Source organism: Vulpes vulpes, chromosome 3 (assembly GCF_048418805.1).
Source record: "Vulpes vulpes isolate BD-2025 chromosome 3, VulVul3, whole genome shotgun sequence".
NCBI lineage: Eukaryota > Metazoa > Chordata > Mammalia > Carnivora > Canidae > Vulpes > Vulpes vulpes.
Genome location: NC_132782.1, coordinates 136,757,231 through 137,303,714, shown reverse-complemented (window position 1 = coordinate 137,303,714; position 546,484 = coordinate 136,757,231). Strand labels below are relative to the sequence as shown.

Below are 546,484 nucleotides of genomic sequence, written 5' to 3'. Positions count from 1 at the left end.
TTCATAAGAATTCAAAGGCAAAGGGTCTCCATCACCTCCTCACTGTATGGTGGGTATAGCAGAGCCATTTATCATTTTAATCGCTAGGTTATTGGGCTTGTCACCGCGGTAGAAGAGAGAAACTAATGAAAACAGTCCATAACCGAGGCTGCCCATATCTAAATCCATGGGCAAGATTAAGTATGGTTGGATAAATGTGTTATAAAAGGTCGCTTGTTTATAACTTTGTGTTTTCCCAATCTTGTTCCTAAGGCAGAGGCGAACTACTTTAAAAAAAAAATCAACTCTTGGGATCAGAGAAAAAAAAGTCTTGGAGTCTATAGGAGTCGGTTTGTTTTCACTGAATGAGCTTGAAGCAATGACTTGTGTTAATCCTAATAAGCCAGTGATTAGGTAAACATGCTGTTAAATGCAAAGGAATGCAAGGAATTTCAAGTACTTTTCCAATAGCGTGAGGACCGAGCCACCCCATCCCCCTTTCCTTTTTATAATATAAGTTATACTGATGGAGGAGGCAGCGGTTAGATAGAGTTGGCTATCCAGAAGGTCAAAGGCTAGATGCAGAGCATTCCTAAAAGAAAAGGATCTCAATCTTAGGTCTAGGAGAGGTGGAGAAGGCTGCGCCAATGTTTGTGAAAATGTTGGTAGCCTGTTTTAGCAGAATCTACCTCTTTAGAGAGCGCTGACAATAAACCTTTTATAGAGGAGTTTTCCTTTCATCGACCCCTTGGCTCCTGTTCAAATCCATAGTGAAATATTTCAGTCTGCACTTGGTTAAGAGAGTACTTGAATTTTTAGGCATCGAGAAAGTGCTTTAAAAGAGGAGGAGGGGGACAGCTCGTGGTGATTTTTCAAAACCCTTGAATGTCGATGCTTTAATGGGGACCTGGCACAGCACAGCCTGAGCACCTCTTTTAAAGCCTTACTGAAATGCATAAAGGTTAACAAATGTGATGCTAAAAATCTATGGGCAAAGGCTCTTCTGATTTTGACAATGTCCTGCCTGAACCACTACAACTTGTGCCTACTGAGCTTTTTCTTGTCTGAGGCATTCCGAGTTTAAGGTACCTGGGCACTTGACGACCACCTGGTGCACTCCTAGATGCAGTTAGACTTGTCAGTGCAATATTAACATGCGAAACAATTAAACTGAGGCTTTTGTGGTGTGGTCCCGGTGAACACACATCTAAATTCACAGGAAAGATTTTCACGTTCCCAGGCAGCAACCCCGACCGAGGTCCTTTCCCCCACGACACGGAAGCCCAGCAAATTGCTTCTTACACCGAGATTAGGGAGTAGTACTTTATAGATCCTTTAAGTAGGTAGGGAGGTAATACATATACAAATAAGCTCAAATGTGAAACAAAACCAGACCTGGGAAAATACTGGATCTTTGGGTCATTAATCTTATTATAGTAAATACAATAAGAGTGATTGATGCATGAATGCCGACTCTATTTAAGCAAGAGTGCTCAATTAATAAAGACAAATAGATGCAAATGTCCATTTTATTTGGCTATAGAAAGTGGAGAAATGCCAAGTAGTTGAGAATAAAATTATACAAATTAGAACATATAACTTTTATCTAAGTCTGGCATGAAGCTCTGCCTACTTCAAGCACTGAGAAAACAAAATCCAGCACCATGCACCTGTACCTATGAAACAGAAGTTACATATAAGCACTCATCCTAATATAGGTGTACCTCTCCAGACAAAGATTTGTGTTGTTCTCACTTTCCAATCCCAAAGGCCCTGGTGCTCTTGAGAAGTTTTTTGTTTTTGTTTTTGTTTTGGGTGACCTCAGAATCTTAGGAACTTAGTGAATTCTAAGAAATATTCTATGGGACTTGTAGCAGCGCGGTAAGCGGTCCCACTGTGATGATTTTCACTTAAACGCTTCTGTTCACTCCACAAAGAGATGCAACTGAGTCAAAATTAGTAAAGTACATTTTAGAGTTATTTTTCCAGTAGAGACACTAGATTTGCTTTGCTCACAGTTTTCTCCTGCGGTCTGGATACTATTTGTAAGTCAGTTGAACAACGACAAGGGTCCAGTATGACCACAGCACAGAACAGTCCAGTAGAGCAGTACAGAAGGAACAGAGCTGTGTTCTGGGCAGGGTGGCAGGTGATGCAGGGGAAAGAATCTCAGACTGGAATTGGGAGACATCTTTTAGCACCAGCTCTGCTATTAATTGAGTGACTCTGGGCAAGTTTCTGGATGGTTCTCTCCGTTTTAGAATGGCCCAATAGCTTCCAGCTATTTTTGTCACCATAAATATTCTTTTTCATATGTTCTCTTTGGTGCATTGACTTTCAAACCCGAAAAACTTTGTCTCTCAAGCAACTCAATACATGAGGTAAAAACCACTCAGGTCTTTCTTGAGCAAATGCACTCACTCCTAGGAAGCCTCTGAAAATGTAATGTTGATAGGCCTTCCTCTCTAAAATACTCTTAGTTATAGGATGTGGCAACCCCTGGATCTCAGTCTATAGGTCCATGCTTTCATCTCTCTGTATAGCCCCGATATCTGGGCCTCATTAAATCCTGCCCTAAAATAACTCATTCTTCAAAACAAAGCACATTGTGAAGCATGACAATGATGTATGTGTCCTACGGATAGAACAGACTGATTTGTGACTTACTTTATTGGTGGTGGGCAACACTCATCCACATAATCTTATAAAGTGCAATTCAATTAAACGAGTACTCAGATGCATTTGTTAGCGCTTTACAATTCTCATATATTCGGCTCATGTATTCTGAATCCACCCTTTTTACATGTCCAGTGCAAACATCCATATCTAAGCCATCATCATCTTTTGCCTGAATTACAGAATGGCCTCACTTATGACATACTGTCCTCTCTAAAGGTGGCTGCAATAATATCTTCCGCTCTAAATAAGATCTTTGTCCCTTCTGCAATGTGACCCTGTTGCATAGATGGGGTTTATTTTTCTACCCTCTTGGATCTGGGTGGGCTCTCCTACTCCATTAACCAATGAATACCCAGGACGCAATGTATTGTGGTGCCAGTTCCAACTGTGGCAATGGCTAGAAGCTCCCACTTCATTTCTCTGAGAAATGAGCTTCCATATAAGAAGTATAACTACCCTGAGACCAGCAGGCCATGAGAAGCCCATGCCACACTGATAGGCCCTAGAGAATAAGATGCCATGTGAAAGAAGAGAAAGACCAGGGAGTAAGTACCTTCATGGGAACTACGTGTGCACGAGGAAACCATCTTGGAAGTAGACTGTCCAAACTGATATCTTGTGAATCAGAGATGGGTCACCTGAGTCTTTTCCAGATTTCTTGACCCATAAAATAGTAAGCAAATTAGTGTGGTTACTTTAAGGCCCTGAGCTGTGGGTGGTGTTTGTTACACAGCAACATGTAACACAAACATCATTGGTTTCCTGCAAAGATCCATTTTCCTTATAGGAACCAGAGTGATAATTTAAAAATCAGAACATGTCACTAATTTAAAAATCAGAACATGTCAATCCTTGGTGTAAAGTTTTCATGGCTTCTCATTACTCTTGGAATAACGTTCAACTCCTTACGTAGCCCACAAGTCCTGAACCCTGCCTACTTCTTCCCACTCACCCTCACCATAATCCCACTTGCCTTTTCCTCCCTGAAGTAAGCCATGTTAAGTTCTTCCGCAGGGCCTTTGCACCATCTCTTCCTCTGCCTCAAATGCTCCTCTTGCCTCAATGCCCCTTAATCTATGCAGCTTCTTGTCATACAGCTCCTGGAATGAATGTTACCTTCTCAGACTTTCCTCTTGCCACCTTGTCTGAAGTAGTTCATTATATCAAGCAATTTTATTTTCATCACCACCTGATATTTTCTTGTTTATGTATAATGCCTCCCACTTCTAGAATAGCCTCTATGTATGAGAGAAGACAGTTTTGTCTGTCTTTTTCACCACTATCAAAGCCCCACTCCATACTGTGCCTGGCATAAAGTAAGTGCTCATTAATTTAGATTAATGTTGTCTTAAACTGAGGCTGAATTAGGAGGCACCCCTTCCCCAGCACAATGTGTACCTCTTACTTCACCTTGGGCTTTCCCCTAGCCATTCACCTGTCCTTCCGTTCATATATCCAGTCAACAGACACTTCTCTGACACCACTATATTCTGGCCAGTGCTGTGTAGTAGTTGATGAAGAAGTATGGTTCCTTCACTTTGTGATAGAGGAGGCATGCATGTAAGCAAAAATGAGTTAAGGTTAGGTTCAGCTGCAAGCAACAGAAAACGAAGTAAAAATGGCTTGAGTAACACAGAGGTCAATTTCCCTGGGAAAATCCAGGTAGGCAGGACAGGATTTGCTCCAAGGTTTCAGAGACCAAAGATCCTGCTATCTTGTTCACCATGTGTGGACTCCACTCCTTAAATCATCTCACCTAACTGCAAGAAAGGCTGGGAAATGTAGTTCATATGCCAGGCTGTCAGGTACCCAGCTAAAAATCAGAGAGCCCGTTACTATAGAGGAGAGAACTAGTAGTCTATACCACAGAGCCCAAAATATATTGTAATAAGTATAATAAGGCACAGAGGATGGTAGAGGAGGAAACTACCAACTCCATGAAGCTGGGATAAGAGAGGGCTTTTTGGAGGAGTTGCCACCTCAGTAGTATTTTCAAAGATAAGCATATTGGAAACTATTCAAAGGCCTTGGTGCTTGAGTGGGAAATTTCTGAAATAACCCATGATACTTTTTTCATCTCAGCCATTAAGAGATGCCAAAGATGCCTGCACTACCTGGGTTTGGAGTCTTATAGACCATTAGTATTTGAAGCCACTTGTATTTTTGCTTTGAGTTCAGAGGTGTCATGAAGAAGGTACCCATATTAGGGCTTTCTAGAGAAACAGAACCAATAGGATATATGTTTATGTGTACACACACACACACACACACACACTAAGAGAAAGAGAAATGGAGATTTATTTTAAGGAATTGGCTCATGGGATTATGGTGACTGGCAAACCTAAAATCCTTAGGGGAAACCAACAGGTTGGAAATTCAGGCAAAAGTTAAGTCCACAGGTCAGGCCAGGCAGGCCAGAAACAAGGCACAGTTTCTATTGTGCAGTCTTGAGGACAGATTCCTTTTTCTTTGGGAAACCTCAGTTTTTTCTCTTAAGGCCTTCAACTCCTTAGATAAGGCCCACCCACATAATGGAAGGCAATCTGCTTTACTCAAAGTCAATCACATCTTTAAAATATCATCACAGCAACATCTAGACTCGGGTTTGACCAAACAAATGGACATTGTAGCCTACCCAAGACAACACATAAAATTAGCCATCATAGAACCTGTGTAGCAGAACCTTTTGGGGACGGGAAGCTCATGTCCGCTCTCTAAAATGGAATGAATTGGAACAGAGTCAGAAAAAGCAAAAGCTTTGCTAGTTATACCCAAGATGCCCTCTAGGCCTGTCATTGTGTTTGTGCATGTGGGGAATGGTGCCAGTGCTTCTTTTGCATCGACCAGATTCATGGCCATCTAAAAAATATGTTCCTGGCACACTGACCCCAAACTCCTTATGGAACTGGCGGGATCTACTTTAGTTGAGATGGCTGCAGGGTAGGGGAGTGGAGAGGGATCCTCATAAGAGCTCTATAGAAAGGCTTTCTCTATACAGGCATGGGTGCAGCAGGACAGACTTCATCATTTGCACACACCCCAAGACAGACAAAGAGTACTCCTTCCTCTGGCCCTTCATGCAGACCCTCACAATAGCGCTGACACCACCTTAGGGTGCCCGGCTGTTTAACTATTCCCACGAGATTTTAAACTCCTTGAAGAATTCCGCCAGTGAGTGACAACTAAGAATAAATTGAAAGGGGTATGAGAACTATCTTCCAGCATCTCCAGATCTTCATGGAGAAGAGGAAGCAAATTTGCTCTACATCACTCCAGAGTTTCCAAGTTGGTGGCTTGGGCAGGACGGGGCTAATAGACATGTTCTGTTCACCCGGCACAGGGTTTATAAAAACTGAGATCTGTTGCCAAGACTTGAAAGCTGAGAAGTTTTGTTTTTGTTTTTTGAGCAGCCCAAATTTCTGGCTCCTTTTGAAAATTTCATTAGATCTAGCAGCCGATCTGCATGGTGGGAGGTGAGTTATAGCTTCCTCAGAGTGTGTGCACTGCCATTCACCAGCACAGACCCAAGGAGGAGAGACGTGTGTGTATGTGTGTGGTTGGGGGAGTTGACAGGCAGGAAGAGATGATCTTTAAAAAAAAAATTCAGGTTCTTTCCTAAAATGGCACAACCTGGAGCACTACTTTTACTATGAGAGTGCTTAGAAAAATAATTTTTGGCATGGAAACACTGTGTTATAAGCTCAGGAAAGAATAGAGACCACTTCATTCGTTTCAAATGGCCATGGGGCTGTAAACATGCCCTCACTTCCCAGCTTCCTTGAACAAGAACAGTCTGTGTATTTTGGAGTAGAAGTATACATATTCCATTTATAATATCCTATCACATTCACCAGCCGATGCTGGATAAGTTGATCAAAGATATACACTGCATCCTGAACCTCCAAGAGCCTTCCGAGGGGAATCACAATAGTCGGGAGTTTGCTCTAGAATCTTTTTTTTTTTAATGACTCAAAGTCCTTTCTTCAAGTACTGTCACATAAATAATACTCATTTTTCAGAAACATTCAATAAACTCCAGAGAGACTGAGAACTTGTGTAAGTAGTTATAGTTAGTTAGCCAGTAGCAGAGTAGAAGGTAGACCTCCAGAGGATTTATTCTCTGAGCTTATCCCTGATAGAGGCATCTGACACAAGAAAGCACTTGGGTTACAGGGAGGGTTGGCTGGTTCTTGGTGGTAACGTGGCTCCTGGGAAGACTTCTGCCAATGGATTTTCTATAGGCGAGTCAGCATCGTTGGCATCCCATAGCAAGGATGACGTCCTTCTCCAACAAACAGAGAGTGATTCAACCTGGTAAAGATTTGGATCTTCTGTTAAGAGAGATTTGCTAGTTAAAAAAAAAAAAAAAGTTGCTCATTCATGGAGGGAGTTTAAATTTGGGCTCATGAGCAAAAATTTCAGAGAGATCCTTCCTATATTCCAAATTAGTTTCTTCTTGGAAAGGAGCCTACCACTTTAATTGACTTCTTGCTTTCAGAAGGATATTTAGCTGCTTACATTGTTCTCTTTAACGTCTGGGGGTTTTTCTTAACAAAAGGACGGCAACTTATACAAGAACATTATAAGAAATACAGAATGTCAGAAATGAAGGTCCCTAGTAAACATTCCCGTTTATACGCATGGGCCTGCGAGCACACATTTATGTACACAGATACTTTTAGGTGCATGGTGTGGATTATTCACAGATTTGGGGGAGTACCTGACTTGCATTTATTAAAAAAAGATTAGGCCATACATAGAGCTTTACATTTACTATATCTTGAAAGTCAGTTAATGTTTTTAGACGTAGTTCTCCCCCAGTCGCTATAATGGTTTGATAGACTTTCATTGTATGATTGATGTGCCATAATTCATTTAAATGCTTGGTGTGACAGACACTACTAGATGCTCATCCAACGGCCATTCCCCCAGAATGCTACGAGAGCCCCAATTTTGTTCAGATGTTCTCCCTCCCATTGGATCAGGAAAGGAAATCCTGTCTCTACTCTAACACCAGGGTTTGCATCAGGTCTGGCTTCAGCCAGCTTGAGACTCATTCCCTTATCAGTGAGAGGTTCTAATCAGTGATTCTCAAGGAGAAATCTTATGGGGGTAGGGAAAGCTTCTGAGAAAAGTGTCCTTGATAATACAGAGACTGGAAGAGGAAATGCCTTTCCTCCTTCCTGGACGTCACTCCTCTTGCGCCCAGGAGGGAGGCATCATAGACATACTGAAGATGGCAAAGCAGAAAGCTAAAAAGCCCTTGAGTCTCTGAAGAAATCGTTTAGCTGCTGAATCTCCCAACCCTTGCTTCACCTGACAGCCAGACCTCTTGTTTGATGTTATGATAAATCCATTGTTTGAGGTATTTTTGTTAAGCCAAATGTCACTTTATAGCTAACATGATCCTGACGGAGGACTTTACACGTGGCCCTTTGGATGTCTATGGGCTTTATAAATAGCATAGCAATAACCATTTCCAAAGGAGAGGAAAGGATTTTTAGATGTGAGTAAATAAACCAACAATCAAATATTTGGCAGAAATAAAACTTTCAGTTACTTACATAATAACATTACTAAGTATATAGCAGCTGATAGGCCATGGGCTAGCCAGACATGGGTGACAAACAAGGAAATAAAGAGACATGGTCCCTGCCCTTAAGGATGTCACATCTACCAGAGATAGCAATATATACAAATAATTCTGGTGCTCTGTTACCATGCCAGAAAACTCAGGAATATGAGAATATAGAGGGGAGTCAGGGACAGCTTCACAGAGGACAAAGTATCTGAACAGAGTTTTTGAAGGATGAATAGGAGTTTGCTATTTGGAATTACATCCCAAACTGAAAAACACGAAAGTATGCAAAGCCTAGGAATACTATCAAAATCAGCAAATTTAGAGCCTCAGGTAAGACCCGTGTCATAAAAACCATTTTGCATTTTCACTTTTGCACTTATGGCTAATAAGAGGAAAAGCAGCCCTCAGCGGGGACCTACAGGAGACATGCCCTGGTGATGGGACCAGGCCTGTTCCTTCCATGGGAGTTGCCTTTGGAAATTCCCCACTTCCACGGTCATCAGAGCTGCTGCCCTGCGGAGGGTGAATTAGCATTGACATCACCAGATGGGAGCTGGATATGGTGGAGTGCAGCCACTGCACCATACCAGCAGGAGATAGAAGCAGCCTGCTTCTCCCATGTGCCAGCCTCAATATGACAGGATCACCTCAGGCTGACAGGACCCAGCTGAGGCCTGACCCACTGGTGGGTCACCCAAGGCAACCCCAGTGATGACTTGGATCCAGTGGCAAAGGCAAAAAGCCCAGAGAGAAGTGGCCTGGAAAACTTGGTTACTGCCACCTGATGCTCTTGTGTTTGTGCCACAGGTCAGATTCTTCAGGAGGCCAGCCCCTTAATGGCTTCCGGTTCCTCCTAGGGTAACGCTCATACTTAACCACTAGCTGTGCACAGCAATCTTGTCCAGGAGTTCCAAGCCGGTGGTAATGTGACATGTAAACAAAAGGCCACAGGGACAGCTCCATGCTGGCTCCATAACCTCATCTATTCCTCCAGACACGAAGAACTATCACCAATGCACCTACAAAGTGAATGCCAAGGACAGGCATTAACTAAACAGCCAGAGTGTCTTTACGTTCTGTATGGGCAAGTCTTAAGAAGCAACTCACAGTCTTTTCGTGCTACATCAATGCTAACTGAGTTAGAGGATTCGGATGATTTCATTATGTCAATGCATTTGGTCTACACCATGCTGGGTATTTGCACATGCTCCTAAGGACGCGTTGAACCCCATAGTAACCCCCAGGGTCATCTGGCTAGAAGCTGTATGTTCTCTTTATGCTCCCAGACGTTAGAGACCAGATCTCTGAGCATGCTGTGGGAACAGAGCCATTGAAATAAATGGAACATGGCAATTGTTCAGCACTGGCAACAAGAGCCACTGCTTTTTTGGGTGAGGAATGAGGAAGCCAAAAAAAGAAAGAGAAGAAATCCCCTGTAACGTTAGACAGACTGTAAGAAATTGTTCTGAATTTGGGCCAAAAAGTCAAGATTAGCAGTCACATTGAACTTTTATGCATTTTTGGCCTCAGTAACAGAAATTCATTCATTGACATATATCTGCACATACATGTCTATCTGCCTATCGCACCCTCACCCAGAGATGTTGCTTTTAATCACTGTAGTTATAGGCCAGGCACCGTGCTGGGCTGCAGGGGGTACAGTTCACTAAGGACTTGCCATCTTGGAGTCACAGAATTGAAACCAAAGTCCTCATTCCTCAAGAACTGCTACTTGCAACTGTTCCTGCTCCTTTGCTCCTCCGGTTTTCACATGGCAGGGAATCAGGGCTAGGCTGCTACATATTCCTCACCCCCAGGATGGAAGAAGGACAAGGCCACTCTAGCCCAGTTTCCCTGGACAACTATAGAAAGGGGACATGATTTTAAAGTTATGGATATACATTCTCCACAAAGGGAAATCCATGCAGTATATTCACGCAGGGGCCCAATTTTATCCTTCAAATATCAAATCCCACTTGGAGTCCTGTGTCATCAAACCATTACTTAGCACTTTCATATACCCTATATCATCTAAGACATTGATGATTGTTGAGCTACACCATCGGTTTACATACCACTAAGAAAAACCCAGCCAATTATGGCCAACTATGTCACACCACCTGCAGTAAAATGCATCTTGACTTCAGAGATGTTAAAGAGTAAAAATACATACTTTCTAGAAACAATAATATCCAAGAGCTCGCCACTCTAACTAGACTGAGTTCTCAGAGGACAGGAACACATCTTATAGTCTTTGTCCTACTTTGCTGTGTCTAGCACGGCGTCACGCGCATAGAAAGTACATCATAAATGCTCTTGGGTGAATGAATGAATGAATGGGTAGCTATACAAATTCTATGTCCCCCTTACAGGAAAGTATGCTGAGCATTCAATCAGCCCACTTAAGTGGAGGTGAGAAAGCCCACATTGGGTCTGCTTCTTCCCATGGCACCTCACATTAGAAACGGCCCAGACTCAATGAGCAGACATGGAGGGAGCTCCTCTAGCACTCACAGCGGCTCAAGGCCTGCTCACCTCACGTCCTGGTCAAGGGGATGCTGGCCAGACACACTGTGACGCCAGGCTCCTTGGGGACCTATTTATGTTTCTCCTGAAAACCGGTGTGTAATATCAAACTTCTGAAAATAAAATCACAGTTTAAGTGGACTGTGGAAGCTGGCTATTTAGAGGAACCTGCTGGCAGGTTCTCTTGTAAAATCAATAAGCACCCAGATTTATCTATTTTATGACTTTGTATTTTTGTGTATCGCGTTCCCGTAGAGCAAGGCACACCCTTATATTGAGTTTCCCCACAGTAGAGTCTTTGTGCTGGGACAGTGGCTTGGAGCGTTTTTGCTATGACCAGCCTCTCTCCCTTGAGGGCTCCTGGTCTGCTCAGGCAGTCCCAGTTAGACCAATCCCCTCCCCCAGGTGCCAGGGCTTCCCTGCCGTGGATGGAGCAAATGGAAACCACATTTTCCTTTGTTTCGTTTACTTTAGAGTGGAGTTATTTCTGACCAGAAAGTTGCATTCCAACTTCAGAGAGATGGGCCACAGCGATAATGCAGGCATGTACCCTACACAGAGCGGAGCACACGTGAGCATGCCACACGCGTGCGGAGGCAGAGAGAGGGGCTTCATACCTTCGACCCACGCATACTGAGCATCTGACACATTCCAGGTTCTGTGCCACTTCTCTGGGGGAATAAAGAGATGAACAAGACTCAGCCTCTGGCCTCACAGTCTAGTTACAATAAGCTGTGCGGAGTAATAGTATGAGGCCACCTTGGCCTGAGAGAGCTGGAGAAGATTTTACGTGAAGTCAGGTCTCAGTAGAAAGGGCAAGGGAGAAAGGACAAGCCAGGTAGTGAGAAGTGTGTACAAAGGCACAGGTGTGCAAAAGCAGGGAGACCCCTGCTGGAAATTGCCGGTCAGAGGGCAGATCTCTTCCTTTCTTCGCCACCCACAGCCGGTGACCGGAAGGTGAAACACATTCCTGGACTGGGCCCATAGTCGCAAGCCTCCAGGGAATCCTAAACTTGACCTCCGAGATCTCCTGTTTCCCACAGACCTAAGAACCTGTAGTCCTCTCTCCGGCCCTGGGGCTGTTGGTGCCACGGGACCCACTGACAGGAAATAGGGCCCACATCCGTGAAAAGACCTCCTTCCCTACAGTTTTGCACACTCAGGGGTAAGAGAAGCAGGAGAGAGTCAGTTAGGTTCTTTGAGGATGGCACAAGGCTGTAATACCCGAGCAGAAATGCCAGATGCTTCCTTACACTTTGTTCTCTTCCCTCGTTCATCCTACACTGTCGCAGGCTTGCGAAATCCTCAGGCTTCTATTTGCCTGACCTGCTCCTCTGAGTCTGCCCCCAGGGTGTGATAAATAATCCCCGGAAAACACAAGTTCTCATGATCCCTTCAGAGTGGTGAGAGACACCAGACACAGCGGCTATGGGTTTCTGAGGCTTGAATTCTCACGCTCCTAATCTCTGGGCTCAGTCTCCTGTCATCATTGGTGGACAATCCTCCTGCTCACTGTTAGTGGGCAGGTGTCATCTGTTTTACTTCTTAATACTATTCGGTCAGAATAAAAATGATAAAACTCCAGAAGTCAACTGGGGGAGCCTACACTTGGGAGAGACTTGAATGTCCCTGGCCCCACCTACCCCCAGAAGCCTCTCCTCACCTCCTTGGCAAGAAGTGACCGGGCCTGTCTCACTGACAGAGATGGTGTCCGCTCTATAGTTCATGCTCCAGAGATGTTGGCTGTGCTTCTGAATATTGGCTTGAAATCCATCTCCCCATAACTTTTAGTAACTGCTAATGATTCTCCTCCTGGCCATCCTCAGAATGAATTTAATCGTCTTCCACATGTCATATTTAAGTCCCCTGAATTATGTGCTTTATCCCTACCTGCACTCCCTGCCTTTCTTTTCTTCTTTTTCTTCTGGTTTTTTTCCCCCCTAGATAAACATTTGCAGTGGGTGCAATTATTCCTCGCATAGTCTAGTCTCCAGGCCTTCGTTCCCTGGTTGCTTGCTTCCAGATACACTCGAGTTTGTCAAGGTCCCTCTAAAAACAGAATATTGGTGAGCTCACAGAGCCCTCCTAATCTTCCCTGAGTGCCAATGAACTCTTAAGGAATCTAAGTGCGGGATCCCTGGGTGGCGCAGCACTTTAGCACCTGCCTTTGGCCCAGGGCGCAATCCTGGAGACCCGGGATCAAATCCTACATTGGGCTCCCAGTGCATGGAGCCTGCTTCTCCCTCTGCCTGTGTCTCTGCCTCTCTCTCTCTCTCTGTGACTATCATAAATAAATAAATAAATAAATAAATAAATAAATAAATAAATCCTTTAGAAAGAAAAAAAAAAAAGGAATCTAAGTACGCTTTTATTTACAAATCCACCTTCCCTCCTAAACCATGAGCACTTACTCTCTTGTCTTCCCAGCTCCCAACACGATTGCAGACTTAACTTTCAGAATCCAAGAGACAATATGGAGACCCAGGAGAACTGGGTCTTAACTTCCTTAGTATCCCCAGACACCAGCACAAAGCCTGGTAACCAGCAGCCACTTAATAAATGTATGGCCAACCAACCAATTCATTTGCTTAATGAAAGCATGTTAAGCTTACATTTAATTCCTCAGCAGTATGTCAATACGTATTAATAGAATAATTATTAACTGAAATCTCATGGTTTATTTCATATCATGACTTCTATAAGGATAATGTGCCACTTCTATTTGTATTATTGACTTCCCATAATGTAAATTTAGGATTTGACATTTGTGTAACAAACCCTTCCAAAATTTGGTGGCTTAAAACAACAAGGATTTATTATTTGTGATAATTTTGTTTGTTGACTAGGTCCAGCTGGGTGGTTATTCATGCAGTGACTCACTGAGCCAGGAGCTTGGGCTGGGGCTGAATTGTCCAAGATGGCCTTTCATCCTCCAGGTCTCTCTTCTATGGCTTCTTATCATTCAGTAGTTTATTTATGATTTTATTTATTTATTCATGAGAGACAGAGAGAGAGAGAGAGAGAGAGAGGCAGAGACATGGGCAGAGGGAGAAGCGGGTCCACACAGGGAGCCCAATGTGGGACTTGATCTCCAAACCGCGGGATTACGCCCGGAGCCAAAGGCAGATGCTCAACCGCTGAGCCACCCAGGCATCCTCATCATTCAGTAGTTTAGCCTGAGCATCTTTATAGCCAAACAGCTGGCGCCTAACAGGAGATGTTCCAAAAAGACAGTCCCAGTGTGCAAGCACCTGGTAAACCTGTTGAGTGCTTCACACATTACCAAGGTCTCACTGGCCAAAACAAGTCACACAGCCAAACCCAGAATCAATGTGGGAGGGAACTGCACAAGGTACCTGTACCAGGACATGTGATTCACTGGGTGCCACCAGTTTTACACTCGACTCTATTTATCTTTATCAAATTTCATTGTTATCTTTTTGAGAGGGAGTAATTTTTTTATGACTTTACAGAATCCAACTTTTGCTGGATATAGCAAAAGCCTGAGGAGGAGGAGGAGGAGGATACATCACTTATTGTCTACTGTGTGCCAAGTTACTCTTTACATATTTACAATTCATGAAAAATATCCCAAGGACAGAATTATTACTTTCATTTTAGAGATAAGGAAAGTGAGATTCAGAGAATTTAAGTTCCTCAAGGTCTTATACTGAAGGTAAAGGTCTTACACTGAAATCACTGAAGGTAAGATTTCAACCTAGGTTTCTCATTCCAAAGCATGTATTTTTTTTTTTTTATATCACCGTACCATGCTGTCTCTCAAAGTCTGCACTTTTGACTCAATAAAATATATAAATCCCTGAAAAAATATTTCTCAAATTCTAATAAAGAACCCAAGAAATGGGGATCCCTGGGTGACCCAGCGGTTTGGTGCCTGCCTTTGGCCCAGGGCGCGATCCTGGAGTCCCGGGATCAAGTCCTACGTTGGGCTCCCGGCATGGAGCCTGCTTCTCCTTCCTCCTTTGTCTCTGCCTCTCTCTCTCTCTCTCTCTATGTCTATCATAAATAAATAAATAAATCTTAAAAAAAAAACCCAAGAAATAAAAAAATGCAAAATAACTTTTCTTTCTCTAGAGTTCCCTAAATGTTTAAATCTCATTTTGTCCCAGGGTATTTTGGTGGTGTTTTGTTTTTACACAGCTAATTCTCCTGAGAAGTGAAGAGCCCTAAAGGCCTGATCATATAGCAGGCCTAGGGAGCTTAAGCATCTAAATGAAGGTTGTGACAAGACTTTATATACCTAGTTATAAGGTAGGATTCCTATATAAAAAAGCTGGATTTGAACTTGAAGTCAATCTTAACTCCATCTATACTGTCTCAATTGCCAGCCTAATTGGCCTCCAAGTAGAGAACTATGCTTTTTTTCTTTATCTACTTTGGTAAATTATTAAAGGGCTCTTCTGCCCAAGGGGAGATCATTAACTACCTGGGAGGTTGCAGAAGGCATCAGGTGCAGCAAGGTGCACCAGGGCAGCTCTGGTTAGGATGGTGGAACTCTGCTTCCTCTGGTCAGGGAGTTTCCACTGGTCAACCAGGATGAGAGAGTGACCACCACTGGGCAGGGGAGATGGGAATGGGCCAGTGGGTATGAATGGAGGCAAGAATGGGATGAGATGGGGGCACCTGGGTGGCTCAGTCAGTTAAGTGTCCGACTCTTGTTTTCAGCTCAGGTCATGGTCTCAGGGTCCCAGGACAGGTCCCTGCATTGGGCTCCACACTCAGTGAGGAGTCTGCTTGAAATTCTCTCTCCCTCTGCCCCTCCCCACCTTGTTCTCTCAAATAAATAAATCTTTTAAAAAAATGGGGGATCCCTGGGTGGCGCATCGGTTTGGCGCCTGCCTTTGGCCCAGGGCGTGATCCTGGAGACCCGGGATCAAATCTCACATCGGGCTCCCGGTGCATGGAGCCTGCTTCTCCCTCTGCCTGTGTCTCTGCCTCTCTCTCTTTCTCTCTCTGTGACTATCATAAATAAATAAAAATTTAAAAAAAAATAAAAAAAAGAAATAGAATAACTTCTCTATTTAAAAAATAAAAAATAAAAAAAATTAAAAAATGGGATGGAGGAAGAGGGCCTCTGTTGCATAGCCTGCAAATGGATTTTAAATTGATTAGGTAATAAAAATCCCATTCGCCTGATTGAACATGTGCCATTTGTACCTGCATTTACCCACACTCTGCAGAACTACCAGGTGACAGCCTTGTTACATGTAAAAGTAGAGGCTGGGGCAAGTGCCAGATCGATCACTGGAGAAACATTTATGTAGATGACACAGAAGGGAAGGAGAAGTAGCTGGGAGTCATAAAACCTTGGCTTACTTCTTTAGCAGCCCAATGTCCTCATGTCACAGATGAGGTGACGTGGTAGGTTAAGTGACATGGCCCAAACCATTGACCTTGTTAGAGTCAGAGATGGGACTAGAACTCCTATCTCTCAAGTCTAGGGCAGGGCTTTTCCCTTGGAATTGGTGCTGTTGCCAATCTCAATAGGTTTAATGAGTGTTTCGGGAGGAAAGTTGAAAGCACTTTTCCCAAGGAGTTGGGGGACTAACCCATCTAAATCATGGCCTTTAGTTTCATGCTTTCATTCCATTCTTCAATGATTGCTCCTTTTGGAAAGTGGGGCACCCATTAAGAGAATTCTCATGACTGTGACTCTGCTCTCAACTTTTCCACCCACAGAGTGGGCCCTAAGTACAATTTTTTACTCCTTCTCAGCCCAAAATCTTGGTAGGCCTCCCAAGGTACCATGTGGTTCATCTTGAGTCATTCTCCACGATTCATCTGTGTGGTGTCACAACTGAGCCTCATACAGTTTTGGGTTACTCTGTCCTGGAAATATGTACACACACACACACACACACACACATACACACAAAATCACCCTTTTTTGATTTAGTGGATGATACACTTCCCTTTGTGAATGAGTTGTACACCATGCCAACTAGCGCGTTAAACTTGGTAGGGAAAGGGATGGATGGGAGTATAAGTCAAAGAGAAAACTTCGTCCATGATTACTGAAACTTACTTGATAGATAGGTGCCTATTTCTCACTGAGAACAGTACCGGGGATTAAAGGTCCCTGTACTTCAGGAGGTCACTATCTGTGGGAGAGGCAAATCAAAACAAATCATTTTCATGCACGAGGAATGTGAGTTGTGGGAGGTTACATTCATGGCCAAGGCCAGAGATGGGACTAGGACCCACATCTCCTGCCTCCCAGGATGGGACCTTTCGCCCAACCTTGGAGCTGTTACCAAGCTCAATAGTAGGTGTAACTATGTATAGGGCAGACACGTTGAAAGCCACTTTCTCAGGGCCGGGGTTTGGGGCTGAGAGAGGCATGCACAAAGCCCTGGGGAGCCAGACTGCAGAGCCTCTGCTTCTGCCTGAAGCAGCCAGAGGAGGCAACACATCAGGTGAGCCTTGGAGGACGAAGAATTGACAAGCGCTTGGAGAAAGGCATTCCAGGCAGAGGGAACAGCCTGGGCAAAAGCAAGGAGGTACTCTGGACAGTCTTGGGCTGCCTGGGCTAATGATCTTCAACCCCACATAGCGCGCACAGGAACCAGGTGCAGAGTGCCTGCCCTCACGTTCTTCCTTGTGGGGGGCCTCCCAAGGATGTCCAGAGAGCTCTGCCTCAGGTTCTTATTGTCTGAGGTCACTGAGCCTCCTGAAAGTATTTCAGGAATGTGGAGGCCTCACTCACTCTCTTCCTTGAGTTCACAGTCTGAAGTTCATAAAATCGCTTTCTCCTTTAGTCATTCTTATTCAAACATCGGCCCACATGCTTCACAGATGGAGCTGGCAGGAGGAATCCGGGGACACATTTTTGCTCAGGATGTGAAAGGAGATCAAGGGGAGATTATTCATCAGGGGCTAGGCCCCTTTGGCTGGGGCCATCTACACACAAGAGGATGGCCAGCTGGCTCAGGGAGCAGAGAGCCCCGGCAGAAAGGAAGCTGTGCAAGCTTTTGTCTGTGTGCCTTGGTTTTCTCATCTGTAAACAGGGACAATAATCACACCTGCTCCAGAAAGCCGTAATGAAGGTTAAATGAGTTAATCCGTGTAAAGTACTCAGAACATTGCCTGACACGTAATAAGCACTTGAGAAATACTAGTTCTTTATTGATATTATTGCTCATACTTGGCAAAGAGTGAGTTTTCTAAATACAAAGCGATGGGGGACAGAGTAAGTCCCGGAATAGGACTTTGGGAGTTAAACCTGGAAGGAAACCCTCCCCTGCAGCCTACAGAGCTGTCTGGATGAGGACGACTTAGGCCATGGCATACACACAGTGGGAAGGGCAGTGCCAAAGCTTGGAAGAGAAGAAACTCAAGTGTCACATCTGGCCAGAGGCCAAAGACAAAGTTTCAACTGCAGTACTTCTTCCAGGATGGAGATGGGTATCAAGATGCGCAGAGAATAAACACAGGGGACAGGGAAGAGACACTGGGAGCATGGGCTGGGCATACAAATAGCACCATGCAGAGTTCCAAACTGGTTATTCACTTTATTTCTCCTGCTGCCGTGTAGGCAATGAAATTATCAGCAAGGCTGGCCAAGCACAGATCAGATGCTCTGTGTTCCTCCTTACTGATGCCAGGGCACTTCAGAGGACTGAAAATGCCAGGAGACTTCCAAATCAAAACTGCCACCCACACTGCCTCGGAGCTGGTTTTGAGATCTCTCCCAGAACACACTGTCAGTTGTCTTGACTCAAAGAGTTGAGTCCAAGTAGTCTTGCCATTGTTGGAATTGTTTGGACAAGACGAATCTCTCTCCACCTTTCAGAACACTCCTCAGGGAAACTCTCACTCCTGCCCAACTTAGACAAGGCCCCGGGCACCCGAGTCAGCCACAGAGAAGGAAAGCACTCAGCCCCGTGGGCCTTGGGAATGTCTGGCCGACAGTGCTCGATTTCTCCCTTCTACTTCAGCCCCTCAGTCCCCATGGCCTCTCCTCTTCTACTCAGTTGTCTGCCTCCATGTGCTGCTGTCACTGCAGTGACCACAAGGTAAGAATCCTACATGAATTAGAAAGCCTTTAATTTTTTTTTTTTTTTTTAACAAAAAGCAAAAATACTCCCAATGGAAGAGAGGATTCAAGGGTTTCACTGAAAGGCACTGAAAAACAGAAAAAGATGGCTGAATAGATAGGAAGAGATGGCCACGTCTGCCCTATTTTCAGACCAATGAGCAGATATAAATTACATTACTCTCATTTCATGAAAAGAAACTGGAGAGTTGAGATGAGGTGATTCTTGAAAGAAGAAAAGGTTATTAGATTCCTTACTATTAATCATTAAAATTTCTTAATTTTTTATTAATTAGCTTTAAAAAAGATAATAAAATACATGCTTATGGCAAATAATTCAGCGTAGAAGGAAATGAGATGAAAAGTAAAATTCCTTTTCTCCTCTTCACACCCTCCTCCCCACACCTTCCTGCATCCTATTGCCCAGCAGAAACCACTCTTAACGATTTCTTCTCCATTTTTCTATAACTTACTATGTACATTCCAATCTCTTCTGACACTACTCTCCTCCTTATTTACCCATAAGAGGCCTTCAAACTTGAGATCGCATAATATTCTACTTCCTTTGTCAGGAAAGCTCTTTTAGTCTTTGTGAGGCTGGGTCCTTCAGTATTCTGCTAACACTAATTCAGAACTGTCACCTACCCAGAGGGATTTTCTGTGACTTCTCTATTTGAACAGGAATCCTATCATGAACACCATTCTCTACCCCAACAGTCCATGCTCACCACTGTCTACCCAACCTCTAGCACAATGTCTTGCATACAGAAGGTACTTAATAAATATATGATGGATGCACGCATGAGCACCTTATGTACGCGAATGCATGCACACATACAGACGGTAAAACAATTTCTGGCAAAAATGAAAATAAAAATAACTAACATTTCTTAAGCACTTAAGTTACAAGGACTATTCTAAGCTTTTTACGTATATTCTTTCATTTGGTTCTTACAACCACCCCATAAGACAGGTACTAATACTGTCTTAGAATAGGAAACTAAGAGATGGAGCCACAGGGAAGCTAAGTAATTTCTTAAGGTCACCCAGCTTGCAAATGACAGAGTCAGCACATATAAATTTACCTTCGTTTTAAAACAACTATTTAGCTTTAATCAATATATTTTTAATTTTTAATATACACAACATGAGATTTACCATTTTAACCATTTTTAAGCGTACGGTTTGGAGGCATTAAGTATATTCATATTCTTGGGCAACCACCACCACTTTCCAACTCCAGAACTTTTTTTATCTTCCCAAACCGAAACTCTGCACCCATTAAACAAAAACTCCCTATCCCTCCTCCTTTCAGCCTCTGGCACCCACCATTCTATTTTCTGTCTCTAGGAATTTGACTACTCTTAAGTTCCTCATGTAAATGAAATTATACAGTATTCATCCTTCTGTGTCCTTCTATGGCTTGACTCGGCATAATGTCTTCTTTATTTTATTTTTTTATAATGTCTTCTTTAATTAATGTTTTAATGAATAACTTTATTAATAATTTTAATGCTCCATTCACATGCATGATACAAAATTGAAAAGGCACAAAAAGACATGGAGGAAAAAGCAAGTTCTCCTACCTCTGCCTCCAGGCACCATGGGGCAACCACTCTTCCCAGCATCCTTCCTACACAAATTACATACCTACACAAATATTTTTTACACAATTAATAGCATATTCTACATATTGCTCTGTTATGTGTATTTCCCACTCGACTATATACCTTAGAGATCCACATCTCTAAGACCTAAGGCAGGTACATAGACCTGCCTCTCAGTTAATTATTTTTATTGAAATACCAGGTATCTAAAGCAAAGTGGATACACTACATTTACAGCTGGATAAATAGTCATAAACTGAACACACCTGTATAACCATCACCCTGATCAAGAAATGGAACATCCCCTATCCCCGGGGAATCCCTCTCTGGCAACTTCCCAGACGCTACCCATCCCCTCACCCAGAGTAACTACTCTTCTGACTTCGACCACACTGGATGAGGTTTGTCTGTTTATGTGGGTTTTAGGAAAAGTGTCATACTGCACATACTCTTGAGTCTGGTCCTTTCATTCGCCATTATGCTGGTGAGAGGCATCCATGTCACGGAATTTCAGTGGACACCTAACAATCTCCTTGCCACTGCTGCTGCCCCTGCTGCCCCTGAGACCATGCCTGCCCCCGGAGGCTGGAGGTCTTGAGCGTGGTGTGCACAGTCTCCCCACCTTGCCCTGGTGACCCCTGCATTCCTCTCAGTGCCTTTGTGAATGCCTGAGAGAGCCCACAGCTAGCCACAATTCACCTCCAGCTGAAGAAGTGAAGAAAATCAGCAGCCCTGTGCTGAGGTCTCTGTAGGAAGTGGCACTGTATGGAGGAGAGGGGGGCAGAGGCACGCAGCCCCACCCTCCGATCAGCATTTCTGCAGCCACAGCCTACAGCTTGGTAAGACATGCTTTTTTTGAGGCCTCCTTCATTCAGCCAAGAACTCAAATCTGGAATTCCCTGAACATGAGGAATCATGACAAAGCACTGGTTTGCATTCCCTTTGCAAATGTTACTTTTAAAGTGGGGTCAAAACTACTTCCAAGTAAAGAGCTAAGCAGCTTTAACTAATAGCAGCAAAGGGCCTAAGAAAAGAGATGTAGTTAATGTATTCCATCTGTTTGTTTGCTCTCGTATGCCCTGGGACTCTGGACGAAATACCAGTTTGGGAAAGGAACTGCCACACAGAGGGCAGTTGTACCAACAAGGCAAAGTCGGACACACTGTCCAGCTCGGGTTGCCCACTTATGAATTTGAAGTCCCTAACTGTCAAATCAATCCCCAACCTCAACCCCATTCCTACTCTGGCAAGGGCATGAGGATCTATTTCCAGATATGAGCTGTAAAGCAGCAGAACCGATCGGCACCTTCGTGTGGGGCCAATCATCACTGCCCTGAGTGGCTCAGGACACGCAGGACTACATTCTTGTGGTTCGCCTTTCCAGAAAGGCCTTTCCCAAGCACCACATGTTGCCTGCACTGGGTCCAGCAGAAGAGCGGGAGGCAGAGGATGTGCCCTATGGCAGACTCTGCTTTACCAGAATAATAGCATGCTTCTAGCTTTGGCCCATTGCAATCCTTCTCCCCACAAAGGCCCTCTCCTGGAAGGCTTCACTGCATGGGGCCCCCAGAAGAGCTCTTCTCTATAATGTGACAACCTGTAACAAATAAGCATAGTGGCTCCAGGGCATTCTGATCTCATTTGGGTAATTTAGCAGCAAAAATTTACTGAAAACTCAAGATAATCCAGAAATCATCCCCTGGCTTTCGCTTAGGATGTGGAAGGAGAGAAAAGAAAAAAAAAAAGGATAAACAAGGAACAGAAGAGAAAAGAGCTTACAGGAGAAATTGAAAACAAACCTTATCCCAAGTCCAGAAAGAATATTCCATTTAAATGTTTTATAAAGATTTTCTCTGATGAGTTACAAGAGTACTGGATAAGGCATGTTACTTTATAGTGACTTCTCAGTCTGGTACTTACTGAAAGGTCTTATATACCCAATGAAGGCAAAAGGAAAAGGTGCAGGGGAAGACCACATACCCCTAAGGCTAGTTAAGGACAGAGGAGGGGCTGCCAAGGCCAGAGCCAACTTTTAGTCTATATAACCAGGGCCTGCTGTTTCTCTGGCCCAGGAGCCTGTGGTGGCCACTCCTGGATAACTACCTACCACCCTGTTTGGTTGTAATCCACATTCCTTCCTGGAAACTTCTCTTAAAGAAGAGGATAGAGATGAGAAATGCCCACAGGGAAAGTTTTCATACAGACCCACAAGCTCAACTGGCTGGAATCTGAAGAGGGCAAAAAATGGAATGTTCACCCCGAATGATTGAATAGAAGATAAGCAAATATCAGGTGACAGAGCAAACACACAGGAAATATGATCTATCTACCCAGGAAGGACTATGGTTTTTGAAGTCACCTTTAAATGGCAGGAGGTTCTTACTGACTCTGGGGTTTTGAATCCAAGCCTGAGCAAAAGCTGCACTCTTGATTCTAGGAAGAACAGTATAGAGCACAAGGGCCAAGGATTTTTGGAGCTGGTCGTCTGGAATCAGCCTCCTGGGATTAGAAGTTCCAAGAGTCAACAGTAGCTGGCAGCAGAGAGCCTCTCCAGGCTTGGGGACCGCAGGATCTTTGACTGTTAGTGCCAGAAAGTACCTTAGAGATAGCCTAAGACCAAGGACTTTCCTTTTCAGGTGAGGAAACGCAGGTCTAGAAAGGGTAAAAGGCTCATCCAAAGTCACACAGTTGGTGTGTGACAAACAGTTGGGAGCGAAGCCAGTGAGCTGACTTCCATTCCCCTGCTTTAGCCAATGTGTGACCCAAGACCACAATAGTTGTGGGGCAGAAAGAAGGGGAAAATTATGAGTTTTGAGAATCATTAGTAATCCTATCATGAGACACACAGTTAATGTCATTAGCCAGCTAAACACGCTAATGTCTTTAATGAGAGTGGCAATATTTATTGCACTAATGAAGTGGCTGGTACTGGTAGCCTTTTGTGGCAGACATTTTTTTCAAGTTACAATTGTAACAATATACATATATAAAAAAAGATCTACACATTTCCTGTCTAAACACACACCTTGATCATTCTATTATGTAGACTGAATGAGTGAACATCTGTCCCTTAATTTTGTCAGAAAAAAAACTTCTATTGGGTTATAGCCAGAATGACGACAAAGTTATATGGCAGGTAGTTTAAAAACAAAATTGGAAAAAAAATAAAAAAAAAATTGGTTACTTCCCCCTCCCCCTCCCCTTTTCTACTATTTATTAGTTTTTAAAAAGTGACTTCAGTCCTAATGAAGGTATTGAGAAAGCAGATGCAAAGACAAAAGTTGATTCAATCAGTGCTATGCATGTCCTGGCAGCATGAGGAATAGTTTGCTCAACTGTGGAGTCCCCGGCTTGGGGCAAGGCCCCATGCCCATGAAAAGCATGCCTATGAAAAGCATGGGTGGGTCAGTATATTTTAGATGCTTCTTTTTGAAGGCCCTTCAAGGAGCTAAGAGAAACTAGAACACTCAGGTTCAGGGAGGATACAGACTTTTTACTCATTGTTTCCTAATGTAGGTTAGGACATCAACAGTCTAGAATGCTGAAAGAGACCTGTTGTATTCTATTCAAGATAGATGAATGGCATACTGTCATAGCCATTTAGGTCTAGAAGGGCTTCAGAAATCACCTAATCCAGTATCTTCATTTTCCAGATCAGAAAACAGAGGCCCAGTTAGATCCAGTGACTTGATAAAGGTTAGTACAAGCTTTCTGGGTGTGCTGCCAACCTCTAATGTGTGTATTGGGGAAAGGGGTTGGGGTAGGGTGGGGCAGCCAGCCTTTCAACAGGTCTGTGAACCTCTGAAAACGCAAGCTATACAAATAGTGTCTACAGGGTACTTTCCTGGAAGATTTCGATCTACATGAATTTAACTTGAAGATTTAAATAAAGATTTTAAAACATTACAATTATAATAATTATCCAGCCTTCCAAAAGTGTTCATTCAGAGTAGGTAGTAGGTGTGAACACTTTGGAGATGGGTCTTCTGTTTTCTTGGAGGTACTGAGGCCTATGCTGACCACTGCTAGTGAGATGGAGTGGGGAGATCAGAGCCAAACGCTGAGGGAAGCACTGTTCCACCTGACAGTATCACCAACTTGCTGACACTCAGCATCTTTACTGCTTGGGGTGGGGAGGGGAGGGTGACTTTGACAGCTGAAGTATACACTTCAGTAATTGTCCAGTCTGACAATGACTGTATATAAGTATGGCCAGCAGTGAGCACCCCTGGCTCCCCAAAAGTGCTCCAAACATCAAAGCCCAAAAGATCATTTGATGAATGAGCCTATTTCCTTGGAGCACAAATGAGGTGCTGTCACCACTCTAGAATGATGGCTACCATTTGATGAGTACTTTCTATGTGTGGTACTCATGACCTGTTACCTTGTTTTTTCTCAACAAGAGCAATGCACAGTAAGGGTCATTGCTCTGTTTCAGAGATAGGGGCAGCTACGACCCAGTGACTTGGCCAAAGACACCTGGCTAGTTAGTGGCAGATGGGAATAAACTCCACTGTCTGACTCTAACTCCCTTGCCTCCTGGGTTAGGACCCAAGCAGGTGGACCTGCACTCATGCACCAGTATTCTAGATTTTAAGTTATTGTCAAGAGCCCCCCTTAATTCCAGTATTTGTTTGGAGGCCTGTTTTCTGGAACTTCACGTTTGTTTGCCATGCATGCATATGACTTCCTTCAATTTCTCTGCAAATTTCCACCAAATAAAACCATATGCAGTTCCATAGCAACACTGCAACACAAACACGGTGTAATCTCTGTCCACTGCAGTACACAGCTTGCAAGGTCTAAAAGAAAGAAAAGAAGAGAAAAGATAAGAGGAGAAAAGGAAAAAAGTAGAAAAGGAAAAGAAAACCCTCAAACCCCCAAAACCTAAAAATAAAAAAAACGACATCTGTATACAGTTGAACAGAATCCCATGGTAACAAACACAAACATACACTTGGTTCTTTTAAACCTTCTCTTCTGGGATGCCCGGGTGGCTCAGCGGTTGGGCGGTTGCCTTTGGCTGAGGTCATGATCCCTGGGATTCAGGATCGAGTCCCGCATCGGGCTAACCCTCTCCCTCTCCCCGTGGCTCTGTCTCTCATGAATGAATAAATGAATCTTTGCAAAAAAAAAAAATCTTTTCTTCTTTTTTTCCCCCTTTGTTATAGTTTTAGAACAGAAGCTGGGTTGCCACATGTGTGAGCATGCAGGGTTCCAATCGGGTGACAGAGAGGAGCAGCGGGCATGGGCCTCCCACGCTTTACAAATGAAGGCTTCCACCCTCCCAGGGGACAGCCACTGGCCCAAGGTGACGCGGCTGGAAAGGAAGAGTGAAGGGACTTTTACTCTACTTCACGTGGCCCCTGGCTGCTAGGGAGCTGGGGAAGCTATGTGTGCCACCTGCTCTGTGTGACTCCCTTCCAGCTGCGCCTCCACGGGCCCTGGGTTTGGAGGCTCCGGCTGCACTGATGTGGGTAAAGGTGGCTTTTCTGTCTGCGGCCCCTGCTTTCCCCTCTGCTTCTCTCTCCTCCCCGGAGCCTACGCTTCTTAGGGCTTCCTATGTCCTGACCAATGCAGACGTCTCAGAAACCAAGACATCTAAACAACTAGTCAGTTGGGGTTATGCAGTGATTTGCTCCTGTTTCTACAGGAAGGTGCAGTGCTCACTAGCTGAAGGGGTTAGGAATTCATCAGGTAAATGCCATTCTCCGGGTTGCACGTTTGTGGATCGGAGAAACTTGTTATGATCAGGTGCTAAAACCTGAAGAATATGTTCCTTGGCGGCTTCCTCACTGGACTTGTGCTGAGGGACCCAGTGACCTACTGAGGTGGTGGGCTGAGGGACAGCCAAGTGGTGAACACAGGAAAGCCTGCCGCTTCTGGAATACTTAGTAGGTGCAGGTGCTCTGAGAGGGCTCTTTATGATAGTTCATCCTCCCACACTCAGAACCAGTGTTATCATTCTGCTTTAACCCATGAGAGATCCAAAGCTTTCAGAGGTGGTCAGTCCTGTCCAAGATCCTGCAGTGGCAGAGCGGGTTCTGCTCAGGGCTGAGAATTCCAGAGCCTGTCCAGGAGCAACTTCCCCATAGAAGGGGGTGGGGACACTCAGCAGAGACATGCAAATAAGAGTGCACCAGGAGAGATCATATTATTTCCTCAGGCGAACTTGAACCCGTTTTCGGATGTGGGGGATGGGTGGGTGGGGGAGGCGGAGGAGTGGGAACATCCCTGCTTCTTGTCCAAATCCAAAGAGGGGATCCAAGGTTTCGGTCAGGAAGGCTCTTTTTTTAATCAATTGTTTTTTGTTTTCAGAACTAATGTGGAAATGACCCAGTGAGGAAGGAAAATGAGCATGGCCTGCCCTGGTCACACAATTAAAACATATATGCTGGCCAAAGGTACATCACTCCCCCACCCCTCCCTTCAGAGAGAGAAAGGCCCTTTCTGAACTGGAAGCCTATTAAAGCATTCCACTGGGGAATTCTCTGACCCTTCTGAAGGGACACTGTGAGAACCTTGTTCCTTAGAATGCAGTCACACAAAGGGTTTTGTGCAAATACCGAGCCATTATTCTATAAATGCAAAGAAGCATTAGGGATGGTATGTGAACAAAAGCTGGACAGAGGATGCACGCCCAGATGCTGTCTTGGCCAGGTTGCAATTTGAATGATCTAATGTTTTCTGGCTCCTTCCTGCTTTGCTTTTCCAATTTGGTTTGAATATTTGCATTACTGTATTATTTTCCCTGTACAATTGCTGTTGTCTGTACACAATTAGGTCATTTTCATAGTTGGGTGAGGAGACACTTCAGACGTGAGATGAGCTACAGCTGGTAGCTGGTTCTCTCCTGGGATGTGAATTTAGATCCCCATCTTGTTGATCCTAGAGACTCTACCTGCACCCAGGATCTGAAAGTTTTAATGTAGGTCATTCAACCAAGTGGAAAGAACCACAGCATCGCTTTGTAATGGTGGGTAAGCACATCTTGTTTCTATAACTTTCGGGTTGATTTGCTGATCTAATCATGCTGGTCCCTGGGCCAAATCTAACCCTGTACTGTAATGCTTCAGACACACACAAATAGGGCTGCTTCCTGGCCGCCTGTGGCTTCTTTGGTCTGTGGAAGGTCTGCTGAAGTAGACCCTGAGCAAGGGAGAAGGGAAGGGAAGCACTAGGGTGAAGAGGAAGGGCAAGCTGCCTCCAGAAATGCATGTAGATGTTCAAGTCAGTACAGAGGTGGAACTTTGACCTAGCACTTTGAAGAGAGAGAGGAAGGGGATCCCAAAGGAATGGAGGCTTATTTTGCTGATGAAAGCTGTTTTGGGCCATGTTCACAAAGTGCTCTGCAATCCCTCACCGGTGTAAAATCTCACTGATACACATTCCACCACCCCACAACTTTCTCAGCTCTTTGGAATTTGTGGCCCTTTGGGCAAGGCCAGTGTTACATTTTATGTTTGTACTACCTTTAAGATAGGTTGGACTAAACAAATGAAAAGGACAGGCTGTGATTAAAGTCACTGGGGAAGCTCCCTGACTTTTTTTTTTTTTTAAGATTTTATTTATTTATTCATGAGAGACACAGGGAGAGAGGTAGAGACACAGGATGAGGGAGAAGTGGGCTCCATGCAGGGAGCCTGATGTGGGACTCGATCCCAGGTCTCCAGGATCATGCCCTGGGCCAAAGGGAGACCCCAAACTGCTGAGCCACCCAGGGATCCCCCAGCCCCCTGACTCTTAACAGTGCTTCGTAATCAGACACGACCACACTTAGCTCATTGAGTGCAGCATTCTCTGGCAGGACCAACTCTCTGGCTCAACCTTCTCATTGTTCCTGCTTGTTTCGTCCCTCCATTCCTTAGATCTGAATCTAAAACACTGACCTTGTTTCTTCTCTCTTCTTTCGTTTTTATCCAAATCATTCATTCATCATTTGTTTACTAGATATTTGATCACCTTCTGTGTCAGATATGTTCTAGATGCTGGAGTTACAACCAGTGAATAAGGAGTTTGTCCTCTCACAGAGCTCAGTCTAAAGAGGAGCACAGACCATAAAGTGTGATAGGCATTACATACATGAAGGGAAGCCCACTTAAACTTTTAGCAGTGGCTGATTCATGAGGCAGCTAAGACTCACAGAGGTGTCTCTCACAGATGGCTGATGACAGGACTGGAACTAGAGACCATTCAGGAATCAAAGCCTAGCCTCCTGCCACCACCTCCTTCTTGAGGCCCCCAGTCAGTCTTATTTGGTCTTTCTCATCCAGTTGCACAGAGGTCATACTTACTCTTCTCCCACGACTAAGCTATTCTCACCTCAGTAAAACTCACATTCGTCACTAAAGCCAGATATCTGCCCTACCTCCAAGAACTGATGTGCTGATAAACTGAGCTGCTAGATGTAAAAGTGCTTTGAGAACTGTGCTGCAATACAATTCTAAGTACTAAAGCTTCTATCAAAGTAACATTTAGTTCAACCAACAGATGAGTCAAGGGAGTAACCACTACTCAATACCAGGTTCTGTGGGAGTGAAGCTATCTTCAAGTATATAGTATGGCCCCATCCTTAATGGAATTTCTGAGAAGCTGATGGTACAAAGTTAAAGAGAAAACACAGTAAGCATTTATGGAGTACTTATCATGTGGTTTTCCTTACAGTATCTCAAATAATCCTCACAGTCGTTTAGGATATAGGCATTATTTTCTTCCTGGATGGAATGCCCTCCCCCAGTTCCTGTCTGGTCAAGCACAATAAAGCATAGTGGCTAAAAGCCTTAGATCAGGACTCAAACTGCTTGAATTCATATCTAGGCACTGCCAGTTACTTTCTGTATGACTGGGAACGTAACTCAAATTCTCTATGCTTCAGTTGTAGAATTTAGATACTAAGAATAGTATGTATTTTATACTTTCTTATGAAAGTGACCATATATGTTAAGTACTTGTGACAGTACTTGGTCTAGAGTAAGCATGAGATAAAAGTTAGGTATTATTATTATCCAGCTCCAACACCTTTTTATCTGCAAAGCCTTCCCAGATCCCCCATTAGAATTGGTCTCTTTTACCTCTATCTCCTCACATCACTGTGCGTGTGCCTCTCAGCATATTTTTATGTGTACCTGGTTATTAGTGTCTGATACAGAAAAAACAATAAAAATGTTGATGGTCAGATAAATGGATGTTTCTGTCTCCCAGAACTACACATGTTCATAGAAGGGAGAGTATTGTGTTTCTAGCTATGACAGAATATCTGTATATCCTAGATAAAATATAACAAATATGCTTTTAAATGCAGAGTTAACCTCTCATACAAATTAGGGAAATCCTCATCACACCCATGTGTGTATGCATACAGACTGGGATTCAAAGTGGTAAGCTGCCACTGGAGCTCTGCTGCTTTGGAAAGTCTGTCTATCCCAGTGACTTTGAGGCTTGGTTTTAGGGGCATTATGGGAGACAGAAGACCAGGCTTAGTGCCCTCAAAAGATGGAGAGTTGGATTAGAGAATTCTGCATAAAAGTGAGACTCCTAATAGGATACATACTAAATGAGACTAGGCTAGAAAAAAGCCTGCCTATCTGCAATGAAGAAAAATGAGAAATTTTGTCTGTCTTGGCCCATACTCATAAGATGTTAAAACACAATCTTGCCCTCACACAAGTGTAGGATTTGAATTTATACTATCTACATGGTCTGGATAACTTTAGCTATAATATTAGTTTAAATTGGCCCCAGCGGGACTCCTGGGTGGCTCAGTGGTTGAGTGTCTGGTCTTTGGCTCAGGGCATGATCCTGTGGTTCTGAGATCCAGTCCCACATCGGGCTCCCTGCAAGGAGTCTGCTTCTCCCTCTACCTATGTCTCTGCCTCCCTCTCTGTCTCTCATGAATAAATAAGTAAAATCTTTAAAAAAAAATTGGCCCCAGGTTGGTAGCATACCAGGGCACCTGGCAGAAGCAGATCTTCTGTGGAGGGACAGTTCCACAACCTTCATAGGACTTAAACAGATAAAGTCCCACTGAACAGAAGATCACAACTAAAATGACAGTCACACTAGGAAACACACAAGCTGCCATGAGTGAAAGTCAGTAGAAACCACAATGAGGAGAATTAGACATTATATAACAGTTATCATATACCAAATATAAATTGTTTAAAATGTTTAAAGCAATAGAAAGGGGAAACAAAAACATGAAAAAACGAATAAACAGAATCTAAAAAGACCAGGTAGAATTGAGAAAGAAAACCCCAAATACTACCTCTGAAAATAAAAAAAAAGTATAATTATTAAAATTAGAAACAGTAAACAAGTATAAGTAGAATAGATACAGATAAAGAGAGAATTAGTGAACTGGAAGATAAATCTAAGGACATTACTCAAGATACAGCCAAAAAAAGGACAAGGCAAAGAAATGGGAAACAAGATGTTAAGGAGGTCAGGAAGAAAAAAAAATTGAGATGTGAGAAAGGCAGTATATAGAGAACATGGCTAAAATATTTCCAGAATTAAGGGAAAGAAGGTGGCTTGTTTAATCCTTGAATCTAAGGCATCTGGCAAAGTGCCTGGTACATAGTAAATTCCCATTTAGTGTTCGTTACATTGAACTGACACATATGCTGTAACATTTGCTTGTCCATTACACCTTTTTATTTAAAAAATTCACAAGTGATACAGTTGTGAACAAAATAGACAAAATCCTTATCTTTATTGACCTTGTGTTCTGCATAAAGAAGACAAATAAACAAGTGAACACACTAATACTCAAGATACTTTTTTATTATAAGAACTGTTATGAAGGAAGTAAAAGGGTTGTTTAGTAGATATATTTGGACTAGGATTTCATCAAAGAAGTGAGACCTCAATGATAAGAAGTCAAGTGAAAGAATACATCCTAAGCAAAGTATATAGCAAGTGCAAGGGCACTGAATGAGAAATACTGTGGCATTTTCAAGGAAGAGAAAGAAGTCAATGTGTTTGGAGTTCTATGGGTGACACGGAGAGTGATATTAGAAGTGATCTGAGAGGTGAGCAGAAGCAATGGAATTTTTTTCCCATTCCCAGCAGGAAATCATTTTAAGGTTTTAAGTGTAGGAGCAGTGTGCTCTGTCACCTTGGCTACTGTGTGATATAGGAATGAATTGTAGAAGGGGCAAGAATGGAAGCAAGGAGCTTAGTGATTTCAGGTGTCCAGGCATTAGCTGACAAAAACTTATACCAGGATGATGGCTGTGTGTATGGAGAAGTGTTTGGATTTAGCTGTTTTTTGATGTAAAAGGTGATGGAAAGAAATGTGGAATCAAACATGATCCCTATTTTTGGACTGAGCAACTAGGTGAAGAGTGGTGCCATTTTCCAAGATGGAGACGAGAAGAAGAGTAATGCTTGGTTGGGCGTGAGGTGGTAACATGAAACAGGAATTCTGTTTTGGGCATGTTGAACTTGAGATGCTTATCACACATCTAAGTAGACAGCTGTGTATAAGAACATGGAGGAGCTCAGGAAAATGAGCCCCAAGTGAAGGAATGGTCATATTTTGAGATGTATGTTTCCTTTAAGATCCCCCAGTAACACAGACTGACCACTTCCAGTTCCAGACCCTGTGGGAATAGTCAATGTAGCTTCAGAGTTTGGGAGAATCTGCCTGCCCAGTGCCCAACTCAGAAGTAGAGCCTGGAGTCTTCCAGCCCCATCGAAACCCATTGCTTTTGGTAATAGCTGCAGTTTTAAGCCAGTGCATTCTGAAAGATGCCAAAAGACTGAGTACAGAAACGGCATGGTGACAAACCCAAGCAGCTCTTGTGTGAGGAAGGGTGGAGAAGTCATCATATAATCTGACTCCCACCCACTCCCACCCACCAGCTCAGAGCATTGTATCTAAGAGATCCAAGGGAGTAGAGTTAAGAATATGACGCATCAGGAGGTACAAAGAAAGAGGAGATCCCAGCATGAGGTAATGACTGTAAAATGCCATAGCCCATTACATAAGCGAAAGTGAAACCTCTAAGGAACAAACAAAGGGTATCATATTGATGTAAAAATACAAGAAGCTCACTCTGTGGTTGCTGACACACATCATTGTGGAAACAAAACCATGTCCAAAGTGACTATGGTTAAACTTGGAACCACATGACAGGAGCTTTAGGAAGTTCCAAAATAATCAAGAATAATTTGAACAAAGTAGCATTCTTCCTCAGGCTTATGGTTTTGAGAGAAGGGACAAGCATTCCTCTGGAGAGGAGAGACAACAATTCAAAAGGGTCAAAGTGACTCAAAGTTCATTTGAAAGAAGGAAGTTACTGCAGCTTTGGAAAAGGACTATCAATCAATTACTGATATTAGTCAGGATCCAGCAGGACCCAGCTCTCAAGCCCAGGAGACTACCATAGAATACTCCCTTCTCAGATCCGTCCCCATGTATGTTTGTGTGTGTGTGTGTGTGTGTGTGTGTGTGTGTGTGTGTATGTATATCCATCCTCACTAAGAAATCTGTCCTTTTTCATTGCTCAGGAAAACCATGACTATCACTTTAATTCTGTCCCCGATCATGTCTACTTTGCACTGGCCACTAGGAAACTCAGAACCAATTCTGTATCCTACCCTTAACTTATTAAGTACATAAAACTTTGGGTAAGTATGTAGTCTGTGTGCAAATTTCACTGTTGGCCTAATCTTGTTTTTATGCCCTTATTTTTTCTTTCATTCACCATTTTCAGATTTTTAAAAAAACTGCATTTGACCTACAATGTGTTTTGGAATAAAATAGAACACAAATAAATAAACTTTCTGCCCAAACAAGGCAGCATGAAAAGCAGGCACCTGGTGGTATTATGCCATCCCAATGAGCCAAAGGGGTTCTAATTACTGTCTGTTAGACACTCACGTCAGAATCATTAAGTTCATTAGATAGACAGGAATCTTGCTTCAGCTATAAACAAGATGACAAATTAAATGTTCATGAACAAAAGAAGGAGGTATTCAAGGTAAGAAGGGCAGAGCCAATAAAAACAGTCAAATGCGCAATTCTAATTCCTGTAGGGGGTGATTTCCACCCAGCCCAGGGTAAGGCTTCCAGGAGGAGCTCCTCTGGCCTGCCTGGGTGGTTCTCTTACAGAAACTTGGCTGTGCCCTGGGTATAGCTGGTCCCTCAGCTTCTACCACTAGGATCAACCACACTCTTGTCTAGACAAGTGGGTCAAAACCTCTGGAAAGGTTACTTTGCCTGGTTTCTCATTATTTCTTTACATTTTTAGTAGTTTTTATCCATTTTTTCTTTTTGTAAATTGCTGGTTATTCAACTTTTTAAAATTATAAAAGCAATACAAACACAATAAAAATTCAAATAATATGAGAAATATAAAATTAAAAAATCGAACTTCCCCTTTTTTACTTCCCATTCCATTGCTTTCCCCATTCATCAAGAGCAACCAGCAATAACTGTTCAGTATGGATACTTCTGGATCTTTTCAATGCACATTCAGACATATTTACATATACATACATGTACTTATAAAGTCTATGTATAGCTTTGTTTTTTTAAAATAATTTTTTAATTCACATTTCTCTAACTTCTTTTTTGCACTCATTAAAATATTGTGGATTCTACTTCTATTACATACATATCAACCACATTCTTTATAATGGCTCTTGAATGAATCATGAAATCAGAGTAAAAATATGTCTGAATAATATTTCAGCCTATTAAGGAACATTTAAGTTGTTTCTAATATTTTGGTAGTACAAATTAATGTCACAAGAAACTTGTAACAGGGTACAACTTATACTTGTATCCTTTTGTTGTTTTTCTTTCTAAGGAGAACTGTTGGATCAAGGGTATGTATGTGTTAAAATTTTGATAGGCACTGCCAAATTGCCTTCCAGGAAGATTGACCAATTTGCACTTCTACTAACTATGAAAGAGTGCCCCTTTGTTCACATTCTCATCAACAATGGATAGTGCCAGTTTTTAAAATTTTGGCAGAACTGACAAGAGCATAGTACTTATTTTATCTTTGGCCGATAGTAAGGGTGATCATCATTTTTAGTCCTTCCTTTTACTATGGCTACAATGAAAGACATAACTGAAGGTGTGGTTTTGATTCATTTCCTTTTGATACAGATGACCAATCAAAACAGTAGTATTTTGAGCTACTGATCCCTATGGAGATGCATATGTTACACATTTCCATATTAGGAAAGTCAGTCATAATTAAGCTCCTATGGTCAAATTGTACCTGACGTTTATTCTTGGATTCATTTAATGGCTTTGATCCAAAGTATTAAAAGATGTCAGAACTGTATTCTGATAATGTTTCTTTGTACTATCATTATCACACTAACAGTTATATGTAACAAACAACTCTAAGTTATGGAAAAAGAAACTTATTAGTCAACTGTTGGGAGTGCTTGTTTCTGCAGCACATGTAGTCAACTGTTGGGAGCCCACTATTAAGCTAATTAACAGATAACCGGGCCCCAGGAACACCACGGTGATCTCAGAGCAGGCATGGTATGGCTGGAAGGTCACTTCCATACAGCAAATGTTGAAAGTTTCTTGATCTTTGTGCTCAGAGTCCTTTTTTTCCCTTTTCTTTTCCTTCCTTCCTTCCTTTCTTTTTCTTTCTCTTTCTTTCTTTCTTTCTTTCTTTCTTTCTTTCTTTCTTTCTTTCTTTCTTTCTCTTTCTTTCTTTCTTTCTTTCTTTCTTTCTTTCTTTCTTTCTTTCTTTCTTTCAGATAGCACAGAGGAGGGGGCAGAGGGAGAGAGAGAATCTCAAGCAGGGCTCCACACTCAAAGAGCCTAATGAGGGGTTCAATCTTATGATCCTGAGATCATGACCTGAGGAGAAATCAAGACTCAGATGTTTAACTGACTGAACCACCCAGGTACCCCCAAGGGCCTAATTCTAGAGAGATAGAATCTTAGTGGTTTAACTTAGGCCTTTAGGGAGGGCAGGCTCTTAATTACAGTCCTAACAGACTGAATCCATTGGGAAAGAGATCCTGCAAAAGGAAACTGAAGTATGGTTAGAAAGTGAAATGGATGGTAGTTAGTTAAAATCCAATCAAACAAAACTATCCCCTACACTGAAATTTACAATTGCCATTTCTTCTCTTCAACTTGTAAACCTGCCCAGTCCCCACAGTATCTACACATAATCTGACAGCATGTTCCTTACATCCAGAAAGGGGTAGAAAAATGGAGACCATCCTATTTTTAACATTTTGTGCAATACTTGTTCAAGAACTTTCCACTTTTTGTGCCCTGGGATTAAAGTATGTACATCTTCGAATAAGAATAATAATCCTGAGAGTTTATTTTTTTAAATAATTTTTTAAACTTTATTTATTCATGAGACACACACACACACAGAGGCAGAGACACAGGCAGAGGGAGAAGCAGGTGCCATGCAGGAAGCCCAATGTGGGACTGGATCCCGGGTCTCCAGGATCATGCCCTGGGATGATGATGGTGCTAAACTGCTGAGCCACCCGGGCTGCCCATCCTGAGAGGTTTTAATATTGATCTTCACTCATTTTCCCTTCTCCTTGGTTATCCTTCAGGGCATAGAAATTCTGTTTATTCATTTATTCATCCATGCAACCACTATATATGGAAAGCAACCTTCTACTAGACATTGTTCTAGGTGCTGAGGGAACAGCAATGAAATGGAAAGACACAGTCTCTGTCCTGGTAACAGATGAGGCTGGAAAAGAGTAAGCAAGTTTGGAATTTGGAATTTGGACTTCATTTGAAAAGTAATAGAAAGTTACTCAAAGGTTTTAGGCAGGCAAGAAACATGATCAGATTATACTTTGGATATACCTAAAGTATATACCTAAATGGTATGTAGACAGAGTGGACTCCAAGGATAAAGAACAGAAGCCAAGAGACCAGAAGGCCAATGAGGTAGCTGGAAAAAAAAGATGGTAGCTTGGGCTAATCTGGTAGCCAAAGAGATACAGAGATATGCACAGAATGAAGAGATATTTAGGAGGTAAAATGAACAGGATTAGGTTATTAAAGTGTTATAGGAAAGAGACAAAGATAACTCTGGTATTTCTGGTATGAGAAACTGGATGACTGGTGATGACAATGGGAAGCCTGGGAGAAGCTGGATAGAGGCAGGAGGAGAAAAGGATAAATTAGCTGTGGGTCACACTGAATACATGTGTGATTCTCATGTCAGGTTACATGTCTGGTCTCAAGTTCAGTAGAGAGATTCAGAATGTGGAATTATCAGCGGACATGAAGCCAAGGAGTTAGAGGACACTGCCCAAGAAGAAGGTATATATTGACCAGAGAAAGGCACCAACATTGAACTCATAGTTTAAGAAACCTTGGAGTATTCTGCTCAAGAATTGTAACTTCTGGATCCTGTGGAGCCCCACATCAATTCTCTTCTGTTGTAGTTTATTCTATAGACTGTAACAGCCAGCTCCTTCATTTGAGGAGATTAATAATTTAGGCAACATTCCTGGTGGATCCACCATTTGCTTCAGCTTGTAGAAAGATTCCCATCTAGTTTTGTTCAGTTCCAACTAGTTCGGAAAAATAAGTGTTCCTCATCATGCCCATATTATCACACAAATTGTACGGGTAAGTCCTGTGCCTTTGGTTCAAGGGCTAACAGATTTCCAGGGCCATTGGACTTAGGGCTAACCAGGCTATGGATTGGTGGTGGTGGGACAGTGGGGTCCACCCTTAAGGAGAGCCCAGCCCTGACTGAGCCCCTGCCTTCTACCCTGTTCCTTGGTCCTCATGGCAGATTTGAGGATCACATTCCTTCCTCACAGTGTAGTCCCAGTTGCCCTTCTCCTGCCTCTCTCTCTCACTTCAGTGTTAGGTTATCCAGCACTGGATATGTGGAAAAATTGTGCATTTGCTGGATCCTTTGCATCTTTGTTTCTGTTTCTGTTTGAGGTACCAGAAAGAGAGAAGAGAAAAGAAATACACAGGAAGCATATTAGTAGGGCTGAGCTAGGATTGAGCTACACTTTCAGATGATAGGGTCACCTACTGACAGATGATTCAGGGATCAATCTTGAGTTCTTAATATTGCCAGGAGAGACCCAGAAGTTGGGAATATGGGCAAAACATCAGACACCTAAGCTGCTGAAAACCACACAGAGTTTTGGTAAATACATGCACAATTAAAAAAAAAAACAACGTATTTGCAAAAATATAGGTGTCTCCAGTTTAGCTCTGTTAATCCAAGGAATTGTTTGAGCCTTGCGGCCTAGTCCACGATCCCAGCTCTGACCGCGGCTGCCCATGAAGGCCTCAGTGAATTCATCTTGGAGCCTCCAGACTTCCTTGGCTGGTAACTTGTTCCTCTTGGGACAGTTTCGCCTGAGTTGAGCGGCCTGGCCCCCAGCTGTGTGCCGGCCCTCTCTCCGGTAAAAGGAAACGCTTTCAGTTTAGTCCATTAACACAAACATTCAAAAGCAAACATTAAAAAGCCACAGATCATGTTCACATAAATAAAACAGGATTGAGGAAAGCTTCACCCCAAGAAACCAAAGGGGTGTTTAAAAAATGGCCCTGGCCTTCCAAGTAGGCAGGCGGGCAGCAAAGCCACAGCAATTCCAAAGACTTGTGTGCCTGGTAGAGCTGGGTGGCGGAGGCCACAGACCTTTGAAGAGGAAATGCCATCCCCGGGACAGGCAGGCAGCCAGCCCCTGAGTCCTGAAAGTACCAGAGAGAAGCAGAAAGCAGAGAAGGGGATTGGGGGGCGGGGGTGCACAGTGAGGAAGTAAAAAAAAGGGGAGGAACAGGGCAAATAAATGGGGAGATTCTTCCCAACTAGGGTCCACACACCCAGACCAAAGAGTCATTAGACAGAGCGATTCACTGTGCCCCTGAGACGAAGCCAGGGCATGGACAGTCCTGGGCGGCGGGCACAACCCAGGGTGACTAAGGCTTTGAGGAGGGGAGTGCGTCGTCGCCGAGGGGTGGAGAGGGGTGGTGGTGTCTGGGCTGAGAGATGCCTTTGCTTTGAACGCTTCAGAGGAAATTAACTTTACAAGGTGCCTCCCTGTCTCCCAGAGTTATTAAAAGAAAGGAGGGAGCAAAGAAGAAATGGAAAAAACGGCAATACCTCAGGAAGGGCTATGTGATCCTAACAGAAGGAAATGAGAGGAAGATTAAGTGACGAATGTGCAACCTCCCCTCAGGGAGGAAGAGCTCTGAATGTGACCTTGTGCAAATGGAAAAGAAACACAACAACCAATGTGGCAAAGGGCAAGATGTGCCCGTGCGCACGCTCCCCAGCTTTGAATATCTAGAGGTAAATGACAAATACTATAAAACCTCCAAGTAAAACAGTCTGTTAGTACTCCTGTCTCAAGAAGGCAGCACTGAATGCTAAAGGAATGGCAGCGAGTGGGGGAGTTGGTATAAAATCATGGGGTCACCAGAATGTACAAATCTGGGAGCTTTTACAAGTCTTAACAGTGGGGCCAATAGATGAATAGCTAGGGACTGACTGCTCTTTTGTCGATAAAGGGGGGAAAAAAAACCCCAGTACATCTAAAAACTTAAAAAAAACCCTAAAAAATACAAACCAAGGAAGCCAACTGAAGCCATCTATTTCACAGGGTAGGAAGCCAGGTGTTTTCCTGCGTGTTAAAAAACTGGGATTTAAATTTTTAAAACCCTCCTGCCTGACAATAATCCTCAGATCAGATGAGGCTACCCTCGTCCAACTCTGGTAAGTCCTGCCAGTGTTTGAAAGCGCAATCCTTAGAAGCCTGTGCTTGCCCAGACACATGCATCCAGTAACTTCTTAGATTCAAAACTGTGTTCAGGTAGGATGGCAAATCTCAAGTTGAAAAAAAAATACACTGGAAGAGAAACAACCTTTCTATTGCTTCTGTTCTGTCTCTGCACTCCAAAGTCCTTTAGTCTCTCAAAGCCATTTAGGAAGGCAAGTCTAGAAGGACTCTGATGCCTCTAGAGGTGACACTCAGAGTGAGTGGCCTCCTTATGGACAAAACACCTCTGTGCCTTCCAGATAGCACTGTGTTTAGCCCACTGGTGAAGGAAACTGCTCTAGCTGGTTTCTGCTGGTTCCTTCATCAAAGCTGCTCCCTGAACCTCTCAAAGCTCCATTTCTTCCAACATGGAAGCCCTAAAAGGGTTAGGAATTTTCTTCACCAAATTAAGAGTACCCTGATTGACATACTTCATGGGCTAATTTTTATTCTCAATTTTTCTTATTACTTTATGTGCTTATCAATAGATTTAAAAACGATCATAGCCACAGTATACTGAAAGTTTACCATGTGCCAGATGCTACATGGTCGCATCGTGTATACTTCTTATAAGCCTGAAATGGATACCATATGGTTTCCTTGGTTAATTGAGGCTCAAAGAGGTTATATAGCTTGTGAGAGGTTATATAACTAGTAAACCATAGAGTCATGGTTTGAACTCAGTTCTAGTTAACTCTCAAACTAGTTCCTTTAATCAGTATACTAGATTAGTTTCCAGAGGCCAAAGACAGTTTTATTTCTGTAGCAGGGAGAAACTATTAAGAAATTCCATGCTGAGATCTTTAAGTAGTATAACTCAATGTTCTGTCTCTGGTATTGACCAGCAGGGGCATTAGGTAGGCATGGTGAGGACACTGTATTAAATACCTTTTTGTCGCTCATTAGTCTATGTTAATCTATGTTATACCCATTAATGTTTTTAGTCTACATCAAACTCTTGGATACTAGGTTCTATAAATTTATCATTTTATTCATTCACTACATTTTTATGTATCCCCAAAGTACTTTTGTTAAGGTTCTAGTATTCCCAGATTTAATGAATCACTGATAGACTCAAGATTCAAAACAAACAAAAAACACAACTCAGACTAGAATGAAAAGGAGTGAGAATAAATCACAAATTCTGAACTTAGGTTCCGTTAGTCAGCCTGTTGACTATGGAATGATGGTTAAAAGAAAAGATGGACACCGTCTCTCAGTGGTCAGCCATGGGATGTGGCTACCTGAATGAGGTTCAGGATAAAGGGTGGGATAACTCTGGTTTAGTTTTGCTGCATATATAGTAAAGCATGTTCTAGACAAGTGGGTTTAATAACAACAAAGACATTTGAGTGTTAAATAAAAAAAGAACGATGAGAAAATGACAGAATGATTCAAAACCACATTCCATGAAATGTTGTGTGTGTGCGTGTGCATATGTGCACCTATGCATGTATGCATTCATGTGCATATGTGTTGAGGGAGAAGTGGAGGGGGGCAGAGTAACTGACTTGAACATTTCAAGTTGGGGAGTGGATTCAGAAGGAAGAACTGGAAAGAAATTTCAAGGGGCTGATTTTGGTTCAGTGTAAAGGGAGAGTTTTCTAACTCTCAGAACTGCCAAAATGGAATATGCGCCTCAACTGGTGATAAGCTTCCCATCTGTGGGAATATTCAAATAGAGGCTGAACGACCTCTATTTGAAGAGATATGAGAGATGCTGTGGAGGGAATTCTGACATTGAAGGTGTCTGAGGGTGTGGAAGTGACTCCATGATCTCCAGAATCCCTCCCCAGTTTTAAGATTCCATACTTGATATCTCTCACCCTTCATTCACCATCTGGGCAATCCCTAAGAAAGCTATTAATCTCTCAAAGCTTCAATTTCCCCTTCAGTAAATGCGTTACATAAAACCTGCGAAATCACAGGTTTGATGTGAAAGTGGTAATTATATTTTACTAGGATTCATCATAATAATTATATTTATGAAAATAAAAAATATTCACGAGTCACCTAAAAATCACCTTGCTTACCTCCTGAGACACCTTGGGAGGCCCTGGACTAGCTGATCTCTATGATCCTTTTGGGTGTCAGATCCCAAGGTTCTGTGGTTCTGTAGACTTGAATCACAGATGTTGGAGGTGACCAAAGAGGAGAGCTGTTCAGAAAAGATGACAAGACCACTAACAAGCGGTGCTTATTTGAACTTCTTCACATTCTATATGTCACTTGGGAAATTTTGTTACTGTTGTAGATGTGAATGGGAGGAAAGTATGCCAGAAAGACTGCAGAATGACAGGAAAATGTTACTAGGATCACCTTTCAACTCCACTTCTAGCTCGACTCTCAGGCTGGCTCTCCTTGCAGCACCATAAATGGGTACCCATCCCCATAAAAGTTAATCCAATGAGGAGGAGAGACTGAGTTCTAACATACCAAGTAAAAATCCAGAGGCTCACCCTGGTATGGATTTACATGCCCATTCCTGAACCAATTACTTTGGCTGAGAGGGTGGAATGGGTAGAGGGTTATCAATCCCAGCCAAATGAGACAGCTAAGAATGTAAAGGAAATGTGGGATATTAGATAGAAGGACTAAGCACTGTTGGATACTCCAAATTCTGGCCACCTAACATTATCCCACAGCTTCCAAACATACAGGCCACATTCCCTTCCCAAAGGGAGATAATATAAAAATTTATCCAGTCACTAACGCTAGATCCAAGTCCAATATTTATGTCAATGTGCAAATCATGTTAAGTAACTCTTCATGGTTCAGTGATCTGTGGGTAAATAGTAAGTTTAACCACACCCTATGTATAATAGGAGAGACAAAACAGAACTGCAATAAAAACTCCAAATTGCAGAGGGGAGAATGTAAAACATTCAGTGGTCATCAATCCTCACACATATTACAATCTTTTTGGACAGAAATGGCAAAGATTCCTATCTTGCAGTGAAGTCAAGCTCTGGGGTTGCCTCAATTCCACTCTCCAAGAGGATCTCCCCTTATTCATTATTATTGCCAGAGAACTTCCTCAGGGGACTATACAGCTTTAGCAGCCACTGCTGGTTGGTGTAACATTAGAGTGTACACGTGATGGGAGATGGGGTTCTGAGGACTGATTTAGGGGTTGGGCAATCATTTTTGTCATTGGGGATTTCTCTGTGAAATAAATCCCTCATGACTTTAGTTGGCTTCCATCCATGTGTTTCTGGTTGTGATGGTTAATTTTATGTGTCAACTTGACTGGGCCACATAGTGCTCAGATATTTGGACAAGCATGATTCTAGAGGTTTCTGTGAAGGTATTTTGGATAAGATTAACATTTAAATTAGAAGACTGAGTAAAACAGATTGCTCTCCCAGTGAGGGTAGGTCACAGCCAATAAGCTGAAGGCCTGAAAAGAACAAAAAGGCTAACCCTCCTCTGAGTAAGAATTTCTCTTCTTGACCACCTTTGAACTGGTACATTCCTTCAGACTTGAACTGAAACACCAGCTCTTCTGGGTTTCTAGCTTGCTACCTCATCTTGCAGATATGGAATTGCCAGACTCTATAATCACATGAACCAGTTCTGTATTATCAATCTCTCTCTCTCTCTCTCTCTCTCTCTCTCTCTCTCTCTAATCTCTCTCTCTTTGGTTGTTTGGAGAACCCTGATTAATACACTGGTCAATTCCATGGGTTGGTAATAAAAGTAGATATCTAGTTGATTAATAGCTTTTCATTTAGAGCACAGGTTGGGATGGCTGTAGTTAATGGCTTTTGCTTCCATATTGGCCTCTGGAGGCAATACAAAGCAATGACCTGGAGAGGAGAGGAACAGCTACTGTCCGCTTGCCAGGAGGCTGCACACCAGCTGCATCTTTTCTAAAGGCATGGATGTCCCTCTGGACAGGTTGGAAGGGTTTAACAAGAGGATTCTAGAAGAGGCTTGGGAGATCACACTTATTCCAGGTCTTTATTGTACTGTTCCTTTCTCCCTTATTTTGTTCAAACTAACCTAAATGTAGGAAGGAACCTGGCTTTTCCATCAATCAAGGATCCAGACCACTGCACACAGTCTACTAAGATGATCCATCACCAGCAGAAAGCATTTCTTATAGCAAGGCCCTATTTCATGCTTTGTTTTTAGAGGCATTAGCTTCAAAGTAAATTCTTCTTTCTTATAAGATTTACAAAGGCTCCAACTTATAATCAATACATCCTACAGCCTGAACTTCTTGTCCAAGTCCCTTAAAGTTGCATCTCAGGGAAACATATGAACTAAAGGTCCCAATACATATTAACAATGGAAAAACCAACTATTACAGTACCACAAAGCATGAATTGCCAGTGGTCATCTATAGTAAGGACTGTTCCTTACCCTCCAATACCCATTTAATTTTCCTCCTCAGAAAAAAGATCAACAACTTTTAAGTTAATCACATTGCCACCCAGTGTAAAGATTTTCTTAGATTTCCTCGTAGGTAGCTGTGGCCATATGGCCAAGTTCCCTAAGTGGAATGTCACAGAAGTGCTGTGTGCAACTGCCATAAAATGTCCTTAAAGGGAAAGTTAAGATTATTTTTCTTGTATGGACCAATGTAGTCCCTACTACCACTCTAGTCTAGGACAGAGGCTCTCCTCACTATCTTGATTCAGCCAATTCCATAATCAAGGGCCTATAACTTGCCACACTTCATTTCCTGGTTTCGAATTCTGATATAGTTGACAGAAAATCCAATTTACAAATACTTGAATAAGGAAAAAGAAAAGGAATGTATTGGCTAGTGCAACTCAACACTCCACAGGGATAGATGGCTTGGCTTCAGACTGGCTCTCCTTACAGTAGCAGAACACGCTAACCCACTTTTTAGCCTTACATTTTTACAGCAGGGGAGAGTCCATGCCCTGCCTGTTTTGTAGTTCCCTCAGATTGCACCAGCTTAGGCCACCTGCACAGTTGGAATCAAACATGTGGTCAGAGGAGTGGAATACTCTGATCTGTTTAGACTGATGAAAACCCACCCATGAGCTAGGGTTGGGCTTAATCCCATCCAAACCAGATGGCTGAGAACAAAAGGGGAGCTAGTAGTTTCCCAGAGGAACTCAAGGTATGGTTACCAGGGGGATGCATGTCAGGGAGCAAACAACTGATTTTTACTATACCTTTTAATATAATCCATACTTGTACCATCACTTGGCCTAAGCTTTCTAGATTCATTACTATTCTTTGGAGAAAGACAAAAGGGGGCTGTAGGAGATTACAGATGATAATGAAATACTTCTGCATGGGCTAAATTATAAATTTCAAATCAAATGCTTTTTGATGTGTGAAATAAGCTGAGAAATAACTTGCTTGCCCTCTCACTCCTATGGGGCACCCAGGTTTGGTAGGAAAGAGAATCTGATTGCTTAGAAAGAAAACCAAACCAAACCTTACAAGTGCTCCTCTTGTCACTTAGGAAAGTGAGAAAAAAACATCTGGATCATGTTTTCCCTTTGACTGTCCACATACAGGTCAGCCACGAACAGTGGCTTCCTTCTTATAGAGTCCTATCAATTCATTACCTGGGGGACTGGATGCCCGCTCTCACTTGGCTTTCCTCGCTACCTCAAGTTTTCCATTTCCAATGCTTAGAAGTTTTGTTTGTGAGGGTCCAAATGTGGCAGAAACTATTTACAGGCTTCTAAGCTGCACTAGCTGCAGAGGCCAAAGATGTTGGCTGAACAACTAACCAACCTTTCCAGGGAGAGATCTGAAGCAGAGAATGTGAAAAAACACCTTCCAATCTGTCAGGAACATGGAAAAAGTTGCTGTCTCTTCTGTGTTGGCGGGGGCCCTGAAGCACAGCATCACAGCATCTGGTTAACCAGCCACTGAAACTTCAAAACACAGAGATTGGACTCTACTGTTTTTCTTTAGGAACACAGAGCAGCAGTCAAGAGTAGGACCACAGGGCTCTAGGAAAAATAAGAAGTTATTGGGCTTTCGGGACTGTCTTTGCACCACAGATTTATACCATATGGACTTAAACTAGAATCAACTGTTTAAGGAGCCAAAAGAAATCATGATACCAAGAGGTGGTGTGTGACAGTCTCTTCTCACAGTAAAAATAACTTTGAGTGCTTAGCAGAAACCTGGAAGAAGGGAAGTCTTTCTGAAGTTAAAAGCCAAACCACCATTCGATAGTCCCTGCATTACCTACCCCAGGGAGATAGAAAATTTCCTTTTAAAAATCAAGTGGCTTAATGTACTTCTCTCCTTGGTTATACAGTTCAGAGCATGAGAAGTGGCTTTAGTTCTATGGAATTAAGAATTAAAACTTACATTTCCCTGATAACATGGCCTTTCATTGGTCTGCTCTGCTCTTTTCATGGATTTCCTCCAACCATTCCATTTCCACTTCTGAAACCATTCTGGATTCCCAACAGGTCCTGAATTGATACTTCCTCTCATGTGGCTGTCCTAACTCTCCCAAGCCTGACCCCAAGCCTGTCCTGTCCAGAGGCAATGCTCAATAGCTCTCAGCTAGAGTCACCAGCATGCCCAGCACATGTTCCTTCTGCAACTTGACATAAAGTCAACGTGACAATCAATAATAGTTGTCTTTGCGCCCTTATGTCCTTTCCCCTTTGGCCCCCTCCCCGGGGAGTCGGGAGAGCCACGCTCCCTGGGGTCTGCTGCAACTGCTTTGAGCAGTGCTCAAATCGGCAGGACACAATTCATAATAGCCAGTAAAACGGACTTGATGCTAATACCCTGGAATCCAATGAAAGAAACTGGCATTAGCATTAACAGATGGTTTCAAACAAACTCTTCAAACCAGCGGAAAAGGTCAGTACCCTGGATGAGATACCCGAGGGGAACTAAACGTACTAGGAGAAACTCAGCCTGCTGTCTATCATCGAAGAGAAAAACCTCTAGGCAAAGCAGTTTTAGAAACTATAAAGAAACTGTCCTTTTCCAAAAAATGTTAAGGTAGCCTGATGACCCAGACCAAGCCCACTCAGAAGGTTGTGTAACCTAAAGGTTAAGAATGTGACCTCTGAAGCCCAACTGGCCTTGTTTGCATCCTGGCTCACCTATTTACTCTCCATGTGACTGACCTGTAGAACTCAGTTTCTCTGTCCATATCCTACAAAATAGGGATGATGGTACTGTGCTTAAGGGACTGTAGGGCCCATATTTTATCATCTCTGAGATCTTTAGCTGTAAAATAGCTTTCGGCCAGGCCACAGTCATGATGCAGTTATCACTGTTTGCACATACGTGGACTTGGTGGTTGTTTCTGCTGGCACAAATGGACAACTGCAGCCTTTCAATATTTGGTCCACAAATCACTGTCTTGATTAATGCGAAGCTTTAGGAATGCCTTACCCAGTTAATTTCACTTTGTTTTTCTTTTTATATGAGCACAGAGTGATATAAAAACTTGTCTCAGTACCATATTACATCAATTCTGCACTCTTATTTCATATTTTACCAACCCAAATAGGATGTGTCACACAATTAAGCTATGTTTTTGTTCTTGGTGGTATACAAAATGGTGTGTCTTATAAATTGAGGGAGTGTTAGATCTGTTGAAATAAAATGACTAAAAGAGCTCTGTATGAGTATAAACAGTCTAAATTGAGTGTTTAAAAAGCATTATGTCATTAACTGGCAGCAATTTTTTCTTAGTTATAAGATAAAATATCTTATTATTAATGACATTTTAGGTTCAAAAAAATACAGCAGTACCTACTTCACAGGATTGAGAGGATACAACAGCTGATAGTTATATTTATAATGGTGCCTTGCTCATGCTAAGTTCTACGTTTTTAGTTATTAATATTATCCTATTAGAGATTTTGCTATAGGTTGAAAGAGATCTATAAAAACTCAAACTTTTTATAAATTTTTTTTTTTACCTAGAGAGCTTTCCTATTCCTCCCACTTCATCTCAACCCTTTATTGAGGGCTTACTTCATGCCAGTAATTGTGCTTATCTTCTCATGCAAGTATCAACTATAGGTTTGGCCTTCAAGACTAGAAGGAAAATATTCAAGCTTCATCATTTATCATTTAGCTATCTGACCTAAGAGTAAGCTTTAACCTCAGTGCTTGGATTTTTCATCTGTAAAATAGATTTATAGTAAATCCTGTCAGTAATGCTGTCAACATGGCCATTTCTATTCTTCATCTAACCCCTGTTCATAAGTGGCAGGTGGGCTCAAATTCTTAACTCTTGGTAAAGGTGAGGAATAAGGAGAGGGGAAGTGAAGGTGGGAAAGGAAGCAGCAGGCTATCTCTGAGAGTGAGGAAACAGGGTGGATTAATTTCAGATAAGGATGAGGAAACAGGCATTGACTGGCATCCAGATTGCTGGACTCACTCTGTTATCCTAGATGTACAAGTCAGATATAGGACTCACAATTGTCCTATCAACATTTTAACCTGAGTGGACATCTGCTACCATGTGATGCCAAATTACAGAATGGACTCAGGATTCTACTGTTAGACACCAGGAATCCTGGACAGTTAGTTGTACCAACTCAGTCTGCCATACCTTTCAGCCTGTAATAATGCAAACCCATTTCATGTTACTAGATGTTTTGTATCCCACTTACTGTAGGGCTTTCCTATCACATCTACTTCACTGGACTGTTGTGAAGAAATCTTAAATGTTGATCCAAGTATATAAAGGGCTAGGGATAGATAATGCTTGGTATTTTGTAAGCTATTAATACACATTAGTATTTTTTAAAACTCTATAATGGCAACTCAAAGCAGTAATAATAGCATCAAGTAGGAATTAAAATCTCTATGTAAAGCCAATGAGGGGCTTATAGGTTAGTTTTGAATTTTACTCATGTTATTTCAAATCAGAAAACTCTTGCTACTCCAACTCAAAGAGGGTACAATGGACATCAGTTTTGTATTCTCAGCAACCATCTTGCCTCTTCTGCTCCCTACCCTCTTCCTTTTCCTGATAATTTCCTTTTCCTCTGGGGTTCTCCTTTCAGGACAGAATGTGATGAAATGTGGGCAAAATCAAAGTTCTTTCCCAAATTTTGCATAACTTGTTGCCATGCTTTGGTTATGATGATGTAAGTTGATACTGTCAATGGCTGCCATCTACCATTCTCACCTCACTGCCTCTCTTCCCCAAAGAGAAAATCGGCCTGAAAGAGAAAAGCAATCTAGCAAAACACAAACCAACCCAGAGAAACACAAGTAGATGGAAAGATGGCTTCCTAGGGTGTTTAGACCAAGTCATGCCTGGACTTCCTTGTATATGAGCCAGTAAGTTGCCATTCATGCTTATGCTAATCTGAGTTTCTGTTACTTGCAACTGAAGAACAATTGGTTAATAATCAAAAGTATACGACATCTACTTGAAAATAAATTTTAACACAGTAGTATATGATTAAATAAAAGTAGGCTAGGTATCTTTACTTAAAACTTAATGACTAATATGAAATCAGTGCACATAATTAACCAAATTAAACCAAATGTATAAAGAAAACTGTTGGTATTAGAGTTATGAGTTTAACATTTTATTATACACCCTGAAACCTGAATTGCACTACTTGCTACAGGGAAACAAATTGGCTCAACTACATTTTGGAATCTTAAATATCTATTATACTAACTCTCCTTAACTCCTATTTATAGTATGAACAGGTGCAAGCTTTGTTTACTGTAATTTACGGCTACTAATCCCATATACAATAATTAGCAATTATGAAAGGCCTACCTTGCCTTTGAAATCATTGTTTAAAAAATAAAGAAGGCCAGGTGAAGCTCTTCCTCCTTTTAAAATGTGATTCGTGAACAAAATGCAGGATGTTGAACCTAACATGGGTCAGGGAATTTGTCTATTCATCCAAATTTGTCAAGAATCCAAATGGAGAGGGCCTCAAAAAAAAAAAAAAAAAAGAAAAGAAAAGAAAAGAAATTGAGTCTTAATACTATGAACTTCTAGGGCTCTCAATGAATTATTCCAACTTCACTCCCTCCAAGTAGTTATCCTGGTTATTCACTCAAACATGTTTATTGTAAATCCTGTGGGGTATATAAATCAAATGAGCTGATAGTTATATTTAAGGGAACTATGCTAAATTCTTTCCCAAGGAACAGTCTGTAATTGGAAAATCTCACAGAATTCTAGACTACAGGGATGGCAAAGCTGCATTGCAGTGTGCAGACTTTTCCCCGTTTCATTTTTCACCTGGGCAGGGGGGTGAGGATAGGGGATGGGGTGGACAGGATAAATCCTTTAGTTGTCCAGTTTTCAATTTAAATTCTAGAAGACATGGCAGCCTAGGTGGCTCAGTAGTTTAGCACCGTCTTCAGCCCAGGGCCTGATCCTGGAGACCCGGGATTGAGTCCCACGTTGGGCTCCCTGCATGGAGCCTGCTTCTTCCTCTGCCTGTGTCTCTGCCTCTTCTCTCTCTGTGTCTCTCATAAATAAATAAATAAAATCTTTTAATTAAATAAATAAAATTCTAGAAGACATGCAACTGAATATTTTTCTTGGAAATGGCACTATGTCATAACAGATTTCACTATCAGGAAATTGCTCTCCATTCTGATATTCAGATCATATGCTCCTGTTGTATACTTTCTCACTTTTCCCAATAAAACTTCTGTGACACATTTGATCCAATTCATCCTATTTCTTGCCTGTTTTGAGAAAACAAATTTCACATCTAGATTAAATATAAATCCTTTGAAAATCCCCAGAAATACTCTGAAAAAGATAATTCTACACAAACCTTTCACTGTATGAGGAAGATTCCTGAAGTTGTTTTAGGAAGTATTCCTATTTCTCAAATTGCAAGGCCTTATTTTCTATAAATCACAGTTCCACTATTACTTTTACATGAAGGGTCCTTGTGGCATTATTGTCTTTGGATTCACTTCTCCAGTTTTGATCCCCAGGTTACAGATATTTGTGTTCTACAAGTTTCTCCTATTAGTTCGCATTTCTATTTTTCTCAAGCCTCTTTAATTAATGCCTCTGGCTTCCTTTGGTCTAAAACTTATTCCAATTATAAACTAAAAGCGAATTCACCAATGTCCCATTTTATCATTGTTTTCTTAACCATTACGTACACAGATGCAACACAGATGTAATAATCTTTTACTTTTTTATAGCCATACTGCAATTTCATAACTGTATAAATTCCAATAAAACTAGGAAACTTTAATTTTAATATGTGAGATCATAATGTATACAGAGCTGCCATAAGGTATAAATTAAGCCATGTATATACATAAATGCACATATACATTCCAGTAACACTTTGAAGAGTTCCAAGTGTTTCTTTCTTTAGTTATTGCTAGATGTTTCAAAACAGCATAAAACTGCTCATCACAACACCCCTGTGTGGTAATGAGGAGAGTGGAATGGGAACAGGATGAAAGGCACAGAATTCATAAGACACAGTTCACTGTGCAAACAAGGAGAGCCAAACTGGTGAGCACCGATGGTTCAAGCAATGAGAAGCCATTGATTTTGTGAACTGAATATTAGTAGTAGTTGATAGTATTTACTTATCCTTTACATGTGACACTGTACTGGATGCTACCCAAGTAAAAAAGACCCACTCTGTCATCTTAAGAGGATAAATTACAAATAAACCCTAAAGACAAGAATGGGCAATTGATCTATCAGTCCTCCTGTGGCTACAGGTGTGTCACACGGCCTTTATGTTTAGTGAGGTTCCACCAATGAAGTGCCAACTTTGTGGATGACACAGGTGATCCTTGGGTTTGGTCTTGCATCAAAGTAACAAAGTTTTCAGCCTACAGAATTAAGCATATTAAAACCCTGGGCCTAACTAAAATAAGCACTATCCTGGTCAGGTGGAGAAACGGGTTATTACTAGGAATAAGGGCCTTACAAGTCAATTCAAGAGGCTAGAAAATTCATCTTTTAAAAGAATTTTTTTTAGATTGTTTAATTACTTAAACAATAATTTTTAAATTATTTAGATTGTTTAATTACTCTCAGAGAAACAAAAAATTTCAACCACCCACTGACAATATCCCAGTCATCCAACAGCTAGTCAATGCACAGTCCTCTGCAATTGTCTGGGAATTTTCACCTTCTTCCTCCAGAAGAAGTGCTCAATTTTCATTGCCAATGTTCTTGGTAGATTCACTTTTCACTGAAAAAAATAAGTAAACATACAGTCAAGTGTTTATACTGTTTCTGTTTAGCTTGTTCTGTTTTTCCTTCTTCTCTCTTCCCTTCTGATGCATACCAACAGCACTGCTCATAGGACAGGCAAACCATGTCATGTTCCAGGCAGCAGGGATATACAGTTCTGGCCACAATAAAGAAACGATGTCTGAGAGTGGCAATTATATTTTGTGAGGCAACATCCTTCCTGACTCTGTGGAAGACTTGGGAATGGTCACTTCACAGTGTGGTTATGATCCCATATTCGTACTACTGAAGAGATCACTATTATCACATAGGCTGGCCAAGTGTGGTTGGAATAAGTTTTTCCATAAATTTTTTTTTTAACTTAAAATTGAGGGTCAGTATATGCTGAGTGAATGTGGGCTGAGAAGACTAGCTAATCGCCATCTCCTTCCTTTCATAGGAAAGATAACTTAGAGCAGAAATGGAGCTCCTTTAAAGGAGCTGTCCTAACTGGAGCAAGCAAGACTATGATTCACTTACTAAACTGACAGTTCCTTAAGGATAGAGACTAGATCTTTCCTCTTTGTATTTGACTTCCCAGTGTAGCCTGTTTGCTGAATCAGTATGAATACAAGTCACTTTTTGTTTTTTATTCAGCAAAATGGGACCCAGAGTAACAGCTCTGTTTCATTGCATAATGAAGCTAAAAAGAAGTAATACATTAAAACACTATGAAAATTAAGGTTAAAATACAGATTGTTTTGCTTCAGGATTATAGCAATTTATTTCCTTAGTGTAGATAAGGGAACTAAAGCTCAGTGGCAGTGAATGCTCAAGGACCCACAGCTTAGTAAGAGCTGATGCTAGAATCATATACCTAGATCTTGCCTCATATTCAACTGCCAAGTTTCTTGGTCAATGGTACCTAGATTTAAGATTGTCCCAGTAACCAAAATGTTTACTGAATCCTTTTTCATGAGTGAAGTATTGAAACAGGGTCAATCCAAGATAGAGTCCTGATCTTTGTGGAATTTTATATAAACTATCAGAGTCCCTCAAGCATCTCTATGATAATATAAGTCAGTTGTTTCTCCTCTGGCTTTCTTTGCAATTTATACAAATTTTATTATAGCACCTATTGCACACTAAAGTTTACATGTGTGTTCTTCTGCTTGAGATCCATCCCCATCTCCCCATCCCAGTATGTGACACACACAATGAAAGAGAGGAAGAAAAAGGGGGATAAGGAGGAATGAGGGGACGAGAGAGGGAGGGAGAATGGATGAAAGGATACGCATGAGTAGCTCCTATGCTATGTATTTTCACTAATTCAAGTCATTAGTTTTGGGCTGGATTCCTTTTCAAAAAGCAGAGATATTACCCCCCCCCCCCCAAAAAAAGAGCAGAGATATTCTCGACTGAGTTATAACAGTGGAAAAATACATTTCTCTGATATTTTTAAATTAACAGAACTTTGTACTACTGAGTTTGGGGGAAATGCTTCCCTTTCTATGCTTCCTGAAGTTGCCTGTTTTCTTCTTTTAATGGCACTCCATTCTTTTTTTCTTAGACTGAAATGCAGCATGCTCTCAAGTCATTTAAATCCACTAGCTAACTTTGGTAAATAGGGACCCGTGAAGCAAGTAACACCATTCTGAGCACCTCCCACTGAACTAATACAAGATGGGTGATTAGCACTCCACATTTTCATTCCATTGGGCTACCTTAACTGCTCAACCTTTTATAGTCAACATTTTATAATCCTTAAAAAGCAAAAAGCAAACAAACAAAACTTGCCTATTGCCCATCAATATTGGCAAACCTTTGAAAAAAAGTTATGGCAATCTACAACCATAACAAACATATTAACAATGATCAAGTGTGAAAACTACTGAATGCCAGCCCAGAAACACATTTTACCCAAACTAGAAGAGAGACACCTTGTGCTATGAACTCAAGATCAAAATCCAACATTTTTGCCTCCGGAGAGAGAAGGAATTTCAAGGCTTTCCAAAGAAAATGCCCTGTTCTTATATAACTCTCCTCCTGCATTAAGGGACCACCCTGCAGAATATCCCAAACTGTGAGAATGTACAAAGAAACTGATACCTTGAAGTGCTCACACAAAGAAATGCATGTACAAAAGACCTGGCATTATTTTTAAAGTGTATTTATGATGTGACAACACTTGTATGGTTCTTAAAATCCTGTCAGACCTTCTTTAAGTATTTTGCCACAGTAGCTCTAAATGATCCTCTATCCTGAAAGCACTAGTCACTTGTCTTCCTGTAAATAAGTCAAATATCATATACCCACCAAAAAATAGCAAATTTTACTTAATCAGGTTCCAAGCACACTACAAAAGTAGCCTTTTCATTTTGCTTCGTTACAGGAAGCCTTCCTTCAGTGTGCATTCCTAAACAAGGTGAAAGAGGAGCTGTGTGCTCTGTTTATTTACACAGACGTGTTTGCCCTGGCTAGTAACCCACATTACTAAACAACTTTCCCTGAAACCAACATTTAGAGAGCTATGTGAATTTTATTAAGGAAAAAGTAAGGTTTTACAAAGCTTTAAAAAAAAAAATAGAAACTGGTCATTTACAACACACTTGTAATTTGAGAAAATAAAATCAGATATTCTCAAATTGTGAAAAATATATAAAAGTCAAGAATTAACCTAAAGATTTAGAGGCCCATAACTGATTATTAGAAACTTCATGTTTGCTAGCTAAAATTCTAGTTTCAAATTTTAACGCTGACAAAATTTCGGTCACTTTGAAAAAAAAAAATTCTCCTATTCACTTTTAACCAAGAATAAACACCTATTATATACATGTAAGAGAACACCTTAAAACAAAGGTTACTGATTATTTCAGCTTATATTGCTGGTGTAACAATAAAATCCAAACCAAATGTTTCAAATAATATTATTTAAGAAATAATTTCCATCCATCCAAGGATTCACTGGTTGTCTGGAGACTGTTACAATGAAAGTTGGCCTGTAACTATTATTCTTAGCTAGAAATGCTAATGGTTCTGAGTTGAGCCACCTCTCTCCCTTTTAAAAAGTAATTTCTGAATTTTACTCACATCCTCTAGAATTTACATTCAGAAACACAAGAAGCTTATTTTAATCAGTAGTTGCAAATATGGGTAAGTCATTTTATATACTGAACTTTTACATATACCATTTCCAGTTTTAATACTTCCAACTCCACTACTCACCAAAGTGTGGTAAGTATATACTTTTAAAGAATCACTAAAATGGGAGGAATATAGCCAAAGAAACAAATATCAAGGAAAATAAAACCAGTGTGTTAAGAAAAAGGAGACAAAGGTCAAGTTAATGACATTTTAAACATGATGTTCTTTCAAACATTATTCCTTTCTATATGGTGAGACTCTAAAAATGTTTATAATCCCTCATTTTAGGAATCTCTAAGTAAAGAGTTTTAACTAGGTAGTAAATTTATCTGATATTGGACAGACTGTTACTTAAAGGCTATTAGCTTTAAAAAGACACACACATATGGAACTCAAAGCAAAAAAAAGTTCTTTTATAGCCATTCAAACTTATTTTTTTTAAATTGATATTACAAACTATGTGTTCTCAAACATGAGAGAATTAGCAGCTCATTCATTTAATTCTTTACATTAACTATAGCTACCTATAGAGAAAATTCAGTTAAGGGTATACATATAGTGGGAAAACAGATATATACAGAAATAAAGACAGTCATGTAATTGCTCAGGTTCACTAGAGTCATTCTAAGCATTATAGGAACAACCTGACATTTACCTTGGTGAAGAACTTCCATATTATGACTGGCTTCTTTTAATACCACATGTAATGTTGGATACTCAATGATCACTTTGTTCCTCAAATTGTCACGGAGACTTTTGCAAGGATCCAGTTCATAATACCTTACAAAAAAAAAAAAAAAAGCAAAACAAAAATAAAAAACACCTTTACGATTCAGTTACTCATAAATAAAATATATCAGAGTCCTGTACATTAAAATTTTTTAAATGTTAATGACATTAATTCAATAGTTATTTCCTTACAATAAAGTAAGTTTAATACCTCTAAGAAAACCAGGTAAAAGTGCTATTATTATACAGGTTCTAAAACTAAATCAAGAGCAGATAAATAAATTTGACTTTAGAAAAGTTTTAGAAGAAATCATTTTCATATCAAGAAATAAAGACTTTTATATAGTATCTATGATTTATTTTTAAAATATTTTATTTATTTATTTGAGAGAGAGAGACAGAGCCAGAGCCAGAGCCACAGAGGGAATATAAGCAGAGGGGAGGAGCAGAGGCAAAAGCCAACCCTCCACTAAGGAGCGAGTCAGATATAGGGTTTGATCCCAGGACTCTGAGATCATGACCTGAGCTGAAGGCAGACACTTAACTGAGCCACCCAGGTGCCCCAATATCTACCGTTTGTTTGTTTGTTTGTTTATTTATTTATAGATTTTATTTATTTATTCATGAGAGACAGAGAGAGAGAGGCAGAGACACAGGCAGAGGGAGAAGCAGGCTCCATGCAGGGAGCCTGATTGGGACTCAATTCCGGGGCTCCAGGGTCACGCCCTGGGCCAAAGGCAGGTGCTAAACTGCTGAGCCACCCAGGGATCCCTATCTACTGTTTAATGTGTCATGAATTCTTCTTGGATCAGGCAATGACTAGCAATGACTAGTTCAAAATTCAAATTTCCCAAATATATTTAGTTTGAGCCTTAAAAGAAAAACAAAAAACTATCCTATGAGAATTTCCAGTAATATACAGTGTTAAAATAACTGGCTACAAATATCTTTGTAAAAAGTTAATTCTAATTATAGTTTCTAGAAATTTACTTTGCCATACAATTAAATTTGGCCTTCCTTTATTTTAAAATTAAAAAATAAAAAACAAAAAACAGGCTTGAATTTCTGGAAATTTAAGGAATATGGAGTTTATCAGTCATGGTATCATGACATAGCTGTCAAATGTGTCATAGGTAATTAGATGCTAATGTTCCTTAAGGTAGGAAACTCTCAAGTCATTACTTAAAAATAAGATTTTTTTTTAGTTGATTAAAGATGTATTCCCCTAACATTCCTTCCCCTTTCTCTGGGTAGCAGAGAAAAGGACAGAATTTCAGCTAGCTCACTAGGAGTTGCATATGGGAATGTGTTGGCATGTGAATATCATGTCACGTTAAAGAGGAAAAAGTTGAGAACATGTCCACCAGTGTAGTCATAATTCCCCAACTTTTTTCTTCCATCTTCACCAATTACAGATTATATTCACGTGCAAAATGCACATCCTAGGATACCCAGCCTGTAACGCCATCCTTTTCCCTCCCACTCAAGAAAGCTCACTGGAATACAAGTAATCAAGAATGAGGTTATCACCGGAAAACATTTGAATCTGCTGTAATTTTGTCTAAGAGTAAATCATTTACAAACTTTGGTATTTCCTTATTAGTAATAGGTTATTTGCACCATAACTCACAGCTGACTGGGACATTCAGGGCACTTAGGAAGAACTCCTGGTATAGTGATTTCTCTGCAAGTTTGTCCCATAGAATACTTTTCAAATACGGGAAAACAAGTGCTTAACGAAATGCAAAGACAAGCTCCCTATAGAAACTGATTTCTTTTTCAGAATTAGGTGACAAGTAAGAGAACAAATGTACTTGACTTATGTTTGCCTGACCACATGCTCCGCCTCTGGAATTCAATTCTTCATTTTAGAATTACAGAAAATTTTTTATGTTGAAAAAAACTTGAAATGCCAAATACTCAGTTTTCCTAAACCAGCCACCCTAGTGCCCATAGGCCACGGAATGCATACATTCTTTTCCCTCTGTAATGTAACACAGATGTGCTTACAATACTTTAAAAGTGGTTCCAGCATTCAAGGATTAAATGCTTCACATCTTTTAAACATTATTTCCCTTTGAAATAAGCAGTGTTTTTTTTTTTTTTAGTTAGCAGTAATTATACATAAGAGAAAAATGAGATTGAATTAGATATCAAAGTATAAGATTGACTTTTAAAGTAAAATATAAAACGGATATAACCAAATTTTTCTTAGTAGAAAATAAGGCTTGAATTTTCAAATAGGAAATTTTCAAGTAGTATCTTATAAACACTTGCAGTAACTTATGTGTATTTTAAACTGAATCATAAGAATTCTATTGAAAGACATTACACAAATAAGGGAATGTTTTCTACTCATTTGTTTTGATAATTTTCAGTGTAGATTTAATGTTTTAAGTAATTTGTTCTTTTCTTAATATTAAATCTTCATTAGGTTTTTCTAGATTTCCAAAGCTGAATTAAAAAAAAAATTATTCAAAAGCCACATGGTAACTATAAGCCTACTATTCTTGCTGATACAGTATAAAATACGTTCCCAGAAGAGAAACATCTCTGGATAATTGAAAATTACCAATGTAATAAATTGTAAGTTACTTCAATCTTAAAACTACAATGATTTTATTTGTTTAATTAAAAAAAAATTTTGGTCCCTGTTTTATGTGTATAGCAGGACCTTTTCTTTCTACTTTTTACAAAGCACTTAGGATGCAAAAATTTATAAGAACTTAAAATGGTTTATTTAAAAAGTATTTTATTCAAACACAGTGAAAATCTGGTACGTTGTATGGTTTTCATTAGAACCACTGATTTTTACTTAGTATTTACCCTAAAATGTTGCAAACTTCTAATCACAGCAATATTGCTATTCAGTGTCAGGAAGCTTCTAGGCTTCAGCTTTCCAGTTAAAAGAGATTGGACTTTACTAGATAACCTTTTAGGTGAAATCCTGAATTTCTTTGATTTTTCTACTACTAGTGGTTCTACCATTAAAATTTGCCCATATTTTTAAAAAGAAAATTGTGTGAACTGTTTATAAAGAAAAGCTATCACATGCATACGGGGTAACATTTTGTAATTTGTAGTTAATTGAAGCAGCAACTTTTACTGGCTGCTTGGATTTGGGATCTAATGCTTTGAGTTAAATTCCTGGCACCATCATTTACTGGTCTATGATTCTGGACAAGTTATGTTACTTCTTTGATCCCTAGTTTCCACGCTTGGAAATGGAGAGAATGACAGTATCACTTCAGAGAGTTATTGGGGGGTAGGGGCCGATTAAATGATAAAACACAGAAACTGTTCGCTCATTTACTTAAGCCATGAACAAAGTTTTACATTTGTGTTTACCTAAAATAAAACACATTCTGATAGAAACTTTAGTTCAGGACAGTCATTGAACTTCTTCAGAGTAACAGAGAATGGCACTTACTATGTAAGCACAGAAACACGTATTTGCCTTTTTATACATTTTACATTTTAAATATAGAATTACAACTTTCAAAGTATTATTTTAGATCACATTTACTTCTAGAAGGCTAAAAGTACTTTGAATGTTTCTATTTCTATTATCCTTAGGCAAGTTGTAGAGTCCAGCTTGGCACAGCCTAAAACATTTAGGCCTTAGCTCTTTTGCAAGCCATTAAGTTACTGAATCTAAGGGGCAGCTTTATCTCTTTGAAATTTTCTCAAACTCTGGAGTTCCCATTAGTAGAATGGTTCTGCTACCATAAGACAAACAAATTAGGTTTGGAAGAATTAAGACACCAACATTTGTCTTTTTTTTTTTTAACCCTCAGGGACCCTCTCAGACATTTCCTCTTGTTATTTCACTTGCTCACCCTCACAGGCTTGCTAGCTGACCCTGCTCCAGGCAGCTTTACAGGGGCATTATAAGGGCAGCATGGCTCAGTAGGCTAAACAGGTGTTACAGTGATTGACATTATATAAATAAAAGTTGTCTTCATAGTCAAGGGTATGCTTTTAATTTTGGCTCTGTTACTAACTTTCAAAGAAACTGGCCAAGTTCTCAAACTTTTTCCTCTATTTTATTTGCAAATTAGGATTTTAAGAAATTTCTCCTAACTCAAAAGAAGACAGAATTTTAAAAAGTCACAAACCACTTTATTTCCCATCTGATCAATGACACCCGAGATCGTCTCCCTTTCCCCTCCTCAAGTTGCCAAGGATTAAATGCTTGGCATTTAACAGTATGAGTATTCTCTAAATTTAATAATTCTCTAAATTTAATAATTTGATATGGGGCACCAGTCATGAGTTGGGTAGTACAGACATATGCCTCCTCATTCAGAAAGCTCAGCAGTTTGTAACTGTAATGGTAAATGATTCTAGTCTATCCATGGTATGAAACCTATGGGATGTGGTAAAATAAAGTGACCAATTACATATCTTAAAAATTTAAGGAGGGTCTTACAAGGCTCTTATTTGTTCTACTCTCCATTTGTTCATTTGATCTCAAGGTCCTTAAGATCTATGACTCTTCTAAAATCTTAAAAAAAAAAAAAAAAGGACACCAGGGTGGCTCAGTGGTTGAGGGTCTACCTTTGGCTCAGGATGTGATCCCAGAGTTCTGGGATCTAGTCCCACATCGGGCCTGCTTCTCCCTCTTCCTATGTCTCTGCCTCTCTCTGTTTCTCATGAATAAATAAATAAAATCTTAAAAAAAAAAAAAAAAGATCTGTGACTCCTCAAGGGTACTCTATTTTCTTCATCAGTATAATGATGGAAAAGTTATCTAGTCAACAACTAGCTTGTAAAGATTAAATAAGTAAATTTAACAGATGAAAATGTTCCCGAAGTGGAACTTGTCTAACTAGTATCAGTAATAAGATTTTATTTTTTTATTTTATTTTATTTTTTTAAAAATGTATTTATGATAGGCACACAGTGAGAGAGAGAGGCAGAGACATAGGCAGAAGGAGAAGCAGGCTCCATGCACCGGGAGCCCGACGTGGGATTCAATCCCGGGTCTCCAGGATCGCGCCCTGGGCCAAAGGCAGGCGCTAAACCGCTGCGCCACCCAGGGATCCCCAGTAATAAGATTTTATACTCCAAATATTTTTTATACTAAAGCACCTCTAGAAGGGAATTGACATACTGGGCAGGAATTATGTTCATGATCTATGACAAGACTAGGAAGTAGAAAAAGCATGATCTTGCAGACAGACCTAAGTCCAAATCCTGGCTTTGTAACTGTGAATTGGTTTCTTTTTGGTAGGTCAATTTCTCAGAGCTTAAGCTTCCTATCTTGTAGAGATATAGTACATACTTTATTACAATTAATGCATGTGGAAATGTAAACACTTATTCATCAACTGATTTCTCAAATATTTACTTAGTGTTTACCTTATACAGATGGTCTGCCAGGTAACAGAAGTTCAAAGACAGTTTATTGAGAGTACTAGTCAAAAAATAATTATATTTCATTGGTACAAGTGTCATGATAGAAATCTAAAGCTATGGGGATGTCTGGGTGGCTCAGTGGTTGGGCATCTCCCTTTGGCTCAGGGCGTGATCCTGGAGTCCCAGGATCAAGTCCCACATCGGGCTCCCAGCACAGAGCCTGCTTCTCCCTCTGCCTATGTCTGCCTCTCTGTGTGTCTCTCATGAATAAGTAAATAAATAAAATCTTTAAAAAAATTTTTTTTCTCTTGTTTCTTACATACCTGCAGATATTCTTTCAGGTTGCCCAGTGCCTTCAATATTTAGGCACTTCATTTGCTAATCCTGGCTACCACTCTTTCTTAACTGGTTCTTAAAATCCCTCCTCCTTCAAGTATTTTCTTCTAATTGACATAGGGAATTTTAATTAGTCTTATTACTCTTGTTAAGGAAACATTTTTCTTCTGGTACTAAATTGAATGTAAGCGTATGATTAGTACAGACTCTTAAGTATCACTTTGCAAAATATGATCAGTTTCTTCAGGTAAACTTTTGCTTAAACGTTAAATAAATAGGGGGCAGCCCGGGTGGCTCAGTGGTTTAGTGCCACCTTCAGCCCAGGGCCTGATCCTGGAGACCTGGGACAGAGTCCCATGTCAGGCTCCCTGCATGGAGCCTGCTTCTCCCTCTGCCTGTGTCTCTGCCTCTCTCTATCTCATGAATAAATATCTAAAAAAAAAAAAAAAAAAAGTTAAATAGTTCATGAATTAATTACACCACAGAATTACATTACTTTCAAAATGGCAAGAACTTACTCTAGTCTTTCTTTTTTTTTTTTTAAACATTTTTTTTTAAAATCTTTATTTATTTATGATAGTCACAGAGAGAGAGAGAGAGGCAGAGACACAGGCAGAGGGAGAAGCAGGCTCCATGCACCGGGAGCCCGATGTGGGATTCGATCCCGGGTCTCCAGGATCGCGCCCTGGGCCAAAGGCAGGCGCCAAACCGCTGCGCCACCCAGGGATCCCTACTCTAGTCTTTCTTATGTTTTTCAGCTGAGGGCCATGAAGCCCTGAGAAATTAAGTATCTTAGGGTCACACAAGAAGATGCAGGGTTGGGCTATAAAGCAGATCTTGAATTCCTTCACTCTACTGTTCGCTTGTTCACTTATTCCTCACCCAATTCATATTTACTGAAGGTCTGCCTTGTACCAGACACTGTTCGAGGCACTGGGAAAATAGTTGTGAACTAGAGGTGAAGGATGAAGCTTTTCAAGAAGAAAGTATAGGTACAACATAGATACAGTCAGCAGGAAGCTAGGTGTCCACAGGACTCAGTGCAAAGTAAATATGGGAATATGCACAGAATTCATAGTTTGGGTAGTTATAAAAAAATTAAAAGAGAAAGGTCTGCTTGGAGGGGAAGTTGAAGCTCTTTGGCTAAAATACAATATCTGAAATCACCTAGAAATGTCAACTAATCATGTCATTATTCCCAGTGAAGAGTATATAAAGTTGGTTACAAATTATCATATAACTAGAATGTATAAATTTAGTACATTAACACTGAGAATTAAATGTTTCCCAAGCTTTCAGAGAAAATTCTCGTTTTATATTTCACATAATTCCTGTAACCAGTAGTCAATATAGTATATATTTGAAATGAAATCATTTACTATGGAAACTGTAGACTTACAATCTAGTAACAATCTGACCATCATATCACTGTAGATTTACTCTTCTGTGCCTCTCAAATTAAAATTCTCAAATTCACAGCTACTGAAACTTTAATAGTTGTCCTTGTATCTGTCCTGTAAACACTAACCCAGCTGTGCCAACTAGCTGAGCTTAAGCTTCCTTATAGCTAAATTTACAGTTCTTATCATAAAGCTGCTTCAAGCAGTATGCCACGCATAAAACCCACTGGACATGTCTTCTCTGACAAAAATATTTAGTACCTCACTCTGCGTATTCCCTTTATATGTATGGACATTCTTCATATTGACTCTAACATTTTCTAGTCTTCAAATGATCTCTTGCTTCCCTTGTTTTAGGGTCTAGATCCAAAATGTGGCCAAAGGTTAATACCATTTTGAGCACGTACTCAACTTGATCACGGCTCTCACTCTGAAAAATAATCAACAATCCTGAAAGGTGTAACAAAGAACTGGGGCTGGGTTTTACATAATCTAAGAACATGCATTATGTTCATTTATGGCATGTGCTATATTGCAGAAAACATCCTAATGCATTGGGAGACAGGCAGGCATAGGTTTGGATCTAGGTACCACCATTTGGTGTTTACAATGCTGCAGCCAGGGCTCTCTATGCAATTATAACAACATGTAAAACAAATAATGCACGTATAATGTAACGTAATCATAATGTATTTAAAAATGCTTACCAAAGCACCAAAAAACAGTGGAGGCATGTGATAAGACCTTGTTATTAATACTTATTGTGTTTCATAAAGATACCTACTTGCCTCTAGATTTAACACTGATTTTTAACACACCCTTGCAGCAAACATTTTTTTGTGTTTGGGAAAACTTATTCAGGATCTTTACACTTTTTTTGTTATATATGTTAAAATAGTTTTGGAAAACAACGATACTTTTGTGAGATATAACATATTTTAAAGATTTTATTTATTTACTTATTTGAGGGACAGGGAGTACGCACAATATGTCCACTGAGGGAAGAGGAAAGAATCTCAAGCAAACTACACTGCGTGCAGAGCCCAATGTGGGGCAGGATCTCATGATACTGAGATTATGACCTGAGCTGACACCAAAGTATGATGCTTAATGGACTGAGCCACCCAGGGGCTGCTTTTGTGCATTTCTGTGTATTTTTAAAATAGATACATAAACTTGTATTTCCACTTTTCTGTATTTTTAAAATAGATATATAAACTTGTATTTCTACCCCAAGTCTCCAAAGAATTTTACCCTGATTAATATATTTATGTTTGAAAATCTTTTACTGATCACCCATTTATACTTTTCTGTAACAAAATTGTGTAAGCTAAAAATTTATTATTATTACCTAGGATTTTAATGCTTTAAATGTTAAAAATAGTTCTGTATTGATTAATTTTAGCAATTACTAATATAAAATTGATCAAAACACAAACATACTATTTTTGAAGTAAAATTTTTGCTGGAAATACACCTCATGATGAGCAATCATGGATAATGGCATCTACTACATTTGAGTTTGCTTACTATTTTTTTTTAAAGATTTATTTATTTATTATAGAGAGAGAAAGAGAGAGAGAGAGAGAGAGAGAGAGAGAGGCAGAGACACAGAAGGAAGGAGAAGCAGGCTCCATGCCGGGAGCCCGATGTGAGACTCGATCCTGGGACTCCAGGATCGCGCCCTGGGCTAAAGGCAGGTGCTAAACCACTGAGCCACCCAGGGATCCCCAGTTTGCTTACTATTAATTCTTAGATTAAGTAATTTCCCCCATTTGTCTCTGCAGTACTCATTAATAGAATCAAATTCCAAAAGGAAAATGAAGAAGTTTAAGTAATCCCATCTAAAGAGCATACTGCTGTATTTACTAACCCTTTCTTCAGCACAGTTAACTTTCAAGGGATCTAACTAAAAGGCAACAAGGGAGTCTGCAATTTTCATAAGACATGACATCTGAAAGTAGTTAATGTTGTTTTTAGACATTCTGGAATTCCTTTAATGTTCTCTGATAACATATTTAATTCTCTACCATTATTCTCAAAATAACTTCCAAGACCTTGCTTTCTAATGGCAGGACATTTTTAAAAATCCTAACTTTTAACTGCATACTATAAATTTCTTACTTAGAAAATCTTCAAAGTATATTTTTCAATTATTTTCTGTAAGCCTAAAATAAGATCATTTAATTTTCCAGTTCCATTCAATTAGGCAAAGGGTACGGACTAATAATTTTAAAGGTGTAAAAATTTGATTTCAAAAAACCCATCTTAGTATCAAATTACACATATTTCTTTATACATCTTCAACAGTTCAACTGAATTATTATATAGAAAACATGTCAGACACTGAATGGGAACCAAAAATGTCCTCAAGGAGTTTATCACCCTGGCCAGTGTTTCTCAAAATATGATCACAGGGATAACTTAGGAAGCAGAGACTGTAAAAAGATGCAGGTTTCTCAGCCCTATGTGAAACTGACTAAACCAGAGCCTCCTAAGGTAGGCTAGAAATCTGTATTTCCAATAACTGTCCTAAAAGATTGTGATGGACATTGAAATATGAGATGCACTTTGTGACAAAAGAAGTACAGGTTAAATGTTCAGTTGGGGAGATACTTATTATTGTTAGAAGAAATAACTGGCCAGTGGGGATATGGGTTAGGTGAAAAGAAAGGAGGGATGTGGCAGGGCTATGAGAAGAGGCAAGCAAGAAACCAGGCCCTTAGATTCAACTAAGGCTGAGAGGAGGTATCTTCTAGGCAGAGTTGAGAGTCAGCAAAGTCAGAATCTGAGCAAGTTATGTGAGCTGGAGGCCAGCTCTGCTCTACAGTAGAAAAGGTCTTTGCTTATTGGAGGATGTGTGTTACTGAAGAACAAAAGGTCAGGTGGGTCTCACTTAAGGCCTTTACACAGGCAAAACCAATTCTCTAAAACAGCATAGGAAAAAGTATCTTTACCTCTTTAATTTCACTGTAAATGATTTTTGAAATATTTCATGTTACAGATCCAAAGAAAGTAAAGTAACCTTAGTTTTTATTTAAAAAACATCTTCTCAGCATGGAAATAAAATCATCCAAGAGAAAGAGCTCATACTTTTGCTGGTTGCTTTTCAAAAAAAGAAAAAAAAAAAAGTGTTCCAAAAATTATTGACTACAACCAACACAGTAGGAAACAGCTAAAAAAAAAAATCTGTGCAAGTACAATAGGGTAGTGTCCCCACGAAGAGTAATAATCTTCTAATCTTCTGTGATGCTCGTTAAGTCAAAGCCTAAATAATACTTTATTTTGACTTGGGTTTAAAATCTAAACTCTTAACTTTATATGCCAATCTTTGGAAGCAGAGTGGAGAGAAGGCAATTGGTGTGTGTTTCCATCAAAAAATGACAAGTCTGGAGAATCTATGCAAAAAACCCATGCCTTCCACTGGGCACCTTTCATGCCTTATATATAAAACACATAACTCTTGTAGCATTTACTATATATCTACCTTCTCTCCTAGATTGTGAACTCCTTGAGGGCTAGTTTTTTTTTAATTTTCAAAAATTTTTAAAGATTTTATTTATTTATTCATGAGAGAGGCGGGGGGCAGAGACACAGGCAGAGGGAGAAGCAGGCTCCATGCAGGGAGCTCAACATGGGACTCGATCCTGGGACCCCAGGATCACGCCCTCTGCCAAAGGCATGCACCAAACTGCTGAGTCACCCAGGTGTCCTGAGGGCTAGTTTTTTAGATGCCAGAGTAATCTTAGGGCTTAGCACTGTGCTGGCACATGGAAGGGACTCAGTGATACTTTAGGTCAAGTTCATTTATCAAAAAGCTGGTCTTTTGAGCAGGTACTGCTTTTTCTGAAGGAACTTTAAATTATACTGGGCAGTTATAATCTCTATTTCTCTCTCTCTCTCTCTCTCTCACATCTTACATATTGAGAATTGAAGCCCTCAACTGATTAAATGATATAGTCACAAATAACCAGTAAAAAAAATTCTTTAGGGGTGCCTGGGTGGCTCAATTGGTTAAGCATCCGACTCTTGATCTCTGTTCAGGTCTTCATCTCAGGGTCATGAGTTCAAGCCCCACCTTGGGCTCTATGCTGGGTGGACAGCCTACTTAAAAAGAATCCTTTAGAGTAAAGTGGCAAACTATGGTCAGCAGGCCAAATCCAACCCATTGTTTTGTAAATAAAGTCTTACTGGAACAGAAGTCACAAACATTCATTTATGTATTATCTATGCTAGCATACATTATTATGTATATCTATACTTATGTACTGTAATAGAGGTGACAATTGTGACTGTATGGCCCACCATGCCAAAAACATTTACTCTGGCCATTTTAGAAAAAGTTGTCCCAGTCCTGCTCTGGGGCACTAAAGTGGTATCAACAGCTAGCAAATAGCAAGCACATATACATTTAAGTGAATTAGTATACTACATATTAAAAAATTAACACTGAATTACTACTGTGGGAAAGTCATTGACTTAGTACTGCAGGAAATAAAAAGATGCCTAATGTAGTCACTGTCTTCAAACGGGAGTTTATCATTGAATAGAACAAATCTTACTGGGAGAAAAATAAGATGATTGCAGGAAACTATGAGAAATACAACATATTTTTAAGGCTCAAAGGATAAGCAAATCATATCCAGTTGGTGGGAAGGGATAGGTCCCACTGCAAACACTGATAAACAATAGTCTACTCAGAAAAATGGAGAGGAGAGACTCATTATGGAGGCAACTACAGTAAGTCAGGGTGGTAAGGAGAAGTGAAAGATGGCTCTAAGGTCTTATGTCTCACTACAGGAATGACCAGCCAGTAACAAGGAGTAAATATCAACATTTGTTGATTGCTTATTAGATACCAGGAACATAATCAACCTATTTAATCTCTATTTAAAACAACACATACACACACCAGGAAGAAACAGATATGGTGTGACGAGGTCTAAATTGTTTAAGATTTGGGATCCCTGGGTGGCGCAGCGGTTTGGCGCCTGCCTTTGGCCCAGGGCGCGATCCTGGAGACCGGGATCGAATCCCACGTCGGGCTCCCGGTGCATGGAGCCTGCTTCTCCCTCTGCCTGTGTCTCTGCCTCTCTCTCTCTCTCTGTGTGACTATCATAAATAAATAAAAATTTAAAAAAATTAAAAAATAAATAAATAAATCGTTTAAGATTTAATGGGATGTGTAAGTCAAGATAGCTACAAACCAGGATGTGAAATTTGGGAGAAAGGTTGAAAATATATCTACACCTGGGAGTCATCATACAGAAATAATAGTTGATAACACCTTAAGTACACAAACTCCTTAAATCTTATATTCTCCCAATATCTGATTTATGTTAAAAGAAATACAAACTAACCCCCATGTGGTTAAATGGAGCATGTTGGGAGTATAGCTAATATTGAACTTGGGGTACTTCCTGCAAGTTTAAGAAATATGAAATAACTGAAACAAGTTGTTATTTTTAAAAATGCATAATATAGTCCACTGCTGGCTATCACAACTCTTTTTTTTTTTTTAATAATTTAAAAGATTTTATTATTTGAGAAAGAAAGTGAGCAAATGCGTGCATGCAGGAGAGAGGGAGAAGCCCCACCCTTTTGAGCAGGGAGCCCAGCTCAGGGCTCCATCCCAGGACCCTGAGATCATAACCTGAGCAGAAGGCAGACACTTAACCAACTGAGCCACCAAGGTGCCCCTATTGCACCTTTTAATAGACAAATAATATGTATTTACTGAGAATGATCTGCTATGTGCCAGGCATTGTGCTAATAAGCAGCTAACATCTCAAAGAAATCTTCATAACAATGCATGCACTATTACTTCTGTTCTGATCCCCAATTTCAGGTGGGAAAATGGGCTTAATAACTTTTCAAGGTTTGAATCAAATTTATAACATTATTTTGACTTTATAAAAAAACCTATGTTGATGTAGGTTTCTGGATAAAAACAAAGAGGTTATTTTGGAACATCTCATAATTTGGGCTAGGTTTGAGAAGCAGGATAACATTATTATTTCTTACTGGAATATAATACAATCTCACTCTGAAGGGACCCTATTAACAAAGGAGTATTATAAAAAGGCTGTTCTTTTTGACAATAATGTTTGAGAAAATGATGCACCTCTATTTAAAACTCAATGTGCCCTTAGACTCTCCAGGCCCTACCTGCATCTCTCCAAAAACAGATCCATGCCAGAAACCTCAGTCAGTCACTTTGGTTTCTTATTTGTTTTCTCCCACTATAGAACTGTACTCAACTCATTCTTGTATAAACCCCAGTTATTATTTATATACCTTGAAGATAAGATGTGCTTAATTAATGGTTTTTGAGTAAATTTGGAAAGAATTATCCTATAATATCTTAAGCCACATCTTTATCAAAACTATAGAACCTTATAGGGGTGCCTGGGTGATACACTCGGTTTAACATCTGACTCTTGATTTCGACTCAGGTCTTGATCTTGGGGTTGTGGGATCAAGCCTCATGCTGGGCTCTGCGCTTACAGTGAAGTGGGCTTGGGACTCTCTCTCCCTCTGCTCTACCCTATTTCTCTCAAATAAATAAATCTTAAAAAAAAAAAAAAAACCCAAAACCAAAAATGACCTTATATAAATATCAAAACAACAAAGTTGTTAAACTTAACAATATATACCTTAACTTCTTTATGGGAAATCAATGGTTCCTTTAATAAGTAAAATATAGAATATAGATTTGGGAAATTACAATTGAATGAACAGTACCAAACTTGGGATTACTCTAAATTCTTTAGTCAGTAACAACTTGAGAAAGCAGCAAATACAATGACCGCCTCTTATAGTACCTGGCATTACCAACATGGATTTTGTTTCAAAACTACTCAGTTACTTTCTAAGAATAGAGTTGGTGAAGAAATGGAATGGCAAGAGATAAAGAGTGCTCCACTAAAACAAGCACCTTTCATGACTTCTCCTCCATTGAGAATGTAAGCTCCACAGGGGCAGGAATGGTTCTCCTCACTCTAATGTCCAGAATGATACTTGGACCACAGTGAGAATCACCATTTGCAAGTGAATGAATACATGAATTTACTTAAGAAGTCATATAAGCTTTTATAAGAAAACACAAATTCAAACACCGTGTATTCTGAAAACTCCAAACAGATCAGCAGCAAATTCCTTAGGGTTAGACATGGATTCTATAACCCCCTAAATAAAATAAAAGTCATGTATGGCAAAGCTAAAAATTGGGAAACATTTAAGATTGCTCTAGCTGACCAGGTATATGATGAGACAACGGTCATAAACCCTCTAAGAATGGAAAACACAGCCAGGGGAAACTGGCAACATCAAGAATTTGGTAAAAAGACTTTACTCTGGAGTCACTGGAATGCTGTAAACCGTAGAATACATTTAAAATCAACAGCCACAAGGAAACTACATGTTTCTGCCTTATAAGCACTTTTTGGAAATAATAAAATCCTCTTATTTTAGCATGCTTATCTTATATTAGAAGCTTAATGTTTTAAAACCTATAATAATCTTTAATGTACTTTCTTTTAATGATACAAATGTAATTATACAATCAAATGTAAGCGTTCATCTTATCCTATCTATGAATGAATTATCTGAAAAACTGATTGAAAATCTTTAATTAAAAACATCAAATGAAAATCTATTTCTAAATGTATTCACATAGTATCTAATTTCATTATTCATGATTAGAAAATACTTGAAAACTGTGAAGCTGTACAGAAATTAGGATAACTGTATCATGAAGCTCACTTAATAAATCAGAAATATAGGATGTATACCCTATCCCAACTTAGGATAAAAACTCCTGCATTGGAGTTTCTGAGGATCTAGGCTATAAACTTCCCCTTCTTGTTCTTTAATGTTTTCATAGATCACTGAGTTCAAATAAACAACTCAAATGGGGAAATGCAGATGGCAACTTTTTTATGTAAATAAGATAAAGTCAAAATACTTTTCATGCTATTCAGAATGGCTCAGGTTTAGTATCAAAACAGCCTATTCTAGGGGATCCCTGGGTGGCCCAGTGGTTTAGCACCTGCCTTTGGCCCAGGGCACGATCCTGGAGTCCTGGATCGAGTCCCGTGTCAGGCTCCTGGCATGGAGCCTGCTTCTCCCTCCTCCTGTGTCTCTGCCTCTCTCTCTATGTCTATCATAAATAATAAATAAATAAATATTAAAAAAAAAAACCAGCCTAGTCTAGGTATTCCCTGAAGTTAACAACACTCACCTTTCACTTTATTAATCTATCATTCCATTCCCTACGGGGATTAAGGTTAACCCAATGCCCAATTTTGGTTCTCAAGAAAGTATAAAATAAGAGAAAATAAAGGACCTTAAAGGAAAATGAAGCACAGAGAAGGTGAGTACCTAGAATTAGGTCATTTGACCTTCAATTCAGTGCACTTTTTTTTACTTCTCTTGGGGTTCAGGTTACCCTTTTTGTTAAAATACACCTTTCTGATATGACTGGTATCTTCCTGTGTTCTGGTCTCTAATGTATCCTGATTTCTTTCTATGCAACTCCATGAAATGATTTTCCCAACTGCTCCTCTCTGGATCATGCCATGCTGTAGGCATTTCTGCCAGCCACTCTCCTGGAAAACCCTGGTCTGCCAGGACATGCTGAGATCTCCATCTCAAAATCTCCATCTTCTCTGCCTCTTCAGGCATTTATAGTACACATTTCCAAGTTAAAAATGAATGCTATTTGAGCCCAGTATGTCCTGTATTATAAACTTTAAAATACTCAGTATCCTATCTTTTAACACATACAATTTTGGTTTCCTTGAATTTTGGAAGACAAGTATACTATGCCGAAGAGTCAAGTTTGACTGGCTTGGTGAGCTTGCACATTTCTTCACTAGCCACTCCTCGGTTTGCCTTAAAATGGAAATATTCCAAACCCTCTCTTTCTGGTAATGAAGGAAATAAAAATGGGAACAACAAAGAAACAAAACAAAAACCATAATAAACTAAAACAAAATTAAAAAAGAAAAAGAAATCCAAACCTTTTGTTCTTTGCAGTTGTACCAAAATGATATAGGTAGTTTCCCTTATCTTTGGTAAAGAAAATTAGTTATTTGCCTAACAGTTTAGGTAAATAAGGCGACCATGTCCAGTACGATGCCCAAACTCACCAAAATAAATATTTTTATTAAGTCTAGAAAAGCAATATGGTATTTCAAATACATACTTATTAAGAAAACAACTGCATTTATACAGCCATTAAAATAGTCAATGGCTGCTATTTGGAATAATTCAAGGTCTGATAAGTACAACAAAGGAAATGATGAAGCAATGACTGAAGCAATTTAGTTTGATGGGTGGCACTTTTTACTGTCTCCCTTCTACGATTTTTCTGGAGCCATTTACATGTTATCCCCATACTGGCAGTGCAGTCTATGACAAGGAGTTGATAAATGTGGTGCACGAGTGTTAGAATGCTGGACACGTCAGCACGCTGTTAGGAGAAGACTTGGGAGAGTATATCTTAGTCCCATGGCCTAGAGAAGAGGAGATGAGATAACTATACAAAAAGCACTTTTATTTTTCATAAAAACCCTCAAAAGTGTTCTATTAACAGGCTTATACAACTGAAGCCACAGGAGTGCATCATGTAAATCTAAATAACATTTACAAGAATTAACTAAATATAGTAAATGTTAAGAAAGGAACTGATTTTTTTTTTAAGGAACTGAATCTGAACGAGGTAACATAATAAAAAAAGAAAAATTACTTAATGATTGACAGGAGGTAAATTCCAAGGGAATGATGCAAATTGTTTTGTTTAAAGATGAATTGTATGAAATCTACTTTAAGATTTTGCTAAGTAAAACTGAAATGCACTTTTTACGTCAGTATTTCTCACTAATTACATAAATGCCTGATTATCAATTTCAGAAATACTGATTTTGGTTAACATGGATGTTATAACTCTGAATAAATATCTTTGCAAAACCCACAAAACTTTCTATCCATTTCTCATTTAAGGCCCCAAATCTTCTGGGGGAAGGAGGAGAGTTAAAGCATGAACTGCATGTAAATATACTGAATTAAGAAGTCTAGGGAAAAAACTACGTTATAGAAAACTTGAATTTTTCATGAACCATGATCAATGACATGAAATTGAGGGTATTTGCGACACGCTGGTAAAAGAAGGTGGTCAAGATTTGGTGTTTAAATCTGTTCTTAGCTTTAAGTCTTGTAATCTTATGTGTAGACATTTTGTAAGAATCCATTTATTTGTATTCATAGTAGTAATAATAGCATGAACTTACGAAGTGCTGAATAAACTATCATAATCTCTCATGAGGATTTTTTTTTAAAGATTTTTATTTATTTGGGAGACAGAGAAAGAGAACGCATGTCTGCGTAGAAGGGGGGGTGGAGCGGCAAGCAGAGGGAGAGGGGAAAGCAGGCTCCCTGGAGCCTGAACCGGGGCTCAAGCCAAGGATCCAAGCCGAGATCATAAGGTAAGCGTAAGGCAGATGTTTACCTGACTGAGCCACCTAGGCACCCCTCATGACAATCTTATAATTACTATTATCACCCCTATTCTAAAGGTGAGGGAACTAAGGTAAGTGAGGTTACATAATTTACTCAAGTTAACATAACTGGAATCAGGCAAGCTGGGCTGAAATCCCAGCTCTGCTTTCAAAGCTTGGATCCTAAAACCTCTAAGCTATGTTAACAAATCGAATCATAGGTGAGACTGACCAGATCTAGTCTGAATTGACTTTGGTAGTTTTGTTAACAATGGAGAGCATCAAAGGTCATCAAAGATCAGTATTTTGTAATTCAGTATACTGACACATAACTGGCACAAAAGTAGACTTTGCAGAACTCTCAGAGATGGTTTGGTGTAGTCTGTATCACCACTCTATTAAGGAACAGAGCACAGTAAAGAACTGTCTCAAATAATATGGTTTGTTATAACCTGGCTCTTTCTACTTTTCTCTGCAAAGAATGCAATATATGCTTTCTACTTTTCTCTGCAAAGAATGCAATATATGCAATGCTCAGTTGGTCACATGAATTTTTGTATTTCCAAAGGCAAAAACTTGAACATTAGAACTCTGTTGTACAGAATATTTTTTTTTAAAGATTTATTTACTTACTCATGACAGACACAGAAAGAGAGAGGCAGAGACATAGGCAGAAGGAGAAGCAGGCTCCATGCCGGGAGCCCGTTGTGGGACTCGATCCCAGGACTCTAGGATCATGCCCTAAACTGAAGGCATACACGCTTAACTGCTGAACCACCCAGGCATCTCCAGAATATTTCTTGAAGTAAGTTCAAATGGGATTTAGGAATCTTTTACTTGTTCATAATGCTATTTTAAGATACTTTAACTGAAATAATTTTTCAACTGAATTTATCCTATAAGTGTGATTATTTTAAAATTTTAATTTGGAAGTCATATTAGTATAATAACTGGCTACTTAAGCTAATCAGGCTACTTAATTATATTACAGAATTAGAAAATATTTAAAGAAATGGGGAGGGAAGCAATTTTACCTTACTAAATTTTGCTGCATATATTCAACCTTCATTAAAATTTGGACCCCAGTCTGAGAGCGAATGTAGGCTTTCAACCTGAAATAAAAATGTCATATTGAAGGAAACAAAACTGATTTTTAATATATTTCAAGATAGTATCCATGGAAGACTAAACATTTATGAGTAGCTAATAATACTTAAAATCCAACTATCCAAGCACAGAAAAGGGGTTAAAGATATTTTCTAAGGAAGGATTTGAATTTTTAAAAATTACCGCTCTTCTCTCCGTATAATATCTTAGATTAAAAATGTCTATTTAAGTAAATTAAATTAAATTTGCCATTTTATTTATCTTTAAAAAGTGTATTCAATTTAGTGACACTTTGTCTTCTTGCCAAACATATGACCAATGATAACAACTGAATTATCAGTAATAAGAAGGAAAGAAATTCAACCACTATATGTGTACCAAAGACACTGCTTGATATGGGACACGGATCTGGTTCAGTCTGGGCTCAATCTTTATTACAAGTAGAAGATGAGATTTAACTAGAATTGAATCAGACATTTTAGAATCCACCCAGTCTAACATTGAAACATTAGGTTACACTGGAACCAAACCAGGCATTCATATTCCAAGTAGGTACCATCTGGCGAAAACAAAGTCAAGTGTGTTCCTGCTCAGGAAAACTAATTCACATTCTAATAATAGTTTCTCTTTTTAAATGCTGCCTACTGTGTGCTAGGCCCTGTACTAGGAACTTTATATATGCTTTTTTTTTTTTTTTTTAAAGCTTCAAACCACCTTATCTAGTGGATATTAACATTCTCATTTTACCGATAAAAAATTAAGGTCCAGAAGTTAAGTAACTTACTCCTGATCACATAGCTAAAAAGGGACAGAGTGAGCTATTCTAGCCCAGATATTCATAACTGAATCTTTCTACTATGCTACATTAACCATTTTTGTCGATACTATATTTCTGGACAGGAGGCAGAGTGTATCTTAATTAGTTTTATGAAGACTTGGCTGAAACAGAATTTCCTGTCTTTAACAGTTACTTGGAAACTCTTAATTTTTAGGGTTTTTTTTATTCCATTTTAAAGAAGTTTGATTTAAGAGTTAACAGTGCAGAGTCTGACTACTGACTGCCTGGATTTAAATCCTAGCTTCCCTGCTTATTTGCTATATGAAGTCATTTAACCACTTTAAGGCTTAGTTTTCCCCATATACAAAATGGGTATGACAGCAGTAATCTATCTTAAGGGGTTACTGTGAGGAATTAATTAATACATATTTATCATCTGCTTTAATGAATGTCTAGAAAACAGTAAGTACTAAGTGTTACGTACTGTTTTTATTACTATCCAAAAGCATCATCCATGACTGACAAAACCTTGAGTAAACACCAAGGAAATGGCACAGAAAGTAAACTGCATTGACATAATCACAGTCTAATAAAGTCCTAACTTAACATAATGAATATGCACATAACCAGTACATCAACATTTTTAATAATTTCAGAAAATTATAAGATTTTTGAGACATACCTTTGACGAATTACAGGATCAGACTTTTCAGGATCAATATAAGGCCTTAGGATTTCATTAATAGTTTTATCATCCGGTACTCTTTCCAACAACAAAAAAAACAAAACAATAACACATTATTATTTATTTTCTACTAAAGGTGTTAACTTGGAATTACTAAATCTTGTGGCTTTTTGTTTAAATGACTGAACACAGACCTTTTATTTTACTCTTGGCAAAACATAACATCCTTTAAAGCAAAAATTACTTAGGAAAAAAGCTCAAAAAGACTTCTTGGACACACTTAAAAAGTCCTAAAAGCAATATTTTGAGAAGCTCCCTATAAATCAATTATAAAAATATGAAGCCTCTTTTAACACACACCTGTGCTCACAGATGAGAAGAAAGAATGCAGGATGAAATATATTTTAAAGCTGCAGAAATACAAAATCTGAAAAAAGATTGAAAATGATGCTAATTTCAGCGCATGTTCAGTTTATTCATTCTAAATCATAAGACCGGGTAAAAAATTGATTCTACTTTCCCTGGAAACAAAGTATTTCAGGCTTTTCAACTTTCTGGTAAATATGCAAACTGTTTTGAACTACAGATCTGTAAAAGCAAAATTAAGACACTGCTCTGAATAACTTTCTTCAATCATTTATACATATTCATATCTGCTATTGTGCTATATATGTTCCCCCATCTATAAAATTTAAGTCCTTTCCCCTGATTTTAGTCTGGTATACAACTTCAAATAATAAAGTTCTTCACTTCACTAAAATCCCCATGACAATTATAAAGAGAGGAAGCTTATGCAAAATGTGAATATACAGTTAATCTATTACTTAAAAAGCAACTGTAAAATTTTCCCAAGCCAAGGAACCAAATAGTACATAACCATTAAGATTTTTAAAGAATACTTAAAAATGTGCAAATATGAAAAAAGGATAAAAAGCTGTTTATATAAATTAATTTCAATTTTGAGTATACACATATACAGGCCCAAGATAATCTTTGCATAGAATTTTGGGTCATTTTTCATTTCCTCTATTAACACTCAACCCTAACAAAAAGAAAGTTTTTAACCCTCTCAAGTCTCTCTGCATCTTTCTCCTCATGTCTGCTCTGCCTGGAGAAATAAACACCATCATGACTTCTGTGCTAATCATTTCCCTTAGAGTTTTACCACCTCTGCAAGTATTCCTAAAAAGTACACCATCTTATATTTACAAACAGAATCACACTATAGGCATTCTTCCTTGTTTTTCTCATTCAACATTTGAGATCATGTTGATGTATGTAGCTGTAGTTCATTCAATAATGTTGAGCACTTAATTGTATTAAGATAACAACTTAGTTATCCGTTCTACTGACATACATTTACCGATACCACATTTAAGTTAATAGTTATTTTAAATACAAAAACACAGTAAGAACAAAGAAGCTCTTAATAGTGGTTATACTATACCTTTTTTCTATGTACAAAGCTTGACTCTGAGGAAACTGGAGCTTCACATGCCAACAAAACTGTTGTTTCCTAAATTAGAAGATAATCTTATGAGGACCAAGTTAGATAATAAAAGTCTGAGCACAAATTGAACCTCCTGAATTTTCATTGTCAGATAACTATTCAAAAAGTATTCTCAGAATTTAATGTATCTTTTCTACTATTTTCTTTTTCCTAGGATTTTAGAGGCTGTTGTTTTCTAAACAATATACTTGTAAGGATTTTTAAGAGGAAAACAAAATTAAGTGCAGCAGTTCTAAATTACAAGGACTTTATATTCCTGAATTAGAAGGCAATGTCTCACAGTTCAGGGGTTTTTGAGATCAATGTGCTACTACTCGAAGTTTACAAATAAATTTGCTTATGACTAAAAACAATGAGCTGATGTCTTTGCCTGACTAGTCTGGAAATTAGGTGAATGAAGTGTTGTCTGGTTGTGACCAGCTGGCTGCAGATACATTCTGAGCCATGAGTACGTGCATTCAGTAGCAAAACAGTAGACAACAAGTTGGTTGCTAAGCAGAATGCACTCTAAGCTAGAGTCCCTTTGCTTTCAGGTCTAAACTTTGGTTTGATACAGGGTGAACAGTAATAATTCACTAAACGGCTAATTTTAGCATAATGACCATATGTTCTATTTAGCATACCTGAATTTGGTGATACTATATACCATTCCTTTAAAAAATTGTATGCTCGAAATATTGAATCCAACATAGAAATTTAAATGTTTTCACCATATGATGGTTTTACATGTTTTCCTTACTTAGAAGAAATTTCTAACAATCCACTGGCAAGTTAATGGCCAAAAGCACATCCAAGCAGATGACCAGCATCACTATAAATCTACTCCTTAGTAGTATGGCTCCAAAATCTCAACTAATTTTCTTTAAATACAATCTAGTACAGTAGCTCTCACCAAACATTCACAAGATTTAGTCAAATGTTTGTCAAAATAACCATAAAAGCAAGTAGAAATCCTTCTGTTAGGGTAAGTTATCATAGATCTGCTTATAGAAGTTTTCTTTCATAACAAGACAGTTTTTGGCTTTAGCTAGAAAAAAATATGCTTGATTATGCTTATGTTGAAAGTACCACTTACCATATAAGAAACAATCATGTTTAGTATTTGTTTTTTTCGATAGAACAAAGCCACAAGCACACTTTACTAATTTAAAGACCAGATGTTTAAAATCTCAGAGAAAAAAAACCTTTAAAAAAAAATCTGAAAGCAAATATAACAGTTCCTGGTTTTAAATAAATAATTCTTCCAAAACAAAAACTCTGCAATGTACATTATCTGTGAAATAGGCAGAGCATCACATCATCAAGTTTAGAGATTCCACGTTTTGTTTTTCTAAGCATTTTATTTATTTATTCATTTGAGACACAGAGAGAGAGAGAGAGAGCGCGCACACACACAAGAGCGTGCATGTGTGGTGTGGAGGAGCTGAAGAGGAAGGAAGGAAGAGGGAGGAGGCAAAGTCTCAAGCACACTCCGTGCTGAGTGGAGTGTGGAGCCCAACACAGGGCAGCTTGATCTTACAACCCTAAGGATCATGACCTGAGCAGAAACCAAGAGTAGGACCTTCAAACAACTGAGTCACCAGGCACCCAATTCCACATTTCTTAGTAAGAAATAAACTGATTTTTAAATCTTAATGTATAATATGGTTTTTAACTATATTTGTATTTTCTGTGTTAAATTACAGGGGAGAAAAAAGGTAATGAACTCATCATCCTATGGAATTATAAATCATATTCAATTATTCCAATCATTGCTTAAGTAATTTCAAGAACCATTTTTCTTTCTTAACATTCAGTAGACCCTAAATATCTTCAAAAAGTACTAAACATCCCAAAAACAAAGGAAGAAAAGCCCTTGGAAATAATTTTATTTGCTACAGTTAACTAGCTGTGGTTGTAGGGAAGTCATACACTACTGTTTTATTATATAAAACATAAGCGCTAAACTATGATTATTATAAAAACCTTTCTACATTTGGTCTCAGTTCAAACATGAACAAATTTGAAAAGTACATTTACTTAAAAAAATGTGATCTTGCAATACTTCAAAACCAAGAAAAAGAGTATAAACAACACTCAAGATTTAAGAAACTTGCACTCTGCAATATTTATTTGAAATACGTTTTTCTTCTAAGAAATAGAAGGCTATTGATATGGTTGATAATCCTTTCTATTGTTCTTTTATTGAATTCCCTTCTCATCTATCATCAGAGGTAGCTAATTTCCTGATGTTGGGTATGTATGTATTCTTGCCATCCATGGTTTTATGTTTTTTATTTTATGGATATATATACACAGCTATAAACAATATAGTATTTTGTGTAATATTAACACTTACTTCAAAGTTATCATACTCTAAATATCCTATGCCTTGCTTTTCATTTACATTATGCTTTAGATTTATCATACAGATTAGTTCATTAATTTAAACCATCATACAGAATTTCACTTTGTGAAAAATGCCAAAATCTATTTATCCATTCTCTACTGATAGACATTATGACTGTTTCCAATTTTTTATCATTTGTTCTTCCATATTAAATTACAGTAAAGAAAAAATAAAAGACTATCTCTATGAATGGGTCTATCATTTAACTCTGCCTGTACTTTTTAACTCTAATGGTAGCGTAAAAAGCATCTGCAAACAGTAATTCAGAATAGAAGACTTAAGTGAAAGAATGGACATAGAGAAGTTGAAGGGCACTGTATATAGAATTCCCAAAATGGCTGAGTTAATTTATCTCTGAAGTTGTTGCCAATTCTTTAGAGTTGGCAACTGATGCAGTTGCCATAGGCAATCAAATCTAAGTCTCAAATAATTAAGATTTTTAAAATTAAACTTTTAAATTTAATTCCAGCGTAGTTAACATGCAGTGTTCTATCGGTGCACGTCATGATAAGCACTATCATCTATTTCACCTCCCTCCATTTCCCTCCCGGTAACTATCAGTTTGTTCTTCAAAGAATTAAGTTTGTTTCCCACTTTTCATAATTATATATCGTGATACATGCCCAATTACACACACACACACACACACACACACACACACACACACACACACCTTTTTGTATTTTGGACTATTTTAACTTTATTTATTTTAAAGATTTTATTTATTCATGAGAGACACAGGCAGAGGGAGAAGCAGGCTACATGCAGAGAGCCCGATGTGGAACTCGATTCCGGGACTCCAGGATCACACCCTGGGCTGAAGGCAGGCTCTAAACTGCTGAGCCACCCAAGGATCCCCTTGGACTATTTTATAATGACAGATTCTAAGGAGTAGAATTATTGGGCTAGGACAAATTTTCTTAAACTATGCAGTGCTGACATTCTGGATCACATACTTCTTTGTTATGGCAGGCAGGACAGGAGGGAGGCAAGGGAGACATTTTCTCGTGTAGGATGTTTAGCAGCATCCCTCGAGATGCCACTAGCAACACCCACTCCTCCAGCTGGGACAATTATTGCAAATGTCTTCTGGGAGGCAAAATCACCACTGAATGAGAACTGGGACAGAGGTTAAAACATTTACTATTACTCCTACTATATTAAGACTATTGTTCCCTAAATTAAACAAAATGCCTTCAACTATAATAATGTCACTGTGTCCTTGCCATAATTACCAATGTTCTCACAAATGGAAATACTGTACCCAGATATTCTAGGTAACTTAGGCATCTCAAGGCAGTATGGTTAGAGTTTGATAATACCAGCTCACTTATAACCAAACAAAAGTAAGTAGAAATATTTTCACCTATCAGATTTACAAAAATGATGTTAAAATTAGAAATACTAGGCAATTGTGGTGAAATGGACACTTTCCATTGCTGAGAGGAATATAAATCGGTGTAAGCATCTGGCAGTTCAATTTCATAACAGCTATAAATAAATATTAATAATGCAAGAAATATATATATTTTTGCCTCAACAGTTTTATTCCCAGGAATTTATTTCAAGGAAACAATTGGACAAGTAATGACATGTGCTCATGTCCACTGTGTCATTCTTTATAACAGAAAAAAATAAAAAATAATCTAAATGGATATCATCAGAGAACTGATTAAATACATTAGAGCAGATCCAGATAGTGAATGAAAAGTTGAGGCAGAACTATATGCGTTGGGGAAGAAAAATGTACGTGCTAAATGAAGGCATTTATGTTGAAAATATATCCACGTGTGTGTTTACAAGTATGAAGGATGTGCCCCAAACTCTTAACTATAGTTATTTCTTGCCATTATGAAAGGACTTCTTACTTTATATATCTCTATTAAATCTCTGACATAATTTCTCTTTTATATAAACAGCAAAGTCAAAATTTTTTTTTTAAGATTTTATTTATTTATTCATGAGAGACATAGAGACACAGGCAGAGGGAGAAGCAGGTTCCCTGTGGGGAAGCCTGATGTGGGACTTGAACCCAGGACCCCGGGATCATACCTGAGCCTAAGGCAGATGCTCAACCACTGAGCCACCCAGGTGTCCCAAAAATGTTTTCATTGGAAAACACAGGATGGTAGTCCTAGAAAGGACAGGATTAATTTTAACATTCTTTTTAAACCTAAAAATATTTATTATTGGAAGTGTTCTTTTAAGAGCTTTCCTTTTTTATCTGAGAATTATTACCCAACCAGAACTAGGGTTACTTATCTAATCATTTTTACAGCTTCAAAGCTATCTTCCTCAAGAAATATGCCACAGCTAAGAGTTACATATGATGGCTGAATTCTAAGAACTAAGATTTCTAATATAAAATTTAAATGAGCTTGAATATTTTTATTCCTAAAAAAAATCACCAACTTTTATTTCACTCTCTCACTGACTAACCAATACTTATTCAAGGAACACTCCTAAGGGCCCAGTAGCCATTAAGGATGTGAACAAAGGGGATGAGCCCAAAGCAGGCTTCTGTTTAGGCTGTAAGTCAACCACCAATCCTGGGCACTGTGTTTCCTTTCCATATGGCTATGAGAGGAGGAGTATAGTTTCCACATGAAAGAACCTTGTTCTTCATGTACACTGTACAAAGGAAGAATACTCATTGTATTGTAAGGACCAGAGGTAAGACAGGGCAAAAGTTAAGTGGACTGTGCTTAAATCTTACTCTCAACAATTTCTAACTTGATGTGATTTGTATCTGTGATTCAGATTTCTCACAGTAAAATGGGGGATAACATTTTATATTTTATACATTTGTTTTTTCCATAGGGAAAAAGTATTTATACCATAGGGTTTAAAGTATTTATACCATAGGGTTAAATGAGTAAATGTATCTCAAGGGCTCAGAATATATAAAAAATGTTAATTACTGTTATTGCCATTATAATAATTCTACATTCAATTCAATACTTTGAATTATGAAGCTTAAAAACAGAAATATGAAGCTTAAAAACAGAAATATTCACAGTCTTTAAGAATATTTTGCCATGAGTTCCTAACCAAAGTGTGCTTACACTGAATTTAGTGTTTAGTGTCTAGAAATGAAACTGGACATCTGGATTCATACTAGATTGTAAAAAATACCTGAATGTTCTGTTAAACATTATGGATTTTATTCTGTGGTTAATGCACCAACAGCAAAGGTTTTTTAAAAAAAGAATGAAATGAAGGGCTTAGTGGCAGACTCAAATCACCCTACTATTTATTTAACTCTCCTAGTAAATATTCAAGACATTAACTTTTCAGCTTTTGTTTATAGTTATTAAGGGAAATATCTCTCACTACTTTTGAGAAGCACAATGACATATCATGTCAGTTCAAATGTGCCTAAAATTGTTACTTCTAGTTTTTAAATACAGGTGATTCCACGGGAGTAAGCTAAAGCTAGAATTTTCACGTCTACTCTTTAGAATACTACACCACTAATTAAATTAGTAAAGTCTACAGGCTATCAAACCTGCCAGCAGGTCCTTTTACCAGAGAGCACTAGCAAGCAGCAATAGTAGTAATAGTTTATTAAGTGCTTTTAATATGTCAAACACTGTTCTAAATGTTTACATGTATTAATTCATTTAATTCTTCTAGCCCTAAGATGAATGATATTATTTCATTTTACAGATGAGAACCCTAAGAGGAAAGTCCATTTCAAGGTCATTATTCAGCTGGAAAGTGACAGAAGTGAAATTTTAATCCAGGCAGTACAATAATTCCAGAGTCTATGCTCTAATCGTCTATACTATTATGAACTTACTAGAACTGCAACTTCAATAACAAACCGTGTATTTTTATGTACTATTAATTTAAATGTTCCTCAGTCATATTTTATATATTTGCCTTCATATTTTGAAATCATTTATAAGAGTTATAGTTTAATTGCCTCCTTTATAATCTCTTAATACCACCAACTTTCTTCCTAATCCATAACCATACTTTGATGAATGGAACCCATTCCCTATCTCTAGGGACATGCACTTATGCGTTGGCTTAAGAAAATCACTATCCTAGATTTTCCTCGACCCAATGGCTCAGGACGGGGCAGATGACCTAAGAGGTCCAATCGTGGTGAATTTCAGGTTTTCTATTCAGTGATGCTCAGAGAGAAGCACTCTTGGGTATTTACTGCAACTCAAACTATTACCGGGGGCATCCTATGACCATGAGGATTCAGCTGACACCACTGAAGATATAATGGAGAATCAGCAATAAACTAGATCACTGATGTAATTGAGTCATTTTATCTATTAACTCTGAAGTCCATCCTACCTCAGGACATTCAGTTATGACAGCCAATAATATGACCTTTTACAGCTCAAACTGGTTTGAATTGGGTATTCTATTTCAAGCAACATCAAGCATCCTGATATAAGAAGTTAAAGTTTTCTTCTTTCTAGATTTCATCTTTTATTATGAAGCAGTAGAAAAGGAAGATAGCCTATAAATTGTTAACTCTTATGAAATTTGGAAGCAGTATATAACACCTGAAGGAATTTCAGGAAAAAACCATTTTCTTCCACCATCAGTTATAAAACCTTATTTTAATTTAAAGCAGAAAGAAAATCTACCAAATTTTGAAATCCTTCAAGGAAAAAACAAATGTATAAAATATCTACATAATCCTTCACTCACAGGCATTTTATCTTTGAAAATACATTTCAAGAGCAAATTTTAAAGTCCCAAGAATAAATATAACCATTCCTCATAAAAAATAATCCATCTATTTTATTACGATTGGTACCATAATAAGTGTTTTTGGAAGAGTGAATACAAAGGATCTGTGTAGTTACTTAGCATGGATTAAAATTACTGGAATTGGGGAGAATGAAAACCATAATTTTATGTGTCTCACATCATTATGAAAATACTTTGAAAAGTTCCAGTTATATATTACATTTTACTCTTTCAAAAATTAGTTTCACCACTACACAATAATAATAGGAAACAGGTTAAGTATGTGGTACTGGCTTTAGTAGACAGTATATTAAGAAAATGGATATAGCAGGTGAAGACTGAAATAAAAAAGTACATTTTGCTTCAAATAACTGATAAATACTTGAGCACTTAATAAAGCAGTTCTCATCTGGGAATTGTACCAACCTGGGCGGTGGGGACATTTAGAAATGGCTGGGCAGTTTCTGACTGTTCCAAGACTGGGAAGCACTTTAGGCATTTTAGTGGGCAGAGACCAAAAATGCTAACCTTCCTGTAATGTATGGGAAAGTCCCACACAACAAAAAAACTGTCCTGTTCAAAATGCCAATAGAGCCCCTAGTAAGAAACACACCAGAATGCAGAAAGGAGATATATACACTCTCCTTTCTGCATATATATATATATATATATACGCATATATATATATGTGTATATATATATATACACACACACACGTAATATAAATACACACACATATATGCATACCAAAAATGAATGCCAGCACTAAATGCAGCATGTGTTTCATATTAACTGTGGAGAAAATATATAAGAACTGTGGTAAAAAGAAATAATGGAGAAGATGAGCTATCCTGTGTATTTTCACAGATGGCTAGAAAATAATGGATGAGGAAAACATTCTAGGCTTAAGTATGGTGACCAGCCCGTGTATACTCGGTTGAATACATGAGGAAATCAGGTGGGGACAGACTATGAAAACCCATATTTAGTGTGGATCCCTCATACTAACAGGAACATTTTCTGCTCAAAGCATGACTGTCTAAACTCTGGTATGGCATATAAGGTCCTGCAAAGCCCAGGCCCAGTGGGGCTCTCTCCAACCTCATCTCTTACCACTTACCAACTCCCAACCTAACTTCTAGACACATCAAATTACATACACTGTCTTAAATTTACTACTTTATCCTTTTGCAACTGATACCCTCATCACAAGACCATCCTTAAACCTAGAAACTCCTTGATTTTGAGCAAGTGACCATCACAGCAAAAACACATTTTGTAAAGACATATCAGACAGCAGTGTATCAAGTGACTGAAGTAAGGAGACCTGAGATAGGGAGGGCATGTAAAAGTTCCTCAGTAGTCCAGGGTGACACAAGGTGGCCTACACGGGAGAATATGTCTGATATATGCTGCAGAGAAAGAAGTGGAAAGAGATACATGCCAGAGGCACATCATGAAGTAGTAGACCTGGGGACGAGGGAAGGCTTTCCCTAACTGAACCAGGGTGGGGACCCCAAGATGACCAAGGGTATTTTCTAGTTCCATGAATGCTGGCTAATTGTTTTTACGGAGAAGTACAACCTCTGTGATGCCATATGTCACAGAAACGTCTCACTACTACCTACATGGCTCCTGTAAGGAAATGGCTATTTGGAGAACCAGTAAGTTTCTAGTCTTTCCCACTGTTTTTTCTAAGGTCCTGCTGTTGTTCTGAAAATCTTCAACCAAACTAGATCACTGCAAAATCGACTTGTCCCCCCCCCATGACCACAGCTGTTAAACCTGTCATTTCATTTTCCTTTGCTCTTTTCTAAAGTCAGTCTGCAGTAAAGTACAAACCTATACTACTTACAGATAATCACGCAAACAAAAAACCGTGCTTTATGAAGTGTACCGCCATTCTTCATAAGGAAAGAAAAAAGGTGCTACTGACATTAATAAAGAGGTAGATGGGTCTATTATTATGATATAATTAGAATGCTGTGATTTTATCCAAAGGAAAAAAAGTAATTTTGCGGATCTGTAAAAGGTTACTTCTTTACAAGAGAGACATCTAGTGGCTAGCTTCTAAAAAAGGACTGGAGCTCAATTACTAATTCACACTGTTGTTAAAATAATGGACACACTTCTACCATCTTCATACTCTAAGAGAGACCCAGAGATAGACAGAAAAGAACCCTGAGCCAAAAGGAAGCTAAAACCTCAGTTCTAAGCTGACAGAGAGGAATGATAAAAAGGACTGAGTTGCTTAGAAGTTATGTGGAGACAAACTGCGGGAGAAAGAAAGGCCAAAAGTTGGGTTCCTTTCTGGGGATTGGGTGGTTAGTCCACACTAGAGTCCAAGACTGGAGTTAAGCTAAAAATACTATTGGGGAAGGGATCCTTAGTCCAATTTTTTTTTTTTTTCCAGTTGACAAGTCAAAGTGCATTCCTGACCTCACTGTTGAATCCTCAGACCCAAATGCCAGGAAAATAAAACGAGGGGAGTTATGTGACCAAATGAGACTTGTTACTTATCCAGGCACAACCAAAACATCTCCGGGATGAAGATTGATACCTATGGCATCCTGTAGTAAAACACTAAAACAATACTGAAAAAGAGTGGCAATTGTGGATAAAAATGTAGAATTATATATATTTTTTTCAAAGATTCTATTTACAACTCAAAATGTTTAATGGTCCTGCCCACATCTATCAATGCCTTTTAAAATTATTTTAACAAAGTCATTTATTTATTCTTAAAATAAGCATTACATGCAAATGATCTAAAATTGAAAAAGGTATAAAACAGGACATAATTCCCATCCCTGTCCCCTTCCACTCAATTGCCTTCCTTTAGGATAACCACTGTCAGCAGTTTATATAACTTTATTCATTTAGTATTTCTGACAATCATTCCATATTAATACATTAGATCTGCTCCATTCTTTTTCCATTGTAAAAGCATTCCATATTTTAAGTAGTTCTAAATGAATCTAAATTTAGATTCATGCTACTCTTTTGCTATTACAGACAACATTGCACTCAATATCCTTGTACATATTCCATTTTCCATTCATATAGTTTTATCTATCAAATTTCGAGAAGTGGAATTGTTAGGTGAACAAGTCATTATCACATCTTCCTTACCTGCTTCTTTTCCACTACTGACCTTACCTTTGTACTGGGCCAGTGCTGATTTTAAACAATTAGGATATTTTAGAAAAGATAATCTGAAAACCTTCTCAATAGCATACATTAAGAAATCCTGGGGAAAAAAAAAAATCCTTGAGAGGGGTGCCTGGGTGGCTCAATGGTTGAGCACCTGCCTTTGGCTCAGATCATGATACCAGGGTCTTGCCTCTCCCTTGCCTACTATGCCTCTCTCTGTGTGTCTCTCATGAACAAAAAAATAAAATCTTAAAAATTTCTTAAAAAAGAAATCCTGGAGAAATAAACTAAACAGATTGAGCTCATCAGCAATAAGAGATATCTTCAGGAACCAAAAGAGAGCAGGAACTGAAGATCCTGGGAGAATGCTGAATGAAGCTACATCTGCTCTGGAATCCTTTGCAAACCTTGGTACCAAGAGGCTGGGGTGACAAGATCTTGGGCCCACATAGGCTGTAGACATCAAACTGGGGATCACAACATAAAACCAGTGAAAAGTGTAAGCCAGAAAAATCCTGCCCACTAGCAAAGGAAAACAATTAGAAAACTTGTGGACCTCAACTCAGGCTCTTGGGATAAACATAGAGAGGAGAAAGGGAAAAATCTCAAGTGAGAATGCAAAGCTGCTGTTTCCTCAAATTGTTTTGGGGTTCAAATTATTCCTACTACACAGTTCGAAAAACTTAAGACTAAGAAATTAAAGAGGATCATGAATTGGTGCCATGGAGTATCTTGGCATAAGCAAATGCACGCAACCTTCTATGTCAACTTGCATTCACAGATACATTTTAGGGAAAAAACAAAACAAGGAAACCAGCCACCATAATCAAAAGTCTGCAGAAACAGGAGACAGCAATAACAGACTTCCAAGAACTTCTGATACTGGAATTATTTACACAGATAAAAAATGTTCAAATTATTAAACAAAGAGGAACTTAAATATGAGAAAAGAATACAGTTCTATCTAAAAGAGCAGATAGATTTGGGAAAGACAGAGAACTTCTAGAAATGAAAAACAAAACTGAAACAAAGAAATACTCAGTGTATGAGCTAAAGAGAAGATTAATTAGATACAGCTGAGGAGATAGTGACTTGGATGATGTAACTGAATAAATTACCTCAAATGTAGCAAAGACAAACAAAATATTAAAATAATGCCTTAGAACTTCTAGAACTACCATATTCTGAAAGCACAAATCCTAAGGAAGATAAATTTGAAAAATCAAAGGCCCTTATACTGCAACACAGAACTTCAAAGACAAAAGTGAATACCTGAAAAGCAAATGAATGGAAAAAAAAAAAAAAAAGACTATATAAAAGAGTGTTCTCAAAAGGTACAAATGTCCTATATAATAAATAAGTCACAGGGACATAAGGTACAGCATGGTAACTAGTTAAAAATATTGTATTACTTATCTGAAAGTGGTTAAGACAGTAGACCTCAAAAGTTCTCAATACAGAAAAAAATTTCCCCTTCTTTCTTAACTATGTGAGGTGATGTATGTTAACTAGACCTGTGATAATCATTTCACAATGTATATAAATATTGAATCATTATGTTGTACACTTGAAACTAATGTTATGTTTGTTAATTATACCTCAATTAAAAAATAATTTAAGGGGATCCTTGGGTGGCTTAGCGGTTTAGTGCCTGCCTTTGGCCCAGGGCATGATCCTGGAGACCCGGGATCGAGTCCCACGTCGGGCTCCCTGCATGGAGCCTGCTTCTCCCTCTGCCTGTGTCTCTGCCTCTCTCTCTCTCTCTGTGTCTTTCATGAATAAATAAATAAAATCTTTTAAAATAAATAATAATTTAAAAAAGTGTTCCCAAAAGTGGTAAAAAAATAAGACAAGGGAATAAATAACTGAATGGAATACTGAAATAAAATGTCATGATATTTCATATTCAGCTAAACTATCATTCAAAAGCAAGGTGAAGCTTACATGATTCCATATATGGAATTTTAAATAAGGCAAAACTCATCACCAAGGGAAAAATATACAACAGGATGTCACTGGGGAAGAGAGGAGCAAATAAGGAAAGACCTTTCTGGGGTGATGGTAATATTCTATATATTCATAGGGACTATGTTATACAGATGTAGGCATACCTTGGAGATAATCATAGGTGCAGTTCCAGACCACTATAATGAAAGTAAATATTGCAACAAAGCCAGTGAAATTAATTTTTTAGTTTCCCAGTGCATAAAAAGTTATTTTTACACTATACTGTAGTCTGTTAAGTGTGCAATAGTATCACGTCTAAAAAAAATGTACAGGGCAGCCCGGGTGGCTCAGCGGTGTAGCGCCGCCTTCAGCCCAGGGCCTGATCCTGGAGACCCGGGATGGAGTCCCACATCAGGCTCCCTGTATGGAGCCTGCTTCTCCCTCTGCCTGTGTCTCTGCCTCTCTCTCTGTGTGTCTCTCATGAATAAATAGATAAAATCTTAAAAAAAAAAAGATCTTTAAAAAATATGTACATACCTTAATTTAAAAATATTGCAAAAAAAAAAAAATGCTAACCATCATCTGAGCTTTTAGTGAGTCATAATGTTTTTGCTAGGGGAAGGTCCTGCCTCAGTACTGAGGGCTGCTGACGACAGGGTGGCAATTTTTAAAAATAAGATAACAATCAAGTTTGCTCCACCAACTGATTCTTTCACACATGATTTCTCTGTAGCATGTGATACTGTTTAATAGCACTTAACCCATAAAATTTCCTTCAAAATTGAGGTCAGTCATCTCAAACCCTACCACTGCTTTATCAACTAAGTTTAGATAACATACTAAATCTTTTGTTGTCATTTCAACAGTCTTCCAGCATCTACACCAGGAGTAGATTCCATCTCAGGAAACCACTATTTTTGTTCATCCATAAGAAGCAGCTCCTCATCCGGTAAAGTTTTACTGAGATTGCAGCCCATTATCAATTACCAATTGTTCAGGCTCCACTGCTACTTCTGGTTCTCTTGCTGCTTCCAGCACATCTGTAGTTACTTCCCTCACAAATGTCTTAAACCCCTCAACGTACTCTATGAGGGCTGGAGTTACTTCTTCTAAAACATTCCTGTGAATGTTGATATTCTGACTTTCCCCATGAATCACAAATGTTCTTCATGGCATCCAGAATGGTGAATCCCTTTCCAGGTTTTCAATGGACTCTGCCCAAGTCCATCAGAGGAATCAATATTTTTGGTAGCTACAGACTTATGAAATGTATTAAATAGTAAGACTTGAAGGTCAAAATGACTCCCTGACCCCATGGGCTGCAGAATGGATGTTGTGGTAAAAGGCATGAAAACAACATTCATCTACTGTCTAGCTCCATCAGCTCTTTTGTCCACTTGAACACTTAGAAGGTCACTGTAGGGGTTATTAATTGGCCTAATTGCAATATTGTATTACAGGGAACAGGAGACCTGAAGAGAAGGAGAAAGATAGGGAATGGCCAGTTGGTGGAACAGTCAGAATCCACACTTTTATCAATTAAATTCACTATTTTATATGAGTGCCTTTCGTGGCACCCCAAAACAATTGTAGTAATAACATCAAAGATCAATCATAGATTACTGTAAGAAATATAATAATGAAAAAGTTTGAAATATTGCAACAATTACCAAAAGGTGACACAGAGACATGAAGCAAGCAAAAATGGCACCAAAAGATTTGCTTGATGTAAGGCTGCCACAAACCTCCAAATTGTGAAAAAAAGAGTATCTGCAAAGCACAATAAAATGAAGTGTGACAGAAAAAGGTATGCCTACATATGTATTTGTCAACAAGTGTACTTTTACGATTTGTGCATTTCATTGCATGAAAATTTTATACCAATAGGAAAAGCGAGCTTCCTATCTTTCAGACAACTGTTTAAACTCGGTTTCTCCTTTCACTGAACATACTGATGTTATTTCATGATAATTCTACAGCTTAATTGTTTTTGTTTAATGGCTACCTAGAATTCCACCTTGCGAAGATACTATCAATTTAACTTGGTCCCATACTAATGAACACTTGAGGTTGTTGCCACTTTTTACACTACTAAAAAACAATGCTGGAATATACTGTATCTCTGTAAACTATATGAATACATTCATAGGCTAAATTACTTGAGTATGCATATATAACATTTTGAGAAATATTACCAAATTGCCTTCTAAAATGACCACTAATGTCCATTTTCTTTAATTTTCTTTTTTTTTTAATTATTTATTCATGAGAGACAGAGAGAGAGAGAGAGAGAGAGAGAGAGAGAGAGAGGCAGAGACACTGGCGAAGACGGAGAAGCAGGCTCCATGCAGGGAGCCCAATGTGGGACTTGATCCTGGGTCTCCAGGATCATGACCTGGGCTGAAGGCAGATGCTCAACCGCTGAGCCACCGAGGCGTCCCACTAATGTCTATTTTCAACAACAGTGGAAGAGCAAATTGGCCTGGCTAACCCATACCTTCATCATATTAGATATTATCAATATATACTTATAGGCCATGTATTATATATGTATATAACTTTTGATGACATATATACATGTATCTTTCCATGACCGTCTATTTTTACCCTTTGCTTCTTTTCCTAATTAGGTGCTAGCCTTTTTTCTTATTAATGCATAAACATTTTTTGTCATACATGCTAAAGTTTCTTTTTTTTTTTTTTTTTGGTCTGGTTAGTCTTTTGAGTTGACTAGGGTCTTTTCTTTACCATACAATTTTTAAAATTTTATGTAAGTTATTGTTTTCCTTTATGGCTTTGGATGGGTATTTCTTCCTCTCTTCAAATTATGACGCTGGTATTTTTTATTTCAAGTTTAGGATTTTGATCCACTTGAAGTTCTAGTGAAAAACTCAGCTTTTGGGGCACCTAGGTGGCTCCGTGGTTGAGCATCTGCCTTTGACTCAGGTCATGATCCCCAGGTCCTGGGATGGAGTCCTGAGCAGGCTCCATGCAGGGAGCCTGCTTCTCTCTCTGCCTAGGTCTCTGCCTCTCTTTCTGTGTCTCTCATGAATAAGTAAAATCTTTTTTTAAAAAAGCACCCCCCCGCCCCAAAACCTCAGCTTTTCCCTGACAAATGGCAAGCTGACTCAACCCAACTTATTAATTATCCATATTAATTTGAAATGCTATCTTCATCACATGCTAGAGTACCAGTCTTACACCTGCTTTTTATAAGTTAAGCTACCTGTTGATTTCTATGTCTACACCAAAAAATTTCACTAAAATTTCATAAATTTTAATGAGTCTAGCTTCATTAGTCCTCTTTTTCAGGTTTTTCCTGATGCTTCTTCTATGTTTATTCTTCAAAATGAACTTAAATCATTTTATCATAAACTCTTTCCTTCTTCTCAAAAAAAAATTTCTCAAATCAAAAGAAAACTAGTATTTTGATTAGGATCACATCAGATCATTCACTTAAGAAATGTTATTTCCATAATACTGAATCTCCTTAGAACAGGTACTTTTTTCCATTTGTTCCAATCTTTTAAGTTATTTGGCAGAGTGTAGGTTTTCTTTATACAGATCTTTCATATTTCTTCCAGTTTTTAAATTAGCCCTGGGTGAAAGTGAACATAAGTTATACATCCCACAAAGAGATAAGGTAAAGGAATTACCTCTGAAAGAGTCACTATTTTAAGGAAGTCATCTGGGATCTGCTCCAAAGTAAACAGGTAAACTTTCTATTGGACACATTTCCTTATCAGGCTCCTCTATTTTTTGAGAGAGAATGTTAATCTTTCTTTGGCTCAACTTGTTTTTAGTATAAGCATCCCTTAACTTTTCTTTGTTCATTAAAGTTACCCATTAGGACATTCCTACAAATTTACAGTCCTCTAAAATTCATCACTATTATACATTAAAAAAAAATTTTTTTTAAAGATTTTATTTACTTATTCATGAGAGACACAGTGAGAGAGAGAGAGAGAGGCAGAGACACAAGCAAAGGGAGAAGCAGGCTCCACACAGGGAGCCCGATGTGGGACCCAATCCCGGGTCTCTAGGATCATGCTCTGGGCTGAAGGCGGCGCTAAACCACTGCGCCACCCAGGCTGCCCCATTTAAAATTTTTTTATTTTTTATAAAGAAAGAACATGAGTGGGGGGGGGGGCGGGGGGAGAAGAGAGAGAATCTTATGTAGGCTCCAGCCCAGCATGGAGCCCAACACACAGCTCAATCTCATGACCTTGAGATAGTGACCTGAGCCAAAATCAGGAGTCACACACTTAACTGAGCAAGCCACCAGGTGTCTCACTATTAAATGCATTTTTGACCCCACAAAAAATTGTGGTATACCCAACTTTGACTATAAAATGAAAATTACACTTCCTATTCTTAGAAAAATTTACACATCACACAGTTTTACATATGAGATTTACTGGATTCACACCCATACCAGTCAAAACCTCCTGCCATGAAGGATGCCTGGATTTACAATGGACCTATGTTTCTAAAGTAGCTATTGCACCTACTGTATAACCTACTGATAGTTCTACAGAGGTAACTCAGGCACAGCATTAGTCACACTTCACATGAGAGTATTTATATATATAGATGCTTTTAAGCTTTGTATTTTGAAATAATTTCAGATTTCACAGAAAAGTTACAAAAACAGCATAAAGAATTCTTCACTATTAAAACATTACCATTGGAACATTTAATTTTAAACAAGTTCAATTTGGGTTTTTGACTATATTTTAGCTCAAGCTGCTTAAAAAAGCAGATGACCAATTTAATACCAAGGCAGTTATAACAATCATCTTAGTACAAAGGACCGAAATCTCATGTGAAGTTAGAAAATCCCCAAATACCTGAAATTGAAAGTTTTTTCATTAAACCTTTGCCAGCAAAACCTGCCTGAGCCCGTTCACAATCATTATTTACCCATTATAATGTACACATTTGCAGGTTTCACTGCAGACATAGTATTGTTTGATTATATAATGCTGCTCCAGACCTCCTAAAGGTGAATACAGTAAATTTAGCATATCTCCAAGGATTTCAAATAAGAGAAGCAGACCTTGAATTGTCATTGTATATTATTTACTAAAGGCCAGGTACTACTATAGGTATAATTTCATTCAATCCTCTCAAATAGTAAATTTGATCTTGCCAAAGGTCACCTAGTATGTACTAAATGACAGAGGTAATATTCAAATTCAAATTTATCCAACTCACAGCAGTAATCATTTTTGAAAGTAGGAAAAAAGTACTGAAAATGAGCCTTTTAGAAACAGAATAGTGGGGCATGGGAAGTGAAAATAATCGTTTGAAAAGATTTAGTATCCCTCTCTTCCCTCTTTTCAGCAATCATCTTAAATAACAACACATCATCTAATTACACTAAATCATAAAATAACACTTAAAATCATTAAAACCTAGTCATTTTCATATGAATGGTTAAGAAAACATGAGTATCCTGAAGAAGGTACTTCTAAATTTTTTTCCCCCAAGTACAGAACCTTATATATTTATCTTGCTACTTATATATACCATCTTTTAGCAATCAAAATTTTTTGCAATCCTGATTTTACTATAAAATTCAAGAAGTATGTTTTCTGCATCAATCTAAATCAATGATTCTCAAATAGGGGTGATTTTGCCTCTCCCTTCTGCCCCTACTCCAGGGAACATCTGATAATGTCTGGAGACATTTCTTGTTCCCATAAGAGAAATGGGTGGGTAGGGGTGTGTGTGTGTGTGTGTGTGTGTGTGTGTGTGTGTGTGTGTCTGTGTGTGTGTCTGTGTCTGCGTGTGTTACTAACATCTAGTGGGCAGAGGCAAGGGATGCTACTAAACATCCTAAAATGCAAATAACCCCCCCACAACAAAGAATTGTCTTGCTCAAAATGTCAAAAGGGCCAAGATGAGAAATCATGAACTAAATCACTGATGAAAATGCTGAACAAGAATGAACAAAATATTGGGACATACTAAAGACATTTCCAAGCTGATTATCAATTAACTAACCAGCAATATTCTCAATATTCAGTATGGCTTTCATCTAACTGAGAACTCACCTTAGTGCTTTATTAATCTAACATCTAAATACAGACATTTTAAATTCAGTTAGTAGCAAAACCATTTTCATTTAAAAGTAATAATGGGCAATTTAACAACAAACAAATGGAAAAATTTAGTTACATAGAACTTTGAATTATTTTTTTCACTGAACTGACCCCTGAAATGCTTCTATGAATGAAAGATCTTACAGATTAGATTAAGTCAAACTTCACACTTTTAACTTTTAAGGTGTCACTCTGAAACATGTAGTCAAATATTACATACCTCAGTAGAAATTAAATAAAAAGCAAATTTTAAAAACTGTCATTTCAACCTTTCAAGTTACCATCTTTTTTTTTATAGCATCATTTTTTTGTGTGTGTGTTATATAGCATCATTTTTTTAAAGAAAAAACTCACTATTAGTGAGATGTTTAAACAGGTATTCTCATATACTACAAATGGAAATGAAAACTGGTTTAGTCCCAGTTTATTATTACATCTCACACTTTGCAGATGAGGAAACTGAGGCAAAAACAAGTTAGGTGGTTTAGCTTAGTATCACATAGCTAGGAAGAGGCTGATCATAAATCTGAACACAGGCATCCTGGCTCCAGTTTGTGCTCTTAAACTACTCCACCTTACTATCTCTATGTTGTAGAGAATTTTTTACAACTATTTAAAATGCATCAAAAATGACTGTAAGACCAAATTAAAGGAAACAGGCTGGTGAAAAGATTCCCTATGTATGGAATAGAATAAGATGAGCTATAAACAGGCATATCTTACAAGAAAAAATTCAAGAGCTCATTCTTTCCAATAACGAGATACACAAAAGTTTAATTATATTCAATTAAAGTGCAAGTATAACTATAATAGGCACTCTCGTACTTTTCCGATGAAGATATAATGTGGAACTTTTTTGTGGAGGACAATTTGGAGTTTTTCTCAAAATTTTAAATGCATGTAGTCTCTGATCCAGTAATTCTACATTCTAGAGACTGTATAGAAAGTCATGTAAGCACACAAAAAATTTTATTTAATGTGATGTTTATTATGACATTATTTCTAATAATTAAAAACTAGAAATAAGCTAAATGTTCATGAATATGGGAATAATTAAATAAAGTATAGCAGGCATAGCTAGAATATACTACGTCGAAATAAGGCAGATTTGCATTAACAAGTAAAAAGTTCGGATGCAAAAAGTATTCTTTTATTCATAAAAAATTAGAAACATATAACTTGAAAAAAGTCATGTAACTTTGTATATACTCTTAGGTATTTAATATTATGTTTTATTTTACTAATGGAAAAAAGAAGAAAACATCATTAGAAGCAAACATGAAGGGCAGCCCAGGGTGGCGCAGCAGTTTGGCGCCTGCCTTTGGCCCAGGGCGCGATCCTGGAGACCCGGGATCGAATCCCATGTCAGGCTCCCTGCATGGAGCCTGCTTCTCCCTCTGCCTATGTCTCTGCCTCTCTCTCTCTCTCTGTGACTATCATAAATAAAAAATTAAAAAAAAAATAAATAAATAAAAAAAAAAAAGCAAACATGCAGTGTTATCAGTGGTCATCTCTATATAATGGAATTACAGGTGCTATTTTTTCCTTTAAACTTTTTTTATCATGAGGATATATTATTTTCACAGTTGCTATATACACTGATTTCTTCCTAACTCCAGTTAGTGGTTAGGTAAACTATTATATTAAAGGTCACAATTCTATACAATACTATTATTAGCTCCATTTTATGGATGTGAAAATAGCTAAGAAATGGACTCTAAAGCCTATTATGAACTATGCTGCTAATCTCCTCATGTGAAAACACTAAAAAATTATTTAAAAACCCAACTCCAAATAACTCTAAATTCATAAGCAAAAGGCATAATGCAAAGAGTCCAATTTGCTACTTCAGAGATCTCAGTGTTCCAAAATAACCAAGTATAAATTTGGGTTCTAAACCCAAGAAATATACTGTTTATTTTTGGAAAAAAAAAACTTCCCATATACATTCATCTATCTAGAGACCCCCAAAATTTTACATTTGAGGGTGTATACTTTCTAACACTAAGAACTAAGCTCTGATGACAATGTGAATGGTTTCCTTCATAACACAGGAATATATTTTATATTTGAGAATACATAAACCGTTATCTTAAATGTCAAATAAATTATGTCTTTTCAAATCTGTCAGTTTCAAAATGCACAATGGAATCATCTCATATATGATAAATGAAAAATTTTACTTTATTTCTGGAAGCTACCCAGGAAAAAGGAAAACCACTTTTACAAATATTTGTCATGAAACATAAAACAAATGGATAACACCACCTTCTAATATAACATTTTCTGAAAAGGTGGAAAGTTTATTAGAATAATAATAATTCTGATGGTTCTGCCTTTTCAGTTTATGAAATGATAAAAGTATCTTAGTTAATCTACTACAACCCTTACGTCCTATAGATGAGGCCCAGAGAAAGTCATCTGCTCAAGGCCTTGCAGTTACTAAGAGGTTGAAGGATAACTCAGGATTTTTTTACTCTAAATCAACAATCCTGACATTTGAAAAGTATCTAATCATTTAGTAGGCTACTTACAGTATTTTGGGATCCTGTTCTCTTCAGTACTAATGGAACCTTTCAGACCTAGCACTCACAGAAAGGAGCAGACTAATCTCTATTATCTGTACTCACAGATTTACTACAGAGTAAATGTTTTCCAAGCTTCCCTCTTTCTCAACACTGGTTTTCAAGTGAAATATTATTAGAACCCCAAAGAAATTATTATAAAAGCCAAACTGCTCCAGTCAAAGCTGTAAGCTTTGAAATACTTCCATGGTTTCTTAGGTCTCAGATATACAAATATATACACTTACCAAATAAGCTGAAAATTTTATTAGTCACATGACATAAAATTGGTGTAAGTTTCTAAATACTTATTTTCAATTTGTGCAATTATCCTGGCATAGACCAATAACAAAAAGTTCACACACTACACTGTGGGTAACAATGCTTTATAGCAAACCAAACCTTAAAAGATGTTCTTGATCAAATCAGAATACCCAATATACTAAGAATGAAGTTAGAAACTTACTTCTTATCAAAAAATGTTGAATTTTCTTTCCTCTTGGTGAATCCATTAGGTAGAAGTTTTAAGTTAATACCTTGTTTTCTGGCACGATTTTTCATAAAGTACATCTAACAACCAAAAATAAGACAAATTAATTTTAAAATGGCTTACATTTCAGAAGTGAGTAAAACAATATTTGGAAATATAATAGTTAAGATTTATTGAGTACCTACATTTCACAACTGTACTAAACAGCAATATTTCACTTAATCCTCACAATATTATCAGATAGATACTATTACTACACCCAATATAGGAATGAAAGTTAATGAGATGCCAACATTATGCAGCTATTTCTGAGACACAGCCTGTATTCAAACTCAGGTATGTCTAATTCTATAGTCTGTCTTTTTAACCATATGCTCTAAGCCAAAGGAGGATTTAATGGGATTTTTAAAAATATAGGACACTTGGCAATTCATAGGGGATACCTGTACAGTTCCTTTCCTTTTACTAAAGAGTTTATGTCATACTTAGCTGTATAAATGCCTGCTTTAATTATAAGACAGGTAGTTCACTCAGGGGAGGAACCACGGCATTACTTAGTACAAGGCCCAAATTAGAGTAGCCATTGTTGCAGACTATACAAAATGGGCTATGTGAATAATCTGATCTGTTTCTCCACTGACCATCTATCTGGGTTGGTTGAGATAAACTAGTCAACTCCAGACAGTAGTGAAGCAAGTAATATCATCAAGACTTCTTTGATCACTGAAATAGCAAAGTATAAATGCAAGGTTTTGGTTAAGCGAATGAGAGTCTAGAATTTGCAATGCAAAGAGTCAGATAATTATATCATAAGCCAAAGGAAAGGATGAGTACGTTATCACTTGTTAAGAAGGGAAATAATTTAAGAAATTACAACCAATTTTATAACTTATGGGATTTTGGTTTTAGTAATAGCAATGATTATAAGGACCAACCCTCCCACTGAACACATCTAACAATGCCAGGTAGTAGGGGAAAAACATATATGTAATAAAATATATGTAAACATCACCTTAAAAGCATTGAAGAGCTGGGAAGAAAAAAAAAAAAAAACCAGGAAAATAGAGGCCAATCTTTAATGAGAAGTGAAAATTTGGAAAGGTAAGCAAAGCAATGAAGCCACTTTTGCAAATTCTGGCAAATATAGGCTTTCCCTTTCAGCAGCCATCTCAGCAACAAGGTCAGACTTAAGACCCTATAATCTTCTAGAAACCCCTCCTCAAATGAATATCAGTCACAGAATATGCCTAATAATAATAAGATAAGGGTGAATCAGAGATAAACCCTGCCCCCAGAGCATGTGAGGAAATTTATATTGGAATGACTGTAACAGAGGGGAAAAAGGAAAAAAAATTCATTAGAAGCTGTGGCCATGGGCAGCCCAGGTGGCTCAGCGGTTTAAATGTGCCCACCTTCAGTCCAGGGCGTGATCCCCAAAACCCAGGATCAAGCCCCATGTTGGGCTCCCTGCATGGCGCTTGCTTCTCCCTCTGCCTCTGCCTCTCTCTCTCTCTCTGTGTGTCTCTATGAATAAATTAAAAAAAAAAAAAAAAAAAGAAGCTGTGGCCATGGGCCAGTTCTTGCTGAGATTTAATATGATTTGCCTTGCTTGTACAGTCAAGGGAATCTTAAACTTTCAAGTTGGTTTAAGATAGGTCCAGATTGCAATATTCCCTGGCAGAGTAAAAGAAGGCCTGCATCCCACTCTTCAAAAAGTTCTCACAAATAATTTAAGAAAAAAAGTAGTACTCAATAAAAAATAAAAAAGCATAAATAATACAAGAAAACAAATGCCAGTGAACAGGAACCAAAAGAGAAAAAAGAGGTAGCTGAGAATTCTCCATATATTCAGACACTAAAATGATCACACACAGGACAACTCTGCAAAATTTGAAAACCTAACAGCTTGGAAATATTTACAGTGAAGAGAAAGTATAAAAACTGACTCAGTAAATTTTTCAAAGAACTAAATAAAACCAGGACATTTCCAGAACACATTACAGAGACAAAAAAGATTAAAAAAAAAATCAGAGACGTTAAAGGATAGGTAAGATATGGGGAGAAGACTTAACTCAGAGTTAATGGTAGTTTTAGAAGAGAGAAGAAACAAGGCAGGGGAATCTTTTAATAGAAATGGGCTGAAAATTTCCAAGAACTGATGGAAGATATGCCAGAGTCAACAAATCTAACAATTTTCAAGTTACGATGAATAAAAAGAAATTTGCATCTTCGTAGTATAGCACAAATGCAGAACTCCAAAGATTTAAAAAGTTGCAAAAATAGTAAAAAAAATTTAGCCAGATTAAAAATGATTTCAAAGGCAACTGTTGCAGATGACTGCAACAACAATGGAAACTGTAAGATGCTGAAACTCAAATTCTAAACCCAGAATTCCATTGAGATAAATCATTTCAGAGTGAAGAATGACAAATAAATAGAAAAACAAAACAAAACAAAACAAAGAGACGGTGGCAACCAGCAAATCTTTTCTAAAGGAAATTGTAAAGGATGTGCTTGAAGCAGGAGAAAAGTAATCTCTCAATTGTAAGAGTTAAGATGGTAACGAGGGATCCCTGGGTGGTGCAGCGGTTTGGCGCCTGCCTTTGGCCCAGGGCACGATCCTGGAGACCAGGGATCGAATCCCACGTCGGGCTCCCGGTGCATGGAGCCTGCTTCTCCCTCTGCCTGTGTCTCTGCCTCTCTCTCTATCTCTCTGTGACTATCATAAATAAATAAAAATTAAAAAAAAAAAGATTAAAAAAAAAATAAGATGGTAACGGAATTAAGAGCAAAGAAAGTAGAGCCTAGGTGTCCATCGAAAGATGAATGGATAAAGAAGATGTGGTTTATGTATACAATGGAATATTACTCAGCCATTAGAAATGACAAATACCCATCATTTGCTTCAACGTGGATGGAACTGCAGGGTATTATGCTGAGTGAAGTAAGTCAATCGGAGAAGGACAAACATTATATGTTCTCATTCATTTGGGGAATATAAATAATAGTGAAAGGGAATAGAAGGGAAGGGAGAAGAAATGTGTGGGAAATATCAGAAAGGGAGACAGAACATAAAGACTTCTAACTCTGGGAAACGAACTAGGGGTGGTGGAAGGGGGGGGCGGTGAATGGGTGACGGGCACTGAGGGGGGCACATGATGGGATGAGTACTGGGTGTTATTCTGTATGTTGGCAAATTGAACACCAATAAAAAACAAATTTATTAAAAAAAAAGAAAGAAAGTAGAAATATAAACTCAAAGGGCACCTGGGTGGCTCAGTTGGTTGTGTGTGACTTTGGCTCATGATCTTGGGGTCTTGGGATCTAGCCTGGTGTTGGGCTCCACACTCAAAAGGGAGTCTGCTTCTGCCTCTCCCTCTTTCCCTGCTCTTCGCCCTGCTTGTGCACACACACTCTCTCTCAAATAAATAAAATCTTGAAAAAAAAAAAAAAGATAAACTCAAAGAGTGACTGAAAAAAAACAGTAATTACTATATGGAGATTTTTTTAAAAAGCCAATTTAAAGAACTGAAAACAATACATCAGTATAGGGTTAAATGGAATTTAAGGTAACTGCTGGTAAACTGTTATCTCCCTGCCACTTACCTTGATAAATAAATTCTTTTGGAATGTAGCCCCACCCATTTTTGTTTATATATTGTTTATGACTGCTTTCTTGATACAACAGCAGAGTTGAATAGTTGTGACAGAAACCATATGGCCTGGAAAAAATACTGACTATTTGACCCTTTACAGAAAAAGTTTGCCAACTCCTGTTCTAAGGTTGTTTGCATTGTCTAGGCACAGAGTTCAGGTGGTACTTAACTTTAGATAATGGTAAATTAAGCATGCATGTTGTATTATCTAGCTTAGCCAATGTAAGGATAGAAAAAGGGTGTATAACTTCTAAATGATAAAGAGAAAAATTCAAATGATTAAAAAAAAAAAAAAAAAAAAACAGCCCAAAGGCAAGAAGAAAAAAATTGGGCCAAAGAGCAAAAATGATGTGACAATTTAAAGTCAAACGTACAGGTAATTTTATAAAATATAAATGAACTTAATGATTTAGTTAAAAGTTACAGATTGTAAGATGGAAGAAAAACTGAAAGCCAGCTATCTACAACATAAGGATACAGAAAGGCCTTAAATAAGTAAAAAACAGACCATGCAAATAATTGATACAGCTTTATTATTATTAGTCAAAGTACACAAAAAGCCAGAGACAAGGAGGGTCAGCTCATAATGCCAAAGGTTAAATACACCAACGAGAAGTATTTCCTGAGGTGTGCATTTAATAATTTAGCCTTAAAACATATAAAGCAAAACAAACTCCCACAAGGGAAACAAACAGGTCTGTTTGATTTTATCTACTGGGGAATGTTAACATACTTCTCTTTGAAACTTATAGAAGAAATACACGCAAACAGTAACATTATAAACAATTTAAACAACATAGTTAATAAACCTGACCTAAAAAGGGTATACAGAGTACTATATTCAGCAACTGCAGAATATTCTTATTTTCAAGCAGAGACCATTACAAAACTTGACCATATATACTGGGCCACAAATACAAGTACTTGATGTATTTTAGAGGAATGAACTTAAGAGTATGTTCTCTGACCGCACTGCAATTAAACTAAACTAAAAAAGAAAGATACAACAAAAGTCAAGGGGATAGGATACAATAACAAACTAGAAAAAACACATAACAGCAACTAATCTAGGGGAAAAAAAGCACAAATAACCAATATCACAAATATCACAAATGAAATCACTACAACTCCCAGAAAGATCTAAAGGAGAGGTTTATGAAGAACTTTATGCCAATAAATTAAAAAATTTAGGTCCAATGGACAAATTCTTAGAAAAATGTAATCTAGAAATAGTAACTCAAGAAGACACAGAAAACCTGCAGAATCCCACAAAAAGTAAAGACTATACCTTAGTAGCCCAAATTTTAAGCCCATACTGGTTTCTTAACAACTTGGGAGTTAGGTAAAACTTTTACCAAGGAGGAAGTAATTCTAACATTAGTGAATGCATCCAAGAATAAAATGGGAACATTCCCAAATAATTTTATGAAACTAGAGTCATAATGATATGGAAAACTGAGAAAAAAAAAAAGAATAAAAAAAAAAGGAAAACTGAGAATACTAAAAATGAAAATTAAAGGTTAATCTCACTCATAAAGAGAAATACAAAATGAATGCATGGATAAGGTGGACACACACATATAATTCAAATGAATTCCACAGAGTAGAAAAAGCATGATATGATAATAACACACATGCAAGTTAAGCTTAAATTAGAAAACCAATTAAAAAGATTTTTCATACTAGAAAATTATAGATTAAAAGAACAAAAATGAAATAATCAAATACAGAAAAAGTATTTAATAAAATATAACCACCATTCATGATAAAATCTGAGAGCAAATTAGGACTAGAATTTTCATAATCTAGGTATCAAATTATATCTTAAAGAAATTTAAGAGCAAACATCATGGTGCAGTCTTGGAAGTTTTTCTTCCATGACCAGAGTTATAAGACAAAGATGTACAGATGAGTTAATGTAGCAGGCCTGAGACTGTTATCTTTGGGTGGTTTTGTTTGCAAAGTTGTCTCTTGGCAAGTGCCTGGAAATTTGAATAAGTGGTAAATGGTTTCCTAAACTGACTTTTCCTAAAACAATTAAGTGTGGTCCACTGTGCCTGAATTGTTTGTATAAACCATATGGTTTTATTTGCTTTCCTTCTGGGAGTCTGGAATTTGGCACTTGCTGGACAGAGGGTGCTTCTGTGATCAGTCCCCCCAAAAAACCCTGGGTAGTGAATTTTTAACGAGCTTGTCTAGCAGACAATACTACACATGTGTTATCGCAGGAGGAATTAACTGCATACTGTGTAACTCCAAATGGAGAGGATTTGTGGAAGCTTGCAACTGGATTCCTACAGGCTATGCTCCTTTTCTTTTTGCTAATTTTGCTCTGTATTCTTTCACTGTAAAAAATTTCAGCCATGAGTACAACTGGATGTTGAGTCATGTGACTCCATCTAGCAAATGAGAGCTAGGGGAGGACTTGAGACTTACAACATAAATATCTACTATCATCATTGGTACTAACCCTGGATGGTAAGTCCTAACTATTCCAATAAGAAAAAAAGAATAAGGATAGAAAGATAAAAACAAATTGTGACAAATTGTTAATAGAGGAAATCTCAAGGAATCTGTAGATAAAGCACAGGTGTAGATTTTAATTCTGTAAAATGCAGATTAGAATACCATAAAATAAATAACAAAAATCTCATTACTAAATAACAGCAAAAACATTAAAAAAAAGAAATGCTATTTAAAAAAAGCATGAAAAAATAAAGTGCCTGGGAATAAATCTAACAAAAAATGTATATGATCTCTACTGAGAAAATTATAGAGATACCAAAGATAGTAAATAAATGCAGAGATTTCAAGATTTAAAGCTGTAAAGAGGTCCAATCACCTAATTTACTCTATAAAATAAATGCAACCCCAATTAAAATTCCCAGGTGGGGAAATGGGATTGTAGAATCAACAGGCCGATTCCTCATATTTGTATAGAATTACAAAGAGCCATATCCACACTAGAGTATAGCCATACTCCAGAAAATGAACAAAGTCAAAGGAATTAGTCTAGGAGACAGTGAGTTGCAGTAAAAAAACTACAATAGAGAGTGTTTAGTATTGGTGTGGATAGACAAGTAGACCAACAGAATAGAATAGAAACTGACCCAAGAATATATGGATGCCTGATATATTACAAAGGCAGTCCTGTAGGGCAGTAAAGAAAGGATGAACTTTGGAGCTAAGAAAGTGCATTATCCATTAATTAAAATTAAATGGGATCTCTGCTTCATTTGATATACAAAAATTAATCTCAGGTAGTTTACAGATATAAATGTGAGATGCAACACTATAAAGCTTTTAGAAAATAATTATGAGAATAGCTTCATAACTTCAAAGTCGGAAAGAATTTCTTTATAAACATATAAACTACTAATTATAATGGAAACATATGATAAATTTAACTATATTAAAATTAAGAACATCTATTCATTAAAGACACTACAGAGAGTGAAAAGCAAGCCACAGAATGGTAGAAGCTATTTATAACACAATCAACTACCAACAGGCATTTAAGAAATATAAGAATTCCTACAAACCAGTAAGAAAAAGGAAGTTGACCAGTAAAAAGATGAGCAGGAGACAAACTTTTCTACAAAATGAAATCCAAATGGCCAATAAAATATATGAAAGATGTTCAATCTTATTAGAAATCCGAGAACTGCAAATTAAAAACCCCAAAATAACTACAAAGCCATAAAACTGACAAAAATTTTTATTTTTTAAGATTTTATTTATTTATTCATGAGAGAGAGAGAGAGAGAAAGGCAGAGACACAGGCAGAGGGAGAAGCAGGCTCCATGCAGGGAGCCTGATGAGGGACTCGATCCCGGGTCTCCAGGATCAAGTCCTGGGCTGAAGGCAGCGCTAAACTGCAGAATCATCCGGGGATCCCCCAAACTGATAAAAATTTTAAAACTGACCAAATCAAGTTTGGAGAAGATGTGACAATAGGTACACACAATATTGGGAATCTAAACTAGTGTAACTACTTCAGAAAATATTTTGGTTACATCTAGTAAAGTTGAAGATGTGCATATCCCACAACAGAGTAATTCCATTGCTAGGTATAAATCCTAGAAAAAACATGTGTGGACAAAAACCACAATTCATAAACAAAAGTACTCACTGCCATACTTTAAGGTTTTGTTGTTGCTGTTATTACAGAAAACTCCAGTCCATGGACCAAAGAATGGATAAATAAATGATACAGGTCTTAAACTAGAAACCATTCAGAAGAATGATCAGGGAATGGCACAAGGCAGAAATTTTTGAGAAGATGATAATGTTCTCTTTCCAGACCTAAGTGGTAGTTACATGGATTGGTTCACTTTATGATTATTCATTAAACAGTGTTCTTTATATTTTATGCTTTTTTAATATGCATGAAATACTTCATGATAAAAACAAAAAAATTAAAAATTTATCTTTTAAGCAGAATTGTAATTATGCTTAATTATCCTTAATTAAGCTTCAGAAAAACATGCATGGTAATCTTTCTTTCAGATATGTGAAATGTCAAGTTGGTACCAGTAGTAACAATAAAATAAGGTGTTAAAATTAAGTGCTAAAATTCTGCAACTCCAATGCTAAAATGGTCTTTGAAAAAGGCACATAATTTCATGACATGATTTAAAACACTCTTAAAGAATTTCTAGAATAGCAGTTGCAAAATATTTCCAATATGTAAGTTTTAATTTTGCATACTGTTTATGGAATGCAAAAGGGATGAAAGAGTATGAAAATTAAGTGTATTAAATAAGTAGGAAATATCAGAAAGGGAGACAGAACATAAAGACTCCTAACTCTGGGAAACGAACTAGGGGTGGTGGAAGGGGAGGTGGGTGGGGGTTGGGGGTGACTGGGTGGTGGGCACTGAGGGGGGCACTTGACGGGATGAGCACTGGGTATTATTCTGTATGTTGACAAATTGAACGCCAATAAAAAATAAATTTATTAAAAAAATAATAAATAAATAAGTAAGTAAGTAAGTAAGTAAATAAAACAGCCGGGACGCCCAGGTGGCTCAGCGGTTTAGTGCCTGCCTTCGGCCCAGGGCGTGATCCTGGAGTCCTGGGATCAAATCCCACATTGGGCTCCCTGCATGGAGCCTGCTTCTCCCTCTGCCTGTGTCTCTGCCTCTCTCTCTCTCTCTCTGTGTGTGTGTGTGTGTCTCTGTCTCTCATGAATAAATAAATTAAAAATCTAAATAAATAAATAAATAAAATAGCAAGTCCTGTTAGTTCTTCCTTCAAAATTAGAATCTAAACACTTCTAATAATTTAACAGCATTATCCAAGCCACCATCATTTTTCACTTGAACCACAGCAAAAGTTTTTTAACTATCCTCCCTTTCAATCTTCTACTCTTGCCCACTAAAGCTCATTTTTCAGACAGCAGCAAGAGTGATCTTTCAAAAAGCAAATGTGCTCAAAACCCTCTCATGGCTTCCATTTTCACTCAGAATACGTTAGGAGTCCTCACCAGTTTCTCTAACCTCATGTTGAATATTCTTCTCTTTATGCAATTATACTTCAGTCACCACGTCCCCATTTTAATCCTCAAACACACCAACCTTACTCCTAACACAGTCTTTACTTCTGTTTTTGTCACTACCTAGAACAGTCTTCCTCCAAAGGTTCACATGGCTGCCTCTTTCTCATTCAGATCATTGCTTAAATGTCATCTCTCAGAGAAACTTCTCCTGACTACTGTATTGAAGATACTCATAACCTCCTCCCAAAAAACACCATTTTCATTTTCTTTAATCTCCTGTGCTTGCTTTATTTTCCACATGCACTAAACTCTATCTGAAATTATCTTTGTTCCTCTACTCATCTCCTGTCTTTCCCCACACAATACAAGCTCCATGAGAAGAACTTTGTTTTGGTCACTGATGTACCCCTAGTAACTGGAATAGCTCTGGATCATGGTAGCTGCTCACCACGTATTCGGTGAAAAAAAAAAATGAATGTAACTGATAAAAAAGAATTTTAACTGGAAGTGATGGAAAAAATAAATACTTACGTGTTTATTGCTTATTGGTCTTTTTAAGAAAGCATCTCTAGAAATGTGGTCTGCTGTTCTTGCCACATCTTCCAAAAACCGATAATCTAAAAATTTCAAAATAGAAAAATAAATGACATATTCCAGTGGCCAGGAAGATCAATCCGCTATGCCTAAAATGACTTACCACTTAGGAGATTCATCTCAGTAAACTGTTGTATGGAAACATATGCAGTCTTATCTCGAACTCCATTACATGTCAGTTCTGCTTTGTGTTTCTTCACACAGGGCAAACTGAAGAGACAAAGAGGAGGTACTTTTATACTGAGGTACAATGGGAACAGACATGGGTAGTAAGGTAGGAAATTACATATATACCTGCAGGAATATCGCATACAACGTGGACATTTGTACTTGGCTTCTTCTGTACCACAAGTTTCACACCTACAAAAGCCCACAGGAAACTTAATAAATTATCAAATATTAATTCTACTCATTTATCTATAATCTTTAACGCTGAGTCCATTACTCATCACCAACAATTTAAAGACATGTAGTCAGTGAATAAGGTATATGCAAGTAACTCTGATAAAATACTTGATAGTTGTCAAAGATCCTTAGAAAACTCTCCTCTAGGAAACTGTCTCCAAACGACATTTACAATATTACAAGATTGTTAGTACTACATAACCCAAGAAAACATGTAATAAGTTTTAAATCTCGCTTTTGACTTCTTTTGCTATTGCGATCACAGAATGAGACTGCTCACTACTATTTTAACTTGTGATTCCTGGCAGTCTGTTAATGATTGTGTTTGTACGTGTGCGCACGTGCGCACATAACCAGAGGTCCAATCCGTGAATTCAAATACCTTAAAGGCACACACACCACAATAAAGTAGGAGACCAGGTTAAATACGTTTTATCAGCGGCATCTCTTCTTATCTCCACACCCAACCTGAAATGAGCATTAAAATAATCTGGATATTCTCTTACCCATCATCTGTCTCCAATTGCTCTTCTAGGAGCTTAGGACTGACAACCAAACTACAGCCATTTCTTTTTGGCCCAGTCTGTTCTAGACAGGAAGAGTCCCAAGAATGTGACCACTCTTCTATTTCCTATGCTGTCACATGATCACAAAGTAAAGGAGATTAACTATAAAGCAATAAACATTCACAGTATCCATAGAGGAAGTAGACAGCTGGGTGAGTTCAAGTGCATATCTAATTTTAACGATCCACGGTATCCCTGTTAGTTTAGTAGACTTTTCTTTATGCCTATCCTCTTTTAAAGAATATTGAGTCAAGAGCATATTAAGTCAAACCAGAATCTGGTCCAAGAGTTTTCTAGTCCCCAGAATTTTCTGACTTGGCCGTTGTGCACTGGCCACTTACAGCCTGACGTATTTTCCCTGAATGTGTTGTTCTCTGACAAAACCCTGCCCTCCCCCCCCCACCACCAACACGCTGGCTCCAGAGACCCAAGATGGCACTTATTTTTCAGTATTTGACACCCGGCTGCTAGATTTCCTTCATCCCAGACAACAGAGGACTCCACGCCTCTATTTTCCCAATGAATCTCTTCCTGTCCTACCTGGACATGGCCAGTTTCCGTTTGAAACCCGCGGGGGGATTTATCCGAGGCTCCTCTTTCACCTTCGCATCATCCATCACTTCTTCCTTTGGGAGATACTTCTCTTCCTTTACACTCACTTCATCCATCATTTCCTCCTTTTTTATGTTCTGAGTAACAAACGCTTCCTCTTTTATCTCCAAATTCTCTTTCTTCTCTTCCTTCACATCGAGCCAGTCCAACACCTCTTCCTTCACCTTCACTTTCTCTTCTTTTACCTCTGCTTCACTCCCCTTCTCTTCTTTCACCTCAAAACTCCTATCCATCTCCTGCTTCACCTCCGATACGCCTGGTTTCTCCTCTTTCACCTCAGGCGCGTCCTCCGCCTCCTGCTTTACCCACCGGCCTTCTTCCATTTCCGACCAATCCAGAACTTCTTGCTTCACAACCGTTAGGTCCACTCGCATCGCCTCGGCCTTCTGTCCACTCCTTTCCCCGTCCTCCGCCTTCTCCACTCCTGCCAGTCCGTTCCCCGCTCCCACGCTGCCAACTTCCGTCACTGCGGTGCCGCCGACTCTCTCCCCTTCGGACGCCAGCCTCAGCCGCGCCCCCTCAGCTCCACTCTGCAGACCTCCTGCCAAAGTCCCCTCATCTTCAACAGCAATATCCATCAGCCCACGACCCCCCGGTCTCCGCTGCCACTCTGTCCTTCAGTGTGGCTTGTCCACGCCAAAAGGAACGAATTCCGGGCCGGAACACCCACAGTCACCCACGTGCGGCGCCGAAAATCGCCAAGCTGCGAACGCCGGCCCGCCGCTCTCGTTCCAAGTAGTCGTAGAGCAACGCTGCCGCGCCTCGCCACTTTACGACTCGGAGAGCCCTTTACGGCCCTGCAGCAGTCGGGCCCAGAGGCTCCCAGAGAACCGGCGTGAGGCCACGCCCACTGAGAGAGTCACTTCCGGGGCGGGGCTTCGCTCTACCCATCCCCGGGGAGGCGGTGTCCGCCCGCTTTCCCCGCCCCCAAACCGTGCGCGGCCACGCTCCTCGGTAGAGAGGGAGGGAAGGGGCGGGGCAGCAGGGCTCTGGCCGCGTGGGCCCGGGAGGACCTCGCCAGGTCTTTAGGCACCGTTACTCTTTTTTCTCTCTCTCTTTTTTATTTATTTATTTATTTATTTATTTATTTATTTTAAATTTATGATAGTCAGAGAGAGAGGCAGAGACACAGGCAGAGGGAGAAGCAGGCTCCATGCAGGGAGCCCGACGTGGGACTCGATCTCGTGACCCCGGGGTCACGCCCTGGGCTGCAGGCGGCGCTAAACCGCTGAGCCACCAGCGGTGCCCCTGGGCCCCGTCACTCTTGTATGACAATGGAAGAAACACTTGAAAGAAAGAAAACAAACAAACAAACAAAAACACTTGATGCCACGCATCTAGGCCTCATTCTTCGCCTGTACACTAGAGAGGATGGAATTCCAAAACTTGGCGTTCCTGTGAATGAAGAGTCAATGGAATCGTGCAGGCAAATAAGCCAGTAGTTATTGAAATAAACTCCATTATAAGGTGGCTATTGTTACAGGGAGTCCTGAAAGGTTTCAGACAGGAAAAAAGGGAATTAACTTTTATTCTTTCAGCGCCATCAGTAACAGCCAGTCTCCCATTTCCAGAATCCTGCTGGATTCTTCTTTAAGAGAACATATTTAGGGATTTAAAGACTGAGCCAAAAGTTCAATCCCCAGGAATAGGCCTAAAAAATATGCCCCAAAATGCAAAAAACAAACCCGACACATTTATCTGTTTCAGTTACTTTTCTAGGTTATTATTATCACATACTGGGCGTTAGGCACTTTCACCTGATCTTCACATCATGTCTGTGATGTATTTTTCTCACGTGTAAAGAGACTTCATAGGAGATGTATTTTTCTTGCTGCTTAAAGGAGACTTCAGAGAAATGGCTTCTCAGCTGTAGGCTGCTTTGTATTACCTCCTCAATGCTGGGCATTTTAAGTATATTATAATTCATTTGCAAGTTGGTCAAGGAATGGGGATTTTTAATAGGTGAGCAGAGCGAGAGAGGGAGATAATTTCGAGACCTAGTTGGGGCACCAGGGATTAAGTAGTGCTGCAAGGAGCACTGAAGTCAATTGGAGAATTTAGTAAAATCTTCTTATAGGTTGCAAGGAAGAAGCTTCCAGAGGAATCATATGGATAGTCTTCTCTTTTGGAGTTACTTGGAGGTTCTTGTTGTCCATGGAGTCAAAGAAAGCCTAATTGGATTTTTCAGGCCAGGTCACATATTTACACTGGGGAAAGGGTTAAATGATAGAAAGAATCCGTGTGGTTTTTGCTAAAGACAAGATTTGTGAAATGGGAGCACCAAGAGGGAGTGTTGATCCTAAGAGTAAAACCATGTGAATTTCCATTTATGTAGAGGAAAAGTTCTGGGACTACAGATCAGACACCAGAAGGAAAGACTGTAAGATTTTAGAACTTTTGTCATTTCCCTAAATTTGTTCTTGTAATCTGTGTGTTTTTTAACAGTCACTGGAGGGAAAATCGTTGAACCAGTAAAGCTCCTTGATAGCATCACAGCTAATCATTTACCTAAGTTCAACACTCAACACTGTGGGATGGTAGTTTTCATGAAGATATTGGAGGTTGTGGTGGTATTGTTGAATGGTAGTTTTGAAGGAAAAGTGAGGCTTGAGTGGTCCTAAAGGAGGGAACTTGGGGTTGTTGGAGTATAGAGCACGACATTGTGTACAAGGATGGAGATAGGACAAGGACAAGGAAAGGGAGGCGGAGGTTATATGGAGTTATATGTCGCTGAATTCCTATACAGTTCCTCAACCTCTTCCCCCACCCACCCACCCTTTTGCACCTAGTGGAGTAGGGGGACAAGCCCAGCTCCTTCACTATAGGATTGTGCCTATCACTTCTGTCACCTGCCTCTGCACCAGACATCTCTTTGCAGCTTTCCTAACCACTTTGTGAAATGGCCCTTTGCCAAAATCATATATGAGATCATTTTAACATCCAGAAACATAGGAATGCTTTCTAGGAAAGCATCTTAGCTATACTGAAATCCCATGATAAAGTGTACATTAGGGTTGGTTAAACCATCTCTGTGGCTCAGCAGGCATTTTGTGTAGTCAACTGTCTGCTTGACGATAGAATGATTAGAAGGGCCTTTCCTGACCCTCCAATAGACAGGTAAGAAAACAAAGACCCAGAGAAATAAAATGATTTGCTTAAGATTAAATGGCTATTGGGGCAGCCCAGATGGCTCAGCCGTGTAGCACCACCTTCAGCTCAGGACTTAATCCTGGAAACCTGGAATCGAGTCCCACGTTGGGCTCCCTGCATGGAGCCTGCTTCTCCCTCTCCCTGTGTCTCTGCCTCTCTCTCTGTGTCTCTCATGAATAAATAAATAAAATATATTTTTTTTAAAGATTAAATGGCTATTTAGTGGCAGCACTGAAACAGAAAATTAATGTTCTGGTCAAAGCCCTTTGTTCACATTTGAGCTAGTTTAAGATAAAAGCCAGGAAGTAGAATTTCAGCTGTGTCCACATAAGAGCCAGGAGCCAGGAACCAGAAAGCCTGGAAGGCTAAGGTTTTGTTTTGTTTTTTTTCTTTTTAAAGATTTTATTTATTTATTCACAAGATACAGAGAGAGAGGCAGAAACACAGGCAGAGGGAGAAGCAGGCTCCCTGGAGCCTGATATGGGACTTGATCCCAGGACCCTGGGGCCAGGCCCTGAGCCAAAGGCAGATACTCAACCACTAAGCCACCCAGGCACCCCTAGAAGTCTGAGTTTTATTGTGTATGCCTAGGTGTTGTGATGTGTTGCAGTATGGGCTATTCAGAAACAGATGCTAATAGGAGTTGTTAGGGATCAATATCCATGAAGAGAAAGAAGCAGCAGCAGGATTAGCCAGAGAAAGCATTTAAGTTGCAATGCAGGTCTGACAAGGCTTGGCCAGCCTGACAGGTAGCTCAGAGAAAGTATTTGTCTTTAGAGTGTCCCACTTCAGGCGAACTGCCTCATTCTTTATATCTGGCCCCACGTGGTCATCTGATACCGGCTGCCCCAGAAAGGCCATGGTCTTGGGCAAGAGGCTTCTCTGCAGTTGGAGCTGACTGCTGGGCTGCACTCTTTGTGACTAGGTAGCAAGTCTTTCTCTGAAGAAGATCCAGGTGGCACATCTCCGTGGCTACTGTGGTGTGAATGTGTGCCTCTGGAGCCGCATGGCCTCTTGTCACTGAATTAGCTTCATTCTACTTTCTTTGCAGGCAAGGTGTCTGTCTTCTTCATGTACCTTATTAAAAAATACTGCCATTCCACAACTCTGAGGTTTATATATCCTTAGTGCTTATATGATCATGGAGACTCACTGTTGTCTAATTCCAAATATCTGGGGAAAAGAATCTGATTGGATCAGCCAAGCCAAGGGAGGTAGGGAAAGGCACTGGGTTTAAGTCTCCTGTGTCAGAAGCTCGGTGACCAATCTGAGTCTCAGTGAATCTATCACTAAGATGGACATAGTTATATGTATTTCATAGAGCTATTTTGAGAATTAAATGAGAAAATGTATGTGGAAGAGCTTTGTAAATAGTAAAGCATTCTACAGATATAATTATTATTTTCCCCATCCTACCAGTAATTTTGAAAGTCCTGCTGATGATAGCTTGTTTAATTGTTTTCTCTTTCAGATCATGGAGGACAAAGTTGAGATAACCACATTTCCCAGTTCTTGGCACATTCTTCTCATGTGCAACAACCCTCTCCTTAATATTTTTGCTATTTGTACATCTCCACTCTCATACATTCGATAGGGCTCCTCATATATACATATGTCTTTGTGAAATGTGTAGGATTATTTTACCGTGTGCATCTTTTTGACAGCTTCATTGAGGTGTCAGTCACATAAAATAAAATACACCTATTATAAACATACAATTCAGTAATTTTAACTTAAAAATTTTATAGAGTTCTGCAGGCATCAGCAAAATCCAGTTTTAGAACATTTCCATCTACCTCCCTCCAACACCCTTGTTCCCATTTGCAATTAATCCCTGTTCCCATCCCCAGTTCCAGGCAATAATTGATCTACTTTCCATTCCTTTTTTTTTTTTTTTTTTTTTTTACTTTCCATTCCTATAGATTTGCCCTTTCTGGAAATTTCTTATGAAATAATACATTATGTGGTCTTTTGAGTCTGGCTTCTTTTATTTAGCATTAAGTTACAGAGTTTCATCCATGTTGTAGCATGTCTCAGTCATTTATTCCTTTTTATTGCTGAATAATATTCTGTTGTATAGATATATCACGATTTGCTCATTCGTCAGTTGATAGGGATTTGGATTGTTTGCAGGTTTTGTGTTATGAAAATTCTGCTTCCACATTCCCATACAAGTTTTTGTGTATATATATCTATATATATTCCCATTTCTCTTGAGTAGTGTTACCTAGGAGTTGAATTTCTTACCACCACGTGGTAAGTTTCTATTGAATTTTTAGAAATGGCCAAATGGTTTTCCAAAGTAGTTATACCATTTTACATTCCCACTGACAATGTGTGAGGATTCCAGTTTCCCTACATCCTTGCCAGCATTGGTATTTATGGTCAGTATTTTTGATTATGGGTATATAGTGGTATCTCACTATGAATTTAATTTGCATTTCTTTAATGACTAATGATGTTGAGCATTTTTTAATGTTTACTGGCCAGTTCTCTATCTGGATTAGTGAAAAATCTATTCAAATATTTTGCCTATTTTTTTAAAAGATTTTATTTATTTATCCATGAGAGACAGAGAGAGAAAGAGAGAGAGAGAGAGGCAGAGACACAGGCAGAGGGAGAAGCAGGCTCTATGCAGGAAGCCTGACATGGGACTCGATCCTGGATCTCCAGGATCACACCCTGGGCTGAAAGGCGGCACTAAACCGCTGAGCCACCCAGTCTGCCCCATTTTGCCTATTTTTAATTATTTTTTTTATTATTATTATCTAATTGTAGTAGTTCTTCATGTATTATGGATAAAATCTTTTTTAGATAGCTGTCAAGATGTTCCTTAATAATCTGAACCTCCTGCTATTCATGCCAATGTGTAAAACTTTCCCAAATTATCTGGGATTGATCTGTGTTACTGATCGCACACAGTAGAAATATATTGTGTTGCTCCTGAGGTTAGGTTTTAAAAATGGCTGTGGAGCCTGCTTCTTCCTCTGCCTGTGTCTCTGCCTCTCTCTCCCTCTCTCTGTGTATCTCATGAATAAATAAATAAAATCTAAAAAAAATAATAATAATAAATAAAAAATAAAAATGGTTGTGGTTTCTGCTTCAGGCAATTGCTCTCTTTCTCTCTCGGATCGCTTACTCTGAGGGAAGCACACTGCCATGCTCTGAGTTGCCCTACCAGGAGGGCTCATGTAGCAGGGAGTCGAACTCTAAGGCTGAACTGTGTCCCTCCAGAATTCATATGTTGAAACTCTAAAAGTACCTCAAAATATGGCTGTGTTTAGAGAAAGGGCCTTTAAAAGATGATTAAGTTAAAATGAGGCCATTCAGGTGAACCCTAATTCAGTCTGATTGATGTACTTGTAGAAGGGGAAATTTGGACACAGAAAAAGATCAGAGATGTGTGCACACAAAGACCATGTGAATACACATCAAGAAGGAGGTCATCTACAAGCCAAGGAGAGAGGTCTCAGAAGAAACCAAACCTGCCAACACTCGATTTTGTACTTCTTTCTTTTCTTTCTTCTTTCTTTTCTTTCTTTCTTTCTTTTTTTTCTTTCTTCTTTCTTTCTTTCTTTCTTTCTTTCTTTCTTTCTCTTTCTTTTTTTCTTTCTTTTTTCTTTTCTTCTTTCTTTCTTCTTTCTTTCTTTCTTTCTTTCTTTCTTTCTTTCTTTCTTTCTTTCTTCTTTTCTTTTCTCTTTCTTCTTTCTTTTTTAATTTTATTTATTTATTCATGAGAGACACAGAGACATAGGCAGAGGGAGTAGCAGACTCCACGCAGGGAGCCCGATGTGGGACTTGATCCTGGGACTCAATCCTGGGACTCAGGGATCACGCCCTGAGTCAAAGGCAGACGCTCAACCACTGAGCCACCCAGGTGCCCCCGATTTTGGACTTCTAACCTGCAGAACTGTTAGAAAATAAGTTTCTGTTATTTAAGTGACACATTTGTCCTATTTTCTTAGAGCAGCCCTAGCAAACTAATGCACTGGGCGACAACCAGCAAGGAACTGCGGCCTGTCAACAGCTGTATGAGTGAGCTTGGAAGCAGATTCTGTAGTCCTAGTCAAATCTTGACATGGCTGTAGCTCTGGCCAATAGTTGTGCTCAGATTCCCCACATTCAAAAATCATGTGACAGAATAAATATTTGTTGTATTAAACTGCCAAGTTTTGGGGCAGTTGCTACACGGTAATAGATAATAATCCTTATATGGTTTTCAAATATATTCTCCCAGTATGTGGTTTGTTTTTAATTTTTCTAATTGTGTCTTTTAAAGATTGAACATTTTATGTTTCAATGAAGTCCAGTTTATGAATTTTTTAAGTGAATTCTGCTTTTTGTGTCACACTAATAAATTTTTTGCTATCCCAGCATCTCAATGATTTTCTTCTATATTTTTTAGAAGTCTTAGGGTTTTAGCTCTTACAGTTAGATCTATGATCCATTTTGAGGTGTTTTTTTTTATAATGCAAATAAATGATTTATTTTTTGCATATGGATCTCTTCTTGTCCAAGCACCATTTGTTGAAAAGATCATCCTTCCCCCTTGAATTGCCTGATATTTTGTAAAAAATGAAGTGACCACAAATATAAGGATTTATTTCTGGACTTTCTGTTCTGTTTCATTGATTTATATGTCTGTCTTTACACCAATACCACACTTTGTTGACAACTGTAATTTTTAATAAGTTTTCAAACTGGGTAATTAAGTCCTCCTCCACTGGTCCTTTTTCAAAACTGTGTTGGTTATCACAGCATAACAGATGGAGATGTTGAATCACTATGTTGTACACCTGAACTATAGCATTGTGTGTCAACTATACTTAAAAAAAAATTGTGTTGGTGGATAGGGTTGAATATGTAGATCAGTTGGAGAGAATTAGCATCTTAACAATAGTGGATTTTACAAGCCACAAAAATGGAATAAATAATCATTTATTTAGATTGTCTTTAATTTCACTTAACAATGTGTTTAGTTTTCAGCATACAGGTTTTTTGCACTTCTTTTGCTTAATGTATTCCTAAGGATTTTATTCTTTTTTTAAAAAAAAATACACTCTACACCAGTGTGGGGCTTGATTGAACTAATGACCCCAAGATCAAGAGTCCCATGCCCCACTGCCTGAGCCAGCTGGGCACCTCAGTATTTTATTCTTTCTGATGTGATTTTGAAAGGAATTATTTATTTTCATTTTTGGATTTTCCATCACCGGCCTATAAAAATGCAATTGATTTTTTATACTGATGTTATATCTTGCAACCTTACTAAATTCTTTTTTTATTATATATGTTATATATATATACACACACACACACACATATATATAGATGGATTCAATTAACTAGTATTTTGTTTAGGAGATTTTATGTATGTTTATAAAGGATACTTGTCGATAGCTCTCTTTTCTTGTAATGTGATCAGGTTTTGTTGTCAGTGTTCTTCATGCTTTTTAGGAGAGTTTCCTAACTAATTTCTACATTGTTCATTTGTTATTGATAGTATTCAATCTTAGTCAACCCATCCCTTAAGTTCATTTCAATCATTCTGTTTTTCATAACCAATTTCTCCAGGTTATTTTTGCTTCATATTGTTAATATCCTCCCTCATCTCTTTGGAGATATTTCTTTTACTCATTGAAAATTTCTCGCTTTTTAAAAAATCCATTAATTTTGCTCCACAAGTACAAATTGTCCAGTTTTCTAAGAAATTTCTTTTATGGAATTACACTCTTCAGATGCTATAATATTTTCCTCTATGATCTCATATTCACTTGGGAGTATTAGCAACTTCAGCTGTAATTCATATTTGAAAGGGAGGATCAAAAGCCTGAGACTTGGATTGTGATTCTTCTGATTTTTTTTTTTTTTTTGAGGTGGCCAGGAAGGAAGACAGTGGATGAGCCTTAAAATAGAAAGCTTCTGATATTATAGAGCTTCACTAGAACCATTCTGGCCTTTCATGAGGAGAACATGCCCCTCAGGTTATCTCCCATATGCCTGCATCTGCCAACCCTTTCAAGAACTACTATGTTCCGTGGTATCACCCAGACCCTAAGATAGAAGGAAAAGAGAAATGTTGCAAGCCAACCTGTGTGTATAGTTATCAGCTACCTTGATGTCACTCCACCTCCATGGGCAGGTGTTGGGCTGGCTCTGCTGTTGGCCCTTGAGTTGGGGTGGGCCGTGATCCAACTCAGGGTAAGGTGAGTAGACAAGCGCACAACCAGAGTTACTATCCCTCCATTCTACCCCTTACTTCCATCAGTGTCCATCTATGACTCTAATCCTTCCTTTCCCCACCACAATGGGCCCCAACTCCCTTTTCTCTTCTACAGGCTTCTCAGAATTTCTAAAGAGGCTCCAAAATCCATTAACACCTCCTCATTTATATGACATCTTCAGGATTAGACTTGGGGATTCCAGGAAGTAAGTGTTATTAATTTGCTATCTTTGTCAGGAACTGGATTCTCCAGATTGAACTTTAAAAAATAGGGATGATAATAACTTTCTGAAATGATTTTAGAGGTGTCCTAAACATCTTTCTACTGGGCTTCCCATGGTATTGCTCAAGTTTTTCCAGGATGCAAGATGTTTCATTATATTCAGAGGTTTCATTATATTTACAACTTGGAGGCCATGCAGCAATTTCCATATACTTGTCCATGGATTGTTGTATCAGCATCACCTGGTGTGCTTAATGAGATTTCTGGATCTTTCCATAAAGGTACTTAATCAAAATAGAAAGACTATTGGAAAATATTTTAACAACTGTCTCTGTGTGGATGTATAAGCAGGTTCATGAATCACTGGGTGAAGGCATTACAATTACACAGTCCAAGATGATAGTCACTAGCCACAGTGGCTACTGAGCACTTGGAATGTGGTTGTCCAAATTGAGATGTGCTATAAATATAAAATGTAGACTGGATTTCAAAGATTCAGTACATAAAAAGGAATGTAAATTATCTCATTAATAACATTTTTATATTGATCAAATGTTAAAATGACAATATTTTAGATCATTAGGTTATGTATAATACATTTTAAAAATTAATTTCACCTGTCTTTTTTGTTTTTTCTTTTCTTTTTTTTTTTTTCTAAATTTTTATTTATTTATGATAGTCACACAGAGAGAGAGAGAGAGAGAGGGAGGCAGAGACACAGGCAGAGGGAGAAGCAGGCTCCATGCACCGGGAGCCCGATGTGGGATTCGATCCCGGGTCTCCAGGATCACGCCCTGGGCCAAAGGCAGGCGCCAAACCACTGCGCCACCCAGGGATCCCCATATTTTTTTTTTAAATGTGTCTACTAGAAAATCTTAAATTACACGTGAGGCTTATATATTTCTATTGGGCAGTGCTACACTGGAAGAGGTTATTAGAACTCAAACTCCCATTAGATGTGATTTAGATAGTAGAAGTATTCAAGAATTAGCTAAGCATGGTAGTTCATTTGTTAATTCAGTCAATAAATATCTGTCTCTTCATTCTTCAAATTGTAGCCTGAGCATCTTTACATATCACAAGTCTGATAATGTCTGCCAACTCCTTAAAACTCTTCAATGTCTAATTGTTGCACTTAAGCTAAAGAACTAATCTTTATTGTGGCCTTGAAAAGATCCCTCATAATTGGACCCATATCTTCTCTTCAGCCTCATCTCTAATTACTCATCCTTCAGATGGAAGTAGTCCCTGCTTTCGTAGTGAAACATTCCTTAGACACTCTTCCTCCTCTCTGCTCCAGCCTAGATCAGAGTTCATGTGAATGTGTGTGTTTCTTCCAGTTGTCATGATATATTCATGAATATTAGCATGATATTAGCATCAGTTTCCCTCCTAGATAGTAAGCTTATTGAGCATGGGGACCTTGCCTTTTTCGCTCAGATTGAATTACCAGCGCAGAGCACAGTCTTTCATTCACAATATGCAGTAAAACATGAAGACATGAAGGACTTGAGCACCTATTTGCATCATGCATGGTGTCATTCTGTGTGATTATGATAAGCATAAAATCTATACTTTGCCTTCAGGGAGGTCACAGTTTAGTGAAGGGAGACAGGCATGTGAAGAGCAATAACAACCCATTGAAGACAGGATGTATAGAAGACAAAATGTGACCCAAAGAGGAAGCAGCATGCATTCCTTTGTGGGGAAAGTTAGGAAAGTTTTCCCAAGGAGCTAACTTGAAGAAAGAATACGAGTTGGCCAGGAGGACAAGGCAGGAGAACTTTCCAGGCAAAGGAATAAGCACATTTTGTATGTTCAGAGAACATTAGGTAAGTTAGGTATGACTTTAGTAAGAAAAGAAGGTGAGCAGGTTGACAGGTAATCAGAGGCTGGGTCACTAAGGCCTTACAGGCCTTGCAGAAAAGCTTGCATTTCTTTATTCTATAGGTGAGCAGGAGCCAGTTTCATTTCCTCAGCTTGGGTTCTGAGGTTGGGACAAAGAGAAGAAACCATAGACTGGTTCTGGGTATGAAGATTCTTTAGCAGGGGAGCATGACATACTGTGATTTGGATGGGCCTATTATTACAACACAAGTAATTTGTTTTCAAAGAATTGGCTGGTTCTTCTATTACTGGCAAAAGCATTATTTGGATCAAACAAATAAATCATGATTCAAGAGGTTCAATCATAATTGATGAGCCTTTAGAAGGATCCAACAATTGTGTCATTACTATCAGAGGAATCCAGGATCTAATACAGAAGGCATAATTATTTGCAGCAGGGAAGTACATGAAATAGATTTCTAAAAAGGTTTTAGAAAAAAATTTTCTGAAAAATATTCTAAAAAATGTATTATTATCTTTTAACACCTGAACTCTGAAGGTAGCAATAATATTGGTTATAAAATCTAACTAAATAAAGTCTGATTTAGTTTTTCACTTCCAACTATTAAGCCAAAAACTTGTTGGTATCTAGTGAGTAAATTTTTTCATAGTTTTTTATTCTTTCATTGTAGGAAGACTTGGAAAAAATATATAGTATTTTTCTATGGTATACTGAATAATGTAGGAAATATTTGGGAACAGTTAAAATTATTTTAACTGAATGTTTTATATAATGCCTGGGCATTTGTTTTGGTCATTAAATGGCTTACCCTCTTTTACAAATTGAAATCTCAAGTGAGAAAAATTGTATATAATATCAATGAATTCAAATAAAGTTTTTATAATTTAAAAATAATAATCTAAAAATAATATTCTAAAAATAATAAAATTATTATTATTATTATAAATAATCTTATTATTATAAAGGCAGATCTTTATCCCTTCATGAAGAATGTCTTTTTCTTTTTCTTCTTAAATATTTTATTTTATGTATTCATGAGAGACACAGAGAGAGGGGCAGAGACACAGGCAGAGGGAGAAGCAGGCTCCATGCAGGGAGCCCCACGTGGGACTCAGTCCCAGGACCCCGGGCTCATAACCTGAGTCAAAGGCAGACACTCAACCACTGAGCCACCGAGGTGCCTGAAGAATGTCTTTTTCATGAAACTGGATTCCTAGTGTTTGCTTCAAGAAATGAGAAATTTTCTTGAATTTCAACTATAAATTTGTTCTAAACTAGATACCTTGTAAAATCAAATTATTTTTAACGGATTGTTACTGAGATTACTCTGCACTTGTGTGCAGTGCTAAAATTTCACTGCTAGGAACAGCCAAGATGATAGCTCAGATTTCCCACCAGTTGCTCTTCTCTACGGAGGTGCCATTTTTCTAAATTAGCTTTGAATTATACCAGGACTCTGAATCCAAAGTGCACAGATTGCATAATTGCCTACTTAGTTGAGGTGGTAATGACTTAATCATGCCTTCAGAGCCAATTACTATGTAGGTCATGGTGGAACAGTTATGCTTGAATAGGGCAGAGCTCATTACATTCAAGGCGTAGCTTACACTTATTTCTGAAACTATAAAAGCTACTAGTCTAGTATGGGAGGACCAAACTTAACATTTTATTCAGGAAGTGAAGTCTGTCAAAATGCCTGCTGTGGAACACCAGGTTTCTACTGCTCAGGTAATTTCTGTGCCACTAGCAACATTCTCTCTTTTTGTCCATTGTAGTCATCAAACAAGAACTTCTTGTTTCCTACAGAAGGAACTACATTTGTGTTTCTTTCCAGGTAAAAAGCAGGGATAGATCTTTTATGAAGCCCAAGGCTCATACAATTTAGGGTCCTCTTTATGGAAAATAGCTAAAAATTACTGTACTTTTGCAAACTCTACAAACATAAATGCCCTGGTGAAGACATTTTTAAGGCCACTTCAAAGCCCTAAAGCTTAAATGTATTAGCTTCATGGTAACTGCCTCTATAAAACATATTTTAGGTGAACTTGAAAGAAGCAAGGGAAGATGACATATTACACACGGGGAACAACAGTATGAATGATGACTTCTCATCACAAACAGGCCAGAGACATCAGATTGACATATCCAAACTGCCGGGGGGAAATAAAGTCCGACAAAGAATTCTATCTTTAGGTAGACAAAAAATTCTTAAAAGAAAAAAAAAATTCGAAATGCCTGGGTGGTTCAGCAGTTGAGCGTCTGCCTTTAGCTCAGGGCGTGACCCCGGAGTCCTGGAATCGAGTCCCACATTGGGCTCCCTGCATGGAGCCTGCTTCTCCCTCTGACCTGTGTCTCTGCCTCTCTCTTTGTGTCTCTCATGAATAAATAAATAAAATCTTTTAAAAAAATTCAAATGAGAAAAGCCAAAACTGACAGAATTTCCAACAGAAAATGATGGAAACTATAGGACAGTAGGGCATCTTTAGAAAGAAAATGACTGATAATCTGGAATTCTATACTCAGTGAAAATACTACAGACAAAATAGTTTTTAGACAAAAAAAATGAGAGAATTTGTTAAAGAATTACTTAAGGGAGTTCTCCAGCAGGAGGAAAATGATCTTAGATGAAAGTATTATAATAAAGAAAGGAAAGGAAGGACAGGAAAGTATAAATAGGTGGATAAAACCCAAGAAATATTGTCAGTTTAAGATATTAGAAAATAACGACATCTCATAGAATTCTAAGTATGTGCGGAATTAAAATACCTGACAACAACATTCCAAAATGTCAAAGAGAGAGAGAAGTGGAATTAAAGTTTTGTAATATCCTTGAGTTGTCTGGAAAGTATAAAAGTACTAATTTATGTGGCCTCTACAGAGTCGAGGGTACTTATTATTGCCTTTAAAGTAGCCGTTAAAAGAAAATAAAAGTAATGCTTAATAAGCTAAAAGAGGGAGAATGGAATAATTTTACCAATCCAAAGGAAAATAAATAAACATAGATGAGACAAATACAAAATAATAGTAAAAAATGCAAATATAATAGTAATTACCTTAACTAAACAGACAGAATACTCTAAGAGTCTAAAATTGTCACAGTATATAAAAAATAAACAAATTTATAAGCATGTGCTGAGTATAACAAATATGCCTAAACAGAAGGATGCAGAAAGGTTAAAAATAAAAAGATGAACAGAGATGTACCAGGTTGACAATAACAAGTTACAACACAAAATTGGTATGGTCCAAGGATTTACACCACCAAAACTGACTAACATGACAAGTAGGGATTGTTTCTCTTTTCACCCTGGAGGGCTAGTTATTAAACACTTACCAGGGCACCTCCGGATAAAGCTATGGTAAATTTGAAGGCAACCAATTACAAGTATAAGGCAAAAATGTGAGACATAAAAGGAGAAACAGGCATATTCATAATCACACTTGGAGATTTTTAACCCATCTACCTTATATAACTAGAAGAAGCAGACAAAACAAAATTTTTTTATATTACAAAAAAGATTGGTGATATTTACTTATAATGACCACTGTAATTCCTATATTAATATACAAAAATGGGGAGAAAAGGGAGGCATATTATGTAACTACTGTTACAGTTGTACTTTATTTCTAGAAAGCCTTTATATTTAATCTATATTATAAAAATGTAAAATCTATTGTTATAAAACAAATTATGGAAATGGCATGGCTATAAAATAAATGAATAATTTTATGATTCACCACCACCTCCTTGGTGATAGCTAGCATGCAGCTTATCTATTAAATCTTCAGTGATGTTGTTGCTCCAACAAGAGCAGAGCTAGTGCCTACAAAGTGATTAATGGCTTTGTGCCAGGAAGTTTTATACTTTCCCATGGTAATTTACTGAATCCACTCAACTGCCAAGTGAGATAGTTAATTTTATGTGTCAATTTTATCAGCTATAGGTGCCATGTTAAAAATTATTTCTGGGTGTTTCTGTGAGAGTGTTTCTGGATAAGATTAGCCTTTGAACCAGTGGATTCAATAAAGTAAATTGTCTCTCTCTCACAATATGAATGGGCATTAGCCAATCCACCGAGAGCCTGAATGGAACAAAAGGCAGACTAAGGAAGAATGTGCCCCTTTTTGCTTTGTCTGCCTGCTTGAGTTGGGACCTCTCATCTCCAATGGCCCCCAGACTGGATTTTAAACCATTGGCTTGCCTGGTTTTCAGACCTTTAGACTTAACAGAATTATATCACTGGCCTTCTCAGTGTCCAGTTTACAAGGTGGCAGATTGTGGAAATTCTCAGCTTCCATAATTGTGTAATCCAATTCATCCTAATAAGTTTCCATATAAAAAACATAAAATATTTTCATATATTATGCATACATAACAATATTATATGTATATTATAGATAAAATCTATATTTCTACTTATATATATCTATATCTCCTATTGGTTTTGTTTCTGTAAGAGCCCTAACTCATATATATTTTTACTTTTATTATCCTCATTTTGCAGTGAAGAAACTGAGGCAATGAAGAATAAATGATATGCCCAAAGTCACACAGCTAATCCCGAGTACTCTTAACCATTACACATAATATATTGCCTATGATGAGTGGATAAAGAAGATGTGGTCTATGTATACAATAAAAAATTTTAAAAATTAATTAATTAAAAGAAATATATATAAAATAGAAATACCTTTGTTTTTTGTTTTTGAAGTATTAAATTTAAAGCACATTTTATTTTTTTATTGGAGTTCAGTTTGCCAACCTATAGCATAACACCCAGTGCTCATCCCACCAAGTGTCCCCCTCAGTGCCCAACACCCAGTCACCCCAACCCCCCGCCCACCTCCCCTTCCACTACCCCTTGTTCATTTCCTAGAGTTAGGTGTCTCTCATGTTTTGTCACCCTCACTGATATTTTCACTCATTTTCTCTCCTTTCCCTTTATTCACTTTCACTATTTTTTATATTCCCCAAATGAATGAGACCATATAATGTTTGTCCTTTTCCGATTGACTTATTTCACTCAGCATAACACCCTCCAGGTCCATCCATGTCGAGGCAAATGGTGGGTATTTGTCGTTTCTAATGGCTGAGTAATATTCCATTGTATACATAGACCACATCTTTTTTATCCAGTCATTTTTTTTTTATGGACACTGAGGCTCCTTATGCTATCCAGGGAAACCACTTATGTCTCTGAAATAAATTTTTTTGGGGGGGAACAAAAGGTATAGCACATAGACAGAAACTCTAGTTTCTTTCATTTAGAATCAACCTCTGCCCCTTTTAAGAAACAATTCTATGGTCCTCAAGTGGGAAAGCAGACATTTTTGCTATCGCTCCATTAAAAAAAATTGTAATAAAAGGTACAACATAACATTGGCCATTTAAATCACCTTAAGTGCTAATTCAATTGCATGGAGTACATTCACATGTTGTGCAACCCTTATTAACATCCATCTTCAGAACTTTATCATCATCCCAAATAGAAACTTCTACTCATTAAAAAATAATTCCCAAACCCTACCTCGCCTCTGTTGTATTTCCTGTCTTTGAATTTGTCTATTCTTGGTATTTCAGGTATGTGGTACTTCATAATTTGCCCTTTTTTTCTGGCTTATTTCACACAGCATGTTTTCAAGGTAATCAGTGTTGCAGCATATATCAGAATTTCATTACTTTTTAAGACCATCATATGTACATACCACATTTTGATCATCAGTTCATCTATGGATGCACATTTGGGTTGTTTCCATCATTTGGCTATTCTGAATGGTACCTCTATGAACACTTGTGTACAAATATCTATTTGAGTCCTTTCTTTCAATTATTTTGCATATATATGCAACTTAGAATTCCTGGGTTATATGGTAATTCTGTTTAACTTTTGAGAAATTGCCAAACTATTTTCCACTATGGCTACACCATTTTACATTCCCACAATGAATGTAGAAAGGTTCCACTTCTTCAGCATCCTTACCAATGCTTGTTATTTTCCTCTTTTTTTTTTTTTTTTTTTTTGATTTTGGATAATAGTCATCGTGGTGAGTGTGAAGTGATACCTACCTATGACTTTGATTTGCATTTTCCTAATAACTAGAGATGTTGAGCATCTTTTCATTTGTTGGCCATTTGTATATCTTCTTTGGAGAAGTGTCTGTTAGATCCTTTGTCCATTTTTTAATTGGATTGCTTTTTCATGTTGAGTTGTAGGAGTTTTTTTTTTTTTTTTTAAAGATTTTATTTACTTATTCATGAGAGACACACATAGAGAGAGAGGCAGAGACCCCAGCAGAGGGAGAAGCAGGCTCCATGCAAGGAGCCTGACGCAGGACTTGATCCTGGGTCTCTAGGATCAGGCCCTGGGCTGAAGGCGGCGCTAAACCGCTGAGCCACCCAGCCTGCCTGTTGTAGGAGTTTTTAAAAATACATTCTGGGATATTAATTCCTTATCAGACATATGATTTGCAAATATTTTCTCCCAATCTGTGTGATGTCTTTTCACTCTCTTGATAGTGTCCTTTGATGTACAGAAGTTCTTAATTTTGATGTAGTACAATTTATCTTTTTCTTTTTTTGAACATGGTTTTAGTGTCATCTCCAAGAAACCACTGCTAAATCCAATGTCATGAAGACATTTCCCTATGTTTTCTTCTAAGAGTTTTATAGTTTTGGCTGTTCCATTTAACTTGAGTTAAGTTTTGTATATGATACCAGATAAGTGTCCAACTTCATTCTTTTGCATGTGGATATCCAGTTTTCCCAGCACTATTTGGTGAAAAAAAACCTTTCCTTTTCCCATTGAATGATCTTGATACCTTTGTTGAAAATCAGTTGACTATATATGATATATGAGAAGGTTTATTCTGTGCCATGACTTCATTTTGTACAAGTGGGAAATAGACCCTATAATCCTTTTATAGTTATGTAATGTATACTTTGTAATAATGCAAATGTACAGAATACAGAACTACCCAGAGGACTATCATAGGTAATAAAAGGATATGATAACAAAAGAAGAAAAACAAATACCACTAAAAAAGATTTAAAGCATAGTTTTATTACAGATAGGTAAGTGTGGTTTGCTGTGGCTAAAGATATGTTTATAATGAATGTACAAGCTTTTCTATATACCAAAAGGTATAATATTTTTCTTTTAATACTGAACTAACATTTCTCTGACAAGGAAAGTCTGAATGGGCTGAGCCTATTTTAAATGGCTAAAGACTTTTTTTCCCGCATGTTGCTTTTAATACTGGTAAATTGAATTCTTTTAGGTGTCAACACAGTAAGTTTAAGGATAGTGAAATCAATGAATACTACAAAACATGTAATTCTTATGAAGCAGAAATAATGGTTTTTATAATTTAAAACAGCAGCAATTTCAAAAGATTTGCTGAATTAAAACTTTACAAAATATATATATACATAGTATCATTCCAGATGATCATGGATTTTTAAAAATAGAATATCACAATCCCAAACTCTAACCCAAACCTACTACTAGATGTAGCTGGCCTGTAATATTTTTTACAACAATTTAAAAAATAAAAACAAAAGAAACCTCCCAATTCTCTTGTGCATAAGCACAGGTTACAGTGTGCTGGCTTTGATTCCATATCCACAAAGAGAATTTTAAAACAGAACAAGGACTTCACATAAATAATGTTTTACTTGTTATTAAGTATGTAACCAAACAAATGAAAATAAGTACTAACAACCAAAACATATCTTGATGTAACCAGTACATACACTCTTAAAGAATGACAAAGACGAAAAAAAAAAAAAAAAGAAATAAAATAGTCTATGAAAGCCACAAGCACCTTGTTTTAGAAAGAGCACCGAGCAACACAAAAAGGCAACACGTAAGAGGTAGTGTACCACCGGCTAAGATGTATATGCCCATTGGGGACCTGAATACAGCTTAGTATTTGGGAAAATAAGACATATTAGACTGTGGCTTGTAATTTTTAGACAGAAGCATTGCACATTTGGAAGCATTAGCCAGTATTGCTCCATAGTGCTCTGCATCTCCAGCTGTCTAATGGGTACTTTGCTCTCAGTCAAAAAATACAGGCTACCCTGAAGAATTCCATGTTTATAAATTTTCAGTTCTAGGGAATTCTCTAAGAAAGCTCAGATCAATATAATTTTTAAAAGAATTAAATACTTTATCAATTATAGTCCTTTAAAAATGCCTTTTCTCCTTCCTAGGAGGAAATCTTTTCTTCCTGAGATACTTTAAGATTTAGCCAATGCTTTATTCCATGCATTTCACAATGATAGTATCTTTCTGTCTATATTTTTCCCTCTGCAGCAATTACCTGGCCAACAGCACGAATTCTGATCTAATTCAGGAACTTCATAGAAAGCATACAGCACTGCTTTCAATGTAGTATTTCCTTTCAGTTTTGAGATGAGGAAGTTTTTGTACTTCAATTACTGGAAGCTGATTAGGGTCCTGGGTGTGAAAAAGGAATTTTGCCTTATGCCAGCTGCCATCTTGAATCTGTAAAACAAGAACAAGATGCTTTGATATGTAACTGTGTCATTAGGAGTCATTCCCAGCAGACAATGCCCTTCACTGTCAGACAACATAGATTTAGTTTAAGGATTAGAGATAATGAATAGAAGGTCCCTAAAGCAAAGTAAATGCTGGCAGAGAGTAAGTGTTCATTTGTAACAATCATTGTGACTAGTTGAAAACACGGGTTCATTCTTTTCTCTACATGCAGTGTGTGTTCTGATTTTTCAGTCTCAGAGGCTAAGACTAGGCTTCTGCTTCTGTTGTCTGTGGATCATTGGACCAGATGCAAATTAAAAGGCTGTACTATTCCTAATATGAGTTACCCCATCTGTTCTGTGTTCCTTTATTTGGGGCTAATTCTTCAGGATGGGCATTCTTCTTGGATGAAAGGCAATGAACTATTGCAACCTCTCTGTACATGAGGCAGGAAATAACCAGAATTGCTTCAGTCAGAAGTAAATTATAATTATATTGAATCACCTTTTAGGTTTCTTTTTTCCAGTCTGTGGTTACTGTTTCTATAGTTTCTTTCCTCTCTTCTTTCTAGGACTTTCTGTTTTTCTTATTATTGTATGCTCTTTTGTTTCTGACAAATTCTACTATGGAACAAAAAATATCACAAAATACCTTATGCTTAAGATTCAACAAGACGAAATCGAGAAACACAGTTGACTAGTTTTGTGAAGCTTTTTATTAAGGATTTTATTCACTTACAGAATTATCATAATATAAGTTTTAAAATTTGAAGGATCTTAACAGTTAGAGTTTACTTAAGCTATCAATTCCATTTACTAGTCATCAGCTTGGTGTGATAACTAGAACTAGAGCTCTGTGTATAAGACACCATTAGATTAACTCGTTAAATCTTTCAAGTAATATTTATTGAACACTAAGTTCAATTGGCACAGTTGAATAAGATCTAACCCTCTAATTTCTTACAGTATTTGGGAAATATGAAGGATGAATAAATTAGTTCTGACTTCTGAATAGTAGCAGCTTACAAATTTAGTTGGAGAGGAGAAGCACAAACAGACATAACAACACAAGATAACATATGGTAAGTGCAGCATAAATAACGTAGACAGTGAGTGTTAAATTCCTCATTTCCAACTGAAGTACTCCGGGGAAGTTTTATGAGTTCAGAATTCAGAATTTAAGATGGGCCTTCAAGTATGCCTAAAATTTCCACTTGGTTAGAGAGGTAGAGAAGGCATTTCAGAGGAAGGTAATGACACGAGTAAAAACAAACATACAAATAGAAAACAGTTGGCAAAGTAGAAAATGGTTACAAAAATAAGCTTAGCATGGGGTGAAGTGCACAGATTTTGAAAGAAATCCAGGAACCGCCATTTTCTTTTTATATAAAATGTGAAATATACAAACTTACTTCACGCAGTTGTGAGGATTAAATGAGATTTTAATTAAAATACCTAACAGTATAGTGTGGCATGTGCTGTGGAGTTATACACACCTGGGATTTATTTCTTGATCTCCACTAATTAGCTGCATGACCTTGAGCAAATTATTTAACTTCTCTGTGCCTTCACTTTCCTACCTATAAAATGAAACTTCTTTACAAAGCTGTTATAATTAAATAAAACAATGTATGTAGTACAGGGTAACTGCTCTATAGTAATGCTCCAATGACTAATAGTAGGAATTATTGTTGATATTATTATTATTATTATTAATAGATCAGTTTGGCCATACTTTAGAGTTGACAGCCAATGAAAGCCCAACCTAGAAAGGTAGGTTGGAGCCCAACTGTTCTAGATGCTAAACAAAGAGCTGATAAGTTTAGATTGTATCTCAGAGATACTAGTGAGTCACTGAAAGCTGGAAAAAAATGTAAAAGTTAAATGAGTTTGTTGATAATACTGATCTCTTTGCTTATAGAGAATGAGCCATATATTTCTAACTGTTTGCCTTTCATTTTTCAAATACTCAAGCACTATTTGTCTGGAAATAAAATGCTGTGAAAAAAGTCCCCTGGAAATGGGAAGAGATCTTAAATCATGGGCTTCATGGTACACAAGAACAGGAAATCAAGCTTCTTAAAGTCATTAATAATATGAATGTAAAGTGGATGCTCTTCTCTCTAACAGGGTTGGGAAACCCTTCTGTAAAGGGCTAGATTATAAATGTTTTAGATTTTGTGAGCCATATATTCTATCACATTTATTCAACTCTGCCATCATAGTGTGATAACAGCTATAGATAATAAATTAACAATGAGTGTGGCTATGTTCCAATAATGTTTATTTATGAAAACAAGTGGTGGGCTAGATTTGGTCTGTGGACTGTAGTTTGTGGCACCTACTTCATACCACAATATTTTAAAATTATAGATTTTTCTTTACATTCGTTATTTAATTTAATAAGAAAAATGGGCTATGATTTCAATATTGATCGGCAGGGCAGGTCAATCTGCAATTATGCCCATGTTTGGTATCACGTATAGGGACTGGCAAAATGCCCATGTTTAGTATCAGGTATAGGACTTGCCTCTATAATCTGTCTTCATTATGTAATGAGATGTAAAATTACAGTGGTGAAAATATATGAAATAAATCTATTTATTTATATGCTCTTTCTATCCATGCAGGTGTAATATAAATATTTCATATGAACAATTAAAATTAAACTTATGTGTTAATGCCTGTTTTGCATATAAAAATCCATGGATGCCCAATGGGTGTGACAAAAGTTGACAAGATATTATATAAGCAAATGATTGATTCTGAAAAATGTAAGTTTATTACAAATTGGGCACATTAAAACCTGCTACCTTTCTGGATCTTCAGCAATTAAAGTCTTCTTCCCATTATTTTAATTTTATGGTCATCAATTTTATGTTAGTTATATTGAAGAATTCTAAAAGTGCCACCTTACCTTGCAGTCATCTGAAAGAACCTTAGGTTCAAGTAGAGTGTTTTCTTCAAAAATCTGGCCATTCCATCCTTTGAAGCCAACAGGCAATCCTGAGCCACTTGATTGAGCACTTGTCCACACTGGCGTGTTTAGACAGTGAATGGTGATGATATGGGTGGCTTCTGAGCTCAGTAAATGAAGGAAGTTCATCTGGACTTTTCCAACTCCAAACTCCAACTAATGTCATAGAAATAATATATAGATTATATAAGATGTGGCAGTTGAGAAACTTATAACTTGGGGAAATCTGAGGAAAGTCCTTGAATGCAGCCTTGAGAAAGCCACTTTCCTTGGCTTTAAAGTGCCAGTAAGTGGTATGCTGTTAAATGCTTAACCACTGGCTCTTGTAGGGGTGGGGAGGGGGTAATTCCTGATTTTTTATAGCATTTTCCAATTTCCATGGTGTAACACTCCCACCACAGCTTATTTCAGGCTATCATGGTAGTATCACTGAAAACAGGTTGGAAAGGGATATTAACAATAGGTAACAATAACAACGTTAACCATGAATCTCTATGAGCTGGCTTCAGCACACCATTAGGCTACTAGATATGACAAAAAGAATGAAGGAATTTACATAATGTTATCTAAAATGCATTATAATTAGTTGTTGATTAATGCTTTAAATTTTTTTCCCACAAAAATCTGAAATTGTCTATACTTTTTCTTTGAAGATCTTTTTTTGAGTTTCCAAGGTTACAGGTTGCAATAATAACTTGTTGAGTAACTTTAACTAGGAGAGACTTTAAAGACAAGGATAGAATCTTAAATTCTTTGTGTTGCCAGCCCCTAATGCAGTTCCACTCATAGAGTGGTCTTCAATAAATGTTTATTGAAATGAATGAATGCATGAACAAGTAGTAATAATAAAGTCAATAATATAGGGCAAAATTGGAGCAAAGAGGTCTGATTGCAGATTTCTCAGGCTTGGACAAGGAAGTAGATTTTTCTATAACTTTTGATGTTATTATTATTATTTTAGCATTATTCAAGCAGGGGTATTGTCATAAGGAAAATGAACAAAAATGGTTTCTACAAGGAATTCATATTAACTTCCAAACATAAAATTAGAAAAATATCAGTTATAAGGTATCAAAGAAAGAAAAAAATATAAAATGACAACAACCAACAAAGTAAAAGGAAAAGAGAGGAAAGGCAAAGGAAGGTCAACAAGAATGAAAACATGGAAGAATCATCAAAGAACACTGGAGTTTAAGTAGTTCAGGTTCCTTTATTTTACAGCTGAGAATCCCAAACATGTAAACTACTTGAACTTTCTTTCTGAGCCTTAGTTTCTCTGCTGGTAAAGTGGAGTAGGATAGCTGCGTGGCAGGATTGTTATAAGAAGTTAAGGTGCCACATGTCACTTCTACCACAGTGCCTGAGCAGAGTAGGCTCCCTGATGGCTCAGAGTATGATTTGCCAGGTTGGTAGAGGGAGAGAGACTAGAACCGAGATCCCTGATGCCAAGCCTACTATTCTTCTCACTACCTGCCTAGTCTTTCTGAGATAGAGTTTATGGAGGGGAGAGACGGGAGGCTTGATTCAGTCGAGGAAGGAATTGAAGTTCAGCAGTGTCACAGCTCCTATCTCCTTTGCACATGCCTCCCAGCCCCCATCTGTCTTCTATGATAATCCAGATAAAAATCCTGGGCCAAATCCAGGGGAATAAGAATGATCATGCAGATATTTTGGAAGTAGGACTATCATGCTGATCTTCATCAGAGGAACATGGATTCCCTAGGAATGAAAGAATCTTTCTTTCCTCTGCTTGAGAGTAATACTGGTGAATGTCTACTGAGATGAACTGGTAAGACACCCTTAATGAAGAGGGATAATTTAGGAAAGGGCATTATAACAAAAAGCAGCTAGAGAGACTAATAAACTGCAAATCTGAGTTGCTGCCTCTTAACGATGGACCAAACACACCATGGACAGCTGCATCAATTCTTTGTCAATGAGAAATAAGTTCTTGGTAATAATACCAAACTGGTTTAACCAGAAAAAGAAAGAAGTGCAGTTTTTATTTCTTCAATATATATTACAGATAGAACTAAGATACAGGTTTTATGAATGCTTGTCAGGGTCAATACCAGGGTCATACCAAACTAATTTTCATTCATTTTATTATACTTGAAATGTATGTTTAAGGGAGGTTCTTTGTGCCAAATCATCAAAAAGAGCAAGCTTTGTGGCAAAATTCCTCTTTTAATGATGTCATTTTCAGAAAACCTTTAGGTAACTGATTACTAATTGCAAACATTGAAGCTGTTTGGGGATTTTCTAATGTATATGCATAAAGACATACATTCCACTTTTTTTTTTTTTTTAAAGATTGAGAGAGAGATCTGCATGAGCAGGGGAGGCACAGAGGAAGAGGGAGAGAGAATCACAAGCCGACTTCCTGCGGAGGCAGAGTCCCATGTGGGCCTTGATCTCACAACCTGGAGATCATAACTTGAGTCCAAACCAAAAGTCAGATGCTCAACTGACTAAGTCACCAAGGTGCACAACCCACCCCCTACAACATTTTTAAAAGAAATGAAAAAGCCTAATCAGTAGAGAAAGCCATGATAATGCCAATCATAAAACACATAATCAAAATGTCAAGATTCACTAGAATTATTTTTTAAAAACATTATAAATGATCAAGCTTTAAACATATATTTATATTTTTATAGTTTTACCTATAAAAAAACCTTAGATGATTATATATGGTAGAGAATGATAGCTTGTTTCCATTCATAAAAATCATAATTATGTGAAGTGATAGAATTTTAAAAATCATGTTCACTGATACTGGGCAAGTACCAGCATACAGTCTACCATTAATACATACCTTTGCTACGGAAACAGGAGATAAACATGTCTGACCACCAGCACTGAAATTACAGAAAACCTCAATGGCATCTGAAGGGCATCCAAGATTTGGATCAATCCAGTATTTTCCTATTAATTTATTGTAAAACATAAAAATATTTAAATTCTATAGTGAAACATATTGGAACCATCATTATAAATGATCAAGCTTTAATATATTTTTATAGTCTTACCTGTAAAAAAAACTTAGATGATTATAAAGATACTTACATTTAGTCAGTGAATGAAAGTGGTAAGCACCATGCAAAATTGATACCAAAAATACTGTATTTTTCACATACTTGTCAATTTAAGGGCATTTTATAATTTCAACAAAAAAATGATACAATGGCTGAATTTACAGCTTCTTTCCACAGATGAGCTCATCAGCTTAAAGCAAACTGTCTAAAATTAACATAGTTAATTTAGTTCACAAAGTTGCAATTGCTGTGGTGTACCTGCACACAGTCTGTTCTATGTCATTACAGTTTAAAAATGAATATATATGTATATTAAACAGAAAAAAGTTCAACCTCTCTGAGGTAAAATATTACCTTTATGATAATTAGAATAAAAATAATAAGACACCCTTTGCTTTCAGAAAGAAAATGTACAATTAAATGGTTACCATTTTTGCTCTTTCTTCATCAGATTTGTGAGAAAAAATGAAGTCCCTACAGCCAGTGTAAGCCTGTCAACTATTGCTTTCACTGAATGTCCAGGAGAATCAAATGGAGTCTTAAATTCAGCCTACAGGAAATACTCAGGCTGAAAAGGTATTGATCTAATATCTAAATTCCAGAATAACAGGATCAGAATAGTGAAGTAGTACCTAATTCTAAAAGAAAGAATTTTTGAATGAGATAGACCTGCTTTTTTTGCATTAAAAAGGCAAGATAACCATACAGTATTTCTCAAATGTCATTTCTACAGTAGGTAAAAATACTTGTCTGTTCCATCCTTACCCTATTGCAAAGATTCCTCTACCTCATCCTGGGCTTCCATTATTTTAGCCTTCTAAAATATCCTCAACTCTTCTTTCCTCAACTATTCCACTAATCCTTCAAAATGAATACTTGCTGAACTGGTGGCTCCAGGAGTAGGGACTGTCTTCTATTGCAGTGTTTTCACATTTTAGTGGTATTTGAACGATCTGTTAAAACACCGATAGCTGGGTCCCATCCCCAGAGTTTCTGATTCATTAAGTCAGGGCCTGATAATCTGCATTTCAGCAGAATCTAATTCTGGTCTAGGGACATTTGAAGAACCACTGATCTATTGCGATATGAAAGAAAGGGGTGAAAGAAATCCTATCCTTTTTTTTTCCTTCCCTCAGAATTTTGGGCATTTTGTAATGTTTATAGAAATTAGTGCTGGATTTTTTTTTTTAACTAGGATCTAATATAGGCTTCCAGTTCTTATCTAATGGGGTAAACACATTATCTTCAGTACCATCTCTTCTCTTCCAAGAAACAGTTTCCTTTTACTATGTGAGCTAATAAATTTCTTATAAAATGTTTTCCATCAAGCAAACTGTCATTGTTATATAGAGTAGAATGCTTTGAAGTCAGGCATTATGTTGTACAACAGTGAACTGGCAGGTACTTTGTGATTTTTTTCAGGCTATGTTGAGCTATTAATAAGGTGCTATACCATCATATATCTTTGGTAGGTCTAAATGTTCAACCCCAAACTGGCTCTCCCATGAGGACACCACCTCCCTTGCAGCCCCTTCACAGCCCCTATTAGCACCTAGTACCCCTATTGCCTGAGGTAGGGAAGGTGTCTTTCTTGCTCTTCATTGCCACCTCCATTCTTCTTATTTTTTCCCTAAAACAACTCCATGGTAAAATTACTGTCATTACATTGTATCATCCATTATCCCTTCCTGTTGCAATCATGCTTTTTCTTTGAAGATTTTAGCATTGGATGGCTATCGCTTTCAGAAAATCTATGACCTAATTCTTGGTGATTTTAAATTCACATGGAGAGCACTTCCAATACTCTGGCCTCTCAGTTCCTTGAACTCTTCTGCCTATGTTCTCATACCCTTCCCTGCTTCCCCTACTACCCCAGTCATTTCCCAGGCCATATCCTACCTAGCCTTTGCTGTTACCTACAACTAGAATTCTTTTTTTTATTTTAATATTTTATTTATTTAATCATCACACACACACATACACACACACAGAGGCAGAGACACAGGCAGAGGGAGAAGTGGGACTTGATCCCAGGTCTCCAGGATCACACCCTGGGCCGAAGGCAGCACTAAACCACCGGGCCACCGGGGGCTGCCCTACAACTAGAATTCTGCTATAATTTCACCTCTTCTTTTTTTAAACTCATTCACTCTGGCGTCCTGACTCCAATAATCCCTCCATTCCCCAGGACCTGATATCCATTGATACTACTGTTTTTCCCCTATCTCCTAATCATGTGTTCATTTCCCTTCCTACCCATGTAAAACCCATAGTCCTTTACTATAATTACTCCCTTGAAGACTTCCTCAACATCCCTGCCCCTGCCTCTCACTTCAATGTACTTGTCCTATAAAGTCTCAACCTTATAGCAGTCCAGTTTTGTGCCTAATCTGTGCCTGAACTTGCACAGCTAAACGTGTCTGAAGAAAAAGACAACCATGCTCACTAGACTCACTTTATATTCAAATGTTTGTAAGGCTGCCAGACAACATTGTGTTTCCCTAGTGAGTTCCCTCTGTCATTCTCCTAGTTAACTATTTGAAACCATTTCTTCTTCCCTCAACCTTATTATATGTATCCCTTCACACTTTATTCTTTTTAAAAAAATATCTTATTTATTTATTTGATACAGAGAGAGAAAAGCAGACTCCCCATTTAGCAAAAAGCCTGATGTGGGGCTCGATCTCAGGAGCCTGAGATCATGATCTGAGCAGAAGGCAGATGCTTAACAGACTGAGCTACCCAGGTGACCCTCCTTCATCTTTATTCTTGACTGATAACTTTTCAATTTCATTGAGACAACTGAAGCAATCTGAAATAAACTTATATAACCTCCCACTTCTACATCTATTTACCTATCTGCACCTGCACACATATTTTCTGCCTTCCTTCTTATTATAGTGGATAAACTGTGTTTCCTTATATAACCCATATAAGGCTTACCTTATCTGTTATACCTTCAGTTTTTAGTTCTTCCCCTCTTATTTTTTCTTTTGAGTCTAATTCTGTTTGCCGTTTTTGCCAATTCTCATTCTTAGTGCTTTGTTTACCAGTATGCCTCATTATCACTGATTGTGTGCTGGACACTATAGTTGAGAAATGATTTGTGGAAATAATTTGAGCCCTAAGATTATGGCATATTTTATAGAGGACTTTTGTTTCTGTCAGATATGGGGTGGGTTACAAGCAGTCTGGAACAATCTCAGTCCAAGTTCAAAATGTAAGATTCTGAGGGGTCTTCATGATGTGAAGCTAGGCTACAATCTGTATGAATGTCTCTTTTCTTCCAGTGTATGTTTACTCTTAGAGTGGAGCCCTTTGAAAGCATTCTAAATCCCCACGTTTGGTGGGTCACAGATTCCAACTTTTGATCCCAGGTCCCATGAAGCCACCAAAACCAGGATGTAGTTTGTGAACACACCCAGGGTAAAAGCAGTTCTAAGTGTGTTCATCTGTCTGCCATCTTCTTTGAAATATTGACTTGAAATGTCCTCAGTATTTTGTTAGCTATTTGATGCTTTTAACACTGTGTAGGGAATAGAGTTTTCAGCAAAAAAAAAAAAAAAAAAAAAGATAACTACTAGTATTGATTGTACAGCTGACCACAGACTCAATAGAAATGAAAATGAAATGTGTATTGTAGCAGACAGGGTTCCCCTATTTTTCATTAGATAATTATAAATCTTCTACTTGCTTTAAAACTTTTCCTTGATGCTTCTACTCTAAATTGATTTTTGCACCTCTGGTTAGTGGATTTTGGGCTATCAGTGTAGGGATGAAAAAAATTCCAAGAATACCAAATCATTTGCCTACTCATTGGCTCTGCAATGATGCACTTAATTTCCATATTGTTTAAAAACCATAATTTAAGGACAAGTGGTGGTAGGCACTCTACCATATTTTTTTCATGTTGCCACCTTTGGTGGACCTGATAGATTAGTTAACTCCTGTTAACCCAAAGATCAGTCCTTCCTATTCTCATTTTTAACATGCATGTGATAAGTTCCAAGCACAAAGTGTAAGCAAGTGATATCGTTAGGGTGAAGTAGGAAAAGCTGGGAATCAGTAAGGCTGTATAGAGGACATTTGTCATGTGCACCCCCAGAAAAGGATACTCTGATTTCAGAATCATGTCTCCCTCTAAGAGCATTTGGTTTTTGATAACATTCAAATGCCTTCTACACTGGTTCTATCAAAATGATTAAGATTTGAAGTGAATACATTCTAAATCTCAAACACACTGAAATGATGAAATTAGATATCAGAGTTTGAGAAAAACCAAGAACTTACCATCTGATACTTTGTGTTCACAGTTAAGCAAATCTTTGCAGATTCGTGCTGGGTTATCTCGTGTGCCAAGAGGATTCTTGATGCTGCGCAGTAAATTGCTAAGGTAGTTCAGGGTCTTGAATATCTCTGCACTGTAGTCAATTAAAGTCACTTCGGTATTCTGGTAGCTCTGTCAAGTCATCACAGGAATCGTATTAGCAGAAAAGCATGGAGTCGCCATCACAGTAGGTAACCGTCATGATCAACATGGACCAAGACAGAAGAAAAATGTATTCTTGTTGTGTGCAATGAGTTGGAGCGGGGTGTAAAGAACAGTTTATATTTAAATATAGGCCTATGTGCTTTATTAATCTTGATTCTAAGTAAGAGATTAAATTCACTCTAAAGGCCTGGTTTTCAAGCCAACATAAAACTTAACAATTATTGTGCCAATTGTAGTATAACGTTTTAAAGAAATTATATATTGAATAGAGTTTAAATAAGAAAAATAATTAACAATGATAGATCCCATTTTAAGAAACGGCTAATTTCATTTAACTATTTTCTTCTACAGTATCTAATTCCTTCTTAAAAAATTCCTTAAATGTCTTACATTTCAGTTTTAAGTGTTTTTGCTTAAAAAACATCCCATGCATATATTTCTGTTTATTAAAAATGCTTACTTTGTCCTTAAAAATAGTTTCATTATGTTCAATATGTTTTAAATCCAATCTTTGAGATAAAGGCACATTTTGGACTCTGAAAAAAATGTTCTGTTTAATTTGTATATTGAGAGTGCCAATGTAAATAAAGCCAGATATATTACCTCCATCTGTAGGGCAGTATGTGATTCAATCAGGGCTTGAATAGCAGCATTGATATCCATTTGTTTCTGTGTAAACCAAAACTATTTGAGATTAGCAGTAACATCAACACTGAGTGCTCGAAAGTGGAGGCTGTAAATTCTGAAAGCTGTGTTATTAAAGTATCCTAGACTTGTTATCAGAAAGGGGTTTGTAACTTTTATGGTTAGACAGATCTTACCAATTTTGCCTGGATATCTGAAAGGACAATATGCTGCCTTCATCCAAATCTCAAAAGTCTCCTAATTAGAACAGGACCAAAGTCTAGAGCCTTCAAATGAAAAACTATTTGTCACTGCTACATAAAAACACACACAAAAGTTACTCAGATGGAAGAAGAATGAAATATGACCCCCTCAGTTAATAAATTGTAAAGTGAAGAATAAATAACTGTAGTAATTTATAACAGTTACATTCTTGGAAGGAAAATATAATAAAATACTACTGTCCTGAGGTAGTCACCACATTCGTTTAATCTGATACTTTTGCGGTCTTAAAAACAATTTCTGAAGTTGGAAAATGCACCATTAGTCCCAAAAGAAATAATACAGCATGAATCCAATCTCCTCCTGTATTTAATAAAAGATATTTTTAGAGAAAGGCTCAGGATAACCATTAGTAAAAGTCTTTTTTGTATTTTATTTTTTAAAAAGCTTGGAAACTAAGAAGCATGAGTTGGGAGAAAGTTCTGTGAAATGGCATCTGTATAAACAAATCAAGCAATCTAACTTCTTTCAGAATGATTGTGCTGCTAAGATATCTTTTTACTTGGAGGGCCATACAATGAAAACTGTTTTCAACAGATCTCTCATAACTCATGGCTAGTAATTTGAAAAACTATTTAAAATGATGGGACAATCAATAAAATGCACTCTTCCTTGCCTCAACATGTGTTTTTCATATTGGAAAATAATTGAATCATTCTGTACATACATACTGCCAAACACTGTGATACGTATTGAGGACAAACGGTAAGCTAAAAAGAAAACCACCCTTGTGAAACTGAAGTTTAAGGGAGAGAAAGGTACCGATCAAATCTTACATCTACATAATTGCAAGTTGTGATCTGTACTATGAGAGAAAAAATGTGCTTTGACCCATAAAAGAGATTGGGAGGTTTTAGTGAAATCTGGAGGATAAGAGCTTTGGAAGAATAGATCAAGGAAGGTTTCCCTGAGATAGTGACATCTGATCTGAGATCTGAAGAATAAGAATTGTGAGGAGAGGGGCTAGGAGAGCTTTCCAGGCAGAGTAATAGCCTTGCACGAGCTATCACATAGAGAAATGTGGCCTAGTCACAAAGCAGAAAGGGTGAGTGTAAAAGTTTCTATGCAGATTAAATAATTCTGACCATCATGCCTGTGCGGATGAACAGATTTTGGGCATGAGTCACATAAAAATATTGGCACTAAACATAGGCAAGTGAATTAAGTACTAAATAGTAGCTACTTTTATATTTTCCAGTTGGTTTGTGATTATGGCTTTGAGCTTAGAAAACCTAGCATAAGCAGTTCTCAAACTCTTCAGTTCAGGACCTTTTTGCACTTTTAAATATTATTAAGGGCCTTAAAGAACTTATTTATGTGAGTTATGTCTTTTGGTATTTACCACAGTAGAAATTAAAACACAAATTTTAAAACTATTTGTGTTATTTGCTTTAAAATAACCCATCTATGTTAATACAAATATTTTAATGAAAAAGGATTGCGTTTTCCAAAACAAAAAAAATGGGTGAAAAGAATGGCACTGTTCTACACGTTTGTACATATCTTTAATGTCTGGATTGATAGAAGATAGCTTGACTGTCATATTTCCTTCAGTATTCAATTTGTTTTGTTATTTTAGTGGAAATACATGAAGAAAATCTGACCTTATAGAGCTATACAGATATTTTATTTATTTAACTTAGTTTTTTTTTTTTTTTATTTGAGATGAGAGCATGTCCCTCAATTAGGGGAAAGGGCTGAGGAGGAGAGAGAGGGATAAGCAGACACCACCCTGAGCATGGAGCCTCAGATGGGCAGACTTCACCACTCCGAGAGGAAATAGGATTATTTTAGCAGCCTTTTCATATAAGTATGGATATTCTTCTTTGATATTATACCAAAACTTGACAAATGATAGGTTTTTTAAAAAAGATTTTACTTATTTATTCATGAGAGACACATAGAGGGAGGCAGAGACACAGGCAGAGTGAAAATCAGGCTCCATTCAGGGAGCCTGATTCGGGCCTCGATCCCAACACCCCAGGATCACGACCTGAGCCGAAGGCAGACGTTCAACCACTGAGCCACCCAGGTTCCCAACAAATGATAGTTTCTTAATGGTTAGTTGAAATGTGAAATCTGAAATCGTCTATGAACTCTTTTGTGCTTTTTATTTTAAAATCTTTTGGTCTATCTTAAACTGTGAAAGAATCTTTTATGTATCCATGATTTGTTAAATTATGCATTGCTTATTTAGAAAACACTGGTTCATGGAATTATGTAAATCTTCCAAATACTGACACATTTCATTATTATCACATATTTACATTTGTTAACATCATCACCAATCTCATCTGAAGAGTATAAGTACTGGGAAGCTATTAAACACACAGTGGTAAACAAAAGTTTTCCCCAATTTATCTTAAAAAAAAAAAGTTTTCCCCAATTTTTATTTTTGCTTGGAAGCTTGAGACTTATCATTGGCATCAACTTCTGTCAGTAGTTTTCTTGAAATGACAGGCTCACTTCAATCATGTTTAAGGAAATATCTGCCAAGTACTCACATTTGTATAACACTGTTAGTCTGTCAAGTAAATATGGTGTTCTATGAAAAGAGCAACTAGTTCCCTTTGTAACTGAAGCAAATGCTATACTTCAGTGTGCAGCAGAAGTGTTCTGTATGTTCTTCTATTTCAGCACACAGATTATTAAAGTGCTGTATACTCAAGATTGGAGATTTAGGAGACAGTGAAAACAGTGGAGTAATAACCTCCCAGAATTTTCTCTCCTATAAATGCAATGAGAAAACTGGAAAAAATGTCAAGAGTGAAGTTTTTCAGGATTATGGAAATTAACAAAATGCTTGCAGCAATCCGGGGAGATTCAGGAAAAATAGCTGGATCTCAGTAAGGGCAGTGAGCTTCATAGAACTTTAATTTGCCCTATTCCCATGTTTTTCTTTCTTTCTATGTCTTTCTTTCTTCCCATGTCTGTCTGTCTGTCTGTCTCTTTTTCTCTCTCTATCTTTCTTTTGTCCCCATGTCTTCTTTTTCAGTTCTGCAGTAGCTAAAAAACAACAGCCTATAATTACAGTAAAAACAAGAAGCCTAAAAGCCACAGGCGGGAGCAGTATAGGGTTGGAGTTGCTTCAAAGAGTCATTTCCAGTAAATTATCATTATCTGACTTGTCTGGTGGTTCCCTGGAGGACACTACTTGCAAAGTTGTCTTTCTTTTACTTGACTCACAGCTCATCCAGTGCAAAACACCTGTACCCTGGAGCATTTTTCAAAAACATTTAGAGGGAATTGTTTAACTTTGTGGCTGTCTGGAGCACTAAAAAGCAGTTGGGGCAAACAATAAGCTAACAAAAAGCATACAAGAAAAAGGTAGGGAATGAGATATCCACAATGACTTATTTTGACATATTTCTGGAAATCTAGAAGTCCATGTACACAGGTAGAGTTGTGCACATGCTTAGAAAATATCCGAGAAGGCTCTAAGTTTTCTCCTCTAGCTTTCAGTCTCTGCAAAGTCAGGAAGTTAAAGGTAAGTTATAGTTTTCAGTTGTTGCCTGGTTGAGCAATGAGGGGTGTTCCAATATACACAGAGACATTTGGTAAAAACCGGGAGACTTGGGGATCCCTGGGTGGCTCAGCGGTTTAGTGCCTGCCTTTGGCTCAGAGCGCGATCCTGGAGTCCAGGGATCGAGTCCTGCGTCGGGCTCCCAGTATGGAGCCTGTTTCTCCCTCTCTTGTGTCTCTGCCCCCTCTCTCTATGTCTATCATGAATAAATAAATAAAATCTTAAAAAAACAAACAAACTGGGAGACTTACTGGTTCTGCCATTTAAGGAAATCTCTCTCCAATTGTTAGCTGGCCACTAAGCTGTGTAGAAACTTCAGTGGACACATGTCAAAGAATACAGATTTTATAATATTCAGAAAAGTCACCAAACAATAACAAATAGCAACAAAAATAAACTCAAGGGTTTAAATAAACTCAAGGGAGCAAATTTATTTCTAGAAATGCCACATTATATTATTTACAATGCACAGTTTTCAACAAAAAATTACATGACATGCAAAGAAATATTAAGGTATGGCCCATAAGCAAGCAAAAATGCAATCAATCGATAGAAACTGCTCCTGAGGGAGCCCAGATGTTGTACTTATTAGACAAAGATATTTATTAGCTATTTTAGATATGTTCAGAAAACTAAAGGAAATCATGTCTATAGAACTAAAGGAAAAAGATACATTACAAATAAAGAATATCAATGACAAAAAAATGAAATTATGGAAAAGAACCAAATAGAAATTCTGCAGATGGAAGGTACAAAAAATGAAATAAAAATTTACTAGAGAGGCTCAACAATAGATTTCAGTAGACAGAAGAATCAATGAACTTGAAGACAGGTTTATTCAGATTTTCCAGTCAGAAGAGTAAACAGATAAAAGAATGAATAAGATGAACAGAGGCTCTGAAACCTATGAAACATAAAGAAAAGTGCTAACATATGCATAATGGGAGTCTTAGGAGGGGAGAAGAGAGAAAGAGGGGCAGAAAGAATATTTCAAGAAATAATGGCCATAGGACAGTGATGAAAGAAATTAAATAAGAAGACACAAATAAATGAAAAAATAGTCCATGCTTGGATTAAAATAATTAATATTGTTAAAATTTCCATACTAAAATTTCCATACTAAACCAATCTACAGAGTCATGCAATCTCTTATCAAAATTCCAATGGCACTTTTTGCAGAAATAGAACAAACAATTCTAAAATTTTTATAGAATCACAAAAGACTTTGAATAGCCAAAGCAATCTTGAGGAAGAACAAAGCTGCAAGTATCATGTTCCTAAATTTCAAACTCTATTTAATATCAAAATAATATGGTACTGGCATTAAAGTTGACATATACAGACCAATGGAACAGAACAGAAAACCCAGAAATAAATCCATGCATATGTTGTGTCACAACAAAGGAGCCAAAAATATATAATGTGGAAGGGTAGTCTCTTCAATAAACAGTATTAGGAAAACAGGTTAGCCACATGCAATAGGATGAAACTGGACCATTGCCTTAACCATATACAAACATTAACTGAAAATGGAAAAGACTTGAAAAAACACAGGTGGTAAACTCCTTGATATCAGTTTTGGTGAACATTGCTTTTTTGGATTTGACAACAAAAGCAAAGGTATCAAAAGCGAACATAAACACTTGAGACCACATTAAACTAAGAAGCTTCTGCACAGCAAAAGAAACAATCAGCAAAATGAAAAGGCAACCTACTGAATGGAAGAAAATATTTGCAAATCATATAATCTAATAAAGGGTTAGTATCCAAAATATATACAGAATTCAGACAACTCAATAGCAAATAACCCAAAACAATCCAATTAAAAATTTGGAAGAAGATCTGAATTGATATTGATATGTCCTAGGAAGACATAAAAATGGCCAACACATTTATGAAAAGGTGCTCAACATCACTAATCATCAGGAAGTGCAAATCAAAACCACAATGAGTGATTACTTCACACTTGTTAGAATGGCTATTATCAAAAGACAAGAAATAACACGTGTTGGAGACAATGTGGAGAAAAGGAAGCTCTTGTACAGTTACTGAAAATGTAAACTGGTACAGCCACTGTGAAAAACAATATGGAGATTCCTCAGAAAATTAATAGAATTACCATATGATCCAGCTAGTCCAATTCTGGGTATTTATCTGAGGAATACAAAAATGCTATTTTGAAAACATATATGCTTTCCTATGTTCACTGGAGCATTATTTTCAACAGAAAAGAAATGGAAAGAACCAAAACCACCTGGAAGTAATAAAATGTTTTTATGTCAATTATATCTTAATTTAAAAAAAAGGAATAGCTGAACATTTGATGAGAAACATTAACTTACAAATCTAAGAAGCTCAGTGAACTCCCCAGAAACATCATAAATTGTTGAAAGCTAAAGACAAAGGGAGAATCTTGAGAGCAGAAAGAGAGAAGACTCATTAGACCCCCAGAGGTCCTCAATGAGATTAACAGCTAAATTTTCATTAAAAATCATAAAGGCGGGACGCCTGGGTAGCTCAGTGGTTGGGCGTCTGCCTTAGTGATTCTGAAGTCCTGGGATGGAGTCCCACATTGGGCTCCCTGAGTGGAGCCTGCTTCTCCCTCTGCCTACGTCTCTGACTCTCTGTGTCTCTCACGAATAAATAAATAAAATCTTTAAAAAAATCATAAGGGCATGAAGGTGTGGGATGACATATTCAGAGTGCTGAAAGAAAAAGAACCTCAACCCAGAATTCTATATCCATTAAAACTACCCTAAAAATGAAGAAAAAATGAAGACATTCCTAGATAAACAAAAACTAGGAGAATTTATCACTAGCAAACCTTCCCTAGAAAGATAATAAAGGGAGTACTTCAAACTGAAATTAAAGGATACTAGGCAGAAACTTGAAACCAAATGAAGAAATAAAGAGCACTGCTAAACTATATGGGTAAATATAAAAGAAAATATAGATTCCAAATAGCCAAAATAATCCTGAAAAAGAACAGAGTTAAAGGCCTCACACTTCAATTTCAAAATTTACTACAAAGCTACAGTAATCAAAACAATGTGGTACTATCATAAAGACAGACATAGACCAATATAGAATAGAGTCCAGAAGTAGACCCTCATACATATGGTCAAATGATTTTTGATCAAGGTATCAAGACCATTCAATTGGGAAAGAAGAGTCTTTAACAAATAGTGCTGGGAAAACTTGATATCCACATACAAAAGAATGAAAGCTAGACCCTTACCTTATATCATATACAAAAATAAACTCAAAATAAATCAAAGACTTAAATATAAGGTCTAAACCTATAAACCTCTTAGGAAACATAGGGGGAAAACTTCATTACATTGGATTTGGCAATGATTTCTTGGATATGACAGTAAAAGCAAGGCAAGACAATATAAACAAATTGGACTATATCAGAATTAAAAACTGGGTAAAGGACACTATCAACAGAGTGAAAAGGCAACCCATGGAATGGGAGAAAATGCTTGTATCATATATTGGATAAGGGATTAATATATAAATTAATTATATAAATATATAATTAAATATATAATTATATATAATTAATATATAAATATAATATATAAAGAACTCCTACAACCTAACAACAGTAAGCAAGGCACCCAATTCAAAAATGGGCAAAGGACTTGAATAGACATTTTCCCAAAGAAAATATATAATTTAATAAGCACGTGAAAAGATATTCAACCTCACTAATCATTAGGGAAATGTAAATCAAAACTACAAGTAGATATCACTTCACACCCATTAGGATGGGTGTTACAAAACAAACAATCCGGAAGATAAAAAGTGTTGGCAAGGATGTGGAGAAATCGGAACCTTGCGCAGTGCTTGTGGGAATGTGAAAGGGTGCAGCTTCTATAAAATAGTATAGCAGTACCTCAAAAAATTAGTATACGTGCTGCTGAAGCGAGCATGACAATACCTCAAAAAATTAAATGTAGAGTTACTATATGATCCAGTAATGTCCCTTCTGGGTGTATAATTCAAAGTGAATTGAAAGGAAAGACTCAATTTGTACACCTATGTTTATAGCAATATTATTCACAATAACTAAGAGATGGAAAAAACTCATATGTCCACCTGGATAAACCAGACACTGTGTGGTTTATCACACACACACACACACACACACACACACACACTGGAATATTATTCAGCCTCAAAAAGGAAAGAAATTCCAACACAGGCTGAAGTGCAGATGAATCTTGAAGATATTATGCTAAGTAAAGTAAGCCAGTCATAAAAGGACAAATACTGTATGACTGTCATTTACATGACATTCTTGGAGTAGCAAAATTAATAGAGACAGAAAGTAGAATCGTAGTTGTTAGGTGCTGGGGAAGGGAGGAGTGAGGAATTATTATTTAATGGGTACAGAGTTTCAGTTTTGAAAGAGTGAAAAAGTTCTAGAGATGGGTGGTGGAGATGGTTGCACAACATGTGAAGGTACTTAAAGTCACTGAACTATATACTTAAAATGGTTAAAATAATAAATTTATGTTATGTATATCGTACCCAAATTAACAACAATAATAAATAAATATGCTCATTATCCCTTACACTGAACCATCCCACTGCTGGGAATTAGTCCTATAAATATTCTGCAAAATGTAAGAATATGAACTGGACATTTGTAGTGTTTGTATTAGCAAAAGATGGGAAGCAAATACCCATCAACAGAAGACTTAGATGAATATTCTTAAGTAAAACGACCATACTTTATTTCCTGTGAATGTGTGGCAGTGAAGAATACAATGACTTTTAGTGCGTTAATAGTGTAGAATATGTGACTTAATGCATAGTAAGGCACTAGCAATTTTAAATGTCAACTCAATAAAAAAGGCTTTTTTACCCCCTCCTAACAGGCACTGGAAAGAAAAGAAATGTCATAATACTTGGTCACCCATAAATGTTCTTGGCAATACACATATCTGCATAATTCCCAGGGTAATCCTAAAGCCTAACTCATGCCTGGCACATATTAAAAGGATTTGCTGGGGAAGTTATTCAGCAACATCTAAGTGCCCACATCTGAGTGTAAAACTCCCATTAGGTACAGGGATGGAATCCAAAAGCAGTAGCTCCCTCAATGTGTTTTTGTTAGAGAGAACACGTTCTCACATGAAAATCACTTAAAGTTCACAAAAACATGCACATAAAATAGAAATATAGAGAATAAGAAGTAATCAGATTGTTGGCACTATGAGGGGAACTAGGATTCATTATACCTTGGGGGAATGAAATCTTCACAATTCTTTTCCCAATTATTTTTAGTGATTACTGTTTCCACCCCCACTCCAACACACATACTCATCTTGTTCTTCCTTTTACCCCACCAATCATTTTTGGTTAACTTTGGCATTCTATTGTAGATTTGTTAGTTTCTAAATATTTTACCATGTGCAGTGATGGCTGGCCATCACTGTGATAATATCACTGTGATAATATCCAAAAGCACCATCAATATATATACCTTATCCAGAAACACTTCTGTTTAGTTATTCTTAGGAACTTGGGCAAGTTACTTTACTTCTAGGTCTTAAAAAGAGGAAATTAAACTAGAGTTGAGGTTTTCAAACTTATTTTGGCCCATAGTAAGAAATATATTTTTACTTCATGATAAGGTTCATACAAAAATACAGTCATTTAATTGAATAGTTTTACAATATTCTTACTAGGCCTGATATACTGATTTTTTTCTTTTTTATTGAAGTAAAATTCACATAACATAAAATCCACCATTTTAATCATTTTTAAAGTGCACGATTCAGTTGCTTTTAGTAATTCACTATGTCATGTAGCCATCAGCACTATTTAATTTTGGAGCACTTCCATCACCTCTAAAAGAAACCTTGTACCCAGTAAGCAGTTACTCCCCACATTTTTTTCTATTTCATTTCATTTCAAAAGAATTATGAATAAGACTCACTAAACTGGTCTTAAGAAACCACTAATGAGTCACAAGTCAGTCCCAAATAATTGCTAAATAAACTACAAAGAGATTGTCTATCTCTAATTCTATGATACTCTTCAATTCTAGACATTATTTCCCTCCAAGTGAAATATTCTATCTTGGAGGATTCTCACTGAAATTTTCCAAGAGATGAACTTGCTTTTTGTTCACTCAACAGACACCTATTAAGGGCTTGAATGGAAAAGAAATTAAATAATGGTTTCCACCTTCAGAGAGTTCACAATCTCATAATAAAAACAGACTGGCATGAAAATGATTATCAATAACAAGGGGAGGTGATCAGTTCTACCTTACAGTGTGATGAGAAGAAATTAAGAAGAGTTTCAAAGAAGATATGATCGTATGTTGACCTTAGAAAGAATTATGTAGGTGTTTTCTCATTGACACTTAGATTTCTGCTCTAGAAGTCATCTTCTCAGGGTTAAACTGCCACTTTGCTACAATGGACTGTGCAAATCCTGGAAAGATAATACTAAAAAAACCAGGTTTCATATTGGCCAAGAAGAAGGAAGACAAAAAGGAAAGAAAGAAGAGATAAAGAAACTAACATTTATTAAGTATCTACAATGCGACAAGCACATATATTTTCTTATTTAATCCTAATAATTCCTCAAAGTATATATTCTTATCCACATTTTGTTCAGAACAAAAAACTCTCGTATTACTTCATTTTGGCTGTATAGGAACACATGCAAACGTTTTCTAAGTGAGAAGGGCTATGGTGCCACAAAATCTGGTATTTCAATGTGAAAATTTTCACTAATCACCTCTAGTCTGCGAGTGATTTTTTAGGACTTATTCTTTCTTAGGAAGGCAGTTATGTCAAAGTCATTGTAAAATGAGAAGAAAACTGATGAAGGTATTTGTAACCCGTGCTTTGTGGAGATCCAGGTGTGGGGGTGGGTGAGGGTGGAGGGGGAGGAAGAATGGAAGTAGAGAATAATTGAAGATTAAACAAAGGCATTCCCATTGATGTTCATGCCAGGGAAGGTTTCAACCTCCTAGTTTGATAGCCAGAAAGGGGAGGGGGGTAATTTTTTTAAATCATAGAGCACGAATCTCCTGTTTCCAAGGGGATAATCTTCCTGTGGCATCTTGCTTGAAAGTTACTCTTTGCCCTGGTGAAAAGCTGAAAGGAATGAAGAGTTTCTAGCCTGCTGAGAATAGACCACAGTGATCCACCAACTAGAACTGTCAGAGATCCAAATGACACTAGAGCAGCATGTGGAAATAAGTAAGGCTAGAAGGCATAGGACTAGACATTGTTTGGAATAATGTGGCCAACAGGAGATCTTTTTTAGGCAGGAAATCTAAACAAGGACCATTGTATTTGACCAGGCTGCTGTAGGGGTGGGGCATGGGTGAAGAAGGTTGGGGATGGAAGGAGACCTCTTACAGGAAGCAGGAAGACAAACAGATTATTAAGTATGAGAGGGAATGCAAAGCATGTGGGAAATCAAACTTGGAACTTGAGAAGCCAGGGGATAACAGTTGATAATGAGGCAACGGAAGCATTATTTCAAAGATAAGGGTAGCAAGCTCTGGGCTGTTACAGATAACAAGCAAATAGTAAGTCTGAGGGCTTCCACTGCCACTGGCAACTGAAAGGGATTCACGTTACACCTAAAAGGTGGATTACTGGTTGGTAGAAAAGGAAAACATACATTTATTTATTTATTTATTTATTTATTTATTTATTTATTTATTTATTCTTATTCATTTATTAATGAGAGAGAGAGAGAGAGAGAGAGGCAGAGACACAGGAGGCAGAGGGAGAAGCAGGCTCCATGCAGGGAGCCCAATGTGGGACTCAATCCCGGGTCCCCAGGATCAGGCCCTGGGCTGAAGGCAGTGCTAAACCGCTGAGCCACCCATTTATTTATTTTAAGGATTTTATTTATTTATTCATGAGAGACACACAGAGAGAGACAGAGACATAGGCAGAGGGAGAAGCAGGATCCCTGCAGGGAGCCCGATAAGGGACTTGATCCCAGGACCCCGGGATCACTACCTGAGCAGACCACTGAGTCACCCAAGTGTCCCTGAAAAGAAACATTTAAAAAAGGAGAGCCAGGAGTTGAAGCGGGAAGAAATGGAGGGAGTTAGTATTTATGAGCACTTACTGTGTCAGGCATTGTGCCGTGTGCTTTACTTATTTAAAACTCAAGGGGCACCTGGATGGCTCAGTCAGTTAAGCCTCCAACACTTGATTTTTGGCTCAGGTCACGATCTCAAGGTCATGGGATTGAGCCCCCTATTGGGCTCCCTACTCAGTGGGAAGTCTGCTTGAGATTTTCTATCTCCCTCTGCCCCTCCCCCACCTTTCTCAAATAAATAAATAAATCTTAAAAAAAAAAAAAAAAAAACCTCAAATCCACCCAAGAAAGTATGAGATCATCCCCATTTTAGAGACGAGAAGTTTAGGCTTAGATTTTGTTATTATAGCTGGGAAGACTCTATATCGGATTAGCAAAAAGGATAGAGGTAGGGAGGAGAAACACTTTTAATAGGGAGCTAGAATAAGCTTTTTATTTTTATTTTTTTTAATTAATTTTTATTGGTGTTCAATTTACCAACATACAGAAAAACACCCAGTGCTCATCCCGTCAAGTGTCCACCTCAGTGCCCGTCACCCATTCCCCTCCAACACCCGCCCTCCTCCCCCCTTCCACCACCCCTAGTTCGTTTCCCCGAGTTAGGAGTCTTTATGTTCTGTCTCCCTTCCTGATATTTCCCAACATTTCTTCTCCCTTCCTTTATATTCCCTTTCACTATTATTTATATTCCCCAAATGAATGAGAACATACACTGTTTGTCCTCCGATTGACTTATTTCACTCAGCATAATACCCTCCAGTTCCATCCACGTTGAAGCAAATGGTGGGTATTTGTCGTTTCTAATTGCTGAGTAATATTCCATTGTATACATAAACCACATCTTCTTTATCCATTCATCTTTCGATGGACACCGAGGCTCCTTCCACAGTTTGGCTATTGTTAGAATAAGCTTTAAAAAGTGTTAATGTAATATACTAAGATAAAGTAAACAAAACCAGGAAAACTTACCCTTGGGCCTGGTGCTCCAGGTGGACCCTATAATATAACAAATTTTAAAAAGAATTTTTCAGTAGAGATATCAAACCAGGCAAGCATATAAACATCAACACTAAGCAGATATAAATGTAAATAAACTCACTGGAGGCCCTGGTTGACCTCTTGGCCCTTGAGGCCCCTAGAAGAAATGGAGACAAAGCACAATATGTATATCTTATGCTTTTGGTTTGATAGAAACAAGACAACTAAGATTCAGCCTTTTGTGTGCAGCAGGTCATAAGAGTCAAAACTGTTTTAGTATTTTGAAGTTATTTGCTCTTTCCACATTCAACTATCACACACATTCGTGAACAAGCTGGGTATTTACTTTCATGTTCTATTGATATTAATAGAAACTGAATGTTTTCATTTTAATAAACAATTATAAACATAATATTTAACATTTAAAAATGTTATTACTGCCTAAGTATGTTTTTCCTGTTATTTCTATTTACCATCCACTTTATCAGCAAAGATGAAAACTTTAGTGTTCTTAGACACCTCCTTCTCCTTCAACATCTACCTATAATTTAGCTATCTACTACTCCTGAACTGACCTCCAAATCTCTCCAAAATACTATTTTTCAGTCTTTCATAGCAACTGCCTTAGTTTAGTGTTAATCGTATACTATAGATTGAATGTTTGTGTCCCCCCAAAACTCACATATGAAAGCCCTAATCTCCAATGTGATGGCATTTGGAGGTGAGGTAATCTGATCATGTGGGCCCTTATGAATGTGGTGACCTTCTAAGAAGAGGCAAAAGAGATACCATCTCTCTTTCTACCATATGAGGATACAGCATATCCTGTAATGCTGTCTGCAAACAAGGAAGAGGACCCTCACCTGACATTGAACCTGCCATTACCTTAATCTGGATAATGTTTGTTGTTTAAGCCATCCAGTCTATGGCAATTTGTTATAAGAACCCTAGCAGAGACATCACATTTTGCCTGGACTCCTAATCTGACATCCTGACTTTATTCTCTTTACTATGCTAACTACATTCTACTTATAAATGGAAATCTAATCAGGTTATAATTTAGTTTTACACTATTCAATGGCTATTTTTCATCTAGAGCATAAGTTATGAACTTCATAACAGTGATAGCTACCATTTATTGAGAACTTATTACATGCCACATTGTGTGCTCACTTTGTGAGAACTGTATACCATGTTGTGTGCTTTCTTTCCATTTTAGAGTTAAGAAAATGGCAACCAGCAAATACAGGTTAGAGCTAGGATTAAAATCTAAGTCAGCTGAATATAAAAGTATACGTTCTTAATCAATGTACACCCTGCCTCGTCTTCAAGATCTGGGCCTCACCTGTATTTACTCTCCCTGACACATCCTACGTTTCATCTATAACTAATTACTTGTAGGTGTCTGAATTTTTAAAAAGTTCTTTCACACATGTGTTCTCTTACATGTGCTATTTCCTTGACCAGGAATGCTCCTCCTTACCTTCTCTCTCTGTTTAACTCTAGTTCCTCATCCAGTACAGCCTTTAAAACATTATACTCACCTTGCTTACCCCTCCCCGGCCACCTCCCTCCTGCTCCACTAATTGCCTCTGCATTCCCTAGTACATAACACAGTGGAAAATCCCTAGGAACCCTTAAGAGTGTCTTAGTCACCTTTCCATTTTCTGGAACAAGAATAGTGTCTACTCTGTAGCAGGTGTTTTAAAATTGTTATTGAATGAATGAATAATGTCAGAATTAATTAGTATTAATTTAGAAATTAGAATAGTTAAAAATACATTAGTAAAATGTGAAAAGTTACGTTGACATTTCTCAAAATGAAACAATAGTAATCATTGTTAAGAATGTCTGCTCTAGAGGCACCTGAGTGGCTCAGTCAGTTAAGCATCTGACTTCTGATCAGGTCATGATTTCAGGGTTCTGGGATTGAGCCCCATGTTGGTCTCCCTGCTCAGGAGGGAGTCTGCTTCTCTCTTTCCCTCTGCCCTTCCCCCTGCTGTGCACACACACTCTCTCTCTCAAATAAATAAATACAATCTTAAAAAAAATAGAATGTCTACTCAAAATTTCACTTACTTGATGGTCAACCGAATGGTAAGATGACATTGAGTCAAATTCAGATTATGGTTAAAAGATGATAGAACACAATTTATCTTCAGTTGAGATTTGAATAATATTGATTTTTAAAATTATTTTTATTTATTTGAGAGAGAGTGAGAATGAGAGAGATCAGAAAGGGAGAGGGAGAAGCAGAGTCCCTGCTGAGCAGGGAGCCTGATGTGGAGCTCGGTCCCAGGACCCTGAGATCATGACCTGAGCCGAAGGCAGATGCTTAACTGACTGAGCCACCCAGGCGCCATTAGGCTTGACTTATATTAAGTACTGCCAGAGCTGTTGATTCTAAATATCCTGGGGGAATTAGAGAAAGCAACAGCAACTTAAAAAAGGATAGTGTACTCCAGTACCATGCCTGCTGGACATTTCTTAGTTTGCATGGCTTGTGATTACAATTTAAAGTAAAGAATGTACAAAATTTCTACCTCAAAAAATGCAAGATAAATTATGGAAATGTCATGTTGGAGATAGCTTTTATTATTTTATTATTTTAATTTTTTAAAAGATTTTACTTATTCATGAGAGAGACAGAGAGAGAGAGGCAGAGACATAGGCAGAGGGAGAAGCAGACTCCTCGCAGGGAGCCTGATGTGGGACTTGATCCCTGAACCGAGGATCATGCCCTGAGCCAAGGCAGACACTCAACCACCGAGCCACCCAGGTGTCCCTGGAGATAGCTTTTAAATATGGAGAGGCTCAGAATGAATTTGGCTATGTAAGTTCCTCCAATCTGGAACAACATTGTAAAAATAAACAGTTGACATTCACCCCACTTAGCATATTTCTGACATTTGCAAAGTCTCACTGGTGGTTCAGGACAAAACGTTTATCTTTGACTTTGAAAGAGGGATTTATCATAGAAAGAAGAAACTTTCTATTGCTCATTTTATTGATTTCTTTTTAGCTTGTTACTTAAAACAAGTCAGGTCATCACAAATATGATCAAATGACATACTTGCAACCAAACAAGACAGGGCAAGACAGCCCTAAGAAAACAACTACGTAGAATGCGGCAATTAGCCAAGTAAAACAAAATATTATTCAACAACATAACACTTATTAGTTCTTTTCTATTCCTTTAGCTCACTAATAAGAAAAGTGATTCTCTCTCTCTAGATACTATAAACTAAAGCAGTTTATAATAAAAGAAGTCTATAATAAAATTATGATTGTCTATGTTAGTTTCCTAAAGGGAATAATGTAAATGGTAAATACTGTGAATGGTTATGGTGATTATTTGGCCATAGTCAAAGCACTACCATTGGAATTAGACTGTCTTTCCATTTAGTTCCAGAATTTACATTTGATCCTCCAAAGGTAACATTTTTTTCTTACTCTGAAAAAATACTCATAAGTTCATGTTCTTGAACCTGAGTATGTTAGACTTTGCCTTTATGTAAATGCAATCTTGACTTAGTTTCATAATCTTTACTTTATGCTGGCTTAGATATAGAGAGCTTCCTTATTCTCATTTGTAAATTGAGAAGCTTGCATTGTAGGATGTTTAGCAGCATCATTAGTCTCTACTCACTAGGCGCAACTAGCAACTCTCCCTTTTCCCTAGTTGTGACAACCAAATATATCTCCACATATTGCCAAATGTCTTCTGTGGGGTGTGTGTGTGTGTGTTAGGGAGGGGGGATGATTCCTGGTTGAGAGTCACTGATCTAGAGGGTTTAATTGGGAATTTAGTAATATTAAATAAGGTTTATTAGAAGTAATGTGATTAGGATAGATTCAGTGAATAATAAGGCACAGAGAATAACTACAAATTGGGAATGTACTCGTGGAATCTGCCAAATAAATGGCTGAGCTATTCTTAATTTAGGTGAGAGTGATCTATCATCTATCTATCTATCTATCTATCTATCTATCTATCTATCTATCATCATCTTCTTACCCAAGTGGCTCCTGAAGCTTATTTTCTGAGAACTACTATAATAAATAAAAAAGTACAGTGGTGTGGGAATTGGGAGACCTGGGCTCTGTTATTTTTTTAAAAAAATTTTTATTTATGATAGTCACAGAGAGAGAGAGAGAGAGAGGCAGAGACACAGGCAGAGGGAGAAGCAGGCTCCATGCACCGGGAGCCCGATGTGGGACTCGATCCCGGGTCTCCAGGATCGCGCCCTGGGCCAAAGGTCCTGGGCCAAAGGCAGGTGCCAAACCGCTGTGCCACCCAGGGATCCCTCTGGTTTTATCTCTGTATCCAATTAACTGTATGTTCTTGAATTGTTGCCACATATTTGGATCTCAGATATCTCAATTGTAACAAGGTTTGGTGAAGATAAATCTCTAAAATTCACTTTAAATTGTGATTTTCAAAGATTTTATCAATTTTCTTCTTCATATTTTGTATTTGAAGAAAGAAAGTGACCACATGTCTACAAATTGGAGATTTTAAATTTGAAGTGTGCATGAATGTAAGGAAGTATGTACTTGAATTAAAAGTTTACTAATTTTTTATTTTAAAGAATTATGCTATATGAATTTTAAAAAGAATCATATACATATGCTTTAAATTCTTAATTTGTTAATATTTAGGACATATTTCCCTATAACTTAGCTTTTCCTTTTAATGCATCTTCCTCACTTTCAAATTGGAGGCAAATAAGACAATTCTAATAAAAAACTGAAACATGTGAACTTAGAGGTAATATGTGAAAAAATGTCAATTGTATTCTTCAACACTTGATTTTCATTAAATAATATGCTATAAAAATGAGGCAGCTAATCTAAAAATTCAAATGCTGAGATGAGTCTCTATTTTTTCTACTTCTGTGGCTTTAAGCAATATATTTCAAGTTATGACATTTTATCAAAATCCTTTTCAGGGATGCCTGGGTGGCTCAGTGGTTTAGTACCTGCTTTCGACCCAGGGCGTGATCCTGGAGTCCCAGGATCGAGTCCCACATCGGGCTCCCTGCATGGAGCCTGCTTCTCCCTCTGCCTGTGTCTCTGCCTCTCTCTCTGTGTGTCTCTCATGAATAAATAAATAAAATATTTAAAAAATATTTAAATATTTTCAGATGATTGACACTAGGAAATTATTTTTGTTATGAGTTAATTTTTCTTTTTTCTTTTTCTTTTCTTTCTTTTTTTTTTTTTTTACTAATTCTATTATTTCTGGTAATAATTTCTGCATTATTTACTTCATAAATTAATCATGCTCTAAAATTGGTGTCTCATGGACTTTTTAACTTTTTGAGATTGGTCTGCCATTAACATGATAGTTTTGAAGCAGGTGAAGAGAGTTCTACATTCTATGCTAGGAAGTCTTCTTAGGGTGTCTTAGAACTCTGGCTTAGTTTAGGGTATATATGAGTCCAGGGACTTATTTCTAAAATAGTCCATAGGCAGGCAGATATGGAGCAAATAGGGAATAAAAGGGAAAAAGGCATTCTTTCATATATGGCAATACAGAAACAACTTTCTCAGCAGTGGAGAGGACCTATTTAGGACCAGCACTAGAGTTTATAATGTTATATTGTAGAAGATATAAAGCCTCCTAGCCAAGAAACCCAAATTTCTTTTAAAGGGGATACTTTTCATATATTGTATAATGAGCTGTAACCTTTTTTTTAAGGCACTGAATCATAATTTGGTCTTGGTGTAAAATGGCATAGCTTTATAAATTGGTAAGAATGGCATAGCTTTATAAATTATTATGCCAGCTTCATGGAAGATTTAAAAATAAGATTTATAAAGCTCACTTGATAGATTCTTGTATTTCTGAGGTTTGTATGAAGAGTGAAATATCAGATTTGTCTCAATACAACAGATCTTGGCTAATAAAAGTTCATTTCAAAAGTGCCCCGGGGGGCTCAGCAGTTTAGGCCCGCCTTCAGCCCAGGGCCTGATCCTGGAGACCCGGGATTGAGTCCCACGTCGGGCTCCCTGCATGGAGCCTGCTTCTCCCTCTGCCTGTGTTTCTGCCTCTCTCTCTCTCTCTCTGTGTCTCTCATGAATAAATAAATAAAATCTTAAAAAAAAAAAAACCCACAAAAGTGCCCCATGTACTGGTATTATTTGAGGCTGAGCCCTTTGAGAGTATTATATTTGGAAACATAATAGTTAACTAGAAGTCTCTAGGTAGTCAATTATTTAAACCAGTCCCTTAAAGAAAACAAACATACAGAATATACTGAGGAAGTCCTAATGAGAGTATCAGAAATGTTACTAAACTTTTCCATAGGATGAAAGCAGAGCATGATTTAATTGTACAGTTTATGAAAATTGCAGATGATTTCTAGGAATTAAAAGATCATTTTTAAAAAGTTCCTTAAATCACAGTGGAATCAAAGGGAAAGCAGTGATAAAAAGAATTTAGTACCAGTTTTTCAACAATAAAAACCAGAACAAACCAGTAAGTTTGAATGTGCCAGTTAATCCTTTTTTCAAAAGTGAGTTTTATTGCATATATTAAATACCACTTTGCCCCCTCCCCACCTTGGAGATTGGGAGTTTGCACGTCATTTATGAAAAGAACTATAGTAATCCACAGAGCAAAAGACTAATAAGTATGTTAACTCAGAAAATGCTGCTTTACCAGCCAGAATTGAAAATAGCTGTTAGCTTTTAATTTTAGGGAGCAGTATTCATTTATTTATTAACTCATTTCTCAAATATTACCTACTATGTAGGTAATATGTGGTAGGTTCTTTTCTGGATACTGATAACCAGTGTATCAAAGTTCCCTGCTCTCATGGAGTTTATATTCTAGCAGAGGAGACAGAAAAATAATTTAAAATACTGCTGACTACTATGAAGAAAACAAAACAGGATATTGTGAAAGAGAATAACCAGGAATAATATGACTACATGATCATGCAAGGCTTCTCAAAGATGATAGTTGAGCAGAGACCTGAAAAATGAGATTAAAAACCAGCCTTGTGAGGAGTAGATGAAAGAATTTTCTAGGTAAAAGGGAGGCATGTTCCAAAGAAAAGAAAGAAAGTCAGCATGGTGGCAAGGGGAAAGGTGTACATCATGAGTCTAGAGGGGCAAACTGGGGCTAGTTCTTATAGGGCCTAGTAGATTGAAGTAGAGAGTTTAGATTTCATTCTCTGCAAGAAGGAGTCATAGGAAGGTTTTAAAGAGGTGAGTGATATAATGTGGTTTATGCTTTAATGGCATCAGTCGATTGCTATGTAGAGAATGGATTGTAGTGGGGAAAAGTGGAAAGAAGACAAAGAAGTCAGAAGTCCAGGGGAGACATCATGACGATGTGGACAACAGTGTCAGTGATGAAGAATGAGAGAAGTGCATGGATTCAAAATAGAAATCGGACTTGACTTGACTAGCCTCTACTTTAAAGAACTTTTCTTTATGTTCTGTGCTTTTCTTTGTTCTTTTATGGGGGAATCTACTTATTTTTCTTTTATGTAGAATCATAAACTCTTAGAGCTGGAAGGGACTTTAAAGGTATGAATTCTAGTTCCCTGTTCAGTGCAGGACTATGAGTCCCGTAACTCAGAAAGATAGTCATTAGGCTTCTATTGACAGGCATTATTTTGTAAAACTATATTGTTTTAAAGTAGTTCCTTATTGGGGCCTCCGGGTGGCACAGTCGGTTGAGTGACTGTGGCTTCGGTTCAGGCTGTGATATCAGGGTCCTGAGATCAAGCCCTGTGTGGAGCCCCTATGTAAATAAGCAGTTCCTTATTATATTACACAGCTCATTATCATGTTGAGTGAATCAGCCTCAGCATTCCATCCATTTACTTAACAGTATCTATTCTGTGCTAATTATGTGCTGAGTCCTGTGACAGGTTGGGAATTAGGGAGTATCAAATATACTTCATGCTCTCATGGAGCTCACTGTCTCTCGGGGAGCTAAGCACAGAAATTCAATAAATAAATTTAAAATTTATCCTCGAGAGTCACTCATACAGATTCTTTCTCTTCCTTTCAAATGTTTAAAGACAACTATCATGTCCCAACACCTCAAATGTTTTCTAATTCATTCACCAGTAATTTACTAAATATTTATTGAACAGCAACTATAAGACAGGCACTATCTTAGGTGTTGCGGACACAGCTTTAAAACAACAACAGATGAGGGTGTCTGGGTGGCTCCCAGGGTCCTGGGATCGAGTCCCACATCCAGCTCCCTGCTCTGTGGGGAGCCTATTTCTCCCTCTCTCTCTGTCTGCGGCTCCGCCTGCTTGTGCACGCTGTCAAATAAGTAAATAAAATCTTTAATATGTATATATTAAATAATACTATATATATAATATATATAATAACACTATATATAAAATACTATATATTAAATATTGTATATATATACACAAATGTATATATATATACAAATGTGTATATATATATATATATATATATATATATATATATATATATAAAAACCCAACAACAACAACAACAGCTAAAATGTCTGTGTTCCAGAGCCCATAATCTAGTGAGGAGAGAGATAATAAGCAAAAATCCCAAATAGATATGTAGTATTTTAGGTTATAAGGAAACAGGTTAAGAAAGGATAGGGACTCGCAGGCAGATGGAAGCACTGCTGTTTTCTATAGGCTAGGCAGGAAAAGCCTCTCTGATAAGAGGACATCGAAGTAGAGAGCAAGGAACACTTCCCAGGCATCGTACTAGGTCCTGATTACTAGTTATTCTGTCCACAGGTGGCAGTTGGGTTGAGGATAAACTATGTCAGCAAGTAAGTCTACCTTGAGCAAATGATCTTTAAATTACAACTTCCTGAATAGTGCTAAGTGCATGGGCAGGAAAAAACAGTTGCAAAACCCAGGAAGTGAAGAGACAGCAATGAGAACAAGGAAAGGGATGATCAGAGGACAGAAGTCTGGCAGGGCTGAAACATCCCAGCTATTTCAACTGGTTTTTCCAGGACACGGATCCCAGATACACCACTGATCTGAGAAAGCCTTCTCTGAATCTGCTTTACTTTTGTCCATGTAGGGATGGCCTGACTGGTGCCACCACCTGCTTTATTCTGGATGCCATATGTCTATCAGCACAAACTAAAATTTCAGGCATAATCTGCTGTATTTGCAATCCATCAGGGCCACTGAATTTTCTTTCATAGGAAATGCCTGTGATGTGGTCATAGGAACTTGAGGTTTCCTAATGCTGACAAAAGCTTATGTTCCAGCCACGGTAGTCAGAGAGAATAGGTCAGGAAGGCAGATGGAGACAGACAAGTCTGGAAAATGGGCTAATTCCAAACCTCTCTACTTCTCCTTTCCACTCTTCCTGGGGGATATGACTTCACTATGTGCAGTCATCCTTGCTTCCTGCTAGAGTAGGTTGGCTGAGAAAATATGAAGGTCACACTTCCGCAGATTAAAAACATCTATTTTGGGGCGCCTGGCTGGCTCAGTCGGTAGAGCATGTGTCGCTTGATCTCAGGATTGTGAGTTCAAGCCTCGTGCTGGGTGTAGAGAGTACTTAAAAATACATTCTTAAAAAAAATAAAATAAAAAGAAAAACATCTATTTTGATGCCCTCTGGGGATTCTTAGGCTATCTGAAGCCACTTAATTTTCCTTCTTCAGCTAATTAATATAACTGCAACCTACTCGTTCTGAGCCCCAAGCACACCCTACAGTGAAAAGTGAAAATGTCAGCTGTCAATGTAACTTCATTATCTGTTAGGCAAGACTTTTCTGCAACCTTTAAGTTTATTTTTATTTGCCTTCTATACTTGGTTTCCCTCCCCTTTATTTTATTCCATGCTGGCCCTCTGTTTAAGCTGCTGCTTTAGTAAGTTCAGCAGGGTCTCTTGGGAAAGTGGCCTCTTTACAAAATATCTTCTTTAACCTGGAAGAACTGGAATCCCAGAGAAGTAGGAAATAGTGTCAGTATAAGCCATTTAGGGGCCGAATGTGCTTTGTACCTTCTGTCCATCCTCTCACAATTGTTTGCAATTGGTTGCAATTTATAGCAAATGATTTGCTTCTGCTTTGCACCTGGTGGGCACTGGCTGGACACAGTGGGTCAACCACCTTTGCCAGAGACCTGGCAATGCTCTCACTCCAGCACCGGCGTAGATGGCTCACAAAGCAAATGCCTGATGCCCGACAAGGCAAATATGCCCTTTCACACAGTGTGTGGGGAGAATTTGATTGGCAGGTTCTTAAACACTGTTAGGGGTTATCAGGTTTCACTACAATGTTATGCACAGATTAGTTCTACTTCCTGAAAACTATAATTTTATTTTTATAAAGTATTTTTATAAGAACCAGAGACATATAGTGAAAAAAAACAAACAAGGTCCTTGCTTTTATGGAACTTATATTGCCTAGTGACTAGTGATAATATAGCCACAAATTTAAACTTACAGTTTCACCTCGAAAGCCTTTTTCACCTCTGGGTCCCTACAAGAAAACGAGAAATGTTTGTTTAGTGCTACTGATGGTTATTTACCAAATGTAGTTGAGGCTACACACAGAAACATGATAACTTCTGTTTTTGTTTTTTTCTATCTGGCAAGACTTCTTTAGCAAATTTATATAAATTCTAGGTTCCTTTCCCTAAGGTGAGCAACACAAAACACAAACAAGAATGATTGATTGATTGATCATGTTCTGCACAAAGTGAGACAGGGATAACAAGCACTCAGGTAAGTCAAAGCAGCTGACCTGACAATCAACTACAGAGCAATTTAGAAGGGATGTCATCAGATTAAATTCTAATATTTGTTTCCCTCAGCCTTTGAAAACCTTGTTTCCACGGTGATGTCCTCCTTTTCTTTCACTGTCTCTTTCTAATCCTCCTTCTGAGCTTCATCCCACAAACTCTGATACATTGCATACCAGAACATTCAGTTCCAAATATTTTCTGACTTTCCTTGAGATTTCTTCTTTGATCCATGGATTATTTAGAAGTACATGCTTTAATTTTCACATATTTGGAGATTTTTTTTCAATTAAAAAATTTAAATTTATTTTATTTAAGTTCAGTGTGTCAACATAGAGTATAACACCCAGTTCTCATCTCATTGTGTGCCCTCCTTAATGCCGGTCACCCAGTCACCCCATCCCCCACCCACCTCCCCTTGCAACCCTTTGTTTGTTTCCCAGAGTTAGCAGTCTCTCATGATTTTCTTATTATCTTTCCTGTTCACTGATTTTTACTTTAATTCCATTATGGCCAGAGGACATACTTCATATGACTTCAGTTCTTTTAAGTTCAGTAAAAAATTTTTTTGGTTCAAAATATGGTCTATTTTGGTGATTTTCCATGTACACTTGAAGAGAAAGTAGAGTCTGTTAATTAGATGGACATACTGTCTTAACATTTTCTGTTTTCATTCTTGTAGAAATTATATATGTATTTATTTATTTATTTATTTAAATGAGATAATACCATTCATCTTTTCAAAAACCTGAATTTACACTTTCACAATATGTTATGAATGTTTTTTATATTAATCCCCATTCCTCTAGATAATTATAATCCTTATTTATTGTTTAATAAACTACAATACTTTTGTAGAATTTCCTATTAGATAATTTCTAATTTTGTCATGATAACAGTGATAAATATCTTTATACTTTATAAAGTTGTCCTCCAGAAAGTTTCTGTGAAATTGCATGCACGCCTGAAATATATGGGAGTGTAGATCTTCTGATACATACCATGTACTACCATTCTTTGTTAATCTTACAGGCTAAAAGTACGATTTCATTATTTCACCATTTATATTACTTCTTTTGTGTTTCCTGTCTTGTTCTGAACTCATTTTAAACCAGGTTATTAACTTTGAAAAACCAATTTTTAAGATATCTTTATAGAACTTGTTTTTATACCCTCTTCCACCTCCAGCCCAGTGTTAACAAGTTGGTAGATACCATTTAATAACTTTTTTTTCTAATCAAATATTGACAAATATATTTATATATGATGAGGTGACTGGTCATATTTTATAATACTGATACCATATTGTATACTCTTCTACACATTGGATTTTTCACACTTAACAATACTTCATAAGCAACTACAAGGCAGGTGAACTAGATATAACTAATTGTTTTTAATACTTGCATAATATTCTTTTTTTTACTTGCATAATATTCTATGAAATGGTTAGGCCAAAGTTTATGCAACCATTCCTCTACAGAGGAACCTTCATTTGATTTCAAGTTTTGCTAATATTGCCACTACTGTGAAAAAAATCTTTGTAAAATTGCCTTAGTGTACTGAGTGCTTAATTTCTATGGCACAAATTCCTCCAAGTGGAACTGACTGGTTAAAGGGTATATGCACTTATATTTTAACAAATATCTTTCCATGAAGCCTGTAATTCACATTTCTACTAGTGATTAAACAAGAGTACTGTTTTCCCTAATCCCCTTCTGAGAGATTATATGTAGCATCTTATTATTACTTTAATTTGTATTTCTGTGACTATAAGTTAGGAGAGCATCTTTCCAAATAATTATTGACCTTTTTGGATTTGTTCTTCAATTTCCTATTGCGTTTTCTATCTTTTTCATACCAACTTGTAAGAGCTCTTTATACATGAACTCATTATATGTTTTTGCAATTACTTTTTCCCAGCTTATACTAATTTTGTTTATGGAATCTTTTTGAGACAAAATTCAAAAATTTTCGAGCAAACACATATTCTGTTCTTTTATATAGTTTTCAGATTTCCCTTCTTATATGAAAGGTCTTTTCCAACCCTTAAGCTATACTTTAACTTTCTAGATTTTTTTTTATACTTTAAAGTCTTAAAAAAAAGATTATAAGAAGATGGGTGAAATAGGGTTCCAATTTCTTACAGCAGTAGTGGGACTAAAAATAATTCCATCTCCCTTCCCTGTCACTGGCATAGGAATGGGCATGTGGCTGATCAACGGACATGAGGAAAAATGCAATGGAAGACTTCTACAAAAAGAAGTCTTTATTTTTTTCCCATGATAGGGCTATAGATCAGTTTTCACTTTGGGTGTTATGTCTGGTTGTAATTGCTGAGAAATTGTAGTCATCTTGCTATAAGTTTAATTAGAAGCTAACATTCAGGAAGGCAGAGTAGAGACATGGAAACATCCTGGTCTTGGATAACATGATTGAGTCACTAAATTAACCAAATCTGAAGCCCTTCCTATTTCTGGGCTTCCTATAATGTGATATAAATTTCCTTATTATTAAAGCCGTTCGATTCATGGCCCCTATTAACTTATAGCCCAAATCATCCCGATGTACCATTTTTGTTATATTTTTAATATCACTTTTGTTATAATTAAATTCCTATATTCTGAGATCTAATTCTGGACTCTAGCCTGTTTACATTCATCTATTTGTTTATTCCTTTGCATTACCATATAGTTTCATTTACAATGACTTTAAAGTAATGTTTCCTTATTTGGAAAAGCAAGTCTTTCATCCTCCACCACTATTTTTTTTTCCACAAAGTTTTGGCCATTCTCAAGAGCTTATTCTTTCACAATGAACTTTTCTTAAAAGTTTCTTCTTAGAATGGAAAAAAATGGAATATAGAAAAAATTTGATGTGCACGTTGGATATTATAAAGACCTTTAAGAACTATCTTTAAACAAGATATTTTAATTGAGGCATTTTTTTTATTAAAGTTTCCTTGACCAATTAAAATTTCACAGTTTTGACAGAGAACAATCATTCAGTAATCACAACAGTATGTGTTTCTTAGCTGGCTGAAAAACCACCCATCAAAATCTGAGAATTCTCCCATTTACAATCTCCCATTTAGACTACATAGCGCTAAGTGGTAAATGCTGAGAATCTAGAGAAATGTCTAGTTACACTTTCCATTCTGTAAAATAAAAAATTCAGCAGTTTTGGTAGGAAATTCTTCCCTAATTTATCAAATAAAATAGAATGAGTTAATACCCCAAGCATTTCATTTTATATATTAAGACTCTGTGTCTCTCTACAATAACATTTCCAAATGATTCAAAATATTGATTCTCTGCAGGGAATACATCTTTCCTCTCCAAATTTGTCCCTACCTACTGGGTTCTTCCTCCTGTATGTTTACACTACTGTTAGTATTGTAAAACTCTCCCCTAACCTCTTTGCCAACACATTGTCTTATTTTCCTGTTTTATTTCATAGTCAAATTTCAAATTTCTAAAGGCACTGGCATCTACTAACTTTCTCCGTTTCCTCTCCAGACACAGCTTGAATAGGGTAGAAAGAGCACTGATCTTGAAGGAAGAAACATCACCTCTGTAATTCACTAGCTGTTCTACCTTGAATAACTAGGTGAATCTCTGTAAACTTAATCTGTTTTTCCATGTCTTAAATAGAAATAATAATACCTACTGCAAAAGTTTGCTGCAGGAATTCAAGAAAAGGTATTGAATATTTATATCTACTTCCTTCCTCACTAAAGTTTGTACTATATCTTCCACTATAATTTATTTTCTTTTTTTTTTTTATAATTTATTTTCTTAAAGATCACTGTTAACTACTCCTTTCTTGAAACTCATCTATCTGAACCTTGTGCTTTTCTGTCTTACCTGGTGTTGCCACCCACTATCTCCTTCCTTTTAGTGAGTGGCACAAGGCCTCAAATCTTGCCTGTCTGCCTTTCTTCTGCTATGCTTTCTCCTTCAAAAAATTCTTTTTATTGCTTTAGTGATCACCTCTATACTAATGCTCAGCCCCTTCTCTCCTGCTTTAGTTCTAATTTCCTTTCTCAACTCCAGTTTAAAATGTCTACCTCACTACATATACCTTCTTTACACATATAATCTCTAAGTTCTCAGAAATCACCTTGCAGGTGAAAATGTACAACTATTTTTGCCCTTGGCTTCTTAAATACCCAGGGTGATCCTTTTTTGGGTTACTCTAGAAATAGGATTAAAGAAGAAAAAACAAGAATATGAAAAAGAAAAGGAAGACCTATATTGTAACAAACTTACAGTTCTACCTGTTGGGCCTATTATACCTTCTTTGCCAAAGGGGCCAGTGTTTCCCTGTTGGGGTAAAAGAATATCAGTCAGTCTCATTGTGGGTGTAGTGCAGAAAAATTCTAGAAAATTTCTTGTACAATGGTAAAATAGTCCACGCTAGCATAATTCCAGTCTTTAGTATAAAAATCTTATAGCATCAGAAGAAATCATAGTACTTGTGATTTGCAGTATGTGACACAATTCTGTTTATTATCATAGATTCTTGTCAGGAGAATTACATCTGTATAGTTTCTAACAAACTGATAAATCAACATTATAATTTTTATGTGGTGATAACTTCAATGATGCCATTTTACATGTGGGTAATTACATAACAAATGTACTTACTTAACATAAAGAAGACTCCATAGAATGATGAACAAAATTTTGAGTAACTATTTTTATAGACACTGAAGGAGATGTCTGAGTGACGTGCAGCATGGAATTGAAAGAAGGTATTGGAAAGAAACACAGAGCATTATATGTGACACACCTCAGTTTCTCCATCTGTTAAATAAGAATGCCTATGTCATAGGGCCATTTTGAGAATTAAAAGTGAAAAATGATTTCGAAACTATAGGCTGTTATTGTTTATAAAGATAACCTTGAATAAGCTCAATCCTGGTGAACTCTTCTTAAACTATGTATGGAAACCATCTTTTTTTTTTTTTAATTGAAGTATAACTTATATACAATATCCTATTAGTTTCAGGTGTACATCACAGCTGGAATCACTTTTAAATACAAAGACTGACTTTAAGTTATGATTTGTAAATATGGTATCCAAATCTCAAAGATCCATAATCAAATCAAGAGAGTTGATTTTTTAACCTAATCAAATTTAAGCTCTAGGCTGGTTTATTACTGAAAAAAAAAGTTAATAAAATTTCATCAATGAACTTAACCATGATCTGACTCTAAAATAATGATTTGTTAAAAAAATGGAGGTATACATGAACTCTAGAGAACAGTAGACCAAACAGCAAAAAATTGTCTATGTTTATTTAAATGTGTCCAAAAGATGAGGTGTTGTGACTTTATTTATCATTTATTTTTATCTTTTTAGAGAGGGAGAGAGAGGTGGTGAGGGAAGGGCAGAGGAAGAGGGAGAGAGAGAGCATTTCAAGCAGGCATGGAGTCCAATGGGGTGGCTTGATCTCACAACCCTGTGATCACGACCTGAGATGAAATCAAGAGTCCAACGACTCTTAATGGACTAAGTCACTCAGGCACCCCTGAGGTGTTATGATTTTAATGGTTGGTACCAGTTAACTACATAAATACATCTTTGAAATGAAGGATAATTAATCCAGATTTCCTACTTCAATTAATTTATTTAATCATCTAGTATTTATTATTGAGCAAGAATTAGTTCCTAGGCCACTTACTATCCATTCTATATTCTAATTATGCAGTTAGCAGACAACCTTATAATACATTATTTGGTCAATCAGCTGTGGATTCAAATTTTGGCTCTTCTACTTACTAGCCAGATATGGCCTTGAGCAAATTACCTTTAAGGACTTAGTTTTCCCACCTGAAAAATGGAGGTAATAGCATCTCTCAGAGGATTTTTATCAGGATTAAGTGATATAAGGGACACAAAGTGAACACTGATAGATAATAGTTTTTTGCTAAATACTAACTTATAATGACTTTTCACTTGTCTCTATCATGACTTAATAAGAGATAACTGCAACTGTAAATTAGTATTTGTGAGGAGTTACCAGAACTTTACTATTGGTGAACTGATAATATTTCTGGAGCTGCAAAGCAGTACAGGCTCAGATCCTGGCTTACAGAGACCCAGCATTTGGTGAGATTCTGCTTAGGACAGATACTAGGCAGGCAGCCAACTTCTCTTTGACAATATCAAGAAAGGATTAATTAATTGAGAATTTAATAAAACTAGAATGAAGGAATTTAATTAGTAGGGAACTTAATATATGTAAGAACTTAAAAGCAATATTTATTATAGAGAAGACTGTCTACATATAACCCACCTGTGGATAATCAAGAATTGGCCCTTATATAAAAGCACCAAATTTCCATGGTTCTTTAAAAATCATAAAAGAAACTAATAAATTTGCACCTGAAGAAATGTTGAGGCAGGGCTTTAAACAAACATTCCCTATGACAACACCAATCTTTGTATTACCGAAAATAATTTATTGTAAGAGTTGGGGAAGGGGCGTAGGATTTCAAAAATTTGACTTTTCATTTTAATATGTTGTGTAAGACAGTGGTTTTCAGCTGTAAAGTTCTTCAAGATTCCTTTCTCCTGCTTCTGGACCACTCTCCTTCTCTATGCTCTCTCCATCCTTGTCCCAGTAGCTGCTATTAGTCAAGGGGGTGCTACTGCTACAGTCAAATTATTGTTGGACATTTTATAGCTTTTTTTGTTTTCAGTTTTATAGATCATTTCATCAGTTAGGAGACTGTGGTCGAGAAAAACAAAAACAAAACAAAAAGCAAAAACAAACAAAACCCAGTAATTGCTGATGGCTTATCTATCCCTCTTTATATTTGCGACAGTTTACAATTCCAGGCACTAAACAGCTAATTGGAGTTCTTCAGACACTAATCTTTGCAATTATTTAAGCAGTCCCTTATCACTCTCCAGGGATAGCTACCCCTGAGCTGGGAGAACACAGCTATTGGGAAATATTTTTCAAAGCATGGTGTGAGGAGCTCTGGTTATTGGCAAGCCTCCTGCAAGTAGTGCATGGGGGTGGTCTCTGGTCTCTGGTTGTATTAGTGCTTATAACATGAAACTGCATAATGTTTTTGTTCCTAGTGTGAGTTAATAAATACATTATCCAGTATCAACATGAATTCTGATATATATTTTCTAAAGTAAGAACTGGAAAAATGGGTGGTTTATGGGGTCTTTTGCTCAAATTAATATATGAACTGAAAAAGGCTGAGAGCCTTTGCATGTGATCTAATGAGTTTCTATCTTAAAAGTCATTTTATTAAGTTATTAATTGGGAGTATATTAATCTTAGAGTCCTTAATGTTAATTCCTACAATCTGCAAAGAATCATGATTTCTGGGCAAGTAGAATGACTTTATACTTACTCTCTGTCCAATAGGACCTTTAGGACCCGATATTCCAACAATGCCAGCATCTCCCTCAGGACCCTAAAAATATGATAAAAATAAAAGTAAAAATCTTTAACTCTATATGAATATTTTACAAGTGAAATAATCTTGTAACAATCTATTAAGAGTCGTCTCTTAAAAAATTGAATGTTAATGTAAATGGACAGTTAATGATGTACATGCTGGAGAACTATGGAGGAATTGTTCTGAAGTATGGAATCTAAAATATACCACAATCAATTCAAGGAGGGAGAGGAGGACAGATAGATACATGATAAAGCAAGTAGAGTAAAAAGCTACAGAAGAATCTAGGTAATGGGTATATGGGTCCTCACTCATTCTCTCAAGTTTGCTGTTTGTTCGAGAATTTTCAAAATAAAATGTTTGGGACAATGAAATGTGAGGGGACAAAAGCAAGTTATTAAATAAAATTGGTAGGAAAATATATAGCTATGTAGCATTTAAAATTAACATATCCAAAATATACTCAAATTTATAACTATACCAATGGAAGTTTTGCAGATTAAGAAATACAGAAGCTCAAGTCAGAAACTAAATATTGGTATTTTGACATCTTTCTCATGAAAAGCAAAAATCATGTCAACATACTCTGGGGCCTGGGAATCCTTGGAAACCTGTCAAACCTTGAATGCCATGTTCTCCCTGCAACGTGAATAGATTATGATCATCATTATTGTGCAATGTTGTTCTGGCCTGTAGACTAATGATACTTAGTGAATTTCTGAGTTGACACATACAGGCTGCCCTTTCAGACCAGGCTCTCCACATGGTCCTTGATCACCTTGTGCTCCTCGGTGACCTCTTTTACCTTGAATTCCAGGTTCACCAGGTAGCCCTTGTTCACCCTATGGACAAAAAAAGAAAGGTGATCTAGCCTTTAGAATCTACAAATATTTTGGCTTTTAAATGAAACCTTAAAACAGGTCCAACCTCAGGCATAGTACGAGGTGCTGGGGAAATCAAATTCTGTATCGTCATTATCTCTACCAATATTTCCCATGCAAGGAATATTTGATTATAATGAGCAAGAAGCGTAGCAGCAGGGAATGAAAATTCCAGGGATTGTGGTCATAACTGTGGAAAGAAAAGAGAAGGGGGAACTTAAAAACTAGAAAGAAGATAGCAAGGCTAAAAAGAGAATGGTGAGAGGTGGTGTGTGTGAGGGAAGGTGTTTATATATGATTTGTATTTTATTTGAATTGGTATTATTTTGCTCTGTTTTCCTTACCATACAGAGATGATTCAGCTGATATCAGAAACAGAGCAGAGTCTCCTGAAGTGTGAACCTTCGTTTTTGACATGGTTATCTTTCCAATCCTATCATTAAGAAATCTCCATTACCTGTTTTCCAAGGTTCCCTTTGATATGCATTCCCTTTAGCTCCTAAATTCCACTTTAAAGAGATACTTAAGCACCACTGTTTTATTTGTAAAAGTTAAGTCTTTTGTAAATTTATTTTTTTTTTGAAATGAAAGTTGTAATATTTTCATACCATTTCTAAAAGCAGGGATCTGGAGAAATTTAGAGATAGATTAATGAAAAATGATGCTTGATAGATTCTGATCAAAGATTCCTTAAAATTAGCAAATCATTCTTCACTGTCTGGAGACAAAACTTTGGGAGTTGACAACTATGGATCCTTTTTATTGTAAGTTCATACATTAGAGATAGGAATCTTATTTGATTTCCTAGTTTTAGCATTTGCTCAGCTACTTTGAAATTTAGTGGAAAGGGATGGGTCATTTCCAGTTTACCCATATGGGTCAGAATACCTGAACATTCTTTAGAAATGCAATTATGAAAATCAAATTAAGAGGTGATAATGATGATGGTGCCAACATCTTAATCGTAGGCTTTTATGAAATTGCTCCAGACACTTGACTAATCCCTTGGTTGTCTGGGTCAATTCTGCATTGAGATAGCACTAAAACAGGTTTAAAAAGCCTCTTGAATGTACAATACTCCATTCAATGAATGTGAATGCAAGATTTAATTATGGTCACTCTGATTCTAAGAAATAAGCTCCACTCTTATCAGATTTATTCATTGGTTGGTGAGATTCAGATACAGAGGAATAGGAAGTTTATCTAAGAAAGTTTGTATCAGGAAGTATAAAAGATTTCTCTTTTTAGGAGGAGAAGGTGGATGACAGAGAGGGAAGAGGAAACAGAAAGACTCAGGTAGCATTTTTTAAAGCATTGCCAATACTGAGTTAATGAGTCATTAACATGCACTGTGGTTATCACGGGAGATGAGTATGTCCAGGCCACACACTTTCCTTTTCCTCCTAATATATTTTTATTATCGGTCAAATTTATTAAAAGCGATTAATTTTACCAACTTGTGATCTAGCCAATGAACTCAGGGACAATATGTATGTCTATAGTGCTGCTCATCCATCAGAAGAAAATGTTAAAGTACCTTTGGGCCTGGAACCCCTGGGCTTCCCGGAAGGCCTGATGACCCCTTGGCTCCTCGAGGACCTGGAGACCCAGTCAGTCCTGTTCTTCCTGGGCTGCCTCTGGTGCCCTAAATAACATAGATAAGGGGAAAAAATGGGATATTTCCTAAAAATCCATCCAGAGGCTAAATATACGTAGGAGGGATTGGTGTTCTGAAAGCTGCTGTTGACAGGTTTGAGAGTTATCCTGGGCTTCTTTCCCAAATAAGTGAAATATTTAAGTAATGTTTTGACTCACCTAAAGTCTCCAATTATAATGTAATGGTCTGAGGTATTCAGACCATTACATTATAATCAAAATTTAATCAAAATTACATTTTCATCAAAATGAAAATACTGAGGCAGTACAGTCCATCAGGACCTTTTGACTTAAATAGCCTACGTGTAAATTATGTGTGTTGTAGTCTAACTTTCTGTATTGTATTCTGGTTGCACGACAACTCTAATAACTGATTAATGTTTCCTTAAAAAATATTCTGTGGATATTAACTAGACTTACTGTGGTGATCATTTCTCAACATACATATATTGAATCATTATGTTGTATACCTGAAACTAATATAATATTCTATGTCCCTTATATTTCAATTTAAAAAAAGATTAAGAAATTAAAAAAAAGTTTTTGAGTGGTTCATTCGTTAGCCCAGCACAGAATATCACTTATTGATATGACTTATTAATAGAACTTAAGCTATGTGAATAGTTTATAGGTTGACTCTTGGTGAGAATATTTTCAAAGAAGTTAAAACACTAAATCAGTATAGCCTCAAGTAGAATCTGCTAAAATGTGATAAAATTGATAGCAATGCATTGGGAAAAGATTTATTGGACAAGTTTACAAAACTTGTGAAAATATAAGGTATTTAAATCTACAGATATTCATTGTATTATTCACCATCGGGTACACTGAGGAAAATATTCAAATCTAGCATGTATTAATGAATCAGTAGTGTCAATAGTGAACTCTGTCAATTCTTGCAACCTGGTCCAGTGTGTGGTTTTGTGTGTGTGTGTGTGTGTGTGTGTGTGAAAATAGAAACCGAATATCCTAATTTTTAAAAAAGATTTTATTTATTTATTCATGAGAGACACAGAGAGAGGCAGAGACACAGGCAGAGGCAGGGAGCCTGATACGGGACTCGATCCCTGATCCCAGGATCAGGGCCTGAGCCAAAGGCAGATGCTCAACCACTGAGCCACCCAGGTGTCCCTGAATATCCTAATTTTATCATACAGCAATTTGATGGCTTAGTAGGGATAAAGTTTTATCAAGATATTTTGAGAATGAGATTGAAATGTTTTTGAATGGGAAAAACTACCTTAAACCTCTATTATTGAATAATGAATAGCTTTAAAATATAGATTTTACTGCAGACTCCATAATGTTTATCAATGAATTGAACCTAAAATTATAAGGCAAATCCATGCCTGTATGTGAAGCATATACTATGGTAAAATCTTCTTTTTCTTTTTTTAAGGGTGGGGGGCAGGAGCAGAGGCAGTGGGAGAATGAGAATCTTAAGCAGGCTCCATACCCAGCACAAAGCACAATGCAAAGCTCAGTCTCACAACCCTGAGATCATAACCTGAGCCAAAATCAAGAGCTGGGTGCTTAACTGACTGAGCTACTCAGACAACCCAAGTAATTTTTTCCTTTTTTTTAAGTAATTTTTTTTACAGTAATCTCTATGTCCAACATGGGGCTTGAACTCACAACCCCAAGATCAAGAGTCACATTCTATACTGACTCAGCCAGCGAGGCACCCCATATGGTAAAGTAATTTTGATGACAACTAATGTTTGAATCACAAGTAATGTCAAGAAACTTTATACATTTCCTATGGTGTCAAAAATTAAAACAATAAAACTCTCAAACCTGGGCAATATGTCACTCTTCATTTCTCACACAAATTTGCAGTGGGTAGATTTTTTTTTCTTTTCTTTTTTTTAGTGGGTAGATTTTCTGAGCTCAATTTCTTTTAGTAGCATTTTTTAGTACTAGAGGCAATAAATTTCTATACCTCAAGATCCATTTAACCATGCCACTGAGGAGTTCTCACCTAACAGTTCAATTGGAAATGCTAATATAAAATGTTATGACATGCTAGAAGGCAAATATCAAGAGAAGAATCTAACAGAATTTTATAAATTCTTTCCATGCAATGAATATGCACAATTAAAATCATATGTTCAGGAATTTGGCAGTACCTATCTGTGTGAAAAGAATTTTCAAAGATAAAATATGGAAAACATGCAAAATCTCATTATAGGTCAGCATTTACAAATAAAAAGAAAATTTTGATGATAGGGAACTATAATAAGCTAATTGTGATCTCTCATCCCACAAATCATTCCCTTTTTTCTTGTTAGTAGACTTGTATTACAAAGAAAATTGCACTAAATTATTATATTTTGAATTTCATGAAGAACAATTTTGTGAAAATCTGTTTTCTCTATTGTTACATAAGTTCTTAGATAATACCCTTAATTTTGCCTCTTGCCCTGAAAAGCCTAAAGTAGTTGCTAATATTTACAGAAAACATTTGCTGACCCCTATTTTAGGAGATGACTATACTTTCTGAGTTGATTCCTGGGGCACTAAATTGGGTTGTGCAATCATTCTAGACATTCAGCAAATATCTGATGATGATATGTGAAAGGAAGGTACCGTGGGAAACCCTATGAGGAATATAAATATGAATAAAATATGGTTTTTGTTTTCAAGAAGCTTAAAATGAAGTGAAAAAAATGTAATATATAAATAGTTAAAGACAAATATTTTTTAAATTGTCAAATGAGGATAGAGATACAAAGCAAATACTAGAGAGGTATATAGGGGAAATTACCTCTGGTGCTAATCATGAAAGGAATTACTGAGAAAGTAGTATGGAATTGGATTATAAGATAAAGATACTGCTGGGGCCCCTTCATTTAAGCATCAGACTCTTGATTTCAGCTCAGGTTGATCTCAGAGTTGTGAGACAGAGCTCCACATTGAGCCCTGCACTGGGCTCTAGTGAGCATGGAGCCTGCTTGGGATTCTCTTTTCCTCTCTGCCTCTCCCCTCATCACATATGCTAGCTCGCTCTCTCTCAAAAAAAAAAAAAAAAAAGGATAAAGATAAAGATAAAGATATTGCCCTTAAAGTTACAAATGTAATAGGAGAGATGACTTGCTCAAAAATAGTCTAGAGTCATCTCTGTAGAAGGCCTGGTTGGGAGAATAAGATTTAAAGATAAAGTCGATTTTGAATAGAATACTGAAGTATTTTTCCTTTTCTCCCAAGTTATTTCCTCCAAATTATATCATCACATATCTTTACATTCTCTTACTTATGGGAAGTAATTCGACATAGTTAGAGAATTAACTTTTCCAGGTAGATTTTCTTCATGATCACCAAACTCACTAAAATTATGAGTGAAAATGTGTTTCATATTACTAGGTGCCATGTACTATGCTGGCACTTACAGGGAGATACCTACAGGATATAAATTCATATTCCTTAATTTGACCTCTAAACTTTTTTTTGGTCACAATCTACATTGAGTATTTTTTCTCTTATCGTTTCTCTATATTAGTAGCTCTTAAAATATGTAAGGAGCAATTATTAAGACAAAATCCTCATTGGGAGAAGGTAAAGGGGAGGGGAGAAAGAGAGGAGACTAGGGGAGAGAGTGAGAAAAGAGAGGGGGAGTGGGGAAGAGAAAGAGAAAGAGAAAGAAAAAGAGAAAGAGAAAGAGGGAGGAAGCAGGACAGGGAAAAGAGAAAAGAGAGAGATCCACATTGTGGACTTAAGATTCAGGTGGCATGGTTCTCCCATGTTGCTTGCATCTTAATCCAAGTGTATTAATCTCTATTTCCTTCCCACATGAACTTGAGAACCCTGGGTTCATGTAATTGGTTCTATTTCTTTCCCCTAACCACACAAACCCTGGATTCATGAAATGGTGTCATTTTAGAACTCATCAATGCAAATGAAAGCACATCTAGTCATAGTCATCTGAGACTTTGGGATGTAAAATCTCAAAAATGTTCAATGAAGGCAGTTGTTATACCAATGGCCAGGTCTCAACAGGAATATGACTATACAGAAAAGGCAAGTCTCAAAAACAAAATTCTGATGAACAGTGCCCTCCCCACTAAAAACAGGTGAAAAACCTAAAGAAACCAAGGGCTTGCAGAGAAAGAAGGGTATGTAATAGCAAGGAAAATAAAAAAAAACCCACCAAAACATACAGACTTAGGTTAACCCACCAAAACATACAGACTTAGGTTAATATACAGACTTAGCTCCAGAGTTAAACCAGGTGAAAAGTTAAGTTAAAGAATGTAGATCAGTATAAGGAATTTTTTTTTTTTTTAGAACGGATTGTCTTGCAAGGCTATGAATATCCTATCCTTGGATATATTTTAGAGGTAATAGATGCCACAGGGAGAAGGTAACACATGACAGGTTACCCTAGACAATTTAGGATACCTCAACATTCCAGAATTCTAATATAGTAGCACTTCACTTGTAATTTTAGGCAAACTTTAAGACCTTTTCTCACCAACAGGAAAAAAATGTATCTTTTGGATGATGCATGGACAACAGACATTCGGATACTGCTGAACGCTCCTGAAGTCAATAGGTATTTTTGACTGAGAATAAAAAGGACCCTAAGACTACTCTTTAGGGTTTACTGAAAACTAGAAACTTTACTTGCAGCATTATCACACATTTAGCACCAGACAGTGAATATGTTCCAAGTCATTTACTGTTCATGTTGGTTTCTTAGAGAGAAATTTGAGGATGGTAGCAGAGTGTTCTGGACAAAGTTCCAAACAATGTTTCATACAAGTAGAGAACAAATATTTCTTATTATGAACACAAAGACGGATGAGTAATTTTGCTTTCAAGAGAAACAGATGCTAATGCCTAGGCATTCTTTCCAGTATCTTCTAAATGATTTGTTTCAAACCAATCATTAAAGATTAAGTCATTCTGAGCAAATTTTGAAAAGTAAATAAAGTCATAATTTGTTCAGAGATGCTGAAACCAATAAACAGTTTACCCGAGTCTTTAAAAAGAAAAGGTTAATAGTATGATAAAAAAAAAAAACAACTCGTGATGTCTCATGGCTAGAGACTTCCATTATGCTCAGATAGGAATCGGATTTGCCTGCTGAGTTTTTTTTTTTAAACTGGCATATAATTGACATATAATATTGTGTAAGTTTAAAGGGCACATTGTGTTGTTCTGGTACACTTATGTTTATGTATTATAATGTGGTTATTACAGTAGTGTTAACTAATACCTTTTTCATATCACATATTTATAATTTCTCTTTTGTGCTGAGAACAGTTAAGATTTAGTCTTCTGGCAACTTTGAAATTTACAGTATGGTATTGTTGACTATAATCACTGTGTTGTGCATTAGATTTCTAGAACTTACTTATCTCCTAGTTGTAAGTTTGTATCCTTAAATTGGTTTTCAACTCTGTAGGAAGTGTCAATTTTAGCTGGACTGAAACTGATGACTGCTTAAGCCTTGATAATCTAAGGAAACAAGTACTTGGTTCAGTAATCAACAACATCAGCCACAGCAAGAATTACTTTTTATTGAGTGTCTTCTGTGTATCAGAAACTGTAATGGTAAAAAAAGAGAAAAGAAAAGAAAAGATAAGAAACAAAACTGTAGTGGTAGATGGTTGCATTGTTTTATTTAATTTTATTTCCTTCAGTTAAGGAAAGAAGAGGGACTTCTTATCTTTCACTTTGACTTCCCTGTGAGGAAAGGAAAGAAGAATATGTAAACATACACATACTTAGGTATAAATCTGCCTTTATTCTGGAACCCAATGGAAAGACATGAGAAGAAAAATGGAGTTATATGGATATATTTAGAAGATAGAGAGAGAAAGATATTGGAACAATGATGACTGGTTTGTATAAAATAGTGAAACATAACAATGAGAATGTCACTTTGTTATTCCCTAGGCCCTTTAATTTACTTGTCTTAATTTCATTAGGATTGAAACAAGTATATTAAGAAACAAGAAACAAAATAAAATTTCTTAAATACAGGCAACAACAAAAATCCACATTTAAAAAAAGATTTTATTTATTTATTCATGAGAGACACACAGAGAGAGGCAGAGACATAGGCAGATGGAGAGGCAGGCTCCATGCAGGGAGTCTGATGTGGGACTTGATCCCTGATCCTGGGATCATGCCCTGAGCCAAAGGCAGATGTCTGCTCAACCACTGGCTGAACCACCCAGATGTCCCCAGAAATCCACATTTCAAAGTAGATGTACAAAGGAAAACCACCTTAAAACCGTGTTGAATGAAAAGACAAATATTTATATTAATTTTATTGATTTCTCACCAGAATGATAAATTTAAAATGACACTAAACTTCAAATTAGTTGACATTTTTCTTTAAAGTAGCACCTTGAAAATTACTAAAGTTTTTTCCTTTCCCTATTGCCAAGCATCTTCTGTGCTCATAGCATTATGTTTATATATTTACTTACTGTATGAGAAAATAGCAGTTAAAATTAATTTACTTTCTATAGTACAAAAAAAAATAAGTATGATGCCCTGAAATTTTTTGCATTAGGCAACATAAGTACTGCATTTTTTGTTAAGCCAGCAAACCAATGGCTTATAAAAGTAATGCTTTGCTTCCTTTGTTCCAAGCAACTAAAAACACTTCTGTTTAAGTAAGAATTTCTCATTTTATTTGGTTTACTAAATATATCCCTCCTAGGAAAAAATTGGCTGTTTAAAAAATGTGGGATAATAATTATTAGGTGATTATATGCAAGGCTATATTATATAAAAATAATGTAGCATTCATAACATTTTCCTTCAGTGCCAGTCATAAGTAATGTGGCCAAATGCTGGAAACAAGATTTATGAATGAGCTGTATACTAAAGTCAGGAGGTAGCTTTAGTGTTGAATCTCTAAACATATTAAAGCTTCTGGAACTTGGAACAGGGTTGAGACAAGTCATAGGGTAGTGGAGACAAGTCAGGTCTGCTTGACTTAGGTCTGTTCCCAAGAATCTACAAAACTAACTCTTGTTCGGCCTTAATGAATACAGGCATTTCAGCATTGTATTACCTCACAGAAATTATTTCTATATTTCCATTAGGGCAATTGGTGGTTTATCAGTCTTGCAAAATGGACAGTACAAATGTCACATTGGGCAAAATTAATGTATCTTGTGAAATCTCCTTTACTCAGGTCTTAACTGATAATCCCAGCACTAATGGGGATCGAAAGAGGGCCTTTCATTTATACTTTGGCTCTTAGACATGTCTAGGCTCACATTACTATGAAGAAATAAATGCCCATCTTTTGTTTCAAAAATAACAAATCTATACCCATACTATCTAATTTGATCTTCTGATAATCCTGTGAACATGTCAGTTCTTTCCTGACTGCAGGTTTTTCCATTTTGGTTCCTTCACAGAACATGTTCTTCCCTCATTTTTTATATACCTGGCTCAGTCTTACCTTCCCAAAGGAGATAAAGTATTTATATACCCAAATATGACCTCCTTGGTGAGGCCCTCCACTGTCTACTTCCTCTGTAATCTATTTCCCACATGCTCTCTCTCAACACTCTATTTCTTTCGTAACACAATTTGGTATTACCTGATTTATTTATTGACTACCACCCAATTACTGGGCTTAACCACATTACATTATGAATTTTAGTCAAAAATGGTCAAATGTCAGAAATTTCTTGCTGTTCCATGTATGTTTCATGAAGGCAGTTCTTTATCTATCTTGTTCATTGGTATATTATCTAACTCCTGGCTCATAATAAGCACTAAACACATATTTGTTGAATGAATGAATGTTAGCTTAAGCATGAGTATCTATTATTATGGGAAGATGATAATAACGATGTAGTCTACTAAATGCTTCATGTACAATGTCTCATTTGATTTTCAGAAAAAAACATTTGAATTAGGTATTATTACCTTCCTGTTATAGATAATACTTAAGACATCATGTAGCTGACACATCTTAATTTTATTCAGGGCTCCAAAGTTATAGTTATTATGCAGAGACCATTCACTCTTCAAATATTATTGAGCTTCTTCTATGGACCTGACACAGCTAAGTGCTAGGGATGCAAAGATGAATAAATTACAATCCCAATTCTATATGAGTTTGCAGTCGTTCATCACAGAAAGTCATGACATTATGTAATCAGCAACCATATGACCCGTGCTCTTATGGAAGCAGTGTATAGAGTGTACACAAGTTTAGAACAGGGAGTCCAAGGAAGAGTGGGGAGTCCAAGGAAGAGTGTCTGAAAGAGGTCACAGTTTGGTTAAATCCTGAAAGAGCAAGAAATTGTTCATCCTAAAGTAACAGAGTAAGGTGGAGGAGCTTTTCAAGCAGAGGGCATAAATTATATGTACAAAGACATGAAAGTAAGGAAAATATACAGAATTCAGGGGGAACATCTTAGTAATTGAGCTTATCTGAGTAGGGGTGTAGCATGGCGGTTAAGAACACAGGCTGTGAATCTAGATTGATTTTGAATTCTGGCTCTATTAGTCATTGTCTATGTGACCCCGGGCAAGTTACTCAGTCTCTCTGAATCTCACCCTCTTTTCTGTAACCTAGAGACAATAGCTATACCTACCTTGTGGTTTGTTTGTTTGTTTGGTGAGAATTCAATAACTTTATACATATTCAGCACCATGTACCAGCAATAGTACCTGGAACACTGTAAATGTTTAATAATTGTTAGCTGTCATTATGACTGAAATATATAGCAAATGTGAAGAGAAAGGTAGAATGTAAGACTGGAAATTTAAACAGAGGCCAGACCATGAAGATCAACATTCCACAAAGACTATGAACTTTTTGGACTGGGAATCACTGAAGATTCAACTAGGAAATTTACGTCCTTTAGCAAATCTTTCATTTTGTTGCTAATAAGCAGCCAAACAGACTGTGTTTTGTCTGTTCTGGAAGGGTTCCTAATGAGTGGTAAATGAGCCAAAAAAAGCACCAAGGGGAAGAGGGAGAAAGTAGCAATCAGGAAAAGCCATAACTGGAAATCACCCTCTTAATAATCAAGAGTTGACAGGATCTGCTGAATGTAGATCTGGCAAATGCAAGTACATTTCTTTCTCTAAAATACTGTGAAGAAAGAAATGCATCTTCTCAGAAACAGAGGTTTCTTTAGTGTGACTAGTTCACAGGCTAGAGGACACAGCAGATGGGTGGCAGGGCTGCTGGTGGTCCTGACAGAGGCTTCCATGGTGGTCCTGCTACTCTGTGCTTGGATTATGAGTGGGCTGATGAAGTGTGTTTTTCCTTCTTATACTGGACACAATCCACAGTGGAAAACTCTAGACTTTCGATGTTCTTTTAGGACAAGCATCTCATTTTCTACCACACTTAAGCCTGTGTTCACCTGACAAAGCGCAAAGTCAAGATTGAAAGGCCTTGATTTGTCTTAAGTCAAGATGTTAGTTTTGTTTCTTTCCCTCTTTTCCAATAACCAATTTTATTAGTTGCAGCAATAAAAAATAAAAAGACTGGTAAGCCTCCATTTTGATGACAAATAGATTTATGATCTTTGCAGGGAAAAGTTGTTTTCCTTTTTCATAAATGATTGAGGCACTACAGAAGTCCAACGCAATGAAAACAGCATGGTAGACTCATTTACTACAGATGTGCTAAGTTGACTAGTCTCAAAACACTCATTTATACAGAAGGAAACTCACACAGGCAACTGTGAGCCTCCCCAATCCTGTTCTTCAGTTATAGTCACGTGACCTTGAAAAAACATTGAAACTGTGGCGTGAATATGCCAAAAATTCTTTAACTCCTTGGCCACATCAAAAAAAAGAACATTGTTTAGGAAAATCAGACAGTTGCATAATGCTAGAAATCCCAGAATAAATATTTTTCTCAGTGGAAAAATCCAGCAGTCTTTAAAGGTAAGCCAAGAAACACCACGGTGCCATGATTTTAAAAAATAAAAAAATAAAAATAAAAAAAAAGACCAATGGAAAGATGTCCTTATCCATTGTTGAAAATATTCCAGGGAATATGCTAGTATTTAGAGATTGTGTTACTTTCTCTTAACTAGTTTTTCTAATGCAATAGTAAGTTTCAGAAATAATTACTTGAAATCATTTTATCTAATGACCAGTTTAGTCATTGTTATCTAATATCATTGACCAGACTAGTTCCTTATAAAAAGCATTATCATTCTAAGTTCATATCATATATTCTACAGATAACAGAAACATTTGTAGAAAATATTTCTGTATTCATAAATACCAATAGCGTGTGTAAACTTTAGGGTTAAAAGGGGGATTCCTCAAGGGAAAGTTATTTTGCTTTTTTATTTTGATGGATACAAAACACTTCAATATTTATTACATCCTGATATTCAGTGTGTATGTGAAATTTTTCTGACTTATTCTCTGAAAATGCTAAAAGTAGGAGATGATGAATTATGATCTGATACCTAATTGCTTACTAATGGCAATAGCAGATATCATTCAACTTCATGACCCTGGGTGATATACTGCAGCAATATTCAACATTATTGTAATTCATTTGAATTCCTTTTCATCACAAAATTCCATGAGATTTTTATACTAGCCATATATAAAGGAATATGTGGCTCAGAATCTATTTTTTAAAAATGCTCAGTTTGAAGTAGAATAGCTTCATTTTTTAAAAAAAAGATGTTATTTATTTATTCATGAGAGACACAGAGAGAGAGAGAGGCAGAGACACAGGCAGAGGGAGAAGCAGGCTCCATGCAAGGAGTCTGATATGGGATTTGATCCCAGGACTCCAGGATAACACCCTGAGAGAAAGGCAGATGCTTTAACTGCTGAGTCACCCAGGTGTCCCAGTAGAAAAGCTTCAGAAGTGGAACTAGAATGTGCGTGTTTTATTGTTTGATTAGTTCAGACTCAGATTCTTTCTTTTTGATTATGTCTTCAGCCTCTCCATCTCTACTGTCCATCTAGCATAAAAATGGGCTCAAGGTTCTGTCACTTGCAAATAACTCCTACTTTAATTTTAGTTTCATCTCTAGTTATTGTCCTACTTTCTCTTTCAGAGCCAAATTTCTCCATTGAATTGTCTACATATCTGATTGCCTCACTGTCTACTCTCCTCAAGCACTGCAATCTTCTTTCTGCCCCCACTAATCAAATCAAATGGCTATCTGCTGAAGTTACTGATCACCTCTATATACTAAAATATAATGGTTATAATTTCATCTTTTTAGATTTCGGTGCTAATCAGGGTCCTTATTTGCAAATACCAGAAACAAATTCTGGGTAATTTAAACAGAAAATTTCCCTGAAAGGCATTGAATAGCTCATAAAAGTCACAGAGAAATCCAGAAAGACAGGTTTGGAAAATGCTTAGAATTGTAGGAAGGTTAGGAACTACTGCGGCTCCTGGCCATTGACTGCAGTCATCCCTGGAAACAGAGTACTACTGATGCTATTGCCACTAGAATAGAATCTCCATTATCTCTGCTTCTGCATATCACAAACTCCCCAGCCAAAGGCCTTGGTGGACATAACAGATTGGTTCAGCCTAAGTCATGGGCTTATGTCCTTGTTTCAAGGAGGAATTAGAAGGTGAGAGTCCAGAATTTGACTTCTGTAGAAAATGGCCTTGATTTTGGCTCAGGTGGTGATTTCAGGTTGTGAGACTGAGTAGGCATTGAGCTCCGTGCTCAGCAGGGAGCCTGCTTGAATATTCTCTCCCTTTGCCTCTGCCCCTCAGCCCATTTTCACTCTCTCTCTCTAAAATAAATAGATAAATCTTTAAAAAGAAAAAGAAAAAAAAAGTGCTTCCCTGCCAAGACTCAGAGAGTAAATGCAAGCATTTATAAACATAAAAATGAGGTTAAGATGCTGGGTAGCCAAATAAAAAACAAAAACAAAATGCATGTCCAACACAGTCTCTCAGGATTATTATAGTTGGTGACTTCCTCCTCGAATTATTTTTTCTTAAGTTTCCATGACATTATATTCTTTTTCTCCTATCTCTTATGATCACTACTTCTCAGTCTCCTCTTCCTTCTTTACCTGACTTCTGAATGATGGCATTCATTCCTCACAGCTTGATACTGGACTTTCTTTCCATTGTTTACTTAATATTTGTGTTTTTCTTCATTTGTTCCCTAACTCTATTCACTGCTGCTCCTCTATCTGGCTATTTGTCCTGGGAATTTGACCTGCATGGACTGCATCACCTGGGTTCTCTTGTCTTCTCTTGACTTTCAGTTGGGGTTGGTCAATGGGATACACATCACTAGGATATTAGAGGAGAGAGGAATACTTCATTTATTTCTCCCATTCCTTCCTGGCTTTGGCATTCTGTCAGTGGCTAGGTTACTTTCAACTTTAGCTCCTGTGAGGTGTCCCTTTTCCAACAGCTCCAGCTCTCAACTGGACTCTCAACTTGACATTATTTCTTTCCTTTAACCTTTCAGGTCTAAGGGCAATAACCACTTCCTACTGTTGATAGTCTCTGGATTCCCCCAACATTCCATTTTGGCTGCCTGAACCCTGTCTATTTCAATAAAGATTGTCTTCAAAATTCAAAAGTAGAGTTTTTCATCTACTTTCTAACATGACTGATTAAGTACACTTTAATATGCTGATGACTCTCACATTTATATCTGACCTCCTCTCTGAGCTCTAGGCCAGAATATTTAATTGCCTACTTAACATCTTCACATGAATATTATAACTTGATCCATAAAATTTGGGTTTCCTTCAGTGTTTGCTTTTTTAGTGATGGGCACTATGATGCACCAAGTTAGAAACTTGCACAAGTTAAAAACTTGGAAGTTATCCTTGACATCCTTCTCCCTCCTGTCCCTCCCATAATCAAGTATCAAGTCCCATAAAAGCTACCTCCTAAATACTACTATACCCACCCACTTCTTTCCATTTGCACGTCACCAGTCTAGTCCAAACCATGAACATATGTAACCTGGAATACTGCAATAAATAGTCTTCTTATTAGTCTCTTGTATCTACTCTTGCTCCTTTCAATCCATTTTCTATAATGAAGCCAGAGGAAGTCCTTTAAAAACGTAAAATTGGATAGTGTCCCTCAATAGGTCCTACTATCTTCAATAATGCTCAACATCCTTAATATGTCTTTCAACATGCACCATGTTGGTTGAGCCACCATGTGGTTCCTGTATACCACAACAGTATCAAACTGTATTAGTTTACAGCTTGCTTTTTGTTTACATTAGTCACCTTTTGATGAATATTTGGGATGCTTCCATTTTGGGACTATACAAAGATAAGTGCTATGAATACGCATGGGCAAGTTTTGTGTGGACATATGTTTTCACTTCTCTTTGCTAAGAGTAGAAAGGTTAGGTCCTATGATAGGTGTTATTTTTAATGTTTTATGATACGGCCAATTCCAAAATTGACATCCTAATAGTATTAAGTGTTCTGATCCATGAACATAGTACATATCCCACTTATTTAGGTGTACTTTAATTTTTGTCAGAAATGCTTTATAGTTCTCAGCATACAGGTTTTCACTTTTGGTTAAATTATCTCATTTTGGCACTATCATAAGTATTGTTTTTTAAATGTCACTTTCTGAATGTTCATTGTTAGCATATAGAAATTCAATTCAAATTTGTGTATTGATCTAACATCCTGCAACTTTGCTAATTTTACTTATTTTTTTGTAGATTCTTAAAGATTTTCTATATAGATGATCATGTTATTTATGAATAAAGATAGTTTTATTTCTTCCATTTCTTTCTGGGTTGGTTTTATTTATTTTCATTACCCTGTGAGGGTAATAAGAAGCTTATTGCATTAATTAGAACCTCTAGTACAGTGTTGAGTGCGTCATTTAAATGTAAGAGAGCAATACAGATATCTGGAGGCACATGAGGCCTCAGAAGGCTTGTCTCACAAATGCCTACTTTGGAAATACTCTTTGGAGGAAATATTGAAATAATAATAGAAGCAAATTCTAGAGATTCTATAAAGGATATTGAAAGTAATAATGATCAGATAGCTTAATTAAGTTTACTACTCAAAAAAGATGCAATGGTAATAAAAAAGAAAGTAATGTATAAAAACTAAAAGTTGGGGGTGGCACAGTGGGTTAAGCGTCTGACTCTTGGTTTCTGCTCAGGTTGTGATCTCAAGATGTGAGATTGAGACTTATGACAGGCTCTGTGCTCAGTGCAGACTCTGCCTGGATTTTCTTTCATTCCATCTACCCCTCCCCACCATAATTTTTCTTTCCCTTTCTCTAAAATAAATAAATAACTAAAAAAAAACTTTATAAATTTAAAAAACTCCAGTAATAACTAACTAGAGAATAAAATAAAAAATAATACACAAGGCCTTTATTAAGGGGCAATACTGCATATTGATAAGAACAAAGAATATTGAGTTTGGCTGCTTTTATATCTCTGAGTCAATGAAAGTGACAATCTCTCAGTGCTTCAGAATGTATGTGAGTATGTATTTTTTTTTAAAATTGAAGCATAGTTGGCCTCAGTTTCTCCATGTACAAAATAAGGATCATAATTATGTATATCTTATAAGATTATAAAGATTAAATGAGTTAATATAGTTAAACACTTACTTTGGTACCTTGTACATACTTAGCATTATATAAATCTTTGCCATCTATATGGAGCTATTCTATTATAGCACAATAAAGATGATAAGAAAAAAAATTTCATCTCTTATATTGGATAACTACAATGATAAGATACGAATTTTCTTCTAATATATCTATAAATGCAAGGTAAAACCAATGACAATTCAAGCTTTCATTATGTTTTTAGAGAAACTTAGCAAATCTAATCTCAAATGTATGTAGTAGAAGTATAAAGAAGGGGGACTTTCCCTATTAAATATGAAGACACATCACAAAGTCATAGAATAAGAACTGTGTGATAATACAAACAGACCAAGGGACACCCAATTTTTTTCTGTAAAAGGGCCAGATAGTAAATATTTTAGATTTTGTGAGGCCATTGGTCTTTGTTGCACCCACTCAACTGTGCTTTGTGATGCAAAAGCAGCTATTTTTAAACAAATGACTGTGGCTATGTGCCCATACAACTAATTTATGGATACTGAAATTAAAGTTTCATGTCATTTTCACATGTGACAAAATCTTCGCTTTCTTTTTATTTTTTTCTACCATTAAAAATGTAAAAACCATTCTTAGTTCATGGGCCATACAAATATAGATCCATTTGGTTCATCAGGTGTAGTCTGCTGATACCCAGAATGGATGACTGATACAGACCATGTATAAACGAGAACTTAAATAGAGTTGGTTGGATGTTTTCTATTTGTGTTTTGAGATCCAGTCTCTGTCCTTCTCCACCCCACACCATGCTCCAGTGGGTTCCCTCACCATCTAGCTGTTGGTCAGTGACATACCAAGGGGAGGAAGATGGGAGAGAGCCTACTCTTGGTATAGGCAGAAAGGGAGTGTATTGTCATTAGTGAATTTTTAAAGGAATAATAAAACTTTTTGTTATCATCATCATATACTGGCAAGTCTACACAATGTCAGTGATAAAACAGTCCTTCCCATTAGTGCTACTATTATCACCCTTATTTAGTTGAGTTTGGCTAATGGGACATCCTGGCAGGGGGCTGGGGTCAGGAGGACACTGAAATCTCCAGCAGATTCAGGATGCTATGTAAGCTACCTTGCTATTTGCCCCTTGTGACTGAGCAATGATAATAGCCAATAATAACAGAGGGATCTGTGGCTGGTAGAGATGCTCTATGGGTCCTCTGATAACCTCTCCATAGCAAATCACAGCTTATATCTATAAGATTTTGAAGATAAGCCATGCCTTCCTTTGTGACATGTAATTTTCCATCTGGAAGGTGGTTCTGGGCTTGCTGTGGTTGAAACTGAATAACCAACCCTGAGACATCAAATGACTATGTTGCCCTGAACTGCCTATTATGAACTAGGTGATAGGTGATCCACTGAGTCATAGAATTGGATGTGCAGCAGCAGTATTCTCCTAAATGGAGATGACATATATTGAGACTGGGCCCTACCAGGTCCAGAAAGTGCAAACAAAATATGCAAGCAGCATGGGACGACTGAGTGGCTTACCGGTTGAGTGTCTGTCTTTGGCTCAGGGTGTGATCCTGGATTCCCGGGTTCGAGTCCCACATCGGGCTCCCTGCATGGAGCCTGCTTCTCCTCTGTCTCTCTGCCTCTCTCTCTCTCTCTCTCTCTCTCTGTGTGTGTCTGTCTCTCATGAATAAATAAATAAAATCTTAAAAAAAAATCCAAGCAGCCAATTAAGATTTCCATGATACCTGCTCAACTGTTCCTTAAGCCTAGAGAACTCCCTTGACCAGTTAATGGAGGAGGGAAAAGCTCAGACCTGATTTATAGATAGATCTGCGTTGAATGTCAACATCAGCTAGAAGTGAATGGCTGCTGCATTAAAGTCTGAAAAAGATCATTAAAGGGAAATCTTCCCAGTGGGCATAACCTGGGGCAAACCACGTACGGGGCAATCCATACATCCATGTCCAGCTATGTGCAACCAAACAGCCCTGGTTGATACTCCAGAGTCCTAACTGCAGTTTGGAATAGCTCCGAGTGTGCAAATAGTCTTGGCATCTAGTCTTTAGTCCCCTTCATGCTTGACCGTTTCATGTAGAACCAGAGACTCAATTTTATGCATAAGCCTTCACCCACACAGCCAATAAAAACAGTGTGGTAGATTCTAGGAATAGGGCTTAGAGTGGCATCAAATGAAATCAGTATCTTATTTATGTTGATTATTTTCTGTATTGTCTTTCTCTTTGCCATTAAATTACTGTCCTTTAAATATGATGTAACTATTGAAGAAGGGTCTAGAGTTGCTAGAAAATATCTATTATCTGGCTAGAAACTAGCAGCACATAATAGTCACTTGCCACATTGCTGTTTTTATGCATAAAAACAATTCATGTTTTGGTAATCTAAATCAATTTTCTTATTCCATGGAATTTTCATCCTTCATAGGGGGAACTCCACGTGTCACATATTGCCAGAAAAAAAGTAGTTTGTTACATAAACCATTAAATAAACTGATATAAAAAGTAATTGATAACTTTGACCGGTCACTAATGTCTGATGATTACCCAATACACTGAATTATCTGAAATTCTTATTAAACACATATGTACAGGACCCTGGTTTCTACTATCCATATCTGGAATGAATAGGGATTAGCAGTATTAGCCAGACAAGAAACGATTCCCTCTTCCTGGAAATTAAGTAAATCTGTTGGCTATTAGTAGTATTTACAATTGACTTTTTAAACCTTATGAACTACTAGGTACATCTACCTCCATACCACCTCCATGATCAAGCTTGTGTTCAGCAGCAAGAAATGTGATGTTTTGAAACGTGTTTTCCTTGTTTCAACTCTCAAAAGCTTATCCAAAGTAATAAGGTAAAATTCACTACAATATTTCCCAGTAAAACTTAATCCACAAAAATACAGACTCTCAGACCAATTCAATATGTTTTATTGTTATATTTTTAAAAATCCGCAACCCCATTTTAAGACTAGTACATGGTGAGTCTGGAGAGCAAAGTGAGAATGAGGGTCCAGTGCATAAACACTCTTAAACACTAAGATCTCAAATGAAAGAGAGTCTTCTTTCAAGCATACTGATGTTTATGGCAGACAGAAGTCTATAAAATATCTGCTTTAATTGAAAACATGAGACTGCTGTCAAAGTTTTCTAGATTTTAACCCGATGCGCTGATATTCTGACATATTGCCTCCAAAATAAATAAAAACCATGTTTAGACTCCTTAAAAATATTCATCTTTTCAGATAGAATCTGGCTGTATTACTTCTGAAATAACTAAACTATCTCATACTTTAATTAATTAATTTTTTTTCAAAGAGATATCTTATCATAGTAAAAGACAAACATTAGTTTGGGTTTGGGCTTAGGTACAGCACCAAGCTCCATTTAAATAAACATCTAGGATTGATTTAATATTTAAGAAAAGAAAAACAGGACCACAGGTAACCACATCCAAATAGCAGAAATGTAAAAGGGTAAATATTACAGGGTTCTTGAAAGTACGTGGTTTATTATTCCAATATTTCAAGTGAAGACACAACGTGAGATGAAAAATATCTGGATTATGAGGACTTTAGGGAAGGAAAAAGGAAAGGTGGCTAAATGAAGACAAAAATGGTTTTTAAAGTTCTGATCCAAATAAATAAGATAAGCACTTGCATAAAAACCAGAGAGAAGGGATCCCTGGGTGGCGCAGCGGTTTGGCGCCTGCCTTTGGCCCAGGGCGCGATCCTGGAGACCCGGGATCGAATCCCACGTCAGGCTCCCGGTGCATGGAGCCTGCTTCTCCCTCTGCCTATGTCTCTGCCTCTCTCTCTCTCTCTCTCTCTCTCTCGCTGTGTGACTATCATAAATAAATAAAAATTAAAAAAAAAAAAAAAAAACCAGAGAGAAGCTATATCATTGCATCACTACTAGATGAATACACAGAAGATATTCACACAATTTTAAGAAAATACTGAGGCTGTAAAAGTAAAGGGAAAATGAATTTTGGCCGGATTTCCATTGAGTGATTGCCAAGCCTTAAATGTTCCAAAGGTGGCTTAGGATGTTTGATGAACTTAAGACACAGCCAGGTGGTGTTGTCCCTAAAAATTTGCTTCTTATTTATAAGCTTTTATTTGTGCACAAATGACATGTATTATTTATAATATGGGTTTTTTGATACAAAATATCCCAGAGAATGTACTCATTGACATTCCCTGAAGATCATAAACACAATTCCAAAACAACTATTAAAACAGTGGTTGGCTAATCTGAGTCAATATCAAAACTAAGAAAGCCAAAATATGTGTGGTCTAGTAAACAGATGATTATAAATAAGACAGGAAAAGTAAAGAGAGATTCATTCTACTCACAGGAAGTCCCTGGTTTCCTGGTAGCCCAGCTTTTCCAGAGTTTCCTGAAAGGCCAACAGCTCCATGGTATCCTTGAATGCCTTTTGGCCCGGGTAGGCCAGGAGGACCCTGGTAATCAAAAATTACATAGATTATAGAGAGACGCTGTACAAATGTTTAAATGACAAATACCTTTATATTTGGGAAAGGGATGTTTACATTTTTAATACTATGTCCCAGGAGAAATTTTCCTGTTTCCTTTTTGGATTCAGGTAACTGTCTTTAAAAGTTCCCTAAACAGAAGTGCTGAGCTAACTAAAATGTAAACTTTTCAGCGACAGTATAATTCTCTGCTATCTTTCACTGTGCTGGCCTCTGCTCTATCCAGTTCGGGAGAAAAGTCAGCTATATGTACCTGTCAGCTTAGGATACAGCTATCCTTCACCATCTTGCAAAACCTCATGTCCTACTATTTTCTCAAGAAACAAATTATGGTTCTCTTTGTTGCCTCATTGAACTAGATAATTATATGAGTGCTTAAAGGTCTGAACATTTTGTTTCTACTCTTGAGCAAGTGGATTTTATCTGTATGAATCTCTGATCTGAATGTGCTTATAATAATTTATGTTCATGTTCTCTTCTTTTTTTGAACCAACCCAGGCTACCCAAAGTAGGCATCTAGCCCTTGGCTACAGAAGACCAGCAGGAAGTAAGGCTCTGCTAATAAGCCAGTCAACACATATTTGCTTGGCTAGAGAAACTGATGGGGAAGGTAAAATTAATCTTTGTTCTGTGATGAAATGATTTAAAACATTTTCTTCTAAGACATTCTGTTCTATTTGCCAGGAAACCGAGAGGCTGTGTCCTTCAATTACAATCCAGCTCCTGCTTTTTATTCATGCTTGAGGATCTCTAACCCTTGTCACCAATCATTCAGTCATATGCCATGTGCTCTGTTTTCAGTGGTTCATAATCAGAGAGTAGCATGAGTCCACAGAGAGAGCTCCATAACACCGGAAACCAGCAGCCTTCAATTGCAGAGACTTATATTTAAACAGCGCAAGCTTGGTTTTGAACTAATGGTCATATTTTGTTCCCTCTGTGTTCCAGCTTGAGCTTAAGTTTTTTTTTTTTTTGAAGACAAGCTGATTTATCCAACACTTGTCATAATTGGCTCCAAACTCTCTGCTTGCTGAAGCTGCCAATTCTATTTAGAAAAACAAGAAAGATGAAAAGGGCCTGTTACTTACAGGAATCCCAGGTTTTCCAGAAGGACCAGGAGCTCCTTTTTTCCCCTTAGGACCCTAAAAATGTGAAGCACAATTGTCACTAAATGGTAATAACGTTAACTAAGCTGAAGGCATAGAAAATATAGAAAAGAACCCTGAAAAAAAAAAAAAAAAAGAACCCTGAGACCAGGATAATGAACCAGTCCTGCCACTTGCTGGCTGTACATCACTGAGATTGCCATTTAACTTTCCAGGGAGCTATTTTCTTTATCTGAAAATGAGAGAATTTGACCAGATAATTCATGAATTTCCATCTAGCTCCAAATTAAATCTTAGCTCTAAAAGGGAACTAAATATTATATAATAAATGTCCACGTTTTCAGACTGGACCTTTGTCTTCCTATTGAAAGTGGCTAAGTGCTTTACTAATTTCATAAACATTTATTGGCTATTTTGTATCAAGTGCTCTATTATGTGCTGGCAATGCAAAGTCAAAGTTACTGATCTGAAGTCACAGTGCGGTAAGGGACATGAACCGATAGCCTAAAATGTGCTTATCTGGAAGCATGGAGAAGAACATACTTGTGAATAAAAGAAAAGATATTTATTTCCCACGGAACTCTTTGTTTTTCCATGTGTGAGAGGTTTTAAATCATAATTGATTCAGCAGTAACTGGTCTGCCAGGATAGTTAGGAACTTTGCCCTTGTGAATCATGCCATTATCCTGATGATATCCTAAAATTATTTTAAAAAGAAAAATGTGGAAAAGAGTGACCTAGTTCACAAATCAGAAAAAGCATATTGTCATTACCAGACACATTTCTCAGAAGTCATCGAAAGTCTCACAAACAGAATAATTCCACCAAAATGGGATGTTGTTATTAAAATTTGAAGATAAATTATGCCAAAGATTCAAGTTGACAACAATAACAAAATAAATAATTTTATAACATATTATACCCACTGAAAATGATCTTAACATTTTAAGAAGAAATAATATATTCAGTCATTAGAAAAAAGGACATTTTCTGTAAGAGATTAGAAATCCAACTTTGTTAGAATTTGATAATGGGGATAATATGGAATAAGAGTTTTACCTCCAGCTTGGAAAACTATTTTACTTGCCTTAAAAAATCACTAATGTAAAGTCCTTCTAAAAGTAAGGAAACCAGGAAATGAAACAGTAGATGATATGACTTTAGTTGAAGAAGATGCAATTCCTGGAATAATATCTCTAAAAATAAATATACCTTTAGAACAAAATAAAGAAGTAAAATAAATAAGATTTTAATATTAAAAATTGATTTCACTTATCTCTAATAGCATTAATTAAATAGTATATGAACTGTGATAATATCAAATATGTAACCAGAATGTTTTTTTTTCCTTTACAGTATTTGTTTTTATGTAAAGTGCTAATCTGTTCTAGATTTTAGATTTTCAAAATAGGTGTTTCCTTAGCTTATGAATTTCAAATAGTCTTCTGAAACTCATGGTGGGGTAATAATTGGAGAAGGATATAATATTTTGAGAAGAATATATTTTTAAATACAAAAGCCTGATTTTTAAATATTTAAAGTCAAAACAAGATGACAACAATTGGACAAGATCCACCTGGCCACTAATGGTCTCCACAGTGAATAATTCATGGTCAATGATTATTCTTGTAGAATTATGACTGTGTTTATATCTGATTGTCAAAAACCAAGGTCACAAAGGATTCAAGTCATATAATTTGCCCTAAAGAACAGATTTAGAATTATAATAGTATAAGAGAAAATTTTTCCTATTTGAGGAGATATAAAGATCTTTAAGTTGGAGAAAGGTAAGAAGAGAAGTAGAAGAGAAGCAAGATTGTTCGACACTAACAGGAATCTCTGAGAAGGGCCCTTTACACCTCACTCTGCCCTCAAGTCCTGGGGTGGGTAGAAGCAATAATGCCCTCAGATAAGTGAGGGGATTTGGGAGACTGAAGTCTTCATTTAGAAGTCCACATAAACTGCACTGAGTGTCAGCAGTAGAGTAGAAATTTCTACATGAGATGTCTAGGTCTGTGGGCTTGAGAAAGTCTGAGTCTCCCAAGCACAGGGCATGGTATAGGGATTAGCAGAATGTATTTCCACATGGCCAAGAACAGAAGCATATAGCCCTTAAGGGCCCATATAAGGAGACTTTGTGCCTTTTCTGTACTCAGAAAAATGGCTGTACATTCCAGCATGAATTAAAGAACTTCTGCAAGGAAGGCCAAGGTAGATGTCAACATAGTGGGATGATGGCAGCTGGGAATCTAAATGGATGATGTGCATTTCGGTGTATACTAGTGTAAATAGATGACTAAAGACCAAACTCACATCCCATTCCTCTTCCTACCACTGCCACCCAGAATATATCTGCAAAACTGACAAGAAAGTGAATAGGGAAAACTCTAAATCAAATGTAGGATATTTGTGTGGATGGAATTAAAGGCACTCAGTTGATTAGATTTCCACCAATTAGATTTCTATCACGAAGCAGAATGGGCACATGTGCACTCAGGACAGATGTTAAGTTCCATTATAAAGCATATAAAAAACAAAGTCATATTTTTAGTATACCTGAGTTTATGTCTTCTGGTTCAGACATACTACACATGTAAATAAGGGTTTTACTCCAAATGTTCATATAATGAAATAAAAACAGAGATTCACAAATCATCACAGATTGATTACATTTTGGGATGCCTATTATGTTGGGGATTGTTTCAGAAAAGTTAAATGTTGTGTCATGAAATCTACATGCATGGGTTTATTATCATGAAAATTAGAAAGTTATTCAGACTTGGATGGGCGTCAGGAAGCAGCTCCCAATAGAATAACACAAAACGGAAAGTATGACTATAAAAATTACTTTCAAAGTATATTTTGCTACTTGTAATAGGACAATTGTGGCAAAATCTGTCTACTGAAGACAAAAAGTGCTTAGCAAATAATAAAAATATAGTCTCTGCTGTTTTGAGATGTTCAATTCAGGAAAGATTTCCTTATTACAATTATTGTCATCATACTAAAAGGAAGTAGGTCAGTTAGGAAAAAAACAGTCTTACAATGGAGATTTTAGATGTATTAAGATCATCAAAGTGTAGAACATTGATTCTTTAAAAAATTTTACGTTAAAAAAAATCTCAAAATGGAATTGTTGGCTTAAAACTAAATTAAGAGCCAAACATTACTAAACATTAGTCCTATGTAGAGGTATTCTATTCAATATTCTATTTCAAAGGTATTCTATTCCAAATTACAGATTTGGGCCAAAGACAAAGAAAAAAAATTGTCATATAAGGTGTTGGTTCATGATTTGGTTGCTATCATAAGAATGAAAAGAAGTTACTCCTTAACCAATACCAGAATTCAAGTATAGTAAAGTTAGAACTATTCTAATGCTACTTTCAAACTTAATTTATTCATATTATTTTATTTAAATATTAAGTACCCCATAAATCAACAAACAGACTTTTCTGTTTTCATAATTGGAAAGGCAAATGAATTTTACATGTAGTCTTTAGAGTGAGCATAAAATTGTGCTTTCTCTTTTGTCTGGCTATCTTTGAAAAAGAATGCTCCCTTTGAAATTAGATCAATTTAAAACAGCTTTCCAGTCATCGGGATGATACCAGTTCACAGGCTCCTAGGGAAGGTAGTCTAATTCATTTTTTAAAACTTTATTTAATTATTTAATTAATTAATTATTTACTTACTTATTTATTTTTAATTCTTTTGATAATGGACATTTAACAATGTGTCATTATAGTCCAAACTCTTGTTTGTTTTTATTTAAATAAAGCTGAAAGACAGTCATCTCAACACTTAGCTAGTTCTAACTTTGTTAGGATAGCTTTACAATATAAACAGATTTAGAGTTAGGCAATAATTACTCTTTCCTCCTTTTTTTAACCAAGAAATTTCAATTCACTAAAATCTGGAATTTTGTTTTGGAAGAAAAATAAGATTTTTGGCTTGAGTCTTAGTCTTTGAAAGCCATTATAGGACAGTTCACTACTTTTGAATTACAAAAATCTTTTTGAAAATGTAGTGGTTGTGCAATTGGCTTTGACTTGCTCTTTTTCTGTATAGATTCCCACTGTCTCATATATGAGAGCCCAATGATTAAGTTAGTTGGTTAAGTAAGATTAATCATATTTTACTTATTTATAAAAGATTTCAAAGTAATAGAGGCTTTTGTATAATATTAGGAGTCAGGAAATTTCTAGTGTTGGTTCTGTTGTAAACTAATTCTGGATCTTAGGTAACTCAATCTCTCTGACACTTAAATTTCTTCATCTGAAAAATGAGAGGATAGTCCAGATGATTTTACAGGGCCATTTGCAAACCTAAAAAACAAATTTAAAGCTTTGCAAAAACAAGATGACAACAATTGGACAAGATCCACCTGGCCACTAAAGGTATCCCTAGTGAATAATTCATGGTCAATGATTATTCTTGTAGCAATTATGACTGTTTAAAATTCTAAGAGGGTTTTTAATGTAACCGTGAACTTTTTGCCAGTATTGCCCAAGGCAGGATAGAATGAATTCCCTTCGATTATACAGTATTTAAGCCATAGCTTCTCAGTATCTTTTGACTCTAATACCTAGGGATAGTTGACCACATCAGCTGGAAACATAGTTGTCTAGTAAGAATATTTGAATTTCATTGGCATAATTTTAATAGATACTAATAAATATTAAAAAAATTTCTTCTTCCTGACATATGCCAAAAAAGAAAAAGAAAATACTGAGAATATGAAAGTACTAATTCTAAGAGCTTAGAAATTTTAGGATCAAGCCTTGGGAGCGCATGTGCATCCTTAGGCACTTAATCCAAATATAAGGAAGTCACATGAAAGCAGTAGTAGTGTTCTAGGTTCATAGCTTTTTCCACGATTTTTTCTAATTTGGGTACTAAAAGTTGTAAATAAGTGGGGCAATTACCTTCTCTCTCTTCATTTATTCTTGTTAAGGCTTGCCTTCAATGGTATATTTTAATTTTTTTAATGTACTAGTTCTTATTTATTAAGGAACTGACAAGGAGTTAGTAGGTAGATGTCAAGACTATTCAAAATGGCTTTAGGTGAGTGAGCACCTATGTAATATCAGATTCGACCCAATTTTACTATTTATTCCTACATGTGGTAAACACAAAGTATGGGTGAAGACTGCTTAACGACTTTGGAGAAATATGGTCTTAATTTGATTATTTTTTATCAATTTTCACCTAATTTATTATTAAAATACAGTACATTTTCTTAAGAATTTAATTTAAAATTGATAGTATATGAAATCAGAATGCTATGAAAAGTAGGGTAGCAATGAACTGACAGTACAGATTACACAGCAAATTATAAGGCAACTACCTCCAATAAGGCAGAGTTAACATTGAGCAATGCACAGGAAAAGAGATGTCTAAATTCAATAAGCTGATGTGTTTTTAGTTTATTTGATAACAGATAATTGGCTTGTCTTACAGACAAAAAGATTTTAAACCAAGCATGAATCTTTGTCACGTAGTCAAACTATTTCTACCCCTACTCTTACTACAACTATATAGGTTTGACCAAGAGGTTTTCACTTTTCAATGCTGGTTTTAAGCTTATTGATATTTTTGCTTAAAACCGCAAAGAGAGACCATTCATTCTGGATAGCTTTGGGCAATTTTCACAAAGCCAGAGAAGCCTGATGATAAGGGGAAATTTGGATGGCAGTCAAAACACATGAAATAATCAATAATCTGGTTTTTGCACACTTAGTGACAAACACTCTGATTAGAGGCCTACAGTGATCCTTGCTCTGGAAGGGTGAATGATCATTTAAATCACAATGAACAGGGGATCCCTGGGTGGCGCAGCAGTTTAGTGCCTGCCTTTGGCCCAGGGTGCGATCCTGGAGACCCGGGATCGAGTCCTACGTTGGGCTCCCAGTGCATGGAGCCTGCTTCTCCCTCTGCCTATGTCTCTGCCTCTCTCTCTCTCTCTCTCTCTCTCTGTGACTATCATAAATAAATACAAAAAAAAAAAAAAAATTAAATCACAATGAACAGTAGCTCCTATGCCCCTGCTTTCTAAAACCAACATTAAGTTTCAAATTGTCTCAAATAATTTCAACTTACTTCAGATCCTCTCTCTCCTTTTAGTCCTTGCTCACCTTGGTCACCTGGCTCACCCTTTAATAGGAAACCAGACAGAAATCATGTATGAAGCAGAGACCAAATAAGATACATCAACATTAATTTTTTTCAATGCCAGAATTATAAAGAATATTTTCAAAACATACTGGGGGCCCTTGTTGTCCAGTAGCACCTCTTGGTCCTGGCAAACCCACATGACCCTAGGAAGAGAAAAGATTAATTATTTAGTAAATAGAGACATGTAACTTAGAAAATAAGGTGATATTGGTTAAAATAGCAGTAAAATGTTATAAAACACAATTTATATAACAGAAATTATGATTCTTTCTTGGAAATGCTGTGGAATATAATAGCCACTGGATATTATGATAACTGAGAAGAGTATAAAGTTTGTTTCATTTTGCACATAGATTAATGTAGTGGGGTAAATCATGGCCCACCAAAAGATTTCTATTTCCTAATTCCCAGAACCTGTGAATATGACCTCGTTTGGAAAAAAAAAAGGTCTTTGCAGATATCATTAAGTTAATGATCTTAAAAAGAGATGATCCTGAATTGTCTACAACAAGTACCCATATAAGAGAAAGCTAGACACAAGCAACCAAGGAGAGGGCCAGAGGCAGACACTGGAGTGATGTAGCCACAGCAGTTAGAAAAGGAAAGCAAGGATTCTCCCCTAGAGCCTGTGGAAGGGAGCACAGTCTGCTAACATCTCCATATCAGATTCCGGGTATCTAAAACTGCGAGAGAATAAATTTCTGTTGTTTTAAACCACTTGGTTTACAGTGATTTTGGTCAGGAAACTAGTATAGTAAATAACCAAAGAAAAAGGGCTTGAGAACAAATTTCTTTTTTCAACCTATTTCCACTGTGGAAGTGAATTATGTATGGTCTCCATTTTTACAAACTAAGTTTATACCATTTGGATAGATTTATTGAGTTGAAAACTGGGAGTTTTTACTGTATATAATGCCAAGACACATCAAATGACTTTAATATTCAGCAATCTGTCATCAGGCTAGTCCTCCTCAGAAGGAATGCTGACCTACCACATTTCCCTTTTCAAGTGTGTAAATAGAAACTAGCAACAACCCAAGGGCATGTCAGAGTATGCATGAAGAATTCTGCATGCAATCTCTTTTATCCCCTTTCCTAGTGTCCTCTTTGCTTCAGATTTCTTTCTTCCTGCTCTCTGTATATTACAAAAAGAATGCCATAGGCCCATTTCCTTTTTTCTGGACTAGAAGAAGAATTGCCTACATAGGCTAATGATATTTATCTCACAGAAAGATCAGTTGAAGCCTTCTTTGTTTGCATTCTTTGAGGCAAATATTTATGGTTTTAAGATCCAGCTAATTGATTTTAAAAAAAGAATCCTGTTTAAGAGAGTGAACAGCGGCAAAAGAGAAAGTCTAGTTTGGAAAGCTTTCTATAGAATATGGTCACAACTAAAGAGAATACCAGTTACCACACATGTCCTTACCAGAAAAACATGAGCAGAGTCAGCAATAACAGAATCAGGTCAATGAAGATAAAGTTTGGTACAAGTAAATACGATGATTATAAGTCATTTATTAAGCAGAACTCAGGAGAGAAATGATTGGTGAAGAGCTGGAGTTAGAGAGTGCAGTGAGACTGAGCATTTGAGCAAACTCAAAACCATGAATGGCCAATTGTGACTTAGTTACCATATTGGTCTGTAGTTTAGAGACCTTTTTATTTTTTTAAAGATTTTATTTATTTATTCATGAGAGAGAGAGAGAGAGAGAGAGACAGAGACAGAGACACAGACACAGACAGAGGGAGAACAGACTCCATGCAGGGAGCCCAATGTGGGACTCCATCCCAGGACTCTAGAATCATGCCCTGGGCTGAAGGGGGTGCTAAACTGCTGAGCCCCCCGGGCTGCCATAGAGACCTTTTTAGAATGATCACAGAATAGCCAACTATTTCTCTTAGGCCTTTTTCTGCAGTGTTGAAAATTAAATATGCTGTAATAAATATTATTATAAAGTAATGTAGGCAAGGTTATGGGAAGTGATTGACTTTGCCTAGTGATATTTTTTTTTTTAATTAATTTTTATTGGTGTTCAATTTACCAACATACAGAAAAACACCCAGTGCTCATCCCGTCAAGTGTCCACCTCAGTGCCCGTCACCCATTCCCCTCCAACACCCGCCCTGCTCCCCCCTTCCACCACCCCTAGTTCGTTTCCCCGAGTTAGGAGTCTTTATGTTCTGTCTCCCTTCCTGATATTTCCCAACATTTCTTCTCCCTTCCTTTATATTCCCTTTCACTATTATTTATATTCCCCAAATGAATGAGAACATACACTGCTTGTCCTTCTCCGATTGACTTATTTCACTCAGCATAATACCCTCCAGTTCCATCCACGTTGAAGCAAATGGTGGGTATTTGTCGTTTCTAATCGCTGAGTAATATTCCATTGTATACATAAACCACATCTTCTTTATCCATTCATCTTTCGATGGACACCGAGGCTCCTTCCACAGTTTGGCTATTGTGGCCATTGCTGATAGAAACATCGGGGTGCAGGTGTCCCGACGTTTCGTTGCATCTGAAACTTTGGGGTAAATCCCCAACAGTGCAATTGCTGGGTCGTAGGGCAGGTCTATTTTTAACTCTTTGAGGAACCTCCACACAGTTTTCCAGAGTGGCTGCACCAGTTCACATTCCCACCAACAGTGTAAGAGGGTTCCCTTTTCTCCGCATCCTCTCCAACATTTGTTGTTTCCTGCCTTGTTAATTTTCCCCATTCTCACTGGTGTGAGGTGGTATCTCATTGTGGTTTTGATTTGTATTTCCCTGATGGCAAGTGATGCAGAGCATTTTCTCATGTGCATGTTGGCCATGTCCATGTCTTCCTCTGTGAGATTTCTCTTCATGTCTTTTGCCCATTTCATGATTGGATTGTTTGTTTCTTTGGTGTTGAGTTTAATAAGTTCTTTATAGATTTTGGAAACTAGCCCTTTATCTGATATGTCGTTTGCAAATATCTTCTCCCATTCTGTAGGTTGTCTTTTAGTTTTTTTGACTGTATCCTTTGCTGTGCAAAAGCTTCTTATCTTGATGAAGTCCCAATAGTTCATTTTTGCTTTTGTTTCTTTTGCCTTTGTGGATGTATCTTGCAAGAAGTTACTGTGGCCGAGTTCAAAAAGGGTGTTGCCTGTGTTCTCCTCTAGGATTTTGATGGACTCTTGTCTCACATTTAGATCTCTCATCCATTTTGAGTTTATCTTTGTGTATGGTGAAAGAGAGTGGTCCAGTTTCATTCTTCTGCATGTGGATGTCCAATTTTCCCAACACCATTTATTGAAGAGACTGTCTTTCTTCCAATGGATAGTCTTTCCTCCTTTATCGAATATTAGATGACCATACATTTCAGGGTCCACTTCTGGGTTCTCTATTCTGTTCCATTGATCTATGTGTCTATTTTTGTGCCAGTACCACACTGTCTTGATGACCACAGCTTTGTAGTACAACCTGAAATCTGGCATTGTGATGCCCCCAGCTATGGTTTTCTTTTTTAAAATTCCCCTGGCTATTCGGGGTCTTTTCTGATTCCACACAAATCTTAAAATAATTTGTTCTAACTCTCTGAAGAAAGTCCATGGTATTTTGATAGGGATTGCATTAAACGTGTAAATTGCCCTGGGTAACATTGACATTTTTACAATATTAATTCTGCCAATCCATGAGCATGGAATATTTTTCCATCTCTTTGTGTCTTCCTCAATTTCTTTCAGAAGTGTTCTATAGTTTTTAGGGTATAGATCCTTCACCTCCTTGGTAAGGTTTATTCCTAGGTATCTTATGCTTTTGGGTGCAATTGTAAATGGGATTGACTCCTTAATTTCTCTTTCTTCAGTCTCATTGTTAGTGTATAGAAATGCCATTGATTTCTGGGCATTGATTTTGTATCCTGCCACGCTACCAAATTGCTGTATGAGTTCTAGCAATCTTGGGGTGGAGGCTTTTGGGTTTTCTATGTAGAGTATCATGTCATCGGCGAAGAGGGAGAGTTTGACTTCTTCTTTGCCAATTTGAATGCCTTTAATGTCTTTTTGTTGTCTGATTGCTGAGGCGAGGACTTCCAGAACTATGTTGAACAGCAGTGGTGAGAGTGGACATCCCTGTCTTGTTCCTGATCTTAGGGGAAAGGCTCCCAGTGCTTCCCCATTGAGAATGATATTTGCTGTGGGCTTTTCGTAAATTTGCCTAGTGATATTAGTGGTGGGATGCGCTAAATGGCCAATAGGAGCTAGATGGCCAAGGATTTTATAAGGGAAGTGATGATATGCTGAATTTTGAAGGATGAGTGTTCCAGGTAGCAAAGTAAAAAGACCTTCTGATAAAGGAGATAGCATGGAGGAATAAGTGGAGATTAGTTTGACAGAACATGTTACATGGGGAATGGGTTTGAGAGGCCTACAAATGGGGATAGGGAGTCTAGTTAGGAAGTTATTAAAGTAATTCAGACAAAAATGATGAAACTGAACTAAAGTAGGGCAAAGTGGCTAGGTTCCAGAGCTATCTGAGGTAAAAAGAAGTGGTAAAATGAATTTAAGAGATGAGAGGAAAGCCCAAGGAGAGGAGGAAAAGGATGAGAGAGAAAAAGAGACAGAAACAGAGGGAGAGCAATAGACAGAGAGGGAAACAGACTGAGACAGAGAAAGAAAGAGAGGGATGATTCATTTATTGGCTTGAACATCTTAATGTCTGATGGTAGCATTCACTGAATTGAGGATGTAGAAAGAAGAGGATCAAATTTGAGGAGGATGATGAAACTGTGGTATAGGACATACTGAGGTAGAGATGCCTGTGATGATATCCCATAGCAATCTGGATATGCATGTCTGATGCTAAGGAATGATGGCTAACTGAGGATTTAAATGTTATTTTGTTGTGCACAAAGATGCTATGGACTTTGCCAAACCAAATCAAAATGGAGTTTGAGCTAGAACATAATTTATCCAATGTATTTCTAGGACTTCATCTCACATAAGTTGAGTCTGACTTAATCTTAGGTATGTGTATGTTTCTGCCCATGGTTTTAAAAAGCAGGTGTTGACAGTATAATATGCTTATTCTCATTAAGTCCTCTGGCTTTCTCATGCCTCAAATGAATTTAGCTTGACCTATGGGATGTATAGCTTTCTGGATGACAGCTATAATTTACTATATCTTTTTTTATACTGATTAAACGTTCTTTTTTTTTTTTTTTTAATTTTTTTTATATTTTTTTTAATTTTTTTTTTTTTATTTATGATAGTCACAGAGAGAGAGAGAGAGAGGCAGAGACACAGGCAGAGGGAGAAGCAGGCTCCATGCACCCACCGGGAGCCCGATGTGGGATTCGATCCTGGGTCTCCAGGATCACGCCCTGGGCCAAAGGCAGGCGCCAAACCGCTGCGCCACCCAGGGATCCCTGATTAAACGTTCTTATTCTGTATATCTTCTACATGTGTTTTACACAGAAGTGGGGACTGTACCTTGAGGGGGTGTCCAGTATTAAATTCATGATACCTAGTTCTGCTCCTGGTCCACGGCAGACATCCAAATATATGATGAGTGACCAGAGATTTTATTATGCATAAGACATAAGATCTGTCATATATAAAGATGCTTAATGAGTGTTTACTGATGACAATGAGCAAGACACATGACTTCTGTAATTCTCAGTTTCTTTAAAAGGAAAAAAGAACAAAGCATGGTGAAAAAGATTTTTAAAAATTTCTAGTAGTTGATAAATGAATGGAAGTAAAAATTTGCACTAGCCATTCCATTTTTTTTAAAATTATTTATTTATTTATTTGAGAGAGAGAGGGGGAAAGAAAGAGTGTACACCTGCACACGAGTGGGGAGAGGGGCAGAGGAAGAGAATCCTTAAGCAGACTCCCTGTTGAGTACAGAGCCCAATGTAGGGCTTGATCTCAAGACCCTAAGATCATGATCTGAGCTGAAACCAAGAGTGGGACACTAAACTGACTGAGCCACCCAGGAGCCCCTTATTCCATTTTTTAATCCAATAGGATAATCATGAGTTCATGACTCTAATAAGAGAATTTGTAAATATAAAAATATTTTTAAAAAGTTGGTGATTATTCAGCCACAAAAGGCACAAAGTACTAATAATTCTACAACATGATGAACTTTGAAAACATTGTGTTAAATGAAATGAGCCAGACACAAAAAGCTATATATTTTATGATTCCATTTATATGAAATGTCCAGAATAATCAATAGAGACATAAAACCAAGTAATGATTGCCAAAGGCTAAGAGAAATATAGAGTGAGTGCTTAATGGGTAGGTGCTTCCTCTTTGGGGTGATGAAAATGTTCTGGAACTATGTAGTGTGTGATGGCTGCAAAATATTGAGAATGTCCTAAAATTCTCTTAATTGTATACTTTAAAATGGTTAAAATGAGCATGCCAGGTGGCTCAGTCAGTCAAGTGTTTGCCTTTGACTCAGGTCATGATCTTAGGGTCATGAGATGGAGCTCCAGGTTAGGTTCCCTGCTCAGTAGAGAGTCTGTTTCTCCCTCTCTCTGCCCCTCCCCCCTGCTCATGCACACACATGCCCCCTTGGCTCAAATAAATAAAATCTTAAAAAAATAAAATGGTTAACATGGTAAATTTTTTTTTTTAACATGGTAAATTTTATGTGTATTTTAACCTAATAAAAAGAAGGCTTGGTGATAATGCTAACCACCAGTTTCCTAGAGTGAAAGGATATGTACATTTTAAAACTATCGAAAAGCAAACATTTAAAAATTTCATCTGAGGCTATAACAGAATAATCTAACTCTAAAGCAAGCATCATTTCCCAGTATGAATCAAACTTGTGTTTGGGAAAACTTGGAAGGGGACAAGTGAGGATATTTCATGGCTTTCAGATATCTAAGCAATAAAATTATTGTGGCTGTCTGGCTTAAGATGGCTTGTTTAGAATAAAACCAGCAGCAAATGATAAAAATGACCTCTAAAATCTAAGAACATAGGATAGAATAAGACAGAAGGGAAGATGTGGGTCAAACTAATTCATGAAATATCCACAACTGAAAACTTCACCAGTATTTGTGGAATGAGGAAGGAGAAATAGATCCCACAGTGGGCCTATGAAGAAATTCTCTGATGAAGGATTTCTGAGTAAGGCGTGTCTATAAAGAATAAGGCAGGCAGAGTTTTTCTTCTCCTAGCCAGATGAAGAGATTCTTTTCTTCTTTCAAAAGAATAGTTACCTGTTTGTTTGGCAGTAAATTTGCTGGTTTAGCTACCAAATGTTTTGTAGATGTAGAGACCAAAAGAAGATATTGCAAGAATCCAATTTTCCTGAGAATGTGTGAAGGTATGCACAGCAAAAACTAAGAAGTTTAAGATGCTTCTCAAATTATTCTGGAAGCAGTGGGTTGGCTTCTCAATCCAAAGGAAACCTAATTTTGAATAAATACAGTGGATTCCCTGGATTTAGAAACACATATAGACACAAATGTTATATAAATTTGAAACGGAATATATATATGATGTTTTAAAATGTTTCTCTAAAAATAGAAGAAATGCAAGATGACCACCACAACTATTACAATCGTTTAGAGCTACCTTCAACATTTGTTTCAAGGAGAATTTTAGGGAGTAAAAGCTGATTTTTCAGATTTCAGACTTGAAAAAATCAATTTATTAATGATAATTATCTACCTACCAGCTTATTTATTCAATCTAGCTATTTAAATCTTCATTTCAGATATGATTACTGAAATTTCATGGGAGGAATATATTGGATCAAATAACCAATCAATTCATTATTAAATATGAATTATGTTTATATGTATATTGTATACTATTATGTACAAAGCTCAGAACAAACATTGTAGAAGAAAGAGAGAAATCATATTCAAATTGGAGAGCTGAGATACTTCTGCACATTACAAATAATTAGCAAAAATATCCACAACAGAAGATGGTAAAATATTTCTGTTGAATGACTTTGTAAATAATAAATATAGGACTACAGAATAGGGAAGGATTCCTGTTAGGGTGAGTTGGGAAAAAGGAATTTGAACTAGATTATAAAGGATAGATAGGATTTATGTAAATAAAGATTAAATAATACTGTGAGTAGACACAGAATATTGTGAGCAAAGGAACATAGTAGAAGCTATAGGAAGTGAGTTAGCAGATGACCATTTTGTTTAGCCACAGACACTGTAAACAGGAAGAGGACATGAGGCAAGAATACAGAATATCCGAAACACAAATGTGCTAATAAAAAATAATACAGTGAATTCTACACATGGTCTAATATAATTTTAGCTGATTTTTAGCTCATAAAATCCTTCTAATAATGGAAAAGAATTGACAGAAGGCTTGAGAATATAATGACATTCATCCACCCATTTGACAACTCTTTAATGAATTCCTACTATACACCAGGAACATTATGTTCTAGAAATTGGGGGTATAATGATAAAAAAAAAAAGCCAAAGAGTCTTGTTTTCATGGATCTTACTTTTTGGTAGAGAAAAATAGACAATAAACAAAGAAAAATGTACCAAAAAAGTGGTAAGATAATACAGGTAGCATTAAAATATGATATAAAATAATGGATAGAAAGGGCACTGAGAGAAGGTCTTTCAGGAAGTAACATTTCAGCTGACATCTGAATGATGAAAAAAAAGCAGCAATGAGAGGAGATGAAGATGATTCTAGAAAGTTGGAACAGAAAGTACAAAGAGCTATGCTTGTTCTAATACCACAAGATATTACTAATAACTCAGTGATGCTTATTTTTATTTGAAACCGAACAAAATCACAAAGAATACTAATTCAATTTAGAAGCAAAATATTAAATTTGCTCTAATTACCTTATAGCCCTCTTCTCCAGGTTCTCCTCTCTCTCCTTGTTCTCCGATAAGACCCTACAGAGACCAGATGCAAAAATAATGTTTCACAGCTGGATCTAAGTATTTGTAAATACAGATAATATAGTTAGTGTGGAATATTTTTTCCAAAAATATGAAACCAAATGTATAATAATTTGCTTAGTTCCACTAAATAATTTCCAAAGATTGAATTTCAGTAATACCAAGAGCATCATAAGCATGGAGTTATTTAAACAGAATCTTAATAATGATTCTGCTAGGAAAAATATTGAAGAAATGAAGTCCACTTTAAACAATATGAATTTTCAGATGAATAAAGTATATTAGGGATGTTGGCAAAATAACCTGCATTTCTACTTAATGTGAAAATGATAGAAAAAGATTTAATCTGGATCATTCAGCCACATAATTAATTCCATTAATTAAAAGATTATATTTAGTACATTATTTATTTATGTATTTTTTGAAGTATAGTTGACATATGATATTATATTAGTTTCAGGCATGCAATGTAGAGATTTGACATTTATACACATTATGAAATGATCGCTAGAATAAGTCTGGTCACCATCTGTCACCATATATAGTTATAATATTATTGACTATATTCACTATGCTGTACTTTACATCCCCATGACTTGTTTATTTTATCTCTGAAAGTTTGTACCACTTAATCCCCTTCACCTATTTTACCCACCTCCCCACCTCATCCTCCTTGGACAGTTTGTTCTGTGAATTTATGAATCTGTTTCTGTTTTTTATTTCTTCTAGACTCCACATATAAGTAAAATCATTCAGTATTATCTTTCTCTAACTTATTTCACTTAGCATAATGCCCTCTAGGTGCACCTATGTTGTCACAAAGAGATTTCATTCCTTTTTATGGCTGAGTAATATCACATTGTGTGTGTGTGTGTGTGTGTGTGTGTGTGTGTATAACCATCATTTTACCCATTCATCTCAGTGAACACTTAGATTGTTTCCATATCTTGGCTATTGTAAATAATGCTACAATGAACATATAGGTGTATGTATCTTTTTAAATTATATTTTTTAATTTTCTTCAGATATACACCAATAAGTCGAAGAGCTGGATCATACAATATTTTTTAATTTTTAATTTTTTGAAGAATCTCCATACTGTTTTAGATAGTGGCTACACCAATTTACATTCCTACAACAGTTTATGAGGGTTACTTTTTTCCCCCACATCCTTGCCAACATCTGTTATTTCTTCTTTGTTGTTGTTTTAGATACCAGCCATTCTGACAAGTGTGAGATGAAATCTCATTGTGGTTTTGATTTGCATTTACTTGATTAGTGATGTTGAACATCTTTTCATGTGTCTTCTATATGTCTTCTTTGGAAAAATATCTATTCTAGTCCTCTATCTATTTTTATTTATATTTAAAATTTTTTTAAAGATTTATTTATTCATGAGAGGCACATAGGCAGAGACACAGATAGAGAGAGAATCAGGCTCCCCGGGTGGAGCCTGATGTGGGACTCGATCCCCAGACCCGGGATCATGCCCTGAGCTGAAGGCAGACACTCAACTGCTGAGTCACCCAGGCATTCCCCTTTACTCATTTTTTAAAAAATCATATTGTTTTATTTGAGTTTTTTATATATTTTGGATATTAATCCCTTATTGGATATATCATTTGCAAATATCTTCTCTCATTTAGAGGGTTGCCTTTTTGGCTTTTTTGATGGTTTCCTTTACTGTGAAAAAGCTTTTTAGTTTGATGTAATCCCAATTGCTCATTTTCGCTTTTGATGCCTTTGCCTGAGGAGACATATCCAAAAAATATTGCTAAGACTGATATGCAAGAACTTACACCTCTTTTCTTTTGGAAGTTTTAGGATTTCAGGTCTTAACGTTTAGGCCTTTAATTCATTTTGTGTGTTTTTTTGCATGTATTGGAAAAAAGAGGTCCAATTTCATTCTTTTGCATGTAGCTGTCCAGTTTTCCTCAACATTATTTATTGAAAAAACTATCCTTTCCCCATTGTATATTCTTGTTTCATTTGTCAAGACTAATTGATCATAGAAGTATATATTTATTTCTGGGCTCTCTATTCTGTTCATTGATCTATATATCTATTTTTGTGCCAGTACCATAATGTTTTGATAACCACACCTTTGTAGTAAGTACTGTTTGGATCAAGCAGCATGATATCTGCAGCTTTGTTCTTCTTTCTCAAGGTTGTTTTGGCTATTCAGAGTCTTCTCATTCCATACAAATTTTAGGATAATTTGTTCTAGTTTTGTGAAAAATCCTATTGAAATTTTGCTAGGAATTGTATTGAATCTATAGGCTGCTTTGGATAGTATGAACATCTTAATATTGATTCTTCTAACTCATGAACATGGTATATCTTTCCATTTATTTTTGTCATTTTAATTTCTTTCATCAATGTCTTATAGTTTTGAGAATATAGGTCTTTCACCTCCTTGGTTAAAGTTATTTCTAGAGATTTTATTATTTTTGGGTCAATTGTAAATGGGATTGTTTTCTTAATTTCTCTCTTTTTTTTTAAAAAAAGATTTTATTTATCTATTCATGAGAGACACGCAGAGAGAGAGGAAGAGACATAGGCAGAGAGAGAAGCAGGCTCCATGCAGGGAGCCAATGTGGGATTCAATCCTGGGACTCCAGGATCATGTCCTGGGCCGAAGGCAGGTGCTCAACCACTGAGCCACCCAGGTGTCCCTTAATTTCTCTTTCTGATAATTTGCTATTATTGCATAGAAATGCAACAGATTACTGCATATTAATTTTGTAACCTGAAATTTTACTCAGTTAATTTAGTAATTGTAATAGTTTTTTGATGAAATCTTTATTTTCCATTTATAGTATAGTGTCATTTGCAAATATTGACAATTTTACTTCTGTATTACCAATGGGGATGCCTTTTCTTTCTTTTTTTCTCTGCTTGCTATGGTTAGTATTTCTAGTACTGTGAATACAAATGGTGAGAGTAAGCATCGTACTATTGTTCCTTATCTTACAGGAAAGCTTTCAGCTTTTCACCATTCAGGATGATGTTTGTTGTGTGCTTCTCAAATATAGCCTGTCTTATGTTAAGATATTTATTGAGAGTTTTCATCATAAGTGGATGTTGAATTTTGTCAAATGCTTTTTCTGCATCTATTGAAAGAATCATGATTTTTATCCTTTATTTTGTTAATGTGTGTATCAAATTGATTGATTTGAAATACTGAACCATCCTTGTATTTCTGAAGTAAATCTTACTTGATTGTGGTATATGATCCTTTTAATGTATTGCCGAATTCTGTTTGCTCATATTTTGTTGAGGAGTTTTGCATCTATATTCTTGAATCTATGGTCTATGTTTACCTATGATATTGGCTTGTAATTTTTTTTGTACTGTCTTTATCTGGTTTTGGTATCAGGATAATGCTAACCTCATAGAATGAATTTGAAAGCATTCCTTCCTCTAATTTTTCTGGAATAGTTTGACAAGTATAGGTATTAATGATTCTTTAAATATTTGATAGAGGGCAGCCCGGGTGGCTCAGCGGTTTAGTGCCGCCTTCAGCCCAGGGCGTGTCCTGAAGACCCGGGATTGAGTCCTGCATCGGGCTCCCGGTTGGAGTTTACTTCTCCCTCTGCCTGTGTCTCTGCCTCTCTCACTCTCTCTCTGTGTCTCTCATGAATAAATAAATAAAATATTAAAAAAATAAATAATTTGATAGAATTTATCTGTGAAGCCATCTGATCTCAGACATTGGTTTATTGGGAGATTTTTATTGCTGATTTATTTTCATTACCAGTAATCAACATGTTCAAATTTCTATTCCTTCTTGATTTAGTCTTGGAAGATTATACATGTTTAGGAATTGATACATTTCTTCTAGGTTGCCCAATTTGTTGGCATATAACTTTGTAGTAGATGGAGGATGCTGTTTTTATTTTCATTTGGCTTCAGGTATTTTTTTTTTTTAATTTTCTCTTTAATTTCTTCATTTACTCCTTGTTTGGTTAGTAGCATGTTGTTTAGCTTCCATGTGCCTGTGTGCTTTTCCAGTTTTTTTCTTGATATTTATCTCTAGTTGTATACCATTGTAATCAGAAAAGATGCTTGATATGATTTCAGCCTTCTAAACTTTATTAAGACTTGCTTTCTGGCCAACATGTGATCTAACCTAGAGAATGTTCTGTGTGCACTTAAGAAGAATGAGCATTCTGCTTTTTTTTTTTTTTTTTAAGACTTTATTTTACAGAGCGAGTGAGCACAAGTAGGCAGAATGAGAGGGAGAAACAGGCTCCCCATTGAGCAGAAAGCCCGACATGGGGCTCAATCCCAGGATGCTGGGATCATAACCTCAGCCAAAGGCTGACAACCAACTGACTGAGCCACCCAGGTGCCCCTATTCTGCTGTTTTTGAATGGAATGTTCTGTATATATCTATTAGGTCCCTCTGGTCCAACGTGTTATTTAAGGCAACTATTTCCTTATTGATTTTCTGTCTAAATGATCCATCCATATATATAAGTAGAGTATTAAAGTGCCCTACTATTATTGCATTACTGTAGATTTCTCCCTTTATGTCTATTACTATTTGCTTTATAAATTTAGGTGCTACAAGGTTTGGTGCATAGGTATTTACAATTATTATATTCTCTAGTTGAATTGATCCTTTTATCATTATGTAATGCCCTTTCTTATGTCTTCTTACAGTCTTTGTTTTAAAGTCTATTTTATCTAATATGAGTATGCTATCCAGGTTTTTTTTCATTTCCATTTGAATGGAATATTTCTTTTCCATTCTTTCACTTTCAATCCATGTGTGTTTTTAGGTATGAAGTGAGTGTCTTATAGGCAGCACATCGATGGGTTTTCTTATCCATTCAGTCTTTTGATTGGAGCATTTGTCCACCTACATTTAAAGTAATCATTGGTAGGTATATACTTATTGCCATTTTGTTAATTGTTTTCTGGTTATGTTTGCAGTTCTTTTCTGTTCTTCTCTTGCTCTCTTCCCTTGTGATTTGATGATTTTCTTTAGTGGTACATTTGGATTTCTTTCTCTTTATTTTTTGTGAATCTATCATAGGCTTATGGTTTGTGGTTTCCATGAGTTTCATATCAATGCCCTATGTACAGAGTAGTCTATTTTAAGTTGATAGTCATTTAAGTTCAAACACATTCTAAAAGTCCAACAATTTTATTCTCCTCTCCCCACGTTTTGTATTTGTTGTCATAATTTACATACTTTTATTTTGTGTATCCCTTAGTTAATTATTGTGGTTATAGTTGCTTTTACTATTTTTTAAGAGAGGGGAAGGGCAGAGGGAGAAAGAAGAGAAATAATCTTAAGCAAGCTCCACATCCAACATGAAGCCCAGTATAGGGCTTGAACTTGCAATCCTGAGATCACGACTTGAGCCAAAATCAAAAGTCAGACGCTTAACTGACTGAACCACCCAGGTGCACTGTTTTTACTACTGTTGTCTTTTAAGTTTCCCACCAGCTTTATAAATGGTGGATATGCTCTCTTTACTATATGTTTGCTTATACCAGTGAGACTTTTTCTTTAATAATTTTTAAATCTTTAGTTACGGTGTTTTCTTTTCCACTTAAAGAAGTCCCTTTAGCCTTTCTCAGAAGTCCAGTTTAGAGGTGATGAAATCCATTAGTTTTCATTTGTCTAGGAAACTCCTTATCTCTTAATTCTCTATGATAATCTTGCCAGGGAGTGTATTCTTGGCCATAGATTTTTTTCTTTCAGCACTTTGAGTATATCAGGCCACTCCTCTTTGGCCCGCAAAGTTTCTGCTGAAATATCAGCTGATGACCTTATGGGTGTCACTGAGTATGTATGTAACCAGTTGCTTTGCTCTTGCTGTTTTAAGATTCTCTCTTTATATTTAATTTTTGACATCTTTATTTTCTGTTGGTGTGGATCTCTTTGGTTTCATCTTTTTTGGAGCTCTCTTTGCATCTTGCAGCTGGATGTTGGTTTCCTTCCCCAGGTTAGGGATGTTTTCATCTATTATTTCTTCCTTTTGTCTTGTTACACTCTATTTATTAAAGTTTATTTTATAAGACTTATATTGTATGCTTAATATTTTCCCAAAGGCCTCAAACTATCTTCTTTTCTTAAACCTTTTTTTCTTTTTGGTATTCAGTTTGGATGACTTCTACTACCTTGTTTTTCCAGATTACTGATCTGCCTGTATCCTTTAATCTGCCATTATTCCATCTAGTGTATTTTTTCATTGCAGTTATTGTATTCTTCAATTCTTATTGGATCTTTTTTCTATCTCTTTGTTGAAGTTCTCACTGTTCATCTATTCTCTCGAGTTTGGTGAGCATCTTTATGATCACTACTTTGAACCCTTTATTGGGCAAATTGCTTATCTCTGTAATTTGGTTCTTTTTCTGTTTTATCTTGTTTTTTTTGGAACATATTCCTCTGTCTCTTTGTTAGGCCTCTTACTGTGTTTGTTTCTATATATTAAGTAGATCAGCTATGTCTCATGGTCTTGATGGAGTGATCTCATATGTAAGGTGTTGTTTGGGCCTAAGAAGCACATTCCCCTCCAGTCACTAGAACAAGGTACTTGGGGGGTGCCTGGTGTAGGCTGTCTGTGCCCTCCTGTTGTGGCTTGGCCACAACTGTTGCTTCCATGCTGGTGAGCAGTGCTGCCCCTGACCCAGATGGCTGCAATGATTGGCCACGTTGCTGGGGGCACATTGGTGGGTAGTGCAGTGCCTGGTATAGCTGGTTGTGAGGTCAAACCACAGCTATTGCAGGCATACTGAATGGGTGGGCCTTGCCCCTTGTCCCTGTCAGGAGCCACATTGGAGGGATGCTGGTCCAGGCTAAAGCCACTTGTTTGGTATGTTGGGACAGGAGCTATTTTGGAGAATGCCAGTCCTGGCCAAGGATATCTGCTGGTGTGGCAGGCTGGGAGCTACTTTGGAAGACACTGTTTAATGTTCTTTTTAAAAGTATTTAATAGCTGGGGCATCTAGGTGACTCAGTTGTTTCAGTGTCTGACTCTTGATATTGGCTCAGGTCACAACTACAGGGTCATAAGACTCAGCCCCGTGTGGGGTTCTGCACTCAACCCTTCACTGCACTTGAGATTTTCTCTCCCTTTGCTGCTGCCCTTCTCCTACTCTCTTTCTCTCTCTCAATAAATGAAGTTTTTTTTTTTTTAAAGCATCTAATAGCTAATCCTACTTTACCATTATCAAAAATTCCACTGTTTATTCCTTAATCTATGGATTTTTAATTTTTAAAAAAGATTTATTTATTTTGAGACTGAGAGAGAAAGAGCATGCATGAGTAGGCAGGGGAGGGGGAAGAAGGGGGCAGAGGGAGAGGGAGAGAAGTAAACTCTCCACTGAGGCAGGAGCCTGACAGTGGGGCTTGATCTCATGACCTTGAGATAATGGCTCGAGCCAAAATCAAGAGTTGGGACACTTAACCAACTGAGCACCCAGGCATTCCTGAACTTTTGTTCAGGAATATAAATTAACCTAATAAAATTGTATTTATTTATTTTAATCCTTCATGTAGTACCTAACTAATAAATTTATACTTTTAACTTTTTCAGGACACACCTAATATAAAATCTTTGGTGTGATAAACTGTTAAAAATTTTCATATATTTTTATGATATATGAGAAAGCAATTTTTGCATATGAGACCTACTGTCTGAAAAGAAACTCAAATTGAAATGTTTGGCAAAACCATAAAATTGATAATGGATCACTAATTGATAAATTTTAACTTATTCCTATGTGAATGAAGATATTTCACATAATTTAAGACAATAATCTCTGACTCTGCTTTAATGATTTAGAATATTCTTGGTTTAAGTTTCATACCTGTCTTATGTCTACCAGATAAAATGATGCTTTTTATATTAGATTTTTAAGATATTTATTACATTTCAGTGACATTCTTTAATCTTGGCAAAGTTTTTGCATTATTTCCATATTTTCTCCCCCAGAGTATATTTGATAAAAATCTTATATATCTTATATATTCTTATAGATAAGTATTCCTCTGTATGAGATGGCTTAATTTAATCAGAATAATTCCAAAATCTTTCCTATTTCTAAAACAAAAGATAACTTTCAATCATTTCCAAAGAGACAGATCAAAATATCAGAAAAGACTACAAAATGTGAACATAAAGACTCCTGACTCTGGGAAACGAACTAGGGGTGGTGGAAGTGGAGGAGGGCGGGGGGTGGGGGGGAATGGGTGACGGGCACTGAGGGGGACACTTGACAGGATGAGCACTGGGTGTTATTCTGTATGTTGGTAAATTGAACACCAATAAAAATTAATTTATTAAAAAAAAAGACTACAAAATGTGATTCTTCTGCTTTAGGATTTTTTTTTTGATAAAAAAAATTATATGGAAAATGGAAAATTTAACCAATTACATTTATTTTTATGAACTGAACACTTTTGTTCTACCTATTTAATTTACAAATGTCCTTTGAGATTGTTTTAGTCAATCATGAACATAAAGGTGGTTATTCGGATAATCAAAACTACAATAGCTACTTTTCAAAATGGTGTTCATAGCTCTTAAAATGCTGAATTAGGAGAACAGGTCAGTGATCTTTAAAGAGTATTGGTTATGATAGCTGGCTAAATAAGTCTTAAAATCATTTGATAACTGTATGTAGATTACTATTAAAAAGTATACAGATTACTATAAAAAAGTATACAGATCAGATTTTTTTAACTCTTAGAAATAAATCTGAATTTGATAATTAAAGAAACATCTGCCTTAAACTGTCTAAGGTATATAGTTTTTGATAATATCTGCAAAAAGTTGTTATAATACATTTAATGCTGAAAATTAGATTTGGAAATTCATTGTATTAAACTATGTATCATGCTAAGGATCTTAACCTGGATATAAATAAATTTCACATTTAGTTTATATAACTATAAATAGTACATGCCTATAAAATCATGTTATGAAACTAACAAAACTCCTTGAAAAGATGTGATTGGTACTGTAAATTTATTATACATATTTTATCTTGAAACATCAAAATAATTTTAGAAAAAGACCTACTGGTTCACCTCGAGGCCCAGGTGATCCTAGTACTGTGCTATCTTCTCCTGGATAACCCTATAATGAAGATAATAATTTAAAACAAAATCAAATTAATAAAATTACCTTTGAAATACACAGGCTATTATTGTCTAATATGTTATGAAATATACAATATTTAGCTTATCTAAATGGAATGCTTTTACCTACAAAACTTAGCATAGGATATTTTTTACAATTGTGATTCCTATAGGTTCTAAGAAGTGTCAATCTGCTTAAATTACATAGAAAGCAGTTTAGGAATTTGCTCAAAATTTCAGTTTTCAAATGATATTGCAAATCTACAGGAGTACTGTTATAGTTATTCTTAACCTATAAAATATTTTACTATAAATATATTAGTCATTTAATCTATAGTCTCATAATTGCTTTCAGTAGGTAATTAATTTTACTTTCACAAAGCTTTACAGATTGCCAAGTGCTTTAGCATATATTATTTCATGAATATCTTGAAACAACCTATGCAATCAAAGACATCTTGATGACTTATTTACATTTTTGTCTCTTGTTATTTATCTTCCAGAATTTACAATACTTCCCAAGTTGAAAAGTATTTCTTTTATTCTTTGAAAATGTTTCCATGCATACTTTCAGAAAGAACATAAGTATTTAATATTTAACTTTAGGATTGAAAAGTCAGTATACATACATACCTTTTCTCCTTTAGGTCCTGGCAACCCAGGAAGTCCTGGTTGACCCTGATGACCCTAACAAAAGGACAAGTAAGTAGACATTCTACATATCATTTGTCCATATTCCACCTAATACCACCAAGGCCATACTATTAGATATTGCACTATTCTGAAGGAAAAATAAGATTTATTCTCTAGGGGGTTGAGGTCTAAATATATTAGAAGGGTTTATCAGTGAGATTTTATTTTGATTTGCATAATTGGTATGACATCTTTATAAAATCATTTTGTGTAAATACATATTTAAAATTTCCAATTAGAAATGATTACCCTATATCCTGGAATTCCTGGTTCTCCATCAGGTCCAATCAATCCTAAATGTCCCTAAAATACAAAGTAAATATTAGAGAGAAAACAGACAACTGTTTAAATCATTACTCTTATTATTTGTTTATTGATTTATTTATTTAGTACTCTTATTATTTAAAATTTAGACTGTTTTTTAGGTATAATGTTTTACCTAGTCTGAAATGGGAGAACAAAAATGTCTAACTTTTGTCTTATTTTTCTTCTGAACCACAAAATCCACCCCAAAAAATGTTTCTGTAGTCTATGCCTGGTATGAATATTCTTAATTTAAGAAAAATATTTTCAGGGATCCCTGGGTGGCGCAGCGGTTTGGCGCCTGCCTTTGGCCCAGGGCGCGATCCTGGAGACCCGGGATCGAATCCCACGTCGGGCTCCCAGTGCATGGAGCCTGCTTCTCCCTCTGCCTGTGTCTCTGCCTCTCTCTCTCTCTCTCTCTGTGCGACTATCATAAATAAATAAAAATTAAAAAAAAAAAAAAGAAAAAGAAAAATATTTTCAGTTGCTAGAATCCTATATTTTTCTAGTAAACTCTTGGCAATGTAGATTGCATCTGTCAAAGTTTATGGTAGACGTGCATCACTAAATATTAGGATACAGCCTGATAGTTTTTGATATTGTCACTATGGGATCAAGAAGAACATACTTATTGATAATTCAGATGCTTTTTTTTTTAAAGATTTTATTTATTTATTTGACAGCAAGAGTGAGTGAAAGAGAGGGAAAGAGAGAGAACATGGGCAGAAGGAAGGGGCAGAGAAAAAGGAGAAGCAGATTCCCCATTGAGCAGGGAACCTGATACAGGACTGGATCCCAGGATCCTGAGATTATCACCTGAGCCAAAGGCAGATGCATCCAGGTACCTGATAGCTTCAGATGCTCTGATGAACAGTTTCAGCTCTAGTCAAAGTTGTTAAAAATAGAGATGATCGACAATTTATGTGCAATAATCACCCTATTGCTTTTCTTATCAATATTTTGCAGATGAGGATAAATTAAGGGCTAATTAGTAAATGCCCCTAAAGTACTGAAAATGTGACTCAGACAACTGAAAAGAGCAAAACTAAAAATCCTAAAAATGTCTTCTCTTTCATACTATCAGAAAGTTTCCACATCAACTCTCCTATTTGAGTTTGAAACTAAATAGGAAATAAGAAAATTAAGGCACAGACTAGGTATATGCCTAACCAAATATCAGACTAACCAGAAGTTCTAAATATGATAATTTACCCAAAGAACCCATGAGAACACCTATCATTAAAGTGGATATAAAGTAAAAATATAAAACTAAATGTCTTAAACAGCATCAAAGAAAAGATCTAATGGAAAAAAGGACTGCATTATAAATCATAAAATCCATAAGAAACTAACAATAAACCTAAAAAGATATAGGTAAGAACAGAATGAAGGAAATAACAAAACTTTATTAAAGGATGTATAAGATATAAGCAAATAGAAAGACATATAGTGCTTCTATACAGAAAGAGTCAATATTAAAGGAACCTGAAGAGCTGATTTCAAAGTTCACATGGAAGAGAGAATTATAGTAAGAGCTGAACTTTTTAGAGAAGTGAATTATGGAGTACTTGCTCTTACAGGTCTCAAAAAATACTATAATAGTATAATAATTTAAATAGTATGGTATTGGACCTATGGATAGACTAACAGATTGATAGAAGAAAACAGAGAGAATGAAAAGAGGCCAATAAATATTTGAGAGTTTCATTTATGGTAAGGGTGGAATTTCAGAAAAGTGGGAAACAGATTGACTATTTATTAAATGATTTTGAAACCACTGAATATCAATTTAGAAAAGAGAAAATCAGTTCTTTATAATTTATTTCATATCAAAAAATAAACTTCATAGTTAGGGGTGAAAATAAACCTATAAAAGTATTAGAAGAAGGATATGGAAGAGTATTTTTGTATGCTTTAGGTAGGAAAGGCATTTCTAATGAAGAAATAAACCTAGAACTGTAATGTAAAAACCTGACAAATTTGACTACATAATTAACCTTCTGTCCAGCAAAAGATATCACAAATAATATTAAAAGATAAATGATAGCAAGGGAAATCTATTTGTAATATATATTTTTTAAAGATTTTATTTATTTATTCATAGAGACACAGAGAGACAGAGAGAGAGAGAGACAGAGACAGAGACAGAGACACAGGTAGAGGGAGAAGCAGGCTCCATGCAGGGATCCTGACGTGGGACTCCATCCCAGGTCTCCAGGATCATGCCCTGGGCTGCAGGCAGCGCTAAACTGCTGCGCCACCGGGGCTGTCCTATTTGTAATATATTTTATAACATCTTTAACAAAATATATTACCTAAAATATGTAAGGTGTTATTGCAAGTCAATAAGAAAAAGACAACAACCTAATATAACTCATGTAAAGTGCACATGAAAAGGCAATTCCAGGGATGCCTGGATGGCTCAGCAGTTGAGTGTCTGCCTTCAGCTCAGGGCATGATCCTGGGGTCCTGGGATCGAGTCCTGCATTAGGCTCCCTGCATAGAGCCTGCTTCTCCCTCTGCCTATCTCTCTGCCTCTCTCTCTCTCTCTGCGTGTCTCTCATGAATAAATAAATAAAATCGTAAAGAGAAAGGAAGAAATAAATAAATAAATGGTAATTTCCAGAAAAATATTCAAATTACTTAATTGTAACCAGGGAAATGTAAATAGAAAGAAAATGAGATGCACTTTTTCATTTATCAGATTGCCAAATATCAAAAGGGTTAATATGAAAAAAAAAAAAAAGGGTTAATATGAAGTATTGGTGGTGAGAGTGTGAATTTAATGAAACCTTTTGGAAAAGTTAGATATGTATCAATGTTTAAAAAGTATTCTTTTTAGACAAAATCCAAAGTAGGAGCCTACTTTGATGGCAAGACTCTCAATTAGTTCTCATGTTTATTAAAAATTAATCAGGGATCCCTGGGTGGCGCAGCGGTTTGGCGCCTGCCTTTGGCCCAGGGCGCGATCCTGGAGACCCGGGATCGAATCCCACATCAGGCTCCCGGTGCATGGAGCCTGCTTCTCCCTCCGCCTGTGTCTCTGCCTCTCTCTCTCTCTGTGACTATCATAAATAAAAAAAAAAAAAATTAAAAATTAATCACATTGCATAAAGTTTTTAAACATATAAACCAAAAGCAGAAACATAATGATTTAAATAAAAGAAAGTAAGAAAGACCTGAAGTAGTAAGATGAATATGTGACATGAGGCTGAGACAAACTTTTCTTAGCAGACGGATTATGCAATGCTCTCAAGAAGGCCTTGATGAAAAGCCTAGCATCTGTGACTTTTAAAGAAGAGGAGGAATATACATGCATACAAGCTTACGAAACAGTGAAAACACTAAACACTATATCTCAAATATTCTGCATCTCTCATGCTGGGACTTTCTGAACAGCTCCAAATATTTTAGCGATAAAATTTTGCTATTATAGGTTCAGAAGTATTATGCTGCCCTTGTTTCCAACATCATATAAAGTTCATGCAAAAGATTAAATATTCGATGTTACAGATATTGATCACAGCTGGTTAGGTAAAAACAAAAAAAACTCTAGATAAGCATGTGGAGTCCAAGCTTGTAACGAAAACTCATTTTTAAATAAACCTAATTTTCAAAGCAATTTGCCAATCCCAAAAGTGTAGTTTTATATAGATATTAAATTCTAAGTGCAAGGCATATAAACTTTCTTAGTTAGGTGAGGAGTTATAATCTGATTTTTTAAGAAACTTCATTTCATATTTTATTTCCATTTTGAGTTTTTTTTTCCCCTTTCCCTTTTCCATGTCCAGAAACCACTAAGCCATTTAAGTACTGTGGAATGCTTACAATTCTCCACAGCCCATGGAGGTAGATTATTTTCAATGGAACTATTGCTTTCTCTGTAAAATTAATCAAGGGATGAAACTTTAAGGACATGGATACATTTCTTTTCCATCCACAGTGAACTCAGGTCTGGAAACAAATCAAATACTAACCACAGCACCTCTAGTTCCTCTGGCACCCTTAGGACCACTTTCCCCAATTTGTCCAGGAGCACCTCTGTTTCCAATTTCTCCTGTGGGCCCTATTTGTCCTTTGTCACCCTGTGGATGTCATTAGTAAGAGAGAAAAGTGAGAAAAAAACAAATTTTCACTTAGATGAATTAACTATATCATATACCTGAATGACCCCAGAGGATATTCTGTGAGCAAAAGTCTATAAATAGTAACTTTGTTTTAACTTAACAGTAGTGGAGACCATCACTGACAATAATAACATACCATGATGTTATCTAGGTTATCCTAAAGATACAACTAAAAATAATTTATATCCTAAAGATATAACTAAAAATAATTTACGGAAAGAACATTAAAAAAATAGTTTTGGCAAAGCAAGTAGGTAGATCTGGTGTTCATGTTGAGTTACAAATAACCAAGTTTTTTATTTTGAAATTTGTTATGTATGTATGTTTGCATGCATGCATGTATTTCTTGTTATCACGAGAAAATATAGGTCCTATGAGAGGCCTGTTTCTATAGAGAACATCAATGCCACAAAGATCTATTTAATGCAAAAAGTTTCTACTGTATGGTTCTGTATATTCAAATTAATCCCTTATTGGTTTGGAGTCTTTAAAAATCCATAACATTTTTAAGATCGATAATATTTTAATATCATTTTACATCCTTCTAAAAACTAGTTACCTTCTGTTTCCCATCAAGCTGACTATCATTCTCTGCCACCAAAATACAGCTGCTTTCATTCAACTTTAAGTGTTATAATTCATTTTCTGAAAGTGGGAACCAATCTGTTCTGTTATTGATAATCAAGTAGATACAAAGGAAGACTAGACTGTGATCACAGTCAGGAAGTTTTTGGTATTCAAAATAACTCCCAGGGGTGCAGGATTTTGTAAGGACTCATACTGTCCCATTTCTGTGGGACAGTATAATAACAGTATAATAACAAAATAAAATATTATTTTAGATATAACATTATGTATGATAAAGAGACTTTAATAGTGGGGTTATTTTCATGGGCAAGGACAGCTACTAAATATGTAAGTGATGAATCACTGAATTTTACTCCTGAAACAAATATTACATTATATGTTAACTAACTAGAATTTAAATAAAAACTTGAAACTAAAAAAAAAAATGGCCACTAAAGTTTGCTTCATTTTTCTTTACCTTTTATTCTCACTTATACTGTCTCTACATTATGACAAAGATGGAGTGGGTATATATTAGTAGAAGCAGTAAAATTGGATTTCTGGAACCAGATATGGTATGATTTGAAGCTAAATCTAGTAATATATTCAGAACTATTGTAGGAGAATTAAGAAAATCATTTCTATGTCTCACCAATACTTGAACAAATTATTGACTGCCATACAAAGATGAATTTTTCATTTTAACAGTCTAGAATTTTATAAATATGCCATTTTTAGTAAAATATAAAGGAAACAAATCAACCACATTCTTGATTTGTGTTTCTTAGTCAATATATGAGAAAGATAAAATCAGTCATTAACCTTTTCAATTTAGATAAACATAGTAATAATAAACCCAAAACAATTCTAATCATATTCTTTTCCCCTAAACATTTTACTAAAGTTGTTAAATAAATAGCACAAATGGTATAGTATTTTCCTTTTCTCTCTTTTCCTGCCTATATTCTACTAAAGAATTTTTGGCAAACAGGAGAAGGAAAAGCAAAGATCTTTATAGAAACTACAAAGTAGGAAATTTCCCTTTAAATAATTTAAGGTGATGGGTACTCTGAAGTAGAGTTAAACATTAATTTATACAAACATGCTTTTTAAAACCAAATTCATAGTTCTTTATTATTTTATGTCTAGTGCAAATGAAAACAACACATCATCCTATGAAGCTTGGGGCATATCAGAAGAAAGATGTACCATAAAAAGATGGGAAAAAAAAGTAAAACAAAACAAAACAAAACAAAGCAACAACCATAAAAGATGTAAAAAAAAATTACCTTTTTCCCTGGACGACCTCTTTGTCCTGGACTTCCCACAATTCCTTCAGGTCCCTGGATATACAATTTAAAAAAGAAAATAAACTGTTAAGGAAGGACTAGATAGAGTGTTTCAATACTTATATCACATAATCACTGAATTGAACATTATGTAAAAATGAGGATTACTTTCCAATAATATTGTTTGTATATTTATTTATTTATTTATTATTTTAAAAAAGATTTTATTTATTTATTCATGAGAAACACAAGAAAGAGGCAGAGACATAGGCAGACGGAGAAGCAGGATCCCTGTGGGGAGCCTGATGCAGGACTCGATCCCAGGACCCCAAGATTACAACCTGAGCCAAAGGCAGATGCTCAACCACTGAGCCATCCAGGTGCCCCTATTTATTTATTTCTAAAGATTTTATTTATTTGTTTTAGATAGAGAGCATGAGCACACACACGAGTGGGGGAGGGGAAGAAGGAGAGAGAATCTCAAGTGGACTCTGTGCTAAGAGCCCAGCTCCAGGAGTGCTTCATCTCACGACTCTGAGATCATGACCTGAGCCAAAACATAGAGTCCCACACTCAACCAACTGAGCCACCCAGGCACCGCTGTATAATTGTTTAAGTCATGATGATTTAGAGTTCTAGCTGTTAGTAGTGAGTAGTTTACATATATAATCTGGCCAAGATAGGTAAAATTAAACTGTTCTTTACTATAGAAAAAAAAATTATTTGGTTTCAGTGTAACCATTTTAATTACTGAGAATGTAATTAAAGTAAACCCAGTGCATCCATTTTAGCAGTTCTATAAGCTACTGTGGATTCAATATCTTGTTGAATGTATAGGATTATAAAACATATCTAAAACATGGTCAAGAATCTCAAAATCTTATTGAGTAGATTAAGGAGACTTTCTTTGTTCTGTGGGAAAAAAGAGAGAGAAATACACAGAGAAAAACAGAGGTAGTCATAGTAAACTGTTTAAAACAATATTTTCATTTCAAATTTGTATTTTGTTTAGACAAAGTAGACCGAAATTTCTAATATACACTTTTTAAAGTAAAAATTGGCTAAAATATTTTAGATGCCATGTGAATTTTCAGGTCAACAATAATTAGGCCTAAATGATATGCACGGTAAGCCAGGATGCAAGTTCTAAAATGGGTAATAATTAATCATAGCACTCCTTGCATTAGTTGGACATGAAAATGGAAATCTCAAATTTGTGTCCCAAACCTTGGCAAACTGTAAAAATGATGTAGACAAGAAATAAATTGTGGCTTACCACTGTGCTATGTAGGCTCTTGATAAATATTTGTTGAACGAATAAACAGATACCTAAGGAAGTGACTCATGCCCTATGCTCCTGAGCAAACACTCTTCTAGCCTCAGAAAGGCAGTGAATTTAGAAGCCAAAATGGTTAAGTTCTATTGCTGTAGTTCTAGCTGCATCCAGAGGTTGAAATGATAGTTGCACTAACCTGAGATTTCCTTGTGGTTAATGCAGAGTTTTAAAAAAGAGGCAGATTAACCTTCATTAGTGGTTAACGGTGTGAACTTTTAAAAGTCACATTGCTCATTTCATATTCTGGCTCTGTCACCTTACAACAATACGACCATAGGTAGATTATTCAACTTCTAAAGGCCTCAGCTTTCCATTATATGAAAGAAGTAAAATAATACCCTTTCAAAGGGTTACTAAGATTAAACGAGATAATACATGTAAAGCTTTAGAAGAACTGGATTTTTACCGAAGCACTTAGCTCAGTGTTAGTTCTACTATATATATATATATCAAAGGATGTTAGAAGGTACAATAAACACCCATGTACCCACCACCGACTTGAAGAAAAAGAAGCAATATACATATGCATATAATTGAAGTCCCTTTACACATACTTTTCCAAAAGGTCACCCTCTCTCCTCACTCTGGTGCAAACACTGCCCCTAATTTGTTTATCATTCCCATGCATTTCTTTATAATTTCACTGTTTGCAATATATGGTTATTTTGCATTCAAACTTTAAATAAGCACACTTTATGTATTCTTTCAAAACTTTAACACATTTGGTTTTGAAATTAATGTCTTTAATCTGTTCACTTTTTGTTTTTAATTCTACAGGATTTCATCTTCTTATATCACAACTTATTTAACCACTTTCCTACTTATGAATTTTCGTTGTGGGTTTTTTCTCTCATATAAATAATGCTGCAATAAATACCTTGTGCATCTCTCTATGTGCCATGTCAAAAGTGTTTTTTTTTTTTAAAGTACAGCCTCTGAAGTTAGATTGCTGAATTACATGGCATATGCATCCTCAAGTATACAAGATACTGTCCAATTGTTCTCCAAAGTAGTTTTGTCAATCTATATTTCCACTGCAATGTCTAAGACCAATTACTCCAAATCTTCTGTAATACTTAGTACTATCAGACTTCAATCTATCTCATTGTGGAAATGACACATTGTTTGTTTTCAATTTGGGTATTTCTGATTACTAAGGAAGAATGATTATCTACTCATAGGGTTATTTGACATCTTTATGTGAATCTCTGGCTCTTACCTTCTGTCCAGTATTCTCCTGAGCTGTCCTTATCTGAGTTATACATAGAAGTTTTTATACATATTCCTGATGTGTATATTTTGTTCATTCTATGTAATACAGATCTCTTCTCTCAGGCAACAGCTTATTTTCTCACTTTAACATAACTTTTGATTAATACAAGTTTGCAATTTTAACATAGTCATATTCATCTATATTTTCTTATTTCTTTCAGTGTTTAGGAGATTCTTCTCCTCTCCCTCCAGGAGTTCATGACATGCTCTCATAAAAGTTTTCCTATTTAAAAATTTGATATTCACAGTTAGGTTTTCACGTGGAATTTCATTCTTTTGTCTATGTGTACACTGGTGGAAGGAGTGGTTTTATTTTGCTTTCAATTTGGATAACCAACTGTAACAAAACCATTTATTGAATATTTCATCTTTTCCTTACTGATCTGCAATCTATAATCAATTTATCAAACGTCAAGTTTCAAAATATCCTGAGATCTGAGTCGAGGGTATCTTCTATTTCCACTGGTCTCTCAGTCTCTCTGTGAGTGAGCGTGACTGACTAAATTACTCTGGATTCAATAATAAGTTATGATATTGGGTAGGGCAAGTTCTCCCTTCCACATACCACTGTATTCCCACCCCCCCACAACCTGTTCTTGAAAACAGTCTTGATATTGACTCTTTGTTCTTCCACATTCTTTTTAAAATAACTTTTCATCAATCAGGTCCTATAAAAAATTCTTCTCGGGATTTTGACTAACATTGTACTGAATTTATAGACTAATTTAGGGGAGAGTTGATACTTTTTTGATATTGAATCCTCCTATTCATGAATATAAAATATTTCTCCATTTATTTAGGTCTTTACTAATAAACATATTTTTTTCAAAAAAAATTTTGCCAACCTATTGTTAGATTTATTCCTACCTACTTAATTTTGTTGCTGAGTGTGTTTAAATAGTACTTTTTAAAGTGTTTTTCCTTTTTTTTTATTGAAGTTCGATTTGCCAACATATAGTATAACACCTAGTGCTCATCTCATCAAGTACCCTCCTCAGTTTTCTAACTGCTTGTTGCTTGTGAAGATGAATGCAATTTTCTTTGTATATTCTTATATTTAGCATCTTGCTAAAATTTCATTATTTCTAATAATTTATCTGTAGATTATTTCACTTATTTTACTGTAGTGGCTAGGTCTTTGAGTAAATGTTGAATAGAAATAGTGAATAGTGGTGATCTTTGCCCATTTCTTTGAAGCTTCACCATTAAGTATGATAGTCAATATGGATATTTTTTACAAATGCTTTTATTTCATTGAGATTATATTATTTCTTTCTTTAATTCATAAACATGTGACTTAAACTTTTAATTCTATTTTTTTGTATATTTTTATATTGGAGTTCAATTTGCCAGCATACAGTATATCACCCAGTGCTCATCCCATCAAGTGCCCCCCTCAGTGCCCATCACCCAGTCCCCCATCCCCCTGCCCACCTCCCCTTCCACTACCCCTTGTTCGTTTCCCAGAGTTATGAGGCTCTCATGTTCCGTCACCCTCTCTGATATTTCCCATTCATTTTCTCTCCTTTCCCCTTGAATCCCTTTCACTATTTTTTACATTCCCTGAATGAATAAAACCATATTATGTTTGTTCTTCTCCGATTGACTTACTTCACTCAGCATAATACTCTCCAGTTCCATCCACCTTGAAGCAAATGGTGGGTATTTGTCGTTTCTAATGGCTGAATAATATGCCATTGTATACATAGACCACATCTTCTTTATCCATTCATCTGTCGATGGGCACTGAGGCTCCTTCCACAGTTTGGCTATTTTAGACATTGCTGCTATAAACATTGGGGTGCAGGAGTTCCAGCGTTTCACTGCATCCCTATCTTTAGGGTAAATCCCCAGCAGTGCAATTGCTGGGTCGTAGGGCAGATCTATTTTTAACTCTATGAGGAACCCCCACACAGTTTTCCAGAGTGGCTGTACCAGCTCACATTCCCACCAACGGTGCAAGAGGGTTCCCCTTTCTCCACATCCTCTCCAACATTTGTTGTTTTCCTGTCTTGTTAATTTTCACCAGTCTCACTGGTGTGAGGTGGTATCTTATTGCGGTTTTGATTTGTATTTCCCTGATGGCAAGTGATGCAGAGCATTTTCTCATGTGCTTGTTGGCCATGTCTATGTCTTCCTCTGTGAGATTTCTGTTCATGTCTTTTGCCCATTTCATGATTGGATTGTTTGTTTCTTTGCTGTTGAGTTTAATAAGTTCTTTATAGATCTGGAAACTAGCCCTTTATCTGATACGTCATTTGCAAATATCTTCTCCCATTCTGTAGGTTGTCTTTTAGTTTTGTTGACTGTTTCTTTGGCTGTGCAGAAGCATTTTATCTTGATTAAGTCTCAATAGTTCATTTTTGCTTTTGTTTTCCTTGCCTTCATAGATGTATCTTGCAGAAGTTGCTGTGGCCAAGTTCAAAAAGGGTGTTGCCTGTGTTCTCCTAGAAGATTTTGATGGATTTTTGTCTCACATGTAGATCTTTCATCCATTTTGAGTTTATCTTTGTGTATGGTATAAGAGAATGGTCCAGTTTCATTCTTCTGCACGTGGCTGTCCAATTTCCCCAGCATCATTTATTGAAGAGACTGTCCTTTTTCCAGTGGATAGTCTTTCCTGCTTTGTCGAATATTAGTCGACCAGAAAGTTGAGGGCCCATTTCTGGGTTCTCTATTCTGTTCCATTGATCTACGTGTCTTTGTGCCAGTACCACATTGTATTGAGGATCACAGCTTTGTAGTACAACATGAAATCCGGCATTGTGATGCCCCTGGCTCTGGTTTTCTTTTTCCCCCTATATTACCCTGGCTATTCGGGGTCTTTTCTGATTCCATGCAAATCTTAAGATGATTTGTTCCAACCCTCTGAAGAAAGTCCATGGTATTTTGATAGGGATTATATTGAAGGTGTAAATTGCCGTGGGTAGCATAAACATTTTCACAATGTTAATTCTTCCATTCCATGAGCATGGAATATTTTTCCATCTCTATGTCTTCCTCAATTTCTTTCAGAAGTGTTCTGTAGTTTTTAGGATATAGATCCTTAACCTCTTTGTTAGGCTTATTCCTAGGTATCTTATGCTTTTGGGTGCAATTGTAAATGGGTTTGATTCCTTAATTTCTCATTCTTCAGTCTCATTGTTAGTGTATAGAAATGCCACTGGTTTCTGGGCATTGATTTTGTATCCTGCCACACTGCTGAATTACTGTGTGAGTTCTAACAATCTTGGGGTGGAGTCTTTTGGATTTTCTATGTACAGTATCATGTCATCTGCGAAGAGGGAGAGTTTGACTTTTTCTTGGCCAATTTGAATGCCTTTTATTTCTTTTTGTTGTCTGATTGGTGAGGCTAGGAGTTCTAGTACTATGTTGAATAGCAGTGGTGAGAGTGGACATTCCCTGTCATGTTTCTGATCTTAGGGGAAAGGCTCCCAGTGTTTCCCCATTGAGAATGATATTTGCCATGGGCTTTTTGTAGATGGCTTTTAAGATGCTGAGGAATGTTCCCTCTATCCCTACACTCTGAAGAGTTTTGATCAGGAATAGATGCTGTATTTTGTCAAATGCTTTCTCTGCATCTTATTGAGAGGATCATATGGTTCTTGTTTTTTCTCTTGTTGATATGATATATCATACTGATTACTTTATGAATGTTGGACCAGTCTTGCATCCCAGGGATAAATCCCACTTGGTCATGGTGAATAATCTACTTAATGTACTATTGGATCCTATTGGCTAGTATCTTGTTGAGAATTTTTGCATCTATGTTCATCAGGGGGATTGGTCTATAATTCTCCTTTTTGGTGGGGTCTTTTTCTGGTTTTGGAATTAAGGTGATGCTGGCCTCATAAAATGAGTTTGGAAGTATTCTGTACCTTTCTATCTTTCGGAACAGCTTTATTAGAATAGGTATTATTTCTTCTTTAAACATTTGATAGAATTCCCCTGGGAAGCCATCTGGCCCTGGACTTTTGTGTCTTGGGAAATTTTTGATGACTGCTTCAATTTCCTCCCTGGTTATTGGCCTGTTCAGTTTTCTATTTCTCCATGTTCCAGTTTTGGTGGTTTGTGGTTTTCCAGAAATGCGCCCATTTCTTCTAGATTGCCTAATTTATTGGCGTATAGCTGCTCATAATATATTTTTAAAATTGTTTGTATTTCCTTGGTATTGGTTGTGATCTCTCCTTTTTCATTCATGATTTTATTGAGTCTTTTTTCTTTTTAATAAGGCTGGCTAATGGTTTATCTATCTTATTAATTCTTTCAAATAACCAAATCCTGGTTTTGTTGATCTGTTCTACAGTTCTTCTGGCCTCTATTTCATTGAGTTCTGCTCGAATCTTTATTTTTTTCAAAAAAACATTTTTTTTTTCATTTAAAAAGTATTTAGAACACATAAAACAAGGCAACATTTATTCTTTCTTCTCATCTTCTGGTGTGGGGTCTGTCGGTGGCTCCTCCACTGTTGCACTGTTGCTCTCTGAGACAGTGTTACTATCACTGGTCCCTTCCTCGGCCATACCGTCCACCCCCTCCTGCCCACTCTCCTTGTCCTCAGGAGTAGACGTGCCTTCTTCACTGTTTTGTTAGCTTTCCGTTGGTTCTTCAAGGTGTGTCTCCTCTGTCTCCATAGGGATGCTTTCGTCGTCCTTCTTCTCCTGGGCCTTACTAGCAGCTGGCTCTTGCTCAGGAACCGTGCTGCTCTGACTATGTTCAGCTTGCTCTGCTGCTTCTTTCTCCCTCTCCTCTTGACTTTTACGAGCCTGTTGTTCTGCCTGTGCAATTTCAGCGGCAATCTTTTCCATATCCACTTCTAGTTTCAAACTGCACAACCTTTTAAGTTCATTATTAAATGAATCTGTGCTTTCTAGGAACTTTCTCTTGTTTTCCAGGTGTTGCTCCTCTATCTGAAGAAGTTCAGCTTCTAGTTTTCACTGATGAACTATTAAGGACTGGACCTGTCATTTGAGGACCTGCATTCTAGCTGTTGTGACAACTGACCGAACGTCTGGCACCACACTCTAAGGATTTCACTGATGAGGCAGTGGTTTCTCTGGAAACGGGCGGTGGCTGTCTGCTTCACTGAAAAGCCATCATCATAATCATCTGGATCCTTAGCAGGCTGAATGCTCATGTAAGGTTCTCCATTCTCCATGCGAGACTGTCTCTGTCAACTTTCTTCCTCTAAAGCAGCTTCTGCACTTTTCACATTTATGTAAGCAAGGTATGTGGGGGAATTATGATAGGCATTTGTAGGTTCATTGTACTCTATCTTTTCTGCTTTGTATTCGTTTAAATATTCTTGTTTTTCTTCATCAGTGAGATCTCACCACATGCCACCAATAATCTTGCCAATCTCCCACAACTTTAGGTCAGGGTTGGAAGCTTTTACTTGGTCCCAGAGCTTTCTGCTGTACTTCATGTAGGGCATCAGCAGCTTATCTGGTGGCTTTGGGGGCTTTGGAATTGTAATACCAGAGGATGCTGTGACCCGGCTGTTGGTGCCCGGTTCCCTCCCAGCCTGTAGTTGTTGTAGGCGAGATGACTATATGGATTGTATCCCACAAACCCTGGTGTGCTGGGCATTTGTGTTGCAGAAGCTGGGGTGGGAGGTGGGGCATAAGATGGTCTTTTTGACATTTTGGAAGATTAAGTTCTCAGTTCCTTAAGAATGAGAGTTCTCAGTTCCTGCGAACGCCCCGCCCCTCGCTGCTCAAATCTTTAACTCTCTTCTACTTGGTGTAGGTTTGACTTGCTGTTCTTTCTCCAGTTCCTTTACGTATGAGGTTAGCTTGTGTATTTGAGTTTTTTCCAATTTTTGAAGGGATGCTTGTATTGCGATGTATTTCCCTCTCAGGACTGCTTTTGCTGTATCCCAAAGATTTTGAACGATTGTATTTTCATTCTCATTAGTTTCCATGAATCTTTTAAATTCTTCTCTAATTTTCTGGTTGACCCATTCATCTTTTAGCAGGATGCTCTTTAACCTCCACATGTTTGAGTTTCTTCCAAATTTCTTCTTGTGATTGAGTTCAAATTTCAAAGCATTATAGTCTGAAAATATGCAGGGGACAATTTCAATCTTTTGGTATCAGTTGAGACCTGATTTGTGACCCAGTATGCAGTCTATTCTGGAGAAAGTTCCTTGTGCACTTGAGAAGAATGTGTATTCAGTTGCGTTTGGATGCAAAGTTCTCTATATATCTGTGAAATCCATCTGGTCCAGGGTATCATTTAAAGCTCTTGTTTCTTTAGTGATGTTGTGCTTAGAATATCTGTCATTTGCAGAAAGTGCCATGTTGATGTCTCCTACTATTAGTGTATTATTATCTAAGTATGTCTTTACTTTGGTTATTAATTGATTTGAGATACATGGAGCTCCCACATTAGGAGCAAAAATATTCATGATTTATAGGTCCTTTTGTTGGATAGACCCTTTAAGTATGATATAGTGAAACTCTTCATCTCTTACTACAGTCTTTGGCATAAACTTTATCTGATATGAGGATTGCTACCCCAGCTTTCTTTTGAGAACCATTTGAATGGTAAATGGTTCTGCATATAGGTGTCCTTAAGTCTAAAATTAGTCTCTTGTAGACAGCAAATAGATGGGTCTTGCTTTTTAATCCAGTCTGAAACACTGTGTCTTTTGGTGGGATCATTTAGCCCATTCATGTTCAGAGTTACTATTGAAAGATATGAATTTAGTGTCATCATAATACCTATTCAGTCCCTCTTTTTGTGGATTGTTTCTTTGGGCTTCCTCTTTCTTTTACAGGGTCCCCCTTACTATTTCTTGCAGAGCTGGTTTGGTGGTCACATAGCCTTTCAGTTTCTGCCTATCGTGGAAGCTCTTTCTCTCCTTCTATTCTGAATGAGAGCCTTGCTGGATAAAGTACTCTTGGCTGCATGTTTTTCTGATTTAGAACCCTGAATATATCCTGCCAGCCCTTTCTGGCTTGCCAGGTCTCTGTGGAGAGGTCTGCTGTTAATCTAATATTTCTTTCCATATAAGTTAGGGATCTCTGGTCTCTTGCTGCTTTAAGGATTTTCTTTTTATCTTTGGAATTTGCAAGTTTCACTATTAAATGTCGAGGTGTTGAACAGTTTTAATTGATTTGTAGATAGAGAGGGGGACCTCCCTATCTCCTGGATCTGAATGCCTGTTTCCCTCCCCAAATTAGGGAAGTTCTCAGCTATGATTTGTTCAAATATGCTTTCTGGCTCTCTGTCCCTCTCGGCGCTCTCTGGAACCCCAATTATACGTAGATTTTTCCTTCGAAGCTAGCGTTTCTTTCCCTTAACCTTTCCTCATGGTCTTTTAATTGTTTTTCTCTTTTTTCCTCAGTTTCCTTCCTTGCCATCAACTTGTCTTCTATGTCACTCTTTCTTCTACCTCATTAGCCCTCATCGTTAGGACCTCCAGTTTGGATTGCATCTCATTTAATTGATTTTTAATTTCGGCCTGATTAGATCTAGCTTCTGCAGTCATGAAGTCTCTTGATTCCTTTATGTTTCTCCAGAGCCACCAGTAGCTTTATAATTGTGCTTCTGAATTGGCTTTCTGGCATCGAATTGTAATCCAAGTTCCGTAACTCTGTGGTAGAGAGTACTGTTTCTGATTCTTTCTTTTGTAGTGAGTTCTTCTTCCTAGTCATTTTGCTCAATGCAGAGTGGCTGTATGAGTGGGCTGAGTCAAGAACATCAACCACGACCTAAGTAAATTTCACCCTAGAAGATTCTGCTGAAGTCAGAGACCAGAAATTGAAATCAAAGATCAGAATGATATAGAACAAAAGGACTGCTAAAGTGAAAAACAAATTTTAAAGGATAGTAGTAAAAAATAAAAGGCCAAGAATCCAAAGAAGAGGAAAAAAAAAAAAAAGAAGAAAAAAATGAGAAGAAAAAAAACGGGGTGGACTGGGAGGTGGTGGTGGTGACGAAGTTGTAGTGGAGGGAGAAGGTGGTCTACTTGAGGGGTTCTAGAGAGTGATCCTCTTGTTTCTGAGTATATTAAGTTCTGTGTGTTAGAAGATGCTCAGTCCCAAATTTATATAAACCAGAAATACTTGTAGAAGGCCGCAACATTGACCACCAAAACATAAATGAGATAAAAGGTGGGGGGGGGGGCAGAAAGGGTATGAGGGATTTCACAGAATGAACCAGCATGGTATACCACTTGGTTCTGGGTGCATTCTGGTCATGTTTTAGAAGGTATTAATTTCAGCCATTGTAGAATAAAATGAGGCAGAGAAAACAAAAAACACAAAACAAAAAAACATATCTTGTATATCTCCCAAAATTGAGTATGTTGAAGGGAATCTAGAAGTGGAAAATATACCTAGGACGTGTAATTGTAGAAATATGAGAGTCAAAAAGGAAGAATCTTAAAAATGAAGAGGTGGTAAAGCATTGTAGTTAAGGTGGGAAAGGAGAAAAAAAATTGGAAATTTACAGTCTGATATAAAAACAAGTTGTACTGGAAAAAGGAAAAAATAGGAGGGGTCCCTTCTGGTTCTATATGCTGTAGATCCCTCCACTTCCCCTGGAGCTTTCCAGCGCTGCTCGGGCAAGAACCTGCTCTTCCCCTGTCCCTCCAGCTGGTCTCTGGGGGAAGGGCTGCTGTGCTGACTCAGGTGTGTGCACCTGGGGGAGCTGCCCCACCCACCAGTGCTGGACTCCGTGGGAGCTGTTGACCCCGAGAGGCCCCCCCCTCCTCTGGGGACCCTCCCCTCCCAGGCACAGGGTGACACCAGGAGGAACACCACCACTGGCGGTGGCCAGATCCCCGGCCCTGGAGTCGGCTCCCGCAGTAACCACCACAGCTCCCAGTCCGCACTGGCCTCGGTGCTCCCGGGGTGGGGGGCGCTGATCCACATAGCCTGGGGGCCCTGGGGCAGGAGCTCCCCACTGTCCTGTGCCCTCCCTGCCTCTCCCTGTCCCAGGAGGATGCAGGATCCTGGACTGTGTTCCCCGGGACCCTGGGTTCCTGCTACCGGGAGCCCCCCCTGACCCACTGGCTTCTCCCCGAGGCGCCCCCCTCCCGGACGCAGGCTCCAGCCCTTTACTGAGCTCGGCCCGGGGTGTGTGGGGCGCTCTCCCCCGGGGCCCTCCTCTGTTAGTGACCCCGGGAGACTGGAGGTGTCCCTGCCCCCCCTGCGGTCTTGCCGGGTTTCCCTGCTGAGCGCCTTTCCCTTGGAGAAGAATCCGGTGCAGATTGTTAAAGTTCCCGCTTCTTGGGGCGGGGGGCCCTCCTGTTCCCAGGCTCTCAACGCCCCCTTAGCCTGGCTCCTCGCGGGGCCCCTCCCCCACTGGACTCTTTATTTTTCCTCCACCTTCCTACCTTGTTAGAAGCGAAAACCCTTCTCTCTGTAGTTCCAGCTGTTCTCTCTTTAAATCTCAGGTCGAGCTCGTAGGTGTTCAGGATGGTTTGAAAGTTATCCAGGGAGGTGGTGGGGCCCGGTGAGGTGAGGACCCTGCTCCTCCGCTGTCTTCCCCAAGTTCCTAGTTACTACTTTTTGTGCTCTCTCTATTAAACCTGTGTGCACTCCCAAGACAAGAAGATACTCTCCTATGCTTTCTTCTACTTCTAGCTTTTTATATTTAGCTTGCCTTATGATCCATATTTTATTTTTCTTAAGATTTTATTTATTCATGAGAGACACACAGAGAGAGGCAGAGACATACCTAGAGGGATAAGCAGGCTCTAAACTTATAATTCTTAACAGCGTTAGGCCTTTGTTGCAATACTTGTATGAGAGGGAATCCATAACCCTTTTATTATGCCAGCACTCCACAACTGCATTGAACTCAAATATTCAGGTGTCAGCTGACACTACTGTGTGGCAATGCTACCTACCTAACTAAAAATGCAGTTTAGGCATCATTGTGTTTATATATTAATAAAAATTTGTCGATAATATAAAAATAGAAGTGCTGATGTTGGTGATAAACTTCAGTCTCACAAACGTGTATAATTATGAAATTTATTATTGCTCTGCAAGATGGCTTGTACATTCTTCAAACCTCCAGCCTTCAAACTACAGCCTTGCCTGGTAATGCCCTGCACCAGTAGCAATCAAACAATAGACATCTCTTCTCAATGCTCAATCTACTGACACATCTCCGTATGTACACACATTTTGCTTCCCTTCTCTTACGAAGGAAGAAATTTCCCTGTTTTCTTGTCTGAGGTCAGTTGTTCATTTGTATCTAAAACCCATGTTCTCTTCAAGGCTTTCTCTTACACTTGCACTATTAATTTTTTTCTCTTAACTAAATCACTTCCAACAGCAATTAAATATGCTAGATAGCACTGACTTAAGAAAAATACTTCCTTGACGTCATGTCCCTCCTACCTTTTCTCTCCACTCATTCAATTTCTCACATACTTTCTAGTTCCATTTTTGCTTCCCCATGATAGCAAAATTTTCTGGAAGATTTGTTTATTCTCCTTGTTGCTATTTCCTTACTTCTCATTCCCTCTTCATTTGGGCTTTTGTTCTTACCACAACTCTGAAATTGATTCCCTTTGGGTCAACAACTGGCCTTATATAGTCAAATCCAATGGCTCGTTTTATCTGAAATTGTTTTCCATTCTTGAAACTTTTTAAAACTTTTATTTACATAACAGCATACTTCTCAAATCTTCTTCTTATGACATCTCATTTCCTTATAGTCTAATGATTCCTAAGTTATGTCACCTGTCTTGACAGTACCATTGATCTTCTGATTATCCCACCAGCTGACATCTTTTTGAATTCCCAAAAGGCATCTCAAACTTTATGTGTCTCAGTAGGCATCTCAAATCTTGAATTCCCTCCTTAAACCCCTACACCTTGTCTCTCTTTGTCTTCCCCATCTCTACTGTAATGAGGCAGTATTTTGAAAATTATTAAAATTGCTTTTCTATTTTGCCTTTTTGAATACATGGACTTTACCCTATTCAGCTTGAGGGGTTCATATGCCCAAGGGCTGAATGTATTAAGAGAAGTTTTTTTTATTTTCTTTTTCCAACTTTAAAATTTACAAGTTGAGCCTGGAGCACCCAGCACATGGGTTGTCCTATTATAGAAATGGCACACTTTCCATCTATAGCAAGAGAACTCTAAGGCTTTTACTAGATGATAGAAGGATGAGATCATGACATAGGGGAAATATAGAGAAAGCCAGATTTTTTCTTTTGATCCCAGGAGTATGCAGGAAGGCAAAGAGGGAGGGAGAGACACAGGTGTTCAAATTTTCCTTTTTCTGAGTTTTGGCATAATGAAACCCTTGTTCCCTACTACCTCTTCAGGATGCAGGAAGGGTATCTTCTTTTTAGATATCACCTGCTTTATGGCCATATCAATTTGGATGCTCAGGAAAGTAAAAATGAAGAACATTTGTTAAATTTTCCTGAGCTACTCCTTGATTCCTATATGAAGTAGATCTAGAGAGGAACTTAGAAACACCTGGGGAGCTTGTTGAGTGGGAGTGTACTCTAGAAAGACGTGCCTCTGCTATAAGGACTGAAGTGCAGATTTCCTGGGCTAGAACTAAATGAAAATGAAAATCCAGAAGACCTGAGAGGGATCTGAAGATTAGTGGAAGCTGAGAGGGAACACAACCCCCCACCACCCAAAGTAATGAAAATTACTAGCTACATAAGTCATCATTGTAGGCCATCAGGGTAGGCAGCAAGCAAATTGACAATCAGGGGCATGGTAATGTCATTATGAATAACACCTGCATCTAGACCCAAAGTTTCTTCATCCTTGCCATCACCAAATACTCACACTCTCTAATGGAAGGAGTAAAAGAGGGAGGTTGAGAATTGATAAATTTGAGAAACAACATCGTAAGAGTCTGAGCATCACCTAAACAGAGTACTAATTTATAGGAATAGATTATTCAAGCTTTCAGCTGGGTTGGATTCAAAATTTCCTTCTCCTAGGGTACCTGGGTGGCTCAATTGGTTAAGTGTCTGCCTTTGGCTCAGGTCATGATCCTACAGGGTCCTGGGATTGAGCCCCATGTCAGGCTCCCTGCTTAGCAGGAGGGTCTGCTTCAACCTCTTCATTTGCCCCTCCCCCTGCTCATGCTTTCTCTCTCTTGCTCACTTTCTCTCAAATAAATAAAATCTTAAAAAAAAATCTTTTCTCCCCAACCCCCCAACTCCTCACTAATCAGTAAGTTAGAGCTTGTGAGGAAAACCAGATAAACCAAAAATAATGATATCACATATTTGTACATACGTATCAATTTGTAGCCCTGTAACACACTTAATGGTATGATCTAAAAACCAGGATTTTTTCTTTATATTTTTTCTCTTTCTCTCAACATCCAAACAATGAGAAATCCAGTCAGCTCTATCTTCAAAGTATCTTGAATTGGATCACTATTCACTATCTCTCTTGCCCCCTTACATTCCAAACCACGTTACTACTTTCCATCTACACTATTGCCGTAGTCTTCTAAATCCACTTTTACCCTCATAGTCTGTTTCTTCAAAATACCCTACATTATCACTAACAATGTTAATCAAACATCTCTCCCTGGTTAAAACCTTCCAAATGGCTGCCCACTAAAATCAGAATCATCTCCAAACCTCTTATCATGGTCTGTAATCCTCTACATGACCTGGCTCCTTCTCTTTCTCTGACATCATGTTTTCCAGTTACTCACTACATTCTAGCTACTTGGCTGTATTTCCCTGTTTTTTCTTTTTCTTTTCTTTTCTTTCTTTCTTTCTTTCTTTGTATCTCCCGGTTTCTAATAGTGCATCTAATAAATGCCCTTTTTATCTTAGGGTATTTGCATTAGATGTTCCCTCTGCCTAGAAAGCTTTTTCTTAGATATTTACATGACAGCTTCTTCTTATCCTTAGACATCTGGCTCAGTGTAACCCTAGGTAGTCCTTTCGTGACTGGCCCAGTTTAAAGTAGCCTATTGCCTAGTCACTTACCATGTTTTATTTTCTTCACAGCTCTTATCACTTTCAGAAATTATTCTTGTTTACATTGCCTTCCCACACTAGTGTAAGTTCCAAGACAGCACAGAACCTGTTTATTGCTATAACACTAGTACCCAGAACTTTGCCTCACATATAACTAATGCTTAATAAATATTTAACAAACAAATGAATGATAGAACATATGCCCAAAGTAGAAAGTATTTAGCCTTAATCAGACAGTAACCTAGTCTACTTGGTATATTCATTTGTAAAGAAATAACAACTTTAAACACATGTGCTAAAGTTGGAAGTAAAACCAAAGCTTATGAGTAAAAGGTGAAGAGTAGTGAGACATTTTATACCACCTTTTAGTTTCTAAGAAATGTAGCCTATGGATCTACTTGGAGCATTTTGCATAGAAAACTTTTGTACACACTTGAAGAACACATTATGTGTGCAAAAGGGGGTTGCCTGTATTCTATATTGTATTTTCTTCTGACATTATAATCAAGAAGGTTTCCTCTGTTTTTTTGGTCCACATCTTTTTTTCTCTTCAAAGACAAGTTCTTTTCCCTTTATGCAGGAGTGGGGGGTGGTGAGGATTGGAATAAACTTCCACTGATATTAGGCTGGTTTATTTTGGAGCTTGTTCTGAAATGCATAAGAAATGTCTTGCTCCAAAATGTTGGCTATTAAAAGTTAACATACCCATTGCAACCCGTTTATGTATTTAGAAGCCTGCAGAGCAGACTGGAAAAATAGCAACAATTTCTAAATGTGCATGTTTTCATAGATTTCTTCAACAATTACAAAAATAAGAATGCTGGGCAGCCTGGGTGACTCAGCGGTTTAGGGCCACCTTCAGCCCAGGGCCTGATCCTGAGTCCCATGTCAGGCTCCCTGCATGGAGCCGGCTTCTCTCTCTGCCTCTCTCTCTCTCTCTCTCTCAGTCTGTGTCTCTTATGAATAAATAAATAAAATCTTAAAAAAAATAAGAGTGCTTTTATTTAAATGTCATGTCGACGGAGAAAAGTTGGCTTGATGCTGAGCCTAGTCATAAAATAGAAGGAGTTGGGATTTTAGTCTATTACTTAAAATATGTGAGAATAGCTTAAAGTAACTTCTTCAAAGTAACACATCTAGTTTTTTTTAACTTTGAGATATAATTCACATGCCATATTATGAACCCATTTAAAGTGTACATTGTAATGATTTTTAGCATATTCACAGAATTGTGCAACCATCACCACAATCAATTTTAGAAAGTTTTCACTGCCCTAAAAGAAACCGTGTACCCATAAGCACCCCATTTCCTCCCAACCACTGCACCTCCACCTCCACTCCCCACCCCTAGACTAAACTACTTTCTATCTTTATGGATCTGCCTTATTTGGGACATGTCAAATAACATGTGGTCTCTTTTGACTGGCTGCTTTCATGAAGTGGAATGTTTTCAAGGTTCATCAGTGTAGCATATATATCATTTCTTTGCATTGACAAGTAATAGTCCATTGCATGGTTCTATTACATTTATTAATATACATTTCATTTACTAATTCATCAGTTTAGGATCATTTGGGTTATTTCCACTTTTTGGATATCATAGATAATGCTGCTATAAACATTTATGTAAGTTTTTGTCTGAACCCTGTTTTCAATTCTTCTGGGTATATACTTAGGAATAGAGTTGGTGGATCATGTAGTAACTCCATGTTTAACATTTTGAGAAACTGCCAAATTGATTTACAAAGTGCCTGTACCATTTTACATCCCATCAATGATGTATATTTAGATCATCAACATTTGGTATTTTCTGTTTTTTAATTTTTAAAAAAATTTTTTATTATATCCTAGTCAAGTGAAGTGGTATATCATTGTGGTTTTATTTGCATTTTCCTAATAGCTAATGATGTTGATCATCTTTTCAATTGCTTATTGCCTAACTATATATCTTCTTTTGAGAAACATCTGTTTAAATGTTTTGCTAATTTTTTAATTGGGTTACCTTTTTACTACTGAGTTTTAAGAGTTCTTTATATATTCTGGATACAAGTCCTTTATCATATAGGATTTGCAAATATTCTCTCCCTTTCCATGGGTGTCTTTTCACTGTCTTAATAGTGTTTTTTGAAGTACAAAACTTCTAATTTTAATGAAGTTCAATTTTTTTCTTTTGTCACTTGTACTTTTGGTGTTATCTAAGAAAACTGCATAAATCAAGGTATGAAGATTTACTCCTATGTTTTCTTTCAAGAGATTTATAGTTTTAGCTCTGAAATTTCAGTGAATGACCCATTTTGAGTTAATTTTTATTTGTACTGTCAAGAGGGGTCCAACTTTATTTTTTTGCATGCAGGTATCCACTTGTTCTAGCATCATTTGTTGACAAGACCATTCTTTCCCTCTTTGATCTTGGTACATAATATACTGTTGCAATTCAAATTTATTTTGTTCTATTTTTGTCCCCTAGGATTTATTGTATCCATTGAGATAGCCAATTACACTAGATATATTAAACAAAGTTTGCAAGTTATACAGTGGTTTCTGTCACAGACTATGTTCCTCTTCTGCTTGAAACCTTTCAATGCCTTTTTACTACACTTTGAATAAAACCCAAACTTCTTGTCATGATTTAAATAATCCCTCATGATCTGCTTCCTATTTATTTCTTCAAGCTCATCTCAAACAACTTTTCAATATTCATCCCGCAATGGTCTAGTCTCATGGTCAGTGTTCATATTACAAAATCTGAGGTCAGGAATCTTGCTAATCTTGTTCCTCTTGGTATCCCCATTGCTTAGCAGGGTTATTGGTTCATAGAAGGTACTCAAAAACTTTGCTGAATTAATAAATGGACAAATATATTTTATAGAGTCACAATCTGTAAGGCTAATAAAAATTTAGGAACATCTACGCTAAGTTTTTTTGTTTTTTGTTTTTGTTTTTGTTTTTGTTTTTAGCATTTCTTCCAAAGAAAGCTATACAAAGGCCAATATGTTAGATATATATACAAAGATTTTTTTTTTTCCTGACTCACCTAGTAATAGAAGGAACACTCTTGCCCATTTAGCATCCCTCCCTGACATAGCCATCCTGGGAGGTTCCGTACAGCTCCAACCCCTTTATGTGTAATGTGTAAACTGAGAAACCAAAGAATGACTCACCCAACAATGTACAGCTCTTTAGTAGTAGAGCAGGGATAGTGGAAGAGCAATTCTTGCATAATGGTCAGTGCAGAGTTCTTTCTATTTCTGTGTTGGCTTATGACACAACAGTTCAGAACAAACAAGCCTAAGACCAGAGTCATAAAAATCATTCAGAAGATAAAAATTTAAATAAGTCCTTTACTCCTTAATGCCACTGACCTCAAATTTTCAGTTACTATTTTTCAGGGCTTCTAAGGAAATTATCTCAGGAATAAGAGTCATGTATACCTTTATCATTCTTTACTAACTATTGATAAGTCCTCTCATCTTTCTTTGTTTTTTAAGATTCTATTGAGAAAGTTTCTTTATTTTGTTTCATCTTTTCTTAAGATATTCCCCTATTCCCAATCATCATACCACTCTATATAGATGGGGCAAAAATCACACTTCAGTAAATCCAACCAAGTTTTGTCCTAACAGAATAAAAGAAGACATTTTTTTATACATTCAACTTTTAACTCCCATAGCTTCACATCTGTTTAGATGTTGGATACAACCGTGATATTTTTTCATTTTTTTAGAAACGAATGACAGACCATAAGTCAAGCAGATGCTTCTTTTCAGAGGTTTCCAAATTCTTTTCCAATACAGAGTTATAGATTCAGGTGAACTGAACACCTTAGCACAGAATTAAAGCATAAAATACACATTTTAAAATTCTGTTTCAAAGAAGTCTGCATCTTAGATTTGGGAATTTGTTATTAATGCTTCCCTTGCCTTATTTTTCAACTTAATTTTCATTTTCTAATATTGTAGAAAATAAGAGAAGCATTTTTTCCCTTGAAAAGAAGTTTTATTTCTTTTTCTCACTCTCTTTCTTGTTTATTTTTAAAGAATAGGTAGCATCTTTGTGACATTGCCTACAGAAAAATTTTTTTAAAGTGAAAAATAAATCCAACATCAGGCTGTCTGATTAAGCAATAGTTCCTTGGATCATAAAATTCTTTTGAAAAAATGTGCCATGGTATTTTTATTGAGTTTATGAGCTGAAGGCATTTAAAATTCCAAGGAGAACAACAAAAAAGAATAAAAAAGAAACACACATGTGTTGTTACTAAAAAAGGCACCAAAGATGTGTATGAGGCAAGATTTTTCCTGGGAAAAATTATGAAGCAGATGAAATCTGTGTTTATCATTTTTCCATGTCTTGTTTTGAGCCCCCTTTTTCATTTCTGTTCTGCCCATCACCAGCTGTCATGATGTATCATCCCAATCTGGGATTCCTGTCTCTTATCCTACGGCATGGCTAGGCCTTTCTATTTCCTAGTTCTGTTCTCCCCACCAACTTATAGAGTTCTGCTGGGGAAATAGGTTAAATGATTGAAAAAATCCATGGTAAAGTATTAACAATTGTTAACAGTTAATGACTTTCTCATATAAAAATGAATTTGGGGATGCCTGGGAGGCTCAGGGGTTGAGTGTCTGTCTTTGACTCAGGGTGTGATCCTGGGGTCCTGGGAATGAGTCCTGCATTGGGCTCCCATTAGGGAGTCTGCTTCTCCCTCTGCCTATGTCTCTGCCTCTCCCTCATGAATAAATAAATAAAATCTTTTAAAAAATGAATTTGATAAGAATTTTCTGAAAAATGATCACACTTTTTCAGCATTTGTTACTTGGCTTCTCTATAAGTCCAGCCCTGATGAATCTCCTTAAAAAGATGAAAAATATCAAGAACCTCAGAAAAGGCAAAATATAAGCCCAAGGCTTATATTTGGAGTATACTCATGGAGTAGCATGGCTTAGAGACATAGAAGTCATAAAGGAACTAGATAGAGCCAGCTCTGCCATCTGCTATATTCTCAGCTTTCTCTGAGCCTGGTTGTTGTTTTGTTTTGTTCTGTTTTCAGTTATAAAGTGGGGAAAATAAAGCACCACTAGATTATTGGAAGGATTCTAGAGAAAATATAAGTGAAATTCTATAGTTCAGCCTGGACCAATAACTTGAAGATAATTTTTGGGGGTGATTCTCTAATGCTTTGTACTTGCTGCAGTAGAACTTATCATAGTTTTCCAGGAGTGAGAGGGTAAGACAGAGGAGAAATGGTCACTTTACCACTTATGTAAAACCAAAGGGAAAAAGACTCCATTTGCCAATTGCTGAAAACCAGGCAATATTTATGGTTCATCTTCAAATTTCAAATGTCATGTTGATATACACTGGTATGGTTATTTATTATTTTGGAGAAGAAGTGAGATAGCATTATTTTAATTATTGCTAACAGAATCAAAATTATTGGTAAATGATATGAATGGCAAGATAGCCAATTTATGCTTCATTTATGGTATTTGTTGTATTCTTCCAGAGAGTTTCTTCTCAGTTCTTGGAAATGTAATTGAGATTACTGGGAGGAGGAACTACTTTAAAAGGCTGAGCAAGACTCTCAGGGTACGGCAAAAAGATAAATCACTTTTGGGTAGGGTCATAAGTGATGACTCCCAAGATATGACAGTATCTTCAAATGCAGGAATACTTAGAGAAGTAAAAAGAGAATAGTTTTGGGGGAGATCTTATATTTAAAGATATGAGACAAGGAATATAGAACAGTAAAATAAAAAAGAGAGGCCATATCTGGAAGAATATAACAGATATCATAAATTAAGCATTTAAGCAAGAGAGAAGATATTCTCATTATTTATTTATTGATATCTCTCACCTATAGTGAGAGAATCTGTCCAACATGACATTTAGAATTTCTCTTGAAGTAATACTACAATTTGAGATCAGATATTGATAACTTAAATTATGCCTGCAAAAGATTTCTTATGTCATTCTAGAGTTAGGATATTACTCTATAGGAATTATGTCAGCTCTATGAATAAAAATGAGAAATATTCAAAGTAAGTTTGAGATAACACAAAGTGTTCCTCTTCAAATGCTTTATGACAGAAGTTCCATAGCTGAGGTGACATCATCAGGATAGTGACATGAAATTCCTGAATTCAGCCATCCTCAGAAGACCAAGTAGCAAGTGTCCACATAAAAGACCACCATTGTGAAAACCCCAGAATCTCAGGGTGAGGCTGAAGCACTCCCCTAGATCACAGAGAGATACAGAAGGACCACAGTAGAAAGGTAAGAATTAAGATTTCATTTTGATTGTATTGTCCTTTCCCCAGACCAGCCACCACAATCAGGGGGCCCCCTTGGCTTACAGTTTCTCCAGTGAGGAAAAGAAAACCCATAGTGGACATTCAGTTCTCCCAGTGTTATGAAATGCTTCCAGGATAGCCCAATAAGGTCTCACCTCATGGGAATCCCTGGGGAAGCTTGGGGGCTTGACCACTGAGCATCAGATAGAGACAGCAATAGAAGCAAGGATCATAACAACCTGTGCCCAATCTTGTTCATTGCATTCCTGCTTGCAATAGCAGTTGAGCAGAGATCTATAGTGATTCTGCACATCTACAGAGCTGAGTTGTTGGCTCTGTCTGGTCAGGGAACTTGGTTGAAGGGCTTTGCATGATTGGGGTCCCCAGCCAAAGGAGCATACCTGCTGTGGAACCCCTTAGATGGCCCTGGGTAGGCAGGGAAACAAATCTCCAACCCTGCCCAATAGCTAACCATAGACTGCCATCACAGACATTCAGGATTGCCTGGCCATAGAATCTAGGCAGTTGTGGAGTCCAAACTATACCTCTAATGAGGCAGTCAGCCAAGCCAGCAGCCCTGCCAAAATGTTGGTAATGACCAGATAATCTGAACAGTGGTCCTGGGCAGCCTTGGAACCCAGCTTAAAGTACTGCCTAACTGTGAAGCCCAGCCAACAGCTATACCCAGAAGCAAAATCTAGCTCATGGCCCTGTTCAATTCCTAAACACAGTCTACAACCTTGTAGAGGCAAAAAGCCCAGCAAGTGGCCCTGTCCAATTACCAAAGCATAGCCCTCATCCCTGTCCAATAAAAGAGCTCAGACAATAACTCCACCCAACCATGGAGTATATAATCTCCAGTACCAACCAACAGTGAGATCAGCTGGAGACCCCACTTGACCAGAGAGCCTGGCAAGTGACCTTACCCAGCACAGAGGCACAGCTAGTAGGTTAAGTAGTCATGAAGCACAGCCTGTGACTCTGTACAAACTTGAGGCGCAGCCTGTGGGTCTGTCCAACTGTGAAGCCATGCTTATGGTCTCATGAAGTTGGAGTTCAGCCAACAGCACTATTCAGTTAAGGTGCACCACAGGAGGCCTTGCCCAACTGCAGAGTCCAATCAGAGGTACTGCCTTGTCAGGGAATACAGTCTAAGGTCTCACCTTACCAGTATCCCTGACCAACCAGGGTGCCTATTCACTGGTCTCACTTGAAAATGAGGCCCAGCCAACAGGATCACCCAGCTGCAAAAAACAGCCAGTGGCAGTCCTCCCCCAACCTCATAACATAGGTAAGGGCCTTGCCCAACTGGGGACCTTAATAGTAAGCTGCGCCTGCCCCCAGATTCTACCTGTTAACCAGTCTAGTATCCTAAGCTAAGCAGGCTGGAGAAGGGCTTTCCTTGCCAAAATAAACCTCAAATGTCTGGAAAAGGGACTGCTTACTCAGATAATGTGCAGATACTAGTGCAAGGATACAAGGACCATAAAGAATCAAATCAAGATGACAATGCCAAAGGAAACTTATAAAACTTTGATAATTGATACCAAAGTAATGGAATTCTATGGACTTTATGACAATCATCTTAAAGAAGTTCAGTGAACTACAGGAACATACAAATAGACAAAATTAAAAAAACAACACGTGAATAAAATGAGAAGTATGACAAATAGAAACCATAAAAATAATGGAAACAAAAATCCTAGAAATGAACAATACAATGAACTTAAGAATTCAATAGAGAGCTTCAGTAGTAGACTCAGCCAACCAGCAGAATCAGTGAATTCAAGACAAGTCATTTGAAATTACCCAGAAGAGTAAAAAGAAAAAAAAAAAAAGAACAAAATAAAAGAAAGAAAGTCCATGGTACTTATGAGCATCAAGTGAAATAATATGTGTATTGTGATAATGCCATAAGGAGAAGAAAGAGTCTATGTGAAGAGATAATGGCTGAAAATGTCCCAAACTTGGGGAGAAAAATGCACATCCAGATTCTTTAGGCCCAAAGGATCCCAAATAAGTTGAATCCAAAAAGAATTACTTTGAGACACGTAACTAAACTGCAAAAAGTCAAAGACAAAGGAAGAATTTTGGAAGCAGCAAGAGAAAAACAATTTGTCCCACAAAAGAGAGCCTCCATAAGACTATAAATACATTTCTCAGCAGAAACTGCAGGCCAGGAGAAAGTGGAATAATTTCTTCAAAACATTCAAAGAAAAAAGAGTTAACCAAGAATACTATACCCAGCAAAGATGTCTTTCAGAAATGAAGTGATAAAGACTTTCCCTTCCAAAAAAAAGCTGAAGAGTTCACCACTAAACCTGTCTTACAAGAATTGCTAAAGGGCATTTTTCAGGCTCAAATAAAATAATAGAATTAATGTCAAAAAACATGACTTATAAAACTCACCAACAGATGTAAATATATATTTAAAGCCAGATTCTTTAATATTGCAAAGACTGTGCATAAATCGCTTACAACTCGAGTTAAAAAATTAAAAAACAAATGCACTAAAAATAGCAATAACTAGGGGATCCCTGGGTAGCTCAGTGGTTTGGCACCTGCCTTTGGCCCAGGGCGTGATCCTGGAGTCCCGGGATCGAGTCTCACGTTGGGCTCCAGGCATGGAGCCTGCTTATCCCTCTGCCTGTGTCTCTGCCTCTCTCTCTCTCTCTCTCTCTCATTATGTCGATCATAAAAAAATAACAATAACTAAGATTATTTGTTACTGTATACATACTACAAAAAGATGTAAATTGTAACATGAAATGTGAGGTGGTGAGAAGAAGTAAAAATATAAAGTTTCTCTATGGCATTGAACTTGTTATCTGCTTAAAATAAGATGTTATAACATATTTTATGTGAGCCACAAAAAATGTGGTAGATACACAGAAGTTTAACAAAGGGTTAAGTCATAGTGCTACAAAAAGTCATAAGATCACAAAGACAACAAGAGAGAAAACAAGAAGACATCATATACAAAAGGGCCAGCAAATAATTAGTTAAATGTCAATAGGAAGACCTTATCAATCATTACTTTAATTGTAAATGTATTAAATTCCCTAATCAAAAGATACAGAATGGCTGCATGGATAAAAGACAAGACCTACCTATTTACTGCATACAAGAGACTCACTTAAACTTTAAGGATACACAAAGATCAAAAGTGAAGAAACAGAAAAAGATATTTCAAGCAAAAGAAATAAGAATAACCAAAAGAAAGCAGGGATAGTTACACTAATATTAGACAAATTGGCTTTAAGCAATATAGTCATGAGACAAAAATGGTCATTATATGATGATAGTAATCAATAATATGCAAATATAAATATTAATCCATATGTAATAATTGTAAATATTTATACATCAAACATTGAGGCTCTTAAATATTAAAGCAAATACTAACAGAAATAAAGGAAGAAATAAATACAATACAATAATAGCTAGGGACTTTAATACTTTACTCTTTAAAATGGTTATATCATCCAGGCAGAGAATCAATAAGGGAAAAATGGATCTGAACAACACTATAGACAAATGTACCTAACAGACATATATACAGTATTCCATCCAAGAGCAGCAGAATATACATTCTTTTTTTAATTTTACATGAGACATTTTCAAGAATATTTCATATGTAAGGCCATTATATAAGTCTCAACAAACATTGGAAAAGAGAACTTGTATATCACGTATGTTTCTAACCACAGTGGTATCAAACTAGAAATCAGTAACAGGAGGAGGGATGGAAAATTTACAAATGTGTAGAAATTTAAAAACACAGTCCTCAACAACCAATGGATTAAAGAGGAAATCAAAAGTGAAATTAAAAAACTTCAATTTAGCAGTTGTAAATATTTATGCCCCCAATTTGGGAGCACCTAAATATATAAATCAGTTAAAAACAAACATGAAGAAACTCATTGATAATAATATAATAATAGTAGGGGACCTTAATATCTTACTTATAGCAATGCACAGAGAATCTAAACAGAAAATCAATAAGGAAGCAATGCCTTTGAATGATGCACTGGACCAGATAGACTTAACAGATATATTCAGAACATTTCATCCTAAAGCAGTAGAATACACATTCTTTTTGAGTACACATGGGACATTCTCCAGATTACATACTGGGTCACAAATCAGGCCTCAATCAGTACAAAAAGACTGAGATCATACCATGCATATTTTCAGACCACAATGCTACAAAACTTGAAGTCAAACACTAGAAAAAACTTGTAAAGACTATAAATACATGGAAGTTAAAGTTAACGAGGAAATTAAAGAAGAAATTTTTTAAAAATACATGGAAGTAAATGAAAATGAAAACACAACAATTTTGGATGCAGCAAAGCAGTCGTAAGAGGGAAGTATATAGCAATACAGGCCTACCTCAAGAAGTAAGAAGTATCTCAAACACTTAACCTAACCAACTTTACACATAAAGGAGCTAGAAAAGGAATAGCAAATAAAGCTTATACCCAGCAGATAGGAAATAATAAAGATGAGAGCAGAAATAAATGATATAGAAACAAACAAAAAACCCCAGTAGAACAGATCAATGAAACTAGAAGCTGGTTCTTTGAAAGGATTAATAAAACTTATAAACTCTTAGCCAGACTTATCAAAAAGAAAAGATAAATGACCCAAATAAAATCATGAATGAAAAGGGAGAGATTACAACCAACACAGAAATACAAACAATTATGAGAGAATATTATGAAAAATCATATGCCAACAAATTGGGCAATCTGGAAGAGATGTACCAATTCCTAGAAATATACAAATTACCAAAACTGAAACAGGAAGAAACAGAAAATTTGAACAGACCCATAACCAGCAAAGAAATTGAATCAGTAATCAAAAATCTTCCAATAAATAAAAGTCTAGGGCCAGATGGCTTCCCAGGGGAATTCTACCAACCATTTAAAGAATTAATATGTATTATTCTGAAACTGTTCCGAAAAATAGAAATAGAAGGAAAAATTTCAAACTTATTCTATGAGGCCAGCATTGCCTTGATTCCAAAACCAGACAAAGACCTCACTATACAGGAGAATTACAGGCCAAAATTCCTGATGAACATGGATGCAAAAATTCTCAACAGGGTACTAACAAATCAAATCCAACAGCACATTAAAAGGATTATTCATCACAATCAAGTGGGATTTATTCCTGGGTTGCAAGGGTGGTTCAATATTCACAAATCAATCGCTTTTATACACAACATTGATTTAATAAAAAAGGATAAGAACCATATGATCCTCTCAATAGATGCGAAAAAAAAAACATTTGACAATATACAGCATCTATTCTTGATAAAAACCCTCAACAAGGGGAAACATACCTCAATATCATAGAGGCCATATATGAAAGAACCACAGCTAGTATCACCCTTAATGAAGAAAAAGAGAGCTTTTCCTCTAAGGTCAGGAACAAGACAGGGACAGGGATGTCCTACTCTCACCATTGTTGTTTAAGATAGTACTGAAAGTCCTAGCCTCAACAATCAGACAACAAAAAGAAATAAAAGCCATCCATATTGGTAAGGAAGATATCAAATTTTCACTATTCACAGATGACATGATACTCTATGTAGAAAACCTGAAGACTTCACAAAAAATTGCTATATCTGATACATGGAATTCAGCAAAGTCACATGTTACAAAATCAATGTACAGAAACCTGTTGCATTTCTATACATCAATAATGAAGCAACAGAAAGAGAAATCAAGGAATCAAACTGATATACAACTGCATCAAAAACTGTAAGATACCTAGGGATAAATCTAACCAAAGAGGTAAAAGATGGGCAGCCCCGGTGGCGCAGTGGTTTAGCACTGCCTGCAACCCAGGGTGTGATCCTGGAGACCCAGGATCAAGTCCCACATCAGGTTCCTTGCATGGAGCCTGTTTCTCCCTCTGCCTGTGTCTCTGTCTCTGTGTGTGTGTGTGTCTCATGAATAAATAAATTTTTTTTAAAAAGAGGTAAAATATCTGTACTATTATATATATATATGTATATATATAATAAGGTTATATGGCTGAGTAATATATATATATATATAAAACCTCTTGTGTGTGTGTGTGTATATATATATATATATATATATATATATTATACACATTTCTCAGCCATAAAAAAGAATGAAATGTTGCCATTTGCAATGATGTGGGTGGAGCTAGAGAGTATTATACTAAGTAATATAAGTCAGTCATAGAAAGACAAATACCATATGATTTTACCCATATGTATGAAACAAAACAGATGAACATAGGGGAAGGAGGGGGATAAGAGAGGGAGGCAAGCCATAAGAAACTCTTAACTACAGAGAACAAGTTGAGAATTGATGGAGGGGGAGTGGGCAGGGGAGGGGCTACATTAGTGATGGAGATTAAGGAGGGTACTTGCGACAAGCACTGAGTGTTGTATGTAAAGTGATGAATCACTAAATTCTACTCCTGAAACCAATATTACAGTGTATGTTGACTAAAATTCAAATAATAACTTGAAACAAAATAAAAAAAACCAAAAAATCTTCAGACAAAAAAATATGGAAACACAACATAGTAAAATTTATGGAATGCAGCAAAAGCAGTTCTAAAAGGGGAGTGTACAGTGATAAATGCCTACTTTAAAAAAGTAGCAAGATCTCAAATAAATAACTTAACTTTATAGAAGGAGAAAAAGAAGAGCAAACTAAAGCCAAAATTACCAGAAGAATAGAAATAATAAAAATTAGAGTAAAAGTAAATGAAATAGAAAACAGAAAAAATAGAGATTAAAAAAATAGTTGTTTTCTTTGAAATGGTAAAACTGACAAACACTAAAACCTAAAGGCCCATTACAGTTAGAAATGAAAGAAAAAAGCATTATAAATGATAATACAGAAAAACAAGGGATCATAAAAGACTAATAAGATACAATTATTTGTCAATTTTGGACAATTTAGAATATATCTATTTCTAGAACCATACTACTTACCAGGACTGAATCATGCAGAAAATCTAAATAGGCCAATAATGAATAAGAAGATTGAATAAGTAATGAAAAATCTCTCAACAAAGAAAAACCTTAGCAAAATATCTCAACAAAGAAACCCTAGCATTTGCTGATGAATTCCACTACACATTTAAAGAAGAATTAATGGTACTATTTCTCAAACTCATCCAAAATTTTGAAGAGTGGAAATACACACAAGCTCAAGTCAGTATTACTCTGATAAAAAAAAATCCAGATAAAGATATTATAAGAAAACTATAGGCTAATATAATACCCCTGATGAATATAAATGCAAAAATTCTCAACAAAATACTAGCAAACTAAATTCAACAGCACATTGAAAGGATCATACAACATGTTCCAATGAGATTTATTTCTTGGATGCAAGGATGGTTCAAATTGATGGCAAATTAATCGATGTGATATACCCTATTCACAGAATTAAAGGTAAAACCATTTGATCATCTCAATAGATCTAGAACGAGTATTTGACTAACATCAATAAACTTTCATTATAAAAACTCTCAACACAACAGGTTTAGAGGGAACATACCTCAACATAATAAAGGCCATATATGATAGACCCACAGCTAATATCATATTTAACAGTACAAAGTTGAAAAATTTTCCTACGATCAGGAACAAGAGACCAAGGTGCTCACTCTCACTGCTTCTATTCAATATAGTACTGGAAATCCTATCCGGAGCAATTAGGTAAGAAAAAGAAATAAAAGGCACCCAAATTAGAAAGGAGGAAGGAAAATTAAAACGGTCTCTGAAGATGACATTATCTTCATATATAGAAAACCTTAAAGACTTCACAAAAAAACTGTTAAAATTAAATGATTTCAGTAAAATGTCAGGATACAAAATCACCCACAAAACACAGTCATGTTTCTTTACACTAACAATGAATTATCAGAAAAAGAAATAAAACATTCCCATTTACAACAGTATCAAAAACAAAATCTTTAGGAACAAATATAATCAAGGAGAAATATCAATACACTGAAAACTATAAGATATTGATGAAAAAAATTGAAGACACATAAATGGGGAGATAACTCATATCTATGAACTCATATTCATAGGTAGGAATAATTAATATTGTTAAAATGTTCATATTTTCTCAAACCACCAACAGATTCAATGTAATTCCTATCAAGATTCCAATGATAAGCATTAGGAAAAAAAAAAAATCTTTTTTTTTTTTTTTTTTAGGAAAAAAAAAATCTTAAAATTCACATGAAACCAGAAAATATCCCAAATAACCAAAACAATCTTAAGAAAAAATAAAGCTAGAGGCATCACACTTCTTAATTCCAAAGTACATTAATACAGAGCTATACTAATCAAAACAGTATGGTACTAGCATTAAAACAGACCTATATAAAACAAACAAACAAAAAACCAGACCTGTAGACTATATATAGTATATATATATATATACAATGGAATATTGTTCAGCCACAAAAAGGAAATTCTGACATTTACAACAATATGGATGGACACGGAAGTCATTATGTTATGTGAAATAAATCAGAGGGGGGAAAAATACTGTATGACCTCACATATATTTGTTATCCAAAACAACTGAAATCATAGGAACAGAGAGTAGATTGATGGTTGTTGCCAGTAGTGGAGAGATGGGGGAAATAGCAAATGGGTACAAATACCCGGTTACAAAATAAGTTACTCATAAATATATAATGTACAATGTGGGGACTATATTTAACAATATTGCATTGTGTTCTGAAAGTTGCAAAGGGGATCTTAAAAATTTTCACCATCACACAAAAAGGTAACTGTAAAGTGATGGATGTGTTAACTAACCCTATTTGGTAATCATATATATACACACACACACATATATACATATATACATATATGTATATATATCAAACCACACATTGTACACATTAAATTTACACAATGTTACTTGTCAATTATATCTCAAAGTGGGAAGGGAAGAAAACTTCAAGGACTTGTATGACACATGGAAAAAGTATCTTTCTTCCTTGGATGTAAGGTAGACTGATCATTAGTCCCTGGTTTGGCCCTTTCTCAAGCCACAGTTCCATACTTTCAATTACCCAATGGACATCTAAGAGAATGAGAATGTATGTGTGTGTGTGTGTGTGTGTGTGTGTGTGTGTGTGTGTAGGGGACTAAGTTCAATTAGTACTCAAAAATGAACCCAGCAGTACTCACCGGAGGGCCCATTAGACCTGGTCTACCCAAGGGCCCTGTAGCCCCTGGTAGTCCTGTCTCTCCTTTTTCTCCATCCTCTCCAGAGAGACCTCTTCCTCCTGGGTTCCCCTGTAACCCAGTAAAAACTTTTAAGAAAGGGAAGGCAGTAAAATAATTATACCACAAAAGAAGCAGATATTTGTTTGGGACATAAAAGTAATTATGTAATGATAGAATATTTTAAAGATTTCACAAACAAGTGTCTACTTGTACATAATTGAGAAAAGTATAATTTACCTTTAATCCATCTTTTCCTTGGAGACCTTCTTCTCCAGGAGCTCCTGGTTCACCCTATTTTGTAGCAAAAACAATGAGATTTATTATTTTGTTAAATCATTTACCTTAATTTTTGTTCCTGGTACCTTTAAAAAGTAGCAGGTTTATGTACATTTATTCCTACTTCTACCTTATTTGTAAGGAATATTTGGCAGTATAAGAAGCTTGATATAATTTGCTTGGACTAGCTCTGAAGATGATTTAAAGAATCAGTACTGTAAATTCAAATATAAGATGGGTCCAGAATTTTAACTTTTAGATAATTGAGAGTAGTATGTATTCACTTGGTACCTCTGTAAATTTATATAGTTAGACCTGTGTTTCCCGAGTTCAAGGACTGTAAATACTCTTAAGTGTAGTAGCTTGTTATACTGAATTAAATGGATTAATATTAATAATAATAATTCAGTTAAATCAGTGTACCAGATTTTTAGGGTATTTTCTCCCTTATAGAGAGAAGCAACAATTAAGGCCTTGATACATCAAGAAGCTGTCTTCTAGATATAGAACTTAACAGAAAAGTATAGCCATACTCTATGAAGATATTAAAGTAGTATTGGCTCTCTTGTTACCCAAAATATTTAAAAGTGAGTTAATTAGTGTGTCTTCAGAGTTGCTTCCATACACTTCCATTACCCCAACCTCACACTGCCCAACCCCTGCAAATAAAGGAAAAAAAGAAAAAGAAAGTGGATGTAAAATATATCTCCCTACTTTGCTTTTTTAGTATGCAAATGTCTCTTCAAATTATCTTGGGCACTGTTATCTTGGGAAAAAAGCTTACCACAGCTCAAATTACAGGCTGTCTATATTAGAACAACTACTGTAAGCTACCTAATTATACTTATTTACAATTATTTCCTTGAATCTTGTTAACTTTTGTGACTAGGTTTTTGTTGTTGTTTTTATAAACATAAATGAGGCTGTAATCATTTGTTTGCCTTGTTAGGTCAGGAAATATACTGAGAGTTGATTACTGTTATTTGTGAATTTCTTCTTAATGCTCACATTAGTGACAATCTCAGTTACTCTGCATATGTGTAAAGCATTCTGCAGAATGCACTTCATACTGAGAAAAAGATGTATGAGGTTAGGACTCCAAATACTACTAAATTACTATATGAACAGGGTCTGGCATGTAGCTTTTAAACTTAGAAATAAAGATAAACGTTTTCTATTATGCACCGGAAAGGTTTATTATGCATTTTTTGAAACTTTATGTATGCTAAATGTTGAGTCTCTGAACCCCTCAGGCCAGTGCATTCAAACGGTTCCCAGCAGTACACTTACCCGTAACCCTGGTTCTCCAGCAACTCCAACATTGCCTGCAGGTCCAACATTTCCCTGAAGAAACAGGGAAAGATTAAAACTTTTTTCTACTAAAACAGCATATATAATTATGAAATGCATATCATGAGCATAGGGCTTTCAAAACACTTTCTATTTTTTCCCCCAGATTAATTTATTGATAATATTTTGGCCCATTAGCCTTATCATTTGTATTTCCTCACACACAGTCAGTATATATATATCTATATATTGATATAGATATATAGATATATAGATAGTATTTTTTTCTGACTCATTTGTAGACACTTCTCATTTTTATCTGCTGTCATTCATTTGCTTTCAAGATGATGGGTATTTGCTAAAATACGGCAAATGGGGTTCAATGGTAAAAGTTTAGAGACCAAAAAAAAAAAAAAAAGTTTAGAGACCCCTTTTACTATTTAGGAAGGTTACCTTTGCACCGGGTTCACCTGGCAGGCCAGATTCTCCCTCAATACCTGAAGGTCCCTAGAAGAAAATGATTTGACACATCATCTGTATACTTCCTTCACCAATTGCAAAGGCAATAGCAACCTCCTAAGAAGATGGTAGTAATTCTTAGCTCAAAGGTAAGACATATGTTCAGAAAAAACTTTTGCTGTCACTTTATAAACTTCATGGCATAAGACCAGATAATTCTGGGACTTTTTAACAGTTCAAATGCCAAAACAACATTATCTGAAGTCAGGACTTTCAAGACCAATTTCTTCTAATCTTTCCTGTTATCCTTTAATCCTTGGTCAAAAACAAACCACCTCCCATTTTCTCTTCTAATTTTCTGCCTTCATACTCTTACTATTCTCTGTGTTTTTTCACTTTTCACTTTTCCCAATCATTTCTGTTGAGCCCTCTGGAGCACACTTCCTTTAAAAATTTCAGTTTTATTTATTCATTTTATAATAAATATCACACAAAGATGTTATGAATTTATTCACATTATAGAAGATGCATATGACATGTTTTCCACTTTGCTTTCATGGAAAGGGGTCCAGTTGGGAAGAATTTGGTTCCTTTCATCTTGAAAACATACAACTTCTTTTGACCCCTGGCTGTCTCTAGGCCTGGAGCTCCTACAATTGCTGTTGTGTTGTGTTTTTCTGTTTGTTTGAGAGATATTTATCTTGTTTTTGAGCACACAAAAGGTATCCCTTCCCTCTTACCTTCCTCATTCCCCCTTCCTTTTCTCTTCTCTTTCACTTTCATTGTGTGTGTGAGTGTATGTATGTGTGTATATGTATAACTGTAAAAACGTACACATGGGGCAGCCCAGGTGGCTCAGTGGTTTAGCGCCTCCTTCAGCCCAGGGCCTGATCCTGGAGACCTGAGATCGAGTCCCACGTCCAGCTCCCTGCATGGAGCCTGCTTCTCCCTCTGCCTGTGTCTCTGCCTCTGTGTGTGTGTGTGTGTGTGTGTGTGTGTGTCTCTCATGAATAAATAAATAAAATCTTTAAAAAAAATAAAAAAGTACACATGTATTCTGTAGTTCCCATGTTTTGGGAGTAGATGGGTATTTTAAAGCAATAATTCACAACATTATCTTGACCAAAAGCTTCTTGTTTCCTTTTTATCTTTCAGGGGTTCCTCAGAAGTTCTGATCCATGGGTGATATTCTTCCTTTTAACTATTAGAGCTTAAAGTATCTTTTATGTCAGTATTTCAGAGAAGGGGAAGTTCAGTTTTCCTTTTTTTTTTGAAGTTTAGTTTTCCATTTTGACTCAGCTTCTGCAATCCATACTCACTTTGCTTTTTTTCTAAAATAAAAGCTATACATGCACAAAGTACAGATGGAGTTATGATGAAAAACCCTAATCCCAATCCTCAGAGGTAACTACTTTATAAAAAACAATTTTTGTTTTTAGCTTTCTTAGTGGTTACTACTACAACTCAAAAATTATACCGCTACTTCCTGATGTATCATCTTGCTAAAAGTTTAGTTTCCATCATTTCACAATTTTACCATCATTTCACAATTTTTTAATAGTTACATAATTTAAATTTTTCTGTGGGTTACTTTTGTGACTTCCTTACTGTTATAGGAGGCAGCATAGTATAGCACTTAAGAGGAAAAACTATGCTCTGCCTTAGAAATGACAGAATTTAATATCTTACTCTAAGATTAATATTCTATCTTGAGAGAGAATTCCAACTCTTAGAACTTCCATATTAAAATTGCTTTCAATGTCACAGATCTCCTCTGGTTCTTAATTTCTCCCAAACTGTCAGCTCCTCCTGGCTCTTTTTATTCCTTTCTTAAACTAACTCTAGTAGTTGATCTTCTGAACTCTGGTCTTTCTTTTCTTACACCACTCTTGGATTAGCCCTTTAAATCCTCTTCTCCATTTCTATTTCCAGTTGAATACTGCTGGAAAAAATTGCACACTTGTGCAAAGGGTCATCATTATATGTTGAGAGGCATAGTGGTTAAAAGGATGGGTTATGGAGAAAGACTGCCTGAACTGAAATGTTGGCTGTACCACTACTACTAGTTATTGCTCTTGAGTAAGTTACTTAACCATTTCATGCATTTGTTTCCTCATCTGTAGAATGAAAATAATAACTGCATCTATCTCACAGAGTGTTATGAGAATCCATTAATACAGTAAAGCACATAAATACTCTTAGGCACATAGAAAGTGCTTCATAATTGTGGGCTCTTATCATTACCATCAGTATGATGCCAATTCATGATATGCTACTAAATGCTTGATTTTAGTAAGGTTTATCTGCTCTTTCACTTGCCTATAGTCATTTTCTTCTCCTATTGTCCTCAACCACTATTCTAAACCAGCAAATTTTCCTCAATAGACCTACCCAACCCCTACTCCTTATTCCAACAGAATTTTTGTCCCCTACTCTGTTAAAAAAAAAACTCTTCTAGTTATTACATATGAGTTTCTCAGCTTTCTTTAGGCTCAAAGGATGTGGCATAGTATAGGTTATCAGCATCAGCTTTTGAGTCAGATGTGGATTCAAAGCCAAGCTCTACTACTTAAAAAAATTTTTTAAAAAGATTTCATTTATTTATTCATGGAGACAGAGAGAGAGAGGCAGAGACAGAGGCAGAGGGAGAAGCAGGTTCCATGCAGGGGGCCCAATGTGGGATTCGATCCTGGGACTCTAGGATCATGCCCTGGGTGGAAGGCTGAGCCACCCAGGCATCCTAGATCAACTACTTCTTAATCATTTACCTCGGCCAGATTAACAGAGGATGATCCCCATCTCCCTAATATTCCTCTCTGGTCTCAGGAAAGGTATTGCCTTCGTCCTGTTGCACAGCCTAGGAATCTGGTAATAATTTTTGACTTTCTTTCCCCTTTACTTTCCATATTCTCCAAATATTAAGGTTCTGCAGAATTTTTATAACAAACATTTCTCAAATCCATCCATTTCTTTCCCTTTCTATCCCTACGACTTTAGTTCAAATGTCCATCATTTCTTGCCTGGTTGAATGTAACGGTCCTTTAGTAGGTATTCATGGCTTCACTCCTGTCCTCTCAAATATATCCTCTATGCAGCTGCTAGAATTATCTTCCAAAAATATAAATCTGACTTTATCACTGCCCTGCTTATCATAGCTTAGAATGACTTAATACAGAAGATAAAAAATTAAGCTTCTTAACAGAGTACATGCTTTTTATGATCTAACAATTTTTTGATATTTTCATCTATTATCACACTTTGCTTTGATTTTAAACATCAAAGAATCCATATTGCATCATGTTTGTATTCTTGCTCACACTAATCCTTTTTCTGGAAATTTCTTATCATTATTTACTCTTTTCATATGGCTAACTCCTACTTATTCCTTAAAACTCATTTTCCCACCACCCCACATTCCCCACAGTCTTCTATTTCCCTATATCCAGATGGGGTTAATGGTGTCCATTGCTATGTTCCTATGTTGACCTGTGAATACATCCATTACTGGGTCTAATACATTGCAATGTAATAATCTTTTATATGATTATCTTCTGGAATAGGTTATAAATAGACTCCTAAAGGAGTCAGGGACCATATATCAGCCATCCTTGTATTACTAGTAGATAATCATGGAATCAAAAAGAAGTCAACTAACATGGATCACATAGAGAAGGAAAAGAGATTTATTGGTGTGTGGCTGAACAGGTCTACACAAGTCAAACAATGTAGATCATTATTTATCAGGTTAAAAAGTTGGCATTTTATTAAAGGTCATGAGAGCAACTGAAAAATTCCAAGGAGAAGAATGATATGACAAAGAGAAACTGGCAACAATTAGCTAAGGAATGATGGGAGTTGCTGGAGACATGCAATGAGAGCAGAAGACTAGAGCACTGGCAATTGGGATGAAAAGAAAAGGTCAAAACTGAGACATTGTAGGGGCTTATTCGGAGGGAAATGATGGCTGACTGGAGGAATAAAAGTATAGGAAGAAAGTAAGAGAAAATATAGTAGGAAGTGTCTAGGATGATTCAGTTTTTGGTTGTTGGGCATAAGGAGTATCTTTCAGTGAGATGGGAATAAAAGGAGGAAGAACAGTGGGAAAGTGATGGGTTTGGTTTAGATACATTGAATTTAAGATGTTTATGGGTTATTTAGATGTATGCATAAAAGACAACAGGGACTCAGTAACTTCAGCTGATGAGACAGGCATGAGTTAGAGCCATCAAGATGAGAGCTATGAGAATAATATTGGTAATTAAAGTCATTGTGATATTATGATTGGTACGCTGAGAAAGGACTAATCAGAAGGTAAAGAGCAGAATCAAAAGAGAGAGTTTCACAAAGGCCAACTGTGGGACTTGATCCCAGGACCCTGAGATCATGACCTGAACCAAAATCAAGAGTCAGATATTAACCAACTGAGCCACCCAGACACTCCAAGGATCACTTCTTAATATTCTTCTATAAAGGAGATATAACATCTTAGAGTGAAGGCCTGTCAAGTTAACTCTGAGTGAAGGGTAAGTGTTATTCACTTTATGTTCTTTTATTAAATGGGCTGTTAAGAGAACTTTATGTGTACAGGCAATAAACTCCTTGACATCAGCTATAGCAACTATGCAAATACGTCTCCTGAGACGAGTGAAACAAAAGCAAAAATAAACTATTGGAACTTCGTCAAAATAAAAAGCTTCTGTACAGCAAAGGAGACAGTCAACAAAGCTAAAAGGGAACCTAAGGAGTGGGAGAGGATATTTGTAAATTACATATCTGATAAAGGGTTAGTATCTAAAATGTATGAAGAATTTATCAAACTCAATACCCCAAAAACAAACAATCCAGTTAAAAAATGGGCAGAAGACATGAATAGACACTTTTCCAAGGATGACATACGGATGACCCACAGATACATGAAAAAGATGCTCAACATCATTTATCATCAAGGAAATGCAAATCAAAAGTACAATGACATATCACTATACATCAGTCAGAATGGCAAAAATTAATAACACAAGAAACAACAGATGTTGGTGAGGATGTAGAGAAAGAGGAACCCTATTATACTGTTGGTGGGAATGCAAACTGGTACAGTCACTCTCAAAATGACTCCACACTGATTCCTCAAAAAGTTAAAAATAGAACTGCCCTACCATCCAGCAATTGCACTGCTAGGTATATACACAAAGAATAAAAAAATACTAACTCAAAGGGATATATATACTCCAATGTTTATAGTAGCATTTTCAACAATAGCCAAATCATGGAACAAGCCCAAATGTCCACTGACTGATAATTAAATAAAGAAGATGTGGTATGTATGTATGTATGTGTATACACACACACACACACACACACACAAACACATATATGTGGGCATATTACTCATGCATCAAAACGGATGAAATCTTGCAATTTGCAACAAGGTGGAGGGAGCTACAGTGTATTACACTAAGTGAAATAAGTCAGAGAAAGACAAATACAATATGATTTCACACATACATGGGAAATCAAAGGTTCACAGGAGGAAAAAAGAAGAAAACCAAGAAATGGAGTCTTAACTATAGAGAACAAACTGATGGTTATCAGAAGGAAGGTGGGCTAGGGAATGGGTTAAATAGATGAGGGAGATACAGGAGTGCATTTGTAATGAGTACTGGGTGTTGTATGCAAGTGTTGGATCATTAAATTGTACACTTGAAACTAATACTATATATCAACTAACTAGAATTTAAGTAAAACTTTTTAAAAAGAGAACTTTATTAGATTCATAAAACAGTCATCCCTACCATCATCCCTACTATTAATGGAATTTTCTGAATATGAAACACAACACTACAGAATTATTCTTTAAAGATATACCTAATGTATCAACTTTACCTTGAGGAGTCTCACAAAAAGTACTGGGATGATGAAAAAACAAAAAAGAGCCACAAAAAACATTACCTCAGCACCCATTTCTCCAGGAGGTCCAGCATCACCTTGCAATCCTCGTGGTCCCTACATTAAAATAAAATTTAAGATCTGAGAATCAAAGTTTACTCTGTATTTTGAATAACTTATGTATCTAAATACAGAATTTATAATATATCATATGTAATATAACACATAATACATTTATCAACTTTTTGTATAAACAAAATTGTAACTATAGTTAATGCATCTGTTTTTGTGTGTGTGTGTGTGTGTGTGTGTGAATAGTATCAAAAAAACCCCATTACGCTTAAAATTCCCCTTTAAGAAGAAGTTCAGTGGAACAATCCACAAAAACAAGGACTGAATAGATATGATGACACTAAACTCATATCTGTCAATAGTAACTCTGAACGTGAACGGGCTTAATGACCCCATCAAAAGGCGCAGGGTTTCAGACTGGATAAAAAAGCAGGACCCATCTATTTGCTGTCTACAAGAGACTCATTTTAGACAGAAGGACACCTACAACCTGAAAATAAAAGGTTGGAGAACCATTTACCATTCAAATGGTCCTCAAAAGAAAGCAGGGGTAGCCATCCTTATATCAGATAAATTAAAATTTACCCCGAAGACTATAGTGAGAGATGAAGAGGGACACTATCTCATACTCAAAGGATCTATCCAACAAGAGGACTTAACAATCCTCAATATATATGCCCTGAATGTGGGAGCTGCCAAATATTTAAACCAATTAATAACCAAACTGAAGAAATACTTTGATAATAATACACTTATACTTGGTGACTTCAATCTAGCTCTTTCTATACTAGATAGGTCTTCTAAGCACAACATCTCCAAAGAAATGAGAGCTTTAAATGATACACTGGACCAGATGGATTTCACAGATATCTACAGAACTTTACATCCAAACTCAACTGAATACACTTTCTTCACAAGTGCACATGGAACTTTCTCCAGAATACACCACATACTGGGTCACAAATCGAGTCTGAACCGATACCAAAAAATCGGGATAGTCCCCTGTATATTCTCAGACCATAATGCCTTGAAATTAGAACTTAATCACAACAAGAAGTTTGGAAGGACCACAAACACGTGGAGGTTAAGGACCATCCTGCTAAAAGATGAAAAGGTCAACCAGGAAATTAAGGAAGAATTAAAAAGATTCATGGAAACTAATGAGAATGAAGATACAACCATTCAAAATCTTTGGGATGCAGCAAAAGCAGTCCTGAGGGGGAAATCCATCGCAATACAAGCATCCATTCAAAAACTGGAAAGAACTCAAATTCAAAAGCTCACCTTACACATAAAGGAACTAGAGAAAAAGCAACAAATGGACCCCACCCCCAGCAGAAGAAGACAGTTAATTAAAATTCGAGCAGAACTAAATGAAATCGAGACCAAAAGAACTGTGGAACAGATCAACAGAACCAGGAGTTGGTTCTTTGAAAGAATTAATAAGATAGATAAACCATTAGCCAACCTTATTAAAAAGAAGAGAGAGAAGACTCAAATTAATAAAATCATGAATGAGAAAGGAGAGATCACTACCAACACCAAGGAAATACAAACGATTTTAAAAACATATTATGAACAGCTGTACGCCAATAAATTAGGAAATCTAGAAGAAATGGACGCATTCCTGGAAAGCCACAAACTACCAAAACTGGAGCAGGAAGAAATAGAAAACCTGAACAGGCCAATAACCAGGGAGGAAATTGAAGCAGTCATCAAAAACCTCCCAAGACACAAGAGTCCAGGGCCAGATGGCTTCCCAGGGGAATTCTATCAAACATTTAAAGAAGAAATCATACCTATTCTACTAAAGCTGTTTGGAAAGATAGAAAGAGATGGAGTACTTCCAAATTCGTTCTATGAGGCCAGCATCACCTTAATTCCGAAACCAAAGATCCCACCAAAAAGGAGAATTACAGACCAATATCCCTGATGAACATGGATGCAAAAATTCTCAACAAGATACTAGCCAATAGGATCCAACAACACATTAAGAAAATTATTCACCATGACCAAATAGGATTTATCCCCGGGACACAAGGCTGGTTCAACACTCGTAACCATCAATGTGATTCATCATATCAGCAAGAGAAAAACCAAGAACCATATGATACTCTCATTAGATGCAGAGAAAGCATTTGACAAAATACAGCATCCATTCCTGATCAAAACCCTTCAGAGTGTTGGGATAGAGGGAACTTTCCTTGACATCTTAAAAGCCATTTACGAAAAGCCCACAGCAAATATCATTCTCAATGGGGAAGCACTGGGAGCCTTTCCCCTAAGATCAGGAACAAGACAGGGATGTCCACTCTCACCACTGCTATTCAACATAGTTCTGGAAGTCCTCGCCTCAGCAATCAGACAACAAAAAGACATTAAAGGCATTCAAATTGGCAAAGAAGAAGTCAAACTCTCCCTGTTTGCCGATGACATGATACTCTACATAGAAAACCCAAAAGCCTCCACCCCAAGATTGCTAGAACTCATACAGCAATTTGGTAGCATGGCAGGATACAAAATCAATGCCCAGAAATCAATGGCATTTCTATACACTAACAATGAGACTGAAGAAAGAGAAATTAAGGAGTCAATCCCATTTACAATTGCACCCAAAAGCATAAGATACCTAGGAATAAACCTAACCAAAGAGGTAAAAGATCTATACCCTAAAAACTACAGAACACTTCTGAAAGAAATTGAGGAAGACACAAAGAGATGGAAAAATATTCCATGCTCATGGATTGGCAGAATTAATATTGTAAAAATGTCAATGTTACCCAGGGCAATTTACACGTTTAATGCAATCCCTATCAAAATACCATGGACTTTCTTCAGAGAGTTAGAACAAATTATTTTAAGATTTGTGTGGAATCAGAAAAGACCCCGAATAGCCAGGGGAATTTTAAAAAAGAAAACCATAGCTGGGGGCATCACAATGCCAGATTTCAGGTTGTACTACAAAGCTGTGGTCATCAAGACAGTGTGGTACTGGCACAAAAACAGACACATAGATCAATGGAACAGAATAGAGAACCCAGAAGTGGACCCTGAAATGTATGGTCATCTAATATTCGATAAAGGAGGAAAGACTATCCATTGGAAGAAAGACAGTCTCTTCAATAAATGGTGTTGGGAAAATTGGACATCCATATGCAGAAGAATGAAACTGGACCACTCTCTTGCACCATACACAAAGATAAACTCAAAATGGATGAGAGATCTAAATGTGAGACAAGAGTCCATCAAAATCATAGAGGAGAACACAGGCAACACCCTTTTTGAACTCGGCCACAGTAACTTCTTGCAAGATACATCCACAAAGGCAAAAGAAACAAAAGCAAAAATGAACTATTGGGACTTCATCAAGATAAGAAGCTTTTGCACAGCAAAGGATACAGTCAACAAAACTAAAAGACAACCTACAGAATGGGAGAAGATATTTGCAAATGACATATCAGATAAAGGGCTAGTTTCCAAAATCTATAAAGAACTTATTAAACTCAACAGCAAAGAAACAATCCAATCATGAAATGGGCAAAAGACATGAAGAGAAATCTCACAGAGGAAGACATGGACATGGCCAACATGCACATGAGAAAATGCTCTGCATCACTTGCCATCAGGGAAATACAAATCAAAACCACAATCAGATACCACCTCACACCAGTGAGAATGGGGAAAATTAACAAGGCAGGAAACAACAAATGTTGGAGAGGATGCGGAGAAAAGGGAACCCTCTTACACTGTTGGTGGGAATGTGAACTGGTGCAGCCACTCTGGAAAACTGTGTGGAGGTTCCTCAAAGAGTTAAAAATAGACCTGCCCTACGACCCAGCAATTGCACTGTTGGGGATTTACCCCAAAGATTCAGATGCAATGAAACGTCGGGACACTTGCACCCTGATGTTTCTAGCAGCAATGGCCACAATAGCCAAACTGTGGAAGGAGCCTCGGTGTCCATCGAAAGATGAATGGATAAAGAAGATGTGGTTTATGTATACAGTAGAATATTACTCAGCAATTAGAAACGACAAATACCCACCATTTGCTTCAACGTGGATGGAACTGGAGGGTATTATGCTGAGTGAAATAAGTCAATCGGAGAAGGACAAACAGTGTATGTTCTCATTCATTTGGGGAATATAAATAATAGTGAAAGGGAATATAAAGGAAGGGAAAAGAAATGTTGGGAAATGTCAGGAAGGGAGGCAGAACATAAAGACTCCTAACTCTGGGAAACAAACTAGGGGTGGTGGAAGGGGAGGAGGGTGGGGGGTGGAGGGGAATGGGTGACGGGCACTGAGGCGGACACTTGACGGGATGAGCACTGGGTGTTTTTCTGTATGTTGGTAAATTGAACACCAATAAAAATTAATTAAAAAAAAAAACAAAAAACCCCCATTAAGTATAACATCCATAATTCTACCATTCGGGGTAACACTATTGTGGGAGCATACTTAATAAAAAACTTTAGGTCTATAGACACTTTACTCTTATAAATACTTCATAACAAGTTATCCAACAGCTACGTAATATTCCATTCATTTCATATTCTGCAGTACCATAATTTAGTTATTTTCTTCATTTCCAGATCTTTATATTGTTTCTATATCTCCTTTGCAGTACAATTTTACTTTATTGGATTTGTAATATGCATGTTCAACTATCAGTGAATGTGAAGGTCTGTAACATTAGGTGAGATTGTCAAACAGCTAAGATAAACATTTGAATGGTAGGATTGCAAGGTTGGTATGCAAGTGTCACAGATATCTTTTCTACTCAATAGTATAGCTACTAAAGGTATTCAGAGGCCACTGGTGCTTTTCAGTTACGGCTTATTAAACATTATGTATGATATTTAAACATTTATGAATTCTCAGAATGTGTTTCTAGACTATTATAAACACAATGAGAGAAACATGGCTGTGCAGAAGTCTGTCTGTATTTTGCATTTTCTCCCTTACAACAGAGTCTAAAATGTACCATTATTTGGTCACAAAGTTGAATAAATGTCCTGAAAGGTGGCAATAACATTCCACAAGCAATATATAAGAGTAAAATCTATTTCCTTGAATCCACGCCAACAAAGAATATTATTTTTTTAAATTCTTCTGTGATTGATGGACAATTTCAAATATATTTGACTATTAGCAAGGCTGAATATTGTTTTTGTTATGGTTTATCAGCTGTGATATTCTATGTGTTGCTTGATCATGTTGCTTTGCCAATGTATTTTGGGAGTCATTTAAAAATTTTATGTGAGTTTTTTATGTGTTGTGGACATAAACTTAGCATCCTATTTTACCATTAACATCTGCCTCGTATGTAGTTTGTCATTTAATTTTTAAAATACATTGTTAAAAATAACCTTTTGCCCCCTAAATATGATCACTATAGATTACCTAGAAACACATAAAGTAAAAATAACCCAAAATAACCACTTAAAATTTGCTGTATTTCCTTAAATCTTTGTGCATGCAAAAAATTGGGATGGGAGAAATTTAAAATTTGTATATATTTTAATGTTAAAGACTTTTTTACATCACACTTAAGTTAAAACATCTGTTTCCATGTAATAATTCTGTATTATTTCTTTTAAAATCTACTAGCCCTAATCTTCCTTTTACAGTAGGTTAAAAATATTAAGCTATTTTACTTGCTCATAAATTATTCTTACAATAATTAAATCTCACATCTGATTAATATGGGTACTGGGATTTTTGAATGGGATTATGTTAACTCCAATAAATACATTAATTTTAAAAATACTTAGTCTTCTAGTTAGACAATAATTTGACTTTCTACTTAAATCTGTTTCTAGGTCTCAATGAATTTTTGATGTTTTCTTCATATGTGTCCCATCAAATTCTCATTAAGTTTATTCTTAATTATTATGTTTTGTTTCTATTTAGAGTGGGATTTTTTTCTATTATATTTTATTACTGTATACAGAAAAAATGATTTTTAAAAATGTCTATTTTATGTTTTGCCATTACATTACCCTATCTCAGAAATTGAAAAACACAGAATTAAATCTTTGGAGTTTTTATAAATTTTGGAGGATTTATTTAAATTTTCTTTAAATGCTTTTCTTTCCTTATATGATCATTCTGTGTCATTTACTATGTTAGCTAAAACTTTCTGAGTGTTAGATAATGTGACAGTGGCATCTCATATTATGGTTCTTATGCTTCTATTGTTTTGGTGTTTCCTTGTAGGTTGGGTGTAGATATAAGATAAGCTACTTTGCCCTATTACAGAACCATGTTTGACCTTACTAGAATATTTTGTTTCAATTAATAGACTATTTCTTAGAGAAGTTTTAGGTTTACAGAAGAATTGAACAGAATGTACAGAGTTCTCATATACCATCCCTGCCCAATTTTCTCTATTATTAACATCTTACATTAGGGTGGTACAATTGTTATAAGTGATTAACCATCATTGTACACTATTACTGTTTAAAGCCCATAGTTTTACATTAGGGTTCACTCTGTGTTGTACAGTTTTGAGAAATGCATAGTATCATGTATCCATCATTACAGTATTATATAAAATAGTTTCACTGCTCCCATATTTTCCCATTTCCACCTATTCATTCCAGATCCTCTTCCCCCAACACCTGGCAACCACTGTTTTTTACTGTCTCTATAGTTTTGCCTTTTCCAAAATGTTACATAGTTGGAACTATTTGGTATTTAGACATTACTGACTGGCTTTTTTCACTTATCAGGATGCACTTAAAGGTTCCTCTGTCTTTTTGTCAAAGGCTTAACTGCTCTTTTTTTTATTGATATGTAATATTTCATTGTATGGATGTACCAGTTTATCCATTTACCTTTTGAGGACATATCAGTTGCTTCTACTTTGGGCAACTATGAATAAAGCTGCTATAAGCATTCATGCGTGGGTTCTTGTGTAAGCATTAAGTTTCCACTCATTTTGGTAAATACCAAGGAGCATGATTGCTGAATCATAATGGTAAGAATATGTTTAGCTTTGTAAAAAACTCCCAAATTGTGTTCCAAAGTTACCATACCATTCTGTATTACCACCAACAGTGGTATTATTGGTATTATTGGTATTATTATTCCACAATTTTGCTAACATTTGGTATTGTCAGTGTTTTAGATTTTAGCCATTCATACAGGTGTGCAATGGTATGTTATTGTTTTAATTTGCAATTCTCTAATGACATATGATGATAAGCATATTTTCTTATGCTCCTTTGCCATCTGTATGTCTTTGGTATATTGTCTATTCAGATCTTTGTCCACTTTTTTAATGGACTGTTTTCTTACTGTTAACTGTTAAGAGCTTTTTCTACAAGTCCCTTATCAGATACATGCTTTGCAAATGTTTTCTCCCAATTGTCACATTGTCTTTCATTCTCTTAACATGTCTCTCACAGAGCAGAAGTTTTAAATTGAATGAAATCCAACTTACCAATTTTTCCATTCATGAATCATGCTTTTGATGTTATACATAAAAAGTCATTGCCAAATCCAATGTCTGTGAGATTTTCTCACGTTAAAGAAGTTTTTCAGTTGTACATTGTAAATTTAGATCTATAATTCATTTTTAGTTTTTTTTTTGTCTAAATCCTTGTTTTTTTGTTTTTACTTTTGTTTTTATACGGATACCTAGTTGTTCCACCACTATTTGTTGAAAAGACTATCCACTAAGTTGCCTTTGCAACTTTGTCAAATATCACTTCATTATATTTTTGGACTTCTATTTCTGGGCTCACCATTCTGTTCAAATTATCTATTTGTCTATTCTTACTATACTGTCTTAAATACTGTAGCATTATATTAAGTTAACTTTTAAGTTAGGTAGTGCCAGTCCTCTGACTTTGTTCTTTACTATTATTTTGGCTTTTCTGGGTTTTTTTTTCGGCTTTCCATATGAATTTTAGAATTTATCAATATCTACAGAGTAACTTGCTAGTATTCTGACTGGAATTGCATTAAATCTATAGATTAAGTTGTGACATCCTATCAATATTTAGTCTTCCTATCTATGAACATGAAATACCTATTTATTTAGATCTTTTATTTCTTTAATCAGTTTTGTAGTTTTCCTCATATATTCTGTATATATTTTGTTAGATTTATACCTACTCCTTTTTTTTTATTATTTTTGATGCTAGTGTAAATGGTGTTGTGTTTTAAATTTCAAATTCCAATTGCTTGTTGCTGGTATACGGAAAGCAAGTGACTTTTGTATGTTAATCTTTTTTTTTTTAATTTTTATTTATTTATGATAGTCACACAGCAAGAGAGAGAGAGAGAGAGAGAGAGAGAGAGACATAGGCAGAGGGAGAAGCAGGCTCCATGCACCAGGAGCCCGATGTGGGATTCGACCCCGGGTCTCGAGGATCGCGCCCTGGGCCAAAGGCAGGCGCCAAACCGCTGCGCCACCCAGGGATCCCTGTATGTTAATCTTGTATCCTGATATCCTGCAACCTTGTTATAATTGCTTATTAGTTCCAGGAGAGGTTTGGTATTTTGTTCTTGTTCTTGCTTTTGTCAATTGTTTGGGGTTTTCCACATAGTTGGGTTCTTATCTACTATTTTTTGTTTTTATTTTCTACTTGTTACTTTTGTTCTTTCTTTCCTTTTTTTTTGTCTTCCACTCTTTTAGCCCACTGTATTTTAACAGTGAATTTTAGTTGATTCCATTTTCTCTCTTGTTTTATCATAGCAGTTATACTTGTTTTAGATTTTTTAGTGGTTTCTTTAGAGTTTGCAATGTATATTCACAATTGATCCAAGTCTATTTTCAAATAACACTATACCACTACACTCAACCATAAGGTATGAGACTAAATACACTGTTGTGATTATTATTTTGTATAAATTACCTATTCTAATAATTAAGAATTATTAGGAAAGAAAAGATTTGGTTTTCCTTTTATATATTCCTTCTAAAGTTCTTCCTTTCTTCTATCCTAGATTCTCATCTGTATTACTTTTCTTCCCTCTAAAGAATTTCATTTAACATTTCTTATAAGGCTAGTCTACTAGTGACAAATTCTGTCAGTTTTTGCTTGTCTGAGAGAGTCTATTTCTAATTCACTTTTTAAAAAAGTTTATTTATTTGAGAGAGAGAAAGAGAGAACTCAAGCACATGACGGGGGCGGGGGGGGACTGGGGAGCAGAGGAAGACGGAGACTCCCCACTGAGTAGGGAGCCTAATGTGGGACTCAGTCCCAGGACCCTGGGGATCATGACCTGAGCCAAAGGCAGCCACTTAGCCAACTAAGCCACTCAGATGCCTTCTATCTTACTTTTAAATTCCTAGTCTGAAAATTTCAAAATCTCTGCTATATCTGAGTCTGTTCCTGATTCTTGTTTTGTGTCTTCAGACTGTTTTTCCCCCTTTATCATGCCCTGTAATTTTTTTGTTGAAAAACATGATGCTTAAGGTGAAAAGACCTGAGGTAAATAGGCCTTTAGTGTAAGGTTTTAAGTTATCTTGCTGAGAATTAGGCTGTGTTTACTGTTGTGGCATTATGGTGTCAGAAGCTAAGTTTCCTCCTAGTGTCATTGTTTTTGTCTTGTCTGTTGTCTTTAGGCTTTCCCAGAGATGCCTTAAATAGGGTTCGGGTTTGCAGTTGTTTTAGCTATAGTCCTCCGCTATTATATACGACCCCTATTAACGTGATGGTAAATTATAAGGGAGGAGAAGCACTCTATAGTTTTATAATTACATCTCAGTCTTTTAGTGAGCCTTGAGTTGAGGTATTTCCTTTCCCCTATGTTGAAGATTAGAAGCAGCTAGGGTTGGGAATTGCTCTTCTCCCAAGTTCAGTAGGCTTCAGCAAAACCCAAATCAGTCTGGCTCTGATATAATTATTTCCCTTGTGGGCAAGCTTTGTTAAGGAGAACAGAGAACTCGGAGTGTATTTCAAAAATGGTTTCTTTTCCCATCCCACTGTTACATGAAGAAACAGGTATGTCTCTGAACTTTATAGTAAGAACCTAGCAGGTCTCTTGGTGGTAAAATTCAGGAACATAAGGGGTCCCCTCTTAGTTTTTAAACAATTTTGATGGCCTAAATTGTGTCTTAAGCAATTTGTCAACTTTAAATTGACAAATATAATTATAGTTTAAAGTGCTCCTACCATCCAGTTATGGACTTCTGCTTCTGGTAAGCTGTGGTTCTCTGTATCTTCCTGTCTGTCTCTCCAGTTTTCAGGCAACAGTTGGTCCTTTGACCTCAACGGTTTAAAAAGTTGTTGATTTTCAGTTTGCTCAGCTTTTTCCTTGTTGTAAGAAGAGGGATGACAGCTTCCAAGATCCTTACAGTTCAGACCAGAAACCATTTTACTATAATTTTTAACAAATCAAAAATAGTTGCTGAATGTTATTGAGTACTTGTTTTTTAGCATTTTCTTATTATACCTGTAATATGCTATATTATAGCCTTCTTAATATTAAGTGATTTTTGCCATTTTTGTAATTCTTCTTTCATTTCATTTGTCTTTCATTTCATTCACTTAATTCTTTTTATATGTAGTTGAATTTTACTTCATTTTTCTCGTATGTGGCTGAAATTTATCTTTAGCTTTTTCTGTTGGTGCTATTTTTATCTTATTTTAGTACTGTCAAAATTCTACCAAGACACTAATCCTTGATCTTTTGTTTCTAGAACGGTTGCCATTTTTTATATCTTCATAAGTAAGTTAACATCAGGTTTTATCATATACTTTAAATTAATCTGCGAATTCTGTCTATTATCTTTTAACATAAGTGGAAGTGACTTCTGGTACTCAAATAAGGAAGTATACCTAAAAAATAATAGTTTTTAAGTTGGAGTACATATTCTAAAGCAAAAGTATCAAGAATTGATTTTTTTTAGAAACTATAGCATTCCTCTCACCTTCCTTTTTAAAGGTAGTTTTTCAATGTGTAAAGGTATAAAAAATATTTATTTGGGTCAGCCAGAAACTTAGGAATCACTTTATATATGGACAGTCTATCTCTTGTTGATTTCTTATCTCCTGTTGAATCTTTTATAGCTATCCACGTCTATCAAAAGGGTTCTACTATCTCTTTTTGTATTATTGCAACAAAAGGATTTCTTGTCCATTTTTAGTCCTTTCTAATTTGTTTGAATGATCTTTACAAAACAATAATATGATCATAAACTAGTCTTTATCTGTTCAATGATATCCCTTTGTTCTTATGATAAAAATACAAACCTTGGGAGTAGGGCTCACAAAGCTCTATGCTTTGTCCCCTGCTTCCTTGTCCATCCTCATCTTATACTTCTTGACTATGCCATTGCCATGCTAGCTTTCTTTCTTTTTTTTAAGATTTTATTTATTTATTCATGAGAAACACAGAGAGAGGCAGAGACATAGGCAGAGGGAGGAGAAGCAGGCTTCCATGCAGGAGCCTGAAGCGGGACTTGATCCCGGAATTCCAGAGGCAAAGGCAGACACTCAACTGCTGAGCTACCCAGGCGTCCCTTTCTTTTTTATTTTTTCCGTGTTAGCTTTCTGTTAGATCTTCAAATAAGTATGTAGAGATTCCTCTCAACTCGTGACTTCTCTCTAAAATAACCTCTCTCATCTTTGCCTATATAACTGCTATTCATCCTTGAGATCCTAAGATCAAATGTTTCTCCTCTGGAAGCCTTTCTTGTTTCTCTGTTACATATTTTTTTTTTAAAATTGAATTCCTATAATTCACAGCATTTATCTCAGTTTGTAAATATCCACTTATCTCTGTGATAATTTAATTGGGATATTTCTATCATTAGAATGAAACTTCAATACTTACTTACAGGTACTTAATAAGAGACAACTTTAATAGGTGCTGACTATAGAAAAGTTGTAGCCCTCTCTATTTTATGATTCTCAAAATATAATATGTTTCAACATCTCTTCTGTGTCCTTCATTTTGCCAATTTACTTCTTTTCTATGATTTAACCAGGCAGCTCAAACATATAAAACAAAGCCGTCATATCCACTATAAACTGATTTATATTTTATTTACCAGCCCCATGGATCCGGTGACCTGAATGTCAATTTTTAGGTGCTTTTAAACTATTTAGTTGTTTATGTCTACAGTAACAAGTCTTTTCTTATATAAAGCCTAAGATATTATCTCTGCAATTGCAATAGCTCTTTTGACATACTTTACTTAAATGTGTTCCTTATTAAGATTAAGTTAGCTTTCATTGCATTTCCCTTCATCTAATATTACTGACTAAACGATTATGCTTTTGGGCAAATGACCCTTTGTCTACTGAGTTTAACAAACATACACTAAGTAGATCTAATATGCAAGGCATTATACCAGGCAAGATTACAAAGGTGAGAGAAACAGTCTCTAATTTCAAAGAGCTACAAACTTTTTCAAAGAGATATTTAAATAAATAATGCTAAAGATATTTGACCAAAAATTGCATTATTTTTGGTCAAATAAATATTAGGATTGTGATGGCAAGAGATACAAAACAGGGAGAGAATCAAGAGGAGTTTGGTTTGAAAAAATCAACACTGTATCCAAAATTCTTCATTTGGAAAGAATTATATATACATTCAAATATTTACTTATTGCTTAGAGAACTTATATCATAGGTTAAATATGTAAAGGAGGAAATGAATACAATTTAGTAAGAATAGCTCTTTGACTGTTAAATTTTCCACTTGCTACTAGCTAAATGAATTATGCAAAGGCCACCTGTAAGCCTCTGGGTCAACTAATAGATAAAATCAACCCAGTAGAGTTTGAAAGACTATATTGTATTATAAATCTTACAAACATGTTACAGCATATTACATCTGATACCATTAACTAGAAAAATGACTTCATAGGCAATAAAGAATAAGTGAAAGAGTAACCGTGACAAAATCTTTCCTTTTCACAATTATTTTCCATGGAAATTTCATAATTGAATTACATTTTTGAAATCGTGATGTAAGTTTTTGAATTATTGATGAACTGTATTTCTGTCATGTTTGTACATTTAGGCCCATTGGATGTATAGTTTGGCTTCTTTGTATGGTATTTTATTACAGAATTGGTCTCAAAAATCTGATTTTGTGTGTGTGTGGCAGGATAATATAATCATTTTAAGAACAGCAAGCCATTCACAAAGAAAATTTCTGCAAGTCAATAAAACAGAGCCATCCTTGTTGAAAATAGAAATATGTGAAGTTTTACCAGTTCCAGAAAAACAGGACCAAATCTGACTATATGAGGCCAGAAAGGCACTAAAAACCACATTTTCTATATATATTTTCTATATAATTAGGCCCATGATAAATGCTGCTTTCAAAAATGTACCAGCCATAGCACAAGAGGGCAATAACAGAAAAGTAAATTAGAAAAGTACAAAGATAAACTTACTGGTTCTCCTTCAAGTCCCCTCTCTCCTGTACTCCCAGGGGGTCCTTGTAAACCCTGAATAAACAAAGGCAAAATTTAAGAAAAAGTGATGCTTGAAGATGTTTTACTTCCTTACCTCAGCCTTCCTTTACAATCTTCCCACCCATTTTTCTGTCTACCTCTATTCCCTCTTTTCTTTTTATTGTAAAATATACATAACATAAAATTTACCATCTTAACAGTGTTTAAATGTGCAGTTTTGTGGCATTAAGTACCTTTGCATTGTTGGGCACTACTATCATCACTATCTATTTTTAGAATCGTTTATCTTCCCAGACTCAAATTCTATACCCGTTAAATAGCACCCTTTTCCCCCTCCCTGTTTTCCCTGGCAACAATCATTCTGCATTCTGCCTCTAATTTGAGTACGCTAGGTGCCTTATATAAGTAGTTATACTACATTTGTTCTTTTGTGTTCGGCTCCTTTCACATGGCATGTCTTCAAGTTTCACCAGTATTGGTGAGGAGTAAGATATCAGTGGCATGGGAGGATGCCAGATTCCTCTCAGCCCAAAAATACAACAAGGTAATTATCAAATTATCCAAATACCCCAGAAATTGACTTGAAGACTGATAGAAAAAACTCCATAACTAAAGGGACAGTAGAAGCCATATTGAAGAAGGCAGGAAGGGCAGAGACATGGTTTAGGGGAGAAGTGAATCTTGACTGCTGTGGAAGGAAGGAAACTTTGGTTGTGGAAAAAGGCAAGAGAGAAAAGCACACAGGGGAATGCACAAGAATATATCCCCAAAGCTATTGGCTTGAAAAATGAGAAGGGCTGAATTTTGTGAGTTCTTATAACCAGTGGAGCTTAAAGCCTAGTTTTAAAAGCCAGCAGGCTGGGCTGGGATAGAGCCCAAAGGGCACTGTGCTGCTCTTGGACAGAAGGTGGGCAAACAACCTGGAAGCATATAGAATGGAAACATCAACCTAAAGAGTGCTTGGGGCACAAAGTGGGGGGCCACTATATACTCTTTTTAGAGAAAATCCCTGAGAAGCAGTGTTCAAAGAGACACTTGTCTGGGAACAAAGGAGCTAGCTGGCATTATTTGCCTCCTGCACCCTTCAGCATAAACAGTCATCTGTGGGAAGGAGTGAGCAGCACTGACACTGGCTGCCTAACTTGTTTACACTAAGCCCTACCATCCTGAACTCTGATGGAACTGCCTTTCTCAGTCACACTTGCCTTGGTCCCAGCATAGCAGGCTCCCCAAGAAGACCAGCAAAAATCCCTGTCCATACCGGGTCTCCCAATCAGAGAGTTCTGCAGAACCTCAGTTCTGGTGGAGGTGGTGACAGGTCTCATTTCACAAACATACCAGAGCATACCTAGTTAAAACTCACCACATTCAGGCCAAGAGCCAAATACTGCCCACATTACTCAGAGGAGCCTCTGCAAATAAATGGCCTAATAGATAGATCAGCCAGGACACAATAGCAGAGCACATGCAGCACACATGTGCCAGGAGAAACTCCCTGAAGTGCCAGGCCCTGGGCACTATATGACTTCTTTTTCATAAGGCCATTAATTCCAGGAACAGAAGATACAACTGGCTTTTCTAACACAGAGAAGTAGGCAGAGACTTACACAAAATGAGAATACAGAGGAATTTATCCCAAATGAAAGAACAAATTAAAGTCATGGCTAGAGACCAAAGCAAAACATATATAAGTAACATGCCTGATGGAGAATTTAAAGCAATGACCATAAGGATATTCACTGAACTTGAGAAAAGAAGAGAAAATATCAGTGTGATCCTTATCACAGAGATAAGAGAGTTTAAAAAAAAAAGAATCAATCAGAGATGAAGAGTGCAATAAGTGAGATTAGAAACATGCTTGATGCAATGAATATCAGTTTGGAAGAAGCAAAGGAATAAACTAATGACTTAGAAGACAAAATAATGGAAAGCAATAAAGCTGAAAAAAGACAGAAGGAAGAATTATGCAAAACAAATATATATAGCAAGCATTATGGAACTCAGTGACTCCATCAAATGTAATAACACTTGTATTATAGGAGTCCCAGAAGAAGAAAAGAGAGAAAATGGGGCAGAAAATTTATTTGGAGAAATAATAGCTGAAAACTTCCCTAATCCAGGGAAGGAAACAGACATCCAGATATAGGAGGCACAGAGAACCTTGTCAAAATCAACAAAAGCAGGCTCAGACCAAGACATATTGTCACTAAATTTGCAAAATTTACTAATAAAAAAAATCTTAAAAGCAGCAAGACAAAGAAGTCTTTCATTTACAAGGGAAAATCCATAAGGCTAGCAGGAGATTTATCAACAGAAATTTGGCAAGCCAGAGAAAGTGGCATGATATATTCAAAGGGCTGAATGGGAAAAATCTGAAACCAAGAATACTCTATCCAGCAAGGCTATCATTCAGCATAGAAGGATATAGATAGAGAGTATCCTACACAAACCAAAATGGAAGGAATCCATGACAACTAACCCAGCCCTGCAAGAAGTATTTAAGGGGAATCTTTGAGTGGAAAGGAAAGACCAAAAGTTACAGTATAAAGGCAGGAAACACAAAATCAGTTTTATCAAAAATAAAAAAATCATTCAAAGAACTCACAAAAAAGATATATAATATAATAACATATACCTAAAGTGTGTAGAGAAGAGTAGAAAAGAATGGGTTCAAACTTAAATTACCATTAATTTAATATAGACTGCTATGTGCAGAAGGGGTTATTTACAAACCTAATGGTAATCATATATCAAAAACCACTAAGGCACATGCAAAGAATAAAAAGAAAGAAATCCAAGTATATCATTATCAATATATCTGCAAACAATGTAAGACAGAAAGGCAAGAAAGGATCAGAGACATCTCCAGAAACAACCCCAAGACAAATAATAAAATGGCAATAAATAAATATTTATCAATAATTACTTTGACTATAAATGGACTAAACATTTATGTGCATAGAGTTTTAGAATGGATAAAAAAACAAGACCCATCTATATGCTGCCTACAGAGATTCATTTTAGACCTGAAGCTACCTGATTGAAAGTGAGGAAATGAAGAAATATTGATCGTGCAAATGGATGTCAAAAGAAAGCCAGAGTAATAATGCTTATATTGGACAAACTGACTTTAAAACAAAGACTGTGGGGAATCCCTGGTTGGCTCAGTGGTTTAGCGCCTGCCTTCCGCGCCAGGGCATGATCCTGGAGTCCTGGGATCGAGTCCCACATCAGGTTCCCTGCATGGAGCCTGCTTCTCCCTCTGCCTGTGTCTCTGCTTCTCTCTCTCTCTCTGTCTCTCATGAATAAATAAATAAAATCTTTAAAAAAATAAAAAATAAAACAAAGACTGTAATGAGAGACAAGGAAGGATTTTATAGAATCATAAGGGGGCCAGTCCAAGAAGAAGACATAGCAATTGTAAATATTTATGTACCTAATATGGGAGAATTCAAATACTTAAAAATATTTATACACCTAACATGGGAGCACCCAAATATTTAAAACAATTAATAACAAAGAAAAAAAGGAACTAATAAATAATAATACAATAATAATAATTTTAACACCCCACTTACATCAATGGACAGATGATCTAAACAGAAAATCAATAAGGAAACAATGGCTTTGAATGACATACTGGACTAGATGGATTTATTTTATTTTATTTTATTTTATTTTATTTTATTTTATTTTATTTTTAAAGATTTTATTTATTTATTTATTTATTTATTTATTTATTTATTTATTCATGAAAGGCACAGAGAGAGAGAGAGAGAGAGGCGGAGACACAGGCAGAGGGAGAAGCAGGCTCCATGCAGGGAGCCCAACGTGGGACTCTATCCCAGGATGCCAGGATCACGCCCTGGGCCAAAGGCAGGCGCTAAACCACTGTGCCACCCAGGGATCCCCCTGGATTAGATGGATTTAGCAGACATATTAAGATCATTCCATCCTAAAACAGCAGAATACATATTCTTTTCAAGTGCACATGGAACATTTTCCAGAATAGATCATACAGTAGGTCACAAAGTAGGTCTCAAAAAGTATAAGAAGACTGAAGTCATACGATGCATCTTTTCCCACCATAACACTATGAGACTAGAAGTCAACTACAAGAAAAAGTCTGGAAAGATCAAACTAGATGGACATTAAAAATCATGCTACCAAACAATAAATGGGTCAACTAGGAAATAAAAGAAGAAATGAAAAAGTACGTGGAAACAAATAAAAATGAAAATAGAATGGTCCAAATCCTTTGAAATGCAGTAAAAGGGTCCTAAAAGAGAAGTAAATAGCAATACAGATCTACCTTAAGAAGCAAGAAACATCTCAAATAAATAACCTAACTTTACATCTAAAGGAACTAGAAAAAGAACTACAAACAAAGCCTAAAGCCAACAGAAGGGAAGAAATAAGAAAATCAGAGTAGAAAAATAAATGATCTAGAAATGAAAAAGACAATAGAACAGATCAATAAAACCAGGGGCGAGTTCTTGGAAAAAAGAAAAACAATAAAACTGATAAACCTTGAGCAAAACTTATCAAGAAGAAAAGAGAAAGGGCCCTTCAAAAAATAGTATCACAAATGAGAAAGAAAAAATAATAACCAATACCACAGAAATACAAATAACTATAAGAGAATATTATGAAAACTATATGTCAACGAACTGGACAACCTTAAAAAAATGGATAAATCCCTAGAAACATATAAACTATCAAAGTTGAAACAAAAGGAAATAGAACACTTGAACAGACCAATAGTCAGCAAAGAAATTGAATCAGTAATAAAAAAAATCCCCCCCCACAAAAAAAATCCCCAAAAAACTAAAGTCCAGGACTAAGATGGCTTCACAGATGAATTCTACCAAACATTTAAAGAAGAGTTAATACTTATTCTTCTCAAATTACTCCAAAAAAATAGTTAAGGAATGAAAACTTCCAAATTTATTCTCTGAAGCCAGGATTTCCTTGATAATAAAACCAGAAAAAGACTACCAAGAAGAACCATTGGCCAATATCTCTGATGAACATGCTTGCAAAAATCCTCAACATAATACTAGCAGATCAAATCCAACAGTATATTAAAAAAAAATCCTTCACCACCATCAGCTGGGATTTATTCCTGGGCTGAAAGGGTGGTTGAATATTCACAAATAAATCAATGTTATACATCACATTAATAAAAGAAAGGAAAAGAACCAAATGATCAAGACAATAGATGCAGGAAAAGCATTTGACAGTACAACATCCACTCATGATAAAAACTCTCAACAAAGTAGGTTTAAAGGGAACATATCTCAACATAATAAAGGCCATTTATGAAAAATCCATAGCTAATATCCTCACTGGGGAGAAATTGAGAGCTTTTCCTCTATGGTCAGGAACAAGACAGGGATGTCTACTCTTGTCACTTCTATTCAACAGAGTACTGGAAATCCTAACCATAGCAGTCAGACACCATAAAGAAATAAAAGGCATCCAAACTGGGAAGAAAGAAGTAAAATTTTCACTATTTGCAGATGACATAATACCATATATAGAAAATGCAAAAGATTTCACCCAAAACTGATAGAACTGACAAATCAGTTCAGTAAAGTCACAGAACACAAAAATCAATGTATGGAAATCTGTTGCATTTCTATACACCAATAATGAGGCAGCAGAAAGAGAAATTAAGGAATCAATCCTATTTACAATTGTACCAAAAACATAAGATACCTAGGAATAAACTTAACCAAAGAGGTGAAGGACTTATACTCTGAAAACTATAAAACACTGATGAAAGAAATTGAAGATGACACAAAGAAATGGATAGAGATTCCATGCTCATGGATTAGAAGAACAAATATTATTAAAATGTCAACACTACACAAAAGCAATCTACAGATTTAATGAAATCCCTATCAAAATACCAGTAGCACATTTTACAGAGCTAGAACAAACAATCCTAAAATTTGTATGGAACCACAAAGACCCCAAACAGTCAAAGCAATCTTGAAAAGGAAAAGCAAAGCTGGAGGCATCACAATTCTGGACCCTCAACTTATATTACATAGTTGTAGTGATCAAAACAGTATGGTACTGGCACAAAAATAAACATATAGATCAATAGAACAGAACAGAAAACCCAGAAACAAACCCATAATTATATGGTCAATTGATCTTCTACGATGCAGGAAAGAATATCCAATGGGAAAATGATAGTCTCTTTAACAACAAATGGTATTGAGAAAAACTAGATAGCAATAGAAAGAATGAAACAGGATTACTTTCTTGCACCATACACAAAAATAAATTCAAAATGGATTAAAGGGGATGCCTGGGTAGCTCAGTGGTTGAGCATCTGCCTTTGGCTCAGGTTGTGATCCTGGGGACCTGGGATTGAGTCCCACATCAGGCTTCCTGCGGGGAGCCTGCTTCTCCCTCTGCCTATGTCTCTGCCTCTCTGTGTCTCTCATGAATAAATAAAATCTTTAAACAACAACAACAAAATGGATTAAAGACTGAAATGTGAGACTTGAAACCATAAAAATCTTAGAAGAGAACATAGGCAGTAACTTATCTGACATGGACTGTAGCTACATCTTTCTAAACATATGTCTTCTAAGGCAAGGGAAACAAAAGCAAAAGTAAACTGTTGGGACTTCTTCCAAATAAAAAGCTTCTACACAGCAAAGGAAACAATCAAAATTAAATGGCAACCTTTGGAATGGGAGAAGATATTTGCAAATGACATATCTGATAAAAGGTTAGTATCCAAAATGTATAAAGAACTTACAAAACTCAACACCCAAAAACCAAATAATCCAGTTAAAAAATAGGCAGAAGGCATGAATAGACACTTTTCCAAAGAAGACATACAGATGGCTAATAGACACATGAAGAGAAATGCTCAACCTTACCTACTATGAGGGAAAAGCAAATCAAAACTATAATGAGGTATCATCTCACTCCTGCCAGTATGGCTAAAATTGACAGCATAGGAAACAATAGGTGTTGGTGAGGATATAGAGAAAGGGGAAGACTCTTACACTGGTGGTGGGAAGGCAAACTGGTACAGTTACTCTGAAAAATAGTATGGAGGTTCCACAAAGTTAAAAATACAAGCATTCATTGATCCAGCAATCACACTACTAAGTATTTACCTAGAGAATACAAAAATGCCGATTCAAAGGGATACATGCACCCCAAAGTTTATAGCAGCATTATCTATAATAGCCAAGATATGGAATCAGCCCAAGTATCCATTGACTGATGAATGGATAAAGATGTGATACACACACACACACACACACACACACACACACACACACACACACTGGAGTATTACTCAGCAATAAAAAAGAATGAAATCATGCCATTTGCAATGACATGGATGGAGCTAGAGAGTATTGTGCTAAGTGAAAGAAGTCAGAGAAAGACAAATACCATATGATTTCACTCACATGTGGAATCTAGTAAACAAAACAAAGAAGCATAGGAAAAAAAAAAGAAGAAAGGTAAACCAAGAGACAGACTGTTAACTATAGAGAACAAACTGATGGTTACCAGAAGGGAGATGTATGTGGGGTGCATGGATTACCTAGGTGATGAGGATTAAGGAGTACATTTGTGATGGGCACCTGGTAATGTATGGAGGTGCTGAATCACTAAATTGTATGCCTGAAACTAATATTATACTGTTATGTTAATTAATCAGAATTTAAATAAAAACTTAAAAAAACTTTCTTTAAAGTTCAATAGTATTCCATTGTAGGTTTATATCATATTTTGTATATCCATTCATCCATCAGTGGACACTTGGGTTTTCTACCTTTTGGGTATTGTGAATACTATGCCTATAAACACCACAAAAGTGTTAAAGTTTCTAAGTTCCTGCTTTCAATTCTTTGAGGTATATATCTAAAGTGGAATTGATGGGTTACATATTAATGCTATGTTGAACTGTTTAAGGAAAACCAAACTGTTTTCCATAGAAATCTCACCTTACTATTGTACCAAAACATAAGATACCTAGGAATAACAACCTTACCATTTTACATTTCCATCAGCAATGCACAAGGGTTCTAGTTTTTCTACTTCTTTGCTAACACTAGTTACTTTGTGTGTGTATGTGTGTTTTGTTTCAGTTTTTCTTTAATAATATCTGTTCTAAGGGGGTGAGAAGTGGTTATCTCACTGTGTTTCAGATTCACATTTCTCTAATATCTAGTAATATTGAGCATCTTCTCAAGTGCTTATTGGCCATTTGTATATCTTCTTTGGAGAAATGTCCATTCAAGTCCTTTTGCTCATTTTTTAATCAAGTTGTCTTTTTTGTTGTTGTTGAGTTGTAGAAATTCCTTATACCTATCTGTATTCTTATACTTAATCCCCACTTATATTCAGAGACAATTATCCAGAATTATTTTAAATTTTTATACCTTTAATATTGCTATAAAAATGGTTTCTTTCTCCAAAAATAACAACCTTGTGATGTGTTAGTAAGTATAACTTATGTCCTTAAAAACTGGTAAGGCATAGGAGTCTCAGAAGCTAGATGGCCAGAAATGACTAAATTGAACTCTAACATCCTTTATTTTCCCTTATTTTTACATCATGCCATCTATGGTACCATTAAATTGAGTCTCAGAAGTGGGTGTATATTCTAAAATGGTATATAAAACTAAATCAAATTTCAGATCCTCTTTGATTATTCCATTTAACAATATATTGAGGATGTATTGTGTGCCAGACACTGATGACTATGAATGATATGGAAATTATGCCCTTCCCTATTTGTAATTTGCTTGATCTACATTATTGACCCTGAGAAGTTGGCAGTTATACAGTGGATCACAATCACCATTTTATATTAAAACTAAATGCAAAGGAAAATATGATATTAAATTGGAAGTAAAGTTATTTAAAATTCCTAGCAACATAAAACAATTTCTAAGTTATAGTCATTAATGCTATATTTAGGTGTGTGTAGTTCTCTGGTTAAAGAAAGATATGTGAAATCACAGACTCACAGCTGACTAAGGCCTTGTTTCAGTCATGAAAACTTTATGTTATCCATTCACTCCAGGCTCCAAAGTTAAAGAGACAGGATCAATATAAGGGTTCCTTTTGTGCCTCATATACCAACTGAAATATACTGAAAAAGTTTAGAAACTTAAATAATGTCTGCCTGATTTGCTTTGTAACATGTGTTCATATACCATGTCAAGCTTGATATATATATTTCAACAAGGTTAATGGTTCATAAAAGCTGTTTGGCAAAGTTATGAAATGATCTAAGTGGATCTACTTATTTTTATTAGAGACAAACAAAGCACAAGCTAATACAAAATAAAAATCCCCATTAAGGCTTTTCAGATAGTACTGAAAATATACTCTTTGTGGTAGAACTTCTTGCTCCATGACTTCAACCCAGCAATTATGATAATGATGACTCAAAGAATAATGAGTATTTGTTACTATGTATTGAAAGCATATGCCAAGCACATAATGAACATCATTTGATATAACTATAAAATCTCATTTTGTATTTCCCTGATGGCAAGTGATGCAGAGCATTTTCTCATGTGCATGTTGGCCATGTCTATGTCTTCCTCTGTGAGATTTCTCTTCATGTCTTTTGCCCATTTCATGATTGGATTGTTTGTTTCTTTGGTGTTGAGCCACAATGAGATACCACCTCACACCAGTGAGAATGGGGAAAATTAACAAGGGAGGAAACCACAAATGTTGCAGAGGATGCGGAGAAAAGGGAACCCTCTTACACTGTTGGTGGGAATGTGAACTGGTGCAGCCACTCTGGAAAACTGTGTGGAGGTTCCTCAAAGAGTTAAAAATAGAGCTGCCCTACGACCCAGCAATTGCACTGCTGGGGATTTACCCCAAAGATACAGATGCAATGAAAAGTCAGGACACCTGCACCCCGATGTTTATAGCAGTAATGGCCACAATAGCCAAACTGTGGAAGGAGCCTTGGTGTCCATCGAAAGATGAATGGATAAAAGAAGATGTGGTTTATGTACACAATGGAATATTACTCAGCCATTAGAAATGACAAATACCCACCATTTGCTTCAATGTGGATGGAACTGGAGGGTATTATGCTGAGTGAAGTAAGTCAATCGAAGGACAAACATTATATGTTCTCATTCATTTGGGGAATATAAATAATAGTGAAAGGGAATATAAGGGAAGGGAGAAGAAATGTGTGGGAAATATCAGAAAGGGAGACAGAACATAAAGACTCCTAACTCTGGGAAACGAACTAGGGGTGGTGGAAGGGGAGGAGGGCGGGGGGTGGAGGTGAATGGGTGGCGGGCACTGAGGGGGGCACCTGACAGGATGAGCACTGGCTGTTATTCTGTATGTTGGCAAATTGAACACCAATAAAAAATAAATTTATTATAAAAAATCTCATTTTATTTTATTTTTATTAAAAAAATATTTATTTGAGAGAGACATAGAAGAGTGCACTCACATGTGTGTGGTGGTGGGGGGAGGGCAGAGAGCGAGAGAGAGAAAAATCCAAGCAGACTTTGTACTGAGCATGGAGCCTGATGCCAGGCTTGATCTCACAACTCATATCTGACCTGAGCTGAAATCAAGAGTCAGATGCTTAACTGACTGTACCACCTGTGCTCCCCAAAAGATATGTCACTTTAAAGATACAAAAACTGAGACTCAGTGAGGTTAAATAAGTTTTATAAAGTCAAAACACCTCGTAAGTGGCAGAACCAGTATTTGATGTCCAATGTCTGATTCCAATGCCATGCTCATCCACTGTACTGAATTGCATTCTACTGATTTCAACAAAAAAATCAAACACTCAATGCCTTTTCCATATTCAGTAAATATATAGATCGTCCTCAAAGGTTTTTCTATAAGGATAAGCAAGCATGTAAATGTTATTTCATTGTAGGATTACGAAAACTATATCTCATTATCTGAAAAGAGAGAAAGAATAGTTAATACTATATACTTTGTGTAATGTAAGGATTATAAAATAAATATTTCTCAAATATTCTGAGTTACTTCAGGAAACTACTTAAAGAACTGTTAAGAGTTTCCACTTCCAATATTGGCCAAGTAGCTCCTGTCAAAACACCTATAGTTACAGGTAACTATAAACCCAGGACAAAATATCTTATAAAAGCCTGATAACATTGAAGAAAGATAAAAAGCAGGTAAAAATTAGAGTGGAAAGGTCTACATGTAGAAGACAGGAATGGCACTAAAATGAGTGTTTGATTTTTTATTTTAAATATGGCTTTTAGCCAGAAGGTAAGCTATATAGGATGATTAAGAAAAAAAGAGGATAGAAATCTACAGTCTTACTGGCATGGAGAACTAGAAGGTGGAATGTGGAGTGACAGCTGCTGGGAAATGATGGAAGAGAAATCCAGAGAGAAGGAATCTCAAATTCTGAGTGTAAACTCTGCTTAAATCTCTTGGTAACATTTGAAGTAAGTATTGATATGGTACATACCAAGCATCCTACCAAAGCCAAAAAAGAATTGGACAGAGTTTTTAGCAGGGAGCTACTATAGCGGAGAGAGAATTTGGAGTTTGAAAGCAATCAAGTAAATGATTTGCCAAATCAAAAAACAAAATGAAACAATTAACCATTTAAAATATTCAACATATAGGAGTGCCTGGGTGGCTCAGTCAGTGAAACATCTGACTTTTGATCCCAGCTCAGGTTTTGATCTCAGGGTCATGAGTTCAAGCTCCTTGTTGGGCTCTATGCTGAGCATAGAGACTACTTAAGAAAATAAAATGTCCAAGATATAACTCAAAACTACTAGACAGGAAAATTTTCCCATATTTACAAGAAAAGACAATTAATGGAGAGCAAACTCAAAATTACCCAAATGGTAGAATTATCCCATAAGGATTTAAAGTGGCTATTATAAATATGCTCAGTAATGTAAATAAAAATGCAGTTATGATGAATGACAAATAGGAAATCTCAGAAGAACAGCATCTATAAAGATGGAAATTACAGAACAAAAAAATATCTGAAATAAAACTTAAAAATTCCATATCATAAATAGTTTTGCTGAGTGGGCTTAAAAAGTGAGTAGGAAGATAGAATTAGGTTATCCAACTAAAAAAGAAAACAGGAAACAGACAGATTAAAATTGGAATGACTAAAGCCAGGGCACTTGGGTAGCTCAGTGGTTGAGCGTCTGCCTTTGGCTCAGGTCGGGATCCTTTGGCCCGGGGACTGAGTTCCTCATCAGGCTCCCTGCAGGGAGCTTGCTCCTTCATCTGCCTATGTCTGTGCCTGTCTCTCGTGAATAAATAAACAAAATCTTTGAAAAAAAAAAAAAAGGAATGAATGAGGCCTCAGGGACTTAAGGGATGATATCAAAATGTTTAATACGTATTTAATTGGAATCCAAGAAGGAAAGGAAAGAGAAGATAGAATAGGAAAAAAAAACCTGAAATAAACAAAGTTGAAAAACTTCTAAATTTAGTGAAAACGACAATTTACACACAAAAGAAGCTCAGCAAATCTCAAGCTGAATAATAAATGCAAAGAAAATCCATGTAGGCACATCAAACTACTAGTCAAACTACTAACAGTCGAAAGTAAAGAACCTTGAAAGTAGCCAGAGAAAAATGATACATCTCATGCAGGGGGAACAATGATACAGATAAATGTGGAGTTCTCATCAGAAATAGTTGAGGCCCAAAGAAAATGACATGTGATCTTTATAGTACTGAATGGAAACAAATAAAAGAAAGCCCTCTTAATCCATAATTCTATATCCAGTGGAAAAAATGATTTTGCTCATATGTGGAATTTAAGAAACAAAACAAACCAGCAAAGGCAAAAAGAGAGAGAGAGAGAAAGAGAGAGAAAGCAAACCACGAAACAGACTATTAACTATAGAGAACAAATTGATGGTTACCAGACGGGAGGTGGGTGCCCAGGGGGATGGACTAACCAAGTAATGTGGATTGAGGAGTGTACTTGTTGTGATGAGCACAGAGCGATGTATGGAAGTGTCAAATTACTATACTGTACACCAGAAATTAATATAATACTGTATGTTAACTAACTTAAAAACTTTAAAAAAGAATTCATATAAAATTAAAAAATGAAAGTGAAGCAAACACTTTTTCACAAACAAATACTAAGAGAATTCATGACTGGCAAAATTTGACTATAAGGAATCTAAAGGAAGTTCTATAGGCTTCAGGGAAATGATACCATTTGGAAATGCAGATCTACAGAAAAACAATGGAGAATATCAGAAAAGTAAACACATAGATAATTTTTTTAAAAATGCTACTTTTCCCATAAATACCCTAAAACACATATTTCACTTATATTAAAACAAAAATACTTTTTTATATTAAAGCAAAATTTAACTTTGCAAAAAAGGGTTTATAGCACACATAGATGTAAGACATGTAAACAATGATAGTATAAACAACAGGATGTTGATGGTGAATCGGTGTATACAGTTGCAAATTTCTTACAATTATGTTAAGCATTACTATATTAACTCTAAGCAGACTTTGGAAAGTTAGGATGTGTACTATAATCCCTAAACCAGCAGCTGGCAAACTACAGCCTGGGGGTCAAATCTGGACCAGCACTTGTTTTCTACAGAAAATGTTTACTGAGTCCTGGCTTAAAATAATCACTTAAAAATAATAGTTCAAAGAAATATAGATAAAAAGCCAATATCTAAATTAAAACAGAGTGCTCAATGCCAAAAGAAGGCACTGAACAACAATACCACCACAAGGGAAGAATAACCATAAAATGGTTGGTCAAAGTACAACCAAACTGATAATTACATTAAATGGAAATGGACTGAACACTAATTAAAAGATAGAGATCTTCAGAATGAATAATAATTTAAAAAAAAGACCCAATTAAAAGACACGTACTTTAGATGCCAAAATGCAGATGGGTTGAAAGTAAATGAATGAAAAAGATAGGCCAAGCAAGCTGCAAGCATAAGTAGGCTGTAGAGATTTATTGATCAAATAAAGCAAATGTCAAAACAAACAGTATTAGCAGGAATAAAAAGTATTACTAGAGATATAGAGGAATTTTTGTAAAAATAAAAGGGGGTCAGTTCATCAGGAAGACATTATAATCATAAATGTGAATATTCTTAAAACAGTGTTTTAAAATATATAAAGCAAAATTTGACAAATTTAAAGAGAGAAACAGAAATACAAAATCATTGGAGATTTAACATCCCTAACTTATCAACTGAAAGAATATCTAGGTTTAAAAAAATCAAGAAGTGTGTTTATCAGATTTAGATATCTAAAAACAATTACCCAGGTTTTTAGCAATTACCCAGGTGTATCTTAATAACACCATGGATCATGACCATTCCTCCTGAGTCAGATCTACATGTGGATGGAAGGCAAGTACAGGAAACAGAGTTGGCCCATTGACAGATGTACTTCTCCTGATTATCTCGGCAAGAAATGTGTTACCATTTTTCATTTAATACCTGGCTTTAGAATTATGACAATTTAGAGATGTCTCTCTAATTTTACATACAAGGAAAATATCCAGCGAGCTAACCAATTTAGTCAAACTATACAGCTGTTAGAAGCATGTACTGGAGCAAAGGTCAGTCTGATCTTCAATATATCTTTTTATTATACAGCACTGCCTGCTTGTTGACAGTTGCATAGATGACTAGAGACATCTAGATTACTGTGGAGGATCAAATAAATCTTTGGGACCATCTGAATTTCTTGGTCTGATTGATCCTAGCTTCCCTAAGATCTCAGAAGTCTTTTTCAGTTCAATCAAGGAGATAATGTAGGTATAGAGCCATGTAAACCTCAACAACTATTATAAATGATTTATGTCCAACCCATATCCTTCACTAAAGTAACTGTACTCAATTGCTTGCCTTAAGCTATAGTTACAAATGGTTCTAATGTCTTTTATTTGATTGAGGAAGTCAAATATCACATTTTGCATTTATCTAGGCATATCTAATAGGCTGCAAATGAAAGTAAAATTCTAAGGAAGTCAATAATATATAAAATGAGTATTTTATTTCTCTCGGCTTCCTTTCTCTACAATAACAAGAATGTGATGAGCTTCAAATTTCTCTACTCATTGCCATATATTTTAAGCTTTATATACAACATAGCAAAGTGAAAAGAATCTATATAAATACCATTTGCATTGATATAACAGAAACCCAGATGATGAATATTAATACTCAAAGAATGTTCTTTGGCGATGACTTCAATAAATAACACTGTCACACATAAATTCTTTCCCTGGATAGAGCAATTTTTCTCTTTTAGGTCTCTGAGGCTTTAGATTTGACCACTGTCAAATATCATGCTATTACGGGAAACAACAGGCAGGGGGCAGCAGATTTCAAAGAGGAACAAGTAAATGCAGTGACCTTAGTGACAACTGCTATAGCAGAAAAAAAGATTTTTCTCTTATCTTTTTCTGACTGTTCAGTTGCTGTCTATTTAAACTATTATCTAATTTTATAACTTTAAATTGTGCATAGATACATATATGATAAAGCAAGATGTCATACAAATTATAATTATGATAAAAACTAGGATTCTAAATAAAATCAGAAATATATGATATTTGAAAGCTCATACAATTAAGATTACTCAAAATTTTATATATATGTACCAGTATATGTGTGTGTGCACATATGCATATGTGTATCTTTGTTTTTAATATTTCTCTCCTTCATTAGTGAATGAAGACATTGTGATCTTCTCTGCTAGTTGACAAAATCCTGCTTTTTTGTGCTATGATCATAAAAAAAAAAAAAACTTGTTGCCACTCAGGGGAAAAATTTTATACTTTCTGAAAAGGTTTTTTGATGGTACTAAAATATTTAGCATTGTCTAATATTAAAAACTCTTAGAGCAGTGGCATGGCAAAGCACGATGACACACATAGCTCCCTCCATGCTCCAAGGGTCTAAAGAATGCTCAAATTGAATTAAAATAAAAGTAGGCCAGAAGCCTCAAAGAAACTTCTTATTATGTTGGCTTTATTAATATTCTACTATATTTATATAATAATCTCACCATTTTATTTTTTTTAATTTTTTTTAAAGATTTTATTTATTTATTCATGAGAGACACACACAGAGAAAGAGAGAGAGGCAGAGACACAGGCAGAGGGAGAAGCAGGCTCCATGCAGGGAGCCCAATGTGGGACTCAATCCAGGGACTCCAGGATCACACCCTGGGCTGAAGGCGGCACTAAACCACTGAGCCACCCAGGCTGCCCACCATTTTATTTTGAAACAGACTTTATAGAAAAACTAATCAGAACTAGGGTAGAATAAAAGCAACAGTTATCACCACCAGTTTAAAAACAGGTAAAACCAAGGCCCAGAATGTATAAGCAACTTGCACAAATCAAATATCTCCCTAATGACTGAAGGAGGAAAATAATTGGTATTCTCTTAGTCTCATGTACTGATAGTAATGACAGTTGTGCCAGAGAATAAAATGAATAAAATTTATTCAGAGCTTAATTATTCTTTATTACTTACTGGTTTCCCTTGAACTCCTCTCTCTCCAGGGTTTCCAGTCTTACCCTACATAAAGAAGAAAAGGCTTGGGTCACAGTAGGTCACTCACCAAATATTAACCACAGACACCAAGAAAAACAGTGAAGATTTTATATGTTTATCTTTAATGTGAAATGCTTTACTACTTACAATAAGACCATAAGGCCCTCTTTTTCCTTGATCTCCTTTTTCACCCTAACAAATTATCAATATCAGAGGAGTTAATATGGATGTGAAATATGGTCTTACACATGCTAGTGTATAATCACATGCAAGAAAATAGAACATCAAGTACATAGCTCAATATTTAAAAGAAAACATTTCTCTGTGTGTAGTAAAAACTTTATGTATGTTTCATACTTATGCAAAGAGAAAATTTAGAACCATAATTTTGTAAGGAACTACAATAGTTTTAAGTCAGGTAGAACATATATGGGCTCCCAAAAACTTAACTGCATATGAAATGAGAAAAATCAGTGTTTACCTTGGCACCTTGTATACCTTGTTCCCCTAAGAGGCCATCTGGTCCCCTTGGTCCCTAGGGATGGAAAAAAAGGCGTACTGTTAATTTGAAATGTTTTTTTTCTTACTGTTAGGCATCCTTACAAATGAACACATTGTCTTCTTTTTGACAAATTCCTTCTGCTTATTTCTGTACCATGGCCACAGAAAAGAATACAGCTAGGTATACAGATGAACCTATTTGTATGGGATAATCAAGTCAATGATTTAATGCCAAATAATAAATCAGATGACCACAAATACATAATACAGGTTAGTTATTTGAATATTTTGTTCACTTTATTTACTCAGGAGCCATCCACAATTTATTCTAAGAACAACTCTACATTAACTTATAAGTGGCTGGCTTGTTTGTCCAACAGTCTTAAGTTTTATATTTTGGGAACGGCATTCTTCTCTTTATTAGAGAATAAGCACTGACTGTATTGTATCCACTAGGCCCCTGCATGACAGCAGTTACTGAAAGGTAGCTAGGGCACAGGAGAGGGACAGAAAATACTGCTGGGAATACTCATGTAAATGTAAAACTTCTCAGCTAAGTTGCTATCTGGATTTATTCACTAGTTGTGAGGAACCACTAGCTGCAGTAGCCACTCTCTAATAAAATGATGGCATATATCTCTACACCTAAATTGTAACTATCCTTGGAAGGTCTTAAGGTCCCTTTCAAATGAATTAACTCTCTACAACACTGACAACACTGCAACATCTACTACAGAAAAGGTACCACAGCAAGTGTTACGGGGACAAACAACTGTAAGGAAGTTTCTCCTTCATGAAGTTTAAAGAGTGGTAAGGTGAATTATACAAATGATAATATAGGGAGGTATAAGGCATTTTAAGGGCTAAAAAGATTCAAAGGAGGGAGAGGGTTTTCATATCTCTGTATATGGAAGAAAGATACCATTTTGACATTTGGAGTCATGCTTGAAAAGGAACTCTGGACAGAGAGAAAGGATGAGAAAAGGGTACAGAGGCAGGAAAAAAGATAACCAAAAATGAAAAAAGTAGTCTCTTCAGCTGGTCTACTGACTACATGTAGTATTTCTTAGGATTTCTAAACTATTTTCTATACTAAGAAATAATTACTAAGAAATAATTGTGAAAGACTGAGACTTAAAAGGTGAAAGACTAGAGTTTATATTTAAATCAATAGGCACTGAAGATTTCTATACAGAGTGGTGATACAAATTTCCCAATACAACATGCTGATTTGAAGGAACCTCCTAGGCTCCTTCTCTTGTATCCCATCTGAGGTCAGCTTGGTTTATTCTATGTTCTCGAAAAGCTGCTTACCATGATAGGATTCTCTTCCTGGGTGCTTTTAGGGTACTGCATTCCATGATCCTCTCAGGCACATTCATGGGATTAGAGAGAAGGCTTACACTCCATGAGGACCTAGAGCTCCACTGGTCACAGTAAAGTTAAAACCATAATTCTAGCCTTTCAATCTCAGTCTGTATTGAAGGTACTCCATGATCTGGCCCTACCTTCCTTTTCTGCCCTATTTTACTGTAAAGGACTGTAAAACTGAGTTACAGTCTTATTGTGTAGAACCTTGAATGTCAAGTTGAGGAATATGGACTCAATTTAGTAGAGAAGAGATCTTCAAAGGGTGTTACTCATTTAACAAACATTTGCTGAGTGTCTATTAGAAGCCAGGCACTGTTTCAGGCACAGACGATGTGGTAGGGAGAAGAGACACATCCCTGAATTCATAAGCAACCAAATAAACATATAAACTTAAACTATAAAATGACAGTAAGTAGTCAAATGTAAGTAAAATAAACGAGTGTAAGAGACAGAGTGGTGTACGAAGCCTCTCTAAAATGGCATATGGGGAAGATCATTCTGGCAGAAGAAACAGAAACAATAAAGGTCCTCCTGGGATGGGCACATGCTTGGGATGTTTAAGAGTTAAGTGACTGAAGAAGAAAGCAAGAACAATTATTAAAGAATGACTCTGAAGTTTTAAGTGCAAAGATCCCTTAGGAACTTGTACTAAACATCACCTTTACCTTAAAAATTCAACAGCCTATACTGATTCTCTTTCTCTGTCACCTTCTATGCACATTCCCCTCTTTCTGCCATATGAGAAAACACTTTGCAAAATTTTATAACAGATGGTGGCTGAGAGAGTATGAAAAGGAATGAGTGTTGTCTGGTGACAGATGGCAGCGACACTTGTGATGAGCATAGCATAACCTACAAAGTTGTTAAATCTTTATGTAATATACCTGAAATTAATGTAACATTGTGTGTCAACTATACTTCAATTTTTAAAAGAGGAGGGATGAGTGGTTCACATGCTAAAACACTACAGAAAACAAATGAGATCTAGACTGAAAATGTGTCCACTGGGAAGTTGGCACTTAACCCTTTTGCAACCTGAAATCTCTATATTGGATATTTTGTTACAAGAACTAGTAGAATGGTGACAGCAAACAAATGTAGTGTAGGTTTGCTTGGGTGGAGAGAATGAGGCAAATATAATGAATGTGATTCCAGACAATCAACCACAATGAGGCAGGTACTCCAAGGCTAGTGCTAGAGACAGAAGTCATTCTGTTTAGGTTTATTTTTTTTTTTATTTTTTATTTTTTCTGTTTAGGTTTAAATGGTAGTATCCATTCAACTAAATCTTCCCAAACATAGAGCTATAAATTTAGAATTTAAGAAAAAAATAAAAAAAAATATTGTTTGGTCCAAAGACGTCAAGTTTCTTTTCTTACATAAAATCGGATTAAGTGGCTGCCTGGATATATACATAGAAAAGATTGCACCTAGGTCAGGAGGAGGATCTCATAATTAACTGCCGGTTTCTGCCTCTGAACATAGATCATCAAACAACAAAGCTGAACTAGTACAAACTCTGCTTTTTTAATATGAAGAAATGGAAGCCTGCAGATATGAGTTGCCTGATTCATATGACTTCTAAATATACAAAGACTTTAAATAGTTGTGCTTTATTAAGTTTATATTTTTTTCAAATGTTAAAAAGAAGTAAGGGTTAATCCTGTTAACAAGTGAATTTAGATTGAAATAGGACTTGAAGTTTAGAGGAAGTTTATAAGATGAATATGAAACATTTATAAATAAAATGTTGATTGATATTATAATTGAAAAGAGCTCCCTCCAAAATTAAGGAATACATATAGTAATGATAATCACTCATTTTATTATGTTTTATATCAAAATACTTTTACTTTAAAAAATACTTTCAGATTATTATTTACTAAACCAGCACTACACAGGGAACAAAGAAAGAAATTTCTGCTCCTACAATGATGACAAAGATAACCACATTTAGTTTGAAAAAAAAGGTCTATGTATAGCAATTGCATTAATTAAAGGCTACAAAGCCTAAGATTGCTGGTTAACAGGTTAATGCTGAAAGAACTCTAGGAAAGCTTAATATTCTCCATGTTTCAGTTAACACCAAATTAATTAACTAAAAGCTTAGCTTTATCAGCATCTGTAAGTTTCACTCTGATATTACTTGTAAAAGTTGCCCCATGGGTTAGTTTATCTGCTCTCTTTGACTCCTGAAACAAAATAAGCTTTAGGACAAGTTCTAAGAGAGATATAATAGACACCTAATTGGGCATAAAGTTATCTTTTAATAACTGTTTTAAAATATCTGATTATCAGGGTGCCTGGATGGCTCAGTCAGTTAAGTGTCCAACTCTTGATTTCAGCTCAGGTGAGGATCTCAGCAGCTTGAGGTAGAGCCCCGCATTGGCTTCCATGCTGGGCATGGAACCTGCTTAAAATTCTCTCTTTCCTTTTACTTGTATCTTTTGCCCCCAGTTGCATACATGTGTGCTAAAGAAAAGAAAATATAAGAAAACAAAAGGTCCAATTATCTATAAAGCTCTTGGAGAATCTATGCTAGCTAAATTAAAGATCTGATCTCTTCCTCATCATCTGTAAAAGAAGTTAAAGTTGGCTACAAAGTGGCTATTAGTAAATTCTAAAAACGAATAAAGTCTGATAGCTCAGCTAAATTAAGCACGTATCATAAAACGACAAGTACTTGAATTGTAGGCAATCGTCTTAAAGCATTAACAAAATTTCTGAATAATCAGTATAATCTGAGAAATTAGATGATAGGAGATAAATGTTACAATTAAAAAAATTATCATTAATATATTGATATAAGCTGCAAACTAGTTTATGTAGGAAGCTTTTATCAGAATTTTAAGACCATCTCTATAATGCTTGTAATCAATTTTAATAAGCTAAAGTATCTATGAGTGGAAGAAACAACCTTTATTCACCGAACAAATGTCTTTCTGACTTGGATTCAGTATGTTTGTTGTCCTTTTAACCACATCCACTTTGCTTGACCCCTCTATTAATTTTAAATTACTCAGATGCCTAACTAATTATGCCTAGCAGTCTGTTCTGGCTCTTGATTGATATAGCTGGGACAAATGTTCCCTTAAACAAAACCTAATATTATCTGTCATTTTGTGGGAAAAATCATTTCTTTCTAATCTTGTTATAAACTTTTTCAGGAGAAGAAACCACACAAAAAGCTCATCTTTAATACCTGGAGTGCTCCAGGTAGCAATAGCACTGAATCTAAATGCAAATGCTGATAGCTGGTTTCCCAATGTGGTTTGCATTTCCTTAAGAAGCCACAAATCAAAATAATAATAATAATAAAAAAAGAAGCCACAAATCAGAATTTTTATGGTCCTATCCATTCCACCTCTTGCACAGAAAACCTTAAGCCATTACATATTTCTAAGACAGTTATTTCAATTTTTTCCCTCACTTAAGTATTAAGTAGTATAGAATAAAAAAATTACTCAGTTGTATGCCTGTATACCCCTTCCTCCCTACAAGAAAGGGTACAAAAATCTGAAGTTGCCTAATGATCAAAGGCCCAATCCATGGGCAAGGAAGGAGAGGTTAACTTTGCTCAGTATGTCATCTTCCTGTTTGGGCGGCTGGAGACAGGACACAGAAGTACATACTGGAGAGATACCAAAGGATCTGCTACCTAGCCCCAGAGAGTTAAATGTGCACAAGGACAGCAGCTAACGTTGTGCTGATCCCTAGTGACCCAAAAAGCCTAAGCCACCATCTTTCTGATACTGCAGTAGAGAATCCGCTAGCCTATATTACCTATAAGACATATATGATTGTACATATTAATTAGCTTTGGCATATTAAATTATCTTACTACACTTAAATGATTACTCTTTAGCCAAATTTGGCAGGCGAAAAAAAAAGCTTAGAGTATGTAGGATAAATAATAATAATACCTTAAATTTAGGCCAAATCTCTCACCTAAGAATCTCAAACCATAAGAATAATACTTTTAACTAATCCTATTCTTTTTCAACTATATAAAAAGCAGGATTATGCAACCTTCATAAAGCAGGTTAGACAAATCTTCATTAGATTAATTTGTTTAGGTTGTTTTCTGAGCTGACAGACATGCTGCCTGTTGAATTTTTCTTATCCTCTGGAAAAGTACTAATATTGTACAATACTTCAAAAGCCACTGGGTTGAAACTAATTAAATAGCAAAATCCAAGTGGTCCTGATCTAAAAGATAGTTATCCTTGAATCCTCCTTGGTATGAAGAGAATGCTTGACAAACTATAAGAAACCAGTAAATGTTAGATAGTTGAATGGCAGATTGATAGGCAGGCAGATCCTTAAGAGTGTGTCCTATTATAGATGATGTTCACATGGCCATGTGATAACAGTGTAAGTCACAGGCAAAACAGTAAGGGCATATAAGCATTAGTTCCATAATAATAATCTGTGTGATCTCAGGGTCAATGTATGTAGGGCACAGCTTCCTCCTCAGTGTACTGTGACACAGTTGTGCCATGAGAGGTTATAAGTATGCTGGGAAGATCAACTCCCTCTGCTTTTGGGGTGGCATGGAAGAGCTACAGCACATGGAACTTCTAGCCAGATACCTTTTTCATTTACCTCAGTTGGTTAGACATATTTTATTTATTTTATTTTATTTTTTGCAATTGAAAAACACTGGGAAAGATAGACTGAGCATATTGAGATCACATCTATAGTGGAGAGTTCATCCATAGTGGAGAACAGATTGAAAAGAAGAAGACAGTAAAAATAGGAAGATATTATGTGACATCTGGAATGAAACTTTCTAATAATATATTCTTCTCAAATATTCTGGTCTTCAGTTCTGTTTTTGTATTTCCAATGTTCAGGAATTACCTGAAGTATCTTCCTACAAGGAAGTGTTTTTGTACTAAACAAAGCCTTTATTCCTAAGTAAGATTTCTTGGGCAGCCCAGGTGGCTCAGTGGCTTAGTGCCGCCTTCAGCCCAAGGTGTGATCCTGGGGACCCAGGATCGAGTCCCACATCAGGCTCCCTGCATGGAGCCTGCTTCTCCCTCTGCCTGTGTCTCTGCCTGCTCCCCGCCCCGCCGCCCCCGTATGTGTCTCATGAATAAATAAATAAAATCTTTAAAATAAATAAATAAATGAATGAATGAATGAATGAATAAATAAATAAATAAATAAGATTTCTTTGTTTAGAGACTATTGAATGAACTTTAAGTAATTGTGAGAAGCCATTTGGGGAAATAATCAGTAAAATGTATTTGGAGAAGAAGAGGAAAATAGGAGGCAAGAGTTGAAAACAAAGTGGCAAATCAGAAAAGGATAACAATCTATTGACTGATGAATGGACAAAGAAGAGGTGTCGTATTTATACAATGGAATATTACTCCACCATCAAAAAGAATAAAATCTTGCCATTTGTCATAACATGGATGGAACTAGAGTGTATTATGCTAAGCAAAATAAGTCAGCTGAAGAGACAAGTGCCATGTGACTTCAATCATATGTGGGATTTAAGAAACAAATCAGATGAACACAGGGGAAGGGAAGGAAAAAAAATAAGATAAAAACAGAGGGGGAAGCAAACCATAAGAGACTCTTAACTACAGAGAAGAAACAAGGCTGCTGGAGGGGTGGTGGGTGGAGGGATGGGGTAACTGGGTGATGAGCCTTAAGGAGGACATTTGTTGTGATGAGCACTGGGTATTATGTATAAGTGATGACTCACTAAATTCTACTCCTGAAACTAATACTACACTATATGAATTTAAATTTAACTAACTTGAATTTAAATAAGATCTTGGGAGAGAACAAAAAAAAAAAAGGAAAAAAGGGTAACAATCTACCCAGGGATCATGGGGAGGTTAGAAAAAGACATAGCAGAAGAACTTTCCATACGACTTAGGAGAAAGCACAAGTGGTTCAAGAGGAGTTCTTGCTTAATTACATGGCTTCTATAAGATCTCAATTAATTAACAAAAGGCAAAACAGAAAAAGTATTTCTGCTTTTTTTTTCAATTCTTACAAAACTGGTTGAACTTTCTCACTTTGACTAATACAAAGTTGAATAAACATATTGGATCTGACCATTTATTGCCTGCTAGCAGGGTATGGACCATTAAACGACAGTTTGGGTACAGAACATCTACTGCCAAAAAAAAAAAAAAAAAAAAAGAACATCTACTGCCATTTTATTTTATCATTTTAAATCTCATTTGAGCTAAAATAGATTTAGCCATCACAATTATTTATAGACTGTAAATTTGTAACCCAGTAAGAGACAGAGTTTTTCAGAAAAGAAATAATAATAAAAACCAATTTGCACTCTTTCACCAATCTTCACTGAAAACACAGGACATGGAACTAAAGTTACTATTTCAAACTGGGCATTTATAACACTTTTCTCTCATTTGCCACCTGGAAAAAGCAGTTTTTGTTTTGCTTTTAACTTTTGTTAGTTGAGCACCATGTTTTTAGAGTTTTTAAATATTTTCTTCAGTAGCTTTAAAAATCAAAGTAAAATCATACGAGAAAGGAGAATTCTTATAGCACACATATTCAGATTTATCAAGTTAAAAAAACACCTTAGTATTCTGTGTGGTGTCAAATAAGCATAGGCTTGGGAGATAGACACACTAAGATTTGAATCCTGGTTTCATCATTTCTCTCTGTCTGCCTGTAGGCAGACTCTCTGAGCTTTGTTTCCTTCAGCTATAATATATGAGACAATACATCTTCTTTGGGTAGTTTTGAGTATTAAGAAAAATAATATATGTCAAGGTGCCTGGTATGTGACAGACATGCAATAAATTGTGGTTTTTATTTCTTCAAAGAAAAAAAAGGGATTTAAAAGACTCAAAGACTAAAAGGCTAAAAGATTTCTAATTTAATTTTTTTTTTTAATATATGAGCATGCATATATATGACATGCTTTTTTTTTTTAATTTTTATTTATTTATGATAGTCACAGAGAGACAGAGAGAGAGGCAGAGACACAGGCAGAGGGAGAAGCAGGCTCCATGCACGGGGAGCCTGACGTGGGATTCGATCCCGGGTCTCCAGGATCGCGCCCTGGGTCAAAGGCAGGCGCCAAACCGCTGCGCCACCCAGGGATCCCTTCTAATTTAATTCTTATGCATAGTTACCAAACAATAATGATTATATTACCTATGATTTACAATTAATAAACAGTCATCCCGCATGTGTCTTCATTCCATTTCCAATTGCTCTTATTTTGTCAGGATATTATTAGTCCTTGCTAATGTAAGTCTCTTGTGAGTAGAAAAATTATTTAAACATCTTCACATTTACAGTTCTCGCAAAGAATGGAACTGGCAATTGAGAATGAAAAAGAATTCTATATGAATTAGTAAAATTTATAAAACATAAAATGGAAAAGTATGGCTTTATGAGTGCAAATGATAATGAATCACACTCAATCAATGTAGGTAGTTTCATCTAATATAATGAAAACAAGGAAAAAAACCAACAATATCTAAACACAATTGTGAAGACATAGGGCTCTTTTTGCTGACTACATCACTATTTATGAAATCATTTTTTTGAGTTAATGTACTTCTTGCATTAGATAACTTACTCTTTGTCCTTTAGGACCCTGACTTCCAGGTGGTCCTCTTGCCCCCACATGACCCTACATATTGAAGATTTAAAAATCAGTTATTGAATTCATAGGAACATTAGCAAAATAGGAGTTACAACCTTTCTTATGACATGTAATTCTCCCTGGGAATTCTTAAAATAAAATTGATTAGTCTCCTTAAAAATATGCTTTATTTATGAAATAAATGCCATACATTTCTCTCCCATTATTCTGCTATTCTTCTCTCCCCTAGTATTCCAACTGGTTTTCAGGAGGAACACAAGGAGTGACAATGGAAAGAGATACCCAGTTAGCCAATCTGACTAGTCTTATCAGCTTGGTTCATCAAAAAAGCAGTAAGCATTGCTGCATGACTTCTTTCTCATTATTCTAGACATTTATGATAATCCCATCACATAAAAATAGATTTTTTTCCTCTTATGATGAAATATGTCACAAAATGCACCAAATTAATGTGTCACAAATAGACCTTAATGAAGACAAAGTTGTTACTTATTACTAAGTCAGTTATAATTAATTTTTTTATATTTGATAATCTTTAATAAAGACTTCCTTAGAAAACAAAATTTATCTACAGGACATTAGGCAGATAAAAACCATCAACTTTTATAGGATCTTAGATTTATTTATTATCTTATGGGAGTAAAAAGATTGGCAACTGTATCAATCTACATCAATCTTCCTAATTTTAGAAGTCAATAATATGCCTATCAATGTCAATATCAAACTATTAGTTTATTAAGGCTTAGTAATTATTTAGTTTATTAAGGCTTACGATTTTCATATTTAAGTTGATAATAATGGCCAAATTTTCATAAGCAAACTTTATTTCTTTAGAGGCAAGTTTTTTTTTAGCTTTTCTGTATAACAAATGAAGTACTTTCAAAACTTAAGTTTTGGTCAAAGGTTTCTATGACTTTTATCTGCTTGTTTGAGAATATTTGCAAATTTCTAAGAAAAATATGTTGGAACTTGATTTTATTATCTTTCTCTGTATAACAAATGAAGTACTTTCAAAACTTAAGTTTTGATCAAAAAGTTTTATGATTCGTCTGGTCGTTTGATAATATTTGCAAATTTCTAAGAAAAACATGTTGAGACTTGTTGGTGATTTGTTTATCCAAGCTCATCTCTGAGATTGATTATTGATTGCTTTCTTATATGTGGTTATTCAAAAGAAAGTTTACATTTATTTTTGTTTTAGACTACAGAATTGTACGGATTATTAAATGTAATGATAAATAATATAGCAAGTAGAGATGAGGAAGTTTAAGATACCATGAAATATTCTAGCATGTTTTGCATTGACTGAGGAGAGAACTAGCCTCCATCAATTTATACATTACTTCTTTTGCATAACAATAAAAAGTATATAATCAAAATCATAGACTTAAATTTAAAGAGACAATCTAAAAGGGAATTATAAATCTTTTCTTTACTTACAGGTAATCCCAGTGGACCAATGGGTCCTGGATCCCCAGGAGGACCTGGATATCCCTACAATTTGAGTGAAAATATGAAAGATATAAAGTCTCCATCATATCTGATTCTTTTCATTGACGACAAACCAGTAAATTATAAATAGTAATAAAAAGTGATAATGTAAATAAGATCTCTCCTATCCAAGATAAAAAAAGGTCGTGAGAAATGTACCATAGTTAGAAATAAGACATGTTTACACAGAGGTTGTATAGCCTTTTATTAGTAACTCTTTCCTTAGAAAAGAAATTTGCTAACCAGAATCACATATTATGATCTATTGAGAAGAGAATATTCATCTTATCTTTCTGTAGGTTTTGTTAAACTATAAATAGATGTATGTCATATTATATAGATTAAGAAGTCATTTCATTGTAAGAGGCCAGAGAATTCTATAATTAAGGAATATGAATATGTATAAATACTCTAGCCTAATGTCTTAGTAGGTAATAATTCCTGAAATTGATTAACCTAATGGGTATATTAAATTTCTTAGTAGACAGAACTGGACGTAGCTAAAAAAACAATCTCATAGTACTTTGCTTATAATACAGAAGTTAAAACTAAGGTAAAATAAATTTGTGGACAGTATTATGTGCCACCAGATCTATTACAATACATTTTCTGAAAGCAAGATTCTTTCATTATTTTTCTTGTTCTGGTTCCTATCATATTTAGAAACTATTTAATAAACTAAAAAATGCAACCTATATACAATGTTTGTCAGCTATTCCTAACCTTAAAGACGCAAGAGAGCAAGATGAATTCTGGATTCTGATGTTTCACATATCAAAGAATTACATCAGGACCACAAAGTCATGAAACAGTGGCAATAATGATATGTGCCATATAAACTATAAGCTATGAAATAAAAGTAGAATCATAACTGAATTTTCTTTTTCATTCATTTCAGTTAATTTATGGTGGTTTAATTTCTTAAAACTACAGACTCGGGCAGCCCGGGTGGCTCAGTGGTTTAGCGCCACCTTCAGCCCAAGGTGTGATCCTGGAGACCTGAGATGGAGTCCTACGCTGGGTTCCCTGCATGGAGCCTGCTTCTCCCTCTGCCTGTGTCTTTGCCTCTCTCTCTCCCTCTCACTGTGTCTCTCATGAGTAAATAAACAGAATCTCTAAGACAAACAAACAAACAAACTACAGACTCATTTGACCAAGCCATCTGCTTTGCAGGCTTTGTGGTGCCGAACAGCATTTGAAAGGAAAACTGTTTAAAGGAAAAGAAAATTCTAATGGAAATATACCATAAAATAGACATTTTCACTTACTTAAATTCCATTCAAGACAATTCCACCTCTGGAATTATGATGGAATTATGATTTTTTTGATGCAAATTTAATTTTATTAAACCTTACAATGAATGTTGTGGCATATCATTTTCCATTATGTGACAATTTGTTGGCTGGCATCTGAATACAGTACTTCTTCTGAAAAATACACAGTGGGAAGTGACGAAAGGGAGAAGCTAGTTGTTTAGTGATATATGAGGGCGGGGAAAAAAAGAAAAAAAGAAATAATAAAAAGGATGATGACCAATTAGTATCTTTAGGATCTAACTCTAAAATGGTTAAAGTTCCAAGCAATAATGCTGCTGTTGCAGCATTTGGAAACATATATTTCAAATCACTGACTCTTACCATAACACCCTTTTCCCCCTGGGGACCTAGTGGACCTGGACTTCCACGTTCTCCCTTTTAAAGCAAAGAAAAAAGAAAAACATTGAAGCATGTTAATCAGTCATGACTGAGCTAAACCTTGATAGGAAAATTGTCAGAATCATACCTTACATGCATTTCTCACCTTAACTGCCAATATTTTTTAATTTACAAAGTTTGCATTTTTACCTTAAAGTCGTTAGACTTCTAATAAAATTAAAATCTTCTTAAAATATATTTTAAGGGATAAAATACCAAAAGTATGGTTGTTTTATAAGTAGAAATGCTTATCATTTTGAGGCATATAAAATAGAAGGATGGTAAAAGTATTAAAACATATTGTAAGAATTAACTAAATTCTAGAACTATTGAAAAATATTTATTTCTGTAGTCTATCTACCACAATTAAGTATAATCATTGATAATCAAACATGCCATAGCAGATTAAAAGAATTAAACTGATTCATATTAAAATTCCCATGATTGTCAGAATCATAGTGTAGAACATTTGACCTTGCATGGAAGAAACAAAGTAAGAATGAAAACAATTATAAATCCAAAGTTTTTGGACTGAGCTCATTTTATATTTCTTATATTGTTACTAAAAATCAATAAGTATATATTAAGCACTTTATGTACTGGAGAGTTGGAGAAATATAACAGAAATTTGACTTAGAGTGTACTCTCAAGTATTTGGAGACATGACATTAACAAAGGTAAATCAATTAGGATAATTAAATTGTAAATTATGTGGTGCTTATTCTACATCCAGGAAGGGAAGAAATAAGGAAGGATTAGAGGAATCTGAGGAGACTTTATAGAGGAGATGAGAATTTGAGTCTACAGTTTGGCTTTGAATAAATACAGGGAAGGGGAGACGATACTCTAAACAAATAAACAAACAAACAAAAAAACCCAACAAAATCCAGTAAGAATAGGAATAGGAACATGTTGATAGTATATGAGATGGGGGAGAGAGAAAGATTTATATTGGAAAATAGTAGAAAAATTTTTGAGTGAATTAAGCCAAAATTATGTAGTAGTTTGACAAGAAAGTAGAGGGGTTAAAAGGATCAATAATAGGGAGCTAATGGTGGTTTTTCAAAATGTTTCATCATGACCCATCAAAATTAGTTCTATGCTTGTAGATAGGATGGATTAGAGAATAGAAAGGGAAGGGCACAGTAAATTTGACAGGGGGTAAATTTAACATAAACTAATAAGAGTATGTCTGGAGGTGGGGGTGGACTTTGGATTGACTATTAGAAAAGATGAATTATATAGAAAAAACTCTAACTCCTGCTAAAAGATTAGGCATAGAAAATGGAGGAAAAAGGAAAGCAAATATGGATTTCACTCTGTTTATTCCAGAAGACTGGAAGAATTGAGATTGGGATAAGGCACACTAAGACATGAGATTATTGGGAAGAGACCAGTTTAAAGGTGGGGAAAAAGTGATATACATTTTAGACATGTTGATTTTGACTTAAACTAAAAATTTTAGGTGGAAATAACTGGAATATTATCTAATTTACTTCTAGTCCTGGCACTACTTAATATTTACAGAGTAGCTTTATGTAGTAATTGCAGAAGACTATCATGTTTACAATTTATATTTAGTTAATCATGTTTTAGACAAAGACCCAAAATTTTTGCTTTACTAGTCCGTTATAAGATTCCATTAAAAAATTTTAAATGCCTTTGGTGGTTTCAAACAAAGAATTACTTTTTTATTTTTATTTTTTAAAAACCTTCCTAAATTTGAAACTCAACATGGAAAATTACTCCCAAGGCAATGATTTCTAGGTAATCTTTAAGCAAATTACAATTTCCATTACAATAGCCAGTAATATCCATGGATAATTGCATACTGGATTCCAAATGGAAAGAAAAAAAAATTGTGACTGAGACTTGGATCAGGTAAAGGGATAACTTAATTCCTTTCAAAACTGCTTCCTTTAGGGGGCTTGCTCTGATAAAGTAGATTTAAATATGGTCTAGTCATAAGCATAGACCATCAGTTTTCTTTTCTCTTCAGACCACATCATTGCAACCTAAAGAGTAGTCTGCCGTTTAAAAACTAGAAACATATATCCCATTAGCTATATTTCAATATATTTAAGATATTCAAGACAGGTGATGTATTTTAAGTTATAAGTGATTTCTAATTAACATAAAGTATCATATGAATATCTCTCATTTGAGTTTAGCCTGGAACTCTTATTATTAAAAAATAAATAAATAAAAGAAAGACATTACCTTTTCACCAATGCTTCCTGTAATCCCAACTTCTCCAGGTAAACCAATAGGTCCCTTTTAGGAAAAAAATATAAGAAAAAATATACATTTTTATTGCATTGCTATTGCATCTTGATTTTAAATTACCTATTATCCTTGTTTTTTTTCTAACCCACCCTAAATTCTTAGAGTAAAATTCCTTCTAGTATAGATGTCCAGCCTGTGACTTCATATCAAAAAGTAATCATTCAATCAACAAATATATATGAATGTCTAATATGTGGCAGTCCCTGTGCTGGGAGGCACGTAGTTTCATATCCAAACACAGTCCCCGTCCTTGTGGAGTTTATAATCCAGTGGATGTTATTAAAAACTGTAGTTTTCATAACTTCTTGATGTAGATACATTAGCTTAAGAAGTCATTTCTGTGGCTTCTTTGAAAATTCCTAATATTTGCACACACCCATTCATTAATTCATTGTCATTCAAGAAATATTTGGTGCCTGCTCTGTGTTTGTATTACATTGCTTGGCTAAGATTTCATTAGCAAGTAAGTCAGACCTAGGCCCTTCCCTCAAAAGGCAAAAAGTCTTATACAAAGACTCAAAACAACTACATTAAAAAGTGAATTATTACAAATCATCACATTGGCTCATAAAGGAAACAACTGTTATAATGAGGTAGAGTGAAAGAAAAGACCTATGGAAAGATGGTCAGGGTAAACCTCAGGTATGACATCTAATCTGAAGGCTGAGGAATAAGAAGAGGCCAGTTGGCCAAGAGAAGAAAGGAGGAAGAGGGTTCTAGACACAGTAAACAGCTTAAATAAAGGATGATTTTAATATGCTGAAAAAAATGATAGAAAGCAATCAGTAACATTATTTCACAGTGAACAAGACTCAGTGTTCATCTACCTTGTCTCTATGGATTCTACTTCAAGCAATACAGAAAACCAAAAGAATAGCCTAGAATAAGCTTTACAACAACAGCATAATCTTTCTCCTATCTTCAATTATGAAGCCCTTTTCTACTATTGTTTAAAGATATATGAACCATTTTCTTTTTCAATAGCTACCAAGCAAAGACCCTGCTTAAATAGATTATGTAATAATATGTTTTAGCATATAGAAGTCACCTAAATCATGAAAAAAGATTTGCTGTATTGAAGCTAACTGAAGTTAGTGCATAGGCTATGATTTTATCCACATATATTTGTATCATTATCCATATCAATCTCTCTCTCACTCTATCTACCTACCTCCTTACCTACTGATCATGGATACACTGACATATATTAAGCATTTCCTATGTTGTGTTCCTCACAACCACCATATTTGGTAGTATCCTAATGCCCTTATAGACAAGGCAGGTGAGATAAGTAGCTTCCTGAGACTAGTATTGACCCAGAGGAAAAACCCTTTTCCTAACACATAATCTGGGTGAGTAAATAGAGTAGGCCCATTTGACTTATTCCAATATTGACCATGTATACCAGAACAATGTCACCTACAGAACTATTTTGCTTAGCTTATAGCCCTGGCTTACTAATTAACAGAAACTGAATTAGGTACTAAGAGTTAAAAATCCAGAGATTTTCTATATAAAGACTGGCAAGATTCTTAGTTTCAGATGACCTAGCAAGCATCAAAGGTATTTTCAAAGGCAAATCTGGATGGATCTAAGCAACAGTTGCTACTTAGACGCACTCTTCAGTTGATCATAGCCCATATTAATTGCTCTTGTCTCTTATACCTGAACTATTTCACTACTTTATACTACCTGCCTGCTCTCAATAGGGCATCTGAGTTTGTCACTCCTGATATAAGTATTAGGAGGTGCAGTCTATCAAAGGAACATACTTGGAAGACAGGTTCTCACTGGAAAATAGGCAGTTCATAGGCTTACATCTTTGTCCATAGGGAATCTTTAATGAAACTTAAATTAGGAGAACATGAATAATTTACTAAGACCTTGATTCCTCCCAGCAGTTTTCTTTAGTTTCTTTCTTTTTTTAAGGATTTTATTTATTTATTCATGAAAGACACAGAAAGAGAAGCAGAGACACAGGCAGAGGGAGAAGCAGGCTCAATCCCAGGATCCCAGATCACACCTAAGCCAAGGGCAGAGGCTCAACCACTGAGTCACCCAGGCGTCCCTTCTTTAGTTTCTTATATCTATTTTCAAGTTATCCATTTCTGGAGAAAACTCTAAATTAGTGTTGTTGGAATGATGTACATTTTCCCAAAAATGAAAATTATAAGATTTCATTCTTATTTCATTAGTAATTGATTACCTATCAAGACATGATACTAGTCAATTTAGAAATAACTAATAACTAAAATACAAAGTAGATAGCAAAAATATTGCAAGAAGATAAAGTACTATAGGATATCAGATAAAGTAGCAGTCAGCAAACTGTGAACCCAAAGACTGGCTACTTCTTTTTGTAAATAAGTTTCACTGAGACACAGAAATGCCCACCTGTTTACCTCTTCTCTATGGCTACTTTTGCCATACAAAGGCAGAGTTGAGTAGCTGAGACAGAGTCTGTATGGCCCAGAGAGCCCAAACCATTTTTCTTGGGTGTTTAAGGGAACAAAGAGAGCAGTCATTGAAGTTGTAGCCTTCATTTATAAGAATTATTAGCAATTTATATCTTTTTGACCAAGAATTTTCAAAACCCTGATTCCATGTCTAACATACATTAAAGAAAATGACAAAGTCTAAAGCCAAACCATGCTGTGTGTGAAGAGCTAGACAACTCTACAATAATTGAAAACATTTCACTTTTTATAAAATAGGATATGTAATAGTCTATTTATAGATTTTGTTAGCTAAAGCAGAAATTCAGAAGGCCAAAAAGCCTTATGTATAATAAATCACTTGTTAGAACTGAAAAGAAGTATTATTTTTTTCTAAAACAGTAAAAGCTTTAAAATACACTAGTTCTATTTTTTAAAGTAACCACATCCTTCTTATTCACTAAAGACTGGTATAAAATTAGAATATTTCCTAGTTGAAACTAAAATGTTTAAAAATCTTTTTATATAAAGTTCTTAGACATGACAATTGTGCCTTGTGGTTTAGAACTTGTCTATATTGTCTCAAATTTTCTTTTCAATGAGGAAACAATTGTAGCTACAAGACAAAAGAAATAATAATCTCAGACTCCAAAGTTCTTTAAATTCACTCAGAAATGGAATATTATAAGGCTAATTCTCCAGGATGTAGTTCTGTTTTATCTTAGAAACCTTCAATGTTTGCATATATTAGTGTTATTGCTTTACTCTCTTTAAAAATAAGAATTTTAGAGGTCATTTCAGCACAATAAAAGTAATATTTGCTTGTACTATAATGAAATTGCTGATATTTTACTTTTTTACCTGAAAAATTAGTGATTTTACATGATTCAATCTCATACAAAATACAAGAGAAGACTGGACAGACATGAGAAATGACAACTTTAAGCTCTAGATGGGAAAATGTAGTTCCATATCTAATATTTAGTTCTCTACCTTAAGATCTCATACTTTCGGGATCCCTGGGTGGCGCAGCGGTTTGGCGCCTGCCTTTGGCCCAGGGCACGATCCTGGAGACCCGGGATCGAATCTCACGTCAGGCTCCCGTGCATGGAGCCTGCTTCTCCCTCTGCCTGTGTCTCTGCCTCTCTCTCTCTCTCTCTCTGTGACTATCATAAATAAATAAAAATTAAAAAAAAAAAAGATCTCATACTTTCTTATATTTGTCCAAGACAATGAAAATACAGTCTATGGTCAGTTTAGACAGATACAGGGAAGATGTAGAAAAGTAGAAATAAAGTGTATGTAATCTACCTGGATAAGAAAGAGGAATTCCTTACCTTTTCTGGGTAAGAAAGAGGAATTCATTGTAAGATGAATATGAGATATATATTGGACATTCTGGTAGGAATATTCGAACACAATTGAGTAAACAGCTCTATAGCTAAGGAAAAGAGATTTGTGAATCATTAGCAAAAAGTAAAGACAAAGAGAGTAGATGAGTCATTGGAGAGAGTACATGGACTGAGAAAAGGAAAGGCCAAAAACTATAACATTTAGAAAGCAGGGTGAAAAAAAGAAAACCCATGGAATTGATTATTAAAGAAAGTGTACTGTCAAAAGAAGGATACCGTCGGGGTGCCTGGGCGGCTCAGTCAGTTAAGCATCTGACTCTTGATTTCAGCTCAGGTTATGATCTCAGGGTCATGAGACTGAGCTCTGTGTAGGCTTTGCACTCAGCGCGAAGTCTAGTTGTCCGTCTACCTCTGCTCTTCCCCCTACTTGAGCACTCTCTCTCTCTCTCTCAAATAGAATCTTTAAAAAAGTAATAAAACGAGGATATTGTCTAGTGTGTGTGTGTGTGTGTGTGTGTGTGTGTGTGTGTGTCCATAATGTTTCCTTAGGCCTTTTCATTTAGGGGTAATTTTATAACTTGACAAACATGAATGGACCTTTTCTGTTTATTTGGAAATACATCACTGTTCCTAAAAAGCTAACCTTTGGATCACTTCACCTCTATTTTTGAATGAAATCAATAAACTAAGGATATATTTGTTAGTGTGACTTGGACTAAGTACCTTACTCATTGTGCTTCATCCTTTGCCATTTAGGAAGATGTAACCTCAAGTTCTTTAGTCTGCAATGCTCTGTAAAGCAAGGATAAAGTCTTATCTGATACTATATCCCTAATACCTGACATACTCCCTGGAATACATAATTAATAAATATATGTTGAATGAATAAGTAAACAAATGAGACAGAGCAATAGTGGTGGAAACAGAGATGAACTGCCCACATTGCTCTTTAAGAAAGATATTCTTGCCCCTGTAATCAACTTCTTCAAAGTCCAGGCTTTAGCAGAGAGGCCTACATCCAAAGACTAACTAAAGTGAGAGTATAAAGGCATGTCCATTTTTGCCTAATATGGGATTACTCTGTTGGGCCCTATATTCCCCAGAGCTCCCTAGAAGATTGTTTGGGCTCTCATTTCCTCCAGTGGAAAGACAGAGAAGCTGAGCAAAAGCCCAGGATTCAATAGAGTGGTCAAATTCCAGGGAAGGTTAAACATCTAACCAAGACAATTTTGTTAAAACGAGTCAAGGCCTTTGCTGGGAAAAAAATAAAAATGGAACCCTGACACTTATCACAGGGACATCTGGATAAAGGTCCCTGAAGATTTTGAACCACCAGACTCATTTGGACTCTAGGAGCTTAAAGACGTAGCTTACCTCTCATTAATGGTAGCACTCTCCCCTCTAAGAAAACATGTACCCCGATTAGGATTTGTCCATATATCCTCTTTTAGCCCTTATGCCACATACTAGGAGTAAGTCACAGCATAATCCATCTGCGAGCTTGCTGTCTGACTTAGGAGGGAGAGACACTACCCCAAATGAATGAAAGATCTAGCCAATGTACACCAGTAGGAGTTGGGAGAGTATATGGCAACCTGATTTTAGAGGTACTTAATCAAGGGAGCCATAACATAATCTAAAAAATATAAATATAATGTAAATTGGATATAAGAGTTTATTAATTTGAGAACACTTTTCAAAGATATGGGATTTAACTCTCTGGCAAGGATCTCAAGAGGTTGTGCAAACTCCTGGAGTAAGTTTAAACTGTGAGGTAAGCAACTCTGCCACTTGGGTCACATGACTGGACAGACCCTATAGTTTTAGAAACATCAGAGATAGGAAAGAAAGTCATGCAGAGCTTACAACAAGCCTTGATAGAAAAGACACAACATGCTCCTTGGATTATGTAGCAAGGTCATCCCATTTGCAATAAAGAATTATATGTGTTTTAATTCTAATGTGCTACTTGGTTCTAATAGATACTGAGCACCTAACCATGGGACACCAAATGACCATGCTTCTGGATCTATCTATCATAAGCTGAGTTGTGTCAGACATAAGGTGAGCACTTCCAGTGCAATCTGGCTTAGAACCTGAGGAGGAGAGAGGTAGAAGCAAACTGAATGAACAAGTAGTCTGGATCCCCACACAGGACCTCTTTTTAGCAGAAACCTTTGGCTATCTGGGAGATCCCTTATGACTAGCTACTTGAAAAGTCCAAACTTGGTTTATGGATGGGCAGGCTTAGTGCTATGAACTGAATATTTGCATCCTCTCAAAATTCATAAGTCAAATCTCCAATGTGATGGTATTTGGAGGTAGAACTTTGGGGAGGTAATTACATGATGAGAATGGTGGTGCTCTCATGATGGGATTAATGTTGGACTTTCCAGCCTCTAGAAGTGTGAGAAATACCTGTTTGTTGTTTAAGCCACCCAGACGATGGTGTTTCATTATAGCAGCCTGAACTGTCTAAGACACTTACTATTTAATGGCAAGTTGAAAATGTATGGAAACTGCACTATAGCTTCACTCAGGAATGACTTAAAAAGCAGTGGCAAGGGAACATTTCTAATGAGCAGAATCTCTGGCAGTGCACCAGACCATCCACGTTCTGGGAAGGATAAATGGCTTCAGGTTAGAGTATGTACAGACTAACTGGTATCTGTTAGTGACCCAGAGGGCTGGTTAGGCACCTGAAAGGAAGAAGACTGTAAGGCTGGGAACAGGATTTGAAAATGAGGCATATAGACGGGTACATTAAGACACAAAGTACAAAGATCTTTGTATCAAATGTTAACACCTACCAGAGTAGGTCAAACATGGAAGAATGCCTGTAAGGATACATAATGATCCAGAAAGCTGACATCAGCAAGTCTTGGTCATTAGTCATCTTTGCTGGATGATGGGCATATGAACCAAATGGGCATGGTGGGAGAGATGGAAGGTATGCATAGGCCTAACATCATGGGTTCCTACTTAAAAAGGCTTAATTATTGCTGCCACTGAATATTCACACTGCAAGCAACAGAGAACACCACTGTGCCCATGAAAGGATGCCAGTCTTTGAGGAAAACAACCAACCATTCTTTGATGAGGCACATTTACTCTGGAAAGGCCGAAGATTTATTCTAACAGAAATGACATACTCTGGGAATGGGCTTATTTCTTATCCTCAGGCTCAATTAGCAGCAGTATCTGATAGGTTACAAAATGTCTAATCTATGTTACAAGATCCCAAAAACATGTGTCAGACCATGGTACTCATTTTACAGCAAATAGGTTGTAAAAGTGGGCCTATGTTCATGGGATTTAGAAGTTATATCATATGACAAGAAGCTTCCAATGTGATGGAGCATTGGAATAGACTGCTAAAGGAGCAGTTAAAGTGCCAGCTAGGAGGTGATACTTTTTAAGGATAAAGCACCACCCTCTAGGATAAAAAAGCCTACACTCTGAGTCAAAGACAGTTATATGGTATTGGATCTCCAACAGGAAATATTCATTGGTCTTGGAACCTAAGGGCAGAAGTAGAATTAATCCCATTTACTGCCACTCCCAATGCCTCTGTCGAGAGCCCTATACTTTCTATCCCCACAAAATGTAAGCTCTGCCAAAATAGAGGTCTTGGTCCTGAAAGAAGATATATTTTTATTAGGTGCCACAGTAAGAGTTCCATTGAATTATAAGCTCCAGAAGCCCTTTAAGCACTTCAAGTTCTCTGGATATGGGCACCAGAAAGCAGGAAGAGTCACTGTTGTGGCATAGTTAATTCACTCTGATCATCAGAGGGAGAAGATTAGTGTCGCTTATGGTCCTAGAGTTAGCTGAAGTGTTAGGGGCTATAATTTGTACTACTAAGTCCTTTTCTAAGTTTTCCCTCAGGAAGAGAATCCACCAGAAACCTTAAAAAAGCAACTCCCTGAGAGGATATGAAGGTGACTCAAGTACCACAAGGAGTATACTGTGCTGAACACAAACATGAGGCCACCCAGATACTCCATCAAGAAAGCATGTGTTGCCTAAACCATCATCAGCTTCATGTCTTCACCTTCAGAGGGCCTTCTTGACCAGTGCACACCCCAGGGTCGCCCATATACTATGAGAACTTAAGTTAGAGTATAAGAGCCCATTCATTCAGCCCAGCATGACGGGTTTGTAAAGGATTCAGAGCTTCCTGTAGGGATGGTTGAGATTTAACTAGGGCCTGTATCAATTTGACTTCTCAATCTATTCAATCTCATTTCCTCTTCCTCTTTCTTCAAGTGTCACTTTGTAATTAATACCCTGCAACAAAATGCTATTTTAGCAGTCTGCCTCTAGAATATCCCACTTGTGCTCACAGTTTCTCCCTAAATGTGACCCTTAATCTACTGAGGGCCATGGAATTATTACAAAGTGTCAGGGAGTCAATATGTAGGTGCTGAGAGTATGCTAAATACAGAAAAGCAGGACTACCACTTGTTGGTCTCTGTAAAAATGATCTTCATTTGTGAAAAGCCTGGAAATCACTAAGAGTATGTCTGAATTAGTAAAGGCAGATTCCCTTTTAATATATTCTCTTTGACAACATATAACTGTCATACTTAGTGTAGCTACTAGATACACATCCTCAACCTACTTTTAATGTCTGAGTAATGACTGTTTTCTTCATTAGGATAAACTGAGTCTTTTATCCTTTTTACTAAAAGGGAGGAAATTGTTCCTTACCTATACATGGTTTCTGGGGATTGACTTGTAGGCCCAAAGTATAAGAAAATAGCATTTGGAATGTATCCCAAATGCAACTGGAGGGAGACTCTCTTGAGATAGCATCTGGAGTGAGATTTCATCCCTTTCCCTTTGAACTGAGTGATAAATCTTTTCTTGATAGATTGGGAATGAAACTTTTCAAGCTCACCAAAGACTGAGGACACTCTGGCAGGAAAAAATTATAGCTTATTATAATTTGTTTTCCAGAATATTTGACTTACCTTACAAAAAATTCTTTAACCCTACTTCTCTTTCAAGTAAGGTGCACTTATATTATATATAGACACTATCACTATACCAATATATAGTGCCTAAAAATTTAAATAAACCTAATGAGGAAATCATGTAGCAAGATGATTATGATAAGTCATACCTGTTACTAAATATAAGAGATAGTTCTCTTAATTTTTTTATAGAATGATGTATGAGACCAAGTAAATAAAAACAGTGATTAGCCATCTGTGTTATCTGTTCTTTGAAACTAAGAATGTGCCTACTTAGCCTTATTCATTTAAAGTTTCTGAAAATTGAAGATAAGCTATCTTTAAATATTGGTGACTTGCTAAAGAAAAGCCAAACATTTAGAAAGCCTGTACTCATTAACACTTTAAAAAGTACAGAACTGCCCTAAAGTAAATTCACTCATTCATTTATTTAGTCAACAAACATTTGAGAATACATGCCAGATAATAATTAATATGGAAAATTTATATAGTCAGTTAAATTTAAAATATAGACAAGCATTTCATTATTTTAAAAGTCCTGATTGGACAATAGTGTATTGTGGCAACAGTTTCTCTGCTTCAGACTGTTGGCATTTGGATATATGGGTTTTCTAAAATATGTAACTCGATGGTCTGCTCCGTATCCAAAGAGGGATTTCAGTTTCTGACATTTCCCTAAACAACTACTTGACTCTTACTTCCTTGGATCATGCATGTAGTCATGAAATAAAAGTTCAGAATGAAGTTTTTCCCCAGGAAGGCCTGGCAATAATTAAAAGAATATGCCTGGAATGTCTACTCAACAGATGCTTTTACTCACATGTATGTTATGAGAAGCTTGAGAATAGACAGGCAACTGGTGCTGTCCTCCCTGCACTAAATTGCCTGGCATCTGGTCACATTATTCTGCTCTTCTGCATGAGTCTCATGACAATAAATCAAAGGTGATAAAGTGAGTGTCAGCACAGGGCTACCCTCTAATCTCAGTTGAACTTCTTAAATTATTGATTAAAAAAATAAGGTGGATGAGAAATAGGAATTCTCCTGCTATGACACTTGTGTTGCAAAACATTTGAACTGTAAGCTCTTCCTAAAACTCTAATAAACTAGCAAGATCATTCACAGAAAAGAATATGTGCTTACAATTATAGCTTATTTTTTCCACATATAAAGCATTAAATTAGTTCTGCATTCTTTCATGCAGATCTCATCTGTCTTGAGTTTGGGATATGTGTGTGTGTGTGTGTGTGTGTGTGTGTTCTATCTGAAAATAAAATTAGAGTCAGAAAATCTGTTGTCTGATGCCTCCCATTAAACCCCTCTTCCACTAAAATCCCTGTACCCAGAAATGAGGAAAATAATAGTGTGGTATTGGTAGATTGCTAAAGAGTTGAGTTCCTAGTTTAGATTTTCATTCATGAAGCAAGTCATGGAACCAGTTTGGATCTCATCTTTCCAATCTAAAAAACAAAGAGGATGGACTAGATAATATTTCTCATACATTCCAGTACTAAAATTCTATAATCTCTCTCAAAGTTTTCATACTAAGATTCTATAATTTAACCACAGGAAGATAAAAAGCACCCAGGTATTTAAAGATATTTAAAACCTTTTGAACAGGTGGCAAAGAGATGTAATTTTTTTTAACTGGAATACTTCTATTTCGTAGTGAGGAAGCTGTATCTGGCATTCTGGATCTTCAATAGTACTAAAGAAATGATTTGCTGAAAACATCTACCAGAGGCAGCCTTTGTGATCTTTCGCAGATCTTTCTTTTTTAAAATTTAAATTCAATTAGCCAACAGAATAGTACATAGTTTCCAATGTAGTGTTCAATAATTAATCAGTTATGTATAACACCCAGTGCTCATCACATTATAGATCTTTCTTTAATGTTTTCTTTAAATTCATTGTTTATTACCTTAAAAAATCTAATTTATATAAATTCATTGCGAATGGGGCTGTGTTCTGTTCATCTTGATGTTCATCTCAGCTAATCTCATTGCCTAGCACCTTACTTGGCACAGAGCAGGTGTTCAGTAAATAGAATGAATGCACAGCATTAATTGGATGTTGGATTCTTTTATTTCAGTATAGCTAACATACAGTGTTAAATTAGTTTTGGGTATATAATATAGTGATTCAATAATTCTATACATTACTCAGTACTTATCACAAGTGTACTCCTAATCCCCTTCACTTATTTCACCATACATCTACCCATTTCCCCTCTGGTAAATATCAGTTTTGTCCTCTATAGTTAAAAGTCTGTTTTTTACTTTCTTTTTTTCCCCTTGTTTTATTAAATTCCACATACAACTGAAATCTTACGGTATCTGACCTATTTCACTTAGCACTATGCCTTCTGGATCCATCCGAGTTATTTCAAATGGCAAGACACCATGCTTTTTATGGGTGAATAATATTCTATTCTATTATATATATATATATATATATATATATATATATATATATATATACCCCTCTTCTTTATCCATTCATCTACCCATGGGCATGTGGGTGGTTTCCACAATTTGACTATTGTAGATAATAAACATAAGGTGCATGTATCTTTTTGAGTTAGTGTTTTTGTATTCTTTGGATTAATACCCAGTAGTGCAATTACTGGATAGTGTGGTAATTCTATTTTTAATTTTTGAGGAATGTCCATATTGTTTTCCACAGTGGCTGCTTCAGGCTGCATTTCCACCAAAAGTTCAAGAGGATCCTTACTCCCATCCTTGCCAACACTTGTTGTTTCTGTGTTTTTCATTTTAACCATTCTGACAGGTGTGAGGTGACATCTCATTGTAGTTTGGGTTTGCATTTCCCTGATATTAGTGATGTTGAACATGTTTTCATGTGTCTGTTGGCCATCTGGATGTCTTCTTTTGAGAAATGTCCATTCGTGTCTTATGCCCATTTTTAAATTGGATTTTTTTTGGTGTTGAGTTGTAGAAGCTCTTTATGTATTTTTGATACTAACACTTTATCAGTCATTTGCAAATATCTCCTCCCAGTCAGTAAGTTGTCTTTTAGTTTTGACTGTTTCCTTTGCTGTGCAGAAGCTTTTTATTTTGTGTAGCTCCCAAAAGTTTATTTTTTGCTTTTGTTACCCTGCCTCAGGAGACATATCTAGAAAAAAGTTGCTATGGCTGATATCAGAGAAATTACTGCCTGTGTTCTCTTCCAGGATTTTTATGGTTTTAGGTCTTACATTTAGGTCTTTAATACATTTTGAGTTTATTTTTGTGTGTGGTGTAAGAAAGTGGTCGAATTTCATTCTTTTTTTTTAAGATTTTATTTATTTATTCATGAGAGACACAAAGAGAGAGTGAGAGGCAGAGACACAGGCAGAGGGAGAAGCAGGCTCCATGCAGGGAGCCCGATGTGGGACTCGATTCCAGGTCTCCAGGATCACACCCTGGGCTGAAGGTGGTGCTAAACCACTGGGCCACTGGGGCTGCCCCCATTCTTTTTTTTTTATTTAAATTCAATTTGCCATCATACAGTATAACACCCAGTGCTCATCCCATCAAGTGCCCTCCTTACTGCCCATCACTCAGTTACCCTATCCTCCCATCAACCTCCCCATCCACAAACCTTTGTTTGTTTCCCAGAGTTAGGAGTCCAGTTTCATTCTTTTGCAAGTAGCTGTCCAGTTTTCTCATCATCATTTGTAGAGACTTTTACCTGTTGCATCTTCTTGCCTCTTTTGTCAAAGATTATTGACTATATAATCATGGGTTTATTTGGGGGTTTTCTATTCTCTTTCATTGATCTATGTGTCTGTTTTTGCGCCAGTATCATACTGTTTTGATTACTACAGCTTTGTAGTATATCTTAAAATCTGCACTGGGTGTTATTCTGTATGTTGGCAAGTTGAACACCAATAAAAAATAAATTTATTATTTAAAAAATCTGGAATTGTGACACCTTCAATTTTATTCTTCTTTTTAAAATTGATTTGACTATTTGAGGTCTTGTGTGATGCTAGAGAAAGTTTAGGGTTATTTGTTCTAGTTCTGTGAAAAATGCTAGTAGTATTTTGATAGGGATTGCATTAAATCAGAGTATTGCTTTGGGTAATATAGACATTTTAACAATATTTGTTTTTCCAATCCATCAGCATGGAGTTATCTTTACATTTGTTAATGCTGCCTTTAATTACTTTTATCAATATTTTATAATTTTCAAAGTACAGGTTTTTCACTTCATTGGTTAAAAATTTAAGTATTCTTAGCGATCTTAATTTTTGGAGTTCAATTGTAAATGGAATTGTTTTCTTAATCTCTCTTTCTGCTACATCATTATTAGTGTCCAGAAGTGCGACAGAGTTCTAGAAATTGATTTTGTATCCTGCAACATAACCAAATTTATCAGTTCTAGTAGTTGGAATCTTTAGTTTTCTATGCATGTCATCTACAAATAGTAAAAGTTTTACTTCATCCTTGCCGATTTGGATGCCTTTTATTTCTTTTTGTTGTCTGATTGCTGTGGGTATGCTTTTAGTACTATGTAGAATAAAAGTGGTGAAAGTGGACATCCTTGTCTTGATCCTAACCTTAGGAAATATGCTCTCAGTTTTTCCTCAGTGAGTATGAGGTTTGCTATGAGTTTTTCATATATGGTCTTTATTATGTTGAAGTATATTCCCCCTAACCCTGCTTTATTGAAGGTTTTTATTATGAATGGATGTTGTACTTTGTCAAATGCTTGTTCTGCATCTACTGAAATGATCATATATGGTTTTTTTTCTTTCTTTTGTTGAGGTGATGTATCATATTGATTGATTTAGGAATATTGAACCACCCTTGCATCCTGAGAATAAATCCCACTTGATCATGTTAATTTTTTAATATATTGTTGGATTCATTTTGCCAATATTCGTTGAGATTTTTATATCTATGTTCATCAGTGATATTGGCCTTATTTATCTTTTTTTGTAGTGTCTTTATTTAGTTTTAGTAACAGGGTAATGCTGGCCTTACAGAATGAATTTGGAAGCTTTCCTTCCTTTTCTATTTTTTGGAATAATTTGAAAAGAATGAGTACTAACTCATCCTTAAATGTTTGGTAGAATTCACCCGTGAAGCCATATGGTCCTGAACTTTCGTTTGTTGTCAGTTTTTATTAATGATTCCATTTCATTGCTGGTAACCTGTCCATGTGAACTTACTATTTCTTCTTCAGTTTTGGCAGGTTATATGTGTTTAATTTGTTGGCTTATATTTTTACATTATATTGTCCTACAATTATTTGTATTTGTGTGATGTTGGTTGTTATTTCTTCTCTTTAATTTTTAATTTTGTTTATTTGACTCCCCACTCTCTCTAGTGTGTGTGTGTGTGTGTGTGTGTGTGCGTGTGTGTGTCTGGTTAAAGGTTTATCAATTTTGTTGATCTTTTCAAAGAACAAGCTCTTGATTTCATTGATCTATTTTATTGGTTTTTTAGTTTCAGTATCATTTATTTCTGCTCTAATCTTTATTATTTCCTTTCTTCTACTAGTTTTGTTTGTTTGTTCTTCTTTTTCTAGCTCCTTTAGGTGTAAGATTAGGTTGCTTATCTGAGATGTTTCTTGCTCCTTGAGGTAGGCCCATATTGCTATAAATTCCTCTCTGAGAATAGCTTTAGCTGCATCCCAAAGATTTCTAGATCATTGTATTTCTTTTTTTAAGATTTATTTATTCATGAGAGACACTCAGAGAGAGAGGCAGAGACACAGGAGAGGGATGATCAGGCTCCATGCAGGGAGCCTGACATAGGACTTGATCTCGGGTCTCCAGGATCACACCCTGGACTGAAGGCAGCGCTAAACTGCTGAGTCACCAGGACTGCCCTAGATCATTGTATTTCATTTTCATTTGTCTCCATACAGTTTTTGATATCCTCTTGATTAGTTGGCTACCCATTCATTGTTTAGTAGCATGTTATTTAACATTCAAGTATTTGTGTTCCTTCAAGACTTTTTCTTGTGACTGATTTCTAGTTTCATAGCATTGTGGTTGGAAAAGATGTATGCTATGAGTCAATCGTTTTGAATTTGTTGATACCTGTTTTGTGGCCTAATATATTATCTATTCTGGAAAATGTTCCATGTGAACTTGAAAAGAATGTATATGCTGCTGTTTTAAAATGGGATGTTCCATCTTGTCCAATATGTCATTCAAAGACACTGTTTCCTTATTGAGTTTCTGTTTGTTTGTTCTTTCCATTGATGTAAGTGGGTGTTAAAGTTCTCTAGAAAAATTATTTACTTTCTGTTTACTATTAGCTGCTTTATGTATTTGGGTGCTACCATGCTGGTGCATAAATATTTATGACTGTTGTATTTTCTTGTTGGCTTATTCCCTTTATGATTATATATTATCCTTGTTTGTCTTGTTACAGTTTTGTTTTAAATTTTATTTTGTCCATTCTAAGAAATGCCACCTAGGCTTTCTTTTCAATTCCATTTGCATGATAAATACTTTTCCATCCCTTCACTTTCCATATGGATGTGTCTTTAGGTCTGAAATGGGTCTTGGGCAGTTATCACATAGATGAGTCTTGTTTTTTATCCATTCCATCACCTTTGTCCATTGTTTGGAGTGTTTAGTCCACTTACATTCCAAGTAATATTGACAAATATGTATATATTGCCATTTTGTTACTTGTTTTATGGTTCTCTTTGTAGTTCTTCTGTATTCCTTTCTTCTTGTTCTCTTCTCTGTTTGCTGGCTTTCTTTAATGATATATTTGGATTCCTTCTCTTTACTTTTTGTATATCTAGTACTGGCTTATGATTTGTGGTTATTGTTATGCTTGTATATTACATCTTACACATATAGTAGATATAGTAGTCTATAACCCATTCTTTACTCTTCCTACCACACATTTTAGGCATAAGGTATGGTACAGTATATCCTTTAATTTTGTGAATCCTTTGACTGGTTTTTATTGCTATACTTAATTTTCTTGCTTTTGTACTGCCTACTTCTGTTACTCCTACTTATAGTCTTTCCTTTCCACTCAGAGTCCCCATTTGATATTTCTTACATAGCTGATTTAGTGGTCATAAATTCCTTTAACTTTTGTTCCTCTGGGAAAGCCTTTACTCTCCTTCTACTCTGAATGACAGCCTAACTGGACAGAGAATTTTTGGCTGCAGGGTTTTTTCCTTTCAGCACTTTGAATATATCATGTCACTCTCTCTGGCCTGCAAAGTTTCTGCTGAGAAGTCAGCTGAGAGTATTATGGGATTTTCATTGTATATAACTGTTCCCTTTTCTCTTACTGCTTTTAAAATTCTCAAAAAAATAAAATAAAATAAAATAAAATAAAATAAAATAAAATAAAATAAAATAATTCTCTGTCACTACTTTTGCCATTTTAATTATGGTGTGTCTTAGCGTGGATCTCTGTGGGTTGATTTTGTTGGGGACTCTCTACCTTCTTGATGTGAATTGCTGTTTCCTTCCCCAGATCTGGGAAGTTTTCAGTTATTATTTCTTCAAATAAATTATCTATTCCCATTTCTCTCTCTTCTCCTTCTGGGATTCCTATAAAGCAAATGTTATTTCACTTGATCTTGTTTCTGAGTTTCCTAAGTCTAATTTTCACTATTTTTTTTTCCTCTCTCCCATTTAAGTTGATTGTTTTCCATTACTCTGTCCTCCAGGTTGCTGACTCTTTCTTCTTCTTCCTCTAGTCTACCATTTATTCCACCTAGTGTATTTTTAATTTGTTATTGAGTTTTTCATATCTGATTGGTTCCTTTTTATATTTCCTATTTCTTCGTGGAAGACCTCACTGAGGTCCTCTAATCTTTTCTCAAGTCCAGTGAGTATCTTTGAAACAATTATTTTAAATTCTGTATCAGGCATATTACTTATCTCCATTTTGTCTAGCTCTCCTGCTGTGATTTTGTCCTATTCTTTCATTTGGGACATATTCCTCTATCTTCTCATTTTGTCTAACTCTGTGTGTCTGTTTCTTTGTGTTAGTAACACACAGCTGTGTTAGGTCAGCTAAGTCTCCTGTTCTTGAAAGTAGTGGCTTTATGAAGAAGAGGTCTTATGGTGCCCTACAGTGCAATGTTCCTTGTTCACCAGAACTTGGTGCTTCAGAGTATCCCTTGTGTGTGCTGCATGTGCCCTACTGTTGTGGTTGAACTGTTTGTCTTCAGTCCAATAATCTACAATGGTTTTCTTTGCCTGTTGTGGGCAGGATTGCTCCCTGCATTGTTAGTGCACCAGTCTAGGGCCTCCTTGGGCTTGCAATGAGTGAGGCTATGTGTTTGTCAGAGATGCAGCAGCACTGAACTATAAGGTGCTTTCCCTGTGTTGTCCCCTGAAAAGCTTTCTTTGGTGGTTGAGGCCTGCAGTCAGACCAAATGTCTGCTCCTAGCCCACTGATGGGGCTGCAGTTGGACTGATGAGTGTGGTATCTTTCCCTTTCCTCAGGGCAGGAGTCACTTTGGGGTGGTTCTGGACCCTACTGAGGCTGCTTGCACACTGCCAGGTTTGTAGTCCTCCTTTGAAGGGGCTCCAGCCAAAGGCATATTGGAAGGGCAAGTCTACAGGAAGTATAGGGGCCAGCAAGATCCATGCTGGTCCACTGTGGGAGGAGACATGCAGTCACTTGGGAAAACTGTCAGACAGGCGGGGTTGGAGGGGGAGTTTCAGCAGAAGCACATGGGGACGGGGCACACTGTTAGCAAGCAAGTTGGAGACTGTTTCACTGTGCTGATTCCTACTGGTGTTCTAAGCTAGATTTATATCTACATGGGATATAAATATTCATATCCCTTACTTAGGAAGTGAACAATGATGGGACAGTACCACCAAAGAAAGTTGAATTCTAATGGGTAAAGAAGATGTTGTATATGTATGCAATGGAATATTACTCAGCCATTAGAAACGACAAATACCCACCAATTGCTTCGACATGGATGCAACTTGAGGGTATTATGCTGAATGAAATAAGTCAATCAGAAAAGAACAAACATTACATGGTCTCATTCATTTGGGGAATATAAAAATTAGTGAAAGGGAATAAAGGGGAAAGGAGAGAAAATGAGTGAAAATATCTGTGAGGGTGACAAAACATGAAAGACACCTAACTCTGGGAAACAAACAAGGGGTAATGGAAAGGGAAGTGAGCGGGGGGATGGGGTGACTGGGTGATGGGCACTGAGGGAGGCACTTGGCGGGATGAGCACTGGGTGTTATGCTATATGTTGGCAAATTGAACTCCAATTAAAAAAAAAAAAAGAAAGTTGAATTCTAGAAGACATTTATTTATCTAATTAGAGGACAAAACAGCAACTCAACTATCGCTAAGCTACCTGGGATGCCAAGTCTAGCCAGATAGGCTTATTTCTTATTATTATTTAAGATCCAAGCCTGTTGGGAGTTTCTAAGGAAAAACCTGGAGTCTGATTTTGCATGACCCTTCTCTTGCTTTGGAGTTCTTCAATACATGGGGGTGGGGGGATCACCAAGAAGCAATGATCTCATTCTTTAATGACTGGAACCTCAGGATCATCACCAACTGATCTGCTAACCACTCCACAGATGTCACACAGTATGCTCTACATATGGGGCAACCAGTTACATACTAAGCCAGATCTTGGAGAGAGGGAGGGTAGAGTGCAGTTCCAATTTTAGGTGGTTCTGAATTTTAATAGTGAGATGAATGAACTCATGTTCAGAATTCTTATAGTTTGAGTGACTATCTACAACTCTAAAATGTTCTCTAGAGGGATATTAATAGTTTTTCAGACTTGTTTGTTTGGTGAATCATTGGTTACTTGGAAGATATTTGATATGTTCCTCAAATACTACCTCATGTGAATACTGCATCTACATGTCTCTGCAGGAAAGACTTGACATAGCAGGCCTGAGATTACTATCCTTACAAAGGCCCTTCACTGGCATCTGGGATCTTGGATGTAGGGATGGTTCCGACCATTTCTGGGACAGAAAGGAATGCTTCTTATCAGAGTACCTAAACTGTGGAAACAGTTTGGTTTATGCTGAATACCTGCTTTCTTTCTGGAAGTCTTGAATTTTGGTATGTGCTAGGCCAAGGGTGCCTATGTGATCAGTCCTCAATGAAAACCTTGGGTATTGGGTCTCTAATAAGCTTTCCAAGTAGACAATATTTTACAAATGTTTCATAACTCATAAGTTAGTACTGTGTAAGTCAAATGAGAGAAAACTCTGGAAAGCTCCCCTGGTTTCTTTTAGACTTCACTCCATGCATCTTTTACCTTTGCTAATTTTGCTCTTGTATCCTTTCTCTAATAAATCATAGTCACGAGTATAATTACATGCTGAGTTTTGTGAGTCCTAATGAATCCTCATATCTGACTGAGGACTTGGGGACCTTCCAACACAATGTCCTAGAGTACCTGTGTTAATACTAATACCTGTTAATACTAATATCTGTGTTTCTTCATGAGAAACTTGAATAAAAAGTAGAAGCAGAATTTCCTTATTATTCTTTTCTTTATGTAAGAGCAGCAGCAGCAACAAATACAACCATTGCCATTTATTAAACACCGCCCATACATAGGCTTCATCTTAAGCAGTTCTCATCTTCTAACTCTAACAACAAACATGTTAAAAAATATTTTCACTGTAAGTTTTACAACTGAGAATGAAGAAATTTAAATTTAGAATTCAAATCTATATTACTTCAAAACTCATGCTTTCTAAAATACCGCATCCATTTCTTCTCCTTCATATATAACAATTATGTAACTAAAACCACATTTTACATGGTAATTTCATATTTCAATGTTCAAACTGAAATACAACTACTATTCATTAAACTTCTTATTTTTCTCTGTATTATATCCATACTGATTAACCAAGATGATGAAATAGTGACCACAGAAAGAAAGAAATCCAGTTAGTGTGTATTTCACGCTCATCCCACATGGGAAAAGGGATGATCATGGGTTCTAAAATCTTAAAATTAAATGAAATATTCAATGTAAAATAGTACATAGCATCAACAGATGCTTTAATAACTATTAGTCCCTACATCCTCGTAAGGAAGGAATTGCCTTGATGTTTGGATCAATTCCTTAACATCCTATCCCTACTCCTATCTAAAACACTTCAGTGTTTTAGATTTGTCTACTATAAGTAGACAAGCACATAGAGGTTGGCAAATACACATGGAACTGAACTGACTCTAGTTGCCACTATGTTGGCAAGTATTTCAATCCAAAATTTACTGAATTTCTGCCAAGCACCAGGCCTGTGCTAGAAAATTAGAAACCAAGATGAAACTCCCTGAGTACAATCTAATTTCCAAATACAGTGCAATAAATGCAAGTTAGAATAGGTGACATAGAGAAGGGAAACCTAACCAGCAAAATTGCCTTATTGAGAACATATGCAGTCTCTCAGTTTTATCTAAGTTATATTAACTAGAAACTTAATGAAAATAAAATAAATGACTATTGGTCAGGTTTTCATGATGGGCATGTCATGTCAGTATGTTACTGACACCAAAGGAAAAAAACAACTGATTCATTAACAATAAATAACCTCTGGTAATTCTATAGGGAACAAAATGATTGTCTTAGAGAGCTTCCTTTTTTTTAAATCAATGTTATTGGTTGAACTTCAGTTGGCATGTCAGGTTGATATCTCATTAAAAAGGCATTAAGCTACCTTGCTTCCTGAAATATAAAAATTCTAATCCAGGCTAATAATCACTGAATTTTTTTTCATATTTTAAAAAAGAATTATTTAAGAGAATTTTACTTATATCAATAGTATATGAAAACTTTCCTAAAATTTTTCTCTAATATAGAAGTTTCCTGGAACTTGACTATGCCTGTCTAAGATATTTCCAGATAGAATGAAATTCATAGTCATACAATTTAACAAGTATGCTGTAGGAATTTATTCTACTATGTTTCCCTCAGGCCATTGTTGTAAATTGGTGTTTTTGAAAGAGTTTGTTCCTTTCCACCCCCTTCATTCACCGTGTACTGTTAACTCGACATCTGCTTGGTAATGATTTTTTGGATCCAATTCCAAAAGCAAAGGCAACAAAAGCAAAAATAAGCAAGTGGGACTACATTAAACTAAAAGCTTTAGACTGCAAAGGAAAACATCGACAAAATTGAAAGGCAACCTACTGAACAGGGGAAAAAATTTGAAAATTATATAACTGATAAGAGGTTAATATCCAAAATACATGAAAAACTAATATTCAACAGTAAAAAACTCGACAGTAAAAACTCAACAGTAAAATAAAAAAATCTGATTAAAAAAAAGAGGGTATGAATAGACATTTTTCCAAAGGAGATATATAGCCAACACATACACAAAAAGATACTTTCATCATTGATTATCAGGGAAATCCAAAACAAAACCACAATGATATATCATCTTATACCTGTTGTAATGGCTATTATCAAAAAAATAAGAAATCAGAAATGTTGGTGAGGATGTAGAGGAAAGGTTACCCTTGTGTACTATTGATGGGAACATAATTTGGTACAGCTATTATAGAAAACAGTAGGAAGTTACTCCCAAAATAAATTACCTAACACATTTTTTGGTAGCTAATAATAAACTATTCACTATTATCCTGTTTCTTCCATTATAAATATATTACTTTTTGAGACTCTATGATCCTGATGGGGATGGGGGGGAGGGGGAAGATGTAATCATATCTTTCTGTATTTCCATACTATGCAACAATATTAAATAGTCAAAAATATCTTTAATATGTTTAATGAGAGATATAACATTAAAAATTACAAAGACTGGGGCACCTGGGTGGCTTAGTGGTTGAGCATCTGCCTTTGGTTCAGGTCATGATCCTGGGGTCCTGGGATCAATTCCCACATTAGGCTCCCTGCAGGGACCCTGTTTCTCCCTCTACCTATGTCTCTGCCTCTCTCTCTGTGTGTGTGTCTCTCATGAATAAATAAAAATCTTTAAAAAAGTAAATAAAAATAATACAAAGATTGTCAATTATTTAGTCTTTATGGGTTTTTCTGAAACTTGTGCTTAACATTATTTCCTGACAAACGTTTGACAATTTTTTATCTTTTCAGAATCTCCATTTCTATTTGGGTTTTTATTTAATATTGGTATCTTCTACTAGACTGAGAAAGCAGTCTGGTTCCAGAGTCTTTATTCTTACCACTCTATTATACCTACCTAAGGTATTTTGTTCTCATAGTCATAGTTATATATGATCTTCACTATTTCATTAAATCAATATTTACAAAACACACAGCAAGTGAAAGGCTCTTGTGCTAGATGATATAATGGATAAATATAGGAATATAAACATGGATAGTTTCCCCAAGACATTTATAATAAAAAAAGACAGCCAAGGGATATATTATTAATATCTAACATATACAAAAATTAGAGTTAAATATGAAAAAAGGCTGTACTTTAACATATTGAACAGGAGGAAAAGTTTATTTTCAACTGAAGTATTTAGGAAAAATTTTCTACATGTAATGTTTGAGCTGGGCTTTTAAAGAACAGATAAGGGATCCCTGCGTGGCGCAGCGGTTTGGCGCCAGCCTTTGGTCCAGGGCGCGATCCTGGAGACCCTGGATCGAATCCCACATCAGGTTCCCGGTGCTTGGAGCCTGCCTTCTCCCTCTGCCTGTGTCTCTGCCTCTCTCTCTCTCTCTGTGACTATCATAAATAAATTTAAAAAAAAAAAATTAAAGAACAGATAAGATTTGATGTAAAGAGATTTGTAGAAAAATTTTCTACATGTAATGTTTGAGCTGGGCTTTTAAAGAACAGATAAGATTTGATGTAAAGAACAGATAAGATTTGATGTAAAGGTAGGGTATTTCAAAATAGATCTAAGAGTCTATTTCAATCATTAATCTTTTTTAAAGATTTTACTTATTTGGGAGGGAGAAAGGGAGGGAGAAAGAATATGCACATGCAGAAGCAAGGGGAGGGGCAGAAGGAGAGGGAGAAGCACAGTTCCTGCTGAGAGGGGAGCCCAGCATCAGGCTGGATTCCAGGACCAGGAGATCATGGCTGAGAACAAGGCAGACACCTAACTGACTGAGCCACCCAGGTGACCTCAATTATTAATCTTTAAACAAAGATTAATACACAGCAGCAGGCACACATAAGATATAGTCCGTGAATTTAGGGAGCTTTAATTCTATCTCCTAAATATCTTTAATAACTTTCCTCTTTGTCACTGCCCTAAAAGAACATTGCTATCATCTTTCCCTAACACTACTGCAATTTCTGCTTTATTGGTGTCCCTTTATTTCTTTACCTTGCAGCCAGCATGATATTTCCAACTGGTTAATATGATTAATTTACAATATTACTATAAATTCAGCATATCCTTGAGTGTCTGGGTGGCTCAGTCAGCTAAGTGTCTGTCTTTGGCTGAGGTCATGATTCTCGGGTCCTGGGCATAATAAGGCTTCCTGCTCAGTGGGGAGCCTGCTCCTCCCTCTCATTCTTCCACTCCTCGTACTTGTGCTTTCTCTCTCATAAATAAATAAATAAATAAATAAATAAATAAATAAATAAATAAATAAATAATATTAAAATAAAAAAATTCAACATGTCCTTACTGCCTTTAGGATAAAATGTGAACCATGCACAGGATAAAATATGGATGACGTATTTATAGGGCTCTTCATTATTTGATCATTGTTTACCTATTCTGATTCTTTCTTCACTCTCTTCCTTTCTCACACTATGAAATATATAGTAATTCAATATATGCTGGGTTCTCTCATGATTATCAACCTTTGTACAGGTCTGACCTGCTATCCAGAATGTTGCCTCTGTTTCTCAGAAAACTTCACATTATTCAATGTTCTGGTTAAGCAATGATTCCCCTTCAGAGCCTTCTTCTGGTTCCCCCATACAGGATGCAATGCTCTTTTTTTACAGTTATACAATTATTATATTATAGCTTTTTTTTTTTAATGTTTCCCCACTAATGTTTCAAAAGCAAAAACTTTTTTTTTTTACCTTTTCCCTATTGTACCTGGTGGAATATTTCATAAATAATTGGTATACAATTAATATCTGTAAAATAGTAAGAGCCTCAAATAGTGGAGTAAGATTGTAGAACAATGAATACAAGATGTATATAAATGTAGAACTATAAGGTTACTCACTTATTAAAGGTTAAGTATAAAAGAAGAGAGGGCATACAAACAAAATGCTGAGCTTTCAACTGGGTAACTGAAGGGTAGTGGTACTGATTATGGAAAATGCTGAAAGAAATAGTCTCAACCAAGATGGTGACCTGGGAGGCTCCTGAACACACGTCCTCCCACAGACACACCAAATGTACAGCTATACATATGAAGCCCTTCTCTGTGAAAGAGATCCATAAATTAGCTCAGTGACTCCTACATATGGGACACATGAGAGAATACCCATATCAAAACAGAGAGGAAAGGCTAAAACACACTGTCACCATAAACTCCACTCCTGGCATAGCACTATACAAACAGGAGGGGACCTCCAACTCCCAGCTTCTTCCTAAAGCACAAAGGGTTTGAATCTCACATCTGGCATCCTAGTTTTAAGACTCCCATGAGAGGGAAGGGCTCCTCAAATCCTAGTTCTGGAAGTCAACAGGGCTTATGTCCACAAGACCCATTAGACTTTTATAAACAAGGAAGCAATTATTAACAAATGTATGAGCACTCACCATGGCTATTACCCCAGATCCCAGCATAGAAGGAGCAGGCAAAAATCATCTATCTCTCAGCCTTGCCCTGAATAAGATTTACTACATATTTTAAAAGCTACTACCTGAGGGCCAAGTTTCTAATCTAGCAGGCATCTAGGAGCTGGCTCTGATCTTCCCCAAAGACCAGGAAAGCTACTGGACATCTCTCTTGTCTTCTCCAGGTCACTAGTATCTCTGTGAAAAGAGTCTGTATATGTGACTACACTCCAGCTTTTACAGCTGCCACCCAAGGGATGGGTTTCCAGATTGCATGGCTTGGATAGCCAAAAGAGCTCACACTCACAAGTCCCATAGGACAGGGACTTAACCACCTAGGCTCAGTGTGTTAGGAACAGCCTAAAAATGTCTATCTTCTACTCTTTCTCTGGAAGGGGTTTTATTTGCCTACTTTAAAAACTGCTACCTAAGTGTCAGGCTTCTAATTTAGCAGGCATTTAGGGACTGGCTGTAATCTTTCCCAGAGACTGGGAGAGCCAACAGACATTCTCCCCCCTGCCTACTTCAACAATGAAACCAAATTGCCAGTATCTCCCTGGAAGAGCCTGTACACACATCTGGCACCCCAGCTTTTACAGCCACTGCCCAACGAACAAGTCCCCCAGATTGCCAAGTCAACAGAGCCTGCATTTACAAGTCTCACAGGGCTGGAACATACAAAGACATAGTTCTTAGCAGGTACAGGAGCACTCCCCTGTGGCAATATACTCAGCCCAGCACAAGGGAGCAGGCAAAAATTCCCATCTCCCAGTTTCTTCCTGGAAGGGGCTTAACTACATACTTTTCAGTTTCTATATGAGGGTCCAGCTTCAAATCAGCCTGCATATAGGTGACTATGATTCCCCTCCACTCCATGGGACACTGACAGGTCTCAGCATACTCTCAAATACTGGGAGCCACTAAGAAAAAAGAAATAGGCTTGGACACTCACAAATTTGAGAGACATCCAGGTGCTCAGACCAGGTAAGGGTCATCTCTTAGAGGAGCTCACTTCTTAAGACTGAGAGAAGTGGTGGTTTTATCTAACACAGAAACCAACATAGAGGGTCAAGTAAACAGAAAAACACCCAGAGGATTGTGTTCCAAATAAAATAATAAGATAAGTCTCCAGAAACAGAGACAAATTATTTACCTCTTGTAAGGTTCAAAGTAATAGTCATAAAGATGCCCAGCGAGGTCAGAACAATGTATGAACAAATTCAATTTCAACAAAGAGACAGGAAATATTAAAAAGTACCAAACAGAAGCCATAGAACTGGAACATACAATGACTGAGTTGAAAAATGCATTAGAGGGTCTCAAGAACAGACTAAATCATGTGAAAGAAAAAAAATCACTGAACTCAAAGGCAGGTCAGTGAAATTCACCCATTTAGAGGAGCAAAGAGAAAAAGAATAAGAAAAGAGTGAAGATGTATTAACAGACTTATGGAATACCATGAAAGGAACCAATATACACATTATAGGGGTCCCAGAAGGAGAAGAAAAAAAAGAGGTACAAAGCTTATTAAAAAAAATAAAGTCTGAAAACTTCTCTAATCTGGAGAAATAAACAGACATCCAGATCCAGGAAGCCCAGAGAGTTTCAAATATGACTAATCTAAAGAGACCCATAACAAGTTATTTACAATTAAATTGTCAAAAGTTAAAGACAAAGGAGAGAATCTTAAAAGTATCAAGAAAGGACTCAACTTGTTGTGAAATTACAAGGGAACCTCAATAAGACTATAAGATTTTTCAGCAGAAACTTTGTAGGCCAGAAGAGAGTGGGGTGATCTATTCAAAGTGCTATAAGATGAAACTGCCAACAAAGAACACTCTACCTAGTAAAGTTTTCCTTCAGAATTGAAGAAGAAAGTTTTCCAGACAAGCAAAGGTGGAAAGAGTTCTCCACCACTAGATTTACAAGAAATATTAAAGAGCGTTCTTTAAGTTGAAATGAAAGGATGCTAATTAGTAACAGGAAAATATATTAAAAAGTATAAATCTCACTGCTTAAAGTAAATATATAGTGAAATTCTGAGTGCCTTAAGGTAATGGTGGTGAGTAAATTACTTACAACTCTAGTATGAAAGTTAAAATATTATTAAATATAATTATAGCTATAATAATTTGCTAATGGCTACAAAATGTAAAAGAAAAAAACTGTGACATCAAAAACAGAAAACTGCACGGGGGGGGGGCACTTGGTATGTGTTCAAAATTAAATTACCATCAGCTGAAAATAGACTGAAATACGTTTTATGTAAGCTTCATAGTAACCACAAGGCAAAAGGCTATAGTAGATACATGAAAGATAAAGAAATCAAACCAGACCACTACAGAGAATCATCAAATCACACACACACAAAAGAGATCAAGAGAGGAAGAAAGGAACAAAGGAATTAAAAAACCAAGAGACAATTAACAAATGACAACAGTAAGTCCATACCATCAATAATTACTTTAAATGTAAATGGACTAAATTCTCCAAACAAAAGACACAGACTAGCTAAATGGATTTTTAAAAAAGAAGACCCAGGTATGCATTGTCTGTAAGAGACTCATCTCAGCTTCAAGACTGAAAGTGATAGGATGGAAAAAGATATTCCATGTAAATGGAAACTAAAAGACAGGTGAGGTAGCTAGACCTATATCACATAAAATAGACTTTAAGCCAAAGACTGTAACAAGAGACAAAAAAAGTCATTATATAATGATAAAGAAATGTGATCTAGAGAATGTAATATTTATAAACATGTATGCATTCAACCATAGGAGCAACTAAATATATAACATTAACAGATCAAAAGGCACACATATAAAAATAGCAGGACAGTTCAATGCCTCACCTTCAACAATGGATAGATCATCCAGAATGAATATTAATAAAGAAATATTGGGTTTAGATCAGACGGACCTAACAAATGTATACAGAACATTCCATCCAACAGCACCAGAACAGATATCTTCTCAAGGACACATGGATCATTCTCCAGGATAGATCATACATATGAACCATTCTCCAGAATAGATCACATGTTAAGACACAAAATAAGTCTCAATAAATTAAGAAGATTGAAATCATATCAAATATCTTTTCCACCACAGAAATCAATTACAAGAAAAAAACTGAAAAATCCACAAATATATAAAACAATCTCATATAAAATAGCATTTAAAATATTTAGGAATTGAACTAAGAATATAAAAGATCTGTATACTGAAAACTAAAGACATTGATGGAAGAAGCTGAAGAAGACACAAATAAAATATCCTTTGGTTCATAGATTGGAAGAATTAATATTGTTAAAATGTCCACACTACCTAAAGCAATCTATAGTTTCAATGTAATCCCTAACAAGATTCCAGGGGCACTTTTTACAGAAATAGAAAAAATGATTTAAAAATTAGTATGGAACTGCAGAAGACATCAAATAGCCAAAGAAATCTTAATAATAAAGATTGGAGGTAGCATACTTTCTAGATTTCAAACTATATTACAAAGCTGTAATCATAATTTCATGGTATTGGAATAAAAAGAGTCACATAGATCAATAGGTTAGAATAGAGAGCCTAGAAATAAACTCATGCATATACAGTCAGTTTTTGACACAGGAGCCAAGAATACTGATAGGGAAAGGAAAACCTCTTCAATAAATGATATTTAGAAAACTGGATAGTCACATGCAAAGAATGAAAGTGAACTCTTATCTTATACATAAAAATCAACTCAAAGTGGATTAAAGACTTAAAAATTAAGATCTGAAATCATAAAACTCTTAGAAGAAAATTGATAGAGGGAGTAGCCCCTTGACATTGGTCCTGACAATATTTTTTTAGATTTCATGACAAAAAGCAAAGGCAACAAAAGCAAAAATAAACAAATAGGACCACATCAAACTAAAAAGCTTCTTCATAGCAAAGGAAAGCATCAAGAGTGAAAAACACAATGGGAGAAAATATTTGCTAGCCACATATCTGATAAGGGGTTAAAGTCCAAAATATACAAGGAACTCTTACAAATCAATATCAATATAAATAAATAAATAAATAAATAAATAAATAAATAAATAAATAAGGGACTGAGACTCGCATGGGGTTCTGTGCTTAATCTGACTGTTCCTCTCCCTCTGTTCTTCCCCCCCTCCCTATCTCTAAAATAAATAAAATCTTTAAAAATAAAGGAAATTAATTTTAAAAAACAATTCAATGAGCAAAAAAACTGAAAAGACATTTTGCCAAAGAAGATATACAAATAGCCTCCTGGTACATAAAGTTGCTCAGTAGCACTAGTCATCAAGGAAATGCAAATCTCAACCACAATGAGAGGCCACCTCTCACCAGTGAGAATGACTACTGTCAAAAAGAAAGATAAGAGATAATAAACACTAGCAAGAGTGTAAAGAAAAGGGAACTCTTTTATACTGTTGGTGGGAATAGAAACTTGTATAGCACTATGGAAAACAGTATGGAGGATCCTCAAGAAATTGAAAATAGAACGACCATATGACCTAATAATTCTGACCTAATAATTCTACTTCTCAGTATATATCCAAAGGAAATGTATTATCTTAAAGAGATATCTGTACTCCTATGCTCATAACAGCATTATTTATAATAGGTAGCGTATAGAAACAATCTAGTGCCTGTCAATATATGAACGGATAAAAAAAATATGATATATGGCACAGTTATAAGATGAATAAGGTCTAAGGACCTAATGTACATCTCTGTGACTACAGTTGATAACTACATTGTAAAATTGAAATTTTTTAAGAAAATAGAACTGTTTTCACATACACATAAAAGGTAAATATGTAAGGTGATTGATGTGTTAAGTAACTCTGTGGGGGAATTCTTTTGCTGTGCGATACCTATATTAAACCATTACATTTCAAATATCTTACAACATTATTTGTCAATTATACCTCAGTAAAGCTGAAAAAATGAACTGATATAATAGAAAATTTTATTACTGGATATTTTAGGTGATTATCAAAGATTAATATAAAGTAGAAGACTTCAAGAAAAAGAAAATGCTAAGAGGAGGGGTTGGAATGGGTTTGGGAGGAGGGGTGATAAGTACAGATTTGAATCCAGTAAGTCTGAGATACAACTTTTAACTTTAAATGAAACTACAGATCAGAAAAAGCTTTTGGATTTGCCTTCATCTATTTTTATTTCTTAAATACAAGTTACAGTTCATATTTAGGCTTCGCTTCACAAACCCTGGTCTTTAAAAGATTTAATTTAGTACTGGAAAGACATATAAATAAGCAAGGGCAGTAAATGATAGAGGCACATATAAGGTATAGAGGATAAAGTAATCAGGTTTAGAGGAGATGTTGTTTGAGCTGACTTGTGGAAGAACAGTAGGTACTTGTGAACCAGAAAAGATAGGAAGGACATTACAGGTAAGCATTAAGAGTCAGGGGAGCTGTGACCACTTATGCTTTACCTCCCTCCAGCTACTCAGAACTGCTTACAATACAGTTCTGCAAACTCTGCAGATATTTCATGCCTCCATATATTTTATTCTGATGCTGTTGTTCCCATTGAAATGTCCTTCCTTATTCAGATTGTATCACAACAATATGTCATACTTTCAGATTCTGCTCAAGCACATGAAAGTCCTCTTAGAATACAGCCAGTATCAAGTAACTTAGAAAAAATATCTTTCATTCTTAATTTATTTCAGTACATCATATAAAACATATACTTATTGTCAATATAAAATGTATTAGGCATGTGTTCATTGCTGTGGGAAGCAGTTTTCTGTATAATTTAAATTAAAAAGTAACTGTGATATAAAGCAAAATAAGCTAAGGATTATGATAATATAAGCACTGAAGGCCTTAATAACGAAAGAGACTGAATCTAATTTTGGGGAGGGATATGGGAAAAGACTTCATGATAGATCAGATGATTTGAGAGGGGTCTGTAGAGTTGATGGTAGGCAGACAATGGGAGTGGGGAAATGAAAGCCTTTAGAGGTCTTTAGAGGTAGAAATAATTGAACAAAGGTAAAAATAAATGGGTTACTTTTAAGGAACATTGAATGGCCCTGTTTGGTCTATAAATTGGGAAGTGTGAGAAATAACAACTATAAGGATAGGTGAAGGATATATTGTAGAAGCTCTCAACAGTCAAGTTGAAAAATTCTTATAATCTATATTCTTCAGACTTCTATAGACTCATCTTCACCCCACACCCACCTCCTTATAATCTACAATGTCTCATTCCCCTAGCATTTTTAGAGAAGCTATATCATCTAGGTCTTTCCAGATTTCAGTGACTAAATTGATTTTACTGCTAATGATATAATCAACATACCAAAGAAACAGATTTTGACAGAGAATTTTTCCAAAACCCATTAATCAGGAAAAAAAAACCCTCAAAAAACTAAGCATATAATTCTTGTATGACAGCAGCTACAATCTTTCCATCTGGAACTGAAGAACTAGAAAGGTTATACAGTTATAAAAAGTTTTCTATAAGACACAAAGCTGGCTGTACTTATGGTTAAAATAAAATCATGGTTTCACTTAATTATTTTTTCCTATGGTCAAAGGAAAGTATTAAACATACATCTTTTTGAACAAAAATGCTGTGATGTTCTCCCTCAGGCTGTTTGTAGAATTGATGAAAAAAAAAAAGAGATGTTTCATAAACAGAAGATAAGAATGCAAATGCAAAATATTTCAACCTAATGAGAAATACAAGTCTAACGACATTCCTTAAGACTTTTCCCAAAGTAATGAAAGAAAAACTTACTTAAACTTAGGATGTGGAAATCCTTTTATTCTTAGAACAGAACTTCAAAAATACATGCATAATGTTCAGAAAAAATGTTTCCAATGATCTTGTGTGCATAAAAAAGCAGATTTCTTTGTTCTTGGAAAATACTTCCTGATTCTTTAAGATTCTTAAATATCTGTTGTTTATCTTAAAAGATAAAGTGCTGTAGACTATTTTGGATCTACATGCAGTCTACATATAAATGCAAATTAATCCATTATGTTACTGTTTAGTACACAAAATCAGTGCATGGTAGTAACACAACATGTCTGCTAGTTTAATTTGCTTTTTTATTTGAAGAAATCACATTCACATTTAGTGCTTTTTTCAACTAATAATAAAAGAGTAATGAAACAAACACATATGGCAGATTCATTTAATAAAGACTGGTGTATCCAAAAAAAAAGTATAACTTTCTATGAAAGAAAAGGGCAAACTAGACCCTGTAGGCCAAATTTTGTCCTCTATTTCTTTTTTTTTCCCACTACTTTTTAAAGGATTTATTTTATTTATCTGAGATAAAGAGAGCACAAACAGAGGGAAGGGGCAGAAAGAGAGGGAGAAGCAGGCTCCCCACTGAGCAGGGAGCCGGAATCCAGGCTCGAGTCCAGGACCCTGAGATCATGACCTGAGCTAAAGGCAACTGCTTGAGACTAAGCTATCCAGGTGGACCTTTTCCACTATTTTTGTAAATAATTTTTATTGGGAACACAGCCAGAGTCATCCATTTCCATATTGTCTAAGAGAGTGAGTTTTTGTACTACAATAGCAGACAGAGTTGAGTAGTTGTGACAGAGTTGATATGACCTGAAAGTCTACAATATATAATATTTGGTCTTTTACAGAAAAGTTTGCTCACCCATGTTCTAAAACAAATGCTCCTTAAGTTCCAAATTCAGTAGACCTTAAGTATTTTTTTTAAAAATCAGAACCATAAAATTTTTTCACTAGCCTTACTCTCAGATTCAAAACTGTATTTGCCTTCTCTAAGAGTAGTAGTGCCAACAGGTAGCCCAAGGCAGCACCTTTATCCTGGTCTCTACCTTTACTTCCTTAGTTCAGCCTATTCTTTGATATGAACAGGCAATGTATTCTCCATCTTATAAACTCTAAGCATAAAAAAGTTATTAGAAATCTATTTCTATTGATGTATAAATATCTAAATAAAACTGCACTACTAATAAACGAAAATAGCGTAGTTTTTTATGCAAACAGATTTTCATGCAAACTTGGCACTCCCTTCCTAAGAGCCACCCACACCCCTCCTATATAGAAATTCAGAGCTGCCATTTCTTCAAACACTGTGATTACTACATTGTAGTATTTCTAATTGAGAAAACAGTAACATGTTTTTTTAGCCTAACAAAGCCAGATGTTTGTTATCAACATATATGTTATGGTAGGCATCAGACAAATTTTTACTTCTTTTTTTAAAGAGAATATCTTCTATAAAAGGACTCATGTTTTGGTGTATTATGGTATAATTCTTTACTCATTTTTTAGATGACAAATCACTTAAGGATCAAGTCTTAAATGGCTGTATATCTAGCACACAGTAAGCCTTCAATAAGTATCTTTTGACTGATAGAATAAATAAATGAAAGAAATTTATCAGTGTCGAATCATGGGATAATAATCTTTAAACCCCGTTTGGATTCTGAATCTTAATATCCCAGGCTCAGATACAGAATTATATTAAATGTGATTTTAAAAAATAATCCTTGGGAATAAATCCTGAAAAACCAAAAGGAACTAAAAAATAATTATTTTTATCAATTCTAAAATAGGTAAAATGATCAAGTTTATGTCCTTAGTCAGAATGCTAAAAGCACCCTAGGCAGTAGTGCACTAAATGCTCACATGTGAAAAAGACTAATGTTATTATTTGTGTTTGGAAGTACAAACTTCCATTTTCATCTCTCCTCTATTTGATTACTTTGAAGCAGTGTATTGCTGTTTCAATTGGGCAATCTGGAAACTTTATAGACTAAGAAGAGTTCTCTTGTTTATTACTGTTTAATATAAATGATAAATACCTTGTTCCCTATGTTACTCCATAAACGGTGGATCTTATCCTTTTCCTCAGAATATTTAACTTTTTAATAGTCACTGAATATATATTTAGTAAGGATAAAAGAAAAAAATATACTTAACATAAAACAAAGTATATAAACCTTTATATTTCTAAGATATGCTGGCCTTTCAATAACTTCTGTGTTTTTAGCATGTAGCACAGTATTTTGTGTATTATTCATTTCCCCCACAGATAGAAATTTTGCCTTTTACTTTCATTTCATAATCATGTCAATTTTTTTCATTTTTGATAGTTTTCCCTTAATAACCACTTATATGTGCTTTAATCTTGGTCTACCTCTTATGATATTTGCTTTTGCAACATGAACAATTTTCTGTAATCTTCATTTTCCCCATACACTTTAACTTTCATAGCTGTAGAAAAAAGTTTTATGGGACCACATTTAATAGAGTATTTATTTTCCTAATAATTTATTTCACATATATATTTATTTCACATATATATATTTATTTCACATATATTATTTCATATATTTTTACAAAGAGATGTCATAAATGTAAAAAAATAAAATAAAATGGTATATTTGATAGCCCAAATGATTCAGAAATCCTTTATAAACATTTCAGCTTTTCCCAGAAATTTGCTGACTCCATTTTATTAGAAAAATCTCCTGTGTTTGTGATTAAAATACTATTGATATCTCAAGGACCTGGGTGGCTCCATCAGGACTCTTGATTTCAGCTCAGATCATGATCTCAGGGTTGTGAGATCAAGCCCCACATCAGATTCCACAATTAGCATGAAGTCTGTTTGAGATTCTTTCCATTTCCCTACGTCCCACTCCCCCTAACCACTCTCTCTAAAATCGGTAAATAAACCTTTAAAAAACACTATTAGTGTCTCATTTATGAAATAATAGCTCACCTGGTTTTCAGAGAATGGTAGGTTTAGAACTGTCTTTAATTCACTTCTCTTACTTACACCTGGTTTTCAGAGAATGGTAGGTTTAGAACTGTCTTTAATTTACTTCTCTTCAATTTACCTAGAATTGTAATGTCATATATCTTCTCTGTTTATATCCACTGATATGTCCACACACTTTGTGTGTATTCCTTTTTTATTTCACTGACTTATACTTTCTACACCTTCATGGACTTCATACTATAATGAAATTAATTCACTATGGCTTCTTAATCCAGTAAGTGATGCTATTTACACATTTCAAAGATGATAAATGTCCAACACATGATCCTAAAACAAAAGAATTTTGACACATCTATGCTTTTGAGACACTTCCTCAAACCATAATGTGGTCCTTGGGCCCCATAATCTCTAACTATATATAGTTAACAATAAGACAATATGTATTCTTTAGAAAGGCAATAATTGGAAATCTTCATCTCGTTAAGTGGAAGCAGGGTGTTAAATTTCTTACCTTCTCTGAAATACATTTTCTTTTTTACAAAATAGAAGTAATTTTTACTTCCCAGAGTCTTTGTGAGGATTAACTGATACAACATATACAAAGTATCTGACCTATCACAGATTTTCAATAAATAGTAGCTATTTTTATTATATTCAGGTAAACATCCTTTTCATGATTGTATGTATGGTAGATATACATTTCATGTAATTTCCATTCTGAGAAAAACTACTTTGTATGTAGGAGACACATAACAGCTTTATAGTTGTCCTACAGGTCTGCGCAGCTTGGAATCAGTGGGGGATAGCTGACATTTTTAAGATAAAGCATTGAGATTACAGAGGCTTTTTAAGGGCAGTTTGAGAGAATTTTACTTTGTTCTTCTCATTTGGCTAAATGGTGTTATCAGCTTCTGGGACTTTTCCTCAAGAAAATATGAGCCACTTTTTATGATTTAGGTATGATTTAGCTATTTAAAATAGCTAGTGTTCTCCTTTGAATGAAAGGAGAAATGGAACTTATTAAATAAAATCAACTTGTATGAAGTCTGATAATAATTTCATGGTAATGCCACCAGAGAGCAACAGAACTAATCACTGTATTAAATGAGGTTTTGTGATATACACTTCTTGAATATTTTTTCCAGATCTTTCAAAATCTTTCCTGATTCCACTGTGAATACATTAAATTATGTTTTAATAATTCTAAGAAATTAATAACATTTGACAGTTTTAAAATTTAACTGCCAGCTTTGCCTAAGATTACAAAGTAAAATTTTATTTTGCTCATTTACAAATCTAACTATTGTTTCCCAAGTTTCCATTTAAAGATGGGACAACTAAAGTAGGTGGGAAAGTGGTAGAGTAAGAGGACCCTAAGCTCACGTTCACCATGTATACAATTAGATAATGCTCTTAGGGCAGCACCGGTGGCTTAGCGGTTTAGCACCACTTTCAGCCCAGGGCGTGATCCTGGAGACCCAGGATTGAGTCCCATGTCAGGCTCCCTGCATGGAGCCTCCTTCTCCCTCTCCCTGTGTCTCTGCCTCTCTCTGTCTCTCACGAATAATGAATAAAATCTTTTAAAAAAAAATAATGCTCATATCAGTGTAAATAACCCAGAAGATGATCCAAAGACTGGCAGATCAAACTCTACAACTAAAGGTAGGGAAGAGGCCACATCAGAGAGGGTACAAAGAGCAACAGGGTCCCCAGCAATGGGGAACAAGCAAGCTGGCAGTCCATGGAGTTGAGTGAGGGGGAGCTGAAACCATGGAGATGGCAGAGAAACAGACTCACACATTAGGGAGCCTGCATGGAGAAGATGAATCCCCATAACCTTAGGCTTTGAAAATGAGAGGGGCTAAATTTCCTGAGTTCTTACAACCAGCAGGATTTAAAACCTGGAATTTAAAAAATCACTGGGCTTAGCTCTGGGAGAGCCCAGACAGCAAAAGGAAGCTGAGTCACCACCCTTCAAGAGATAGCATGACAAACAGCCCCTGCAGATACAGCACAGAAGGGGCAATTTGAAAAAGGTCTGGGACATACAGGCAGGAGAGTAGTTTACTCATTTTGTAGAGCATCTAGGAGGGACAGGGGTCACAGGAATACTCAGCAGGAACAAAGGAGCTGGCAGGCACCTTCTCCCTCCCTCAACCCCCAGCATAAACACACTGCCACCTGTGGGAATCAGTATAAGACCAGAATTTACTACCTAATTGCTTACACCAAGCCCTACCCCTCTGGGCTTCAGCAGATTCGCCCTTTGCAGCCACCTACACCTAAGTATCCTGTAGCAGTTCCCTTCCCCTAGAAGACTGGCACAAACCTTGCCAACACCATGTCTCCTGTCCAGTGCACTTTGTGGATCTACCCAGGCCAGCCCCAGGCCCAGCAACTGTAGCAGCAGGTCTCATTTTGCAAGTAGACTGGCAGGCACTGTGGTAAAACTGTGTGCCCCACTCCAGCCTGGTCCCAACACACTCACTACTAGAACCTGTCCAGAGTAAAGCCATTAGCCAGGTAGCATAAAAATAGCTCCCTCAGTGGCCAGTACCCCTTCAAAGTAACTACTGCCCTGGTGTAAGGGAAAGATGACCTCACATCAGACCAAATAGATTAAACAGATATATTCAGAACATTCCATCATAAAACAATGGAATACACATTCTTTTCAAGATCACACAGAGAACATTCTCTGGAATAGATCATATATTAGGCCATAAAACAAATCTCAACAAATTCAGAAAGACTGAAGTCATACCATGTATCTTTTCTGACTCCAATGCTATGAAACTAGAACTTTTTCCAGAAAAACTCTGAAAAGAGCACAAATACATAGAGGTTAAATAACATGCTCAAAGAATGAGTCAACCAAAAAATCAAAGAAGAAATAAAAATTTACATGGAGAAAAATAAAAATGAAAACACAATGTTCCAAAATCTTTGGAATGCACCAAAAGAAGTTCTAAGAAGGAAGCTTTTGTGTTTTTTTTAATATTTAATTTATTCATGAGAGACACACACAGAGAGAGAGAAAGAGAAGCAGAGACATAGCAGAGGGAGAAGCAGGTTCCCCTCAAGGAGCCTGATGTGGGACTCGATCCCAGAATCTCGGGTCATGACCTGAGCCAAAGGCAGACACTCAATCACTGAGCCATCCAGGCATCCCTAAGAGGGAAGTTTATTAGCAATACAGGCCTACCTCAAGGAGCAAAAATCTCAAATAAACAACCTAAGCTTACACCTAAGGGAGCTAGAAAAAGAAGAACAGACAAAACCCAAAACCAGTAAAAGTTAGGAAATAATAAAGATCAGAGTAGAAATAAATGATATAGAAACTAAAAACAAAACAAAACAAAACAAAACAAACAAAAAAATGGAGATGAAACTAGGAGCTAGTTCTTAGAAAAGATCAACAAAATTGACAGACCTTTATCCAGACTCAGACACAAAAAAGAAAGAAAAAGAGAGAGAAATCAAATAAACAAAATCAGAAATGAAAGAGGAAAAATAATAAGTGACACCACAGAAATACAAAGGATTGTAATAGAATATTATGAAAAACTATATGCCAACAAACTGGACAATCCAAAAGAGATGAAAAAAAAATGTAGAAACATATAACATATCCAAACTGAAACAGAAATAGTAAATTTTAACAGACTGATTACCAGCAATGAAATTGAATTAGTAATCAAAAAACTCCCAACAACCAGAAGTCGATGATCAGATAGCTTCACAGATGAATTCCATCAAACATTTAAAAAAAGGTTAAGACCTATTCTCAAAATTTTCCAAAAAATAGAAGAAGAAAAACTTCAAATTCATTCTATGAGACCAGTATTACCCTGATATCAAAACCAGATAAAGACACCACCAAAACACAGAACTATAAGCCGATCTTTGATGGACATGGATGCAAAAATCCTCACCAAGATATTAGGCAAACTAAACCCAACAATATATTAAAAAAATCACTCACCACTATCAAGCGGGATTTACTCCCTGGCTGCAAGGGTGATTCAATATTCACAAATCAATCAACGTGATACATCACATCAATAAGAAAAAGGAGAAGAAGCATATGATCCTTTCAGTAGATGCAGAAGAAACATTTGACAAAGTACAACATCCATTCATGATAAAAACCCTCAATGTAGCAGGATTAGAGGGAATGTATCTCAACATAATAAAGGTCTTATAAGAAAAAACTAATATCATACTGAATGAGGAAAAACAGAGCTTTTTCCTATGGTCAGGAACAAGACAAAGATAATTGTCTCACCACTTTTATTCTGACTTTCACCACTTTTATTCAACATAGTATTGGAAGTCCTAGCCACAGTAATCAGACCAAAACCAAAACAAACCAAAATTTAAAAAAAAAAACACATCCAAACCGGTAAGGGACAAGTAAAACTTTCACTATTTGCAAATGACACTATACTATATATATAGAAAATCTGAAAGATTCCACCCAACAAACTACTAGAACTGATAAATGAATTCAGTAAGGTTGCAGGACACAAAATCAATGTACAGAAATCCAGTGCATTTCTATACACTAATAATGAATCAGCAGAAGGAAAAATTAAGAAAATAATCCCACTTGCAATTGTACCAAAAAAATCAAACAGCTAGAAATAAACCTAATCAAAGAGATTGAAAGATCTGTACTCTTAAGAACTATGAGACACAGATGAAAAAAAAATGAGGACAACACAAATGGAAAGATATTCCATGTTCACAGATTGGAAGAACAAATATTGTTAAAATGTCTATACTAAGCAAAAGCAATCTACACATTTAATGCAACCCCTACTAAAACACCAACGGCATTTTGCACAGAAAGCAAACAATCCTAAAATTTGTACAGAGTCACAAAAGACCCCAAAGAGCCAAAGCAGTCTTGAGAAAGAAAAACAAAACTGAAGATATCACAATTCCAGACTTTAAGTTGTATCACAAATCTGTAGTAATCAAAACAGCATGGTACAGCACAATAACAGACACAAAGATCAATAAGACAGAATAGAAAACCCAGAAATAAACCTATAATTATATGGTCAATTCATCTTTGACAAAGGAGTTAAGAACATGTAATGTGAAAAAAGATAATCTCTTCAACAAATGGCATTGAGAAAACTAGACAGCTACTTGCAAAAGAATGAAACTGGACCACTTTCTTATACCACACACAAAAATAAGCTAAAAATTGATTAAAGACCTAAATATGAGGCCTGATAACCATAAAAATCCTAGAAGAGATCACAGGCAATAATTTCTCTATATTGCCTGTAGCAACTTTTTTCTAGACAAGGGAAACAAAAACAAAAACAAACTTTTGGGACTTTTTCAAAATAAAAAAGCTTCTGCACAGCAAAGGAAACAATCAACAAATCTAAATAACAACTTAATGACTGAGAGAAGATATTTGCAAATGACATAGCTGATAAGGGTTAGTATCCAAAAATATATAAATAACTTATACAACTAAACACCAAAAAAAAAAAAAAAACAACACAAATTATCCAATTTAAAAGTTGGCAGAAGAGGGACAGTGGTTAAGCGTCTGCCTTTGGCTTAGGGCGTAATCCTGGAGACCCAGGATCAAGTCCCACATTGGGCTCCCTGCACGGAGCCTGCTTCTCCCTCTGCCTTTCTTTTCTTTTCTTTCTTTTCTTTTCTTTTCTTTTCTTTTCTTTTCTTTTCTTTTCTTTTCTTTTCTTTTCTTTTCTTTTTTTTCTTTTCTTTCTTTTTCTCTTTTCTTTTCTTTCTTTCTTTCTTTCTTTCTTTCTTTCTTTCTTTCTTTCTTTCTTTCTCTGTGTCTCTCATGAATAAATAAATAAAATCTTTAAAAAAAAAATTGGCAGAAGACATGAATAGACATTCCTCCAAAGAAGACATGCAGATGGCCAACAGAGACATGAAAAGATGATCAACATTACTCATCATCAGGGAAATGCAAATCAAAACTAGAATGAGATAGTACCCCATACCTGTCAGAATGGTTAAAATAAAAAAGGCAAGAAACAAGTGTTGCTGAGGATGTGGAGAAAAAAGAATCCTCATGCACTGTTGGTGAGACTGTGAACAAGTGCAGCTACCATGGAAGACAGTATGGAGGGCCTTCAAAAAATTAAAATTAGAACTACCCTACAATCCCGGCAAGGGTACTAGGTATTCATCCAAAGAATACAAAAACACTAATTCGAAAGGATGTATGAACCCTGTGTTAACTGCAGCATTAACTACAATAGCCAAATTATGGAAGCCACAGATGAATGGATAAATTAGAGGTGATATGATATATATATTTAATGGAATATTACTCAGCCATAAAAAAGAATATCTTGCCATTTGCAACAACATGGAAAGAGAGAATTATGCTAAGTGAAATCAGTCAGTCAGAGAGAGACAAATGCCGTATCACTTCATTCATATGTGCACTTTAAGAAACAAAACAAATAACAAAGGGGGGCAGAAGGAGACAGACCAGAGACAGACTCTTAACTATAGAGAACAATCAGATGGCTACCAGATGGGAGGTCAGTGTGGGATAGGTGAAGCAAGTGAAGGGGAGAAGGGATATATTTATCTTGATGAGCATTGAGGAATATATGGAACTTCTGAGTCAGTCTATTGTACATCTGAAACTAATATAACACTATATGTTAACTACACTGGAATGATAATAGAAATGAATAAAATAAAGTAAATAAAATATAATAAAAAAATAATAAAGATAAAATAAATAAAATTAAAAATAAAATATAAAATAAAGAGAACAAGATAATTAGCCAATTGATTTTAGAAGTACATAAAAAATAAAGAGAGGAACTGATGATTTATGATGCAGATAAAAGAACCTTGAGCAGGAAGTAGAAAATCCAAATATGAAATCAAGATCCACTGCTTACTAACTGTATGAATTTGAACACATCAAGTAACTTGAGTAAATTTCAATTCCCTCACTTTCGGAATGTCAATAAGCTTTATCTTACTAGAGTTGTTTCAAGATTAAATGAAATAACAGTTCTTCCATAAATAGATTCCTTCTTTTCATTTCCACCTCTGACTCCACCTCTATTTGGTCTTGAAGGAACTAGCTATAATCCTACTTAGAATCAGCCATCAGAAGCTCTATAATTCTAAAGGTTTTGTAATGAGAAGTGGAATACCTGATTTTGAGGATTATCCATGGCCTTTCCTCTTCCTCTTCCTTTCTGCTCATCAGTCATTTACTATACACTAGCACACCAGAGGGCAGGCGGAAAAACAGAGAGGACACAGTAGATCGCTTATGAAATTTTGCTAAATTGATAAATTCAGGAATAAATGATATAAAATCAAGTACCTGAGTTATATTTTAAAAGGTAAATCAATATGGCCAGACCATAGGACACTCTTAATAATCCCTTCAGGTGGACAGAAAGTTGCAACTGAAACTTAATGTAATCACTTTACGAAAAAAAAAAAATTCCAAATTTTATAATCAAAAGAAACCAGAAAAGAATCCTGGAGGTCATTGCCATCATTTTTCAAAGACATCCCGGTTTCTCGCTATAGGGAAAAGCTTACATGGTTTTAAATATCTGAGCCATAAAGGAAATAGAGGTTGTTATCCCCTTCATGAAAAAGGTTGTGGAGCCATTGGCTCTAAAATATTGAGTCTAGTCCATTTGCTATAACAGCAGGAAGACATAATGAAATTGGAGGAGAGCCAGAGAAAAGAAGCCAAATTGGCAGGTGAGAGGAAGACAAGGAACATTTAAATTCTTAGAAAAGAGTCCTAGATTCTTAGAATTGGAATTATCCTTAGATATCATATATACTAATTCCTTATGTGTCCAGAATATTCCTGATAAATCATAAATAGTTTAATTATCAAAGACCTATTATATGCTGGGGACTGACTAGAATCCTTCCTCTTTTTTTGCAGCCCATGTTCAAATTATCACCTCAAATATATCTCGTATGCATCCACTTCTCTTATATCCACTGCCATCACCTTGGCCCACGTCATCCTTCTTTCTCATTTAGGCTATGACAATAGCATTCTAACTGGTTACCCTCTTCTGCTCTGCTCCTCATAACCATGTTCCAACTTCCCAATCCATTGCCACTAGTGTGACTATAAAACACAAATTAAATCATGTCATTGGCTTACATAGAATACTTCAATGATTTTCCATCTACTTCAGGATCAAGTCCAAAGTAATAAACATGGCCCTGAAAGATTTGGCTTCTGCCTCCTTTACTAATAGCCCCTCACTATGCTTTTTCCCTTGGCTCACGAAGGTCTATCCATACTGGCTTTCTTTCAGTTCCTAAAACAGCCAAATGCTTTTCCATATAATAATAACCACCACCACCACCATTACAGATAACATTTCCCAGGTTTTTACTATGTGATTGGCTCTGTGCTAAGTGCTCTAAGTGCTTTGCCCTGTTTAATCCTCACAAGAAATTCCATGAAGTTATTATTTTCACGCTTTTATTGTTGAGAAAACAAATATTTAGAGAAATTTCTCTAAAGCAAAGTAAGTCCAAAGTTGGAAAGTCTGTTATGTTGCATATTCCAGGAATGTTCTTTCTCCCCACTCTTCCCTAGCTAGATCACACTATGCTTCACGGTTACAAATCATATGTTGTTTCCTCAAAGCAGACTTCTCTCATTTTCTAATCTAAATTTGGCACATCTATCAGAGTCCCTTAAAATTTTCCTCTATAGAATGTAACACAGTTTATGAACATGTATTTCTTTATGCAGTTATTTAGAAGATGTTGAATTACTCCATAGGAGAGTCTGAGCATTAGAAATTTTATTAAAATATTTTGCCAACAAAAAAAGCTGCTCCCTTATAATGTCTATCCACTGATCCTAATTCTGGTCTCTTGACCAATACTAAAAAATTAGATTCTTTTCTCTTTCACACCTCTTCAAAATACTTTCAGCAGGAAAGTTAAAGACCAAGAGGACTGGCAATTAGGTGGGATAATTTCAGGTTTATTCATAAAAAATAGAATGCTAGAATGAAAAGGATGAGGGGCATCTTTTGGAATTATAGACGTTTTTAGGGCACATTTATAAAAATTAATTATTTGTCTACAATAAATGAATGTAAAAAGTATAGAGACATGAGATATAGATGGGGTTGCTGTGCTTGGCATGCTGTATCACAAACTAGGTTCTAATTTGTATAGATCTAGAAGGCAACAAAACTGGAGGAGGTCCAGTTAAAGGCAATTAAAAGACTACAAAGGATTGGGAAAAGTAAAACCTAGCTATGCAATTTCAACTAACCTTAGATATCTCAAAATTACAATACTGATGTCAGAAAGTACAATCATATCTTACCATATTATGAGTTTTGTTTTAACAGAACTCTGGATTGGATGAACCATATTTCTAAGATTTTGAAATTAGTAAGATAAAATAAAAGCTGGGGATTACCAAGAGCTGAAAGCAAATACTCTTTAGGCATTTTATATATTTTAATTAACTCAATATATCACTAAAGTTTTTTTGTTTTAAAGCCTATCTCCTATCCTAAATGAGAAAGATGAAACATCAAAGATGCAAAGGTCCTTTTGTTTGGTAAGATATTTGATGTTTAAAATCTCTCTATAACTTGTAGTCCAAATGGCTATTAGAAAACAAATTAAATGACTTGATGGTGGGGGATCCTTTCACAAAGTATATGTGTATTAAATCACCACGGATGACTGGGTGGCTCAGTTGGTTAAGCCTCTGCCTTTGGCTTACGTCATGACCTCAGGGTCCTCGGATCAAGCCCCACATTAGGGCTCAACAGGGAGCCTGTTTCCCCCTCTGCCAGCCACTCCCCCTGCTCCAATTCTTCTCTCTCTCTCTCTCTGACAAATAAATAAAATCTTAAAAAAAAATCTTCACATACACTTTAAATATTTTATAACTTTGTCAATTATACTGCCATAAAGCTGGGATATGACACTTTGAGATTTAGATTTTGAGTTTAGATCTCTAGGTTTAAATCTCAGTCTGTAATTTATTAGTTATGCGACTTCGAACAAATTCCTTACTGAGCTTCAGTTTCCTCAGTTCAAAAACTATAATAACAAAATGTGTCTTTTAAAATTGTTTGAGAATTAAATGCAATGCTGCAATGTTAAACATCCCTTTGTCTTATGTCTGGCACATAGCAAATGCTCAATGAATGTTAAGTTCCCTCTAATAATAGAAATCCACTATCTGCCGAGGCACTTCCTCTTTAGACAGCACTCACTGGCAATGGGTTCTTATACTGTCTGGAACTATTCCAACACTACTAAGTAAATAACACTTAGAAGTATAATATATCAAAAAAAAAAGAAGTATAATATATCATGTTTTATTAAGGAAAGATGCGCTTGGGGTGCCTGAGTGGCGCAATAGGTTAAAGATCTGACTCTTGGTTTCAGCTCAGGTTGTGATCTTAGGTCTCATGATCTCAGGGTCATGAGATAAAACCCTGCATCTGGCTCTGCATTAAGCAGCTCATTAAGTCGGCTTCAGATTCTCTGCCCCTTTCCCTCTACTCCTCCTGCTTATGCCTTGCTCACTCTTTCTAAAATAAATAAATAAATCTTTAAAAAAGAAAAAAAAAAGATGCTCTTCATTGGTATTTTAACTTTGGCTATTAATTCTAGTTTATACATATTTCTTAGCAATTTGTCACTCAAACATAGCAGAACTTAATTACTTTGAATGACCTTAGAGAAATATGAGTTACAATTATATGAAAAGTCTTGAATAATCTAATTGATGTCAATGTTCCACTGAAATTACCTTTCTCAGTAAAAACAAGAACAAAAAATTCTTCTTCTAGTTATTAAGGATTAATTGGTATGGCAATGATCTTTTAAGATTAAATGAATCCTCTCCTATTTTTATTAAGAACTAATGACAAAAATAAGACTATCAGAAATATATTGCTATTTTATCACAAGGCCAGGAAATATGATTGTTTAATTACTTAAGATTGCAAAATAATCTTTTAGAAAAGTTGTTTTTAAGTCATGAGATAGTTTAGAGGTAATAGAATGTGTTCATTTAACCTATTAAATGGTACTATTTGCTTTATGATAACCCAGCACACCTTGTAAATAAATTTACCTATCTTGCATTAATGTAATTTTCCACTTTGTATATGTCATATGGGTTCATTTGTTAGAAAATATTTTAGCTGGCTTTCCCTAGTACAGGAAATAAAATTACTTATATCTGATTCAAACACAACATAAAGCATCCTACTTCCATAGAAATGTAAACTTCAACAAGTCAAAATTTTTGAGTAAAGAAATTACAATATGCTAATACTTTACTTCTTAGTTTATCTTTCAAACCTGAAGAAAAATATTTTCAAGCTTAAAAGCTTACTATTTTATGGCTTGGTAAGTTGTAATTTTTTAATAATGAAAAATGTTAAGGTCAAATTTAGATTGAAATGATCGGAACTAAAATTAAAGACCAAATATTAGAAATAAGAATGCTCCTGAGATTATAAATGTAATTTATATTGGACAAAAATATCAGTAACTGTATTTCCTCTTAGTTCTCTTGTACAGTAGGTTTTATTTGTCATATCACAAATGACTTTAAATTTGTAGGAGCTAAGCATTTTTGTACGGAATTTTATTAAGCACAGATCATGGTTAATATGACTTATAGACGTGCTTACAGATGATGGTAAAAATAAAAGAGCATAAGATAAGCTTACTGTTTCACCAATCTTTCCAATGTTTCCTTGATCTCCTACTTCTCCCTGTTAATAAATAATAGAAAGCTGTAAAAATGGTTATTTTTCAAATAAGATCACTCATGACATTGCTTCCATTTTCATTTAATGTGATTAGTCAAATCAAAAAAAAAAAAATGCAAAGAGAACTTTAGTTATTCAAAACTGAGGAACACAGCCTTTCCAGTATTTCCTTACGTTACATTCTTCTATTTATGATTTTGATCACTTTTAATACATTTTCGCAAATAAAATTTTAAACATGAAATATTCAGACATACTCTGTAAAAGGCAGAATGGTAGGTGCTGCAGAAGGTATTAAGAAGAATAAAAATAAAAGAAAGACTTTGCCCACAGGAATGCTCTATTTGTTTCAGGAGAAAAGATCTCACTGCTGAGCAGAACAGAATACCTGCAGTAGGTTTAAGCGGTAAGGGAGCTCTTAGGAGCATGCGTGCTGTGGGCTGGTACAGCCAGAGTTGGCTTCCCTGGGGAAGTCATGTATGCTCATAACGTTACCACAGTCTATAGTCCATGATGCTCTGAAAACTCAATTTTTCAAAACTTGTCTGGTGGCAAACTTGACCTAACCCGAATTTATTTGGCAGCAATGCTTTATCTGACCTGAGAGAGGCGATTTATACTCCTGTTTTTTTTAATTAATCTGAATATCCTTCTATTTCACCACAGAAATATTAACATTTCTAATTACACTGTGCTGTCCCATAGCCAGCTGGCGGCGTTAGGTAAACTGTAAAATATTCATCATACTATCTTTTGAAAATCCAAACATTGATGATTTAAAGTAATAGCTTATGAAACTGTATTTGAGTTGGGCTTTGAAGAATGGGTGAGATTTCACCAATGATGAGAAAGGTCCATTTTTGGTGTTGAGGAATGGCATCAGTGAAGGCTGAACAAAGTCATGGATTAATGAAAGGTATAAGATTAAGTTCATGGTACGATGCAGAGTTAACCTGACAAGGGTGTATGTTCTATATATGGAAAGAGGAAATTTAACCATCAATTGCTATTTAAAAATTAATTAAAATTAAATCATCCATTGCTATCTGAAACATTAAATTAAAAATTTAAATGCTATTCAAAAATTAAAATTATTTATTATTAAATTGCTATTTAAAATAAATTTAAAATTAATTAAAATTAAAGCATCAATTGCTATTTTTAAAAAATTAGTAATTAAATCTCAGGATGGAATAGTAATTGTTAAACAGTACTGAACAATATTGTAGCCACTAATAACATATACATAGCTACTGAGCATTTGAAACTGGCTGATGTGAACTGAAATGTGATGCAAATATAAAATACACAGATTTCAAAGACTCTATACCAAAAAAGAATATAAAATATTTCATTAATAATTTTAATATTGATCACATGTTGAAATGATATTTTCATATTTTGGGTTACATAAACGTATTACTAAAATTAATGTCATTTGTCTCTTTTCATTTTTTTCTGTGGCTCACATCTGTGATTCATATTATATACTCTACTGGATAGTGCTGATTCTAAGCACTGATACCTAATATTCATATGAGTAATCAATTTGAAATAAACTTTTACAGACTACACAAGTTTTTGTTTCAATTTCTGTATGCTTTTAGATATACAATAAAGAATGAAGCATTTTGGTTTGTAAATCCTAGTTTTTGACTGACAATTCACTAGACAGCTCTTGTAGAAAATTTGTGACAGAATAATATACAGATTATTAATTTTCTTGTATTTCTCCCTCTTTACCCAATACCCCTCTCAGATTCCAAGGGAGAGGGACCGTTTTTGTGCTTCATAGTCTTAGGGGAGGTTTGTATTAACAGGCAGAAAGCAGAAGTGGCTTGCAGATTACCTGCATTCCTGCCTTAGTTTTCAGAGAGCCTGAAGGTAGGAGGTGAGTTGGTCTTTGAGGGTAACAGGAGAGAGAGGAATATTTCCCCAGGCCTAGGAAGAGAATGGAGATCCTAGGGTTCTGTAAAAGGTGGTGTGACCCTTAACCAACTCCCAAGTGCTCCCCCCAGGAATGTGAGGTTTCCCCAAGGGAATGCCTGGTTCTAGTGAACAGCTGTATGATACACCAAGACTAAAATCTCGGACAAATACAAGGAGTTGATGATTAAAGAACTCCTTCATCTCCTGGGTAACAAAGACCCCCCTAAATGCTGGTGTGATTCTAGTAGGGAGGCAGGATGTCACTATGGCTAAGATTCAGTTTCTTGCCTGTTTGACTAGATGGTAGCTCACAGGTGGACTTTTTAGAGCTATTTGGCAGTACAGGGATTAATCTTGGTCAAGGAGAATTAACTTTTCTGTTTATAAATATCATGTTTCCATTTCCAGGTCTAACTTGAAGGTCAGGTACACATATTTCCCCAGGATGACTGCAGCCACAGAGAGACAGCCTGACACATTAGAAAATATTTTAGCTCATATTTCTTTATCATTTGACCTCAAAAAATACTGTTTGTCTTTCCCTTAGATCCTAGAATCACAAAAATAGTTTAATATAAATGAATTGTAACTTTAAGAAATCTAGCTACAATGCTGTAAAGCTTTCCAATTTTTCCTTAGGTTTTAAGTTTGTATAAATCAGCAATTCTTATAAACTAGTAACTAGTTTTCTTTAGACCTTAGTGTTGTACATACAAAACCACTGCATTATTTTATATTTGTTAGTGTTAAAAAAAAGTCATACAAAACTTAGAAACAAGGCAAAAAGGTAGGTGCCACATTCTTTCAATGACATAAAGTGGTAAAGGCCACCTAGTGATTTTCTAGGAAATGTACTTAGAATCACTATACTTAAAGGACTTAAATTGCTTAAAGGACTCAGACTTGATGAAGATATATAAAATCCATATCTATATATAGTGAAGTTATATTAACTTATAGATTTATGTCCGGTGAAATGGACAGCCCCCCAAATTGTGGTTTATTCTCCTACATCTAACCACAAATCTCAATAATTCTTTATTAAGCTGCATATCTAAAAAAAAAAAAAAAAAAGCTGCATATCTATCCAAATAAGGATATAGATATAAACACAGTCACAGTTCTAGATATTTATAGACTCAGATATATAGATGTGGATATAAAGATACATAACTTCTCAAATGCTAGTTGAGCCAGTTTTAACATATTACTGGTTCCCTCACTAATAAGTTGAAAAAAATCTTAGACAGATGTTCATTTTATATTTTTGTGGCAGTCATAATTTTATCTTTTTGAAAACTATACTTTGTAACTGCTAAATATCAGGTACTTTACCTTTAAGCCTTCTGGTCCTGGTTCACCTGCATACCCCTTTTGACCTGGTTTTCCCTAGAAGAAAACAGAAAAAAAAAAAAGAGATATGTTTAATCATATGTTTTCAGAAATTACCAAACACTTATGAGATTCAGACCATTCTATGAGATAAAGCACTTCAAAATTATTTGATAAGTGTATTTTAGCATCCCCATTAGTATTCATTCTACAGTCTTTAACTGTCTACTATGTGCCCCGCACAGTTATAGGTGTTGAGGAATGAAAAATACACTAAGCATATCTGCCTTCATAGAGCTTACTTTCTAATGAGGATGATAAAATTAAAAAAAAAAGTAAATATACAGTATTTAGGTACTGTTAAATGTAAAGGACATAGAGTTAAGCAAGGAAGGGAGACATAAACTGTTGTGGGAGTTTTGTTGAAATTTTTTATAAGATTGCCAAGGAAGATTTTTTGCAACAGGTTTGCCGCCAGAACACGGGTGTTGTGAAAACCACTGCTAAACCTAAACCAAAACAGGAGGAAAAGACTCATGACTCACATCAATATCGTTGTCATCAGACACATAGATTTGGGAAAGTCTACCACTACTGGCCATCTGATCTACAAATGTGGTGGGATCGACAAAGGAACTATCAAAAAATTTGAGAAGGAGGCTGCTGAGATGGGAAAAGGCTCCTTCAAGTATGCCTGGGTCTTGGATAAACTGAAAGCTGAACGTCAACGTGGTATCACCATTGATAATCTCCCTGTGGAAATTCGAGACCAGCAGGTATTATGTGACCATCATTGATGCCCCAGGACACAGAGACTTTATCAAAAACATGATTACAGGCACATCTCACGCTGACTGTGCTGTCCTGATTGTCGCTGCTGGTGTTGGTGAATTTGAAGCAGGTACATACACACTGGGTGTAAAACAACTAATTGTTGGTGTTAACAAAATGGATTCTACTGAGCCACCCTACAGCCAGAAGAGATATGAGGAAATCATTAAGGAAGTCCGCACCTACATTAAGAAAATTGGCTACAACCCCAACACAGTAGCATTTGTGCCAATTTCTGGTTGGAATGGTGACAACATGCTGGAGCCAAGTGCTGACATGCCTTGGTTCAAGGGATGGAAAGTCACCTGTAAAGATAGGAATGCCAGTGGAACCATACTGCTTGAAGCTCTGGATTGCATTTTGCCACCAACTCGTCCAGCTGATAAGCCCTTTCATCTGCCTCTCCAGGACATCTACAAAATTGGTAGTGTTGGTACTGTCCCAGGGGGCCGAGTGGAGACTGATGTTCTTAAGCCTGGCATGGTGGTCACCTTTGCTCCAATGATACAATTGAAGTAGATATGGTTCCCGGCAAACCTATGTGTGTTGAGAGCTTCTCTGACTATCCTCCTCTGGGCTGTTTTGCTGTTTGTGACATGAGACAGACGGTTGCTGTGGGTGTCCTCAAAGGAGGCAGCTGGAGCTGGCAAGGTCACCAAGTCTTCCCAGAAAGCTCAGAAGGCTAAATGAATATTATCCCCAATACCTGCCACACCAATCTTAACCAGTGGTGGAAGAACGGTCTCAGAACTGTTTGTGTTAATTGGCCATTTAAGTTTAATAGTAAAAGACTGGTTCATAATAACAGTGTATCACAAAACCTTCAGAAGGAAAGGAGACTGTTTTGTGGACCATTTTTTTTTTGTGTGTGTGTATGTCTGGCAGTTTTAAGTTATTAGTTTTTAAAAATCAGTAGTTTTTAATGGAAACAACTTGACCAAAAATCTGTCACAGAATTTTGAGACCCATTAAAACAAAAGTTTCAGAGAAGGACAAACATTATATGGTCTCATTCATTTGGGGAATATAAAAAATAGTGAAAGGGAATAAAGGGGAAAGGAGAGAAAATGAGTGGGAAATACCAGAGAGGGAGACAGAACATGAGAGACTCCTAACTCTGGGAAACAAACAACGGGTGGTGTAAGGGGAAGTGGGGGGGGGGGGGTGTGACTGGGTGATGGGCACTTAGGGGGGCACTTGACAGGATGAGCACTGGGTGATATACTGTATGCTGGCAAATTGAACTCCAATATAAAAATATACAAAAAAAAAAAGAATTAAAAGTTTAAGTCACATATTTACGAATTAAACAAAGAAATAATATAATCTCAATGAAATAAATGCATTTGGTGTTATGCTAAATGTTGGCAAATCGAACTCCAATAAAAAATATACAAAAAAATAACAACAACAACAAAAAAAGATTGCCAAGGAAGACTGAGAAGATAGCACATGAGTAAAGACTTACAAGGGATAAGTTATATGGTTACCTGAAGAAAGAATATTCCAAGCACAGGAAAAGAGCATGTGCAAAGGGCCCTGAGGCAAGCATGTGACTGGTCTGTTAAAGAAAACATGAAGAGTCAATGAAGCTGGAGCACAATAAGAAAGGAGAGTAGTAAGAAGATGAGGTCAAAGAAAGGAATGGGGGATGAGAAGCCAGGTCATGTAGGGCCTGAAGGGTTACAGTAAGGGCTTTGCTTTCTATTCTGAATTAAGCAGGAAAACTCAGAAAAGCTTTGAGAAAAGAAGTGTCATTATCTATGTTTTAACAGGACCACTTTAATGCAAGAGTGGAAGCAGGCAGTCCAAAGAGGATTACAATAGTCCCAGTGAAAGATGACAGTGGCATAGACCAAGGTGGTAACAGAAGAGGTTGTAAGTAAAATTGTGTATATAATTTGAAGGTAGAGCTTACAGGATTTGCTAATAGGTCGTGTGTAGAATGTGAGAGAAAGACAAGAATCAGGAATAAACTCAATATTTTTATCTGAGTAAGAAATGAAACAAGGAAGATTGTAAGAAGAAAGGTTTGGCGGGCAAATTGGGAACTAAATTTAATAAACTGTAGTTTGCTAGTCTTGTTAGATATTCAAAGTAGAGAGATCTAGTGGTAGTTTTACATATCCAGGGATTCAGGGGGTAGAAAATTCTGGTCTGAACATATGATTTTGGCAATCACCAGCATTCTGATGGTATTTATTTTTTATTTATTTTTTTTTCTTTTTTTTTTCTTTTTTTTTTTTTCTGATGGTATTTAAAGCCACAAGGCTCGACCCACTCATCTAGGAGTGAGTGTAAACTCAAGTCCACAAACCAAGCCCTGGGGCACTCCAAAACTTTGAATTTGAAGAAATGAGGAAGATATGCAAATTTCCTGCCAGAGATTTAGGAGGAAGATCATGTAGGTGAAGAAAGTGTTTCCAGGAGGAGGATGTGATCTTGTCAAATTCTGAGGCATGCAAGTATTGCGTAATACGAAAATTGAGAAATGACCACTGAATTCAGCAACATGGAAGTCACTGATGACCTTCACAAAGTCATTTGTTTTGGAGTGGTATGGACAAGAATGGTTTCAGCAGATAGGGTGAGGAGAAAAACGTAAAGTGCATATATTGACAATACTTCTGAGAATTTTTACTGAAAAGGAAAGGGGGAAAAAGGTTAACACCTGGAAGAAAACCTGGGATCAATATGTTTTGTTTTTTTGGTTTTTAAACTGGTAGAAATAATAGCATCTTTATTTGCTGATAGGATGGATCCATTAAAGAAAACAAAATTAAGATGCAGGCAAAAGTGGGAAATAGTTGGATCAATGTTCCCCAGTAGGCAAAAGGATAAGATACGTTGTAAACAAGTGGAAGTTTTGACCTTAGCTACAAAAATGACCTGTTCATCCACAATAACAGGAGGGAAGGCTTTTTAAATGGCATAGATACAGAGAGGTGGGTAGAAGCAATAGTAGAAACCTGTGGAAGCTCTCCTCTGAATGCTTCAATCTTCTCAGGGAACTAGGATTGAGGAATGAGGATTAAAGGGAAGTGAGTGGATCTGAGAAGAGAGAAAGTGTAAAATAATAATTTGAAAACTAAAAGTAAATGCGTATTGGGGGGTATGTGGGTGGCTCAGTCAGTTAAGTCTCTGTCTTTGGCTCAGTTCATGATCTGAGGGTCCTAGGATCAAGCCAGCATTAGAGCAGGGAATCTGCTTTGCCCTCTGCTCCTTCCCTCCTCATTCTCTTTCTCAAATAAATAAATAAACAAATAAATAAATAAAATCATTTAAAAAAAGTAAATGAGTATGGCAATAGAATTCAGAATGCAATCAAAGGGATAATTTAGTGTTTTCAGGATGACGAAGAAAGATGTGAGGGGTCAGGAGTGCAACAAGAATAACAGAAAGGCAAAAAGGTCAATAGATTAAAATTCCTACTGGGACTGTTGGATTGGTTATTAGAAAGAATGTACTAGAAAGAAAGGAGATTATGGCTGGAGAGTGAGAAGTTTGAAACTGAAAATAATGGGAGGCTGCTATTACTGGTAATGATAAGGTAAATGTTATGACTACAGAAGTTAGTACCTAAAGAGAGTGGAAAATAAGATTACTGAAGGAGAGGAAGTCAAAATCCCAGATATTGGGTAGGTCAATCTATAGTGTGTGGTTTCTAATATAATTGATATCTGATTATACAAAATTTGATTAAGGAAATCACTATGTCTCAATCAACATGTGTGACAAATTCAAATCTAAGAGTAAAAAAACTGTGGAGCGCGACTGCCAAATAGAATACTAATTTATAATACCTACCAGGTATTATTGGTTTGGATTTTATTATTCCTATCCATTAATAGATATTCTTATTTTTCTTTCTTAAAACAAAACGAAACAATCCTCTAGCTTTCATTGTATTTTGACTGCATACAAAAACTTTAACAACTTTAAAATTATATTTAGGAATTCTAACAAAAAATTGTTCTAACTTTTACCTCTGCCTTGCTTGATATTGTTAATGGTTTCCCAGCAAGCACAAAGTAAAGCAAAGAATCAAAAATCATCCCATTATTGTTAAATATCAATTGTTCTCTAATCAATTTGCAGAGACGCCAGAAGAAATGTAATTAAGAGTCTAAATTATTAGATTTATCCATGATATTTACAAAAAAATTTAAAATAATACACTTTATTCACATTGTTTTAGAAAAAGAATATTTCTTTCATCTTTAATAATGTAATACTTAAGCATTACAGTATATTAAGTAATAGTTATACATCATATCTACATTATTGAAGGAAAATCACTGGAATCTGTATCAGCACATTTATTATCTCTTTAAAGTCAAGAAATTCAAGAAATTCAGAGCACCAGTGCTGGAGTCATCACTTCTGGCCCTGTTTAAGTTTTGCCATGTTAGGTTTATCCTGAGCATGTAATAGTAAAGCCTTATTTTAATATTTTAAAACTGTGGACAATATCTTGCAGGGTTGTTTTCAGGGTTAGAGATGATTCATGTGACATACTTAGAGCAATACTAGGTTTAAATTGATCTTCAACCATTAGTAGCAACAATAGTAATAAATATTAAGGCTGAGTTGATAAGGGGTAAACACGGTTCTCCTGTTTTCTAGAGGAGCAAATTTTAAACGAGATCAATTATACTGGGCTATAACAATAGTCTTTCTGTTATAAATAAAAATTCTTTTTCTTTCAATGGGATAGTGTATACATGCTAGTGAGGTAAAGGTGCAAAAGAAAGAATTACTGTTTCCATAAATGCAAAAATGTTTTAAGAACCTGCATGCTATGATGTTCTCAAGGAAAAAGAATGAGATGTATTCATGTGAGTCTAATGATGTCTCTTAAAATAAACGTGATACATACACCCTTATTATTTCATAATAATGTAAAGTTTGGTCGTGCATGCCCAAATCCTTAAAGAACACGTTTTCAGAACTTGAAAACAGGTAATTCATATATCACCACACAATATTATATGAAGAAAAGGTTGACAGAAAATACATCCTATTTAGTTTCCATAATTTTGTTGGCAAACTCAGAAAAGAACATTCCCAGAATCCCAGAATATCACTAAAATGGCTAAAGTGTTTAGCTTTCTTTCTTTTTTTTTTTTTTTAGATTTATTTTTCTATTCATGAGAGACACAAGAGAGAGTCAGAAACATAGGCAGAGGGAGAGGGAGAAGTAGGCTCCCTGTAGAGAGCCTGATGTGGGACTCAATCCCAGGACCTGGGATCACACCCTGAGCCGAGGGCAGATGCTCAACCACTGAGCCACCCAGGCATCCCGGTATTTAGCTTTCTGTTACATTTTGAGAAACTTTATAAATAATTAGCACAAATTACTAAGACCATAAAACCACTAAAGCAACAAGCAAACATACAGTAGACATATCATTTAAAATATCCCTGGGAAATTCCAGTTATAGGCCTATATTATTTGGAGGGATTATATGTTATAGGCTTTTCTGTCCTTTATTAAAACTTAAAATTTGGTGCTATTAAAAGACATTCACATAAGTTATTTTAAGAGAAGTACTTTTTGAAAAGTATTTATATGATACCTACTCTTGGCCCCAGTTCTCCAAAGGGTCCAATCGGTCCTTCTTCTCCCTTAAAAAATAAAATGAGAATATATGATAGCCTGAAATAGGTATTTATAAAGGTAACTCTTATTCTATTTACTCTGAGATGTGATGAAAATAATGCTGTGACTTTCTTGCATTTTATTATTTTTTTTAAAGACTTCATTTATTTGAGAGAGACCGAGCATGAGCAAGGAAGGGACAGAGGGAAAAGCTCCTGCTGAAGAGGGAACCTGACGTAGGCTTGGATCCCAGAAGATCATGACTGGAGCCCAAGTCAGATGCTTAACCTACGTAGCGACCCAGGTACCCCAACTTTCTTGTATTTTACTGTGCCATCCCATAACATTTTAGTTTTTTGAGTGATAACCCCACATCTATCCTAAGGGGGACATGCCCTATTTGACTATTTTTAAACTGGTAGATGATAAAAGTCATATGTAGAAAACTGAGAATGAATAAGAGTGAAAGTGATGAGGGTATTTACCACAAAATTAGGATATTTGAAGTTAGTATCTAAAACATATGAACAACTTATACAACTCAACATCAAAAGCCAAAATAATCCAATTAAAAATGGACAGAGGGCCTGAATAGACATTTTTCTGAAGAAGACATACAGATGGTCAACAGACATATGAAAAGATGCTCAGCATCCCTAATCATTAGGAAAATGCAAATCAAATCCAAAACAAAGATTAGGAATCACTGAAATCATATATTAAGGATAACCTTCACCTTCTTAAGCTCAATCTCTCTCACAGAGAGGAACTCAACTGAGTTCTTAATAGATGGAAATCAATATACACTGGTATATTAAAAAATTATTGGTACAGAACATGTTTGCTCTTGGCACATTTTAATACTTCATTCATTCAACAAATATAGATTTGAATCTTAGTTCTGTTTTAAGCCTTAGAGATCCAAAGGTATATTAGATCCTACCCAATAGAGTTAATGTCTAGAGATTCTTGACTAGTTTATTGGTTCAATATTCTTGGGGTGAAACCAATTATAATGTCATAAAAGTATAAAATCTTGTGAATTCTTCTAAGGATCAAAAGATGTATCAGTGGACAGATTATAGAGGAACATCAAAAAATAAAGAATTTTTATATATTATTCTCCAAGAAAATTAAAAAGTAATAAATGTTTTTATTGCATTTATTGATAAATTTTCTAAAACATGCTGATTTTTCACCTTTAAATAAAATCCCATTTCCTAACTGCCTGTAAAAAATGGCAACCTGAAATCCTCTATGGCAAAAATTGTCCACACATTAAAGCAATGTTTCTTTAAGCAATAAAGTTCCACAGAAATGAAAAAGGGAAAATTTGAACTAAAAAAATTACTGACTCGTTATTTATTTATTCCATACCTGAAGTCCTTTGAGACCAGGAGGTCCAGGAGGTCCTCTATTTCCAAGGAGTCCCTATAAAAGCAACATAAGCACAAATAATAAAAACTTTACCTCAATGAATATTCCTCAATCAGCATTAATCTGGAGATGGCCAATACAATTTGGTACCATTTCTTTCCCATTACAAAGTTATCAAAGTAAGGTCAGAGGGTAGGTGAGCAGTAAATTCCAAAACATTGGGGAATGTAGGATAAGCTATTTTTTTAAGTATGTTTGTGTTCAAATAATCTGCTCAGTATGTTACTCTTCAGCCACTCAGAAAAGTACTTCTAAATTTAAAGCAAGGAGTACAATTGTTAATTTGGTATTAGTACAATAAATATATAATAGAGTATCCAAAAGTCTAAAAACAGATGGAAGTGACATATTCTGTTTTATTATCTGTTAAGAGACTAGCTTGCAGAAGAAAGTAACAATCTGAATGTGATTAGGAATTTCACTATTAAAAAACTCTTTTGTTAAAATGCATGTTGTTAAAAAATCAAATGCTCTCTGAATAAAAATTCATTAAAGTCACTTAAAAATCTTTTTATTTCAGAAAATACCCTATTTATCTATTTAACATGATGACATTTTATTATTCAGTTCTGCTCCCCTAACTATACAATGGGTCAGCAATGTTTTAAGTAAATCTCTTTTAAAAACTAACTTTTGTATTATTGCTTTTAGTGATTCTATAACCATTAAAAGATATTTTCTAATTTTTAAATGTAGAAAATATGCCAAATCGTGAATTTATCCAGGTGGGTTTAATTTTTAGTTCTGGAATGCAGCTGAGCGACAAACTGCACAAGAATCTTGTCTTCACATTACACCTTGCTCTATCATTGCTATATTCTAAAATACAACAAAAAAATGAAAAACTTATTTTTTAAAAGTCAGTTTAACAGTCTATAATATCACAAGGTTATGTATATAATGTTATTCAAGAAACTGACTTTAGGCAATAACATTTTGGGCAGCTATCTTATTTTTTTATTGGAAGAGATGGATTAGATTATTGAAATGGGTATATGTTATTTGATGCAAGTTCATCATGCATTTGCAAAAGCATCCTAATTTTACTTAGGGAAACACTTTCTCCTCACTCAGCCTACCTGATTTGAGGGGAGGTGAGTTCACCTCTGCCTAAATTTGAGGGCTGACATGTGACACGCATACCTAAGTCAGTCAGCATATTCTACACCTTTAAAAATAGTGATTGGTTCAGTAATGAGTCAGGAATCCAACTCAGTCTAACTAAAGGAAGTCTTTGCACTACAGTGTAACAACTGGGAGTACCATTAAGGATGATAAAAATCTAAACAGTGGGAAATGATGAAGTGGAGCATGCCTGAGAATGAAATCCATAAATTAATGAAAAGAGCAGAAGTAATTGGATTCTAATGATATTATTTGCGGTCTTGAATTTAATTGTTTGGATTCCTAAACTTTTCTTCTATTTACGTAGTCATGTTTATGTTTTTATTACTTACAAATGAAAGAATTCTGATTGATATAAGGATTTCTTTTTTTATTTAAATTCAATTTATCAACATATAACACCCAGTGTTCATCACATCAAGTGCCCTCCTTAATGCCCATCACCCAGTTACCCCATCCCCCTCCTACCTTCTGCAAACCTTTGTTTGTTTCCCAGAGTCAGGAGTCTGTCATGGTTTGTCTTCCTCTCTAATTTTTTCCCACTCAGTTTCCCCCCTTCCTTTCTGGTTCCTTTCACTATTTCTGATATTCCACATATGAGTGAAACCATATGATAATTGTCTTTCTCCGACTGACTTTTTCAGTCAGCAAATTATCCTCCAGTTCCATCCACATTGATGTAAATGGTAGATATCATCTTTCTGTTGGCTGAGTAATATTCAATTGTATTTATATACCACATCTTCTTTATCCATCGTCTGTCAAAGGGCATCTAGGCTCCTTCCACAGTTTGGATATTGTAGACACTGCTGCTATGAACATCGGGGTGCAGGTGTCCCATTGTTTCACTACATCTGTATCTTTGGGGTAAATACTCAGAAAAGTAATTGCTGGGTCATACAGTAGCTCTATTTTTAACTTCTTGAGGAACCTAACCACACTGTTTTCCAGAGTAGCTGCGCCAGCTTGCATTCCCAACAACAGTGTAAGAGGGTTCCCTTTTCTCTACATCCTTGCCAACATTTGTTGCTTCCAGGCTTGTTCATTTTAGCACAGAAAGGGAAACAGTCAACAAAACTACAAGAATGGGAGAAGATATTTGCAATGACATATTAGATAAAGGGCTAGTATCCAAGGTACATAAAGAACTTAACAAACTCAACACTCAAAAAACAAACAATTCAGTCAAGAATGGGCAGAAGATATGAAGAGACATTTCTCCAATGTCTCCAATGTCAGAACTACCTATGGCCAACAAGCACATGAAAAAATGCTCCACACATCATTGCCTTTATAGACATGTCTTGCAAGAAGTTGCTGTGACTGAGTTCAAAAAGGTTACTGCCTATGTTCTGCTCTTGTATTTTGATGGATTCCTATCTCACATTTAGATCTTTCATCCATTTTGAGTTTATCTTTATGATATAATAATTTCTAACTCTTTAATATCCAAAATAGTCTTCTTGGTCTCTAAGTGATAGGTTTTAAGTATTTAGACTGATGTAAGATATGAAATCAGAATGTTCTGATATTTAAATTCTATCACAGGACAGCTTATGCTTAATTATTTAATTCATTGTTTATTTTTTCATCCACCATCTATTAATTTCCTCTACGGGTAAGGTCCAATAAACAGCACAGCATTAGGCCCTGGGTATACAAATACAAATAAAATACAGTTCCTATTTTTAATCAATTCATAATTTATTATAGATGATGGCACTTTAAAATAAAAATTAGTAAATAATTGTAATGGAAATAGAAGTAGAACCAAAGTATAATGGGAACTTAGATGAAAGACAAAAATCTTTTCTGGGAGGGTCATAAATTTTTTATCTTTGCAAATGATTTTGTGCTGAATTTTGATAGGCTACTAAAAATTTATAGCATAAAATAAGCAGACACCAAAAACTTATTAACAACTCCTGGGGCTCAAAGCCATTGATGAATATACAATTTCAGATTATTGTGTATGTGTAAAAAACTGGCTCAGCTCCATATGCAAGATATAACCAGCAGAGGGCTGAGTGATCAAAAACAACAACAACAACACTAAGGTGCCTTATTCTCTCACCGCAGCCATTTACCTACCTTACCATGAATGGTACCAATGACCGAGAAATAAAAAATAACTCTCAGGAAGCACATAAACCCTCTTTCCTTTCTCTTCCAAGACCAATTTATAATCTTTAGAAAATTTGTAAAATCTGAATTAAAAAACAAAACGAAACAAAACTAGTTATATGCTGTTTATAAGAAACACACCTAAAACAAAAATACAGGGAAATTTAAAGTCAAAAAAAGTAGAAAAATATAGTCAAGAGATTCACCAGCCCAAAAAGAGTTGAAATAATTAATGTTAGACATAGTAGACTTTAAAATAAAACAGATTATTAGAATTAAGAGGGTCACTAAATGATAGAAGGCTGTATTCACCAGGAAGAGATTAAAAACTCTTGATGTTTGTGCAACTTATAAATTTCAAATACATGAGGTAAAAATGAACAAATAAAAATAAATTGAGAAATCTAGTATTAGAGAGGGAAATTCTAACATATCTTTCAGAAATTAGTAGATCTAGCAAATAAAAATCAGTAGGAATAGAGAAGGCTGAAATAGCAAAATTACTTGATCTAATGGCCATATGTAGAACAATGAAGCCTCAAGTTGGAGTTTACAAATTCTTTACAAGCACACATGGAAAATTTGTGAAAATTAACCTCAAGAAAGAAAGGCCATAATTGTCTAACAACAGTATCGATTAAAAAATTGTATATACATAGTGGCTTACTCTATAGCAGTAAAAATAAATAAGCTGTAATTACATGCATCAACCTAGGGTACACAAAAAAGATAAGACTGAATGGCAGGAGCAAATCATTGAAGAACTTATGCGGTATAATTCCTTTTGTATGAATTTCCTAAACAAGGAAAACAACAAATATTATGAGAGTGTATACACAGATGGTAAAAGTACAGTGAAAAAAAGAGAGTGTTTATAAATGCAAGAAGGGAAGAAACAGACATGATTAGTGAGGGACACTCGAGAAGCTTATAAGTCTATTTCTTAATGTTAATATAGTTTTTTCATCATTATTTAAGCTATGCACATGTTTCATATTTGCCATATTAAATATGCAAATTCTTTAGCACAGATCACGTAGATTACAGATTAGGTCACAAAAGAAATCTTAAGACATATAATAAAATTGAAATTATATCAACTATCCTTTCTGATCTTAATGAAATGAAACTAGAAATCAAATAGCAGAAGGAAAACAAAAAAATTCACAAATAGGAGGAAATTAAATAATACTCTTGAATGTGGGAAACAGGCCTGCTGTATCATAAATAGATCTAAGAAAAAATTGAAATTATATCAACTATCCTTTCTGACCTTAATGAAATGAAACTAGAAATCAATAGCAGAAGGAAAACAAAAAAAGTCACAAATAGGAGGAAATTAAATAACACTCTTGAATGTGGGAAACAGGCCTGCTGTAACATAAATAGATCTAAGAAAAAAAAGAGGCTGTTAATACACGATCCTGAGAGGGGCACCTGGGTGGCTCAGTCAGTTAAGTATCTGCCTTCAGCTCAGGTCATGGTCCTGGGCTCCTGGGATCAAGTCCCTGCTGAGCAGGGAGCCTGCTTCTCTCTCTCTCTGCTGCTTCCCCTGCTTGTGCTCTCTCTCTTTCTCTCTCTCTCTCTCAAATAAATAAATAAAATCTTTAAAAAATATATATGATCCTGAAAAATGCATCCCATGATGTGACAAAGAGACATAGAAGAGCAGTAAGCCCTGAACGCAAGATGCAACCAACTAGAACACCAGAGTGGACTATTCATCATACTTGAAACTTCCTTGTGCACCCTACATGGGAGGGATGTTTGTTAGAAGTTATTTTAAGCCTGCCTCTTTGTATTACCCGACTTATCTAATGTAGAGATCTCTCTTTCAAATACATAGGGTTAAACAATGCATCTAGTAAAAGCAGCAGCCTTTATGAGCTTGGGACCTTTGCAGGCTTTGCATTGGTCCCCTGATCCCCACAGTATTTTGTGTCTGTCTCTTCTTTTATTCCGCGTGTGCACTGCACTTTCAAAAAAGAGATCAAAAGGGAAATTAGAAAATATTTTCAGATAAATGAGAATGAGAACACAATACACTAAAATTTATGGGATGCATAAAAATAGTACTAAGAGGGAATTTTAAAATGGTAAACACCTACATTAAAGAAAGATCTCAAATAAGCCACCTAACTTTACACCTCAAGAAACTGGAAAAAGAACAAACTAGGCCAAAGTTAGGAGATAAAAGGAAATAATAAAAATTAGAGCAGAAATAAGTGAAGAGAGAATAGGAAAACAACAGAAAAAATAATAAAACTAAAGGTTTTTTTAAAATCAACAAAATTGTGGACATTGCTGCTATAAACATCAGGGTGCAGGTGTCCTGGCATTTCATTGCATCTGCATCTTTGGGGAAAATAGCCAAACTGTGGAAGGAGCCTTGGTGTCCATCGAAAGATGAATGGATAAAGAAGATGTGGTTTATGTATACAATGGAATATTACTCAGCAATTAGAAACGACAAATACCCACCATTTGCTTCAACGTGGATGGAACTGGAGGGTATTATCCTGAGTGAAATAAGTCAATCGGAGAAGGACAAACATTATATGGTCTCATTCATTTGGGGAATATAAATAATAGTGAAAGGGAATAGAAGGGAAGGGAGAAGAAATGGGTAGGAAATATCAGAAAGGGAGACAGAACATGAAGACTCCTAACTCTGGGAAACGAACTAGGGGTGGTGGAAGGGGAGGAGGGCGGGGGGTGGGGGTGAATGGGTGACGGGCACTGAGGGGGGCACTTGATGGGATGAGCACTGGGTGTTATTCTGTATGTTGGCAAATTGAACACCAATAAAAAATAAATTTATTATTTAAAAAAATCAACAAAATTGACAAATGTCTATCTGGACTAACCAAAAGACTTAAAAAAATAAAAATATGAAAGAGGATCATAAGACACTAATATAAACAATTACACACAAACATATTAGATAACCTAGAAGACACAGATAAAACTCCAAGAAACATATATCCTATCAAAACTGAATCATGAAGAAATACAAAATCCAACAGATCTCTAACTTATAAGGAGATTGAATCAGTAATAAAAGACATTCCAGCCAGGAAAAGCACAGAACCATACAACTTCACTGGGAAAATTCCACGAAACATTAAAAAAAAAAAAAATTGCTGTAAATCCTTTTCAATCTCTCTCAAAAAGCTGAAAAGAAGAGAACACTTCCAAACTCATTTTATAAGGCCAGCATTACTCTGATACCAAAGCCAGACCAAGACACTACAAGAAAAGAAAATCACATGCCAAATTCTCTGATGAATATAGGTATAAAAATCCTCAAAAAAATACTAGCAAAAAAAAAAAAATACTACCAGAATGAATTCAACAGCACATTAGAGGACCATACACCATAACCAAATGGGATTCATTCCTAGGATGTAAGGATTGTTTATATATGAAAATCAATGTGATACACCATATTAACAGAACAAAAGATAAAAATAACATGATCATGTCAATAGATACAGGAAAAGCATTTGAAAAAATTCAATACCCTTTCATGATAAAATACTTGACAAACTAAAAAATAGGAGGAAATTACCTCAATCTAATAAAGGCCACATATGAAAAGTCCACAGTTACTATACTCAATAGTGGAAAACTGAAAGCCTTCCTCTAAGATTAAGAACAAGGCAAGAATGCTCATTCCCATCATTTCTACAAGTCCTAGATAGAGCAATTAATCCAGAAAGAAAAAAATGCACCCAAGTAGGAAAGGGAAAAGTAAAATTCCTGCTCAGAGATGACATACAAGATGACCTTGTATGTAGAAAATCCTAAAGATGTTACCAACATGTTGTTAGAACTAATAAATGAATTCAACCACGTTGCAGAATACAAAATCAATATACAAAAATCAGCTGCATTTGTATACATTGACAACAAACAATTTGAAAATGAAATAAGAAAAAAATCCCATTTACCATAGCATCAAAAACAATAAAATACTTAGGAATAAACTTAACCAAGGAGGTGAAAGACTTGTTAACACTGAAAATTACAAAACATTGGTGACAGAAATTAAAGATGACACAAATAGTGTAAAGATATGTCATGTTCATGGACTAGAAGACTTAATACTGTTAAAATATTCTACACTAACAAAAGCAATCTATAAATCCAATGTAATCCCTGGCAAGAACTCAATGGCAAATATAAAATTAACCAGTTCTATCATTCACGTGGAACCACAAAGAACCCTCAGTAGCCAAAACAATCTTGAGAAAGAAGAAAGCTGCAGGTCTCATATTTCTTTTTTTTTTTTAATCCCTGTTTGAATTTTAAAAATTTATTTATTTATGATAGAGAGAGAGAGAAAGAGAGGCAGAGACACAGGAAGAGGGAGAAGCAGGCTCCATGCAGGGAGCCCGATGTGGGACTTGATCCCGGGTCTTCAGGACCACAGCCTGGGCCGAAGCCAGCGCTAAACCGCTGAGCCACCCGGGCTGCCTGGTCTCACATTTCTTGACTTCAAAATATACTAAAACATTATAATAATTCAAACAGTTTGGTACTGGACAAATACACAAACCAATGAAACAGAATAGAGTACTCAGAAATAAAACCACACATATATGGTCAAATAGTCTTTGACAAGAGTGCTAAGACTATACAAGGGAAAAAAGACTGTCTCTTTAAGAAATGATGTTAGGAAAGCTGGATATGCAAAGGAATGAAATTGGATGCTATCTTATACAATACACACGAATCAATTCAAAATGCATTAAAGACTTACATAAGACCTAAAACCATAAAAATCCTAGAAGAAAACATTGGCAGAAAGTTCCATCACATTGGTGGTGGTACTGGTTTTTTAGATTTCACACAAAAGCAAAGGCAACAAAAGCAAAAATAGACTCATAAATATTTCTGCATAGAAAAAAAACAATGTAGTGAAAAGGCAGCTTACAAAATGGGAGAAAATATGTGTAAACCATAAATCTGATAAGTGTTTAATATCTAAAATATATAAGGAACTCCTAGAACCCAACAGCAAAACCAAATAACTTAAAATAATGGCCAAAGGACTTCAACAGAAACTTCTCCAAATAAAACATACAAACGACTGAGTATATATAAAAATGTTCAGCATCACTAATCATTAGGGAAATGCAAATCAAAGCCACAAAGAGACATCACCTCATACCTGTTACAATGACTATTATAAGCAAACAAACAGAAAATAAATGTTGACAGGATGTAGAGAAATTGAAATCCTTATGCACTGTTGGTGGGAATGTAAAATAGTGCAGCCTCTATGGAAAACTGTGTGGAGTTCCTCCAAAAATTAAAAATAGAACTACCATATGATCCAGTCACCACACTTCTGGGTATTTATCCAAAAGACTTGAAAATGGAATTTCAAAGAGATAACTGCACTCCCATGTTCAATACAGCATTACATAATAGCCTATAGCTGGAAACAACCTACATGCCCTTCGATGGGTGAATGGATAAAGAAAATGTGCATATTTAGACTACATATGCTGCATCATGGTTGAACCTTGAAGACCTTATGCTAAGGGAAATGAACCAGGCACAGGACAAATAATGTATAATTTTATGTATATGAGGTGCCTAAAATAGTCATTGTCATAGAAGCAGAAAGAATGATGGTTGCCATAGGTTAGGAGAGGTAGAAATGCAGAGTTGCTGTTCAGTGGGTATAGACTTTCAGTCATGCAAAGTAAAAATTGTCTAGAGATTTGGTGTACAACTATGTGCATATAGTTCACATTATTATACTACACACTTAAAAATTAGTTACGAGAGTAGATTTTATGTAATGTGTTTTTATCACAACAACAACAACAAAAATCTTCTATGGGCTTATTGGCTTATTAGTATTTAAACTTCTCAGCTTTATATTTAAGATATGTCACAATCTAACTCCTAACTTTCTTTTTAAGACAGGTAGGTCTATTTTACCCTCCATTCCTGTATTCATTTTTGTACCTGTTCTATAAAGACTCTCATTCCTTGATTCAATCCGGCCAAATCCAACCCAAACAACTCAACATCCTAATTTTTCTGTAAAGTTTCTCAGAAAAATGGCCATATTAGTCATTCTCTCCCCTTCCCTGAGCTCCTTATTGTCCACTTATGTGCTGCCTAGTTATGCTTTTTTTTTAACTTTTCACATGTGGAAATCTCACGCTTTCAGAAAATTACAAGTTCCTAGCAGACAGAAAGCCATGTTTTAAACTTGTTTTCAAGTAATTGCTTAATACAGTACATTGCCCATTGTACAATCTTGTACTTCTTAGCTGACTAAATGAAGTCTGGAGAATAAAATGGCTAATATCAGAAACCTTGATTTAGTATATGAAATGTGAATCTTCAGAGCAGGGTCAAGGTAATCTTAGAAAACTATTTAGAATTATACACTTTCCTTTTCCTAAGTTAGCTCACATTATCATACAGATAATCAATGACATTTTAATAATTCGGTGTGAAGGTTATTTCCATATTCTGTTACATAACTTCACAAATAGTAGGCTTTCTCTAAAAACTTATCAGAGATGTTATACAACAGAAAATACCAACCTGTTTTACCATCCTTAATTCCATAGCCAAGTAACAACACAAATCATTACAACAACAAATAAATTACTCCTCTGTTTACTGGAGAACAGAGAATATTTATCGGGTACTCACTTTCTGCAGTTAGCAGCAAAGGATGTGGTTTTTCTAATGTTACTTAAAAGCAGATGGCCAAATTGGGTGGCTTTTAAAAAAGGCTCGCCCTAAACCATGTTTTGTATCGACATACACATATACATACACACTCATTCTCACAATCAATAGAACCATAATCAACATAAGTTTCCAATCTTAGTTTGAGGTTTTTAGTCAACTGGCAGAAAGTGAAGAGAAAATAAAAGGCTTCTTTAGAGCTGTGCCAAATTGCTCTGGAAAGAACCCAATTGTTTTACAAATAGGGTAACCATGTATTTCACATAGAGTGCACATAATTGTCTTGATGATCACCTTAAATAGCCTTGACAGAGTTTTAGTAATTTTTATTGTCCCTACTTTCCAAATAAGATATGTATATTAAAATAAAAGAAGTTTTAAGATGCTTCCACGATACAGCGCACACTACTAAAAAAAATTCATCATGCTAATAGTGTCAGTATGTTTGACTCTGTTTTTCCCTTGTTTCTAAAAACAACTTCAATAAAACTAGGAAGCACCACAAAGAAAAACGTAACCAGACCCTTCTTAAACTACAACACTAAATCCCGTCCCTCTTCCTTCAAAATTTTCTGGTTCTTTTCATCTCTTCTAAAATATTTTATTTTAAAATTCAGTGATATGTAAACAACCAAATTAGTCTAATGACATTGTTGCTGATGAGGCTTCAAGTTCATGTTTATTGAATACATTTAGATAAAGAATCCACAAAGTGATTATTACTCATCGGAAATTCAACCACTGGTATTCAGTAAAACATCTAGTTTTCAGGGGTTTTGTCCTGTTTAAACACTCTAATTCTAAGACTTAAATAAGGAATGAGAAGGAAGTTTTAAAGATCACTGTTGTAACATTATTCAAGAGATGAGTTGGTTTTCTTCAGTTTTCTGACATTTTTCTTGACAAAAGTGAATTTTGTTTGGAAACAAAATTTCCAAACTGAAAGGAATTTAGAAAGCTACCTGGTTCTTCACCTAGTATGACATGCATTCTTGAAAACATTAAGTTCAATTATTACTTCCTCTTAAAGTAATTCTCAATTGCCTAGGGCAGAATCTGTTTCTTAATTATGGAGGCTCTCATAGCACTTCAAATTTTTTGTATAGCATTTCTTACAACATTTTGTGATATTTTTTTTGGCATCTCTCACAAAACTGTTACCTCATCCAAGGGAGGAACCATAGTTTATTTATTTATTTATTTATTTTTAATTTATTTATTCAGAGAGAGAGAGAGACTGAGAGGCAGAGACACAGGCAAAGGGAGAAGCGGGCTCCATGCAGGGAGCCTGACACGGGACTCGATCCTGGGTCTCCAGGATCAGACCCCGGGCTGCAGGCGGCGCGAAACCGCTGCGCCATCGGGGGTGCCCGGAACCATAGTTTAGAAATCTTTATAATCTCACATTTACTACTTGGCCTAACACATAAGAGAAACTTAATATATGTTAAATAAATGAAATACTAAATGAATGGATGAATGGATGTGTTTATACATGCTTCAAGTTCCTAAGTATGCAGCAGGTGAAGGACTAAACATTACAGAAGTTATCAACTCCATTCTCTACATACCATTCTCTCTCAAAATCCCCTCATGCTACTATTTCTACTTTTAAGCTTGGTTTACTGCTATTTATTGATTATTTCTACCTTGATGTCAAACAGGTACTTCAAACTAAGTATACCCAAAATGAAACTTTTGTATTCCCCATCCACTAAAGCTACTCCTCCCATGTTCCCTATTTAAGTCAATAACTCAAGTCATAGTCTCAGTTTTATCTTTAGTTTCTCTTTCCCCCATCATCTTCATTTAATAAATTACCAAGTTGAATTGTTTCTATTTCCAAAATAGTTTTTGAATACAGTCATTCAATCAATCATCCATTCAGCCAAATTCTCCTGCATTCCTATCATAAGCTATGGATATTATTATGGTTATCATGATGTTTATAAAATCAATTAGTCTCTTCTCTCAAAAGCTCATAGCCTCATAAAGGGATAAGCAAGTCAGCAGTTATAATATATGTAAGTAACTGCTTGGTAGATTTTTTTCAGGAATACAGAGAAAGGATATCTTGATCAGACTTGTAAGAAACAGGAAATGCTTCCTGGATAATGTAGTATGTGATGTCTGTTAGCCAGATAAAGTAGGGCACAGGAAGGTAGAGAGATAACCAGACAAAAAGAACAGCACACTGGAAGCTTTGAGATTTGAACAAGTATGTCAGGGTTTGGCACTCCAAATAGTTTAGTTAGAGTAATGCTTTTGGAAGAGTGATGGTAATGTGATATAAACAATAGAGTTAAAAACAGAAGGTAGGTTATAAAGAGCCTTGTGTAAAAAGTAAAGAAGTATAAGCCTTAACCTGGAAGCTGTGGAAATCACTGAAGGATATAAACACAAGGGAGACATGATAAAATCTGTGCTTACAAATATTATTCCATCAGCAGCTTGGAAGCAGATTTGAAAAATTGCAGACTGAAAGCTAGGAAACAAATGAAGGATCATTACTAATGCTAGTCAAAGATAAAAAGGGCCTAGCCTACAACACTGGCAGTGAAAACGGGTTTTAATGGCAAAGGGGAAATTTTGATTCAAGGGAGAGATCAGCATAAAGGTGACAATTGATGGCATGAGGTTGTGCAGGAGGTAGAGAAGTTTTGATGTAAAACGTGTATGGAACTTGAATACTGAGGAAGAGGAAAAATATTTCTTCTATGGAGACAGAAAAGAGGGGAGAAATATTGCTTTCCATATATATATATACGGAAAGTTTGTAAGTGGCCAATAGGGTTGCCAGATAAAATACAGGATGTCCAGTTAAGTTTGAATTTCATATAAACAATGAATAATTTTTAGTGTAAATATGTTCCACATACTGCACTTTCATCCTCTCACAAGTTTCCTTTTCCTGAATGCCATACATCTCCCTTGTCTATATGCAAATTCCTATTCATTTGTCAAGTCAGCTCAAGCGCTACCTTCTCAGCAAAACATAATCTGAATTCCCTATCCCATTATTTGCACAGTGTTACATACTTTATATAATTCATATGGTCATTATAAAGTTTTCTTGCATAGCTTTTTCTATATTATAAGTTTTTTGAAAGTAGGGATCAACGCATTTTATCTTTGTCGATAGTCTAGCATCTAGCACAATGACTGTCATATAAGATGTAGTCAATAAATATTTGCTGATTGAATGTTCTATTTCAGATTTTTAAAATTCTTTTCTATCTTTTTCTAGTTTATCTACTTCTCTTCAGTCCCCCCCCCCTGTTTAAACCATCCTCCATACTGAACAAATGTACCTTTTTAAATGTAAATCACCTAGGATACTTTACTACTTAAATATCTATGATTGCTTCATGATGCCCATAGATAAAGTAGAAACACTTTATTTAGCATGGTATTGAATATTTTCCACAATTTCATCCCAAAGCTAAGTGGTTAAGAACTCAGACTTTAAAATCATGTCTGGGTTGAAATCCTAAGTCACTTGACAGTTATATGACGGTAAGGCATTACTTAACCATCTGTAAAATGGGGGTAATACCTACCCCATAATGTTGTAAAGATTAAGTGAGATGTGTGTAAGACATCTATTATAGTGCCACATACAGTATTTGTCACTATAGTAGACTAACAAATATAGCTATTATTAAAGCTCCATCTATCACTTCTTCTACACTCAAACTAACCTTCTACAGCAGCTATATTGTACTTCATAACCTGTCTATTCTCTAAACTTCAGGCTATTTCATCCTTTCATGTCTTTATTAACAATACTTGATTTGTTTATAATGCTCATTCTATGTGAGTCTGCATATTGAAACCTTGATATTTAAACTTAGTGGAGAGGCAATCCAAAACAGTGGGAAAAAAAAACAACAACCTTGAACTCACCTCCTCCCATGCACACAGCAAATTTATGACTACATATAGAATAAGTCTTCTCAAGAAAAACTGAAGGTTCATTGAACAACTTCTATACAACAAAAGATAAAGGACTGCACACATCAGGGTGGGAGAGATAAAGGAAAGGTAACAGTGGGAACTCCACTCCCATTGTGGTAACCTGCAGCAGGGAGAGATACTACTGAGGAGTTCACATTCAGATATTGCCCACTATGAGGCACAGAAGAAGAGCAGTGGTTTAAAGGGAAACTAGACTATAAGTGAAGGAAATTAATTTACTAATCCTAGAGTGACTGCCAAATGGGTAGGAAATTGCTGGAACTCTCCCCAAAATCAAGAGCTGGTGAGCACCATGTTTTATGTTATCCTTCCACTTTGATGGCACAGATAGGGTAGGGTACAGGTGCTCTAGCTAATCTGCTAGTGCCATCTCAGAGCTCCTGGTGTCCTTGCCCACCTCAGCTTCAGTTGTCCCCAAAATATGGCCCCAGTACAGCATGCCTGAGGCCCCCACAGCTGTGCCCACCTCAGTTCCAACTGTCCTATTCATATAGCCTTGGCACAGCATGCTCTGGGACCCTGCAGCATTTGTCTGATCTAGCAATCCCATCAAACGGGTCCTGGTAGTTTGCCTGGGAACCCCCTAGCCTGTGCCTATATCAGCCCCAGCCACCCCATCAAGTCAGCCCCAACATGACATGCTATGGGACTACATAGCCTGTACCTGATACAACCACGCAACAAGTTGGGACTGGCACAGGACAACCTGGGCCTCCCCCTACCCCAGCCTGTGCCCACTCCATCTGTCTAACCAAAGCAACCCCTCACACAGCATGCCCAGAAACCCTCCTGGTCCTACTCCAGCTCTAATGTCCTGTTAATACGGCTAAAGTACAGTGCTTCCCAGAACCCTCCTGACCCACGACCATCAAAGCTGCCAGACATCCAAGTCCAGGAAGCAATAAGAGTCCCTAAAGAATGAACCCACACATATTTTAGTTAAAAATATTATAATCAAAATGGCAAAAGTTAAAGACAGAATCTTAAAGGCAGTAAGAGAGGGTACATGCATGGCTCAGTCAGTTAAGCATTCAATTCTTGACTTCAGCTCAGGTCCTAATCCCAGGGTTGTGAAATTAAGCCCCATATCAGGCTCTGTGCTGGGTGTGTAGCCTGCTTGGGACTCTTTCTCTTCCTCTTCCTCTGCCCCCACTACTCCCAGCTCACACATACTCTCTCAGTTTCAAAAGAGAGTGAGAAATGAGGAAAGAAAAAAGAAAAAGGGAGGGAGGGAGAGAGGGAGGAAGGACGAAAAGAAAGAAAGAAAGAAAGAAAGAAAGAAAGAAAGAAAGAAAAGAAAAGAAAAGAAAAAAGAAAGAAAGAAAAGAAGGAAAAGAGAAAGAAAGAAAGAAAGAAAGAAAGAAGAAAGAAAGAAAGAAAGAAAGAAAGAAAGAAAGAAAGAAAGAAAGAAAGAAAAGCAGTCAGCAAAAGAAAAAAAAAATCATGTACAAGGGAAATACCATAAGACTGTCAGCTAATTTTTCAGCAGAGACTCTGGAGGTCAGAAGAGAGTAGCAGGATATATTGAAAGTGCTGAAAGGGAAAAATTTATACCCAAGAATACTCTACCCAGCAAGGCTATCATTCAGAATTAGAGAACAGATGAAGAGTTTCCCAGACAAGGAAACTAAGGAAGTTCATCGCCACTAAACTAATCTTACAAAAAAAGTTAAAGAATCTTGAAAAAGAAAAGCCCAGAATTAGAAATAAAATATATGAGGGCAGCCCCAGTGGCTTAGCGGTTTAGCGCTGTCTTCAGCCCAGGGCATGATCCTAGAGTCCTGGGATAGAGTCCCACATCAGGCTCCCTGCATGGAGCCTGCTTCTCCCTCTGTCTATATCTCTGCCTTTCTCTCTCTCTGTGTCTCTCATGAATAAATAAATTTAAAAATCTTAAAAACAAAAGAAAATATATGAAAGAAAAAAATCCCACTGGTAAAAGCAAATATATACGGTAAAGGAGTAGATCAGCCACTTAAAAAGTTAGCATAAAGATTTAAAGACAAAAATAATAAAATCCCTGCACAGCGTTGATAAGAATGTAAATTACTACAGCCATTTTGGAAAACAGTATGGAATTTCCTCAAAAAAATCAAAAGGGGCAGCCCGGGTGGCTCAGCGGTTTAGCGCCACCTTCAGCCCAGGGCGTGATCCTGGGGTCCCGGGATTGAGTTCCACGTTGGGCTGGCTCCCTGCATGGAGCCTGCTTCTCCCTCTGCCTGTGTTTCTGCCTCTCTCTCTCTCTCTGTGCGTCTCTCATGAATAATAAATAAAATCGTAAAAAAAAAAATCAAAAGAGAACTATCATATGATCCAATAATTCCACTTCTGGGTATTTATCCAAACAAAATCAAAACACCAACTGAGAGATATGCACCCCTATATTCATTGCAGCATTACCTGCAATAGTCAAATATGGAAGCAAATATGGAAGTGTCCATTGATAGATGAGTGGAAAAAAAGATGCGATAGACATATACAACGGAACATTATTCCATCATAAAAAAGAATGAAATCTTCCTATTTTTTTTTTTTTTGTAATCTTGCTATTTGTGACAACATGCATGGAACTAGAGGATATTATACTATGTGAAATAAGTCAAAGATAAATATCACATGATTCCACTTGTATGTAGAATCTAAAAACTAAAAATGAACAAATAAAACAGAAACAGTTGCACAAACTGTTGATTACCACAGAGGAGAGGGGTCAGGGCAGGGAGGCAAAATAGGTGAAGGGCTTAAGAGATATAAACTTCCAGTTAGAAAATCAGCGAGCAGGTCATAGGAAGATCATGTACAGAACAGAGAATAAAGTCAATAATATTTCAATAACTTTATATGATGACAGATAGTAACTATGCTAACAGAATAAGATATTACAATTATACTTCAATAAATAAAAAAGAACTAAAATTTTGTAAATTTCTAGTAATATATATGTGACAACAGTAAAGGAAGTTAAAAATGCTTAGGTTTCTTCAGTTATTTTGTGCTATATATAATTTCTAGGATACTATAGGCTTTCTTATATTTTAATCAGAGGATATTTTATGGATCCTAAAGGGTTTCAGCAGCCAGAAAACTCTCATCCATTTATCGTAGATTGTGGCTTTTTAGATTTTTTTCATCTCTTCCAAGAAATCCTTTTTTCAGTGATTTATGTTTTTTTTAAATATTATCTCTCTAATCTATGTCTGTACAGAAGAAGGAAAATCATTGTCAATGACCTGAACCAAGAAGTTGGATAATATACTCTAACTAAATAAAGGGTGCCAAAAGAACAACCAAACATGCAAGCTGCTTCCTGATTATCTTGAAATACGCTGAACAGTTCATTAAATGCACCTGAGATAGCTCAAAAATATCCAGACATGTACTGATATTCTTAAAGTAGTTTTTTTTACCGATTCATTGATATTTGAGATTAAAAAAAAACCTCTAAATATAATGCTTTTTTCTCTTTTTTTCTTTCTTTCTTTCTTTCTTTTTTTTTTTTTTTTACCTTTAATCCTTCAGGGCCATTCTGTCCAGGAATCCCAATATCTCCTGGAAAACCCTAGGGAACACAAAAATATAGAGTTTACTCAATAGCTATTACTGTATATCTGTTAAACATATGAAAATTTCCTTTGCCATTCTCTCATGCCAGGTTAAAGTAATTTTTACTGCTCAAAAACTCAATATTAAAGGTGAATTATTAGGCAGTTGTTTTAACACTGGAATACAAAATTGACAAAGTATACTAAAGCAGAACTTCACTAGCTATTCAGAAACAATCTTCAGACCCAAAGAATATTCTCTAATTCAGTCTAAGAGAACCAAAGTCTCATTCCAAAACCATCTACAACATTGCAAAAGGTTCATAATAGGTCCTTTCAATGACACCCAAGGATTAGGTGAATGTAATGTTAAATTCACTGTTTACTAACTACATGTTAACTTATAGATTTTTGTTAGGTAGAAATGCAAATAACTTCTGTCTTGTGAAAAAAATAACCATAAAGGTTATTAAAGGTTATAAGTTGGTATACAGGATATTAATCAGTTGTGTATCTAACAATCATCTTAATCTAACATTCCCATATTTAATCGTTAATAAATACCTGGTTCTTCAAATTCTCTCAAATTCATCTTAGCATCGTATTGGTTTCATCATTAATGAGTTCAAAAAAATTTTCCACCCATGTTTACTTTATATTTGCCTGAGAATCACAATTTTTTAGTTTTTGGAAATTATATTTTAACTAAAATAGTTGACTCAAGAAATAGAAAGGGGCTGTAGTGTTAAATAAAACTGTGCTGGGGAAAAGTCTAGAGTGTTGCTCTAAAATGGTTAGATCAATCAATGTTCTTGCTAAAATAATGAATTAGAATGTGATTCATCATGATCAGTTTCAAGAATGAGAATAAGCTCGTAAGTGTAGTTTTACCTCTATTGATTTTGTCACAGATAAAGCTGTTTCAATACTTCCTGCTGATTTGGGCAAAGGAAGAGAAGGCAAGACAAGTATAAGAATCAGCATAATTTTTTTAAAAGATTTTATTTGATATATTTGAGAGAGAAAGAATGAGCAGGGGGAAAGGCAAAGGGAGAAGCAAACTCCCTGCTGAGCATGGAGCCCAATGTGGGGCTCAATCCCAGGACCCTGAGATCATGACCTGAGTCAGTCAGATGCTTAACAGAATGAGCCACCCAGGAGTCCCCAAGAATCAGCATCTTAAAAAGTAAAAGTTGCAAGTAAATATGATTTTGAGCTAGAAAAAGTAGTTCAGTGAAGAAGTAAATATGATGGTAATAAAAATGTCCACAAGTAACCTCGAATCACAAGGTTGATTTTAGAATACTCACCCTGGGAAGATAAATCAAAAGAGAGTAATACTAACTCATCCAATCAAGATCAGGACATAAATGCCTTGATTCTGATTTAAAATGTGTATTCTAGGGGTGCCTGGGTGACTCAGCACTTAAGCATCTGCCTTCGGCTCAGGATGTCCCTGCACGGAGCCTGCTTCTCTCTCTGCCTATATCTCTGCCTCTCTCTCTCTCTCTCTCTCTCTCTCTCTGTATCTCTCATGAATAAATAAATAAAATCTTTTAAAAAATGTGTATTCTATGGAGAAAAATATTACTTAGGGACATCTGTGGCAAGAGAAAAGTCAATGATAACAGAAAAACTGGTCACAGGACCAGATTTAAGATTGGGAATAGAATATGTTTAATACAGACTTGTTGATTGCTTTTCTAATTAAAGGAAATCAGGTTCACTTATGCTTTCTCTAAATAATTTTCCCTCATCTTTCTTCACCTGGAAGACTTCTGTTATAAAATTGAGTAACATTTTTTCCACGTTTTTATTTAAATTTCAGCTAGTTAACATACAGTGCAATACTAATTTTAGGTGTAGAATTCAATGATTCATCACTTACATTCAAGACCCAGTGCTCATCCCAAGTGTCCTCCTTAATACTCACCACCTGTTTAATCCATCCCCCCTGCCAACCTCCCCTCCAGTAACCATCAGTTTGTTCTCTATAGTCAAATTATGGAAGAAGCCCAAATATCCATCAACTGATGGATCATCAACTGATGAATAGATTAAGATGTGGCATGGAATAGTGCTCAGCCATAAAAGAAATGAAATCTTGCCATTTGCAATGACATGGTCGCAGCTACAGAGTATTATGCTAAGGGAAATGCCAGCCAGAGAGACAATTATCATATGATTTCACTTATATGTGGAATTTAAGAAACAAAACAAATGAACATAAAGAGAAAAAAAAAGACAAACCAAAAAAATTGAATAATATTTTGCTTCCAAATCTTTTTTTGATCCCCAAACCATTACTGAGGTCTCTTCTAAGAAATCTCACACCATCCTAGAGTCCTACAAGGTCATTCAATGTAGTGCTATATTATTTTCTTCAACAGATTGGAAGCTTCTTGAAGGCAGTTTTATGTCTTACGAACTATAATATTTTGGACAACTAGTATAACATCTGGCACATAGTAAGTGCTAAAAGATTTGTTTTGTTTTTGCTGTCATTGTTGAGTGACTGACTTGTTTCCTTTGGGGGGAAAAAAACATGTCTGGTAGCTACTTTTGGGCTTGGGTACTGGTTTACAACCACTGGTTCAGAGCATCCTCATGGATAAATTCATAGTTCCTGTCCATCCTGCAGAAGAGCCTGAAACACCCTGTCATTCTAGAAAGCAAGAAGACTATAAAAAGTGTCAAATCTAAGGTTATATTAAAAAAACTGAGGGGGGATTGAAGAAGATAACATTGGGTAGATATGGGATAATATGAACTTCAGTAAGAACAAGAATTACAATGGATTGAAACATATCAAATATGTTTAAATTCATAAGTTGGTAATGATACAACAATTAAAGAACTGTCCACTTATAGAGGATGAAAGGAAGTTAACTCCTTATTTTGAAAACTGGTTTAGATAGGTGAAGAATCAGGCATTTATTCTACTTTTCCCATATATACTGTGCCACTACTAACCAAATAGTAGATGAGGAGATGTATTCAGCTAACAAATAAAAAAGGAATGATACAGCAAACATGTCTCTATTTTGCAATCCCCTAAATCTAATACATCTGGGCAGATGAGTAATCAGCTGTTACTAACACCATAAAAAAAAGAGAGAGATAACTGGACATCATGTGCTTTCTGATGAAAGAACACAGTATCGCCTATAGTCTCACCAAAAACAAACAAAAAATGAATGTGGCCAGGCCTCTGTAAGTGACTATCCAGGTCACATGATGGGGGATCTTTAACAGCTAAATTATAAGGGGGGAAAAGGGAATGGAAAGAAAGCTTGTACACTGAATGACATATTAATAAGATAAGCTTACATCATAGTTTTAAAAGATGCACACGTGAATGACAAACCATAAAAGAAAAAAGCACTGCCAAGTTTTGGGAGAGAGAAAGGTTTGTGGTTGGGTTGTGATTCAAAAAAGCTTCTGGGGATAACTGGCAGTTCTATCCTGACCTGTGTAGCAGTTAAAATAGTGTCTGTGTTACAACTGCTTGTGATACACATTTGTTTTATATAGTTCTGCATCTGTGTTTTATTTTTCAATAAGACAGCAAGAAAAAGTTTATTGATGTGACTTCTGGGTAAACATGGAATATTAAGTATATGCATGAATATCTGTTCCTTCTTAGACATTAAAATAATAGTAAAGCAATATTAAAAAGACATAAAGTGCCAAAGACTAGGGGAATTAGAGACAACAAGATGTCAATAATTCAGAAGCCTTTTATTTCTTTTTGTTATCTGGTTGCTGTGGCTAGGACTTCCAGTACCAAACCAAGTAAGAGTGGTGAGAGTTGACATCCTGACTTGTTCCTGATCATAGAGGAAAAGCACTCACCTATCAGAATGGCTAAAATCAACAACACATGAAACAACAGGGGTTGGTAATAATGCGGAGAAAAAGGAGCCTTCTTGCATTGTTGATGGAAATGCAAACTGGCCAAGCAGCTTTGTAAAAGAGTATGGAGGTTCCACAAAAAGTTAAAAATAGAACTACCCTATGATCCAGCAATCATACTTCCAGGTATTTATCCAAAGAATACAAAAATACTAAATCAAAGGGACACATGCATCCCAATGTTTACAGTGGCATTATCTACAATAACCAGATGTGGAAATAGCCCAAAAGTCCATCTACTAATTAAAGGAAAAGAAGTGAGGTACACTCGCACACATATACACACAATGGAATATTACTCAGCCATACAAAAAAAATGAAATCTTGAAATCTGCAATGACATAGATGTAGCTAGAGAGTATTATGCTAAGCAAAATAGGTCAGTCAGAGAAAGACAAATACCATATGATTTTGCTAATATGTGAAATCTAAGAAACAAACAAGCAAAGGGAAAATAAAAGAGAGAAGGGGCAAACCAAGAAATAGACTCTTAACTATAGAGATCACAGTGATGGCTAATCTAGGGGAGACGGGAGAGGAAAATAAGTGATGGGGATTAAGAAGTGCACTTGCTGTGATGAGCACCGGGTGATGTATGGAAGTGCTAAATGACTATACTGTACACCTGGAACTAGTATTATACTATTATGTTAACTGAAACTTAAATAAAAACTTTTTAAAAAAGATATTGATAATCTGATCTTATAGTCATATCAGTTGAATTTTTAAAATTAAAACTTTATTTGAAAGCTCAGAAACACATCAGTACAGCTATTAAAAGGAGAAAAAAATTATATTTTCTTCTCAAATAGGACACTTTAGAAACTTAACCACAGAACATTTTTATTATGTTAAAAGTTCCTATCTGGGTTACTACCAAGTAAAGGTCTTACCTTTTAAACAACAGATTTTAAAATACAAAAATTAGAATTAACTGGCTCAACTGAACTTTAATGATAACATGTATATAAAAGAATTTTTTTAACCTCTCAGATTTACCATTCAAAATGTAAATCAAATGACAAGACATGGTTGTCCTTACCAAGAAACAACATTTCAAAGAACTTACTGATTGAAAGATAAAAAGTACATCACTCAGGGATCCCTGAGTGGCGCAGCGGTTTGGCGCCTGCCTTTGGCCCAGGGCGCGATCCTGGAGACCCGGGATCGAATCCCACGTCAGGCTCCCGGTGCATGGAGCCTGCTTCTCCCTCTACCTGTGTCTCTGCCTCTCTCTCTCTCTCTGTGACTATCATAAATAAATAAAAATTAAAAAAAAAAAGTACATCACTCAGAGTATAATTTCCATTAAAATATTATGTTGGCATGAAACTATACAGGAAAAAAATTAAAAACAAAAATCTGATAAAGATGCTTTAATTATCTGTTTTAGTTTGAAATAATTTGGAAACCTTTGAAAAGTCAAAATGGTTTCTCCACAGTATGTTTCATTATTTCATTATCTCAGTTAAGTCATCACTTCACAATTAAAAATACATCTTAGTGAGGAGAAGAAAGAGTAGCCTCCTTTCTGGTGCCTTTATTTTAGGCTGAGATATAACTGACATACAACATTATATTAATATCAGCTGTAAAACACATTCATTTACATGCATATATATTGTGAAATGCTTACCACAATGTCTAGTTAAATCTATCACTACAAATGGTTTTATTTTCTTTTTTTTATCTTATGATGAGAACTTTTAAGATCCACTCCCTTAATAACTTTTGGCAAGAGTTAGAAGTTTGGAAACTAGAGTGTCTAATAGACTAAGTATGTGATATTCTATGACATACATTGAGCACTTTCATATTTCTTTGATAAGAGTTAGAAAGTCTCTCTTATCTACCAAATTTTTAGTCCTCCCGTTAAAAAATGGTAAATGGATAGACAATCTACAAATAAACCCAATGGATAAACTAATTTTGGCATATTGGAAAATGAAACAACCTGGATGTGGCAACTTGGATGAATATTGAATGTGTTGTATATTCTTGTCTCCTTTGTCATAGATTGCACATAGGTGGGTTTATTTCTGGGACTTCTGTTCCACTGATCTATGTCTCTGGTTTTAACACTAATATCATACTGTTTTGATTATTATAGCTTTGTAATATAGTTTGAAATCTAGAAGTGTGATGCCTGCCTCCATCTTTGTTCTTCTTTCTTCAGATTGCTTTGGCATTTCAAGGTCACTTGTGGTTATACACGTTTTAGGACTATTTGTTCTTTTTTCTGTGAAAAACACTATTAGAATTAGAGTTTGCACTGAATCTGTAGATAGGTTTGGGTAGTATGGACATTTTAACAATATTAATTCTTCCAATCCATGAGCATGACATATCTCTCCATTTTATGTGTGTCTTCTTCAATTTCTTTCATCAATGTCTTACAGTTTTCAGTGTACATGTTTTTCACCTCCTTGATTAAATTTACTCCTAGAGATTTTATTCTTTTTGATGCAATTGTAAATGAGATTGTTTTCTTAATTTTCTCTTTCTGATAGTTCATTATTAGTGTAAAGAAACACGGGTAAATTTTGAATGCTGATTTTATATACCTTCTTAATAGAAATAGACTAATCACTAATTTCTATCAAGAAGCAGAAAAGTGAAGTGGCTTTAAAAATAGTAAGTGAAAATGTGTCATCTGTTTTTAGACTCCTCACATCTGTTTACAGCACTGAGAAGAGTGACTCAGCACTCCCTCAAGTAAAACCATTGTTTTATTATTCTCTAATCACTAAAGGTTGGAAACAAATTCACACGCATTTTTTTCAAGCAAAATCTGGGAACCAAAGTACTAGAGATTCCAATAGTTTCCTGGGAAATCATAAGAGTACAATATGGTCATTCTTATTTTGGCAGTAGTTAGAAGTTTGCAAGCTAGAATATCCTAGAGTAAATACACGATGCTCCATGGCATATATAGAGCACTTGAGTATTTCTTTGATAAATGTTACAAAGTCTCCGTTTTCTATTAAAAAAATAATATTTCCAGTTAAAAAATGGTTAAAAATAGTAAATGGATAAACAATCCACAAATAAATAAATCCAATGGATAAACCAATTATCATATATCAAAAAATTAAACAACCTGGATGAATCTTGAAGACATTATGCTAAGTAAGAGACCCCAGATGAAAAAAAAAGTATACACTGTATGAGTTCATTTATACAAAAACTTTAGACAAATGCAAATTAATCTTTAGTTACAAAAAGTAGATCACTGGTAGCCCAGGAAAAATTGGGGGCAGGAAGGTAAGAGGGAGGGATTACCAAAGGTAAACCAGAAAATTATTGATTTTGACAGATATGTTTGCTCTCTTGATCTTGGTAATGCTTTCATAGGTTATACACACGTGAAAATATATGAAATCACATAGTTGAAATATACATAACTTATTTATGCCAAATACACCTGAATAAGGTTGTAGCAACAACAAAAAAGGTAATTGGTGTTGGGTGTTTTAGAAAATCATTGCTATGGGGCAGGACACAGTTTGCAATGATTTGAAGACCTTTAGAGAGAAAATAGAATTTATTCATTGAACATGTCCCCAGAAAAAATAGTGAAGTTCAGATTTTAGATTGTTCTGGAAGTAGTAACATATTCAATTATAATAACAGGCTGAAATTAAAGTACGTTTTGGGAAATTCAAACTTTCCTGATATTTTATAAAGTAGCTTTAAAGTACTCTGTTGTTAACATGATACTCTATATAGAACTTAAATTTTTAAAAGTAATAATTAAAAAAATAAACTATCTAGGAATAAAAAATAAAATACTCTGTTGTTATAGACAGTAGCATCATTTAGGCCATTTAACTTACGTAAATTGTCATTGATTTTTATATCAATCATGCTTTAAATATGCAAGAACACAATACAGGGCTTAAACTTATCTTCTTAAGTAGTTTATAAGTCTTAACAAAGTAGAAATGAATGTATTTCTTATTTTTAAAAGTCATATTAAAACAAGATAAAATTAATAAATCATTCAAGATAGGGCAACATATAAGTTATGGACTCCTAATGGGCAAAGTTATTCAAAATCTAGTCTGATGCTTGTTGGGCAAAGTTTTTCAAAAATTAGTCTGATGCTTGTATACAGCACATTCAATAAAGATCTGACAGCTTCAATTGATGACCAAATTAAAAATGAATTGTTTGGGGATTCCTGGGTGGCGCAGCGGTTGGGCGCCTGCCTTTGGCCCAGGGCCCGATCCTGGAGACCCGGGATCGAATCCCACATCGGGCTCCCGGTGCATGGGGCCTGCTTCTCCCTCTGCCTATGTCTCTGCCTCTCTCTCTCTCTCTCTCTCTCTCTCTCTGTGTGACTATCATAAAAAAATAAAATAAATAAATAAATAAAATGAATTGTTTGAATAATTATTTCCAATTCTGCAGTTTCAAAGTTATTCTTTGTCAAAAAAAAAAAACTGCTCCATAAAACTTAACTAGCATAGCTTCTATAGATAGAATAGCAACATATGCAAGTGAGAAAGAATGCAGTCAGAGGGAGAGAGGTACTATAAAGGGAGAATTGCGTTTGAGATGTGGGTCCAAAAAACATAAGATTTTGTTCTTTAGCATTTGTGGAAGTACATGCCATTTCAGTAATACGGGGAGTCCAAGTTAGAAAGTAGTAATAATAAAAAAAAGAACTAAAATGACCTTTTCTGAGTGAGAATAATCCATGTAAAATTTAATGCCAAAAATAAAATATTTGACAGGGCAGGAGTAATAAATTCACTTTCCCAGGAAACTATAGAAATGAAACTTTAGCACAGGGCAGCATGCAACTGCAAATTAAGTAACTGTTCTGTCTTCTGGGAAAACCACAAACAAAATATGAGCCTCTGGAAAAATAAAGGCAAAATAAGGAATTCATCTAGGTATCTGGCTTTCTTTCACTTTCTTGTGCTGTTTTGGAACTAAAAAGCCATAAAAAGTGAATTTTTTTTCATTACGATATCATTGAGAATATTTGCAAATGATTATTGCTATTCATATATTTTCCCTTTTGCAATTCTATATTCTTTGGTAGTAAATATAGAACAGCTGAATTCTATTAATATGTAGCATCCTAAAAATCTAGCAAAGAAAATCCAGAAACAATGAAAACAATGAAAATTCCTTGACACAACATACACTCTCTGAATGACTTGTTTAATAAGACTTTATTTAAATAACATTATCAGTATGCTTGAAGTCACTCTTAAAAGACTGTTTAAATAATATTAACAGTATATTTGAAGTCACTCTTAAAAGAACCTACAAAATCATTTGCAAAGTCTATTTTTATTTTACTGAAATTCACACAAAGCTATACTAAATTTTTAATTTTAAGGTAAACTATTTTGACCATTATGTAATCCTTAGATTTGGATAACTCCTAGTGACAAAAAGCAGTGTTAGACTGGGGAAGGGAGAAACATGAGAGACAGAAAGGAAGAAAAAAGTGAACAAAGTGAACAAAGAAAATTTGAATTTTTAAAAAGATTTTATTTATTTACTTAGAGAGAGAGAGAGAGAGAGAGCCCATGAGCAGAGGGAGGGGCGGAAGGGAGGAGAGGAAGAGAAAGAATCTCAAGCAGATTCTGTGCTGAGCATGGAGACCACACAAAGTTCAATCTCATGAACCTGAGATCAAATCAAGAGTCGGACATTTAACCGAGTCATCCAGGCGCCCAGAAATTTTTGGATTTGATAGATGTGTTAACTATCTTGATTTTAGTGATGGTTTAACAAGTTATACATATGTCAAAAATTATCAAATTATACAATTTAAATATATATAGTTTATTATATGTGTTAGATAACCACTGTTCTAGACAATAGTTTGCAACCATTTGAAGACCCTTAGAAAACTTGTCCCTACATAAAAATCGGGAAGTTCAGATTTCAAATTATTTTGGAGGTAGTAACAGGACTATGATTTGATACTCACCTTTGGGTAAGTATCATTTTAGGTACTCCATGTATATATATTTGACTCATTTAGAATTCTTATATGCTCTTGGCATTCAACATACACTAGAGAACAAAATATTCCCTGGTACCATACAGTGTGTATTCCGGAGACTCTATCTCAGATTCTCCCTTTTTCAGTGTGTGTAGGTTTGTGGCAAGGAGTGGGAATGTTAGATGATTTAAAAAGTTGGTTTATATTGACATCTTTTTTTTTTAATTTTTATTTATTTATGATAGTCACACAGAGAGAGAGAGAGGCAGAGACACAGGCAGAGGGAGAAGCAGGCTCCATGCACCGGGAGCCCGACGCGGGACTCGATCCCGGGTCTCCAGGATCGCGCCCTGGGCTGAACACAGGCGCTAAACTGCTGCGCCACCCAGGGATCCCTAAAAAGTTGATTTATATTGTTATGAGGAACTGGCATATATCCATTGCCTACTTTTGTTTTAAGTGCACAGCTACAGGGCTGGGAAATCCTATTCTCGTTTCTCCAAATGGAATGAATATCGTGGCTATTTTGTTTTGTTTCTAAAACCATACTGATTATCTGAGATTCAGACTTATATTTAGCCTCACTAAAAAGAACGCACTTTATTCCAAGAACCTGGCCTTGGAGCTACAAGCAATAACTGATCAATACACTGGGTTATCTTCTTTTGGAGAAGGGAGAGTATATTTTCAGCTGTGTGGGTGACTGCACTCTGTTACCAGAGGCATTTTAAAAACTGGGGGCACCTGGGTAGCTCCGTTGGTTAGGCATGCAACTCTTGGTTTTGATCTCAGGATGGTGAGATTGAGCCCTGCATTGAACGCCATGCTGGGTGTGGAGCCTGCTTGGCATTATCTCTCCCTCTGCTTTCCCTCTCCCCTCTGCCCTTTAATATGAAAAAAACAAAACAAAACAAAAAAAATGTATAAGTGGGAAGAATGGTATATGTAGATACTGGGCATCAAAGATGTAGAAGGCATCTTCTTTTTTATCTGCTCACCAGCTCTTTGAAAAATTACTCTTCCCCAATTTGTAGCTCATGTGGTTCTGGTCCCAATCCCAATTTCCAGGGGTGAGTAAATGATCCAAATCTTCCCAATTATAGTACCCCAATCCCATGATGACTGTAATTGATTTAAAGATGATCATGTAATCCAAGCCAGATTGGCTGGAATCCACCTTAGAATTTTTGCTAGAGCTATAAAGAGAGAAGAATGCTTTCTTTTTGCTAAGACTGCCTAGAATTGCTAATGGCCACCTTTTCCACACTGTGTTCCTGTGACTCAAGCCAACAGTAAGGCTAAGAGATGGTGAGTGTCTTGATTATATTAATCAAACTCTTGTACCCAGCCAAATCTCTAGGCACATGCATTGCTGGACTTCTTGATTACATCAGCCAATCCTGAGTTTGGCTTAAGACTATTTGAGGTAGGTTTTGTCATTTTTAATGGAAACAGGCTTGACGAAAACATTGAATTATTTGCAGTTTTTTAAATATACCTAGCTTCCTCATATATCTGTGCTGGAATACCCTTTCCCTCTGTTTCCATTTGAAAACTGCTATTTCTTTAAGTCTTTGCTCAAGCAACCATACTTCTTGGAAGTCTTCTTTCACTTCCTGCTCCAGGTTCCATCATATAATTTGTTGCCAACTCAAATATAACATAATCTGTGAAGCTTTTCATGGTTCCCCTTAGACAGAATCAGTAGCTTGTTCCTTTATATTCATACAGAACTCTAATATAGCCATACAGTACCAATGACTCTATATTGTAATTAAGAGTTTCTTTTTTTCCAATAAAATGTGAGCTCATAGAGGAAAATGAATATATCTTATCCATCTTTATACCTCTAATATTTAACTTAACATGCTGCTGGCATACAATTCTCCATAGTCTCTTGCATTTCAGTACATTATACAAATGAGATACCGACTATGCATCATTCCAGCCTGTCTTTTCAGAGATTTCTATATAGAAAAGATGGCCATAGTGTCTCCCTCTGTAGCAAAAGGCAGGGATGCTTACTGTCCATATAATAATCTCTTTCTGGAACACATTATTATTTTTTTGTCACTAACCATTATAAAAGATTGTTTCTCTAAGTTCAAAGTTACTCTTATGTAATACAACCATTGCAATATGCAAATGTCATCTAGCCCTCTTCACATCATCCCATGAAAAGTAAGGCTCCGTGAATCATGGCAAAAATGCTTTTACTCTGGAAATGGCTATTAAGAAAAATAAACTGTCTTTTGTCTCTGTCCCAGAAGTCTTGCATCTTCTAACAAAATCTGTGAAACTATCAGGCTAACTTGCTGGCTTGGAAATAGGATAAAATTTCAGATCCTTTATAGTCTCTGACAATTCTGGTGATAAGAATGGGATTCTGATGGAGACACAGCTTTCCTTTAAAGAGGAAGTATGAGGGCCTTATCAGATGATTAATGAGATTTGAGGAAAGCCCATGGGAATAGGCAGTGAACATGTTAACCAAATTGCATGGTCAACCAGGCAATAAATGATCCTCTACTTTGCTGCCTGCTAAAAGGAGGAATTAGAGGAGATGGCTATAGGCCAAGTACTAGGAGCAGGAAATATCTTCAAAGACAGTTGTCTTCATTGTTGCTAACTCTCTTCTGGGTGGGAAGATTTCTTCATCAATCTAGTGAGCAAACTCAGGTCTACCTCAATAGAACAATGGTACTAAGTACTATTAGTAATAGCAACAAATAGTACAAAGATTCATTCTGGATAGGTAGAAGAGTATGCCCCCTTACATTCAACTGTTATGGAGACTCCCACCTACAGTGAGTATGAAAGGACAGAAATTTGTGAGCACTATGGGCAGAAACCAGGCAAGTCAAAAAAATTCAGCTTGTTCATTTGGGAGATCGGGGGCAGGTTCCATATTTTTTCACAATGCAACAATTGTAATAGTAGGCTTGACTACCTAGCTACTGAAGCCTCTGTCTTGATATCACTTGGAATCAAAGACCTTATGCAATTTGACACCAACCTAGTTTTACAACCTTATCTACACCAGGAATCTGTCAGCTAGTCCATTTTATTTACTGTTTTTTAAACCCATTATGAATATCAGCTAGATGTCTAGGATCTGTGCATATGATTTATCCCACCTGGAATGCCCTGCCATTTATTCATCAACAATGTAATTCAAGATCCACCTTTTCCTTAAATCTTTCCCTAATTCCTCCATCTCATGGTAATCTTTCTCTACTAATAATGAACTATAGTAACTACTTATTTCTTACATGACGCCTTTAAGATTATCTAACAGTATATGCATATATCTTGATTTTTCCTAATTTGCTATAAATTGCCTTAAATTATGGACAATATGTTAGTTTTGTGGATATCCTATAGTGTTTACTAGGCATAGCTTTGTACACAGTAGGAACTAAAGAAATGATTTGTTATTGACTGATTTAATCATATTTTCTTTCAGCACCAGGTTTTGAGTAACAACTAAAAACATCAAATTACTCAACCAAATCCAAGTGATGAAAGATAGTGAAGAAGTAACTGGTTTAAGTAAAGGGAACCCAACTGGACTAAGATCTATGTAGAGCTTATGTAGGCTGGCTTATTCAAGTTAGGTTCACTATGGTGTTAAAATGGACATTTAGAGGCATGCCTTTGCTTGATACGAGCAGACTCTCCAAATGAACTTTGCTATTTGTCTCTAGTGAAGACCACCTTGGTAGAAACAAAAGGACCCACTGCTTGGCCATTTCTGGTATCTCTGTGATTGGTGGTCTCAGCTCATTTTTGTAGTCAACACTTGGCCCCACTTACCAAGTACATCATCCAAAATTCAACGATTTGGCAATCTCAGTAGTCCAGTCTAACAGCTGAATCAACAAACATTCTAACTATCCTACTACCACATTTGAAGGTAGTCTGCTGCCAGAACTGGGAGAAAGCATGGGGTTGGTGCTCAAAACTGACACTTACTATGCTTAAAGAAATAGAGAATATTCATGTACAGCATTTTCCATGTTTTTGTTAAAAGCAAAGAACTAGCATGGAAAAAATGTAATCTTATGTTTAAAGTATGTGATGCATTTTGGGACATCTCTAATATTTACAATTCTGGAAAGGGCTAAAAGCACAGATATGTTTACTTCTCTGGTATAGCAATTTTACTTGCCTAGAATAAGTAAAACATTATGAAGCAAAAAAAAAAAAAAAACTTTGAAAAAATAGACTGAAGTGAAATTTGTTCATATGATCTTTAATGATGAAGAATCTCTTCAATGTCCATGACAATAACAGCATTTATAACAAAAGTTTCAGAGTGCTTTGCTTAGACTGACTTATGAAAATGCAAGCTTCTGAACTAGAAGTTACTAGCAAGAAATACTGGCCAGTCTTGTTTTGTCTTATTGGTAATACAGATGACAACTTGTACGGTATGATTAATTTGAGGAGCATCAAAGTTTCTAAAATCTTTCCCAGCTCACTAAACGGCACCCTAAATTCTACAATTCAAGACTCATTGCATTAAGTTCAGGTCTGTTTGGTGTTAAAATGTAAATATCCTTGAAAGGGGATTGTATTGAAGTTAGCTGTTCTGCTATTTACTGCTTGAAGTAAAATATATTTATCAGGTCTTTAAATATATTTAAATATTAATATTAATATTTAAAATACATTTAAACATATCAGGTCTTCCTTTGATAGGAAAAGAAACACCGGTTATTTGAGATGGACAAGAATTCATGCTGAAGAGGGAAAGAACATAGAAGACCGGCGGCTGTAGGAATCAAGTTATTTCGCTACTTTACAGTTTTCTCTGGGGAATAAACTAATTCTAGACTTTTAAAGAATTAACGGACTTCTAATTTTTCATTTGATCAAACATAATTAATTTTGATGTCTGGGAAAAAAGACAGATAGTGACAGTGCAGGTGTTGACATAATCTGAATTGAATATTGATTTCTTGAATATAAGTTCCTTGAAGTCAAGATCAAAGCTAATGGACTTCAGCATTTTTTTTTAGTAATAAGAATATAATGAATATCTCAAAAAGATCTGTTGAAAAGAAATAATTAGAAATGCCTGGGTGGCTAAGTGGTTAAGCATCTGCCTTTGGCTCAGGTCATGATCCTAGAGTCCTGGGATTGAGTCCCACATTGGGCTCCCTGTGTGGAACTTGCTTCTCCCTTTGCCTGTGTCTCTGTCTCTCTATGTCTCTCATGAATAAATAAATAAAATATTTTTAAAAAGTAATTAGAACCGGATTGTCAAAAGAAGAGCTTAAAAGGAAGCGCTACTCCTATAGTTAGGTAGACCTTTGGGTTCTAAGGATTAGACAATCACATCTAGATGACTGCCAATCATATTGTGTAGAGAGAATGTCCGAAATCCCTGCCAAGATTAAAAATCTAAAATATGCATGGGTGGTGGTTTCTATCAGACCTACTGTTTAATTCACCAGACTACCACAATCTACCATCAGGTAGATTGTGGAGATAGACTGCAGACTACCCCAGCCCCAGTTGGAGATGCTATGTCAGAAGTTGTATAATTAATACAGCAGATTACTAAGCCCTTCTATATTTGGTAATTGATTTGGTAATCACTGATTTGGCAAATGCCCTCTTTTTCTTTATAATTAAAAGAAAATAAAAAATAGCTCCATGCATTCACATGGGGCCCTTCCAATTTGGAAATATAAGCAGATCATCTTCACAGAAAGAGATACATAATTTATAAGATTTTACCTTTCTTTCCTGACCAAGAAAAAAAAAAAGGATGAGCACATATGTAAATATTTTTAAAATGTAATGGCATATGGGAAATAATCATTTCAATTAATCACAAAAAAAATTAAAAATCATGAGGCTATTTTGTGGATTTACATGGAAGTAAATTTGAAAACCTACATGAAACAGACAATTTCCTAAGGACAATTCAACAAAGCTAATCCCATTAGAGATACCTTAAAAAGGTTAATTTTTTTCGAAGCAATAGAAAAATTCATCAAGGAACTACCTTATAGAAAAGCATTGATTCCAGATGGTTTCAGAGGAATTCCACCAAACCTAATAGATAAGATAGTCCCAATGCTCCATGAATTACTCCAGAGCACTAAAAATGAAGACTTCCTAATTATTTTGATGAAATAAGTATAACACTAATACCTAAGCTTGACAAAGTACCAAAAAAGATTGAATATTATAGATCAAGATCACCTACAATTATTGATGCAAAAATACAAATAAATACTAGTAGCATTAGCATTATATCAGGAAAATAATATACCATGATCAATTAGAATTTTTTTAAAAACTGCAACAGAAACTAGTCATTATGTAGAAATAGTCAATACATAGACACTATACAGAATAACCATTATATGGAAAATAGTTAATAGAAAATCCATTACTCTACCATACAAATAGATCTAAAAAGAAAAAAAATATAATAGTCTCCATAGATGTTGAAAATATAACAAATACTTAACAAAATATAACAAACATTCCTGACTAAAGAAATCACTCAAGCAATAGAAATTAATAAATATTTCTTTACATGATAAAATATAAGCATATTTTAATTCTAATGCCAGAATTTACTTCATGAGTGATCACTATAGTACTTCCATCAGGATCAGGAACAAGGCAAAGATGAACACTGCTTCCAATTCTTCAACATCGTACTGGAGGTATTACAATGTCATTAGAATGAGAATTGAATTACAGGTATGAGAACTGAGAAAGAAGAACTAAAAAGATCTCTATTTAAAAATTACATGAGAGTATATCTAGAAAACTTTAGAAAATCAATGGCGAAATTAACTCAAAGATAAGAAACTATTAAGGTACCAGGATGTAAAATTAACATTCAGAAATCAAAAATCTCCATATCTATACAAAAACCTGTTAGAAAAATCCCATTTACAATAGCTACAAAAGTCACTTGAGAACAAATTTAATAAAATAAATCTATATGTACAAAACCTCCATGAGGAAAACTTCAAAATATTCCTTAAAAACATAAAAGGAGACTTGAACAAATAAAGGTATTCATTATTCTTGGACTGGATGATCCAATATCATAAAAATGTCACTGCTCCCTAAATTAATCCATTAAGTACAAATCAACAAAAATAATAATTTTTTTGTGAAGCTAGTTATGTTGATGCTAAAGTTTATATGTAAAAAGTAAGTATAGCCATGAAAGCACTAAAAAAGAAAAGGTAAGAGAACTTATAGCCTTTCCAGATATTAAAATATACCGTAAAGTAGTATTACTTCCTAGGTACCAAAGTACCATAACACATAAAAGCTTTAATTTACCAAAATTTCATTTGTTTTGATTACTATAGCTTTGTAATATAGCTTGTAATCGGGGAATGTGATTTCTCCAGCTTCGTTCCTCTTTCTCAGGAATGCTTTGGCTATAGACTAATGGAACAGAATAGAAAACCCAGACATAAAGTCATGCACATACAGTCAACTAATTTTTGACAAGGGTAACAAGAACACACAATGGGGAAAAGATGGTCTCTTCAATAAATTGTGTTGGGAAAACTGGATATCCACAAGTAATAGAATGAAAACAAAACCCTATTTTACACCACTCGAGAAAATTGACTCAAAATGGATCAAAGACTTAAATATAAAACCTGAAGCCATAAAATTGCTAGAAGAAAACAGGCAGAAAGCTCCTGTCTTGGCAATGATTCCTTGGATAAGACACCAAAAGCACAGGCAACAAAAGCTAAAATAAGTGGGAAACAATAAAAAAAGAAAATTGAAAAGGCAACTCATAAATACACTCAATAACTAAAAGACCGTCTAATTAAAAAATGGGCAGAGGGGCAGCCCTGGGTGGCTCAGCAGTTTAGCGCTGCCTTCAGCCGAGGGCGTGATCCCAGAGACCCAGGATCGAGTCCCATGTCAGGCTCCCTGCATGGAGTCTGCTTCTCCCTCTGCCTGTGTCTCTGCTTCTCTCTCTCTGTGCCTCTCATGAATAAATAAATAAAATCTTTAAAAAAAAAAAGTGAGCAGAGGATTTGCACAGATATTTTTCCAAAGAAGACATACAATGGCCAGTGGGTACATGAAAAATGTATTCAACATCACTACTCAGCAGAGAAATGCAAATCAAAACCACAATAAGGTATCACTTCACACCTGTTAGAATGACTATTATCAAAAGGATCAGAAATAATTTTGAGGAGTTAGCAAGAATGTAAAGAAAAGAGAATGCTTGTGCACTCTTTGTGAGAACATATATTGGTACAGCCACTTCGGAAAACAGTATCAAGTTTCCTCAACAATATTAAAAATAAAACAACCATATGATCAAGCAATTCTACTTCTGGATATTCATCTGAAGAAACATAACAATTAACTTAAAAAGATATACGCACTCCTATGTTCACTGCATTATTCACAATAGGCAAGTTATGGAAACAATCTAAAGATAATTTATTTGATGGGTGAATGGATAAAGATGTGATATGAAGGAGGGAAGATGGTGGCAGAGGAGAAGGACCCTAGGCTCACCTTGTCCTGCAAATACAACTAGATAACTATTAACTCCTCCTAAATACCCCCAGAAATTGACCTGAAGACTGGCAGAACAAACTCCACAACTAAAGGTAGAGAAAAGGCCACGTCAAAGAAGGTAGAAAGTGCAGAGATGTGGTTTTGGAAAGAAATGGATTAAGGCTGATGTGGTGGGGAGGGAGCTGCGATTGTGGAGAAGGGTGAGATACAGACTGGCACACAGAGGAGCACAGAGAGAAAATGAATCCCACAGCAATGGCTTGGAAAGTGAGGGGGCCAAATTTTGTGAGTTCTTGCAAGCAGCAGGGCTTAAAGTCTGGAGTTTTAAAGGTCAGTAAGTATGTCTGGGATAGATCCCAGAGGCCACTGCTCTGATCTTGGAGAGAAGGCAGGCAAACAGCCCATTGACATACAGCATGGAAACAGCAATCTGAAGAATGCCTGGGGCACACAGTCTGAAGGCTATTTGCTCATCTCAGAACGTGTCCCAATGAGGCAGCGTTCGTGGAAAGACCCCTCTGGGAACAAAATAACTGGCTACTGCCATCTCCCTTCCCCCTGCACCTCAGTATAAGTACAGGCCGCCCTGCAGAAACCAGCACAGTCCAGGACTCTCTACCTTTACACCAAACCCTGCCATGCTGTGCTCCTGTGGAATCACCTCTCCCAGGCATGCTTGCTTCAGTGCCCACAGACCTTTCCCCTATAAGATCAGCCCAAACCCCTGCTCACATTGCATCTCCCAGTGTGGGGGTTTGCAGAGCATCAGTTCCAGTGGCAGTGGCAACAGGTCTCATTTCACAAACACCTAGTTAAAACTGTGCCACAGACACAACCCCGGTGGTGCAGCGGTTTAGCGCCGCCTGCAGCCTAGGGCGTGATCCTGGAGGCCCCGGATCAAGTCCCACGTCGGGCTGCCTGCATGGAGCCTGCTTCTCCCTCTGCCTGTGTCTCTGCCTCTCTCTCACTCTGTGTCTCTATGAATAAATAAATAAAAAATCATTAAAAAAAAAAAACTGTGCCACATTCAGGCCAGGGACCAAACACTCCTCACAATAGGCAAACAGAGCTTCTGCAGATGACTGGCCTGATGGATAAAGCAGTCAGGACAAAACAGCAAAGCACACATACTCTGGAAACACTTTCGGAAGTACCAGACCCTGGGGAACAGGGTACACCACACAGCAGGGCAATTCAGGACCTCTTCTTCATAAGGCCATTACCCTCCAAAACAGCAGACGTAGTTGACTTTCCTAACACAGAGAAACAGACACAGAGACTTAGAAAAAATGAGAAGACAGAGAAATTTATCCCAAATGAAAGAAAGGACAAGTCCACGGCCAGAGATTTAAGTGAAACAGATATAAGTAACATGCCTGATAGAGAGTTTAAAGTAATGATCATAGGGATACTCACTGGACTTAAGAGTGGAAGACATGAGTAAGACCATTAACACAGAGATAAATAGGTTATTTTTCAGATACCAACTTCGATCTTTTCTCACCCAATAATTAACAAAAGCTATCACAGAAGTATAAACCTAGGTATCATCATTTTGGCCCCTAATAGGATTACTTTTACTGAATTGTATTTTGGCATTATGACATCATTAGTCTAAACTGAAAGATGGAAATCACACAATACCATGAACTGTTGCCCTTCTTTTGAAAAATTTATGTGTTTTTATACAAGGAAGAAGAGATTCATATAACTGATCATGTTTTACTATTTCAGCCAGTAGGAAGTTCAGACTCAAATTTATAATACAGTTCCAACAAAAAGTACAGGACTTTGTGGCTATATTTTGAGAAGATGGTTTTTCAATCTCAGCTGAGTTCTTAATACAACTCAGAAATTATTTTATAAGTCTCCAGCTACTCCTCCATTTACTCTTCAGAGATTGCCTCAAGCGCCCTCTTTCTGCACACACAGTCCTCTTACTCTTGTGATTGCCTCCTACTTAGAAAACAGAATCTACCCTATTTCTTTTCTTTTAACTTCCTTCTCTCTTTGAAAAATTTCCTACACTTGTGCTATGCACAATTTATTTATTCTTGATCTTTCTTGCTTTGTACAGAAATGTGAATTTCCGCCCAGGTGTTGCTTTAGGTCTAACACTCAAATTTTTATAATGATTTGTTCTCAAAAATAAACAATAAAAAAATGATTTGTTCTCATCCAGTTCTAAATATTTTCCAATTTCCATTGTGATTTGTTTTCTGTATGTTTTTAAGTTACCAAAGTTTATCTTATGGCTCTTATATTATTAATTTTAAGCTTAATTGCATTGTAAATAGGAAATGTAGCCTTCTGGGGGCAAGTGTCCAGGTGCAGTATTTTTGAATCTTGTTTCATATACTCTCCTTAAATGATTTCATCTGTTACAACTGCTTTATCTAATACCGCTGTGTGGATGATTACAAATGTTTATCTCTAGTCCTGAGTTTCAGGCCTATAGTTTTTATACACTGATCAGACTAATTTCTTTTATGCCCAACAGACACTGCTATCCTAACAAATTCAAAACCAACACATTATTTCTATCCACACCTCTAAATATCTTCTTTGTTCTCTTTTTTTATTCTCTATTTTTAGGTTATCCCACATTCTACCCAACTCTTCAAGCAAGAAACATTAAAATTGTCTCTTACTCCTTTCTTACACAAACTAAATGAACTGAACTGAGTGGTTCAAGAGCTATGAGTTGTATATCCTAATTATTTCTTGAAACCATGTTTTCTTTATTGTAACAGGCCCTCATCATTTATAGCCTGGCCTTGCATTATCCTTGTAAATAGCCTTTAATTAGTTTTGTCACCTTTCCCTCTCTCCTCATTTACTGTTGCTCTCGCTACCACATGTATGTTGAAAACACAAGTCTGATCATTTCATTCCCTTGCTTAAAAATCTTTGATCACTGCCTACAGGATAAAGTCTAAATTTAACACAACATATAAAACCCCCCATCTGGGCAGCCCGGGTGGCTCAGCAGTTTAGCGCCACCTTCAGCCCAGGGCGTGATCCTGGAGGCCTGGGATGGAGTCCCCTGTCGGGCTCCCTGCATGGAGCCTGCTTCTACCTTTGCCTGTGTCTCTCTGCCTCTCTCTCTCTCGGTCTCTCATGAATAAATAAATAAAAATATTTTTTTAAAACCCTATCTGAGAAAATTAATCTACTGCACAAGTAGAAATTTCAGGTTTGATATCATAAACATACTATTGTAAATTCTTAGATCTGCAATTCTACCAAAAGTCTAATGTTGAGGAGGATTTGGATAAAAGTGTTGCCTTATATATGGCAACTGCCTACACATAACATTTTTATGATTAAAAAAACTTATGCTCTCTAGATTAGACCCCTTTTCCAAAACAACCCTCTACCAGTTAGATGAATACAGGTTATATCTTTGGCCCAATGAAAACATTTAAGGCAGGTAAGCAAGTAGAATGAGACTAGTCTGACAAGGGTCAGCTCAGGACCTTGTATTAGTAGTACAGAAATCAAACACAATGAGACAATGTTTTGAATGATGATTGCAAATCATAAAATCTCAAAGGCAACAGAGAAAAAAGAAACATCTCTGGAAGACCAAGTAGTAAGTAAAAACATAGCCCATGGATCCTTTGTCCTGGCTTTAGGAAAAAAAAGAAAATTATTCCAACCAGATAAAAATGAGGTGACACTGTACTCCCTAGCATATATCCTATCTGTAACAAAAGTACAACAGAACAATCTATGTTCATAAAAATAATCTTTAAAGGTAATAAAAAACAAATTATGTTCTGTATCCTCAGTATGAGAAGACAGGTAAACAGAATTCATTCCAGGGAGGTTTTTATGAAAAAATTATTAAAAGCATACAGGCTCATAAAAGATATAAACATATTAATGTGTTAGTTACTATTTTAATAATCTGTTAATAACTGCTTCAGTTTCTCAAAACAATTTCCTTCTTCCCAGAATGCGAACATCAATATATTGCTGTATTTTATCTCCTTATTAATAAAACTAGGTAAACATAGTTTTTTTTAGATTTTTTATCAATATCCAATGTGTTTTTAAATGAGACAGTAAGTAAGAATAGGCATTTGCTGAAGAAATCAGCCAAACCTGAAAGAGCTGCAGGGTAAGAAGTAGATTTTATGGTTTACCAAGAGAGGGAGAAAACATCGGTAGAGTGCTATTTCTAGAAATTCCATCTACTGCTCTGACACTATTCATTGCTCTGATTTATTCTGAAGCCAAATTCATTTTCTTAGCTTTACTACTGTATCTATGATTCTGAATTAGATGTTTCTGTGTATTTATATGTGTATGTACATGTATTTTTTGGCTTATATTTCTAAACTAGAGTGAGCTTCAGAAGCTTTTTTTTTTTTTTTTAAGATTTATTTATTTATGATAGACACAGAGAGAGAGAGAGAGGCAGAGACACAGGAAGAGGGAGAAGCAGGTTCCATGCCGGGAGCCCGACGCGGGACTCGATCCCAGGACTACAGGATCGCACCCCAGGCCAAAGGCAGGCGCTAAACTGCTGAGCCACCCAGGGATCCCCTAGAAGCTTTATCTCCATGTGGCATGTATCTTTGATGCATGAAATGATTTTTTTTTTTTAGATTTTATTTATTTATTTGACAGAGAAAGTAAGACAGCGCAAGCAGGCAGAGCAGTAGAGGGAGAAGGAGAAGCAGGCTCAAGCAGGGAGCCCAATGTGGGGATCATGACCTGAGTCAAAGGTGGACGCCTAACCGATTGAGCCACCCAGGTGCTCCATAAATTGATTTATTGATTTAAAATCAATCATAAATTGATTTCACATGTGTTCTATGTGAACTTGCAGGGAACAAAAAGAAACTCTACAGCAAATATTCAGCCAAAGTCAAAATTCTGAAGAATAAACAAGCAAATTTGATAAATGTACTACAGACTTAACTATATTTATTCTAGAATATGAGATCCAAATGATATATGCATACAGCAAAAATTAGAAGCATTTCATATTAAAAATTAAGTGGACTTTATCCCAAAATTTGATTTCATACCCCAAGTATGTGTTATTAATAGTTGTGGTGAACAAATAAACCAGCTGTGATGAAATCAGGACTATAATGTGGCTAATACCTTTCTATTCCCTTGGGATCACTGATGCATACCTTTTGCTATAGTAGAAAAAAAATTAGTCCAAACTATTTACAAAGATGTAAATTTTAATGAGAATCTTTCTTAAGCCTATTATATAAAAACATGTTTTACAATCAAGTTTAATTATTATGACTTTTGTTTCAAATTTATTATTTTCCAACTAACATTTTACCTCTGGTCCTGGAGGGCCACATGGTCCTTGGGGTCCTGGGTCACCCACCTGGCCCTAAAATAGGGGTGGGGATAAAATTGTAAGCATTAATCTAATAAATACAATATGAAATGGAAATAGATGTATAGTAAGCAAACAGAACTCAATGTATTATGCCACACAAAATTATAATGACTTTTCAGCAAACAACAGTCAATATATTGTGTCAAACAGAATTGTAACTGCCATTCAGAAGGACTTAATTTGTAACCATCATCACTGTGGAAAACTTATTTAAATAAAATGTGTGTGGATATAATATATGTTTACTCCTAATCTTAGAGATACAAACAAATTGAGTCAAGTGCTCAAATCAAGAAAAAAAAAAGCATGGATATGTGTCTGTTACCCAGAGATAAGGCAATAAAATTTGACTTAACAAAGTTGGGGACTCTAGATGTGGAGATGTTTCCATAATCAGCCAGAGTCTGGGATTGTCCTTGAAAATTCCCTTCTCCTTTGATACTACAAGAGGCCGCCTGGGTTAATAATTTAGAATCATCTGGATTTAAATCTCTGCTGCTAAATCTTTCTTAGGCTCAGTTTTCTTAACAATAGGAATAATAATGATAACAAGTACTAACATTGTAACAGGGTAATTGTGAGGATTAAATGAGATAATATATTTAAGGTGCTTAGCTTACACAGTGCCTGGAAATAAATGTTAACCAATTTTGTAACCTTTATTCCTTCCTTTCACATCCTTTCCTCTCTTGGATACCTAAAATTCCTAGATTGTTTGGATCATTAAATTAAAATGTTGAGGATTTGTTTTCAGTATCTCTGAAGCCATTTTCTGACATTTGGGTTAACAGCGTGAAATTAGAGCTGGAGAGGAAGTTCAGTGGAGAGAAAAATGGTCAGAAAGCCTGAAACCAGAGAAGGCTGGTCATATTCTCAAGAGATGAAAGGAGACAGTTGTCTGATACCCTTATTTTCATAAAACAACAACAACAAGAAACTACTGAATTAAAATTATTTCTGTCACACTAAGTTTCTATATGAGTTTCAAATTTGACTTAATAGGTCTCAGATTACATACAATTACAGGATACAATATGTGTTTATCCATGATTCAAGAAGTAAAGCTCAGTTTTCCATAACCACTTAAGCCATTCTCATACAGTCCTTAGGTATTCGGGTATCCGGATATAAAACAGTACACAATATAACTACTGCAATCAAATCTAGAAAAAAGCAATGAAGTGTTACATAAAACTTGATTTAAGTTCTCCTAAAGGAACAAAATCATAATTCATCATAATCAGTATCTAGGAGTCAAATTCTTAAAATGGTATTTCTCTAAAGATAGGGCTCTCACTGGAGACCTCTGGTGGCCAAAACCAAACAAGGAGCTAAATTTATAGGTTTTGAGGAAAAATAGGATTCCCTAGGTCTCTGTTTTCAGAAAAGTTAATTGACAACCAGATGTTTAAAAATACAAATTTTGGAAAAATTACTTTCTTCAGAATAAATCTTCATTTTGAAATTTTTCAACTGGTAGTTTCCTTGAATGTCAAGTCTTTTTTTTTTTTTTTAACTGAGTTTTCAGGTAAATTTTAGACAATGGAGTAATGATTAAGTAAACTTCTATAACTGACAACTTCTAGTTAAAAATGTGGAAAGACATAATAATTATCTTTGCTTTATTTTAAGGAAAGAATATTTCTTAACTTCTCATTGGTAGTTATCTCTGGATTTTAAATACTTATAGTGTGAAAGATTCCCTATTGCAAAACATAAAAAGCCTTTCAGATCAGGACATTCTTTCTTTTATTCTGTAAGTCTTCTCTCAGTGTTACAACTTAGACTCATTTGGAAAGAAAAGTATCACTAACTCCAGCATCTTAGAAAACAAGCAACCAAAAGTAGGAGATATAAAATAAAGACATCCTTATGACTTTGATATTCTTTTCATGATAGTGAACAAATGATTTAGATAGGCATTAACTTGGATAATTTCTTTTTAATATAACAGACTCGGTGTCTCCTTTCAAAATTAGGAGATTTCCAGGTCAAATCTCTATTTTTCTATTAATAACATACAAACAAGTGATAAAGTGAGACACTAAAGACTCACAAATATTAATTCATAAGTCTCTCTCCTATCTTCAGTCTGATGCATATATTTTTCAAAGTCTTGATAAAACAAAAAATGGCCAACTAACTCCTATGAAAGTAATCCCCAATGACATTAAAAATGTATTTTTTTATTAAAATAATATAGAAAGGTACAAAATGGGTAAGTAAACCCCTCACTCTTATCACCTTATGCTCCCTGTATCACGGCCCTAAAAAATCACGTTAGTGTTGCTTCTGGTGATTTATTCCAGGAAAAAATAATATGAAGTTTTAAGACATTATGTTAAAGGTGAAACAGGCTCTCCACCTTTCCTTTAGTTTAGACTAGAGAAATACTGGTAAGCATCACCGAGAAAGAGAACTAAAAAGTCACAGATTTGCAAGGAAACTTAAATATAATATAGTCTGACTCCCAGTTTAAACAAGAAACTGAATATCACAGTGGTCAAATGCTCAAGGTCATAGCAAATCAGTATCAGAGCTGGGATTAAAATCTAAGTCTCTTCTTTCTCAGAGCAGTGTATCCCCTCTGCCCTATGATAAACATACTATCAACATAAACTGTAGCAAAAAGTAAAGGAGACATTAAAAAGGTTTACTTTGTATAAGCATGATAGATGACTTTAGTTTTCTTAAGTAATCAATTGTAAAGTATAACAATAATATTGATACCACTTATTACATAATATTGACCTTAGAAAGTGTGTTGAAAGAAAACCCTCATGTTATGAACAATGAGGATGGAAGAAGTCTAGGGTCTTACTTTTACAAACCACTGCAGATATTGTAAGTTCCTGTTACATGATGAGAATAATCATTGAAAAACAGAAGGTTTTTGTTAGTTTCATGACCTATTCTTATGCCCCTTATTTATTTACCTTGGAATTTTTGAGATTCAACTCCAGAGCATGAGTCTGGGTACATGACTGGCCAGGTTAACTCTGAGTCCAGGGCACAAAACTAGTGAAGCCTACCACCAGCATGTCACTTGACAAAAAGACACTGAGAATTGTTCTTTGGGATAAATAATTCCTGAGAGATGTATATGAAATGCTGTCACTTTTAGAAGTCATACAGAATGAGGCATATAACTTGATACTGCTTCCTCTGACAAAAAATAAACAAGCCTTAGATGGGAGGAGACAGGGAAACACGATGATTTGCTCAGGGAATGACACTCTTTTTTAAAATATATGTTATAATGTTACCTTAATAAATTATAATTTTCCATCTACCTTTTTCTATCTACAAGCACTTTCACCTTGAGTTGTAATCAATATTGAAATGCTAAAACAATCTTAAAATATTAAATCCTACAACAGTGTGGCACAGTGTTGAGCACAGTGTTGAGTGGCTAAGTGTCTGAGCTCTGACATATATGATTACCTAGGTTTTCCCAAGTGACCAGCAACTAACTAAGGAAACTTGGGCAAATTATTTTAACTCTGTATCTCAGTTTCCCTAATCTGTGAAATAAGAATAATAATAGTACCAACTTCATATGATTTTTGTAAAGATTAAATTAGAGGTACAGACCTCAGGATTGTGACCAGTACTTTGTAAACATTCAATAAATCTTAGCTATAGTAATTATTATGACTTTCAGTGTAGAGAGACATACTTTTAACTCATGTTTTAACCATTATTTAAGTGATTTTAATTAGTAATTTTAGTTTGAGTTGGGTTTCATGTTAACTGCAAATATAAGATACTCTTTTTTTTTCTCCAACTAATTGATGCCTAAAGGTTAAAAAAAAAAAAAAAAAAGCCAAAGAAGTAGAATATTTGTGCCCACAGAGTGTGGCATGCTACCTTTTCTTCATGATATTTCTTTTTTTTTTTTTTTAAGATTTTATTTACTTTATGCATGAGAGAGACAGAGAGAGAGGCAGAGTTCATGATATTTCTTTAATGAAATATGCTGGAATGAAAGATATTTGGAAAAATTAAATTATTCAAAGTATTTTGTATTTTCTACCATAAATATCCATTGTTAACTTTAAATACTATCCATAACTGATCAAACGAGACCTTTAGGGCTCACAGAAACTTGGTTTTGGCCTGGCATGAGGGTGTGGCAGGAAGAATGGAATGTGAGTTGAAAACCTGGATTAACTGTACCCTAAAACTGAAGAGAAAGAATGCCAGACTGGTAGGTTTATATCCTACTTCTTATATTCCACTAATACCAACAAGTGTCAAAGACTCATGCCATGATATATACTTTGTTAATTGGAAAAAGCAGAGCAAAAGTTCAAACCTACTGAAGGCCCTGGCTTTCCTCTCATTCCTGGTGGTCCTGAAACACCAACAGCACCCTTCAGGAAGAGAATAACAGAAGATGAGAGCTATTATACCACAAAAGGCAGTTATGCCTCTATTTACAAACTACTTAAAAAATTCATAGAGTTAATCTAAAAACTTTGAGAAAATCACTTCAAACAAGATGTGTAAAACCAGTTTTGATACCATATCCTAATAAACTACATAGCTAAAATAATCATTACTCCAATCCTTTCAAAGAATTTATACTTTTTCACTGAACTTTTGTATTTATATAAACTTAATGGTAAAAAAAAAAAAAAAGTTACCTTGTCTCCAGGATACCCTGGTTCTCCTGGCTCTCCTATAATGCCTTGTTCACCCTAGAAAGCACAATTTCATACAGTCATGTAAGCAACACAAACATAATAATATTAAAAAGTATTAATTAGAGAAGAATAGTTTCTCTATTTTTAGTACTTCTGAGAAAATTGTATAATTGACAGTACAGATTAGATCTCATATTTAGAAACAAAATATTTGATAAATTGTATTGACTAAAAAAATAAATAAATGTGATAAGAAATTATTTCTATGATAATGTAAATATTTAAATCACCTTATCACCTTTGATTCCAGGTAGGCCCTTATTCCCGGAAAGACCCTATAAAAAAAAGTGATATTTTATGATATCATAGAGAAATTAAAGGGAAATATCCATTATGCAAATAGAGACATACCATTGGGCCTGGAATTCCAGAAGGTCCAAGTGGTCCAATAGGGCCAATACTGCCCTGAAAAGCAGTAAGACAGAAAGGCATCATTAAATATCCACTAGGATTGGAAAGAGAATATGGTAAAATTAATTAATTAGCTAATTAAGAACATTTCATCTCACTAAGCTCCCACATGTGCCTTGTTCTTCCACAACTTCTTTTCCTCTCCACATTTTTAATATTTGAAACTTTAGTGAGTCATCCTACTCCCCGAAGTCTATTCATACCAGTCTAGTCCACAAGGATCCTCCCCTTCCTTTATTTCCTATAATGCTTAACTGTCCATGACATTCATCTTGAAATATTTCTCCAACTAGATAATGTCTTGAAGATAAGGGAAATATTTTAGTGCCACATTCCCAGGAGGTATTCAATATATACTTCATTTGATCCTCTTCTATTTTTATTTCACTCTTTTATTCAGGATTTATTGGGCAGTTACTATGTTCCAGGGATTCCAGTGATTTCATTTCATGATTTGAAATTTGCAGAATTATAAAATTTACCATAATTTTGGGGTAAACTGAGACTGAATAAAAGACTCTAGTCTACTGGACTTCCCTGTCATTCATTCATTATTTAACATTTGTCGAACATAACATGTACACAGACACTGAAGTTGTGTGGAGGAAAGAAGATGAAAAAGACAGTCACCAACAAGTTCTCAGTTTAATGCTCCAATTCAAGATTCCTCAAAAACATAACAACCACTATCACCTCCTGCAAGCAAGTGATTTAGAAGAACTCCTCAAATACATCATCTTAGAAGACAAAGGACAATAGTCACAATAAGGGTATTGCAAAGTAAAATTTGAAAAAAAAAATGGCTTGGGGATCACTTACATTTTTTGTGACACTGACATTTCCATTTTCCTTCTTTCTCTTGCTACCTCTCTCTGTGCCTAGCTTCTGTATCATCCTTCATCTTCAAAGAACAAGTTGCCTTAAACCTCCTTTTTATGGTTTCCAACTATTAAAAAACTTCTAAAGGTGTATTTTGTGGCAATACTAAAAGTGTTGCCCCTTTTACCAAATTTCTTAAGAAAGCATCCCAGGCCCTCACTACCTACTCTTCTTTTACTTTTCCCTCCTCCAAATCCCACACTCTAGCCACAATTGACTATTTTCCATTCTCTGAACATGCTCTCTGTTTATCACATGCTCAAAGCTTTTAAGGGTATAGTTACCAATACTGGAATGGTCTTCTACTGTATTGGTGAATATATTGCACTGTACTTTATTTCCTATGTTCCTAGTCTGTGCATTCTGTGATAGCAGAAGCATGATCATTGATTTTATTTCCCAGATCCAGCATAATAACTGGCACATAATAGTTTTGAAATAAAGTATGAAATGAATACTGAAGAGCCTGTCAGAATAGCCAAAACCAAAAAGACAAGAAATAACAAGTGTTGGTGGGGATGTGAAGAAAAATGAACCCTTGCACACGTTGGCAGAAATGCAAGTTGGTGGAGCCACTGTGGAAAAACAATATGGACCTTCCTCAAAAAATTAAAAGAATTAACATCTGATCCAGTAATTCCACTACTACCATTTATCCAAAGAAAACACTAATTCAAAAAGATGTATGGATCCTATGCTTATGGCAGCATTACTTACAACAGTCAAGGTATGGAAGCAATTCAAGTGTCCATCCATAGATGAATGGATAAAGAAGATGTGGTATACAAACACACACACATACACACACAACAGGAATATTACTCAGCCATAAAAAAGAGATCTTACCACTTGCAACAACATGGATGGACCTAGAGGTTAAAATGCTAAGTGAAATTAACAGAGAAAGACAAATACCATAGGATTTCACTCATAAGTGCAATTTAGAAAACAAAACAAATCAACAGGGGATCCCTGGGTGGCTCAGTGGTTTAGCGCCTGCCTTTGGGACAGGGCATGGTCCTGGAGTCCCCGGATCAAGTCCAGCATTGGGCTCTTGGCGTGGAGCCTGCTTCTCCCTCTGCCCGTGTCTCTGACCCTCTCTCTCTCTGTGTGTGTGTGTGTGTGTCTATCATGAATATATAAATTTTTAAAAATCTTAAAAAAATAAAAAAAACAAATGAACAAAGAAAAAAGACAAAAAAACAGATTCTTAAATACAGAGAACTTGTAGCTGCTAGAGGTTAGTTGGGGGGGTGGCTGAAATACATAAATGGGATTAAGAGTACAGTTATCATGATGAGCACTGATTAATGTACAGAATTACTGAATGATTATTTTGTACACCTGAAACTAATATAATGCTGTATGTTAATTATACTTCAGAAAAAAAAAAAACCTTAAACAGTGATTCTAGAGCTCTAATCTCCCAACATAACAGAGCATTGCTAATAGTCTACATTTATATAATACAAATTTCAGAATGGAAAATATGACATCTTTACTTTTGAGTGAGTCCTAAAGTCTGTGAAATATAACGGAGATAAATTATTTCTAGCATGTTTAATCCTGACATATATGAGACTGTGAGAAGAAAAGAGTAATACTTTCCAAGTTAATGAATAGATTGCAATATTAATATATCACAGACAAATTCTGTCAGTAGGAAACAATTGCTCTCATAATTACAGAGGCTAGTTTATTCAAAGTTCATAGCTTTAAAAATAATGAGAGTTTCAAAAAATACAATAAACATTTCTGTCTGGAAATTATGCAGTAATAATCTATGTAAGTATGGAAAAATATCTTATAAACAAATAAGCAAACATTTCGTTGTCATCCTGTTGGGTTTTTTTCTATAGGCAATAATATTAACTTTGGTTAGTTAAATAGAAGACTGCATAAACTAATCAGATGAATGTACTTTGTGTGCACAATCTACTATTTTACTTTTTAGTGACTCTAGAAGAAATATCACAATATAGTAAGTGTGGAGAGATATCAAAGAATATACATGTTATAAAGATTTAGTAAAATAGGAAATCAATAATTAAAATAGCATGGGTATAAAAACCTCCAAGAAGCAGCAAACATTTTGTGGTATGTTACAAATCGTGTGGAAAATCCTAGTCCTGAAAAAAAACAGCTTTCTCAAAGCAACCCGTGATAAGCTAAGAGCAGTTTTTGGTTACACAAGGATAATCTAAAAGACTTCAGCACTCGCTGCTTACCACACTCCTCTTCCATGAGAAGACGGAGCAGACAGGAGAAATACTTCCATGCGTGGGAGCTTAGCTGAGGGTGTCTGGGATACAACACCAAAGGCAGAAGAGCCTCCCACACAGTCAGAAATAATAAAGAATTTTTGAATCAAAGTGAGTCAAAGAAACAGAGACCCAAGGATAGGTTCTTCACATAAAACCAGCAGCTGCTAGCCAATTTGGGCTCCTATGAGTGAGCACGCTATAGAGAAGACTGTGGGTTCCTCTTCAGGCTTTCCAACCACACCCACCCATACTCACAAGTCATAATCACTATCACTAATTAAGAAAGCAAGTGACAATCATCTGTAAGAAAAAATCATTTAGAGAAAGCCGTCTCCTCTCTTGTCAGAAACTTGCTTCCTGTAAGGGAACAAGCAGATGTGTGCTTGCAGATAAACAGAGCAAGCAAAACTGTTTACTATGAAATATAAATGTTCTATGCAAATCTTTCCCAATTATCTTCATAACCTCTCCTTCTTCCATTCTACTCCCATCCCCCCATACTTCCTAGGCTACAATCCTACTGCTCCTCTTTCCATTGCCCAAACATTGCATTTTTTCACCTCTTCTGTGCATTTAAAGAGACATTCTTCTGCCTAAAGAGCCCATTTCCTATCTATTCCTCTCCATCCATGCACAATCTTCAAGATACAGTTAAAACACATCTTTTCTGCGAAGCCTCCCCTCTCAAGATAACATAAATTGCACCTTTTTCAGTGGTTTTTGTCCATTATAGCAGTGATCAAATCGTATGATGTCACCTATTTTTCCTTTTATGTCATTAGATTATAATGTTGCCAAAAACAGAAATCTTGTTTGTATTTTTAGGCCTAGCATCTAGTTCATCATTTGATAGACAAGCAGGTGCTCATGCTGATTTAAAAATTTAATAAATGTAAAACAGGTAATAATACCTGCTCTATCTACTCGAGGAACAAATGAGATATGTATGTGAAAGTACTTTGAAAAGTATGAAGTACTATACATATCGATGTAGAGATGAGGATTACAAAGATGACTGTTAGTATCATTAGGCATTTTCTATTCTGTGGAAAAGAAATCTCTTCCCATTAACTAAAGAGTAAATTGAGAAAGAGAAAGGACAAAACAAAAACCCCAACCAGTTGATTTTACTAAGCACTATTGTGTGTTGGAACTGTGCTAAATCCTGGAATTGAAAAACGAGTAAGAGTTAACTACTAGGTAGAAAAGTGAAGGTTAAGTGTTTCAGGTAGACCAACAAGCTCAAATGCAAAGGCCATATCATAGGAAAGCTGCGTGGCACCTGAGAATAAACAGTTTTGCCAGTGCACAAGGTATGTCTGAAGATGCAGTTAAAAATCAAAACAGACTAGACCTGCTAAGATTTTGGTCTTAAACTTCAGCATAATGGCAGAAGCTTCTGAGCTAACCAACTGATAGGTAAGTGAAGCATGTGTAAGGAATATCTTTGGAATCCAACTACCTTCCCCAATTTCCTTTCCTTCCCCCATTGGAAAGGCCACTGACTATTGCCTACAGGTTTAATCCTATCCTAAGTTCTCAGAAAAAAAAAAAAAACTGGTCCTTTGGGTTTTTGGGTTCCACCTTTGCATAGAGCTTCTCAGGAAGCCTAAAGAAATCTCGTAAGATAAATGGCATATATTTTAAGGTACTATAAGTTTAAGGAGGTGGCATGACATATGGGTAGAATTTTGGGCTTTAGTTTAGATCACCTGGCTTCAATAGAAACTATCACTCAGAAACTGAGTGGCCTTGGCTTGTTCTGAGAATTAAATGACCTAGCACTATGACTAGCACATAGAAAATACTAAATAAAAGTGAGCTATTATTAGGGTGATTGGGTGGAAGAATTGGTTAAGCATCCAATCTTTGGTTCTGGCTCAGGCCATGACCTCAGGGTCACAAGAGCAAGCCCTGTGTTGGGCTGTGTGCTTAGCAGGGAGTCTGCTGGAGATTCTCTTCTTTGCCCTTCCCTCCCTCTCTCTCTCTTTCTGTCCCTAAAAAATAAATAAATCTTTTTTTTTAAAGTGAGCCTCTATTGCTAATTTCATTATTAGTATATGAATATTATTATGTAAAAGAAAAGTTTAAATATCCCAGACTCATTCAGGTTCTCTGACTCTTAATTATACTCTTGCCAACCCCAAATGGCAAGTTAAAAGTTATGTTGATTTTTACAATAGTTTCAGTAACTGAACTCTTGATGTATTCCTTTGGTCAAGTTGTCACCTTCTGCCTTGGGGCAGTTTAGGTGGGGAAAAAACATTAAATTTAGACTCAAAAGGTGTGTGTTCAAGTTCAAACTACAAATAATTGTGGCTGTAATTTATGGCATAAAACTCTGGAGTTCAATTACTTACTTGATGTGTTAGAGCAAGCTGTAAGCTGATTTTGGGGGAAAATCTTACCTCTGCCCATGGTCACTTCCTATTTTTATATGGATACACATAGTTTACTTGTAAGATTCTATTTTCATTGGGCTCCTTACATTGCATAAAAGTATGTCAATCTTGCCTTTAGCTCAGCTGACTATTAAACCACATGGCTCTAAATTTATATAAAATATCTGCAACTTACATCCCTGCCGTGAACTTTAAGTGACTGAGATAAATATATTTATGAAGTTATGGCATAAGTAGCCACCTGTTTGCTTTAGTGAATAATCTAAAATTTATCTGATAACTACATATCTGGAGTGCATTATTTTGGTCTCCACAGAATTGCTTTTACTAAATTTTACTTTGCCTACATCAGAAACTCCAGTAAAACTCAGAGTTAAATTCACTGAATAAAAAATTATTAACTGGACAAATAATACAATCACACTTTTAGTTTAATAAGTTATTTTTTTTAAGATTTTATTTATTTGACAGAGAGCGAACACACAAGCAGGGGAGGGGGGCAGAGAGAGAGAGAGAGAGAGAAGTAGACTGTGTAGGGAGCCCTATGTGGGACTCAATCCCAGGCCCCGGGAGAATGACCTGAGCCAAAGGCAGACTCTCAACCGACTGAGCTACACAGGTGCCCCTAGTATAATGAATTAGGTATTAAATGTTTAGCAGCAGGTACACCTGGGTGGCTCAGTGGTTGAGCGTCTTACCTTTGGCTCAGGGCATGATCCCAGGATCTGGGACTGAGTCCCACATCAGGTTCCTTGAATGGAGCCTGCTTCTCCCTCTGCCTAGGTCTCTGTCTCTCTCTATATCTCTCTTTCTGTGTCTCTCATGAATGAATGAATGAATAAATAAATAAATAAATAAATAAATAAATAAATAAATAAATTCTTTTTAAAAATAAAATAAAATGTTTAGCAGCACTAGTGAAATGCAACTACAGTCTGTTGTTCAAGATGTTTCCCAACTATCAATTCAATTTTATTCTGGAAATCTACAGTTACCATGTTCTATGATATGGTATGGCATGATATTTAGACCTATCTGTATCTATGCAGGCCAGATGGTATAAAAGCCTTTCAAAGGAGAGAAGTGGCTGTTTGATGCCATACTTTTGAAGAAACGGAGTCTTAAGTATCTATTAATGAGACAGACATAAATACATATGTACACATAAATCTGTAGAAATTTGTTGTTTTAGGCTATCATAAAGTTTAATTTTTTGACTCATAATGCTGGTCTAATTTGTGTAACTGGTGGGAAAATACATTTGAGCAAGGCTGATATCCAACAATGACATTGAAACATCTAATTTTTCTAAAGATTTTAAAATGCATCTAACAAATATAAACACAGTATTTTATAGGAATTTTAATGCTTGATACTTACTCTAAGCCCAGGAAATCCAGGAGGACCAATGCTACCTACAAGACCCTATGTAAAAGAAATGTACACAGTTGGTTAAATATAATTGCAAACAACTAAGGGTATTTTCTAAAGACAAACCAAATACTTCCAGAAAAAAAATATATATCAAATTTTACATTATGCATCCTCCTAAGGAGTGCAAATCTCTGGTGGTAGTTTATGTTCTTCAAAAATGCCCTTGGCTCCAAGTTTTTGGAAGCCAGGACTACCACCTAGCCTAGGATATAGATTGTTCTGTGTCTTTTATGTATTTAATAAAGGAAGTAAATCCTATAAATCATCAGGATTGTAGATACAACCAACCTATGTATAATATATATATAAATGGGTGGTCAGCATATGGAGTTAGAGGAGCATTTTCAGATGATTTAAAACACTACCCATTCTTGAAGCATAATATTTAAATTCTCTACACTTCACTTTTCTCATTTATAAAATAGGAATAATAACATTTGGGGGCACCTGGGAGGGTCAGTTTGTTAGTGTCTGACTTTTGATCTCAGCTCAGGTCTTGATCTCAGGGTTGTGAGTTTAAGCCCTGCTCTGGGCCCAAAAGTGGGCATGGAGCTTACTTAAAAAAAAAAAAAGGAGTAATAACATTTGTTCTCACTAGTAGAGATCACAATGAAAACTGTCATAATGTATAAAAGGTTTTATAAATTTTCTCACAAATGTAAGAAATTGCCAATATCATTAATTATGTATACAATAAATGAGATTTTAAATTATCAATATTAATTTTTCCAATAGATTTGTGATGATCCTTTGAACCTGTCATTATAACCATTATGATCATTCCTAATTCACTCCATGGCACTGTTACATTATTTACATGACACAAAGTACAGGAACAGTCCCTCTGCCTTTGTTGCATTTCAAGTTCTGTTTTGAAAATAAGGTACAGTAAAAAATAGAATTATAAGCCAATAAACTAAAATATCCAGTTTATTCTTATGTTATAAAAGATATTAAAGCCTGAAAAGACTCTTCAAGATGCACTATATTTAAGTAAAGAGCAGCTTTCAAAAAGAAATATTTTAAATATGGGAAGACCCCAACCCTAACAAACTTCATGTATATTTAACTGACAAAAACATTAAATAAGATGGCTTCACAGTTAGTTATGCAAGGACGTAAATTAATTAAAGGAACAAGTAAATAATGCTTACTTTATTACTCTTGAAATGAAAAGCTTCCCAGAATCAAGGGCAAGAAAAGTATGGTAAACATTCTCCTTAAAACATCATTCAGGTTTTTAACAATTTATTTGGAAATCAGTTCTACTCTCATCTGCCAAGACTACAACAAATAAAACTCTGGCTAAATTAACTGAATAAATCAAAGAAGTTTTAATTTAGAAAAATGAATTAAAAAGAAACTACTTTCAAATGCCTTACGTATAAATACTAGTAATTTTTACCTATATCTAAATATAGGAACTATTCCTAATTTAGGCTATAAGGATTTAGTGATTGACTCTAATTCACCTTAAGATCTTATGGAATAGATTAGAAGGAAGTGATAGATGTTCTTTGAGAATTAAAAAAAAAATCTAATGTCAAAAAAAAAATCCATCATTATTCCTTGATAATATAATTAAACTAATTATAGAATGGCAACTCCCTAATCTGAAAATAATAGCTGAATAATCTCAAAGGAGATTTCTCTACAAACAAATACCCAAAGTCACGTAGATCCATGACGGGCTTGAGTAAAAAAGAGCTATCACTAAGAGCAAATTTTTACATGAGGCTTGTTAGTATCTTCATGTACATGAAAGTCTTCCCCCTCATTGCAAAAACATATGTCAGTATTATGATCATTTATTTCTAATATTTTACTTAAGCAGTTACATTTAACAGTCACAATAATTAATTTTAATGATTGTCTCCCAAGACAGAATTTACTTATAACATTTGTGTCTTTACAAATTAGAAATGTGTACAGAGACATCAAAACTGTCTGGCCAATAGTGCTTATTTGGATGTCATAATGAGGATGGCAAGTGCAGGTGCTGTGGCGTCTGAGTGATGTCAGATTGCAAGGCTGGACCATCACAATGTACTAATGTACTCACAGGACTGCCATCAGGGCCAGCAGGGCCTCTGTCTCCAAAGTCACCTGGAAAACCCTGGCCCAGGGAAGAAAGAAGAATGGCCGTTGAAGCCAACACAGATAAGAAAGTCATAACCTCTAAATTGTAGTACAACAAAAACTTGTATTTGTTTTTTTTAAATACTTCATTGATTTTGTTCAGTATAATATTTCTACATTTTACAAAAATTATTTTACATGCCACATAATATATACAAAAAACTAAGTTGGAGAAAATAAACATTTGTTCGTCACAATATAAAGGATCACTGAATAAGAGGGAACGTAACAAAGATTTCTCTGACCAATTCATTAGTTATCTCCATTATTTCTTGCCATTCCTAGACCCAAATCACAAAGAATGAAATGGCTAATATTATTTAAGCATGTACTTAGCACACTTACCATGTGTTAAGGTCTTTAAACGCTTTATTATATACATACTACTTCATTTTATCTTCCTAACAAGTCAAATCAATGAATGCTATCCTCACTTTGCAGTTGAGAAAACTAAAGCACAGAGAGCTTGTCACTTGCACTCCACCAGTGATGAGTGCAACTGAGATTGGAATGGAGGAAGTCTGAATGCAGAGTCCGTGCTCTTTCTCCTATTCTACACTGCATATTTTAGCTCATCATTTCAAGATATGATAAACATATAACAAATCATTTAAGTACTTTGTTATTGGGGAAAGCCACAATGCACATAAATACTGCAACCATAAAATGTGGTGCGACTGAAAATCAAGCTTCTCCAGTGCCTACTGTGGATTCTACACTGTAAACTATGAAGGGTAGTAAGTAATACACTTACTTATTATACATCCTTTTGCAAAATAACTCAATTACTTGGTTACTCTTACTTTATATACTACAATTCTTCTCTAAATATTTGCCACTAGATTTATCAACTTTAAAAGCTCACTTTTTAACAACTACTTTGTGAAATAATTTATAAGATCATCATCAACATTTTAATATTATTCATTTTTAAAATTTTTGTAAGACTAACAGAAATAAGGGGCACCTGGATGGCTCAGTGGTTGAGTGTCTGCCTTTGGCTCAGGTCATAATTCTGGGATCCTGGGATCAAGTCCTGCATCAGGCTCCCTGGAGGGAGTCTGCTTCTTCTTTTACCTATGTTTCTGTCTCTCTGTCTCTCATGAATAAAAAAAAATCTTAAAAAAAGAAAAAGACTCCCAGAAATAAAAGTACATCATTAGAGTCTTATAATCTCTTTATTTAGGTAAATCAGTTATTTAATACATATTTAAAATATTGTCAAAAATCACTGGTTACCAGTACAAATACAAATGGGCTAAATTTAAAAGATAGTTTAGCAATAGGAAAAAAAAAAAGTGTGATGCTTCTAAGGCATCGTTAACCCATACTAGAAGTTTTTCTTATTCTGTAATCAGAGGATAATGCAAAAACCATCTGTGTAGTCAAACATATTGTAGCCATACCCTCTTCAAAGTCAGTTGAAGTTCAGGCAGGCGTTTTGCTTTCATTGTCCTTGGAAGTCAAATTCTGTTGTCAACAAGCTCACATATCTGCAATACATCATACTATTTGGTATGAGCTAATAAGGGTATTTCAAAGTATTTATGATGTGCAGGTAATGGAAAAAGTGGAGGAAAAATTCTGTAATAAATCTGAAACATGAGAGATGATTGATTTTTTAGATAGATCATAAGTAGGTTTTTCAGAAAGTTCAATGAAATCATAAAGACTGGGGTACATACTGCATGATTCCATTAACATGAAATATCCAGAAGAGGCAAATCCAGAGACATTAGAAAACAGATTATTGGTTGCCTAGGGCTGGTGGTGCAGGGAGAATTGGGCAGTGACTGCTAATGGGTACAGGGTTTCTTTCTGGGTGAAGAAAATGTTCTAAAATTAATGTGACAGCTACACAACTCTGTCAGTATAATAACCACTGAACTGTACATTTTAAAGAGTGAATTTTATGGTATGTGAATTAGATCCCAACAGTTTTTCTTAAAAAATGAAGACACAATCAGTCTGAACTAGTTGAGACAGACTACTGAAAACATCCTTGGGGACTCTCTCAGGATTGCCTAGAAGATACGTTATTTGGGAATGAGTGGCTCCATCCTCACCCAGTAGGAGGAGCTGCTCTCCAGTTCAGTTTTCCATAAAACTAGTGATTTCCCCCCCTCCAGGGGGAGAAAAGGGAGGATCAATTCTATGATCAATTCTTCACTTACCACAAAATCTGCACTAGCATAATAAGTAATGGAAAACTTATTAATTTCAACGTTCTATTCTTCTGGCAGTTCAACATTACAATAAATATTAGCTGTTCAACTTGACTTTGCTCCTAAGACAATGTAGTTAAACTGAGTAATACCTACTTTTAAATTTTTTCTGTATTATTTCTCCTCTCACTTAACTTCCCAATAAACATTTCATTTCATTCTATTTATTTATTTATTTACTTACTTACTTACTATTCATGAGAGACACAGAGAAAGAGAGACAGAGACTTAGGTGGAGGGAGAAGCAGACTCCCTGGGGAGCATGATGTGGGACTCAACCCCAAGGCCCGGGGATCACAACCCCAGCCAAAGGCAGACACTCAACCACTGAGTCACCCAGGTGTCCCTTCATTTCATTCTTAATTTTCTTGTCTAGACAGATATCATTTATTTATTTTCTGTCCTTCTTAGATATTGACCATTGGGTCATCAATTTCTGAAATAATTCCTATTAAACCTAGATATACTTACCTGTATATGAAATATAGCACAATTAATGCCACAAAAAAAGCATTATTATATCTATCTACGTAATGGACATTTATTTTCTTTTAAAAAACATCATACCAATGTTTTTATGTTGTTGAATATGTCATGTGTTTACTATTTATCAGTTATTTCATTTCTAGTAATTACATGCATGATTTTTTTTTTTAAATGCAGGAGAGGTTCTGTGTTCCTTTAATTAGGAACCTAAATGTTTGCAGTCACAAGTCTCCATTGTCAAAAACTGATCTTAAAGGATTGGTTGTGAAACATGGAACAATAGTGAGAAAACACTTTGCCTTTGAACTTAGAATACAAAAGATAAGTTTCTATAGTTTTTTTTTTCCACTTGAGAGAATTTGCTATAATATAAAATACTAAATTTTCTCTCACATTTACCTAGTAGAAAATTATAACCATTAATTTAAATCAAATTGTGCTTTCTTAGGAATACCTTTATTCCTGCCAAAGGATTTATTAATCATTTTCTGGGATTATCATCCATAGGGAAGCTTGAGTTTTGCTTTCTTGCCCAATTTGCCAATTTCATCAATGTAATAACTGTCTACTAGTGGGCAAGCCAGAGTCTCATTGTTTGTTCTGTGTTGTGCATAATTCTCTTTCTTACATTTTAATCATTTTGATGAGTTATAAAATTTTATTTTATGAAGAATATGACATTTCAGGGATTTCATTTGATCTCTTCAAGTCATGAATAATGTTCTTGCTCCTTTCCACTGTTTGATCAGTACAATGGACTGACTTCCATGACTTCCTATGATTCCGACCTCCTGCTGCTGCTATTCATGCTTTTGTGTGATACCCACCCTTTGAATGAGGGTGTGCCTATGATCTGCTTATTCTAACAGAATATAGAACAGGTGATGGGATGTCACCAATATGATTACATTATACTATATAAGATTCCATCTTAGCAGCCTGGAGCTAAAAACTTTCCTTGCGAGCTTTTTAAAATAAGCAGCTATGATGGAGATGCCCAAATGGCAGGGAATTGTGAGTGAGCTCTAGGAACTATGGTCAGCCCATAGGATCTAAATCTATAGCCAAGACCTGGTCTATAGCCATAAGCCAACAAAAGGTCTAGGGGTTCAATTCTATAGCCTTGAAGAAATGAGGTTTTCTCACAACATGAATGAAGCTGGAAGTGAACTCTTCCCTAGCCAAGCCGCCAGATGATCGTGCAGCCCGCTGACATTTTGACTATAGGCTTGTGACCCTAAGCAGAAATTTTATAGTTACTTAAAACTTTAAAAATTTAATCTAATTAAATATCTATATTTTAAAAGCTTCCTCATTTTGGTATTTCATATTCAACTAGTTCCAAATGCAAAGAATTTTTATCATTCTTCATGAATTTTGTGTTTGTAATTATTAAATGCAAATTTAGGAGTAATATAAATTGTTTAAGAATGCAAAATATTTCAGTTTCTAGGTGCAGCTGTTGCAAATACTGCACTAACTCTATTCCCTTTGAAACCATAAATCCTAACACAAAAAGAAGGAAGAAAATAGAAGTCTGCATTATCAGGAAACAGTACTTCATTATACAGGATTCTATTGCATTCGTACTGAAAGAATTAGATAAGTTAATTAATTCATCTTTCCTCTTATCTAAGTGCTTCTGCTGCCTGACCAAATCCTCGCCACAATCTTGAGCAGTTTCTATCTCTATTTTTGGCAGTGACACCATCTACAAAGCTTCATGACGTTCGGACATGAGATTATAGGCCACAGATACAAAGAATTTCCCTGAGGCCTAAAGACATTAAATTGTGATAGCCAGCCTCAAAGATGGACCCCCATGATTCTCACTTCCTGATATTAATGCCTTTGTGTAGTATGCTCTCATTTTGATTCATGATTCACCTATATGACTAACAGAATATTGAAGTACAGTGTATCTTCTGGGGTAGGTCATAAAGGGCACTACACCTTCTACATTGCTGTCATGGACTATGGTGCAAGCCAACAACCATGCTGTGAAGACATTCAAGTTCTATGTGGAGAGGTCTCTATGAATAGGCAATGAGGCCTGCCAGCATCTAGCACCAACATGGCTGGCCTGCAAGTGAGCCACCTTACAAGCTGATCCTCCAACCCCAGTCAAGCCTTCAGATGATAGTAGTGTTGCCCAAAATCTTAACTGTAACCTCATGAGAAACCCTATGCTAGACCCACCCAAATAAAGTATTTCCAAATTCTCAACCCACAAAAAACTCTGAAAAATAATATATAGTTATTGTTGTTTTAAGTCACTAACTTGGAGTAACTTGTTTTATAGCAATAGATAATACATGGCAATAAGAGTGGTCTAAATTACAGGTCATATTACACCAATGCTAAATGCTGGATCCTAAGTGACATGGGCACTTTTGTGTTTTGTTTTTAATATATTTATGTATTTGTGATGTACAGGGTCCTCAAAAGTATAGTACCCAGATCAAGTTTCTCTCTTGCCTGGAACCTAACAGTGGTACTGTCAATCAAACATAGTAGTTTCATAACACTAAGAACTATTCTAGACTTGGTATGCCTAAATATGTGCATGGTATTAATATTTTAGAGGATAGATACTATACTTGGTAGTATACCTAAATGTCTTGAAACAGTGGGAAACTTATTGCTTAGAGAGTCTAGTAAAATGATTATTTTCCTAATTCTACAAAGAAATTAGAAAAATACTGCATATAAAATAATTAGGAAAGTATGAGGACCAAAAGAACCATAAATACTAATGACTACATTTATAGAATTTTAAAAAACAAAAGTAATGCAAAATTTTTCTGTTAAAGGCCACAGTTAACTATGAATATACTTTGCTAAAAAAAAAAAAAAGAATATACTTTGCTCTTTTCAGAGAACAATGGTTTAGAAATAGCATATTCAATTTAAAGTAATGATAAATAAAAATTATCATAAAAGACACATACACTAAGTAGGCATTATCAACAAAAATAGAAATACAACTTTTTCTAAGACTAAGCAATAAAAAGAGAAGATCAACTAACTTGTCTTAGCTTAGAAACACTAAAAATAAAACCTGGTAATTACCTCTGCACCTTTTAAACATGAATATATATTACCACAAAATTGTGATATTTTTAAATCCTTCAAAAAGAAAGTATAATTACTATAGGAAAAGGCGAGAGTGTGAAGTACTCTGTGTAGATTCAGTTTCTTCCACTTTCTTTTCCTCACAGGTTGGATAATTTGATCCATACTTCAAGGGTCAAACATGTTCTGTTAGTTGAAACTAATTTTAAACTTAGGTAAGAATTTAAAGACTTTTAGCCCAATTCTCAGAGACTTAGCTTCAAGTCAGGCTTACTGTTTACCTAGTTATGATTGGGGCCCCAGTTCTCACATTCAAATTCTTGCTTTGTTCTTAAAGCCTAGTTACCATTTTATACCCCGGTTGTGGAAATTGCAATCTGCTGCCTTCTTGTGTCCATGAAGCAATTTTGGTATACAACATGTTCTATCCCTCGATCATAAGGGCCCCACCTTATTCTTGTCATTTTTCCTCACTGAGAACCCAAGCCAAGCCTCATGGCCATATTTACACTCACATTCCTGATTTTGATAACTTACAGGACTCTTGAGTTTTCCTTTACATTATCTGCCCTAAAAACAACTGCCTGACTGAATTTCCACCTGTTAGTTTTATAATCTCTAAGAAATCATGCTCTGCCTGGACATCTCCCAAATTATCAGCTATAGTTCATTGGGTATCTCTCTTTTCTATTTATCCCAAACTGGAAGGTAGGTTTAATTCAAAGTCCTGATCTCTTCCATACATCTTGTTAAGCTATTGTAAGCCAAATATAGTCACTACAGACTAAAACTAGTAAGTTAAAATCAGAAAATACATTTTTCTGAAAGAGACAGAATCACTTAAAAGTTAATAACATTTTTTTCAGAATGCTCTAGCAACAGTAGTACTTTATCTATAATCGAATTAACCACAATCTTTTCCTCGAACAAAGGAAGCACTGTCTCCAAATTCTTGATAAAATGTATGTATCTGAGACCTATTGTGCAACACGTATTTAAGACTGTCTTGGGCTAAGGATAGAAACTAATAACAGATGTCTAACAGAAGGATTTTATATTCTGAAATTCTAACACTGGAGTTAGAAGCCAAAATACAGTTTACTTTAAATAGACTCTTCTAACAGAAAGATGTATGAGAAAAGAGGAGGAGGCACTCCTTTCTATAGTTAGAAAAGTAAACATCCCTGAAGTCTAGGTGCCTTAAGGGTGTTATTTTGTCTGCCATTCTAAGGCAGACAATAAGGCATATTTTGATTTTCATAGGAAGAAAACTGAGTACACTTTTTCTTTGTCAAACTTTAATGTAAAATGATTTGATTATTTATAATTTATTCCTATCAGGTCTGAAAAACCCCTTCAAAAATCTCTATATTTTGACAAGAATTTTCTAGGTGTTATTGAGAATAAATTCCAGCTCCAATTTCATGTTTATCTTCAATCCCAACAAGTCAGTTCTGGCATAAATATTTTAGATTTGTGGAGTCATATAAATTTGCATAACTAAGTACAACAAAGAGACTAGTGATTAAATCAATCTGGGAGCCATGTAAAATGCTTTTTTTTTTTTTTTTAAACAACTATAGAACTTCCTGACTGTGGCATTACAGAATGAAGTTTGAAATCTTTGCATTAAAAAAAGAAGCTGCTTACAATTAGGTAATACTTATAAAATCTGATGTTAACAAATACATATGAAACCTCTCCCTGCCTTCTCTCTTTTTAAATAGCTTTCTTTTTTCCATTATAAATTGGTGGATGACTTATGCTTTTAAAGAATCTGGCTCATCCAATATGTTCCAAGAAGCTTTTCCAATAAAGACAGTAAAAGCATATAAAATAGAAAGGTAGTTCTATGGTATTTAAGAGTCTTGACCAATAAAGATGGTCTAGTACTTTGTTTTTATCAGAGATCTCTTCAGAAAGAACTTGAGATAAATTCAAGCTATATACATAGACTGCATAATGAATGGATGAATGGCACTTAGAGCTCTGTGGCTGTCTTCTAATATTAACTGACAGTAATGATTTTGTTCCGAGAGGGAAGGAAGGAAATAGGTAAGAATTATAATATCTTAATACCCAAAAGCATAAGTACAGAAATATTGACTAATATCTGACTGATCACATGAGATCCTTAAAAATAATTAACGATTATTAGTAAATACCTTATACTAAGATCTTGAAACAAAAAAATAGTTTATACTACAGGGAAGAAAAAACTTCTCAAAGGCCAATGACATAAGACCAAAGGACAAATAAACTTGTTAATATAACTACTTTTACATACTCTAATCCTAAAATAAACCAAACTCCCACCAAAATTAGTTTTCTTTTCCTGCTTGAAAAAACAAAAACACATTGTGTTATAAACATCAATCTGTAAACACTGGATAAATACAATGTTTCATTTTGGGGAAAAGTTTTCAAGGAAGTAAGATTTAAAATGAAAAATCTTTTAACTGAAACGTTAAATTTAAAAATAGCAGTATGAGGCTAAAGACTAAATAACTCTTGAACAACCAAAATAGTATGTTATTTTGAAATGTTTCCATTTTCAAAAGAGTTCATATAATATTTGTACTCTCTAGGAGAAGATATCTCTTACTTGTAAGTCTATCATTTTATTAAAAAAAAATACAGAAATAACTAAGGAAGCTGATTCACAACAACTTAATTCCATGCTTAGTGTTTATTCAGGAAAATAAGTGATGATTTAGCCAGCAGTAGGAGCATATGATTGATAGCAAAAGTTTTCCAAGCCTAAGCTTAGTAATGTTACCAACTCACTGAACAACTTTGGACAGTACTCTTACTACTCCCTCTATGTTTCTGCATACTATACACCTAAAATTATATGTTATGTCTCTATATAAGAGACACACATATATATTAATATTTTGGTCAACTTCATATCAAACACACAGCTTTAGTACACAGATTAGAAACCAACTCAGTACTGCAAAGAAGCTCATCTTGATTAATATTTAGAAGGAACTGAACTTGTCTTTTGAAGTTTTCTATGTCTATTTTGACTTTCAAAGTGTCTCGTATCATCCATAATACAGAAAGTGAAGTAATTTATTTTACCAGCTTCTGGCCTTAATTTCAGAGACTTTAAAAACCTGTGTAAAATATTACATAAAACTTAAGGAGTTATCCAAAAAGAATTATTAGTTTTCTACAAATTACATTATAAAAATTACTTCAAACTGAAACATATTCTATGTTCATAAGATCGCATATCTCCATCTACCTAAAATTTGAGGAAATGAGCTAATTTAATACAAAAGAAGAATAATCAGATTAATTAAAGGAAAGTGATGATTATAATACATCTAAAGTACATCAGATATCATTCATACTCATGAGAGTATATGAAATAACATGAGATCTATATAGGAGTATCCTAATAAAGCATGAATCCACATTTCTAAACAATTCTGAAGTCAGCTGAAAACTGGAAGTAACTGTCTTTGACACATGCATACCCAAAAGTTTTTTAGATACAGGTATTTTCAGATTTTAATATTTCCAGGTTTCTGTTACATTCTTTCAGATATATAGGTTTCTGTCCTCTCCTTTATGGTGGGCTAGAATAGCTTTAGCTCTGCCTTAGTATTTGAGTATCTGCTTCATATGTAGTAACAGATAGTATACATAATTTAATAAATTGACAAGAAAAAATGGCCAAATTTGTTTTCTACACACTTAATATTTTCTACATCAGAGAGTGGAAACATCATTTAAAGATATTTTTCTTTTACTATTATTAAAGCAGTACTAAGTAATCATTTTTCCCATGGAATTTTAATCATCTAATTTGAAATACAAGTGTCCCATAATGCATAATATCCCATGCTAATACATTTGCCCTTACTTAATGTCAAAGCTATTTGAAGATGATTTTACTTATAATAAACAGAACATAGGGGAGCATTTATACATAAGATACACTTCTAAAATAGTGTCTGAGGTCAGCCTTGGCATAATTTGACTTGTGGCTGTAACTGTATCTTACTTTAATACTGTGATTTCCTCATAAACGTGGCCAAATCATTTTGCGGTAAAAACAAAAGTATGTATAGCATACATGACATATTATAGCACCAGAAAGATTTTCTACTATAAACACTATTTAGGAAAAATGAGGTACATATGTTTTTCAAATATAATTTTCCTAGGGATCTGAATCTGTGAGAAGGGCATATGTTTTTAAAGCAATAAAAATATACAAATTTTGTAATGTAAAGGACAGTTTAATCAACCCAGTAATCTTTCTATTCATTATTTTCCCACAGTTTTCTTGAACTTCTCTTTTTAATTCAATAGCATCTGTTGGATAATTTTTACTAGGGAGTAAAAAAACCAGAAGTTATCTATAAATTTCCATGGATAATTTTAGAGTTCATGGTGGAGCAGGAAACTGGAAATTGCCTATACATTTCCAAGATAAATTAATATTTATATAAAACCAGCCATATTAATAAATGAAGTTAGTAGCAACGTAAGTGATGTATCACAGGAGCTTTGGGAAAACACTCTATTTTTTCAACAACACCTAAAATTCCACCATTGCAGATTATTTATTTTGTCTTAAACTACACTTAACATATAATTACTAATAAATAACATAACAGTTGAACCATTAGAAATAATTCATATGATACTATAAATAAATTTATTCATTTTTTTCACTGATGTCATATTTTGATAGGAAAAGGACGAAAAAAATAAAGATGAAGAATGGAGAAGACAAGAATAGAGGAGGTAAATTTCACCTACTCTCAATTTTGAGAACTCTGCATATTTAGATTAAGTATTTGCACATGATAATTAGAGCGGTATTTCTGTTTGGAGTGTGTGTATGAGGGCTTAAACAGAAAGAAGTAACATAACATTTTGTAGTATAAGAGTGTAATTAAATGAGATGGCATACAAAATATTTATCAGAGTGCCTAAGCGTTAAAAATGCAGATGGTGGGATGCCTGGGTGGCTCAGGGGTTAAAGCGTCTGCCTTCGGCCCAGGGCGTAATCCTGGAGACCCAGAATCGAGTCCCATGTCGGGCTTCCTGCATGGAGTCTGCTTCTCCCTCTGCCTGTGTCTCTGCCTCTCTCTCTCTCTCTGTGTCTCTCATGAATAAATAAATAAAATCTTAAAAAAAAATGCAGATGGTGATGGTGACAATTTCTGTGGTTAGAAGTGCTAGAAGATTAGCTCTAAAGTTGAATATAAACGTAAGAAGACAAAATGGTTTATTTATTTTCAATTTCTTGACAGTCTATTAAGCTTATCTTAATAAACTGAAATCTTTAAAGTGAAACTTTAAATTCTACATATACCATCATTATCTGTAAGATTCTGAGCATGTCTTTGAACATCACTAAGCCTCATTCTCCTCACCTATATAATGGTGACATTAATACCTATTCTAATCTACCTTCTAGAAATACTACAAAGTTCAAGAACAAATGCTTTAAAAGGAAGAGTATGGTGAGGTCTGTAATCTTTTATAATTATCATCAAGGCTTTATTTATATACACCAAAATTTTAGAAAAGTTGTTACAAAAAAACCAATTTCCTTCCTCATAGACTAGAGAATACAGTGTAGCACAGAAAGTGTTACCCTACGAATACCTATGGATAACAGTAAAAACAACACAAGCGAAAAGGATGTGGCTAGTTAGCTACACTAATTTAACCAAGATAACATGAGGATGCTTCCCTGAACCACAGTTTTCATATTTGTTAAATGATAGGGGTATAAAGATGATGTCAAAATTTCCTTCCATCTCTGAAATTATTATATTCTCTGGCAAAATTCACTTTCCTTGATTTTTTTTAATCTGCAAATATAAAAAGCTAAAGACATAAAAAATATAGCTTCTGAGCTAGTATTTGAAGCAGGCATTTTTAAAACCTATAGAATATGAGAGTGAATAGTGCTATCATTATTGTTTTAAACTGTTCATATATTTTCTGTGACATTTTAATTCCTTATCCTATGGATAAAAGTCTCTTCCACTGGTCTATTAAATGGGTTAGGAGCGTTAAATTTCATATTTTTTTATTTTTTTATTTTTAGTTTTTAAATTTCATATTTTTTAAATCTAATTTTTCCTTCACAGTCTCAGGTCTTATTTGATAGACTGTTAAGGTAGCAAAATTTAAATTCTGTTGAATGAGATAGATCATTTACAACAAGAACAACTACATTTATATTTGTATAGGTGAGAAATATGCACATAATTAGACTATATTTCCCTGAACTGAACCTCAAAAAATAAAAGTTGAATTACCTGTCTTCCCTTAAGACCCTTCTTTCCCCGGATCCCAGGAACACCCTAGAATATGTAAAAGTCAAAAATTAACATTTGTTGAATAAATGAATGAGATAGATATTACAGATCTTTTTTTTTTCTCAAACATCAGTTAATGAAGTATGAAGAGAAAAATTAATTGTTTGTTAAACTGGTATGACATTCAAAGAAGCTTTAATATATTAAATTAACTAAAGTATCTACTTTTCTCCTTCATAACAGAATCCTGATTTTATTCTGAAATGCATCCTATCTGTATTTCTAAATGGAGTCCTGACATTCCTCTGGTGATAGTTATTAGCCCAGAGGTGGGCACACAACCAAAGCTGGCACAACCAGATAAATAGGAAGGTCTTACTTTTCCAACACCTAAGGGATAATTACCTCCTCTCTGTCTCCCTATCTTTCTGGCTGCACATAAATGAAAGCACACTTAGCCCTCACACTGTCAATTCTGCAATTGTATAGGAAATCTGCCTTAGTGTAAAGCTACCATGAGGCAAGGCAAAGCAGAGAGATGATATCACTATGCTCAACATCATATTGTGCCTAGATCCCACCTAACCTATAGATTTCTGGTCTTGTAGGAAGCAGTAGGGCATGGTACTTAAACACTCAAGCTTTGGAGCGAGAACATCTGTGTTCAGATCCTGGCTCTTATTACCTGTATATAGTCTTAGACAAATCTTTCTCTCTGTATGCCTCATTTTTTTTCATCTATAGTGAGAAAAATAATAATAGTACCTATCTCACTATTTGTGAGCATTAGAGAAATTAATTCATATAAAGTATTTGCATAGTGTCTTGCCTATATATAACTATCCAGTATATTGTTTGCTATTATCATTACCATCATTATTAAAAATTTCCTCATTTTTAAGTCAGTTTGAGTTGGGATTTTCTGTTATTTGCAGTCCAAAATATCCTCATGGATATAATCACCTTGAGACTTAGAATTACTTAGAAGCCTTAGAGTCTAAGGAATCTGCTAGAATTATGTAGCTTGGGAGTTATAGTATATACAGGTAAGTTAGACGATATCATTAGTTGAAGTAATCCATCCACTTTTAGTTCAACAGTGTTTGATAAAGATTCATCTAATGTCTTATCAAAATAGTATGGTGAGCAATAGGATTCATTTCATCAAGACTACACATTTTTACATAATATAGCCCACCTTTTTTCAAAAAGTAAGGTAATTATTTTTCATAATTTTAGTAGCTCACTAAATCTCAGTAGGAAACCTAAGGATAATACAGACAAAATTATATAATCACTTTGTCATAGATATAGATACAGACATAGATAAAGATATAGGTATAGATATAGATACATACATATACCTATTACTGACTCTCAGGAAGGAATTTTTCTATTTGTTTTCAGGAGTGATTAGCATTATACTCTTTTTGCCTGTCTTCTCTATGTCTCTTTTCTACTCTCTTCTCTATACACATTTTACATTATCCATAGTTATATTATTCATAGCTATATCATTCATAGTTTTAATGAAAATGTTGAGGTAGCCAAATATTAGGACATGTTACACATGATAGCCATAATACCACAAAATGGTCTTACATTTTGACTTGAGACAGGTCTTAATATTTCCACAGAGACTGGCCGAAACTAGTGAACATGATTGCAAGCAGTGTGCCTAATGATGGTCAGTGATGCGATCCTTAAGTTCAAGATGATAACATTTTGCAAGGACTTAAATTTGCTCTATTTATTACATCATTAACTAGAAATAAGATCAAGAAAGTATTATATCTTGAGTAGCATATATCTGCTGCTCAAGATATATGTATATATGTATACTGAGATATACAGCAGTATATACTCCTTTGGTCAAGGAGAAGCAGTTCAATTCTTTGCATGATAGATTGGAAACATGATCTATAAGTCTGCTGTATCACATGGCAATTAAGTAGCATAGGTGCAGGATCACACTGAAGATATTTTTGCAAGTGAAAGAAACGACCTGTATATTCATCAAGGGAAAATCTTCACCTCATCTCTCCAAAGAAGACCAGACATTGTGATTGTCACTACAGCACATTTAAACTGAATATTTCATCTCTGTCAGGAAGTTCACAAGTGATTACAAGAAAATGTGGTATAATTTACTCAAACTATATATTTGAAAATTTCATCTAGCAAAGAACAATCTGGTTTACTTTCACTTGCAAAAACCAGTTTCCAGAAATGAAGAAAACTCTGGCCTGAATAGTATACCTACAATAATAGCACTGAATGCTAAATTTTGATATGACTATTTTCAAATCTAATATTGCTCAATTCTATTTTTTCAATGAATACTGACAGTAAAATTAAAGAATACAAATAGAAAACAATGAACTGCTTACAACACCAAAAACTAAACATGATGACGTTAGAATGCTAGAACTATGTACCTATTTGATTAACTGTTGTAAGACCAATCATTTTGCAAAGATTCTATCTTTATTCACAAGTACCTTTAATTACAGTAAGTATCTGTCTCATACCCACATTTATGGACAGCTCTATTCCATTATGAAATTAAACAAAAAATATATCTTCTGAGGCTGAACTTTTTTACTATATGTTGTACTATAAAACACAAGACCTGTCAAGAGTTCATACTTAAAGATTAATGAACTATAAAATATAATTTTCATAATTAGATGTTTTACCATTTCAATTCGTGTTTTTTAAAAATTGAATTTAAAATAGCTAACCATACATGTTCATGTTTGTATTACCTTACTTCCTTAAAACAAAATTCAGTAAAATACTAGGGAGTCTAACTAATTTCTGGTAAGTGATTTTTCATAAAACTGGCTTGCTTCACTCAGTAAGATGAAGTGAATGTGAGCTTACGACCCTGTTGAACTATCATAAGCATATTACTTTAGAAATAATATTTGAAGGAAATGGACTTACTCTTTCTCCTTCAGGTCCCAGTTGTCCTACTTCTCCAGGAGAGCCAATAAAACCCTTAAAGTAAGCAAATAATCTTTATTTTATTTGAACATTTACCCTATAAGTAATTCCAAATACAGATCATACATTTTTTATAATAATATCAAACTCTAAGACTTAACAGAATAAATAACTTCCCCTTTACCTTATCACCTTCCTTCCAGAAGTTACAATCTTTTCATTAAAAAAAAAAAAAAAAAAACAGTAGAGATCATAACGTAAGACACAGTGACCAGTGAAAATCCAGACCAAATCCTTTCCTTTGTTGAATTGTATAGTGGGCAGAAAATATATAATTAACTAAAATACAAGGCTGAATGGAAGTATCAAAAGATACAAAGTAGCACAGAGGGAGAAGAGATTCATTCCAAAGTAGCAAGAGGTAAAGGCAATAAAATGTTTAGAAAAAGACTGGCACTTGAGATAGGCTAACAGAGTAGGTCAAATCCTGACAAGCAGAGGATGGAGAAAGAAAACTCCAAGCAGAACAATTACGGTGAGTGGAAACAGAGAACTTCAGGGAGTGTTTGTAAATGGGAACGGATAGCATTATACCTGTAAGACGCTTTAGAGAAGAGCAAAGATCCAATGTACCTCAATGAAGATTCTAACTGGTATGACAACAAGGGGCACATATAAATAGCAGTGCAAGGTATTTTATCCTAATACACTTCAGTTATATTTCTGTGGTAAATAATAAATTCTTCAATTTAAAAGATAAAGTATATGATAGTTTGGAGACTAGATTAAGGAGACCTTCAAATTTCAAGCTAAGAATTTTAGACAACTGGAAGCTACTGCCTTTAGGGGATTGTGGTAGTGCCCTAAGAGTAGGTTGTATTTCTAAAATGTTAATCTGTTGACAGGATATAGAATACATCTGAGACAAGAAACAATGAATGTAGGAAAACCTGTTAGATGCTCTTTCAATGGTCCAAATTTGAAGGAATATGAGCCTGGATTATCGATTCAAAAAACATTATTTAAGTGCCTATTATGTGCCAGAAACTGCAATTAAAAGATGAATATGAAAGTCAGTGCGCTCAAGAAGTTCATGGTTTTTTAGGAAAAAGGGTCAAACAACTAAATCATTGTAATATCATATGATAATTATAATATGATTATGTGATATATTATGTGATAAATACAAAATCAACTGAAACTTTGGAGGCAGAGTGACCAACATTGCCCAGAGGGAAGATTTAGGAAAGCTTTATAGAGGAGGCAACATTTGAGCAGCATTAATAATGTACTACTATTCATTCAATCAATAGGAATGACATGACATGGCATTTATATAGAATTGCAAATAGCTGTATGTGGATGATAGGTAACCAGTGGGGTTAAAGGGTAGCAATGGCCACATCAAGGAAAGTCTTTTGTGTAATGATGGAAAGTCTAGAATTTATACTGTGAGCCATTAAAAAAAATATTTAGGCATAGTTTTGATACAATCAAATTTGCAGCCTATACAATTCACTAGGTTTACTATGGAGCAACTGGTCTTTGTATCGGTCTCTATAAAGATTGAGGCAAAGATGACACTAAGGTTTATGGCTGGACGGTAAGCAAATGGTAACCACTGATAGAAATATAGAAAACAAAAGGGAATGCTATTTGGTAGAAAGAGGAGAAGTTCTTTTGGTCATTTTGAGTTTACAGTGTTAATGAGGTATCCAAATGTAATTATCTTGGCAGGGAATTGGAAATGTGAGACTTATAGAAAGAGTTTATAGAGAGATAAGGTTTGTAAGACAGGTATGCTGGAGGCCTTTCAGGTAAACTAGAGCTCTGAGGAGAAAACAAAAAGAAAAATTATCACTAAACTAGAGAGAGGTTGAAATGGAGGTGGTTTTGAAATGCAGAATCATTTTATGGATACAGAGAAAAGTCCAAGTGAAAGGGAATTTGAAGGACAGATACAAAAGGCCATTTTAACTAATTTCTATAAAGGCTATGGGTGACCTTTCAAGAGTGAATGCTTTCATAATAATATACATTAAGGAAGAATTCAGATTTTTAAAAAATTATTTATTTGAGAGAGACAGAGAGAGAGAAAGCAAAAACAGGGGGAGCTGCAGAGGAAGAGAAGGGGTCCCTGGCATCATGACCTGAGCCAAAGGCAGACACTTAACTGACAGAGCCACCCAGGCACCTGAAGAATTGATATTTTTTTTAAAAAAAGTAAATGTCATTTGTAGAAGCAGAACAGCATTACTCACAATAGCCAAAAGGTGGAAGCAACTCAAATGCTTAACAGATGGATAGATAAACAAAATATGGAATATACATACAATTGAATATTATTCAGTCTTAAAAGGGAAGGAAATTCTGACACGTGCTACCGCATGAATAAACCCTGAAGACAATCATGCTAAGAGAAATAAGCCAGTCACAAAAAGATAGATATTGTATGATACCACTTAAATGAAATACACAGAATAGTCAAGTTTATAGAGACAGAAAGCAGAATGGTTGCCTGAAGTTGGGAGGAAGTGAGAATGAGGAGTTACTACTTAAAGGATATAGAGATGGAATTTGGGAAGATGAAAAAGTTCTGAGGATGGATGGTGGTAATGGCTGCACAACAATGTGAATGTACTTCATGCCTCTTGCTATGGACTGAATTCATATGTTGAAGTGTAGTCACCAGTGTGATGGTATTTCAAGGTGAGCTCTTTGGGAGGTAATTAGGGCATGAGGGTAGAGCCCTCATGAACGGGTTTAGTGCCCCTAGAAGAAGAGATATGAGAAAGATGATTGCTATCTCAGCTATGTAATGATAAAAAAGGCAACTGTCTACAGGACATGAAGCAGGCTGTCACCAGATGCTGGATCTGCTAGTGCCTTGACCTTGAACTTCTCAGACTCTAGAACTGTGTGAGGGGACCCCAACAGGGAGCTCCATCTTCAGAACAAGATCTGAGGCAAAATCAAGGGTCGGACACTTAACTGACTGAACACGCAGGTGCATCTCAAAAAAGTATTTTAGATAATACAAAGCATAGGTGTAGATTCTGGAAAATAACTATTAAAAATAAAGAATTTTAAAAATAAAAATTCCAGTTTACTTTTTCTAATTTTTCCTAGACTAGCTTTAATTTTAATTTGTAGCACACTATGTAAGATATCACAGTAATTTTTTTTTTAATTCCCTTAATGATTAAAAGTGACTAAACTTGGGATGCCTGGGTGGCTCAGAAGTTGAGCGTCTGCCTTCAGGTCAGGGTATGATCCCAGAATCCCAGGATCGAGTCGGGCTACCTACATGGAGCCTGCTTCTCCCTCTGCCTGTGTCTCTGCCTCTCTCTCTCGCTCTCTCTCTCTCTGTCTCTAATGAATAAATAAATAAAAATCCTTAAAATAAATAAATAAATAAATTTTTAAAAATGTCTAAACTCTTTAGTGGTTTGGAAGTGCAATGGTGTATTCTTGATATGATAAGCTTATTTCCTTCTTTGCAGATTTTTTTTTCTCCAGATAGTTTTTGTATCATATTATCTCAGCCTTGAAATTAATATGAATTTTTTTGACTCTTCATATTTTTATCATGATTTTTTAGGTCTATATATGTTCATATATAAATTGTGCTACAACTGTTTATAGAGTCCATTCTAACCTACCAGACATTATGCTAGGAGCCAGAAAATAATAGAAAAGAATGATGTTAAACCTACTACTGTTAAGACTGCTCTCTGTGACCATTAAAAATGAAAGTATCTATTGGACAAATGTCCTTTTCAGGCTAAACTGGCATTACATTCAAAGTTCTTGTGGACGTGTGAAACTGATACCTATTTTATATATTTCATTCTACTTTTATACAAGCATGCTTACAAAAGGATGAAAATGGTTACTTACTCGTACACCTTTAGGACCTGGATTACCTTCTGGTCCAGCTAAACCCTAGTGTGAACAAAAGACGTCATCATCATCATGCTATAATATTTTAAAAGCATTGTTTATAAATAAAATAAAATAAGATATAAAGAAATATCATTTTTACAAGTATAAAATTCAGAACTAGGTATACTTAATGAAGATTATATATGTTCAAGGAGTTTTAGAATTTCAGAACCAAAGAGGCACTATATATATAATCTCTACAAAAATATATTTTAGTCACCTAAATAAGGTAAATTAGCACACATTATAAGATACAAAAAAAATAATTTTAATTAAACTATTTCTCATTGGAAAACCATGTTCTTTTTAAAACACATCTAATTAACTTATCTAAAATATATTCCCATAATTTAAAAAATACATTTTTAATTTCTGATCAATGTCCATATGCTTGAGTATTTTTATATGTTTCTGATAATACAAATCATCACTTGGTGGTAAGACTCTAATATACAATACTCTCCGTGTATTTTTAAGACCTAAAATAATGGGATTTTGTTAACTATAGATTACTTTTTGACATTTTCACTTCCCTCATTCTTGAGAATAAAAAAGGTATTACAACTATAGTTTTCCAGTATGCTAAATGAATAATTAATTTCAAGAGTAAGTCTTCAATTCATGAAAACCTATGAAAGAAAATTTGTTCTATTATTAGTCTACATGAAATAAATAAAATTATAAATTAGAAAAAATTAAATATGAAATGTTTAGAGTAAATTTTCAAAACTGTATTACAAAGGCTTGAATTCATTTCAAATAAAAGCATTCGGTGGTGGTATACATGCCAAACTGTGTCTCAAGTTTTTATAACTGTGCTATTAAAAAACAATGCTTGTTATACAATCTTAACTCTTACCATTACTTCATTTTAGTGAGTGAAAGTATTGTAAAATCCATAGCAGGATTGTTTTAAAATTTTATTTGACCCTTGGGCATTTTAATTTTGAAGGTTCCACTGTATCACATCATACCTGTTTAGAAACCCCACTCCCACTTTAAACAAACCTCTCTACAGTAATATTTTTGAAGGATTTTTACAATTTTAATTTTAAAACTATTTTGCCATGAGTAATTCATTATTCAATAAAAATAAGCCAATTATTATTTGAACTTTAACTCTGAAAATCAGAACATACAATGCATTAATGAAAAGGAACATAAAAGGAAAATGTAAATATAGTTACCTCACCTGCCTGCCAGGGTAACCACGTGAACCAATATTACCAGTGAATCCTGGAATTCCCTGAAATAAAAAATAAAATAAATAAAACAATACAACAAAACCAAAAGAAGCCCAAGGAAGCAAATTTGGCACAATTATAATACTCAAGTTTATAAAAAAATTTTCCCCCATAAAAGTACTAAGGGTCCTGCACATTGTTTATCTGACTGAAATCACCTATATGAAATAAAAATGAGCCAAAATTGGACAGCCTGGGTACCTCAGTGGTTGAGCATCTGCCTTTAGTTCAGGGTGTGAACCTAGGGTCTTGAGACTGAGTTCCACATCGGGCTCCCTGAGTGGAGCCTGCTTCTCCCTCTGCCTATTCTCTGCCTCTCTCTGTGTTTCTCTCATGAATAAATAAATAAAATCCTAAAAAAAAAAGAAAGAAAGAAAAGAAAAGAAAAAAAGAAACAAAGAAAGAAACATGGAGACTCAAAGGCTTAAGAAAGGAAACTTGCCACAGAACTGGGAGGTCAAATGAGAAGAAAGACTCCACTTTGTCTTGACTTTCTTTCATTGATAAATTATTCATTCATTTGTTAGTTTATCCAAAGTCTAGGTCTATTAAATAGTTCTTGAACCAAGAAAATGCCAGAAGAATGTACATTGAACTGCCTTTACTTAACCTCAAATGGTGACAGCCATCATAAATTTATTATAATTTTGTTATTTATTATGTAAATCATTTCCTTCTTATTGTTTGTAAAAGAGATAAAAGACACTAACTAGCCCTTTGTCCTTCTGCCCTGAAGCACACAGAAGAGTGTTTCCTTCAGTTTAAGTATAGAAACACTATAAAACCCCTAAAAATTTGGAAAATCTGCAGAGATAATAAAGGAAAAGGCAAATGGAGGATCATAGATGAAAATTTTTGTCCTCCCATTTTATTAGACATGTAGGCTTCAGATATATCTTTTTTCTACTTTTCTCAGAATCTCTCAATATTGTTCTTTTCTCATTTTTCTCTTCTCTCCCCTTCCTCCAACAATTACCATTTGCTGAGCACTTTTTATGTGCCAATCACTATGCCAATCACTTTATATCTATGAGGTAGATACTATTTTCTCTATTATACATTTGAAGAAAGTAAGATACAGAGAAGTTAAGAAACTTGCCGAAGATATCACAGTTGGTAAGTAGCAGAGCCTGGATATGAATTTAGATAATCGGATGAAAGTTGTCATATGATGCACATACACATACATATACATGTATATGTCCACATACATATAGACATCCATTTATAGACATGACAATGGACAATTTAACACAATATGAATGAAACACTGGCTTTCTGAGGAGCACAGAATAAGATTCTTATTTACAGATGGAGAGATTTGTCCTATGAATTCCAGAAACCATATTTCTATATTAAATATTACCTTATTAAAATTTGAATAATATAAAATATTTTATTCCCACAATAACATTCATTTAGCACCTATCATATGCCAGGCACTATTTCAAGCATTTTATATGTATTATCTTATTTAATCTGCCTAAACTCTGTAAATTAGGTGTCATTACCCATATTTTACAGATTAAAAAAAATGAGACATAAAGTGTCTGTCACCAGTGGAAAAAAAGCCAGGATTTGAACCAGCATGTCTCATTCCAGAGACTGCCATCCAAGGTTGCTTCCCTAGCATAATTCTGAAGTGTGTGTAATTTCCAATAGTATTCTAGGGAAAGCCCTCTAATTATGAGATTTGCTCCAGTTTATTTACAACAGCTTCCTTTATGCCTCATCCAATTCTGAAATACACAGGCCTATATCCAGACATCCACAAAACCTTATATTTGGGTATGCCAATAGAAAGGAGTAAAATAAATTAAAAGAACTGTTTATTCTACAGGTCACTGTCTGGCTAGGGCCAACCACCATGCCTTTCATTCCTCTCCTAGCCAAATCAAGTTAATTGAACTCTATTAAAAAGCAATCTGTCTTAAGACATAAAGGAAATCTGATTTTGAATGAATTTTCACAGAGGGTGTTAAGGCAACATGTAAAGATCTAATACATTCCAGCTGTAAAGATAAACACAAAAGAATTCCACTGGATGGCTAAATTCTGCTATCCTGGAATGGCAATAAACAAAGTAAACAAGCCTTCAGCAGTCTTAGATGGCATAAACATGTCCAAGCCAACCACACCCTAAAATCACTGTGACAACCATAGAAGCTCAAAAGAAACTCAAAGCAAATGCTACAACTTAAAATTCACTATGCACTCAAAAATGGTTAAAAACAAAAAAGTCAGGCCACTTAAATCTATAGATTGAATGCGGGAATTTAGATGCCAAGTTCTTATCTCTAGACCCTAGAGAAATTAGGAATAGGAACCTGCCTCTATCCTACTTCTAACACCAACATTTAAAGCACATGCTCTGAGATAATCAGACTTCATTGAGAATCCCAGCACTGCTACCAAGTAGAATTAGTAAAATAGAATAACAATATCTAGGTCACAGGATTATTGTGTAGACAAAATAGAACAATGTGCAGAAATATATTTAAAAGTGGGAGAAACTGCAACAATTACTGTTCACTCTGAGAACAATAATAAGTATACTAAGAACTGGGTTATAGAGCAATTGTGAGAACACTTATAAGTATTAACACAGTCAATTTTTCATTTACTTGTGAAATACTAGGTTTTCTATATTAGAAACCATACATTTGTGTCAAAGTATTTTCCTTTTTTTTTTTTAAGATTTTATTTACTTATTCATGAGAGGCACACACAGAGAGAGAGAGAGAGAGAGAGAGAGAGAGAGGCAGAGACACAGGCACTGGACCAAAGGCAGGTGCCAAACCGCTGAGCTACCCGGGGATCCCCCAAGTATTTTTCTAGAGACTTTTTTTTCTTCCCAGGGACTAAACCTTCCTGCCTTTCTTTTTTCCCCATAAATGATTTTTAGCACTTGTTTGATCTTAAAGAAACCGAGATTGCACTTGTTACAGACACATATATCACCTTACCTGCCATATCTAGTAATTAGTAATCTTGAAAAATTGTACCTCAGGGACTGAACAGAGTGTACTGTCCCACTTAACATGAATGAAAGAGAAAATTAGCTTCATTTCATTTATATCTTTCTCTCAGGGACATACCATCACATGTTTTCCTGGAGCTCTCTTTAGGGCTTCCTGAGGCTCTTTGTTGAATCTCCAATAATGGTGTCTATCACCCTAGTTAGTTTTAATCTCTCACCCTTTTCACTGCTTTATTTATACTGACCTAGTACACACTGTATTGAAGACAAGTGATATGGCTTTATTTTTTTTTTCCTATGACATGTGATATATTATTTTCTGGTGGGAGAAAGAATAACATATTAAAAACTAAATAGTTCCCAAACTATTCTGACTTTTAAATATGTGCGTATTTATGTAATGGACAACACCATATGTGTAACTCTGACTTGGTTTTTTATTAAAATTTATTTACATTCCCTTATGCAAGGGTCAGGAAACTTAACAGCTAAGAGTAAGCTTTTGTAAATAGGCAAGCCCCTAAAACTGTATAAAAAATCAAATGTGTGGGGTATCTGGGTGGCTCAGTCTGTTAAGTGTCTGCCTTTGGCTCAGGTCATGTTCCCAGGGTCCTGGGATGGAGCCCTGAGTTAGGCTCTCCACTGAGCAGGGAGCCCGCTTCTTCCTCTCCCTCTGCCTCTCCTGACACTTGTGCTCTCTCTCTCTCTCTATCTCTCTAATAAATAAAATCTTAAAAGAAAAAAAATCAAATGTGTGAAAAAAAAATAAAAACACAAAATAAAAATAAATCAAGTGTGTAGTGTGTTCATGTGTGCATGCATGTGCATGAATATGTGTGTTTTCTGGGGAAAGAGTTCATTGATAACACTCATAAAGGGAATTGTGAACCTCAAAAATTTAAGAACTGCTATTCTGGAACACGTTAGGCAGATAGTTAAAGTCAGTCAGGGATTTGGGGAATAAACAAAAATAAAAACAAATCAATAATATGATCAATTGAAAAGTTTGGCCTGCACTAAACAGAGAAAAAGTCACAGAGAAGAAAATCTTAAATAACCTGCACTAAACAGAGAAAAAGTCACAGAGAAGAAAATCTTAAATAATAAATGGGTGAAAATAATTTCTCAGTGGAATTCACTAATGTGTCTCTTTTTACTGGAAAAGATACAAGTTTGTTTTTTGTTGTTGTTTTGTTTTGTTTTGTTTTTAAGATACAAGTTTTATAAATAAAGTACTTACTGGTTCACCTCGGGGTCCTGGGAGCCCTGGATAGCCTTTGAGTCCCTGTAAGGTTAAAGGTGAAGACATGCCATGAACAGTAAGCTCATACAAGCTGAAAACTAAACAAAGGTTCTAAGTTGTTTTTTATCCCAACTTTTTGTTTCCTCATCAATGCCTATTTAATTCTTATAATTTATTTCTTATTCATCTTTTTAAGTATTTGAATTATTTATTAATTACTATCAACAAAAATTATAGCATAGTATTGAATAGAGAATAAAAAATAGCATCTTTTACATAAAGCTGGTATCCAGGAATGGGTCTGTTAAATCTTACTGAAGCTTTTTAAAAGTTGGTTTATTTTTTATTTATTTATTTTTAGAAAGGTAAGAGGGTAGGAGGGAGAACGAACGAGAGAATCCTAAGCTGTCTCCATGCCCAGCACAGAGCCCAACACTGGACTCTATCAAGATGCTTTTAGTTTATTAATGCTGAAGCAAAATGCCCTTAGACATAATCTATTTGTAATTACTGAAAAACTAGACCATATTCTGGCAGTTTCTTTAATCCAAATACTGTCATCACACTCCATGACTGACCTAAGAAAAATCAAAGAGCCTGCTGATGGGTCCTATGAAAAAAGAGGTTTTATAGAGCTAAAAAATTACTATGAAAAAAATTGTTTTCCATATTATAGAACCAAAATCAAATCTTTAATCTCCATTATTAACACCCAAAGATATTAAAATAGATAATATCCTTTTTCTTCTACAAAGATCCTCTATAAGCAAAATGAAGAAAGCTAAATGAAGGAACAGGAGGAAAGAGAAAGAAGAAGAAAGAAAAGAAGGAAGGAAAGAAGGAAGGAAGGAAGGAAGGAAGGAAGGGAGGAAGGAAGGAAGGAAGGAAAGAAGAAAGAAAGAAAGAAAGAAAGAAAGAAAGAAAGAAAGAAAGAAAGAAAAGAAAAAGAAAGAGAAGAAAAAAAGAAAAGAAAAGAAAAGAAAAGAAAGAAAGAAAGAAGAAAGAAAGAGAAAGAAAGAAAGAAAGAAAGACTGGAGTTTGTTTAGCTCTAGCTCTTGTCAACAATCAGTAAATCAACCTACTGTTTACTGTTTACTAGATTTTGATATATACAAAAAAAAAAAAAAAAAAAAAAAAGTTCCTTTTCTTGAGAACCTCATAGGACTTCGGGGTGCCTGAATGGCTCAGTCCATTTAGTGTCTGACTCTTGGTTTCAGCTCAGGTCATGATCTCTGGGTCATGAGATGGAACCATGCACAGGGCTCTGCATTCAGCAAGGAGTCTGCTTTTCTCCCTCTTCCCCTTTCTCTCACTCATGTGTTCCTGTGTGTGTGTGCTCTCTCTCCTTCTCTCTCTCAATAAATAAATCTTTTTTAAAAAGAGAGAGAGAGAAAACCTCATAGGATTTTAAGCAAATTATAACTCAAAAACCGAAATCATTTAGAGCTTACAAATATCAAAACTTCGAATTAATATACTGCAAACTGAAGATAAGTTTTTAGAATTTCAGGATATAAAATAATGTAATTAAAAGGTCATTCAGGATTAATCACTGAGAGTTTTAATAATTTGTATTAATGAATTAGAGGAGGAAGTAATGCTTTGGCTAGACAAAGAGGAAATTAGAAGCGGTGCCTATTCGAAAAACAAGGAAGTGATCTGAACAGCTTCTGAAATGTTAAACTTAAAGCAACAATAAAATGCTGAAGTAAACAGGTCTCTTGGGAACCAGAGAAAAGACCAGAAAAACGAAGAAAACAAGTTTGGAGGCAAAGATTTTTGTGTTATCTCTATGTTATATGTAAGCGTATTAGTAACAATGACATAACAAAAGGAAAAGACAAGAGGGCAGAGGAAAAGACCTGATCTGTGGGAGCTTGGCCCTTTTGTGTTTAGACTATTAGAAAGAGAACAGAGAAGTGGTTATGAGAAAGATGGGGGAGAGAGGGGGTGGGGGGGAGAAGGAAGAAAGGAACTTCACTGAGCTGCTCTGTGCCAGATGTTGTGCCATCCATTTCCAAATACTTCATTTAATTTGATAGTAATCCTACAAGGTAGGTATTTCCTCCATTTTAGAACCCCTCCCATAAGCCTATTTCCTTTTCCTTTTCTTTAAAAAAGTATGTGTTTATTCATTTACTTATTTATGTTTCTTTCTGTGAATACTTGAGTCTAACTATATGCCTCCCTTTCTTTGGCTACCACCTGTTTTTCTGACCACAGTTTCTTTCCTCCCAGAGCCCATGATGAAACAGAACATAGTGGCAGTACAACTTCTTTAATTACTTTCTCTGAAACACTTTAAAAAAATGGTGAGCTAGACTTCTTAAACATGGTATCTTCTGCATGTACAATTTCCTTTGAAGGGACTGTCCTACATCCAGAGACTAATAAGAGGGCAGCGACAGTCATGACCTGTCCTCTGTGAACTCACTCCTACTCCACCTCGGCCACAGGACACAACACTGGATCTGTGGGAGACCAATACGAAGTCTGGCCCCTAGCCAATGAAGCCACTTGGAATAAAGAGTTTTGCCTAAATAGAAACAAAGTGGGTCAGTCAAATCCTTTTTTAATTAAGTGAAACTATTTTTCAAAAAGGAAAGAAAGAAAAATTCAGGCACTTAGCAGTGGGGGGATCAGGGGGTGGGGGCTGAAGCCCAAAATATTCACAAAGGTTAAGAGGAAGAGCAGGGGAATTGAGATGCTACAAGAAAGTCAGCGTATCAATACAAAATTTAGAGTAGGCACAAACTACGTTGAGGAAGAAAGTTGTTCTCAGAGGAAAAGCAAGATAATACAAAAAGGCAGATGCAGAAAGAGCAGAGGAGTAACAGCAGAACAGTAGTAGGAAAGCACAGTAAAGGATTCACAAACTAAAGCTACTAAGATACTCAGAACTGTTTTGAATCAGTACTTGTCTCCATAAGACTTAGGTATATTACAGCACCTATTTTTAGATTCCTTGGGTCCCTGCTTGCCTTAATACTACAGAGAGGAATGAAATAATTGTCTCTTCCTTGAGATAGCCTAAGTCTACATTCTTTGCAATCAATAGAGCCTGAGTAAATCAAAATGTTTTAGCTGTCTTTTCACTGCTAATAATAATAAGGAACAGACTGAGCACACGGAGTTCTAGTTCCAGTTTTGCCACTAACTAGCTACATCATGAGCTTCAAAGTCTATATTTATAAAATGATGGCAGTGAATTTTTATTTATTTATTTTTAATTTAAAATTTCCTTTTACTGTTAGCATTCTTTGATTACTTGGGCTATACGAAAGTCACTACTTTTTTAATTTAGCTTTCATTGAATGAAAAACAAAGGCATATTTATGAGTCAATTTGGACTAAGAGGTGGAAGAAGAATTTAAGTAAGATTGATGTATATATCAGAGAAAAAACAAGATTCAGGCACATGATATAAAATAAAGATAGAGATTCTGAGATATGTAGAATGGAAGAGAGTGGGTCAGGTTGGAGCCTGGTTGGAGCCTTTCATAGCATAGTGAAAGATAATTATAAATCAGATTTGAGTGGTGGAATAAGAGATGGTATATAAGCTCCTTAGAGAGTTCTTTATATGTTATTCAATGTGGTATCTTCAGTGCCTAAAACAGTACCTACCTCATAGAAAGTGCCCATTAATTAATTAATGACAAGACTTGGATGAATGAATGAACTGATCAAAAGACTTCAATGGATTTGAGAGTTACTTGAGTAGAAAATAGATTCTAATTTTTTTTAGATTTATTTATTCATTTTAGAGAGACAGAGAAAGAGACAGAGAGGGTGTATAGGTAAGAGCAGAGAGAGAATCTCAAGCAGACTCCCTGCGGGGCACAGAACTTGATGCAGAACTCAGTTGCATGACCCTGAGATCATGACCTGAGCTCAAATCAAGAATTGGACACTTAACTAACTAAGCTATGTAGGTGCCCTCAAAATAGATTCTAAGTATCTAATATCACATCTCAATTCTCTTAATGTTAAAATGAAAGATAAGTAAGTAGGATTAAAAAATGTCTTCGCTACTTTAATGTGGTATTATTGTATCTATAATATACGAGAGTTAGAACCACTATTGTAGAAAGGTCTCCATTTATTCCCTATATCTGTGACTATACTCCTTATTTATTTTCTACTTAAACACTAGTCTGTAAAGTTTTTAAATAAGTTTCCTGGGATTAAGTTCCTGGGAAAAATGCCTACATTTAAATTTTGGCAGAGCTCCAATCCAGGGATCTAATATTTTATTTTTAAAAGTTAGTTTATAGTATAGCCTTTTGAATATATTTGAGTCACTGTTTTCTATATTCACATAGGAAGAACAAAAAAAGTCCAGTAAATGACAACACACAATTTTTCTCAGATGAATACATTGAAAAAAAAATTGATGTGAACACATTCCTCAAGGAATGTCAATAGGAAAATTTACAAACTGTTTTAAAACAGATTAAAGACTCATTATAGGGATACCTGGGTGGCTTACTGGTTGAGCATCTGCCTTTGGCTTGGGGCATGATTCCAGTTTAGGGATAGAGTCCCAAATCAGGATCCCTGTGAGGAGCCTGTTTCTCCCTCTGCCTATGTCTCTGCCTCTCTCTGTGTCTCTCATGAATAAATAAATAAAATCTTTAAAAAAAAAAAAAGACTCATTACAATAAATTATAGAATTGTCTAAATATTTTTTGTGATGGGAAATTGCATTACCAAGAACTCCAATAACAAATGGGGCTCAGAATCTAATCTTAACACAGAGGCTTTAATTTTAATACTTATTTCAACAAAAATTTCACCTTTAACAAATATATGTTATCAATAGGTAACCGCATGACCAAAAAGAAAAAAAGAAAGAGTGAAAGAGATACAGTAGAATTTAAATCAGAAATGTTAAGAGATGGGAAGGAAACAAATTTCAAGTATATACCTGAACTTTGCCCAAGCAATTTAAATTTTGGATGCATAAATAAAATGTTAATCCATAAGGAAGATAGTGGTACCATTTATATACAGGCCATCCTTACTTGACATGGTACTACAGGACCACAGAACAGACTGTCCAAGCTGAAACCATGCAAAGCAATATTAATAATGGGAAAAATTACAAATGTTTTGTGACTTTTAAAAATTGTTGTCAAATGTTAAAAATTCTGTCAGTTACAATTGTGTAGGGAAATGAAAAAAATGTTAAACTAATATTTAGAGTCAATGTAATTCAAAACATTAAAAACATTGAGAAAGTGTCATTTCTTAGAAAAAAAATCATAAAGAGTAGTTTGAATAGGTTGGCCTTGTATAAATTACCATACTGAGTGAGCAAGCATATTTTCTATACTTTGGCAAATTGTCACACTCCTTTCCAAGTCTGGATCAACTTTGAACATTTTATCCTTTGTACGTTCAATGTCATGAACTAGTTCCAAAAGTTCTTCTACTGTTAAGTTTTTTTGCTGGTATTACCTCCTTGGGACATCTCTGTCAAATTCATCACAACCCTTTCCTCATTTATGTCAAAAGGTTAATTTTTACTATGTTCCTCTGGCTGTATCAACTAGAGTCTCTCAAATGGCAGCCATGTCCCAGTATCAGCTATTTCTTCTATAATTCCATTTATGTTCAATTTTAATTTTAAGTCCTATGTTATCTCAGGATAGGAAGGGAGTAATCTATTTTGCTGTACCCTCATCTTTCCTGATCAATTACATCTTTTGATTATCCATTGTGTAAAAGATCTCATAGGTTTATCACTGAGAGACAAATAAGCAACATACTACACACTTTGCTACTTACGTATGAACTAACAGATATGCAGTGAACAATCACCACCTGACTGAATGATATGATGTGGCTGGTCATTGATCTGGATGCATATCTGTTATTTATGTAGTTTTTGTAGTTTATGTTGTTTTGTAGGCAGAAGAGACAGTAGCAAAGTTTGTACTTATGTAATTAATCACAACTGTGGAAATGAAATTTGAATCATGTTGCTGGGAGACTGTTGCTATTTAATTAAACATAAGTAACTGAAATCTGTGTATGTGGGAACGATGTAAAGTGAGGAATGCCTGTATAGAGAGAGAGTGAGAGAAAAAAATTCTCAATGACCTTATAATAAATCTCCATGTTGTCAATTTTATAAATTAATGGTTTTCTCCTTTTAGCAGTATTTTTCCCTCACTAGATGGAAAAGACTTATATTTACTCAGATATAGATTTTTCCTACATATGAGAAAGTATCCCCTGTGGTATAAGACAGCTTCTGTATTGTCACCCTACCTTTCTATCTTGGACTTCCTCCTATAGACTTTAGATTACAGAAAAGTGGAAGGATTCCTCTCTAGAACCCACAAAAATGCCAAAGAAACTGGAGAACACAGGATTTGCCTGTGATACTCCCTTCCTTAAAACCTTCCAGTAGTTCTCTATTACCCAATAAATTAATAGATATGAGTGATACATGATACAAGTTCCTTTATACATGAACTTCTGAATAATACCCTTCAAGCTTTATCTCCTTATCTTTATCTTCCTACCTCAGACTTTGTAACCCCAGGCACCAGGAACTGCCTCTTGCCTGTGAGCCTTTCTTTACACTGACATTTGTGTTAGCATACTCACGTCTACTAATTACAGTATCATCAGGATAACTGCTGCTCTTCCTCAAGATGCAGTTCAGATGTTGCCTTCTTCCCTGTTCCCCAAACACTCTCCCACTTCCTGCCCCCAGAAGTTTAGATGACCCTCAACTATGTCCTATAATAACTTTTGCATATCTTCATTTTTGCCCTTGCTATAGTGTAATCCACTTTTGTAATTTACATTAGTGTGCTTTCTTTTTTAGACCCTTAACTACTTGAAGAGAGGAACTACACCTTATTACGTAACACTGGTTTCCTGAATGAATTGCAAGGCAAAAAACAATTGTGACTAAAACAACTATAGCCTTCCAGAGTTAGCGACAGATTTTTATCTCCAAAAGGAAACTCCTCTTTTGTTTGAGGCAATTTCCCTGGATCTTTTGCTTCTGTCTTGTCTCCAGAAGCTGAGGCAAAGGTGGACTAACCTTGTATATAAGCATGTGAAAAGTAACATCACTGAGAGATCAATAAACAGGTTAACCAGGTCTACTCAGCCTAATTTGGAATGAAGTACTGAAAGGAGGACCCAGGGAAAACAAGACAGGAAAGAAGGGGCACTGATTTGAAAAGCAGACACTAAGGAAAAAGAGGCCCACTAGGACTGGGTGAAAGGACACAGTCAATTTAACTTAAGAGCAGCAATCATCAGTCACTCACTAAGAATGCATGCCACACACTAGGCTGAGACACCACAGTGTAAAATATAGTCCTTTGCACGTAGGAACTCCCGACTCACTCATATATTTCTCTTTAGCCATTGCTACTTCACTGTTTTCCGAAAGTGATATTAAATTTCATTTATCTGTAATGTAACAGCATTAGTTTGCAGATTAGGTAATTCCAACTTTCTAATGAAAAACTTGTCAAACACTACAGGATGCATAGCAATAATCCCTTGAGGAATACAAAGACCTAAAACCATGTTTGGCCAAAATAACCAGAGGAAACTAGCAAAATTGAGAAACAGTGATAAAATAACTGTGGGGAAAAAAAAAAAAAGAATCCCTTAGAAAAAAAATCAGAATGAGATGAAAATAAATAACTAAGAGAATGTAAGCACTTCTTGGGGGAAGGCTATATATTTCCTTAAGTCCTAAGAACAAGAAGTTTAAGTTTCTAAAAAAACAAATAAATAGAAGGCAGATCCTCGATAAATGGAGAACTGGAAGGGACTCAAATTACAGGATGAATGCCACACAAACCTCTCTATTCTACTCACCTCCCCTTCTTGAGAGATACTTCCCTCGTGCACACAACAGACTTGTCCCAACCTTTGAACTAAACTACTTGCTATGACCTACTGACCTACTAACTTCTTCTAATCAGCACTTGGTTTTTACTTTGGTCCCATCAACAGTCCTTCTCCACTAGTTCTCATGGAGAAAAAAAGAATGATAAACTAAATTCTCAAAATGGTGCTAGATGACAGATAACACTTTTTCTGAAGACACAGAATTTTTTTTTTTTTTAATTTCTGGAACCTGAAATACTTTTAGCCAAATAAATTTTCTCCTCAATGTTAAAATGTCAATCACAAAAGCTAGACAGAGGAAAATATCTTTGGACACAGGAAAATTTTCAAAGTCCCGCAAATTATACCACTCTGGCAACCCCTGGTTTGTCTGTGGGAGTTCAGTACTGCATGGCCTTGCTCTCTGTGTCCCTTACCATTAGTGGGAACAGAGGATTGCAGAGGAGAAGGCAACAGTGATGACAACACAGACCCTATGCAGCAACATCTGTATTAGACTTTCACTACTAGGCTTGGACTGGATACCAACCCAATGGAAAGTGTAGCTTTCCAGATTTTTACCAGGATAGTGGGCAAGTGAGAAAATAATCTATAGAGATAACTCTGTAAAACAGTAGAATTCGCCCTAATTCTCTCTTCAGACACAGATCTTTTTGGCAATCCTGATTTTTTATTATTGTTCTCATGGACATTCAGTATTGTAGTTCCTTGGTATTGTCCTTGCTTTAAATAGATTATGAAGAACTGTATAGTTGTGAGTAACTAATAAACCCCAGTGCATTCCCCTTAATACTTCCACTGCTTTTTTCCTTTCCAACTTTATAAAGATATTTACTGTGTACCTCATATGTAATGGAGATTTTTAAAAATATTTTAAATAATTCCATTAAAACAGAATATGAATTCAATTGACTGTAAATTATTGCTATAACCATAGTAGTTAGTATTTTTGATATTCAGAAAAATGCTGCCATACATTATGCATAAAAACCTGTATTAAAATGTATGCATGATATTTCACAATTGCTGTGAGTTATATGCCTATATGCTAAGACGTGCTTAACTGCTCCCATCTGGCTTTTATCCTCTTGATCTGAGAAAAACTGCTCCAATTGAAATCACTGTTAATGTTCTTACAATTTTAAATAGCAGATTTCCAATTTTAATATAGCAACTGATTGGCTATATTAAAAAACAATTTAAAAATCCATCTGGAGTCCAAGCTCAGAATTATGACTCTTGTCCTCCATCCAACACAGCATGCACTCTGGATCCAACTTATCTGCCTTTGGCACAAATTAGACACTTAGTGGGAAGTAAAAATACACTTTAGTTCCTAAGAAAATAAAAGTACATGAAGGTGGCTAAATTGAGGCAATGCACCAGCCAATCTAGGGAAACACAGTGCTTGTTAAGATGTTAATACTGGTTTTTAAAAAGCCGGGGGGGGGGGGGGGGGGGGGGGGGGGGGGGGGGGGGGGGACAGATAAAAAAGAGGAAGAGAAAGAAGCAAACTGAAAACTCTATTGAAGGGTGAAAAAAAACACTGCTACTGATATATTTGCTTCATTATTTCTCTCAATATTACTTCTAGTTTTCAGAAAGCTTTTAACATCAACCTTCTGTTTATCTCAACAGTTTTCATGAGCTGTCAGTGTTTTCCACATGACTTTCTTGCAGCCATTTTCAAGATTACTTGAGTATGGCTTATATTAAAAGAATTTTAATATTTCCAGATAGTTCCAACAAAAAGGAATAATGAAGTCATTATTATCTGTCATCCAAAACTATATCTGTTCCCTTGGCTTTCATGAAAAACAAAATTTTACTTCCTCTTACATACATGCCTAGGACAGTAAGAAGACTAAAATACATATCTAACAAACACTGGCTTAACTAATTAATTAATGAGGAAGCAATATTTGAAGTTATTAAGAACAGTCATATGTCAAACAGGCCTGAATTTGAGTCCTAACTCAGCCAATTAATAAATGTGTTGCCTTGGGTAAGAGATTTAACCCTCTTATAACTCAATTAACTTATTTATGATATACTAAACATATTGTTTGTCTCAATGAGGTTTTTTTTTATATTTTATTTATTTATTTATTTATTTATTTATTTATTTATTTATTTATTTATGAGAGAGCATGAGTGGACATGAGTTAGGGGGAGGAGTACAAAGAGAGGCAGAAAATCACAGCAGACTCCACACTAAGAGAGGAGCCTGACATAGCACTCAATCTCACAACCCTGAGACTATGACTTGAGTTGAAACCAAGAGTTGAACCTTCAACCGAATGAGCCTCCCTGGTGCCCCACAATAAGTTGTTTTTAAAATGAAAAGACACAGGGCTCATCAAAGCAATTGGAATATTGCACATAATAAAATAGCTACTATTAATATTAGTATAATAGGTATAATGATACTTCACAAAATAGTATAATATATAAAAAAGATGTAATAAATTTCATATTAATCAAAACCCAAGTACCTTGTTCATCTCTCATAATATGCAAAGAATAGTTAAAAACACAGTGGATTCAGTAGCAGTAAGTTTCATCTCTAGATCCTGCCATAATTTTGAGTGACCATAAGCAATTATCTTAACTTCTCTGGGCTTATGTTACAAAGTGAATTACTGAAGTTCTTGTCTTGACCTTAAGAATTCACCCAGCACACTGGGGATCCCTGGGTGCCTCAGCGGTTTAGCACTGCCTTCAGCCAGGGCATGATCCTGGAGTCCCAGGATGGAGTCCCACATTGGGCTCCCTGCATGGAGCCTGCTTCTCCCTCTGCCTGTGCCTCTGCCTCTCTCTCTCTCCCTCTCTCTCCTTCTGTGTCTCTCATGAATGAATAAATAAAATCTTAAAAAAAAAAAATTCACCTAGCACTAACACTATGGATAGAACTGCAAGGATGAAAGAAACAGGAGTCCCAGGTAACAGCTAATATGAGCCATTATTTATTCTAGGTTCTCCTAATGTGGATCCTGTTTGCAAGGAAGTAACCCAGAGTGACTCAAGTGGTTCAAAACATGAAACAAAATTAGTAAATTCCATAAAACAGCTCATTATTTACCTGAGCATTTTACTCAATAATTGGTCTTGCCCTTTCCCCTTCTATACAAACCACAGTAATAGTCTATCAAGCATATTTTGAATGTACTTCTATGGTATATTCATATTAAAATGACACATGCACATAGTGGGATAGAAATTTGTCCCAAGCCTGCTAGGTGGAGAATTAGTTTAGGTTTAGACTGAGTCTTTATATCCTTTTCCTAGCAATAGTCATTTTTTAAAAATCTGTACATAGTTTCTGTTAATAGCCATACTCTATTCAACAAGAGGAAAAATTCTCAGAAACACTACAAAATCATTTTAAATGTTTAAACACTGTTCTAAACTAACTACAATCAAATCATAGTAAACCATCAATGCTTCATTTATCAGAAAGTAATTTTGTTTCTAAATACTAAACTTTCAACTATACTTCTAAACTAAACTAAACTTTCTCTCTAGAGAAAATTGAGCTACAGTTGCTAATTGATCACTGGCTTCTCTATGATCAAAAAAAAAAAAAGGCAGATTTTAGAAGTTCAAAAAATCATATAAGAGGAAAAGGAGTCTGTGAAAGATAATCTATAATGCAGTTTGTTTAAAAGAATGCCGTATTTCACTTTACTAGACTTACACAGACCAAAAAGAATTATTAATCTTAAGATCTTAAAATACTGATAAGGCAAGACATATATGCACAGGTCTTTGGAAGCTAACACCTTCTGCTTTATTTTTTTTTTTTAAGATTTTATTTGTTTATTCATGACAGACACAGAGAGAAAGAGAGAGAGGCAGAGACACAGGCAGAGGGAGAAGCAGGCTCCATGCAGGGAGCCCGATGCGGGACTCGATCCAGATCACGCCCCAAACCAAAGGCAGGCACCAAACTGCTGAGCCACCCAGGCTGCCCCACCTTCTGCTTTAAATAAGCAAAATTTCAAAGTTAAAATGATAATCTGCTCTAATGGTTAAAATTAGCTTTTTTAAACTTATCTCTATAGGTATTTCTTTATATACTCCTTTATACAATAACCGCTCAAACTACTAAGTTCCCTTTTCTGGATTGCTAATTTCATGAGCCACAGGCATCATTTAACTTCAGAAAGTAATGATTAGTTTTTCTGTCATATGTAGTATCATTCTTTAGGATAAAATAACTGTATATATGTAATATCAAACAAAATAATTAAGATAATTTCCATGAGATTGTCTCTGTTTGATGCTATTCCTCAGTATAGTTCTTCAGAGATATACTTAGTGGTCAGAGGTATACTAAGTAGCATTAATCAAACAGATTTATGACTAGTAATCAAGACCAATTCTGTTAGCAATGATCACTCTGCAGTTTCCTATCTCCATGGAAGAAACTAACAACCTCAAGAAGTGATAAGATTATAAGCACTCTCTAGGATGAAGATTAGTCTGAAGGCCATAAAAATAATGGCAGTATAAAAAAAATAATAATGGTAGTATATTCATGGAGAAAAAACACTCCATGAAAATAAAAATTTTTTCATAATTTTAAAATTCAGCCCTTTAGCAAGAGTTATGAAGAAAAGCAAACAAGTTCATGTTTCCAAAACCAGAAAAAGAGCTGATGGCTAACAGCTATTAGGGCTTGTTATTTGTCTGACACTGTATTCCATTCCATGGATTCTCTCATTTTTTCTTCCCCAAAACTCCCTATGAAGTGGGTAGTATTAGCTTCACATTTTACAAATGAGGCAACTGGAAGGTAGAGAGGTTAAGCATCCTACCCAAAGTCACTGGGACCTAGAAAATGGCAGGTGGGATTTGAACCAAGTAACCAAAGCCTAAGTACCATTTCCAATCTCCCAAGAGGAAAGGAATATGACACACTAAGACATCAACACAGTTCACTCCTCTATGTATTTAGACAATCATATCAGGTCAAATACTACCCCTTCAACAATTTGGGGCCCTTAATACTTTGAAAGATATTTTGTATCCTCCTTTTCCCCTGTAGAAAGTCAACAACTCAGTGTTTAGGGGAAAAAAACAGAATCGATGGAAGAGAAACAGGAAACTACACAATATATTTTATATAAAAATAATTCTAGCAGGTATGTTAATATTTCTTTTTACCTCAGAAAAAGCCTAGTCATATACTTACCACCACTGTTTTTTATCAGTTATCCCCAATTCTCACTTCTATCCTACTCTTCAGGCCTCATATTCATATATATCATGGCAGAGATTATTACTTCCTAAGAAAATAAGAATCTTTAAAAAAAAAGCCAAAAGTATTATCTACAACCAGATATATTTCACTTTACAAATAAAAATCAAAAAGTGACTTTAGAGTTTCAGAAGTAGGTTACAGCCCTAATATTTTTTAAAAAGGAGAAAGAGGAGGAAGAGAAAAACATTCTATCAGTGACTTTGCCTTCTTTCTCCACATAAATTTTGTTCCCATCATTAACTGAAGGGATTTATTTTTCATAAGGCACTGCCTATTGTGGGCACCACTTTCCTGGATTAGGACAGCATCCTAATTCCTTTCGCTGAGAAAAGGATTTTAAAACACTGACTTTGGGCACAACTTCAAAATGAGATTTTAAGAGTTCAAGAGCTTCCAGACACAGATGACATCCAATTATGTGAAAATAAAACTACCTCTTACCTTATCACCTTGCATACCAGGGGGTCCCATTAATCCAGAAAGGCCTTGATTGCCCTAAGAACAAAAGAAACAGAAATTTAATGTTATGCAAGGGAAGTGAAAATTAAAATTCCCTTGCTGCAGGATTTCACCTTGGACATCAAAATCTTACTGCATTTATATCTGATCTTTGAAATCTGTTCCCAGTTCCACCTCATTTCTGAGTCCTTTTGAGACTTTTTCTGAGGCTCCTGGCATTTCTGCCTTCCCATGCTGAATCGCACTGTACTTCCCTACCTCCATGTCCTTGCTTCTTTTTTTATGGACGTTCTTTTCTCTAGGAATGTCTTTACCCCTTGAATTCCTGATGTTCCAAGGTTCGCTGTGTTTTAAAAATCTAAAGTTTACTTAAAATTTCTACAAGTACTTTGTGCAGCAGCTGGGGAGAGCTTGGGCTGCTTCCTGGCAGGACTCCCACAGGCTCCCATGAGGAACCTCAGGAGACAGGGCTGTGGGGAGCAGAGCTGGGTTCATGTGGCACACCAGAGAAAGGGGACAGCTCTGCTTCGGGGCTGCACTGGTACTGGCCACTGTACCACTGGGGAGTAAATGCTGAGAAAATGTTTTGGGAGGATGTGTGTTTGTAGCCTGCAGATGGGATTTCACCTGTTAGGGCCATCTTTCCTCCTGACCTCGCACCCCTCTTGCCTCCACAAGCTTTGATGACAGCCTGTGAGCCCATTTGGGGGTAGGAGAGAGAAAATATACTCATGCAAGGGGAGAGAGTGGCTGATACAAATGACAGTGAGAGACACAGATGAGGCTGTGTGAAATGACAAGGAGAAAACATCAACAAGGAACAGGAAGATAATCTTGAGGCTCCACTTTGCTCCAAGCAGTTTTTCTTTACTTCCCTTCCTCTCCCTCTTTCTGTTGCAACAAATATATTGTGCATCAAGAAACAACGTTGTGAAACAAAAAAGGGTACTTAGATAATAATCCTAAATAAACTAAGTGACTGTGTTGTGTTTAATATTTAGTGCACTGGGTACTTTAATATGTCACCAAATTAAACAATCAGAATAGGAAGGATTGTTTCTGATGATTATCAGTTGAATACCTTTCCATCTGTACTAATTTCATTTTAATACTTCTTGACATCTTATTAACATAGCTTCAATTTGTGATGGGTTGACCAGTTTATACAGATAATTTTTTTTTTTTACATTTATGATTCTGATAGAGGGAAAAGAAAGCTGCACTAGGAAACAGGCTATTGGAGGCTGCTGGGTGGGTCACTTGGTTTTCCCTTCCAAGTTCCTCCACCTGAAAAATGAGATAATATTTCACTTGTCCTATAGGAAAGGAAAAAGGAAAAGCACTATTTAAAAGCAACCTTTGTGTGCCACTGAGATCCCAAAAGGGCTTACACACTTAAATATACTCTATGAGAGATGTTCTTTAGTGGATGTTCCATGCTGAAGGACTAGCTCCTGCACTTCTTTTGTTTCATCACTGACCATATATTTATTGTCAAAATCGCTAAGTGATTAAAAATAAACACAACTGTTCTCCAATCCCCTCTACTCATCAATATAATGTTCATATTTTATTTGTATTCACAATGTATGTGTATAAAGGATCCTGCCTCTTCAGTGTAGTTGAATCCAATTTAATATAAATATAATATGTAAGAAATGTTTTTAAATTTTACCACTTTAGAAATACATCTCTCAATTTTAAAAGTTGAATTTCACTTAAAACTCAATGGCAACATATTATTAAATCCTGTGTCTTACTACATTACTCCTATACAGCATTAACCACAATTAGTATATGAGCAACTCAAAAAATGAAAAAAGACTGACATACTTCCAAGCCTCAATTCCAATGCTGAGCCATCCTATATTTTATACAGATACTGTACACATACTGAACCACCCTGTATTTTGTACAAGGAAGCCACAAGTAAAGATAAAACCAAGCATTTGATATAAATGTAAATGCTTAATTTGGAGGGTGGGTGTTATTTAAAGCAGTCACCAAAACAGAATTGACCTCTAACTTCTAAATTTTAAGTAAGAAGTCAAATGTTCTATATTTAGATATTTTAAAAGATGGCATTTTGTTTCTCAGATTGCAGGATATTTTTCCTTGCAATAACTAAGGGACCAATGAAAATATGTTTCTAATAATAAATTTCCATTCTCTTTCTAAATTATTTATATTCAGTGAACTCAGTTCCATCATAGGAATAAAATTCTCAAGATTCAAGATTAAAATTTTTTTGAGGATTTACTTGTTGGTATAATACCTGCAAAGTTTAATAATACAGTGTGGGTTTTTTGTTCATTTGTTTTAAGTTTACAAGAGTTCCTATAAGCCAGTTAAAGAATGAGATTTCAATCCAGGAACCACCAAAATTATTCAGGTATTTTAAAAGTTAGTGAATGTATACCATACAAACAAAAACATCCTATAATTGTATCACATTCATTAAATATTCGTCTAAATAGAGCTTCCCAGATGTGTTCCTAAAGACTCCATTTGTATTCATCCTCACTAGAAAACGGTATCTTCCTCCCAACAAAGATTTTGCTGCTAGCTTTACTTTAAAATGTCAGTTTCTTTTTACCTGAATGTGTATGTTTGACAGTATTATGATAAAATGAAATGCATACTAGGCTAAAAGTCAAATATATCATTAACCCAGCCACTTACTATCCATGAGTCATTTAAATTCTATGAATTCTGTTTTCTTAACTGGAAAACAAGATAATGATGACTACTTCTCTCACAGTTACTGTGGGACTTAAAAAAGATAAAGTATGTGGAACTAGTCTAAAAGAAGTGCAAAATGACATTGGAATTTATGTATTATTGTATGTATGCCTTTTAACAGAAAATTTTTGAGATTAGGGCCACAACCTGTTCTAATCTTTTGTGCCCCCCCCCCCACCCCATCCCTACCTGGCAGGTAGCACAATGGTAGTCCACAGTAGACACCCAATAAATTAATGTTAAAATTTTAATTGATGAGTTAAGCTGATGATAGAATTTATTTTTCAAATATTTCTTCATTCATTAAAGTTCTCTAGCTTCTTTAATACCTTCTCTAATTCTCTGTCTTCTCTGTCTGATACCAAGTAAAATACATATTTTAAAAAGGTAAAAATGAATTTTTAATGCTTGAAATATATCACCATAATTTTATTCCATGGGCAACTAATTACCTTTTCTCCAGGAACAGCTTGACCAGGGGAAAATCCTGGATCTCCTTTGGGGCCCTAGATAATAGAATTATAAAACACTAGGTGAAGCATAAATTACATACAGTATATGACACTTCTTCAGTTGAATGCATCATCAGTTTTTACATATGTATCATATGGTATTCAATAAAATTATTTTATATTGAAATGGGCATTTATTATTTGCTTTTTTAACGTATATTTTAGCCTATTTTAAAATGTCAGACATAGATGATTTTTAAAATCTAACAAAGTTATGCTACCACTGAGACGTCTTTCCTTAAGGGATCGATATAAAGGCTCCATTAACCTATCCATTTTTATGACGTATTCAGTTATAATTCCTATTTTTAGCACTGGAAAACCAGTTACTTTTAGTAAAAGAAATCTGCTTATAATTCTTAAACTTTTATATCATTCCAAGTTTAAATATTTTCCAAAATCTTGCAATGTACATGTATTACTTTTGTAATAAAGAAAAATAATAAATCAAAAAGTACCTCTAATTGCCAAAATAGATATAAAAATAGATACTTTTCACACTCTGGGAATCTTATATTTTACATTTCAAGAGAAATATGACATTAGATTTCAATCAAATTTTTTTTGCACAATATTAATCTTTCTTATTTTGCATACTGGCAAAGTATCTCTTTTTCTATTTCCCATCTCATAAAATTAAGAGGCCACAATTGAGCGTCTTTATAATTCCAATTATGACTTCATTACCATTCTCAACTAGTAATAATTTCCATTCCTAGAGAGTTCTAAATGCTATTTTTATTCTATGAGCAATAGTCATGTTTTCTTTCACAAATTCAAGGATGCTTTCAAATACCACTCAAACTGAAGAAAGGAGAACCACAAGAAAAGTCCTTCATGTTCGTCAGCAAGTCTTTCCATTTTACAAATTAGAAATAAATATTCACTGGCAAAAAGGTCTATATTCTTGAGTCAAAAGAAATTTTTAAGAAAAGGTTATTTTCCAGGTTGATCTCTTCCCTGACATAGCTATCACCACTTCTATCAGTAAGGCTACAATTTTAGACCACTGATAACAAAATTATGGGACCTGAGAAACAGCGTTAGCGATATCTCAATATTTACAAACTCAATCCATTATCCAAAAAGAAAAAGGGTAATATAGTTAGAAATTATAAGGGATATTAGAGTTTATCCAGTAAGACACATTTTATAGATAAAGAAGCAATGAGGTCCAGAGGGGTTAAATGACTTGATTAAAATTGCTTTGAAAAGTAAAGACAAACCATGTCAATTTTCTTTTTTATATCACAATGCCTATTAAATAAAAATCTTATTTATTGGTTTTTTTTATTTCAGTCTTTTATTATAAAATCTAGCCAATTGATTTGAGGCCATACTTACAAAGAATTTTAAAAGAACTTAAGAAATGATAGCTCTTGAGAATTTTAAATATAATAAAATTTTTTCTGACCAATTTTTTACTTATAGGTATCAGATTAAAAATTCTTTTTTAAATTCTATCTGAATTTTCTATTATCTATCTACTTTCTTATTATTAACAACTAATCTAACATTTCATCCTTACTTTAAAAAAAAAACTGAGAACGTGGTAACAGTAATCAATTGATCAATAAAAATCAGGTTTAAAGACAGCTTTTTCTTATTCATAAACTTTATGCATCTGGGCAACATATTTAAAGAAATACGTACCAAATCTCTTTAATTCTCACACAAATGTGCTTGAGTTAATTGATCAACTTGTTCTACAACCATAATTCAAGTCAACATGAAGGAAATGCTCTCAACCTGGCCACTTGTGGATTAGGATCCTCCATAGTATAAAATGCATGAGCTGAGATTATTGAACATGCCAACTTTACATAAAATGTCAGAGAAATAGGGCATATTTCTCTGCGTTAAAGAATACTCCCAAAATGTTTTACTTTCTATCTCATTTAGTATTAATTCTATGAGTCCTGACACACTTTTAGTCATACTTGACTGGCTTTTCAAATCCCCTTTGGAATTAAAAATAAATGCTTATAAATTAATAATTGACTTTGGCTTTCATACTGACTTCTACTTACTTCTACATGACTTTGTTAAAGGAACTATACATCCTTTTGAGTGTAAGAGGAAAAGGAAGCTGCCTACCTTTTATTATTCAAAGAATTCTCAAAGTTCCACCTATTCTACTGTTCTGCTATACAGTCTAAAATTCCCATTATCAGCACAGCTCTTTTAGACTATTATTGGATTTCCAAGGGTCCTCTGTCTAGAGAGGGAAACTCCCTAAGTACTAGACTCATTAACATCTTAGAACAAATTCATCAGATTAGAGCCCACTCAATATAATGGAAAGAACATCGGCATTTAGAATGAAAACACTGAACAAATTATTTAATTTCTCTGAATTTGAGATTCCTCCTCCATAAAATTGGAAAAAGAATAACACCTACGTAGTTTAGCTTATAAGATATAGGTCAAATTCTTCAATGTAGGTATTAAAAATAACAAGATTAGAGATGATTATTAAAATCAACTTTGCAATTATTGCCATCTTAAAAAGCAGAGAACACAATTCTTGAATGAATTATTGATGGAGCTGCAAAATTTAAATGAAAAGAATTTGAAATTAAAAATTCAAATATGGATGAGCTAAATTGGGAGAGTCCCATAAAAGAAACACTAAGTGACATGATCTTGAGGTTAACATCACTTGAATATTCTTTAACATTACTAATAATTATATAAGCTTCATAATGTCAATTTTAAGCATTACACTCTCTAACCAACACTTCTTATCTTTATAGCTCACTAAGTGCCCACAACTTTAACAATTATTTGACCTACTGTAACTGCTAATATGTGATTCCACCACATTGTCTCATCCTTATGTGGCCTGACTTCCTATCCATAAGCAGCAAATACCAAGGTCTAAAGTTATAATCACTTCATTGCATATGTAAAAGGCACCATTTCTTCTTTATGTTTCTGTGTAACAAGCTTACCTGGCAATTCTTAAATCTAAACTCACCACCTACTCTATCCCATCCCCTAGCAGCTGAATGTGACTAACAGAAAACAATCATGCTGACAAACCTCACTTTAAATTCATGACATTTTATATTAATTGGTTTTGTTTTCTTTTGTTTTTTGGTGTATCTAATAATTACCTTAGTCAATTCACTTTCCCATTTTAATAGATAATTATTTCATAACTCTCTCTCTTCACTCTAATGGGTGATCTTACTTTTAACATTTGCAACCTGTCATAACTAAATCCACTATGTCAGCTAAATCTGTTCCAAAATACTCGGCCTTCATAATAAAACCCAATCTGCCTCATGAGGACATCACTGACATACTGTTTTCCCTACATTATTTTAATTTCTATTTCTTTCCTTGTTGATATCACCAAGTAAACACATTGTATTTCCTCCAATCTTAAAAAACAACTTTACTTGAGCTACATCTTCCTTCCCTCTTCCATTACACTATTCCCTGTTAGACCAAAACTCCTAGATACTTGTCTACGTTAACAAGGAGACTTCTTCCATTCTCTCTTGGACTTAATCCACTCAGACTATTGCTCCTACCCTACTTTACTGTCATTCTTTCTCAGTCTCCTTTGCTAGTTCTTCCTCTTCTGCCTAATATACTAAACTCCAGAGTACCCCAAGACTTGATCCTTGGACACTTCTCTGTCTATATTTGTCTATAGGTCAAGACTATACATAAAACAACTATTGTAATGCATAGGAGAACAAGCAAAAAGTAGGACACACTGGAGGGGATTCTATTTTTGAAAGAAAAAAAACCACACTTGGTATAATACACATAAACAACTTTTTTTCTAAAGACCCTCCACGGTCTGCATTGAATGACTAGATTCAAGCAGAAAACCATAGATTTTGGTTAATGGTGTCAGAGGACAGACAGAGTGTCAGACTACCTGAATAGCTGTAAATTGAAGGGGGGAATACCAGGCAAACGATAATCCATTAAGATATAATAATTGTAAATATGCACCCAACATGGAAGCACCCAAACATATAAAAAGGTTAATAATAAACGTAAAGAAACTAATCAATAGTAATACAATAATAGTAGGGACTTTAACACTACACTTACATCAATGGACAGATCATTCAAAGATAAAATCAATAAGGAAAGAGTGACTTTGAATGACACACTGGGTGAGATGGATTTAGCAGATATATCCAAAAAATTCCACCCTAAAACAACAGAATATACATTCTTTTCAAGTACACATGGAACATTCTCCAGAATAGATCATATTAGATTAGAAAACAAGCCTCAGCAAATTCAAAAAGATAGAAATCACACAATGCAACTTTTCTGACCACAGTATTTTGAAACTAGAAATCACCATAAGGAAAATACAGAGAGCACAAATATATAGGCTAAATAATATGCTACTAAACAATGAATAAGTCAACCAAGAAATTAAATAAAAAATCACATGGAAACAAATGAAAATTAAAATATACAGGTCTGAAATGTTTGAGATGTAGCAAAAGTGGTTCTAAGAGTGAAATTTAGGGACACCTGGGTGGCTCAGCAGTTGAGCATCTGCCTTTGGCTCAGAGCGTGATCCTGGGGTTCAGATCAAGTCCCACATCAGCTCCTAGCAGGGAGCCTGCTTCTTCCTCTGTCTGTATCTCTGTCTCTCTGTGTGTCTATCATGAACAAATAAATAAAATCTTAAAAAAAAGAGTTAAATTTATAGCCATACAAACCTACTCAAGAAACAAGAAAAATCTCAATTAACAACCTAACCTTACACCTCACAGAGCTAGAAAAAGAACTATGGACAAAAACAAAACCAAAGTAGGGAAATAAAGATTAGAACAGATATAAATGATACAGAAACTAAAAAGATAATAGAACAGATCAATGAAATCAAGAACTGGTTCTTGGAAAAGATGAACAAAATTGATAAACCTCTAGACAGATAAAATAATAAAGAAAGAAAGAAAAGAAAGAAAGAAAACTAAAAATCACAAATGAGAGAGGAGAAACGATAGCCAACAGCACAGAAATACCAACAATTGTAAGAGAATATTATGAAAAAACTAAAGGCCAACAAATTAAACAACCTAGAAGAAATAGATAAGTTCCTAGGAACATATAGCCTAGCAAAACTTCCCAAAAGGAGAAATAGAAAATTTGAACAGGCCAATTACCAGCAATGACATTGAATCAATAATCAAAAAACTCCTAACAAAAAAAGTCCAAAACAGACAGCTTTACAGGCAAATACTACCAAACATTTAAAGAAGAGTTAATACCTATTCTCAAACTATTCAAAAAAAAAAAAAAATAGAAGGGTAAATAAAACTTACAAATTCATTCTATGAGCCCAGCATTACTTGGATACCAAAATCAGATAAAGAAATCACCAATAAATAAATAAATTAACAAACAGAGAAATACATGCCAATATCTCTGATGAACATAGAGGCAAAAATCCTCAACAAAATATTAGTAAACCAAATCCAATAAAACATTTTAAAAATTGCCACAACAAAGTGGGATTTATCCCCAAGATGCAAAGGTAGTTCAATATTTGCAAACCAATCAACGTGATTCATCACATCAACAAGAGACAAGAGAAGAGTATATGATCATTTCAATAGATGCAGAAAAGTACTTGATAAAGTATAACATCCATTCAGATTAAAAACCCTTAACAAAGTAGGTTTAGAAGGAACATACCTTAACACAAGAAAGGAAAACCTACAGCAAACATACTCAATGGGGAAAAACCTACACCAAACATACTCAATGGGGAAAAACTGAGAGCTTTTCCCCTAAGATCAGTAATAAGACAAGGATGTCCACTCCCATCACTTTTATTCAATATAGTACTGGAAATCTTAGACATAGCAGTCAAACAAAAAAATAAAAAAAAAGGCATAATTGGTAAGGAAGAAGTAAAACCTTCATTATTTACAGATGACAAGATACTATACATGTAAAACCTAATGACACCAACAAAAAACTACTAGAACTGATAATTCAGTAAAGTTGCAGGATACAAAATCAATGAAAAAAAACCTGTTGCATTTCTATATACTAATAGTGAAGCAGCAGAAAGAAATTAGGGAATCAATCCTATTTACAATTATAACAAAAATAATAAAATACTTAGGAATAAACTTAGAGAGGTGAAATACCTGTATTCTGAAAACTATAAAACACTGATGAAAGAAATTGAAGTTGATACAAATGGAAAGACATTCCATGCACATAGATTGAAAGAACAAATATTAAGATGTCTGTACTACCTATCTATATAGACTTAATGCAATCACTATCAAAACACCAAAAGTACTTTTTACATAACTTAAACAAGCACTCCTAAAATTTGTATGGGGCCATAAAAGACCAAACTAAAGTAACCTTGAAAAAGAAAAACAAAACTGGAGGTATCACAATTCTAGATCTCGTATTATATTACAAATCTGTAGTAATCAAAATAGTATGGTATTGACACAAAAATAGACATATAGATCAACAGAAGAGAACAGAAACCCCAGAAATAAACCCACAATTCTTAGTCAAATAATCTTCAACAAGTCAGAAAAGAATATTCAATGGGAAAATGTCTCTTCACCAAATGCTACTGGAAAATTGGACAGCAAAAGAATGAAACTGACAACTTCCTTATACCATACACAAAAATAAAATCAAAATGGATTAAAGAGCTAAATATGAGACCTGAAACCATAAAAATTCTAGATAAGAGCACAGGCAGTAATTTCTCTGACATCAGCCATAGCAGTATTTTTCTAGATATGTTCCCTGAGACAAGGGAAACAAAAGTAAAATTGCACTATCGAGACTACATCAAAAGGAAAGTCTGCACAGCAAAGGAAACAATCAACAAAACTAAACAATAGCCTACTGAATGGGAGAAGATATTTGCAAATGACATAATCTGATAAATGGTTAGTATCCAAAATATACGAAGAATTTAAAAACTCAACATTCAGAAACCAAATAACCCAACTAAAAAATGGGCAAAAGACATGAACAGAAATTTCTCCAAAGCAGACATATAGATGGCTAACTAACACATGAAAAGATGCTCAACATCACTCATCATCAGGAAAAGGCAAATCAAAACTACAATGAGATTTCATCTCTCACCTGTCAAAACAGCTAAAATTGAAAACACAAGTAAGTGTTAGCAAGGATGTGGAGAAAAAAGAACCCTCACACACTGTTGGGAACACAAACTGCTGCGGCCACTCTGGAAAACAGTATGGAGGCTCCTCAAAAAGTTAAAAATATAACTACTCTATGATCCAGTAATTACACTGTAACACATTTACACCCAAATCACAGAAACATTAATTCAAAAAGATATATGCACTCTGATGTTTATGGAAGCATTATTTACAGTAGCCAAATTATGGAGGCAGCCCAAGTGTCCATTGATAGATGAATAGATTAAGATGTAGTGTGTATGTGTGTGTGTGTGTATATATATATTATATATAATGGAATATTATTCAGTCATAAAATAGAATGAAATCTTGCCATTTGCAACAATGTGGATGGAGGTATAGTGCTAAGCAAAATAAGTCAGTCAGAGAAAGACAAATACCATATCATCCCACTCATATGAGGAATTTAAGGATGAAAACAAATGAGTAACAGAAAAAAAGAAAAGAGAAACAAAGCAAGAATTAGAACAAACTAATAGCTACCAATGGGAGGTAGGTAGGAGGATTAAAGAGAGAAATTAAAGAGTGCATTTCTCATGATGAGCACTATGTAATATATAGTATTGTATATTATATAACATAATATATTACTATATATTAATATATAGTATTGTGTAATACAATTTTATAAGTAATATGTAGAATTATTGAATATACAGAATCATAATATACACTTGAAATTAATATAATACTGTTTGTTAACTATGCTGGAATTAAAATTAGAAGTTTAATAAACAAACAAAAAATACATAAATCTTATAAAGTACACATGGAATATTCATCACGATAGACCACTTGTTGGTCATCAAACTGCCTCAATACATTTTAAAATATTGAACTCTTCCACTGAGCACTCTCTAACCACAATGGAACTAAGTAAGAAACTAATAACATTAAGATAACTAGAAAAACTTTTAAGAGATGGAAATTAAACAAAACAATATATTCTAAATGATCCATGAGTCAAAGAAACATACATTTCAATCTGAATGATATGAAAATGCAACATATCAAATTTTGTGGGATGAAATTTTGATAAATTTATAGCTCTAAAATGCTTATATTAGAAGAGAGATTTAAAAAATGAAATACTAAATAATTCATAGGGGGAAAAAAAGCCAAAAGTTACTCTGGATTTCTGCCCAGACAAAAACAAAACAAAATAAGCTCAACAAACAAATAAAAACTTGACATTATGTTCCTCCTCATTCTAATAGACAATAGCTCCCACAACACCAGTATTCCACTGCTTAAGACACAGATTATCTTTGACTCTGCTCTCTTATGCCACATATGTAATTCATCAGCAAATCACACTGACTGTACCTCAAAATGTGTATGATCACTTCACACCACCTGCACTGTTTACACTCTACCCCATGCCATCATCACCAAAGACGTGGATTTGGGTAGACCAGTGAAGTAGTCTCCAAACTGGTGTCCCTATTTCCACCTTTTCTCTATCCTACTCTATTCTCCACATGAAACCAGAACCATCCTCCTACAAAATAAATTGGATGATAACATTTATCTACCTAGGGTTTTTTGTGAGCTTATTGGTGGGCTGTTTTAATCTGATATACCCTCCATGTGCCTGTCACCCATTGGGTTTTTGTCACCTACCTATCACATGGGAAAGGATGGAGGGCTCCTTCCAGGGTAGTGTAAAATCCTTTTAAGGTTGGTTTCCTGGGGAGATGGGGAGGTGGGGGCACTTACCCTGCCTGCCTTTCTTGTGCCTATCCTTCATTAATGTCAGCAAAAAAGACAATGCGCACTTAGACATTAACCTGATAGGTAGGCAGATACACGACCAACGCCCTGATTGGCTCAACTCAGCACACCAGGATTGCTTAAGACAGTTCTGCTAAAGAGCTCATAAAAACCTCTAAACTTAGAAACTCTCAGGGCAACCCTCTCCGGTCCCCTCCCTCTCCGGGAGCTTTGTACTATTGCTCAATAAACTTTGCTTTGCTGGCCACCACTCTTTGTCTGGTCTACTTCTCTATCCTCAAAGCAACTGTGACCCAAGAACAGCTGGCACTAAAGGTGAGAAATCTGCATCACGAGGTCCTACATAATCTGGCTCTGGCTATCTCTCTGACCCATCTTCTAGGATTTATCTCAAAGACTGTCAAGCAGCCTCCTGCCTCAAGGCCTTTGGATTTACTGGGTTATTTTTGTAGTTTTTCAACCCTTTCCTCATCAGGATTGCAAAAATGGTAATTTTACATTCTAACATGCTTTCCTCATTTCCTAGCTTTTTCTATAAAGAGAAACTACCCTTCATCAAGTATTCGGTTGTCCTGAGGTTACATTCTATAAAAAAGCAAGATAATTTTATAAGAAAACTTTTATTCTTTTCCCTTACTTTTTCTTCTATTTATCATTTTTTCAAAATAATGATATATTGTGGCATAATAAAAATATATATTTAGTCTTTGTTCCTGGGTTCTGGCACAGAGCTCCTAAAACCCTTGGAATTTCCTGAGTCATACAAGTGTCTTTTGTTATTCATAACAATACCCTTCGACCACATCTGAGCTTATGCTAATGAGGTGACTCAGGGTGGTGCCCATAGATAGCTTCAGGATGGGGGCTAGTCACCAGAAAGGCAAACAAGTGGCTAGAGGGTGGGAATTTAGGAGCAGGGGGTAGGGTGAGAGATTGAGCCACACAAATTTTTGAACAAAGAGATTCCAAGAGCTTCCAGGTTGGTGAACAGAACACACTGATGTGCCAGGGAAGTGGCATTACCTGGAGAGGGCATGGAAGTTCTAAGCCCCCCACCTTCCATACCTTGCCCCATATACATCTCTTCCATTTAGCTCTTCTTGAGTTGTATTCTTTATAATAAACTGGGAAACTTGAAACTGGGAAACTTGTTTTCCTGAGTTTGTGAGCTGTCCTAAGGCAGTACCAAACCTGGGGGAGTGGGAGTTTGTGGGAACCCCTGAATTGGTTGTCAGCCAGACAGAAATATGAGTAGTCTGGACAACTCCTCTGTGGCTGGCATCTCAAGTGCAGACTGTCCTGAGGGACTGAGCCCTTAAATCTGTGGGTCTGACACTAACTCAGAGTTGAATACGCAGTTGGTGTGAGAGGATTTGATAATTTCAGAGATGTAATTCCTTAGCATTCTCTAAAGGTGACCAGTGAAAGTTTGTCTGTATTTAGCATCATTATAACTCATGTATTTAGAGATACTTGATGTGATTCAATCCACTGAACTTATTATCCTTAATTATGTTCAAACCACATCGCTCTTTGGCTGGTAGAAGTCTTTCAAATTGGCCCTGGAATCCTTCTCGACACGACTCTAATTGTCTTTGATACCCAGAAGGAAACACTTTTAATACATTTAAGTCATATTTTAGCTGAAATCACAAGCACAGAATCAAAGGAAAGGATCATGATATTTTGTCTCGTCCTTTAGAAGATGGTCCCTGTGTTGACCAGAATAACAGAGGTAACGTAGTCTTCAGCCTTTTAACATACTTTATATTTTCAAAATGCTGGACTGAACATTTTTCATAGCAATTTGATTCAGCAAAAATTCTTAAAATGGGTCAGCATCTATGCTCAATTCATTTATTTATTCACATATAAGGAAAATGGGACTTCTAGTTTAGAAGACATGGGGACATAGGGTCAAAACCAAGAATAGAAATAGCACTAAGATTATTCTCTGGGATTCAATATTATTGTTAATAACATTTGATTTAATAATACTAATGGGACATTGTTATTGCAGTTTGTTAAGGTTAGATGATTTATATAACTGGATTAAACATGGATTTTTTGTTTTATTGGCAAAGACTTTTTTTATCTAATTTAATTTTAAAGCTTTTTTTTTTTAGTATAGTTGACACACAATGTTACATTAGTTTCAGATGTACAGTATGATTCAACATCTTTATACATCATGCCATGATTACCACAAGTGTAACTACCATCTGTCACCATACAATGTTATTATAATATCACTGACTGTATTTCCTATGTTGTGCCTTTTATTCACATGACTTATTCATTCCATTACTGGAAGCCTGTATCTCCTGCTCCCCTTCACCTATTTTGCCCATCTCCCTTCCCTTTGGCAACCATCAGTTTGTTCTCTGTATTTATTTGTCTAATTCTGCTTTTCGTTTACTTTTTTTTTTTTTTAAGATTCCACATGTGAGTGAAATCATATGGTATTTGTCTTTCTCAATAACTGGATTAAATTTGAAGGAACTATTGGCCTTGACTAAAGTAATATAAACTGTGAATGTTTATGGGAAGGTTTTAAGTTTCCTTTAAGAAGTGTTTTTGGTAAAGAAACTATCTTTACCACAAATAGATTGCCTGGACTAGAATTATAAGTATATGGTAGTCTGAAGATATAGACTCTGCATTCATGACTCATATTTAAATATCTACTGCATAATTAATCATATGTTTAATTAATAGTAATAAAAATATCCATCAGCCTGCAAATAAAGTTCATTAAATATAGGAATATGATAAACTGTGAACCCAGATGGCATTTGCTGACAAGAAAAAAAAAGCTATTCTCTCTAGTAAATAAGAAGTGGAATTTACTTTCTTGTAATTCTTTTAAAAGGACATTATTTCTACCATTAGTTTCTTGATTTCAGCTAATGATTTTAGTTAATGAGCTCAATAGTCTTCAATTGGCATCATATTAGTCTTACTTATGCTGAAAAAAATGGTGATGTAGCCACTAAATCATTTCATGTGGCACTTCATCCTATTATTTAACAAATTAACATAGTTCTCAGGACTAGAGATCAGTTTCACTCTTCATGCAGTTTATCTTCATATGTTGTTGTAAGTATCCACAGAATAAGCTAGAACGTTGGAATAGACATGTTTTGTTACCATTGCTAAATGAATTCATAGTCTTTCAATTCCATTCCTCCTTCAGATCGTATTTTATAAATTAATTACTATTTTGAGAGATAACCTGGTATTAGGAAGTGCATTAATCCAAATATGTTTGTATAGAGAGTTCATTATGCATTGCATTTTCTATTTCAGTTAAATCTTTTTAAACTGCAATTGCCTTAATTTGCTCTTTCCATAGATTCAGGTAACCTCCTTTTGAAGTAGATTATTTCTTTTGCAAGAAACAAGATGACTTTTTAAATAATTTTCTTAGAAACCAACAATTCTACCTCTGCTATTCTTGCTAAATAATAACTGAGAAAAAACATTTGGGATTGCCTTTATACTTTAAAATTTCTTAATTAGAAGAAATCTTTATTCCCTAAAGGAAAATAAATCCTATGATTATATGTCAAAATTTATTGTCAAGACAGCATGCTCCACATTTTTTGCATTATCCTGAAAAAAAATTATAGGAGGACTATAAAGTTTGACTGTTCTATTGATCTTGGTTAATCTAAAATGCATGGTAAATATCTAGGAAAATTTTTAATAAAACCACACCCTGCAAGTTTATTGGATGAATTTAAGATACAGTGGTAATTTTTAACATCTGTCACAAATAAAACCTAGGAATAAATTTAATCAAGGAGGTGAAAGACTTGTATGCTGACTGAAAACTACATCATGAACAAAAGAAATTGAAGACACAAATAAATGTAAGATATTCTGTGCTAATGGAATGAAAGAATTAATATTATTAAAATGTCCATATTAACCAAGCAATCTACAGACTCAATGCAATCACTACCAAAATTCCAATGGCACATTTCACAAAGATAGAACAAATAATCCTCAAATTTGTATGTAACCAAAGCAATCTTAGGAGAACAACAAAGCTGGAAGCATTATGCTCCCTGATTTCAAACTATATTATAAAGCTATAATGACAACAATATGTTACTAACATAAAAATAATCACATTGATCAATGGAACAGAATAAGGAGCCCAGAAATAAATCCATTCATATACAGCTGATTAACTTACAAAAGTTAATCAAAAGGCAAAAATATACAATGGGGAAAGGACAGATTCTTTAATAAATGATGTTGGGAAAACTGGACAGCCATATGCAAAAGAATGAAATTAGACTATTCTCTTATACTATACACAAAATAAACTCAAAATGAATTAAAGACTTTAAGACCTGAAACCATAAAACTCCAAGGAGAAAACATAGGCAGTAAGCTCCCTGACGTCATTCTTGGCAATGCTATTTTTAGATCTGACTCCAAAAGTGAAGGCAACAAAAGCAAAAATAAACAAGTGTGAATATATCAATTGAAAAGATTCAGCAAAGAAAATCATCATAAAAATGAAAAAGCAACCTACTGAATTAGAGAAAATATTTCCAAATTAAATATCCAAATTCAACAGTTCAACATCAAAACAAAACAATACAATTGATTAAAAAATGGCAGAAGAGCTGATTAGGCATTTATTCTAAGATATACAGATGGCAAACAGGCACATGAAAAACTACTCAATATCACTAGTCATTAGGGAAATGGAAATCAAGACCACAATGACTTATCACTTCATACCTGTTGGAATGGCTATTATCAAAAAGACAAGAAATAACTAGTGTTGTTGAAGACATGGGGAACAGGGAACCCACACGCACTGTTGGAAGGAATGTAAATTGGTATAGCTACTGTGGAAAACAGTATGGAGTTTTGTCAAAAAAATTTTTTAAACTTCTAGTTATAAGATAAACGAGTTAATAAGGAGATAAAAAATACAAGACAGGGAATATAGTCAATAATATAAAATAAAAAGTGAATAGAGCTACCATATGATCGATCCAACAATTCTACTTTTATTTTATCAAAAAAAAAAAAAAACTACTAATTCATCAAGATATATGCACCCCTGTGCTGTGGTTCATTGCAGCATTATTTACAATAGCCAAGATATGAAAAGAACCTAAATGTCCATCAGTGAATGAATGGATAAAGATGTGGTATAAATACACACACACACACACACACACACACACGTGCACAATAGAATACTACTGAGCCATATAAAATGAAATCTTGCCATTTCTGACAACATGGATGGACCTTAAGGGCACTATGCTAAGTGAAACAAGCCAGAAAGAGGAAGACAAATGTATATGTATCAAACATATCATACACATGTATGATCTTACTTACATGTGGAATCTAAAAAGCAAAACAGGTGAACACATAAAACAAAATTTATGCATTCAGAGAACAGAGTGGTGGTTATGGGAGCCTCTAGAGGAAGGGGTACACACTTCCAGTTGTGAAATAAATAGGTCATGGCGATGTGATTTGTGGCATGGTGATTACAGTCAATGGTACTGCATGCATATTTGAAGGTTGCCAGGAAAGTGGATCATGAAACAAATTTTCATCATAAGAAAAAATTTGTAACTTTTTATGATGATAGATGGTGGCTATCTGTGGTGATCATTTTTAGTATGTACAAGTGTCAAATTATTGTGTTATATTCTTGAAATAGTTTTAATGTTTATGTTCATTATATCTCAATTTAAAAAAAAATTAAGGACCTTCTTTAATAATGTCAGGAAAATAATGTGATACTCACTAGTCATCACTCACCTTTGGACCTGGCAATCCAGGTAACCCAGGATTTCCATGTGGCCCCGGTATGCCCTGCAAATAGTAAAAATGTCATATCACTCTTAGAACAGATCTAGATACAAGTAACAGGTAGTATTTGTTGTAACATTCAAACAAATATCACACAGCATAATTTCATTAAAATGAATGTTATCTTTTTTTTCATAAAATTATATATCTTTTCCTAGATGTTGGATATTTCACTCTTAGAAAAGAAAGCTATGCTAATTATTAAAAAGGACTAGATTTTTCCGTATTTTGATTCAAAACACTGCCTTGAGATGCTTACCTCTTTTAGTTTTCACCCCTATCTCCAGCCATGTTGCATAGTGCTACTTCTAAAAGCTGTGCAGAATAAGAAGTCTAAAAATAACAAAGTGCAAATGTTTAATCTTCTGTCAACATACCTTAACCCTTTCTGCACTTGGGTTTTTGCTTATGCCATTATATATGCCTTAAAGACTTACTTTATTTCACTTTGCCCCCCTACTACTGCCCAAATCATTCTTCAAGTGTCAACTAAGATCCCACCTCATTTTTAATCCTAGCTACACCATCATAAAGTGGTTTCTCTTTCCTACTAACTTCCATAGAAATTCCTACATGTAAAGTTCATTTGCAATTAATTGTTTGTTGCTTTAGGATATTTCTTACACTGTTCTAACCTGTTATTTAAATATTTTATTGCTATTTTAATCTCTCTTACAATATGTGCCATTTAGTGCTAGGATTGAAATTTTTTTGAAAAGGGATCGTTTTTCATATCACCCAGGATAGTACTTGGAACATCTGAGATACCCAGTAAATATCTGTCAATAACTGCTTTATTTACCAATTATTCATAGATTAACTGTTTTAATGCTTTCTGTTTCTTATTACTGATCCTCATAACAATCCTGCAAGGTGGTTATTTTAACTCCCATTTACAAATGAAGAAACTTAAGCTTACAGAAAACAGCAAGTAGAGGAACTATGATTCAATTCCAGAAGGCCTTCCAGGTCTCCAGACCCCTATATTCATTTGGGTTTGGTACCCACTTCTGAGCTCTTTAGCCATACCTCTAGCTTAACATACAACATATAGTTAATAATTACTTATTTTTCTGTCTTTTCCATTCTGAATTAATAGAGCATTGTGTTTCAAAAAGGAGAGGGGCATTAGCAAAAGCAATACTGGAGGTAGATCTAGCAAGATTAAAACTAAGGGAACAAGATTAGATATTATGACATATGTCCTTTGTAACTTAAAATAAATAAATAAATAAATAGATGGAAAAATTTATGAGGATTTACAATGAGTTACTGATGAGATGTTGGACAAGGGCATAAATGCTTATTTTACGAAGTTCAATAGTGCAACCGTGAGCTAGGACAATAACTTTAGAAAAAATTAATATCAGTGGAAGTATGAGGTCTTTTTTTAAGGATAATTTGTTGGTTGTCCCCAAATGAGATAAAATCTAGTGAGAGAAAAAATGTGAAGTTGCCAGTTTTACTTTAAAGAATGGAAAGGAGACAAAATTTGGAACACAGGTGTAATATTTAGCCTTGAGAAGAGGAATACCATTTCTTTCCTAAAGGATTGAATAAATAAACTTAAAAAAAGATAGAAACTAGAGAAGGAAACGTCTGTATCATGGGAATAGATGGAGACTCAAACGTTGAAGGTCATGCTGTGCAAAAACAGAATCAGTAGTGGAAAGGGAGTGGAATTAGCACAAAGAGAGATCCAGTCCCACAGAAAAGAAGGATCCAGACAGGAACTGGGAGCATGGAAGTGGTCTGCCAGCTATGGAAGAGTGAGCACACTGATGAGAGGCTCTGAAAGGAACATGATAGGTCATCAAGTATAGAGAAATAAACCAAATGCTAAACCACTACAGCCAGTGAGCATTCATCTGAGGCCTCATACCAAGAAGACTTTGTTGTCAATATGGACGACTCACAGTAATATTTCAGGATGATTTCTCATCGTATTGTTTGCATGATAGATAAAAATCAGGATAGAAAGAAAGGGGATCGTACAAGGCATGTGCATTTGTCTTTATAACACACAGTCCCAATCTTTTTTCTGGCTCTTTGAAGAATTTCTGGTAGTAAAAGTCCACATTTATTTTCTTAAGTTTGAAAGAAATAAATTTTAACACAGCAGTAAATCTTTTGTTGGACCTGCGTAATGTGAGAAACTACTGCTGATCCTTAAGGCAGCTTTTTCCTCAGGACAATTATTTTTCTAGTCAGTAGCTCCAGGATTTTCCACTATGTAATCCAGGAATGTACTATTTTAAGGCAGCCCACTCCTCTTCATTTCCCAAAGCAAATGAACCCCACCTTGAACTATCAACTACCGATGAGATCACTTTATAACTAAGAATAATGTTACAAGTAGCACCAAAAGAGGCACTAATCTACAAATTTGATAATCCTTCTTGGGCATGTTCACAGAGAATGCTCTGGCTGGGTGTTTACACTCAAATAAACAAGCTGCACATGTTCCTGAGTTTCTCTTGAATTGGCAAAGGTAGGGCTAAGTCTGAAGACCCAGGCAGGTTTCCAAAGGAAGTACATACTGTACAATCCTAGGAAAACCATACCACAAAGTTACTGATTCTAACAGCAAGTGGGACATGGAGCCCATTTACTTACCCGTGGACCTCTCTTTCCGGATGGACCTGGGATACCTGCTGGACCCGGTGGACCCTTGGAAAACAATTGCCAAGATGTCAAGCAGCATAATAGATGCATCTTTTCTCACAAGTCTCATTAAGATTCCCATACTAGGGCTTTTTTGCAGTCCCCAGTTCCTAGCTGATGGCGATTTTACAGTAACATGAATCCCACTCACCCTAATCAGCAGGGGTGAGAGTTGAAACTCAAGTGTCCTCTTTAATCTGGCCAGAAATGGCAGCAGGAAGTCTGTGACTTATGGTTACAGCCTCTGTATCTGGTTTTTACGGGGACCATAACTAGTAGTTTTGTGGGTAATTTTTACCTAACTTTACTTTTACTACTGAAGGCGGAATTCAATTTAGGGTTTGGAGACCAACAACTACAGGTTTTTTTTCAGACACATTTCAAAAGACTTGCCCTGAAAAATTAAAGCACTGACCATAGTATGTTCTTTAAAAGACTTACAGCCAGAATCTGTGTAATGTGTTAAACCCTTATGAGATCCTTCTAGTATACTCAGTAATAAATCTGCCTTACACTGAATATAGCATACCAGGAGGTCAGTTATAGACTTAAATGGCTTGCAAAACAAAGTATGAAAGCAAAAGTTGATCCGTGTTTAAAGTGTTCTGAGTTCTTTAAATGTTATTCATTAAATACATCGAATAAGAAATTGGAAATTACTATTTTACCTCCTCATGTAATACTTTGTCATCTTTTTTCACTTACTTTAACAATCGGCTAGGGGCAGAATAAATGTTCATTCGGGACATGGTTAACACATTCATTCATTCATCTTTCATTCACTTTATTGTTACTGAGCACTCTGCTGACATGGAATGATTCTTGGTGTCTCTAGAGCATACACATATTCCATTTTACAAATATCCATTAAATATTGCTTTAAGAATAGTATGAACATTGAAATTAGACATATCAAAGTTAAAGTACTACCCCTATCATTAACAAGCAGCATACTTAATGAGCCTCCTTTTTAGCCTCATTTTTCTCATTTCTCAATCTTGTAATTAACTACTCTTTGAAAAATTCTTCCTTTATTTAAGTTATGATCATTTTGAAGTTTCATACTGTTCTTTTATATTCCAAACTGTCCACTTTCCTTTAATTGTATTTTTCCTTCTCCTATTCCCTAACTTAATAAAAAACCTTTCATGTACTTCCTAATATTGAGAGATAAGTACTATATCTATTCAACCTCCGACTGAGGGCATTCTCCTTCCTGAGTTGTTTTCAAATATTTTAACAGCTAGTATTTTACTACTAGTGTCCACCAAAGATTGACTTCCACTTATTTTTTTTAAAAATTGAAATTCTTTTCACAGTTATGGTTGTTGTTATAATCAGAAGCTAACAGCTATTGACTTGAAGTCCCAAAAATAAGAAGATTAGAAAACTAAAATCGAATGTCCAGTTTGGTTTATTGCCCTATCACACTGATTACAACAAAAGAAACACCATTCCTTTCACATTGAAAAGGTAATTAATATTAGGTACTGGGGAAGAAAGAAAGTATATTTTATGTCATGATTAAAATATTTAAGTTCTTTAATAAGCACTAAATAAAAATCAATTTTAGCTTTCTACACAATTTTGCATTTTCGAATCTTTGAGAACAGATTATTAATAGGGATTTCTAGAAAACAGGGAAGTAAATTGATTTTATATGCCATGTCTTGTTTGAGGAGAATAAGTTATTTTCTGTAAATAAAGTTAAGTACTAAAAATGGCCCTTTAACTTTGAGATTACTGATTATTAAGAGAAAGTATAATTCAATGAAAAGAGCAATAGTTTTGCAATTGTCCAATCTAGATTCAAATCATTACTCAATCATTTACTAGCTAAATGACTTTGGATAAATCAGTTACTCTTTTTAAGCCATAGTTCCTCATCTTTAAAAAAAATTATAAAAATAAGTTATGATTATTTTTAATTTTTATAATCATTACTAATGATTATAAAAATCTACCTTTCAGAGTTATTGTGAACATTAAAGATACTAGATAGAAAAAAACCTATCACTATGGCTGATATATAGTAGTTGACCAGTAAACTATAATGAATTTTTTATTTTTATTTAATTAATTTATTTATTTTTAAGATTTTACTTATTTATTCATGAGAGACACAGGCAGAGAGAGAAGCAGGCTTCATGCAGGGAGCCCAACATGAGACTTGATCCTGGGTCTCCAGGATCACACCCTGGGCTGAAGGCGGCGTTAAACCACTGAGCTACCAGGGCTGCCCCATAATGAATTTTTTAAAGGTGTATATGGGACACATCAACTACTCAATTAATGTTAGTTATAATATAGTTACTAGGGTTATTACTATTAATACTAGTATATAAGTATATATATTAAGGCAAATATATTTACTAGACTATAACTTCTAAAAGACAGGAATGCCTAGCTAATTAATCTTGGAAGTCCTGTGTCTAAAATTCCTTTTTTCATTCATTCATTCATTCACTCATTCAATAAACATTAGTAAGCATCAAGCCCTCCTGGAGCTTACAGTCCAGATAAAAAGACACATGTTAACAGATAAGTACATAATTATACATTTTACTTAGTGATATGAGGGAAAAGCAAGCAACAGAGAGATTCACATAGTTAGTGCACCTCATTTATTTGTGATGTCAGAAGAATTCTCTGAGGAAGTGCTAAGTTAGGCCAAAAAGACAAATAAGAGAAAAGAAGAGAAAATAAAATTCCAGAAAATTGGAAGAAATGAATAAGGGTATGAGTGAAACAAAACAAACCAAAGAAGAAGCATAGTCTTATTGAGAAATTAAAAAGAAAACTCAGTGAGAATAAAGGGAAGTGGAACAAAATGAAGTTGCAGAAGTAAGAAGGAGCCAAATCATGTACACCTACATAGGTTATAATAAAAAGTCTTTCATTTATTATAAGTGCTTTATTCTTTTGCCGCTGAAGAATTTAAGCAGCTAAAAGATGTGAGGTGATTTGTGTTTTCAAAAAGATCACTAGAGAATTTTCATAAAACATGGCAGAATGAGAACATTTTTTAAACTTCTCTCCCTCCCTCAAAACCCACTGAAAACAACAAAAAGCACCAAAAGAAAAAACATCATTTCCAACAAAACAGGGATAGGACCACAACCACAAACCACAAAATATGAACATTATCTTCCAAATACTGAGAAACGGTGGTGTAAGGAAAGATGTTGAGAGATGACCGAAAACCAAAAACCTCCTCAGACCTCAAAACTTGGACAGGCTACAGTTATCTAAAAGCATATCAATCTTGAGAGTTCATTCCAAAAATCCTTTGATTACAACGATGAGGTTTAAGGGAATGAGAAAGCCATAGCCAGTATGATTAATGGCCCAATGAAGACCCAGCTCCAAACAGCCCAGAGTAAGGAAGGTAGAGCTAAAAAGGAAGAACCCATCATTTTTATGACCTGCAACCAAACATCCTATCCTCAGGAGATTTCTGGTGGTGAAAGAGGGTAAAAGACAGGAGCATAAATCATCATATTGGCTCTTAAGGAGCCTGTGAAATAAAGAGCTTCATAATAAATTGTACATGAAAATAAGAGAAGATCTGTCTCCAGGCAGAGGACAAAATAAATACGGTAAGATGGTGTTTAAAGGCAGCAACTTAAATTTGACACTGTGTGTCACTCCACCTAACTTTCCTTTGCCTCTCCCTATACTATCCCAAAACAAATAGTGGCCCAGTTAGAGTTGTTTTTATTTTTAAAATGGCTAATAACCAGAAAGAAACCAGCAGGTGACTTATACATACATATCAAGGAGGGACGGGGGAAGTATGAGGACAGAAACATACATTTAAAATAAATGAAAATTATTCATCAGAGGAGGGACACCTGGGTGGCCCAGCGGTTGAGCCTCTGCCTTCAACTCAGGACATGATCCCAGAGTTCTGGGATTGAGTCCTGCATCGGGCTCCTGCATAAAGCCTGCTTCTCCTCCCTCTGCCTGTGTCTCTGCCTCTCTCTGTGTGTCTCTCACGAATAAATAAATCTGTTAAAAAAATTATTTATCAGAGGAGGAATTACTCCATGCAACAGAGAAAAAGTTCAGTCATATAGATGCAAAGAATTTCAAGATGCCATTTTTCTATAAAAAGAGAACACAAGGGGTGCCTGGGTGGCTTAGTTGGCTAGGTGGCTGCCTTTGGCTTCGGTCATGATCCCAGGGCCCTGGGATCAAGCCCCATGTCAGGCTCCCTGCTTAGCAGGGGTGGGGGGGGGTGGGGGGGAAGGGTGGTCTGCTTCTCCCTTTCTCTCTACCCATCCCCCCTGCTCATGCTGTCTCTCAAATAAATATACAGTTTTTAAAAAGAGAGAACTCAAAGAAGAGTTACAAGAAATAAAAGTAACAATGAAGAGTAATGAAATGTGAACCAGAAGAGTTCGAGAAAGATATGAAAAGAGCAAAAAAGAAACCATTATAGGCGAAAACCATGTCAAATACAATTGAAAAATCAATAAAGGAATGTGAGTGCAGAATAACTGAATTCACACAAAATGAAATAGAAAAAAAGCAATTACACATAGACATGCTTGTAGAGATTATATCTAATATCACAAAGGACATGCAACATATGTTTGTTGAGGAGCCTGAAGAAGAACACGGGAAAAAAGAAAAGAAAAATATTTGAGGATATAATGGAAGATGTTTCTATAATGAAATAAAAATAATCTTCATATCAAAGGAGTACCAGAAAAAAAAAAAAACCTGATACAGACTTAAATAGGCTTAATGAACTTGAGAGATGATGAAGGAACTGCAAAGGTATAAGATGGAAAAAATCATCACCGCAAGTAGGAGAAATCAGGCTGGCCTCAGAGACTTCACACAGTAACATCTACTTCAAGAAGTGAAGCAACAATCCCTGCAAAGTTCATCATTTCATCACCATTCATACTTTCATTAGATTTTTTTAAAATCTACCTTTAGTCTTCTACCCTATGTTTACGTTGGACTGTGAAGTTCAACAGTGGCTTTCATTAGAAGAACCCATTTCCTCCACTGTTCAGTCCTCACCCTTTTTGACTTCTATGTAGCTTTTGGAACTACTGATCAATTTCTTCTCAAAACTCTTCATTGGCTTTTGTCACAGTACACTATACTCTTCTCTCCCATCTGACCGTTCATTCACATTTCTGCTTTTTGTCTGCCATAATCCCAAAGCAAAAATTCCCCCATGATTTGCTTCTTCACTTATGCCAAACTCCTTTCTTTGAAAATTATCCAACCCTATAGCTTTAATAATAATATTAATAGGAAGAGTCTCAAATCGTTATCTCTATCTTGATCTCTCTTTCGCACTTCAGCTTCTTCAATGTTTCCAACAGCTGAATTTCCAACAGAATTATCAATGTTCTAACTTAGTTTCCGCTTCTAAAATTGACTTCCTCTCTTAATTACTGATTTTAGTAAAGGTATTACCATTCCTTCAAACCGCAGACTTAAAACTTCAGTTGTCTTTGATTCTCTTCCTTTCTGCTTGGTTCCTAGGCCTAATTAATTTCCTAGTTCTACCAATTCTTTCTTCAAAATATCTCTTAAATCCTACCTTTCCTCTTCATTTTCATTGCTATCATCCTAGATTAGGTCCTAGCCCTTGTAACATCAAGATGATAGCAGGGGGATGCCTGGGTGGCTCAGCAGTTGAACCTTTGGCTCAGGTTGTGATCCTGGGGTCCTGGAACTGAGTCCCACATCAAGCTTCTTGTGGGGAGCCTGCTCCTCCCTCTGCCTAGGTCTCTGCCTCTCTCTCTCACTCTGTGTCTCTCATAAGTAAATAAATAAAATCTTTAAAAAAAAAAAAAAAAGATGATAGCAGGAACTTCTTGTCTGTGCTGGGCACTAACAGACTGACTTACCTATTAGTATCTGTTCAGAAACCTACAAAATTCCCCAGAGAACAAAATAAAATTAGAACTATCAGTTTGACAATTAAAACTCTCCACAACCGGACAACATCTAGCTTGGGTCTTATATTTGTCCAATATTATTCAACCCAACATCATGAAAGAGTTTGAGCTTTAGAGGCAGAAAACCTGAATTCAAACCCTGGGGCTCCATCGTTTATTAGCAATGTGGTTATGAGCAAGTAAATTAACTTTTCTAGGCTTCTGTTTCTTCACTTGAAAGATGAAGATAATAATACCAACCTCACTGAGTTAATTTAAGATAAGGTAATGAATGTAAAGGGCATGGTACAGCATCTGTCACAAAGTAAAAACTCAATAGATGATAGCTGCTATGCCACTTTTCCTATATAAAAATATAGACCAGTTCCTTCCCCCTATCAAAATCTATGCATTCTTTGAGGCTTAAGTTACAACTTTGTTCACAAGAACTTATTCTGAACAACTCGCCTTAAGTGACCTTTCATATGGATCTCCTCAGAAAATATTTCTCTCAGGCACCTGGTTCAGTGGGTTAAGCATCTACCTTCAGCTCAGGTCATGATCTCAGGGTCCTGGGATTGAGCCCCGTGTCAGGCTCCCTGCTCAGAAGGGAGTCTACTTCTCCCTCTGTCCCTCCTTCTGTTTGTGTAAGCTCTAATAAATAAATAAAATCTTTTTAAAAAAGAAAATATATCTGTTATGAACATTTGTACCCCATACACTTGGTTTGTAAGCTCCTTTTGATCCATGGCTGTGTTACACATACTTTGTGTTCCTGCTTTGCCCATAGCAGAAACTAAGTAAATATCCGTTAAATATTATTGGTCCATTTACCAAATGACTATTTGGGGATTTATAGAAGAACATAATACTCATCTCATCATATGGACTTTTTCTGAAGAAAGTAAATGACTTCATAACTATTTGTTTAATATGACCTGCCCAGTAGCTCACTTTTATTATTAATATGTTAATAATTAATTGCTATAGTGGAAAAGACTTTATTTCTCTATAATAATATACTATTCAGATTTTATTTTAAAATCTTTAAATATTCATTTAATAAGAATTGTTCAATACCCATCAAATCACTTTAAGCAAGAACCACAAAGGAAACATAAGCTAAGCAAGTGACATCATCTTCTCCCATTCAATGGCTTCCAGAATCAAACTAATGACCCAAATTTTATTTTCATCAAATAAATACTTTAAGATATATTTTAGTCTGCTTGCAATTAGAAAATTATTTTTTTAAGATTGTATTTATTTATTTGTGAAAGACACAGAAAGAGAGAGAGGCAGAGACGCAGGCAGAGGGAGAAGCAGGCTCCCTGCAGGGAGCCGGATGCAGGACTCGATCCTGGGTCTCTAGGATCACGCCCTGGGCTGAAGGCGGCGCTAAACCACTGAGCCACCGGGACTGCCCAGAAAATTATTTTCTAAACACATATGGGAGATTACTCAAGATATACAAATATAAAAGGCAAAAACATGTTTCTAATGTGATTTTAAATAGATTTTTTAAAGTTTTAAATGATTTAGAAATTTTTCAACTATTCATCTGTAATTGCACCTACACAACAAAAGAGCTTCAGAGCTGAAAACATCTATTATCTCATAGTTTTGTTTATACATTATTAAATAAGTGATTTGGCTGGTTTTTTTTTATAGAATACGCAGATGGGCTGTTAGCTATTTTTTGTATTAGGTACCTAGAGCTTTTATTAATTCATAAATGTAAATGCACTATATCATTAAAGATACAATGAAATATGTTACTCTTAATAGATACTAAACTATTTCATTTAGAACAATAATATGTTTGCTTTTTTCTAGTGATTCACTATAAAATTATCTCTACCTGAAATAAATTTTTATATTCCATTTTAATCCATTTGATATTATTTTGCTGAAAGATGTGTTTAATAATGATTATCATTAATTTAATTGATGTATGTAATGCATTTTTCTTTAGTATATTACAAGTTTCATATCCTTCTCTTAACATAACTATGTATTAAATCTATGTTTTTTCTATAAAGAATGCTGATCTATATTTAACAGTCAAAATTCTGCTTGAGGGGATCCCTGGGTGGCGCAGCGGTTTGGCGCCTGCCTTTGGCCCAGGGCACGATCCTGGAGATCCAGGATCAAATCCCACGTCGGCTCCCGGTGCATGGAGCCTGCTTCTCCCTCTGCCTGTGTCTCTACCTCTCTCTCTCTCTCTCTCTCTCTGTGTGAATATCATAAAAAAAAAAAAAAAATTCTGCTTAAGTTTCAACTGGACAAGAAAAACATACAGCTTACTCACCACTTTACCAGAATTAAGTAACCTTTCAGCCTACCAAAACAACAACAACAACAACAACAAAAATACAATATTTGAACCAAATATTGGTTGGATGCATTATAGTAACCATAAATTCACTTACTATAGGCAGGATACATTTCTGAAACATATCTGTTCTGCTCTGTATTATTCAGTCTAGAGATTTTTTTTTTGATAGTTAATACATTAAGACAGATTTTAAAAACAACTTACGGGAGGTCCAGGGTCCCCTTTTGGCCCTCTTAGAGTCTCCATTTCGAGCATTGTATTAAGATCCTCATAATAATAATAATAATCATAAAGGTCAGTCTCATAGCTATTTTCGATGGGATAGGTAGCATCAGGATCAAATTCACCTTCTTTCCTCAGGTCAAGGTGATTGTCCACAGATGGCTCATCTGTCACTCTGTATAAGGTTGTGTTTAAAATCTGCTGCAGTTCCATGAGTTCATTAGTGTGTAGATTTGCTGCAATAGCCTTCTTGAGATTGATCATTGTTTCTTGTTTTATATGTGGAAGAACAGATGATATCTTCTTAAATGGTAGCAGACCAGTTACTCTATCATTATGTTGTGTGACATTGTCAGATACATTTGGGAGAGAACTAAATTTCTCCTTGCTCTTTGTTCTCGCCTTATTAAGGAGATGATGGGTCACTGACAGGCTTAAATTTGTCTGAGTATGTTCCTCAGTAATCATTTCTTTGGCCTGAATTCCATGGTTTACAAGATCCACAGCAGACACATTGCTTGAATGAAGAGACACTGACTGAGACTTTGACATCTGGAGTCCTTGCTGTTTACGGACTGTTGCAGAATCATTATTTATCATATTTGGGATGCTTTTGCCTTTGGTAAATGTGTCCTCTGACAGCACTTTTTCACCAAATTTTTTGGGCAAGGGAGAGTTTTCCAGTATTTCAGCTGGTTTGATGGTTGTATGAAGAAGGCTTATCTCAGGGCGACAACGCTGTTTCATATATCTACAATAGTCTGCAGATACTTCTGCAGAAGGAATAATATCCAACTGACATACTATTCCTTCAAAATGGACAGAATTATTATTCATACTTCCTAAGGTAAACACACTGTTAGAATCAAAAGTCTGAACTTCTGAAAGAGTCTCTCTGCTAAAAGATTTCTTTCCACACTCAACAAACATTGAGACAACTTGGTTTCTAATAGTAATGGCAAATGAGTGCCATCGCTCATTGTGAACACTGTAGTTGAAAAATACAGACTGCTTTCCTCCAAGGTATACTACTAATTTTTTAGGTAATAATTGCACTCCTAATTGCAGTCTATTTTTATTTCTAATGCTGAAGAGAAATGCATTGTTTACTCTATGTGACTGCAACCCAATTAATATTGTAAATGGCTGTTCTAAGTTGAATGGTAAAATTTTCATGAGAGGTGACTCAATATAAGCATCATTTGTTAAAATGACACCTAATTCTGTTAAGTGGACCCCCTGAGGTAATGATGTAGATGATGATGGTACAGCAGTCACTGATGATGAGTGTCTTACATCTTTGCCTCCAAGGCCTAGTTGATGAAGAATGTCTATGCCTGGAAATTAAAAAGAAAGAGAGAGAGAGAGAGAGAGAGAAGGAGAAAGAATCTTACTCTTATGTATTCATGTGTTCATATAAATATTTGAATATATTCTCATAACAGTAATCCCTAAAATAAGCATGCTCTATCAATTTCCAGGTAATGAGAGAAATGGAGAGAAAAAGTAAAATGTTATACTCCGTTATTTGAAACACACACATACACCACAACCATGCATGCACACACACACACACACACACACACACACACACACACACCCCAGTATCTCTAAACCCCAAATTTAATAATTGTTCTCTCCGGAATCTTATTTGGTACTCCAATGAATATTACTTCTTTAATTTAGGACTTAAAATTTTATGACTTCTATGTTAAAGAGGAACAGGGGACACAATTACCAAAAGAAATTTATAACTTGGCAGTCATTTTATAAATTAAGTTCACATAATCTTTTAAGCTATAATTTTGCAGGCTATTTTTTTTTCCCTTACAGGTTTCTGAGAATTTACAAGTCACATAAGAGTTCTCCCTATGCCTCACACCTTATGTGTGCTACAGAAAGAATATTCAGTCACCTTGATATCTCCTGGACAGGAGAACTTAAATTCCAATTGTTGATGATCATATACTTTTTATTTTCCTTCCAAGTTTCTCTTGCTTCCATTGTTTTCTCAGTCTTCCACAGTAATTTTTATCCAAACCATTTTTAGACTTTCTCAATATTTATCACATAATATAGATTTTATGTAATATAAATTTCATATAATTAAGGCCTTTATTAGTTTATTTTTATTGCAAAGTTACTAATAGTATACTCCTTATCTCCCTTATCCAATTATAAACTCTTGGAAGACAGATTCTATGTCTGATTCACTACTCAATATCTACTATTCTCACCTTGCAAATAGTTCTACAATTTCTAAATTAATGAATTTGCCCATCAAAATCTCATTAGATGTCACATTTGTCTCTATAGTCTTATAAAATTAAATACATTTTTGTAAAGAATAATGAATCCCTTGTTAGAGATATAGAACAGTTTGGTCAGCCATATGACCTTTATTATTTAGGGGGTTATAAATCTCCCACTTGCATCTGTGTACATATTTAATCATTTCCAACAAGAAATGTCAAAGAATATTAATTCATAACCATGATACATGAGAAAAAATAAGTTTTTGAAGATTAGCCAAAAAACTGTGAATCATCGTAATTTCTCTTTTATAGGAAATTAGATATTTGATAATTCATATTTATTACAAATAGCAAACATAGTGGCAAAATATCACTCATGCATAATCTAGCAATACAATTAAAATATTTTCTTAGAAGAGAGCTTTACAAAATACTCAAGTGTTTTAAGTTAGAACAACCATCATTTTATTGATAAAACAGTTGTAGTTTTATACTAGTTTTAACTATTATAAATGTTTGTATCAAAAAAATAAATAAATAAATGTTTGTATCTAAGATACAGTATGACAGCATCTCTCAAACTCTTCCACCAAAACATTATTAACAGCAGTTTAGAATTATATGCATCTCCAGGAATTTGGAGGAATAGTTTAAAGAGGCCCCATAAAAGCACAAAAAATATCTTTGACTTCTCATGTTTTATAGTTAAAATTTAGGAAAAACTTTTTAATTTTACTCCATAATATGACTATGTTTGTTTTAATATAAAACATGAACGACCAGCTAAATCAGTTAACTATCCCCATCTCCAATCTTCATTGAAAATTTATACTCCTGAAACATAGATCTGCTTAGTCTGTGAATTTTTTTGATTAATTAATTTATTTGAGGGAGGGAGAGAGAGAAAGAGAGAGAAGATAGAGAACATACAGGTGGAGAGAGGGAAAGGGAGGAGAGATGGAGGAACCTCTCTCTCCCCCAGCACCTGCTCTGCTGAGTGGGAAGCCTTACTCAGGGCCTTGATCCCAGGACTCTGATTATCATGACCTGAGCTGAAAACAAGAGTCGGCTGTTTGACTAAGCCACCCAGGTGGCCCAAGTCAGTGACTTTGAGTTTGCTTGACCAATGATATCTGCCTCTATGGGTGTACATATCTCAATCTGAGAGATAAACTATGTTAGAAACACTGCTCTTATGAAAATTACAATGCTTAAAGTGTATAAATCATATACTATGTGAAAGTTTTCATTCTAGAAGATGCCAGATAGACTATCCTTACACAAAGGAAGTGCCACTTCTCTGTGGTAGAATGTCAAGGCTGCTCCTTGCCCAAAGAAAACTTCTTCTTGCATTTAACAAGAACCCCTGTTATCTAGTAACTCAAATTTCTGATGCTATTCATGGAAATAATACTGGAAAGAGCAATAATAAAAACTTTATTATGTGTGTTTTTAATATTTCATATATATTTTCCTTTGATTCTATTTTTGAGTTTTTACAACAAATAGCTAAGATATTTTAAGACAAATGTCTTTGAAGATTTGCTACTCAGTAAGTTTCTTGTTATTGAACTATCCTTGCATTTCTGAAATAAAATCTACTTGATGGTTGGATATTATTATTTTGAAAGTTTGCTGGATTCTCAAAGAATAATATATGTAGAATCATCACGTTAATAATTATAAGTTAAACTCCCTCTGCCTGTCTCTGCCTCTCTCTCTTAGTCTGTGTCTCTCATGAATAAATAAATAATATTTATAAGTTAAGACTGGTGTGTGGTTTTTCTCCTACTGGACTATTTTTACCAGAATATAACACCAATTCATTATTTTCTATGGCCTAATTTAAATAGAATTTATAAGACTAAGTTTTAAAAATCTGAAGTACAAATTAGACACCATTCTCTAATCACAATGCTAACAAGTTAGATTTTAATAACAAAATGAGAAAATAAACAAAATCCTTTAATTGGAAAATGTAAAGATTTTCTCCTAAATCACTTGGGTCAATGGGAAAATACAAATAAAAATTACATAGTTTTTAGAAAACAACAAAAATTAAAATACTGCATATCAAGGTCTATGGGATACACCTTTAGAATTATCTTTTAGAAAGAAAGACTTATATTTTTATTCTGTTACCTCTAAAATTATAAATATACACAATGTCTCTAGTCCTCTTTACTTAGATCTATTACTTCTTTCCTATGAACAGTGTTTCCTCTTTCTTTTTCTCCCTCCTCCCCTCTCCCTTACCATCTAATATTAGCCAATAGAATTAGCTTTCCTAGCATTTATCTTTTTATTATTAAGTATCCTGATAGTATTTTTTATTTGCTTTATCAGCTTTGGATAATATTATTTCCCAGCTTCTAAATAGGAGCCAATCACCAAACTTAATGTATTTCCTGTCTTTTATTCCCTTTTTCCCTCCTATTGTGAATGATTGTATCATTCCTACATTAATTTATATCATAATTTATATGCAGTTCTGTTCCCACATTTTCTCCTGGTAAATAGAACCAATCTTTTGGAGTCATTTTCCCAGTTATTTCCTTTTTGATGAAGTTAATCCTGTATTAATCTCCTCAAGAAACATTCATGGGAAAATTTCCTGGATGTTTGACTTTTTAGAATTGTTTGTTGGTAGCATTGGGTTTTTTTTGTTTGTTTGTTTGTTTGTTTTTTTGGGGGGGGGGTTTATAAAGATTTTGTTATTTATTCATGAGAGACACAGAGAGAGAGGCAGAGACATAGGCAGAGGGAGAAGCAGGCTCCATGCAGGAAGCCCGGTGTGGGACTCAATCCCAGGATTCCAGGATCACGCCCTGAGCCAAAGGCAGACGATCAACCGCTGAGCCACCAAAGCATCCCTGTTGATAGCATTGTATCTTAAATTTCATTGGACATAAAATTCGTTGCTAATGTATTCTTTCCTTGAATATCTTATTCAAGATATGATTCCACTATCTATACGTATGGATATAAAAAAAATCTGAAGGCAGCTAATTTTGTTTCTCCCTCTAAGTGACTCAATTTTTTTTTTTTTTTAACCAACATGCCCCAAAACTGCTGCTCTTTATCCTTGAAGTACAAATTTCATTAGGATATGGCTTCATATTAACCATTCTGGATAAATGTTTCCAGGCATATAGTATGCCCATTTGCTGTTCCCTCCAGCAAAGTTTTCATGAATTGGATCCCTGAATATTTGTTCTATTTTATAGTTGTGGGTTTCCTCTTCAAAAATTACTATTATAATTATGTTTAATCTCCACCACTGTCTTCTATATCTATCATTTCTCTGCAATCTTTTAAAATATGTTACTTATCTTCAGTTCTGTTTTTTCATTCCTGCTTTTACCATATTTTCTATAATTTCTAACCTCCTTTTGTGTTCCTTCCAATTTCCTCCTGATTTATAAAAATGATTTTTCCTACGACACCTTTTCTGAGTTCTACAAGCTCACAATTCATATCCCTTTAATATCTTGCCATCTCTTCCTTCTCTTGAGTTCTTATATTTCTGTTTTATGATCTTCCTTCATCGTGATTTTTTTTATCTGTGCATTCTCATTTTGCTGCTTTCACCTATATTTTTCTTATTGTACCTTTCTATTTATGCTGTGTTGCTTTTAGTTACTATTTCATACTCAATAGTTTATAGAAAGATGCTAGGGAGAAGACAAAGGGGCATGCCTTCCAAATCTCAAAACCCAAAGGCTGTTTCAGCATTACCAGAGTTCTTTCAAGTGGCCTTTGATATAGCCTCACCTTCTTCTCTGGATCAGACCTAATCTAGCAGAACTTCTATAGCCATCCTAGTTGGCAACACCCTATTCTCCTTCCCCAGTATCCACTCTCATTGCTATATGCTTCAGAATGAATCCTTCACCTTAGGAAGTAGATTTGTGCATGTTCTGAGATCTTTCCTCACCGAGCCATTTAGCTATTATCTGTGCTTCTTTCTTGTACTTGCTCCTGGGCAGCTTCTGTCCTCCCCAGATCCTGTAGCAGTTGTTTTGTATAGGGGCTCAAGGTTAAGGTACTTTGGGGTATGCTCCTCATTTAAAAAGTGTGTGGTTATACTGGCACTTTTATGTTTTTCTCAGCATATTTTGAGAGTTTGCAGATTTTATCATTCCCCTAGTTTTGCTGGAAATGGAGTTTTCAGGGTTATTTACTATTTCATTCATCTTTTTTTCTTTTTGTATGATATCCAAAAACAGAGTGGGAACATAATATCTCATGATTTCGAGTTTATATTTAAAGTCTATATGTAGGGGATCCCTGGGTGGCTCAGCGGTTTAGCGCCTGCCTTTGGCCCAGGGCGTGATCCTGGAGTCTAGGGATTGAGTCCCACGTCAGGCTCCTGGCATGGAGCCTGCTTCTCCCTCCTCCTGTGTCTCTGCCTCTCTCTCTCACTATGTCTATCATAAATAAATAAATAAATAAATAAATAAATAAATAAATAAATACATCTTTAAAAAAATAAAAAATAAAATCTATATGTATTTCAAAGATGAAGAATCTGAAGCCCAGAGAGATTATGTAACCTAGTCAAGATCATATGGCTGATAAATAGTAGAAATAGATATAAGTCCAATCAGTCTAGCTTCAAAGTCTATAATCTTTGTCTCACCACACTACCTTACAGGCACTCTATTCTCCACATCACCTGGCATATTCTTTGGCAAGTCTCACAATCAATCATGGCAGGGTTATTTCTTCCCACTGAATCTCACAGTGGGCAATACCCCCTAGGTTGCCAACAGAATTGGTATCTGAGTGGACATCTAAATGTTAATCCTACTTAAACTTTCAAATCTTAATGTAAATATGTTTAGCTTAAATTTTGTGGCAGATACTGATATGAGAACAGAGAACTCTTAAGGATAAAAGGCACATATGAGAGGGTCTGGGGAGAACAGGAGAATGAAAGTCTTCTATCAAAGGACAGACTATTGTTAATTTAGGTCTGGCCCTGGATATCACCAAACTGCAATTTGGAAGTTAAATTTAGATAATTAGTACTGATGAATACAGCAAGAAAAAACTTAGTTGTCTATAATAGGTTACTTGTTTCATTAGTGACCCTAACCACAAAATCAATCCAGTTTGTGTTACTTGGGAAATCAGTTACTATTTAAAGAATACTGATTACCAACTAGGCACTTCATTAAGTGCTTTGCCTTTCTTTTCATTAAGAAATTTTTTAATTAGAAATTTTTTTCTAAATACTTTTTTTGAGTATAGTTGGCACTATAGTTTCAAGTGTACAACATAGTGAGTCAACAAATCTATACGTTATGCTATGCTATGCTCACTATAAGAGTAGCTACCATGTGTCCCCATACACTATTACAATACCATTGACTATAGTCCCTATGCTGTATCTTTCATCCCCATGACTTCTTCATTCCATAACTGGAAGCCTTTAACCTCTCACTCCCCTTCACCCCTCCTGCCCTTCCCCCAACCTCCGGCAGCCATCAGTTTGTTCTCTGTATTTATAGTTCTGATCCTGTTTGTTTAGTCATTTGTTGCACTTTGCATTTTTTTTACAGAATAAAAATAGTAGCAGCATTCACTAATTCCATGTACCAAGCACTGTTCTCACAACTTCATTAAGCCACATAAAGCTCACAATAATCCTGTGAGGTAGGTACTATGGTTAACTCTATCTGACAGACATAAAAACTAGGTCACAGAGAATCTGAATAACTTTCCCAAGATCACCCAAGTAGGAAGTATAGAGGCAGAACCTGAAAGCAGGCAGTCCTCCTGACTCAACCTCTCAGCATAGCAATTTAGAAATGCATATGTCACCTAACAGCAGAACAGATTTTTATCTCTTTCACCTATTTGCTTCTTAAACAGAATAAATCATGGTGTCACCAAGACAACGGGCTTTGCTCTTTTTACTGTAAACACAATGACTTCACCCAAAACATGATTTCAACAACCACATATGCTGACTCACAAACCTCTCTTCTGGATTTGCATATCCAATCGCCTACTGAACTTATGTGGTAGAGACTAGACGTCCTGCAAGCACTTCTCACTCAATGTATTTTCCCCCACATTTGTTCCTCTTATTTTAGTGCCTCTCTTAGCAAAGAGTCCCATTCCCAAACCACCAGCCAGAGTTCTATGTTTATAGTGTCAACTCTATCATGCCAATCTCCTGAACAAATTCCGCCCATGGCTTCCCGTTACAGTAAAAAATACAATCCAGACTCTTAACATGGTGTATGAAACCTATGTCATCAGCCCCCTTCTTACCTCTCTTATCTCTTTGCATTTCATCCCACCTTACTTTGCACCAGCCATGCTTTTCCTTTCTTATTCCTTAAAATCACTAACCTCATTTTGAATTCCTGGTGTTTGTACTTATTGTTCTTTCTGTTTAGAATGCTCTGAACCTTTGAGTTCATTCAGATCTAGACTCAAATGTGATCTCGTCAGAGAGGTCTTCCCTGACAACAATACCTAAAATATAAAATTGTCCTTCTCCTTGCCCCAGTGACTCTCCAACATCTTCCTATGCTTTATGCTTTCTTCACAGCACTGAGAATTTAGGGGGAGATATACATAAATATATCATACATTATATATATCACATTATATATACATAGAATTGCCTACTGCTTTATTCCCCAGTTTAAATGTAAGTCCATGAGGGTAGCACTTCACTATGTTTTACTGTTATATTCCATCATGTAGAATAATGACTAAGACAAAGTAGGTCCAAAGTTTGCCTGAATGAATGAATCAATCAATCCAGCCATCTAACCCAGAAACCTGGTAATCACCTTTGATACTCCCTTTCCAACCATTCTCCACAGCTATTCAGTCACCAAGTCCAACACAAACTTTAAGTTCTCTTTATCCCTAGATTATTATATTAGTCTCCTAATAGATTTCTCTGCCTCTTTTAAGACATCCTTATCCAATCTTTCATCCACACTGCTGCCAGGGAAACCTTTCTCTCTCTGTACAGAACAAAATGAACATTTAGTTCATGATACTGCTTCCTGTAACACATCAGTAGTTCTCAAAGCTTTCATATAAAACTGAAACTTCTTATGTTAGCCCTCAAGCCCTTCGTGATCTAACCCCTGCCTGCATTTCCAGTCTCGTATCTCATCCATTCCTAATAAGCTTTCCCCTTTTTAATCTATGCTAAACATCAAAGGTAATCAAACCCAAAATATCAGAACAGGAAGATTTAGAATGTAGGAAAAAAGGATCACTTTCACAAGAGAATATACTAGAAGTAAAAGAAAACCATTAAACAAGGAATGAAGTATATCTGCTCTTTAAGCCTTATGGATATCCTATTTTAAAAAATATTTTTACCAGGTAAGTAGGTGGCTCAATGGTTGAGTGTCTGCCTTTGGCTCGGGATGTGATCCCCATCCTGGGATCAGGTCCAGCATCAGGCTCCTCTCAGGGAGCCTGCTTCTCCCTCTGCCTGTGTGTCTGCCTCTCTGTGTGTGTGTGTCTTTCATGAATAAATAAATAAAATCTTTAAAAAAATTTTTTAATAAAAATATCTTTTTACTATATTCCATCCCCTCACTCTTTCATTAAAGGATTATGACTTCATTTTAAAGTAATTTTTGTGTTGATATTCACATGGAATTGTGTATATTCAACCTCACAGTTGATGAGGTTGAGCAGATTAGCATATTCAGGATTATTTGTATAATTGTAGTGGTATGGTGGTCTTATTGTCAAATTATACAAGTGGATCATTGGGACCCCTCATCTTGATTTTACTTTTCTGTCCTTCTTTTCCACCCTTTCTATTATGGTACCCAATGTCCACATGCCACATGTGTAGTAAAAAATTTAACCGTGCCCAAAGAGTAGACATACGTTTGTTCTCGGCTTCTGGGAGGCACTCAATGAACCCTTGAATATCTTGCCTTATAAAGATATATTTGTTTATCTGAGGGTTATGAACCATAGCAAATAGTCCAACAACATGATTTATGGTAAGGGCTTTGGTCATGTGGTATCCATTCAACCTCAAGAGCAACTTCAGAAACTAAGGTCAGCTACATGGGCAGTCCACCATGTCCATTGGGGCAGAGCCCCAATATAGACTCTGGACATAAGGGCTCAGGTGAGTTTCACTGGTTGGCAATATTCTGTGCATACTGTCACATATCATTGCTGGGAAAGTTGGCACTCATTCCACTGGGAGAGGACAACTGGTAGCTCCATATGTGGGACTTTCCTAGACCCTAACCCATGTGTCTCTTCTGTTGGTTGATGTTAATGCATTCTCTTTTGCTGTAATAAACCATAACTATGAGTATAACAGGTTACACTGGGTTCTATAAATTCTTCTAAACCATTATTGAGACTGAAAATTATCTTGGGGACTCAAACTTATAATTGGTCAGAAGTAACCTTGGTCTTGGTGACTGCCCCCTAATCTATGCTAGCCCTTACACATTTTTCCTTCAATGGTATCTGCTTGCTTCATGGCATTTGCCACTCACAATTTTTTTTCTTTTACTTTTCTTAAATCTCTTGCTATGTCAAATGTATCTGTTTTTTTTAATCCTATTCTTTCAGACCCCTCTAAGTATATCCCTTCAGACCCCTCTAAGTATATCCCTTCATGCCAAATTTACTCATAAGATTCAGTTGAAATATTACCTCCTCTGTAAGACTTCAGTGTAATTTTTGTTTGTTGTTGTTTTGCCATACAATAAAGACAAATAGATTGTACTCAATTTGCTAATAAAATCAATCTTCTAAGCCTGCAGGGCTGATGCTGAGATATAGCCACAGACACTCCAACCTTGCTTATTTTTAATTTGAAACTTGTATAGTAAGCATCATTAATACTATTGTCACTAGTTAGAAGAAAAGAAGGAAGGAGAGAGGGAAGAAGAGAGGAAAATGGAAAGAGAGAGAGGGAGAGAAAGTGGGAAGAGAAAAGAAGAATAGGAAAAGGGTGAGAAAAAGGAGAAACTGAATCTCAGTAAATGATGAAATTATGACTCATACCCAAGTATCTCACATTAAATCCAGTGGCTATATAATTAACTCTACAGTGCAGTATAAACTATGCCTAAAGAAAAAGACATGGGAGAGCCAATTGTTGTACTTATTTTGTAAGTTTTACAAACACTTCCTTTCATAAGAGAGCCAAGGAAACACTGTAGCTGTCAATATTCAACAATATTCTAATATTCATAAATTGGAGGAACAACAGTAGTATCATGTTTGTCCCTCATAAATGTAAGGATTTTTACATTTCTTAGCCAGTGTAGCTTAAAAGATTTAAAAGTTATCAACTTTTAAAGTTAAAAATATCACATCACAGTATAAAAATTATATTAGCTCATTAAATAACTAAATATAATATAGCACATAATTTAATAAATTCTTGCTGTTAAAATTTTCATATATCTGGGTCAGTGAAATCTCCAAGCTTTCTAGTTTGTATAAATGAAAAAATTACATGATTGTTTAAAATAAAATCACAAAGAAACACCTAGGTGACTCAGTTGGTTAAGTATATGCCTTTAACTCAGGTCATGATCCCAGAGTCCCAGGATGGAGCCCCACATCAGGCTCCCTGCTCAGCACGGATCTGCTGCCCCTCTGACCCTCCCCTCTCTCATGCTTTCTCTCTCTCTCTCAAATAAATAAATAAAATCTTATAAAAAATAAACAAAGCACAAAGTTGTAAATAAGAAAAATAATATAAGCCTTAATATGTTTGTCTTAACCAATTTACCTAAATTGATTAAATTAACCAGATAATTGCCCAATATCTGCTTTCTATTGTTCTATTTAGTCTCAGCCAAATAATGCTAAAATCAAGACTCAAATACAAGCTGCCTGGCTTCCAGCTCACTGAGTGAAGGAACTAAAGGAGTTGCTTAAATTCAACTACTTTAGTTTATTTCAGTTTTTCAATATTATGAGTATATGGGAAAAGAGGATCATAAGCATCTTTTTTTCCTAAAAAAGATTACTGTGTCTTCATCAAATAACAGTCATGCACTAAACACTTGACATGTATTATCTCATTTTATCCATACAACTCTATGTAGTAAGAACTCTTATTACTTCATTCTTATTACTTCACTCTTATTATTTTCACTTTGCTGAAAATGAAGCTCAGAGTATCTGACTTGCTCCAGATCATATAGCTAGTAAGTACTAGAACCTGGCTTCTGGTTCTAGAACACCTGTGCTTTATTTAGTTACACTGGGTATGTTTAAAGTGGCAATTGTGACTTTAAAGTATTCCTGTTGTAAGTAACACATCTATTATGGATAAAGAGATAAAAGCAAATTTGTTTATAAAATGAGAAATGAAGTTTTAACCACCTAATGTGTAAAGTTTTTGGTTAAGTGTCCATAAGGGGTTTTGGCAGAAAATACTTAGAGTAACTGTAGCTAGAATGAGCTGATTCTCGGTTAACAATAAACACATTTTGGATTCATTTCCACAGGAAATATTCTTTTTGGAAATGAGTATTCTACACACAGAGATTTCTACACATGTGGTTTTCATACCTAGGGATCATGAACCTGAGAATGCTGTGTACGTTGAGGATTAGCTACACATCTTGCAGGGTGTATGTTACCATGTAGAAGTACTGCAGCTAGGTCCGTCTCTGGCAGCCAGCCTACCAACACAGACTGGGCAATAAGGAAACTAGACTCTATAAGATAAGAAAAGGGATCTAGATCTGTCAAATCCTCAGAAAAAGCTGTAAATAATAAATTTTCCTTGAAGCAGAATCATGTATTCAATAGGTAATAATCTAAAATTTGGTTATAAAACAAATTCAAAATTTTAATTTTTTAAAAAAGATTTTTATCTACTTATTTGAGAGACAGCACACGTACATGTGCTGGGGGTGGTGATGCATGCAGCAGAAGGAGAAGCAGAAGTAGACTCCCCACTGAGCAGGGAGCCCAAAGCAGGGCTGAATCTCCGGATCCCAGGATCTTAACCTGAGCCAAATGTAGTCGTTTGACTCTCTGAGCCACCCAGGTGTCCCCCAGAATTTAAATTTATGAACAAGGTTATTTAAAATTATTTTCTGGGCTGTAGTAAAACTTAATGGAATAACTGAAAACATGGCAAATAACAGATGTTTATATCTGGTCAGTGAATTTAAGAGGGAGGCATGGGGCTTCAAGTAGGGGTGGGGGATGAAAGTCTGTATAAGAAGCTTTCAAACCACGCCAGCAGATGGTAATTATAAAATAAGAAGACGGGTAGTGGAAAGAGGGTTTTCTGCTGTCAGAGATGGACAGGCCTAGATTCAAGTCCTAGTTGTAAGAGCCTGAGTAAAAGCCTTCTGTGAGCCTCAGTTTCTTCATCTATAATCCCCATCCTAAAGGCTCACTGTGAAGATCAGAATATTACATGTAAAGTACCAGCAAAGGACAAGCCACAGAATATATACATAATTAATAATGACAATTCTCCTTGTCTTTTTGATCTTCTCTGTGGTTCAAGAAGCTTAATTTTAAAGAATTTGTAGACTTTGCAATCAAAACACTTGAGTTCAAATCTTGGTTCTTCTATTCATTAGCCTATAACCCTTGGGCTAGTTACTTATTCTTCTTAATTTTAGTTTCAGCAACTATATCATGGGCATAATTACAAAAACCCTGTGATGAGGTAGTGGTGAATATATATTCTACAAGCATAGGGCTGGTACACAATTAGGTTCTCAGAAGGTATAACATTAGTAGTAACAGTGAACTAAAAGATACAATTCCTCTCTTCTTCATGGCTAATTAAATCAAAATAAAGTAACAGCAATGACTTGGTCAAGAACAGTATTTTATGAAGCTCTATGTGACATCCGACCTAATTTAACCAGAAAATTAGGTTAAATTTAACCTAATTTAATCGTAAAACAGAATTAGAAAATGCCTTCCAAGATATCTTTTAATTCATCTACGTGCTACTTGACAGAGAACTTAGCTGCCTACTTGTCAGTTTGGTCAATCAGATAGAGGATGACCCTTCCTTTATGCACCCTCTCTCTACCTATGTATATCTCATTTCTTTCTCTCTTTCTTACTGTTGTTTAGTTGATTGACCAAGTGGCTTGTGGAACTGGTCAGTGAACTGAAATGTTGGTTTTGTGTCAGAATGAATAATTTGGCAGCCCTGCTGATGGAAGACAGAGGAGTTAAAAAAAAAAAAAATTGGAGCCGTGCTGATACTCTCTGTGGATGCAGCATAGTTCCAGGGTTTTTCTCTTTGACTTGGACTTTCTATTTTTTAACCTTTGACAAAGGCACTTGTTTTTACATTTTGAAGCCAAAGACATTATCTTATTTATATTTCTATCACTGGCAATTAGGACATTATGTGGCAAGTAGAAGATACTTTTTAAAATGTTGTTTAATAAATGAATAAATTTGAGAATACATAGATTCCTGAAACTTGATCATCATACTACCCAGCAAGTAGCTAGCACGCAAAAACAAAACGTTGAACAATTTTCTAAACCTCTCCATTTGAATTAAATAAAATCCCAAACCCACTGGCATGCAAATTGTATTTTGTTTCTCAATGATGTAAATCTAGATGGAACATTTCGTATATGCTAGTGTTGTTTCAAGAAGTGCAAAGGTAACTCAGTCACAGTTCGCCACCCCCAAGAACTCCCACTTCTATGAAGTCACAAGCAAAGCCTTTTCACTATACAAAACTTCCCTTTTATAGAGAGTTTGCTTAAAAATGTAAGCAATTTCACAGATGGAAGATCTGAGTAATTTTGAAAGGTCATATTTCCCCCCAAAATTTATTTTTTTCACCCTTACATTCTCATTGTACTGGGTAGAATTTTTTATTGTTTCATGTTGAATCTAAGGTTCTGATAATTTTAAAGTCATATACTTTTGCTGTTTGGAAGCAGAATTTTTATATAAGCAAATACGTAACAAGGTAACTTTCTTACCTTGTTCTTGTGCATGAACAACACCCCCTGCCACACATAGCACAATAAAATGAAGGAGCAGTTTCCTAAAAAAAAGGGGAAAATTTTAGTGGATTTTTTCAACCTATAAATCATATAGAATCCAAAATAAACTCTAGTACAAGATTAAGAAGTAAGCTATCATTTTAATTAACACAGTATTTTAATACTCATAATGGTTAAGAGCAAGGGCTTTGAATTTAAGTTACAGCTTTGCCACTTAAGTATATGACTTGGGCAACTTTTTATCATCTCAGTGTCTCCTCATCTGTTAAATCTATCTCATAAACTTTTTTTGAAGATTAACTAAAAAATTTCATGTCAGGCATACAAAACAGTACCTGGCGCATAGGAAGTACTCAATAAATGTGAACTAGTCCAAATAATACTATTATTATTATTGTGACTATATATTACCTCAAATTATCATACATGCAATTTTATACCAAATAATATAACTTTACACAAAATAAAGTAATTTATAGTCACTTAACTATAATGATTATAAACTATGGAACCAGGGATTTGTTTAAATGAATCTATATATGTAAAAGCCCTTTGATTATCGTATCAAAGCCATGAATATCACTTCTACTTAGATTCATGATATTTGGGTTCTGAAAATAGCAATGGCCTGTAGATGTCAACGTTGAACATTGTGATTAGCAGTAATTGTGAGCACAATACTCATTGCATATCAAAATGTTCATTCATATTGATTAGCTGAGTAAAAATATTTTGATTTTTTTTAGTATAACCAAACTTTTGATAGGTTTTTTTGAGTAATCTTCATAGTTGGCTATATCTACCTCCCAAGTGAAAATCAGAGATAATTCCAAAAAGTAATGGCAAGCTTGCTGAAAACAATAATTTATCACCTAATTCTGTTTTTCTTTTATTCTAACCCAGGGACTTTCCAAATGACATTTCTGTAAAATACAGTTCTTTAAGGAGTAACTACAAAGCCCTCTGAAAGATTTTTTTTCTTTTTTATTAAGTTTTTGGTGTACTAATAGTAATTGGTACATTTCCTATTTATTATCAATGATAATTATTTTTTATTTTTATCAACTAGTATAAGGAGCATGTTAATATAACAAAGATAATCTTTTACGAAGTGAGCAACAATGCATAATTATACTCTTCTCCTTAGTATAATGGGATTGTCATTTGTATTAAAATGGCCTTCACCATATTTTAGTAAGTGAAAAATACACACTCTGGTCATTCAGTACAGAGTACAACTTTTATAAGATGAAGCTTTGATATAGTTAAAACTGTCAATTTTATAATCAAATCAACTGAACAATTACAGAAATTTATATTTCTGATACGAGTGAATACTTGAAACATACATTTTATATGAAGCACATAAAAGATTCCTATGTATGGTGTCATCCATTTAAAACCATAGTTCTCAAATGTTAGTTTGCTGAAGGAACCACATGAGATGCTCATGAAAAATGTAGATTCTGGGCTTGCCTCAGAGATTATGATTCATAAATTTAGAGTGAATCCTCAGTTTGTAGACACCTTTACTAGCTGATTCTAATATGGATTGTGCATTTACCAGACTCTGAGGAACAATTTGGAAGACTTAGTATTTATAGTTACACTGTACTTAAAACACACAAATATTATTTTGCTTGAATCACATCTAATTTATGACATAAGACTATTTGACCCTGGTGGGGGGGGGTCGTTGTTTTGCTGTTTATTTTGTTTTTATCCTTTTCTCCTGCTCTAGGATCAGTGGTCTCAAACTTTACTGTGCAGCAGAGTCACCTGGAAGGCTTGTTAAAGATTGCTGGGCTCCACCCTGAGAGCTTCTGACTCACTGGGTCTGGGGTGGGGTTTGAGAATGCATTTATAACAAGTTCCCAGGCAATGCTGATGCTGTGTATCTGGGGTTTATGCTCTGAGGACCACCGTTCAGGAATAGATGATGCTCAAGAGATGGTGAAAAGGCCTACCTGTTTTGAATCTGGTTTTTACCTTCATTGCACAGTGGAATCACCTGGGGAGTTTTTAAAACTACTAATATTTGGATCCTGCCCTCTCCACCCCTGCCCCCAGCGATTCTGATTTTAATTTGTGGTACAGGGATTTTTAAACACTCCTCAGGTGATTCTACTGTACAAAACAAGTTGAGGACCTCTGTGCGAGATTAAATGATAACCCTAGGTTCTCCAGGATGGATCCCAAAGTGATCTAGAGTTTGAGAAAAAGGAGACTCTTCCTTTCAACTTTATATTTTCAACAAATAACTGGCAGGATATATATCAGTGAGACTGAAAAAATAGCTCAGGATGATAATCACTGAAGGAGAGTGCATCGGAATTATGCCGTCGTAGCAGAAAATGGAATGCGAAAGGAATCATGTCTCATTTGCCCAAGGTAATCTGGATCACTTAAGAGTTTAGAAATAACCCAACAGGCACTCTTCTATTCAGAGGAAGCTAACTAATAAAGAATATAATAACCAGCAGTCATTTAGCAATTCAGCCAACTCATAGACTTCCCCAATGACCTCTGAGGAGAAAAATGAAAAATAAAATTCTTTCTAGGCATGTTAACAAGTCCATTCCTGGTATAAGGCAGGAAAACCTGAACACATCAAACATCATCCCTTAGCCAGCTGATCTTAGGGGATTATGACAAATCAGTTGAGCCACACCTTATATAAGTGTACCTATGTGTTAAAACCAATGTAGAGACTGATGACTGAAAGTTTTTTTCTTTTTCTGATTATATCCCAAACCAACAGCCAACTAAGGAAGAACATATAGATATCCATATCCATAGCAATATGGATTCCATTACACCCGACCTCCCTCCCCTGAAGCTGCAGCCATATCACATTATACTGTATTCCCTGGAGAGACCTTGCAAGTATCTGAAATGCCCTCTTAGTCTCCACCTGTCAGAATCTTAAGTGTCATCAAAGCCTAAATTGAATAACATCTGCTCCATGAAGTTTCCATCATCCCTAAAGGCGGCTTGGCTTGCTACCTCCTCTCTGTACTCTTAATGCTTTTATTGGAACTTTATTATATCCCATACATGTTGTACCTTTTAGGATTAATTAGTAAGTAAATATCTGAACAAGCAACAGGTCTTCACCTTTTATCTATTTCTTACATGAAACTAAAACTTAAAAAACATTTTTATGATGGAAAGGAGTAAGAGTAACATCTCCCAATGACTGAAGAATTCAAGTCTTCCCTATGGACCTTATTCTTTTAACACTTGGGAAAAGTAAAGTAAAATAAATAAGGGCACTTTTAGTTGACTGACAAAGAAGAGATAAAGAAGAGAAAGAACTTTTAAAAATATCTGCCATGATAAAGCTTTTTTTTTTTTCGTTGTAACCATTTTTCTCATCCCTGAAGTTGGAACACAGAGAAGACATCAAGCTTAATTGACATACTCGGTTAAAAAGCCAAACTCCATCATTGTATGAAACGGATGTCTAATGAATCCAAGCTTTCTGGAAAATGTCTAGTTAAGCTGGGCTTGTTTATTTCTTTGGTTCCCCCCCACCCCCCATGAAATCACATTTACTATACATTCACTTAATAAGGAAAAAATGTCACATTTCCCTATTAGCAGGAGATAGAATTCTCCAGGGCATCAGCTGTGCTTTACATCTCTCCTGCTGGACCATGTATGCATTTAGTGCTAAGACATGCTGGAGTCACTGAATAAAATTAAAACTGCATTAGTTTGGACAGAAAACCACACAGTAAATAAGAAAGTAAAACTAGACTGGGAGTCAAAAGACTAAACCTGATTCTATTTCTAACTTACCATGTGAGCTTGTATGGGTCACTTCAATGTTCTGAGCCTTGGCTGACTCATCTATCATGTGATGACATAATATAAATTTTATATTTTACATTCTAAATACAACACCCTAAAATCTGTGTGGATGATAGGATCTGTTAGTATACTAGCATTAGAGGACAAAGATCAAATTATTTAGCAAGATCTTCCATAAATCACTATATATTAGACATGGTGCTTAACCACAAATCTGGAAAAGTCTTCCTATAATTCTGGCCAATGCTCTTTTAATTAAATAACCTAAAATAGTCTACTAAGTTCGCTCATTTGTTCACATATTTACTTTACCAAAAAACATCACTGGTATATTAAATATGAATATTTCTCAAATATTCAAAGCACATCTGCTTTTGTTCACTTTTCTGTATGTGTGGACCGTATGTCACTGATATAAACTATCAGAAGTACATCTATTCAAACATTTCACAAAATCAGACCAGATCTAAAAGAAGTCAACAATATGGTAACAGTCAATAAAAGTTCAGAAAATATAACCCATGATATTAATATCTGAGGATCTCTAACAAAATATGAAATATTTCTATGTGTCTGGTCTGCTAGCCACATTTTCAGTATGACAGAAGCCACAATCAAAACATAACCAGACATGTGACGGGTGAAGGCCTGGAGGGGATCAGACAGGAAATAGATATCCAAAGACCATACTCGGAATATTTAAGGAACGAATATTCATCCCAGGCATCTTCCCTAAATAATTTTCAGAGCTTTTCAACTTTCTCTTTTTTTTTTTTTTTTTTCAACTTTCTCTTTATCTAAAGGGTTTAAGTTACTTTAGGAGAATCCCAGGCATTTTTGTGTTTAGGGCATCCATGAGACTCTCAGGTATTGTGTCTTCAGGCTACCGAAGCTCATTCCTACATAAATTCAAGTTATAATTGTAAGAAAGACTTGTGAAATCTTGTGACTAGGAAACTATTTTTTTATGAGTTGGCGATTTTAATTTAAACCAATTGGAAAAGGCGAAATAGTCTGAAAGCCACATGTGATATATATCAATAATTTCAACAATTACCGTTCACTACATTTACAAGCAAAAATCTGTAAATCATGATTTTACAGATTTTGCTCTTTACTAGCTGCAAAGACCCAAAAATAGTAAAATTTCTGCCCCTTGTTACCCAAATAACTGAAGATCAGTTCTCATCCCAGCAGTGGGGATAAAGTTGGATGATTTAGGGGAAAAAGTGTTGTCATTGACATACAATGAATTTTTGAGACTATCAATTCAGCTCAGGAGGTACTTATATAACTAATACAGTGTGAAGCATTAGAATTTTTGGTTAAGTTTTAAGCATACAGGCAATTCATGAAGTACACGGGAGATAAATGCTTAAGGACTTAACGTGATTAAAATACCTAGAGTCGGGAACCCTGGGTGGCGCAGGGGTTTGGCGCCTGCCTTTGGCCCAGGGCGCGATCCTGGAGACCTGGGATCGAATCCCACGTCAGGTCCCAGTGCATGGAGCCTGCTTCTCCCTCTGCCTGTGTCTCTGCCTCTCTCTCTCTCTCTGTGTGTGACTATCATAAATAAATAAAAATAAAAAAAATAAATAAATACCTAGAGTCCAGTCAGTAGCAGGGAAGCAAAAATACCTCAACTAGCCTGTCCTCGTAATATCCCAGAAATTGTTAAAATGCTGCCTAGCGTAGCAAAGTTCCTGGAACACACTAATGTTAAATAAAGTTTGTTCAATGAATGAGTTAATCTTCAGTTAGTGAGACTATCAGGTGGTCTTGAGTTTCAATAAGCATACAACTTCTCTAGCATCTTCTACATGCACACTGATCCCAAGATCAAGAAGTCAGGTCATCCTAACCTCCATTTATTTAGCTAAGAAAGTTACCTGGTTTAAAGGCCTTTCAGAATCTGGTCTCTTGGTCTCCAGATCCAGCTCCAGTCACTCCCCTTCTAGAAAGTGTGCTCCAACCAACTTCATTTCTTTCAGGCCCTCAAATGAACTGTGCTATCTCACCTCTCAGCCTTTTACTGTTCTGTCTGCAAAGTCTCATACCTTTTCCAGTTAGGTCTCGGTGAGAATTTCATTTCCTTTGATCAGCCTTTCTTTCCAGGGTTACCCTTCTCTTATCGACCCCACCTATCCAGGATTGCTAGGTGTCCTCCTATCTGTACTTTTATCTCATTTTGGTATACCTGGTTGTTCATTTTGTGTTTCCTATACTAAACTGGGCACATGGGAAGAGCAGCAATTGTGTCTTGCTCCACCATTGTATCCCTTCTGCTTAGAACCACACTGGGCACATAGTTGGAGCTCAGAAAATATTTGCTGAATAAATGAGTGAGTGATTAAGTGAATGAATGCCAGGATAAATGTAAGCCTTTTATGAGAATGAAAATGAAATGGTCTTTACCTTATTTCTTATTCAGTTACAAATTCTAAAATAACTCATAGTTGCAAAGCATGGCAAGGAAACTAGCACAGTTATTTTAATTTCCATAATAAAATTTATTTTTTCTCCTGCCAATTCACAGATTACCAAGCAGAATGTCTAAGCAACACTCAAAACTACTTTCCATAAGTTACAATTCCTTTCCTTGAGACATCAGTTTATTTTATTTTATTTTTTTTTTAATTTTTATTTATTTATGATAGTCACAGAGAGAGAGGCAGAGACACAGGCAGAGGGAGAAGCAGGCTCCATGCACCGGGAGCCTGACGTGGGACTCGATCCCGGGTCTCCAGGATCACGCTCTGGGCCAAAGGCAGGCGCTAAACCGCTGCGCCACCCAGGGATCCCGACATCAGTTTATTTTAAACATCTAACTGAAAGCAAAGATAACTAAGCAACTTTAAAGAATACAATTTCATGCCAACTATGTAATAGATGTTTATATCCAAAACTACCTCCCCCCCTCCCCCCCCCCACACCCCTTGACTATAAAAACACTTTACTTAGAATAGCAGCCTGCCTGGGAGACTTTCTGATACTGTTAAATCATTATATCTAACACTGACTTTTGGTTTTAATTTCCTTTTATTACTTCCACAAATTCACATTAGGTAACTCACTTAACAGCAGCCCCATGAAATAAAATGTCTTTCAGGATCTAGTTTTAAAACTGTAAGTGTTTTGGGGTGACTAATCAGAATTGTGACTTTAAAAAACTGCTCCTGCTTTTACAAAAAAAAAAAAAAAGTCACCACAAAAGGATGGTGGAAAATTAAAACCTCAAGGACTTCATTAGAAACCCTAAGGTTTAATTCAGTGGACTGACATTATCATCAGCTCATCAGCTGCTTCAGCCAAGTCCCGTCCCTATGGGGATGGTAGCAGTTTTTCTTTTTTAAAAAATTGAAGAATGCTTAATTCCTTAAGGAAATTGGATTTTTATTTTATTTTATTTTATTTTTTTGAGAAACAATTTTCTCAGATCAATCAGTAACTACCTTTCCCCTACTTGGCATGTGTGTATGGCTGGAGCTGCGAGAGGGTGCAATGTGAGGTAACCACGAATTACCCTCAATTCTCTGCAGCCCACCCCCCACTGGCAACTGGAGTGAAACAAACTGATGTCAGAGGAGGCTGCAAGGTCCGGACAGAGAGACCTTCTAGACCAGCGCCTTCACCCAGGAGCTGCTATCAACCCAAAGTCTCTCTGCAAGGGTTCTTCTCCCATTCCACGTAGTCTAAGTTTTCCTCAATTCCTTGGTGTAATCCATTCTGTTTGCTTTCCCTGTCTCCCTCCCCCCAGTCATCTGGACCCAATTTACAAACCCCAAACTGCCCAAAGATTTATTCAGGGCCATTTCTGGGACCCTCTGGAAGGGAAGTGTAAACCGGCAAGACAGAGGCCAGGAGGAGAAGATCTGCTTTAGGGCAGGCCGGGTGGCTCAGCGGTTTAGCACCTGCCTTCCGCCCAGGGCGTGATCCTGGAGTTCCAGGATCGAGTCCCACATCGGGCTCCCTGCATAGAGCCTGCTTCTCCCTCCGCCTGTGTCTGCCTCTCTCTGTTACTCATGAATAAATAAATAAAATCTCAAAAAAAAAAAAAAAAAAAAGATCTGCTTTAATCCGAGAGGTTGTCACAGCTAGCAGCCCCGAGGGCGGTTGGGCAACGACGCAGGCCTCGCTCAGTGGCCAAGGGAGGGCCTGCGGGGGGGGGGGGGGGGCGGGGGCGGGGAGGCGACCAGGGAGGCACCGAGGCGCGGGTTGCGGGCGGACCGGAGGGGGCCGCCTCACCCCACCTCTCCTGGTGCACGTGCACCCTTCCACGGGGGCCCCGAGCTCCCTGCACCCTCCCGCGGGGGCCCGGGGCTCCTTGCACCCTTCCGCGGGGGCCCGGGGCTCCTTGCACCCTTCCGCGGCGGCCCGGAGCTCCCTGTACCCTCCCGCGGGGGCCCGGGGCTCCTTGCACCCTTCCGCGGCGGCCCGGAGCTCCCTGCACCCTCCCGCGGGAGTCCGGGGCTCCCTGCACCCTTCCGCATGGACCGGGAGCTCCCTGCACCCTCCTGCGGGAGTCCGGGGCTCCCTGCACCCTTCCGCAGGGATCCGGGGCTCCTTGCACCCTTCCGCGGGGTTCCGGAGCTCCTTGCATCCTTCCGTGGCGACCCGGAGCTCCCTGCACCCTCCCGCGGGAGTCCAGGGCTCCTTGCACCCTTCCGCGGGGACCGGGAGCTCCTTGCACCCTTCCGCGGCGGCCGGGAGCAGCAGGGGGACGCGCGCGGCCCCGCAGGATCGGCCGCGCCCCGAGCCCGCTTTCCCACCGGCTCCTCGCGTTGGGCCTTTTATCAAGAAATGTGGCGGGAAAGCCGCCCGGGAAGCGGGTGCGACCCGCGGGAGCCGCCGCGGGGAAGCCGCCCCCAGCGCCTGAGCTCTTCCGGGCCCCGGGCCCCACGCACCGACCCCTGCGGCCTCGGGCGCTCGCGGGGGGCGGGGGGCGTCGGGCGTCCTCCGGGGCCGGCAGGCGCAGCCGCGCGGGCTCCCGGGGTCAGAGCAGGGAGCGCGCGAGCCGGGCCACGCTCGGCTGCACGCGGCGGGGAAGCACGTGCGCACACAAACACCGCCCCGGGGCGGCCCCTCCCCGCGCCCCGCCTCCGCCGCCCGCCCTCCGCCCGCGCCGGCCGCGTGGCCCGCGACCCTCCTCCCAGCGGCCCTCCCCGGGCAAAGGCGCGTCCCGCACTGCCTCTTCCAGGGGGAGCGGGGCAGCCCGCGAGGCGTGCACCCCCCGCCCCACGTCTCTTCCCAGGGACGGCGCCCGCGGGGCCCCGCGCGAACGCTCCCGGGAGGAGCGGCCCCGCCCCGCGCCAGCCCCTGCGCGGGTGACAGGCGGGGGCCGCGGGCTGTCGGCGCCACCGACCCGAGGCGAGCGCCCCATGCCCGGCCCCGCGGGTGTCCTCGCCCTCCCGCCCGGCAGCCGCACCCCGCGTGGGCGCCCGCGGCCCAGGCTGCGCGCACGGAGCCCCGAGGAGCCCGGCGGGGGCGCGGAGCCCCAGGGCCCGAGCGCGGGGCCGACGGAGGGCTGGCGGGCGGCGGGGCTGGAGCCGTCCCTCGGCGGCCGCAGGACCTCGTTAGCATAGACCTTCGGAGAGACCCGCTGGCAGGACGCGTCCCTTCCAACACGGTATTTTACAAACGGAGGAGGCGAGAGGCGGATGCCGCGGCCGCCCGCCGGCTCCGACTGCAGAAGCGCCAGGGCGCGCGGATCTCCCAGCCGCGCAGCGGGGCCCGCGGCCGGGGAGGGGCGGGCTGAGCCTGGCCGCGGGGCCACCGGGCTACTTACGTTTGTGCCGTGTGGGAGACCTTTCCACGCCTTGTCCTGTGGGCTCCTAAATGCATTTGTATGCATTTGTCCCTGCAGCGAAGCGCTAACGGAAAACAGAAGGCAACTCCGATCTGCTAAGGGTGCAGGTACTGGCCATGAAAGAGGGAAAAAAAAAAAAAAAAAAAGTCACATGAAAACGATGCTCCGAAATCGCAACCACAACAAAAAGGGAGGAGGGAAATGGGAAGGGGGAAGAAATAGCGCCCAAAGGGTAGACCAGTCAGCTATAGGCTCCCTAGCTCCCTAGCTCGGGAGCGGGCGAGCCCGGGCGGGGGGGGGCTCCCCTGGGAGGGCGGGCGAGGAGCGAGACCTCGGGCAGGCGGCGGGGCGCCGGCAGCAGCTGGAGCTCGCCGCGAGCGCAGCCCTCGAGTTCACTTGCGGTTCAAAGGCGACTCTGTGACTCCAGTGGAGTCCTCTGCTGTGGGCCTGGGAGGAGAGGAGGGATGGGGGAGGGAAGGAGATGGGGGAGGGGGGATGGCGGGGGGGGGCCTTGGAAACCACCCGCGTCGGAACATTTGTCAGACAAGCACACACACCCACTTCGGCGGTCCACGGCTGCGAGGGGGCCGGTGGCCACCGCAGGCGCTCAGCGCGGACTGCCGCCCGCCGCTTCCCCGGGAAGAAGAGGAGCCCAGCAAATCCGGCCGGTGTTAAATTTCACCGCTCACTGACTTGCAATGACATCACCGAACAGCGCACACCTCCCCCTCCGCCCCGCAACCTACCCCCAGCCCGCGCGGGGCTCCCGCGCCCCCGGCCCCTGGGCCCCCCGCGCCCCGGGCGCGCCCGCTTCCCACGCCACCCTTCCCTCGTGTCCCCTTTCCTGCAGTCCCCAATATGATCTTTTCCTCTTGCACGTCTCCCATCCCTGAGCTTTTCCTCTGTTGCCTTCACACACGGTCTGAAATCACACTCCGCGGAGCCCTTCATTCTCGACCTTCTTGCTTTTTACTTTTTGCACTGATGCTTGTGGCCTAGGTCCCCTTGTAGAGGGACTGCGACGGTCCTTTCTACCTTTCCTCCCGTCTGCCCCCCTGTACTGCTCTTCTGCCGATTTTTCTCTCCTGTGATCCACGTTTCTGCTTTCTGCTCTTCTCCAGCTTACAAATACGGATTAATGATCTGCGTCTATGCATCTAGAGCATGCTAACAGACCACGGATCTTTCCAGTTTGAATGAATGTCCTCTCTCATTTTTGAAATAAACTTCTTTTTTTGACAGAAGCCTCCAGCCCTGCGCAGCTTTTTCACAGCCTGACAAGGCCACCTTCCAAGTCCTGGGGAAAAAATATTAACCATCTGATTTTATCTTTTTATTAATAAGAGTAAGGAAATTCCAGGAGGTCAGGGATCTGTTATCTTACTCTTGCTGTATTTTCAGCACTTAAAATACTACTTAGCGTGTCTATATAACCAGCGACTGTTGTATACCATTGAGTATCATTTCTCCACCAAGTTTTCCTGGCCTATTCTGTGTGCCATCCACAGCTAATGATACTTCTACATGTTGAAAAGCATCCCACATTACACACATACTATAAAAGTTAAAGCAACTATATTGATAAATAGAAACGATTGATGCAACCCTTGGAATTTTAGGAATTATTTCCCAAAAAAATTGGGGAATTGTTTTTTTCCTCCAAGAACATAGGATTTAATTCACCTTCCTTTCCTTCAATTTTTCAACTTTTTATTTTGAAATGATTTTAGATTTACATAAAAGTCAAAAAAATAGTAGAGTTCCTGTATATCTCGCACAGACTTCTAATAGTGATATTTACCTAACAGCAATACAATGATCAAAGCCAAAAAATTAACACTGATACAATACCATTGACTAATCTATAGCTCTTATTCAAATTTTGTCAGTTTTCTAAAATGTCTTTTGTCTGGTCTAGTATTTAAGTCAGGATCTTATACTCTGTTCATTAATTAACAGAGAGATTGGGGATCCCTGGGTGGCTCAGCAGTTTAGCACCTGCCTTTGGCCTAGGGCGTGATCCTGGAGTCCCAGGATCCAGTCCCACATCAGGCTCCCTGCACGAAGCCTGCTTCTCCCTCTGCCTGTGTCTCTGCCTCTCTCTCTCTCTCTCTCTCTCTCTCTCTCTTTCTCTCTCTGTGTGTGTCTCTCGTGAATAAATAAAATCTTTAAAAAAAATTAACAGATTAAACTGTTATATCTCCTTAGTTTCCTCCCATCTGTGGAGTTCCTGTATTCTTTTGTCTTTCACGACTTCCACCCTTTTGAATTAGTCATTTGGTAGAAGGTCTCTCAATTTGGATTTGTCTGATGTATTCTCATGATCAGGTTCAGGTTACCTATTTTGGGCATAAATACTACTGAAGTGATGTTGTTTCTTTCTTAGGGCATTATATTCGTTATATATAATGTTATATCTTATTACTGGTAATGTTAACTTAGATCACTTAGTCTAAGGTGCAACGTGCCAGGCCTAACCACTGTAAAATCCCTCCCACCCCCTGATTTTTGTAACAAATAGCCACAGCTTTCTGGAATCCTTCTAGAAATCCAGGGCTGAGGGAAGATAGTCATTCTTAAATAGCCTTAAACTACAGTTTTTCTGCAGATTACTACTCAACTAAAGAAAGGTAATTTGGTTTGGTGGAAAGAATAGATAAGAATTAATCAGTAACTCACCTAATCTTTGTCTCCATTTTCATCAAGGATTAAAACCATTTTTTTTATATTCATAATATTGAGTGAATATTTGAATGCTGTATGAAATGGAAATACTTAATAAAATGTATCTCAGGTTCTTTGACTATAAGAAGAGAATAGTTGCTAGTTATAGTTAATAGAGCTCTTGTAATGCAGAAGATCCTAAAGGATCCACATAGTGTCATATAGAGTACATTTGTTTGTGGGAGCAGAGGCATTTGCCTAGTAAAAAATAATGTAAGGAAAAAAATTTAAATAATGTAAGGTTTAAATGCTATAGACTATTTAGGATGGTGGAGATTCACATAGCTCAAATTGATCAAGACAGATTAACCAGAGACCTTGGGACTTACTTAGTTGGGCCTTGAAAAGTGAAGAGGGTTTACATAAGTGGAACATTCCTCTTTCTGGAAATGGAGAACAGGAGATTCACAATGGGTAAGAGGAGGGTATCTTAATTATTTCAGAAGGAAAGAAATAGATTCATTGGTTGGATTAGAAGTTTGTGCATTGGAAGAAAGATTGAGGGCAAAGTATGGAAGTCTGAATGCCAGGATAAGGGTTCATTCATTCCATAAACACTTATTATTTGGTATTCTAGGCACTTGAGTTACATTGGTGAACAAAATGCATGAAGATTCCCTTCGTGGAGTTTCCATTTTACCATTTAAGATTTAATCTAAATGGTAAAATGGAAACAAATTAAAGAATTTCAAACTGATAAATGATTATGTTCCAAATTCCCATTTTAAGAAGACTGATCAGTACCAGAGCCAAGATTGAAAAGCGAGAAGGTTGGAGGATAAGTTAAATGGAAGTGTTAAAATATGCTAGTGTTTTGAACTATGGAAGAAATGATAGAAAAGCTAAATAAGGGAATCATTATTAAAAGAAATTAAGGGATCCCTGGGTGGCGCAGTGGTTTAGCGCCTGCCTTTGGCCCAGGGCACAATCCTGGAGACCCGGGATCGAATCCCACGTCGGGCTCCCGGTGCATGGAGCCTGCTTCTCCCTCTGCCTGTGTCTCTGCCTCTGTGTGTGTGTGTGTGTGTGTGTGTGTGTGTGTGTGTGTGTGACTATCATAAATTAAAATAAAATAAATTAAAAAGGTCTGATAACTGGTTACATTGGGAAGGGAGAATGAAATTTCAAGTCCAAATGACTGAAAAATTATGCCATTGGCCAATGACAAAGGGAATACAACTAATTCAGTTTGAGACATATTTAGCTTGAGATATTGGTAGGAAATTCTATTGGGCCCATCCAAGATCTGTTGGAGTTGAAAGCTAGATTTCAAGAGAAAGGCCAGAGCTAGAGTTTTAGATTTCTTCATTATCTGCATAAAGTGGTATTTGAGGCTTTAACAGCAGAGTCTGTTTTCAAAGAAGTGAATATAGAAATGGAAAACAGACAAGGACCTAAACTTAGGTTATAGAAAGTGGGGGGAGACAATGCAGAATTAAAAGAGATAGAACCAGGGTGCCTGGGTGGCTCAGCCAGTTAGGCCTCTGCCTTCAGTTCAGGTCATGATCTCCAGGGTCCTGGCCTTGAGCCCCATGTTGGGCGGCCTGTTCAGTGGGGTGTCTGCTTCTCCCTCTCCCTCTGCCTCTCCTCCTGGCTCGTGCTCTCTCTCTCTCTCTCTCTTTCTCTCTAATAAATAAAATCTTAAAAAAGATAAAAGAGAACCAAAAATATGTAGCATTATTAAATAATAGTATAGGAATTCAAAAAATTATAATACAGTAAATACTGTAAATCATATTTACTATGCATGAGTGTTAAGTATTTTTGATATATTAACTCATTTTGTCCTCTTAATGAATCCTATTGAATAGGTACTGTTTATCACTCCCATTCTACAGAAGAGGAAATTAAGGCAGAAAAAGATTACAGTGGAACCTTGAACAACTCAGGGGGTTAGAGTGAGTTAGGAAGGAAGGGTGGAATTATTGACAGCATCAGTTTTACCCAGAGTCAGTCTACGTGAGTTTACATCTTGACTACCAGTTTTGTGATCTGAGGCAATTTAACTACAACTGACCTTTGAACAACATGGGTTTGAACTGTGTGGGCCCTCTTACACATGGATTGTTCAATACAATACAGTCCTGTAGATATATTTTCTTAGGATTTTCTTAACATTTTCTATTCTCTAGCTTACTTTATTGAAGAATATGGTACATGAGTTGCTTTTTACAATTACAGATTCCCGAGTTTTATGCCTCTAGATTCTGACTGAGCCTGTCTAAGGTGGGACTTGAATCTACATTTTTGACAAGTCATTGTTAAAAGTACTGCAAGTAATTGTGATACAGATAGACTAGTGATATGGTAACATGTCAACCCATTCTTGACTTAGTCATCAAGTACAATGCTTATTGACTGCCTGTGAAATCTCTTAATGAGTAAGTACTCTTGTTCACATGGATCTAGGCAGAATCATTGTGGCTTAACCAAAATTCCATGTTTACATATTTACTGAATGATTGAATAACTAAAGAGTGTCATACCTACTGTGTATTAGGCAGTGTCCTAAGACCTGGGGTTATGAAGATATGTGGCATAATTATTCCTTTCAAAGAGCTTATTACCTGCTAGGAACGGGATCTCATAAAAACCAACTGGTATAGATGATGGAAAGAAGTAAGAATAACCAACTGGTGACATGGAGCAGTTGGGGCACAAAGGAGATAATACCCAATTCTAGCAAGAGTGATTGGGAGCATATGAGGTTTGGGTCTTTAAAAATGAATAGGTGTTTGCCAAGTTGACATGAAAATTCAAGCCAATCCAGGTGGAGGAGGCAGCATAGGCAACAGCATGGAGATATAAAAAGTCCTAGCATCGTGATTACAGGCATGCAGTTGGAAAAACTATAATATAGAGATGAGGATGGAAAGAACCTTCACTAATATTTGAGAGATACATGTTTAAACTTTACTCATTTTAAAATATGGGTCCTGGAAATTTAGATTTTATTTTGTGTTTAATACATAATGCACCCAAGTTGGAGACACAGAGTTCATTAAAGTAATAAGGAATACTTACTCTGGTTACAGTAATTGGGAGGGAGGGGGGAGGTAGGCCGATAGCTGGAAGGGTTCTTTCACCAGAGCCTTTGAGAAGATGACAAAAAAGATTCACAAAAATGACTTAATATTCACTTTGGGAACACAACTATATACACTTGTCAAATAGCTAACTAAGGCATGTTTATATACAATGTATTGCAAGTGATAAAATATTTCAATCCCTCCTCACTACAGAAACAGATGAAAATTCTTAGCTTGGATGGTGAGGAAATTTTTTCAGTTCTGATCCAATGTGAATTTCCTGTCTTTTATTATGCAAACTTTTTCAATTTTCTCTGCTGCCACTTTTTCCTTCCCAAGTCTGTTTATGCTAGAATCTTTCTTCTTTTCTTCTCTTCCTTTATTCTTAGTCTTGTGAATTAACTCAAATGTGCATCTAAAACAGTTGGTAGAATGATGTTCCTTTCTTCGTTTGCTGGTCCAGGAGCTAGTGAGCTCTCCATAATGTGTTTTCCTTTCATATGGATGCCCATGGTCTTTGACATGCTTTGGACCATGTGGTGCTGGAAGAGAGTTTTATTCTGACGTTAATAGGAAGTATAACATGTTTATTGGGACTAGATCTGAAACCAGACAGAAACACAGACAATCTTGACACATTGTGCATAATACAGAGTTCACCATTCCAATCCCACCCGACTACATTCCCTTTGAGCAGGACTAGTTTGATCATTTCACACATACTATTGCCTAGTTTACCTGCTCAGATAAAACATGGAAGTCAAGAACTAAGATAAGCCCACTGTCTATTAATTACTTGTCTCTACCATCCCGGTTGCCTGTTTCTCATTCCCTCTGTGTAATATCTCACTGTTCTAGCCATTTTTTTTTAGAGATTTTATTTATTTATTCATGAAAGACACACAGAGAGAGAGGCAGAGACACAGGCAGAAGGAGAAGCAGGCTCCATGCTTCTCCATGGGACTCCATCCTGGGTCTCCAGGATCATGCCCTAGGCTGAAGGTGGCACTAAACCGCTGAACCACCAGGGCTGCCCTGTTCTAGCCATTTAGCACAGATTCTATATGATTCATTTGTGAAGTGAACTAAATAACTAAATGGAGGCCACCAATTGATTTAAAGGCAAAGCAAGGAACCTTAATCAGTGTTAAGGTACTAACCAATGGGCTAGGATAATCTGAGTCCAAATACCAGACAAGATAAAATAAAAGGGTTACATATATACAGTATGTTCCACTAAGTGCTCTATTAGTTTATTTTAGTCTGCCATTCAAACAATTGTGTGTGTGTGTGTGTATGTTGTGGGTAAAGTTTGAATGAAATTAAAAAATAGCCACAGGGATGTTCATTACAATGGGCCTCACGCCTATGAAGCAAAGTATTACAGTGACACCATTCATTCCACTGAAGTTCATCATCTATCAGCATTTCTATTTTAAACCCTTTCTGAATGATTTCCAAAATCTGCAGTGTTACCAGAGGGCCCATTAATTTTCAAATGTATATTTAAAGTTAAATTAAAACTGGTAATTTAGAGTATGTCTTTGAAACCTTAAAGATTCTCCCCTGACTCTCTTCTCCCATTAAAAATTCTTCGCTACAAACAATGTACTCCTGATACCAGATGTGGTAGCATGGTGGAGATAGGACACAGACTGAGGGGGAATTTGCTATAGAGATACATATTTTCTAAACCTTTTAGTGTATCTTCACCCAAATTCCTTTATTGAACTGCTATAATGGAGTTATTTTATGGAAATAATAGGTATTTCGGTAGTGAAAGAAATTTCTACTCAGATTTACTTTTCCTTAATCTCCTCTGGCAATTCCCTCATTTCTAGTAGTATAAAATTCCAGTCTAAAAGTTGGTGGGAAAAAAGCTTAATGTTATACCTTTTAATTAGAGTGTGATGGGACGCCTGGGTGGCAGTGGTTGAACATCTGCCTTAGGCTCAGGGCGTGATCCCAGAGTCCTGGAATTGAGTCCCACATGGGGCTCCCTGCATGGAGCCTGTTTCTCCTCCCTCTGCCTATGTCTCTGCCTCTCTGTGTGTATCTCTCATGAATAAATAAATAAAGTCTTTTTTTTTAAATTAGAGTATGATATCGTTCTAGATGTACATAAGTAAAATAATTTTTAAATAACATTTTGAAGCTATGTTAACATATTTATGGTACATAGAATCATAACGGCACACTGAATGTTAATGTTATTTTTTTATTTTTTTTATTTTATTTTTATTTTTTTTAATTGTTATTTTTTTTAATCAAAAAAATATATCATTGGGGATGCCTGGCTGGCTCAGTTGGTAGAGCATGACTCTCTCTGAGACTCATCTAGATCTTTGGTTGGAAAGACTCTCCCATTTCTGATCTTTGTGTGTCAGCGCTGTCTGCCACAGTTATTTCCCAGAAGCCCTGAAAAGAAGAGTGTATGATTAATAGCAGGACTCAATATAATCACTCTTGATTCCATTGGCTCTCATCCAATAGAGAAAATGAATCCAAACAATTACATGTGACCCTCTTGTGCTCTAAAATAAGATCTCCAACATAGTCACACTTTAATTTATACCAAAGTCTCAAAGGTTTCAGATTGGCGAGAATTCCAAGATGAAGTTTTCTAAATTTACCCTTTGAATTGCACCTTCTAAAATTATTTTTCCTGACCTACAATTCTTAGGCTTTAACATTTACTATGATATAGTGCATGTCTCCCATTTTATTCAAGCAAACATTAGGGCTTATACTGACCATATGAACGAATCACGTAATTTCCCTTCTATTTTGTTTAGCTTTTGCACACAAATATTAAATCAAAATTCTTTTCCGGTGCACCTGCTGAGAGAGACAGAGTAGAGAGACAGAGACAAAGAGAGACAGAGAAGACTCTAGACTCAGTTCTTTCTCTTTAAGTCTATCTGTTTAGCTCATATTTCCACAGTTCAGTTTAGGAAGTAAATTGACTAGAAGGCTTTATTTGGATAACATACAAATTATTTCTCTCCTCAGAGAAAATTTCCCATTTTACATTTTCTCTATTTTAAAATTCCTCAGAGGAAATTTTATCCACGTTTAAAGACTCTATAACAGTTCTAAAAGATCTTTAAATCAATAGAATAGTTGTGTTGATACTGAATAAAACGAAAAGAATTGCAAAACCACTTTGATGCTTAAATTTTCTTAAAATTATGTATTTAGAATAGTATCTGCCCACTATAGTCACTTATCGTTTTCTTCTCTGAAAGCATTTAGTTTTTCTTCATTTCCCCACCCCCATAACCACTATATCCAATGTGTGTTTTAACAAAATATCTGTAACCTAGGACAAGAACAATATATTTTGGAATATATATTCAAGGGGAAAGTATTTAGAATTCCATTAGTGCCAGCCCAAAAGTATGGGGCATTACTTTGGCCAAAGAAATACTAAATGTGGATAGAAAATATTTAGGAAATATAAGAAATGGAAAGAATTAGAAAGTGCCTTCAAGGGTAAGCAAGCAGACTAATTCTAGGAGAGATGGATGTTCTTCCTAAAAATCTTTGGCTTAAAAAAAGTGCAAGAGAAATAGTGTTGGACTACAGTAGCAAAGATGAATTTTTTTTCCCCAGATCAGCATTTTATAAAAGAAGGAATATGAAAGGAAGGATTTTTAAACTCACAGACCAGATTGCATAAAGGATTGTTTCCATTAAATGAAAGTTAAGTAGCTTTTGAATGTCATGAATGAATATCTGCTTTGTGTGGAATGCTTCTCTTAAACTCATTGTGATATTAAGCATATTTATGTAAATAATGGGTGATGGTTTTAATATTATATAAACATTACCTTTGTTATATGATCCTTCTGAAAGACTCTGCTGACTGTTACTTTTGGCTTAAGAAATCAGTGAAATCATATAGGTTTTGAAGGAAATCCACAGGAATGTATAAAACCTCCCCCTCCCACTCTGGAAGAGAAAATCAATGCCCCTTTTATGTACCTACATTTCTACAGGCAGGTCTACAGCTTATAGCTGGAATAAATCCATGATACAGTAGAATAGGCTTAACCCAATATGAGATCAAATCCTAGCTCTGCCACTCAGAAGCATGAGATCTAAGGTAGATTACTTCATTTCTCTCACCTTCAGCTTCCCTATTGGCAAAGTTAGGGTAATACTGCTATTCATGTTCACAAGGGTGCTGTGAAGATTAAATAAAATAGTCCCAAGGCATCTGGGTGGCTCAGCTGGTTGACCATCTGCCTCTTGATTTCAGCTCAGGTCATGATCTTGGCTCATGATCTCAGGGTTGAGGGATCAAGTGCCTCATGGGCGGCTCGCTCAGCAGGAAGTCTGCTTACTGTTCTCTCTCACTCTCTCAAATAAATAAATAAATAAATAAATCTTTAAAAAATAATAAATTAAATAATCCTATGTAAGGTACCAGGCTCTGGTGCATAGCACATGCTCAAGAAATGAAACAGCCTCCCAAACACCTTTGAGGTCTGCAGTCCAGGTATTGTTTATCCCAATTTTTTTTTTTAAGATTTTATTTATATATTCATGAGAGACACAGAGAGAGAGAGAGGCAGAGACACAGGCAGAGGGAGAAGCAGGCCCCATGCAGGGAGCCCGACGTGGAACTTGATCCCTGGACTTCATGATCATGCTCTGGGCCAAAGGCAGGCGCTAAACCGCTGAGCCACACAGGAATCCCTGTTTATCCCAATTTTACAAATCATGAAACAGGCTTGAAGACAAAGCTACAGTCACAGAGTTAATGAGTAGCAGAGTCACATCAGGAATACAGGTCCTGCTGATGATAATGATAACAATAACAATAATACTATTTCTGATTATTGTGATAACAGAAGTAACATTATTTTTATTTTTAGTATTATTAGGTAATGACTTGGTTGATTGATTAGAATTTTACTTCATTTTGCTTCTTATTTCCAACTCCTATGAAGCTTTCATTGAAGACAGGAAACAAAGTACCCTCTCACAGGGAGAAGAGCTTCTCTTCCCTAGTGGCATGTACAAGCCCAGAACAGCCAGAAACAGCCCTGTTTTCACTTGGAAATAAAACAAAACAAATGATGAGATTACTTAAGCTATCAGTTCAAACTGAGATAGATGCATTTGCCTCCAAACCTCTCCAAATGGTAGCAATTACTGGTTTAATGTTGATGACTTCCCACTACTTGAGCCCTATATTTATATCCCTATGAATGAATGTGTATTCACATAGCTAGTTTACATGTGAAAAAAACCTATTCCTATGAACCCTCGAGTGTTTGTTTTAGACTGCTTAGCCAGTTAGTTCACCAGGTATTAGCAGGCCAGAGTCCATGTCTTTCATGCTATGAAAGATATTTCAGTAATATAGACAGCTTAATACTGGCTACTGAATCTAGTATAGTCAGGAGAAGAAAATCCTTTGTTCTCTTTATTGGTTTCAATATTCTTGAAAATCTGGGAAATCTGTGGTCATGTGTGTACAGGGTTAGAATATAATATTTCTTTATAAATGAATCAACGTTGATCCAAGAGAAGGTTCCAGAGGGGTTAACGCTGCTCAGTTAAAGGACTGCTCAGACGTGGGTGGGTGTGTGCCTGCACTGTACACACACAAGCTGTGACCATGTGAAGCCAGTATGAGTTCACAAACGACAAGATCTGACGGACTAATCTAATTTCCTTTTTGGACAGATTGGCAAAACTTGGATCAAAGGAATACCTATCAATCCAGTGTATCTGGATCTTGGCAAGGCATTTGACTAGATTTTTATGATTCTCTTATGGAGAAAAGAGAGAAATATGTTTTAGATGATAACAAGCCAAACAATATATAATTACTGAAGGGATGTTAATTAATAGATTTGAACCGGCATAGACATCTTACAGGACATCTTAAGTTCTGATGTTAGCAATTTCCAAGTTTAAGTTTTCAAATTCTTAAATGAGTTCATCGAAGACATTTGAGAATGCTGATGAAATTTGGAAATGCTATATCATTGGAATTTGAGTGGGGTGACCAAGGTTTCCCAATTTACCTCAGACTTTCCCACTTTGAGCACTTAGAGTCCCAAATCCTGGGAACCCTGAAGACCCAGGTAAACCAGTGTGATGTTAGTCACTCTAGATTTGATTAGGAGTTAGAAATGACGTGAGGCAGGTAATTTTTAAATTACCCAACTTAAGTACCTCATATAAGTGGAATCATACAATATTTGTCGTTTTGTGACTGGCTTATTTCATTCAGCATAATGTTTTCAAGGTTCAGCAATGTTGTAGTATGGTCATAATTCTCCCCTTTTTAAAGTCTGACTTATGTATATATACACCACATTTTGTTTATCCATTTATCCCATTTATTCATTGAGGGCCACTGGGGTTGCTTCCACCTTTTGACTATTGTGAATAATGCCACTATAAACATGGGTAGTTCAAATATCTGTTTAAATCTCAATTTCACTTGTTTTGGGTACATATCTAGCAATGGGATTGCTGGGTCATATGGTAATTCCATTTTTAATTTTTAAAGGAACCTCCATACTATGTTCCATAGCAGCTACACCATTTTATATTTCTACCAGGAGTGCACAAGAGTTGCAGTTCCTTCACAGCCCTTCCAAAACTCGTGTTCTCTTTCTTTCTTTTTTTCTTTCTTCTTAAATAAAGTAGCTATGTTAATGGGTGTGAAATGGTAACTTACTGTGGTTTTTCATTTCCCTAATGATTAGTGATGTTGATGACCTTTTCATGGGCTTATTTGCCATTTGTATATCTTCTTTGGAGAAATGCCTATTTAAGTCTTTGCTCATTTTAAAAATTGGATTGTTAGTTTGTTGAACTGTAGTTCTTTATATGTTATAAATAGCCATCCTAATGGGTGTATCCACAGGATCTCAATGCCATCAAATGCATTTAAGATTATCCTCTCCTCTCACAAGATGAAATTATTTAAGAATTTTGAGCAGATAGTACCAAGAGGTTTAAATTTAGGTGGTTCACTCTGGAGAAGAAAGATTGAAGGGGGGAAGCCTGAACCAGGGTAACAATACAGAAGCTCTTATTATCAGTTAAGAAGCCATGAAGACCTTTGGTAATGGAATTGAGGAGGAAGAGACATACATGAGATTTTTAAAAGGGCAATATCAAAAAGGCTAGATGACTGACTAATGGGCTGTGATTAGGAGAAATGCAAGATGATTTCCCAGTTTCTTAGGAGAATGGGTGGATGGTAGCTTTACACCAAACTCAGGAGTCGAGGGAGAGATACAACCAGTTTTATTTAAATTGAATATGCAGTACCTGTAAGGTAGCCAGGTGGATATGCCTCATTGGTGGTTAAATATATTAGCCTGGAGCTTAGCACAAAATCTGAGTTTGAGATAGACTTATCACAGTGTAGGTAAACCCTGAAACCAAGATTGTCCAAGGACAGTGAGTAGAATTTTAAAAGCATATTGATTTCTGAGAAACACCCAAATTTGTGGGCTGGGCAGAGCAAGAGAAGCCCACAAAGAGGAGCAAGAAAGAATATCCATGAAGGTAAAATTTATAGGGATACGAGTTCAGCTCAATATAAGAATGTTTTTAAAATTAGAGTCGTCCAAAAAAGGAGGGGGGGAGTCCTTTTGTTGAAAGTGACTTCGCAGCCACTGGAACCATTGTCAGAAGCAAGACAATCACTTACCTGGATGTCACAGGAGGGATTCATTCCCTGATGAGGATTTGGTTTCCATGTTAATAGTATACTTAAAAAAAAAAAAAAAGATTTTATTTTTTTGAGAGAAAAAAGAGAGAGCTTGAGCAGGGGGTGGGGGTAAAAAGACAAGCAGACTCCCTTCTGAGCAGGGAGCCCAAAGCAGGGCTTAATCCCAGGACCCCGGGATCATGACCTGAGCTGAAGGCAGATGCTTAACAGACTGAGCCACCCAGAGCCCCCAAGAATATACTTTTTAATGACTAGAAAAATCTGTTTCATCAGAAAACAATGCGAATTAATAAAACCCTGGGAGGGGGATCCCTGGGTGGCTCAGTGGTTTAGTGCCTGTCTTTGGCTTAGGGCGTGACCCCTCAGTCCTGGGATTGAGACCTGCATTGGGCTCCCCTGCATGGAGCCTGCTTCTCCCTCTGCCTGTATCTCTGCCTCTCTCTGTATGTCTCTCATTAATAAATAAATAAAATCTTAAAAAAAAAAACCAACCCTGGGAGACTTTTACTTGTTTAATATTTGAAGTTTCCAGGACTAATTGAAAAAGAAGAAATACGTGAAAACTTTTTAGTCTTTCAAATCAAGAGCTAGGCATATCCCCACTCAGAAACTGCTGCAAATATTTCAGAATATAAGCCAAAATAATAACTGTGATTCTCTTATAAATAATGCTTGCTGAAAGACTCAGACTTACTGGCCAAAAGACTTTGGTTCCAGTAAGATGAGTAAGAGAATTTGCCAGCTCTTTAGAAGACAATTCCCCCTGTGTCAAAAGAAGACTGTGTGTGCTTCAGTTTTATTTACAGTTATTAATTATGAATATGGAAGCATTATGAATAAAGGAAATATGAATAATTACATAAACCAGAATTACTGGTTCTCTGTCCCAAATCATGAGGTTTACCCTGGGGAAGTGGAAAGCAACAGAGTAAAACTTCTCCAGAATGCTACTTGATAAATATTCCATCTTCTGGCTGGAAGGAAAGAGCAACCTTTGCCTTTGAGTCCTTTATTTGGTTCTGTAGCTCCTAACGAGGCCCACCTGCCCCAGCCTGCTGACTGACAGCACAGCTGCACTCTGTCAGGCAAGGTCTGCTCCCAGGACCCACCAGACCTGGATGAAATTCAGATCACCAGTTAATGCAATCTCACTGCTGGTCTCTGAGGAATGGTAACTGGCTTTCCAAACAAATACGAACAGTCTGGGAATCATCTCTATAGTCTACACATACGCAAAGCTATTTGGGAATGAAGGCAGTAAGTCTTTTTTTTTTTTTTTTTTTTTTTTTTTTGTCTAAAAGCCTACATTATTCATTTTTTTGTCAGTCCCTCCATCCATCCTCACCTCTGAGAAAGTTTTCTCTAAAACCTGCACCATTGTAATATCCTTTCAGGGTCAGATAGTGATGATTTGAATCCTGCCTCTATCCTGTGTAAACTCAGCTATCTTTCCTTGGTTTCCTTGTCTGTCAAATGAGTTATAATACATAAAGAGCTTATAACAGTGTGGACACGTAGTATTCAACAATGTATGCAGGATATTCAGGGTTCCTATACCCATCAACTTAGAGAACTCATCAAATCAACTGATGTTCCTCCTGAATGGGCAAAGGAAGAGGATCAAGAATGCTTGGAAAATTAGCCTTTGGTTCAAAATTGAAATAGATTGCTTCACTTGTTGAGCTATGGGCATAAATCACCTTTTCACACTTATTCTCCAGGGTCTAGGGTCTCCAATCTTCTCCTAATGAGGAGCTATTTATGAAATAATGTCATCCCCCAAATCTTCAGCATGCTGACTTGTGTTGGGTCCTTAAAGTTCCAGATGATGAGAGGTTTGGAGGCAGGAGAAAACCAATTGCTAAGAACTGATATCTGGCTCACTGAATCAATTTTTGAACTAAAGTACCTTTCAGTGTTAAACTACCACCATCATCATCAAATCCTAGAATTTTAGAATGGAAAGAGACCTTTTATTATTATCAGGTATATATATACCTATATGAAAGAGTTAGATTTGATACATATATACATATGTATATATGAGACACAGAGTTGCTAAGTCATTTGCTCAATATTTTTTTTTAACAAATTAGTCATAAAGGATTAAAGTCTACCCCTCCTGGTTCAGTTCCCTCTTTCATACTTCCATCCAACAACTATTTCTTAGATTCTTCTGATATGCAAAATATTGAGTAAGGAGGTGAATAAAACATAATCTCAGCCCTCAAAATCTTATAGTTTAGAAAAGAATCATACCAAGTATATGAACTGCTACATTTTAATGGTGAAATATTCAGTGCTATACTGTTGGGCAGAAAGATACCAGAAGGGCATGTTATAGTCTGCTGGGAACATCTCATCATCACTGAGGAGGACTTATTTTGTGTCAACACTGTCTAAGATTCTAGGGATACAAATGTACAAAGGCACACTACAATTCTCCAAAGGTTGTAAAGATGATCACAAATACAGTAAAAACCAGCACATTCCATGTTATATGACTGCTGCAGACAGTATAGTACTAAGGAGCTCAAAAGATGGAGAGCTCACCAAGGGATGGGGCCATTGGAGAAGATGAAAATGGCATTGGACTTTGAAGGAAATAACATTTTGTGCTTGGAATTTATCTCCAAAAAGTAGAAATGTGATTCTTCCTTATGACAAATCTGACTCTTTCCCCCAAGGTAACATGTTCTCATGACAATCTTTTTCAGAACTTACAAGGAAGAACTTAAAGGTGATAGTCTTAGAGCATCCCATGTCTCTTGTTTTTGCTGTGCTTCCTAGTTCATCCTCTCCAAAAGATTTTTTTAATATTCAAATGTATTTTAGAGATTATTCACCTATTCCTTCTCAGTATCCTACTCTAGCTGTTTCTCAACAAATCTTTTTCCTAGTCCAACCTCTTAAGAAATATATCAGAATAGGCTTTATTTTTCATACTAAATTTTGACATTTTCCCAACATAGCTCAATATGTGACTTTCAAGGAAAAGCTTTTCCAAACAAAATTGTGACAATGTTACCATGAAAAATCTTTCAACCATTAAAGTGTGAAAATGTGCATGTGAATTTTAAAGTATTAGAGCCCAATGAGTAAGTGAATTATAGAAAAAAAGGATTAATATCAAATGCCTAGACATTATTACCTAAACTTGGATAAACCAGGAAATTTTCCAAATCAAATATGAAATCATCAGCCCAATATGATTAGGAGAAAAGTGATGTAATAAAATCAACTTTTAAATATCTATATGGCATGTTGCATTTCCTAGGAATCTTCAAATGTTTGCTTAAGAATAGCCAAAGCAATTGCAATAAAAGATAAAACAGCTCTTTGAAATCATATTTCTAAAAATTTATAAATTTCCCCAATTCCCTACATTATTTAAAGAAAAAGTTATTTTCCCAGGAAGGAAACTTCATTTTAAAAACCACTCCAGTATTTCCCTTGCAAAGAAATAAGCCAGATGATTCTAACACATGGAATTTTACTTGGGGAAAATTCAGAAATACAAGGAAACTTTAGTAACTCTTTAGTACTAACAATCACTGTGTAATTCCTAGAAGTTTTCTTCCTGATGAAAGTCGATGAGATAATAATGTCTACTGAGAAACAAAATAAACAAAAACCTGGAAATCAGCAGCAAGTGGTTATATAGAATCCATATGATATTCTAGAAAGAAACTGGACTGGGATCAAGATGCATGTATTTGCCACTTACCAAGCAGAAGAGAACAGATTCTATAGGTATGTTACATTTGATGATTTTTTGACAAGTATATATACCTGTGAAATCACCACTCCAAACAAGATATGGAAGGTTGTCATCACCCTAGAAAGTTCTTTCATGTCCCACTGCCATCAAGCTCCTCCCCCATTCCTGCCCCAGGAAGCTATTGTTTTTATTTCTACTTCTATAAATTAGTTTTATACCTTTTCTAAAACTTCATGTAAATGGAACCATGTACCTTCTTGTTACACTGCTATTCAGTTGTTTTTAAGACTCATTTATGGGAAGTCCTGGTGGCCCTGCGGTGTAGTGCCGCCTTCAGCCCAGGGTGTGATCCTGGAGACCCAGGATCAAGTCCCACGTCGGGCTCCCTGCATGGAGCCTGCTTCTCCCTCTGCCTGTGTCTCTGCCTCTCTCTGTCTCTCATAAATAAATAAACAAAATCTTTAAAAAAAAAGACTCATTTATGTTGTCTTGTGTGTTCTTCTTTCTGCTGCAGAGTATATCCCATTGTATAAATAAACTATTTATCCATTCCCTTGTTGATGAACATTTGGGTTATTTTCAGCTTGGGACTATTATAAATAAAAGGTAATGGATAATCTGTCATCATATTATTTGCTTTCCATTTGTCTCTTCGAATTATTTTTCCTCTGTTTTCCTTTTCCTGCCTTTATTTGGTTAATCAAATATGTTTTTGGGACACCTGGGTGGCTCAGTGGTTGAGCGCCTGCCTTCAGCTCAGGTTGTGATCCTGGGTCCTAGGATCCAGTCCCACATCAGGCTCCCCATGGGAAGGCTGCTTCTCCCTCTGCCTATGTCTCTGCTTCTGTCTCTGTGTCTCTGATAAATGAATAAATAAATAAAATCTTTTAAAAATATATATGTTTTAAGTATTCCTCTTATTTCATCTATTGGCTTCTTTACTGTAACTTTTTGTTTTTAATTTTTAAGTGGTTGCTCTAGCACTAACCATATGCATGTATAATTCATCAAAGGCTATTTGTCCAATATTTCACCACTTCACTCTTTATACCAGACTCTTCACCCTTCCCATTTGCTACTTCCCATGTCACAAATATAATAATTTATAAGAATATAACTCCTTTTACCTGCCCTTCCTTTTACTTTTTCAAAGCTGTCAACCTCACTGTACAACGTTGTTATTTTCCATTTAAATCGTAAGTGATTTTTATATTTACCCATTTACTTACCATTTCCAGTGCTCTCCATTCACTACTATAGATTGAAGTTCCATATGGCATTATACCCTGTAGCCTGAAGAACGTCTTTTATCATTTCTTATAATGCAAGTCTTTATTATAAGAGTTTTTGGATACTGTTTCTGAAATCCTTCAAAAGTTGTGTTGACAGGGTTTTTTTTTCTCAGATTTAAAGATATTATTCTATTATCTTCTGGCCCCTATTGCTTCTGATAATAGTCATTATTTGTATCATTACTTTCCTGTGATTAATATGTCTCTTTCTACTTCCAAATTTTCTCTTTCTTTGGTTTTCATCAATTTAATGTGTTTTTCCTTTATTTATTACTGCTTATTACTTGGAAATAAATCAATTTTTAAAATCAAAGTAACATTTCAGTCATTATGTCTTAAAATATGTTTTCTTCTTATACTCAGTCTTAGGACTCTGTTACATATATGTTAAACCATTTGATATTGTTCCATGGGTCCTGAGGCACTGTTAACTTTTCTTTAATTTTTCTCTCTGTTCTTTAGAAAATACCTGAATTTTAACTCAAGGTCCTTGATTTTTTTCTTCTGCCATCTACAGCTTGCTGTTAAGCTCATCTGGTGAATTTTTAATTTTAGTTAGGATTTTCCACTCTAGAATTTCCCTTTTTAAAAAAGAGTTTTTTTGGCTCTTTTTCCAGCTGGAACCATGGAGGTTGCAGAAGAGAAGAAGAAGGTTCCTGCTGTGCCAGAAACCCTTAAGAAAAAGCAAAGGAACTTCGCAGAGTTGAAGATCAAGCGTCTGAGAAAAAAGTTTGCCCAAAAGATGCTTTGAAAGGCAAGGAGGAAGCTTAACTATGAAAAAGCTAAGCATTACCACAAGGAATACAGGCAGATGTACAGAATTGAGATTCGCATGGCGAGGATGGCGAGAAAAGCCAGCAACTTCTAGGTGCCTGCAGAACCCAAGTTGGGATTTGCCATCAGGATCAGAGGTATCAATGGTGTGAGCCCAAAGGTTCGAAAGGTGTTGCAGCTTCTTCACCTTCACCAGATCTTCTTCAATGGCACCTTTGTTAAGCTCAACAAGGCTTCAGTTAGCATGCTAAGGATTGTGGAACCATATATAGCTTGGGGGTACCCAGACCTGAAGTCAGTGAATGAACTGATCTACAAGCGTGGTTATGGCAAGATCAACAAGAAGCGAATTGCCCTGACAGATAACACATTGATTGCTCGGTCTCTTGGTAAATATGGCATCATCCGCATGGAGGATCTGATTCAGGAGATCTATACTGTTAGAAAATGTTTCAAAGAAGCAAACAACTTTTTATGGCCCTTCAAATTATCTTCTCCACGCGGAGGAATGAAGAAAAAGGCCACCCATTTTGCAGAAGGTAGAGATGCTGGCAACAGAGAGGACCAGATAAATAGGCTTATTAGAAGGATGAACTAAGGTGTCTACCATGATTATTTTTGTAAATAATAAATGACTACTTTCAAATGGAAAAAAATTAAATTAAAAAATTAAAATAAAAAAGAGTTTTTTGTACTCTGCTGAGACACCACTTCCTCATCAAGATCATACATTCCTTTACTTACTTGAACACATTTTTCTTTCATTCTTTTTAACATATTTATAATGGCTACTTTAAAGTCTGTGCTAAAATTAATATGTGGGAACTCTAGAAGTTGGTTCATATTAACTGCTTTTTTCTTGACTATGAGATTTCTTTTCATGTCTCATAATTTTTGTTTGCATATAAAACTTTGTAGATGATTCATTGCAGAGACACTGGATTTTGTTACCTTATTTTGAAGAGTGTTGATTTTTGTTCTAGACGTAGTTTAACTGTTAAGCAACTTGAACTTGGGTAAACTGTGGTCTTATACTTTGCTAACATGATTCTGTGGAATGTCCATGGTGTTTTCCGCATTCCTGTTACTGAGCCATATTTATCTCTAGTAGGGAGAGAGTTTGGAAGTTTAGGTTTTGTTACAGTGGATCTAAAGTAGATTTTATTCTAGAGTGTGCTTCTTACTTGTAGGGTATGGCCTTACTGGTATTTCAGCTAAATGGCTAGGATGTTGATGAAATATTAACTCAGTTTCCCTATTCTGATTGTGCTGGAGCTCTAATGTTTTCCAGCACAGCTTACTGTGTCAGGGTCAAAAATCGTCCCCAGACAGAGGGCGCCTTGTGAAGTGAGGCTCACCTTAAGAGCTTTCCTTCTCTCAGAGATTATTTTTGTGCTGCCTATGGTTAAATGCCTGCAAACAGTTGCCTTGTACATTCTGTTTAGCTTTACAGTTGTTTATGGCAGGAGAATAGTCCTATGCCAGTTATTCATTCTTATGCAGAAGAAGTCCTCCTCAGGTATAATATGACTATGCTTTCTGGCTTGAATGAATAGGTAATGATGGTTCCACTAACTGCCATAAGAAATCTGAGATCAGGAGCAAGCTTAGGATGAACAAGATGACTTGGGTTTTGTGCATGTTGCATAGGAGGCATGAGAGATGCTGGTAGAGACAGTGATAGTGTTATTCTTTTGTTAATACTTACGCTTAAAGTTGATCACCATTTATACATACACAAAACTATTCTTTCCTATTATATTACCTTTAAATATCCTCTTGAGGGTCACCTGGGTATGTCAGTTGGTTAAGCATCTGACTCTTGATTTTAGCTCAAGCCTTGATCTCAGGTTGGAAGTTCAAGCCCTGTGTTGGGCTCCATGCTGGGTGTGGAGCCTACTTAAAAATTTAAAAAAGCAAATCTCCTCTTTAAATTTTAAGAAATACAAATAGCATTGATTTGGACTCTTTCCTGTTATTTGAGAACTAGAGCCAAAGTTATAGTAAGGTAAATATTTGTTTCCAAAGTGATTTGTCAAAAACTTAATTTTTTTTCTTTGAGGCAGAAAGAGCATCTATTTAATTGTGATAAAACTATTTCTCTCTTTTTCTTCTGCACTGCATGAGTATTACCATTCAGCCACTGGAGACTAGATATAACTCTGTGCCACACACATGTGTTCTCACTGAAGTAAAACTCCTCCAATATACCAACCACAAATATGAAACAAAGGTGCTGACACAACTGGAAGAACATGAGCAATAACAACGAATGTATTTGGGTGTTCCTGTGGGCTAAGGCAGGAATTAAAGTAAAAAACACTCTCGTACAACTCTGAGCCATCACTATTCCACTAGACATTTCAGTTTTTACCAGCTGTAGCATGAAGGGCAGTTGGGGATTAGACTGTAAAATTCTCCTGGCAGTCATTCAGGGGCAGCCACTGTCCAGTAGGAATTATACCGTGTCCACTTCTGCATAACTGCAGGTCAGCTTCCCACTACATCCAGTCTATGGCATTCATCATATCTGGCTGGCAGCTAAGGGGGCTGAAACCTTGAACCACAGGCCCGCAGGGATTTGTATCCTCTGGCTTCACTTCTAAACATGTCAAATCTGGGCAGCTCCGGGTGACTCAACAGCTTAGCGCCGCCTTCAGCCCAGGGCGTGATCCTGGAGACCCGGGATCGAGTCCCACGTCGGGCTCCCTGCATGGAGCCTGCTTCTCCCTCTGCCTGTGTCTCTGCCTCTCTCTCTGTGTGTGTCTCTCATGAATAAATGAATAAAATATTTAAAAAAAATAAACATGTCAAATGCTGGGCCTCATCAGCAGGAATATTTTGGGGCTGCAAATTTACCAATTTTACTCTCCATCTCCCTCTTCCCCTCCTCCCCACTAGGAGCAGTCTCTCACTATCTCAGGTTCTGCTCTTTGTGCTATATGGATGCATATTAATTGAACTAAACTTGGTTGTATGAAGATGAACAGAAAGTACTATGGTTTACTCGGAGTGGTACAGAAGAAGTCAAAATAGTTCATGAGGATTTAATATCCTTTAGCTAGATTGATGACCATTAGATGACAGACTGCTTTAAAGTCTGTATTTCATTTACTTTGTTTAAATTCTTGGTACCGGGCAGTCCCGGTGGCGCAGCGGTTTAGGGCCGCCTGCAGCCTGGGGTGTGATCCTGGAGACCCGGGATCGAATCCCGTGTCAGGCTCCCTGCATGGAGCCTGCTTCTCCCTCTGCCTGTGTCTCTGCCTCTCTCTCTCTCTCTCTCTCTCTCTCTCTCTCTGTCTCTATGAATAAATAAACAAAAAAATCTTTAAAAATTTTTTTAAAAGATTAAAAAATAATAAAACTTTAAAAAATAAATAAATAAATAAATTATTGGTACCTAACTCAGTACCTAACCCAAGGAAAGTGTGTTTGACGAATCTTTGCTGTTGAATGAACACCAGGAAAAAGGCACCTGTTCCAGTTACTTTGGCATAGGACACTCTAAAGAATGGAAATATGTTGGCATTCCATCATCTTCAGTCCAAACTGCCTTCATGTGCTTTCCTGACATAGTGGAATGAATTACTTGTTTGTTACACCAAAAAAAACAAAACAAAAAAAAACCCGGAAACAAAAATTCAATGTTGACCACCTCTGACATTTAAATACTGGTCTCATTAATTACTACTTACCTGTGTGGCAATGGACAAGCTACTTACCATCTCTGGGCCTCAGTTTTCTCATCTGTAAAATGCAGGTAGTAATTGTACTGACTTCAGAGGATTCTTGTAAATATTAAAAAATGAATGGTGTTATACATGTATTGGTCACAATAAGATCTTCATATGTAGTTATTATTATAATTGTTGTTATTAAATACTTTTTAAGGAGATAAATTGTTAAGAATGTTTATAAATGCCAACCATTAGCTTCATAAATGCTAACCAGAAGCAATAAATACACATACTTTGGTTAGTAACCGAAAATCTGGCTTCAGACCAAGTAGAAAATAATAAATTATTTCTTGTATAAGCAAAGAGTTTCAAATAATTGTAGGCTATTCTCATGCTTAAAGTAATGTGTAGGTATATTTATTTACTCAATAACTATAGTTGTCTGAATCGTTGTCCTTCCAAAAGTTATGTTGAAGTCCTAATTTCCAGTGTCTGTGAATGTGATCTTATTTGGAATAGAGTCTTTGCAGATATAATCAAGTTACAACAAAGCATATTAGACTGGGCCCTAAGTCCAGTGACTAATGCCAGTATACGGGAAAGGAGTGGACTATCAGACACAGAGACACGGATACACAAGGAAGAAGATCATGTGAAGATGCAGGCACTGAATGATGTAGCCACAAGCCAAGGACACTGGCAACCCCCAGAAGCTAAGAAGAGGCATGAAAGGAAAGAATTCTTCCCTAATCCTTCACGGAGTATGGTCCTGTTGACAATTTGATTTTGGACTTTAAGGCTCCAGAACTGTAAAAGAATAAATTTCTGTTGTTTAATGACACAAAGTTTTTGGTAGTTTGTTATGGCAGCCTTAGGAAACTAACACAAGGGGGGGCATTTTTCCCCTCCATTTTAAAATTTCATTGTGAAACAAGACTTTAAAAATATCTTTAGTCGGATTTTGTTTAAAATGTATGGTTTGTGTGCAGGAACTTCACACTTCATTTTCCTTTATAAATTTTTTGGAGGGGAATGATATAAACTATGGAAAGACAACTGCAGGAAGGGGTGTTTTAAACATGGGGCTATGTTTAAGTAATGTTACTGATCTTTAAAGAGTGTGAGTTACATTCTTATAATGTGGAAGTTCCTTATAATGTTTTCCAGGAGACGGGGTTTTGAACTCTATGTGCAGGAAACCATTACATTGGGGGAAAATATTGCTTTATGGGTCTCTGGCTGGGACTTTTAAGTGTTATGTATGAGAAAACATTAAAACTGGGGTAAGAGAAAGATGTTTTAACAAAGTGATCTTTATTATGTTTCAAAACACCAACTTCTGAGGAGTGTTAATAAGCATCCTTCAAATTCATTCTTATTTGATTGCTTTTGTTCACATTTCTGGAGTTGATTTTACTTGTGTTTTAAAAAAAAATACTCCTTTGGAAGTAAAATAAAAATTTAAACACAAAGCCTTTCAACCAAAAGCACATAATACTTTTTGAGATACTACAGTTCTAGTTAGCGTAGAGAACATGACACAGTTCCCTAAATTATGAACAAACAACTGAGGCCATTATGTAATAGAGGGTATCCAGGATTTGGGCATCAGGAAGGTATGGGCAAGAAGAAAGAGCTTTGAAGTTACATAGAGTCCAGATACTTGGAAGACAATAATCAATTCAGTTATATATATTTTTTTATTTTTCATACCTATGTAATGGGATAATTCTTCTACTTCATTGGTTACTGATAGATTATTTGAGCTAATGTATACAAAGTGGATAGAATAATTTCTAGTTCTTATAGAAGCTCAATAAATATTTTTTCTCCTTCTCCAGTGAATCTTTTACATTTAAGATGATCTGTCTTTACATCCAGGAATTGGAGAGAGGCTGGATGAAATGTCAGCACTATGTTCATAGACCCAAGTTATATTCCAATGACTAGAAAATTCCGGTGTCTTCTTTAGCAGAATGGAACCTGTAAGATTTCCCCTGGAGATCATCGAGGCTTTCCATCATACTGGGCAATGCCTGGAATTGCCTGATTAAAAGTAGTCACCTCCTGTCCAAGAGCTTGAAGGAAATTTCTGTTCACTTTGCAATTTTAGCATAGTACAAAGAATATTGCATTGGGAGCAATGAGAAACAGGTTGGGGCATAGGTCTAATCTATTTTGTCCCTAATTCCTTCAACTGTAAATTCAGCAGGTGGGAATAGATTGATCTCCAAGATTATTTTGGAGATACATTAACTAAGGTATACTTTGGAGTCAGATGACTATTGATTTGAATTTTGGCTCTACCACTCAATTTTTTTTTTTTTTTTTTTTTTTTTTTTTGGTCAAGGCATTTAACTCTTGGGGCCTTAGTTGTACCTATTGTAAAATAGCCAATAATACATAATTGAAATGAGAAAAATATTGGAAGCACCTGGCACAAAGCAAATGCACGATAAACATTAGCTCCCTTTTACTAGATGAGTATTTCTTAAACTATAACATGAATCAGAGTCACCTGCAAGGCTTGTAAAAAGAAGGAAATGAAGCCCCCAGAATTTCTGATTCAGTACATCTAGGGTTAGAGCCCCAAATTTTGCATTTCTAGTGAGTACCCAAGTGATGCCCCAATCATGTGTTGAAAATCAACACTCTGCATCAGGAGTTGGCAAAATACAGCACTTAGGCTCTATTTGGCCCACTGCTTGCTTTTGTAAATAAAGTTTTATTGGAACACATACATGCCTATCAGTTTACACATTGTCTATAGCTACTTTCCCACAATAACAATAGAATTGAGTGCTACAACAGAAACTGTATAGCCCACAAAGCCTAAAATATTTATTATTTTTTGGCCTTTTACAGAAAAGTTAGCAGGCCTACTGTGGACTACCATGTGGTATTGTTCCTAAGGAGCTTTAGGGCTCTGACAATTTATTTAAAATGTATTTTCTGTTGGGAGGCCTAGATATCTTTTTTTTTTAAAAGATTTTATTTATTTATTCATTCATGAGAGACACAGAGAGAGAGAGAGGCAGAGACACAGGTAGAGGGAGAAACAGGCTCCATGCAAGGAGCCTGATGTGGGACTCGATCCCTGGTCTCCAGGATCATACCCTGGGCTGCAGGTGGCGCTAAACCGCTACACCACCTGGGCTGCCCCAAGGCCTAGATATCTTCTCAAATATTAGAAAACATATTCTCTGTGAGCCTGAAGTCTTCCTTAACTGAATCCACAGAAATATAATGATATCCTGGCACAGCATAGTTGCTAAGAAGCCTCTTGAGTCTGAACTCAAGCTTTGGATAAGATATTTCACTTCTTATATGGTAAGTGGGCATAGTAGTAATACTTATCGCATAGGGTTATTATGAGGATGAAAGTGAGTTATACACTTGAAGCATTTAGAAAAGTCCCTGGCGTCCAGAAGGCCATCAGTAAGTATTAGCTATTACCATATTATTATTAAGGGAAAAGACACCTTCAGAGTGCTCTGTTCTCAGAACCACATTTCCCCTTTCCAGGTTCTTTAAGCTTTTTAATGAGTACGTGAGATCATAAAGTGTATTCACTGTATGTTTACAATAGCAATATAGCCACTTACTCTAGTTTAAAATATTTGATCACAAATCTTGCTATCTCTAATATCAAAAGCAAAGAGACCAAACTGCGTTTTTATGGAGATGATTCATTAGAACTAATGACAAAATTAATAGGGCAGATTTAGGCTAATCCATTCTTTCCAGCAGTCCTTTGTGGAGACTTAAAGTCTTTTCTGAAGTGGGAAGGAGATGAAAGGTCCTTTAAATGAAAAAAAATCCGGCATATCATACGAAGGAATCTTTGTGGTCAAGTTTAAATTTTTATCCTGAGTTGTTTGTTCTGAGTCTGAGGCTGTCCAGAAAGGTCATGGAAAATAAGTTTTCTTTGGGTTCTGTCACAGGGCTGTTTTGCTTGTAGAACGTTGCCTTCTAATAATCTTTGAACTTGAAGCACTGGGCACATGAGTGATGAACTACAGACACTTAACTCGTGACATGAGCACAGGCTCGGTCAGCTCCACCCGCTTTTCCATCTTCTTGACTGTCATTTTGCTGTCACTCAGCATACTATCCCACGCTTTTCTTGCACCTCCTAGCAGTGCAGCAGTCTTAAGAGGCAGATATTCATTAGGTTCCTAGATTTTTTTCCTTAGAGCTTGTAAGCCTGGGCCTCTATTTCCTCTTTTCTAAAAAGAGATAATTGACTAATGTACTATTGTGAATATTAAATTTGAGAGCATATGACAAGTGCTTTGTGAACTCCTGATGTATGTGAGGACTCCACAAACATTAGGGCTTTGTCTTCTACCCCCTTCCACCCCCCACCCAATACCCCCGCTATTTTTTGAACTTTTTTTTTTTTTTTTGAACTTTGTAATGAGACCTTGTAAAGTAATTTGTCTTTACTTAGTCCTTTAAAAATGGTTTCCTAACAACCTGGGTCCTTGAAGCTGAACTGTAGGTAGCCCTCACTCAGGGGGAGCAGCCATGTGTGAAAGAATTAAAAGCAGCTGGGATAGGCACCTTTAAAAAGGTGGTGCAGAGAGTGCTGGGGTGTGCAAGGGGGCCAGAGGAATCACTTAGGCCAGGATGAACTAACTGCTGTTAGGAAGTAATGTAATGGACCGCAGTGGGAGAAGCCTTGTAGTGTTAATGAGGCAATGAACACTAGGGTTAAAAATAGTAGCTAAGTTCAAGTTGAAACAGATGAAGCTGAAAGCCATGAAAATGGCCTGAGGCAGTTATAGGTACAAATCAAGCAAATACACATATATTTTAGGAAATTGAACTGCTAGGTTAGTAAGGGTACTGCAGTAAGAGTTTTGAAAACAAATGCCCTCTAACCATGGTATTGCAAAGGTAAGAGTATGCAACATATAGATAATATTAAAGTTTATTTTGATTAAAAAATCTGAGTAGGTGGAGAGCTTATTCCTACACCTGTAGAGTACTTCTCCACTCTGGAAGTAAGTCAGACCATCTTACCAGTATTTTCCCAATTCCCTATTTCCTGGTGACAGCCTTGGAATTGCTGGTGAAATCTCCACAGGCCTGTCCATCATTGCAATTGATCCAAAGTTGTAGAACAGAGTGGCTGCAGGGGGAGGTTCTGTGTGGAACTGTGTGGAAAACTGTGTGGAGGTTCCTCAAAGAGTTAAAAAAATAGACCTGCCCTACGACCCAGCAATTGCACTGTTGGGGATTTACCCGAAAGATACAGATGCAATGAAACACCGGGACACCTGCACCCTGATGTTTATAGCAGCAATGTCCACAATAGCCAAACTGTGGAAGGAGCCTCGGTGTCCATCGAAAGATGAATGGATAAAGAAGATGTGGTTTATGTATACAATGGAATATTACTCAGCCATTAGAAACGACAAATACCCACCATTTGCTTCGACGTGGATGGAACTGGAGGGTATTATGCTGAGTGAAATAAGTTAATCGGAGAAGGACAAACATTATATGGTCTCATTCATTTGGGGAATATAAATAATAGTGAAAGGGAATAGAAGGGAAGGGAGACGAAATGGGTAGGAAATATCAGAAAGGGAGACAGAACATGAAGACTCCTAACTCTGGGAAATGAACTAGGGGTGGTGGAAAGGGAGAAGGGCGGGGGTGGGGGTGAATGGGTGATGGGCACTGAGGGGGGCACTTGACGGGATGAGCACTGGGTGTTATTCTGTATGTTAGCAAATTGAACACCAATAAAAAATAAATTTATTATTTAAAAAAAACAAAGTTGCAGAACAAAATCATGCAACTTTCTCTTGAAGTAAAACGAAACTCTGAATCTTTAACTTTGAAGATAGCGCTGTTCAGTTCAACCTTCATTTCCCTCTACTTCTCTTCTTTCAACCAGACAAAGCTTTTTTTTCCCCATTCTCCAACTAGTGGCCCTTTATTTCATGGTTCCTGGTTACAGAAGTTGGTTTCATCTGTCCATCTCGAAAACATCCAGAGAGCAGCAGGAATCACTTGATTTTCAGCATTCCTATTTAGTATGGTAGATGATTGAGAGATGTCTGCAGAAGTCCTTTTTTTAATTAAAGTATAATTGATAAACAATATTCTATTATTTTCAGGTGTACACAATAGTGATTCAATATTTTTATACATTATGAAATGATCCCCATAAGTCCATTTACCATGTCACCACATAGTTATTACAATATTAATAACTTATTATGTACTAGATTTGAACTAGTATAGTGTGTAGTTTTGTAAATAATATCTTTGAAAGTTTTCTGTAACATTCAAGGAAACAACCAGGACCTTATAAAGGTGCTATGGAGAACTGAATTAAGTATAAAAGGTTCCAGTATACTTTGTTTGCTACAGAATAAGGTATTTACGCAAATTCATCTGGTGTGGAGTTTAAATTTCCATCCTAATTCTAATTAATGAAGAATTCAAACTTCAGAGGGCAAGGAAAAGTTGACTAGGTTTGTTTGACCACCAAGGTTGATCTGACTAAGACTTTTTAAAATCCAATTATTCCTAATTTATTCCAGACGCTCTCTTCCTAAAAAAGGCTTATATTCAATTGGCTGTAAACAATAATCAATGAGACTTATTATAAGTAAGTTAGCTTATGAGTTGTTTAGATGTCATAGGAACATTTAGAAACATAAACAATGACAACAAACAGATTAGAATTTAGCATCTTCAGGAATTGATCTATGATGTCAGGGCACAGCTGTTATGGGCGATGTGACACCACTGGATGAAGGAGGAAGGTACTCAGGAGCTGCTGAACAGTACTGACAGAGAAGTACCCCTTCTTCCAGCACCAGTGCCTGCCTGGCTTAGCCATTAATTTGTAAAACTCATTTAGTCTTTCAAGATTAAATCATGGAGGTTTAATTTCTCAAAAAAAACTGGCTCAGTGGTAGAGAAGAATTTATCAAGAGGGTCAGGCAATTACACAATGGTCTTAGGACAATGTGTAAAAAGCATGCTGATGATTACAATGATGTCTTTGTTTTATGTCTGAGCATCTTAATTTTATTTGGCTTTCTTGGTGCTGGCGTTAGAACACACAAACAGCTGTTTTACATCAATGCTCATTTGGTACATTCCACATAGTCCATCAGTTGTGAAGTGAAATCAATCACTTCCCCAATTTTTCAACAACCACAGGGCCAGATAAGATATGCTTTCTTAAGACAAAATGGTTTTGACTCCGTAGCCCACAGTATTTTACACTAGCCATATACTTTCTCCCTCTTCCCCACTATTATATTTTTTCCTTTGCCTTTATACCCATGACTAATAATACCCTGTGCCTAATTGCAGGCTGTGTGTTGTCCTCATCTCAACTTTATTAGTTTATCCAAATCCTGTTTCCTTGAGTGACCATCACAGATGGCATCTTTTATAATTAGCCCATTGGTCATCCAGATTTAGTATTGTTTATGGATGGGTGGACAGAATTTGTATCTGATGGTCCATATCCTCTCTCTTCTCTGCCCTCTAGCCTGGGACCTTCGCTCATCAAAAATTTATGTTTTTCTTATCAAACCAGCTGAAAAACATTTCCTATCATGTATATATGTGAGCAGATATACGGGGGGAGGGAGTTGACTATCAATCCATGATATCAATATTCTCATGATGCATTTTATGTCTCATCAACATGCAAAATGCATCAATGTGCAAAATGTACCTCATAATGCAGAAAGGTAAACCATTGTGAGAAACTCTTACTGGTTTTCTAAAAACAAAAACAAAACAAACAAAAAAAAAACACAAGAAAACATTGCTGTTAGTATATACCTAATAAATATTTATAAGATACCATTTAAATTACAGTGAGTCAAATTCCCTTTAATTCAAACTAAACCCAAGATAAACTTTTAGGTATTAATTTTCCTAATACCAGTTAATATGGCATGGTGTGAATAATTTTATCCTGTAGGAGAAATTAATGGAATTCCACATCAATGTATGATCTGTAAACTTGGTAAAGGGAAAAAAATAAAGGTCACACTGACAAAGTCAGTATAAATTAAAGCACAAGGAGAAACAACTGAGATGAAATAATCTCCCAACACTGAAGAAATCATATGCAAGCTATATATCAAGTAAACTTAAGGGTGCCTCCTTGTGTCAGACTTGTAAGGTAGAAAATTCTGATATCAGTATGGAGAACTTAGAATGACTGAACTATGGCTAATGACCCCTGTTTAATAGGAGTATAATATTCTTTAGATATTGTTAGCAATACTTGTGGACATGACACCTTTCTTCCATCACTAAGTTACTAGGAAATTGAGATAATTCTAAATAATTCCTCTATAATAAAATAGTGCATGGTGTTTTCCCAAATCCACAATACCTGAAGATTCACTTTGACTCTGTTTTCCTGAAGTAATGCTAATACAGATCATGGTAATCTGAGAATCTTCCTCTGAATTAAAAACTCCAGTTCCCAATAATTCTGCTCTGATTTTTGCCCCTAAATGACTTTATGTCTTAATCAAGTTCACTTGAACAGTCTCCATCATGTGCCATACCAGATTTCTATCTGGGGTATTTTTTTTTAATCTGGGGTATTTTTGCCCCTAAATGACTTTATGTCTTAATCAGGTTCACTTGAATAGTCTCCATCGGTGCCATACCAGATTTCTATCTTGATGCCAGTCCTAATCTGATCATGCTACCTAAAAGAGTTCTATTCCCTTACCTGCATGCCTGTACTTAAATTAAAAGTGTTTATTGTTTTCAGGTGCTCAATCCAAACATGATTTTATTGTTCTTCTGATTGCTAGCATGTACAAAAAACTAGTGAACTTAGAGTCTGAATTTCAGGCAGCAAGCCAACTCTCAGATACATTTCTGCAATCAAAATTAACTGCAACATCGCCTGGAATGAAGAAAAAGCATGGAAGTAAAGGTTAACATATCATAAAAAGAAGAATCTGGGGATGTCTTTCAAGAATCTTTTTGGATTAATGAATCCAGACCATTGCTTGGTTGCAAAAGCTCTATATCATTAAGGCAAAGGGCACAGTGGCCTTTCCACCCTAGATTTTATTGGCGAATGCCCAGCTCTGATACTATGTATGTAGCATGTGTGCTAGGCAATTTGAAATAGGTCTTGAAGTCTCTAGTGCTATCAATTATTAGACTTCTTTTTCCTTAACATAAACATCGACTTCTAAAAGCTAATTTTTTC

The 546,484-nt window shown here is 36.1% G+C and overlaps 2 protein-coding genes and 2 pseudogenes across 17 annotated transcripts; 1 reads left to right on the top strand and 3 right to left on the bottom strand.

Annotated features, from left to right (window-relative positions):
* Positions 1–23,306: 23,306 nt before the first annotated feature.
* ZNHIT6 (zinc finger HIT-type containing 6) lies at positions 23,307–110,422 on the bottom strand. Of its 4 annotated transcripts, none has more exons than XM_072754705.1 (10): positions 109,490–110,422; positions 108,273–108,338; positions 108,082–108,188; positions 107,916–108,001; positions 98,206–98,309; positions 76,798–76,866; positions 75,348–75,428; positions 73,815–73,892; positions 55,111–55,235; positions 23,307–25,230 (listed from the first exon to the last, which is right to left on the bottom strand). In XM_072754705.1, exons 1-10 carry the CDS (start codon positions 110,137–110,139, stop codon positions 25,121–25,123), a joined length of 1,476 nt encoding a protein of 491 aa, XP_072610806.1. In that variant the 5' UTR covers positions 110,140–110,422; the 3' UTR covers positions 23,307–25,120. The 4 variants fall into 4 exon arrangements, with proteins under 4 accessions (XP_072610806.1, XP_072610807.1, XP_025860598.2 ...); XM_026004813.2 differs by lacking the exon at positions 23,307–25,230 and adding an exon at positions 50,284–51,330; XM_072754706.1 differs by lacking the exon at positions 73,815–73,892 and having other exon boundaries at positions 24,181–25,230.
* Positions 110,423–128,046: 17,624 nt separating this feature from the next.
* On the bottom strand, positions 128,047–515,606 carry COL24A1 (collagen type XXIV alpha 1 chain). Of its 13 annotated transcripts, none has more exons than XM_072754701.1 (62): positions 514,659–514,732; positions 514,307–514,437; positions 504,682–504,746; positions 490,755–490,795; positions 489,441–490,231; positions 480,942–480,995; positions 478,275–478,328; positions 463,471–463,524; positions 460,259–460,312; positions 446,656–446,700; positions 442,379–442,437; positions 441,147–441,191; positions 437,247–437,300; positions 434,298–434,342; positions 422,136–422,189; positions 420,020–420,064; positions 413,035–413,088; positions 412,914–412,958; positions 412,624–412,677; positions 412,297–412,350; positions 407,912–407,965; positions 384,131–384,184; positions 366,613–366,666; positions 365,217–365,261; positions 358,806–358,859; positions 355,500–355,544; positions 309,458–309,511; positions 307,181–307,234; positions 305,493–305,546; positions 304,026–304,079; positions 295,047–295,100; positions 294,713–294,757; positions 294,545–294,589; positions 277,980–278,033; positions 264,600–264,653; positions 258,648–258,701; positions 258,195–258,248; positions 256,866–256,919; positions 256,590–256,697; positions 225,532–225,585; positions 223,526–223,633; positions 219,495–219,548; positions 219,186–219,239; positions 218,494–218,550; positions 209,390–209,443; positions 200,651–200,704; positions 200,487–200,540; positions 194,367–194,420; positions 193,138–193,245; positions 174,102–174,209; positions 172,418–172,525; positions 172,269–172,322; positions 171,636–171,698; positions 168,525–168,578; positions 163,956–163,991; positions 153,639–153,674; positions 153,509–153,535; positions 140,620–140,685; positions 139,815–139,983; positions 135,305–135,414; positions 132,427–132,642; positions 128,047–129,516 (listed from the first exon to the last, which is right to left on the bottom strand). In XM_072754701.1, the coding sequence occupies exons 17-62, from the start codon at positions 413,035–413,037 to the stop codon at positions 129,370–129,372; spliced, it is 3,045 nt and encodes a 1,014-aa protein (XP_072610802.1). In that variant the 5' UTR covers positions 413,038–413,088; positions 420,020–420,064; positions 422,136–422,189; positions 434,298–434,342; positions 437,247–437,300; positions 441,147–441,191; positions 442,379–442,437; positions 446,656–446,700; positions 460,259–460,312; positions 463,471–463,524; positions 478,275–478,328; positions 480,942–480,995; positions 489,441–490,231; positions 490,755–490,795; positions 504,682–504,746; positions 514,307–514,437; positions 514,659–514,732; the 3' UTR covers positions 128,047–129,369. The 13 variants fall into 13 exon arrangements, with proteins under 13 accessions (XP_072610802.1, XP_072610799.1, XP_072610795.1 ...); XM_072754698.1 differs by having other exon boundaries at positions 442,384–442,437; XM_072754694.1 differs by lacking the exon at positions 514,659–514,732 and adding an exon at positions 515,363–515,606 and having other exon boundaries at positions 442,384–442,437; positions 489,441–490,795.
* On the bottom strand, positions 232,531–233,811 carry LOC112924495 (SWI/SNF-related matrix-associated actin-dependent regulator of chromatin subfamily E member 1 pseudogene; annotated as a pseudogene).
* On the top strand, positions 514,069–534,260 carry LOC112924439 (large ribosomal subunit protein uL30 pseudogene; annotated as a pseudogene).
* Positions 534,261–546,484: the final 12,224 nt, after the last annotated feature.

What these genes read in the sequence shown, in the direction of transcription:
- COL24A1 (XM_072754694.1), bottom strand. Translation starts at nt 514,362, where the DNA reads ATGCATTTAGGAGCCCACAGGACAAGGCGTGGAAAGGTCTCCCACACG. An exon ending in CTGGTATGCAAGGTGATAAG is followed by an intron (nt 446,701 to 460,258) that starts GTAAGAGGTAGT and finishes TTAACCTTACAG; the next exon opens with GGACTCAAAGGCTATCCAGG. An exon ending in AAGGTATACAAGGTGCCAAG is followed by an intron (nt 294,758 to 295,046) that starts GTAAACACTGAT and finishes ATAATTTGTTAG; the next exon opens with GGTGAAAAAGGAGATCAAGG.
- ZNHIT6 (XM_072754705.1), bottom strand. Translation starts at nt 110,139, where the DNA reads ATGGATATTGCTGTTGAAGATGAGGGGACTTTGGCAGGAGGTCTGCAG. An exon ending in TGTATGCGATATTCCTGCAG is followed by an intron (nt 108,189 to 108,272) that starts GTATATATGTAA and finishes TTGTCTCTTCAG; the next exon opens with TTTGCCCTGTGTGAAGAAAC. An exon ending in ATGCAGCAAAATTTAGTAAG is followed by an intron (nt 55,236 to 73,814) that starts GTAAAATTGCTT and finishes TTTTTTTGTAAG; the next exon opens with GTATTATGAACTGGATCCTT.